Source organism: Bubalus bubalis, chromosome 2 (assembly GCF_019923935.1).
Source record: "Bubalus bubalis isolate 160015118507 breed Murrah chromosome 2, NDDB_SH_1, whole genome shotgun sequence".
NCBI classification, from domain to species: domain Eukaryota; kingdom Metazoa; phylum Chordata; class Mammalia; order Artiodactyla; family Bovidae; genus Bubalus; species Bubalus bubalis.
This window is the reverse complement of record NC_059158.1, coordinates 42,701,261-43,209,302: the sequence shown is the minus strand read 5'-3', so window position 1 is coordinate 43,209,302 and position 508,042 is coordinate 42,701,261. Positions and strand designations below refer to the sequence as shown.

The 508,042-nt window shown below is 44.6% G+C and overlaps 6 protein-coding genes, 2 long non-coding RNA genes, 1 other non-coding gene and 2 pseudogenes across 25 annotated transcripts; 7 read left to right on the top strand and 4 right to left on the bottom strand.

The window, feature by feature from the left end:
• Positions 1 to 23,392: 23,392 nt before the first annotated feature.
• On the bottom strand, positions 23,393 to 129,149 carry ILRUN (inflammation and lipid regulator with UBA-like and NBR1-like domains). 4 transcript variants are annotated; one of them, XM_006050351.4, is made up of 5 exons: positions 128,783 to 129,145; positions 87,924 to 88,078; positions 82,233 to 82,430; positions 41,887 to 42,215; positions 23,393 to 26,794 (listed from the first exon to the last, which is right to left on the bottom strand). In XM_006050351.4, the coding sequence occupies exons 1-5, from the start codon at positions 128,938 to 128,940 to the stop codon at positions 26,759 to 26,761; spliced, it is 876 nt and encodes a 291-aa protein (XP_006050413.1). In that variant the 5' UTR covers positions 128,941 to 129,145; the 3' UTR covers positions 23,393 to 26,758. The 4 variants fall into 4 exon arrangements, with proteins under 4 accessions (XP_006050413.1, XP_025127142.1, XP_006050414.1 ...); XM_006050352.4 differs by having other exon boundaries at positions 26,745 to 32,749; XM_006050354.4 differs by having other exon boundaries at positions 26,745 to 32,749; positions 42,112 to 42,215.
• Positions 59,038 to 59,200, top strand: LOC102412550 (annotated as a pseudogene).
• A 34,081-nt stretch (positions 129,150 to 163,230) lies between the features above and the next one.
• LOC112583079 lies at positions 163,231 to 163,363 on the top strand. The gene has a single exon (XR_003107434.1). It is a non-coding gene; the product is annotated as a small nucleolar RNA SNORA70 (small nucleolar RNA).
• Positions 163,364 to 173,513: 10,150 nt separating this feature from the next.
• SNRPC (small nuclear ribonucleoprotein polypeptide C) lies at positions 173,514 to 183,502 on the top strand. Of its 2 annotated transcripts, XM_025271329.2 has the most exons (7): positions 173,514 to 173,629; positions 173,977 to 174,019; positions 176,764 to 176,872; positions 179,049 to 179,138; positions 180,486 to 180,590; positions 182,671 to 182,727; positions 183,155 to 183,502. In XM_025271329.2, the coding sequence occupies exons 1-7, from the start codon at positions 173,622 to 173,624 to the stop codon at positions 183,277 to 183,279; spliced, it is 537 nt and encodes a 178-aa protein (XP_025127114.1). In that variant the 5' UTR covers positions 173,514 to 173,621; the 3' UTR covers positions 183,280 to 183,502. The 2 variants fall into 2 exon arrangements, with proteins under 2 accessions (XP_025127114.1, XP_006050417.1); XM_006050355.3 differs by lacking the exon at positions 182,671 to 182,727 and having other exon boundaries at positions 173,515 to 173,629.
• Positions 183,503 to 185,398: 1,896 nt separating this feature from the next.
• LOC102414296 lies at positions 185,399 to 194,839 on the bottom strand. The gene is made up of 4 exons (XR_006545947.1): positions 194,782 to 194,839; positions 194,538 to 194,625; positions 191,246 to 191,396; positions 185,399 to 186,718 (listed from the first exon to the last, which is right to left on the bottom strand). It is a non-coding gene; the product is annotated as an uncharacterized LOC102414296 (long non-coding RNA).
• Positions 194,840 to 197,891: 3,052 nt separating this feature from the next.
• On the top strand, positions 197,892 to 274,494 carry UHRF1BP1 (UHRF1 binding protein 1). 5 transcript variants are annotated; one of them, XM_044931082.2, is made up of 22 exons: positions 197,892 to 198,073; positions 219,534 to 219,696; positions 219,797 to 219,835; positions 220,528 to 220,619; positions 236,947 to 237,136; positions 237,599 to 237,739; positions 238,160 to 238,330; positions 239,242 to 239,431; positions 245,109 to 245,195; positions 245,724 to 245,894; positions 246,292 to 246,431; positions 249,006 to 249,147; positions 249,690 to 249,883; positions 250,092 to 251,548; positions 256,797 to 256,993; positions 259,440 to 259,594; positions 259,679 to 259,829; positions 265,143 to 265,405; positions 265,840 to 265,948; positions 266,074 to 266,180; positions 266,585 to 266,677; positions 274,314 to 274,494. In XM_044931082.2, the coding sequence occupies exons 1-22, from the start codon at positions 198,027 to 198,029 to the stop codon at positions 274,359 to 274,361; spliced, it is 4,347 nt and encodes a 1,448-aa protein (XP_044787017.1). In that variant the 5' UTR covers positions 197,892 to 198,026; the 3' UTR covers positions 274,362 to 274,494. The 5 variants fall into 5 exon arrangements, with proteins under 5 accessions (XP_044787017.1, XP_025127066.1, XP_025127052.1 ...); XM_025271274.3 differs by having other exon boundaries at positions 197,952 to 198,196; XM_025271267.3 differs by lacking the exon at positions 274,314 to 274,494 and having other exon boundaries at positions 197,936 to 198,073; positions 266,585 to 271,322.
• Positions 262,308 to 262,930, top strand: LOC112580872 (annotated as a pseudogene).
• Positions 271,538 to 279,234, bottom strand: TAF11 (TATA-box binding protein associated factor 11). The gene is made up of 5 exons (XM_006050356.4): positions 278,952 to 279,234; positions 275,949 to 276,094; positions 273,320 to 273,407; positions 272,893 to 272,989; positions 271,538 to 272,209 (listed from the first exon to the last, which is right to left on the bottom strand). The coding sequence occupies exons 1-5, from the start codon at positions 279,120 to 279,122 to the stop codon at positions 272,079 to 272,081; spliced, it is 633 nt and encodes a 210-aa protein (XP_006050418.1). The 5' UTR covers positions 279,123 to 279,234; the 3' UTR covers positions 271,538 to 272,078.
• A 1,351-nt stretch (positions 279,235 to 280,585) lies between these two features.
• On the top strand, positions 280,586 to 448,752 carry ANKS1A (ankyrin repeat and sterile alpha motif domain containing 1A). Of its 4 annotated transcripts, XM_025271291.3 has the most exons (25): positions 280,586 to 280,929; positions 349,833 to 349,913; positions 352,232 to 352,388; positions 354,496 to 354,558; positions 361,679 to 361,975; positions 362,828 to 362,903; positions 363,180 to 363,281; positions 363,386 to 363,487; positions 364,848 to 365,044; positions 368,547 to 368,639; positions 373,446 to 373,566; positions 389,178 to 389,764; positions 420,762 to 420,828; positions 425,754 to 425,860; positions 439,367 to 439,465; positions 440,256 to 440,408; positions 440,526 to 440,633; positions 441,592 to 441,756; positions 442,472 to 442,597; positions 442,762 to 442,833; positions 442,960 to 443,046; positions 443,478 to 443,615; positions 444,426 to 444,596; positions 445,222 to 445,319; positions 446,424 to 448,752. In XM_025271291.3, exons 1-25 carry the CDS (start codon positions 280,721 to 280,723, stop codon positions 446,425 to 446,427), a joined length of 3,480 nt encoding a protein of 1,159 aa, XP_025127076.1. In that variant the 5' UTR covers positions 280,586 to 280,720; the 3' UTR covers positions 446,428 to 448,752. The 4 variants fall into 4 exon arrangements, with proteins under 4 accessions (XP_025127076.1, XP_025127070.1, XP_025127081.1 ...); XM_025271285.3 differs by having other exon boundaries at positions 445,222 to 448,752; XM_025271296.3 differs by lacking the exon at positions 354,496 to 354,558 and having other exon boundaries at positions 445,222 to 448,752.
• Positions 448,753 to 457,876: 9,124 nt separating this feature from the next.
• Positions 457,877 to 494,785, bottom strand: TCP11 (t-complex 11). Of its 5 annotated transcripts, none has more exons than XR_006545941.2 (11): positions 494,649 to 494,785; positions 494,223 to 494,360; positions 489,517 to 489,613; positions 479,279 to 479,399; positions 466,080 to 466,300; positions 465,236 to 465,372; positions 464,782 to 464,999; positions 464,514 to 464,695; positions 463,375 to 463,541; positions 461,735 to 462,087; positions 457,877 to 459,221 (listed from the first exon to the last, which is right to left on the bottom strand). XR_006545941.2 is itself a non-coding variant. In XM_044931073.2 (11 exons), exons 2-10 carry the CDS (start codon positions 494,344 to 494,346, stop codon positions 462,397 to 462,399), a joined length of 1,311 nt encoding a protein of 436 aa, XP_044787008.2. In that variant the 5' UTR covers positions 494,347 to 494,360; positions 494,649 to 494,785; the 3' UTR covers positions 462,144 to 462,285. The 5 variants fall into 5 exon arrangements, 2 of the variants coding, with proteins under 2 accessions (XP_006050422.4, XP_044787008.2); XR_006545940.2 differs by having other exon boundaries at positions 461,735 to 462,285; positions 494,286 to 494,360; XR_006545939.2 differs by having other exon boundaries at positions 461,735 to 462,285; positions 494,649 to 494,784.
• A 97-nt stretch (positions 494,786 to 494,882) lies between these two features.
• On the top strand, positions 494,883 to 498,641 carry LOC123465092. Of its 2 annotated transcripts, none has more exons than XR_006640133.1 (3): positions 494,883 to 495,248; positions 495,633 to 495,741; positions 495,856 to 495,949. It is a non-coding gene; the product is annotated as an uncharacterized LOC123465092 (long non-coding RNA). The 2 variants fall into 2 exon arrangements; XR_006640132.1 differs by lacking the exon at positions 495,856 to 495,949 and adding an exon at positions 498,020 to 498,641 and having other exon boundaries at positions 494,885 to 495,248.
• The last annotated feature ends 9,401 nt before the right edge of the window (positions 498,642 to 508,042 follow it).

The window sequence follows — 508,042 nt, the reverse complement described above, 5'->3', positions numbered from 1 at the left end:
CAGGCCCCTGCGATGGTAGAACAGGGTGATGACCTGGCCCCGGGCCATCCGAAACTAGTCACTGCACACATGTGGGCTGCAGGCCTACTGTGGGCCAGGCAGGGCTCCCAGGGATACAGCAGCCAACTTTGGTTGGTTTACATTCTAGAGGAGAAAGACAGACGGTCAACAGGAAAAGTAACAAAGGAGTGAATTACATAGCAGCTAGGGGCTGATGAGGGCCATGAAAAACAGCTCTCCTGGGTGCTGGGTGGGACGCAGGGGGCAACGTGAAACAGGGTGGTCAGGGCAGGCCTCCTTGGAGAGGTGAGATCTGAGCAAAACCGTGAAGGAGGTGAAGACTTGAGCCCTGAGCCCCGAGTTACCTGTAGGTATTCGAGGCGGAGGCAAAGCTGGAGGCTGGTGAAGCTGGAGCAGAGGACAGGGACAGGAGGGGGATGTGGCCCGGGGCGCAGGGGGGACTAGACGGCAGCCTGGGAGCCTCGGCTCCTCGCTTCCCAGGCCTTCCTGCCCAGCACTTACCCTGGCTCCCTGCGCGCTTAATTCACGGCAGTGTCCCCACGGCCCTGGGAGGCATCACGTCTCCCCTCCTCGGCCCAGGTTAAACCGCAGGGAGGAAACTGAGGCAGGCGGAGGGCGCGGAGGCCGGGAGTCAGGAGCCCAAGCCAGGCCCGGCCCCGCCACAGCGGCCACCCCCACTCCACCTCCGGGCATTGGTCGCCCCTCCTGGACACGCTCCGCGGGGGCGCCGGGGGCAGCCCCGGCCCGGCCCGCCGTCGTGGGGGCTGAGGGCGGCGGCCCGCGTCACTCCCTTGCCCTCTAGCCGCTGCCTTTCCCCCATTAGTGCGGGGCCGCGGGCAGACCAAACCGCAGACCCAGATAAGAGCACAATCGAACCTGTTTTGCTCGCAGGCCGTCCTGGGGCTGGGTGGGAAGTCGGGGAGGCCGCTGGCAGCGCCCCGGGCCTGCTATCAGCCCCTTTGAAATTTACCCACCTTATCAGGGCCACGCTTTCCGAGCGGGGCAGAGAGGGGAACCGGGAGGCTGCCTTCCTTCCTCGGCTCGCTCTGCCCAGAGGAGGGTATGGGGGCACGCCCTGGGAAGGGCCGCCCCCCACCAAGGACTCAGACCCCCAGCACCTCCTGTCCTGCCCTGACCCCGCACCCCACGCCTGCAGCACCCACTCCCTCACCCCATCCCCAGCCGGGGGCGCCTGTTACACGACGACCCCCATCACACCCTCAGCAAATGTTTGTTTGCTGAGCACCTGCTGCTAGCGGAAGGAACACACCAACCTCTCTCCCCCACGGAGCTGACACTGGAGCTGGGGAGACAGTAAATAAACACAAATAAGTAGGTAAGAGTGTGTCCGCAGGTGATGACCCCTGCGGTGGGGCAGAAAGGAAGCGAGGGTGTAGGATGGGGAGTGTTGGGCAATTTTAAGTGTGTGTGTGAAGGGGGTGAGGGGTCGGGGAGAGTCTGAGAAGGTGATGTTTGAGTCAAGACCAGAAGGCTTCCAATTCTCTCCCTGGGGTTAGAATCCCACAGGAGGGCAGAGCCAGGAGGAGCGAGATCAGCCAGTCCTCCGAGATCCCTTTTTACTGAGGCTCAGAGAGGGCGATGAAATGCCGAAGGTCACAGAGCACCATGGCAGCAGAGCCAGCCGGAGTTCGAGCCCAGCCAGTACCTTTCTCCGCATTCCTGTGGCCCCCGGCCTGGGGCCGTGCCAGGGCCCTGGGCAGGACAGTAGGCCCCTGCCAGGCAGTGGGGCTGAGCCTGGAAGTGCAGTGTCGACAGCCGTCTGACTCTGCCTTTTGTAGACCAGGGGCCCGCGGGTGGCGTTTGAGGCTGAGGGTCAGGTCTCGGCCCATTGCTGGTGTATGTGGATGCCGTCGTGGTGGGGACCCAGTGCCCGGGTCCTCTGGCTCCCTCACCAGCCCTGCTCTCCACTGACCCTGGATGTCCAGGTCCACAATGGCCCGACCTGGAGGGTGAGTCCTTCCAGGAGGAGCCCCTCTAGCCTCAGCACTCCCTCCAGACACACACTCACGCTCCTGCAGTGAAGGGTGAGTGGCCTGGAGGGAAGGAGGGGCAGCACGCAGACCACCCGCACAGTGGCCGTGGAGTCCAGGAGGGGCGGACCCCGGGGCCTGGCTGAGGCCCGACAGGCTCTAAGGAAACAGAAGAGAAAACGGAGCTGAGGGGGCTCAGGGGCCTGGGGTGGTGGGGGCAACGTCCAGAGACCCTCGGGCACTGTTTTTATGGAGCTGCAGAAGCATCTGGGAGGAGCAGAGCCTGGAGACTAAGTTTAAGTCCCAGCTCTGCTGCTTCTGGCTGTGTGACCTTGGGCAGGTCAGTTTCCTGCCCAGCCTTGCTTTCTCTTCTTACTGAAAGGGGAGCAAGAATTTCTTCTTCAAAGGGATGTTGTAAGGAGCGAGCGAGAACGTGCGAGTGCCTGGCACACAGCCAGGACCTGTCAACAGTGGTTCTCCCAGTGGGGACCTCGGTCTCTCTCACCTAGATGGTGGCCAGGGTTAGGGAGCATTGAGTAGGTGTCAAGCACTTTCAGAGGCTGTTTTTAGGACGCTTGTTAATTGGATTGACCATAATCCTGAGTTTATGACCCACGCTCACCAGAGACCCTCTCGGTTATTAATCATGTAGTGAACACAGGGACCCAACTGCTAACCCAGGGTCAAGGTTTTTACCAGCCATGCTACTGAATTATTCATGTATTTCTCACATTAATCCTCCTGTACTGATTTTTTTTTTCAATTTTATGTATTTATTTTTATATTTTATTTTTGGCTGCTTTGCATCTTCACTGCTGCGCAGTGAAGGCTTTCTCTAGCTGTGGTGAGCGGGGGCTATTGTCCAGTTGGGACGCTCGGGCTTCTCACTGTGGTGGCTTCTCTTGTTGTGGAGCGTGGACTCTGGGGCACATGGGCTTCAGGGGCTGTGGCTCGTGGGCTCTGGAGTGTGGGCACCGTAGCTGTGGTGCACCAGTTCAGTTGCCCCATGTCATGTGGGATCTTCCTAGACCAGGGACTGAACCCATGTCCCCTGCATTAACAGGTGGATCTTAACCTCTGGACCACCAGGGAAGTCCCCCTCCTAGACGTTTGACCCCAACGTGTCCCCATTTTACAGCTGAGGAAATTGAGGCACAACTGAGGATTCAGTACATCCTGTCTACTGATACTAGAGATTCATTTTTCCAGTTGACTTCCTGTTCTGGGCTCCAGAGCCCCTGATGAGGAGTCTCCACACGACACCTCACGACGTGCTCGGGGCCCTGCCACGTTCTATAGATCAGCTCAGGGGGTTACAGCCATGGGCTCAGCCCCTGGCTCCCTGCAGGGCCCCACCTCTGGAGTCTGCGGGAGCCCCATGCTCTCTGCAGGCCTCCTCTCCCTGCCCCCCGCCCCCCACGAGTCCCCTCCAGCCCAGCTTGGTGACACAAGAGCCTGGTGCTCCCCAGGCATTCTCTGATCCTCCTTCTGGGCGCCCAAGAATAAATGAAGGAAATGAACAAGTGAATGAATGAATGAAGATGCTGAAAGGGGGAAAGGGATATGGAGAGAAAAACACACAGCATTTCTGAGAGCTGAGGGGGAGGGGTGGGAGGAGACTGAGGCTGGACTTGGCATTGAAAGATGCCCCTTTGCCAGCTGCTGCACTCAGGGAGCCCCTAAGTGTGGATCTGATCCTCAGATCCTGCTGCCCAGGCCCTGACCCTGAGTCCTGCCCCTCCCCCGTGGTGACTTCCCAGATACAGTGGCAGCTGCCGAGTCCCCAGAACCACCCTAAGCTGGTACAGCTGAAGCTGCTCCAGGGGCCGGGCTGTGGCTGGCACACCCCTGCCGGGCAGCCGCACCACCAGGCAGGAAGTGCTCGGGGCCCTCGCCTGCTGCCAGGAATGGCCAGCTCCTTGACGTAGGGTTGGGAGGGTCTAGGGTCCTGGGCAGAGTCAGAGTCAGGTTACGATTGGAAGGTCCTGAGGCCTGACCTCTCTCAGCAGAGTCCAGATGCAATGCTGGTGAAGCAACCTTCTTCCATACACACATGGGTCTTGACCTGTGAGGGGAGCTGGTCACTCTTGAGAATCTACTTGAGAATACACACACAATTCCAGGGGCTCACAGACCCCCTGCAGCCCCTCCATGAACCCCAGATTAAAAGGCCCCATCCTCCTAGGAACAGAGTTGCCATATGACCCAACAATCCCACTCCTGGGTATATATGCCAAGAAAACTCTAATTCAAAAAGATACCTGCAGCCAAGACATGGAAGCAACCCAAATATGCATTGACAGATGAATGGATAAAGAAGATGTGTATACACAGTGGAATATTACTCACCATGTCCTGTCCTATGAGCTCAGTCATGTCTGACTCTTTGCAACCCATAGAGCCTGCCAGGCTCCTCTGTCCATGGAATCCACCAGGCAAGAATACTGGAGTGGGTTGCAATTTTCTTTTCCATTTACTCACCATAGAAAGAATGAAATAATGCCATTTGCAGCAACATGGCTGGACCTAGAGATGATCATACTGAGTGAAGTAAATCAGAAAGAGAAAGACATATAATATCACTTGTATGTAGAATCTAAAATATGTAACAAATGACCTTATTTATGGAACAGAAACAGCCTCACAGACATGGAACTGTGAGTTCTATGGTAATTTCCGGTAACCAAAGAGGAAAGGGGGTATGGGAGGGACAAAGTAGGAGTTTTGGATTAGAAGATCTAAACTATTACATATAAAACAGATACACAGCAAGGCCTGACTGCATAGCACAGGGCACTGTAGCCAGGATCCTGTAATAAGCCCTAATGGAAAAGAATATGAAAAGAATATATATATATATATATATATATATATATGTAAAACTGGATCATTCTGCTATATACCAGAAACTAACACAACATTTGGAAAACTCAGCAGTGGCCACAGGACTGGAAAAGGTCAGTTTTCATTCCAATCCCAAAGAAAGGCAATGCCAAAGAATGCTCAAACTACCGCACAATTGCACTCATCTCACACGCTAGTAAAGTAATGCTCAAAATTCTCCAAGCCAGGCTTCAGCAATATGTGAACCGTGAACTTCCTGATGTTCAAGCTGGTTTTAGAAAAGGCAGAGGAACCAGAGATCAAATTGCCAACATCCGCTGGATCATGGAAAAAGCAAGAGAGTTCCAGAAAAGCATCTATTTCTGCTTTATTGACTATGCCAAAGCCTTTGACTGTGTGGATCACAATAAACTGTGGAAAATTCTGAAAGAGATGGGAATACCAGATCACCTGATCTGCCTCTTGAGAAATTTGTATGCAGGTCAGGAAGCAACAGTTAGAACTGGACATGGAACAACAGATTGGTTCCAAATAGGAAAAGGAGTACATCAAGGCTGTATATTGTCACCCTGTTTATTTAACTTCTATGCAGAGTACATCATGAGAAACGCTGGGCTGGAAGAAGCACAAGCTGGAATCAAGATTGCCGGGAGAAATATCAATAACCTCAGATATGCAGATGACACCACCCTTATGGCAGAAAGTGAAGAGGAACTCAAAAGCCTCTTGGTGAAAGTGAAAGTGGAGAGTGAAAAAGTTGGCTTAAAGCTCAACATTCAGAAAATGAAGATCATGGCATCTGGTCCCATCACTTCATGGGAAATAGATGGGAAAACAGTGGAAACAGTGTCAGACTTTATTTTTCTGGGCTCCAAAATCACTGCAGAATGTGACTGCAGCCATGAAATTAAAAGACGCTTACTCCTTGGAAGCAAAGTTATGACCAACCTAGATAGCATATTCAAAAGCAGAGACATTACTTTGTCAACAAAGGTTCGTCTAGTCAAGGCTATGATGGTTTTTCCAGTGGTCATGTATGGATGTGAGAGTTGGACTGTGAAGAAGGCTGAGCGCCAAAGAATTGATGCTTTTGAACTGTGGTGTTGGAGAAGACTCTTGAGAGTCCCTTGGACTGCAAGGAGATCCAACCAGTCCATTCTGAAGGAGATCAGCCCTGGGATTTCTTTGGAAGGAATGATGCTAAAGCTGAAACTCCAGTACTTTGGCCACCTCATGCAAAGAGTTGACTCATTGGAAAAGATTCTGATGCTGGGATGGATTGGGGGCAAGAGGAGAAGGGGACGACAGAGGATGAGATGGCTGGATGGCATCACTGACTCGATGGATGTGAGTCTGAGTGAACTCCAGGAGTTGGTGATGGACAGGGAGGCCTGGTGTGCTGTAATTCGTGGGGTCACAAAGAGTTGGACACGACTGAGCGACTGAACTGATCTGAACACAACCTTGTAAATCAACCATGCTCATAAGGAGTCTCAGTCCTGGACTGTGGGTAATGTGTGGGCAGGACTGTTCATTTCCAGCTCCCAGCAAAACATCTGGCATGCAGTAGGTGCTTAACATGTGCTTATTTCCACAAACCACCAGAGGATATGGACTTGGCTGAGAGAAAGGGCAGCTGCAACAGGGCTGATCAGAAGATTAGATCGGGAAAGGGAACGGAGGGTGAGGCGGGTGTCCCTGGGCCGCTTATGGCCCCCGTGGCCCCCTACTGCCCTCAGAGCAAGTGTGTGGGGTCTCTGAGGCCCCAGAGGCGCCATGTGGTCCTGTCCACTAGCGCCCACGATGCTTCAGCTCACAGGCACAGCGGCCGCTTCAGCTCCAAGAGCTGTGGGACGCTGTCCCCAAACACTGTGACTTGTTCCAACACCTGCTGAGCACCAGAGCAGGAAGTGGCAGCCCACGCCAGGGCTCTTGCCTGGAGAATCCCGTGGACAGCGGGGCCTGGTGGGTTACAGTCCATGGGGTCGCAAGGAGTAGGACAGGACTGAGCGACATCAGTTTCTTTCTTTCTGTAATTCCTTTTGGAGAAGGAAATGGCAACCCACTCCAGTGTTCTTGCCTGGAGAATCCCATGGATGGAGGGGCCTGGTGGGCTGCGGTCTATGGGGTCGCACAGAGTCGGACACGACTAAGTGCGCGCGCGCACACACACACACACACACTGAGCACCAGTTGCACGTTACGCTGTTCCAGACATTGGTGACCAACAGTGAGTGCAGCAGGCCCTGCGCTCGGGGGGCTGACAGACTTGCTTCCAGACTTCTCCACGTGCCCTCATACTTAATCACTGAGTCCAGCACGGGCATCAGCTCCCCTGAGAAGCCTTCCCCGATCCTGCCAGTGTCGGGGGCCCTGGGATCGGGACACAGATCTCACCTTATCAAACAGTCCTTCTGCTTCTCCGACTCCTGCCCTGAGCAGGGAGTCCATAGAGACAGAAGCTTTGTCAGATTTTCTAGGCATCCTTGGCCTTGAGTGCAGTGTCTAGCAAAAAGCTATGCGTGGAGTAAAGGGATGGATGGATGGTTGGAAAGATGGACTGATGGGCAGCTGGGGGCACCAGCCAGGGAGTGGGAAGGAAATGGGGTGGGGCTGAGGGAGGCCTGGGAACGTCCCTGGGGAGGGCAGAGGGTGTGGGGAGGGTGGAAGGGAGGCTCCCTCCTTCTAGTTGAAGCCTGATTTCATTGGAAACAATGGCCGCATGTGCAGGGAGGAGGGTCAGGGGAGGGCTGACGGAGAGTAACATTTGCTTCCTGGTCCGGGGTTTCCAGTCGGGAACTTTGAGCTCTTACCTCCCTGGGTTGTGACATCTGTGTCACCAGGTCCAGGAGGACCCGAGACATGGCCCAGTCTGTGCTCAGACCCCAAGACAGGCTCAGAGAATCGGGGGTCCCCCGGCCTGAGGCCCCCCAGCTGTCAGGGCTCGGTTCCGGTCTCTGCTGTCTTCATTCTTGGGCAAAGCCTGCCTGACTCTGCCGAGCCAAAGAGGGGACTCCCCTGGGGGTTCCTCTGTCCTGATGGAGGGGGCAAGCCAGCCCTGCCTCGGTAGGCGCCCTCCCGGGTCAGAGGGGAGCAGGGGCCTGCCCACCCCCGGGGCACAGAGGGCAGTGGGAACCGGAAAGAGGGCTGGTCGGAGGGGTCTATCCCCTCCCACTGCCCCAGCCTGGGCCGCCTCCCCGCTCCTTCACCACCAACACTGCCCCTCCTTCCTCTGGCGCCTTTGTCTCTCCTGGAAGAGGGGAGAGGAGAAGGGTAGACAGGGGCTGAAGAGGGGCCCTGCCCTCAGGGGTGTGAGGACCGAAAGAGTGGGAGCAGGGTTCTGGGGACCGCGCCTCCACTCCCCAGAATGACGGACGTCAAAGCCAGAAGGAAGGAACCTCCGGCTGAACTAGTCTAACGATTCGTTTTACAGGGGTGAAGCAGAGGCCCAGAGAGGGAAGGGACTTGCTCAGGGTCACACAGCACTATCTGAACTGTTTTCTCGGTACTCCATAAAGGCACTCTTCCAAGCACTTGACACAAATTAACTGCTTCCAGCAACCCTACGGGGACCGGTGCGCTATTATAATCTGCATTTTACAGATGGAGAACAGGAGGCACAGAGAAGCTTAGGAAGCTGCCTCAGGTAACCAGGCTTGTGAGTGGCAGGGCTAAGCTGCAGGCTGTTAGCCTGACTCCAGGGCCTCGCGCACAGCCCTGCGCTTTCCCACCTCTTGCTAAAGTTACCAAGTGGGAGTCTTGGTCCCTCCTCGGCTCTGCCTGCCGTGTGGCTTCAGTTCAATCTCTCATAGTCTCTGTGCCTGTGACTAACAACCAATGTAACTTTTTGCACTTGTGGAAGCTTTTCAGTGGTGCAGGCGATGGGAACCGATGCCCTTTCTACATAGTGTCATGTAATTCTCATCATCACCCGATGGGGTAGGTATCACACCTCCATCCGAAGATGAGAAAGCCGAGGCAGAGAGGTTAGTTAACTCAGGGACATGCATCTAGTAAGAAACAGCCAGCATGCAAAGCCAGCCAAGCCCAGGGTCTGATCACTGGTCCCTCTGGCCGGTACCCGGGCTGGGATATTCAAGGGGGTCCCAGAGTCAGTCAGTCCCCGGGAGGTCGTTCTGTCCAGACCCTCCCTCCACGTTAGTGGGCATCTTGCCACGAGCACCCTTTGCTGGGCTCGGCAGGCTTCCCCAGAAGCCGCCCTACCCCCAACCGGTGACCCTTGCCCCCTTTGGCCACCAGACTCGGCTTCTGCGTCACGTCGGGGAAGCTAGGATCCCCGCACCCAGCCTTGGACGCAATTGGCAGCAGCTGCAGGAAGCGGACTCGCCCAGCATCTCAGGTGTCACACAGGAACCTTCATTCACCCTGAGTCCAGGCTCACCCCCTCGCTCCCTGCATCCCCGGCCCCCCCCCCCCACCATGCTCCCTCACCGCTTCTTACTCAGCCCTAACCGTGTGCCCAGCTGAGCGCCGTGCCCTTGGGGAACCCAGGCTGGCCGCCATGATGGGTGGGCAGACAGGAAGGATTCCAGGGCGTGAGGACAGGGCTGGGACTCAGGCCGCGGGGACTGGCGAGGACTTGGAGAGGAGAGGGAGGATGGTGCGGAACTTTCCCAGGGGCCCCTGAGCTCAGCTCTCCTGCATGAGCAGATGCGTGAGTGACCGGGAGGGCAGACGAGCGCTGTGATCTCAGGCGAGTCCGCCCACCTCGCTGGCGCATGGAGGGTGGCGAGTACCGTGTGTGTGTGTGTGTGTGCCCGCGCGTGTGCGTGCGTGCGTGTGCGTGTACCGTGTGTGTACTGTGCACGTGTGTGTGCACATGCGTGTGCGCGCGCATGTACCGTGCGCCGTGTGTGTACCGTGTGTGTGTGTACCGCGTGTGTGTGTGTGTAGGGGGTCACCTGATGGGCACCCACAACTATCTTGCGCGCAGTCCTCGTCTTACCCCCATTTTAGAGATAAACAAACTGAGACGACCTGCCCATAGCTGGGCAGTAGCAGAGCCGTTTAGAGCAAGGGTTTACCTAACCAGGCGTCTTAGAGCATTTGAGGTAGGAGTGGGTGGGAAGCATGGGGGTCCGAGGGGAGCAGGGGCTGGAGACACCCTCTTCGTCCTCCTCAGGGTGGGTGGGTCAAGGGCCTGGGGCAGGGGGCTCGGGATCTGGCTGTAGTCCCACCTCTCTGACTTGCTGTGCAACTTCAAGTTCCTTTCCCTGTCTGGGCCCCAGCCTGGTCTTCTGAAAGCTGACTAGGTCCCTGTGGGCCCTCCTAGCGCTGTGCTGTGCTAAGTCGCTTCAGTCGTGTCTGGCTCTTTGGCACCCCTTGGACCGTAGCCCGCCAGGCTCCTCTGTCTGTGGGGATTCTCCAGGTGAAAATACTGGAGTGGGCAGCCATGCCCTCCTCCAGGGGATCTTCCCAACCCAGGGATCCAGCCCAAGTCTCTAACGTCTCCTGCCTTGGCAGGTGGGTTCTTTACCACCAGAGCCACGTGGGGGCCCTCCTTGTACCTGCCCGCAATCCCCCACTATTGTGGGAGGGGACTCCGGGGCCCCCTCCCTGAGTTTACTCCCCGTCAGCATCCTGAGCAACACTCACAGTGACCGGCAGGCACTTCACGCACGTCGTCTGGTTTCATCTCCACACACCCCCAGAGGAAGTTCTTATTTCCTGTTTACAGATGAGGAGTCTGAGACCCAGAGAAGGCAAGGGGACAGCCAAGGCCCCACCAAGGGGAGGTGAGTGGGCTGAATGAGGGCACCCGATCTCCACGCCTCCCAGAGTAGGTGGCCACCTGGCCCAGCAGAGTCCACCACTGACTTGTCCTCCGACCACCAGGCCTTCACTCACCTGCATGGTAGCCATGCACGCCTGGGGCCGACTTCCCATGGCTCAGCCTTTCCACATGTAGGGGCTGGTGGCGGGCATCAGAGTGAGCCCTCTGCAACCAGGTGGAGGGGAATATTACGCCTGAGACCAGGCAAGACCCCGTAGGTTCTCAGCAGTCTATGCGTTTAACGTTCAAGCTGAATGTGGACCCTATGAGATGGGCACTTCTACCATCAAGCCCATTCTACAGATAAGGTAACTGAGAGGGGAGGCCACGCTACCTCCTGGTAACAGAGCAGCAAGTGCGGAGTGAGGGCTGCATCCTGGCATCCTGGCCCGAGAGCCACTGTGCTCCAGCCCTCCCAGCACACAGGAAACAGGAAAACAATAGCGGACAGGCGGTCTGTAATTGAGGATTTCACTGTACAGGACGAACTCTCTGTACCCGAGGGAAGCTGAGCACGGAGGTGATCAAAGTTTCAGAGAAGAAAGCCCGAGTCCTGGGGACCAAGGGGTTGGGAAGGGTGGGTCGGGGTTGAGGCACTGGTCTTCCCATATAGGTGCCTGGTCCATTTGAGATACTGGGGGCCCCACCCTAGCCCACCTCCCTACCCCCACACCAACCCTGCCCCTCCCATTGCACAGATGGGAAAACTGAGGCCTGAGCTCTGTCCAGCAGGACCCTCTGGGGGTATCAAGCCAAAGGGAGGAGTTCCTGGGGGCCAGATGGAGGGGACTTGGGCCCTCCTTGCCTGGCCTGGGACCTTTAGCTCTCCAAGCTTCCAGTCTCTGCCCATCCAGGGGAGGCTTACCCTTCCCCCACTCCAAACTGCCACGGGCAACACGAGGGGCCAGGGCTGCCCTTCACTAGAGGCCTCCTGAAGCATCCTTCAGCCTCCAGAACCCACCCAGGGAGGGGGCTGCTTCACTAATGGAGGAACTAGAGCTCAGACAGCATCAGTGAGGTGCCCGAGGTCACACAGCAGAGGGGAAGTGGGTCTCTCTTGAGAAGGGGGAGAAGGAGCTGAGAACAGGAGGAAGGAAGGTGGGGAGGAGATGGGGAGGGGGTGGGCTCAGGGGTCCTCCTCCTTACACTTCCCTGCCCTGGCCTCAGCCTTCCAGGTTGGCTTTCCCTCCCCTTTCTCGGGGAAAAAAAAAAAAAAAGAAAAGAAAACAGCGGGCAGCTGGCCCTGAGTGGCTGCCCTCACCCCAGGCAGGGACGAGGTGTCTTCCTGGTGAGGCTCCAGCGGGGTGTGGCCTCTTGGGAGGGGCCGGGAAGGGCTGTTTGTTCCTGGGCAGCCCAGGTTCGGGATGGCTTTATGGTACCATCTGGATGATGTGGCTCGGGCGGGCCTCGCTGGCCGTGGGCCAGGGCGGGGAGGGGGCACCAGGGCACACTGAGGAGCTGCCCCCCAGCTGTTGCCTGGCCCCACGAGGAGGGTGGGGGCCTCAGGTGGCATGAGCTGGGCACTGTCTGCAGAAGATCTTGAGAAGCAGGAACTAGCCGCATTTCACGGGCGGGGGACACTGAGGCCCAGCGGATCAGTGAACTGCCCCAAGTCACACCTGGCTGGGTGTAAGTGACACGGAGTCCACGTCTCACCCATCCACCCGCCCCTCAGCACCGTCACAGGAGTGCTGGGCACCAATGGCAGGCCTGGAACCAGAGGACGTGGCCCAGATGCCCTGAAGCCTTGGGCCAGGATCTCCACCTCCTCAGCGTTCCCTTTCCTGTACCGTCAAATGGAGATACGATACACCTTCTGGGCCAATCGATGGGAGAAACGGGCGACAGTATTTGTGCGTGAGGACAGCAGTCCCCGGAATGAACATGGGTTTCCAGTGGCTGACCCCACAGGGTAAAGCCCTACCTCGGCATCTAAGACCCTTGACAAAAGAATGTAGCTCAGGCCTTTCCACCTCCATCCTTGCCCCTTTCCCTCTGGGGAGTCTGGGCAAGTCCATCTCCTCTCTGAGCCTCAGTGTTTCTCCTGCATCAGATGGAGGTGGAGGAGGTAGATAACGTTCTCGTAGGGGGTCCATGAAGGCTCCAAGGAGCCCCTGTGGGAGAAAAGACATTATAAACATAGTGTCTTTATTTTTGGGGCTCCAAAATCACTGCAGATGGTGACTGCAGCCATGAAATTAAAAGATGCTTACTCCTTGGAAGGAAAGTTATGACCAACCTATATAGCATATTAAAGTGCAGAGACATTACTTTGTCAACAAAGGTCCATCTAGTCAAGGCTATGGTTTTCCCAGTGGTCATGTATGGATGTGAGAGTTGGACTATAAAGAAAGCTGAGCGCCAAAGAACTGATGCTTTTGAACTGTGGTGTTGGAGAAGACTCTTGAAAGAGTCCCTTGGACTGCAAGGAGATCCAACCAGTGCATCCTAAAGGAGACCAGTCGTGGGTGTTCATTGGAAGGAATGATGCTGAGGCTGAAACTCCAATACTCTGGTCAAATGATGTGAAGAGCTGACTCATTGGAAAAGACCCTGATGCTGGGAAAGACTGAGGGCAGGAGGAGAAGGGGACGACAGAAGATGAGATGGTTGGATGGCATCACCGACTCGATGGACATGAGTTTGGGTAGACTCTGGGAGTTGGTGATGGACAGGGAGGCCTGGCGTGCTGCGGTTCATGGGGTCACAAAGAGTCGGACACGACTGAGCAACTGAACTGAACTGAAACATAGTGTCCTGTGACTCAGTAACAGCATCGCCCCTAAGCGGGGTCCGCCCTTAGCTCCTTAGTGAGAAGTTTATTCCATCTTCCTAAGGGCCTCAGAGATGTAATGTGAGAGACAAGGTTGGGGGCAGCAGGGTTTTCAGGAAGGGACTTGGGGAGCCAGCCGGGTCTCTTTCCTCCCCCAGCACCCTGAGGTTGCTCTTTCTAGGGACAAGAGTACTCAGGGCTCAGCATCTCTGCCCGCAGTGCTGAAAGCCACTTCTCTTACATGGCTGGTTTGGGGGTAGGCTGGCTCCGTCCAAGCTCGCTGGGCTGCCAGGAGGTCTGCCTGGTATGTGAGGGTCTGGGGCCTCCTGGAGTCCATTCAGCCACACATCTAAGACCTGGTCTGCTAGGGAGGGCCACTCAGAGGAACCCACGGGGTCCACCGCCTTGGACCTTTGACATTCGCTAGGTGTCTGGATCCAGCAGCATTTCTTTTTTTTTAAATTTTACTTATTTAATTTTGGGGCTGCCCTGGGTCTTCGTTGCTGTGCACGGGCTTTCTCTAGTTGTGGCGCGAGGGCTTCTCATCGTGGCGGCCTCTCTTGTTGCGAAGCACAGGCTCAGAGCTCATGGGCTTCATTCAGTAGCTGCTCCCAGGCATGCAGAAACTTCCCAGACCAGGGATGGAACCCGCGTCCCCTGCACTGGCAGGAGGAATCTCAATCACTGGGCACCAGGGAAGCCCTCCACTAGCTTTTCTAAACAGCTCTGGTACTGCGCAGGACACCTCCCCTCCACACACAGTCCCCTGTGAGATTTCTTGGTCTCATCTCCAGGCTTGGGCCAGGCACCCTGGGCTGAGAGTCCCAGCACCTGACACCTGCCCCGGGGCTTTTCATCTGGAGCCGTGTTCATCCCCTGCCCCTCAAGGGTCTACAGCCTTTGGAATCGGGGCCACTTTCCTGAGGGCTCCCTTCAACACACTAAGTGCGTGCCTGGTGCTCCCCGACCACCTGCTTAATCTCTATCTACCCCCTTTCTCTGATTTATCTTCTCAGTACTTAGGGCAGTCTGAACCGATCTTCTTTTTTTAAGTATTTAATTGATTGATTTATTTTGGCTGCACTGGGTCTTAGTTGCGGCATGCAGACTCTTAGCTGCGCGGCATGTGGGATCTAGTTCCCCAATCAGGGGTTGAACCCAGGCCCCCTGCATTGGAAGCGTGGAGTCTTACCCACTGGACCACCAGGGAAGTCCCTGAACCAAGCTTCATTAGGTTTTGGTCTTTATGATGGCTGTCTCTCTCCCTCAGAATGTCAGCTCCTTGGAGGCAGGGACTGGCCTGGCTTATCCACTGCTCTGACCCCTGCCGAGCAGGGGGTGGGGAGGCCTTACCACTCCCTCTTGATGGATCCCAGGGCTGGTATTCTGTGTTCTGAGAATTAACTCCACCCTCCCCCTTTCACTTGAGCGACCCCCAGGAACATTCTGTTGTGGCAACCCCAGTAAGTTCAGAAACTGTACCGTGAGCTCCTTACCAGAGACTAGATGACTGTGGGGTGAGGGCGGAGGACTCCGCAGGAAGAGGCAACAGCACAGTTTGTACATGTGCATGCATGTGTGTGCTGTGCTGGGTCTTAGTCGCGCCACTCGGGAGCTTCGATCATTGTTGCAGTATGCTGGATCTTCACTTGCAGAATGCTGTTAGTTGGCATGCGGGATGTCGTTCTCTGATCAGAGATTGAACCCAGGCCCCCTGCTTTGGGAGTGCGGAGTCTTAGCCGCTCGACCAGCAGGGAAGTCCCAGCACAAGGTTTTTCAAGGTAGAGATGGACAAGTTCAGGGCATATACAGAGAAGAAATTGTTAACTGTCTGCCCAGTATCCATTCTCTTCTTTCTTACTAATGGAATCCCAATTACCTTGGATGAAATCACGCCAGCATGTCTTGGAGACAGAAGGAAGTTAACCAAATTCTGGCCAGTGGGATATAAATTAAGTTCTTGGGTAGGGATTCCAGGACAGTTCCTTTAAAAGGGGACGGAGTCCATCTTTCCTCCTTTCTGCCTGGAACTGGAATGTGATAGCTGGAGCTGTGGTGGTTACACTCTGCCAGAAAGATGGCCTTGAGGCCAGAAGCCAGCCCCGACGTTAGCCCCGGACTGTCCACTCCAGGGGAGGGAAATAAATCCCCATCTTGTTCAAGCCACTGCCGTTCACGTCTGTTACTTACAGCTAGTTGCAACTCCTAAATGACTCAATAGGGCCTGTCAATATCTCCTTCTTTGCCATTTCCTTCTTTGTCTAGATGGTCTTGGGTAAGCATTTCCCTTAAGGAGGACTTCGAGAAGCTAAAGGTGTTAAAGGGAGAACAGGGCCAAGACATGAAGCCAACCTTGGGAGGTGGTCAGGGGGTCCCCAGGAGAGAGATCCTCCAGAGACAAGCCAGGCCTGGGAGTGTCCAGGGAGGGTGGAGTCTGGAGGGACCCTACTGTCCACTGTTGCCTTCAACAATAAATATGCAAATAAGCCTATGGCGTATGTTTTGGACATGACACCCAGGGCGCACACAAATCCCCAGTAGCTCCACCCCATTCACCCAAACACACACAGCTTTGTTTGGAAATGCTGTAATATCCGGAACTGTGCCAGCGCCTCCCCGACTGCCACCCTGGCCCCTGCATCTAGAATGGTCTGGTCCTGGACCGGAGTATGTGGCCAGCCCTGGAGTCGGGTGGCCAGACCATGGGGCCAGAACTTGGGTGGGCAGAGATGCCCCACTGCTGGTTAGGGCAGGTCCGTGAGGACAGAGTGCACAGGTGGCCAGGGCAGCTCATTGTCAAAGCCTCACCTCCTGCGGGTGAAGAGACGGAACCCAGAGAGGAAGACTTGGCCCACCAAAGTCACACTGCCCCGATGGGCGAGGGGTTCAGATGCCAGTCTGCACTTCACAGGACCCACAACTGGCATCTAAAAGGGTGCCATTATTTTTGTTTTGGCCATTCTCCTTGCCTGGAATGCTCTTCCAGATAGCTGCAAAGCTGCTTCGTATCCTTCCTTAAACCTCACCTTCTCCATGGGGACTGCCTATTTAAAGCTGCACTTCAGGATTTCCCTGGTGGTCCAGTGGTTTAGAACTGCCCTTCCACTGCAGGGGGACACAGGTTCAATCCCTGGTCAGCGAACTTAAGATGCCGTGTGCTGCATGGTATAGCCAAAAAAAAAAAAAAAAAGTTGTATTCCCCCCTCTCATCCCATCCTCTCCTGCTTCTCCCTTTCTCCTACCCCAAACGCCATATATTTCACTGTCAGCTCCGTGATGCAGGCATATTCTGTGTTGTTTTCACTGATGCATCCTCAGTACCTAGGACAGGTAGTACCTGGGCACCAGGTAGGTAAGTACTCACTACATACCTACTCAGAATGAATGGATGAATGAATGAATATCAAGCTTTGCCACGAGTGCTCCTTTGATGGAAGGCACGAAGAAAGTGCTCAGGTGGCTTCTTTTGGGGCAGAAGTGTCTTCAAATGCATCTCTCGCCCCATGGATACACGGTGCCCCAGGGCAGGAGCAGCAGCTCTGAGCTCACAGAGTTCACCGATCCTTTGATCCTTCCTGAGCCAAGTTGTGCCCTTTTAAGGGCAGATTGAAAACAAAGCTTAAATTGTCTCTATTGCTTTCCTCCTGGAAAAAACAAAATAGGTTCGTCCAGCCCTCTATGACCATGGCCCCTCTATCAGTGTGAGGTGGGCACTGTGTAAGAACAGCCATCTATGTGGTGTGGTGGTCTGAAGTCAGAGCCTCCAGTCTGGCCACTGCTGAGTATGCGACCAGGAGCCTGAGCCTGTCTTCTCATCTCTTAAATGGGAATAATAATGATACTTATTGTAACAGGACACTGGCTTGATTGACAAGGCACACATGTGAGCCTCCTGGGGGAGTGGACATGTTCTAGATCTTGAGTGAAATGACAGTTATGATTCGTGCACTTAAGAAAGAGTTCATTGGACTTCCCCTGGTGGTCCAGTGGTACAGAACCGTCTTGCAATGCAGGGGACATGTGTTTACGATCCCTGGTCCAGGAAGATCCTATGTGCTTTGGGGGAACTAAGCCGTGCATCACAACTGCTGAGCCCCTGGAGCCCAAGAACTGCAACTACTGTGCCTATGTGCCAGAACTGCTGAAGCCCGAGTGCCTGAAAACCTGTGCTCTGCAACGAGAGGCCACCGCAAGGAGAAGCCCGTGCACCGCAACTAGAGAAAAGCCTGCGCACAGCAACAAAGATCTGGTGCAGCCAAAAAATAAAAGTGAAAAAAAAAAAAAAGAGTTCATCAAGCCAAACCCATCGAGTTTCATGTTCTTTTTACTGTGTGTACAGTACACACCAATGACAAAGAAAAAACAGTGCTTCAGAAGTTTGTTGTGAGGATGGAACAGAACTTCAAACATGCCTGACTAGGAGCAAAAACGTAAAAACCATCAACTATTATTGAGGATGAATGTGGGAAACAGGTGTGAACTTTGGTGTGGGCACATGCTGGTGTGAGAGGACGTGACCCCAAGGGTGTGTCTGCGTGTGAACTAAGGTCGTGTCCCTGCACCCGTGTCAGTACATGGAGGGCACAGATGTTGTGTGAAGACACGTTCCTGCCTGTGAGTGGTGCACAGAACTGCACATGTATGTTGGATCACATGCTGCGAGTGTGGGCATGCGTGTGCAGCTGCGCAGACGGCTTTGCTCCTCTGAGCCCCTGTGTTCCACACAGGACAGAGCTTGAATGCTGAGCCGAGGGCACTGGGACTCAGCTGAGCTCCTCACCCTGGGTGAGGTGGTGGCTGGCTGGCACAGGGCCTGCTCCCCCACACCCACCCCATCCAGAGGGAGGCGGGAGACGGAAGGCCTGACTAAGAGCTCCTGGCGCCCACTCCCTTCCCACAGCTAGAACTTCTCAAAGATGCAAATTCCACTTAGGTCCATGCAAACGAATCCCCAGAGCCAAGGCTGCCTCCCCTGGGGCCCAACCACCACCACGGCTGGCCTCACTGGACGCCCCAGCCTGGATGCCTGGCTTGGGGATCGGAGCCAGCCAGAGTCACTTCCTGCTTCCCAACCTCTCTCTCTTCCCTGGGGGACCTTGGCTCCCCCACTGGCTCAGGTGTCCTGGAGGCAGCTGGGGCGGGGTGCAGCTGACACTGGCCGGGGGGCCCTGGGGAGAGAAGGCCCCTTCTCGCTGGGCCCTTTCCGGTCTCACCTTTGGGGATACACTGAATAGTCACTGTTCCCAACCCAAGGCGCTCAAGGGAGGGCTGGCTCTCTGAGACCCTTCTGCGCGGGCTCCTCTCACAGGACACTCAGCCTACCCCACTCCCCACTGTGCCCACTTTGCCTGTCTCCCCCTCAGGGACGTGTCTTCATCAGCCCTGGAGGACCCACATCCGGGGTCCTGGCAGAGGCTCAACACACGCACACACACAGACAGCCCTCTTGACCTATCTTCGTAACCACTGCCCCAGCCCTCCTGGTTAAAGCATGCTCAACTGCCAGGAAGCCAGGATGTGGGGAGAGAGGTAAGTGAAGACAGAAGCGTGCAAGAGCTGGAGATGCTCAGGGGGTCCGGGTGCCTTTGGAAGCAGAAAATGCCACGAGGGTGGGATGCCAGTGCTATCTTGGTGCCCACCTGTGGCCTGGCCTGCGTCCCTGGCCCTGATACAGGTCCTTGCAGGCACCTGGAGGCAAACATGTGAGCCCCAGTGCTCCGCCCTTGGAAGTGGTAAACCGCAGCGGCCAAACCAGTTCCCATAGGCTTCTGGGCTGTCATTCTCAACCTCGAGCGCACCTGTGAGTCGCTGACCCCTCTCTAGGAGCCCCCACAGTCTGAGGTCTGCGCTGGACTAAGCAGTGTCCACGTGCAGAAGTCAGGCCAGTCCCACACGAGGCAGTGTCTCCTACACATGCGGTTGTTTCCTCACTCAACAAGTGTGCTGAGAGCCCTTGAGGACCGCCTCCTCCCCCTCGAGTCTATTCTTAGAGGGAGCTGGACCTTCTTCCAGAACAGTCCTTTCCTGCTTCCCAACTCCCAGCCTGACCAAGGAATACCCTCAGGGCAAGGACTTGCTGTGGTCCTGGGAGAGACTCCTGAGCAGGCTGTGGATTTCTTGGACTCCGCCTCCCAAATGCCCAGGGTCCCAGTCCCCTTCTCCTTGGGAGCTAGACCTCCATCTGGAGGGTCACAAAAATAACAGTGGCCACCACATACTGGACACTCACCTGTGCCAGGTATGCAATGCTAAACTTTTACGAAGGGTTTTGATTTTCATGATCCCTCTGGAGAAAAAGAACTGTCCTCGTTCACAGGTTAGAACACGGAGGTTCCGAGGGCTGACATACACTTGAGCAATCACAGAGCAGAGCAGCAGCAGGGCCCGGGTTCAAAGCCAGGCTCGGTGGGGAGAGCTGACACTTGCCCTGGAGGTGTGCGGATTTGGAAAAGCTATTGGCGCGGGAGCCAGGCCAGGCTGGTGTCTATCTTTTCCAGACAAGGCCTGGGCCACGTGGTGCCCTCTGCTGGCCACGGGCCCACCCGCACCAGCTCCCAAGTGGCCGCACTCCCAGCACCCCGGAGGGCTGCTCCCGCCCTCCACACTCCCCCTTCCCGTCTATCTCTCAGCACAGGGCTCGGAAGACATCCCCACACAGCTCAGCCAGAGTCCCCTCTCTCCACCACCCTGTGTGTGTAGGGGGGGGCCTTGGCTGCTCAGAGGGGCCTCAAGCAATCACGGTCCAGCCTCTCAGGGATCTTCGGCCAGGGGCAGGTGAGCGTGGCACCACAGGGCCCTGCTCCTTGGGCTCCAGGCACACAGCCCCGCCCCTCTCAGACTTCTCCCTTTCCTGCAGCCCAATTGGAGGAATTCCTAGAGTTGGCTCTGGGGCTCCAGGGATTTGGGCCACAGGAAGTAAGCAGCAAGCTCCTGGGGCTCCAGTCTCCCCCCAGGCCCTGGCCACCTGGTTCCATCTAGTCCCTCGGTGACTCTATAACCATCCGCAGGGACACAGGGGTCAGGGACAGGATGGGGATCGGACAGGAGAGCAGTGAGAACGGTGAGTCAGGGGCGGGGGGGGGGTGGGAGGTGGGGGCCGTCGTCTTTAAACTGTATCTGTTTGGCTATGCCAGGTCTTAACTGTGGCATGCAGGATCTAGTCCCCTGATCAGGGATTGAACCCTGGCCCCCTGCACTGGGAATGCAAGTCTTAGCCACTGGAGTAGGAAGTCTCCTTGATCAGAGATCACTGCAGAGGGAGCTGGGCACCCAGCAGACTGAGGGAGCGTGTGACACATGGGGTCAGGTCTGCGGCCACTCCTCTGATGACCTCATCTGGTCCTGAGGCTTTAAATGGTCTCTGATGACTCCTGCCCCAACCTCCCCGCTGAACTGCGGGCTGTGCATCCATCCGCCACCTCCGCACCCTCAGAGGAGCTCCCCGGACACCCCTGGAAGAAGTCGAGGTTGCTTACACCATGCTCCCAGCCTTCACACCTGTTTCCCAGGGAGTCGGAACACTCCAGGGTTACCTGTTCACAAACTGAGCACCAGGCTGGCTGCTGAGTCTGGAAGGTTGTAAGGGTTAAATGAGGTCATCCATATAAACAGTTTAATAGGAGTTGGTCAGCCAATAGTACCATAATTATGGTGGACACTCAGACATTTATTGTTTGTGATGGAAAAACATAATGCTAGAAATAATATTTAAGTCAGAAATTACAGCCTTGGATAAACCCTGGGAAATGTCGGGGAGCCACGGCCCAGCTTGAACATTACCGTTCTAAATGATTTCAGCTCCCTCCAATTCTCATGGGTCTGGACAACACAGCCCTGGCTAGATCTGGCTTGGTCTCCTAGCCCAGGTGGCTGCAGGGGTGGGTGAACCCCTTCAGACCACCACCTACTATCTTCATGTGAAGTGCGGTCGGAGGACTAGCAGAGCCCATTCACTAGGGTGCTTGTTAGAATGGTGGAATCTTGTCCTCTTCCGCAGGAGCTACTAAATCTGAATTTGCATTTTTAACAGTTAGGTTTGAGAAGCACTGTTCCAGATCACAGAACCTCAGAATATTTTTAAAAACCTGTGAGTTCCACCCAAGTCCTGCTTTCTAATCCAATACATCTCCATTTTACAGAGGAGGTATCTGAGGCTCATCCGTCAGTCACGCTAGCTTGTCAGAATCCATTCTCTGAACACTCTTGACTCCCAAACTCATATACCCTTCTCAAGCAGCCTTGCCCGCTCCCTGCTCTGGTGGTGGTGGTGGTTTAGTCGCTAAGTCGTGTCCGACTCTTGCAACCCCATGGACTGCAACCTGCCAGGCTCCTCTGTCCATGGGATTCTCTGGCCAAGAATACTGGAGTGGGTTGCCATTTCCTTCTCCAGCTCCCATTACTGAATTATTGAAATAAAGGGCGGCCATGAGTGCCCTTGGAGCCTGTTCTCTTGGCCGCCAGACAGGGCTGGACACCACACAGTGTCTGGGAAAGTGGCCGGGTCAGAGCAAGCAGATAAAGGAGGGGCCTTCCCAAGAACAGGGTGGGAGGTACCCAGCACCACCTGAGCTGGGACAGGGAGGTGGCCGAGAAGACCTGTTTGCTCTGCCTGGAGGGCTGGGCCCACACCACTGCAACCTCCCCCACCGCACCCCCAGACAAAAGCTCGGCTGAGCGCCCTTCCTGTCACCCAGCCCCCGTGGGAATGGCTCCGGCCAGGAGCTACCATCAAATCTGCTTCTTTCTCCCAGGGCCTGGTGACTTCTTGACAGGTTACAGCCCCAAAGACAAACAGATTCTGCCAAGCAAATAACTGTCCAGTGGCTGAGGTGTTGGGGAAGGCCTGGGAGTGGGTCTGAGCTGCCAGAAGACCCAGGTGACAGGGTGGGGGCCCTTCTTCTACAGAAAACAAATAGCCGTGGGTACCTGGAAGGAAGCAGGATGCGGGAGCACTGGCACGGCACAGGCGGAGGTAAGGTGCTCACTCCAGGGATCTCTGGGCCAGTCTCCCTCGCGCTGGGCTCCTGTGTCACGCTATACAGAGACCTTGTGGCTGAGACCGGTTCTTCTGTGGCGCCTCTGTCTCGTGTAATCTGTGGCCACAGGTTTCCTCACCAAACTGCCCGCAGGGCGATGGCTGGGGATCCCCCTCCCCATACCTACATCCTAGACTCTGGCTCAGCGCCAGGGCCACCATTTAGAACATTCAGCTCTGCTAGACAGGGTGAAGGCCCGCAATTAAGTGAAAACGCCAGCATCTGGGAGCCGATGTGCTGGGCCCCAGCCTGGGTGACAAGTAACTCTCTTCCCCCTCTGATCTCACTTTCCCTTCAACATACACACAAGAGTGATGTGGCTGAGGACAAAACTGAGTTCTGAGCTCCCAAGAGTCATGAAAGCATGGATCTAGTGAGCCCACCATTTGCTAATGCATTTGTCAATTAAGTTTCTTTCATGCTACAGACCTTGAAACCTGCCTCACCATCTCCTGGCCAAGGTCATAGGTCTGTCTCACAAAAGTACATGGGGGTAGGATCCAGATTTGCTTGTCAACTGCCTGGAGTGTGGCCCCTAAATGGTTCTCAGACTCCCAGATCAGTCTGCAAAAATGCATCTAATCTGAAATCAACCAGAACCACCAAGGAAACACATCAGGGAAAATGTTCCTTCTCTTCTAAGTCCCAGTCCCAACTCACCCTTGTCTGCTTCTCCAGTAGGAGAGGCTGGTGGTGCTTGGTGTTATCACCCCCACACTGGGCCTGACACGCAGCACGTGTCCACGCAGTGCCCGGTGCCGGTCCACACTAACCGGTACATCTGTGCTGGGGATGGGGCAGTGCCTAACAGAGGCACGGCAGGGGCCCTGGGAACCGGAAGGCCACTGCAAGGAGGTTCTGGTCACATGACCGGGTCACAGAGCAGGATACACAGGGCTTCAGGGCGCGATAAAGTCACTGACACACATGAAAATAGGGTTTTTGTTTCTCTTTTTTTGGTGTGTGTTAATTTAATCATACAAATATTCATTTATACAGTAAGGAAAAACCTCCTCATCTTCATCTCCTCCCAGGCACCACGAGGCCCCACCAGGAACACCCACCCAGCTCGCTTGCTACACGCCAGTGTCCAGGAGGAGGCAGCAGCTAAGCTGCTCCAGCATTCACCCAAGGAAACAGCAAAAAGGCAGGGCGGGGTGGGACAGGGAACCGGCTTGCACTTCTGGGGCCTGGCAACCCCACCACCCTCTCCTGCCGGGGCTCACGCTCGATTTGGGGAGGTGTTTATTCTTAGGCCCTCTCCCCTCCTTGGCCATCCTGGGGCCACACCAGCTGTTCTGGTGAGGTTCTTTTCTGGCTCCAAGTGCCTTTGATGGACTAAAGTTTACGGCCAGTCCTTGATGGGGGAGAGAAGGCTTGTTTCTTGTAGAAAAATGCCCCAAATTCAACTATCCCTGCGGCAAAAAGAAAAAAAGCATGCACACGTGCACACACACCCACACACACCTCACTCCATGCACACAGAGAGGTTCCTCGCAAGCCTGAGCCCCTCTGCCTCCCCCGTGGACTCAGGTCCTGAAGGATGGCGCATGCCTCCCCTCCTGCCTGCTAGACACAGGTGGTCCTGCCCAGAGGCAGCCTGCCATTTGGTAAAGAGTCCAAGAGGAACTGAGGGGGTAACCTCTGCTGTCCCATCAGGACGGAAGAGGGACTCCAGGACTTGCTTGGAACTCAAGTCAGAGAGAGGAGACAGATGATGGTACAAGGGCCTCCAGGTCCTGGGGCAACCTCAGATTCCTCCTGCCCCTACTCCACAGCTTGTGCGTGCTCTGGTGTCGGCAAGGAGCCTACCTCTCTGAAGACGCATACAGAAATGGTTTTGTTCTTGGGAGGGAAGCCCCACATGCTTGGGACAATTACCTTGCCAGGTGAGATTGCCTAGAAGCAACAGGAGGAGCAGGAGCCCCCTGGCAGGGCCAGACCCACTGACGGTGACCTGGAAGCCAATGCTGAGTAACCAACGGCAGGCAGCTCCCCGTGGGGAAAGGGGACGGGGCGGCTGGTGTGGGGCACATCAGGAGGCCGGGAACCAGGGGATGTGAAGCCAATGCTGAGTAACCAACGGCAGGCAGCTCCCCGTGGGGAAAGGGGACGGGGCGGCTGGTGTGGGGCACATCAGGAGGCCGGGAACCAGGGGATGTGAAGCCTCCTGCCATCCCATGCGGGCAGCTGAAGATGCGATGCCAGCAAGCCAGGAGGGGCTGAAGGGGGTGTGCTCCAGGAGGGGCAGTGTCTGGGAGGCTGGTACCAACAGTGGTGGCAGTCTGGGCCTGGCAGGGCCCTCAAACAAAAAGCCATCGTGAGCCCCTGGCTCAGGCCTGTGGTAGCCTGGGCACCTGGCAGGGACTCCCCTCTCCTCTGCTGGTAATAGGGTGCTCTTGGTGTGCATAGAGAGTAGGTGCCCCAGTGTGAGCCCTGGTCCACCCCAGCTGCACCGCCCCCTCAGCGCCTGGCTCCACCCTCCCTTGGGGTTCCTCCAGTGGACCAGAGTTTACTCCCCCTTTATTCTGGGGTGGGGGGTAGGTGGGGAGGCATTGGGGGAATTTCATACAAGCTTTTCTCTCACAGTCAAGCTTTTAAAAAAACAACAGTCTCAGAAGAGAATGAGGAGGCACAAACAACACACACGTTCGGAACTCAGACACCCAGACAGACAGATAGGCAGGCAGACCCTCACCCACACCCAGGCTATATGACCCCTTGCCTCATTGACCTGGCCTCCCTGCTGGTTCACACCCCCGGGGAGAGGGACGGTGTGGCAACAGGCAGGCGACCCAGCAGCTGCACCCTGGATCCGTATCCCGGCTATCAAACCAACCAAGACTCAGGGAAGGAGGGGCTGAGAAGAGAAGAGGGCCTTTGCATATTCTTGTATCTTTGGCAGACAGCTGTTCTGGCCTGGTTCCAGCTCCCCATGGAGGCGTCCACATCCCAGCCTGCTCAGAACCCACAGGGTGCCCGTGGGGCCACCTGTTCCTGTGAGCAGCCGGCCTGTCCACCCGGGCTCCGCGGGGCTGCCCCGAGCCCGCCTCCTCCCAGTCACTAAGCATCCTGCTTGGGGCAGGGTCCTTTCATTCCCGGCAAAACGTGGTCTCCAAGATCACGCGGTCAGTAAGCGTGGCCCTTCCCTGTGGCGAGTCCCCCACCTGGGGCTACATTCTCATACCCGAATAGCACAGCCTCCGCTAACAGGCTGTGAAGACACCACACGGGATGACGGCAGGGAGACACGGGGGAGGGGAGCTGTGTGACAACAGAGAAGCACAGGCACCTCCACACGCGCCTGCTGCACACTCGCTGGTGAGCAGCACCGACCCCTGTGCGCGTGCACAGGGCGCACACGCACGCATGCACGCAGCACAGAGGCACCGCTCCCAGCGTGAATGGGGAGCCACTGTGTGCCAAGCATCCAAGAGAGCTGTGTGGTGAGCGTGCCGGCGCCGGGAAGGGAAGTGATCTGAGCTGTTACATGCGTCTGCAGGCGGACACCTCTCGGCCTCAGAAGCTCCGTCACCTGCGCTGTCCTCCAGGCTTCCACTGCTGGCCGCACAGGGAAGCCTGGTCTTCGGAGAGGTTCTGGTGGTAACAAGCCACAGGGTTGACGCATACAAATGTCAAAGGTGTACATCAACAGAAGATTAAAGAGAAAAGAGGAGGAAAAGCGTGGTAATTCACTGGCTGGTGCCATTAAAAAAAACGGGGTCAGAGACTCGAGGAGTCAGGAGGCAGGTGTCATCCTGCAGCGCCGACCTGCACGGTCCCGAGCAGGCCGCGCCAGCTTTTGACCTGAATCGCTTCCAGAGCAAGCAGCTATTCTATAAACAGCATGTTATCCCTTATCTAAAAAAAAAAAAAAAATAGTAAAAAAAAAAGTGGGGAAAGAGGGGAAAAAAATTAACATGTGCTCAAAACTACAACCTGTCTGTAGGCAAAATAATTTTTGTTTAAAAAGATGGCTTTTTTCCCCCATTTAAACATTTTTTTCTTTTCCTTCCCGAGCAACCTAGTGACTTGTTAGACTGACACCTAACAAACGAAGCCCAAAGTGGCTGCATGGATCTCTTCTTGGTAGCCTCAACACCACTCCTGCGACTCGGCATTCACACATGCACACTGAGTTTACTCAAAACTAGTCTTTTCTGCGTCTTCCTCTTCTTCCAGGATGGGGGTCAGAGCCAGGGGTCCGTGCGATGTGGTCTGCAATCCAGAGGAACCCCCTGCCCTTCCCCCCCCAGAGTCAAGCCTTCTTTTGTTAGTTTTTCTTCTTGCTGACACCCGTTTAAGACTGGCCGAAGGGGTAAGGCCCGTGGAGCCCCTGGAAGAGAGTGAACACAGTCAGTGGTTGGCAGACAGCAGGGACAACGAGGCAACCAACCCGAGCAAAAGAACCCACGGTTCCCAGTGAGCCAGAAGGAAGCCCCGAGGCACAAACATGGCTCGAGGGCTGACTTTGCCATGCAAATCCTCGGGAGGCCACAGATCGGCACAGTGTGAGGTGCTGAGTCTCATCCCTCAAAGACTTCATCCAAGAGAGCTGAGGCTGGTGGGCAGACTCATCTCTCAACTTCTACATTAACTGGTACCAACTTCCCTCCACCCAGGTCACAAAGTCTTCCCTCCTTCCTGACAACACCTTACATCTCTGCTAAAGATCCTTGGACACCGCCTTCTGCACCTTGACCTCAGATGCAGGCCGCTGTGGGCTGACGACACACACACTATCAGCAGCACACACACTGGAGCAGAGGCAGCAGCCATCCAGCAGGCACCCAGGATGGGCATGGCAGCGGGGGCTTGGCGTACACTGTCTTCACCTCTCACCCCAAAGGCCAGGCTGAGTGTTGTTATGCCCATCTGACCGCAGACAGATTTGTTCAAAGTCACGTAGGTAGTAAAGGGCAGAGCCAAGAGTCAAGCCCAGGTCTGATTTTTGTTCTCTTCGCATTGCCTCTCCCTGGCCATGTGATGATAAGGTTTGTTCCAAATTCCCAAAGGCTTTTTCCCTGCTGCTTGGCTGGTGGAGAAAGCACCAGAGTTTCCCTTTTCCTTATGTTAAGAATGAGACACGAAGAGGTGCCAACCCCAAAAGCAGCTGCATGAATTCGCTGGAGGACGTCCTGTGCCTCCCTGTTCCACTGCTCCCTGAAGCGTGGGCCTTGAAGAGACCGGGTCAATGCCAAGACCTGGGTGGGCAAAGGTAACTGGGAACTAGCCTCACGAAAGGTCCGACATCCCAAGCTGACTCAGAAGCAGCAGGGCCCTTGGACCATTAGCTTGTTAAAGACATGGATGGTTAGAATCTGCTTTTCTTTAAAAAATGACACTTTCCTTTGGGAAAAAAATGTAAAAAAGTGCACGGTTGCAGGGTTGCCAATGATTAGCACAAATCCCTTTGTTTGCTGCCATCTCTAGCTTACCTGTCCCTGAGCAGTGCTTATCGGTACCCAGTAAGTACTACTGAATTAACAGCTGAAAGAAAACAGGTATTTCTCAGACTACTACCTGCAGCATCAGACCCTTTTAAGTCACAAGAATATTGGCCTTTCCAAACCAAGTTTTTGTTGTTGTTGTTTTTGGTCACATGGTGTGGCATGTGGGATCTTAGTTCCCCAACCAGGGATCGAACCTGTGCTCCCTGCATTGAAAGGTGGAGCCTTAACCACCTGACTACTGGGGAAGTCCCCTATACCAAGTTTTTAAACAGCCACCCAGGCTTGGGGACACACGCATCCGAGTCATGCACCCATCTGGTCACAGCCTCCTAGGTCCCAGAGAGGGTGGGCTCCCTGGGGGTGGTTAGCTCGAGATGCACAGCTCGCACTCGTTCCCAAGGCGGTGGGCTGCGGGTTCCACAGAAGCAGGAGGAGATCTGAGTTCTGCTCCTGGCTTTGCACTTAGCTCTCCAAAGTGGCCCTGAGTAAAGTCCCTTCCCCTCAAAGGATCTCAGACTGCTCCTTTAAACTTACAGATTTAAGGTTCTAGGAGCTGACTGAAAGTACCTAACTCAGGAGGCTGAAAAACAGTATTCTAAGAAAAAAAAAAAAGCCCCTTGATCACACTTTTTTAGACCAGAGGTCAAAGCTGCCAAGAATAGGGAACATGAGATTCAAGTTTTCAGTTTTTTTCCCCGCCAGTGGAAAGCACTGCAATTGCCCTTTGCCTTTTTATTTCCTCCCCCATAAAAAGCCTCAAGAGATCAGATACAGGTCTCGAGCTGCTTGGTGGTATTGCCGGAGAGGTGAAAATGGGGAACAGACAGGCCAACAGCGATACAGCGTCAGCTACGTGCTGGGTGCTGCTGGGGCAGGTGAAAATGTTCTCCTAAATTCTGACACAGACAAACCGGGGCAAGCACGCTCTCCAAGCTCACAGAAGTGAGGCAGCAACCTGACTGGGAGCACAGAGCTGGCGAGCGGAGCGGTGGTGGTTCAAATGCCAGGTCTGCAAGTCCCCGATTCACTGTGCTGCCAGCAGGCGAGTGGAGGCTGTCACACCACCTCGGTGGTCACAGACCCAGCCACTTGCTCAAGTGTGGCCTGGATGAGCAGAGGGCTCTCAGACCCCATGGTGTGGGGCCTGGCTGGCGGGTCACACGCCCCAGAGGCAGAAATTAAAGAAGCTTAAAACACGCTGCTCTCAGTACTTCCTGACGACGTTCACTGACAAACTACAATCCAAGGAGAGCAACAAAGGCTTAGATCCCTGTGAGATTTAGAACCAACACAATGCTCAAAGGGCTTCGTGCAGGAAAACACACACAGAGAAAAGAAACCTCGAAAAACAAACATGCTTTTGTCTTTTATGAATTTTTTTCCCCTTTACCCTAAATTAGACTACTTTCCAGACGGAAGCTTCACACACTTCATGTGGGCCTTTATAAAGCCAGCACTAGCCTTGTGACTTGTCTGGAATGTTTGGAGAAAGGAGTTGATGACTTTGCCAAGGAGTGGTCGTGCGTTGCTAATTACAGATAAAGTGAATGGATCCCAAGCAATTGGCAGAGAGAGGAGTACAGATACAGGCATTTTCAGATTTCCACCTGAAGACTCTGGTCCTTAGAATATGCAGTGTGGTATTTAACTAGCTTAGATTAAGAATTATCGGTGACCCCTTATTTACTGACTGAGGTGCTGTGTGCCTTTTGGAAAGAAAAATGCCGTCTAATTCCCTTTCATCCAGATAATGGCATATTGGAGTTGTTGACGTTTAACTGGTGCAGAAATGTGGCTTGAAGAACAAGCTCTATCTTCCTTCCCCCCAGATTAACTACAATCACTTCAAGGAACAGAGAGGGAGCTGAGTCTATTTCAAAAGTACCTGATCACCTAGACTCCCCACATGCAGGATTACAGGCATCACAAGTGGATCACAGAACACAGCAACGCAACACCAGTCACACAGGAGAAGCCTGGCGGAGAGTCCAGGAACAGCTTGTCCAGGGTGTCTGATGGCAGGAGGCCAAGCATGAAGTGCCTTTCCTAAGAGTGGGATGGACGTATATTCGAAACGAGAGGCCCATCCACATTTCAGCTTCCACGGGAGTTCCAAGACCCTGTGGAACAGGTTCTGGTGGCTGATGTCTCCAACGCCAGTCTAAAAGTAGGGTTTGGCAATACAGGTAAGTGTTCGCTCTCTCCTGAGACGTAGCGGCTCTTCAACTGTTACCTCTGGAGAAAGCAAATGCCAAATATTTTCCTTAGCCTGGCATCCCTGACATCTCTTCTACAGCCACTGTGCCACGAATAAGGAAAACAGATAAAGGGATGGATGCATCAGATGGTGCCACAGAGCCCAGAGTTAAACTCCAACGCAAGCAGAGAAGGAGGTCATCACAGCATGATTACAAAGTTCACTGAGTCTGAGGCAGAAGGTCACCCTCCTCTCTTTGAGGATTCATCTCTCACCACATCACTAGCAGCAAGGCTGGATTTAGGCATACTAATAGAGGGTGTGAATGACAAAACCCAGAGAAGAACTCCTCTATCTGACTCTCCAGGTCTAAAAAAACCCAGGACAAACTTGTGCAGAAATGGCTTTTCAAGAGCGACATTTCTTGGGAAGAGGCCCCACATCTGCTAAGGGACCAGAAAGCTATTCCTGATGAAGGAGTGGCAGCCTCTAGGTCCACAGGGGTTGAGGTGCTGCCTGTTTGCCTCAGTCTTCCCTAAGCTTTTTGATGGACACTGTCATGGCTGTGAGCCCTGGGACCTCAATTCTACTGGCAATGGGGCACATGAGTCCCCTTAAACCGCTCGAGGCCCACACGGAGGGGCCTCTCTGCTCGTGGGCGTCTGGGAAGAGACTCTGGCCTCAGGCCAGAGGAGGAGTCCGGTAGTTGGGCCAGGTCCCTGACTGTGCTTCTGAAAGGTAATAACCATTGTGAGCCATAATTTGGCTAACCTCCTAAAATATTTTTAAAAGAGAACACTAGTAGATATAAACAGACAAGCTCAGTTTCATTCATCACAATCTTCTGAAAGGACAATTTAAGATCTAGTACTTGTGGGCCTGTGCTCAAAGCAAAACTAAAAATAAAACTATCTCTATGATCTGTTTTTCACAATGGTTGATAAAGCCCACGGTGATTTGGTTTTCACTGATTTTATGTGAATGGGCACCTACAATATCTTTACCTTCTTCCTAAAATTACACAGAAATCAAAATAACTTTTCCAAAAAGGAGTACAAAAAACCCCAGGAAACTAGTTTTGTTTCAGCTGGAATGCTTATTGATGTTTACCCGTAGGACGATTGTGCTATTAGAAGAGAAAGTCACCTTTTCAAGATGGTAGAACCTGTTTCTGCCACTTATTTGTGCCTGGCATGCAGTTAAGACCCACGTTTCAGTAAAATGAGTGAACGAACTATGGAATACTCTGCATTGCTGAGCCATCTGTTTAACCTTCCAGGGGAGAAAAAAAGATTAAAATTCCTAAAGAAACAAGGATGTCTTATGAGGGCTTTTGGGGTTACTCTTCCTATATGAAAGCTGGTTTAGATAAAGCATCACAACACAAAAACTTCCATATACCTGTCTTTATTTTATCTGTGATTTGATTTAAATAAATAAAAAGGTTCATGATGGTTAATAAAAAGGCAAGAGTGTTTGCTGCATGGCTGTGAAATAGCATGCTCTTGCGGTGTGTACTGATGGCAGCATCAGATACCACCACCGGGCCCTCCTCTCTCTCCCCCTGGGCCCCCAGCCAACGCTTTGCCCACCTAGCACTTCTTTTGTATTGCTTATGTGCCCTGAATGCAAACACAGACGAATACACAGTTTAGTGCTAAGTTCTGTTCTGATCCTGCACTGCAGATCTGCTGCGAGGCCCTGTCAGGGGCTGGCTTGGCTGGTGAGGACCAGAGACTGATCAACCCCTGATGGAACCTGCTCGTCTCTCGTTAATTACAAGTCAAGTCCATACTGCAGCAACAGGCCGCGCAGTGAGGACTCCTCTCCCAGGAGCACACAAAGCAAGGCCCTTCCCTCGAGAGGTGCTGACCACTCAAGGCGGCTCGCTGGTGGGGCAGCAGGGCCAGCCCAGCACGACGGGAACTTCTGTGGACGCTTTAACCTTGGTGTTCAAGCCGCTTTCATGCGACAGTCCTCAAAATTTCAAAGATGTGTTCGATGCAATGGCTGAAGACAAGTGTGAGAATCAGCCAAAGAAAAGAAAACAAATGTACTTTTATGCATGAAAACTGTTCATGGGACAGGCTCAGTTCACAGCCTCTGTGTCAAAGTTGTGCTGAAAAGCTTAACTCAGTTTTAAGCATGGTGAACTGGTGTTTTAAAAGCCCTATAAAGCAATTTTTATACTTACCTCGATAAGACAGTTTTTCTGTTGCTCTTAACTAACTTCTACAATCCTGCTGGGGACCTTCTCCACCCCCCTCTATCCACCCACACATTCTTTCCATCATGCACCCCTCATTCTTCCTCTGTCACTCATCCTCCCATCCTCCCAAGCTCCCCAGGACCAAGCTTTCAGAGCCTTCACCTACCTTCTGACAGATCAAGAAAATCACCATAAAGAATAAAACTCAAACATCACTGCGAATGAAACTGTATTACTGAAAATCCTACAAGGGGATGAAGGATATTGGCTATGTTCGACTTTGCCTTTCATTAAAGACTTCAGAAAAGGCTATTTACTATTTGAAATTCTAACCCCCAAGATCTCATGTAATATCAAGTGTGCTAGAATCCAGGTGACATGCTGGCAGACAGAGAGCTCTCTCATGGCCATCTCCTAGGGTACAGGAGATTCCTAGAAAGGAAGAAAGAAGTGATAAGAGTCTCACTGGGGAGGACAGCTAAAAGGAGGGAAAGCTCATCCCAGTTCCCCGCCACGTGGCCATGGGTACTGTCCCGTGGGCGCCCTGAGGCACGGGGTGAGGCTGTGGGCCCCACTTCCTCTCGCAGTCTCCATCCAAGCCCCAGGACTCCCCTGCCTCTCTCACTGTGGATTCACAGCATCACCTCCCCTACCCTGGACAACCACTGGCTGACTGAGGGAGAATAAACGGTCTCTCCTTCAGCCATACTTGGCTTCATCTTGCCACTTCCCTGCTCAAAAGCATTGCAGGCTCTCTTGTTTCCTTTCACATTAAACGCGAACTCTCCTTTGCTTGGCTTTCAAAGGTTTCCTCCAAAATTCACCCCACCCTCTTTAAGCACACCTCACTCAGCACAGTCAGGCTGGCTGGTGTCCCAGAACACTGCCTGTGAATGCCTCTGGGCCTTCCTGCATGTGGTTCCTTTTTCCTCCACATCAGTTTGAATCTATCATTTTACTTTCTTTCTTTTTGGGGTGGGGGAGGGTCCTACTGCACGGCATGTGGGATCTCAGTTCCCTGACCAGGGATGGAACTCAGGCCCTGCAATGCAAGTACAGAGTCCTGCCCACTGGACCACCACGGAGTTTCAGTATGAATCTATCATTCATCAAGATATCAGTTCCTGGCTACTCCCAAACCACATTGCCTTCTCTTTCCTTCAAATTCAAGTACACTCAAAACTCAATATACTCCATCTTTACTGGCCTCATTCTTTCGTATGAGCTAGTCACATCTATGTAATCAGACAGTAAATTCTTAGGAAGGATTAACACAGGCTGAGCACCCGAGGACATGTCCCTTACTGACCAAATACCAAAGCTCCCTGTTAGTTCTGACTTGCTTCTGCAGGTGAATGTCCACAGTTTTGACAAGGGTCTCCCTCACGGCCCCCTGATGTGCAGCTGCCACGGGTCTCACGTTGTGCACCCGGCCCTGCTGGAGTCAGAGCAGACTTGGCCGAGAGCGCCGGCGCGGCGCACATCCTCACATTTCTGAATTAAACTCATCTGTTTGAACCTGTACATTGAGAAAGTTCCACTCTGAGAATTTTCATCAGAAATTAAAATGCTAAATTCAGAGTATAGGGAAAAGAATACATCCTTACAACTGAAGTAAAACTATGGGAACACTAGCTCTGTTTCAGTTACAAGACTGCCCAGCGTCAGTGCAGCCTAAAACAATGCTCAGAGCCCCAAAGCACAGAAGATGGAGCTGAACGTTCAGCTTTGAAGCTGTTGAGGGACAAAAGGGAGAGTTCCCGGAGGTAACTTTTTATTCTCAAATAGTAATGTTACAAACAACAAAAGACATTTTCTAAGGTTCATGGTGTTTGCCTATTTTTAAAATGCACATATGACCCATGCCAATGCAAACACCAGCAAGGCTGGGAGGACTGTATGGGTTCTTCTGGGCTCTCAGAAGGGAGTCATCTTAATATCATTAAACCAAGTTTCCTAGCAAACCTCTTCTGTCCAAAATGTGCTAATCTGCCAGCAAACTGGGTCGCCTTCCTCAGTTGCCAGGCACTGCTTTCTCCTTGGCCACGAATTCTTTTCTGGTCCTGAAGATGAACAAGAAGGTCTCTACCACCTGACGTAAGCGTAGAGACTACCTTCAGAGAACAGCAAACAAACTTTCCTTCCTGCCAGCAGGCCTCAGCATAATGCAGTCTAGAACATAAGACTCAAACTGGGTTCCCTGAGTTCCAGCCCACTGCCCACCCCCAATCTGAGCAAGTCATCTGAGCAAGTGAATGTGAGCAGGTCAGTGACAACTTCCTTCCTGTGCTACACTGGGGGCCAGGGAGGTGCTACTGGCTTCCAGTGGGTAAAGGCCAGGGATGCTACTGAACATCTTACAGCGCATAAGATCTGCACCCCCCTGCAACAAAAGAAGACTCGTCTGACCTAAAATGCCAATAGTCTTATTCAGCCGGCTGAGAGAACCCTGCTCAACACAGACTCATCATTTTGTGGACGGCAGCCAGGCTCACAGTGTTAGATATCATCCATATGGAATGACTCCCAAATATGTTATCTCCACCAAACCCTTTCTCCTAAACCATGTTACCAATTTGGATACACAACAGCCTCCCTGATGCCTCCATTTGGATGTTTATAGAAATCTCCAATGTATTTCAAATAGAGTTCCTGATCTCTGCCCACCTCTCCCACAGCCTTTTCTCTCTCCATGGAGAGCAATTCTACCCTTCCAGCTGCTCAGGCCAAAGCCTTGTCATCGTTTACTCCCCCTTACACCACCCTTCCGACTCATTAGCAAATCCTGTTTGTTCTAGCTAATAAAGCAGACCCAGACACAGATCACTGCTCCAACCTATCTGGCTACCACTCTGCCACAAAGTGCCCATTCTCTTTATCCACATGACTGCACTAACTTCCCCACTGGTCTCCTGCTTCTGTCCTTGTCCTTTACTCTCCACAGGAGTGTCAGAGCATATCTTTCACCACATGAAGTCAGATCACATCACCCCTCTGCTCAAAATCCTTTAATGGTTCCAACCTCTGCTCCTCAGGGCAAAAGCCCAAGCTTCACAAAGATCCACAAATCCTTCCATGATCTGGTTTCCATCCTGCAACTTCCTCTCTTACCACTTTGGTCTTGAACAAACCACGTAAACTTCCACTTCAGGGCTCATACTAACTGTAAAATATTCACTGTCCAGATAGCCTTTGCAGAAACAAAATCTGGCTTTAAAGGGAGTAAGACAGCCCTAAGCATGTTCTAGCTTTAAAATATTACGTTCAAAAGGAGATTTTAGATTCATTACAGGAAAATGAAAAAAACTCCAGACTGTATCTTCTGGCCACAGTCACGGAACACAGACAAGCTGCTGCTGTCACAACTGTGAGTTAAAGGAAATCTCAACATCACCAAACATCTACACCCAAGTGACCACGGGTTCCAGGGACTCGTTTCCCTATATGGAGGCTGGAGAGAGGGGCTAATTTCTGTAGCCGCCAGAGACAGCAGCTTATGGAGAGAGAGGGGTTTAGCAGTAGAGAAGTCACATAATATCTGGTCAATAATTGGCTTGATTCTCATTTGAAATGTAGCAGTGTACCACAGAAAGCATGCTATTCCAAGCCGACAGCTGTAAGCTCAGCCAATAAAAACATGTACTTGAATACTATTTGTAACTAGGAAGCAAGGCAATAGATGGTCAAGAAAGCAGACTCAGGAGTCAAAAAGAACTGGTTTTGTTCATATCCTGGTTTTACCACTTTCGAGCTGCATGAGCTTGGGCAGGCCATGGAACCTGTGTGCCTTCAGTCTCAGCAGCTGTAAACAGGGATACTGACAGAGCCTGTATCATGGCCCTGTTGTGTGGACTAAAACAAACGATGTCAGACTGCTGCCTCTGCCTCTGGGGGCTGGGAGGCAGGGAGGTGACTGGTGTTTTTATATAAACTTTGTGGAACTACTTAGCTCCTTATACTATGTACATTGATAATTTTAACAAAAATTAAATTTAAGAAGTCCTCCGCACAGTGCCTGGCACAGAGTAAGTGCTCAATGAGTTTATATAACTGACTACCACACTCCCACTGGCCCCCAAAGGGGAGGGGGCAGGTGCATGCTTCTGCTAGCTGTCCCTCGAGAGAGGAGAGCACAGCTGGACAGAGCACCAACTGACACAAGTTTTCCTTCCAGCTTCTTTGCGCCATCTTTAAACCTCTCAGGGAAAGGGGTTGCCCCCAAGCACGAGGCAGCGGGAAGGACGTGCTGCCCTCCACCGCTGGCAGCCCAGCTAAGGACACCAACCGCCAGCCTGTGGGTCAAATTCAGTGCCCTCAGAACCGAGCAAATGTTGGGCCCAATTCCATTAAATCATTTCTTATTATTATGTGGTACACTGACTGGACTGGCTACTTCAAGGTAGATAATAAGATCCACAAGCCATTACACTCTCAGGCCCATAAAGCAGATTTGCTTTTCTAAATTTCTCCCTCTAACCTCCTGTTGTTGTTCAGCGGCTAAGTTGTGTCTGACTCTTTATGACCCCATGGACTGCAGCACACCAGGCCTCCCTGTCCTTCACTATCTCCTGGAGTTTTCTCAGATTCATGTCCACTGAGTCAGTGATGCTACCTAACACCTCATCCTCTGCCTACGTTTCTAAACCCTCACCTAAGCAGAGAGAAACGAGCTCTTCCCTGCTGTAGGTTAGAAGAAAGGTGATTTCTGATATAATAAAAGCAGACTAACTTTTTCAGCTCCAGATCCAAGATATACTAAAGGGTGATTGTCAGAGAGAGAGAAAGAGGAGCAGGTGGAAATTGTGGGCAGGCAGGGCAGATGGCACTCGGCACTGGCTGACGCTCGAAGAGCATGAGGAGCCTCCCCCAAAGATAATAACACGTTTCTCCTTTCGAACCAGCACTTGGAGGAAGTAATAACAGTGGTTCAGGCTGTAATCAGTTTAAAGGAGGAGTATATGACAAACAGCAACTCCAAACATTAAAAAAAAAAAAAGAAGAACAAATACAAAATAAGAGGTATAGTCCAAGTAACAAAATGAATAAATGAATTTGAGATTCTTTTCAGCTCCTCCGATGTAAATCATTACTCAATTGCTAGAGAAAGGAAGCAAGCATTTGGGCTGTCCCGAAGAGCAGGCCCTTGGTCTTGGCCAGTCATACTCATACTTCCAGCTACCCTGAATAAGACCATTTGGTTTGTATCTTGCTCCTCTCTGTAAGGCCGTCTTAAAAAACATTGAGAAATTTAAAAAATTACTGGCAAGTAAGAAAAAGAAGTATCTAATTTCAACAGGACTTACTTTCTCGTTCCACACCTCTGTAGATTGCTTTCTGCTGCTATCTAACACTGCCCAGATAGAAGCTGCCGCGACCTCCAGAGATGCGTCCCCGCTAGAGCGCATGGCCAGACGGGCCTTGAGTCAACAGTGCGGCTGTTTGTCCTCACCGGCTCCCGAGCGAATCAAATAAAAGGGGTCATTAAAACAGCATCTAACCTTCACCAGTACTTGGTCTGACGGTTCACCTGGGACAGGTCAGCCACAACTGAGCTGATAATGAGGCCAGCCAGTTTTTAACAAAAGCAGTCAGATTTATGAATCCCTGGAGCAGGTCAGCACATACTTACTCACCTTTCTGACTCCCTCTGACAGTTCTCACACAAGGAGGGCCCAGGCCCTCTGGATGTTGAGGGATGAAGCTAGAACAGACAGAGCTCCCTGAGTCCCTGCCCACAGCACAGAGCACTGGGTCCAGAGAGCTTGGCATTACTCAAGGGAGGCAGGGGAAGGGCTCCCAGGGCGTCTAGCTCCTGCCACTGACAGATGTGCCATTATATTATCTACTCAGCCCTCACAGAAGGTGCATGGAGCAATCTTTTCATCTCATTCTACCAACCTTAGCAAGTTAAACTGTAACTATGGAAGCAGCAGGAAACTGGACGGGTCTCCTACAACTGTGGTCATGGGCTTCCCAGAGCATCATGCTCTCTCCAGCCTTCAGGGCAGGCAGGGAATTTCTTTAGAGTAAATCAAATCTACCGCTAACTCAGTGATCCCTGATACCAGGGCACCAGGTGCTCCGCCTCAGTCAGTTCAGTTCAGTCGCTCAGTCGTGTCCAACTCTGCGTCCCCATGAATCGCAGCACACCAGGCCTCCCTGTCCATCACCAACTCCCGGAGTTCACTCAGACTCACGTCCATCGAGTCAGTGATGCCATCCAGCCATCTCATCCTCTGTCATCCCCTTCTCCTCCTGCCCCCAGTCCCTCCCAGCATCAGAGTCTTTTCCAGTGAGTCAATTCTTCGCATGAGGTGGCCAAAGTACTGGAGTTTCAGTCTCAACATCAGTCCTTCCAGTGAATATTCAGGACTGATCTCCTTTAGAATGGACTGGTTTGATCTCCTTGCAGTCCAAGGGACTCTCAAGAGTCTTCTCCAACACCACAGTTCAGAAGCATCAGTTCTTTGGCGCTCAGCTTTCCTATCCAATAAAGATGGCACCTGGGGTGAACTGAACACCTCTGCTCTAACTCTAGATTTCTAGGAGGCTATCTCAGTCTTTCCACTCATTCATAAATAAAAGGGGGCTATTTATTATTAACACCACATGGTTGGTGCACCCTGAGAGTTCAAAAAGTTTTTATTTTTATCAACTAAAAAAAGAAATCACTACTGTAAAGACTCAACAAATAGAGGAACTCTTCCACCCCCCACCAAAAAGAAATGCCACAGCAATCCCCAGTTTACATTAGAGCTTCTTTCTTCAACTTTTGTGTCTTTCACACCTTGATAATACTGGTCATCGACTCAGTTAATGCTTTTGATCACAGGAAAAACAAAACAAAGGCAGATCTAAGCGGAGCCCAGGCTCACCTACTAATACCTTCAGTAATGTGGCACCTGGACTGGAGTCCCAGCTCTGCCCCTCACTAGCTGTGTGATACTGGGGCAAGTCAGCCCCTCAGAGCTTTTGTTTTCTTATCAAAATACGAGATGATACATGTAAAGTACTTGGCAGCACACCTGGCACACGGGAATGGTTAAAAAATAACTCTAGTCTCTACTTGATCTCATCACTTGGTCAAGTACACCCCTTCAGAACCTTAAGCAGTCTTGCCTTATAAATAAATCAATCTATATTCTTAAGCCAAACACAAATGCTTAGAATTATGAATGATCCCTACTTGAAGATATCCATTTAACTATAGTCCAATTTTTTTCAGAGCCATTTGTAATTATTCTATCCAGATTTTTTCGTCTAAAGGAACACATCGCAACTAACTGAACGTCGCCCCCACTCATCACTCCTGACCACACTGTGCTTACTCAGTATTCTGCCTTCAGCACTGCAACTGCTCTGCTATCATCATCCTTCCTGTCTTTCCAAATCTGTGCTTTTACATCAGCTCCACCTCTGCTTTATCTCTGCCTTCTTAACTAACCCCCAGCCGTGCACACAAATCATACATTTTGACTGTGTGGTGCTCCACTGACCACATTCACACTTCACCTGGACCGAACGGCACGCGTGTTTCATCTCCCCCCTGCACTGAGAACTGCGAGCTGGCAGTGATAACTTCTATCCTGCAAGTCTCCATATTCAATAATGTACACTGATCTGTACATTAGTGCAGATGTGTCGACAAATCCTTACTGGTGACTGTCCATCCTCTACCCCATTTCTAAGGTGTCCTCAGAGGCAGAGCTGACTCCATTTTAGCCAGAAATGCTACCGGAGGACTTGCTAGTGCTCACACAAGTGCCTTCTGAATAAGATTCTGATTCACTTAAGAAGAAAAGGAGGCTCTGATTTCTCTTTGGGGTCCAAGTGCCACATTCTCAATGCATTATAGGCAACAGTCTTGGATATCATCTGCAATGAGAAACTTTTCTCTGTGGTTCTTGCAAATGCTATTTCTAAATGATCCCACAGTTTATGAAATAAGCCCCCAACTCCACCCAGGCCAGGGCAATGACAGACTTAAAGAGCAATAGTCCCTAAAGCCATAAAGGAGCAAAAAATAATTAACAGGTTCGAAACCCAGGAAAAAAGTGCAGTCTCTGGCCAGGAGCAGCAGCCCTCTCAGGCTACAGTGACGGCCGAGCCACGGAGCTCGACTGGTCGGAGGGGCCTCCATTATAGAAAACACTGGGGCAACAGGTTCTGCTTCCTGCAGCTCCCATCTTCATATCACACTCAACTGCTTCCGAGTTCTCCTTCTAACAGCGCATGCTTACCCTAGGGCCTGTACCATCTGGAATAGCCATACCCTGAAGGGTTAAATTTAAGCAAGAGCTATCTGGAGCAATAGGAACTTAGAGGAAAAATCTTTTCTTAGAATGTTAAGACGTGAAGACTTTCCTCAAATATAAGCCATTCCCTCGCCTATTTACTTCTTATATCCTGTACGACTAACATGATTCCACACAATCCTTTATAATGACCATCTAACTAATAAATCAATCTTGTTACACTTCTACTGAATGAAGTCCCTCTTTCAACCATGTGGAGAAAGAGTTCACATCACCAAGTTTGTTTTCTTAATTTGCCTGTGGATCTAGACCACATATAAAGCACTGATCAGAAAAATGCCATTCTTAAAACAGAGCAAGCTGTCCTTCAAATAACCATCAATTTTATTTTTAAAATATTGAGGGTGAATGCCAGCATGAAGCAAGCAAAGACTTAACAGTTATATGATTCTATAAGTGGGAAGCTAAGCTTAATGCATCACATTTTTATTCGAAGAAGGAACAGCAGTGCTCACAGGCCCTGCCACACAAATCACCTACAACAGTTAGCTCTCAGCAGCAGGGCTTTATTCAACCAACCAAAAACAACCAGCAACCGTCATCACCCTTAGCAGAATATGGAAGGCGCTGTGTAATCAGCAAGCATAGAGAAGCAGATCAAGAGATCAAACACCTAGAAGACAGTCTTAGAACAATCAGAGTATTTAAAATGATTAACTCAACAAACAATTCTCTCACTTATTCTGCACACACGAAAAGTCAAAATATCACTTGGGCCACTCTGGGTTGTGAGTGAGGAGGCAGATGGGCCACAAGGGACTAGAAAGATAATCAAGGCTTGGAAACTAGGTAAATAAAGTGGAAGCCCAACAACATGTAGGATAAATAATTGAGTCTGTCTTTTTCTTCAGGAAAAACACTCTACCCAAAACCAAAACAAACAAACAAACAGTAGGAACAAATTCCAAAGGTGTGCTATTGCTCTACATTCAGTACACATTTACACTGGAAGAATGCCTGGTGATATTTTGACTTTTTTTTTTAAATGCTAAAGGTAAAGAACTCTGTTCTTTCAACACCCAAACCAGAGCAGAGAGACAGCAGTATTTATAAAATGTGGATGGAGGAGTTAACACCCACAGGACCTGGAGATGGGGGGGGGAGGGGAGAAGGGGTAGGTTTTTGTGCTATTGCATTGGCAGGAGAGCTAAGCAGTCTTAAAGAACATTCTAGGCTTCTAGGTTTGCCAGAAGGGGTATCACAAATCCCAACGCCCACCGCCTATCCCTTCTCCTCTTCTCCGAGGGCACCTACCTTACTGTAAGTCACTACTGATAAGTTGTTTGCGTGACTGCTGGGGGATAGATTTACAGAGTTCTGTGAGAGTCTATTCTCATCTTGCTCGGTTTGGTCAGGAGCAGGAGCCCATGTGTTTTTGCTGATGGAGTCGAACTCGGAACCCCCAGGGTCTTTTAAGTTGTTTTCATCTGATTGTCGGTTCTTTTGGGGAGAGGCAAACGGGTTGAAGTTTCCTTCTACCTTGCGATGTGGCTGTGTGTTGAACTCCGTTTCAAAAGATGACAGCTGCTGCGTGACTCCTAACAGTCCACCCACTTCCACACTGAGAATGACCCAGATGACATCTGAAACAAAGAGGCACTCGTGTTAACGCCCGGCATACCCGCAAGGCTCAAAGCAGCCACCACAGAGAGCCCCAGATACCACCCAAACCACACAAAGAAATCTTCCTACACGCTACTTTAGAAGCTTTACTGACAGAGTAACCTATTACATTTGCATTGCATGCAGTTCTACATTTTTAGTAATGTCAAGTTCAAACTCTGGTACAAAATCAGTAGAGGTCTATGGTTGAGACCCATGAAACTATTTGTAAAAAGGTCCCTAGTTGATTTTGATGCAGAACCATATTTGGAAATCATTACTCCAAAGAAAAATGATCAATATATACAAACCCAAAGGCAATATTTTCAGAATTACAAACTCATGGGTTTTGCTTTATTTTGTAGATTTAACTCAGAAAATTCAGGGCAGGCATAACTCTTGAGTTTATTTAAAAAAAAAAAAAAAAGAAGTGCCTGTAATGACTAGAATTGCAACTTATTAACCACCTCCCTCTCTTTGGGCAATTTAGAGTGACCACGTATTGTCCAAACTAGGACAACTGAGAGTAAACGAGGTAACTATTAATAGTTATACCAGGAGGAAACCAGCACTAACCCTAACATATGAGAACAGATACCACCCTGGCTATTTTCACCATCTATGAGTTGGTTCATAAAGAAGGCTGAGTGCTGAAGATTTGATGCTTCCAAACTGTGGTTCTGGAGAAGACTCTTGAGAGTCCCTTGGACAGCAAGGAGATCAAATCAGTCAATGACAAAGGAAATCAACCTTGAATATTCACTGAAAGGACTGATGCTAAAGCTGAAGCTCCATATGTTGCCACCTGATGTGACTCACTGGAAAAGACCCTGATGCTGGGAAAGACTGAAGGCAGGAGGAGAAGGGGACGACAGAGGATGAGATGGTTGGATGGCATCACTGATTAAATGGGCATGAATTTGGGCAAACTCCAGGAGACGGTGATGGACAGGGAAGCCTGGCATGCTGCAGTCCATGGGGTTGCACAGAGTCGGACACGACTGAGTGACTCAACAACAAGTTCAAAAGATATCAAGTTCAGTATGCCTCAGGCTTTCTAAAATAATTCAAGTTAATACCAACTTCATCTTTCTGTCAGATATGGAAACTGTACCATCTACACTGAAACTGTAAGAGGTTTCTTTGGAAAGATACATTGTAGGACTTTTGGTGATAATTCAGTTCTTCATTTTCCTTTCCTTGTCAGCAAGCACTTGTACTCAAGTGACCCTTATGGCACTTAATAATGGCTCCAAAGCGCAAGAGTACTGATGCTGGCCAATTCAGATATGCCAAAGAGAAGTCATAACGTGCTTCAACTGCAAAGGTGAAAAGCTTTCAACTGAATAAGGAAAGAGAAGCAAAACCATATACTGAGGTTGCTAAGACTTAGAGTAACAAATCTTCTAACCATGGAACTGTGAAGGAAAAAGGAAACTCATGCTAGTTTTGCTGTTACACTTTTAACTGCAAAAGTGAGGTCCACAGCAAGTGATAAGTGCTTTGTTAACATGGAAAAGGTGTTGAATTTGGACAATAAGCTATTTTGAGAGAGACTACATTCACATAATTTATTACAGTATATTGTCTTAACTGTTCAAATATATTATTGTTGACAATCTCTTAATGTGAATAATTTGTAAATGAGGCTTTATCATAGTTAGGTATGTATAGGGAAAAACAGTATATATAGGGTTCAGTGCTGTCTGTGGTTTCACTACCCATGCTAGGGGGTCTCAGAACATATCCCCCACAGATAAGTGGGGGACTAGTATATAAATGGGAGAAGGCAATGGCATCCCACTCCAGTACTCCTGCCTGGCAAATCCCATGGACGGAGGAGCCTGGTGGGCTGCAGTACATGGGGTCGCTAGGAGTCGGACACGACTGAGCGACTTCACTTTCACTTTTTACTTTCACGCATTGGAGAAGGAAATAGCAACCCACTCCAGTGTTCTTGCCTGCAGAATCCCAGGGATGGGGGAGCCTGGTGGGCTGCCATCTATGGGGTCGCACAGAGTTGGACATGACTGAAGTGACTTAGCAGTAGCAGCAGTACTGTATAAATATATAAGCCTAGAACAAAAAGATGGAGAAGCTCTATACAGTCAGCAAAAACAAGACCGGGAGCTGACTGTAGCTCAGATTATGAACTCCTTATTGCCAAATTCAGACTTAAATTGAAGAAAGCAGGGAAAACCACTAGACCATTCAGATATGACCTAAATCAAATCCCTTATGATTATACAGTGGAAGTGAGAAATAGATTTAAGGGACTATATCTGATAGAGTGCCTGATGAACTATGGACGGAGGTTTGTGACATTGTACAGGAGACAGGGATCAAGACAATCACCAAAAAAAAAGAAATGCAAAAAAGCAAAATGGCTGTCTGAGGAGGCCTTACAAATAGCTGTGAAAAGAAGAGAAGAGAAAAGCAAAGGAGAAAAGGAAAGATATAAGCATCTGAATGCAGAGTTCCAAAGAATAGCAAGGAGAGATAAGAAAGCCTTCCTCAGCGATCAATGCAAAGAAATAAAGGAAAACAACAGAATGGGAAAGACTAGAGATCTTTTCAAGAAAATTAGAGATATCAAGGGAACATTTCATGCAAAGATGGGCTCGATAAAGGACAGAAATGGTATGGACCTAACAGAAGCAAAAGATATTAAGAAGTGGCAAGAATACACAGAACTGTACAAAAAAGATCTTCATGACCCAGATAATCACAATGGTGTGATCACTCACCTAGAACCAGACATCCTGGAATGTGAAGTCAAGTGGGCCGTAGGAAGCATCACTAAGAACAAAGCTAGTGGAGGTGATGGAATTCCAGTTGAGCTATTTCAAATCCTGAAAGATGATGCTGTGAAAGTGCTGCACTCGATATGCCAGCAAATTTGGAAAACTCAGCAGTGGCCACAGGACTGGAAAAGGTCAGTTTTCATTCCAATCCCAAAGAAAGGCAATGCCAAAGAATGCTCAAACTACTGCATAATTGCACACTCATCTCACACGCTAGTAAAGTAATGCTCAAAATTCTCCAAGCCAGGCTTCAGCAATACGTGAACCATCAACTTCCTGATATTCAAGCTGGTTTTAGAAAAGGCAGAGGAACCAGAGATCAAACTGCCAACATCTGCTGGATCATCGAAAAAGCAAGAGAGTTCCAGAAAAACATCTACTTCTGCTTTATTGACTATGCCAAAGCCTTTGACTGTGTGGATCACCACAAACTGTTCAAAATTCTGAAAGAGATGGGAATACCAGACCACCTGACCTGCCTCTTGAGAAACCTGTATGCAGGTCAGGAAGCAACAGTTAGAACTGGACATGGAACAACAGACTGGTTCCAAATAGGAAAAGGAGTACATCAAGGCTGTATATTGTCACCCTGCTTATTTAACTTATATGCAGAGTACATCATGAGAAACGCTGGGCTGGAAGAAGCACAAGCTGGAATCAAGATTGCCGGGAGAAATATCAATAACCTCGGATATGCAGATGACACCACCCTTATGGCAGAAAGTGAAGAGGAACTAAAAAGCCTCTTGATGAAAGTGAGAGAGGAGAGTGAAAAAGTTGGCTTAAAGCTCAACATTCAGAAAATGAAGATCAAGGCATCTGGTCCCATCACTTCATGGGAAAAAGATGGGGAAACTGGAAACAGTGTCAGACTTTATTTTTTTGGGCTCCAAAATCACTACAGATGGTGACTGCAGCCATGAAATTAAAAGATGCTTACTCCTTGGAAGGAAAGTTATGATCAACCTAGACAGCATATGAAAAAGCAGAGACATTGCTTTGCCAACAAAGGTCCGTCTAGTCAACGCTATGGTTTTTCCAGTGGTCATGTATGGATGTGAGAGTTGGACTGTGAAGAAAGCTGAGTGCCGAAGAATTGATGCCTTTGAACTGTGGTGTTGGAAAAGACTCTTGAGAGTCCCTTGGACTGCAAGGAGATCCAACCTGTCCATTCTAAAGGAGATCAGTCCTGGGTGTTCATTGGAAGGACTAAAGCTGAAACTCCAATACTTTGGCCACCTCATGCGAAGAGTTGACTCATTGGAAAAGACCCTGATGCTGGGAGGGATTGGGGGCAGGAGGAGAAGGGGACGACAGAGGATGAGATGGCTGGATGGCATCACCGACTTGATGGACGTGAGTGTGAGTGAACTCTGGGATTTGGTGATGGACAGGGAGGCCTGGTATGCTGCGATTCATGGGGTCGCAAAGAGTCAGACACGACTGAGCGACTGAACTGAACTGAGAACAAATACGCTAAAAAGGAAACTGAAGAAAACTCTTCTGGATTATGTTTGTTCTCAGTTTTCAATTCTATATCTGAAAAGGGGGATCTTAATTGTCAGATAGCCGTAAATACTTGATTTAAGGTAGTGATTTGGAAGCTATATTAAAACTTGGTTGTATCCAAATAAACTGAGCCACAGCGGTAGTGAGTGGAGATGCAGTGACATCTACTGTTCACTTCTATAATGAGCAACTCTTTTTACCTATTGTGAAGAGGAAGCTAAAGCTGCTAGTAACACTAGTGTGGATCAAGGAATGGACATCCATTTCAGACACACTGTTAAAGCAAGTGTAAAACTTTACATAAACTAATATCAAAAAAGTTCAACTTGTGGATTTAACACTGTAAACAAAGACAGGGAGAGTACCACTTCATTTAGAAATGTGGAAGAGGAGCCAGGAGTGGGGGTCAGAGGACATTATCATTCAAGACTTTCGTACAAGGTTCAATCTCATAAACTGATACCATGTGGCTTTTAAAGAACAATTCAATGGCAGGCAACTGAGGGAGACTCATTCTGTGCTCTCTTATTTTATACTTTCTAACCAAAGGCAACATTCCTTCACTCTATTATTAATTTTTTCCAAGCAAAATGCCTTGTCTTTTAGTATATTAATTCCTACTTTTGTCTTCCACTCATCTGTTTACCAAAATCGTCTTGTAAATACATGGTATGGATAGCATACTCGGCTATAGGTCATATGTTTCATTCTCTTAGCTCACGAAACTCTTATGAGAAGGAACAGACTTTTCTGAAGGCTGTTAGCAGTACGAGACTAATGCTTTGAGAGCGAAAGCTTCTTTAATACAACTCACTGAGCCTTAATCATACTTAAGCCATCATAGTCTCTTCACCTTGGCTATTTTTCTGTACTGTTCACAGATTCTACATAATAGCTGTAAAAGGAATGTCACTTAAGGAGTCCCTGATTCATAAACACCAAATAATAAACAGCCCAGTTCTGATTCTCCAAAGTCACTACCATAATGGAGCATTCTGCAGACTACATTACGAAGTCTTCTTCATACTCCTAATTCTTCACTACACTATGAAGACTACGTCTTCTCCATGGTACCATCTGAGCCCTCCTCATTCTACCTATAGACCTCACATTTCACCCCACACATAGTGTGTGTATGTGTTTTAATTAAACAAATTAAAAGGATGATAAAGAATGGTCCAATAAGCTTATTTCAAACAGGCTGACCATTTCCAATTCTTGCCAGAGCACCGTAACTACTGAGATTAAACCTGCCAACCAGGTATTTCACTCTCTCTCATTCAAGTACTAAGCAGGCCCGACCCTGCTTAGCTTCTGAGGTCAGAAGAGAACCCGTGCATTCAGGATGGCATGGCCGTATACCAGGTTATTTCACTGTCTCTGATGATAAAACCACAGCTGTAAGGAACTTTAGGAGTTATTTAATGGAACTGTTTCACTTCCTAGATGAAGGATTTGTGGTCTGGAGGTAGACGTGATGGCCCAAGGTCAGACTTCAAGTTAGAAGTTAACCATGATGATTATCAAGAACTTCTAGCTCTTAGTATAGCTTTTTAAACCCACATTTCTTTCTTCCCCACAGGAATTTGGGAACCAAGTGTCTAGGGAATGAAAGCTTTAGTTAAGTCAGTCTCATTTCCCGGGTCCATAATATCTTTACTGATAGGCATATGATCTTTGGCACCAACAACAAGAATGGGTCAACACAGGATGTACTAGAAAAGTAGCCAAGAAAATATAACCAAGTATCAAGCCTACACTGTCAAGACTTACTGAGCAAATGGAGAAACTGAGTTTAGATGTCTTGCCTTAAGGCAAATTTTTAAAAAGCACCTGAGCCAGAACTTTGGGGTGAGAAGGTAATGCAAATCTTATTTCCTTCAACTCGTCTCTTTTACATATAATAAAACCTGTAATAGTAAGTATAAACTTTTAATAAGTCTATACTTCCTTTTGTAGAAATGTGTCATAAATTACTGAAGAGAGAACATAACCTTTTAACTCTTAAGTTTAGACTATCAGAAGTGTGGAGTAAAGGAAACATTAAACTTGTAGACAAAATCCATCATCTTAATCAATCATGCTGACATACAAACACATCCCAGATTAAATAATATGAAAAACACTTAAATCACATCATAATAAAAGTAAACAAGCACCTATGATTTGTCCACTACAATAGAAATAGTTTAAAAAAATGAGTACAATATTAGAACTGGTAAACTTGTTTCTTGTGGGAATATAGGTTACACTATATTTATAGTACAGGAATGGGTATACTGGGCTGAATATAAGTAAATGGATAGTGGGTGCAAGGTTTTTCTTTATGGAAGAAGGATGTTACAGTAAAGCAAGCAAAGAAGGCATTCTAAAACCCTGTGGTACTGGATTAAAGTCAGACACATCAATACAAACTCACCATTATCCTAATATATATACAAATAAAGAAACAGAAAAAATTAGACATTCTGCATACAGGGGTAGTGGGCATACACACACACTCTAGCTCTAATTACTAATGTGACCTACAAGTAATGACTCCCCAGGAGCAATGGCCACTCCTAGTGTTCACTGGTTCCTAAACACTATTCTCTAATGAAAAAAACCAAGGGCTTCTTGGAGAAATGGCTAATTCTAGGGCTGGGGCATGGAAAATTTAAGAAAAGCCTGGAACATCTTGTTGCACCAGAAAGTAAGGAAGTGCTCAAAACACAAAAAGATGGAGCATGTTACAGGAATACAGGAGCCATTTGAAAGAGCTCCCTCTGGAGCTGGAACAATGTGGGCGACAAGATAATGGAGCACTGCATTGTAACTCCAACTATAAAATAAATATACATGAGTTAATAGTTCTATAAATAAATGAGGGAGAAGAGACAAACTTTCTTACAAAAGAATTCCAAATAATATACATACATATATAGATAGATATAGATAGATATAGATATATAATATATAAAGATACTCTCCCTTCCAAGAGGTACAGCTTAATTCTATACACCCTCCCCAACCCACTCTATCTTAGTGATAGCATAGGGAAAGAGAAAAGGATTAACTTTATGGTGGAGAAACTGGCAAACAAACTACTTAACCAAGTGACCAAGGTTAGTTTCATCAGAGATATTTTGCAAATATCAAGTACCCCTAACTCGCCGTAGGGCACTTCAGGGCACTTCACTTTCATAGTATTCTTTCCTAAACTTGTAACATCAGTCCAATAATGTGGAAAACATCAGATAAGCTCAGACTGGAGGACATTATAAAGGACAGTTTATATAAAGGATACTTGCCAGTATTCCTCAAAACTATCAGGGGATATGAAAAACATGGAAAGACAGAAACTGTCACAGACCAGAGGAGACTGGGACACATGACCAGTAAGCGTAACATGGGACTCTAGTTTCTGGAACAGAAGGATTTCTGACACAGAAAGGTAGGAAAAACAATGAAATGCAAAGTCTGGAGTTGAGTTCATAGTAAGGTACCAACACTGATGCCTTCACACTAGCAAGAGTGTCATGATTATGTAAGATGCTAACAATGGGGCAAACTGGGTACATGGGAACTCTGTTCATCTATGAAACTTAAACTGTAAAGCTAAAAATTGTTACAAGTTTACTAAAATAAATTAGTGTAGTATTTTAAAAGTGTCTTTTCAGACATTAAAAGGTAAAGTTGTAACAAAGTCAACACTAACAGTTCTCTCTGTAGTGAAGTGATGACAAAGGAGAGTACTTTGATCTACAGCGGGCAGAACAAAGCTGTAGCAGGGCAGGCAGGAGGAGCCATCACTCACTCAGTTCTTCAGAGGCCTCAAAAAGACCACCTCATCAGCTGGACACGAGTCATTCCTACCTGCAGGGAAATCTCACCCTTACAGGTCAGCCCCTTCTCAGCAGTGCAGTAAGGGCATTACAGTCTTCAAATGGGAGCAGCAAGGACTGCACAAATGAACCAGTTTGATGTGGATACTGGGCTGAAACTGCCTAATTCCAGAGCCTGCCTGTGCCCCACACAAGATGCAAATGGAAGCCATGGAAAGCAAGTGATAAATTGCTGCATTAATAGGTTCTACTTGATCTGGGGTCCCAAGGGGAAAGGGCTGGAGGCTTCAGAAAGTACCACTTTCAAAGATCCATTATATAAGGACACCTCAAAGTAATTCCAACTGTGGCTAGGACTGAAATCTCATAGTCTTCTGAGCTCTAGAACAACTGCCTTGGGCTCATCCCCAAGAGCTGTGAGACAGCACCAGGAGACACAGGCTGGTTTTAGCCACTCCTAGATTTGGATTTGGAGGCTGCAAATTCAAATCCTTCCTAAAGCTCAACTCATCTTCAAAGCACTGTAGGAACCCCATATTTCTCCCTGAGGATTAAGAAACAACTTGGGTCTACAGAGGTAAACAGGCTCTAGTCAGCTGCTGGGCTACAAGCCATGGGGGCTCATATTTCATTTCCAGAGTAGGGATGCTGGGTGTGCGCTGCCTGGCTTCAGTGAGAAGCATTTGGAAGGGAGAGTCTGCGCGCTGGTGGTCTGGCGGCCTGAAACATGCCTCTATCAGGCAGTGCAAAGGTCGGCGTTACAGCAGGTCTCGACACCTCTGTCTGTCTCTGCCCAGCCTCAATCTCCAGTCTGTATTTCCGTACTCTTTACTCCACACATGCTTTGCTCCTGTGACACCTGCCCAGGCACTTAGATACTTTCACTATTAACACAACACCTACCTTAGCATCTACGGGGGAAGAAGGGAGAGCCGGGCTCCAGTTCATCCCCTCCTCACAGGCAACTCGTGATTTCTGGGGCCTAGGCGCCATCTACAGCAGAGTGACTGCTCCAGGGCTGCCTCTACTCAACTCCGCCTCCCTCCCCATCCTCACTCCCCTCCATCTTGCCACACTGTGTAGTAAAAACGTATCCCTTAGTTTCATATTTTCTCAGGAATTTCTTTTTAAAATTTACTTTTGATGGAAAGATAACTGCTTTACAATACTGTGTTAGTCTCTGCCACACATCAACGAGAACCAGCCACAGGTATACATGTGTCCTCTCCCTCCTGAACCTCCCTCCCACTCCCACCCCATCCCACCTCACCAGGTCGTCACAGAGCCCCAGTCTGCCCCAGTCTGTGTTCCCTGAATCACACGGCACATTCCCACTGGCTGTCTATTTTACATATGGTAGTGTGTCTGCTTCCATGCTGCTCTCTCAATTCATCCCACCCTCTCCTCCCACTTCACTTTGTCCCTAAGTCTGATCTCTGTGTCTGCATCTCCACTGCTGCCCTGCAAACAGGTTCGTTAACAGTCCCCAAGGAGCAAGAGGAAATAAACTGCAAGTGGCAGACTTTTTTTTTTCCTTTTCTCTTCTAATCCTGCATTGTCAAGGCACGGGTTCCACTTGAACTGAACTTTATCTCAAATCTTGAGCTAACCAATGAGTTTTTCTCAGGGAAATATCTTCCTTAAGGGAGAAGGGGACGACAGAGGATGAGACAGTTGGATGGCATCACTGACTCAACGCACATGAGTTTGAGTAAGCTCCAGGAGTTGCTGATGGGCAGGGAGGCCTGGTGTGCTGCAGTCCATGGGGTTGCAAAGAGTCGGACACAACTGAGTGACTGAACTGAAGCTATGTTAATGAACTATGTATTTGCTTGAAAATCTGCCTTTCTTCAAGATTCATGTCAATTGTTTTATGACTGGGGATGACTCACCTGGTGCCAATGCTACCTCAAAATGCATGTTGTGGGTGAGGGGTCTGGTGCAACTCTCTCAGTTTTGAGGTGTTTCCTTCCTCTAATTAGCAGCTTCCTAACAGGTAAATAACTTCTTGCTAAAAACTAGCAAGGGGGCATTCTTTCTGTCCCCTTCTGATGTCTATGTCAGAAGCTTTCACTATCTCTTTTATATTTTAATAAAACTTTGCTACACATAAAGCTCTGAGTGATCAAGCCTCGTCACTGGCTCCAGGTCAAATTCCCCTCCTCCAGAGGCCAAGAATCCCAGCATCCTTCACAGCTCGTAGCAGTACCCTTTCAGTACCGTCTTTCTAGATTCCACATATATACATTAATATACAATATTTGTTTTTCTCTTTCTGACTTACTTCACTCTTTGTAATAGGCTCTAGGTTCATCCACTTCATTAGCACTGACTCAAATGCGTTCCTTTTTATGGTTGAGCAATATTCCATTGTATATACATACTACAGCTTCTTTATCCATTCATCTGTTGATGGACATCTAAGTTGCTTCCATGTCCTTACTACTTTAAATAGTGCTGCAATGAACACTGGGGTATATGTGTCTATTTCAATTATGGCTTTCTCAGGGTATATGCCCAGAAGTGGGATTGTTGGGTCACATGGTAGTTTTATTCCTAGTTTTTTAAGGAATCTCCATACTGTTCTCCATAGTGGCTGTATCAATTTACATTCCCATCAACAGTGCAAGAGGGTTCCCTTTTCCCCACATCCTCTCCAGCATTTATTATTTGTAGATTTTTTGATGATGGCCATTCTGACTGGTGTGAGGTAAGGAATTTCATTTTAAAATGAAAACGCCTCCATAAGGAACATATTAAGCTACATTAATCTCATCATTAGATTAGCCAATAGGCCTAAGAGCACAAGGGGGAGAAGAAAGAGAAGCCCAGGACAGAGCACTAGAAGCCTGGATGAGACGAGACAGTGAGGGGTATTCAGTGCCTGGAATAGGTATAGAGGCTCAGAAAGAAAAGCAACAACAAAGAGATGATTCATTTTCACAGTTTTTTCAAATCACGCCCTATGTAATAATCACGAGCTTCTGCGGTAACATGGCAGGTGAGGGGAGAGAGGGGGTTTTAGTTGTCATTTAATCTCTTATTAAATCTTAGGATTTAATAATCTCTTATTAAATCTTAGGATTTAATAATCTCTTATTAAATCTTAGGATTTAATAATCTCTTATTAAATCTTAGGATTTAATAAGGTCTTAGGAAATAAGGATTCCTACTTCCCAAGCCCAGTAAAATCAGTGCCACGAAATGAAGAGTGAAAACATAAACAGGTCTGAGACAAAAGATGAAAACTGGCTCAGAATGGGGGGAAAATTGCCATTAATTGGGCTGGAAGGACAAACACAGAGAAAGGTAGACACAAAGGTAACAGGAGACACTATTTCTCGCAAGGTCATTCAGATGCTGTAAAATGTTATACTGACTCTCTTTCAGTGGCTACTTGCTTTCTTATCAGTGATGCCCCCAGATTAGCTTTGTTAGAGCCATCTATTATCACTGAGGCTATCCAACTGCCAAAGTGCCCTTTCCCACAACATCACCCAAATCCTAATAATCCTCCCCTCTAGCCCTACCTCAGAAACAGCAGCCAATCCAAAATTGATCCCACTTCCCCAGAGCCTTTTCTGGCGCCTTCAGCAGGAACCCAAGCTTACAGAAGCTGCTGACCCCAGCCGGTGTCAGACATGGCACCCCACAGTTCCCCTGGAGTGCCTTCTCTCACCACATGTCAATCAATACACCTTTGTCAGACTACAGGCTCATTTCAGGTGCTCTCTGAACCCAGATGCCCTCCTCTCCTCCACTCCCAGCCTCAACTCCTAGAAGCACAGAGATTCCACCCCTTCCTACCAGTCTTCTCTTCTTGTACAACTACCCTCCCCTGAAGTAGGCCTACCACCAGCTGATAACAAAAGGAAAGAGGAGTGAATTCAGGAGGCCAGAAAAAAAGAAAGAGAAGGAGGAAGCCAAAGAAAAAAGGAAAACCAGGAGTATATAGTACTCAAGAAGCCTAGTGACAAAAGTATATCAAGGAGAACAGAATTATTAACTGGACCCAGTGCAGCTAACAAATCAAGTTAAGTTGAGAACTGAGAACAAAGCACTGGCTGCAGCATCATGTAGGTCACTGGTGATTTTGAAAAGAGCAGCAGTTTTAGTGGCGTAGGAGGAACAGAAGCCTGAATGGAAAGAATTCATGAGACTAGGCAAACAGGAGGGAATATCCATTTCTGATACTATCAGGAATGTGAAAAAGAGAAGAGAAATGGGGAAGAAGCTAGAGAAAAATTAATAGTACATTATTAATATACGCAACAGCAAGGAATTTTTTTTATCAATCCAATCTATACGTACTTTTTCAAGGCATGTAAAACAATAATGTGTGCCAATATTATGTCTCCAAAGGATTTTTATTTCATATTGGAAGAAGTTTTAAATAACTCAGATGTCCATCAATGGAGTCTAAGCTAGAAAAATGAAGACATATCTAGCAAAGAGAATACACCACAGCCAGAAAAAGAATGAAGATTTCTAAACTAATCTCTAGAATTAAGTGAAAAAAAAAGTAAGATGTATATCAGTATCTATAGTTATAACACTCCTTTGTAAGATAAGAGACACATTTACATACATCTGCTGGTGTCTGCAAAACACAACTCCAAATGGACACTCCATAAATGAATAAACAGAAACGAGCACCTAGAGGAAGAGCAGCGGACTAACTGAAAGGGGCAGCACGGGAGGGAGATGTCTGGGGAAACGTCCCAGGATGGTGACGGCACACAGGGTAGGAGCGCTCGATAAATATAAAAAAATATTAAATTATGTATGCAGAAGTACTTAGCACTGTAAGTGACATTAAAAAAAATGTTTACTTTGTTACTTTGTTGGAAGATAGAGTCAATGATAAGAATAAAGTCTGATGATTGGTGACATCTAACTGTAGTAGAGGACTCTAACAATAACAGTAAAACAGATTTATTGTATAAAATCTAACAGTTTATGATACCTATAAAAAGGATATATAATCTTTAATGCCCATCATTCATTAGTTTCACCAAAGTAAATACAGCAATTAACCCTTACTCTTAAAGAACTGCAATTAAAGGTAAAGAATTAAGCATGTAATCTAGCCTTATTTGTAAAACTGAATTTCAGGAAAATAAATCATTGTTGATAAAGAAAAGCTTCTTCCCCCCAGAACTACCCCAGCTAATAAATGTGGGGGAAAATTGCCATTCTCTAATCCCTATTTGAAATGATTCAGGCAATAATCAATGAACAAAAACATTAGGCAAAAGGTTGGTTGATGGGGAGGATCTTTGCAGGGATCAGGCTGTTACCACTTGAACCCTTTCACTGATCTCAGCATCACTAAGAGTCAAACAATTTTGAAAAAGAAGAATGGCGGTATCACACTTCTTGATTTCAAATCTTATTACAACAAAACAATAGTAATCCAAATAGTGTGGTATTTACAAACAGACATAAGGATCATGGAAGGGAATAAAGAGCTCAAAAATAAACCCTCACATTTAAGGTAAATGATTTTTGACAAGAATACTAAGCATTCAATGGCAAAGGGAAATATTTTCAACAAATGGTGGGAAAACTGGATATCCACATGCACAATGATTAATTTGGATCCCTACCTTACACCATATATAAAAATTAAATGGATCAAAGATCTAGACATAAACCTCTTAGAAGAAAAGAGTCACGACACTGGATCTGGAAATAATTTCTTGGCTTTGACTCCAAAAGCACCAAAGAAAAAAGATAAATTGGACTACATCAAAATTAAAACGGTTATCCTTTAGGTCATTTATCCATTCTTCTGCCTCAGTTATTCTGCTATGGATCCTTCTAGCATATTATTCATCTCTGTTTCTTCTTTAGTTCTTCTAGGTCTTTGGTAAACATTTCTTATATCTTCTCAATATTTGCCTCCATTCTTTATCCAAGATCCAGAATCATTTTCACTATCATTATTCTGAATTCTTTTTCTAGAAGGTTGCCTATCTCCACTTCATTCAGTTGTTTTTCTGGGGTTTTATCTTGTCCTTTCATCTGAGACATAACTTTCTGCTTTAACATGCTGATTGACTTTCTGTAATGTGGTTTTTGTTTTAGTCACTGTGGGACTGTGGTTCTTGCTTCTTCTGTCTGCCCTCTGATGGAGGAGGCTAAGAGGCTTGTGTAAGCTTCCTGATGGGAGGGACTGCTGCTGCTAAGTCGCTTCAGTCGTGTCTGACTCTGTGCGATCCCATAGACGGCAGCCCTCCAAGCTCCCCTGTCCCTGGGATTCTCCAGGCAAGAACACTGAAGTGGGTTGCCATTTCCTTCTCCAAAGCATGAAAGTGAAAAGTGAAAGTGAAGTAGCTCAGTTGTGTCTGACTCTTAGCGACCCCATGGACTGTAGCCCACCAGGCTCCTCCATCCACGGGATTTTCCAGGCAAGAGTACTGGAGTGGGGTGCCATCGCCTTCTGGTGGTGAGAAAAACTGGGCCTTCCTCTAGTGGGCAGGGCCTTGCTCAGTAAAGCTTTAATCCAACTATCTGCTGATGAGTGAGGTTGTGCTCCCTCCCTGGTATTTTTTGGCCTGAGGTGACCCAACCCTCTGGTTGATGGCGACCTCCAAGGCGGACCTTCCAGGCTGCTGCCCCATTCCTGTGGTGAGCCCCTGCCAATCCGTGCCTCCCCCACAGGAAACCATCCAACACTAGCAGGTAGTTTTGGTTCAGTCTCCTGTGGGGTCACTCCTTTCTTCTGAGTCTTGGTGCACAAAAGGTTTTGTTTGTGCCCTGCAAGACTGGAGTCTGTTTTCCTGGAAATCACTGCTGTAGAAGCGAATAAGAAAAAAGAATGAGAAGAAATGAAGACAGCCTAAGAGACCTCTGGGATAAACACACCAACATTCACATAGTAGGGGTCCCAGAAAGAGATAAGAAAGAAAAAGGACCTGAGAAAATATTTATAATAAGATAAAAATATTTATAATAAATATTTATAATTATTAATAAGAGATTAATAGCTGAAAACGTCCCAAACATGGAAAAGAAATAGTCAACCAAGTACGGGAAGTACAGAGAATCTCAGGCAGGGTAAACCAAAGACGGAACACACTGAGACACACCTTAATCAAACTAACAAAAATTAAAGACAGAGCTGTGCTTAGTCGCTCAGTCATGTCTAGCTCTTTGCTACCCATGGACTGTAGCCTGTGAGGTTCCTCTGTCCATGGGGATTCTCCAGGCAAGAATATTGGAGTGGGTTGCCATGCCCTCCTCCAGCGAATCTTCCCAACCCAGGAATCAAACCCAGGTCTCCCACATTGCTGGCGGATTCTTAACATCTTAGCCACCAGGGAAGCCCTAAAAAATATTAAAAGCAACAAGGGAAAATGACAAATAACATTCAAGGGAACTCCCTTCAGGCTATCAGCCCATTTCTCAACAGAAACTCTACAAGCCAGAAGGGAATGACATGATCTATTAAAAGTGATGAAAGGAAAAAACCTACAGCCAAGAATACTCTATGGAGCAAGACTCTCCTTCAGATTTGATGGAGAAATCAAAAGCTTTCTAGACAAGCAAAAGTTAAGAGAATTTAGCACCACCAAACCAGCTTTACAACAAATGCTAAAGGAACTTCTTTAGGCAGGAAACAAGAGGAAAAGACCTACCTACAGAAAATAAACCCAAAACAATTAAGAAAATGATAACAGGATCATACATATTGATAATTACCTTAAATATAAATGGATTAAATGCACCAACCAAAAGACACAGACAGGCTGAGCAGGTGTATGCACTTCCACTTAGCACATCACTCTGCTTGACCCCCCAAAATGTATGTAATTGTGTTATATTGTTAGGTTAATCATGTTATTATTGTGACTTGCAATTGTAATTATTTTTTATTTTTTGTCTGGCTATTGACTGTGAAACTTGTAAAACACCTTTCACTATTGCGATTATGTAACTATTACTCACAATACCATTGTATCATGATTGGTCAGCAGAAAAATAATAGAATTCTATATTATCAAAACTAACATTTAATAGAAAACTCTAGAATTACTTTTTAAAATCCAGATGCATATCAAAATTATTTTGGAATTTTTTGAAAACTACAAATGTACAGGTATTACTTTATATTTATTAAATCTATTATATTTAAATTATTAATGACATCATTCAAGATGCTCCTATTCCTATTTTTTCTGCACTTGATAAAATATTCTCAGAGAAATGTTAACGTGTCTCACTATGATAATATATATATTTTTTTTTCCCTTATATTTCTTCTTATTTTTGCTTTATATATTCTGGTTTCTGTTAGGTGTCTAATGTTTTATGATCTCTATCTTCTTTGTGAATTGTACCTTTTATCAGTAAAAATATTCATATTTGTGTCATTAAAAATAAACAAACAACCCAGGGAAAAAACAATTAAAATGTTTGTGGATCAAATGACACAATCAATAGAGTGCAAAGGCAAACCATGGAATGGAGAAAATACTTACAAATCAATATCTGATAATGGGCCAAAAAGTTGGTTTGGGTTTTTCTGTTAACATCTTACAGAACTACTTTATACACTGGTCAATCCAATATATATAAAGAACTCCTAAAAAATAAAACTCATAACCTGAGTTTTAAAATGGGCAAAGGGCCTTGTGCCTGATTGCATCTGAGAAAGAAAGATGGGTCACCAGCGGCTCTACTGGAGCCATCCAGGAAAACCAGGCCAGGGTTCTTGCTCTTGCTGCATCTGCTCAAACCCGCATTGTCTGATCCAAAAACACAGCCTTAATATGCTGTTTCCAACAGTACCTGAAGGATATAGGCTTCATTAAGTTGGACTAAGTGAACTTCCTTGAATGGGTCACCCAGGACATCTACCTTACCACAGAGACAATGTACATCAAAAAAAAAAAAACAACCCTTTTCAATTATGTTTTAATGTGAATGAAACAGTCAACTGACTACAGAAATCTTTTAAAAACGTACTAACTAATCTCAATGGATTCATCTTCAAAATATGTGACTTATTTTCCCTCAGTTATATAAAAGTATTCATGCTGGGGGGTAAAATGTGCAAAAGGACTTTTGAACAGACAAAGAGAAGGACCTAAAAGCACAGGTAAAGATGCTCAGTATCATTCATCATTAGAGAACTATAAATTAAAACTACAATGCAATACTATCTCATACTCATTAGGATGGCTACTGTCAAAAACAAAACAAAAGCAGAAAATAGTAAGTCTGGACAAGGATGTGGAGAAACTGGAACTCTTGTACCCTGGGGAGAGTAGAATGGTATAGCCACTATGGAAAACAGTATGGCATTTCCTCAAAAAATTAGAAATATTTTGCCACATGGTCCAGCAACCCTCACTTCTAGGTATACACCCAAAAGAACTAAAAGCAGTTTTGAAGAGGGATTTGTATACTTGTTTTCATAGCAGCATTATTCATAATACTAAAAGGAAGAAGCAATCCAAGTGTACATCAATGGATAGATGATTTTAAAGTGTGGAATATACATACAATGGAATATAATTCAGCTTTATAAAACTGGGAATTTCTGAACCATGTTAAAACTTGGATGAACCTTTAAGATGAACTGAAATAAATAGCCAGTCACAAAAGGACAAAAACTGTGATACCACTTATCTGAGGTACCTAGAGAGATAGGAAGTACAATGGTGGTTGTCAGGGGCTGGAGGGAGAAGGAAAAGAGGAGTTAATATTTAATAGGTACAGAGTTTCACTCTTGCAAGAGTTCTGGAGATAGATGGTACTGACGGTTATAAAACAATGTGAATGCACTTAATGCCACTGACCTGTATACTTAAAAATGGTTAAGATGGTAAATTGTTATGGGTATTTATTTCACCGCAATTAAACAAACAAAACCCTGAGGTCTAGTAACTTTGAATTAGTAGCTCAGGGTCAATCAGTAATATATTACATGGCAGCATCAAAACCAGAAGTCAGATCTTTTAACTCCTGGACTAGTGGCTTATCCGTAACAACTTGCAGCACTTCCTCCCTACCTCCCCCTTCCTTCCCTCCCCAGTCAGCTTTGAGTGTTCCACAAACCAGTAAAGACACAGTACTCATGGACACAATTATTCCTGGCAAAAAAGATGAAAATATTAACATTCTAATAATTAAAACTTTTATAGCCCACTAATATAACTGAATGGATGATAGTGCAACTGCAGAAAACCAATACAGCCTGAAAATACATTTAAGCAACTTAAATTACTAATTTAAATCTCAAAGTATAATCAAAACTACAAAGGGAATCAAAACTATAGCACATTAAGAGCCAAACTTATGCAACTGGCATGAAACACACAGAATTAAACTGGTATTTAAACTATCATTTTGCATTAACTTTTTTTTGTTCCTAAGTACCCCTTCCTCTTCATTTCCACTCCAGCCCCTTAACAGGCCAGAATATTCTCCTGGCTTGAATCTGGGCACAGAGCTTTGAGAGAACAAATGATTATCATCCCTAGACTGAAGTAGCAGCAACCACCAACTTGGGGTCTCAGGACTTCCTCCAGGCCACCGAGACTTTCCACGCCTGCAGCGGGAGCCACCCTCACTACCGTCTGGCTGCTGCGGGGCAGCACACTGAGCCTTTCAGTCTGGACCACAAGTCTGCTACTCATCTCTTTCAGACGACCGCCACCTTCGATCTATCTCCCACTCTTTGCACACACAGAACCTTCAATTCAAGTCAAACTGCATTAGTCAAGCTCAACCATAGTTTATACTTATTTATTACAACCTGGAAATGTGATATGCTGCCAATCTGAATCTTTCCAGTTAAATTACTGCATCTCTGGGGAAGCCCCTTCAGACACATTTGACCTAGAATGTTATTATTTCCTAATGTTTATTATTACTATTATTGAAAAGAAGCATTTTAAACAGATTGTATTATTTTTAAAAGTAGATGCAGGTTCACCACAAAACTGAGAAGATAATATACTCTCTGCTCCACATACACACCATCTCTTTTACCATCAATATCCCATGAAGTGATGTATCTGTTACAACTGATGAACCTACACAGATGCATTATTATCATCTGAAGTCAACAGCTAGGGTTCACTCTTGGTGTTGCACATTCTGCGGGTTTTGATAAATGTATGATGACATGTCTCTATCACTATAATATCCCATAGAATAGTTTCACTGCCTTGTGCTCTGCCTATTCCCTCACCAGCCACTGGCAACCACTGTTTCCACAGCTGTGCCTTTTCTACTATGCTAATACAGTTGGAATTGTACCTTTTCAGACCAGGTTTTCATTTAGTAATATGCACTTAAGGTTCTTCTGTATCTTTTCATGAACTGAAGGCTTATTTCTTTTTAGTTTATTTATCCATTCACCTACTGAAGCACATTTTGACTGCTTCCAAGTTTTGACAATTATGAATAAAACTTCTGTAAATATGGTAAGAATATTTTAGTTTTGTAAATATTCTAATCAAGCAGACAGCCCTTCCTCTCTCCTAGTTTGCTGAGAGTTCAATCACAAATAGGTACTGAATTTTAGCAAATGATTTTTCTATATCTATTGATATGAACATGCTGATTTTTCTTATCCTGTTGATATAGTTAATTATATTAACTGATTTTTTGAATGTTGAACCAGCCTTGAATATCTGGGATAAACATCATTTGGACATAGTGCTACTATTCTTTCTATGCGTTGTTGGCTTTGATATGCTAATATTTTGTTGATAATTTTTACATCTATATTCATGAGATAATGGTCTATGATTTTCTTGCCTTGTACCATCTGGTTTGGCATTAGGATAATGCTGGCCTCTTGAATGAGTCACAAAGTATTCTTTCTGCTTCATTCTTCTGGAAGAGATCACAGAGTAGTTGTATAATTTCTTCTTTAAATGTCTGGTAGAATTCACTAGTGAACTCACCTAAGCCTGGTGCTCTCTATTTTCTAAGATTAGTAATTGTTGGTTCAATTTCTCTATAGAAACGGCCAATACAGATGGTTTATTTCTTCTTTTGTGACTCTGGTAGATTGTACGCATCAAGAAATTGATCTATTACATCTAAATCCATCTATCAAATTTGTGGGCATTACATATATTTGTTACCAACACAAGTTGCTCATTAATATTCCTTTATCATTCTTTAAATGTCTGTGGGATCTGAGTTGATGCTCTCTTTCATTTCTGACTTTAGTAATTTGCGTTCTCTTCCTTTTTTTTCTTAGCCTGGCCAGAGGTTCCTGACTTAATCTTTTCAAAAAACTGTTTTGGGTTTTGTTGATTTTCTCTATTGATTTTCTGCTCTAATTTACATTTTACTTCTGATTTAATTTGCTCTTATTGTTTTAGTTTCCTAAAGTGAAAACTTCGATTGGAGATTTTAGGTTTTTCTTTTTGTATTCAGTGTTGTATAGGTGTTATTTTCATTTTCATTTAGTTCAAAGTATTTAGATTTCTCTTGAGATTTCTTCTTTGATCCATGTGTCAGTTAGAAGTGTGGGGATTTTCCCACTAGCTCTCTGTTGCTGCTTTCTAGTTTAATTCCATTGTAGCCTGAGAGGATACATTGTATAATTTCTATTCTTTTAAATTTGTTAAAGATGTTTTATGGCCCAGAATGTGGTTTACCTTGGCAAAAGTTTCATGTGAGCCTAATAATAATGTATATTCAGCTACTGTTCAGCAGTTGCATATGTCAATGATATCCAGCAGATTGTTGGTGTTGTTGAGTTCAACTATGTCCTTAATGGTTTTCTGCCTGCTGGGTCTGTCCATTTCTGGTAGTTGAGTTCAGTTCAGTTCAGTCGCTCAGTCATGTCCGACTCTCTGCGACCCCATGAATCGTAGGAGGCCAGGCCTCCCTGTCCATCACCATCTCCCGGAGTTTGCCCGAACTCATGTCCATCGAGTCGGTGATGCCATCCAGCCATCTCATCCTCTGTCGTCCCCTTCTCCTCCTGCCCCCAATCCCTCCCAGCATCAGGGTCTTTTCCAATGAGTCAACTCTTCGCATGAGGTGGCCAAAGTACTAGAGTTTCAGCTTTAGCATCAGTCCTTCCAATGAACACCCAGGACTGATCTCCTTTAGAATGGACTGGTTGGATCTCCTTGCAGTCCAAGGGACTCTCAAGAGTCTTCTCCAACACCACAGTTCAAAAGAATCAATTCTTTGGTGCTCAGCTTTCTTCACAGTCCAACTCTCACATCCATACATGACCACAGGAAAAACCATAGCCTTGACTAGACAGACCTTTGTTGGCAAAGTAATGTCTCTGCTTTTGAATATGCTGTCTAGGTTGGTCATAACTTTCCTTCCAAGGAGTAAGCGTCTTTTAATTTCATGGCTGCAATCACCATCTGCAGTGATTTAGCCCCCAAAAATAAAGTCTGACACTGTTTCCACTGTTTCCTCATCTATTTCCCTTGAAGTGATGGGACCAGATGCCATGATCTTAGTTTTCTGAATGTTGAGCTTTAAGCCAACTTTTTCACTCTCCTCTTTCACTTTCATCAAGAGGCTTTTTAGTTCCTCTTCACTTTCTGCCATAAGGGTGGTGTCATCTGCATATCTGAGGTTACTGATATTTCTCCCATCGAAAAGCAAAGGAGAAAAGAAAAGATATAGGCATCTGAATGCAGAGTTCCAAAGAATAGCAAGGAGAGATAAGAAAGCTTTCCTCAGGGATCAATGCAAAGAAATAGAAGAAAACAACAGAATGGGAAAGACTAGAGATCTCTTCAAGAAAATTAGAGATACCAAGGGAACGTTTCATGCAAAGATGGGCTCAATAAAGGACAGAAATGATACAGACCTAACAGAAGCAGAAGATATTAAGAAGAGGTGACAAGAATACACAGAACTGTACAAAAAAGATCTTCATGACCCAGATAATCATGATGGTGTGATCACTCACCTAGAACCAGACATCCTGGAATGTGAAGTCAAGTGGGTCTTAGGAAGCATCACCACCAACAAAGCTAGTGGAGGTGATGGAATTCCAGTTGAGCTATTTTCAAATCCTGAAAGATGATGCTGTGAAAGCGCTCCACTCAATATGCCAGCAAATTTGGAAAACTACTGCTGAGTTTTCAAACTACCGCACAACTGCACTCATCTCACACGCTAGTAAAGTAATGCTCAAAATTCTCCAAGCCAGGCTTCAGCAATATGTGAACCGTGAACTTCCAGATGTTCAAGCTGGTTTTAGAAAAGGCAGAGGAACCAGAGATCAAATTGCCAACATCTGCTGGATCATCGAAAAGGCAAGAGAGTACCAGAAAAACATCTACTTCTGCTTTATTGACTATGCCAAAGCCTTTGACTGTGTGGATCACAATAAACTGTGGAAAATTCTGAAAGAGATGGGAATACCACACCACCTGACCTGCCTCTTGAGAAACCTGTATGCAGGTCAGGAAGCAACAGTTAGAACTGGACATGGAACAACAGCCTGGTTCCAAATAGGAAAAGCAGTACGTCAAGGCTGTGTAGTGTCCCCCTGCCTATTTCTGGTAGAGGAGTACTGACATCTCCAGCTCCCGTGGTAGAGTCGTCTGTGTCTCCCTGCAGCTCTATCACCTTCACCTCCCAGAGTCTGAGCGTCTGTTGTCAGGTGCACACAAATTAAGAATTGTTATCCATGCACAACTACCGAGCTCCTGCTCTAGGGCCCATGAGCCACAACTACCGAGGCCCTGCACCACAGCTACTGAAGCCCGAGTGTCCTAGAGGCAGCAAGCCACAACTACTGAGCCTGTGTGCTGCAACTACCGAAGCCCACGCACCTAGAGCCTGTGCTTCCCAACGAGAGAAGCCAGCACAATGCAAAGCCCACGCACCGCAACCAGAGAGTAGCCCTCACTCTCCACAACTTGAGAAAGCCTGCCTGTAGCCACAAAGACCCAGTGCAACCAAAAATATTAAAACAAATTATATTAAAAAAATACCAAACAGTCCCCTTTATCATTACATGCTATCCCTCTTAATCTCTGATCACTTTCGTTCTGCTTGGACTGAATACAGCTACTCCTGCTTTCTTTTAACTAGTGTCAGTATAGTACATCTTTCTCCATCCCTTTATTCTTAATGTATAAATACATTCATATTTGAAGTGAGTTTCTTGAAAGCAACACAGAGTTGGGTCTCGTTTTGTGATCCATTCTGACAATCTCTTTCTTTTCATTTGTGTATGTAGAGTATTGAGGTTTGAAAGTGGTGACCGATATAGCTGGATTAATATCTATGATATTTGTTACTGTTTTCTATTTGTTGCTCTTGTTCTTTGTTCTGATTTTTGTCTTCTACCCTAGCTCTGTCTTTTAGGTTTTAATTTTCTACCCTGTCTCTGTCTTCTAGGTTTTAATTGAGTATTTTACACAATTACAGTTTCTCTCCTTTCCTAGTATAAAAATTAGTTTTCTTTTTCAAATGAGATTGTCAGTTTGGAATGTATATTTACAACTAATTCAAGTGAAATCATAAATGACACTACATCATTTCATGAGTAGTTCAAGTATCATATATTAGCAAAATACTCCTAATTTCTGCCTCCAGTCCCTTGTATCATTGCTGTCATTCATTTCACTTATTCATTTGCATATACATAGGTACACACACAGATCCACACCACAAGCGCATGTAACTGAACACAAGCATATGTAAGTGATTACACTGCTACTATTATTTTGAACAAATTGTTATATTAGATCAATTAAGAATAATAAAAACAAAACTTTTAATTCTACCTTCACATACTCATTCCTCAGTGCATTTTCTTTGTATAGATATGAGTTTGTAACCTATAGTTTTCCCTCTCTCAGAAAAACTTTCTTTCACATTCTGTGCAAGGAAGGACATTTATTTTTTTATTCAGTCACTAAGCCATGTCCAACTTTCTGCAACCCTATGAACTTGCAGCACACCAGGCTTCCCTTGTTCTTCACTATGTCCCAGAGTTTGCTCAAATTCATATCCACTGAGTTGGTGATGCTATCTAAACATCTCATTCTCTGCTGCCCCCTTCCCCTTTTGCCTTCAATCTTTCCTAGCATCAGGGTCTTTCCAATGAGTTGGCTGTTTGCATCAGGTGGCCAAAGTATTGGAGCTTCAGCATCAGTCCTTCCAATGAGTATTCAGGACTGATTTCCTTTAGGACTGATTGGTCTGCTCTCCTTGCTGTCCAAGGGACTCTCAAGGGTCTTCTCCAGCACCACAATTTCAAGGCATCAATTCTTCAGTGCTCAGCTTTCTGTATGGTCCAACTCTCACATCTGCATCTAACTACTGGAAAACTATAGCTTTGACTATACGGACCTTTGTCAGCAAAGTGATGGATCCACTTTTTAATACGCTGTCTAGGTTTGTAGGGAGGACTACTGGCAACAAATTCCCTTAATTTTGGTTTGTCTGAGAAATTATTTCTCCTTAACTTTTGAAGGATAAGTTTCCAGAGCACAGAATCCTGCGTTGGGAGATTTTTTTTATCACCCTTTCAGTATTTCAAATATTTCATTTCACTGTCTTCTTCCTTGCCTAATTTCTAAGAAGTCATTATATACTCTATCTTTGTTTATCTATCTGGTTCACTTAGGTTCCTAGCTCTGTGGTTTGGTGTCTGATGTTAATTTAGGAAAACTCTCAGTCATTATTGCTTTAAATATTTCTTCTGTTCCTTTTTTCTCCTTCCAGTATTCCAATTATGCATTTGTTACATCTTTTGTAGTTGTCCCACAGTTCCTGGGTATTCTTTTCCATTTTTACCCCCAATCTTTTTTTCTCTTTGCTTTTTAGTTTTGTAAGTTTCTACTGATATATCCTCAAGCTCAGAGATTCTTTCCTCACCGGGTCCAGTCTACTAAAGTGCCCATCAAAGGCATTCTTCATTTCTGTTACAGTTTTTGATCTCTGGCTTTCTGTTTTGCTTTCTTCTTGCTCACATCATCCGTTTGTTCTTTCATGTTGTCTACTTTTTTCATTCCAGATCAAACCAATGAATCCTAAAGGAAATCAGTCCTGAATACTCACTGGAAGGTATTTAATATGTTAAATAACATATTAAAATAACATATTAAATATTAAATCACAGATGTACTAGTCTGATAATTGTAACACTCCTGCCATGTTTGACTCTGATGCTCGTTCAGTCTCTCTGAACCGTGTCTGCTGTCTCTTTTCTGTTGAAAGGTGTACATGATACACTGTGTAAAAGGAACTGCTGAAAAGTACATTCTGCAGTCCTCTGATAGGCCTCAGTCTTTTGGTGATCCTGTGCCCCTGAACTGTGAACTTCATCAGCATTTCTCAGCTTTCTTCCCCATTTATGGGACAGGAAGGCTAAGCGGACTGGAGCTGGGTGTTTCCCTTTCCCCAGGTCAGTCAGGCTCTGATAAACCCATAGTGGGTAAGACTCTGGTAAAATAATTTCTCCTGAGGGCAGGCCTTAAGAAAAACAAAATATTCTGGGTAACTGCAAAACAGTTACTTTCCCCTTTCACCTGCCAAAAGATTTAGGGGATTTTTCCTCCAGTATTCACTGGGAAAACCCAGTAGAGATTCTTGACAAAAGTGAGAAGAGATTCCTAGACTCTTCATCTCTCAGGCTTGTCCACACTGAGCCTCCAGCATTTTGTCAACTGTGGTTCTAGGTTTTTGAGCCCAGTACTGGTTCCCACAGAGGATTCTGCAGCTGGTTTCTGCTCTGGTAAAATTTAATTTCCGGCAAAATTTTCAGTGCACATTAAGCTATATAATCTTCTGCCTTGGGTACTCCACATAAGTGTTTAACTTTCTTGTTTTATGACCTGGAATTTTTGACTCACCTTGAAGATGCCATTAGGGCAAGAGATCACTGAGACACCTGAGAAGGAAAAACTTAAGGAATCAGCATTTACCAAGAGAGTTCATACAAGAGTTGACAAGGATTACTGCACAAGGTATCACAATACAGTCCCGTCGAAGAAAGCAGCAGCAGGAGGGCAGCAGCACCTCACACCTTTACACTGATGACCGTGCCAGGTGCTGTTCTAAAAGCTTTCACATGCATTAACTCACCAAACTCCCTCAAGATCCTATGAGGTAAGTACTGTTTTTCCTATTTTATAGGTGAAGAAACTCAGCCATTGAAAGGTAAAATAATTTCCTAAGGTCACAGTGCTACTGCACTATTCATGCTACAACTATACTATCCATCTTCAATAAAAAAGAATATTTAAGAATTTAACTATAAATGAACCAAATAAGTTATGGTTACTCTTTCTTAGTAAGCAACCCAGATTCTGTCTTCAAGATGGCTGTTTAAAATAGTTTATTGTTTGATCACTATTTATGTACCTTGCCCCAACACAACAAAAAGAATTATCAACCCACAGAGAAAAAAAGTACATTAGTGGACACCAGGAGTTTTATGAATGTTTAACAGGTACAGAGTTTCCTTTTGGGGTGATAAAAGTATGTTGGAACTAAATAGATGATGGTTGCACAATTCTGTGAATGTACTAAATGCCAATGAACTGTTCACTTTAAGTGGTTAACTTGTTATGTGAATTTTATCTCAACTGAAAAAGAATGATCTATTAAAATATTTTGGTTAATAATAAGGGGAAAGGTTCTAAAATATTAGTGAGCAGTAAAAAAGTAGGTTATATGATTATATGTAGCACAATGCCAAACCTGAAAAGCAAAAATTTTTATGCTTTTAATATTTGGATACATAAACAGTATCTATATCTGTACTTCAGAATACATGTTCTTTTTGGTTTGTATTTTCTGTATCTCCTAGGTCATATATTTCTTTTATTATAAGAACAAATACATTATAAGTTTGGTATGTAACTGATTTAAAAGTTTTCAAATAATAAAATGGTTTTAGTAAATTCAAATATATCAACAATTGTAGTAAATGTGAATTCTCTTAACACATTAATTAGAAGACAAAGATTGTCAGAATGGGGGGAAACAGCCTAACTATATGCTATCTATAAGAAACTCCAAATATAATGATATACGTAGGTTAAAAGGGTCAAACAGGAAGTCAAGGGAAATTAGAAAATACTTTGAACTGAATGAAAATACAGTATCTCAAAATTATGGTATGCAGCTATAAGCAGTATTCCGAGGGAAATTTATAGTTGTTATAGACTAAATATTTGTATCTTCCCTTCCCCACAAGTTCTTACTTTGAAATATTCGTATAATACCAAATATAAGGGTATTTTGAAGTTGAGTCTTCAAGAGGTGATTAGGTCATGAGGGTAGAGCCTGCATGAGTAGGATTAGCATCTTTATTTTGAAAGATCCCAGAGAGGATACAGGGCTTCCCTGGTGGCTCAGACAGTTAAAGAGTCTGCCTGCAATGTGGGGGATCAGGGTACAATCCCTGGGTCGGGAAGATCCCCTGGAGAAGGAAATGGTTACCCACTCCAGTATTCCTGCCTGGAGAATTCCGTGGACAGAGAAGCCTGGCGAGCTACAATCCCTGGGGTCGCAGAGTCGGACACGACTGAGCGACTAACATACACAAAGAGGACACAGTGAAAAGAAGGCCGTATCATGAAGTAGGAACCAGCCCTTGCCAGACACTGAATCTGTCGGCACCTCTATCTTAGGCTTGCTTCCCAGCCTCCAGAAATGTAAGAAATAAATTTCAGTTGTTTAGAAGCCACCCAGTCTTGAGCTTTTATCTTAAGACATTATGAAATGAGTAAAGATAAACATAAGTCAAGCAGAAGGAGGGAAATATTAAAAGAAGAGAAACCTATGCAACTGAAAACAAAAGAATAGAGAAAAATCAATGAAACCAAAAGCTATTTTCTTTAAATTATCAAATTCTTTAAAATTACCAAGATTATCAAAGAAAAAAAGACAGGAGACACAAAATATACAGAATGAGAGAGGATTATCACTACATGCACAGAAGGCATTAAAATGATTTAATAAAGAATAGTATAAACAATTCTACACAACATAAATCCAACAATTCAGTGAAAAGGACTAATTCCTTGGAATTACCCAAAGTCATCCAAGATGAAAGATAACCTGAACAGATTTATAATTACAAAAATAAACTGAGTTAGTAATTTTAAACCTTCAAAAAAGATCCCTCCCGGCCCAGAAGGTTTCACTAGCAAATTTTTAAGATGACGACCACCAATTCTGTATAATTTGCTACACGGGGAAAAAAAACCTGGTACAAATATCAGTTTATATAGCTGCAGGCCACTAGCCACACGTAGCTATTGAGTAGCTGAAATGCAGCTAGAGCCACGTGTTGAAATTATAATATTTTGGCTATACTGAGTTAGGTAAATAAAATGTATTATTATTAAGTGTTCCTTGAAGTCTTCGTAAGACTTAGGTCAGATAAGGTCTGCTTTCCTAATCACTTCTGATTTCTAACTACAAGACAACTGTGAAACTAAAGGACAAAACTGAAGTGGCTACTAAGCCAAAGCCTGATGCACTCTAGAATTCAATTACTTTCAAGATGATCTCAAAACCAAGTATAAGCAAAATCCTTAGAAGCTGTAAGAGGAAACTGGAAGGGCACTGACCACTACAAAGCAAAATCTAGAGGCTCAAAGCACTCCTTTGAATGAAACAACAGAAGCAACAGTTAGAACTGGACATAGAACAACAGACTTGTTCAAAACTGGGAAAGGAGTATGTCAAGGCTATATTTTGTCACCCTGTTTATTCAACTTACATACAGAGTACATTGTGTGAAATGCTGGGCTGCATGAAGCACAAGATGGAATCAAGATTGCCAGGAGAAATATCAATAACCTCAGATATGCAATGAGGGAGACCTGGGTTTGATCTCTGAGTTGGGAAGATTCCCTGGAGAAGGGAAAGGCTACCCACTCCAGTATTCTGGCCTGGAGAATTCCATGGTCTGTATAGTCCATGGGGTCACAAAGAGTCGGACACAACTGAGCAACTTTCACTTTCAGATATGCAGATGACACCACCCTTATGGCAGAAAGCCAAGAGGAATTAAAGAGTCTCTTGATAAAGGTGAAAGAGGAGAATGAAAAAGCTGACTTAAAACTCAACATTCAAAAAATGAAGATCATGGCATCCAGTCCCATCACTTCATGGCAAATAGATATGGAAACAGTGACAGACTTTATTTTCTTGGGCTCCAAAATCACTGTGGACGGTGACTGCAGTCCTAAGATTAAAAGATGCTTGCCCCCTGGAAGAAAGGCAATGACAAATCTAGACAGTATATTAAAAAGCAGAGAGATCACTTTGCCTGCAAAGGTCCATATAGTCAAAGCTATGGTTTTTCCAGTAGTCGTGAATGGATGTGAGAGGTGGACTACAAAGAAAGCTGAGCACTGAAGAACTGATGCTTCTGAACTGTAGTGTTGGAGAAGACTCTTGGGAGTCCCTTGGACAGCAAGGAGATCAAATCAGTCAATCCTAAAGGAAATCAACCCTGAATATTCATTGAAAGGACTGATGCTGAAGCTGAAGCTCCAATACTTTGGCCACCTGATGTGAAGAGCCAACTCACTGGAAAAGACCCTAGTGCTAGGAAAGATTGAGGGCAGGAGGTGAAGGGGACAACAGAGGATGAGACAGTTGGATGGTATCACCGACTCAATGGACATAGTTTAAGCAAACCCTGGGAGATAGTGAAGGACAAGGAAGCCTGGAGTGCTGCATTCGGTGGGGTCTCAAAGAGTTGGACACAACTGAGCTACTGAATGACAACAAAGCACTCCTACCTTGGAGCCAAATGTCCAATAGGGACATTCTCTTTGTAAAGAAAGGAAACTAGAAGCTGTTTAAAGTAAAAGGGAAGACAAATTAAGTATTTTTTAAAGGGAGATTTTTTTTTTTCAAGGTAAAGATTATAGAATGAACTAATTTCTAAGTGATATGTATCTCTGTCATTCCAAGGAAAAACTCATTAGAGCACTGTGTGGCTAGTCAAACCATCATGAAAAGAACAGAATGGAATTTGCTTTTCAATCATGAGAAACGCTGGACTGGAAGAAACACAAGATGGAATCAAGATTGCTGGGAGAAATATCAATAACCTCAGATATGCAGATGACACCATCCTTATGGCAGAAAGTGAAGAGGAACTAAAAAGCCTCTTGATGAAAGTGAAAGTGGAGAGTGAAAAAGTTGGCTTAAAGCTCAACATTCAGAAAACGAAGATCATGGCATCCGGTCCCACCACTTCATGGGAAATAGATGGGGAAACAGTGGAAACAGTGTCAGACTTTATTTTCTGGGGCTCCAAAATCACTGCAGATGGTGATTGCAGCCATGCAATTAAAAGACGCTTACTCCTTGGAAGGAAAGTTATGACCAACCTAGACAGCATATTCAAAAGCAGAGACATTACTTTGCCAACAAAGGTCCGTCTAGTCAAGGCTATGGTTTTTCCTGTGGTCATGTATGGATGTGAGAGTTGGACTGTGAAGAAGGCTGAGTGCCAAAGAATTGATGGTTTTGAACTGTGGTGTTGGAGAAGACTCTTGAGAGTCCCTTGGACTGCAAGGAGATCCAACCAGTCCATTCTGAAGGAGATCAGCCTGGGATTTCTTTGGAAGGAATGATGCTAAAGCTGAAACTCCAGTACTTTGGACACGTCATGTGAAGAGTTGACTCATTGGAAAAGACTCTGATGCTGGGAGGGATTGGGGGCAGGAGGAGAAGGGGATGACAGAGGATGAGATGGCTGGATGGAATCCCTGACTTGATGGACGTGAAGAGTGAACTCCGGGAGTTGGTGATGGACAGGGAGGCCTGGCGTGCTGTGATTCATGGGGTCGCAAAGAGTCAGACATGACTGAGTGACTGAACTGAACTGAAGAAGACACCCTCTTCAAATATTCCTACCTTTAACTACAAGACTAATAGGGGGTTAAAAATAAAAAAGTGTATCATGAGCCATAATTAAGGAATATAAACTGCATCAGAGAAATTAAGATATCAGATAAAGCTAAAAGCCCTATCCTTCAATTATTTTAGATCCTAATCACCAGTCCGCTTAAAAAAAAAAAAAAAAAACCCACATATTTTTCAGTAGTTACACAGATCCCCTACTTTCAGTTTTGCTCTCTGCAAGCTGAGTTACCCGAAGCCAACCTCAGTCTGAAAATACTAAGTGGAAAAGTCCAGAAACACACAACCTGTAAGTTTTAAACTGCACACCATTTCTAAGTGGCATGAGGAAACCTTACGCCTTCCTGCCCCATCCCACCCAGAACTCCCAGCCATCAGCACTGCTTGCTCTTGACATCTAACCACTCACACCAACACAGCTTGATGATCCAGGATCCCCCAAAGCAAATGGTCCCCTCGTAGGCCTTTTATCATCTCACATCATCACAAGAAGGGCGAGTACAAACAGTAAGATACTGCTGGGCTGGGGGGAAGGAGGAAGACCATACTCACGTAACTCTTATCATAGCATATTGCTGTAATTGATCTATTTTATTATTATTATTATTAATTTCTTATTGTACCTAACTTATGAACTTTATCACAGGTATGTATGTATAGGAAAAAAATATATACACGGGGTCAGCACTATCCATGGTTTCAGGCATCCACTGGGAGGTCCTGAAATATATCCCCCAAAGTGGGTAGAGGGGATGAGTGCTATCATACTGATAAATTAGGTACTCACCATGATTTGAACAAGAAGCAACTACATTTGCATCCTTATTTTTAAGAGATATGCTCTGGTCTAATTCAGAAGCAAGTGTACACAATGACACTTACTAAAAATTCCCATCACACAACAATTCAGTAAAAATTACTCATCTGAAACAATTTCTGCATATATATAAACATTTTTTTGTGATGGAGAAATGTACATATCTCCTCCACTGTAAGTCTTACTTGTTGCCTCATTTTTAATGTTTCCAAAACCAATATGACCAAATATGTTCATTTAATATAATGGCTCTTCCCTTCTCCTTCCAAGAAAAGTAGTCATTAAACCAATTATACATATTAAAATTATGTAAGAATCAAAGAAGTGCAGGAAGTTTTATGGGTATATGTTTTACTAGGGTAAGGATATACTCTCTAACTAAACACTTTTTAAAACTAGAGTCAGTCTCAGCTATAGCCCTTACCAGTGCATACACACAAAAAAGTTAAGGATTATGTTTTTTTAAAAAAGCAAATTATGCCAAAGTTTTTACTTCTTAAATGGTCAGTGGTTTGGGGATTATTTTCTTTTTAACAGTAAGTATAACAATAAATATAACTAAATATATTTGTTTTTTTTAATGAACTATTAATCCCCAAACTTTGAATCCCTGGAACCTAACATTCCAGATCAAAGATGTTTCTACTATGAAGGGCTCTGGCTCCTGTGAGAAAAAGAGATGCTGCCTTTAAATTACATTTTTGCTCTTCTACCAAATCCTTATAGTTAAAACATTTGACACTTCATACCTAGACATGCAAATATCTTATTTACTACATTTTAAAGATATAGCCCTGTTTCATCTCATCTCTCGATTTTCCATACTTCATAGAGGCTCAGGACCCACATGTCTACGTTTTAGAGATTAATCTTCACACAGCCTGTGACTCCTGGACACAACCACCAAACAACAACGACCACCTGGTGTCAGCACAACCAGCGGCTCATACAAAGCAGGAGCTCAAGCTTCTCTGAAGCGGAAATAGGCCACCACCTTTCATTTTTTACATTTTTAATTGAAGGATAACTGCTTGACAATGTCATGCTGGTTTCTGCCATACAACAAAGAAAATCAACCATAAGTGTATACATATTCATATATTCCCTTCTTTCCACTCCCCAACCCATCACCTTTGAAACTTAATATAGACCTTAGAATGTAAAGATATTTAAGGATTTCGGATCTCATTTACAAATTGAAATGTCCCTTCTGAAAAGTTTTCCCATACAAATCACAATCAGCTTAGACTACCATTTCTTTTATCGGAAAAGAAATATGTTTCATGACTACTCATATTTCTGATACTGAAGGGATCTAGAAATTAGAACTGAAACAGAGAGCATCTATTGAGGATAGTCTAGAAGTAAATGAAACAGGCTTTCTGAGTGCAACATAAAAGAGAGACATTCTAAAGGTGGGGTCAATAAGTAAAAGGGAGGCGAACTGGTAATTAGTGCGAAGTAGGACAGCATCCATATATTAATAGAAGACACCGGTGTAGAGTACAGAGGAGTCTATGAAACCAGCACTTCTTTTATAACATGATCAGTTAAAACACTGGAGAAGAATGAGGAGCGGCAATCCTGCACTACCTGGTTAAGGTGGACATTCTGTAAACTGGAGAAGCTGGGAGATATTACAAAGGTTTTAAACAAATGGTGTGCTTACACAGGGGCACCCATCAAGCTTCCTAACCTCTGGGTCTATATTATGTATTATGATTTGGGAGCTTAATAAGAGAAGTTCCATTTTTAACCTCTGAGAAAACTAAATGAATAATGTTTAAGTATTTTGTCTACATGTGAATTGTCCCTAAAGACTTGTGTGAAGCCTTTAGTAGGAAGAGTTATTTCAAGTGGGAGAAACCTTCATTAGCACTTGATCACCAGAGTATCACATGACAACAGCGCCTACTTTACAACTAAAACCATTCTGTTTTAGAAGGAACCATCAAGGGCAGGGGTACAGCTCTATTGTGGAACTCTGAAAGAGGGTGCTCCATTAGGAAGAGGGGAGGCATGTTTGTATCAAGGTTAAAATGGGGACGAGCACTCACGCTCCTTTGCTGCTGCTAAGTCACTTCAGTCGTGTCCAACTCTGTGTGACCCCATAGATGGCAGCCCACCAGGCTCCCCTGTCCCTGGGATTCTCCAGGCAAGAACACTGGAGTGGGTTGCCATTTCCTTCTCCAATGCATGAAAGTGAAAAGTGAAAGCGAAGTCGCTCAGTCATATCTGACTCTCAGCGACCCTATGGACTGCAGCCTTCCAGGCTCCTCCGTCCATGGGATTTTCAAGGCAAGAGTACTGGAGTGTGGTGCCATTGCCTTCTCCGTCACGCTCCTTACTCCTTTCCAAGAGTCCAAAGTGTCCCACTGACAAGCAGGAGCTCCTTGGGAAACACTTCTTACGTAGAAGTCACCCTTCTGATCTCAGTCTAACCCTCATTTCACTCACTCTGGAAATGGAGAGAACTTGAGGACCATTTACCCCAGTCTCCCTAAACTCCGCCAAGTTCCAACACCCAGGAGCCGAAGTTTTCCTGTGAACCCTATATGTCCAATGGCAAAAAAATCATAAAACTTCTTCAGATGATTTATAGCTATAATTTACAGCTAATTCATAACTTTTACCAAAACAAATCATTACTTATTTCTGGTCTTCAGTTTCCCCACCCATAAAGTACAGCTAATACTTCCCTAAGACAATTTATATGAAAAAGCCCAATACAATGCCCAACGTAAAGTAGGCATTAGATAACAGGTTGCTTTTATCTAAGAAGCAAAAGTCTGTAGGAAGAAGATAAAATATTTGGGCCTGAAAATAAATCTGCCAAGAATCAAATACTTAGTGGTACTCAATCAAGGGAGTTAGAAATGTGTGCAGTGAGAGAGGAAGGGTGGCTGTCAAGACGAACATGGGGAGCTACAGGTATTTACTCAGAGAGGGACAGAGACGCCTCACATAATGAAGAACTGTCCAGACGACAAGCCAACAGCACAATCCTGCTGAGAGACTGAAACAGTACAACCATTCTAAAGTGAAAGAAGACCCACTCTGTAAACTGTTAAATATAAGCAAAAGGTCCTTTTAGGAAGAGAAATGAGTTCAAACAACATAAGTATTACTATAAATATAAGGAGAATGGATTCTTTCTAGAAAAGACCATCTAAAGACAACAGAAAAGACCACCCAACCAAAACCAAGCAAACAAATATAAGCTTTGTTCTTAAAACAGAAAGATGAGGCAAAGAGAAGTTACCTAACTTATACAAGTTTGTGCCCAGGAAACACAGTCCTACATTCCAAACTCCTAGCACTACACTAACCTCAGTACACTAGCAAGTTAAGAGTGAGCAGAAAACCTGAAAGGCCAATCACGCCAAGGTAAACACGGCAGCTTGTTTTTTCCCCACGAGTCCACAGTTGCGGCTTTATGCACATTATGTATATTTCACTTTCTGTCATTTAGCAGTTCTGCTATCACTATGTGTTTTATAATCAACAGTAAAAGGAATTCACTGGAATATGGTAGCTTGTAAATGGAATTAAATTCTTTATTAGACTAGATGACCAGTTTGCAAACTATACTCCCCACAGCAATGGAGATCATCTCAGAAAGCAGGTGACATAGGCCACGGAGGCTCCCAATTCAAAAAAGTCAGTTTCATTTTTATCTTTTCTTTTTTGGAGGAGGCATTCACATACATTTATCAAGGAAAAGATTCCACTAATTAAGAAAAATGCTTGAAAACCATGGATTCAGATGAATTATTAAGATCCCATGAAGGTATAAGATTTCAAAGTCCTGAAAAACAACTCACAGACTATATAACCAAGAAAGGCTTTCCATTTTTTACTGCCTTCAGAGCTAATATATTTACACTCTACGTACTTACAGAATTTGGGACGGATGTTATAAGTATAAATTTTAATGTCCCATATAGTGATAATTATTTTTAATTTAACATTAACACACACACACACAAAATAAGACTAGAGCTCTCAAACAAGGGAGAACACTAGGAAGCAGTATCTCTGCATCAAAGAAATTTTTTTTAAAAAGTCATGTATGTTATCTTCCTCCTCCCTAAAAAACACTGACATGCATTTAAAAATTTATTGAGCAGCCACTCTCCAACAGGCTCAGCTTTTTCAAGATATACAAAGATACACAAGACATGTATCATCTTAAGTTTTAAAAGTGATATTAGACATTCACCAAATTAACTGGGCAGAAAGAGGTACAGTGACAAAGAGAAGCAAAGGAGGGAGAGGGAAGCTTATAGGGAAACGGAGCTCAGCATGGGGAAACGACTTCTGCCTGTGCAAGCAGGAAGACTCTCAGGAGCGGTGGCCTGAAGTCAGAGTCCAAAAAGGAAGAGACACTCTCTCCGCATGCTGACTGTAACATGACTGTTACATGATGCTGACTCTTTAGCCAACAGTTTACTGTTTAGTAGGAGAAAAGGATAAATAAACACCTAAAACACGATATGTTAATTATAACGACAAGCGTGTGCGTAACATACGAACTTCCTTGGGGTGGTGGGGAGAGCAGGAAGAGGGGAAGAGGGAAGGAGGAAAGGTGACTTCACCAGGGCCCTGAGGATGAGCAGGGGTTTGTCGTAAGGAAGAAGGCATTTCAGGCAACAGGAACAACACAAGCAAGGGCATGGAGAAGAGAAACCATGTGGTGCCTCTGGGGACTGGATGCGTGAGTAAAGAGGTGACAGGATGAAAGCGAAATGAGGCCGGACCAGATGGTGAGGAGCTTTATGCCCAATGCCAAGGAACTTGGCTCTATTACAGAAGACACAAAGGTTTTCAGAAGGGAATGATTTCACAAAAGATGACACTATGAGACACACTTTCTAACTTTTTTTTCAGGCAGAAAAATATTTCAAGTTTCCACTGGCTGCAAAAATACATATGAGAAAATTAATTCCAGGACTTCTTGAAGTAACTCCAAAGGTCCCACTGGCTATGAGTCCAGATAAGAGCTCCCTGAGGACAGGAGCGATTTGTATTTATTTTTCTCTGGATCTCTAGGACATGGGATATAGAGAAACAAATAGGAATTGGTGTGTGATTAAGGATGATAAGACAGAACAAAAGATGACTCAAGCTTCTGGCCTGATCATCTCAGTTGGGTTCCCATAAGAAGAATAAGTTTTGCCTAGGAGATGTTAAAATTCAAAACTCTACAAAACATCCAGGGGTTCTGTCTGTCCATAAGCACGTCAATAAAGGTTTGAAGCTCCAGAGAGTCTGCACCACAGACATGACTTTGAGCACTGCTGTATATGCTGCACTGGTGACAGCTGAAGCCATCTGGGTGATGAGGTCACTGAGCATGAGCAGCGCCCAGTTCACAGTCTAATACAGGCATACCTTGGAGATAAAGCTGCTTCGGTTCCAGACCACTGCAATACAGTGAATATTGCCATAAAGTGAGTCACATGAATTTTTTTGTTTCCCAGTACAAATAAATGTTATGGACAAAAATGAAGTCTGCTGCACTGACTTCCTTTCATGAACAGTTTCTCTACAGCACGAAAGGCTGTTTTGACAGCATTTTCCCCACAGTAGGACTTCTTTCAAAATTGGGACTCAGTCCTCTCAAACCCTGCCATTGCTTTATCAACTAAGTTTATGTAATATTCTAAATTCTTTCAACAACCTCCACAGCACCTTCACCAGGAGTAGATTCTATCTCAGAAATTGCTCTCTTTCTTCATCCTTAAGACGTAACTCCTTATCAGTTCAAGTTTTATGCTGAGCTTAGATATTCAGTCATATCTTTAAGCTCCCCTTCTGGTACTCTTGTCATACCCACTACACCTACAGTTACTTCCTCCAGTGAATTCTTAAACCCCTCCAAAGTCATCCATGAGTGTTGCAATCGACTTCTTCCAAAATCTTGATCACGTTGATACTTTGACCTCCCATGAATCACAAATGTTCTTAATCTTTTCCAGAAGGATTTACTTTACCCAGGTGCATCAGAGGATTCACTATCTACAGCAACTATAGACTCACAAAATGTATTTATTAAAGGATAAAACTTGAAAGTAGAAATGATTCCTTGATCTATGACCACACAATGGATAGTGTGTTAGTAGACACGAAAATCTCCTACATTTCCCTTGGAGCTCTTGGGTGACCAGGATCACTGTCAATCAGTAGTAATATTTTGAAAGGAATCCTTTTCTCTGAGCAGTAAAAGTCTTAACAGTAGGCTTGAAATATTCAGTGAACCATGTTGTAAACAGATGTACTATCATCCAGGCTTTGCTGTTTCATTTACAGAGCAGAAGCGGGATAGATTTGGCATAATTTTTAAGGATCTTAGGGTTTCAGAATGGTAAGTGAACACTGGCTTCAACATAAAGTCCCCAGATGCATTAGCCTCTAGCAAGAAAGCCTGTCCTTTGAAGCCAGGCACTGCCGTTTCCTCCTTAGCTATGAAAGTCTCAGATGGTATCTTCTAACAATATTAGTATTTTGTCTACACTGCTGTTTAGGGCAGCCACCTTGGTGAATAATCTTAGCTAGATCTTCTGGAAAACTTGCTGCAACGTCTACATTAGCTCTTGTTCCCTCACCTTGCATTTTTATGTTACGGAGATCACTTCCTTCCTTAAACTTCAAGAACCAACCTCTGCTAGATTTAGCCTTTTCTTCTGCAACTCTCACCTCTCAGTCTTTACAGAGTTGAAAAGAGTTAGGGCCTTGCTCTGGATTAGGTTTTAGCTTAAGGGAATGTTGTGGCTGATTTCATCTTCTATCCAGACCACTCAAACGTTCTCCACATCAGCAAGAAGGCTATGTTCCTTTCTCATGATTCATGTGTTCACTGGAGTAGCACTTTTCCTTCCCTTGAAGGACTTTTTCTTTGCTTTCAAAACTTAGCTGTTTGGTGAAAGCAACCTAGCTTTCATTTGGTCTCATCTTTTGAGATGCCTTCCTCACTAAGCTTAATCATTTCTAGCTTTTGATTTAAAGTGGGAAATATGTGACTCTTCCTTTCACTTAAAACACTTAGAGGCCACTGAAGGGTTATCACCCAATCTAATTTCAACATTGTTTTATCTCAGGGAATACGGAAGCCCAAGGAGAAGGGAGAGAGATGGGGGAATGGCTGGTTGGTGGTCAAAACACATGCATTTACCAATTAAGTTCACAGTCTTATGTGGGTACAGCTCATGTCACTCCAAAAGTTATAATAGAAACAACACAGATTGCTCATTACAGATCACCATTAACAAATATAATAAAAATGAGAAAGTCTGAAATATTGGTAGAATTACCAAAATGTGACATAGAAACGCAAAGTGAACAAATGCTGTTGAAAAAATGGCGCCAGCAGCAGATATGCTCAACAAAAGGCTGTCAAAAATCTTCAACTTGTAAAAAACAAAATAATCTGTAAAGCACAATCAAGTGAACAGCAATAAATCAAGGTATGCCTGTAGTCCCAGGGCAAAGATGAGGCTAGACAGAGAAAGAACATTCAGAGGAAAAACAAGAAAGGGATCATGTGTGACTAAGAAGGTAGACATTTCAGAAACCATTCAGAGTTTGGAGCCAAATGGTCAGTTAGTGTGAAGACTGGAAAGGAGCTACTGAATTTGGAAACTCGGTAGTTGTTAATCAACATTGTCGAAGTGGGTATAGGATTGACCCGGTTGAAGAATAAAGGGATATGGAAATAAGAGACAGTGAATGGAAATCACGCTGTCCACAAAGCGTGGCAATAAAGAGAAGGAGTGAGAGGTTTTAGTATCTTGACAGGTCATCAGAGACAATAGGCACATTTTGTGCATTATATCTTTTTTTAATACAACTTGTGTCTAGAGACTGTGAGAACAAAAACTGCCTTCAGTATTCTTAGAGCACCTACTAGATTATATTATAAAAACAGCAGCGCTACTAAGTCATTGTTCAGACTGCAAGATATATCTCATATACTTCACTAAATGTTAACTAAATTCCAGCGTAAAGAGAACACTTGACTGAATCAATTAGTCATTAAATTCAAATCATTTACCTGCATGGGGCTGGAAAAGAGACCACACCCTGCTATGTAATTTGACAAGCTCCGTGAGCAGAGCTGGGGAAGCTGAGATGTTACCTTAACCCCTTCGCCCCTGGGCTGCACAGGGACATACTCACCTCCATAGTAGAGTCCTGTAGCAGTGCACATCCGCCACTGGCCCTGATACATTCCTGCTCTGCTGGGGCTGCACATCTGGACGCTGACATCTGCAATCTCTTGGGGCTCTAGCGATCTCACCATCACCATGTTCACATGTCCAAACTGGTCTCCCCCGACATATTTAAGACAAACCCCTGGAGGCCAGGCCTCTGCCCCTGAGTTCAAGCAAAAGAAAAAAATGTTAGGCAATCAGTGGTCCTATGCTGGGTGCAGTTCATTACAAAACTGTAGATGCCTCTTGGTCTCTCACACATACGTAAACCTACCCATACTCTTGAGCTATACACTGATTAGGGAGAATCAGAGTCGACAACCTCTGATCAACAGTCTATCCCTAAGAGAAAGCACACACGGCAAAAGCAAGGTGGTTTCTCAAGAAGTAGCGTTTTGGGGGCCCAGGGAAGGCTACGCATCACACTAACCTGTAGAACCTAGGAATGAAGTCTGAAAGGAGCCATGGAAACGAAGCTCAGCCCCACATCTCTGGAGGACTGCTTTCTCTACTAAGAAACATGCCCATTTGCACTTGAACTTTTAAACTGACATTCAAAGTAAAAATATGCCTGACTGTCCCCAGTTTTTCCATTGAGGAAAGAGGATGAAACTCATGAAGAGTAATTTCTGTATTACTTTCATTTTAAAACTACTTTTTCCCTGATTTTTCTTCTGGAGTCCCTAACAATGAAAAGATTGAGGGTCAAAAGACTGCAAATAAAGACAGAGGAGTCAAGTGAAAGCTTCATTTTCAGGGGCAAACAGCAGTGGGGAAAGTGTGCACAGTAGGCCCTGCCAGCAGCACGCGGACCCGTGGTCTCAGGGGCGCTGACACTAGCCAGAGGTGCTTGTAGAAAGAACAGGAATGGCAAGACAGAGAAGTAGCTTTGGCAGGAATGTCCTGCCCACCTTTGGAGGTGGCAAAGGTCCTATGTGGTTCCCACTCCTGGGCACCTAACTCACATGAGAAATCAATACACTGACTTCTGACCGGTCACAGGTAGCCACATACAGTGACTAGATGTGATACTTCCTGTGAAGTCTCTCCGACATACTCCTTTTTACTATACACAGAAACCTCTCTGTATCTTTTTTACATTCATTATAAACATAAATCACTATGAAAAGCTGGGCACGGCAGGACTCTCAGCATGTTGAAAACTCATCTAACAGTACTCTAGGATTCTTCAGTCCCTTGTTCTTGAAGTGCCAGGCCAGTTTAGAAACTTGATGGCTTACTACTGAAAAAAGCGAGAACCAGACAGGAAAAGCAACCAACACTCTATTGCTGAGATCTCAGCCTCATGAATGGTACCTGCTGTGGCTCATGGTATTTAGGGTAGCAGATGGAGCAGGGGTTGCTGTTTTTTTTTTTTTTTTTTTAAATCTAACAGCAAAGTGCCCTCTTAAATTAACACTTTAAAGGGCAACTGCTGCTGTTGAGAAGGTTGTGGATGATACACTGGTAATACATGCAAATTCTTTTTTTCATTTCTGGGGCCTATGGCCTAGCAAAAGTATATTTGTCTTAGGTCAAGAATAGTAGCAGTTGAAGTGAAGTACCTTGGAAAATGTTGGTCTCTTTAAAGATAAATATCCAAAAGAAAAATTAAATTACTACTATGGGGTGAATCCATAATTATTCTTTAAAAGACACATATGCACACATGCACACGCACGCACGCACACACACACACATATCAAACAAGACAATGTCTGTTTATATGAAAACCCAAGACTGTTTTTAGAACTTTAAAGAAAATGAAAACCAAGACCGCCTGGGTATGGGAAATATTTGGCTGCCCTGATCAGACACGCACAAGCAGCTGAGACAGTTGGATCTCTCATCTATGCAAAAGAGGGAGTACCGCTCTATTCCCAGGAGACTTGGTAAGCTGTGACACTATTAAAAATTATGTGGCTACAGTCCTATCTTTTTCTATGTCAGACCCTACTCATGTGGTACTTGGAGAGCTTCTTGAAGAAAAACTGGGTTATGCATCATCAGCTCTAAAGTGTTACTAGGCTATAAAATGAAGAACCAATCATCTGCCTTCTGAGAGCTGCCAACAATTTACAATGACATATAGTTCTTACAACCCCAAATGTAAAGGCAGGTAACTCTGAAAAGGTCACTGATACTGGTTCCTGAAGGAAGAAGGAAGGGAAATACTGATGACTGTTTGACCTACCAAGCTAAGCATACCAGAAAAATCTGGATTTGAGAAGTGTAACATAATAGGGCTTCAAATTAAGTCTCTTACAAACTGGCTTACTGTGGGGTAGATACATGCTTCTAGAAGAAAAGACTAGTCTATGTTTTATGACTTTTCCAGTTAAGTATCACAAGCACACAAAGGTTGTGATTCTTCAGTTATTATGGAATATAATTTTATTAAAAAATAAAAAGTCAAAACAAGACAAAAAACCCTATCATGTGGCAACTTTGAGATGACAGTGAGTATGGCAAAAACAAAAGTCCACCAGTTCCAGAAAGTCTGAGATTTAGTTTGGGGACAGAAGGAACAGCCAAAGAGCAAGACAAAAGACAAACCTCAACGAAGACCCCCTTCTGTTTTTTAACCCCTCGTAGTTTAGAGAATGCATTTCAAATTAAGCTACAGGCAAACAGAGACCTTCACTGATCTGGGTACCATTTTCTTTCCTGTACCTGATAAAGTGACTGGAACATAAGAAATGTAACTCTATTAAGAAGCTGAAGAAAAATGGAGGGAATAGTTGTTCTTTTTCAAGTTTCCCTTCCTCCCCCATCAACTCTTGTTCTATATTCACTTCTATGTAGTTTAGAAAATATAGATGACTTTGCGGTCACTGTCTCATATGACAATCACAACTACTTCATTAAAGTCATATAAACGTAAGAGTTATCATAATATGCTTAGTTAAACACTCATCACAGCTGGATAGCAGAGCATGGCTATAACTGAGAAGCTTTAAGTAATGGTAAAGAGAATGGTCTACTTTTGGCTTAAGAGGGACAGTTTCAAATTTTCATTTTAAACTATAAAGTATCCTTGGCAAGTTTCCCCAAACTTCTAAAACTCACACAGTACCAAAAGTGTGGATCCTGGGATTCTGCATCTATGTCATTATATGTCTCACTTCTCTTTTTCTGTGATATGAATCTAAGGACTTTCATAGCAGGCATTTAATTTTAAACAATGCATTGACATTTATCTTCCTTGGGGAAGGTGCTGGGATAGCTATATGCAGTTCCTTCCTATCAATCTCATCTTTTGTAAACTTGAATGTCCAGTATGCCTGAAACATGACAGCAGAGAGGCACCATGAAAACTATTTATGAAACTCTTTCAGGGGGAACTTATCTCTTAAGGAAGGTTATGAATGAGAGCCAGAGGAGAAAGAGCTCAGGCCTACTCTACTTCTTCCTCTTTTTTTTTTTTTGGCCTCACTATGCAGGATGTGAGAGCTTAGTTTCCTGACCAGGGACTGAACCCATGCCTCCTGCACAGAGTCTTAACCGCTGGACCACCAGAGCAGTTCCAGTCCACACTACTCCTGTGTTACCACTCCATCTGCAGAAAGAACTCAAGCCAGATTAGGATGACGCCGAAGAACCAGCTCACATGCCTGCCTTCCTTGTATCTCTAATAACATATCTGTCACGTAACTATGGCAGGCCAGTTTCTTCTTAATCAAATGGAAAGCATTTAGTCTACAAACAAAACTATTTTACAATTGTATAACAACTTCCAGAAGAAGACAAAACCTATTTGTTCGAAGTACCTTTCTAGCAACCGTTGCCCAATTTTTCAAGAGGTGTACAGGAACAAAAATGTCCTTTACAGGAAGAAAGGCTGTAGACCCAGAGACTGTTTTAAATTGCACTTATTATGCAAAAAGTAGGAGGAAAAAGAGCCAGTTCCACCAAAACAAATTTTGCTTCAAGTCAAGGTGAAAGTCTCTTTGGGGTTCTGATTTGACATTCTAGCCATTTTATATCAATCCCTTCCAATCTCCCATTAACCCAAGGAACTGTCTAGTGAGTGAGAAGATATTTCAAAGAGGCTTTCTGAAATATAAAATGGTATTCTGCAACAAAACGGTATTTAAAACATTTAACAGTACTCTAACAACTTTCAATATTGAAGAACACTATAAAGAACCCATGGAAAGCCAGACCATTTCCAGTGTTTTCACTATTAAGTAAACAAGGTCTTGGATTAATTATTTTAAATAAACAAAACTTTTAATAAGTTATACTTTCTAAACAAACATCACTCATTTAAAAAATTCATGGCTAGGTTTCAAAAGCATTTTTGATCAGCAACACAGATTTTAGTGAGTCAGAGAAGAAACATGAGTAAAAGCTGATGTGAAGAAATTGTTTTAACGTTTTTAAAAGCAGGCAACATTAAGAAGGTGAGACAAATTAGGAACATAAAATAATCAAACTTGTAACAAGAATTTCAATAAAAATAGAAAACATGGCTATTTTCCTGTATTACCATGTGCCTCTCAAACTTACAATGCACCACACTGTTACAATCAAAGGGGAAAAGAAGCTAATGAAAATTTTATAAAGTCACTGATGTCCAGTCACCTGTAACAATGGGTCAATCCAGATTATGTGTTTTTGCTCCAAGACACACCAAACCTTCATCCAAGCTAAAGTTACTTCCAAATAAGCCAAACAAACTAATAATAAGTTTGGTATATTAATTATGATATAAAAGGCTAGCTTAGCCAGTCTCTCCCCATCATCTTTATACTGAAGTATAAAGAACTGAGAAGTAAACAGCGTCCAACAAAAGGTTTGAGTCCCCAGAGTTTTCTATGATTTCACATCAGATTACCATGCTAGACAGGGATCCCCAACACCAACAAATTTTAGCTAAATACTCCTTTTGTACTTTTAGAAAACTTTCCATCTCTCAGAATTTCTCACCTAGTCAGCATAAATTGTTACTGGATGGAATAAGACATGCTAATAAACTCATTCAAATTTTAAAAGTCATTTGAAAAGAATGTAACAAGTTATCAGACATTATTTTCAAAGAACCATAATTAATTTACGCTGAATTTTTTTAAGTCAGCAGTAAGTCAAAACAATAATTCTTTAAAAAAGCAACTTCTCAATCTTTCCATCTTTTCTATTCTGAGCAAATTGGTACACTTCTTACCCTATTTTTCAAAGTGATAACAACAGCTCAGATAGATAGCTCGATGAAAATTTCAGACAGAATAATCCTTGTGGTTGCAAAGAAATGAGCTTTCAAAAGAGCAGATGCTCACAACTCTAGCTACCTTGTTCTTTTCAAGGATGTACCTTCTCTAGCATACTGGAAATAACTGGAAGATTAATTAGAGCAGAAATAAAACGATGGAGTAGAGCTGTACTTGTGGAGACAATAACACAACCAACACATGCCTAGTTCCTGGTATCAAAAGAATATTGAATTGTGCTTAAATGTCAAGACCTAAATTCTTCCTAATCTACGGAATATTTTATTGGTGTTTGGGTCATCATACCAGTACAAGAAAATGCTACATCATGTATAAGGCAAAAAAGAGTTACACAATCACGTAATTTAAGCTAAAACATTTCCTTGTTTCTTTTAACTGCTAAGAAAAGAAAACTGGGCAGGGAAGATTGCTCTTTATACATTTACCAGAATTTTGGATCCGCCACGTTTTTATAAACTGAGTATCAGGAGGTATCGACTCCCCTTCTCCTATGGTGACATCTTCAACAAAGGACATGGAGGGTACACTGATGTTTGGGCTCTCAAAGTCATAATATGCGCCAATTGCTGCTTGTAGGTTCCTACAAATAAAAAGAAAAGGCAAACGACTTCAGTCCTCTCCAGAGCATATAATCTAATTGTCAAACAAAAGAAAACTAGGCCTGTTTTCTTAGGCCATGTTATAAAACCTGTATAAAGAAGGTATATAGATGGCTCCTAGTATGTTAATCTTCAGAGTCGTTGATTCTGGCTTAGGAACAACAGGAAAAAACACAAGGACCAACAAACTTCTGCAACACTTTCCTCACAAGGTACCCACATAGAAAGTAAGCATTATTAGCACCATCAGCAACAATGTGAGGAAGTTCCCCTTTTACCCATAAGGACAGCAAGTATGGGTAAGAAAGTCAATTAAAAGATAGCTCCTCTGTAGATGTGACTAAACTTCAAGGAAGCTCCATTAAAGAAAATTCTCATTTTTTAAAAAGGCAATACTTGGTTCAAAAAGTTTAATACAATGGGGATTTCCGTGGTGGTCCAGTGGTTAAGAATCTGCCTGCCGATGCAAGGGACATGGGTTACATCCAGGAAGATCCCACATGCCGCAGGGCGCCTGTGTTGCACAAGTTTTGATCCCACACTCTAGGGCCTGTGCTCTGCAACAACACAGGCCACCGAAATGAGAAGCCCACACACCACAGCTCAAGAGTGGCCCCCATTCTCTGCAACTGGAGAAAAGCTGGAACAACAACGAAGACCTGGCACAACCAAAAATAACAAACTTTTAAAAAAGCTTCATATGATGAAAAATACCTATCTCATCTCTTCTTTTCCATACACACACACACACACAGAGGTATTATTTGTGGTTTTAATAGATATATCTAAACTTCCTTCAATAAAAAGTTATACACTTAGTGAATGCTCTCACCATGAACGTATGGAGTGTCTATTTCCCCATTCATTCATTAACAATACTTCTCTAACATTTTGTATTTTTGTCAATCTGATGGGTGAAAAATAAGATCTTGGTGAGGTCTGAAAATGGTTTTCTCTTTTCATGAGAATATCTTTTGCCCCAATATCTTTTGGGGCTTCCCAGGTGGCGCAGTGAGGTGCAAGAGATGCAGGTTCAATTCCTGGGTCAAGAAGATCCGCTGGGGCAGGAAACGGCAACTCGCTCTAGTATTCTTGTCTGGAAAATTTCATGGACAGAGAAGCCTGGCTACAGTCCATGGGGTCGCAAAGAGTCAGACACAACTGAATGACTGAGCACACAAGTATCTTTTACACTTTCACGAGCCATGTGCAGCTTCTTTTTAGAAGCACAATTTTGTAAATGTTGGTGTTTTTTTTAATTACTTATAAACTTCCTAATGAGAAGGAACTACTAAGCATACAAACCAGTCCCTAACTGAACAGAATCATACAGCTGACAGCTTGGCTCATCAGTGCCAGAAACCAAAGGCCACTAAGTTAAGTAAGCTGTGTTCATTAAAGAAATTCTTGGTAATTACATTAACTGCTTCTCTTATGGTCTTCTTCAAACTAGTGACATCATCCCCAGTCCCCAAGGAAAAACAACACAAAGAGCATTTTTCCAAATATAACCCAAGCATAAGCCAATGGATCCAGTGGGTTGTTTTTAATTATGCATAAACATAGCATGATATAAGGCCTGACAGTACACAACTGTTCAACACACACGCTGTTAACAGCGAATGCTTCTCTGCTGAGGGCCTGCATACTCTTCCAGGTGTTTGCAGCTGCCAGAAAGGAGGGCTATATTTAGAGCGGCTACCTCAGGTCAAGCCCCATGCAACGGTGGCCTCTAGTATTAGTGAGTAATGACCGGAATTACATTACCACCAAATGCTGGCCTGTCACGTGTGTGCTAGATAAAATTTACATGGAGCAGAGCTGGGTGAGGGTCCAAACTGTGCCTGTTTATTTGACCATTCAATAGGAAAGCTTGGGCTTCAGTCTTTCCAGCAACTTCCTTATCTAGTTGGTACTTATCTAAAGTGAAGAATATGTGACTGGTCAAACTTAGGGAGGCCCAGATCCTACCACTCAGCAACAGACTCAGGAGTATGTCTGGAATCAGCCTTACATTTAGAGATCAGACATAAAACGAGGGAAAGAAAAAGAGGCCGAATTTGTATTTTGTTCTTCTGAAAACTTTTTAACTGTCCACCTTTTCATAAAGATAATTTTTTTTTTTTGCCAAAGGTCTCAGGCAGACAGCCTGAATTGTTTTCTGTTCACTTCGCTGTAAAATATGCTTGGGAGGGAAGAAACTATTTGTGCACTCAGGACAACTGCCAATTCTCATATTCAGCCTGTGTCATATTTCACCACTTGGCTGTGCCTGCTATCAGACAGGACTTTGAGACCAGCATAGCAGAAACACGAACAAGTGGAAAAGTCCAGTTACTCTACTTAGGCGGATCCACCCAACTCCTCAAACCTCTTTTCACACATTCCTACTTAATCCACAGCCAAGCCAACAAAACTGCTTACTTGTACCTATATTATCCAGAGAACTAAGCCAGAGAAAGATTAAGAAACATTTTTAAACCCCAAAGTGAAACTGAAAGTAGAGAACTAGTCTCCTGGCAGGAAGGAGTGAAGGATGACAAAGCATAATCATTTCCCAAGTACAAGGCGGAAAGAGAGGACATTAGCCTGGCAGTTCCCTAACCCACAGGGCAGGTACACAGCCCCCTCAGCGCTTAGACCATTTAGATCAATGCCTCCCTGGGCCAAGGAACAGGAGGAACAGACTTAAACAGCTCCAATTCAGTGTGAGAATAAGCAAACATGATAGCATGCACTTCTGCTTAAAACAACAGGCTCAACTACTATTAGGCAACAAGAAACTCCACATGCAACACAGATGGCTAAGGACATGGGAAAGAAACCCGGACACCACTCAGTATTCAGCCCAGCCTGAAAGTTTAAACCTCCAGGCTCCTTCAGTGTCTTCGCTCAAGAAAAGTTTTTACTCTGATCTCAAAGTTAAAAGTGCCTAAAGAACGAAGGGGAGCAGTGTAACAAGCGGAAAAAAGGCACAGGTGAAGAAGATGGGTGATGGTGATGATTACATAACATTGTGAATATACTTAATGCCACAGAACTATGCACTTTACAATGGTTAAAATGCTAAATTTTTATTTTACTTTATTTTTATTGATATGACCAACCTAGACAGCATATTAAAAAGCAGAAACATTATTTGGTCAACAAAGGTCCATCTAGTCAAAGTTATGGTTTTTCCAGGAGTCATGTATGGATATGAGAGTTGGACCATAAAGAAAGCAGAGTGCTGAAGAATTGATGCTTTTGAACTGTGGTGTTGGAGAAGACTCTTGAAGAGTCCCCTGGACAGCAAGGAGATCAAACCAGTCAATCCTAAAGGAAATCAATCCTGAATATTCATTGGAAGGACTGATGCGAAGCTCCAATACTTTGACCTGATGTGAAGAACTGATTCATCAGAAAAGACCCTGATGCTGGGAAAGATTAAAGGCAGGAGGAGAAGGGGACGACAGAGGATGAGATGGTTGAATGGCATACATGAGTTTGACTAAACTCCGGGAGCTGGTGGCAAGAAGCCTGGTGTGCTGCAGATCATGTGGTTGCAGAGAGTCAGACACAACTGAGCAACTGAACTGAACGGATAGTTGATTTACAATGTTGTGTTGGTTTCTGATGTACAGCAAAGTGATCCAAATATATTCTTTATTATATTCTTTTCCATTATGGTTTATCACAGGATATTGAATATAGTTCCCTGTGCTCTACAGTGGGACCTTGCTGTTCATCTGGTAGTCTGTATCTGCTAATCCCAAACTCCTAAATTTATATTCTCTGCACCCCATTTTCTCCTTTGGTAACAATAAGTTTGCTTTCTATGTCTGTGAGCCTGTTTTGTAAATAAACTCATTTGGATCATGTTTCAGGTTCCACATGTAGGTAATATCACTTGTTATTTACCTTTCTGACTTACTTTGATCAGTATGATAATCTCCAGGTGCATCCATGTTGCTGAAAGTGGCATTATTTCATTCTTTTTATGGTTGAGTGATATTCCATTATATATATTCACCACATCTTTGTTATCCATTCATCTGTTGATGGACAATGAGGCTGCTTCCATATTTTGGCTATTGTGAACAGTGCTGCGATGAACATGGGGGCGCACGTATCTTACTAGTTTTCTCCTGATACAGGCACAGAAGTGGAATTGTTGGATCATATGGCAACTCTATTTTTAGTTTTTTAAGGAATCTCCATACTGTTCTCCATAGAGCTTACACTAATTTACATTCCCAGCTGCAGTGCAGAAGGGTTCGCTTTTTTCCACACCCTGTCCAGCACTTGTTATTTGTAGACTTTTAAATGATGGCCTTTCTGACTGGTGTGAGGTGATTCCTCACTGTAGTTTTGATTTCCATTTCTCTAATAATTAGCAATACTGAGCATCTTTTCATGTGCTTACTGGCCATCCGTTTGTCTTCTTTGAAGAAATGTCTATTTAGAGAGTCTGCTCATTTTTCCATTGGGTTGGGTTTTTTTATTATTGAGTTGTATGCACCCTGTGCGTATTTTGGAAATTAAGCCTTTGTCAGTACATTGTTTGCAAATATTTTCTCCCAGGCCATCGGCTGTCTTTTCAATTTATTTATGGCTTCCTTCCTGTGGAAAAGTTTGTAAGTTTTTTATTAGGTCCCATTTCATTACAAAAACGTAAAATTTTAAATGGCTTTATTTAGAGGAAGCTCCTAACCCCCGGTTGTGGGGCTTTGAACAAGTGGCTAATCATCTGTGTCAGTTTACTCATGTACAAAACTGAGTTTTTTATGGTAGGTTTGGCTTATATTTTATATTACAAAGTTGGTGTTACAAGGTGGGCTGTGAAGACTGCATGAGGCAATGTGTGTAAATGCAATGCCTTAGGTTGGCAGACATTTAATTAACGAACATTTATCCATGTGCAAGGCACTCAGCCTTGGACAGAAAAGACACCCATTACAGGCAAGGGTCCTCTCCATTATAAAGCCCAGCAGCCTGCAGCAAACCAGGGACTCAAACAAGGGTAACTGCAACTATCTCTCACACTGATGCTTATCAGCCCAAGGCAGCTTTTCCATCTGGGGATAAAAAAATGGGCTTGGTGCACAACACAGTTTCAACCACACTGATAATCAAGTTAACCTGACTGGAGTAGATGAATCTGATAGTGCTGATATGTGTTTTCTGATGAAACACAATTCTGTAACTCAGAAGTGATACTGTCCAACCTTCATTTTATAGATGAGGCCACAGACACACCGACAGGTAAATAACTTGCACATGTCTATCTATATATCTTTTAACGTATCCAGAATTCTCCAATTATCTACTAATGCTCTGAATATCTTATTTTCTTAAGAACATACTAAGTACCATCATGAATTCTATAAATCGGCTAATTATAACATCTCATTAAGCCAAATTTTTGAAAGTGGTCAAATGTTTAATTGTGTATATGTTCACAAACACAGAAGATTTATTTTTGTACTGTTTATACAAACAAGTCAGATTAACAGTCTTATGAAGAAAAATCATCAATATACTGAATATACGTCAGGAACATCATCCCAAAAATACAGGAGTAAAAGAAAACAGTTAAGAAAACTAGGAAATCAAATTTAAGAAGGAATGCCACAAGTCCAAGTATTAGCTCAGATTTTCAGCAAAATAAAATTAGATATCTTTCCTTTTCCTCTCTGAACAAGAAACTGAAAAGGATTCAAATTACTTATAAGAAAAAAAAAAAAAGAAAACTATCCATACAATCTGGATATAAATTGGGAAATCAGAATAATGAATCGATCCATTTAAAAATGAACAGCAGCATCTTCAGGCTTCAAGCAATACTTACTCAGAACTTCAAGAAGTCTCTCTCACCTATGGAGTGTCAATGACCCTGCTCTCAAGGCACAGGCCTAGCAGGAACCAGGAAGACCTCACTATCCTGAATGACTGAGAAAACCTGACTAGAAAAAGGGTCAGCAAAACAGGTGGCAGTTTTTACCAGGGCTTTCCAACATCAACTCAACAGGCCTCTCGCGTGGAAGACGAAAATGAGGAGCAAAAAATGTGACTCTCAAGAATGTTAAGGCCTTCGAAGAAACAGAGAATTTTATTAAAACAAAGATGAATGCAGGTAGGGAACAGAAGCTGAACTAAAGAAGGCTCAAACATTTTCAAACCTAAAAATTAACTAACAGATGATACTATTTATTATGTGAAGACAGGAAGAAAGAACTAGGGAAAGATTTCATTAAGAGGAGCAGCAAAGGTCACACCACTGTTTACCCACTTCTTAGAGCCCTCGCCAAGTCCAAGATCATTTCTTCATCTTTCTTTTCCTGGCTATTTATTGGCCCATTAATTCTTAAACTTTTTAGAACTGGTCCTTCTAACAGCAGCAGCTATACCACTTCCAAAGAGAAAGTAAAAAACTAGCATTCTGCATGAAAACCCAAGGCAGCGGCGCTGTTTCAGATTATAAGTATGCAGTTTCAGGCTACATACTTTAAAGGATAAGATATAATTCAATGGTATTTACTTTATTCACAGGGATTTGCAACTACCTCTACTTTTAAACTTTTAAATCATTTGAGATGAACACCACATACCCATTAAGTAATCATTTCTCATTATTCCTTCCTCTCCAACCCCTGACAACTACAAATCTGTTTTGTCTCTATGAATTTGTCTATTTTGGATAATTTATATAAATAAAAGGAATGACACGATATGTGTAACCTTCTATGTCTGCCTTCTTCCACTGAGCATAATATTTTTGAGATTTATCCCAAATGGTAGCATGTTGATCAGTATTTATTCCTTTTTATGGCCTAACAATATTCCATTATATGTATATACTACATTTTGAGTATCCATTCATTTGTTGATGGGCATTTGGATTGTGTCTACCTTTTGATTACTACTGCTATAAACATTCATACACGAATGTCTGGGTGGGCATATGTGTTCATTTCTTCAGATATATATCCAAGAGTAGAACTTCTGGGTCACATGTAATTCTTCTGTTTAACTTTTTTGAAAAACCACCATACTGTTTTTCACATCAGCTGAACCGTTTTGCCTTTGTATCAACAATGTATAAGTGTTTCTATTTTTCTACATCCTCACCAATACTTCTTTTTTCTATTATTAGAGCAATCTTAGGGTGACTCCCTGGTGACTCAGACGGTAAAGAATCTGCCTACAATGTAGGAGACCCAGGTTCAGTCCCTGGGTCAGGAAGATTTCCCTGGAGAAGGAAATGGCTACTCACTCCAGAATTCATGACTGGAGAATTCCATGGACAGAGGAGCCTGGTGGGCTACAGTCCATGGGGTCACAGTCGGACATGACTAAGCGACTACCACTAGTGGGTGTGAAGTGGTGTCTGACTGTGGTTCTCACTTTCATTTTCTTAATGAGCAATAAACAACTTTTCATGTACTTGTTGGCTATTTGTATATCCTCTTTGGAAATAACATCTATTCAAATCCTTTGTTCATTTTTTGTGACTGGGTTGCTTTCTTTCTATTGTGCAGTTGTAAGAATTCTTTACATATTCTGGATACTAGAACCTTATTAGATATAAGATTTACAAATATTTTCTCCCATTATGCTGACTGTCTTCACTTTCTTGATAAAGTCTTCTGATGCAACACGAAGTTTTTTTGTTATTGCAGTCTAATTTATCTAGTTTTTCTTTTATTGCACGTGACTCTGATGTCAAATCTAAGAATCAGTAGCCAAATTCAAGGTCATGAAGACTTATCCCTATGTTTCTTCTAATAGTTTTATTGTTTTACTTTTATTTAGGTCACTGATTCATTTTTTATTTAATTTTTGTATAAAAAGTGAGGCAGAGGGTCTAACTTCATTCTTTTGTCTATGGTTATCCAGTTGTACCAGCCCCACGTGTTAAAGAAGATCAAATATTTTTAATAGAACAAAAAGCTGGACAGCCTCTTGGGTATGAGTGGGATTCCGCCCTCTGTGTGATCCTAGCTAGCCAGTGGTGACACTGGTTGCAATAAATGGAAATAAATAAACAGCCAATAAACAGAAAAGCTCAGCCCCCGGAAACCGAGCGGGGACAAGCGGGGACAAGCTGCGACGCGCGCTGCACCTCGCCATGACTCGGGCGCGGGGCACGTCTGCTCTGAGCAACTGAGACACATCCCACTCCCAAACACAGTTTCCAGGGCTGAAAGAACCAACAGTTATGTTCAGAATCAAACTAAATTAGCAGCATAAAAACCTTTCCCTAACTGCCCATCAATAACTATAGATAGTATTTACTTCTCCTATATTTCTTTTCATTAAATTTTCACTCATTCATGACTCTAGGTACTAGAACAGTAGATAAATAAGACAAAGTCTTTGCTACCAAGGAACACGAAGTCTGTTAAGAAAGATTTGGGGGACTTCCCTGGAGGTCCAGTGGTTGAGAATCCATTTTCCAAAGCAGGGGACACAGGTTCAATTCCTGGCTGAGGAACTAAGATCCCAAGCACCACAACTAGAGAGCCAGCATGCCACAACTGAGTCCATGCACTCTAGAGCCTGTGCATCACAACAAGAGAAGTCTGCGAGCTGCACGCAGAGAAGCCTGAGCGTGCCACAGCTAGAGAAAACCCCGCAACAAAGAGCCTGCATGCCACAAGAAGACAGCGCCAAGTTTAAAGGAAAAAAAAGGTTAATATTAAACAAGAAAAAGATGTGGAAACATAATCACAATTCAATGAAGTAAATTCAGAGAGGAAACCTAACCAAGGACTACAAAAGTACAGAAAATACCCTTCTCCAACTTAGGACTTTAGGGAAAGCATCATCAGCTAGGTAACATCAAAACAGTACCCCCAATGAACTGTTTAACCATCTAAAGAAAGAGGGTGAAGGGGCATTTCAGATACAGGGAGAGAATCTCCAAAGGCACACAGAACACCACACACTCACAAACAGCCAGAAAAAGAGATCTAACAACATTCAAGTCTCTGGTTCTGGTTGTTTATGAAGCCTAAAAGAATTGCTAAGTTAGGTTCTAAGATACTTTTGTATCGTTATTAATTCTCATTTTTATTCAGACTAGTTTAAGACAGAGTTCCATTCTCTCCAATAAAGTCCTAACTGAGACAAGACTAAGGTATTACAAAAGTTAGAAATCCACAATATATAACAAAGTCACGGTGAGGTAGGAAGAAATGGGCTCCCTCTGTCTTGGCTTAGCAAGACCACAGTCCTCGTATGTCGCAAAGTGACTGGTTACACTCCATACATACTCCAAAGCTAGATGAAGTCTTAGGAGCTTGGACGATAAAAGGAAACTGCCCACAGAACACTGGGCAAACTTGAGTAAAGTTCTTCAAGACAATCCAGTCTGGCCTTCCAAAGGAAGGCATGACATACAAGATAAGAATATAACTTTCTGCCTAAAGTCAGAGACCTGAAACTACTAATGGTCAGGTATTTAAGAGATTTATGCTGAATTTCAGGGCAAGAATTCTCTGTATCAAGAAAACGGTGAGACCCTGATGAATACAATATAGAAAGCCCCTTTCGAAACTTCTCCCAGGGTCCCCCAACCTGCCATCTCCTCCTTTCATTATGAAACATATCTGAAAGAAACATAGCTGGGGAGAGGGGAAATTTTAAAGGGAGTAACATTTCACAGATTTGAGAAAGCTCAAAATCCAGAATTATGCATCCATGCCCTGAATAGAAACCTTTAACCTGAAGTGGTAAGGAGAGCTAAGGGATCTAACCCAATGCTAGCAATTCTCTTTAGCAATCTCAGGAGACTCAAATCTGATTATATTATTACTGGAGTTGGTCATTTATCAAAGGGGATGTTTGAATATGAAATGGATAAGCAATGAACTAAAGTTTTTAAAAGAGCTCTATAATTATAGAGGTGCCTATAATTACTATACTCCTCATCAAGCCCTAGGCCCCCAAAGTAGCAGCTCACTGGAAGGGGAAAGCTAAGCAGCATGGCCTCATAAAGGACCTCTCTCCCACCCTGCCCCTGTATCTCTTGTGCTTCTCTCAAGGATGCAAGAAAAATATCAGACACGTGGAGTCTTTCTGGGAGAAGGCAGGCCAAGGCTTTTAGTTCTCTGCCAATGAGATGAGTCAACAGGTGACCACAAGACTTACTGACTGTATTTTATTGCTCCTGCCCTACAGAAGATGGTGCACACTTCTTCCTGCTTGTATCCCCCAGATTGAGAACACTGCCTGGCATATAGAAGGTGCTCAATAAATCTTTGTTTGAACAGAATACACTAGCGACCAAATACAGTACTGTTGACCCTTGAACAACATGAGGTAAATTGAGTATGTTCACTATAATTAGATTTTTTTTCAATAGTAAATACTACATGATCTGAGACTGGTAGAATCCACAGCTTGGGAAAAGCAGATATGGAGAGTCAAATTATATAAGTTATACACAGATTTTCCACTGCAAGACAGGTCTGCACCCCAACCCCTGCATTATTAAAAAGTCAACTGTATTTTTCCTTTCCTTTTATTACATTTTCCTCACAATTTTCCTCACAACTGTATACTGGAAGTATTGGCATATCTTCATTTATTGTGCTTTACAGATATAATTGCTTTTTCTTTTTGAAGACTGTGACTTAATTTATATAGTTATGGCTGCGCTGGGTCTTTGTCACTGCTTTCTCTAGCTGCCGTGCCCAGGCTCCTCTTGTGGTACCTGGGCTCTACAGTGTGCAGGCTTCAGGAGTTGGGGCTTGCAGGCTCTAGAGCACAGGCTCAGCAGTTGTGGCACATGGACTTGGTTACCCCAAAGCCTGTGGGATCTTCCTGGACCAGGGACCAAACCCATGTCCCCTGCATTGGCAGGCGTACTCTTAACCACTGGACCACCAGGCAGGTCCCTAGAGTTGCCTTTTTACAAACTACAAGTTTGTGGCGGCTATTCTCACCTTCTGAGATGGCCTACCCTCCTTCTGTGGAGTGTGTTTCTCTCTAAATAAACCCACTTCTTACCTATCACTTTGCCTCTCACTGAATTCTTTCTGCCACCAGACAGCAAGAACCTAAGCTTCATTAAGTCCTACAGCAGGACTAAAACCACCGATGAATGGACGATGTCAGCGATGTCAGTATTCTTCATACCAGAGAAGACCACCTGAGGCCAGGAACAGAGAAGCTCTTGAAAAAGACTATCTGAGGCCAGCTTAGGAACCACAGAAACCCATCAGACCACCTGAGGCCAGATTGGAGTGCAGGCCCTGTGCACACCTGATCTTTGATCTTATTAGCAACCCCACCCCTGAACAGTGGCTATAAAACTGCTCATCAAATTCTCCACCACTGGGACCCACAGTTTTCAAGGCAGGACCCCTTTGCCTGGCAAAGCAATAAAGCTATTCTTTTCTATTTCATACCCCTCAAAAAAAGTCTGTGGCAAGCAAGTCTATCATTACATTTTTCCAACAGCATTTGCTCACTTTGTGTCTCTGTATCCCATTTTGGTAAGTCTTACAATATTTCGAACTCTTCCATTGCTATATTTGTTATGGTGATTTGAGATCAGTGATCTATGATATTTCTATTGTAACATGAACTGTGCCCACATAAGACTGTAAAGTTAATTGGTAAGTGTGTGTGTTTTGACCACTCCACCAACCAGTCATTCTCCCTTCTCCTTGGATCTCCTTATTCTGAGATACACTGTTGAAATTAGATTGTGGCCTCTAAGTGTTCAAGTGAAAGGAAGAGTCACACATCTCTCACTTTAAAAGCTAGAAATGATTATGCTTAGTCAGGAAAGCATGCCAAAATACAAGACAGCCAGAAGCCAGGCTTCTTGCACCAAACAGCCATGCTGTGAAAGCAAAAGGAAAGTTCTTCAACAAAATGAAAAAGAGCACTCCAGTGAACGCACAAATCATAAGAAAGTGACACAGCCTTATTGCTGATGTGGAGAAAGTTAGAGTGTAGATAGAAGATGAAATCAGCCACAGCATTCCCTAAAGCCAAAACATAACCCAGAGCAAGACCCTAACTCTCTTCAGCTCCATGAAGACTGACAGAGGTAAGGAAGCTGCAGAAAAGTGCTAAAGCTAGCAGAGGTTGGTTTTGAAGTTTAAGAAAAGATGTGATCTCCATTTAATATAAAAGTGCAAGGTCCTGGAGGGAGCAAGTGCTAATGCAGAAGCTGCAGCAAGTTATCCAGAAGATCTAGATAAGAAAATTCATGAAAGTGGCTAGATTTTCAATGCAGATGAAACAGCCTTATAATGGAAGCACATGCCATCTAGGACTTTAGTGGCTAGAGAGAAGTCAATGCCTGGCTTCAAAGCTTCAAAATGAGAAGCTGACTCTCGCAGGGGCCAATGTAGCTGGTGGCTTTAAGTGGAGGTTGATGTTTATGTACCACTCCAAATACCCTAGGGCCCTTAAGAACTTTGCTAAACCCACTCTGCCTGTGTTCTGTAAAGCAACAACAAAGCCTGGATGGCTGAACATCTGTTTACAATATGGTTTACTGTTGTGATCTGCTCAAAAAAGATTCCTTTCAAAACATTACTGCTCATTGACAATGCTCCTGGTCACCCAAGAGCTCTGATGGAGACGTGCAACGAGATTAACATCGTTTTCATGCCTTCTAACATAACATCCCTCTGTAGCCATAGATCAAGGAGTCATTTCCATTTTCAAGTCTTTTTCTCTAAGAAATACATTTTGAGGCTACAGCTGCTACAGATAGTGATTCCTCTGGTGAATATGGTCAAAGGCAATTGAAAACATTTTGGAAAGGATTCACCGTTCTAGATGCCATTAAGAACATTTGTGATTCATGGAAGGAAGTCAAACTACCATCATTTACAAGAGTTTGGAAGAAGCTGATTGCAACCCTCATGGATGACTGTGGAGGGGTTCAGTGAAGGAAGTAACTGCAGATGTGGTGGATGTACCAAGAGAACGAGAAACGGAGCCTTAAGATGTGACTCAACTGCTGCAATTTCAGGATAAAACTTGGACCAATGAGGTTCTTAGGGATGAGCAAAGAAAGTGGCTCCTGAAATGGAATCTACTCCAAGTGAAGATGCTGCAGAGATTGCTGAAATGACAACAAAGGACTTAGATTATTACATAAACTTCCTTGATAAAGCAATGGCAGGGTTGAGAGGACTGACTCCCAATTTTGAAAGAAGTTCTACTGTGGGTACAATACTGTCAAACAGCATTGCATGCTACAGACAAATCGTTCATGAAAGGAAGAGGCAATCAATTGGGCAAACTTCATTGTTCTCTTACTTTAAGCTGCCTCAGCCTGAAAAAGCAGAGAAAGCAATGGCACCCTACTCCAGTACTCTTGCCTGGAAAATCCCATGGACGGAGGAGCCTGGTAGGCTGCAGTCCATGGGGCTGCAAAGAGTCGGACACGACTGAGCAACTTCACTTTCACTTTTCACTTTCATGCATTGGAGAAGGCAATGGCAACCCACTCCAGTGTTCTTGCCTGGAGAATCCCAGGGACGGGGGAGCCTGGTGGGCTGCCGTCTATGGGGTCGCACAGAGTTGGACACGACTGAAGCAACTTAGCAGCAGCAGCAGCCTGAAAGCAGTCACAAAAAGAAATGTGCACATCCACGTTCACAGCAGCATTATTTACAATAGCCAAAAGGCGGAAGCACATGTCTATCAACATGTGGTATATACATACAGTGGAATATTACTCAACCTTAAAAAGGAAAAACTGTCCCATGCTGAAACATGGGTAAACATTGAGGATACTATGCTTAGAGATAAGCTGTCACCAAAAAAGACAAATACAATATTAATGGTAGTCACAAGTATCTAGAGTAGTCATTAACAGAAACGGGAAGTAGAATGCTGACTGACAGGGGCAAAGCGAAGGGGGAAATGAGGAGTTATTGTTTAATGGGTACAGAGTTTCCATTTTGCAAGATAAAAAAGTTCTGGAGATTAACTGTACAACATGCTTAACACTACTGAACTATACACTTAAAAACCATTAAGATAATAAATTCTATGTTACATGTATTTTACCACAATTTTTTAAATTATTAGGATGAAACCAATGTGTTTCATTAAGAAATTTGGACTTATTCCTATAAGGAAATGAGAGCATAGAAAGGTTATAAAAACAACTCTTTTGAAGTACAATTTAGGCAGCATAAAATACTCATTTCAGCTGCACAACTGAATGATTTTTAGTAAAGTTACCGAACTATAAAACAATCGTCATGTTTCAGAACATTTTCATCACCCCAATAAAGTCCGAATGCCTGCAATGTACACATATGTTAATGGCACAGGGGAATTAAGAATGCTAATCAGGTGACCTGGACATAGGAACATTATCCTGGATTATCCAGGTGAACTCAATGTAATCACTTCCTTAAGCACAGAAGAGGGAACTGACAGAGAGAAGCAGAGAGAAAGCAGTGTGAGAAGGAGCCACCTGACGTGCTGGCTTTGAAAATGGAGAAATGAGGCCATAGGCCATGGGGCGGTATGTGGCCCCTGAAGTGGTAAAAGGCAAAGACATGAATTTGAATTCTCCAGCAAGCTTAGCAGCAACAGCAAGAACACAGCCCTGATACACCTTAATTTTAACCCAGTGAGACTCATTTTGCATTTCTGAACTCCATAACTGTGAAATTATAAATTGGTGTTTTTTAAAACCACTAAATTTGTGGTAATTCATTAACAAAAAACAGGAAAAAATTAATACAATGGTTATTTGCTGTATTAGTTTTGCTACTTTACTGTTAACATGTGTTTGAAAATGTATATCATACAAGGAAACTATGAATGTAAAAAAAAAATGAAGAAATGTTACAAATAAAAAGCTGCTATTTTCTGCTGAGTCATTTCCTTCATCATAGCTGTGCTCTCAAGAACTCAATTACCCATTAAAGATGCACATTTAGAAATAACTCCCATCTTTCTTGCTTCTGTCCCCCACCCTCTGCTATGTAACTGTCGTGGATACTTCCTAAAAAGGTCAACAATCGCTAGGTTCAGTGCTAACTGCAATTCTGAAGATACTGGAGTCGAGGAGACGTGCCCAAAGTAGACGTGAAAGCGTATGACACCCAAAAAGTCCCAGAATGACGAACACAAAACACGATTCAGACAAAACTATTTTCATAAACAAAGCATTTGTGGCTTATTGTTGTTCATAAACTTTCTTTGGCATATAATTTAAGGCAGCAGTTACAGAATGATCAGGTAAATCTGTAATTAAGTATGGTTTTCACAAGTGTTTACCTCACAAGGAACTTAGAATAGGCCAGTAAAGGTTAAAATGTGTCTTACCCTACAACCTAGTCAGAAATGTGTCTAAAAGGTACTACTTTTATTATTTTTTTAAAAGTGCCACAAAGCCAAATTTTAAACCAACATTCCACTCTCAAATCTAGCTGTTGTTGCTGCATATAGAGCAAAATAAATGAAGGGCCTTCAAAAAGAAATCACACATCTTTTACCGTGTGTGTGTGTGTGTGTGTGTGTGTATGCACGCTTAGTTGCTCAGTTGTGCCCAACTCTTTGAGACCCCATGGGCTGTAACCCCCAGGCTCCTCTGTCCATGGCATTCTCCAAGTGAGAATACAGGAGAGGGTTGCCATTACCTTCTCCAGTCCTGACCCAGGGATTGAACCCAGGTAGGTCTCCTGATTGCAGGCAGGTTCTTTACCGTATGAGCTACAGGGAAGTCTTCTATCTATACCTTTGACTAAAAGGCTCCACACCAATCTTATATGTCCTGCCTAGAGATTTCCTGATGGTGTGTTACAAGAACTACACTGACCAAACCATCTCTGGAGAACACAACAGTAAGCCTCAGCCTATTCACCTCCAAAAATGACCGTACCTTATGAATCTTAATAAAACTTGACCAAGTCCTATGTAATATGATGAACAATGCCAATGCAATGTTATCACTACCAAATAACATCTCGTGGCCTTAATGTCTACTCTGCTCATTCTGCAGCCAACACATCTCCAAATACTCTGGCTATATTTGGCTGTTCTCTGGTACATGTGGGATAGGTACCTTAAAAAGCTACATACTTAGAGCTGGAAGACTAAATTAAATTGGACAGAACTAGGGAAAAGGCAGATTTTGTCACAGCTCACAAACCTGTCAGGACCAGGCCCCTTTTTCTTTTATGAACAAATAAAACAAAAGTATAAAGTGTCACAAATTGGTGCCATCTTTAGTAACAACCCACTGAGAACAAACAAGGAAGACAACATGGAGAGAATATTTCCTGTAAAAGCCCTTACAACAGTCTCAAGTATTCCTAATGTTCTCACGTCTGGGCAACCATCTGCACAGGAGAACAGTCAGGTTTGGGCAGCTCATCCAACTATGGCATTTCTTCTACGTTACAGAAGAAAAGGATTTTTAAAAATAGCTACTTTGCATGATACTACATAATTACCACCAGTTAAATTACTATCAAAAAAAACAAAAAAACAAAAAAAATCACAAAACTATCCAAAGGAACATGGGGTGGGGAGGGGGGAACTAATTTGGTTCACAAAGCAAAACTAACAAAAACTCAGGAAAAAACTTTCTGTAACTTGTTCTGATTTTTCCCTAAAAAGAGTGGTCTCTCAAAGACAGAAATGCAAACATCTCCAATCAATGCAAACACAATGAAAAAGTATATGTATTTCAAGCGTCACAAAGGCCAAGGAGATCTCTCTCTCCGGTACTGCTTCTTTGGATCCTCTATAGCTGAGGTCAAGGTAAATATGTTCAGCTCCACACTATTGAGACAAGTAACCAAAATCTGCTTCATTCATCATAAAATCCTTCATAACTCTGGTTAAGTCCCATTTAAAAATTAGCAGTATCCATATTCCTGGGGAGAAAGAATCAATACTGTGAAAATGACTATACTACCAAATGCAATCTACAGATTCAATGTGATCCTATCAAATTACCAATGGCATTTTTTCACAGAAGTAGAACAAAAAATTTCACAATTCATATGGAAACACAAGACCCCAAATAGCCAAAGCAGTCTTGAGAAAGAAGAATGGAGCTGGAAAGAAGAATCAACCTCCCTGGCTTCAGATTATACTACAAAGCTATAGTCATCCAGACAGTACGGTACTGACATAAAAACAGAGATATAGACCAATGGAACAAGAAAGAAAGCCCAGAAATAAATCCATGCACCTATGGGTCCCTTCTTTTTGACGAAGGAGGCAAAAATATACACTAGGACAAAGACAGTCTCTTCAATAAACGGTGCTGGGAAAACTGGAGAGCTACATGTAAAAGAATGAGATGAGAACACTTCCTAACACCACACACAAAGATAAACCCAAAATGGATTAAAGACCGAAATGTAAGACCAGAAACTATAAAACTCTTGGAGGAAAACACAGGCAGAACACTGAATGACATAAATCAAAGCAAGGTTCTCTATGATTCACCTCTTAGAGTAATGGAAATAAAAACAAAGATAAACAAGTGGGACCTGATTAAACTGAAAAGCTTTTGCACAGCAAAGGAAACTATAAGCAAGGTGAAAAGACAACCCTCAGCATGGGAGAAAATAACAACAACTGAAACAACTGACAAAGGATTTATTTCCAAAATATATAAGCAGCTCATACAACTCAATGCCAGAAAAACAAACAATCCAATCAAAAGGTGGGAAAAAGACCTAAACAGATATTTCTCCAAAGAAGACATACAGATGGCTAACAAACACATGAAAAGATGCTCAACATTGCTCATTATTAGAGAAACGCAAATCAAAACTACAGTGAGATGTCACCTCACACCGGCCAGAATGCCCATCCATCAAAAAGTCTACAAGCAATAAATGCTGGAGAGGGTGTGCAGAAAAAAGGAAACGCTCTTGCACTGTTGGTGGGAATGTAAATTGATACAGCCACTATGGAAAACAGTATGGAGATTCCTTAAAAAACTAGGAATAAGATCACCATATGACCCAGCAATCCCACTCCTAGGCATATACCCTGAGGAAACCAAAATTGAAAAAGACACATGTATCCCATTGTTCTTTGCAGCACTATTTACAATAGCTGGAACATGGAAGCAACCTAGATGCCCATCGACAGATGAATGGATAAAGAAGCTGTGGTATATACACACAATGGAATATTACTCAGCCATAAAAAGGGACGCATCTGAGTCAGTTCTAATGATGTGGATGAACCTAGAACCTATTATACAGAATGAAGTGAGTCAGAAAGAGAAAGATAAATATCGTATTCTAACGCACATTTAACAGAATCTAGAAAAATGGTACTGAAGAATTTATTTACAGGGCAACAATGGAGGAAACAGACATGGAGAGAGGGGAGGAGAGGGTGAGATGTATGCAAAGAGTAACATGGAAACTTACATTACCATATGTAAAATAGATAGTCAACAGGAATTTGCTGTATGGCTCAGGAAACTCACACCAGGGCTCTGCATCAACCTAGAGGGGTGGGACTGAGAGGGAGGTTCAAAAGGGAGGGGATATACGTATACCTATGGCTGATTCATGTTGAGGTTTCACAGAAAAAAACAAAATTCTGTAAAGCAATTGTCCTTCAATAAAAATAAGTTAGTTTTTTTAAAAAAAGCAATCTTTTCCTTCAAACCTCTGAAACAAGGCTTAGACTGCATTTCCCACTAAATTTCTGAAAGGCCTCAATGACCACGTTTAAAAAAAAAAAAAAAAAAAGCTGTATCTTCAGAAAAGACTGCAAACTAATATACACAGAAGGAACAACAGAATTGAAAATTCAGAAAATTTATCTTATTGCAATCACCTGGCAGTAAACAACCCAAGCAAGGATCATCAATGGATACTAAAACATCAATGGATACTAAAGATTGCTGGGAAAAGGGATATTCTCACAGTTTCTTACAGATTACTTATTAATTACAAAGGACAGTTAACAGATATACACTGTCTTAAATAACTAAATACTCAAATTTTGCCCAATAATGGAACAAACAGCAGATGTAACAGAAGACACAGAATCATCTGTTATTATTTCTAACAACAGAATGCTTATTAACCTTAATTTGGCCATGAGGAAACAGATTAGTCAACAATATGGGACACTCGAGAGGACAACTGGCCCGAACTCTTAAAAAATGTCAGTGTTGGACTTCCTGGGTGGTGCAGTAGATAAGAAACTGCCTGTCAATGAAGAGGACATGGGTTTGATCCCTGGTCCGGGAAGACTCCACTTGCTGGGGAGTAACTAAGCCGCTGCATCATAACTACTGAGCCTCACTCTAGAGCCTGCGCTCTGCAACAGAAGTGGCTAACGCTAGAAGCCTGAGCACCACAACAAAGAGTAGCCCCCGCTCAGCGCAACGAGAGAAAGCCCAGACAAGCAACAAAGACCCAGCGCAGCACGCCCCGAGAAAACACCACCAAAAACCCAAGGTCATAAAACATGCAAATGGTAAAGGTTGAGGGGCTGTTTCAGATTAAAGACATGACAACCTAACATAACACGAGGTGCTTGAGAAGATTCTGGATTGTTTCAAAGGGCATTTGGGGAAAAAATAGGAAAATCTAGATATGAACTGTATTTGAAAAACACTAGTATTTCCAGGCTAAATTCTTTGGGAGTGACAATGACATTGCATATATGCAGCATGATGCCCTTGTTCTTAGAAAATACCTACCGAAGGACTAAGGGGTGAAATGTTGCGATGACTGCAATTTATCACAGATGGTTCAAGGGGCAAAGTAGTATAAAATCCAGAGAGAGAACTCACATACATTGCGGGTGGGAATGTAAAATGATAGTTACTTTGGAAAAAGATACTTGGGAATTTCTTAAAAAGTTAAACATAACTTTACAATAAAAAAATGGCAGTTAATTCCTAGGTATCTACCCAGAAGAAATTAAAACACACATAAAAAGGTCTTGCAAATCAATGTTCATAGCAGTTTTATTCATAATTGCCAAGAAGCAAGAAAAGATCCAAAGGTCCATCAACTGGTAAATGGATAATCAAAATGTGGTATATATCAATACAATGGAAAATTACAACATAATAAAATGGAAAATAAATAAAAATACTGATACATGCTAAAACATGGATAAACACCACACAACACTAAGTGAAAGAAGCCACATACAAAAGAGCACTTATTATATGATTCCGTTCATATGAAAAGTAAAGAAAAAGCAACAATTCAGAGACAGAAAAAAAAGTAGTGTTTGCCTGAGGCTTGGAGTAGGAATGGGGATGAATTATAAACATGTAGACGAAATTTTATGGAAATGATGAAAATATTACACAACTGGACTGCAGGGATGGTGGCTCAGTTCTGTAAACTTACCAAAAACCATTCAGTTATCTATTTTAAGTGGGTTAACTTATGATGTGTAAGTTATATTCAATAAAGATACTGTAAAAATAAAGCAGACATGGTAAAATGGCCATTACACAGGTATTCGTTGTGCTAGTTTTTCTGTAGTTCTGAAAGTCTTCAAAATAAAAAGCTGGGGGTAGACCAGAATGAACTCTGCAAAGCACACACTTACCCAAAATCAGTTTTTAACTGCAGATTTCCCAAAAGAAGTAAAAGGGCAGAGCACAACTCTGAAAAGATTAGGATTAAATAAAAGAACACAGTAGAGGGATTCCCAGTGGTTAAGAATCCGCCTGCCAGCGCAGGAGTTCAATCCCCAGTCCGGAAAATCCTACATCCCACGGGGCAACTAAACCTGGGCCCACAGCTACTAAGCCCACTCGCCCTGCGGCCCACGATCCGCAGCAAGAGAAGACCTCGCGCGCAACGAGGGAAAGCCCTCACACAGCGACGAAGCCCCAGCCCAGCCAAAAATAAAAACTAATATGGAAACCACTGTTTATAAATAAATTCAAAATAGTGGTTAGCTTAAAAAAAAAAAAAAAAAAACAACAGTGGACCAAGGTCCAGTTTTTATCTGAGACTGTGATTTAAAAATTTTCTCTACTTTTAGGTATTATTTTTCCTAATTACACAATACATTTTCTTTACAGAAAATCTGTAAATTAATGTGAAAAAGGATTAAAGTATAAAAAAGAAGATAAACAACTATACAATCTCACAGTCAGTGATAACCATTTGTAGTTTGTTCTTTATCCTTCAGGTAAAAGCAGACCCATTTTAGTGAATGGACGCTATCTAAATACACATCATTACCTGATCGGTTATTCAACTGGTATACCAAAACTTTATAGCATATCCAATCACATGAATCATAAGAATAAAAAAACAAAATAAAAAAATTTTAGATGCAAATCCAATACTTCTTTTCAGCTTCCAATTAAAAACTTCATACTTTAGCCTCTGTTCTCTCCCAAAAGCCTCCTAAAATTTAAGTACTGTGCTATAGACTGAATGAATGCTTGTGCCCTTGCCCCCGCCCCAATTCACTGTGAAACCCTAACTCCCAATGCGATGGTAATAGGAGGTGGAGCCTTTGCGAGGTGATTCAGTCATGAGGGTAAAGCCCTCTCAGAGGATGGAATCAGTGTCCTTGTAAAAGACATCCTAGAGAGCTCCCCTGCCCCTTCCATCACATGAGGTTACAATGAAAAGCCATCTGTAAGCCATGACCCTCACCAGACATCCAATCTTCTGGCACCCTGATCTTGGACTTCCCAGCTCACAGTCTATATTTTTGTTATAGCAGCCTGAATGAAGAAAAATTGGAGGGAAAAGTCAGAAAAATCACAAGGACAAAATAAACAAGTGCGGAGGCAACACATGGGTCGCTAGAAAGCAGGCAGCAAAGTGGTCAATGACTTAGCTGACCTGCAACAGATGACTCCTCCTGGGTCAGCAGTCACAACAAGCAGAAAAGCAATCCAACTTAAGATCAGGATTCCCAAAAGGTTGAGAAACTAAGAGCACCAAGTACCCTACACGTGAAGGTTTTTAACATGGATAAAAACAGAAGTAATGCATTTATTTGCCCAAACTATGCATTAGACCGCAGATCCCCAATTCAGTCTAAACACTGTGGAGCTGGTGAGTGCTCCACCCTGGAGGAAATGGGTGGAGCTGTTAAGCCCTCAGTTAACAAACCCTACAGTCTGGCCCACAACTTCCAATTTACTTTTGTGTCCTACTCTTAAATAAAAGTAGATAGCTAAGAAACAAGTACTTAAGGTAAAAAGTAATATAAAAAACTAAAACAAGTCAACACAAAAGGCAACTTGAAGAAAACAACTCTCAGGAGATCTCAGAAAGCAGAGCAAAAATTTTGTCAAAAGTTCATTAAAAGAGAAAAGAAAAAAAAAAAATAAAACAGAAGACCAGACCAAAAAATCCAGTATCTGAAAAATAGGCATTCTAAAGAAAGAGAACAGAGTAAATAAAGAGGAGGAAATCAAAGAATTAATTCAAGAAAATTTCTAAGATCTAAGAAAAACAAATGGACAAACAGAACAAAATACAGAAATACAGAGAGAACAAACAGGTGGTTGCAAGAGAGAAGCAGCTAAGCGGAGCAAAGAAATACGTGAGGGAGATTAAGAGGAACTTTCAGGTGCAAAAAAAATGAGTCACAGTTATGGAAATGTACAGCGTGAGGAGTATCAAGAGTGGCCATCTTTGTACAGTGACATACCATAACTACACTTACCCGACTTACTATGGTGATCATTTCAAAATATACTGAAATATCAAATCACTATGTTGTGTGTCAGGAACTAACTTAGTGTTGCTGTAGGTCAATCATACTTCAAAAACATAACTCCTTAAAAAGATCAGATTTTTGGTTACCAGAGACAGAGGCGGGAATTGCATGAAGGCAGTCAAAAGCTACAAACTTCCAGATATATGATAAATAAGTACCAGGGATGTAATGTACAACATGATAAATATAATCAACACTGCCACATGTTACACATGAGAGCAAATTCTAAGAGCTATCTCACATGAAAAAATGTTTTTTTCTATTTCAATTTTGTATCTATATGAGATGATGGATGTTTACTAAACTTACTGTGATAATCATTTTATGATGTATGTAGTGAAGTCATTATGCTGTAAACCTTAAATTTATACAGTGCTGTATGTCAGCCAGGGGCTTTCCAGGTGGCTCAGTGGTAAAAGAATCCGCCTGCCAATGCAGGAGACACAGGAGACATGAGTTTAATCCACTGGGTCAGGAAGAGCCCCAGGAGAAGGAAATGGCAACCCACTCCAGTACTCTTCCCTGAGAAATCCCATGGATGGAGGAGCCTGGTAGGCTCCAGTCCATGGGATCCAACAGAGTCAGATACGATTGATCGACTAAACAACATGTTAACCGAATCTCAATAAAACTGGAAGAAGAAAAAATAAGAGATATTCCAAGAGAGAATAGTTTCCACACTAAAAGGGCTACCCAAAACTAAGCCCGACGTAAGAGAACACAGGCTGAAATGCATCACTGTCAAGTTTCGGGACACTGGGGACACAGCTAAGTTACCAAAAGCTTCCAAGAGGGAAAATGCAGAATTCGAAGAACAAAGCACCAGGTCAGCATCACATTTCAACATTTTCACTGCAAAACACAAGATAAAGGAACAATGCTTTCAAAAGTCTGAGAAAAATATTTCTAATCTTCAAGTTGCTACCTAAACAATCCTGGGGTATAAACTAAACATCAGAGTAAAATAGTTTTCAGAATATGAAAGTCAAATTTTATCTCCTCTACATTCTCTATTGGAAAAGGAAATGGCAACCCACTCCAGTATTCTTGCCTAGAGAATCCCGTGGACAGAGGAGCCTGGTGGGCTGCTGTCCATAGGGGCGCATAGAGTTGAACATGACTGAAGCGACTTAGCATGCATGCATGCATGCGTTGGAGAAGGAAATGGCAACCCACTCCAGTGTTCTTGCCTGGAGACTCCCAGGGATGGAGGAGCCTGGTGGGCTGCCATCTATGGGGTCGCACAGAGTTGGACACGACTGAAGTGACTTAGCAGCAGCAGCACTCTCTATAGGAAGTTTACAAATGGGGTCCAGGAAACTGAGGTTCTGACAAAGTGGGGGAGAATACGCAGCAGACCAAGAGTTCTGCAGTGCAGTAGGCCAACACTCTGCAAGAGACTTCTTCACAAAGATAAAACTGAGAGCGGGCACCTAAAGCATCTCAACCTACTGAGAAGATGTTTGTAATTGGTAGAGTTTGAACGACTGAACTGAAAGAGTTTGAGGATAACTCAGTTTTAAAATCTGACTCCTATACAGAAAAAAATATAATATTCTGTATATCCTGTATATAGACGTTGTATAGATGTTGAACTGAGCTGTATACCTGAACTTAATAAATAAAGCATTTTAAAACTAAGACGGAGCAAACCAAAAAATTAAGTCAATTATCCCCCTTATGGCAGCAAAAGATTGTGCAGAAGAGGAAAAGGAATCCCAACACACTAATGGCTCAAGTGTCAATGAGGATTTTAAATAGTTAAAAAAAAAACGAACAAACACTGAAAACTGACTTAGATAATTAAAATGGGAGCATCAGAGAGGATTAATGTAACTAAAAATAACCATGTGCTGCGTACAGCTCTAAATCTTTACACATATTTATCCAATCCTCAGATATAAACTGATATTATCCTTTACATATAAGGAACCAAGGCACAGAGAGAATAAAATAACTTGCCAAAGGTCACACAGATAGTAAACAGTAGAAGCTTTGAACTTTGCTCTTCACCACATTGGCTCTCACAAAGTGACATTCTCATCTCCCTATAAAAGTCAACAGATAATGGTCAAAACAAAAAAATCAATAGAGTGGTAAAAACCCAAAATTCGGTTTAAAGAATTTAAAAAGACTGCCTTTGGGGAATGAGACATACACACCAATACAACAGAAGCAGCAGCTCAAAACCAAGCCCAAATATACATATAAGCACAGCACTTCAAATCATTCAGGCAAGATGTGAATTTCACAATGAATGGGAAAACTGCCTAATCATCTGAAAAACATGTTAGATACCAACCCCAGCACACTGTCCAATAAATTTCAGCTGTATAGAAGATTTATAAGTAAATTATGCAATCATAAAGAAAACAGATGTGAATAATTATATAACAATTAGGTAAGGGGTTGGATTTTTAAGCAGAAATCTTAGGAAAAGACTGCTGGATTCAACATCATAAAAATTCACCAAAAAAACCTGCTACATGGTTTTAAAAAATTATAAACAATGTTAAAAGACAAACTGGAGGAAAGGCAAGCATTTAATAAGCTATTTTCCTGAATATGCAAATGGCTCACACAAATTAATAAAAAAAAAACACAAACAGTAACAACTGTTTGAGGTGGAAAACACACACGAGCCACAGAACAGTATAAATGGTTCCAGTCAAGCTGGGGGGAATACAAATGGCCAATAAGGATAAAGGAAGATGTCCCACCTCACTCAGAATTACAGCAATACAAGTTAACCAGAATACATATTTATCCTATTAGACCAGCAACAGGTAAAACACTATTCTTCCATTGCTAAGAGGGTGGCAAAACAGGCATTCCTTGTATGTAGTAAAAATAAATACTGATACAATACTCTTGAAGTGAATTTGATACTACCTATCAAAATTTAAATTGCCCATACACCTAACCCCTGCAATCCCACTTCAAGGACTGCATCCGCAAGTTTGTATCAAGACACCTAATACCAGAGTAACTTTATAAAACCAAGTACCTGTCCATCAATAAGAAAGGAGCTAAACAAAATGTGGTCAGCCACAACTGAATAATACCATGCATCCATTAAAAAAAAAAAAAAAAGATGGTACACATTGTGAAGTTAAGCTAACTTAAGAACAGTTATGTACAGTGTGATTCCCTCTGTGTGTGTGTATTTTAAAGCATGACAGGGATAAGACCTCTATATATGAAATGGTACACCAATATCTCCTGCTCTCCCAGTAGAGTCTTGACAACCAAGGTGAATGATGGACCTAAAACAGCTTGGCCTAAAGTCCATACTAATAACATGTCAACGTTTCTTTTAAAGCACTGAGCAGGGGCAAGTTTCTATATACAGGTAAAGGAATATTGTGAAGCCTTTAAAAATAAAAGTGTAAGGGCTTCTCTGGCAGTTCAATGGCTAAGACTTTGTCTTCCAAAGCAGGGGTGTGGGTTCAATCCCCGGTGGAGAGCTAAGATTCCACCTGCCTCGGGGCCAAAAGCCCAAAACAGAAGCAATATCGAGACAAACTCAATAAAGACGTTGAAAATGATCCCATAAAAAAAACTATTTAAAAAAATGTAGAATCTTATTAAGAATGGAGAAATGGTCACAAGACATTGTTGTTGTTGCTGTTGTTTGACTGCTTTTTTTGTTTATTTATTCGGCTGTGCTGTGTCTTAGTTGCAGTATACAGGCTCAGTAGCTGGGCAAATGGGCTTAGCTGCCCTGTGGCACGGGGGATCTTAGTTCCCCGACCACAGATTGAACCCCCATCCCCTGTATTGCAAGGCGGATTCTTAGCCACTGGACCACAAGGGAAGTCCCATAATAAGAGAGTTTTTAAGTGAAAACAGATTACAAATAGTGTGTATATGGGTTGAAGGGTATCCCCCTGAATTCATGTCCTCCCAGACTCTCAGAACCATAATCTTTGTAGATGCAATCATAATAGATTTTCTTGTTTAGTTGCCAAGTTGTGTCTGACTTTTCTGTGACCCCATGGACTGTAGCCCACCAGACTCCTCTGTCCATGGGATTTCCCAGGTAAGAATACCGGTGTGGGTTACCATGTACAGAAAAAGGTCATAAGACTACTGAGAAAAAAACGGGACTGAGGCAACTACCAGCCAAGGAATACCAAGAAATGCCAGGAGCTATCAGAAGCTAAGAAGAGGTAAGAAGAATTCTTCCCTAAGAACCTTTCAAGGGGGCATGACCCTGGGGATGCCCTAAATTCAGACTTCCAGCCTCCAGAGTAAGAGAATAAATTTGTTTTAAGCCACCTAGTTTGCGGTAATTTGTTATGGCAGTCCCAGAAACCTGTATAGTGTGTAAAACACAACAATCAGGAGCACAGAAGTCTGGTCCCAGGCTGCTTATATTTTAATCCCACCATTTATTACCCACATAACTTTAGGTAACCTCTTTAACCTTACTCAGTCTCTTATTTTCTGTAAAATGAGGGTAACAGTATTTACCTCTTAGAATTTTTATGAACATTAAATTATATATTAAGCTTAATCACTTAAAACGATACCCAGAATATAGCAAATACTCCACTTCTGTAATGCAAACACAGGTACAAACACAGTAGTATTAGAAGGATATAGATCAAAAGGTTAGAACTGTTTATTTCTGAGTCCTATAAGTATGGCTTATTTTTTTCTTTTTGGTACTTTCTAGCTTATATGTAACAAGATTTATGCCATAATAAAATTATTATTATTAAATTTTAAAATAAAAAGGCAGCAGTTCCCAGTTACAGTTGTATGCAAACTGCATCCATCAGCTAATGATTTCCACTACTCAAAGCCAGTTATCAAAGTTTTTTTTTTTTAATTAAAAAGCAAAATTTACTTTAGAAGATAAAACACTGAAAAGCATTTAGAAGCACATGATTGTACCATTCAATCAATCATTAGTAAGCTGTTGCTGCACAATAGGCTATGAATCACTGACCTCAAGCACAGTAAGTCAAGTTCCAACTCCTGGAAACACACTGAAGACTCCAGGCTCACACATTTTAAGAAAACACAACTGTTCATTTTTAAAGTGAGTCTTTTCAAACCCAGTACACAGTAAATTCAATGGGGCTGTTTGATATTTAGAATAAACTGCTACTGCTCTCATACATTAACTTTAACAAATCATTAGAAAATCACTTACAAAATCAGTTACCCTTCCACCAAGCAAAAAAATGTATTAGTGTCATTTGCACAAGATGGCTTAACAACGAGTTAAGTCTCAGACTTCCCTGGTGGTTCAGTGGTTGAGAATCCACCCGCCAGGCGGTTTGATCCTGCTCTGGCAAGATTACACGTGCTGCAGAACAACAAAGCCCATGCGCCCCAGCTGCTGAGTTCGTGCCCCAGAGCCTGCGAGTCAAAACTCCCGATGCCCTCGTGCCCTAGAGCCCAGGCTCTGCAACAAGAGAAGCCACCCCAAGAAGCCCGCACACCCAGACTAGAGAAAGCCGGGGCGCAGCCAAAGGTAAAACAAATAATAAAAATTTTAAAAAAGAGCTAAACCTCTTCGGTGAGTTTTGGGTCCCTAAAAAGTTCAAATTATGAAGTGTGTTCTCTGACAATACCTCATGAGTAAATTCAGTCAAGCACACTACTAGATGTTTGAGTTACATATTTTGCTCTTAATACACCAAAACAAAGGTTTAACATGGAACCACTAGATGAGAATCTGTTAATACAGCGAAGGAATTCTACTATATTTGAAGAGACCAAATCCACCAATGCATGGGGTTTTTTTGTTGCTGCTGCTTTTTGTTGGTTTTTACTGTGTTTTTTCTTATTGAATTATAGTTGGTTTACAATGTATTAATTTCACCATTGCCCTGACAATTTAAAAAGTGTATCTATTTGATCAGCCTATCCAAGTACTTTGACAGCTAATTCAGTACCCACTGAAGCTAAAGAGGTGCAAGAGATATGGTACTCACTACTCTGGATAGGAAGAAGAATTATTCAAATAGCAATACCACTATTAAAAATTTTTATACACATTTAATTTTTTATATGTATATACAAATATATGAACTTCCCTGGTGGATCAGTGGTAAAGAATCCACCTGCCAATGCAGGAGACACAGTTTGATCCCTGGGTGAAGAAGATCCCCTGGAGAAGGAAATGGCAACCTACTCCAGTATTTTTGCCTGGGAAATCCATGGACAGAGGAGCCTGGCGGGCTACAGTCCATGGCGTTGCAAGAGTCAGACACGACTGAGCGACTAAACCACCACCAGCACCACCCTGCTTGCTACCTGCTTATAATGCTTTTTAAGTTTTTCCTCAATAAAACATAATGGAAGGGCTTTGATGGCTCAGTGGTGAAGAAGTGCCTGTGAATGCAGGAGCCATGGCTTCGATCCCTGGTCCAGGAAGATCCTACATGCGTGGAATTACTAGACCCGTGTGCCTCTAGGTACTGAGCCTGTGCTCTAGAACCCAGGAACTGCAACCCCTGAAACCCACGCTCTAGAGCCCTCAGGCTGCAATCAGAGAAGCCACTACAATGAGACGCTTGGTGCACGCTGCAACGAAGAGCACAGCTAAAAATAAAAGCTTTGAAAATATACATACAATGGCACAGATCCAAGAGAACTTTAGAAAGTTTACAGAATACTTTCCCCATTCATATCTACATAACTACAAATGTTACCTAGTTTTGAATAACATTCTCTAATAAACTGATTACAAAGGATATTTAGTACAAGCAGACAGGCCTGGAAAGGCAGATATATAATATGGTGGAACCAACCTGTAGAGGGTTCAAATTTCTTCCAGAAACGATATTTTTGTGGCTACTTAAATCTTAATTTGCTTTCATGTCCTGTACGCCCAAATTAAACCTACAAACAAAAAAGCCTGAAAGGAAGCTTAGTTTATAGAACTTGTTTCTTCTAACAGCACTAGACTTCAAGACTTCCATACAAACGAAATATTTACTCTCATCTACCTTCAGGCAGGTATTTATTAGTACTTTAACAAGTATTTATTGAGCACCTACACATACACAGCATCGCGTCGGCTGCTTAGGGAGAAACAAAGGCTGTTTTTACAAGGGGACATGTTCCTCTCCAGGGTGTGTGCTATATATGATATCTGTGTGTTGCAAAGACTTGTACATGATATTAGTAAAAAGGCAAGAGTGGAGTTCAGAGAAGACAGCACTACCAAGAACTAATGTCCCAATTAAAAAAAAAAAAAGGATTTCATGAGGTATAAAGAGGAAACAATAGCATTCTAGGCAGAAGAAAAAAGTCAAAAGTTGGAAAAGCCAAAGCATGTGTGGCAAATCAGCAGGCGGCCAGCTTGAAAGGGGCAGCTGCTGCTGCTGCTGCTAAGTTGCTCCAGTCGTGTCGGAGTCTCTGCGAACCCATAGACGGCAGCCCACCAGGAGAGGAGCAGAATATCCATCACAAAAGACATGCCGGCTGGATCACTCTAAGGAGAGTCCTGAAAGTCAAGCTAAAAGTTCTCTGCTCTCTACCTGGCCGGCAACCAAGCCTAAAGGTTTCTGAGAAAGGAAGGGCCCTGATCAAAGCTGTGATTCAGAAAGACTGACCTAGTACTGGGTTATCCACAAAACGGACTGGAGGAGGAAAGCCTGGTGCAAAACACCAGTTTGGAGACTATTCCAATGTTACCCTGTTAAAGTGGTAATATAATCTATCAACTAAAGTGATGCCAAGGAGAATGGAAAAAAAGACAGTTGGGACGTGCACTGCAGAGTGGAAATGAACTGGATTTGGCAAATGATCTGGGGTGTTCAGGAAGGAGAGGGCACAGGAAATAACTCAGTTTGACCTTTTCAACATACATTTAGTTTTGGGTGCCGATAGAACATGCATACATTTTTTCCCCAAACAGAAAACCGTGCACACTTTTTTCTTGACCAATTTTCAGTGGTGGGCAAAGATAGTAAATGAATGAATGTGAATGAATGTGAAGTCACTCAGTCGTGTCTGACTCTTTGTGACTCCATGGACTGCAGCCTACCAGTGTCCTCTGTCCATGGGATTTTCCAGGCAATAGTACTGGAGTGGATTGCCATTTCCTTCTCCAGGGGATCTTCCCAACCCAGGGCTCAAACCCGGGTCTCCCGCATTGTAGACAGACGCTTTACCGTCTGAGCCACCAGGGAAGTCTAAAGATAGTAAAGTACATACTAAATAAAAGTAAAGGGTATATTTAGTGCAGAGTCAATGAGAAGCCAGTTCCAGAGCATATGATATGACAAAATTAAACTACAGAATAAAGATGGACTCCTACCTCAACAAAATGCAAAAATTAACTAAAAATAGATCAGTGACCTAAATATAAGAACTGAAACCATAAGATTCTTAGGGAAAAAACAGAGGTAAATCTTCAAGATCTTGGATAAGCAATGAATTATTAGCTGTAACACCAAAAGTGCAAGCAGCAACAAAAAATTAAACAACCTCATTAAAATTAAAAACATTTATGCACCAAAGGACATTAACAAGAAAATTTAAAAGACAATCCACAGAACTGGAGAAAATATTTGTAAATCATATCTGATAAGGGTCTATAAGAACTCTTACAACCGAACAATAAAAAGACAGTCCAGTCAGAAAACCAGCAAAGGACCTGAACAGATGTTTCACCAATAAAGATACAAATGGCCAACAAACATATAAAAAGACATTCAATATGATGAGTAATCAGAGAAATGCAAATCAATCTCACAATGAGGTACCTCTTTAGACTCACTTAAATATAAAAATGGCATACAAGTGTTAGCAAGTTTGTAGAAAAACTGGACCAGACCCTCAACCTTGCTAGGGGAATGTATCAGATTGCTGCAAAAGTAACTGCGGTTTTGCTCTGTTGAATTTTGATGTTTGATATTGGAATACATTCTTAAATAAATGTGGTTATATTTAATGCACATTTCTCGCTTCACTTTTCTTGCTAATGACTTGCTGTTTATTTTACATTTATTTTAGACTACGGAAATGATGTTAGACAAAAAGCAAAGTCAAGTGATTTTCTTATTCAAGTTCAATATGGGTCATAAAACAGTGGAGACAACTCTCAACATCAACAGTGCACATGGCCCAGGAACTGCGAACAAACACACAGAGCAGTGGCGGTTTAAGAAGTTGTGCAAAGGCAACAGGAGAGCCTTGAAGACAAGGAGCACAGCGGCCAGCCATCAGAAGTTGACAGTGACCAACTGAGAGACCAAAGCTGATTCTCTTAACAGCTACAGGAGAAGTTGCTGTCGAACATTCCGTGGTCGTTTGGCATTTGAAGCAAATTGAAAAGGTGAAAAAGCTGGGTAAATGGGTGCCCCTTGAGCTGCCCCAAGATTGCTGGGGAAATATCAATAACCTCAGATATGCAGATGACACCACCCTTATGGCAGAAAGTGAAGAGGAACTCAAAAGCCTCTTGATGAAAGTGAAAGTGGAGAGTGAAAAAGCTGGCTTAAAGCTCAACATTCAGAAAACAAAGATCATGGCATCCGGTCCCATCAATTCATGGGAAATAGATGGGGAAACAGTGGAAACAGTGTCAGACTTTATTTTTTGGGGCTCCAAAATCACTGCAGATGGTGACTGCAGCCATGAAATTAAAAGACGCTTACTCCTTGGAAGGAAAGTTATGACCAACCTAGATAGCATATTCAAAAGCAGAGAGAGACATTACTTGGCCAGCAAAGGTTCATCTAGTCAAGACTATGGTTTTTCCTGTGGTCATGTATGGATGTGAGAGTTGGACTGTGAAGAAGGCTGAGCGCCGAAGAATTGATGCTTCTGAACTGTGGTGTTGGAGAAGACTCTTGAGGGTCCCTTGGACTGCAAGGAGATCCAACCAGTCCATTCTGAAGGAGATCAGCCCTGGGATTTCTTTGGAAGGAGTGATGCTGAAGCTGAAACTCCAGTACTTTGGCCACCTCGTGCGAAGAGTTGACTCATTGGAAAAGACTCTGATGCTGGGAGGGATTGGGGGCAGGAGGAGAAGGGGACAACAGAGGATGAGATGGCTGGATGGCATCACTGACTCGATGGACGTGAGTCTGAGTGAACTCCGGGAGTTGGTGATGGACAAGGAGGCCTGGCATGCTGCGATTCATGGGGTCGTGAGGAGTCGGACACAACTGAGTGACTGAACTGAAACTGAACTGAGCTGCCCCAAATAAAAAATTCAGTGTTTTGAAGTGTCTTCTCTTATTCTATGCAACAATGAACCATTTCTCAGATTGTGACGTGCGATGAAAAGTGAATTCTAGGGCTTCCCTGGTGGCTCAGTGGTAAAGAATCCATCTGCAAAAGTAGGAGACACAGGTTCGATCCCTGGTCCAGGAAGATCCCACACATGTCGGGGAGCAACTAAGCCTATGCACCACAACCACTGAGCCCGTGCTCTAGAGCCCGGGAGCCCCAGCTACTGAACCCACGGGCCACAACCACTGAAGCCTGCGTACCCTAGAGTCCATGCTGCTGCTGCTGCTGCTGCTGCTGCTAAGTCGCTTCAGTCATGTCCGACTCTGTGCGACCCCATAGACAGCAGCCCACCAGGCTCCCCCGTCCCTGGGATTCTCCAGGCAAGAACACTGGAGTGGGTTGCCATTTCCTTCTCCAATGCATGAAAGTGAAAAGTGAAAGTGAAGTCGCGCAGTCGTGTCTGACTCTTTTCGACCCCATGGACCTCAGCCTACCAGGCTCCTCCGTCCATGGGATTTTCCAGGCAAGAGTACTGGAGTGGGGTGCCATTGCATGCTCCCCAACAAAAGAAGCCACCGCAATGAGAAGCCCTTGCACCACAAGTAGAGAGAAGCCCCTGCTTGCCACAACGAGAGAAGAGCCAACACAGCAATGAAGACCCAGCACAGGCGAAAAAATACATAAATAAAAAAATTTTTTTAAGTGGATTGTATACAACTGGTGATGATCGGCTCATGCTTGGGAGAGAGAAGAAGCTCCAAAGCCAAACTTGCACCAAAAAAAGGTCATGGTCACTGCTTGGTGGTCTGCTGCCAGTCTGATCCACTACAGCTTTCTGAATCCTGGCAAAACCATTACATTTGAGAAGTAGAGACGTATGCTCAGCAATGGATGAGATGTACTGAAAACTGCAACACCTACAGCCAGTCTTACGTCAACAGAAAGGGCCCAATTCTTCATGACAACGCCTGACCACAGGTCACACAACCAACACTTCAAAAGCTGAATGAACTGGGCGACGAAGTTCTGCCTCATCAGTCATCTGACCTCTCACCAACCTCTCACCAAGGGACTACCACTTGTTACAAGGAAAATGTAACAACCAGCAGGAGGCAGAAAATGCTTTCCAAGAGTTCACTGAATCCTGAAGCTCAGATGGTTACAAACTTAAAAACAAACTTGTTTCTCATTGGCAACAATGTGTTGATTATAGTGGTTCCTATTTTGATTAATAAAGATGTGTTTGAGTCTAGACAGTCTGAAACTCCAATTACTTTTTCACCAACCTAATAAATGACTCAGCCACTGTGGAAAATAATTTGGTGGCTCCTTAAAAAGTTAAACATAGAATTACCATATCACCCAGCAATTCAACTATGTATATTCCCAAAGACTGAAAACAAGTACTCAAACAAATACATCAAAACTCATACTCATAGCAGTACTATTCACAATAGCCAAAAGGTGGAAATGGCTCAAAATGTCCACCAACAGATGAATAGACAAACTGCATTTATACACATACAATGGAATATTACACAGCCATTTAGTGGTTTGGTTACTAAGTCGTGTCTGACTCTTGCAACCCCATGGACTGTAGCCTGCCAGGCTCCTCTGTCCATGGGATTCTCCAGACAAGAATACTGGAGTGGGTTGCCATTTCCTTCTCCAAGGGATCTTCCCAACCCAGGTCTCTTGTATTCAGGCAGATTCTTTACCAACTGAGCTACAAGGGAAGCCACATAGCCCTTAGAAGGAATGAAGTACTGATGGATATTAGACACAACACAGATAAAGTCTGAAAGAAGTCACAGACAAAAAGGAAAAATATTTTTATTCCATTTATATGAAATATCCAGAATAGGTACATCCATAGAGAAAGAATTCAAACTGCCAGAGGCTGGGTGGAGAAAGGAATAGGAAGCAACTTCTTAGTGGGTGTGGGGTTTCCTTCTGGAGTGATGGAAATGTTTCAGCTAGATAAAGGTATGGTTGCACACTATGAAGACACTAATTGCCACTCAAATTGTTCACTTTACCAGGGTTCGATTTTAAGTCAATTTCACCGCAATTTTTAAAAAATCAACAATATTCCAAAGCAAAAATAAAAATAAGCTCCAGCTCTTGTTCACTTCTGATCCCATTAACCACATTCTTGCCAAGCCAATCATCCAGACAGCTCTGTTCCACTTGCTCCTTCCTGGTTTCACTCAGGAAACCTAACATGACACAACTTTTCCATCAGTTCAAATCCCCCAGCCACGTCAAATCTTCTAAGAAACCTGCCCATAGTGAGCAGTCAATATTTGTGAATCGCTGGTTCAGTCTGTTTCAGTCCATCCCTACCAGTTCTGAAGCTTTCCTCTGTTAATTCAGCATCAGTATATAAATGTTTCTTCCTTATTGTCCCCAAGCTTTTTCTCTCTTAGTTTCAGGCATGTTCTTTCCCTACTAGAGAGCAAATGATAATAGAGGCTGTCTCCTGCTTTGTATTACACCATCTACCAGGGGTCCATCCAAAATACATTTGTTTAAATACTGTCTGGTTGAGGGAATTCTTTGGTAGTCCAGTGGTCAGGACTCGGCGCCCAGATTCAGTCCCTGGTCAGGGCACTAAGATCCCACAAGTCATGTGGCCAATAAATAAATAAATACTGTCAGCTTGAGTTTTTGCTGTTATATGCTAAACAAATTGGAGTGGGGAGTCGGAAGATAAGAGGTGGTAAAGAAACACCTCCACCCACCCTAGCTATAATGGAGACTAGTTCTGACTTGATATATAATCAGAAATGCAAGTCTCACAGTAACTGAACAGTACAGGACAACAAGGTAGCTTTTACCATCCTCCTTTTAAAACTAAAAGGAGTCTGGATGTACCATTTGCAAACTATTTTATAGTATACCCAGAGTCCCAACCTTTTAGTGGGGAAGAAAGCCCAAAGCAAGAACTCCCAATCTTCTTAAAAATGAAACAGCGTGGACAACACTCTATCACGTTATGCAACCCTTCCTACCGATTCTAAAGCTGCTGCTTGGCACACATTTTTAAAGGAAACCATCATTAACAAGTTTTAATCTGTCATAAAGGGACGTCTAGATTCATACGTATACACCAGCAAGTGCATCAGAAACTCATTTAGCATACATGTGACTGAGAAACGGATCTCGATCAGGCAGGGGAGGCATGGTGAGACCAGAGAAGTACACCTGATTTTCACCTTTAGGTTCTGATTCCACTTCATTGCACAGCGGTTATACCTTCCTGTTACCCAGAACGGTACCTCTGACAAAGTTGAAAGTCTACAGGACATTATTTAACAAAAAGTTTTTCCCTGAGTTATTTTTCTAAAAAAACATCTGTTCCATCATCTATAATGGGTGCATGCAGTCTTCCAAAAAACAAACACTGCTTCCTGAAGATACCTGTAGGTAACCTAGGATGTTGCAACACCCAAACTGCAAAGCACTAGCCTAATGAATGCTGTTATTTAGTTGCTAAGTCATGTCCTGCTCTTGTGAGACCCTACAGACTGTAGTCTGCCAGGCTTCTCTAGGTCCATGGGATTTTCCAGGCAAGAATACTGGAGCAGGTTGCCATTTCCTTCTCCAGGGGATCCTTCTGACCCAGGGATGAAACCCACGTCTCCTGCACTGGCAGGTGGAGTCTACCACTGGCCACCAGGGAAGGCTAGCCAAATGAACAGGAGGGACAGAACAACCAACACTGTCTACATGCTCGTCAAAGATAATTAACTTATCTCTATGATGAGAAATAGGGCTTTCTCAGGTGGCCCTAATGGTAAAGAACCTACCTGCCAACGCAGGAGACACGAGAGACGCATGTTCGATCCCAACGTCGGGAAGATACCCTGGAGTAGAAATGGCAACCCACTCCAGGATTCTTGCCTGGAGAATCCTATGGACGGAGGAGCCCGGTGGGCTATCCATGGGGTCGCAAAAAGTCGAAAACAACTGAAGCAACTTAGCACGCACGCATAATGAGAAATAACTTCCACGTTAATGTCCTCTTTTAACCTAGAATTGTTATTCGCCTCTTGTCACAAATGCTAAAGACTAACTCACCTTGAAAACATAACAGACACAAATGACTTAGAGGGAACACAACTGAATTTAAAATCTTATGCTGCACTGAACTGTACATTTAAAACTGATTAAAAATGGTAAATTTTATATTATGTATATCACACCACAATTAAACTGTGCTCTCAATCCTGTTGGTTTTTGTTGGGGAAAAAATAAATCTATCAGATTACATTAAAGGATGAGAAACCATTAAATTGAATATTTTTAAATTATGTGTGGTTGAAAACTTCTAGTGATTTGTATTAATAGAGGCTTTCTTATCTTTTAAGGAAGGTGTTTATTAGATATTCATCTCCAAGGGGGACACAAACAAATGAAAAAAGCTAAAATTACAGTAAGAAAGTTTTAGTTTTGACATAATTCTAACTAGCAAGGTAATTAAACACTATAATAAGGTACCATGCAAATCTCTGCCCTTGAGGATTCAAGAATAAGCTACCTGGAAGAGTTAAATGCAATCTTGCAGGAAAAACTGGAATGAACCAGAGAATCTTAAGCCAGCTTCCAGTTTCAGAATTCCAAGTTCTATACTCACAGCCTAATACTGTCTTTAGAAGACATTACCTATAGAAAGTTATTCTAATATACAAATCATCTCAGTTTGGCTTCAGATACTGGGTTCCTTCACAATACCATTTATATACTTTAGATACTCAGGAACTGAAAATTGACTACTTTTGTTAAGAGGCAGTTCCACCAATCTCTGGCAACATGGCTGCCAGCTCAGGTATAAACAGTACAAAACTGAAATAATGCTGGGTTCTAAATTAAATAGAAATACCTACATAGTACACATCCAACCTAAGACGAAAAAAATCTGTTTGCAGGGTAGGTAATTTATAAGGCCAAAACATTCAATTTTGTCAGTTTTCAACAGTTTCTTAAAAAGTTGCTGGTTAACAACAGAAAATAAATTCTTACCTTTGAAAACAAATACATTGTCTTTCTAAATAGGGTTTCATTTTAAAAGACTCATTTTAAGCCTTCATTTTAAAACTTTTATTTTTATTTTACCACATTTTTTTAAACCATCACTAGACAACTGAATGGCGGTTATTTATTACAACCCAAAACAGGCACTTAGGAAGTCAGAGGTTATTCATCTCAAACTCAACAGGTTAACCACAGCAATTTGAGAGAAGTTTTGGCAACCTGTTATCAGGACTATCTCAAAAGTTCTCAAAGTCAGACACTAAATGACGCTTAAAAACAACACATTTCTAGACTTTAGATATTTAACACACAAATATTTTTACCAAGTATGCATTCATGTATTTTATTTTAGCTAGACTTTATTAATTATAATTAGTATTTGTTTAAAATAAAAATCTAACAAGACAAATTTAGCCAGGTCAACACTGGAATCAAAACACAATACTGGATTATGAAGCTAACTGCTTTCATTGGAAAAAGAATAACAAGCCTTACTTCCTTTAGTTCACAGATTTTTCACTTTATAATCAAAGAAAATAAATAACATATGACTTCCACAGTCAAAAAATATAGGTAATGTACTTACAGCTGAGTTATCACTTCATAGTCTGGATTCTTAAGAAGCTACTGACTTCTAACTGCTTTAGAACCAGAATACATTTTTAATGGCTCACTCCTTCGCTCAGAAATGTATCACACCTTGTTTTACACAGAGATAACATCTTTTCAGAACACATGCTACTGTCACTAAGCTTAATAATTTTTAGATAAAATTCAAATAAAATTTTTATAATGCAACCATAATTTTTTTTTCTTATCTGCACTGAGCCTCACCTTTCACACCACTTAAAAACAATCTTAGACGTTAAACACATATACCTCAAGCATATAAAATTCATTACACTGTTTTTGTAGCCATAATAATTGGACTAATAAATACTGACTCTAAAAAACTAAAAACTTATTAGGGCAGGATTTAAATGGTACAACTCACAAGAGGGTAGGGAGAAATAATGATTTCTACCAAACTGGCAGCAACAATATGCCAAGTTTCCTATGCTGAACTAGTGTAAACAGGAAGAAAAGGAGCTGGGGGTGGAAAGCAGGCAGGCAAGGGCACAACCCTTCTCAAGACGTAGCTTTACTTCCAAATTTCACCAGGGTAATACCTCTGCTCAGTGTTTCCAATAACCCCTGCCACTCTCTATTAAACACACAGGCTGGTGCTCAGAAAACGACTGGAGGCTGTAGTCCCTGTTGGACATAAAAGTGGGGATCAGAAATACTTCTAAACATCTGGGAAGTCAACCCCACTCTTACTATATCAACTTTACAGATAAAACAACAGGCACCACCAATGATGTTACACACAAAAATATTCACACATCACCTCTGGAGCCACCACAGCTACAAAACTCTCCTTTATACGATGAGCACCACTCAGGATAGGGCTGCATGAGAAAGGCGATAAAGACAAAGCTTACAGACTCTTTTTCTGGCATTGCTTGAGGCATCAAGTAGACACGGAATAAAGGGGAGCCTGGCTCTATAAGTCATGCCAAAAGAAACAAGATTCCACATGCCAGGGGACTGAGTGCCCAACACAGAGAGCAAAGGGCAATCATCTCATGGCTTTCTGACCAAAGAAAGATGAGCTGCTTCACCTGAAATCCTTTCAAAGGAAGTCTAATGGTCTCCACTTTATCACTCACCTAGAGTGAACTCGACAAGCCCTCCTCAGAGAACAAGGGGGAAACCTTGCTTACCAGAAACATTAAGTGCTCCACCCAAAACCAAGAAACACCTTTGTAGTCGAAGTTATCACGGCCCTCTGTCCCAAATCAGACTTCTACAAGAAGACCCCAGGCCAAAAAGTCAAGTTCTCCATTTTCCCAAACGGCTAACAACCCAGCATTTTTTTTTTCCGTAAGTGCCTCTGAGATAAGCCCCTCTCCCTTCCCGCACTCTGGAGCCCAGAGCGCCAATCCCGTCAGAAAAGTTCCCTCCCGCAGGATAACCTCCTCTCCTTCACTTTTCCCCAGACCCTGCCCCCCGGGTCTAGCACGCCCGTTCCTCCATTAGTAGATCCCACCCCTTCCCTGGCACAGCTCTTCGGAAAGTCCTCTTTCTTACCCTACTCACTTGTCCTTCCCTGTAAAGTTTCCCCCTTTTTCCTGTCTGTTCTCGAATGGAGACATACACTTTAAGAGAGACGCACACAAATGTTCTTAACTCCCAAGTCTCACCCGTGCGCCAGGTTCTGCCCATAGCACCCAATTCTCTCCCAGAGTTTCCCCTCAACCCCCGTCATCTTCAGCCTCTAACTCCATACCCCAAGCTTTTTTTCCACTCCGCAAGTTTGGATTTTCCGCTTTACTTTTAGCCAACACCACGGCCCCCTTCTTCCCAGGTGGACTCCGTTCCTCGATGCTAAAGCCCTTTTCCTTCTCTTCCCACGGTCATCGGCGGCTAAGAACACTCCTCGGAACCTCAGCCCCAGCTCCACCCCCCCCTCCCTTCCGCCTCTCCAGCCCTCCGTGGCCCCCCAACTCTCCTCCTATGTCCCCCTCTAGCCCTGCTCGGGCCCCTAATTCCTCCCAGGCCCCGAGAGCTCCCCACACGCCCTCCCCGCCCCTGGAGAGGGGTGTCCCTCAGAGCCCGCCCGGCCCGCCCTGCCGCCGAGCTCGGGTGTCCCTTCCCTTCCCCTCGGGGCCCCGAGGCCGCTGCCAGGGGCTGGCGCGGCGGCGGAGCCGGCTCACCAGTTGGTCATGTCCAGGAAGAAGGCGCAGCCGGCTGGGTTGAGCTGGAAGCCGAGCAACCGCTGAAACTCGGAGATGAGCACGTCCTTGTCCGTGGTGCCCAGGCAGCTGAACTTCTGCATCAGCTCGGGGTCCAGGTCCACGTCCATACCCTCCATGGCTGGGGCCGGACACTCGCTTCCCCGCCTCCTCACAACCAAGCAGCCGCCGCGCCGCCGGGCCCGGGGACCGGGAGGGGGCCCGCTGCTAGCTGGCGCCGCGAGCCCGCTCCGCTGAGGTAGGCCCCGGGCCTCTCACCGCCTCATCGGGGTAAACTCTCTCAGCCGCTCACTCGCTCTCGCGCTCCCCCCCCCCCCCCCCCCCCGGCGCCGCCGCCTCCGCCGCCGCCGCCGCCTCTAGCTGCGCCGCCGCCTCCGCCTCCTCCCGCGCCGCGCCCACTGCGCAAGCGTCGCCTGCCTAGGCCCCGCCCCTTCCTCTCTCAGAAGCCCGCCCTCAGTGGCGTCACAACCCCGTGACGTCCCCCGCGTGACCTCACCACAGTGGGGCGAGGGGGTGGGCGGAAGGAAGGACGAAGGGGAAGGCCAGGAGGCGCGGGGAGGTGACTCCCGGCCTGACCTTTTCCTCGGCCCGCCCCTACCCTGAGGAGGAGGAGTTAAACCCTCTGGCTGGCCCAGTGGGAAAGCTGGGGGGTCTTGGTCTACGACTGTGCGAGTATTTTGGAGGTGAGGAAACTGAAGTCGGGAAAGAAACTAGAGACCAGGACGAGATCCAAGTACCAGATTGCACGCAGGACCCATTCTTCTTCGCAGCCAGGGCTTTGCCCCTCCCGCTGGAAGGGCTTGTTTGCTTAAGTTTCTAGAGCTGCTTTCGCAGAGGGATAATGCCCTGAATAGTTGGTTGCCAGCCACACACTTGGTGGCACCGGTGGTGTTTTGTTATGCAACGGTAGTCTCCAGTCTCCGGAAAGCAAAGGAGGCCTCGGTGCAAACGGCAATCACGGGTCCGTGCCAACACCGCATATAATCTTCCACCCACTCCGTCAACACCAAGCCTCTCAAAATAAAGTTTAAATCATGAGAATGTGACCTGCCTTGTTTCGTTTTTAGAAGGCAAAGTGTTACTGTGCATATAGTACATATAGTACCTGATCAAGGCCCCATTTCAAAACTAAAGAATAAGAAAGGAAGCATAGGGACTTACCTTCTTTCACCTTCTTCACCGTCTTCATTCCTTCTTTCACCACGTTTGCCCGACACTCCTACATCCCCATGGGGGAAGGATGAATAAGAAATTATCTCCTGCCTTTAAGTGGCTCTCTGTCTTAAGGAAAGTAAGAACCAGAAAGTTTGTATGCCTTGTCCAAAAATACAGAGCCGCAAAACTAGAAACTATCTTTCATTCCTATGTTTTCCATAACAATTTCAACAAGTAGACAGCTAGAATAAGAGACCAGTAGCATCTGGGGTGATGCTTTTGAACTGTGGTGTTGGAGAAGACTCTTGAGAGTCCCTTGGACTGCAAGGAGATCCAACCAGTCCATTCTGAAGGAGATCAGCCCTGGGTGTTCTTTGGAAGGAATGATGCTAAAGCTGAAACTCCAGTACTTTGGCCACCTCATGCGAAGAGTTGACTCATTGGAAAAGACTCTGATGCTGGGAGGGATTAGGGGCAGGAGGAGAAGGGGACGACAGAGGATGAGATGGCTGGATGGCATCACCGACTCGATGGACGTGAGTCTGAGTGAACTCCGGGAGTTGGTGATGGACAGCGAGGCCTGGTGTGCTGCGATTCATGGGGTCACAAAGAATCGGACACAACTAAGCAACTGAACTGAACTGAGCATCTAGGGTGCCATGAGATTTTGGAACGGCAGAAAGTTTCTACTTCCTTCTGTCCTACTACCAAATGAGACTAAAAGGTTTTAAAAGTTTCTGAGGTCCCACACCTTTGGGAAAAATTCTCTTTCTGCCAGTAATCGGTAATCATGGTGCTTGTCCAGATTGGTTTGTTATAAGGATTAAAGAGTTAACAATATATAAACTTAGTACCCTGCCTGCTCCCTAAGAAGCACTCAAGAAATGGTAACTAATATTGTGACCATAATCTTGAGGAGATGACTGTGGGGTTGCTGCTGCTGCTGCTAAGTCGCCTCAGTTGTGTCCGACTCTGTGCGACCCCATAGACAGCAGCCCACCAGGCTCCCCCGTCCCTGGGATTCTCCAGGCAAGAACACTGGAGTGGGTTGCCATTTCCTTCTCCAATGCATGAAAAGTGAAAGTGAAGTTGCTCAGTCGTGTCCGACTCCTAGTGACCCCATGGACTGCAGCCTACCAGACTCCTCCATCCATGGGATTTGCCAGGCAAGAGTACTGGAGTGGGGTTACGTAGTAATACAAGAGACAGGGATTACTTCTTCACCTGGTACCTCTTCTACTTCACTTCTCTTACTTGTCCTCTGTTACAGTATGAAGTATGTGTCCTTTCTCTTTTCTTAATAAGGGACCACCCTTTCTCCAATGATTTTTTTTCTCCTACTGTCTGAATCTTATGGATGATGGCATGAGAACACAGAAAGATTATAAAAATCCCAACTTTAGAGCTGAAAGGAAGTGAGACTGTCTACAAACAAAGGAATTGAAACTGAGAGAAGAGAATTGATTAATCTGAAATGACACGGCTAGTAATTACACAAATTCTCAGTCTAGCACTCTATCCACGATATTCTGCTTCAGTTCCCTTTTGACTTCAATGTGGCCTTAAATTACAAAATAATTCTAAATGTATACACTTTTCCAGTAACTGTTTTAACTTGCACATTCATGGATTAAAGTTGTGTTGACCAAGGATCTAAAGAAGAAAATGTTATTGAAATCTGATGATCCTATTAGAGTGCTGACCCAAAGGAAATTAAAAGTTCTTTGCCAACTCAGTCAGTACTAGGGTCTCAGCTCACACCTAAACAGCCCACATAATACAAAAAAAATCCTTGCAAATAAAGAGACCCAAATGGCTCAGAACTTCAGTTCATGATGGGAGCTATCTCAAAGCAGTATAATTACTCCTTAAGTGAGTTCTGAAACTTTATGGGGACATTTCTGGTTCTCACGAGATTGGAGGTTGTACCCTGAACATGAATTCCCTGAAGACCAAGGATGCTAATCATCTACAATTCCTGGGACAGTGATGCCCAATAAATATTGTCCTATCCCTAACCACTGTGTGCACTGACCAAGGTGGCTGGCATATTAGATATGAAGAACCAGCCCACCCCATCCCCCCATGGAAAGATTCTTTTGTAGGGTGGGATATGAGATGAAGGAAATGAGGTGTTACCCAATCAGGAGATTCTCAGACATGTGACTCTCCACTTGAGTCTGAGTGGTCATATAAAAACATCTCTGGTCCTGCCCTGATGGCTGTGCCCCTTTTGTTCTGTTAGGAAAAGAGCCTGAAGAAGGGCTGGTTGAGAGGCAAAAGGATAAATTGCTGAGCCGCTCTAAGAAAGGAAAACTGAGAAGCAATATTCCAAAGGGGCTTCTAGGTACCGTCTCAGGACCATGTCAGGGGCTATGCTTAAATATGTCACTGCCTGGAATATGCCCAAGACCTGCCACTTTCTAAATCTCTTCGTGATCTTATGTAAAAAATTTAGACTAATCCCAGATCCCCACACCAGATCAATTTCAGAGTTTCTTTTTTTTTTTTCCAATATTTATTTATTTTTGGCTGCGTTGGGTCTTTGTTGCTGTCCATGCACTTTCTCTAGCTGCGGCGAGTGGGAGCTACTCTTCGTTGTGGTGCGCAGGCTTTTCATTGTGATGGTTTCTCTTGTTGCAGAGCATAGGTTCTAGGCTTGCAGGCTCAGTAATTGTGGCACATGGGCTTAGTTGCCCTTCGACATATGGGACTAGGGATCGAACCCGTGTCCCCTGTGTTGGCAGGCAGACTCTTAACCACTGGACCACCAGGGAACTCCTAGTTTCAGGGTTTCTTGTCTAATACTTGAAAATAAATTGTCCAAAGAGACATGTGCTGTGCTGTGCTTAGTCGCTCAGTCATGTCTGACTCTTTGTGACTCCGTGGACTGTAACTGGCCAGGCTCCTCAGTCCATGGAGAATCCCCAGGCAAGAATACTAGAGTGAATTGCCATGCCCTCCTCCAGGGGATCTTCCCAACCCAAGGATCAAACCCAGGTTTCCCACATTGCAGGTGGATTCTTTACCAACTGAGCCACCAGGGAAGGAGACATAGATACTGACAAAGCAAAAGTCTTTATTGGGAAGGGGCTATTGGGTGGACAACAGGAGAGTTAGAAAACTCAGGAGAACTGCTCTGTAGCAGTCTCAGGCTTTTGGTAATGGTGTTTGTTTTTGAGTTGTCTCTAGCCAATCATTCCGACTCAGGATCCTACCTGGTGACTTGAGCATCTTTCAGCCAAGATGGATTCCAACAAGAATTCTTGGATGTTGGTAGAAATATGGACTTGTATATTTTTCACCTTTTGACTTTTCCTGAATTCATTCAGTTGGTGGTAGCTTGTAAGTTCTGCATTCCTTACCAGGACCTCCTATTGTATCAGTCAGTGATTCCCCTAACAATTTCACCAGAGCATCTTAGATTGCCTCCAGGTATCCAAGTTCTTGAGATTCAGAATTGCCAGGGCCAGCAAGTGGCAAGATTATGCCACAACATAAGAAACCAAGCAGGGTCCTGGGGGGCTCCCAGGTAAGGAGCCCCCCCAGGACCCTCCACTCTGTCCTCCACTCCTTGTAGTCAAGACTTTAGCCTCCATGACCTTCCCTGAATTCCAAACAGTAGATTCAAGGGAGGAGCTGGTCAAGGGAGGGGCAGCCAAGAAACCACCTAAGGCAAGATTAAGGTGATTAGAGAGGCTCATCAAGATTAGGAGGCCCCCCTGAGACAAGATTAGTGAAGAGAAGTGACTCAGTCCTGTCTGACTCTTTTCGACCCCATGGACCCCATGGCTCCTGGACCCCCCTGCCAGGCTCCTCCACCCATGGGATTTTCCAGGCAAGAGTACTGGAGTGGGGTGCCATTGCCTTCTCCGAATATGCTATCTAGGTTGGTCATAACTTTCCTTCCAAGGAGTAAGTGTCTTTTAATTTCATGGCTGCAGTCATCATCTGCAGTGATTTTGGAGCCCCCCAAAATAAAGTCTGACACTGTTTTCACTGTTTCCCCATCTATTTCCCACGAAGTGATGGGACCAGATGCCATGATCTTCGTTTTCTGAATGTTGAGCTTTAAGCCAACATTTTCACTCTCCACTTTCACTTTCATCAAGGGGCCCTTTAGTTCCTTTTCACTTTCTGCCATAAGGGTGGTGTCATCTGCATATCTGAGGTGACTGATATTTCTCCAGGCAATCTTGAGTCCAGCTTGTGTTTCTTCCAGCCCAGCGTTTCTCATGATGTACTCTGCATATAAGTTAAATAAGCAGGGTGACAAAATACCGCCTTGACATACTCCTTTTCCTATTTGGAACCAGTCTGTTGTTCCATGTCCAGTTCTAACTGTTGCTTCCTGACCTGCATACAGATTTCTCAAGAGGCAGGTCAGGAGTTCTGATATTCCCATCTCTTTCAGAGTTTTCCACAGTTTATTGTGATCCACACAGTCAAAGGCTTTGGTGTAGTCAATAAAGCAGAAATAGATGTTTTTCTGGAACTCTCTTGCTTTTTTGATGATCCAGCGGATGTTGGCAATTTGATCTCTGGTTCCTCTGCCTTTTCTAAAACCAGCTTGAACATCTGGACGTTCACGGTTCACGTATTGCTTAAGCCTGGCTTGGAGAATTTTGAGCGTTACTTTACTAGCGTGTGAAATGAGTGCAATTGTGCAGTAGTTTGAGCCTTCTTTGGCATTGCCTTTCTTTGGGATTGGAATGAAAACTGACCTTTTCCAGTCCTGTGGCCACTGCTGAGTTTTCTAAATTGATATTAGATTCTAAATTGATATTAGAATACATTTTATATGACAGTAGCAACTTGTAGTAGAAAGCTGTTGGGTGTGCATGCAAACTGTGATGACCTCCTTTCTCTGCAAACCTTTAGCAACATTCTAGCTGGCCCCCAGCAGCCGTTTCTTCCCCAGATAACCATGTCCCTTAGCCCTCACATCTCATTGATGGGACGAGAGGGAGACACTGGGCCAGGATCAGCCAATCAGATTCTCTCTATCAGGAATTTGAAATTGGAACTTGGTGAGTTGGTGAAAAGGGCTCACCAGGAGGCTCAGTGGTCAAAAAAAAAAAATCCACCCGCCATTGCAGGGAATGCAGGAGACTTGGGTTTGATTCCTAGGTCGGGAAGATTCCCCGGGAGGAGGCAGTGGCAACCCACTCCAGTATTCTTGCCTGGGAAATCCCATGAACAGAGGAGTCTGGCGGACTACAGTTCATAGGGTCACAAAGAGTAGGACACAACTGAGCTGACACAGTTGAGCAGGCACAACTGATGCATGAGCTGGTGGAATAGGCTGCCAATTGCAAATTGGCACTTGCCATCTACCTCTATAAGGGTTAGATCAGCAGCTGCTGAGCGTCAACACCTGCTGAAAGGAGTTCAGTGGGGAGATTAGGAATGAGGCACCCTGTCCTCTGGGGAAAACTGGCGGAACTGATCTTTAGATTGCTAGACCTTCTCAAGAGAAGATTTATGAGCCCAAGTCTTGCATTCCCTCATGTCTAGGAAAGCACTAAAATCATTACGGTGACATCTGCTCCTTGTGACTAGCAGCAAGCCTCTGCCAAAAATGTGTGCTTAACTTCATGCACACCCCCCCCCCTTCACTAAAATCATATGTAACACTCGCCTTCCCTCTACCTCTTTGGAGCAGTTTCTCAGAGCTATCTGAAATGCTGTCTCCTGGGCCAAATAAAACTTAACTCACAACTCTCACATTGTGCTTTTTTTTTTCACTTGACAATACCTAAGCTGTGTGCTTGAAAGTGAATAATAGAAATACACAAAAAGAGACGACCTTTGTGGGGCACTCATGAAAAAGAGATGATGCCCATCTGTAATAAGTGGACCATAAAGCAGAGAGAGGCAAAGAGAAGAGGCCTGAAGGCATGGGAGAAAGTGGTTTCTGTCCTCCTGAGTCATCCCAGTTGTTCAGCTTTCCTTAGATTCCTGGAATTCTCCAAGCTCCATTCAAAATACATTATCTCAGGACTTCCCTGGAGGTTGAGTGGTTGAGACTTCACCTTCCAGTGCAGGGCATGCTGGTTTGACCCCTGGTCAGGGAGCTAAGATTCCACATGCCTCAGGGCCAGGAAACCCAAAACATAAAACAGAAGCGATTGTGCGACAAATTCAATAAAGACTTTAAAAAATATATGCTCCCCTTTAAAAAACAAAAATATATTATCTCCTGGATGAAGTCAAAGAAACGATCAAGTCATTTCAAAAAGAAGGAGGAGAAAAAGTAGGATAAAGTGAATATATGATTTATAGATAGAAATGGACATCCTACTCTTAAATATAATGGAAACTCCACAGGGGAAAAAAAAAAGAAAAATGAGGACACAAACGGATAGTTCACAAAAGAAGGAATATTGAGTTAGCCAACAAACACTGAAAGATGTATACCACTCATAGATAAGGAAATGGACTAAAACAACAATAAGGCATCACATTTGCCTAATCAGAGTGGCAAAGCTTTGAAAAATATGTAATAGCTTTTGTTGGCAAGATTGTAGGGAAATGGGTACTTTCAAATATCACTGCTTCTGGGAATGGACATTGATATATTTTCCCCTAAAGGTGAGTAGATGTGAATTTAGATAAATTGGTATGAAGAACCTTTGAAATATTCATACACTCTGACCCCCCAAATCCTAGGTTTATAAATGAACTTTTCATAGAGGCATTATAATACATATAATAATGAAAAGTTAAAAGGCTGAAAATAGCTCCAGTGTCCATCAGTAAGAAAACTGTTCCAAAAGAAACATGTGGGCAGGGATGGACAGAGTCCTTACTCTGTTTTTTCACGACTATATTTCAACTAAGCCTGTGGGCCACAACCACTGGGCACCAGGCCTAAATCTCCTGCTTGGCAAGAGAAGCTGCTGCAGTGAAGAGCCGCAGCACTGCAACTAGAGAGTAGCCTCCACTTCCTGCTGCTAGAGAAAACCTGTGCGCTGCAACGAAGACCCAGCGCAGCCAAAAATAAATTTAACTAAGATAAATGACGGAGAAGGTGATGGCACCCCACTCCAGTCCTCTTGCCTGGAAAATCCCACAGACGGAGGAGCCTGGTGGGCTGCCGTCTATTGGGTCGCACAGTGTTGGACACAACTGAAGTGACTTAGCAGCAGCAACAAGATAAATGAATAAAAGATAGTTTGCAACAAAAAATTTAAAAAAAATAATTTCACCAACGGTGCACAGGTGTTCCAGTTTCTCCATATCCTTGCTAACACTGGTTATTTTCTGTTTTTTGATAGTAGCCATCTTACGGGTGTGAGGTGATACCTGATTTCTGTTTTGATTTGCACTTCTGTGTGTCCTGGAGGGAGCATTCTTTCTGGGAAGTGAAGAGGTGAGGTTGAAGAGCAGTCTACTGTGGTGAGCAGTAACTCTGCTTTCAACATCCATCCAGAGCATGATGGGAAAGGACCAGATCCCCCACATTTGGAGGTTTTCCAGTTCCTCTACCCTATTATGCTCCTACTCAAGAGCTACAAAAACAGAAGGAACCAACCCGTTATGCTATTTTTTTTCCTGGACAAAGCATCTGATGCCCTGGGTCTTTTTTTTTTTCCCCTAATGTAGTGAATGGGACAATGGAAAAGAAAACCTGTCTTTATTTCATGTCCCTTGGTCCTTTGACCTAGATACATCCAGAAATAGTACATTCTTTTCTTCTTTCCTTGGCCCCTCTAGTTTATCAGAGCCAAAGCATCTTCTAAGAACACACCAATTTCTTACCCCTCCCCCTTGTTAAAAAAAAACCCTCACAACTCCTCTTGTTCATTATTATCATTCTTTTCACTCTTCCTCCAACTGGGTCACAATATGTAAAGGATCTTGCTATCTGCCCCTAGGCAGAGGTAAGACAGAAAAGGAGGAGAAGGGGAACAAATACATAATAAACCCCTACAAGGTGCCAAATGTCCATCACTTTAAATGCTTTGACTATTTAGTTCTCAGGACAAAATGAGATCTGTACTATTGTTCTTACCATTTTGCAGATAAGGAAATGGAGAGAGAAGGTTTAAATAACTTGTTCAAGGAGACATGGATATTGAGAAAGCCAGAATTTAAGCCCAAAGCTCAGAAGAAAACTGTGGCTTTTTAGTCATTCCAGATTTCTTTCATTTCTATGGAGTTTAACCTCTTCCTCATGTTCAAATTTGACAGTTTCTATGGAGCTGTCATTCCTTTCTCTTATTTCTCTTACTTTGATAATTTGATTAAGAAAGAAAGCTGAGCTCCCAAGAATTGATGCTTTTGAACTGTGGTGTTGGAGAAGACTCTTGAGAGTCCCTTGGACTGCAAGGAGATCCAACCAGTCCATCCTAAAGGAAATCAGGCCTGAATATTCATTGGAAGGACTGATGCTGAAACTCTAATACTTTGGCCACCTGATGTGAAAAACCAACTCATTGGAAAAGACCCTGATGCTGGGAAAGATTGAAGGTGGGAGAAGCAGATAACAGAGGATGAGATGGTTGCATGGCATCACCGACGCAATGGACATGAGTTTGAGTAAGCTCCAGGAGTTGGTGATGGACAGGGAAGCCTGGCATGCTGCAGTCCATGGGGTCGCAAAGAGTTGGACATGACTGAGCGACTGAACTAAACTGATCAATATTAATACAATATCTTACATTTATATAATAAAACCTTATAGTTTTTCAACACATTCCTTCATCTCATTCTCAGAAATAGCACAGGCATTAGGTTATATTGTTAATATTGATGTATTTAGCTGCACCAGTTCCCAGTTGCAGCATGTGGACTCTAGTCCCCTGTCCAGGAGTCAATCCCGGGTTCCGTGCACTGGGAGCTCAGAGTCTTGAACACAGGTTAAACCCCTGATCCAGGAAGATTCCGCACGCCACAGGGCAACTAAGCCTGTGTGCCACAAATACTGAGCCCATGTGCTGCAACTACTGAAGCCCATGTGCCTAGAGCCTGTGCTCCGAAATGAGAGAAACCACCACAGTGAGAATTCCACACACTGCAACAAAGACTAGTCCCTGCTTGCCGCAACCAGAGAAAACCTGTACACAGCAGTGAAGACCCAGCACAACCATGAATATATATATATATATATATATATATATATATATATATACACACACCAGTTTGCATCTGCTCATCCCAAACTCCCCTACCCCGCAGGCTATATAGTATTCTGTTAGGTAGGTAGAATAGACTTCAGGCAGAACAAACAGCACTCCTGGCTAAGCCCAATTTGCATAGGGCAGGCTGAGGTGGAGGAAAAAACATATAAAAGGAGGAGCCAAAGCGCTTTCTCAGGGACTCCCTCCCCCTCCCCCTCCCCCGCTATCTTCTAAATAAAATAGAGCTGTAACACTGATTTGCCTAAGAGCTGTAGCACGGTTTGTCTAATTTAGGAATTTATTTTACTTGACCAGTTTCCTGTTGATGGATTCTGAAACTACTTCAAATTTTTTTATTGTTATAGAAATTACTGGGAATTCCCTGGTGGTCCAGTGATTACGACTCTGTGGTCTCATTGTGGAAGGCCCAGGGTTTAATCCCTAGTCGGGGAACTAAAATCCCATAAGCCTCACAATGCAGTAAAAAAAAAAAAAAAAAAAGGGAAAAATTAACTCCAATTTAAATATTAGGGAACTGAAGCTCCAAGAAGCTAAAAGACCCCTTTTTTCAAAATCCAAGTCTAGAGCTAAGCTGCTCAGGCCAAACCCCAGACTTCTGACTCTTAAAACAATATTCTTTCCAACTAGACCACAGGGACAAGAAGCTGGAATTACTAACATAGGATATGCACTTGACAACTGAAAGTGAGAATTTCTTTTTTAACTGCCCCATTTCTTAAAAAGTTAACCATGAGGGCTTCCCTGGCTATCTAGTGGTTAAGACTCCATGCTTCCACTGCAGGGGACATGGGTTCGATCCCTGGTCAGGGAACTAAGATCCCGCAAGCCATGAAGTGTGGCCAAAGGGGAAAAAAAGAGAAATTAAGCATATACTTGCCACAAAACCCAGCCATCCCGCTCCGATGTACTTACCCCAAAGAAATGAAAGTTTACTTCCATATAAATACTTGTACATGAATGTTCATAGCAGGTTGTTTTTTGTTTTTTTTTTTTAAGATTTATTTATTTTATTTTATTGGCTGTGGTGTGTCTTAATTGCTGTAAGCAGGCTTTCTCTAGTTGCAGTGAGCGAGGGCTGCTCTTCATTGCGGTGTTCAGGCTTCTGATTGCAGGGGCTTCTCATGTTGTGAAGTACAGGCTCTAGGTGAGCAGGCTTCCGTAGTTGTGGCACGTGGGCGCAGTAGTTGTGGTCTGCAGCTGCTAGAGCCCTGGCTCAGCTGTGCTGCACGGGCTTAGTTGCTCCACAGCATGTGGGATCTTCCCAGACCAGGGATCAAACCCGTATCCCTTGCATTGCAAGGAGGATTCTTAGCCTCTGGACCACCAGGGAAGCCCTCATTGTAGCTTTATTTGTAGTATTCAAATAATGGAAACAAGCTAGATGTTCATCAACAGGAAGAAGGATAAAATGTGATATAGCCATTCAGTGGAATACTACTCAGCGACCAAAAGGAATGAACCACTGATACATACACTGAGAAGGCAATGGCAACCCACTCCAGTACTCTTGCCTGGAAAATCCCATGGACGGGGGGAGCCTGGTGGGCTGCTGTCTATGGGATCGCTGAGAGTCGGACATGACTGAGCATCTTCACGTTCACTTTTCACTTTCATGCATTGGAGGAGGAAATGGCAACCCACTCCAGTGTTCTTGCCTGGAGAATCCCAGGGACAGGGGAGCGTGGTGGGCTGCCATCTATGGGATCGCAGAGTCAGACACGACTGAAGTGACTTAGCAGCAGCAATAGTATTGATACACACAATGACACGGATGAGTCTTTAAAATATTATATTGAGCAAAACCAGCCTCATGCAAAGGAATATGTACTGCACGATGACACTCATATGCAGTTTGACAGGCACACTAAAGGTACTGTTGGAAAGAGACCAGTGAGGCCCTGCTCTCCTCACAAGTTTCTCACAAGCAGACCAGTCTGTGCAGGCCACGTGTCTGAAGGCCTCGCCCCGCCACCACATGTGTGAAAGCTGAACAGTTCCATGAGAAAGGAGACTTTGTGGCAAAGTTAGACTTTCAAGGAGAAAAATAAAGGCTGTTTCCTGAATGAGGCAGTGGGGAGCCATTCTTGGAACGGTAGATTCTGGAAAACCTAGTTTGGATTTAAAAAGGCCGAGAAGGACTCCAGGGTTCCCTGCCTCAGAGGTGCAATAGAATTTGACTGCCTCTTCACCTTCAGTCTGTCTTCCTACCACAGAGCCTCTGAGACCACTTTAAAAATCATCTCAGCTTCTTCAGAAAAGTGACTCAGATGCTCAGCTTATTAGGAACGTCAGAGGTGGCTGCTTGCAAAACAGGACAGCGTGAAACAAAACTGAAAGCCCTGTAGAGGAGCCTGAACACATCAAATACTTGTCTGTAACCACTTATGGCAGCCTATAATAAAGGCATCTCCAAAAATCCAAAATACTTGTTCTTTTTTCTACAGAAATGTTCCTGCGTGTGACAGAGGGAGAGATAGAGGCTGAGTGAATGATATGGATGAGGCCAAGAGAAGAAAGAGCAAGTGAATATTCCATTTCTTACCAGACTTGACATCCCCGAAAGCTAGTAGGGCCCATAAGCAGCAAACTCTCAGTCTACACCTGTGTATATTCTTAAACCAGTGTTTCTCTAATTCCCTAGACTACCTACATGAGGGGCACCTGAGGGAAGGGAGTTCATGGTTAAAATGTCACTTGCTAGGTTCTGTTGCTCAGTTGCTAAGTTGTGTCCGACTCTTTGCAACCCTATGGACTGCAGCACACCAGGCTTCCCTGTCCTTCACAATCTCCCAGAGTTTGCTCATATTCATGCCCATTGAGTCAGTGATGCTATCTAACCATCTCATCCTCTCCTGCCCTCTTCTTCTTTTGCCTTCAATCTTTCCAGACCTCTGGAATTTAAGTCATTCTGTGGGATGAAGCCCAGGCATCACCAGGTGATTCTTATGTACTAAAGCTTGACGATTATTTAAACAAACACAGTGAGTTGTTTATTAATGGTTTGCTCAATAGTTTAACTTGATTATAGGTTAACAAATTAGCCTCTATATTTTCACTGGTATATCTGAATTACATCTATCTCAAGAAAAACAGTTATAAATTAATGAAGAAGCAAACAAATACGCTGGATGACTGAGAATGTAAATCCATACAACCTTTCTGAAATTGTCAGGCACGTAGGTAAAACTCTTTCTAAATGCTTTGATGCCTATTTTCCAATTCTAGTCATGTATCTAAAGGAAATAGTTTAAAGAGTAAGCCGAGAACTATGTATAAGAATGTTTATTTTGCCATTGTTCATAACAATAGAAAATTGAAACCATTTAATTAAATGTCCCGCAACAGGAGATTGTTAAATAAGTTACCATAGTGCCATGTGATAAATGCAGATCAATACTTACTGACATAGAAACATGTTTATAGCGTATCATTGTTTGAGAAAGATTATGAAACATTTTATCATTTTTGCAAACAAAAAATTTGGAAGGATAAAATTTTTTAAATGTTAAGAGAAATTTTCTTTGGTTGGTAATGGTTACAGGTCACATACTTTTTTCTTCTTTGTAATGTTTCTACATTGTTTTAAAATAATACACATTATTTTTATAATCAGAAAAAAGCAATAAGTATGTATTTCTTTTGTTATTTATTTATAATATTGTATTAGTATAATATAGTGATTCAATAATTTTATAGATTATGCTACATTTAAAGTTATATAAAATAATGGTTATATTTCCATGTGCTATACAATGTATCTTTGTTGCTTATTTATTTTATACATAATGTTTTGTATCCCTTAGTCCCCTACCCCTAAGGCTGTATTCATTTTGAATAAAAGTGGGGAGGCCACTGAATTCCATGTCTGAGGAATGGGGTGAAGTCCCAGATCTACTGTTTTCTCTAAAATAGGGATGGTTAGGGGAATTTCCTGGAAGTCCAGTGGTTAGGACTCCATGCTGAGGGCCTGGGTCTGGTCCCTGGTCAAAGAATTAACATTCTTCAAAATCCTCGAGGTCAAAAAATAAATAAATAAAGTAAAATGGAGATGGCAATACCCTCTCTGTCTACCTCAGAGGGTAGTTGTGAGATAAAATGTGGAGATGTTTTGTAAACTATACAATGTTTTATAAAGTAGTTTATTACTAAGTCTTGATTTTCACATAAGAGACACAAATTCAGGTATGCAAAGATTGGTTATTGAAGCAGAAAGGTAGGCTTTTTTTAACTGCTTTTTACTTTTTATTATGGAAGTTATGAAACATATAACAAAAGAAGGCAGAATAATATAATGACCTACCATGTATACATCACCCAGCTTCAGTATTATCAACTTAAGAGGCAATTTGTTTTAGCTATACCTGCCTACCCACTCTTACTATTAACATAGTACTGGACATTGAACTGGCATTGGGCCTCTATAATTTTCATAGACATAAAAGAATATTTCAGTTCTTAAGCCCTCATCTGAAAAGAAAGAACTGGAGACTTTAAAAGACATTGAATTTTATGGTGTTTGAAATGCATTTCAATTTTTTAAAAAGACAGGAATTAACTTATACATGACACTTAGCATAAATGGCATTTAGAAATTGCACTACAGGTAAGTTCTCATCCATGTTGTTGCCATGACTTCAAGCTCTAAAGTGGCTACAAACTCTCCTTAAAACAATAGAAAGCACTCACTAGGAAAAAAACTGGAGGGTTAACAGTGACAGTAGTGTGTACAGTCATTGGAATGTGGGTGACATTTTCCCCCTCAATTTACATGAAAACCTTACATCATTCTTTACATTAAAAATTCACATGAAAATCTTCTATGATTCATAATATATACCACTAATTTTAGAAAAAAAAACAACAGTGTCCAGACACATTATTTCTCCAGATTGTTCACGCCTAGAATGCAGTCCATGGGGTCGCCAAGGGTCGGACACGACTGAGCGACTTCACTTTCACTTTTCGCTTTCATGCATTGGAGAAGGAAATGGCAACCCACTCCAGTGTTCTTGCCTGGAGAATGCCAGGGACGGGGGAGCCTGGTGGGCTGCCGTCTATGGGGTCGCACAGAGTCGGACATGACTGACGCGACTTAGCAGCAGCAGCAACAGCAGCAGAAGGCATTCTACCAGAAATTCAACACCACAACCAAGAGTTGATTTCATGCTGTTCCTAAATAAATGAACCTTGTACTCTAAGCACCTCCCCCATAGTCAGTAACAGACCTAAACAAGCAAGGTAAATGAGGCGCTTGGCATGATGTCCAGCACATAGTGGGCTATCAGTAACATCTCACAAGGTGGTCTCTGGACTTACAGAAGACCTTTTGGATGCATTACCATAGGCATGGTTTTCCCTCTGATGGATAAAGAAACTGACGGGCTTAATGAGTACTGCTGAGGGCGTGGAACCAGAGGACTGCTCATTCTGTCCTGGAAAAGTGAAACTGGGACAACCACTTGGCACCACCAAGAGCTGTGTCTAGGAAAGTTGAAGAGGTGATTTCCCCTATGTTCCAGCAGGTCCATTTCTAGGTATGTGCCCTAGAAAATTCTTGCATGTGTGGTACAAAGACACAATAATACTCTTTGCAACAGCGCTTGTGACAGCAAAAATCTGGATGCAATCTCAGGAAAATGGATTGATCAGTCGTGATACAGTCATAAAATCAAACACCTACAGCAATTAAGTTAACTGAACTAGCCATATGTAGCAACACAGGTAAGTCTCAAAACCATGAAGCCGAATGGAAAAAGTAGTGGTAGAATGATTCATACAATATAATATCATTTTTATAAGGTTTACAAACATGTGAAACAATCGTGTATACTTTTTTCGGATTCATATATATCAACTTTAAAAAGTAACAAGTAGTAAATTTAGGATAATAGTTATCTCAAGAAAGAAATATAAATAGGGGAGGGATACCCAGGTGTCTGTGTGTGTAATTGTTTCTGTAATAACATTTTACTTCTTTAAAAATATCTAAAGCAAGTATGGTATAGTGTTAGGATTTTGGGGTAAGGACTTGGATGTTCATTATATTTTTCTTTGTACTTGTATGTACATATGTATACAAGCAGAAAACATTGGTATAATGCTTTACTATGTCACAGGCAGTGATCCTGTTAGGTTCTTTAACTGTAGTAGCTGACTTAAGCATTTCAACAACCCTACGAGGTAATTATTGGGTTGACCAAAAAGAAAAACCCAAACGAACTTTTTTGGCCAATCTATAGTATGATTACCCCCATTTTATAGGGGATAAAACTAAGGCACAGAGATCAGAAACTTGCCAGATGCTACATATTTGGTGACAATATGGTGATCTTGGGATTTGAAGGGAGTCTGGTTTCAGAGTCTCATCTCTTAGCAACCAAACCCTACTGCCTCTTGAAACACTTCATTTTTTTTTTTTTTTTAATAAAAGGCAGGTGGGACCAAGCAGAGAGGTAAATCCATGTCACACAGGTCAGTGAAAAAGCAGTTCAACACTCTTTCCTGACCTTCTTTTGCTACTAAGAGGAAATGCTTAGATTTCCCACCAGGTCACAGAGGAGCCTGGTGGGCCGCAGTCCACGGGGTCACTAAGAGTCAGACACGACTGAGTGACTTCACTTTCACTTTTCACTTTCATGCATTGGAGAAGGAAATGGCAACCCACTCCAGTGTTCTTGCCTGGAGAATGCCAGGGACGGGGGAGCCTGGTGGGCTGCCGTCTATGGGGTCGCACAGAGTCAGACACGACTGAAGCGACTTAGCAGCAGTATCAGCACATGGCAAAAGCCAGAGAGTCCTGCCCAGACCTAGAAGCCATACACCATCACTACACAGTGGTAACACGAGAGTAAAGGCCACGTTATCTGGGACCTGGAATGAAGAAGATAAATCAAACAGCAAATTCTTAGAGGATTCCTTTTTTTTAAGGTCATCGACATTTAAAACATTATTTATTTTTTTGGGGGGTGTGCTATGTGTGTGCGTCTTTTGCTGTGCCTTTGCACAGGCTCTGCACATGCTGTGCACACACTTTTCTCTAGTTGCAACAAGCAGGCCTACTCTCTAGGTGCATGTGGGCTTCTCATTGCGGTGGCTTCTCTTGTTGAGGAGCACAGGCTCTAGGGCGCATGGGATTCAGAAGTTGTAGCTCAGTAGTTGCAGTTGCCCAGGCTTAGCTGTCCCTGCGGCATGTGGGATCTTAGCTCATGGATCAGGGACTGAACCTGTGTTCCCTGCGTTGGGAGGCAGATTCTTAATCAGTGGACCACCAGGGAAGTCCCTGAGAAGATTCTTCTGAGGCCTCAAGTCTCCAAGAAATTCTCCAGAAGGCAACACAAAACAGAATAATTAGTTCTATGAGTGAAGAGGGCTTTTCATTAGAGTCTAGCTAATAATCCCATGAATTCTGATTGTTGATAAATTATTATTTGCATTTGAGCAGGCCCATTTGAATGGGGAAATTCCCAAATGAGTCATCATCTCACATAATTGAAATAAAAAATTACTCCCAATTCTCTTGTGTTACACAAGATCAATGTTAAGAGTAGATAGAAATCAGGCATATTGTTTGCCTCCAGACCTGTTGACAGCCTCCACCACCTCTCTGGGGTTGGTCAAAGGCCATGGTGCAGAGCTGGGTTTGTGAGTGATCGCTGATGCCGCCTCCTGAGGTCCTCTGCAGCCCTGCCTCCATGTTCTGCATTCAGGCAGAGCATGGCTCGAAGGGTTGGGGAAACTGACAAGCTGAATGAGTGGTAGCAAGCTTTGCTTAACTGAGAAAGCGAAAAGCTTTAGGAGAAAAGCCCGCTGAACATTTTTCAAGTGGGTAATGTATTTTTGAATAATAGAGGATGTTTTCAGTCCTATCACGTTTCTGAATTCTACAATTTCATTTCCTTCTAGCAGGTTCTTGTGGGCGGCTCACCGTTCCCATGAAAGAGCGGACACCTCAAGGCATAAAACCATTTTTGCATTTCCAGAGCAATTTCTTCTTCACAAAGAGGTTCCATGTCCAATATGTCATTCATTCTCCTGCTATTTGAGTCATCGGAGATAGGAACAATGGTAATAACAATAACATATTAGATATTGTTGAATGAAAGAACCCAGTCACAAAAGACCACATAGTGTAGATTTCAATTATATGAAATATCCAGCATAGGCAAATCTGTGGCAGGGGGACTGTGCTGTGAAAATCCATAGGAATATAAAATAGGTTAGGGAGTCCCTGGTGGTCCAGTGGTTAGGACTCCACACTGCCACTGCAGGGCGTACCAGTTTGATTCCTGGTCAGGGAACTAAGATCCCATGGTTTGGCCAAAAAATATGAATAAATAAAATGAAAATAAAGTAGATTAGAGGTTGCCAGAGGTTGGGAGGAAGATGTAATGGACAGTGAGTGCTAATGTGTACAGGGTACCTTTTGGGGTGATGGAAAAGTTCTAGTTGCACAGTCTTGTGAATACATGAAAAAGCCACTGAATTGTACACTTTAAAATGGTAAACTTTATGGAATCTGATTTTTCTCTTGATTTTTCTAAATCACAAAAGTGCTTACCACAGCTAAGTCAGGCCAAGAGCTTTGCCTAATCATCTCTCCTAATCATCTCCACAGGCTTACAAGATCCTCATTTTATAGATGAGGGCAGAGGCTTGGAGAGAACATTAGTTTACAATAATGTGGCAAACACATAAAAACTGACCAAAATTCAGATTTCTGACCCTCACTTTCCAAATCAGACCTTTAACTGTCACTCAGAAATTCATGAGGATATCTCTGAATGTAACTCAACTGATAGTATTTCCTCTGTGCCACTCTCTCAGTGACACAGCTTTGCAGTGCTTTTTGCATTTACCTCTTATGGTGCTTTTTTAAAATTTGTGGTTCGTTCTCCCAAGTTTTTGAGAATTAAACACAGCATTGATTTCCCCCTGAAAGTCCTTAACTCTCTAAACCACCTTCCTTCTGATAAGAAGCAGTTTCATTTCTTAGCTCCTCTCCAGGGAAGTCCCTTAGGGTCACACAACCACAGTCGATTTTAAGCAAAGCTGTGATGTCTCTCCCCTCTACATTCATTCTGCTTCAAGGACATGCTTACCCTTCCACGGGACAGCTCCCCAAGGGTTTTTCTTTACTCTGACCTAAGAGGTCAGTTGGATGACAAGTGAGTCAGTCAAAACTGACCAACTGACTTTCCTTCCTTTTGAGAAGGAAAAGACACATAGCAACAGTCTCTGTTATCCTCAGACATTCAGAATTCAAGGGCAGAGAGAGTTGAAGTGACTTTCCTATGGCCATGGAGCTCAGAGCAGACTGGAGCCTAAAATCCTAAAACTATGGCAGATTTCTCAAAAGAGTCTCAATCAAAAGAAACTGATATTTATATAAAATATAAATTTAAGGCTTCCCTGGTGGCTCAGTGATAAAGAATCTGTCTGCTAATGCAGGACACAGGTTTCATCCCTGATCCAGGAAGATCCCACACGCCACCCAGCAGCTAAGCCCCGGTGCCACAAGTGCGGAAGCCCACTTGCCCTAGAGCCTGTGCTCTGCAAGAAGAGTCCGCCAAGCTCCTCTGTTCATGGGATTCTTCAGGCAAGAATACCAGAGTGAGTTGCCATGCCTTCCTCTAGAAGATCTTCCCAACCCAGGGATCAAACCCACATCCCCTGTGACTCCTGAGTTGCAGGAGGATTCTTTACCACTGAGCCAGCTCCTGCAATGCAGGAGACACAGGTTTGATTTCTGGGTTGGGAAGATCCCCTAGAGAAGAAATGGTAGTCCAGTATTCTTGCCTGGGAAATCCCATGGACAGAGGACCCTGGTGGGCTACAGTCCCTGGGGTCGCAAAAGAGTCAAACATGACTTAACAACTAAACGACAACAACAACATATATATATATATATGACACTTTATACATATATACATGCATATATATATGTATAAAGTGTCATGGGACTTCCCTGGCGATGCAGTGGTTAGGACTCCGTGCTTTCACTGCAGGGGCATGGGTTCGATCTCTGGTCAGGGAACTGAGATTTGGTGAGTGGCATGATGGAGCCATGAATAAATGCCTTCAAACTGTGGTGCTGGAGAACACTCTTGAGACTCCCTTGGACAGCAAGGAGATCAAACCAATCAATCCTAAAGGAAATCAGCCCTGAATATTCAGTGGAAGGACTGATGCTGAAGCCGAAGCTCTAATATTTTGGTCACCTAACGCAAAGAACCGACGCACTGGAAAAGATCCTGATGCTGGGAAAGATTGAAGGCAGGAGGAGAAGGGGACGGATGACAGAAGACAAGATGGTTGGATGGCATCACTGACTCAATGGACATGAGCTTGAGCAAATTCTGGGAGATGGTGAAGGACAGGGAAGCCTGGTGTGCTGCAGTCCATGGGGGGGTCACAAAGAGTCAGACACGACTGAGCGACTGAACAACAACTCGAACAGCCAAAAAAACCCCGCCAAATTGTCAGAGCAACAAGAAGAAAGCGATCCATCCAGTGTTTAGATGGCAAATATTAAGAACTGGAAAAATCAGTCCATAAAAGATGACCAGGGACTTCCCTGGTGGTCCAGCAGTTAAGACTCTATCCTTCCACTGCATGGGGGCACAGATTCCATCTCTTGTCAGAGAACTAAGATCCTGCATGTTGCAAGTGAAAGTGAAAGTGAACTTGCTCAGTTGTATCCGACTCTTTGAGACCCCATGGACTGTAGCCTACCAAGCTCCTCTGTCCATGGGATTCTCCAGGCAAGAATACTGGAGTGGGTTGCCATTTCCTTCTCCATGTTGCAAGAGGTGTGTTGCAAAAGGCGTGGCCAAAAAAAAAGCCAGACTTACTCTCCAGCAGAGAGGGACAATGAAGGAGAATTCTGAACTTTTCTATTGAAAACATTCAGTATTTTCCTTGTCCTTTCATATTTTATTTCTCATAACTGAACTAGGGGCTGACATAGCACTAACCGCCACTCCCCCCCTTGGCAAACCTCAGATTCCAACTCCAATCTAGCCATCTGTGGTTTGTCCGTTAAGGGACTGGACTAAATATAATTTATACATGTACATTTACAAATAGAGACATATTACAGAGAGAAAAATAAATGATTTCAACCCTTTCGATAGGAATCAGCACATTTAAAAAATTGTTGAAGGATTGCCAGCCCTGCACCTCATCTGCTATCAGATCTCTGAACCTCTAAGTGGTCCTGCCTTCCTTCTAGGGAAACATACCACATCTCAATCCTGCGCTGAGCTGAAGCATTTATGGACAATTGGGCTTCCCTGATGGCTCAGACGGTAAAGAATCTGCCTGCCATGCAGGAGACCCAAGTTTGATCCCTGGATTGGGAAGATCCCTGGGAGAATGGAATGGCTACCCACTCCAGTATTCTTGCCTGGAGAATCCCATGACAGAGGAGCCTGGCGGGCTACTGCCTGTGGGGTTGCAAAGAGTCAGACATGACTGAGCGACCAATACTTTGTTTTCTCTTCAAAGTGCTACCTGGAAATACCCCCAAGGGTTATTTGCATTATAAAGGGGGACTTAAAGGTCATTCTGGACACAGCTATATCTGGGAAGAAGGGGAGTTTACAAAAACAATTTGTATTTGAAATGATTGCCAGGTTCCCTAAACTTTCTAAAGGAAATTCCGAGAAGCCTAGAAGTTTTTAGGTAAACTGAAACTTACAATATGAAGCAAACCAAACCCTTCACTACATTCTCACACCGCTATCTTACCTGAGCCTTAAGCTTCACAACAACCTGTGAGGTGGGCTGGTCACTGATCCTCTTCTCCAGACCAGGAGACCCCAGGGAAAGGGAAGCAGCTCCCACAGGGTTCAGTAACTGGAAGTTGGAGGATTTAGACGTTCGAGTCACCTGACTCATGGTCCCATGACGCCTTCTTCTTCCAGAAAAGCCTTTTAACTGACAGACATTCAGGAGCCATCCTCCTAATCAGCAGCGAGGATCAAGAGTCTTTACAGGTAGGTTTGCTTCTGGCAAATTCTTTCCCTCTTTTGTCTTCTTCTTCTTTTTTTTTTTTTTCCCCCAAGCTGCACAACTCATGGGATCTTAGTTCCCCAACCAGGGACTGAACCCCTGGCCCTCGGCGTGAAACAAGTTCTAAGTGCTGGACCACCACCAGGGTATTCCCTTCTTACCATTTCTGTTTTCACTTAAGTCTCACTTCTGCAAGGGTCACTTTATGACCCTTCTGAAAGTGTAGGTGGTAATGCAAACTTCTACCACAACCTTTGTTTCAAATTTTCTTCCCACATTTCTTTTCCTATCTGGTCATGGGTGGTAGTGGCAGCACCAAGAAGTGACTTGGGGAGAATTTTAGCCTCCCCACCCATCAACCTCTCCAAATCAACACACAGTTTAGGCTACCCCAGGGGCTCAGCGGTAGAGAATCCGCCTGCAATGCAGGAGCTGCAGGAGACGTGGGGTTCAATCCCTGGGTCAGGCAGATCCCTTGGAAGGGGGCAACCCACCTCAGTATTCTTGCCTGGAGAATCCCATGGACAGAGGAGCCTGGTGGGCTACAGTCCATAAGGTGGTAGAGTTGGGTGCAATTGAAGCAACTTAGCACACACACGTAAGAAAGAGTTCTAGGGAAATGCAACTTCACAGCAATTTCCTAATATCATAGTCCTTGAGTTTCATCTCTCTGAAGAAGTATCATTTACGTGAAATATAGAGTAAGGGATGCCCCTAGAATTGTACAAGAACGGAGACTTGTCTAACCACCTTTGAAAGAGACTGCTACTTCTAAGAACTCCTGTTACAGAAATTCTGGGACCACTGAAGGATGATAAGTGGTAAGAAAATAGGACATCCCAAGATCTGACAGTTATCAGCAGAAAGGCGCCAAGTCATAGAGATGACTAACGTAATGGGGAAATGGACCCGGACTGTAGATTGAGACAGGTAAAGTTCAGAGTTCAGGAGTTAGTCAGCAAACAGCACAATTATGCAGGGCCTAACACTGATCCTAGGAGCAGGCTGATTGGACTTTGGTCTGTCATGGAGAAGAGAGGAGCTCTGAATCCCCTAACCACGAGTTGAGCCACAGAGAAGTCCAAGGCTTTTGCATCACCACCAGAAATGTTGGGATGACTTCTCACAAGAAGGAACAAAAGTTGCAAGGTTGATGAAGGCTTCAGTAAAAGTTGCCATCTGTTTCAAGTGGATTCAAATTTTGATCTGGAGTCTTGAGTTTTTACTGTGTTTCAAATCTACTAGTTTGTAAAAACCAAGAGAATTTAGACATCTACTAACCCAAAAGAAGATCAATTTCCCTACACCATCATGAATTACATTGTTAACTAAACTTGCTAAATTTCCTGACTCTGGTCACAGACTGAAAGATGAAACCGTTACCCTCTGTGCTGTTGGGACAAAGGATGATTTGGTTGCGTGTAGGAAATGGAGTAAGGTCTATGCAAGTGGCAGGTCCCTAATTTGGGGGCCAGATGTCCACTTCCAGACTGTTTCTTTTGAGCAGAAAAGAAATGGTCATGTGTGATTCTGTGGAGGAGTCCATCCTACACCTGTTCATAGTCCCAGTGTTTTGTTTTCCAGGTCACCAGGAGGCCCGGAGCGTCCCCTAGCTGGCCTTTTGGGACAGGCCTTAGTTGGACCACCTTAAAGTACCGTGGCCTTGAGTGTGGCAACAGTTGTGAGCTCTGGACAGCTGTTATATCTGACCTCCCCGGGACACCACTTCTTCTCCCTCTAAATTCCTGAGTAGAGAATAGACTTCTTAGCCAGCTTCGTTGGAAGTGTACCGGCACCTGTTGTGAGGAGAGGGCCATCTCTGGGGGACTCAGGGCAACCCCAGGGGGCTCAGGGTGCCAGCACTGCCCCGGGCCGCTGCCTTGAGGTATATTTTGCAAAACACTTTGTAACCCATTGCTCTTCATGTTACATCCTGCCTGCTGGGCCCTGCTCCAGGGCCTTGATCTTTCTGACGAAACAAATCTGCATTACACTTAGGGCAGAGAGCAAAGGGCAAATGGGCAGCACGTGGAAAGGTTTGGCATGAATAATCCCCACTGCTAGCCAGGGAATTAGTATAACTAGCACGATAAGAGACATAGGAAGTTAATTGCTATGAAGAAGAAGCATTTATGGTTTACTATGAGCTGGGCACTATACTGCACATGTCACGTACATTGTGGGCTTCATTTACTACAACAGCCCTGGGTGGTATGGCTGTCTCTTTTTGATAAATGAGGAAACCTAGGATTTTAAATAAACTGCTCAAGTTTACATAGTCAGTATGGCAGAGCCAGAGCTGGGTGCAGTTGTGGCTCGAGGGTTTAGTTGCCACTTAGCGTGTGAGATCTTTGCTCCCTGATCAGGGATCAAACCACCATCCCCTGCATTGGGAGGTGGATTCTTAACCGCTGGTGGTGGTTTAGTCGCTAAGTCATGTCCGACTCTTGTGACCCCATGGACTGTAGCTTGCCAGGCTCCTCTATCCATGGGATTTTCCTGGCAAGAATACTGGAATGGGTTCCCATTCTCTTCTCCAGAGGATCTTCCTGACCCAGGGACCGAACCACATCAGGGAAGTCCCTTAAAGTAATAATAATAAACGAGAGAGTTCTGATGCTCAGATTGTTCTCAATTTGGCCAGTGGGAGGTATTGAGGGTTGGCTTCTGTGTTCTTTCGATAAATTTGATAAAATCAGATAGATTTGATAAATTTTTGGTAAATTTGATAGATACAATCTTTTGATAAATTCCCAATGTTCTTTGAATGCTTTCTCACTTTCTGGTACAAGAAGATATTTTAGGTTTATCTTATACATTCTTTGCAGAAGTCTGTTAACCAAGAAATCCTGGTGCCCCTTGTTGGAGAATGGTATTTGGAACCAAAGGTCTGGTTGCTCTGTGTGCTTGTAACAACTGGTATGTCATTCCTTCTCTAGGCTTTCTTAGTGGACAAAGTCAGGACGTTTATTTGAAACTGTGAGTTCATGCTGATATCTCCAAATTGAATCGACCTTCACACAAAATGTTCTCCCTCTCCATTTTTGTAACTCCCTTTGGCCAACTGTGATATAAATGGCTCCCACTAGCTTCGTATAGTATATATAGCATATTATACGTATATATAGTGCTGTGTTGTGCTTAGTCACTCAGTCATGTCTGACTCTTTGTGACCCCATGGACTGTAGCCTGTCAGGCTCCCCCATTGTGTGTTTTTTTCAGGCAAGAATACTGGAGTGGGTAGCCATTCCCTTCTCCAGGGGATTTTCCCAACCCAGGGATCGAACCCAGGTTTCCTGCATTGCAGGCAGATTCTTTACCATCTGAGCCACCAGGGAAGCCCATATATGTTACTGGAGCCTAATCTACCAAGTATAGGTCAATATTTATCTATAAGGTTTTTTTGGGGGCGGGAGGGTGGGACAATGAGACACACAAATCTGAAGTGCAAAATTTGGTGAATTTTGACAAATACGTACATTTATGTAACTTTCACTCCTATCAAAATATAGAACATTTCCGTTGCCTTAGCAATCTGACATCTCCAGACACAACCACACTTCTCATTTTAATCACCGTTAATTAGTTTTGCCTGTTCTAGATCTTCCTATAATTGAAACAAACTGCACACACTCTGTTGGGTCTGGTTTCTTTTGTTCAACATAAAGTTTGTATCCGTGAAGTTCGTTTACATTGTTGTGCATTTCAGTAGTTAGTTCCTTTTTATTATTGACTAACTTTCCATTGTGTGAATTTAACTACTCTGCTGGGACGGATATTTGGGTTGTTTTCAACTTGAGGTTATTATGAATTAAAATGTCTTTGAATACTCTTGGTCAAGTCTTTGTATGGACATAGGTTTCATTTCTCTTGAGTGATTGCTTAGGATTGGAATTCTTGGGTTATAGAGTAGATGTATGTTTATAAGAAACCACTGAATATTTTTCCAGAGTGGTTGTACCATTTCTCACTCCTGCCAACAGTATATAAGAGTTCTAGTCACTCCATCCTAGCCAACACTTGGTATTCTCAGTTTTTTAAATTTTAACCATTATAGTGGGGTTTTGATGGTATCTCATAGTTTTAAATTGCATTTCTCTAATGAGTAAAATTTTGAGCACTTTTTAATGAGATTATCAGCATTTTGTATATTTTCTTTTGTGAGTGTCCAAGTTTTTCGCTCATTAAAAATTTTTTGGTCTTTTTCTTATTGATTTGTAAGAGTTTTTTTTATTTCTTAAGTAAAGGATAATTGCTTTACAGAATTTTGTTTTCTGTCAAACCTCAACATGAATCAGCCATAGGTATACATATATTCCCTCCTTCTTGAACTTCACTCCCATCTCCCTCCTCATCCCAGCCCTCTAGGTTGATACAGAGTCCCTGTTTGAGTTCCCTGAGACATACAGCAAATTCCCATTGGCTATCTATTCTACAAATGGTAATGTAAGGTTTCCATGTTACTCTCTCCATTCATGTAAGAGTTTTAAAATACATTCTTGATACTAGCCATTTGTGAAATAAACATTTTATGAATATATCCTCCTAGTCTACGGATTTCCTATTCATTTTCTTAACTATGTCTTATCAAGAGCAGAAGTTTCAGATTCTGATGAAGTTTATTCATTTTGTGGCCACACCCCAAGGCGTGTGGGAGTTTAGTTCTCCAGTCGGGGATTGAACCCAGGCCCTTGGCAGTGAGAGCAAAGTCTCCACTGGACCTCTAGGGAATTTCCTATCCAGTTTTTAAATGGATATTTGTTTTCTTCTCTTTAATTAATTATTTAATTTGTTTTTAGTTGCACTGGATCTTCACTGCTGTGCGAGGGCTTTCTCTAGCTGCGGCAAGCAGGGGCTACTCTTTACTGAGGTGCCCAGGTCTCTCATTGCAGTGGCTTCTCTTGATGCGGAGTGCTGGCTCTTGGTGAAAGGGCTTCAGTCATTGGAGCGCTCAGGCTCAGTAGCTGGGTGTGCAGGCTGTAGAACGTGGGCTCAGAAGTTGTGGCACAGGGGGTTGGTTGCCCCATGGGATGTGGAATCTTCCTAGACCACGGGTCAAATCCATGTCCCCTGCATTGGTAGGCTGATTCTTATCCACTGCACCACCAAGGAAGTCCCGGGCTATTTGATTTTTGTGTCTGGAGAAATCTCTGCCTATTTCCAGGTTGTGAATCTCGGGTACTTTAAATTAGTGCTGGAATCAAATGAATACATTTTTTTTTCCTTCTTTAAACTCACAAGGTCAGTGGCCAAACAGATTTCTTTGGTGAGCAAATGAAGGATTTTAAAGGACTTCCAAGGGGTAAGGAAGAAGAGGATTTCTTAGGATTAAAATCTCAGGACTGAAAGTTCTTTTCTCAAGTTGAATGAGCTTCACGTGTAGGTTACGGAGTTTAGGTTAGAGGATGGAGCCTAGGTTAGAGTCAACCAGACTGAATCACTTTGCGATCTCAGCAGATCCACCCCTTTTCACAATTGCGAGGATTTAGGGGAGTGAGTTCATTGGTGAGCCAGTTCTGGAGGCTGTGTGTTATGAGTCACTTCTTCAGGTGAAGAGTCTGCTGAAGGGAGCAGTTCCGAGGGCGTGGTTCTGGAGGCGGTCCCACAGGCAGCCCGTACATGTGGTGCAGTTCTCCCACTACATTGGTTTCTTTTCTTTTTAAAAATCGTATTTAATTTTAAAAATTCATTAAGTTTCAAACTTCAAAATTTTGAAAAAGTATAGTGAAATTATCTTTCCCATCTTTACCTTTCACAACAGATAACCACTCTTGCGTCTCCCTTAAGAGATTTTTTAAACGCATTTACAAGACAATATAAATACATAGGATCTCTCTCCTTTTTTATAGAAATGCTACCTACTATAAACACAGTTCAGTATCTTGCTTTTTTTTTCAAATAATATGTCTTGGAGAGTTTTCCATATCACTTCTTTTCATATCACACACAGATACTTCGCATTCTTTTCTATGCTATGCTATGCTAAGTCACTTCAGTCGTGTCCGACTCTGTGCGACCCCATAGACGGCAGCCCACCAGGCTCCCCCGTCCCTGGGATTCTCCAGGCAAGAACACTGGAGTGGGTTGCCATTTCCTTCTCCGATGCATGAAAGTGAAAAGTGAAAGTGAAGTTGCTCAGTCGTGTCCGACTTTTATCGACCCCATGGATTGCAGCCTAACAGGCTCCTCCGTCCATGGGATTTTCCAAGCAAGAGTACTGGAGTGGGGTGCCATTGCCTTCTCCCATTCTTTTCTATAGCTGCATAGTATTCCACTATGATTTATCTAACCAGGGCCTCATTGATGGACATTTAACTTTTCAGATTTTTGCTCTTTCTTTCAAATACTGCTTCAGTGAAAAACCTTGAATATACATCTTTTTCACACCTGAAACTATATCCAACTATATATATCCAACTATAACTGTTGGATAAATTCCTATGCTGTATGTAACAGTATATACATATGGGATTATGGTAGACACTGCCAAATTGCCCTCAGTAGCTATTGTTCCAATTTATATATATATATTGGTTGGGAAGATCCCATTCAGGAGGGCATGGGAACCCAGTCCAGTATTCTTGTCTGATCCCAAGGGACAGAGGAGCCTGGAGGGCTACAGTCCATGGGGTCGCAAACAGTCAGATACAACTGTGTGACTAAGCACAGCATAAGGTATGATAGTTCCTATTTATCCATATTTATGCCTAAGCTAAGAGTTTTCCATCACTTGGGTTTTTACAAATCAACAAGTAATAAAAGGTACCAGAGTGACACTTGATTTGAATTAATTAAAAAGATTTTTATATAATTTTGTTGTTGGTGTTCAGTTGCCCAGTCATGTCCGACTCTGCAACCCTATGGATTGCAGGACTCCAGGTTTCACTGTCCTTCACCATCTCCCGAAGTTTGCCCAAGTTCATGTCCATTGCTTTGGTGATGCCTTCTCATCTTCTGACGCCCTCTTCTCCTGCCCTCGATCTTTCCCAGCATCAGGGACTTTTCCAGTGAGTCAGCTATTCGCATCAGATTACCAAAATACTGGAATTTCAACTTCAGCATCAGTCCTTCCAATGAGTATTCAGGGTTGATTTCCCTTAAAATTGACTGGTTTGATCTCCTTGCTGTCCAAGGGACTCTCAGGAGTCTTCTCCAGCACCATAGTTCAAAGGCATCAATTTTTCAAGACCGCCTTCTTTATGGACCAGCTCTCACAACCGTTTATGTGACCACTGGGAAAATCATAGCCTTTATTATATGGGCACTTGTCCGCAGAGTAATATCTCGGCTTTTCATCACACTGTCTATGTTTGTTAAAGCTTTCCTGCCCAGAAGCAAACGTCTTATGATTTCATGGCTGCAGTCACCATCCACGGTGATTTCAAAGCCCAAGAACAAGAAATCTGTCACTACTTCCACCTTTTCCCCCTCTATTTGCCATGATGCTTTTGAACTGTGGTGTTGGAGAAGACTCTTGAGAGTCCCTTGGACTGCAAGGAGATCCAACCAGTCCATTCTGAAGGAGATCAGCCCTGGGATTTCTTTGGAAGGAATGATGCTAAAGCTGAAACTCCAGTACTTTGGCCACCTCATGCGAAGAGTTGACTCATTGGAAAAGACTCTGATGCTGGGAGGGATTGGGGGCAGGAGGAGAAGGGGACGACAGAGGATGAGATGGCTGGATGGCATCACTGACTTGATGGATGTGAGTCTGAGTGAACTCTGGGTGTTGGTGATGGACAGGTAGGCCTGGCCTGCTGCAATTCAAGGGGTCGCAAAGAGTCGGACACAACTGAGCGACTGAACTGAACTGAACTGAACGTCAAAGGCTTTGGTGTAGTCAATGAAACAGAGGTAGACGCTTTTCCCTAGGTTTCTCTATGATCCAGTGAATGTTGGCAATTTGATCTCCAATTCCTCTTCCTTTTCTAATTCCAGCTTGGACATTTGGAAGTTCTTGGTTCACATAATGCTGAAGCCTAGCATGCAAGTTTTTAAGCATGACCTTACTAGCACGGGACATGAGTCCAATTGTCTGACGGTTAGCACATTCTTTAGTACTACCCTTCTGGGAAATTAGGATGAGGATTGACCTTTTCCAGTCCTGTGGCCACTGCTGGGTCTTGCAGATTTGCTGACATATTGAATGTAACACCTTGATGGCATCATCCTTTAGGGTTTTGAATAGCTCTACTGGAATTCCATCACATCCACTAACTTTATTAACAGCAGTGCTTCCTAAGGCCCATTTGACTTCGTTCTCCCCAAAATCTGGCTCTGGGTGGCTGACCACACCACTGGAGTCATACAATTCATCTGGATATTTTTTGTACAGTTCTTCCATGTATTCTTTCCATCTCTTCCTGATCGCTCCAGTATCTACTAAGTCTCTACCATTTATGTCCTTTATTGTGCCCATCTTTAGGCAAAATGTTCCCTTGATATCTCCAATTTTCCTGAAGAGATCTCTAGTCTTTCCCCTTCTGTTGTTTTCTTCTAGTATCATATACTGTGAATTGAAGAAGACCTTTTTGTCTCTCCATGCTGTTTTTTGGAAATCTGCTTTTAGTTAGATAAACCTTTCCCTTTCTTCTTTGTTTTTCGCTTCTCTTCTTTCTTTAGCTATTTGTAAGGTCTCCTCAGATAACCACTTTGCCTTCTTGCTTTTCTTTTTCTTTGGGATGGTTTTGTTTGCTGCTTCCTCTACAATATTATGGACCTCCATCCATAGTTCTTCAGGCACACTGTTTACAAATTCTAATCCCTTGAATGTATTCATTACCTGCACTGAATATTCATAGAGGATTTGATTTAAGTCATACCTGACTGGCCTAGTGGTTTCCCCTGCTTTCTTTAGTTTAATTCTGAATTTTGTTATGAGAAACTGATGATCTGAGCCACAGTTAGCTCCAGGTCTTGTTTTTCCTGACGGTATAGGGCTTCTCCATCTTCGGCTACAAAGAATGTAATCAATTTGGTTTCAGTATTCGCCATTTAGTAATGTCCATGTGTAAAGTCATCTTGTGTTGTTGAAAAAGTGTATTTGCTATGACCAGTGCATTCTCTTGGCAGAATTCAGTTAGCCTTTGCCCTGCTTCATTTTGTTTGCCAAGGCCAAACTTAGCCTGTTCCTCCAGGTATCTCTTGACTTCCTACTTTTGCATTTCAATCCCCAGTGATGAATAGAACATCCTTTTTTGGTGTTAGGAGGTCTTCTAGGAGGTCTTCTAGGTGTTCATAGAACTGATCAACTTCAGTTTCTTCAGCATCAGTGGTAGGGGCATAGACTTGGATTACTGTGATGTTGAATGGCTTGCCTTGGAAACAAACCAAAATCATTGTGTCATTTCTGAGGCTGCACCCAAGTATTGCATTTCAGACTCCTGTTGATTATCAGGGTTACTCCATTTCTTCTATGGGATTCTTGCCCACAGTCATAGATATTAAATATATTTAATAGCAGAATTAAATTCGCCCATTCCCATCCATTTTAATTCACTGATTCCTAAGATGTCAATGTTTATTCTTACCATCTCCTGTTTGACCATGTCCAGTTTACCTTGATTCACGGACCTAGCATTCCAGGTTCCTATGCAATACTGTTCTTTGCAGAATCGGATTTTACTTTCATCACTCGACACATCCACAACTGAGAGTCATTTCCTCTTTGACCAGCCACTTCATTCTTTCTGGGACTATTGGTGGTTCTCTGCTCTTCCCCAGTAGCTATTTATTGGACACCTTCAGACCCGTGGGACTCATCTTTTGGTGTCGTATCTTTTTGTCCTTTTATTCAGTTCATGAGGTTCTCACGGCAAGTATACTGGGGCGGTTTGCCATTCCTTCCTCCAGTGGATTACGTTTCTATAACTTTATTTGTCTGTCTTTCTTTATTTTGGGTTGTGCTCAGTCTTCATTGCTGCATGGGCTTTTCTCTACCTGCAGCGGCAGGGGCTACTCTCTAGTTGCGGTGCAGCGGCTTCTCATTGCAGTGGCTTCTCTTGTTGCGGAGCACAGGCTCTAGGGCGCCCAGGCTTCAGCAGCTGTGGCTGCCAGGCTCTGCAACACTGGCTCAGAAGTTACGGCGCATGGGCTCAGTTGCTCCGCAGCATGTGGGATCTTCCCAGATATTGAACCCGTGGCTCCTGCACTGGCAGGCGAATACTTTACCACTGAGCCACCACCAGGGACGCTCTGAATTAATTTTATTATGAATGAGGATGAGTATTTTTTCTTATGTTTAAAGGATATTTATATGTAGTTTCTATTTGTACTTTTCTTTTTCTTTTTTTTTTTATTTGTACTTTTCTATTGAGTTGATGGTCATTTAATTATTGTTCTATAGGAGCTTTTTATATATTATACTCAACACCTTTTTAAAAATCAGGTGTACTGAAGTATAAATTACACACAATAAGGTTCACCTTTTAGTGGAGCTGTCCCTTTTATGTGGAAGGCCTTCTAGCTGGGGCTTTGACATACTTGGTGCTTTGAAGTACTTATTTGAATAAATCAGCACACACAAGCAGTGTGCTCGATGGAAAGAGCAGAAGCAGTGGACTCTGACTATCAGGGTACAAACCCTGTCTTTGCCATGTATTAAGTAGGTGTTTTGTTTGGAAAACATCACCTCTTTGGGTATCAGTTTCCTTAATACCCCATATCTTCAAAATCAGATCCCATCTGATAATATAATGGAAGCACACTGCTTAGTGGTGGCACAGTCTAAGTGCTTAGTAAATATTAGCTTCCACTTTCTCCAGTAAAAGCCAAGTCTCTAAAAACAACATGCCCGGGCTGGCAGAATGGAGTGTGTGTGTGTGTCTATGTGTGAGACTCTGAACCATGACCTTAGGTTCTGCTGGGGTATTGAGCCACAAAGAGGCCACTTATGTTTCTGTTTCCAGTTTTCCAGTTTGGGACCATCAGAGTGAAGGCTTCCTGTGCTAATAAAATGGACTCACAGGGGAAATATCGTATTTGTCTGAGGGAGGACATTCCATGAGTGAGTAATAATCCCATTTTAATGAGGAGCTACTCAGAACGACCCAGCCAAACCCGTTCTTCTGCCTTCGTGGTTAGAGCCTGACCCAGCTCCCTCCTGATATCACGGCTCGTTGATCCGACAGCCTTCAATTAATGAAGAGGTTAAAAAAAATAATATGTCTCTTGGGCCCTAGGACTTTGGGCTTTTCTAGTCCCAGAAATGACTGCCTTGTTTACCGCGAGGGAAACAAGACAATCACGGAAGAATTAGTAATTATTTCTATCTCACTCCCAGATGTCAATGGGTGGGTGGGGTCTGCTGCCATCCCGTGGCTGGCGGGTGGGCACCCTCACTGTCCTAGTGTTGGTCTCACTTGCCCAGGAGAGGTGGCAAAGACCTTGTCTCCACTAATCAGCCTTGGAAAGCAGGATTGCTTTCCAAGGCCTTGCTCACCTCCAGTTGATTTTGTTAGGGGGAACACACGGACTAAAACTGCCCACCGTGCCCAGGTGCCATAGTAACCATTTGTGTTAGTTATTTTATGACAGAAGGTCCTGGTAAGGAATATGGAACTAACAAGCCACCACCAACCAAAATAATTTGGGAAAGGTCAAAAGGAGATGCCACGTGTCCTACCACCTCCCAGAATCCTTCTTGTTGGCATCCACCCTGGCTAAGCAATGTATGCACCACCAGGAAGGACCCTGAATCGGAGTGACTGGCCAGAGAAGACCTGGAAACTAATCCAATCACCATAAAACCTAGGACTGCGAGCCATGTGGCAGGGCAGTCCTCTGGGTTCCCATACCCTCCTGCTCTCTGCTTGGGCGCCCCTTTCCAATAAAGTCTCTTGCTTTGTCAGCATGTATGTCCCCTTGGACAATTCATTTCTGAGTGTTAGACAAGAGCTCCCTTTTGGGCCCTGGAAAGGGTCTCCCTTCCTGCAACAATTTCATTTTCAGAGCAGAGTGGGCTAAAGATAGGGTGAGAGCCTCAGAAACTGCCCCTCCCAACACTTGTATTTACACCTGTCTAGGGAGCCTGCTGTGAACTCCCGTAACTGGGGCCCTATGTTCTGCTGTTGTTTCCAAATAAAAGATCAAGTTTTATTGCAGCCAATGAAGCTGACTGTGCTCCTTTCTCCATGGGGTCCGGGTGTGCAATGGCTGCAAACAGCAGCCTCTTTGGTAGTGTATGTGGTCTGTTGCCTGTATGGGTTGCCATTCATGATTAGCTACTGTCTGTAATCAGGCTCCAGGCAGGTAAGTGTGGTGCCTTTGGAAAGCTTAGGGCACAGTGGCCAGGGTCCACATTGGCCAAATCATAATGTCCATCCCCACCAAGCTGCAGAACAAACAGCGTGTGACTGACGCCCTCCACAGTCAGTTTAGTTGCTCAGTCATGTCTCTTTGCTACCCCATGGACTGCAGCATGCCAGGCTTCCCTGTCCGTCACCAACTCCCAGAGCTTGCTCAGACTCATGTCCATCGAGTCAGTGATGCCATCCAACCATCTCGTCCTGTCGTCCCCTTCTCCTCCTGCCTTCAATCTTTCCCAGCATCAGGGTCTTTTCCAGAGTCAGTTCTTTGCATCAGGTATTGGAGTTTCAGCTTCAGCATCAGTCCTTCCAATGAATATTCAGGACTGATTTCCTTTAGGATTGACTGGATTGATCTCCACAAGCCACGTTCAAATTCCCTGACTGCCAGAAGGCCTGAATCTCTAAGTGAGGACTTAGTAAATTCAATGGGCATGAATTTGAAGACATGGCAGAAAAGTGGCTCATCCCAGAGGCTGTGGGGCCAAATACACCCCCAATCATGGCCCCCTGGAAGGATGGGGGCCCTGCACTCCTGATAACCTTGGTGCTGTCCCCTCTTTACTCGTGCCCACCAATAAATCCTACTTTCCTGTCCAAAAAAAGAAATCAAGTTGTAGCTTTCTGAGTCCACTTAACCGTAATGAGGTCTTGCCGGGGTCCAGCCCCGGTGGATCCAGGGAATTCGAAGCGGGGACGGCGTCGGCGACCTATTTAATTATTTATTCATCAAAGATATAAAGAGTAATAGAATGAGGATAGCTCAGTAGGAAAATTCAGTGGAGAAAAGAGGCTGAGTAGCTTGGTTTATGCGGGGGACCAATGAAACTTCAAGACAAGAAGTTTGCACCACTTACGTAGGCCGCAGGCGTCTTTCCGTTCTCCCGAAGGAGAGGAGACACCGAGGCCTCCCCGGTCGGATCTTAGAAGCCCAGGCATAATTAGCAAGCATAGTGGGTTCCGCGCTCCAGATGGAGACTCAGCCAGAATTTGAAAGAGAGAGCGACATGGGGAGACCAAGTTTCGGTGAACAAGGCCCAAATATGAAAAACAAGTAAAGAGATGTTGTATCACATCTTTAACTGCCTCTCTGGTACGAGCAGTTGCAATAATAACGTAAGAAAAGGTATCTACAGTTACATGAACAAAGGACAGTTTTCCAAATGAAGAAACATGAGTTACATCCATTTGCCAGAGTACGTTAGGTTTGAGACCATGAGGATTAACTCCCATAGGTAGACTATTATAAACAGTAGGGCAGTGTAAGCAAGAACGCACAATCTCTCGAGCAGTCTCCCTGGGAATTTGGAATTGCTATCTTAAGGCAGTAGCATATTGATGATGGAGTGAGTGAGAGGCTCTGGCCTCCTCAATCACAGTAGCCACTGTATTTCTGGTTAACAAGTCAGCCAAATCATTAAAGGCATTTAAAGGACCGGGCAATCCGGAATGAGCCCAAATGTGTCCAATGAAAAATATTTTATTTCTTTTCCAAATTGTTGCTGTAATTTAGTTAACAAATGAAATATGGTAGTTTTATTTTCAGGCAAAACCGCAGTTTCAATGTGTGGAAACAACCTGACCACATACTGAGAATCAGAGTAAAGATTAAATTCCTCATCTGCAAACATAGCAAAAGCCTCTATGACTGCTGTTAGTTCAGCTCTTTGAGCTGAAGTTTCCCATGTTTCTAAAACCTTTTGGTGATTTTTAGTAACTATGGAGGCTTTACCATTTGCTGATCCGTCAGTAAAAATTATCTGAGCATTTGGAATAGGAGATTGTTTACATCTGACAGGAAAAATAACTGGATGTCTGGATATAAAATTCAGCAAAACATGTGAAGGTAAATGATGCAAAAATTTTGACCAAAATAGTTTCCTATAGCAATCTGCCAATTTTCAAACATTAGAAGAGCATCAAGTTGTTTCTTATTATATGGAATTAGAATTTCTGATGTCTCTTTACCAAATAATTTAATGTTCTGCTTTTTTTCTTTAATATCAAAGTAGCTGCCAATCCTGGATAAGAAGCCGCTACTTTTTTAGTTTAGATGGTTACTTGTCATCTAAAAGGTCTCAGTTCAAAGAGAAGTTAAGGGGCAAGGCCACAAGGGTAGACTTTCCCCAGCAAGGCATCTATGAACGCACAGCCCAAAGTGCACAGGCAAGTCCACCTCCCGGGTTCAGTCTTTTCCCTGCACTTCGGGGCCCTGAGGTCTGGCAGTGGAACAAAGAATTGCAGGTTGTAAAGAGCACCTAGTAGGAGACTCAGCAGCCAGTAAAGGTTGCAAGATAAGGTTGAGGTCTCTTACTGGAGGGAGAGGGAAAATGCCTCCGAGTTCCACAGGTCATCTCTTATGTGGCTCAGAAGTGGCCTGGAAGGATTTCTGGATGTGGAATTCACGAGCTCTGAAGTTTTTGTACCTTTCTTATTACTGACAGCGCCAACACTATCCATCAATTGCTGTAGGCTTACCATGTATTCAGTGCTTTACAAAAATGATCTCATTCACTCCTCACAGCCACAACCCTATGAAGTAGGTGCTATTACTGTCCCCATTTTACAGATAGGAAGTGGAGACAAAGAAAGGTCAAGCAACTTCCCTAAAGTCAAAGCAATAAGCAATTTGGATTTAGAAGTTGTGTTCATTACCACTACACCACACTACTTCTTCATGAATATTCATATACCATATAATGCTATAATTATCTGTTGAAGTCTTATCTCCTACTTTAAACTTGATGGTGGCACAGTGTGTTATTTATTTTCTCATTGATAGTGGACAATACAGACCTGAACACCAAGTGAATGCTCACTAAATGTTTCTTGAATAATACTGAATAACTGAATATTACCTTCTGTGCCTTAGCATGGGGAGTGGGAGAGTGGGGAGGGAGGAATAGGTTGCTAAGGTACATGACTCTAGTCCTCTGGTAGTGAAAGTGGAAATTACCACCTTAAACTGGCATTTTCTTTGATGTGGGCTTTGCAAACTGGCCTAGATATGACTAACAGTGGCAGCTGTACATAACCATTCTTGGCCCAGAATGCTTCCTTGTACTTCTTTGAAAACAGTATTTCCCCAACTCTTGAATCTTTCTCACTCCCTGAAGTTTGAGTGGCACTGTTATTCACTTATTCATGGCTGTGCTGGGTCTTGGATGCCGCATAAGGGCTTTCTCTAGTCGTGGCGAGTGGGGACTACCCTTTGTTATGGTCTGTAGGCTTCTCATCATGGTGGCTACTCTTGTTGTAGAGCACAGACTCTAGAACATGTGGGCTTATAAAAGCAAAGCTCCTTAACCCAGTAATTTGAGAAATTTACCCTACAAATATATTTGGATATGTGGCATTTAACCATGTACGGCAGCATCCGGTAATAGCCAGACAGCAAACAATTTATGTTCATCAATTTGTTGTCGTTGTTCAGTCACGAAGTTATATCTGGCTCTTTGTGACCTCATGGACTGCAGTATGCCAGGTTCCTCTGTCCTTCACTATCTCCCGGAGTTTGCTCAAATTCATGTCCATTGAGTCAGTGATGCTATTTAACCATCTCATCCTCTGCCATCCCCCTTCACCCATTGCCTACAATCTCTCCCAGCATCAGGGTTGTTTCCAGTGAGACAGCTCTTTGCATCAGGTGGCCAAAGTATTGGAGCTTCAGCTTCAGCATCAGTCTTTCCAATGCATATTCAGGGTGACTGACTGGTTTGATCTCCCTGCAGTCCAAGGGACTCTCAAGAGTCTTCTCCTGCACTGCAATTCGAAAGCATCCATTCTTCGGGGCTCAGCCTTCTTTATGGTCCAGCTCTCACATCCGTACATAACCACTGGAGAAACCATAGCTTTGACGATATGGATTTTGTTGGCAAAGTGATGTCTGCTTTTTAATATGCTGTCTAGGTTTGTCACACCTTTCCTTCCAAGGAGGAAGCGTCTTTTAATTTCATGGCTGCAGTCACTGTCTGCAGTGATTTTGGAGCCCAAGAAAATAAAATGTTCATCAATAGAGGATTTAATAAATTGAGGTACATTCATGCAATGAAATACTACGTCTGTGCTCAGTCAGTTCATTAGTGTTCAATGAACTCTTTGCAGCGCCATGGGCTGTATAGCCCACCAGGCTCCTCTGTGCATGTGATTCTCCAGGTAAGAACACCGGAGTGGATGCCATGTCCTCTTCACAATGAAATATTGTGCATTTAAAAAATAGAAACAGGAAACATACTTTATGTTTGCACATGCATAGTCTATCTCTGGAAGGACACGCAAGAACCTGGTAAGAGGGGAGTGCCTGGGGCGGATACTCTTCTGTGTTTTTCTAATTTTGCACCATATGGTGGCTCAAACAGTAAAGAATTTGCCTGCCATGCAGGAGACCCAGGTTCAATCCCTGGGTCGGGAAGATCCCTTGGAGAAGGAAATGGGAACCCACTCCAGGACTCTTGCTTGGAGAATTCCATGGACAGAGGAGCGTGGCAGGCTACAGTCCATGGCATTGCAAAGAGTCAAACACAACTGAGCGACTAACTTTAACTTTCATATTATTACCTATTCAAAATTAAATAAATAAAATTCATTTTAAGTGTGAAATAACCTTAAGAAAAATTGAAAAACATGGATGCATTATAAAGTAGATTGCAAACATTGTGAGTTTTTAGAATATCCCACAAAGTGTTGTAAGGCATTTCAAGCTCACTTGGGATTTTCACCAAAGATCTAGGGGAAAGAGGGTAACAAATAAGCTCTCTGAGTTGCCTGTGACAGACAGAGGAAAAGTGTGAAAAGCAATCCTTTACAAGATGACAGGGCCATAGGCAAGCTGTGAGGAGATAACCCCTTGGAACTAAGAGTTGCTAGTTGGAAAAGAATTTCCAGACACAGAGTATTTCAGAAAGGAGCGAGCTTATTGAGAGCAAAGAGTGGAGATAACATGGGTACTTTGAGCACAGCGGGCCGACCTCCTGACAGACCAGGGAGAGTCGAAGGGACACTGTTAGAACGGTGGGCCGGCTCAAGGGAGAGTCGACGCTTTTCTTGGGTTGGTGGCCCATTTTTCTAGTCTCAAGACAAAGAAAATTCCACTGGAAGGGTGGCATTAGGTTAGGGTGCCATAAGATGAGAACAGGGATAGGCATTTTTGCCTAATATGGGGTCAAGGAGCTGGCCATTAAGGATCAGGGGCACTTTTGGCAATGGTTACAGTGGGGTTCAGTCAGTTCCGTAAATGACCTTGGAGATGGGGTCCAGATCTGTGGCCTTGGTACAAAGCCTCGACCTGTGATCTTGGGATAGGACTCCACAGTAAGGTCATTCTCTGAGTTCTGGAAGAGATCACTCTTAAGTATTTACCTTTTGGATATTGATTTGTTTGCTGTGTCGGGTCTTAGTTTCGGTGTGTGAGTTCTAGAGCACAGAGGCTCAGTAGCTGTGGCACTCGAGCTCTCTAGTTGTGGCATGCAGACTTCACTGCAAGTGGAATCTTAGTTCTCCATCCAGGGATAGAACCCATGCCTTCTGCATTGGAAGGTGGATTATTAACCACTGGAACACCAGGGGTTAAAACTGAGAATTAGTTTATGTAGATGTTGGCAGGGATAAAAAGTGAAACAGAGAACAGTGAAGTAACTCAAAGATGAGCAATAGCAAGAAGTTACTGCCTCCCTTAAACTGAGAGGCAGAAGAAGGTCATGGTGTCACCATGGGGCTGGGATCATCTGCTTAAAGTTGGAGCCAGAGAGATAGGAGGAGAGAGCTTGAGGTTTGGGGGTGGGGATGGATCCTTTGTTTGGGGACAGGATGAGGGTGGGAATACTCTGGCTTCTTCCTTGATCCGTCCAATCTCCAAGTGTCTACCATTAATGGGGCCCAGCAACTCAGAGTGGTGCCCAGTCAGCCCAGGAGTCCAGGACATGTAGCCTTTCCTTATGTGGTCGGCTCCCCGCTGCCATACTGAAAAGAGCTGAGGAAGATGAGGAATGGCTTTGAGGTTAAAACTGGCTCACGATCAGGACAGAGAGGAAGGAGGAAAAAAATCCAAACATAACTCATGAACCTTTCCCTTCAAGAATAGTCAACTCCGGCTGTCTGGACAAAGGTGGGTTAGCAGCACTGTAACATTAACATCCAGTTTCCCCAAAATGTTCTTTATAGCTGGTTTGTCCAAACTAAGATCTAACCCTGGACCACACACTACATCTGGTTTTTATGTCTCTCAAAAATATTTTAATGTAGAAAGGCACATTTTTTTAAATTTAAAAAGGCCAGTTGTTTTATACAATGTACCACCTTCTGAATCTGTTCACTGCCTTTTGCTTTCCTTTAGATCCTCTTGCCTATCCTACTACATGCTTTGTTAGATGCAGGTTAAGTATTTTTGGTAAAAATATATCATAGCTGATGGTGTCTATTAATGTTAGCCTCCGATCAGGAAACACATAATAGTTGATTGTTCCACACCAATGACGGTAAAATGAAGCACTGTACTAGGGGCGGTGAAAGCCTGACAACTTCATTGAGCAGTTAACTTCTAAGACCAGAAAATAAATTTTGTGGTATATTTAACCTTGTTAAAGCTCAGTTTCCTCGTCTGAAGTATGAATAACAGTGTTGTTGAATAGATTAAATAAGTAGTGCATTTAAACTGTGAATGGAAAATGTTGCTTGCCATATCAACAAACAAAAGATGTGCCATCAAGCCAGCAGCCACTGTAGGCATTCTCAGTGTGTACACTGAGTGGATTCAGGGTGGAGAAAGGCAGGCTACTGGCCCTAGATAGTGAAGATGCTTATCAGAGGAATGATTTCAATATGTCCAGACTCTTGCCTCTTCCCATACATAGAAAAGTGATGAATTCATTAACTTGAGATGTCTGGTTTTATTTAATTACTTTTGATTTTTTTTTTTTTCTTTGCAAAACTCCTATATATTCTGGCTTCTCTCTTACCTCTTCCAAGCAGTCCCTCAGAGGTTGTCTTCTGGGTTTAAGTTCTCAGTTCTATCCAATAACATAACTCTCAACTTTAAGGCTGTGCTTTTTTTTTTTCAGTCAACACAAGCACCTAGGACATAGTCAACTGTCAAATAAAGCACCAATTATTATTATTTTGTTGCAACTGCACCATTGATAAATATGGAACAAAAGAAGCAAGAGCTCCTTCCAGTTCCTAACACTATTTCCTTTTTCTGAAAGAAGGGTCAGGCCATTTCGGAGTCTGATACACCAGGCAGAAAGTTTTGCCTTGTTACTAGAACAGGTTATACCTCTGGACAAGCTTTTCTTTTTTTTTTCTTGCCAGATACTTGGCTCAGTTCTCCTACCAGGAATTGTACCTGGGCCATGGCAATGAAAGCCCAGAATCCTAACCATAGGCCACCAGGGAATTCCCTGGACAAGGCACTTTTTTTTGTTTTGTTTTCCAGTGCGTACCAGAAAAACCTTCAAGACAATTTCTAAAAGTGTTGCAACACTGGACAAATGACGTCTAATAGTTTCCTCCTATGTAAAGATAACTTTCATTTGTGGAGAGCTTAGTATGCGCATTGTAGTGAATTCTGTACAAACATTTCCACATCTAATTCATCCTGACTCCACAAGTAAGAATTATTATCCATATTTTGCAGATGAGGAAATTGAGGTTCAGAAAGTATAATAAGTATACTTATATGCTACTGCATTACAAGTAGCACATGCAGCATAGCTAAGAAGCAGCGACCGGATTTGAAACTGGGGATTCTGCCTCCTCCAGGGGTTAATGAGCTCACAAAGAGACGGTACGTAAACCGGCTTCCGCCTGGGTTTCTTGTTTTAAGAAACCTATCTTTTCTCAGTTGTCATTTTGTCAGGAAGCTTTCTCTGTCTTACTCCAAATTGGGCTTTTTTTTTTTTTTTTAAAATTTTATTTTTTAAACTTTACATAATTGTATTAGTTTTGCCAAATATCAAAATGAATCCGCCACAGGTATACATGTGTTCCCCATCCTGAACCCCCCTCCCTCCTCCCTCCCCATTCCATCCCTCTGGGTCGTCCCAGTGCACCAGCCCCAAGCATCCAGTATCGTGCATCGAACCTGGACTGGCAACTCGTTTCATACATGATATTTTACATGTTTCAATGCCATTCTCCCAAATCTTCCCACCCTCTCCTTCTCTCTCAGAGTCCATAAGACTGTTCTATACATCAGTGTCTCTTTTGCTGTCTCGTACACAGGGTTATTGTTACCATCTTTCTAAAGTCCATATATATGCGTTAGTATACTGTATTGGTGTTTTTCTTTCTGGCTTACTTCACTCTGTATAATAGGCTCCAGTTTCATCCACCTCATTAGAACTGATTCAAATGTATTCTTTTTAATGGCTGAGTAATACTCCATTGTGTATATGTACCACAGCTTGCTTATCCATTCATCTGCTGATGGACATCTAGGTTGCTTCCATGTCCTGGCTATTATAAACAGTGCTGCGATGAACATTGGGGTACACGTGTCTCTTTCCCTTCTGGTTTCCTCAGTGTGTATGCCCAGCAGTGGGATTGCTGGATCATAAGGCAGTTCTATTTCCAGTTTTTTAAGGAATCTCCACACTGTTCTCCATAGTGGCTGTACTAGTTTAAACTATAAAACAGTGGTGAAAGAAATCAAAGAGGACACTAACAGATGGAGAAATATACCATGTTCATGGATTGGAAGAATCAATATAGTGAAAATGAGTATACTACCCAAAGCAATCTATAGATTCAATGCAATCCCTATCAAGCTACCAACAGTATTCTTCACAGAGCTAGAACAAATAATTTCACAATTTGTATGGAAATACAAAAAACCTCGAATAGCCAAAGCAATCTTGAGAAAGAAGAATGGAACTGGAGGAATCAACCTACCTGACTTCAGGCTCTACTACAAAGCCACAGTTATCAAGACAGTATGGTACTGGCACAAAGACAGAAATATAGATCAATGGAACAAAATAGAAAGCCCAGAGATTAATCCACGCACATATGGACACCTTATCTTTAACAAAGGAGGCAAGAATATACAATGGATTAAAGACAATCTCTTTAACAAGTGGTGCTGGGAAAACTGGTCAACCACTTGTAAAAGAATGAAACTAGAGCACTTTCTAACACCATACACAAAAATAAACTCAAAATGGATTAAAGATCTCAACGTAAGACCAGAAACTATAAAACTCCTAGAGGAGAACATAGGCAAAACACTCTGACATACATCACAGCAGGATCCTCTATGACCCACCTCCCAGAATATTGGAAATAAAAGCAAAAATAAACAAATGGGACCTAATTAACCTTAAAAGCTTCTGCACATCAAAGGAAACTATTAGCAACGTGAAAAGACAGCCTTCAGAATGGGAGAAGATAATAGCAAATGAAGCAACTGACAAACAACTACTCTTGAGAATATACAAGCAACTCCTACAGCTCAACTCCAGAAAAATAAATGACCCAATCAAAAAATGGGCCAAAGAACTAAATAGACATTTCTCCAAAGAAGACATACAGATGGCTAACAAACACATGAAAAGATGCTCAACACCACTCGTTATCAGAGAAATGCAAATCAAAACCACTATGAGGTACCATTTCACACCAGTCAGAATGGCTGCGATCCAAAAGTCTACAAGTAATAAATGCTGGAGAGGGTGTGGAGAAAAGGGAACCCTCTTACACTGTTGGTGGGAATGCAAATTGGACTCTTTCATGCTTCATTCCCTCCCTCCCTTACTGTATTGCAACTTGGCCCCATCTAACCCACTACCTACTAACTTTATGGTCTTCCCCAACTCGAATATCAACTCCACGAGGGCAAGGATCTTTGCCTGTTTTGTTCACTGTTGTCTTCTCAGCATTTATACCAGGGTGAACATACTTCCGGGAGGATAGAGAATGTCGGGTTCGAGACCGACTGCTGAACCTCGCCACGACTCTCGGTACTCCCTCTTCCCGCCCTCATCTAGGAGAAGAGACGAGCAGGACAAGCCCCACCCCTCACCCCGCCCACGACGCGGTTACCTCCTGCGCAACGCAGCTGGAGGATTGGATGACTGGGATTGGATTTCTAAAGTCGCGTTGGGCTCGTCACTTCCGCTGCGTCGGCGCTGACTGAGCGCGTCACTTCCAGGCGGCGCGGAACGGAGTTGCAACCGCCTGTGGAGCAACATGCCTAAGTGAGTGGGGGCCTGTACTTGGGTGTTCGCGGCCACGGTCACTAATTGTCTCCCTGCGGGAGAACGCAGAGCGGGTTCTGGCTCCGGTAGCCTCTGGGGGAGCGAGCGGGTCAGGGAAGGAAGGACGACCCGGATGTCTCCTTACTCTTTTTCTAGTGCGGAGGTGGAATCCGCAGAGGTAGCCAAAAAGCTTGACTTGTGTAAGGACGTTTTGTTTGATATCTTCATGTAGTGAAGAGGTCTTTTACTTTATTTTGTATTTCAGCTTCAGTGACTAGCAGCTCGGATGGGCATCTGTTAACTGGTTGTCATCTTCTCTTTCTTTCTCTACCCCCTCCTTTTCCCAGGTTTTATTGTGACTACTGCGACACGTACCTCACCCATGATTCTGTAAGTAGTGCTTCTTTTCAGCTTCAAAACCCGTACGTCTGCCATTTGCAACAGCGTGGATGGCCTTAGTATTACGCTTAGTGAAATAAGGTTGTCAAAGAAACATATTCTCTGTTATCACTTATACGTGGAACCAAAAAAATAAAGCAAAACGGATGTGTATAACAAAACAAACAGACTCACTGATACAGAGAAAAACGAGTGGTTACCAGTAAGGAGAGAGAAGTGGGGAGAGGCAAGATAAGGATAAGGGATTAAGAGTTTTAAACTACTATGTATAAAATAGATCATTGTACAACTCAAGGGAAATATCAAAGCCATTATTTTGTAACTTTAAGTTTATTTGTAAATTGTATGGCCTGTGAATTATAGCTCAATAAAACTGTTACTTTTTTTTTTTTTTTAATAAAAGGAAACTTAAGCAAAGCCTTGTATGTAATAAATAAGATTTTTTAAAAATTTTGTAATTTCTGCTTTTCATCTCGCTTTGGTTTGAGGGCTACTGCTTGAAGAAACTACTTGGGGTGTTTGTTTTTCCACCCTTCCTGTAACTGTATTTATAATTCAAAGTTAATCTTCCATCGGTCAGTGTTTTCAGTGGAGACCCAAAATAATAAAAGCTTTAGCAAGTTTAAAGATGAAGAAAAAAGTCTGTGACAAGTAAAAACTCTAGGAAAATGTCCTGAGGTTCTAATATTTGTTTGTGTCAAGGGTCTCAAGTGTTTGACTGACTAAATTAGAAAGAAATGCCTACATTTTGAGGAGAGTTTTTTGATTAAAAAATAATTAACAGATAACAACAGCAACTAAGATTGAATATTGTGTGTCAGGCAGTGTTCCAAATGCTTTACAGTGTCATTTTGTTTAATGCTCATGATAATCCTATGAAGTTAGTATTATCTCCCATTTTACAGAGAGGGAAACTGAGGTAGCATGGATAAATAACTGGATGTTACAAAACCATTAAGTTGTGTAGAGGTGGAAGATGACCCAAGCAGTCAAACTCCAAAGCTTCTATGCCAGCAGCTCTCAAATTTTTTGTTTTCACGGTCCCTTTACACTCTTAGAAATTACTGGATGGTAGGTTAAATGATTTTTCTCCATTAAAATTTTCTGTATTTGAAGTTACTTAAAAATATTAATTCATTTAAGGTAAAGATAACAGAAATAACACTTTAAAAGTGAAAAATAGCTATTTTCCAAAACAAAAAATTTAGTGTGAAAAATGGCATGAACTTTTTGGACTCTTCTGTAACATCTGACTTTTACTTTAAATCTGTCACACCTTGTTTTGGTTGAAATATATGAAGAATCCAACCTTACATCTATGTAGGATCTAGAAGTACTTTAAGATTCAGTGCTCTGACTTTTTGCTGGTTCTTAGGCATGATTTTGTTATTAGGCTTAAGGCATCATTGTGGTATTAGTGTAAGCAGTGACTGGGAGACAGGGAATGGAATTAATATTTTGAGATGTACACCAGTTTCTGAGATACACAGCTTCTGCTCCTGTGATAGTGGTCATATCTGCTACGGCTGAAGCAGTCATGTGGAGAGAGGTAAGAGGGAGGAAGGCAGTCATGAGGTGCATCTGAATGCGATCTGGATTCCAGGCCTTGGTTTGCTACTTAACATGTGTTTTGAGACACATCTTTAGGCATAAATAAAAGATGATAATCTTGTGATTTTTAAAATCAATTTTATTGAATTACATATATTCAGTTAAATGCATATATTTTAAGTGTACAGTTTGATGATTTGTCAGATGATTACAGCTTGCTGTATGAGTCCAGACATAGAACATTTCTGTCACTCCAGAAGGTTCTCCTGTGCTTTTTTGTAGTGAGTCCTTGTGTACCCCGACCCTGACTGATCTGGCTTTTATGACTAAAGATCATTATTACTGATTTTAAACTTTATATGAATGGAGGCTTATATACTCTGTATGTTTGATTTCTTTTGCTCAGCATGGATTTGAGATTTGTCTGTATTGCATATATCAGCAATTCATTCTTTCTGATTAGTATTTCGCTGTATTGTGCAGATGTGGCTTATGGAGATTGAGGCACTACTTGTAAAGTACGTAGCATGGTGTCTGGCATGTAGTAAAAGTTAAATGTTAACTTAAGACAAAAGGTTAAGTGTGTGAAGTTTACCTTATGTCAGTTTTATCTCAGTAACTGTTAGATGAGCTAAAGGTCTGAGGGGTTCACATAGAGTCTATATTCTAGACATATGGTCCTTTAAAAGACCATATTTCCATAAACTGTTATTTAAATGTATGTAAGCTATATTGTTTTTCCATAGAATAACCTAAGAAAGGGCACTAACATGATATCGTGTTTTAGATCAGTGGATTGCAAACTTTTTCTTCACATGCCAGATTGTAATTATTTTAGGTTTGTGGGCCATACAGTCTTTGTTGCAGTTACTCAACTCTGCTGTTGTAGAGAGAAGATGTAGACTATCCATAAAGAAATGAATACTGCTGAGTTTCAGTACTTCTTTTCCACAAAATCAGGTGACTGGCCCATGGGCCATAGTTTTCTGACCCCTGGTTTAGATAATAAATACGGAAGGTAAATTACCACAGTACATTGCTGGAAAATGTTTTTAGTGATGCTTTGGCACCCAGCTAAAGCTGCTAAAGGTAGCGAGGCTACCTACAAAAAGGTAAGGCTTCAGAAAATTTCTGGTTTGGGATTGTTTGTTTCTTTGACTGATCACTACCTTTTTGTTTTCCAGCCATCTGTGAGGAAGACACACTGCAGTGGTAGGAAGCACAAGGAGAATGTGAAAGACTACTATCAGAAGTGGATGGAAGAGCAGGCTCAGAGCCTGATTGACAAAACAAGTGCGTTGCAGCCTCTTGCTCTGGTGGGGTATATGGCCCCATTCTTTCTCGTCCCTGTGTCTCTCTCATTTTTCAGAGAAGCAGCTCATTCTGAATGATAAATAGGATCATTCTGATGTGCTGAATGAAAGAAGTGGAAAGTCATTGGTTTCTTGGGGATATAGGAAAACACTAATTTTTGAGGTTAGAGCAATCAGATATTGGTTAGACTAGGAAGTTGGGTAGAGAAGAATGAGTTGTCTAATGTTTCTGTTAACGTGGACCAGATTTTGTAGCAAATTTATAACCGTCTTTATTGTGATTCGTAATTTTTAGATTGGTTTTCCTGTTACAGAAGGAAAAGGTAGAGGTGAGTTTGTAGATCTCTTTGAAGAGTTTGAGAGACTTATTCTTCCTGTCCTGACAAAGATAACTGGTCACAAAGGAAGTAACTGATATGACAGAATAGTCTGGATATGTTTTGGACTCTTGCCGTACATGTTATAATCATTTAATTAGGAATATTTTTGTTGTTTGGGGTGGTAAGGTACAAAGTACTGCCAGAAAGAGATACTGTATTTTTATGTTTGATCATCTTAATGTATCTGAAACATGGCGTTTTCTAATTGTTCATTGTACCCACTGCTGGCAGCCAAATGTGGACTTTGATCATGGTGTGTGTTTGTTTGTTTTTTAAGCAAGACGGTCATGAAAAATTTTAAGCTCAGAAGAAGGAGAACTTTAAAGAAAGAACCTCCTGTGGCTGCCATGCGTGTATCTTTCAGCTGTAGCATTGTCTTGTTTATACCAAAGTTCTCTGACTTAGCACTGTTGATATTTGGGGCCTGATAATTCTTTGTTGGGGGCTGTTCACGCGCTACAGGCTGTTGAGCAGCAACTCTGACCTATACCCACTAGATGCCTGTAGCTCCTAGTATCTCCATGCACTACTGCCTGATGTCCTTACAGGGGCAAAATTGCCTCTTGTTGAGAGCCACCAGATACCTTCATCTACTTCCTTCCCCTTCCTAGATTATTAAGAGGCAAATCTCAGAATTTATCTCATCTGGGAAAAAAATGTAAGGATGAGTAAATGTTTTTGATGAAAAACTTTGAGAGGAGAAGAAGTGAGCCCTTGGGGACAGACTTGATGATGTTCACGGTTGTGTTGAGTCCGCTACTGAGCCAGTGGCATTGCCACTCCCTCTTCAGTCTTTGCAAGCTGTCCTGCACAGGATGTAGGAGGTGTCCTGACTGGAAAAGCCTTTAGTGGGGGATATGAACCCTTCGAGAGAATAGGCTCTTAGGGGGCTTGTGAATAGCTATTCATAAATCTCTACTCTGGGTCATTTTTTGCATCTGATGTTCATGAATTATCAGTGATCTCCTTGAGTGATTTGACTTCCTTTGCACTGTGAGGGTAGAGTGGAATGGGGGAGTGTCTGGGGTGCAGATTCACTGACTTGAGAAAGGCATATTCAGGAATTGACTTTATGCATGTTTATTTTAGTGTTTATTTATGACTGTTTTCCCAAGACAAATATAAACAGTCTTCAGTTTCTTTTGTTTTCATTTGTGCCTCATGTTATCTGAAAGAAAAATTAAACTATAATTGTACTGGACATTTTTTAAAAATCATAATCTCCTTCAGAGCAGGCTCTTGGCTTTGAATTTGAAATCTGTCTTTCTTTAACATCTCTTAGCGCAGTGCATTAATTTCAAAACTGGTAAACCAAAATGGTGTATTGTTTTGATGCAGGAAAGCATATATAGGAAGGACTGAAATTTTACAAAGCCTGGCCTCTGGGCACTTATCACACATTTTTCAAATAAAACTGAGCAGCTTAAATTGAGTATAAACTACATCTGCAGATTAAAAATGACTGCTTCGCTTTGGTAAAACATTTATAGGTGGGAGGTCACTCATAGTTAACTAGTCTCTCATAGTTATTTAGCCATAGGAATGGTGATGAAATAAAACTTGGTCAAAAAACCCAGATCAGTAAACCAGTTAATTGCAGTTTTAGCTGGTGAGTACTTAAAAGTTGATTTTGACCATGGTGTTGTAATGTTGGATGAAAGATTTTTAGAGTGAAATAATGGGACCATTAAAGATTGAAAAGAAAGTGGTTATTTTAGTAATTAAATGGGTTGTTGAATTCTTGTTCACTGTTGTTTTTGCTTACTCTCTCCAAAGCTGCTGCATTTCAACAAGGAAAGATACCTCCTACTCCATTCTCTGCTCCTCCTCCTGCAGGGGCAATGATCCCACCTCCCCCCAGTCTCCGTAAGTTTATAAAGTTTTTACCTTAGTAGGTGTAACTGGGAAGATTATCCTTGATTTTGTTAGATTATCTCACAGTAGGCTTTCAGTTGCTCATTACATGAATGTTGTTGTTCAGTCACCCAGTCATGTCCGACCCTTTGTGACCCTGTGGACTGCAGCAAGCCAGGCTTCCCTGTCCCTCACCATCTCCCAGAGTTTGCCCAAGTTCATGTCCGTTGCATCGGTGAATATATAGACAGTAATAGATGACAGCTTCAGTGGTATAATTTGTGAAATATCTTTAGAGTTACATTCTTATTGCACTATTACTAGGTCTCAAGTGGGTCTGCAGCAGATACAGTCGTTAGCTCCGAATGTACCTGTGGTAATGAGCTGATGTATAAAGAGGTATTGCTAAGGTATTAAATTGTTTACTGCTATGAGTGCAACACTGGAGGACTGAAACAGCTGATAAACTCCTCAGTCTCTCTCCCAAATTTGTAACCCATCTAACACCAATATATATGCCTTGAGAAAGACAAAAATTGCATAGTTAGGAGTGGGTCAAAGAACTCTTCTGTTTGGGGAGGTTTGTTGTTTCTACAGAACAGACAGGTGGAGATAGAATAACTAGGCCTAAGTTCTTTGTCCCTCCTGTTAAGGGTTCAGATTGAAATTGAACTCAGAGACCTAAATTCAGTCCTGTAAGTAATCATGGATATAAACACAGAGAAGTAGGCTAGACCACTAGTGACCCACCAGTCCCTTCTTGGAATCTTGCCATCCTGGGATCTGATCAGGCTCACAGCAGCTTAAGATCATCTCTCTCCCCTAGTCTGTCCCGACTGGCTGGCACTCAACTCCATTAGGCAGTGGTATGAATGTACATGATTAACCTCACCATTTTCTTATTGGATATGTAAGTTATTTCAGATTGTTGCTATTGTAAAAGATACTGTCAGGAATATCTCTGCATATATATTACCATATTTCCAAATTCTCTCTTAAACCTAGGTTTTGATTTAAAAAAAAAAAAGACCTGAAATTGAAATTAGATAATTGTAGCTTAAGATAATCAGATTTTTTTTTTTTAAACAGAGGATAGAGTTTAAAATTTAAAACTGTTGGAATTTAACTTGGGGAACTTATCTTCACTTAACACTTCTGTCTGGGCAGGCTTGTTTTTAGTCATAAAGTAATTAAAGTTCTGTAGCCAGCTGATTTTTGTTGATCTGCTATTATAAAACAAATCATAAAAAGTTACAGAATTATTGCAGAATTTGGGCCAGGTAATGAAGCCCTGTTTCATTAAAAAGAAATTGTTAATGTACAAGAATATCTCAGTCTGAGGCCCATTTCTTATTTCAGCGGGTCCTCCTCGCCCTGGGATGATGCCTGCACCTCACATGGGGGGCCCTCCCATGATGCCAATGATGGGTCCCCCTCCTCCTGGGATGATGCCAGTGGGACCTGGTAAGTTTGGGTCTCTTTCCTTCTTGGATGCTCTATTGTGTTCTAGCTTTCGATTTAAATAGAATTCTTAATTAGCTCTCTAAATGTACTGCAACAAATTCCATTTGGTGAATCTATAATAGTAAAAAGAAGTACTTGGTTTATCAGTTTAATTGGATGGTATCCAAAGACCATGTGCAACTGAAAGGAAGATAAGACTACCTCTTTTTTTCTTCTCCTCTGACCCTCCTGTTTCCTTGCCCCTCCTGACTTTGGCTGTTTATAATGAGAAGGGTAGATACATCTTAGGCTGCTGCTTTCCTCAGTTTTGGTTTGGAGCAGAATTGCCCCCCTATTGCTAATTTAATCTTTCAGGTTAACTAGGTTAATTAGTATTTATGAAAAAGATCTTAGGCCTGGTAGTTTTTTATTCAGAAGGGGAAAAAACTTGTACCTCAAACATTTGATTTTAACATAAACCTAAGTATACATTGGTTTGTAGTTTTCTGATATGCAGTCAGGGCCTTTGCTTTGAGAATGAATCTACTGACTGGAACACCATATGTTTCTTGCATAAACCAGTAAGCCACACTCATAATGCATCCTTTACCAACTTTAGTTTCATTTTTCTTTGAAGTGGTTAGAGACCTTGTGAGGCAGTTTAGTTCCTATTTTTTATGATCTTCTCGCCTACCAAATTTGTGAGTACATTGGGGGGATGATTTGGTTGAGTCTTTCTTAGTAATCAGCGTAGTTTTTATAGAAGCAGTTCTTTTTCTGTATTCATATTTCATTGGTTTGCAGAATAAATAATTCGAGTACATACAAGTGACATAAGAAGCCTACACCCCAACTGATAAGACAATATAGTAGCCTCCTGGTCAGAAGCAATCAGTATGCTTGATGTGGGTGTCATTTAGCGGGGGAAAGTTTAGATAAGGAAAATTCCTGCCTTACTGGCTTGTAAATCCAGAACACAGTCTCAGTGATTCAGATGTCTTTTACATTCTTAAATCGGGGTCACAAATTCAGATGCCTAGAGGGGTTAGGGATGTGAATTGGGAAGTGCTTTGACTCATGTAAAGAAAGCTTCTAGAACTCAGTGTCAGTGTGTGCTTGACATTTGAGAATACAGGCTTGGTGATGCCAGTTTGCCTGAGTATTTTGTTGTTATTTTTAGCTAGGTTAAAATAATAAAGTTATAGGATTTCATTAAAAATAATTGAGTAGTTGGGGAGTGGGCAGGGGTAAGAATGGGTGGGGATAAGATAAAACAAAGTTGACCACGGGTGGATAATTGTTGAAGCTGGTTGATGGGTACATGGATGTTCATTATATTCTTTTTACTCTGCTTGTGTATGGTTGCACATTTCCATAATAAAAAGATGTAAAAAGGAATACTTATTAGTTACAAGACATATTAGTTGTCAGTGCTGACAACTAATTAAAGTTTAATGCACTATGGAGACCAAAGAAAACAAGTTTTCAGGGGCCTTATTTTTAGTCTTTGGTCTAGATCAGTTTCTTGTAAGAAAATGCTGAATACAGGTTATGTTATGGAGGGAGTTTTAATAAAATATTTAGAATTTTAATATTTTCTGTTTCTGCTGAAATTTATCTTAAATTTTGTACTGTTGGATTTTGTGTTTTTGCATATATTTGTGTTTTGCTTTTTGTGATAAGGCTATATTCAACTTTAAATATAGTTTTCTCTTGAATCATTATAATCAAAATGATTTATTGAAAATAAATGATTAGGTAAAATCTGATATTTAAAAAGAAGCTACATAACATGACAATTATGAGGCATAGTAATATAATTAATATCGTGAACCCAACACCCAGCTGAGAAAGTGGAACATTACCAGTCCCATGAAGCTGCCTGTATTCCTCCCCAACTCTCACCTGTCTGCTTGCCCTCCCTTCCCTGGCTCATTTATTTGGCTGGTATTATATTGATGGGACACATTAAAAAAAAAAATTCATTTTTAGTTTTTGAAATGCATTAGAAAAATCAGATTTGTGTGTGTGTGCTAATTGTTATAAATCACATTATTGCCTATTATTTTTCTTGACTTGAGCTAAGTATGGTTACTAACAGGTTCTCAGCATGGGCCTCCTGCTCACCTTTCCTACAACTCCGAACAAACGCTTAGTGGTAAGATTGTCCTCTGTGCCTGTGTACATTCATGAACTAGCTCCTGGTTATATGGTGCATAGAAGTGATTAAAAGAGCTGACTGAGTAACATGTGACTTAGCTGTGAATTTCCCTGAGTGAGAAAAAAGGTCAATTTAGGGAACTGGTCCCTGGTGATTTCTGGAAAACAATCTATTAATAGTTTCCCCCTTACTATCATTAGATCATGATTCCCATATGGTTCTTGTGTTGACCTTTTTGTTTTTTGTTTGAGAATGTCTAAGTAATTTACAGATGTGATGGATTTGTTGCATTTCTTCTGTCAAGTATGTCTTTTTTCCAGCATTTTGCAGGGGGGGCTCCTTTTTTGTCTTTAAATGAAGTCCCATCAAGCTCTCCTAAGTAGTATTTTTGACTCTCTTTTTTTCTTTTTTGTTTTGCCTGCAGCTCCTGGAATGAGGCCGCCTATGGGAGGCCACATGCCAATGATGCCTGGGCCCCCAATGATGAGACCTCCTGCCCGTCCCATGATGGTGCCCACCCGGCCAGGAATGACCCGACCAGACAGATAAGGAGATTGGGGAGCCTCTTTATATCAGTTTTGTATTACTTGTACTTCACCAGGGGATCGTGGTGCTGTGACTCGGGGTGTTTTCTAACAGCATGATAAGGAAAACTTGTTCCCCCTTCCTATCAGAGAGAGTAGTTTTGGAGGGAAGTAGTGGGACAGAAAAAACAGTTTTCATTTGTATTGTGAAATGTGAAAATAAAATTGTCAATTCTTTTAGTTAAAAATGTGTTCCCTTTTTTCCTCCCTTCTGAGTTCTTTTTGTATCATAACAGAGATTCCTGTTGTCTTTCTCTAGCTCATTCTCCATTCAGCATGCCCTCTGCCTGACATTGTTTTCCCTTAGCTGCAGAGTGGGTCCCTGTGGGTGCCTTGTCTTTATTTAGTAAAGTTCACTTTTGCAAAAACTGGTAAATCCAACACTTGTAGAGCTTTTGCCGATTAAAATAATAAAGAGCACCTGGTTAATTTTTCACATTAATAAAACTTTGTGTAGTAAGTGGACAATTTTAATTTAAAAGAAGCATAAACTTCTTTTATGCTAAAGTAGGGAAAAAAGCTTCACAGAGAGTGTGTGTCAGCTTGGCAAGAATTGCCTTAACCTCAACTTCTCCTTTCATTCAGCTCCTCTTTTTCTTGGGCTTCATATAGAAAATTCTCTACTAGTAATAGAAAAATTAGGCAGCTTTTCATGGTGAAGAAGGTATCTTGAGAATGTCATTTGTTATGTCACCAGGCTATAAAAGGAGAATGTTTTCAGGGAGGCATCTAGAAAGCAAGCCATTGCCACTGTTCAGCTTAGTGTAAAATCTAAACTCCTGTTTCATATTACAAGTGGGAGTAAACATTGTTATAACCTCTGGGGAGGGCAGTTTGGCAGTATCACTCAGAATTACAGTGCTTGTGTCCTTTGACTTAGCATTTCCAAGTCCAGGGAACAGATTTAGCCTATAGATAGACTTGTATGAAATGACATGTGTACAAGATTATAGCAAAAAATGAAATCACATAGGTGTCTGATGAAAGGGGGCTGATCAAAGACATTACTTCCACATCGTGGCACATACCATGCATGTTGAAACAGAATAAGGAAGTTCTGAACTGATGGGGAGATTTCCAAGATACACATTGTCCCGAATCTTGGTTTGTTCACATAACAATGTCTTGTTTGCTGCTGTCCTTTTGTAAAGGAAATACCTGTATATTCCTGTGTGTGCTTAAAGGATCCCTCAAAGGACAGTTAAGCAACTGGAAATATTGGTTGACTGTAAAAAGTAAAAGAATGGCTAGGGGACAGGGATGAATGGGAAAGGTTTGCTGCTTTTTTGTATCTGTTGGATTTTGAATCATTCTCTGTTGAAAAAACAAAACAATCCACCTTTGCCATCTGAGGTTATTGTTAAATGTGTTGCTATGGCAGAGGGTGCCCTAAACCAACAGTTTACAAGCTGGCTGGTGATCAGAATTATGGAAGTCCTTTCCCAAAGTAAGGAGTCCAGATACGGGGACTTCCCTGGTGGCCCTGTGGACTTCCCCTTCCAATGCAGGGGCGCAGGTTGAATCCCTGGTCAGGGAGCTAAGATCCACATGCTTTGCGGCCAAAAAACCAAAACATAAGACAAGAAATATTGTAACAAATTCAATAACGATTAAAATAAAGATCCCAGATTTTGATTCTACATATCTGGTTTGGGCTTTGGAAATTTGTGTTTTGAGAAAGCTCCCTAAGAAATTTTGATTATTCAGTGGGTTTGGCAAGGTCTGTCTTAGGATCTATTATATTCAAGAATACAACTGTATATATGCGTGTGTGTTTATAATTTTTAAAAGATTTGTAGCTAGAAATTTAAATGACGATAGGTTGATTGCCTTTTTTCCTAGAAACTTGTGAATATTTTGAAGAAAATTAATTTAGGCAAATAAACCACCAATCTAGGTAAACAATAGATTAGAAAGAGATTAGATTCTTAGAGCGAGATGATCTTTATACTCAGCCTCCGTAGAAGCTAAACCAGCTTCTTAGTTGAGGCTTTGCCAGGACTACTTGTTGCTTTTTAGTTTTTTTATTGTCACATCTTTTAAAGGAGGACTTAAGTCTCAGAAATTGATAGTTTGTGTGTCTTTTATAGCTTACATTTGTTTTTAAAATCTTCTGCAGACTAAGGATTTGTTAGGGAAAACCATGCCAGTTGAGCTTAAATGTGACTCAGCAAGTTTCTGGTTTGGATGGCTCTGTCAGGTGCAGGGTAAAGAGCCTGTGGATACACAGGAAGCCCACAGGTATCTATTTAGGTTTTTAAAAATAGCCTCAGATACTAGGAACAACCTAGGTTTTCCTAAAAGGAAGATTTTTCCACAGTATGTTTTTAGGCTTGAATATCTACTCTAGAAACATTTCTATAGAGTCTTTGAAAAAAGTGTTTTACAAAGTTTCAGGAAAATAATATGATGACTTAGAAGTTTTAACAGTGAACAAAAGTGGGAATAAATAATTCTAAAGAAGGTTTTTTTTTAATTTTATTAACTCCTTCTAGGGCAAACTGTTGTTATAATGAATGATTATCAGATGTTTCCTTTGTAAGAGGCTTCAACTTAGTGCTATTGCTTTATGCCTTTAGACATCTGGTTTTAATTCTAAAATATGAGTCAGCTGTAATGTGAGCATCTGTATAAGTGCAAACCAGAATCTACTAGATATCAAGAACTGAAGAAATTAGGGTCAATGTGGGATAACATACTTGCTTCGTTCTCTATGGGCAGATCCAAACTATGAGGAGGGCAGTTAAAGTCCAGGCTGTCATCATGTCTGCTGTCTGGCGTTAATGGTTTGTCAGAATGCCAGGCCCCTTAATTTCAGGCTGCATGAGAAATGGGATCCTTGCATAGAGCTGCAGGCTAACTTGGTCATCCTGTATGGAAAAAGTCCAGTGGTGATTAAGTGTGTGTCCCATTTACATAACTTCAGTCAGATGGTTTCTTTCATTAGGTGAACAGAAGGAAAAAGCCTGGCTGACCTTAGGTTTCCATGACAGAAGTGTCCCGAAGACTTGCCCAGTGTATTGTTTACATGAAAACCTTAATAAACATTAACTAATTGAAGACGTTTCTTTCTCTCCTAATTAAAAGCATAAAGGTTAGTCTTTCTGGGCCAGGATCAAATACAGCATCTAGAATAGTTCATCAGACAAGTGCAGGAATAAAATAAATTGTATGTTGTTTATTGTTCTTGCCCTTTAAGGGTCAGGGTGTGTGCTCAGTTATCAGTCATGTCCCACTCTTTGCGACCCCATAGACTGTAACCCACTAGGCTCCTCTGTGCATGGGATTCTCCAGGCAAGAGCAGTGGAGTGGGTTGCCATTTCTTCCTCCAGGGGATCCTCCAGACCCAGGGATCGAATCCTTGTCTCCTGCAGATTCTTTACCGCTGATTCACTTGGGAAATCCTTAAGGGTCAGGGTGGTAGATTTCACACTTACAGAAAAGTTGAACTACACAAGCAACATTAATATACCCTTTGACAGCATCACCCATCACCTTTTGTTAGCTGTTAGCATTTCACCTCATTCACTTTATTATTTGCCCTCTGCTCGCTCGCTCTCTCTTTTATTTGTAACTATTGGACAGTAAATTGTTTATCTCATGCCCTTTACCATAAATACTTAAGTGTGTATTTCCTAAGAATAAATATATTCTCTTACACACTGTGGTTTTAATTATCGACCTTGATTCAATAATTTAATCTACCAACCATGTTTCATATTTGTCCTTGTATTTTTTTCCCCTTTCCTGTACAGAACCCTTTCTGGAATCATGTACTTTTTTGGGGCCACATCTCTTTAGTCTCCTTTTAATGTAGAACAGTTCCTCAGCCTCTCTTTGTCTTTTATGACCATCTTTTGTTGAATATTCCTCACGCCTCACTTTGGGTTTGCCTAATGTTTCCTTACGATTGCATTTGGGTACACGTCCTCAGTTGCATCCCTGGGATATCATATCTGTAGGCAGGCACACAGGCGTCCCCCCTTGTTGATGATAGTAATTTTGATCACCTAGCAGGTGATTGTCCAGCTTCTCCATACTTGTTCCTTTTGAGTAAGTATCTTTCCCTGGCTGTCAATTAAGAAAAGCCCATAAGATGACTTACGTCCTTCTCTAATGATGAGACTTTGAATTCAGCACAGAAGGCCAAGATCTCAAAGCCCTTTATAAGTACTTAGCTTTCACAGCGACCCTTAGAAACAAGTCTCTTAATCCTACCCTCCTCCTCTTTGCCCATACACATCCACTTTTGGGGGATGGTTGTTGAACGAATATAGAAGTAAAAGGTGGGACAAAGAATTTAAGTCTCAGGCCTCTGCTGGAGAGAGAAGCGTATAAAGAGGTCAAAAAGAAGAAAAACAGTAGAGCCTAGGGTGGCAGTTAGACATTACTGATTGCTCACCCTGGTACCTTCTACTGTCCTTAACAAGAGAACTTCGAGTTTTTACCTGGATGCATGGCCATCTGCAATGAGTAGCACATTCCCCATAGCTTGTAACTAGGTGAGGCCATGTGGCAAGAGAGAACATGGCTTTTTTTCTGTCCTTTTCTGCTGACAGAATGCGGATATGATGTTTGCTTGAAATGCAGGCAATGTCTTGGACCATGAATTGGCTACTAAAGATGGTATTAGCAAGGTAAAAGGAGCTGCTGCTGCTGCTGCTAGGTCACTTCCGTCGTGTCCGACTCTGTGCGACCCCAGAGACGGCAGCCCACCCATCTCTCCCATCCCTGGGATTCTCCAGGCAAGAACACTGGAGTGGGTTGCCATTTCCTTCTCCAGTGCATGAAAGTGAAAAGTGAAAGTGAAGTCGCTCAGCTTGGTCTGACCCTCAGTGACCCCATGGACTGCAGCCTACCAGGCTCCTCCGTCCATGGGATTTTCCAGGCAGGAGTACTGGAGTGGGGTGCCACTGCCTTCTCTGGGTAAGAGGAGCATAGGTCCTTAAATGCTTGAAGAGCTGCCATGTTGTGCCTACCTTTGACTTCTTTTATGTCAAAGAGAAGTAAATATTGAAGTCACGCATTATCTTGAGTTTTCTGTCACATGCAGGTGAACCCACCTGACTGGTAAAAAGAGACTCTCAGAGGAAAGTAGTATTGATGGGCTTAGGCGACTTCCCCAGCAGTCCAGTGGTTAAGACTCTGTGCTTTGAGTACAAGGGGTGCAGGTTTGATCCCTGGTCAGGAAGCTAAGACTCCACACATCACACTTTGCCGCACGGTCTCCCTCCCCGCCCCTACAAAAATTGCACTCCTGCTAGAGAAGCCTGCCTAGGGTGTGCCACTCTATTGCTCTGAGTTTGGATACTGTTCTCAGTGGTGGGAACACAATGGTAAAAGAAAGTTCTTCCTCTTTTGGAGCTTATGTTCTAAAGGGGGGAGTCAGACAATAAACAAAAATACCAATGTTAGGTGGTATGTGCCATGAAGAAAAAGGAGCGTCGGTAAGGGGCATAGGGAATGGCAGGCAAGGGATAGGTTTGTGGGAAAGACATGAAGGGAGTAGTGGTTGGTAGAAGGCTGTGCAGATGTTGAGGGCACAGGCTTTCCGATAAGTACCGAGACCCTGAAGCTGAGTCTGCTTATTCTTTTGGAGGAACAGCAGCAAAGAGCTGAAACTGTTGACAGTGATGGACACTGTGGTGATGACTTCACAGGTGTATAGTGCAGGTCACTCAGTCGTGTCTGACTCTTTGTGACCCCATGGACTATACAGTCCATGGAATTCTCCAGTCCAGAATACTGGAGTGGGTAGCCTTTTCCTTCTCCAGGGGATCTTCCCAACCCAGGGATCGAACCCAGGACTCCTGCATTGCAGGCGAATTCTTTACCAGCTGAGTCACAAGGGAAGCCCAATAATGTATTAAGTAAGTATGCTATTTACCCCCATTAAATTTTAATAAAGTAGAATTAACCCACTGAAATCATGTTCTAGTGTCACAGTAAGTTGGGAATTGCTGAGGCAAGCCACAAATATCAGGAAGCAAACTAAAGACAGGTGGGCATGAAAGAATTCTGATGGTCATAAGGCAACCAAGTATTTTAAGTAAGTCTATGTAGATGCTGAGCATAAAAGTTAATATTTGGGAACTCTGGGGTTTTCATGTTGTTTAGTCACTAAGTCATGTCTGACTCTTGTGAATCCTTGGACTGTAGTCCGCCAGGCTCCTCCGTCCATGGGATTTCCCAGGCAAGCCTACTGGAGTGGGTTGCCATTTCCTTCTCCAGTTACAGGTGTATATGCATGTCAAAACTTTAAAAATTATATACTTTGAATAATATGTGTTCTATGTCAGTCACACCTCAACTTGTTTTTAAAAGTTATAACTACCACAAACTAGAAACTACTCTCAAGAATCTTTATAGACAGTGATACCTGCTCTTTGCTATTCAACCCTTTTGTTCTTGAGTTTTCTATAAAACTACTTTCCCTTGTTTGTATAGTGTTATTTTTCTTTGGCCATTGTGTATGTCCTTTTTTGTCCCATACAAAGCACACTATGTACAAATGGATGATTTTTTTTTTTTTTTATCTGCGCTGCATGGCTTATGAGATCTCAGTTTCCCAAACAAGGAATGAACCCAGGCCACAGCAGTGAAAGAGCTAATCCTACTACTAGACCACCAGGGAACTGGCTAATCATGAATTAATTTTTAAAAAATATTTTAATTGATGTGTTTGTTTGGCTGCATGAGGTCTTAGTTGCAGCATGTGGGATCTTTCATGTGGTGCACATACTCCGGTGCACAGGCTCGGTAGTTGTGCTGCACAGGCTCCAGACTACATAGGCTTAGGCATGTGGGATGTTAGTTCCCTGACCAGGGATCGACCCCGTGTTCTTTCCATTGCAAGACAGATTCTTAGCCACTGGACCACCACCAGGGAAGATCCCCATTCATGAATTTAGAGAGGTGGCTATCCTGCCAGGCAGGTGAGGAAAGCTGCTGTCTCTGAAATACAGTGATTACCTAGGTGTTTTTAAAATGTATGGGTTGTAGAATATGGCTCAGCAATAAAAATGAAGGAACTTTGATAGAACAGTTTGGATGTATCTCAAGGACAGTATGCTGAGTGAAAAAAGCCAGTCCCAAAGGGGCATCTACTGCATGATTCCATCTGTATAAATAACAAAAGTTATTGAGATGAAGAACAAATTGGTAGTTGCAAAGGGTTAGGGATGGTGTTGGGAGTGGAGATGGGGCAGCCTGGAATGACTGTAAGGGTATCACGAGGGAGAGCTTTGTGGTGGTGAAATAATCCTGTATCTTTATTGTGGTAGTGGTTACACAGGCTACACATCATGAGTGACAGAGTTATACACATGCATCCCCAGGATCAGGTTCCTGGGGTTTATATTGAACTGTAGTTGTCTAGGATATAACCATTGTAGGAAAGTGGGTGAAGGGTACATGGGGCTTCTCTGTATTATCTTAATGACTTCCTGTAAATCTATAATTATTTCAAAATAAAAAGTTAAAAAAAATATATGGACTTCTGCTTCCAGAAATATAGAACAGGTGTATATTTTTCTATTCCTAGTGAGTACAACTAAAACCCTGCACATTATATACATAAAAAGCAAACATAAGAGGGACTTCCCTGGTGGTCCAGTGGTTAAGAATCTGCCTTCCAATGTAGGGGATGTGGGTTCGATGGCTGTTTAGTGAACTAAAATCCCACATGCTGCAGAACATCTAGCCCACGCACCCTAACTAGTGAGCCCTTGTGCTACAGCTACTGAGCCTGCATACTCTCGAGCCTGTACTCAGAACTAGAGAAGCCCCCACACACCATAGCTAGGAAAAGCCTGTTTGCTGCAGTGAAGAGCCCGTGTGCTACAACAAAGACCCAGGGCAGCCAAAAAATTAACAACAACAACAACAGACAAGCATAGGAAACTCTGAAAGGTGGAGAGAAGAAGGCTGACCTGCTAGGGCATTGTGACCCAAAGAACAACATAATGAGCTCTCTGGATTTTCTGTTTGCCTCAGAGGTGCCAGACTTGGAGCTGAAGAAGTTGGAACCAGGAATCTCCAATGGGCAACAGACAAAAATACACTCCACGAAAAGTCTGCTTCCTGTAGCCAAACAAACAGAAAAGAGGTAGCTTAGTAAGTCAGAAAACTTTTAGACAATAACCACTCTATTCCAGCCAAACACCACAGAAACTCACCCTACCCCAATCCATGCCACAAAGACCAAGTGGAGAGTTAGATTTCTACCCTTGTGAGGTTACAATGAAGTGCCCTAAACTCCTGCCAGGGTGGTGAGAAAAGAGCTTGGATTATCATTCCCATCTGGCAGTAACAGGGCATTGCCCCCTCTTGAGATGTCAGAAGATGCTGAGTCAGAACTTTTAAGGACTTTTATCAATGTCCAGTGGTGATGAGGCTGTGGGGAGCAGTAACAAGGCACTCTGCCACTTCCCAGCTAGAGAAGTATTAGTGAAGCTTGCTGAAGAGCCAGAACTTTCACTTTAGCCCAGCAGTAATGAGGAGCTCTTTGCTTGGGTGTCCAAGGAGGCTAACTGGGCAACCTGGACTTCTGTTTCTACCTGATGGTAACAAGAGAGTACCTCCCCACTTCTGCATTGCAAGGATAAGTTAGCAGAACAGAGCATTTAAATAAGATCCAGAATCTCAGAACATAATATGAAACTATCCAGATTTCTATCTAAGATCACTCATTGGACCAAGATCAAGGAAGATCTCAAACTACATTTCAAATGAAATTAATACCTGTCAACAGTAAACTGATAGCACTCCTGGAATTATTAGACAAAAGATTTTAGAGCAGGCATCATGAAAGTGCTCTAGTGAGCAAAAAGATATAAAGAACCAAATGGAAATTTTGGAACTGCCAAAGAAGTACAAAAAATTCATGAATAGTCTCAACAAGAAACAGTAATCAGAAATAATCAGAACTTGAAGATAGAACAATAAAAAATACCCAATCTGAACAACAGGAAATAGACTTAAAAAAATGAACTGAATTTTAAGGACCTGTGGGTCCCTGAAAATCTAATATTCATGTTATCAGACTTCCAGGAGGGGAAAAAAGGAGAGAGCCAAAAAAGGTACTGCAACAAATAATGGTTGAAAACTTCCCAAGGGCTTGCAAGAGACATACACACACATTTTCAAGAAGCTGAATAACAATCAGGATAACTCAAAGAAATCTACATAGTTATGAAAACTGAAAACAAAAAGTTTGAAAACAGCCAGAGAAAATGACACCCTACTTTTGAGGGGAAACAATTTGAAGGACAGCAGATTTATCATCAAAAACCATGGACGCCAGAAGGAAGTGGCAAACAGATTTCAAGTGCTGAAAGAAAAGAATGATCAGTCCAGAATTCTATACCCTGTGAAAATAATGTTTCAGGGGCAAATGGGAAATAAAGATGTTCTCCAGTGAGAGAAAACTAAGAGAATTTGTTGCCAGCAGATATACTGTAAAAGAATGACTAGAAGTTCTCCAAACAGAAAAACAATAAATGAATGAATCTCATCAGGATGGAAAAATATGGTAAGCAAAAATACAGGTAAGTAAGTACAAGAGATTTTCCTTTTCCTGAATTTTCTAAATTATGTTTGATGGTTGATGCAAAAATCATAATACTGATTAATGCAGCTATAAATGTACATAGAGGAAATATTTAAGACAACTAGATCTCCCAGAGAAAAAAGGAATATAAAAGGTAAGCTTTTTATACTTCACTAGACTGGTAAATGGCAATACCAGTAGATTGTGATAAGGTATGCATAAATAGTATAATAACTAGAGAAACAATTAAAAAACATATAACTAAAATTTATAAAAGCTATATACTCAAAACCACTATAGATGTCTTACTTCAAAACCTACTACAGAACTACACTAATCAAGACACTGTTACTGGCATAAGATTAGATATATAGATGAATGAAATAGAATTAAGATTTCAAAACTAGATCTATACTTTCATTGGCAACTAATTTTCTTTTATTATTATTTTACTTCCAGTTTTGTGATATAATTGACATACAGCACTATGTAAGTTTACAGTATAAAGTATAATGATTTGACTTACATTTTGAAATCATGACCGTAGTAAGTTTAGTGAACATCCATCATCTCATACAGATACCAAATTGAAGAAACAGAAAAAATTTGGCGGGGAATTCCCTGGTTAAAAATCCACCTTCCAATGCAGGGGGCATAGATTCGATCCCTGGTTGGGGAACTAAGATCCCACATGCCGCAGGGCAACTAAGCCTGTGTTCCGCAACTAGAGAAAGCCCAAGCGCTGCCACCCCAGCCCAAAAAAAAAGAAAAAAAATTTTTTCCTTGTGATGAGAACACAGGATTTACTGTTACCTTTTATATAAAACTTACAGTAATGTTAATGATTTTAATCATATTGTACATTTCACCCCAGTACTTATCTTGTAACTGGAAGTTTGTACCTTTGACTGCCTTCATGCAATTCCCCACACCCTCTCCTCCCTACCTCTGGTAACCACAAATCAGATTTCTTTTTCTTTTAGTTTGTTTTTGAAGTATAACTGACATACAACCGATATTAGTTCCTGGTGCATGGCAGTTTATTTTCACCAAGATAACTCAATGGGGAAAGAATATTCATTTCAATAATGAAATTTATTGAAAAATTTCTTTTCAATAAATGATGCTAAGACAACTAGATGTTCACATGCAAAATAATGCAGTTGGTCCCCATATACAAAAATTATCTTGAAATGGGTCATTTCAAGTAAATGTAAGAGCTAAAACTATACAAATTTTATATGAAAACAAACATGTAAATCTTCATGACCTTGTATTATGCAGTGATTTCTTAGATACAACACCAAAAACACAGCAATAAGTGAGTAAAAAAATGATACCAAAATTAAAAATTTTGTTTCAAAGATTGTAATCAGGAAAATGAAAAGACAATAGGAAAAAGTTTTGCAAATAATATATCTGATAATGACTTGTAATCTAGAATATAAAAATGATTGCATTTGATAATAAAAACACAAATAACCCAATTAAAAAATGGACAAGGTATCTGGATAGACATTTCTCCAAAAAGTTACACAAATGACCTGTAAGCACATAAGAAGATGCTCAATCATTAGCCATCAAGAAAATATACACAAATTCTTAAGCAAATATACACAGATTCTTAAGCAAATATTAGCAAAGAGAGTGCAGCAATATATAAAAGTACTTACACACCATGTCCAAATGAGGTTTACTCTAGGGATGCAGGCTGGTTCAGTATTTGAAAAATCAGTCAGGGTAACGCATTATGTTAACAGCCTAAAAAAAAAAAATCACATAGCATTTAAGCAGAAAAAGCCTTTGAAAAAAGCATTTATTCTTGGTAAAGACTCTCAGGAAAAATAGAAATAGAGGAGAACTTCATTAAATTGGGAAGACCACCTACAAAAAATCTACAGTTAATATTATACTTACTGGTAAAAGACTTAATCGGAGAAGGCGATGGCACCCCACTCCAGTACTCTTGCCTGGCAAATCCCATGGACGGAGGAGCCTGGCAGGCTGCAGTCCATGGGGTCGCGAAGAGTCGGACACGACTGAATGACTTCCCTTTCACTTTTCACTTTCATGCATTGGAGAAGGAAATGGCAACCCACTCCAGTGTTCTTGCCTGAGAATCCCAGGGACGGGGGAGCCTGGTGGGCTGCCATCTATGGGGTCGCACAGAGTGGGACACGACTGACGTGACTTAGCCACTTAGCCAAAAGACTTAATGCTTTAGGAACAAAGAAAGGATGCCTGCCCTCACCAGTCTTATTAAACAAAATGCCAGGATTGGTAGCCCACACTATAAGGCAAGAAAAGGAAGTAAAAGGCATTCATATCAGGAAGAAATGTTTTGTTCATTGAACATATCAATGTCAACATCATGGTTGTGATATAGTACTCAAGTTTTACAAGATGTTGCCACTGGGGCAAGGAACAACAAGACTGGTTCAAAATTGGGAAAGAAGTACGTCAAGGCTGTATGCTGTCACCCTGCTTATTTAACTTATATGCAGAGTACACCATGAGAAATGCTGGGCTGGATGAAGCACAAGCTGGAATCAAGATTGCCAGGAGAAATATCAATAACCTCAGATAAGCAGATGATACCACCCTTATGGCAGAAAGTGAAGAAGAACTAAAGAGCCTCTTGATGAAGTTAAAAGAGAATGAAAAGCTGGTTTAAAACTCAGCATTGAAAAAACTAGATCGTGGTATCCAGTCCCATCACTTCATGGCAAATAGACAGGGAAATAATGGAAGCAGTGGCAGACTTTGCTTGGCTTCCAAAATCACTGTAGATGGTGACTGCAGCCATGAAATTAAAAGACACTTGCTCCTTGGAAGGAAAGCTATGACCAAACTATACAGAGTATTAAAAAGCAGAGACATTACTTTGCCAGCAAATGTCCATCTAGTCAAAGCTATGGTTTTTCCAGTAGTCATGTATGGTTATGAGAGTTGGAGCATAAAGAAGGCTGAGCACCAAAGAACTGATGCTTTTGAACTGTGGTGTTGGAGAAGACTCTGGAGAGTCCCATGGACTGGAAGGAGATCAAACCAGTCAATCCTAAAGGAAATCAGTCCTGAATATTCATTGGAAGGACTGATGCTGAAGCTCCAGTGATTTGGCCACCTGATGCGAAGAGCTGACTCATTGGAAAAGACCCTGATGTTGGGAAAGATTGAAGGCAAGGGGACAAGAGAGGATGAGCTGGTTGGATGGCATCACCGACTCGATGGACATGAATTTTAGCAAGCTCCAGAAGATGGTGAAGGACGAGGAAGCCTGGAGTGCTGCAGTGTATGGGGTTGCAAAGAGTGGGACATGGCTGAGCGACTGAACGACAAAAAGCCATTAGGGGAACTGTGTAAAGTATATCGGGATCGCTATTATTTCTTACAACTGAATGTTAATCTACAATCATCTTGAAAGGATTAACCTTAAAGAAAAAATATAAATTGGCCCCAAATCTCTTTTGCTTTTATATGCCTTGCATTCTTAGCATTGCAGGGAAAGTGTGCTATTGGTGAGAGTAGGAACGCTTCTTTTCCATGTGTTTCTTTTAGAGCATAAGTTTTTGCTTTCAGTGAAAAAATAACTCATTCATCAGGCATGGTGAATCATCCAGCAAGGATGATGAGTCTTTGACCTTGAGGAGAGTTTTATTTTATATCGCTGATGTCAGATATCCAGTCAGCTGCTAGGATTCTCTAGGAAAAGGAACATGAAATGCAAAAAATTGCCCAGAGGCCCTTGCATCTGACAGCCAAATTAGAAGGAGGGATTATGATCAATATCCCTGGCAAGAAATCTCTTCTTCTGTGGGATCTATTGTTCCCTAGGATGTATTCTGGTGAGAGGAGGGCAGATGGAGAAATGATAGACTATGCAGTTCTGATGGAAAGAAATGGATAGTAGAGAACCCAGGCTGAGGAGGATATGTTCCCTTTAAAAAAGGTAATGGGGGTAGGGGGAGGAGCTTCTGGGAAATATGAACTTACTATGACTAAGAGGCATAGGAATCCATTTGTCTATATTAAAACCCTAACATTTATACGCTTCACCATATACTCAGACTACTCTGGAATCAGATAACAGTTGTTAGGGGAAGAGAATTGAACGGCTGAGGAACAAGGGAGGGAGGAGACATCTTGACTTTTGCATTATGTTCATGTACTATGTGTTTACAAGAACGAATAAACTTAACTGGTGGCCAGATTTCCTATAAGCCTGTTTCAGAGAGTAGTTTGTTCAGTTTTGCTTGAAGGTGTAAGTCCTGAAGACTGCCACCTTCTCACCTTTGCCGGAATCTAGGTGTATGGGTGGACCAGGGTGGAAGTGGCACTGGACTGAGAACACTTGGGCTCCAGCCTCTTGTCTCTCACTAGGTAGCTGTGACCTTAAATAAGCTCTTTTAGCTATTTTCCTGGGCTTCAGTTTCCTTCTTTGTAAAAAAGGCGACCTCTGAAGTCCTTGGTCATTTAGTTACCGCCTCCTTTTCTGCTGCCCCCAGCATTTGGGAATGGGGGCCTCTGCAGTGCACCTCGTACGGGCTGAGTCAACATTTATCCGCTGGCTAACTGGATGGAGGCTAAGAGGGGCACAAAGACGATGACGAGGCGTCCCCCTGTCACTCTTCAGCACAAAGCTGCAAAGTGCTGTGGTACTATAGGCCTGCGAGGTCCTTGAACCTACTCTTCACTCCCCGGCTCGATTCCTGGAGTACAGTTAGCTGGTGCTCAACTAATGAGTGAACGTGTGAGCGAAATGAATGAGAGAGGTGGACCGCGAAATGTGCAATTATCTAGTGAATTCCTGCAAAAAAAAAAAGAAAAATTAGAGAACGCCGCCTTTCCCCGATTCTTCAAGGCGACAGCCGAGGTGTGAAACTCCGGCAGCTGACAGGCGAAGGCTTTCAGATCTCGCTTGGCTGAGAGGCGGCAGGCGGGGCTGAGTGAGAGAGCGAGCCTGGAGCCCGCCCGCCCCGCCTCCCGCCGCGCGCGCCTCCGCAGCCGCGCGCGTCCCTCCTCCCGCCGCGCGCGCCCCCGCCGCCGAGCGCGCCCCGGACCGCCGCGCAGCCGGGCTGGCGGCGCGCGATCTCCGCGTCGCCGCGCGGGTGGGTGGGATCGCGGCGGAGCTCCGGGCGCCGGGGCAGGGGCTGGAGAGCGCCATGGCGGCGGCAGCGGCGGCGGCATCCGGTCTCCGCCCCGCGGCGAGGTGAGGGGCCGCGCGTCTCCCTCGCGGCTGAGGAGGCCACAGCCGCCCGCCCACCTTCCGCGCGGGCCGCGGCTCCGGCATGGCCGGGCTCATTAAGAAGCAGATCCTGAAGCACCTGTCCCGGTGAGAGCGCCGGCCCCGGCCGTCCCGGGCCCTTCCTCGTCCCCTTCGACCCTCCTCCCTAAAAGCCGTATTCCGGGCCGGCCTCCCTCTCTTCGGCCCCGGGGCCGGGACTCGGCGGCGATCCCCGCCTCAGCTCGAGCCGGACAGCCCGCTCCGGGGGCCGCGACCGTTGTCACCGCGCTGCTCTGCCCTGGCCCTGGGCCCTGGGGGGCCGGCGCCCCTGCCCCGGCGCGGGTGCCCAGGCCCTCCTTCCCATCGGAAGAGCCCACGGCCCTCCCGACGGCAAGGATCTCCTGAGCGGCCGCGCGCACCTCAGTTGCCACACCGCCGGGCAGGTCACCCCACTCCCCCTTGCATGCCCCCCGCCCCGGGCCCTCTGCCCGGCCCCCGGTGGCCCCCGCGGTTCCCACTCTTTCCTGCCCGGCCCGCGGCGTCTTCTCCGCGCTGCTGCCCCTCCCTCGGGGCCGTCTGCCCGCCTTTTTACCCGCCCACTTGCCCGCTCCTTGGTCTTCGTCTTCCTTCTTCTGCTCCGGGCTAGATCCCTCAACCCGGGCCACTCACTTAAAAATGACCCCGTTCCCCAGTCCTTCAAAACCCATCCTCCGTTCAGATTCCCACCCGCAATACTGGTTTTTCTCCCTCCCAGAAGCTCTCAGCTCCTTGTCTTCGTCGTCAGGCTGACCCTGTTGCATCACTCTCGAAAAATATCTAATCCTTGCACCCAGGCCTTTCCTCGAATCTCCTTTTCCTCTCTCGAGGCTTCTCTTCTCATTTAACACAGACTAAATGGAGAAAGGGCATGAGAGTTGGGCATAAAGTTTCAACAGCCTTCTCTTTAAGATATGGAGGATATTTGGACAGCCTGTGAAAAGAACTAACGACTCCCACTTCTGCTTTGCAGCCATCAAAGCAGTGTTATGTCCGCCAAGTCATTTGGACCCGAGCTGGGTGGCACACAAAACTGTTCGCTTGTAATTGGGTGACTGCTGACCCCTGAATTAGGATTGCAGCTTGTCAGAACTGGTGTCCAGACAGATCAGAAGCTGGCCTTTCACTTCGTTTTCACTCCTTATTCCGGGCAGGGCTTAGCGATACCTTTAGACAGCCGTTGTCTCTCACGTGGAGGGTGATCCAGTCCTTGGCTCCACAGAGGTCAGTGGTTTTGAGGAGGAGGGAGCAGGGGGAGGAGCCAGTCTCCACGGACCCCAGGCCTTGCTCTCCTTTCTTTTCTGGACTTCTCATTGCCTTGGTGAGTGCTGTGTGAGACACTGTCGCTGGCACTGCATCCTCTCTTCTGGCAGACACTTTGGCCAATTTACTGTTACTTTGATTTTAGACTTTAATTAGTAATTAGATTCAGATTCATCTCTTGGCTAATCACCACACCATGTTTTAAAGTAAAAGCGGATTAGAGGCTGGAGTTGGAAAGTGCCTTTGGATCCTCTCCTTGGGTTAATTCCCTAGTATATTCTTTCTCAGGTAACATTCATTTGGGTGTGCCATGAATTTGCTTGCTCTGTGTAAAGACATGTGTATGACTAATGATTGTGAATGAGGCGGAAAATTTAACTGAAGGGAAACCATTAATTTGAATGAACACAGAAACAGACAATTTTTGGGTTTAGAGATGATCTTACCTAACATAGCATTGTGTTTAAGAGGTCAGGCTGATTTTGGTTTACTTTCTTTAACTATAAAATGAGGATAATAGTAGTATCTAACTCAGAGGGTTAGTGTGAGGGTTACATGAGTTAATACACAAGGGCTTAGTGCAGTGCCTAATGCATAGTAAGTGTTCAGTAAAGCATGCGATGTGGTTATTTGGGAGGCCACAACTTGTGTGATGGTTTGATATAAGCCATAGACTTTTCCAGAAAAATCCATATATGCAAACAGATAATTTTTTATGTAAGTTCCCATGGTGGGGAAAGTTAACAATCCCTTAAAACACATGCCTTAACCTCTTAAGGCATCTTAAACGAATGCCCTGAATAACCCCTGACTAGTTCAGCCTCTCATTTTATGACCGAGGAAGCTAAAGCCTAGAAGGATAAGTGACTTGCTTAAGTTACGGTGGAAGGTACAGTAGAGAAATAGAGGGAGTTCCCTGGCGATCCAGTGGTTAGGACTCTGTGCTTTCACTGCCAAGGGCATGGGTTCAACCCCCAGTCAGGGAACTAGGACCCAGCAAGCCCCATGGAGTGGCCAAAAATGGGTAGAGAAATAGAACCTGGCTTCTTAATTCTGGTACACTTCTGGTACAATTCTGCTTCCTGATTCTGGTACACTTCTGCTATAATGTGATACACTCATATTCTGTGCTCTAAGAAGATAGGCTTTTTAAAGAAAAAATTTAATAGTATATGCTGACATATTCAGTGACTCCTTAGTGAACAAAGTTCTCTTTTAGGTGAAGTAGGAATAGGTGTTAGACATTGGTAGAAATTTCTTGTTCCCACAGGGTTGTGTGGTTGACCGAGGAGTAGGGTGGAAGGTTATTCAGGGCTGCCTTTTTTGCTAGGATGTGGGTCTGACTTGGGGAAAGGTCAAACTCCTGAGGCCTTCCTGTTGATTTAACTTGGAAAGGCTTCCTTAATCACATGTGATATTTGTGTCTCTGTGTGGTCTCTACTACACATCCAGAGGCTGGCATGCTTGGAGGGGAACTATAGTTTCTGGGGCTTGCCAAACCTGAGGAGGAGAGAGAGAGGAGAGTTGGGATACTGGGTTACTATATTAAATAAATGTTTGTAGGTGTTTAACAATTCCTTGTTGCTGATGATGATAGTGCCGCTTGGCCTGGAGGAGTACCCTACAGCAGGAAGGATATCCCAGTGACTCCTATATTATGTTTCATTTTGCTCAGGAAGTTTTGCATATTAAAGTGTCTTGTTGGAATGCATCCTACTTATCAGTAGACTATTTTGGTAAACAAGATTTGAAGGAGGTGATTTTCCAGATCCTACTCTAGGCCAGGCACTGAGCTGGGTGCTGGGGATTCAGCAGGGAAGAAGTACAATTCTCTTTTAAGGGCTTTAACCTATGATTTGGATGACCGCTGTATAATACAAATAGCTTTTATGTTCATTGTTTATTTAAATAAACCCAGGAGGAGATTTTTACTTGGAACAAAAACATTAATTTAAAAAATACCCCAAATTGATTTTTCACTGAATTAGATTATTCTTATTTTAGATCCCCTTAGCTAATGACCTTTTGTTGTACAAATAGGAAGAAATATGATGGATAGTAAAGTAAGTTGGACTATTGCTCATGGAAAGGGAGTTTTCTCTGGGGCCAGACAAGCTTGATTCACCTTCCTACTCTGCCACTTAATAATACAGGGCAGCCTTTCTGAGCCTTAGTTTTCTTATCTGTAAAAGATGAGAATAAGAGAGAATAACTACATGCTTAGCGGAATTTTTTGAGAAATTGGGGATAAAGTATTCATTATAGTGCCTGGCATGAAGGTAGAGTTTAATGAAGAGTAGCTGTCGTAACATGGCCAGAGAAGTCAGGGACACGTCCATGGTATAGGTGACTGCAGCTCACTCAACTGGCTCTTTTAGAAAGTCAGCAGAAATCTTAATTATTTACTCTAAATGGCTGCAGGAAATGTGACTCCAAGTGACAGAGACATGGCTGATAACATGATAGGTAGTTTAAAAAACATAAGCGTTAGGTGGAATCAGAGACTTAGAAGAGTTCAGAGTCCTTTTGGAGAAGAAGAGAACCTGACTGTGGGCTCAGCTTTCTTAGATCCTGACCAGTGCCCCCTCATCCTGGAGAGACCCCATGGCCCGTCCCCAGTGGACTGCTGGAGTTGCCCACTCAGAGGCTGCCTGCCTGCCCAGGGTCTGTTTAGGTAAAGGTTTGTGTGGGTAGGGCTTGACTCGGCTTCCAAGTCACACTCCTTTGGATTAGGCCTTACTTATTATCATCTTCATTTCCTGAATAATTATTTTGTACATTTTCTGGTAATAGTGCAATCATAAACATCTTTTGTTTTCTTCCTCATCTTGTCTTGCTTTTGAAGAAGCACTTTTATTAACTTAGCAAATATTTAATAGTAATAGCCAGTTGTAAGAATAAGCACTTTATATGTCTTATGATTATTTAATCCTCAGTCTAACCTTGTGAAGGAGACATCAGGCCCATTTTATAGATGAAGAAATAAATGAGACACAGAAGTTAAATAACTTGCCCTATATCAGTAAGTGGTGGGACTGAGATCCTAACACAGTCACTCCCATTCCAGAGCCAGACTCCTTCATCTCTCTGCTGCTCTAATGCATCTCATCTACTGAGTATTTCACATTGAACAACCAGCGCCACGTGAAGGAGAATATTAACCAGCACCGGGGAGCTCCCTGAGTCTCCCCCATCATTGCCTCTACCAAGGGCTAGCCATTGTCCTGCCTTCTAACAGCAAAGATTAGTTTTCTCTTTATTTGTACTTTATATAAATGGAATCACAGAATGTATACTTTCATGACTGGCTTCTTTAGCTCAACATTGTTTATGTGAGGTTAATCTCTGTTGTATCAATTTGTAGATTTTCTGTTTTCATTGCTATTATTCTATTATATTAATATACTTAAATTTATTTGTACATTTTTCTGTTGATGGACATTTGTGTAGTTTCTCAGTTCAGAGCTGTGTTGAATAGTGCTATTAGGAAGGGTCTAGTACATATCCTTTGGTGAATAAGTGTGTCTGTTGTGGATATACCTAAGAGTGGAATTTCTGGGTGACAGGATATGTGTATGTTAAATTTTAATAGATATTGCTAAACAGTTTTCCTAACTGGCTGTAGCAGTTTGCACTTCCCCTGAAAGTTTATAAGAATTCTGGTTGTTTTCCATCCTTGCTAACACTTGGTATTTTTCATCTTTTTCATTTTAGCCATTCTGGTGGGTATGTTTTGAAATATTTTTACTTCATCTGTGATAAACCAGATGGCCCCTTTATTTTTGCCTTTGTTTAATTTTCAAATTCTGATTTGTTTGTGGATTTTAGTCACAAGCAAATGTCAGAACCTTGGAAACATGAGAAATTTTTGAAGAAATGTTCCAATTGGGCAGGTTCAGTGGGAATAATTAGGATAATTTGTAACCATTAACCCATAACATTTCTTACTTGGAAGGGATGTGATGCTTTGCTCTCTGTCAGAGTAATAGTCATTTACCTTAAGAGAAAGGAGGGATTGTTCTTTAGGTGTTTGAGTTTTTGTTAAATATTTGGCATTCAGACTACCCCGGATATTAAATAATTTCTTTCTGTTCTATAAGTTTAGTACCCTTTTGGCATGGCTTTTGTTTTTTTAAAGATGTGCCACGTGGCTTGTGGGATCTTGGGTCCCTGACCAGCTGTTAAACTCAGGCCCCAGCAGTGAAAGCCCTGGCATAGATTTTTGTCTTTACTAAAGAAACTAAAAGTAAATAAATTAATAAAATTTTTTAAAAAAGAAACTAAAAGTAAATAAATAAATAAAAATTAAAAAGAAAAAGAAAAAGAACCAAGGGTGATTCTCTTTTACCCTAAAGTGGTTGTCTTGTGTCTTAAAAAAAAGCAGCGTTTATAAGCAATACAAATTTCAAAGCAATGTGGTCATATGTATCTGACATAAAAAGCTTAACGTATGGTTCACAAATATTGAAATCAGCTGCTTTGAAAAGCTGACCGAGCAGCATGTTATTGTAGTAGAAAGAACCAGGACTTAATTCTAAAAAGTGGCTGTGCATTCTGACTCTGCTACTTGTAAGCTGGTGTTCAGCAAGTCTTTTAGTTTCTTGAAGCTTCGGTTTCCTTATCTGTTAAATAGGGGATAATAATCCACACTTGTCTTGAGGATTAGAAATCATGTATAAATGTGCCTGGTACTGAAAAAGTATTCAGTGAACAGTGACGATTACTACTTATTAAAGTTGTTCGAGAGAGATCATCCAAATGAATAATTCTTTTGACATGTAAGAATGATGTTTCTTAACATTTTAATGCAGAGAAGTAGAGATGAATGCTCTGTATCATTGCTTAAGGAGAGAAGAAAACTAGGGCTGGTCCTGTTTGACATTTTTTTCTCGCCGAGGCATACTGCAAGGTAAACTTGGGCCTCAGAATAGGTGAAGTACCTGATATGTATATACTGGGTTGGGTCCTTAGAGGATTTACTTATCTGGAGTTTAAGAATATAGCACAATTATATACTATATTTTCAGAGTGAAAAAAAAAATAGAGGCCATTTAGCTATCTGCACCTAATATAAAACCTGGTTGGAAAATAATCTGTAAGTATGACATGAATCATTGAGGGGAAAAAAAAAGTTCTTTTGTTTTTTTTGGCAGCTTAATTCTCTATGATTATTTGGGTGTGACATTCATGTGGCAGGGCTTATGACCATTGACTGCTTTGAAAACCAGAGGGTCTGAGGATGTTTTGAGTGTGTGAAGTGGGTGCAGGAGAAGGTATGTGGAGTGAGAACGCATGGCTGTAACTCAGGGAACCTCAGACTGGGGCAGGGTGAGGGTAGGGGAGCAGGAGACAAGGGAATCCAATTCACCCAGTATCACTAAGGGACCTTTATCTTTGTGTGATGCAGAAAGTGCTACTGGTGCTGATTATGGATGCTAAGGAACATTTCCCGATATGTATAAGCAGTGGAATCAATCAATCAATATCTATAGTAAAGGGAAAACCTAGAGTGTAAAAATAATACACGTTAGCAGTCTAGGTAAAGGATAGGTAATTTGTACCTTCTTGCCACAAAATAAAGACTAGATGTATCATAAATGATGTGTTGGATTGATGTTGTTTTATTTGCCAACAGCAATGATCATTTTACATGGATACTGAGTCTTAGTGCCTTAGAGATATATAGCTTAGATGTCAACCCATCATTTAAAGAATGAGAACTTTGATGGTGAGAGGTCAGTGTATTTAAGTCTCTGACTTATGGAAGTGTTATATTCTCAAAATTTATTTCTAAGTTTGAAATTTGGAGTTTGTGGTTCAGTAGTAGAAATAGTGTTATAATTGTTGAATAGGTCCTCATCCCACAAAAGCCACAGTATGTTAATTATATATAATATAAGCTCACTAGATGGAGATCTGGGTCTTGGTTATTTGGGAACCATGTGAAGGGGGAGGAGAGAAGAAGGAGAAGAAAAAGTTTGGAGTAAGATCTTTTAGATCATTGAGATCATTGTTTCTCAGCAAGGCCTAAGGCCATTTTTTCCAGTTCTGATTGAGGGATATGACCAGCATTCGATGAGTGGGCTGGAGATGCTGATGTCATGCAGTATGCAGAATCATTTCACACAAAGAAGGATTATCCTTTGTCTTTTTATTTATTTATATATTTTTGGCCCCAACAAATGGTTTACTCGATCTCAGTTCCCTGACCAGGGATTGAACCCCGGCCACAGCAGTGAAAGCCCAGAATTCTAACCGCTAGGCAACCAGGGAACTCCTTGTCCTTTGTCCTTTTTGGCTTCTGAATGTTTGTTAGATGCTTACAGAGGTGAATTGCTTGTTTAGATTATAGGAGCCTACTTACACGTAAACACCAAGTACGGCATAATTTTTTTTTTTTTTTTTTTGGCTGCTCCATGCAGTTTGTGGGAACTTAGTTCCTCCATCATCAAAAGTCAAATCCATGACCTCTGCGGTAGAAGGAAGCATGGAGTCCTGACTTAACCAGTGGAAGGAAGGGACCACCAGGGAATTCCCTGCACAGCTTTAAACTACAGTGAAAGTTCCAGGACTGCAACTACGCTTGGGAAAGATTGTTTTGAACATTATTTTAGAGAAGGTTGTCACTCTTGGCAAGACCACTCATGGAGTTGAGTCTCTCAGGGCTGAGAACCACCAGCTTAGGCCAAAATCTTAAACAGCCGGTTTGCTCTTGACCCACCCTCTCTTCTCTCCTTTACGTCTCTTCCCCACCTCCCGAGGCCCCTCTGTCATGCACCCACTGCCCCGATTCTTCCCTCAGGCCTCTGCTGCCTCACCCTGCTACCTGCAGGCCTGTATTCTCAGCTCCCCTTACTCTCCCACCAAAATTCCCTGTTCTTTAGGGTTTTGATTTCTATATGATTTCAGCTAAGTCAGGGGGAGGAATAGAGAATATATTTGGGAGCAGGAATGCTATTCTAGTTAGCTCAGTGCCATTCACAGTACGTCCTACAGGGTCAGCTCCCCTAAGCCACTCTTACTTTCATAGCTCCTCAGTCCACAGACACTCTGGAAGCTCCGAGTGTGTTTTTTATTCTCTGAAACCCGTTTCTGTTGCCATGGCAGTGAGGATGGGGCAGGGGTCCGGGCAGCGGTTTATGAGTCATTTGAAAGTCAAGGTGTTCTGAAATGTGGACATTCCAGCTAGGGATGGCTCAGTTCATTCTAGCTGAACTTCCTCCTGCCCTCTGGTGGAGTGCTTTCCCAGACAGAGCTGAAAATATACATTTCCCTCTTCTAAGAGAAATCTGTTTTTCTTTCTTTCTCTTTCTTTCTTCTCACTCTCTCTTTTTTTTTTTTGAAATCTTTTTTTTTTTTTTTTCCTTCAAACCTGTGTGAAAGAAGGGGCTGCAGTGTTCAGGAGCTCATTTCATTTGAGGAAATGTCTCGACAGAGGTTGATATGAAAGGAGAGGCCTGGCAGTGTATTGAAGGATATCCCTTGCTTGCAGGTGGAGCTGGCTGTGGCTCCTAGGTCCTCGGAACCCTCAAGAGAGGTTCCTCTGCCTCTGTGAGGAAGGTTTGTTGCAGGAGAGTTGGCTATTCAGCTGCAGGTGGAGCCTCAGCCACTCTCAGATATGGAGCCTGGTCTCCCCTTCCGCTAGCCCCAGACCCTGGGCTGTCTTTGAGGACTCTGATTCTGAAACCATTTATTCATTAATTCTTTCCAGAAGCACTCAGAGACAAATAAGACAAGATTCCTGCTCAGAGACTTACCTGCCTATAGAGACAAATAGGCCTGTAAACACTGGGCCCAGTAAAGCCTTCAGAAGTATCCGTGCAGCCAGCAGGGCACAGTCAGGGGCAGAAGGGTGATGCCAGACAGAGGCTGAGAAGCAACAGGTGGTTTTAGGAGACTGCATGTGGCTCTGCATCATGCAGTGTGGGTTAAAGGAATACAGCTAGAAGGATATTGGCTAGGTCATAGAGGCCTGAATACTACGCCAAAGCATCTGGACGGGGCTCACCGTCTTCTCTGTTGCCGTTGACCTGGGTCTGAGGGACCTAGAGTTTCTTTTCTCCAAACTTCCCTAACTCTTGACTTCGTTTAAAGTCACAGAGATGGTTTAGTGTAGGCAAGACTGCAAGTTTTTGAGCCAGACTGCCTGATCTTGAATCCTAGCTCACTAGCTCTGTGACCGTGGACAAATTATTTAACCTTTCCACACTTAGGTTTCCTCATGTATAAATTGGAGACAGTGGCTGTCTTTTATGTCATGAAGTCATTGAGAGAAATTAATTAAGAATGTATAAGATAGTGCTTAGGACAGTGCCTGGAATAGAGTAAGAAATTAAATGTTAGCTATTACTTTAAAAATAATTTTTGTTCTCAGAGAAATATCTTTTTTATTTTCTGATACCGTATTTTATTATAACAGCTTTTAGATAGAGCTTTCAGAATATACTTAATCTCTTTCGTTCCCTCTCTCCTTTTAAAAAACCTGGCACTTACTACTTATTGCAGATGGGAAGTGTGTACCTTATAACCTCAGCTTCACAGCTTACATTTATTTTTGTGTTTACAGATGACACTCTTAAACCTGATTTAACATGTTTGGATAATCAGACACATAATTGATTTGCAATGTGTGAAAGAATATGGATAGATTGTTGGATATACCCCTTAGTTCATGTCACTTATTTGGCAATTGTCATTTAGTTGCTTCTTGTTAATATCAGTAGACATTAATTGAACATTCTTATCCTGGGTTTTGAGTTAGACAGAGATCTAAATGATACAGTTCAGGCTCTTGAGGAGCTCATAGTCCTCCCTAGAGACCTTTGTTTGTATTTTAAGCTCTTCATTGTGTCTTCCACAGTTCCTTTATTTGGTTTGAACCTACTAACCCTTAGTTGAATGTGCTGCTTATCTTAGGTGTGGTGATGTGTGTGTGTGTGCACGCGTGCACTCAGTCGTGTCCGACTCTTTGTGACTCCTGGATTGTAGCCCAACAGGCTCCTCCATCCATGGGATTTTCCAAGCAAGAATACTACAGTGAGCTTCCATTTCCTACTCCAGGGGATCTTCCTGACCCAGGGATCGAACCCACATCTCTTGCATCTTCTGCATTGGCAGGCGGATTCTTTACCACTCGCGCCGCCTGGGAAAGCTATCTTAGGGTGTTTATTAAATGATCTCTGTAGGGGAAACTACTCAAAGGTTTTGACAGGGCTTTTCTTCTACCATCAGATGTGAAAGAAATCACTTTGAGCAGTCTATGCCTGTTAAAATAAGCATATATTTTGGTCAAAATTAGGGCCAGTTGTGCTTAAAAAGTAAGGACACCCTCAGTGTATGGTGTGGTTTTCCTTTTTCCTTAGTTTCTCCTTGGGCAGTTTTAAAAACTTAGATAATCTGCCTGCTATACTTCTCTAAATAGCTGTTTAAGGCTTTACCACAAAGAAATAACTGTTCTCATTCAATAGTGAATAATCAACAATGCCCGTTAGTGGAATAGGCCTTCCTTTTCTGATCGTTAGCAAGTACACTTTCACTTTGGTTAAACCAAGAGCCTGTGTAGGTTTTGAAATTAGAAATACAATATTCATTAATTCCTACTCTTGATTTAAGTTTGAAAATTGTCATGACATGGAAGTAAAGGAAATTAAGGGGAATATATTAGGATGACAAAGGTTTCTAACAAAGTGAGACACGTCAAGACTTAAGTCATGAGGTGTATTATCTTCAAGACCAGTGTAGGGGAAAGAACCTGGGACCCAGTCTCTATGGGGACTAAGTGGTTGAAGAACTAATTGAGAGGGCAGAGGGCACTATCTCTGAGTTACAGTTGGTGAAGATCCCCCCATCTCAGTCCTAATTCTAGAATGATCAGTTAGAGTATGTTGGGACTTCCATGATGGTCCAGTGGTTAAGACTGCATGCTTTCAATGCAGGGGGTGTGAGTTTGATCCCTCATCAGGGAACTGTGATCCTGCATGCACATAACATGGCCTAAAAAAAAGCATTTTTTAAAAAAAGGTATGTAGAAAAGATGATGAATAAGAAATTGCAGCTGTATTCTAGGTGGTGGTCAATGTGTTAACAGGCAGTTAGATGAGGAGTCGACAGGTAGCGTGTCTTACTTTGCTAGTGGGCCCGTTTGCTGTTGTGTTAGTCACTCAGTCGTATCTGACTCTTGCGGCCCCATGGGCTGAAGCCCACTAGACGCGTCTCTCCATGGGATTCTCCAGGCAAGAGTACTGAAGGGGGTTACCATTCCCTTCTGCAGGGGATCTTCCCAACCCAGAAGCCGAACCCAGGTTTTCTGCATTGCTGGCGGATTCTTTATCGGCTGAGACACTAGGGAAGCCCCAGTAGGCCAATTTACAAATATTCAATTCTAGAAGAAAAGTGGATCAAACCAGATCCAGTTATTAGTGTTTCAGCTAAACAAGACTAGCAAGGCTTCAGGCTTAGAGTAGGGAATTAGAATGTTAATCAGGACTGTTGTTAGGAATTAAGGAAGGAGAGCCTCTCTAGAATGTCCAGAATTCTGGGATGGGGATTAGGGTAAATAGGAGTGCTTCAGATGACCAAGCTACCCTTGGTATGGGGAGATTTGGACTATTGGTTATAATTGTCGAGAGTATGAATCAGTATCATGTCTGTGATAGGAAATTTGGCAATATCTGTCAAAATGTAGACTCTGCAGTTTCACGTCTATGAATTCATCCTACAGAAGGAATCAAACAAGTGAAAAAGGCTATTTAATGAAATGAATATAAATCAGTAGGAATTTTATTAAATAAATTATAGTGTATCTATACAGAGGTATCGTTTATAGATTAACTCTAATTATTAAAAAAATTTTTAAAAATCTGACATTATAAAATGCCCAAGGCATTCACTGAAGAAAGAAGCAATTTTAGTAGAATATATATATATAGTAATTGTCTATCTGCATATATAACTACTATCTATTGTTTAGTCTCTAAGAAAGCCCAGCTGCCATTCTATAGTGGAAACTGTTATTTTTTCTTATAGTTTTTTTATATTGCTTTACAATTTTATGACAAGCACTTCACCAGCAGACCAAGAAGATAACTTATCTATTACTCTTTGCTGCCCTGCTCTGAGAGGGTGTGTTTGTGCACATCCAGTCATATGTGTTTTTGGTGACTCACATCATGGTTGCCTCTTGGGGAGAACACAGTGAGAGCTAGCAGAAGAGCTACTTCTAACAATATAGGAGTGTCTTATATCGACCAAAGCCTCCCTCTTGTAACAATTATGAACTCAAGGTGGTATATAAAAAGCAACTACGGACTTCCCTGGTAGTCCAGTGGTTAAGAATCTGCCTGCCAATGCAGGGGACTCTGGTTCAATCCCTGGTCCGGGAAGATCCCACATGCCATGGAGCAACTAAGCTGGTGTGCTATAAATACTGAGCTGGCACTCTAGAGCCTGTGAGCCATAACTAGAGAAAGCCTGTGCAGAGCAATGAAGACCAAGTGTAGCCAAAAACAATTAATTAATTAATTAATCGAATAAAAAAAAAAAAAGCAACTACTCGAAGACCTTGGAGACTGACAAAATGAGGCAGAAACTGACAGGAAACTTGAAAGATATGGATCATACTAGGTAAGATTCTCATTTCTATAGCTTTTTTTGCCTGAGGACACTCTGGTGGGTGATGGTTAGCACCCACTCAAGCAAAAGTCTGCAGTCATACAGTCTTACTTGGGGAGTCAGAGGATGAAATTCAGGGCTATAAGAGAGACTGGAAAATGAAAGGATACATCTTAGAAAGAAGCGAACAAAGAAGGAGAAGCCCTAAAATCTGCTTTAATCCTTGACATGCATGGGGGAAGAGACTCCATGGAGCTTGGAAAAGGCGATGGTTGAAAGCTGAAAGAATTGAGCTGAAATTCAGCTTCATCCACTACAGAAAGGACAGAGTTTGGAGTATGAATCTAGCCCAAGTTGATTGACCAACAAAACAAAATTCTTCAGAGGGAAATTGGCAGAATCCAGAATCTCCATAATGTCTAGTATACAATAATAACTGAATGGCTCTGTGACTCATTGTCCAGAGAATGGCAGTCAATAGAAATTAACCCAAGATGACGCAGATGTTGAAATTACCACGTAAGGACTTTAAAGCAAACTTGGTAGTGATAAATGAGCAAATGGAGACTCTCCCCAGAGAAATGGATTTTTATATATATATATATATATATATATATATATATATACACACACACACAAATATAAAATCTAGGACTTAAAAGTACAATATCTGAAATGAAAAGCTTATTCTCAGCAGCAGGTTGGAGGTGGCTAAAGAAATGGTCAGTGAACTTGAAAACAGAGGAATAGAAATTATCTACTCTGAAGAACAGAAAAGATTGAAAAACAAAAACAGCCTCGGTGACTATGGAACAATATTAAAATATATGTACTTGGAGTCCAGGGGCTCCCCAGTTGTTCTGATACGTGAATCAGAGAAAAGCAATCCCAGTTATTTCATGAAAATAGATTTCTAGTGTGCAGAATATGTGAACTTAATAAAATGCTTTCTGTTTTACAACACTGAGTGATTTATTATGCTGCAGTAGATAACTAAAACAAGACAAGTTTTCTTTGAAGAAATAATGGCTGACAACTAAATAAAAGAACAAGTAACCAAGTTAAAAATGGGCAAAGTGTCTGAATAGATATTTCTTTAAGATACGCAAATGGCCACAAACACACGAAAAGATATTCAACATCATGAGACCATCAAGGAAATGGAAATCAGAACCGCAATGGCTACTAGGATGGCTATAATAAAAAAAAAGATAATAACAAGTGATGATGAGGATATGGGGAAGTTAGAACTCTCAAAAACTGCTGATAGGATTGCAAAATTGTGAAGCCACTTTGAAAAACAATGTAGCAGTTACTTAAAAAGTAAAGCAGTTACCATTTGAACCAGCATTTCTCCTAAGTGTATATATAAAAGAAATAAAGTTGTTAAGTCCACACAAAAACTTGTACTTGCATTTTCATAGTAGCATTATTCATAGTACTCCATAAGTGGAAATAACCCACATGTCTGTCAACTGATAATGGAGAAACAAAATGTGATATATTCATACAATGGAATATTCTTGGCTATATTAAAAAAAAAGGACAAAGTGCTGATTCATGTTACAACATGGATGAACTTTGATAACAATACACTAAGTGAAAGAAGCTAGTCACAAGAGACCACATATTTTACGATTCCATTTATATTAAGTGTCCAGAATAAGCAAATTTATAGAGACAGAAAGTAGAATCACAGTTGTCTAGCTTTGGAAGGCAAGGGGAGATTAGGAATGATAGCTGCAGCGTATGTTTTTGTTTTCGTTTTTCCTTGGGGGGTAGTGAAAATGTTCTAAAATTGATTAAGCTTATGGTTTTGCATCTATGTGAATATACTTAAAAACAGTACATTTTAAATAGATACTGCAGGTTGTTTTGTTTTTTTTTCCACTTGCAAATTATAGGCTTGGACTAAGAGAGTATTTAAGATGCCTTTCTAGTTCTGAAATTTGGCGACTCTCCAATCTAAGAATTGTCACTTCCCAACATTGTGGTCCATTTTCATAAAGATGTCTGGGAGCCTTTGTCTGCTGTCTCTTCAGCAAATTGCAGTGCTCTGGGAGAAATGAAACTTGATCCAAGTCTGTTTTTCCATCTTGATTTCTTCTTAGCCTCTATGCTTTGTAACAGTAACAGATGGCCAGAAAATGTTTTCCCACATTCTTGAAGTACAATAAATAGCAGGCTTCCATTAGCCTTTTCAGCCACCCCTGGACTCAGTGATATCATTGTGGATAAGGAGCACAATACTGAATGAAATGTGTGCCAGGGATTGTTGGATAGTTTGAGATTAGATCTCAGGTCAGTGGTTTCCTTGGTTGAGCAGACCTCCACAAACCTCCCTGACAATGACTGGACCCATGGATCATCTTTTAACCTATTCTTTGTTATTATGATAAAATACAGGCAAAATCAGTTGAGAAATTCTTACTACATCTTTGAGAAGCAGTTAGGTAATATCTATTTTTTTGTTGTCTCCTAAAAGTTAATTGATAAAAAACAAAACAAATGTATATCATTATTACTATTACGGGAGAACAGCCCATGGTGGTCCAGAAACCTGCCTGTACTGTCAGCAGTCCTTAGAGCATAATTAAAGAACTCTTGGTCATTTTGTTTGCTCAGTTTTTGATGATTACTGACTGACTTGCATATTTGATCACAGAGCTGATAGCACAGTAACCTCTGTGGTCCCTTGTCAGCGTCTTGGTAGAGGCTGGACGTTACTGCTAGAATGCTGGTGACTTAGCTCTGGGAATACCTAAGAAAGATTTTATTAATCTGATTGAGTTGGTGAAGTGCAGAAAGGTCTTTGATGGAGGTACACTGTAACTTTATCCCGTTCTCCCCGCACAAAAAATTTCTTTTTCTTCTTATACAGGTTAAGCAGCTAAACAGCCGTGGTAGTTTGTAAAAAGGGAAAGGATGTCGTCTTACCATTTCTGAGATACCTTATAAATTTATTTTGTGCCAGATGTGTTTTGAAGGAATATATTACTAAGCGAAGATGTTAGTAGAAGAAAGTCCAGTGAACAGAGCTGGGTTCATGCTCTGCCTCTTCCTGCCCTGTTTACCTTGGGCAAATGACTTTATATCTGAACCTCATGTTCTTTTTCTTTAAAATGGGGATAATGATGCATATTTCATATGGGGTATTGGGAAGACTAATTGAGATAATGTTCCTTTTCAGAGTGCTTGGTACAAAGTAAACTGTACTTAAGGAAATGTTTTAAGGCTTGAAAAAAATGAAAAATGACATTTATTTTTTATAGAGCTGTAGATAAGGTTGAGCTTCCCAGGTGCTTTGGTGGTAAAGAATCTGCTTACCAGTGCAGAACCACTAGAGACATGGGTTCTATCCCTGGGTCGGGGAGAGCCTCGGCAGTGGGAAATGGCAACCCAGTCCAGTATTCTTGCCTGGGAAATTCCGTGGACACAGGAGCCTGGCAGGCTACAGTCAGGGAGTTACAAAGAGTCAAACATGACTGAGCAGCTGAGCACACAAATAAGATTAGGTTTTGCACAGATATATGGTACCTGTTTAGTATAGGCACCCTGAGAATGTCAGTGCTAACAAGCAGTGTAACTTATTCTTGTCTGTGTTTGTTTCGTTTTATTTGAAGTATGTTCCTCTTTTCAGAGAGAAACATACTTGAAAAAGTTTCTGTCACTTTTCTTGAAAATAGCTTTTTATCAGATGCAAAATTAGCTTATCTTAGTGATTCTCAGCCTTTCCTCCCTGCTCCTGTGTATTAAAGGGATCCTTACCCTGTCTTGCTCCTACCATGATTCTTAGCTGAGTTGGGGAGGTGGGGGTCTTATCAGAGTCTGTGCAGAGGAGAGAGGAGACATACAGCCCTCAAAATTAATTTTATATCTTCAAAAATTATTAAGATTAGTTCTTCTGAAGGGTGCCCCACCCCCATTTTAAGCTGAGGTGGCTTCCCTGAATACCTAAGAGTAAAGGAAGGGAGCTGGAAGGAAATAATTGTAATACCTTATTTAAATACAAAAGGGGCTTGCAAAGAAGGCCACCTGGTACCTAGTGATTCTATGTAAATAACGTTGAGATCTGTTTTCTGCTTTTCTTTCCATCTTTCTAGATTGTGTTTCCTCTTGGTTCCTCGGGGGTTTGTGCTGTGTCTTTCTTTACTTTTAGTTGTTTTACGTAGTGAAAGTACTTTGAGTTGTTCTCTTTTTCTCTTTCACACCCAGTCCTGTTTCCTCGTAGGTGGCCATGCTTTATAGGAAAAGAGGAATTTTCTTTCCCTCTGTGGCAAGTTAGTTTTCAGAGAACAGGAGTCATTATAGAAAACTTATTTTTTTAGTTCAGAGAATAATATAGATTCATACTCAGTAACTGTTGATTAATTTTTTTTTTTATGAATTAAAATCAGTAAAAGTATGTGTAAAGGTCTAGGATTTTATTTCACCCTGTTTAGATGCTAATAGCCCACTGCGGTTCGTGGTTGCTGGCAGAGCACAAGACTCCTGGGTCAGAGAGAAAGGACTTTATTAGTCATGGCCCTGCAAGCAGTATAAAGATGGGTTTGCGCTGGTTCCCCTTGTGCCCCACAGGTCCCAGGGAGTGGTATGAGCGGGCCCAGATGGATGCCTGTGCATGTGCTACGGCAGTGGGACCCTGAGTTTGGGGAATCCATTGCTTTCGTAGTACATAGTAAGCAAGCCCGTTCTTCGTACTGGAGAGGAACACTGCATCATCCCTCAAAGCTGCTCTTTCTAACACAGCCCTGAGAAGTGGCTTGGGTAAGGAGTGGTCAGGGTGATGTGTTTTGTGTTTTTCTTACCCAACAAGACATATAGGAATGTGAGAGACCCATGGAGGAGTAGCTCTCCCAACAGAACATATATACAGTAGGTCACCGATAGAAATCTTAGGTAGATTTATTGTAAAATATTTGTCATACAGAAAGGTATAAAGAGTAATATAATGAAGAGCCATGCAGTTACCTCCCAACTTGAGAAATAAGCGTTGACCATACAGGTGGCACTTCTGTGGACCCTCTCCATGTCCCACAGGCAAGCACTTTCCAGAATTTGTTGTTGTCATGCCAGTGCATTTCTATGTGTCTCTTAATATCATACCGTACTGTATGTTCTTAAACTTCTAATTTTTTTTTTTAACTATCATTTAAAAAACTGTTACAGAGCCCTTTTACCTATGTTAGTCACCGTAGAAGAAAAGTGTAGAGATAAAACTCTTGCCAGTCATGATTTTAGGGTTCAAAGGAAACCAAAAACACTGAAACACAGCTTAGTAAAACGAAAAGGATATGTGTGGGAAAAAGAGTTGGTAAACAGCATATAACTCTATAAATTCAAGTATTAGCATCTGATATGTGCAAGGGCTAAGTATAGTTACAGATGGAGGGAGAAGTGGAATTCATTATTGGTGAGAAAAGAGCGACCGTGAGAGGCAACAGCAGTGAGAACTTACACCGGTGAGGTTCATCAGACAGGTTGTCATACAGGAGCTGGGGTTGTGCTGTGAGGACCTGGCCTGAAGCCGATCCAGCCAACAGATGAGAGAAGGGAGCTGGGAGTAGTCAGTCAGCAGGGCAGTTGGCTGCAAGGTGTGTAGGAACACCGGCATTCTGTCAGGTGACCACGTGACCTCACCGGGCTTAACACTTAGTAATTGCACAGCAGTGGTTACATACGGGAAAATTAGAGAACGCCCAAGACCCTCTCTGATGGTGACCTAAATGTGTGTTACAGATTCCAGGGATGTAGAAGGTAGGAGTTTAACGTGAAGTTTAAACATTGAAGCAGTTAAGGAAAGAAAGTCTCAGTGAGAAGTCAGAGTTGAGTCTTTAACATGAAGTTTAACATTGAAGCAGTTAAGGAAAGAAGGTCTCAGTGAGAAGTCAGAGTTGAGTCTTCAATGACAAATCATGATGAAGGTGCTCCAGGAAGAGGGGTGAGTGGCAAGAGCAAAGGCGCAAGGGCTGGAGACAGCATGTGTGGGGAAATTAACAGGACGGCACTGGTCAGGCTCTCTGGCCCAGGCTCTCTCCCCTCTCACCCCCTCTCACCCCACACTCTCACCTCTCTCACCCCAGGCTCTCACCCCCTCTCACCCCTCTCACCACGGGCTCTTGCCCCCTCACCGCACGCTCTCACCCCTCTCACCCTAGGCTCACACCCCCCTCACCCCCTCTCACCCCAGGCTCTCACCCCCTCTCACCCCTCTCACCCCAGGCTCTCACCCCCTCTCACCCCTCTCACCCCCTCTCACCCCTCTCACCCCAGGCTCTCACCCCCTCTCACCCCTCTCACCCCATGCTCTCACCCCCTCTCACCCCTCTCACCCCAGGCTCTCACCCCCTCTCACCCCTCTCACCCCAGGCTCTCACCCCCTCTCACCCCTCTCACCCCAGGCTCTCACCCCCTCTCACCCCTCTCACCCCAGGCTCTCACCCCCCTCTCACCCCTCTCACCCCAGGCTCTCACCCCCTCTCACCCCTCTCACCCCAGGCTCTCACCCCCTCTCACCCCTCTCACCCCAGGCTCTCACCCCCTCTCACCCCTCTCACCCCAGGCTCTCACCCCCTCTCACCCCAGGCTCTCCACCCCTCTCACCCCTCTCACCCCTCTCACCCCAGGCTCTCACCCCCTCTCACCCCTCTCACCCCAGGCTCTCACCCCCTCTCACCCCTCTCACCCCAGGCTCTCACCCCCTCTCACCCCAGGCTCTCGCCCCCTCACTACATGCTCTCACCCCTCTCACCCCATGTGCTGTCAACAGTGACTCCACAGGGCTGTGTAACAGCTGAGGTCACTTACGGTGCTGCATGCATGTCACGAGGTACTCGCTTGGTCACGGGCTACTTGATGCAGTAGCCTGTATGAGCCTCGCCGTGAAAGCCCTGGCTGCAGCTGCATTGGTTCTACATTGGAGCGACATCATAGTTACGTTATATGAAGTTATGTTATGGCTACGTTATGGTTATGTTATGGCTGCTGCTACTGCTGCTGCGTCAGCCAGGAGAGAGGCTGCGTCATGGCTGCCATGCCAGTCAGGAGAGGATAAACGTGTCTGCAGTTCCTACAGCTCCTTGAGTCTTCTTCCAGCCTCTTAGCTTGTGCCTGGCCTGCCCTGGGTTCAGCGAACAGTGTGAACAGCAAGACAATTGGCATCAGGAACAGGATTGGCAATACAGTTGGTGTCGTTGGCAGGATGTGAAGTGATTCAGTGTGAGACAGTGAGAGGACAGGCCTGTGTGAATTGTTTATGTCCAGCCCCTTGATGTGTAGTTTCCCATGGCCTGGATTCTGCTGATTGCACACTTAGGGTACAGTTCAGCAGTTTTCCTTTGTATTTCCTGCAAATGAGCAACAGGACCCAGTAGTGTGATGACATTCAGGTTCAGTCCCTTTGGCAAGGCCCTAAGTGGTTGTGTTCTTTTTCCACATCAGTAAAGGTATATGTAAGGATCTGGGGTTTTGCTTTACCCTACTTAACAAGCCAGTAATTAATCTGTTACTGTTTTCTATCCTGACCTCACAGAATTCCCTCTTTTGTTGTTTCAAATAGTGTTTAAAAATATAATGGCTTGCTTTCTGATACCTCCTGGTCTGTTACCCTCCCAACTCACCACCCCCCTGTCCAACTTTTATTTGGACTATCTGTTTTTTTCATTTCTGTCTTGCTCAGTTTGGATTCCTCTCCCAAAAGTTTTTCTCAGTGTGGGCCCATCTTAGAAAGGAGCCTTGGTGAATTCCATGAGTTTATAGGGTTAGATTGCTTTGGCTTATTTGGACCTTTTGCCCAAAACCCCTCCAGCTTCCGTTGCTTTTCTCAAATTGGCCCACATTGCTCTTCATGGATTACTTGGTCATCTTGGGGTCCTTCTGTTCTCTGATTTCTCTGATGTCCTGTTGTTTTCCTCTTTGATGATCTGCACAACTGCTTATAGCACTCATGTCTTGTGGCTGTTAATGTTTTTTCCCCTCCTGCTTGTATATGGGGGTTTATGAGGATGCTTTACCTTATAGTTTTGTTTGGGCTTCCTTGGTGGCTCAGTTGGTAAAGAATGCCTGCAATCCTGGAGGCCCAAGTTTGATCCCTGGGTTAGGAAGATCCCCTGGAGAAGGAAATGGCAACCCCCTCCAGTATTCTAGCCTGGGAAGTTCTATGAACAGAGGAGCCTGGCAGGCTGCAGTCCATGGGGTTGCAAGAAGAGTCAGACACAACTTATCAACTAAACCATGAGCTGTTAAGTTGCTATCTGGTTGTTCTGGTTTTATATGGGAATTATATCAAAGGCTATATTGCTGATGCTATAACAGTTGCTCCAGAATTGTTATCGTAGGTTCTTGAGTAGAAAGACGATGCGATTGTGACAGAATATGTCTCACCTAACATCTTACGCTGTTTGGAGATAGTGTGGTTGTTAGTCCACATTTGTTCTTTAACTTTCTCATTTCTCCATATTGAGACGTGTTATTTGGTTATAATGCTCATTTGCAGATTTCCATGGAAATAATATCTGCTTACCATCACTCTTTTCAGGTTCACTAAAAATCTTTCCCCGGACAAAATCAATTTGAGCACCCTGAAAGGGGAGGGTCAGCTGACCAACCTGGAGCTGGATGAAGAGGTTCTACAGAATGTGCTGGAGCTCCCCACCTGGCTAGCCATCACTCGGGTCTACTGCAACAGGGCCTCGATCCGGGTGAGAATGTGGTCAGAGGGCTGCTGCTCTCTTTGGCCAGGAGGCCTGCCCTTGTGAGGGCTGCCTCCCATAGCCCTGAGTCTTTGCTTTCCTCTTTCAGATCCAGTGGACAAAGTTGAAGACACACCCAATTTGCTTGGTAATGGCCTTTCTTGATTGCAAGTAATCAAATGGGGGAGGTGGGGGTAAGGTTTTAAAGGAGCTGAGAGAAGATGGGGAGGAGTTTGATAGGCTGCCCCTTCTGGGAGTGTGGGTGCTTGCATCTGGCTTGTGAGCTCCTCCGTGAGATGGGGTGGCTGTTGTCTGGGTTTTTTCTAGAACTGCTGTGCAGTAGAGCAAGTAGCTCTGAGACACAAGTCTTGAGTTGGTTTTGCTTTGAATTTTGTTTTTTTATAACAAGTTTTGCTGTCCAGCTTCTATCTTTACATTTCCTTTGGATTCCTGTTGGAGGAATTATTAGAAATTTATTCACATTGACTGTTGGGTGATTCTCAGCTAAAAGCCCTTCAGGAACTGATATATATATATATCTCAAGGACTGGAATCCCCAGGAATAGTAATATCTCTGTAACTTGGACTTACGTTTTCATTTTCTGCTGTGAGCTAATCCCATGCTTGTCATGGAGTTCTGCTGTTAATAGAAATGGAAGCGGGAAGATGAGGCCTCTCTTTGTATCTTGGTTTGTTTGTTCATTCATTTGACTAACATTTATTGTTGGTCCACCGTGGACACAGCACTCAACTGGGTGCTGAAGCCCAGAGACAGATAAGACAGTCTGTGCTGTGTGGGGCTTCGTGCAGATGCTTAGGTCTCCATGGCTTTTATTTCAGTGTCTGGATAAGGTAGAGGTGGAGATGAAGACCTGTGAGGAGCCTCGGCCGCCCAATGGACAGTCTCCCATTGCCCTCGCTTCAGGACAGAGGTTAGTGCTTTGGGTCCTATTATTTCCAATGTATCAATGGGTCCAGATCACTTTTTAATTAAAAATTAGAAACTTTTCATGATGCAAATTTTCAGACATACACTAAATAGTGTAATGAGAGAATAATGTAATGAGCCCCCATCTACCCAAGATCTAACTTTCACAATTATCAACAATTTACTGTTCTTTTTCTACCTTTCTTCTGCCACTTTGTGAGTTGTGTGCGTGTGTATGTACACGCTGTAATACTTGAAAGCAAATCCCAGATACCATATGATTCCATTTGTAAATACTTCTGTATTATGTGTCATTAACGAAGATTGAGAAGAAAGAAAAAGACTCCACAATACTATTATCACAATTAATAGAATTCATAGGGATTCCTTAATATCATCTAACACTTATTTCATATTTAATTTTCCTGATTTGTCTCTAAAATATTTTTTTTGACAGTTCAGTTTGGCTGCAAAGAACTCCACACTTTATATTTGGGGATATTGCCTTTTAAAACTCTTTAAGGGTTCCCTGGTGGTCTGGTGGTTAAGAATCTACCTGCCGATGCAGTGGACACAGGTTTGACCCCTGGTCCAGGAAGATCGCACACGACACGGGGCAGCTTAGCCTGTGCACCATCACTGCTGAAGCCCATGAGCCTGGAGCTTGCTGTGCAGTAATAGAAGCTACAGCATGAGAAGCCTGTGCACGGCAACTGGAGGGCAGCTCCTGCTCACTGCAGCCAGGGCAAGTCCACGCGCAGCAGCAGAGGCCCAGCACAGCCAAAAAAACCAAATAAATAGCGTTGTTTTTTTTTAAAAAAGAAAAACTTTAAAAAATAAGGCTCTCTAATTTTAAACAGTCCCCAATCCCACACTTTTTTATAGGTAATTTATTCTTTGTAGAAACTGGATTATTTCTTCTAAAGAATTTCCCATATTTTGTATTTTGGCTGACTGGATCCTCAAGGTATTATTTAAGGTGTTTTGTTTAATTTGATAGTTAAAGACTAGATTTGATTCATTTGTTCGTTTTCTTGGTAAGAATACTTCATGAATAGTAATAATAGGAGGCACATAATATCCCTTTGGTTAAGATTATCCAGTGGATTCAGACGATGTTGGCCTGACTTGTCAGTTGTGATAAGTTCCTCATCTCTCACCTCGTGGTTTAGGAACCACTGATGATAGTTGTCTGTAGATCTATTATTTCAGTGTAAGATGGAAAATAGAGATTTTATAGCTCTTTTTTCCTTTTGCATTTATTAGTTGTGATTTTCTGTAGAGAAAGCTTTACAGAGAACTTTCTTTCACTAACTATTAATATTTGATTACTTTGAAAAACAGTGTGTACAGGAATGTCAGGATAAATACCAAATTCTTTACCTTTATTTAACAAATTTAAGATTTATAAATTGACACCCTAATAATCTCTGAAGAGATTTCTTTTGGGTGGGGAAAAGTGAAGGCAGTTTATCATTTCAAATCCACGTATTTTTTACATCATTATTAAGATGTAATTGAGGGAGAATAGACTGTACATATATAAAATCTGCAATTTGGTAAGTTGGGTGTGTGTATATGTCCATGCAGCCATCAGCACAGTCAAGATAATAACCTATCCATCCCCTCAAGCCTATTGTTGATCTCCCTGCCCTTTCCCCTTCCATCCCCAGGCAGTGACTTTCTGTCAGGATGGATCGGTTTGCATTTTCTATGTTTTCTAAGTGAAATCGTGAAGTATGTACTAGTTTTTAATGGCTTCTTTTGTTCAGCATAATTATTTTGAGATTCATCCATGCTGTTGAGTTTGTCGATAGTTCATTCCTTTTATTTATTCTATTTAGTTTATTTATTTAGTATTTATGGCCGTGCTGGGTCTTTATTGCTGTGCTCTGTGGCATGTGGGATCTTCCCGGATCAGGGATCAAACTCTTGTCTCCTGCACTGGCAGGCAGATTCCTTACCACTGAGCCACCAGGGAAGCCCAGGTTCATTCTTTTGATTATTGAGTAATATTCCATGTGTAAGTAGATCACAACTTGTTATCTACTCACTTGTTAATGTTCATTTTATTTCCAGTTTTTGGCTATTGCAAGTAATGCTACTGTAAAAATTCATATACAAGTTACTGTGAGGTCATGTGCTTTTATCTCTCTTGGCTAGGAATGGAATAGTTGGATGGAATGGTAGGTGAGGATTTAACTTTTTAACAAACTGTTGAACATTTCCTGGTTGATTTACTATTTTACATTCATTGTTCATTTTTTATGCTTTTACATTCTTTATGTCCGACGTTGATGTGTTCTTATAAGATGTATTTGTTGTGTAGTGTGGAGTACACGATTCCATTGCAGTCATTATTCTTTCTGATGTTCAGTTGTCCCCATCTTTGGCCAGTGAGAGCCTTTCAATATCACCTGTGTCCTTTAGACAAGATCCCAGTAATCTTTCTGTTTTTATACAGAACAAATCAGGCTTCTCTTACTCTCTTCTTTTTTATCCTTACCTCATACCTGGAATCAGACATTTCTCCAAGAAACCTGATTCTTTTTAGTGAGAAATGTTATGAATATTTAGTTAGAGACAATAGTCTGGGAAGAATTGTATTCATTGGGTCGTCACTGCTTTAAAGCCTTTTCAGTTCTAGGGAAGAAGTATTTTTTAAGAAAGATAAAAATAATTCATGATAATATCTTGAATTTCTCAAATTGAAAAAAAGGATTTTGAGTAACTTTTTAGATTTACAATTTGCATTTTTAAAATTAATTTATTTTTAAGTGAAACAAAGATGAATATTTTTAATGACAAAGAAGATAGACATCATAAACCATTAGACACCTAACAACAAAGAAACAAAGCAAAAATCAGAAGAAATATAAGGGAAAGAAAAAATACATAATCATAGTGAGACATGTTAACCTTTTTCTGAGAATATTTTATCAAGTGCATAAAAAATAAGAATAGGAGCATCTTGAATGATGTCATTAATAATTTAAATATAATAGATTTCTATTTATATTAATTTATATTATTTTTATATCACATACAAATATATTTAAAATTTTATATCTCATATTTCATTATTAGATGTCCATAGGACATTTAGAAAAGCTGGCAAAAAGATAAACGTTGCTAAATTTCAAAAAGTAGAATTCTTTTTTTGGTGTGTGATTCGGTTACACATATACACGTATATTATTTTGGAAATTATTTTCCATTATAGATTATCACAAGATATTGACTATAGTTCCCTGTGCTACCTTTGTTGCTTGTTGCATATCTATTTTTTTAGATGAGAAAAATAACATTCTATTCATACTAAGTCAAACAAGTGGAATCAAAATGTCTTAAATTTTTTAGTTAGGCAAACATTTACAAGTTTTCTAAAATATATATGTTATACATATTATATATATAAAGGTATATAAGAACTTTTCTACTATGCTTGATAAAGGCTTGAGAAAGAATATAAAAAAAATAAAAGGAGAGATGAAGAAATTGGAAAACAAGCTAAATGAAATGGGACCACTGAATATGAAATAGAAAAGTGAAACAAACTAGGTAAAAGTAAAAGTTCCTCATATAGTCCAGTTGTTTTTAAACGTGGCTGCTCATTAGAAACATATCTGGAACTCTGGTGAAAAAAAAAGCAATACCTGGACATTGTATTTTTCAAAAAATTCCAAGATAATTCTGGTATGCGTATGAATTTTAAAAAGTATTCCAGGATCTTCTATTAAATGATAGTTTTGGTGATATAGAATTCTATTATTTTCTGTTGACCGATCACGATACAATGGTATTGTGAGTAATCACAGTAGTGAAAGATGTTTATCAATATTCATAATCAATAGCCAGACAAAAAATAAAAGACAATTACAATTGCAAGCCATAATGGCAACATTATTAACCTAACAATATAAAATAACTACATACAATTTGGGGGGTCAAGCAGAGTGATGTGGTAAGTGAAAATGCATACACCCACCTGTTTTCATCTGCTCAGCTCGTCTATGTCTTTTGATTAGGGCATTTAATCCATTTACATTTAAGGTAATTATCCGTATATATGATCCTTTTACCATTTCCTTAATTGTTTTGGGTTTATTTTCTCTTGTTTCCTGCCTAGAGAAGTTCCTTTAGCATTTGTTGTAAAGCTGGTTTGGTGGTGCTAAATTCTCTTAACTTTTGCTTGTCTGGAAGGCTTTTGATTTCTCCATCAAAGCTAAAGGAGATTCTTGCTTCATAAAGTATTCTTGGTTTAAGTTCTTCCCTTTCATCACTTTTAATATATCATGCCATTCTTTTGCTTGTAGAGTTTCTGTTCAGAATATAGCCTGATGGGAGTTCCCTTCCTTTTCCCTTGTTGCTTTTAATATTTTTTAGGGCTTCCCTGGTGGCTCAGATGTAAAGAATCCGCCTGCAATGTGGGAGACCAGGGTTCGATCCCTGGGTTGGGAAGATTCCCTTGGAGGACGACATGGCAACCCACTCCAGTATTCTTGCCTGGAGAATCCCCTTGGTCAGAGGAGCCTCACGGGCTACAGTCCATGGGGTAGCAAAGAGTTGCACACGACTGAGCAACTAAGCACAGCTCTGTCTTTAATTTTTGTAAGTTTGATTATTATGTGTCTCAGTGTGTTCCTTCTTGGGTTTACCCTGCCTGAGTCTGTCTGTGCTTCCTGGACTTGGTTGACTGTTTCCTTTCTCATGTTAGGGAAGTTTTCAGGTATTATCTCTTCAAATATTTTCTCAGGTCCTTTCTCTTTTCTCCTTCTGGGACCCCTACAATGCAAATGTTAGTGTGTTTATTGTTGTCGCAGAGGTCTCTTAGGCTGTCTTCATTTCTTTTAATTCTTTTTTCTATATTCTGTTCTGTAGCAGTGATTTTCACCATTCTGTCCCCCAGGTCATTTATCCGTTCTTGAAAGTGAAAGTTAAAATCACCCAGTCTGTGTCCAACTCTTTGCGACCCCATGGACTTTACAGTCAATAGAATTCTCCAGGCCAGAATACTAGAGTGGGTAGCCTCTCCCGTCTCCAGGGGATCTTCCTAACTCAGGGATTGAACCCAGGTCTCCCGCATTGCAGGCAGATTCTTTACCAGCTGAGCCATAAGGGAAGCTCAAGAACACTCGAGTGGGTAGCCTATCCCTTCTCCAGCAGATCTTCCCGACCCAGGAATCGAACCGGGATCTCCTGCATTGAAGGTGGATTCTTTACCAGCTGAGCTATCAGGGAAGCCCTATCCATTCTTCTGTCCCAGTTATTCTGCTATGGATTCCTTCTAGTATATTATTCATCTCTGTTTGTTTGTTCTTTAGTTCTGAGTCTTTGGTAAACATTTTTTGCATCTTCTCAATCTTTGCCTCCATTCTTTTTCTGAGATCTTGAATGATCTTCACTATCATTTTTCTGAATTCTTTTTCTGGAAGGTTGCCTATCTTCACTTCTTGCAGTTGTTTTTCTAGGGTTTTATCTTGTCCCTTCATTTGGGACATAACTTTCTGCTTTTTCATGGTGGTTAAGTTTCTGTAATGTGGTTTTTGTTTTAGTCTCTGTGGGACTGTGGTTCTTCTTGCTTCTATCTGGCTTCTGATAGAGGAGGCTAAGAGGCTTGTGTAAGCTTCCTCGGGGGAGGGATTGGTGGTGGAGAAACTGGGTCTTGCTCTGGTGAGCAGGGCCTTGCTCAGTAAAGCTTTAATCCAATTATCTGCTGGTGGGTGGGATTATGCTCCCTCCCTAGTATTTTTTTGGCCTAAGGCGACCCAACCCTCTAGGTCTATGGTTGGGTGCTGGCAACCTCCAAGAGGGTATACCCCAAGAAGGACCTTCCAGGCTAGGTGCGCCCATCCCTGTGGTGAGCCCTTCCTGACCCACACCTCCTCCACAGGAGACCCTCCAACACTAGCTCCTTTCCTCTGAGTCTTGGTATGCGGAAAATTTTGTTTGTGCCCTCCAAGACTGGAGTCTCATGTTTCCCCCAGTCTTGTGGAAGTCTTGTAATCCAATCCTGCTGGCCTTCAAGGTCAGATTCCCTGGGGAATCTGGGAATTGGCAGTCCCTTTGGCTGGGAATTGGCTGGGAAGCCCAACCTGGGGTTCACAGCAGTGGGAGAGCTTCTTTGGTGTTATTGTTCTCCAGTTTGTGGGTCATCCACCCAGAGGGTATGGGATTTGGTTTCATCATGATTGTGCCCCTCCTACCATCTCGCTGTGGCTTCTTGTCTTTGAATGTGGGGTATCTTTTTTGATAATTTCCAGTGTCCTGTTGATAGTTACTCAACAGCTGGTTGTGATTTGGGTGCCCTCACAAGAGGAGATGAGCACATATCCTTCTACTCTCCCATCTTGAACCAGAAATATTTGCATTTTTGTTCATATGCTAAATTTTGGTTCCTAACAACATTTTATAATAAATAATTCACTTTTTAATAGTTTAAAAAATAACAAAGACTAATATAACTACCAGTAAGACTACTGAATGCAGTAGCTTTTTGTGTGTGTGTATATGTGTTTTTTGTTTTTGGCCACACTGCACGGCTTATGGGATCTCAGTTCCCCAACCAGGGATTGAACTCAGGCCTTTGGCATTAAGAATGCAGAATCCTAACCACTGGATCACCAGGGAATTCCCATGTATTTGCTTTAACCTTATGATATATTCCATTAGAGACATATAGTCAAAATATTGTGTTTTAAAATTACTTGAGGGACTTCCCTGGTGGTGCTTCCAGTGCAGGGGGTGTGGGTGTGAGCCCTGGTGGGGGAGCTAAGATCCCTCATGCCTCACAGCCAAAAAACCAAAACATAAAACAGAAGCAATATTGTAACAAATTCAATAAAGACTTAAAAAATGATCCACATTAAAAAAAGTCTTAAAAAAATAAATAAAATTACTTGAGATCATTCTTTGTATGGTTGGGTACCAACTTGACATACAGAGGAATTCATTTTTTTAGGACAGATTTTTTAGAGCAGTTTTAGGTGTAAATAGTAGTACTAAGAGGAAGGAGCAGAGATTTCCCGAATACCCCCTACTCTCAACACAGGCGGAGCCTCCCCCATTATGGACCTCCACCACCCAGAGTGGCATATTTATTATGATAGATGAACTTACACTGACACATCATAATCACACAAAGTTCATACTTCACCTTGAGGTTCACCCTTGGTGGGACATTCTGTAGGTTTGGACACATGTATAGTGACATGCATGCACTGTTACAGTATCATACAGTGTATTTTCACTGCCCTAAAAATCCTCTGTGCTCCGCTTAGTCATCCTTCTCCCTGCTCCAACCCCTGGCAACCACTGGTCTTTTGACTATTCCATAGTTTTTCCTTTTCCATGATGTTTCCATCTCTTTAGATTGCCTTCTTTCACTTAATAATATGTATTTAAGTTTCCTCCATGTCTTTTTATGACTCTGTGGCTCATTTCTTCTTAGTGCTGAAAAATATTTCATTGTCTGGATGTACCAGTTTATCCATTTAATAGTTACAGCATCTTGGTTGTTTGTTTCCAAATTTTGGCAATTATGAATAAAGCTGCTATAAATGTCCATGTGTGGACTTTAACTTTTAAATTCCTTTGAGTGTATATAAAGGAGCATGATTGCTGGATCATATGGTAAGAGTATGTTCAGTTTTGGAAGAAACCGCAGAACTGTCTTCCCAAAGTGACTTACCATTTTACATTATTACTAGCAGCGAATGAGAGTTCCTGCTATTCCGTGTCCTTGTCAGCATTTGGATTAGTAATTAATGAAAGTCGCTCAGTTGTGTCTGACTCTTTGCGACCCCATCGACAGTAGCTTGCTAGGCTTCTCTGTCCATGGAATTCTCCGCATTTAGTGTTGTCAGCAATTTGGATTTTGGTCATTCTAATAGGTGTGTAGTGGAATCTCACTGTTGTTCTCATTTCCATTTCCCTAATAACATATGATGGAGAGCTTATAAGACATATGCTTGTTTGCCATCTGTATGTCTTTCATAAGGTATCTATGAAGGTCTTTGGCCCATGTTTTAATTGGGTTGTCTTTTTATTGTTGACTTTTAACAGTTCTTTGTATATTTCAGATAACAGTCTTTTATCAGATGTTTCTTTTTGTAGATATATTCTAGTCTATGAGTGGTCTTATTCTCTTGACATTGTCTTTCACAGAGCAGATTTTGAAACTTTAATGAAGTCCAGTGTAGCTGTTAATTTCTTTCATGAATTGTGCCTTTGGTGTTGTATCTAAAATGTAATTGCTATACCCAGTATCATCTAGGTTTTCTCTTATGCTAACTTCTAAGAGTTTTATATCAGTTTGTTTTAAATTGGTAAAATGTTTTTAATTTAGTTTTTAAACTATGTAAAATTACACAGTTTCAAAGTTAAAACTATAAAACAAGGTATGTTATATGTACGTATGTTGTCCCTACTCCATTTTTTACACAAAATGTAACATACCATAAACACTTTCCACATTGCCTTTTTCTTTTAAAAGTACATCCTGGAGATCACTTCATAGATGTATATAAGGAGATGCTTCTTATTCCTTTTTGTACCCGCAAAATACTCAGTATATTTTATAGAGGCGTCATAGTTTATGTAGCAAGTTCTCTATTAATTAGTTCAGTTCAGTCACTCGGTCGTGTCTGACTCTTTGCGATCCCATGGACTGAAGCATGCCAGGCCTCCCTGTCCATCACCAACTCCTGGAGTTTACTCAAATTCATGTCCATTGAGTTTGTAATGCCATCCAACAATCTCATTCTCTATCATCCTCTTCTCCTGTCTTCAGTCTTTCCCCAAATCGGGTCTTTCCCAGTGAGTCAGTTCTTTGTATCAGGTGGCCAAAGTATTGGAGTTTTAGCTTCAACATCAGTCCTTCCAATGAACACTCAGAACTGATCTCCTTTAGGATGGACTGGTTGGATCTCCTTGCAGTCCAAGGAACTCTCAAGAATCTTCTCCAACACCACAGTTCAAAAGCATCAATTCTTTGGCGTTCAGCTTTCTTTATAGTCCAACTCTCACATTCATACATGACTATTGGAAAAACCATAGCCTTGACTAGACAGACCTTTGTTGGCAAAGTAATGTCTCTGCTTTTTAATATGCTGTCTAGGTTGGTCATAACTTTCCTTCCAAGGAGTAAGCATCTTTTAATTTTATGGCTGCAGTCACCATCTGCAGTGATTTTGGAGTCCCCAAAACTAAAATCAGCCACTGTTTCCACTGTTTCCCTATATTTGCCATGTGGTGATGGGACCGGATGCCATGATCTATGTTTTCTGAATGTTGAGCTTTAAGCCAACTTTTTCACTCTCCTCTTTCACTTTCATCAAGAGGCTCTTTAGTTCTTCTTCACTTTCTGCCATAAGGGTGGTGTCATCTGCATATCTGAGGTTATTGATACTTCTCCCAGCAATCTTGATTCCAGCTTGTGCTTCATCCAGTTGAGCGTTTCTCATGATGTACTATGCATATAAGTTAGATAAGCAGGGTGACAATATACAGCCTTGACGTTCTCCTTTTCCTATTTGGAACCAGTCTGTTGTTCCATGTCCAGTTCTAACTGTTGCTTCCTGACCTGCATACAGGTTTCTCAAGAGGCAGGTCAGGTGGTCTGGTATTCCCATCTCTTTCAGAATTTTGGACAGTTTGTGGTGATCCACACAGTCAAAGGCTTTGGCATAGTCAATAAAGCAGAAATAGATGTTTTTCTGGAACTCTCTTCCTTTTTCCATGATCCAGCGCATGTTGGCAATTTGATCTCTGGTTCCTCTGCCTTTTCTATAACCAGCTTGAACATCTGGAAGTTCACGGTTCATGTATTGCTGAAGCCTGGCTTGGAGAATTTTGAGCATTACTTTACTAGCATGTGAGATGAGTGCAATTGTGCGGTAGTTTGAGCCTTCTTTGGCATTGCCTTTCTTTGGGATTGGAATGAAATCTGACCTTTTCCAGTCCTGTGGTCACTGCTGAGTTTTCCAAATTTGCTGGCATATCGAGTGCAGCACTTTCACAGCATCATCTTTCAGGATTTGGAGTAGCTCAACTGGAATTCCATCACCTCCACTAGCTTTGTTTGTAGTGATGCTTCCTAAGGACCACTTGACTTCACAATCCAGGATGTCTGGCTCTAGGGGAATGATCACACCATCATGATTATCTGTGCCATTAAGATCTTTTTTATACAGTTCTTCTGTGTATTCTTGCCACCTCTCCTTGATATCTTCTGCTTCTGTTAGGTCCATACTGTTTCTGTCTTTTATTGAGCCCATCTTTGCATGAAATGTTCCTTGGTATCTCTAATTTTCTTGAAGAGATCTCTGGTATTTCCAATTCTCTTGTTTTCCTCTATTTCTTTGCATTGATCACTGAAGAAGGCTTTCTTATCTCTCCTTGCTATTCTTTGGAATTCTGCATTCAAGTGGATATATCTTTCCTTTTCTCCTTTGCTTTTTGCTTCTCTCCTTTTCACAGCTATTTGAAAGGCCTCCTGAGACAGCCATTTTGCTTTTTTGCATTTCTTTTTTTTTGGTGATTGTCTTGATCCCTGTCTCCTGTACAGTGTCATGAACCTCCATCCATAGTTCATCAGGCACTCTGTCTATCAGATCTAGCTCCTTAAATCTATTTCTCACTTCCACTGTATAATCACAAGGGATTTGATTTAGGTCATACCTGAATGGTCTAGTGGTTTTCCCTACTTTCTTCAATTTCAGTCTGAATTTGGCAATAAGGAGTTTGTGATCTGAGCCACAGTCAGCTTCCGGTCTTGTTTTTGCTAACTGTATAGAGCTTCTCCATCTTTGGCTGCAAAGAATATAATCAGTCTGATTTCAGTGTTGGCCATCTGGTGATGTCCATGTATAGATTCTTCTCTCGTGTTGTTGGAAGAGGGAGTTTGCTATGACCAGTGCATTCTCTTGGCAAAACTCTGTTAGCCTTTGCCCTGCTTCATTCTGTACTCCAAGGCCAAATTTGCGTGTTACTCCAGGTGTTTCTTGACTGCCTACTTTTGCATTCCAGTCCCCTATAATGAAAAGGACATCTTTTTTGGGTGTTAGTTCTAGAAGGTCTTGTGGGTCTTCATAGAACCATTTAACTTCAGCTTCTTCAGTGTTCCTGGTTGGGGCATAGACTTGGATTACCGTGATATTGAATGGTTTGCCTTGAAAATGAACAGAGATCATTCTGTTGTTTTTGAGATTGCATCCAAGTACTGCATTTCAAACTCTTTTGTTGACTATGATGACTACTCCATTTCGTCTAAGGGGTTCTTGCCCACAGTAGTAGATATAATGGTCATCTGAGTTAAATTCACCCATTCCAGTCCATTTTAGTTCACTGATTCCTAAAATGTCAATGTTTACTCTTGCCATCTCCTGTTTGACCACTTCCAATTTGCCTTGATTCATAGACCTAACATTCCAGGTTCCTATGCAGTATTGCTCTTTACAGCATCAGACCTTCCTTCTATCACCAGTCATGTCCACAGCTGAGTGTTGTTTTTGCTTTGGCTCCGTCTCTTCATTCTTTCTGGAGTTATTTCTCCACTGATCTCCAGTAGCATATTGGACACCCACTGACCTGGGGAGTTCATCTTTCAGTGTTCTATGTTTTTGCCTTTTCATACTGTTTTAAGCCTTAGGCAACCATAAATGTACTTTCTGTATTTATTCTGATCATTTTGTATAGATGGAATAGTACATTATGTGGTCATTTGAGATTGGTGTCTTTCTCTTAACATGATGTTTTCAAGGTTCAGCTATGTTGTAGCATATATGAGTACTTTATTCCTTTTATGGCTGAACAACATTCTATTGTATGGATATACCACATTTTACTTATCCATTCATCAGTTGGTAGACATTTGATTTGTTTCCACTCTTTTTGCTAGCATATTTTAGAATATACTCCTGGGAGAGGGACTGCTAGGTCAAAGGGAAAATGCATTTGATAGACATTGCTAAGTTTCCCTTTGTAAGGATTTTATAGTTTTGTGTTACTGCCAGCAATGTTTTGAGTTCTTGTTTTCTGGAAAACTTTGTTGTTATTGTTCAGTCACTTAGTCATGTCTGACTCTTTTTGACCCCATGGACCGCAGCACGCCAGGCTTTCCTGTCCTTCACTATCTCCTGGAGTTTGCTCAAACTCATGTCCATTGAGTTGGTGATGCCATCCAACCATCTCATCCTCTGTCATCCCCTTCTCCTCCTGTCCTCAATCTTTCCCAGCATCAGGGTCTTTTCCAGTGAGTTGGCTCTTCCCATCATGTGGCCAAAGTTTTGGAGCTTCAGCTTCAGCATCATTCCTTTCAATGAATATTCAAGGTTGATTTCCTTTAGGATTGATTGGTTTGATCTCCTTGAAAGGTCCAGGAACCTTGCCAATGGACAGTATTGTCAAACTTGAGGATTTTTGCCTAATCTAAAGATGACACATGGTATTTCTGTGTGGTTTCTTGGTCAAGTATATTGAGGTACATGGACAGGGAAGCCTGGTGTGCTGCAGACCAAGAATTGGACACGACTGAGCGACTGAACTGAACTGATTGAGGTACATAAATCATAAATGTTCGGCTTAGTGATTCTTTACAGTTAACACATCAAAAGTAGACCACTTCCAGAATCCCAAAAGCCTCCTGTGTCCTTCCTAGTCATACCCACCTCAAGGATAACTTTATCCCCATTTTTAATACCATACGTTAAGTTCAGTTCAGTTGCTCAGTCGTGTCCGACTCCTTGCGACCCCATGAATTGCAACACGCCAGGCCTCCCTGTCTATCACCAACTCCCGGAGTTCACCCAAACTCATGTGCATCGAGTCGGTGATGCCATCCAGCCATCTCATCCTCTGTTGTCCCCTTCTCCTCCTGCCCCCAATCCTTCTCAGCATCAGGGTCTTTTCCAATGAGTCAACTCTTCACATGAGGTGGCCAGAGTATTGGAGTTTCAGCTTTAGCATCAGTCCTTCCAATGAACACCCAGGACTGGTCTCCTTTAGAATGGACTGGTTAGATCTCCTTGCAGTCCAAGGGACTCTCAAGAGTCTTCTCCAACACCACAGTTCAAAAGGATCAATTCTTCGGCACTCAGCTTTCTTCACAGTCCAACTCTCACATCTATACATGACCACTGGAAAAGACATAGCCTTGACTAGATGGACCTTTGTTGGCAAATTAATGTCTCTGCTTTTGAATATGCTATCTAGGTTGGTCATAACTTTCCTTCCAAGAGTAAGCATCTTTTAATTTCATGGCTGCAATCACTATCTGCAGTGATTTTTGGAGCCCAGAAAAATAAAGTCTGACACTGTTTCCACTGTTTCCCCATCTGTTTCCCATGAAGTGATGGGACCAGATGCCATGATCTTAGTTTTCTGAATGTTGAGCTTTAAGCCAACTTTTTTGCCATCCTCTTTCACTTTCTTCAAGAGGCTTTTTAGTTCCTCTTCACTTTCTGCCATGAGGGTGGTGTCATCTGCATATCTGAGGTTATTAATATTTCTCCCGGAAATCTTGATTCCAGCTTGTGCATCTTCCAGCCCGGCGTTTCTCATGATGTGAACTGCATATAAATTAAATAAGCAAGATGACAATATACAGCCTTGACGTTGTCCTTTTCCTATTTGGAACCAGTCTGTTGTTCCGTGTCCAGTTCTAACTGTTGCTTCCTGACCTGCATACAGGTTTCTCAAGAGGCAGGTCAGGTGGTCTGGTATTCCCATCTCTTTCAGAATTTTGAACAGTTTGTGGTGATCCACACAGTCAAAGGCTTTGGCATAGTCAATAAAGCAGAAATAGATGTTTTTCTGGAACTCTCTTGCTTTTTCAGTGATCCAGTGGATGTTAACAATTTGATCTCTGGTTCCTCTGCCTTTTCTAAAACCAGCTCGAAATCTGGAAGTTCACTCATTAGTTTCTCTATTTTTAAATTTATATAGATGTAATAATATAATACATTGTCATTTGTATCTACATACTTTTAGCTCAGCATGATGTTTTTAAAAGTCATCCATGTGGTTACATGTAGTTATTTTTCATTAATCCTCATTACTATATGATATTCCATTACATGCCACAATTATCTATTCTGTTGTAGATGGACATTTCATTTGTTTCTACTTTCTGGCTATTTAGCATACTGTTGCTACATAGGACTGTCCTTTTTCATGAGTGTGGTAGTTAATACATGACTTTATGCATTTGTCAAAACCTTGTGTGTGTATCCTGCAAAGAATTATCTTTTCTATATGTAAGTTAAAATTTTAATTTTTAGCTAAAGAAAAAAGAATAGTAATGCTATCAACATTCTTATGCATGCTTCTTGGTGAACATATGTACACATTTCTAATTTGTATGTATCTACAGTAAGTTGACTCATTGGAAAAGACTCTGATGCTGGGAGGGATTGGGGGCAGGAGGAGAAGGGGACGACAGAGGATGAGATGGCTGGATGGCATCACTGATTCGATGGACGTGAGTCTGAGTGAACTCTGGGAGTTGGTGATGGACAGGGAGGCCTGACGTGCTGCGATTCATGGGGTCGCAAGGAGTCGGACACGACTGAGCGACTGAACTGAACTGAACTGACAGTAGAGTTGCAGGGTCGTAGGCTGTGCATATGTTCTGTTTTAGTTCATACTGCTGAAGTTTTCCAAAGCACTTACACCAGTTTCACCCCAGCAGTACATAAGCGTTCCATCTGTTAGCACTTAGTATTGTCTCTCTTTTTATTCTAACCACCTAATAGTTGTGTCAAATTTTATTTTTAGTTTGCATTTTTGATGAGTTATTAGACTTTCAAATATCCTCTTTCATAAAGCATTGATGTTTTCTCCCATTTATTTTGGGGGTTATTTATATTTTTCTCTTTAATTTGTAGAAGTTCTTTTTATATTCTGGAAACAAGTCCTTGGTTACATACATGTATTACACATATCTTCTCCTACTGTGTAGGTTTCTTATCACTCCTAATGTTATTTTTTTATTGATCAGACATTATTAATTCCACTGTGGTCCTATATATCTTTATTTCCCTTTATGGTTAGTGCTTTTTGTGTTTTATTTAAGGAATCTTTTCCTATCTCAAGGCATGAAGATATCCTCCTATGTTTTCTTCTAGCTTTATTATTTGACCTTTCACATTTAGATCTACAGTCAATCTTGAAACTGGTTTTTTGTTCATTTGATGCAAGATGAAGTTCAACATTATTTTTTCTTTTTACGGGTAGCCTCAAACTGACCACGCACTGTTATTGAATTTTCCCTACTTCACTGTCATTTTTGTCCTGAATCAAATGACTCTCAGTGGAGTTTTGATATATGAGTGAGGTGGAACACCTTTTTATCTTTAATATCTATTTGCATTTATTTTTCTGTGAACTGTCCCTACTTTGTCCCATTTTTATTGGGCTATTGGTCTTTTTCTTTTCAGTTTTGTGAAACTCTTTCTACATTAGAGATGTTAGCCCTTTGTGATACAAATTGCAGAGAGATATGTGTGTGTGTGTGTGTGTATTCAGTTTATAATTCCCAGACATTTTTATCTGTTATAATGAAAACTGTGTCCCCGGCATGTCAAGAATGTCTGTGTTTTCCATGTCTAGAAGGACTTTAAGGATGGCCTTCATTTCTCCACCTGCTGTTTTGGCCTCTGTGATGTACAGCGGTGCATCACATTTGACAGGCAGAGGTGGGTCTGTTCTTGACTCGATTTCACAGGGTTAAACCTCACGCTCACCTGGCTGTACGTCTTTCCTCTTTCACCGCTTTCTCAGAGCATGTTCTGTCTTTGAAGACATTATTGAAACCGACTGTTTCCTTTCTGTAGTGATAATATCTCTCCTCAAAGACAATAGTCAAATATTTATTCAGGTAGTTTGTGGACTTGGAAAATATTTTTTTCAACTTATTCGTTCTAACCAGAAGGAGATTGTTTCCAGGTCAACTCTTTCTTTTATTCCATTCTTAAAAAAGAAAAAGCTCATCAGAAAGAGTACTGCATCATCATAAACATTTTAGAAATTTAAAAAATATAAAGCAGAAGTGGGAGGAGAGAACTTTGAAAAAAGCATCCACAGTTCTAGCATCTAAAGACAGGCATTATTAAAAGTCTTATCTTAAGTCTTCCATTATAAAGAGTATGTAGAGGGAATTCCCTGTTGTCCAGTGGTTAGGACTCAGCATTTTAACTGCCTGGGCCTGGGTTAAAACCCCCTGTTAGGAAACTAGGATCCTGCAAGGCATGGGACAACCAGAAAAGGAAAAAGGTATGCTAATGCCAAAATCTCACATGATCCTGAATATTGATCTGCCTTGTTTGTCCTAGTGAGTATGGCTTTGCCGAGAAGGTGGTAGAGGGGATGTTCATCATCGTCAACTCCATCACCATCAAGATTCACTCCAAGGCCTTCCACGCTTCTTTTGAATTGTGGCAGCTCCAGGGCTATAGTGTCAACCCCAATTGGCAGCAGAGTGACCTCCGCTTCACCCGCATCACTGACCCACACCGAGGAGAGGTGACAGCCCTGCCATTGCAAGGGGGGAGAATGGGAGGGTTCAAAGGATTCTTTAAAAAAAAATTATTTTAATTGGGGAATAATTGTTCTACAATATTGTGTTGGTTTCTGCCATGCATCAACGTGAATCAGCCTTAGGTATACACATGTCCCCTCCTTTTACCTCCCTCCCACCTTCCACTCCATCCCACCCTTCTAGCTCCCTGTGTCATATAGCAAATTCCCAATGACTGTATTCCTGTCTCGGGTCAAAGGCTTCCCCATTCTTGGGAACCCAAGAATCCCTTCTGTCTCGTGTTACTTTTCCTCAGTTAAGAATTTGTGATCCACTGCCTTCTGTGAGTAGGATCCCAGCTAAGAATGGTGGGGGTCTCTGCCTCGCTAGTCTTTTCCCCTTGGACTTCCTGCCTCTTGATTAATTTCATCTACAATGTTAAGGGATTTTACTTTTTTTCCTTCTAGGTTTTAACATTTAAGGAAATAACTTGGCAAACACTTCGAATTGAGGCAGATGCTACAGACAATGGTGATCAGGACCCAGTCAGCACTCCGTTGAGGCTGATTACCAACCAAGGCAGGATCCAGATAGCCCTCAAGAGAAGAGTGAGTGTGTTCTCTGTCCTCACAAAAACGTCCATCTTTTGTTCTCCCAGACAGTGCTGGAGTTGGTGTTTCCTCCTTTTTGTGTGTTATTGGCCCCTGAAATGACATTTGAAAGGGGAGGACCTTCAGTTCAGTGTTGCACAGAATCTACTATTGAGGGAACATGTCTATTTCCATCATTTTAATTTTGGAAATAGCAATTTGTACCTGTATATGGGACATAGGCAGTTGATTATCACTGCTTTTTGTTAATCACAGAAAACTTTTGTAGTTTGGTAAGAAATTAACTCTCCAAAGTACTTGATATTTTCTTGTATTGAGGATTGAAAAACCATCTCTGAAATTGGTTGGGCAGTACTCACTTTAAGGAGTTGGGATGGTACCAGATGTGGAAGCCTGTGTTCTCTGTGACCCCTCCAGACCAAAGATTGCAATGTGATAGCCTCCAAGCTGATGTTCCTGTTGGATGACCTGCTCTGGGTGCTAACGGACTCGCAGCTCAAGGCTATGATGAAATATGCAGAGTCACTGAGTGAGGCCATGGAGAAGGCCGCCCAGCAGAGAAAGACCCTGGCCCCTGAACCTGTACAGGTTAGAGGTGAAATAGAGACGCTTGGTGGTGGTGGGGAGATGGCAGGCCAGACCTAATTCACACCAGCATAGGTGGAGCCTGGATTTTGTTCCGCTTATTTGGGAGAATGTGTCATTCACTTCTGTGTGTGCATAGGCTCTGCCTGTGCCTTTATCCAGTATTCTGTTCATTTGGTGCCTCTAGTGTGTTAGGTGTACAGTGCTGGCCACTGGAAAGCCTCTTGTTCCTGACCCTGGAGCTCTTGCTGTCTTAAAATATGGACCATAAACAAGTTATTACAATATGATGTGACAAGTGCTGTAATAGAGGTAAACAGTGTGCCAGACACAAAGCAGAGGGATCCTGGGCTGAGAGAGGGCGCTTAGGGAAGACTTCCTGGAGGAGGTGTTTTAGCATCAGTCAGGTAAGTTCTGGGTGGGAGGGAAGCTTAGAAAGCAGTTCAAATGTCAGAACAGGACTCTGACAGTTACTAGATTAATTATAATTTGGCTTCTTTGGATTCTTTGGGTTGTGTAGACAGGACAGACCTGTGTGAGCTACCAGGTGTACCGTTATGAGGGGCATCACTGTACCTTAGGAAAGACTTAATGGGCTAGAAGTAAAAAGATGTGTGTTTATTTATATGAATGTAATACCACATATAATTGTTATCATTATCACATAGAAAAGCAAATGAAGTTCCACCATATAAAGAAACAAGTGTAAAATTCTTCAAGGCTATAAAAGTGAAAACTTAGGAGATATTACTATTCAGTGTATAATAAAGTATATATGGTTAAAAAGAATGATTATGAGAGGGAAGGGACATCTTATCAAATTGTGATTTTCTTCAGGCTGAACTAAAGCTTAAAGAAGGCCAGCAAGGAAGCTGTCCGGGTCTGGACTTCTTGCTTTTCTCTGTCACACATAGATCACCCCACCTGCCCCCAGCGCCCAACAGTCCTGGGCCCAGGCGTTTGGTGGCAGCCAGGGCAGCAGCAGCAGCAGCCGCCTCGGCCAGTACTTTGAGAAATTTGACGTGAAAGAGTCCTCCTACCATCTGCTCATCTCGCGCCTGGACCTGCACGTCGTGTGTGATGACAGCCAGTCCCGAGAGCCAGGTATCCTGCAAGGCTGACCTGGGTGGGCGGTCCATCACTGCCTGCAGCTCTGGGGGATGGAAGGCTCTTTCAAGACTCTGTTGGGGTATTTTGTTGGCTTCCCATATCACAGCCCTCCTCAGGTCTCAGCGCTCCTTGGGCAGCTCTCTGTTACTGCTTGTCAGCCTTTAGGGTCCAACAGAACCACCTGTGAGACAGTAAAATACAGGGGCTGGGCCTCTTCCCAGACCTCACCGAATCAGAATCCTCAGAGATAGAGCCCAAGCAGTGTATCCTTTTTTTTCCCTCCCTAGTGGGCATTGCTGACCACTGTTATAAGCTTTCCAGAGGGTAAATTCAACTATTGGAAACCTCAGAATTTTCAGATCTTTGAGTCAGTTTATATATAAATGTGTTCTTCCCAAGCAGAGAGGTTACAGTGTGTTCTTGTCATACTTTTTCATTCATTAGAGCAATTGTTATTAAACACACATACACATTTATTCAGAATGAAAAGTAATTGACTCATTGCTTTCCTTTATAAGTCTTAGGAAAATCCCTTCACCTTTCTGAGTTTCTTCATTTGTGAACTTGAATTAAATCATTTCTTAATCACAGGTTGTTATCAGGCTCAAATGAGTTAATATACTGAACTTGGAGGGCCTTAATCATAGGCCAGTGTTTGGATTATTAGTTCTCTGCTGCTGGTTCCGTCAGTTCTCCTTGCTCCCCCTCGGCTCCCCTTTGCTGCCAGCTCTGGGTTTAGATGCCGTCGTGTGGTAGCTTGTTCTCTGGCTGCCTTATCATCTTTGGAGGTTGTGTTTGCCTCTTCATGAGACTTAGGCTCACCTTCCTTGGAGGAATCTACCTTTTATTCCTGGGTCACCAAGCTGCATTGCCGCTTGCTCTGCTCTGCCTTGGTGTTGAAAGGACTTAGCCTCTCTGCACTCCCACGATGAAAGAGCTGAAGGAGCACTGACAGGGTAAAGATGGCTTCTGCCACTCACTGGTTTGCTACCCACTCATTTTGAAGGTTCTTTGCTAAACCAATTATTATTTTGTTCGGTTATTTCTTCCAAGTGTTACTATGAAGACTTTGGAGTTTTGTTTTGTTATGATTCCTTTCAGAAATCTTTATTAAAAATACATTTGGAGAGTTTCATCCTCTTGCTAGATGAGGGTGTAGAGCCCTGTCTTCTTCCTGTAGCAGGGTTCTGTAATCCACACTAAGATGTGAATGGCTAGCCCTCCCTGAAGCCCCCATTTATTTATGAAGCTGAATTAATCTACTCGGTGGATTTTAGGGACATTTTCGATGAGACGGAGGGAGAACGCCCAGCCAACCATACCCAGGCGTGGCATATGACTGTGTGAAAGGCCAAGGAACACGAGGAGTTCTTGTGACTTTGATTCTTCCCCTTGGATTTGGGAAGAAAGGAGAAGGAAGAACCGGGTTATAGGAAGGGCTCTAAGATTGTCTGGAGTTGTCCTGGTCAGTATGGCAGCCACTAGCCACTAATGGGCACTTGAAATATGGGCTGATCCAAATTGAGTGAAATTTTGTTTTGCTGTGCCATACAGCATGTGGCATCTTAGTTCTCCAACCAGGGATCAAACCCATGCCCCCTGCGTTGGAAACATGGAGTCTTAACCACTGGACCACCAGGGAAGTCCTGCTGATCCAAACCCCACAAGTGTAACATACATGTGGGATTTCAAAGATATAGTACAAAAAAAGACACAGAATACCTTGATAATTATTTTCATATTGATTGCATGTTAAGTAATAATATTTGGAGTATGTTGGTTTAAAGTGTAATAATAAAATTATTTTTACTTTTTGAAAGAAAACCTTTTTAATGTAGCTACTAGAAAATTTTTAATTATGTGGCTTATGTTACATTTCTATTGGATAACATTGCTCTAAGAGCTCCAGGAGTTGGTGATGGACAGGGAGGCCTGGCGTGCCGTGATTCGTGGGGTTGCCAAGAGTCAGACATGACTGAGCGACTGAACTAAACTGAATTGAGAACTCTCTGTCCAATATGGTAGCAAATAGAGAGAGACATGTGGCTATTTAATTTAAAATCAAAATTAAATAAAGTTAAAAATTCAGTTCCTCATTTGCGCCAGTCACATTACAAGTAATCTATGGACCCTAGGTGGCGTGACAAAGAGTCGGACACGACTGAGCGACTGAACTGACTGATGAACCCTAGAAGATGTCCATCATCACAGAAAGTTCTTTTGGACAGTGCTGCTCTAGGGATCGGCTATATCTATCAGCTTTTTCTTTAAGGACACTATAGCCTGGATGTTGGGGCCTCTGACTAACACACTTACCTATCCCTTGGTACTGGAGGTGATGTTGTTGGAAACTTTGTAGGTCGTTGAGGACAGGGTGGCTTGGGGTGGGGCAGCACTGTCTCTTAAAATCAAACTGGAGCAGCTTCCAGGAGGAGGTGAGTTGTTGATGGGGAAAAGAGTGTCATTTGCCTCTTCAATTATTTCCCTCAGGTTAAGGGCTGTGAGCCAAAGCTTTCTTTATCTCTCTTCAGGGTAGGCTATCCTCTTCCCACCATCTCACTGGAGAATTTTAGTCATTTATATACACTATTTATTATTTGTCACCTATGATTATGTGTTTATAATTATATATGTTGATAGTTGGTAATTTGATTTCGATTCTTTGACTCTAGATCATATTTTAATATGTTCAGTCTGTGTAGTCGATTGTTCTTTTAGTTCCAAATAAATCCAATAGGAGCATGGCTGTGAAATACTCTCCCTCCAGCAGCCTAGGTCATGCATTTTCAACTGGGATGCTATCACCCTCAGTAGTAAAAATTCACTCTTTTCTTTTAAACAGATATATATTTATTGATGGGCTTCCCCAGTGGCTCAATGGCAAAAAATCTGCCTGCAGTGCAGGAGATGCAGGAGACACACATTCGATCCCTCTGTTGGGAAGATACCTTGGAGAAGGAAATGGCAACTCACTGCAATATTCTTGCTGGGAACATTCAATGAACAGAAGGGCCTGCAGTACTGTAGTCCATACGGTTGCAAAGAGTCAAAAATGACTGAGCACGCACATAATATTTATGGATGTAGAATTCACATAGCATACAATTCACCCATTTAGAATATACAACTCAGTGTTTTAAAGTGTAGTCATAGGGTTGTGTGATCATCACTGCAATCTAATTTGAGAACATTTTTGTCATCCCTAAGAGAAACTCTGTACCCACTAGCTGCCAGTCCCCATTTTGCAGCTCTGAACAACCACTGAGCTTTCTGTCTTGATGCATGCCTGTTCTGGACATTGAAAATTGTTTTTTTGGTGAGGATCAGGGATGAAAAAAATCTTAGCTATTAACAGTGCTTAACTCTTATTTCACAAAATTTTATTCCTTAGTATTTAATTTCTCTTATTGAGTTTTCTTGGGTATCATATGAGCAACGTTGATATTGAGTTCATGGAAGATTAGGGCTATAAACTATGGCAAAAAGGTGACTGTGATTAGTGGACTTTGAGTCTTGAAAGTCCTTGATCTCAAAGTCAGATGGTGAGAGGTGGCTTGTGTATACTTCTTGGCTGCCACTGGCTGCCTCATCAGTGTTGTTTATATTTAATCCTTAGGGTATTTTTTTTTTTTTTTTTTTTGGCCATGCCATGTGGTATGCAAGATCTTAGTTCCCTATCCAGGAATTGAACATGTACCCCCTGCAATGGAAATGCAGAGTCTTAACCATTGGACTGCCAGGGAATTCCCATTAATGCTTAGTACTTTTGTAATTTGAACTTTGAAAATTAAATAAAAATAGTTTATATTTTATTATTTAATTCCACAAATTGTTCAACAAGTCAGTAATTTAATTGTGTTGAGAAAATATTGACACCATCTGAATGAATATCTAGCACCTAGTTAAGCGAAGAGTCGGACACAACTTAGTGACTCAATAACAACAAAGTTAAGCCAAAAGTTATTTTCTCATATTAAGTGAAAGTTAAAGGTTAATGAAAAATAATTTTAAGAAATTAATTAAAAATTTTTATTTCAAAAATAATTTTGAATAACTAATCTGATTATATCACTTATATATTTATATAAATTGCTAAAATGCATACATGGTTCTATACATTATAATTTATATCAGAAATAAATTACATTAAAAGTTACTCAGTAAAGACAAAATTAAATTCAATATTAATAGCTTTAAATCTTTAATTTTACTTTAAAAAATTATTTATTTATTTATTTGTCCACACGGCATGCGGAATCTTCCCCAGCCAGGGACTGAGCCCATGCCCCCTGCACTGGTAGTGCAGAGCCTTAACCACTGGACCACCAGGGAAGTCCCAAATCTTTTAACTTAAAAAAATTATTCAGTCTTTCTTAACCTTGCATTGAATAAAAGGAATAAGCTTTAGTACGTATGATATACAGTGTATCTGTAGTATTAAATTTCATAGGGAAGGGGCAGTTAGGTAAAAAACATCTGAACAGGCTCCTGCTGCTGCTAAGTCGCTTCAGTTGTGTCCGACTCTGTGTGACCCCAGAGACGGCAGCCCACCAGGCTCCTCCATCCCTGGGATTCTCCAGGCAAGAACACTGGAGTGGCTTGCCATTTCCTTCTCCAAAGCATGAAAGTGAAAAGTGAAAATGAAGTTGCTCAGTCGTGTCTGACTCTTAGCGACCCCACGGACTACAGCCTACCAGGCTCCTCCTCAACAGGCTCCTAAGAGGTACTAATTATGACAAAAAGGTTGAGCAGCAGTAACATTGGTGTAGGTTTACCTCTTGGTAGGATGGTGAATAGTCCAGAACTTGGGGTGGTGGTACCTAGATTGGATGGAAATGACTCCCTGATTGTAGGTGCACCAGCTTTCAGCTAGATGGTCCCACAGTATTTCCCTTTCCTGGAAATAGGGAGGAAGGGATAGGATGGAAGTGCAGAACAGGACAAGTGTTCTTCATCACGCATATGGAGAAGAAATAGTCCCTGTTCTTACTGTGCTTAGAGTCCAGTTGGAGAGAGAAGATAGAAACACGGAAAGTTCATTCATTTAGTCAGAATTGAATTCAGGATCTACAATAGAATATTTGACCGATTGCAGACAAACTTCAATTTGTGTACACTCTTCTGTCTGTTTATAATGTCCTTGTTAGTGCAGTGGTTTTGTGTTCCATCATTCTTCGTATGTGCAGTGTGTAATGACTGTCCGATATCACAGTTTTAGCTAAGATATGGAAGGAAATAACATTGGTCCCTGTTTGTTGGAGAGTTTGGCTTATGCCTCTCCAGGAGTTGTATTGAGAGGCAGCGGTACTGGTATTGCCGGGTTTGGGGGAACCAGTCAGTCAATGTTGTCAGGTGTGCCTGTGGGAGACCTAAGATTGGAATTCTGGAATCCTGAGCTTTGCTGCTGCTTTGCCTCTCTGGATATCGGGCAGCCATTTACAGAGACAATGGAATATGCTTTTCTAAAACAAACAAATTTTAGAGTATATACTTTGCAGTTCAAAAGAGGATAGCTAAGCCTTGCAAATCACCTGCCATCATAGCCTGTTGGCTGCACTTATGAATCAGCCAGGCCTGGGAGCTGACCCTCAGGAGGACTTTTCAGTGCTTCAAGTGGTGTTTAGGCCTCTTTGTTTCTTATGTTACTTTTCACCATTATTTGTCTTTGTAGGTATCTCTGCAAACAGACTCATGGGTGGTGCAATGCAGCTAACCTTTCGCAAGATGGCATTCGACTATTACCCCTTCCACTGGGCAGGTAGGAGAAGGCTGAATGCGTGCAGTTTTAGTGTGGCTGAGGTGTTGAAGACTGATGCCTGCGTTCACCCCTGATTGTCCAGCAGAAGGTTGCCTGGGATTGCAGCACAGGCTCAGAGAGGCGTTGGCTGTAGTCTTTTTTCAAGAGGACATCTCTGGAAACTTGCGGGGTCTGCTGTTGATGACTCTTTATCATTGATGAGAAGTAGGAGGGGAGGCAGTGCCTGAGATGTGGCACTTGATTCTGTGCTCTGCCCCTCACTTCCACTAATTTTAGAGCCTCTCCAGTGGTCCACGGTCAAAGATGCAGCAGTCAGCAGCTGGCTTTAGGGAGCCTTAGGAAAAATCACATACAGAGTCCAGAAGAACTTGAGTGCTCTCACTGGATAATTTTTTCTTATCTTAGAGAATTTTGGATTGGTGGTTAAGGGATCAGATTCTGAACTATGGAAAGCTATACCAATGGAAAAGAATAATTAAGACATTGGCTTATGATCTTAGACTGAAATCTTTTTGCCTTGTTGCACAGGTGATAGCTGCAAACACTGGGTGCGTCACTGTGAGGCCATGGAGACCCGAGGCCAGTGGGCCCAGAGGCTGGTGACAGAATTTCAGAGTAAGATGGAGAAGTGGCACCAGGAGACAGATCTGAAACCACCCTGGCACCTGGGGGCAGACTCTTCCTTCCGGAGGAAAGCAGGTGGGTTATGAGGAGCTGGAGGAATCCCGTAACTTTGTCTGTTGACATTTGCCTTTTGAGTATCCAGTGCCAATAAAGCACTGGCCTGGCTAATTATGCTAACTTTATTGCACCAAGAGACATTCATGACTTTTTTTCTTTATGGGTCCTGTTTGTCTCCAGGCAGAGCTGCAGTGTGGAAGAGCAGCTGTTAGCATATCTATTCTGTGTTCATCTCTGTTGCCTTGGTCTGAAGGAGAAGATGATTTTTGAGTTCCCTCCAGAAGCTTGCCAGTGTTGACAAGCTCTTTTCTACACGTACCATTAATGATCTTAAGAGTTTTTACTTTCTGAGTTCTGTTAATAATGAGAATTGAGTGTATCTGAATTTCTTTCCCACCTTCTTATTTTTAATTAGATTCTTTCTCCAGTCCTCGAAAGAGCCCCCTAGAAAGAAGCCCTTCTCAGGGCCGGCAGACAGTCTTTCGGCCTCCAGCATGGAACCGCCTGCGCTCTAGCTGTTTGGTCATAAGGGTGGATGACTTGGACATCCACCAGGTAAGGAGCCCGTGATATGGGGAAACAGGGCTGCAAAGGCGGGGAAGCAGTTCATTCATTCATGTCTCTGCTTTTTAATATGCTGTGTAGGTTTGTCATAGCTTTTCTTCCAAGGAGCAAGCATCTTTTAATTTCATGGCTGCAGTCACCATCTGCAATGACTTTGGAGCCCAAGAAAACAGTCTGTCACTGTTTCCATTTTTTCCCCATCTCTTTGTTATGAAGTGAGAAGTGATGGGACCAGATGCCATTATCTTTTTTTTTTCTTTTTGTTTTTTCATTTTTTATTTCTTTTTGGTTTTTTTTTTTTCATTTTTTTTCTTTTTGTTTTGATCTTAGTTTTTCAAATGTTGAGTTTTAAGCCAGCTTTTTCACTCTCTTCTTTCACTTTCATCAAGAGGCTCTTTAGTTTCTCTTTGCTTTCTGCCTTAAGGCTGGTATCATCTGTGTATCTGAGGTATTGATATTTCTCATGGCAATCTTGATTCCAGGTTGTGCTTCATCTAGTCCAGTATTTTGCATGATGTACTCTACATATAAGTTAAATAAGCCAGGTGACAATATACAGCCTTGACGTACTCCTTTCCCACTTAGGAACCAGTCCATTGTTCCATATCTGCTTTTAACTATTGCTTCTTGACCCGCATACAGATTTCTCAGGAGGCAGGTAAGGTGGTCTGGTATTCCCATCTCTTTCAGAATTTTCCACAGTTTGTTGTGATCCACACAGTCAAAAGCTTTAGCACAGTCAATAAAGCAGAGGTAGATGTTTTTCTGGAATTCTCTTGCTTTTTCTATGATCCAACGGATGTTAGCAATTTGATCTCTGGTTCCTCTGCATTATCTAAATCCAGCTTGAACATCTGGAAGTTCTCGGTTCACATACTGTTGAAGCCCAGCTTGGAGAATTTTGAGCATTACTTTGCTAGCATGTGAGATGAGTACAATTGTGTGGTAGTTTGAACACTCTTTGGCATTGTCTTTCTTTGGGATTGGAATGAAAACTGACTTTCCAGTCCTGTAGCCACTGCTGAGTTATCCAAATTTGCTGGCATATTGAGTGCAGCACTTTCACAGTATCGTCTTTTAGGATTTGAAATAGATCAGTTGGAATTCTATCACCTCCACTAGCTTTGTTCATTGTGATGCTTCCTAAGGCCCACTTGACTTCACATTCCAGGATGTCTGGTTCTAGGTGAGTAATCACACCATCATGGTTATCTGGGTCATTGAGATATTTTTTTGTATAGTTTTCCTGTGTATTCTTGCCACCTTTTCTTAATATCTTCTGCTTCTGTTAGGTCCATACCATTTCTGTCCTTTATTGAGCCCGTCTTTGCAGGAAATTTTCCCTTGATATCTCTAATTTTCTTGAAGAGATCTGTAGTCTTTCCCATTCTATTGTTTTCCTCTATTTCTTTGCATTGATCACTGAGGAAGGCTTTCTTATCTCTCCTTGCTATTCTTTGGAACTCTGCATTCAGATGGATGTATCTTTCCTTTTCTCCTTTGCCTTTCACTTCTCTTCTTTTCTCAGCTATTTGTAAGGCCTCCTCAGACAACTGTTTTGCCTTTTTGAATTTCTTCTTCTTGGGGATGGTTTTTTATCACTGCCTCCTGTACAGTTTTATGAACCTCCATCCATAGTTCTTCAGGCATTCTATCTATCAGATCTAATCCCTTGAATCTATTTGTCACTTCCTCTGTATAATTGTAAAGGATTTGATTTAAGTCATACCTGAATGGTCTAGTGGTTTTCCCTACTTTCTTCAATTTAAGTCTGGATTTGGCAATAAGGAGTTCATGATCTGAGCCACAGTCAGCTCCTGGTCTTGTTTCTGCTGACTGTGTATAGAGCTTCTCCATCTTCGGCTGCAAAGACTATAATCAATCTGATTTTGGTATTGACCATCTGGTGATGTCCATGTGTAGAGTCTTCTCTTGTGTTGTTGGAAGAGAGTGTTTGCTATGACCAGTGCATGCTCTTGGAAAAACTCTCTTAGCCTTTGCCCTGCTTCATTCTGTACTCCAGGCTCAAACTTGCCTGTTATTCCAAGTATCTCTTGACTTCCTACTTTTGTATTCTAGTCCTCTTATGATGAAAAGGACATCTATTTTTGGTGTTAGTTCTAGAATGTCTTGTAGGTCTTCATAGAACCATTCAACTTCAGCTTCTTCGGCATAGACTTAAATTACTGTGATATTGAATGGTTTGCCTTGGAAATGAACAGAGATCATTCTGTTGTTTTTGAGATTGTACCTACTTACTGCATTTCGGACTCTTGTTAACTATGAGGGCTACTCCATTTCTTTTAAGGGATTCTTGCCCACAGTAGATACAATGGTCTGATATAATTCCTTTGAATACCCCACTACAAACCTTTCATGAGAAAGATGAACTCACAGATCGTGTTTGTCAGGTGTGAGAATGCCTGGCATCCATGTGAAAATCACTCTACTCCCCATGACAGACACTGGAAGAATTAATTATAGAGGCTTTATCCTACCTCAGAGAAAGCTGGAAATTCTGTTGGGGTGTGGTACAGATGCTAACAGCCGCTGGTGGTTGCCTAGGTCTCGACAGCTGGACAGCCAAGTAAGAAGCCTTCGACACTCCTGTCCTGCAGTCGGAATCTTCACAACCTCCCTACTCAGGTCTCTGCCATTCATATTGAGTTCACAGAGTATTACTTCCCTGATAATCAGGAGCTGCCAGGTAAGCATCTGCCCTGGTCATTTCCTCCTGTCTAACTCATCCTGTTCACGTTAGTCAGCCTTGGAGTCTCCGTTCCTATTCTGTTTGTTAGGAGTTTTAGGTGTTTGAGTTAGTGTAGCACACTTTTGTTGAAAACTCTGCCCAGAAGATTCCTTGGCTCTCTCTCTTTTAAAATTTATTTATTTTTGGCTGTGCTGGGGCTCTGTGGCTGTGTGTGGGCTTCCTGTAGTGGCGAGCAGAGGCTGCTGTCTGCTTGCAGTGCAGGGACTTCCCATCGCTGGGTTCTCTCGTTGCGGAGCACAGGCTCTAGGTGCACGGCCCAGTAGTTGTGGCACATGGGCTTAGTTGCCCTCTGGCATGTGGGACCTTCTGGCACCAAGGATCAAACCTGTGTCCCCTACATTGGCAGGTGGACTCTTAACCACTGGACCACCCGCGAAGTCCCATACCTTTGCTCTCTTGATAATAAAATGAATATTAGCTGGTAAGTAAGAGTCAAGCAGTTACTTCATTCGTGGCAATTCTTTTTCTCTGCTTTCCAGTTCCCTGTCCCAATCTTTACATTCAGGTAAATGGTCTGACATTTACTATGGATCCTGCCAGCTTACTCTGGGGAAACCTCTTCTGCCTGGATTTGTACCGCAGCTTGGAGCAGTTCAAAGCTATCTACAAGCTGGAAGGTTCCAGCCAGAAAGATGAACACCTGGACATCCGCCTGGATGCCTTCTGGTTGAAGGTGAGGTAGAGAGTGGGATTTCTGTTCCCTATTGGCAGCCACAGTTGCATTTCTACCATGACTGTAATTCAAGGTTCTGCTCTGCCCATTGGCTAGAAAGAAGGAAAGCAGTTTTACAACCCAAATGGTCCATCACGCGTGTGTTAATGGTGGGTTGCAGAGATGCTCAGCTGGCCATTCTGAACTTGGTTTCATTTTCTCTCTGAAGGTGAGCTTCCCGCTGGAGAAGAGAGAGCGGGCTGTGTTGCATCGTCCCCAGTCCCTTGTCCTCTGTGCATCAGGCATGACTGCCACCAATACACGTCACGCTCCATACTGTAGCCGTCCAGACCTCCAGAGTCTCTTCCGGGGTTTTGCTGCTACTGAGTTCTTTCATTCCAGTTATGTTCAGTTTCCCAAGGTACCAGGCGGCTTCAGCTTTCTACACATGTTTTTTATGGATCACGCCTTCCAGATGGATTCCTGCCTCCCTCAGTCTAGTGTTCTCCCCCCTCAGAGGCTTAAAGCTTCCCAGGACCTCTGGTCCATCCACTTCACCCAGATCTCCTTGGACTTTGAGGGAACAGAGAACTTCAAAGGCCACACCTTGAATTTTGTGGCCGCCTTCCCCTTGTCCATTTGGGCCTGCCTGCCCCTCCGCTGGCAACAAGCACAGGCACGAAAGCTGCGTATGGCCACAGAAGGGAGGCTGAAACCGTCCGCCAGCTTTGGCAGTCCTGTCCATTCTGAGGCCCTGGCCCCTGACACTCTGTCCCATCAGAGGTCAAAGACTGAGCATGATTTGAAAAGCCTGTCAGGCCTTCTGGAAGTCATGGAGATCCCAAAAGAAGGCAGCGGCGGTGTGGACAGCAACGGGCCCCTGATGGAGCTGGAGGACACGGCGGGCGTGCACATGCTTGTGCACTCCCCTGCGCACATCCGCCTGCGGCTCGACCACTACCAGTACCTGGCCCTCCTTCGCCTGAAGGAGGTGCTTCAGGGTCTTCAGGAGCAGCTGACTAAGGATACAGAGGCCATGACTGGGGCTCCCCTGCAGGACCAGACAGCCTGCATTGGCGTCCTCTTTCCCAGCGCGGAGGTGGTTCTGCTCATGCATCCTCCCCCTGGGGCTGATGAGGCGGACTCTGAGGGTTCAGATACTACCAGCCTGATAGATTCAGAGCTGTCTCCTTCAGAGGACCGGGAGCTGAAGTCTGACGCCTCCTCAGAACAGGGCCCAGCAAGCCCCGAGAAGGTTCCGGAAGACAGTGGCATTGAACATCTGGATGCATCCCAGGACAGGCCATTGCCTCTCCACAGCAACAGAGAAGTACAGGGTGCAGGTTCTCTTGCCCAACAGGAGGCAGGGAAGGGCTACGAGGCAGTTGATTCCTTACAGGCCAAGAGACCGAGCAGAGCCCAAGCATCTGACTCACCAGCTGCGTTGAAGCCCCCAGGGAGCAGGGATTCTGGTCTGAATGGACAGGGTGAGCTCATCCCCTTGAAGAACAAAGAAGGAGAATTATCAAGTGCTATTCACATGACCAAGGATGCCACCAAGGAGGCACTGCATGCCACCATGGACTTTACCAAGGAAGCTATGTCACTGACCAAGGATGCCTTCAGTCTGGGCAGAGACCGAATGACCTCCACCATGCACAAGATGCTGTCTCTGCCCCCGGCCAAGTGAGTGGTTCTCTGCCTCCCTCAGTCACTTCATCTTTTCCTTCTAGCTTTGGCCACGGGGCTCAGGCCTCCTGCCACGCACACTTGTAGACTGGGAAGCGCCTGTAGTCCAGGAGTGTGTGTAAAATGGGCTAGTTAATGTGGCAAAGGCTTTAGTTTTCAGAGTTGCCTGGAGAACAGCAGAGGAACTTTCAGGTATTTAGAGGATAATAGGTATTTCAGTCAGAGAGATTTTATTTTCAGGACTACATCTAATCCTGTGATGGGGGAGAACCCAGAATTATAATAAAATAACATAATCTCATGAATTTTCACATGCCTCCATGTATCTTAGTCTGGTCTTGGGCAATTTTCAAGTCAACATTTATTGTTTCGTAGCATCAAGTTATCTCTTTCACTGATTCCCTATTGTTGATACAGATATACTGTATCAAATAATAATGCCAGTATGATATTTTATTCTTTTCTGTGGGCCCTTGGGTAATATTTTGTTTGATGTAATCCCACAATAGTCTGTGGAGTTCGCTGCAGATGTTCGTAGCCCAGTTTATAGCTGAGGAAATGGAGGCTTCAGAGACCAGAGCCCTGTCTTTTATACATTGAAAAGCTGGATCTTTGGATTTGCTCTTTCTGGTACACCTATCAATATCTGCCAGGGTAATAAAGAAGGGAGAATTTCATCCATTCATGTCACAAATATTTTCTGAGCCCTTACTGTGCATGAGGCCCTGCGTTAGGCATTGGGGCTACGGTAGGGAGTGAGCAGAAAACACAGAAATGTGCAGTCGGAAGAGAGGGAAGGCATAGATTTTTTCCACGAGTGTCTGTGCTTTCAGAAAGGATGATGAGAACTATGGAAAATCTTTGCTGAGAAGATCAGTGGCTTTAGAGCTTTTGTTTAAGAGGATTTTCTTAAATTGGTCTCAAAGCAAAGCCTGCAAGTGGGCTTCTTCCTGCTTGGCCAAGATAGCCTAGGAGGAAAGAGAAGGAAAGCTTAAAAGATAAATTATATAGTAATACTAGGCAACATTTATTGATTGCTTTCTATGTGTCAGAAACTGTCCTAAATATTACACTATTAACCCAATGAATTATTAGAACCCTATAAGCAAGGAACTAATCACTCCCCATTTTACAGATGAGGAAACAGGCTCAGAGAGGTAACAAACTTACTCAAGATCACACAGCTTGTGAGTGTTGGGGTGAGAATTGCAAGCCTGAACTCCCAGTCACCAAAGGTGCTGCCTTTTCCAAATGGAGACGGGCGAGGGCTGGGGACAGAGGAGAGGTGAAAGGAGAAAAGAAAGGTGTGTGTGACACGGACTCGTTCAAACACCGGCACCGACTTCCCCACTGCCCAGGATGGTGGCCTTTTCTCAGTCCTCTTTCTCCAGGACTCCAGCCCTTCCAGTCAGTCCATCCTGAGTATTTGTAACCCTGTGCAGTTACTCACACTTCTCTGAAGCAGTCATCTTTTTCCTTGGCTGTTCTCTTCTTCCTTTTATCCTGTAAATGTAACTGTTCCAAGGCATTAGGCTATCCATATTCTGATCACTTTTATCATCGTTTTATTTTTTAAATTATAAAAATGGGGTCTTCTTTGGCGGTCCAGTGATTAAGACTCCATGTTTCTACCATAAAGAGCCTGGGTTCAGTCTGTGGTTGGGGAACTAAGATCCTGCATGCCACATGGCATGGCGCCCACCCCACTGAAAAATTATCAAAATAATTTGTGTTCATTTTGTCGATAGTGTAGAAAATAAAAGAATAAAGAAGGAAACATAAAAGTCACTGTAATGACACTATCCAGTGCATGCGTGGCGTGCTCAGTTGCTGCAGTCGTGTCGACTCTCTGCGACCTGCAAAGGCTCCTCTGTCCGTGGGCTTCTCCAGGCAACAATACTGGAGTGGGTTGCCATGCCCTCCTTCAGGAGATCTTCCCAACCCAGGGATTGAACCCGTGTCTCTTATGTCTTCTGCACTGGCAGGCAGGTTCTTTACCACTAGCTGCACCTGGAAAGCCCAACACTATCCAGAGATAGCCCTTATTGACTTTTGGATCTTCCAGATTTTATACATATATTTATGTGTCCATGTGAATGCTTGTACGTGTTTGCACAAATTTTTTAATAGGATTATGTTATTTCTATAGAATATAGAAAATTTCCACTTTTATTCACTTTGTTTAAGATTCCCATTCATGAAGTATTTGAATATATAATTTTTAATTGCTCTATTTTTGTTGTTGCTCAGTTGTGTCTGACTCCTTGTGACCCCATGGACTGTAGCACGCCAGGCTTTCCTGTCCTTCACCAACTCCTGGAGCTTGCTCAAACTCATGTCCATCAAGTCGGTGATGCCATCCAACCATCTCATCCTCTGTCGTCCCCTTCTCCTCCTGCCTTCAGTCTTTCCCGGCATCAGGGTCTTTTCCAATGAGTCAGTTCTTCTCATCAGGTGATCAAAGTATTGGAGCTTCAGCTTCAACATTAGTACTTCCAATGTATTTTCAGGACTGATCTCCTTTAGGATTGACTGGTTTGATCTCCTTGCAGTCCAAGGGACTCTCAAGAGTCTTCTCCAACACCACAGTTCAAAAGCATCAATTCTTTGGCGAATTGGTTTATTATATTCTTGCAAATAGATACATCATAATTTATTCATCCAGTTCACAATCTAGGCTTGGGGGGTCATTTAGTCTGGTTCTACTTTTTTCTCTGGTGAAACCAATGCTGTGTTAAATGTTCTTATTTTTGTGAACATGACTCTTTATTCATATCTCAATCTTTTATTTTATTTTAGAATAAAATAAAATTTTTAGAATAAAGATTTTATTAGAATAAAACCTAGGAAGTGGAATTATTGGGTCACACACTACAAACATTTTAAGGTTCTTTTAAATTGTTTAAAGGTTCTTTTAAACCTTAAACAATTTAAGATTCTTCATTCATTTAAGATGAATTTGCCAAACGTTCAGATTCAGACCACTTTGCATTTTTGAATACATTTTGTTAACTCTTGAACAATATGGGAGTTAGGGGCACTGAATCTCTGTGCAGTTGAAAATCTGCATGTAACTTATAGTTGGCCTAACCTATAGAATGGTTCCCGCATATCTGTGGTTTCAACGCATCCATAGATTCAAGTAACTGTAGACCACGTAGTCCTGTGTGCGCGTGCTCAGTCACTAAGGCATGCCCAGCTCTTTGTGACCCCATGGACTGTAGCCCGCCAGGCTCCTCTGTCCATGGGATTTCCCAGGCAAGAATACTGGAGTGGGTTGCGATTTCCTTCTCCAGGGGATCTTCCTGACTCAGGGACTGAACCTGCATCTCTTGCATTGCAAGTGGATTCTTTACCACTGAGCCACCTGGGAAGCCCTGAAGTACTAAAATCTGTACTGTTGAGAAAGGAATACATATAAGTGGACCTGTGCAGTTCAAACCTGTGATGTTCAAGGGTCAGCTGTACTTTTTCTCTTGGTTATTTTGTCCATTGACTCACTTCTGCAAGAGTCCTTATTTTCAGTCCTGATTTCCTTCCCTCCCCTGCTGTTCCTTTAAAACTATCTACTGCACGTAGTTCCACATGGATCTCCAGGGGTGCCTTGAACCTCACATGTGTAAAACTAAATTCCTTATCCCAGACCAGCTCTTTTTTTCTTTCTTTTTTGGGTGGCCTCATTCTCCTGCTCATTCAAGCTTTGCCTTTTCCAGGCATTTGTCAGGTTCTGACCATACTTTTAAATTTAGGCATACTTCAGAATCATCTGGAGGCTTGTTAAAACACAGAGTGCTGAGCCCTACCCTCAGAGTTCCTCTTCCAGGAGGTCTGAGATGAAGCCTGAGAAGTTACTTTTTAATGAATTCTCCTTTAGATACTAATGCTCCTAGGAGGGTGACTCTGAGTATAGGGCTCTAGGGAGTCTCACATCAGTTTTTCCTGTCTGCTCCCACAGGTGGAGTATTTTAGTAAACTATTGGTTGATTTCCTTGTTGGATGTCTTTCCATCTCTAGATTATTTGAAAAAGGCAGGTCAAACTTCCTAAAACACAGGTGTAATCCTATTATTTCCCTATTCTAAACCCTTCTGGCCTTTTCTTTTTTCTGAGTTGAGTTTGAACTTCTTAGTGTGGTATTATCAATTATTGTGATATATCCATATGGCACATTATTTTTTTTTTTTTAAATAGACTATTTTCTAGAGCAGTTTTAGTGACATAACAATATTGAGTGGACAGTACAGAGATTTCTCATCTGTCTCCTACACGTCATAGTTTTCAGAGCACTTTCATGCATTGTCTTTTATCCAGGGTTTCCTATGATCTGGCTGCAACTCATGTGGTTAAGTGAAAAGAGCACTTAGCAAGAAGTTAGGAGACTTGGGTTCTTCTTAATTCTACCTTTAGCTGAAACTGAGTCAGTTTCTTCACCTGTATCGTAGGAGGGTGGACTCAAAAGGTCTTTACAAGTTTCTTTAAAGAAACCTTCTAACTTTGTCTTCTGTTGCTCTTCCCCAGCAAAGCCTGTGCTCCAGCTGAGCTGCGCTGCTTGCTAGTCTGCAAGGTACCTTTTGTTGTCTGGTGCCACAACTTTGTTCAGGCTGATTCTTCCCCATGGAAGGCCCTCTGTGCTGTCTCCTTCACAGTCTTTCAAGGACCACCTCACACATCATCTCTTTCCTCAGAGCCATTCCTGATCCCCTTCTTTTCATCCTTTCCCTTTTTTGGCATTGGCTAGCCTTTGGCTTGTACCCCTGTCCCTCTTACAGTGTGTGACTTACTGCCGTGTAATGTTATTTGTGTATAGTCCCCTGTCTCCTGATAGAATACACATTTTTGAGGACAGGGGGTGTCTTATTAGTCACTGGCCACCACTGCCCTGTGTCTTGTGTGGTGCTTTGTATGCAGAAGTTACTCAGTAAATGCTTGAGGAATGGCTTTGGGTACAACTCATAAGCACCAGGGCTGTAGGTAGTAGATCTCTGCTATAGATAGGATAATCCTGAATAACCTTGACATTTGACATGGGAGAACTGCCTATGTAGTTTGAAATGCTGGAATAGGAGGGTTCAGAAAGGCCCAGCAGTTGAAAAATGGTGTGACCCCCTTCTACAGAAGGTAATAGCTGACCTCAAAGTTTATGCTTACAATAGTTGTCTGGGCTGAAAAGGGTGGGTTTTGCAAGGGAATGAAACAACGCGCCTCCTAAGCCACATTCGTGGTTTCTGTTTTTGTTTTTCAAACAGGGAGCCTGTGGCCAAGGGAGATGAAGGGGCAGCAGCCCCTGTAAGTGGAGGTGCTGCCCGACTTCGATTTTTCTCCATGAAGAGGACAGTATCCCAGCAGTCATTTGATGGCGTCTCGTTGGATAACAGTGGCCCTGAAGACCGGATTTCAGTGGACAGTGATGGCAGTGAGAGCTTCGTGATGCTCTTGGAGTCTGGTAAGTGGACTCAGAGCCAGGTAGAGTCGCAGAGCCTCAGGAGGGCTCTTCTGGTGCCTGTATTCAGACCGGCAGGACGCAGAAGGGGCTGAGCTCTGAGGAAGCAGACATTTTCTTAATCAAAACCAAAGAAGAGCGAAGTTTTCGTGGATTTGTGAGTCTGAATTTATCCTCACATCTTCTAGGTTATTGATAGGTATTTGACCCTTATCACAGAACAACACTCAAAGAAGAGAGCGCTAGTCTTACAGCCGTGGAGTGATTGATGGCAGTAGGTTAACTTTGCGGCTGTGTCAACGCTGTGTGTGTGTTTCCTATCTTTTGCTTAACTATGTGTTTCATTGTTGGAAAATAACTAGGAGCTTTTTGTCTATAGTACAATGAGTAACTTTCAGGAGTTAGATTAAACCCCACTAGGAGTTAGACTAGTTCTTTCAGCTTATTGAACTGAAAACTTTTGAAATCGGCCCTTGTGTGCATGCTAAGTCGCTTTAGTTGTGCCCAGCTCTTTGCAACCCTATGGACTGTAGCCCACCAGGCTCTCTGTCCATGGGATTCTCTAGGCAAGAATACTGGAGTGGGTTGCCATGCCCTCCTCCAGGGGATCTTCCCTACTCAAGGATTGAACTCGCGTCTCTTGTGGCTCCTGCATTGCAGATGGATTCTTTACCGCTGAGCAACCAGGGAAGCGTAAAATCGTCACTTAAGAGCATTTAAATGAAAATAAAAAGAGAATATACTGTTTCTTAAACTGGGTGGCATATCCATATTTGTTTTATTATTAATTTCTTGTGGAAAAATCCAAATATTTAAAAATAGAATCAAATAATGAACCTCATATACCCATTACCTAGCTTGGGATATTAAGAACTCATGGCAATTCTTTTTTTTTTTAATTAATTTTATTTTTATTTGGAAAGGTTTCCATTTCCAAATATGATCACAACTGCCATATGACAGATTTTCGACAAAATCTTTATTATTACTGTCCCAGTTCATTTCAGTTCGGTCGCTCAGTCATGTCTGACTCTTTGCAACCCCATGGACTGCAGCACACCAGGCCTCCCTGTCCATCACCAATTCCCAGAGTTTACTCAAACCCATGTCCATTGAGTCAGTGATGCCATCCAACCAGCTCATCCTTTGTCGTCCCCTTCTCCTCCTGCCTTCAGTCTTTCCCAGTATCAGGGTCTTTTCCAGTGAGTCAGTTCTTTGCATTGGGTGGCCACAGTATTGGAGTTTCAGCTTCAGCATCAGTCCTTCCAGTGAATATTCAGGACTGATCTCCTTTAGGATGGACTGGTTGGATCTCCTTGCAGTCCAAGGGACTCTCAAGAGTCTTCTCCAACACCACAGTTGAAAAGCATCAATTCTTCGGCATTCAGCTTTCTTTATAGTCCAACTCTCACATCTATACATGACTACTGGAAAAACCATGGCTTTGACTAGACGGACCTTTGTTGGCAGAGTAATGTCTCTGCTTTTTAATATGCTGTCCAGGTTGGTCATAACTTTTATTCCAAGGAGTAAGCGTCTTTTAATTTCATGTCTGCAATCACCATCTGCAGTGATTTTGGAGCCCAAAAAAGTAAAGTCTCTCACAGTTTCCACTGTTTCCCCATCTATTTGCCATAAAGCGATGGGACCAGATGTCATGGCAATTCTTATTTCATTTATTCTTCTGCCCTCTTCCCTTCTTCCCATATTACTTTGAAGCAAATCCCAACCATATCATTTTATCCATAAATATATAAATATGTTCATTACACATCTCTAGAAAATACAGATTTTTAACCAAATTAAAAGTTTTTAAAATTATGGTAAAATGTACATAACATAAAATTTACCATCGTAACTATTTTTAACTATAATTTAGTAGCATCAAGTACCTTCAGATCATTGTACAACCATCACCCACTATCTATCTCTAGAACCTTTTCATCTTGCAAAACTGAAAGTCTATACCCATTAAACAATAACTGCTCATTCCCTCTTCCACCAGCCCCACCATTCTACTTTCTGTCTCCATGAATTTGACCACTTTAGGTACCTCATGTAAACGGAATTGTACATGACTGGCTTATTTCATTTAACATGATGTCTCTGTGGTTCATTTATGTTACATGTAGCATGTGTCAGAATTTCCTTCCTTTTTAAAACTAGTATTTATTTTCCATTTGTACCACATTTTGTTTAACCGTTTTTCGGTCCATAGACACTTGGGTTGCTTCCATTTACAGGCTGATTTTTTCAACATGAACAAATACTATTGTCACACTTTAAAAAATTAACAATAATTCCCTAAATTCATTAAATATCCAGTTAGTCTTGAAATTTCCAGTTTTCTCATGAATGTCATAAATTTTTTGTTTTTACAATTGTCACTAGAGATTGGATTTGAGTACAATTTTTTGACTCTCCAACTCTTGTTATCTTTCTTTTGCAGAGTCTGGTCCAGAATCTCTTCCACCGGGATCTCTTCCCAATGCTGTGGACAGTGCTGGTGTTCCAGAGAACCCTGTTGTGGATAGTTATGGCCAGGGGTCACCAGAGGCCAACAGTTTGGTCTCACCCAGTGGGGAAGACCTCAGTCTTCACCTGGTCAGCTTTTCTACTTTCTTCTCTGCAGAGGGTGGGCTCTCAGCTGGCAGCTTGGGACTCAGCTAAGCGAGTCTCCCGTTACAGGTCTCAGTTCTGGTCCTGAAGGTGCATGAGGTGTCTCTGGGGATTGAGGTACGTGGTGAGGACCTGACTGTGGCCCTGCAAGCAGAGAAGCTGACCCTCCAGCAGCCGGGCACCGTGGGACTCTGGCAGTTCCTGCACGGACAGTGCCCAGGTAAGGATGGTGGGATTCCAGGAGAGCTGGTGGGATTTGAGCTGGGGTAGGGAGGAGGACAGTCAGAGCTTAAGCTGCTCCTGTCCTGTGCTCCAGGGGCAGCCAGCCGAGTGCCAAGTCCTTGGCGCTTCTCTCCAGCAGCCGTTAGGGGAGGAAGAAGTCTAACGAAGCCTCCTCCTCACAAGGAGCCGCCCAGAGCTCTCGCTGAGGCTTTGTGCCCGGCAGGCTGGTCTCCATCCTCACCTCCCCGGTGCCCCTTACCCTCATTTGTGAACACAGTGTCCACTTGTTTGTTTGTGGGGCTGCTAACATCAAGCTGTATCTGATCAGGGAGCTTCTGATTCAGTCCTTTGATGTAAATTATCATTTATACTTTAAAAGATGGCAGGAAAAATCTGGACTTAAACTACATGCTTCGTTTTTTAAAAATTTTATTTTTAAATGTTGAGTAGATATGCTTGTAAAGTAGAATGCTGATAAAATATATACATAAGGTATAAAATAATCACAAAACAATGAATGCATGTACCTACTACCTAGTTTAATAAATAGAACAGTACCATTAAGTTTGAGCCCCGGGAGCCCCTCTCCAGAACCTTCCTCTTGCCTCTCACCTATCATAGGGGATCACTATCCTGAATTTGTATTTTTCATTTTCTTGCTTTACAATTCTTCCACATGTTTTTTTTTTTTTTTTTAATCAGTGTATTACTTAGCTGTGTAGGCTTTTGAATTTTTCTAAGTGGAATTATTGTTTATATTCTTTTGTGATTTTCTCCTTTCAAGTACTATGATTTCAAATTCTTCTAGGTGGTTGAGTTAGCTGTAATTCATTCATTTTCACTACTTTATAATATTCTATTGGAGAAATGTATGACTTTTTAAACAACTGCTTTAATGAGATATAATATGCATACTATGAAATTCACTCTTTGTAAGTGTGTACTTTGATAAATATTAGCAAGCTTCCAGAGTTCTGCAACCATCACCATCACCCCCAAAATCTCTCTTGTACTCATTACTCTGTTTACTTCTTCATTCTGTTCTGAACAGACATGTGGTTTGTTTACACTTTTTTTGCTGTTTCAGATAGGGTTGTTTTGACATGCCCATCCTTGTGTATGTCTCCTGTTATGTATGTTGGAGAGTTTCTCCAGGTTTATATTCCTGGGGAAATAGTTGCTAGGTCATTAGGGTAGGTATAGCTTTCATTTTGCTGGATAATGCCCATTTTTTCCCCAGAACGGTTGTACCAATTTACAGGTATATAGGTATGTAAGTTGCTTCATAGCCTTGGCTGCACCTGAGGTTATTCTTCATGCAGTTTCGAGTAAATTAACATAGATCCTGCTTGGCTTCCTGAGAGAAAGATGAGAAGATCAAGACTTGGAGAAAGGAAGAGATGATCAAATTTAGCAGAGTTGAGGGTCCACTGTTGGTTTATTCATTTTTGGCTGTGCTGTATGGCTTGTAAGATCTCAATTCCTCAACCAGGGGATGAACCTGGGTCCTAGCAGTGAAAGAGTTGAGATCTAACTACTAGACCATCAGGGAACTCCCGAGGGTCCTCTGTTTTAGCTTCACCTTGGCCATTAGCCCACTGCCTCTGATTCTAAGCAAGACTGGCTTTTTAATTGGTCCTTAATGTCCCTCCTACCATGAGAGGCATTAAAGCAAACTAGCGAAGCCCATGGTCTTTGCAGTCAGGCAGCTTGCATGCAGCTCCTACCTTGCTACTTGCAAACTGTGTTACTTTGTTGGTTTTAAAAAAAGTGTTTATTTATTTTTGGCTACACTGAGTCTTTGTTGCTGTGTGTGGGCTTTCTCTAGTTGCAGTGAGTGGGGAGTACTCTCGAGTTGCAGCATGTGGGCCACTTCTGTTGTTGCAGAGCACAGGCTCTAGAACATGGGCTCCAGTAGTTGTGGTGCAAGGGCGTTGCTGCCCTGTGGCGTGTGGGATCTTCCCAGAACAGGGATCGAACCCTGTCCCCTTCCTTGGCAGGCAGACTCTGAACCACTGGACCACCAGGGAAGTCTACAACCTTTGCTACTTTGGCAGGTTACTCTCTGTGCCTTAGTTCTTTCATCTGTAAAATGGGAAGATAATAACTTCTGGTACAGGGCTGTTATGAATATTCAGTTCAGTTCAGTCACTCAGTCGTGTCCGACTCTTTGCAACCCATGGACTGCAGCACGCCAGGCCTCCCTATCCATCACCAATTATCGGAGTTTACTCAAACTCATGTCCATTGAGTCAGTGATACCATCCAACCATCGCTTCCTCTGTCGTCCCCTTCTCCTCTTGCCTTCAATCTTTCCCAGAATCAGGGTCTTTTCAAATGAGTCCACTCTTTGCATCAGGTGGCCAAAGAATTGGAGTTTCAGCTTTAGCATCATTCCTTCCAAAGAAATCCCAGGACTGATCTCCTTCAGAATGGACTGGTTGGATCTCCTTGTAGTCCAAGGGACTCTCAAGAGTCTTCTTCAGCCTTTTCCGGTAAGCGGCCTGAGGTGACCCCTAAAAATGGTGCGCTATTCACTTGACCCAGAAAACCCCACAAAATCATGCAAATCAAGAGGTTCAAATCTTCGTGTTCACTTTAAGAACACTCGTGAAACTGCCCAGGCCATAAAGGGTATGCATATCTGAAAAGCCACCAAGTATCTGAAGGATGTCACTTTAAAGAAACAATGTGTACCATTCCGTCCTTACAACGGTGGAGTTGGTAGGTGTGCACAGGCCAAACAGTGGGGCTGGATGCAGGGTCGGTGGCCCAAAAGAGTGCTGAATTTTTACTACACATGCTCAAAAATGCAGAGAGTAATGCTGAACTTAAGGGCTTAGATGTAGATTCTCTGGTCATTGAGCACATCCAAGTGAACAAAGCCCCCAAGATGCGGCGCAGGACTTAGAGAGCTCACGGTCGGATCAACCCCTACATGAGCTCTCCCTGCCACATTGAGATGATCCTTACTGAAAAAGAACAGATTGTTCCTAAACCAGAAGAGGAGGTTGCACAGAAGAAAAAGATATCCCAGAAGAAACTGAAGAAACAAAAACTTATGGCCCGGGAATAAATGCCGCAAAAAATAAATGCAAATAAAAGTAAAAAAAAAAAAAAAGAGTCTTCTTCAACACCACAGTTCAAAAGCATCAATTCTTCGACGCTCAGCTTTCTTTATAATCCAACTCTCACATCTATACATGACTACTGGAAAAACCATAGCCTTGACTAGACGGACCTTTGTCGGCAAAGTAATGTTTCTGCTTTTTAATATGCTGTCTAGGTTGGTAATAACTTTTCTTCCAAGGAGTAAGTGTCTTTTAATTTTATGGCGGTAGTCACCATCTGCGGTGATTTTGAAGGCCCCCAAAATAAAGTCAGCCACTGTTTCCACTGTTTCCCCATCTATTTGTCATGAAGTGATGGGACTGGATGCCATGATCTTAGTTTTCTGAATGTTGAGCTTTAAGCCAACTTTTTCACTCTCCTCTTTCACTTTCATCAAGAGGCTCTTTAGTTCTTCTTCACTTTCTGCCATAAGGGTGGTGTCATCTGCATATCTGAGGTTATTGATATTTCTCCCAGCAATCTTGATTCCAGCTTGTGCTTCCTCCAGCCCAGTGTTTCTCATGATGTACTCTGCATATAAGTTAAATAAGCAGGGTGACAATATACAGCCTTGACATACTCCTTTCACTATTTGGAACCAGTCTGTTGTTCCATGTCCAGTTCTAACTGTTGCTTCCTGACTTGCATATAGGTTTCTCAAGAGGCAGGTTCGGTGGTCTGGTATTCCCATCTCTTTCAAAATTTTCCACAGTTTATTGTGATCCACACAGTCAAAGGCTTTGGCGTAGTCAATAGAGCAGAAATAGATGTTTTTCTGGGACTCCTTTGCTTTTTCAGTGATCCAGTGGATGTTGGCAATTTGATCTCTGGTTTTCTAAAACCAGCTTGAACATCAGGAAGTTCATGGTTCACGTATTACTGAAGCCTGGCTTGGAGAATTTTGAGCATTACTTTACTAGCATGTGAGATGAGTGCAATTGTGTGGTAGTTTGAGCCTTCTTTGGCATTGCCTTTCTTTGGGATTGGAATGAAAACTGACCTTTTCCAGTCCTGTGGCCACTGCTGAGTTTTCCAAATTTGCTGGCATATCAAGTGCAGCACTTTCACAGCATCATCTTTCAGGATTTGAAATAGCTCAACTGGAATTCCATCACCTCCACTAGCTTTGTTCATAGTGATGGTTCCTAAGGCCCACCTGACTTCACATTCCAGGATGCCTGGCTTTAGGTCAGTGATCACACCATCATGAAAAAAGATGTCCTTTTCATTATAGGGGACTGGAATGCAAAAGTAGGAAGTCAGGAAACACCTGGAGTAACAGGCAGATTTGGCCTTGGAGTACAGAATGAAGCAGGCCAAAGGCTAATAGAGTTTCGCCAAGAGAATGCACTGGTCATAGCAAACACCATCTTCCAACAACACAAGAGAAGACTCTACACATGGACATCACCAGATGGCCAACACCAAAATTGATTACGTTATTTGCAGCCGAAGATGGAGAAGCTCTATACAGTCAGCAAAAACAAGACCGGGAGCTGACTGTGGCTCAGATCATGACCTCCTTATTGCCAAATTCAGACTTAAATTGAAGAAAATAGGGAAAACCACTAGACCATTCAAGTATGACCTAAATCACATCCTGAACGATTATACAGTGGAAGTGAGAAATAGATTTAAGGGACTAGATCTGATAGACAGAGTGCCTGCAGAACTATGGACGGAGGTTAGTTACTTGTACAGGAGACAGAAATCAAGACCATCCCCAAGAAAAAGGAATGCAAAAAGGCAAAATGGCTGTCTGAGGCGGCCTTACAAATAGCTGTGAAAAGAAGAGAAGCAAAAAGCAAAGGTGAAAAGGAAAGATATATACCCCTTTGCAGAGTTCCAAAGAATAGCAAGGAGAGATAAGAAAGTCTTCCTCAGTGAACAGTGCAAAGAAATAGAGGAAAACAATAGAATGGGAAAGACTATCTCTAATTTTCTTCAAGAAAATTAGAGATACCAAGGGAACTTTTCATGCAAAGATGAGCTCAATAAAGGACAGAAATGGTATGGACCTAACAGTAGCAGAAGATACTAAGAAGAGGTGGCAAGAATACACAGAAGAACTGTACAAAAAAGATCTTCATGACTGAGATAATCACGATGGTTATGAATATTAACTATATATTAAAGTGCTTTGAGCAATCACTGGCTGGTAATTAATTAATGTATTTTCCTTCTGTCTTGCTTCACAAAGGCGCAAGCTTTCAGGACTCCTCCACTTCGAAGACTGGCCACATCAGGCCAGCTGTGGGCCTTCGCTTTGAGGTGGGGCCTGGTGCAGCTGTTCATTCCCCTCTGGCTACACAGAACGGCTTCCTGCATTTGTTGCTTCAGGGCTGTGACCTTGAGCTGCTCACTTCGGTGCTCAGTGGCCTGGGGCCCTTCTTGGAGGATGAGGAGATACCAGTGGTGGTTCCCATGCAGATTGAGCTCCTGAACTCCAGGGTCACTCTAAAGGTGAGAGGAACTTTGGGGTTTACCCTAGACTTGGTCAAGCAACAGATTCTTGACCCTTGAGCCTGTTAACAGTGACAGCTGTCAACTTCTTCTCATGTCCCTGTGAAATGTGGGGAGGACCAGGTGAGGAAAGGCATGTTAGTATTCACTACTGCAGTAGTACCTAAGTATGTAGTAGCAGCAAAAAGTTCTAGGTTCAAGTGAGGGGGTCCTTGTCTCTAGCCCTGCCCTTTGGCATGCAGCATGACTGTGCAAGCCCACGGTTAGCAGATCCTCAGGCTCACTGTCTAGAATGGGAGAGACTCATGCCTCTCGTGCCTCGCTAGAGTGTATGGATACACAGTACTTCCAGTTCCACAGTTGGAAGCACGGCTTGTTACCTAAGCTGCGCTGAGTTGGTTGGGGGCCTCATGTGGCTTCTCTCTTTCCTGCAGGATGATGTCCCCCCCATCTACCCCACCTCACCAGGCCCCATACCCATCACTCTGTCCGTGGAGCACACTGTGCTGAGTCGGAGTGACGACGGTGTGTTCCACATAGGCGGTGAGTAGGGCTTGTCAGCCTCCCGGCTTCTCTACCTTTCTGCTCCTGTAAGGAAATAGATGACAACTAGGAACAGTCTGCTTGTTGCTGGCAGTTTGTCATTCAGAGCCTTTACTTTTTTCCAGCTGCTGCTCAAGACAGACCATCAGCCAAAGCACCTAAGAGTGAGAAGAGGCAGCCGCCCAAAGAACAGGTGTTTTTGGTGCCCACCGGGGAGGCTTTTGGTCCACAGGTGAGGCCCTAACTGAACAGTACCTTTCCTGTAAACCCTTTGGGGTTGTAATCACAAAAGTGGGTAAAATCCAGAGGGCTGACAAGGTTGCTTGTGCTGGTACAGCTGGGCGGTCTGGGCTTTTGTCACCTAGCAGTAGCTTCTGGAAGTGCTGAACAGAGGCTGGAGGTCAGGAGCTAGAGATGAATGCCTGCTGATGACAACTTCCACCTGCTGTTGTCCCTGCAGCTGATGAGCTCTGAAGAGGGGATTAGCCTCTGAGAAAAGACCTTGCTGGTTCTCTTGATCTTTGACCAAACTTGCGGATTGTGCTGCTTGAATTCTCCCTCCATGTTCCCTTACTGGATGTCTTTGCAAGGTGTGTTACCTTATTGATTGATCATGACTTCTTTGTTGTTCCTCAGGTGAATGAACTGCCTACCCTACGAAAGGAACTTATAGAAACTAAACAAGCATTGGCTCAAGCCAACCAGGATAAAGAAAGACTTCTTGAAGAGGTTAGGAAGTATAACCCCCTCTTTGAGCTCTGAGAGCAGTGGCTCAGCGGTCTTTGCCAAGGAGAGAGGAGGAGCTCACCAGCAGTCACGCCGCCTGTGGCAGACTCCGTCCAGTGCCGGCCAAGCCGGCGGAGGACGCGCAGCTCACTGCTGGTGGTGTCCTTTGTACTAGCGGTTCTGACTTGGATGGAAGACAGGGCAAAGCATGACCACGTTCCAGGAAGTTGGGGCCCACTTTGTGTGTGGCTCAGGCATCACGTCTCGCCTGTCCTTTTGGCCCTCAGCACACTAGGTGGAATCTTCTCGACACTGTAGGGTCATTTCACCACCTGGTTTCATGGCAGAGACCTTTGCTTGCTCCACAACCTGTGTGAACAGCGCAGAGTTCCCATCTCCTCGTTCGGTCACCCACAGAGTCACCAAAGGTTCTGTGTCTCAGAGCTTGCTTTCTGTATTGGACCTGGGAAGTGCTGCGGCGGTAGAATGGAACAGGAAGTAGCCAGCAAGGCGGGAGCCAGGGGAGGCACAGGAGTGAGTGAGACATAGATTCTGGCTTGTTTGGAAAGGAAGCTAAGCTCCTGTCATCTTGGCTGATGTTACAATCAGATTGTTCAGGGTTAAGCTTCCTCTCTGTGATGCCTGTCAGCGTTGTGATGCTGTGGTAGGACGTAAACAACAGTAGCGGCTCACTTGTATCATCTCTCCCTTCTGTAACACAGTGTGTTTGAAATTTAAATCAAGAAACGATTCACTCTGGGCTAGGTTGAGGTCAAGGCTTGGTGGGGATCGTAGGAGAGCTTGGTTCCTACTGAACCCACTACTGCCAGCCGTGTCCTGTCTGTCTTCCACAGCTGCCCCTCACAGGTTTTTTCCTGTCTCCCGGGGGTCCCTGGCACATCAGCTTTCCCAGCGCTGTGACTTCCTACCAGCAATCTCCTTAGTCCTTGGTGGTGTCGGAACTGAAATTGTGTTTTATACGGTAACATAAACATCTCAGCAGTTGCCTCTCACCTGCCTCTATCACTGTGGCTTTTTAAAATCATGTTATTTTGACTTAAGTTAAAAAAAACCTTCAGCATAGCTAGGTTTTGCCCTGACTGCTGAAAGAGCTATTTCCCCCCTCTTTCTTCCCTAATTCCTCCCCAACATTCTATCTTGATCCATACTGCTCTGTGCTATACTTCAAGCTCTGTTGATTGGACAGAACTGTTCATCAGCAAACTCACCTTGAATTGGCGAGATGGTAAAATAATGATTTAGTAGTGTCACTAAAGTCTTAATCACACATGACCTACTAGGGGAAAGATAAAATGGTTTCCTTTATGGGCAATCCTGCCTGTCTTGTATATTCTAGTTTTTTGACTATAAAAAGAAATATGCATTCAAGAAGGAACAAGATCTAATTTGCTCAGACTTTTAAAGACTTTTTGTTGTGATTTTCCACTAAGACAGTTTTAAAAACAGCAATTGCTATGAGTTTATGGGGATATCCTCTCATAGGATACAACTTAGGAAACAACTGACAGACTTAAGAATAAACGTCTTTCTGAGAGAATGTCAACAGTGGAAGTTCCCTATCGGTTGATGCTTGGTTTGACCTTATTTAAGAATTTTATAAATAACCTGAAAGTAGGATATTATAATGCAATCGAATGTCAGTACTTCCAGGCAGTGAAGATAAACCAGAAGCGATTAAAAAAAAATTTGCAGAAGATTCACAGACTGGGCTGTGAATACTCAGGAAAGTGTCAGGTGAGATTCTCTATAGGTTAGTGTGAAGCAGTGCCCCTAGGGGAGAATAAGCAACCACTGAGACAGTGAGCCCTGGAAAGAGCTCAGGAGAGAAACCTAAGCATTGCCATAAGGGAAGAGGGGTCAGAGTGCTGCTGTAGGGCGTGTGGAGCCAACACAGGAAACAGCATCTCATCCAAGACCATGGTAACGCCTTAAATGATCTGTGCACTTCTAGGGGCCTTACTTACAAAGTATGTGGTGAAAGGTGAAAAGGTCTAGAGAACAGCAAAAATCGTCAGGGGTGGAGGTACACATCTTTAAAATGTGAGCTCCAGTTCTGAAAAGGATGAAAGCTGAGGGTAGTGTTAGGTCAGATATTCAGTCAAGATCCAGGACATGTGCTTCGGGTCCCACAATACTAGGGCTGGCCCTTGTAGCCTTAGCACCTACAAGCACTTCTTGTAGCAAATCAGAAACTCCTAGGGCTCTCTGTTTAAGAAGTGGTGCTGTAAGAAACTATTGGTGCAGAAGGTTTATGAGAAATCCTTGCATGATGACTTTCCAAAAGGAATTATAGGAAACGGGTTATTTGGTGATATACAGTGGAGTTACCCACTGCATCCCTCCACAGACTCCCCTTTAAGTGCTTCTGTCAAAGGCAGAATGATGAACAAAAAGGATCACTGGTCCTCTCCAGCGTGGCATGTCTAATGTTCTTAGAGGGGACAGAGGAAGAGCCAGTAGCCAGAAGACAGAATTATCCAACCTTGGGTTCACCTGCATTGGTCTCAAATCACATTCTGGTTCTCTTCCCTTCCCCTGCTTTGCTGCCCTCCCTGTCCCTCCATGCGAAGAGTTGCCTGGTACACTTTCTCTTTAAGTGTCCGCTTGGTAGGAGGCAATAGAAACAAATCTGGCTAGCGCCGAGGCTCACCCCTTTAATGACCAGAGCTCACTCAGGTTTCTGGGCTCTGTGGCGCTCTTGTCCATGTGACAAATGTAGCCCTAGAATTTGAATTTCCTTATGTGACAGCTTTGGCCATTGTCTTGAAGTTCCTCACTCAGGAAATACGGTAGAGGCTCAGCATCCCATGGAATTTTAGTAAAAGTCATCTTGTATAACTTCATACTCCTATTCACTGGGGGGAGAAAAACTTTCATAGTGAAGAAATGTGACCTTGTTGGTAGTCCTCAGAATAAATGAAAAGGATGGAAGGAAAAAAATAGTAGTATCAGCTCCTTCGGACTGCTGACGATTTCTGCCTTGGAGCTTTAAGACTGTGAACACGAAATAATAATACCTCAAGAAAATGTCTGGAGTGAAACACCCCTATCCAAAGACTTCCCCCACCACAGTCACCATGTCAGCTGTGAAGCGTTTACGCCTGGTATTACCTGTGACTGTAGATTTCCTGTTTACATGGAGGTACTGGAGATATGCTTTAGTGCAAATGGACTGGTTTAAATCTCTCTTAGCTAAGCTGCAGGGGTGCTTAGCAATCTCAAATCCTGTTTTTAACTCACTGGAATCATTAAGCTAGTTTATTAGACCTAAGACAGAAGGAATGGGTTCTAGTCTAACCATGGCTGCTTTTTGCTGTGTATTTAATCTGACCCTCATTTTGCCATGGGCCTCAACCTTTATGTACACTTTTTCATGGTTCTGAAAGGAATGGTTCCTGTGTTTGGAATATACAAGGCTTAAGGCAGCCCTCACATACCGCATAACTGAAATTCTTCCATTTCATCCACTTACGTCAGTTTTCCCATAGGCTAGTTTAGGGGGTGGTGGAAAGAAGGTGTAGTTTGAACATACCGATACAGGAACTTGGCATTCCAAACCTTTAAACTAAGGTTGGTTTGTTTTTTCCCTCCCTTATATATTTACCTTAACTTCAAAAACAGTTAATAGTAATATCACAAAATGATGGAAACAGCATTGCTGCACAAGCTAGTGGGATGACATCTGGCTATTTGAGAACTGCAAGAGCTGTCATTGCTCTGTGATTGACCGTAGTCATTATTGTGCTTCAAGAGATTCTGCTGTGATTGAGGGCCTCTCCTTTCAGGGACTATAACCTTCCCTGGAATCTTCCCCTACCTCCTGCTGGAGGAGGAATATTCCCATTCACCTCTGGGTAGGTACATATAGTTGCTGTTGTTGAATGGGGATTATTTTTTCCATCTCTTACAACAGATACAAGGGGGAATACTCTTAGATAACCTTAAACTGTGAGGCTTTGCTAAGTGGCTACACTTGGGATGTGAACTTTCTTCCTTATTATCTGTAAATTTCAGCCTTATCCAGTATCTCATATTGCAATAGGTATAGCTCCTATGACCACTTAAAAAGCTTCCTCTGGAGCTGAGATATGTATTTTTGTTTATTTGGTTTTCCCTGCAGTTTTTGGTCAAGATTTAGCCTGAGTCTTACAGCGTTTCTTTGTGGAATGCACCACTGAAGTGTCTTCTCCACTAGCTAAGTACATGTTTAAAGCCACAAGTTTTAATGCTAGACACTAAAATCCAGATTTGCCCAACTTTGTGTCTAAGCTGTTTCCCCTACTCAGGGTGCTAACCAGAATTGGAATCTTTACTGACATGCTCAGGAAAGCTTCAAAAGCAAAAAGCTTCAGAACCCCTCTCCTTATGGTACTGAATGATAGAGAAGAAAGAACTCTTGGAGATTGCCCATTGCCAATTATATTACAGTAGCCTTATTACTGCTAATCACTGTCAATAAAAAGTCACTCCATTCCCCTCTTCTTGAGGAAAACAATGAGAATGTATCCAATGAACTGGAATATTGGTCAGTATTGAGAAATTTTAATGTTGCAATATCTAATCAAACCTTGAGTGTACTGGTTCTGTGAACCACCTGAAAAAAGCAAATTAAACTTATCAAACAGTATTGGTTCTGGTATATCTGTTTATAGGAATTGAAACACATAGGCATTTACATTGTTTTTAAGTGCTTTAAGTATTCTTTTATGAGATACAATCTTAATGGTTCTAGTAGGGATGGGGAGGGCTCCAACTTTCACAAAAAATCCCAGACAAGTTTTATTTGGACACCAGCAAACTTCTCCCCATCCCAACCAGCTAGACAGAAAAAATACACACACGGCAAGTTGGAAAACAGCTTTATTAATCATTCACCAGAATCCATAGAAGAATCTCAAACGTTTACAGGGACAAATTGTTCCACTGCTTCTGCTGTCACCGTGTCCTTCATGGTGGAGTATCACACGTCAGGTTTCTGATTGTTTCATTTACTTAAAACCAGATGTAAAGAAACAACCTAAGTCACAGCAACTTCAGGCTTCAATGTGAAACCATCAAACCGTCTTGAACAGGTTTTCTTTCTGAAAGCAGCATTCCTGTCCAGAAGATGCTTAAGGCACACCAACCTTTCTTCTTCCAATTAGCCAGTAATAGTTAAATGCCTCAGATGCCCTCAGAGGTCCTGATATTTAGTCAATATTTAGTCAAGGCAAGTATGAAACAGGGTGCATGCCTTCTTTTAGGTGTAATGAATTATCAGTTTTGAGAAAGACATTAAAATCATCATGGAATCCTTGGAGGACTGAGATACCAAAGCACCAGTGCAGAGAATCTCATGCAATAGGAAGTCCGGAAGCAGGGCTTCGTTCTTCTAGACTTTGGTCTAGAAGAAGATGATTTTTTTGTGCTTTGAGTTGGGAATTTGCCCCTTCGACTTTAACCTCCGAACAGCCTCCCTCATGTGTTTGGGTTGCAGCGGTGGCATTTCTCCCCACTTCTCACACACATCCAGTGCTAAGCAGAGGACAAGGAGAAGAGTTTCATTATCACACAAGAGCTTATCACAATCCTTTCGAGTCCTGTAATTCTCATTAATTCCTCTTAAAGGTGCTAAAGAAATAAACCAAGATATTTTCCCTTCTTCAGAGAATGCTATAAAATGTATCATTTAGCTTTAGCATGATATCCCACATCAGGCTTTATCACAGGCAACAGTCTAAAACACAGCTTCTCCTTGAAAGAATAAATATTTCACCATCTAGAAATTAGCAGAGAGTAGCAGCCAGGTTCTTTACTTGATGGACAGAGAGCAGCTCCCGGGGGATCATAACATCAGGGACAACTACTCACCATACCACACTGGTCAGCCCCAGTGATGACTTTCTTTGTATCTCTACTTTGGGGAGCAGAAATGAACAAAGTCCATTGGAGAAAAATACCGTCTACTTCTGTCACCCTGGGCTGAGGACAAGAATCAGGAAGGGAGACTTCCAAGGTGTTCCCAGACCTCCTAGTATTGAAACTTTCAAGGAATAATGTATTCAATACATGCTCTCCTGAATATAAGGCTCTTGCCTTGGTCAACTTCTAGTGTAAATGGAAACTACCACTGGGACCTCATAAGTCCCTCAGTATATATATCCTTGGAAATAAGACGACCACAGGCTCAATCCAGTATTTAGACCAATACCACTTACCTTCTTCTACCACCTCCCCGACGAAAACTTTGGAAATACCAGACATAGCAATAACAACATTCTGAGAGACAGAGGTGCCTGTGATGGACTGGATCAGCTTGAAAGAAGGACAAAAGACTGTGATTAAGGTAGTCAAGGACTGGCTTTGGAACATAACACCCACAAGAGCTCTGAACTAAGAGTTCACTAAAGGCTTGATGCTGAAATTGACACCAGTAATACAAGGTTTCAGGTGTATAATGGCCTATTTGTTGAGAATATAAAACTACAACTTGTCAGACTATTGAGGGGCATGTATTTTTATTTTCCTGCCTAAATGTTCCACCAACTTGCCTAACACTTCACTGCAAAATGTCAATGGATACAGCCCTTCAGCCCTGTTCAGTTTTCATGGCTCATGGAAATGAGTGTGATAGTCCATCCTTACCCTTTTAATGGCTGCCTTAGGGAAAGCTGACCGGCGGTACATTTCATAACGGTTCAGCTGCTCCTCCGAAAAAGAAGAAACCAGGATTCTAGACAAAGATTCAGGTAATTAAGTTCACTTATAACAACAAATACTTAAGATATACATATTATTATGTCAATAAAACCAAGTCTCAGACATTAAAAAAATTAATTTTTCAAGGGACCAATAGTATTAGGCTTAGTATTTATGAGGAATGAAGAGAAAGTATTTCTATTACTCGACAACAGGTGAAACATAAGTTCCTTTCTTACTTCACTAAGAACAAAAACAATGTTGGGTTACTGAATCACAGTAGATAGATTATGTTTTCAGCAGTAGGCTCTCTCTTCCCATAATGCTACCTCACTACATTTCACATGATAAACATTTTTCAAAAAACAGATAAATAAGTATTAAAAAGCATGGTGTTAGTGAGGGTGGGAAGACACAAATTCATACATGCTGGTAGAGTGTGGGTGGAACACCTTTTTGGGGATTCTGAAAATACAAATGAAAATCCTTTGAGAATGTTCATATTGTTTAAACTACCAATTACACTTCCAGGGGTTTATTTTAGGAAGTATATGGACAAGTATGCAAAGACATGCTCAAAGATGTTGATCATAATGTCAAAAGAAAAACAAAACAACTGCAGAGGTAGATTACATTATATTATAGTTCATCCACATAATAGAATACAATGCGGCTGTTAAAAATGACAATTTACGGGCATATTTACTGACATGAAAATATGTATATATATCAAACATTAAACTATATCTGAAAAGGTATATACACAAATATATACCCTGGGTAAACTCTGGGTGGTGGGGTTATAAGTAATTGTTTTTTCTATTTTTCTGTATTTTCTGAATTATTTGCAACAAATTCATACTATTTTTACAATCAGAAAACATAATGAAAACAGGTAATAAACAGTATTTAACATCTTTGAAATTAATTTTATTTACAGATAAATATATGTAAAGAAAATATCTTGGTGAATATGTCAAAATGTTAACTGTGATACTTTCAAATCCTAAAAGATGATGCTGTGAAAGTGCTGCACTCAATATGCCAGCAAATTTGGAAAACTCAGCAGTGGCCACAGGACTGGAAAAGGTCAGTTTTCATTTGAATCCCAAAGAAAGGCAATCCCAAAGAATGCTCAAACTACTGCACATTTGCACTCATCTCACATGCTAGTAAAGTAATGCTCAAAATTCTCCAAGCCAGGCTTCAACAGTACTGTGAACTTCCAGATGTTCAAGCTAGTTTTAGAAAAGGCAGAAAAACCAGAGATGAAATTGCCAACATCCACTGGATTATTGAAAAAGCAAGCGAGTTCCAGGAAAACATCTATTTCTGCTTTATTCACTATGCCAAAGCCTTTGACAGTGTGTATCACCACAAACTGCAAAATTCTTAATGAGATGGGAATACCAGACCACCTGACCTGCCTGTTGAGATATCTCTATGCAGGTCAGGAAGCAACAGTTAGAATTTGACATGGAACAACAGACTGGTTCCAAATAGGGAAAGGAGTACGTCAAGGCTGTTTATTGTCACCCTGCTTATTTAACTTATATGCAGAGTACATCATGAGAAATGCTGGGCTGGATGAAGCACAAGCTGAAATCAAGATTGACGGGAGAAACATCAATAACCTCAGATATGCAGATGACACCACCCTTATGGCAAAAAGCAAAGAAGAACTAAAGAGCCTCTTGATGAAAGTGGAAGAGAGTGAAAAAGTTGGCTTAAAGCTCAACATTCAGAAAACGAACATCATGGCATCTGGTCCCATCACTTCATGGCAAATAGATGGGGAAACAGTGGAAATAGTGACAGACTTATTTTTTGGGGCTCCAAAATCACTGCAGATGGTGATTGCAGACATGAAATTAAAAGACGCTTACTCCTTAGAAGAAAAGTTATGACCAACCTAGACAGCATATTAAAAAGCAGAGACATTACTTTGCCAACAAAAGGCTGTCTAATCAAGGCTACGGTTTTTCCAGTAGTCATGTATGGATGTGAGAGTTGGACTATAGGGAAAGCTGAGTGCCGAAGAACTGATGCTTTTGAACTATGGTGTTGGAGAAGACTCTTGAGAGTCCCTTGGACTGCAAGGAGATCCAACCAGTCCATCCTAAAGGAGATCAGTCCTGAATATTCACTGGAAGGACTGATGCTGAAGCTGAAACTCCAATACTTTGGCCACCTGATGTGAAGAACTGTCTCATTTGAAAAGACCCTGATTCTGGGAAAGATTGAAGGCGGGAGGAGAAGGGGATGACAGAGGCTGAGATGGTTGGATGGCATCACTGACTCAACGGACATGAGTTTGAATAAACTCCAGGAGTTGGTGATGGACAGGGAGGCCTGGCATGCTGCAGTCCTTGGGGTCGCAAAGAATCGGACATGACCGAGCAACTGAACTGAACTGAAAGTGATATTTTTCTTTTAACTTAACCATAACATGATATTGATATATTAATTATCTTAGTTTGAGTTTAAAAAAGTAAATTTTAAGGCCAAGAAAAATGTATTAACTATGTGGTCAATTTAGAGCCTTGAAAAGGGAGCGATCAGAAAACTGACTTACTGCATCTTTTGAATCTCATCTTCATCCACTTTCTGCTTCTTCTCTTTCTTCTCTTTGGTATCTATTTTCAGTTTTTTGGCTGCAGGAGTAAGTAATGAGTCTTCCCTTTCAACTGCTGTTAAATCTGCAATATCCTGACTCTTGAGCTAAGAAGACAGAAGAAACCCTTTATATATACGGCCTACTTTACAGACTTGAGTAAGGCAAAAAGACATTGTTCTCATACAACACAACGAATTCTCTTATTTCTGTAGTTTTTTGGTTCCAGGCATTGGCTGTACATCAAAGGTAAGATATCCTATCTCTACTAAAGGAGTTTACAGCCCAGGAAAGAAAAGCTGCTACATTATCCAGTTTTCCAGGTTACCTATGATCCTAGTTTCAGTATCTGTTTACATAGGCACGGTAATGCCAAGGATCATGAAAGCCACACTCCCCTTGAGCCCACTCTTCTGACCTCATTCTTTATTTGGCTGCCTTGGGTCGTAGTTGCGGCTTGTGGAATCTTTCACGTGCTGCGGACTCCCTAGTTGTGGCGCAAGGGCTCCAGGGCACGCAGGCTTCAGGAGTTGTGGCACTGTGGGCTTGGTTGCTCCCACACATGTGGGATCTTAATTCCCCAACCAGGGATGGAACCCACATCCCCTGGGTTAGCAAGGCAGATTTTCAACCACTGGACCACCAGAGAAGTCAGTGACTTCAATCTTTAGAGGGGATATAAGAAAACCTCTCCATACAGCCAGCTCTTCTTCGTCTAAACCTATGGATTTCTTTACCAATGATGAGTCCATGTGGAAAGAATATTTTAAAAAGGGTACCTTCTTATCAAAGCAGTGTTTCTTTGAATTTGGAACTTTTAAGTGAGCTTCTCACACATGTAGTGCTCTTTTCTTCTTTCCAATTCTACTGTATCAAGCAAATATTTATTTCCCATTACTAGACTGAGAACTTTTTTTTTTGGCCTTGCTGTGTGGCTTGTGGGATCTTAGTTCCCTGACCTGGGATTGAACCTGGGCCCCTTGCAGTGAGTGTAGAGTCTTAACCATTGGAATTCCCTAGACTGAAAATTTTTTGAAGGTTTGTCTCTTATTATTTATCCCTCTTTGCATAAACATTTAACATTGTTTTATTCACAATATGTTTAATAAAGACAGCAAAAAACCCTCAAAATCCAAACTTCATCCCCTCCAACTTAACATAGAATCTAAGGCTATGACAAACCTCATTAATGAGATTTAACTTCTGTTTTCCTTAAAGAGGAACTCACAGTTAAATTCATATGGGAATATGAGAAGTAGGTGAGAGTGAAGGCAGTAAATCTTTTAACAACTTTTTCAACTTCTTCTCTGGTTACTGATATATATGAATTTTCTAACCTTTTTGTGCTTCAATTTTGATGATTTACATTATCCTTAAAAATGAGCCATTTATCTTGAATTTTCAAAATTAGTCTAAACTTGAACATTAGATTTTCTTAAAGCTTAAAGATCTCCAAATCAGTGCCTATAAACACTGCAAATAAGCAGGTCTTAATTTTATTGTTTCTTACAGTTTTTAAAGCACTAACTCATTAATGTCTATTTTTAATCCCTATTAACTCCTTGCTTTTACATTCTTCTAGTTTATCTTGTTCTTTTTCTGGTTTCTTGAGGTGGGTGCTTATTTTCAGTATCTCTGTAAAAATATGTAAGACAATGACTTTTTCTTTAAATAAAAATTTGGTCAAATCCAATGGGATTTAATGTTAATTTCTTTAATCCAAAGCTATTTAGAAATTGGTTTAAAATGTCCAGGTGTTAGTTTTTTTGAGGGAGTGGGAGAAACTCTGTGTTGTTAATTTCAGGTTCTATTGCACTGTACTGACAGAATATGATGTTATGATTTTTACTTTTAAGAATTTATGTTTTTCTTTGTGGTCTGGTATATGATCCATTTAAAAAAGTGTTTCAGAAGCATCAAAAGTTTTTTATCTTCTAGGTGCACAGCTCTTTACTGAACTAAGTTAATTATTACTCAAATCCTTTCTGTCCTTGAGATCTGTTTTTTAAGTTCCTTCATAAAGTAGTTTTGTCACATTTTTCTTAAAGTTCTTAATTTTATATATTTTGATGCAACTTTATGTTCTGAAAGGCAGTTTCCATTTAATCCAATGTCTTCTCCCATGAGTTCACACTTAAATTCAAACAGGAATTACAGTTCCAAGACCTCAAGACTCTATTTTTAGAAATGGAACCTACCTAAGGCTCTAAGATTCTGGTCTTCTGACCGATACTCAGAGAAGCAACACTGCTGAACACTTGGGATAGCAGTTTGGTGCTATAGAAACTCTTGGACATTAGCACCCAGGTCGCTGATAGCAGTTAAATGTCCCAAGAGGAGGAGAACATGACTAAATTACTACCTCAAAGTCTCCCTTTAACGACTCAGCCTATAATGACGAAGTTATGCTTAAGCAATATCTCAGAAATCATACTGAGGTGAAAGGGGTACCAGGAATCCTGGGTTCTAGCTTTTGCCCTCCGTTTCAATGTCGATTGGCATCTACCCCAATTTCCTCACCAGGAAAACCAAGAAGCTATTTGAAATTCCCTTGGCAGTGGCTTTTTAAAGTCTTCATTGAATTTGTTACATTATTGCTTCTGTTTAATGTTTTGGTTTTTTGGCTGCGAGGCATATGGGATCTTCGCTCCCCAAACAGGGATGAAACCCGCACAGGCTGCATTGGAAGGTGAAGTCTTGACCACTGGACCGCTAGGGAAGTTTCCTCTTTGAAGCACCTTTAACGCCCAAGGGCAGTGATGAAAAATACTGACCTAATGGTTGAGTTACTGGAACTCAGACAGCTCCAAGGTTTCCTCCCCTTTCTTACCCCAACTCTGCGACTGCAGATCTAAAGGGTTATGGTGAGCTCGACTGTCTTAGCTTGGGAGGGACCAAACAGGAGGCCTGTCGGGCGAGAAGTGACACAAGCTACGCCGGCCTCATCGACACATCTCTCCCTACCTCGCCTTCTTCAGCGGCGGCCCCTTTCAATTCTCCGTCTCCGTCACCGTCTGTTTCCTCCGGGATTCCGTCCGTATCTGTAACCCTGGGGCCCCCAGGAGCCGCCGTCGTCTCGTCTGATTCCCCGGTCTCTCCACCTTTTTCCTTGGGCGATTCGCAGGCATTAGCCATCGCGGCTAGAACCCGGGAGAGGAGAACGCGCCGCTGTCAGACTCCCGAGCTCAGGACGCCGCGCAGCCCCGCGGCCCCGCAGCTTACTTCCGGTCGTCGCGCTCCGATGACATCACCAAAACCGCTGCTCCAAGGGGTCATTTAGAGACGCGCCCAGAGGGTTGCAGGGCTTCGGTTTACTCATTTGGTGGCGGTGCGGAGAGGGAAAGTTGAGGGTACGGAAATCAGTTTGTGGATTTTCCACCTTGAGAAGCCAGCATTTGTAAAGGAGGGCTTTGTTGTTTACTGAAGGGCTCCTTTTTCCTTTCCGTCCTTCTCAAAGCACAACCTGTTAACGCCTTCCTAATCTGCTTTCCTCAGAGGAAAGTTTGCGGACAGGAGAAAACTCCATCCGTTGTTTGCCCTTGTGGAAAGCAGCTCCCGGGCAAACGCAGACAGGAACTCAACCTTTTACGCGTTCAGTTGGACCTCAGAGGCCTGTGTTAACATTGAATTGTCAGCATCTCTCTTTTGTTCCTCAAGCACCTAAAAAAATAGTCGTACCGCTTGAACTGAATTTATCCAAATTGATTAGTAACTCCACAACTACTGAGCGCCTTCTTCGAGCCAGAAATAGCCCTAGTACCAGAAGCAAAACGCAGTTTCTACCGAATTGCATATTTCCCAATTCACCAGTACTCAAGATCAGAGTCGGTTTTACAAATCTGACCTTTAATGTCAGTTTGGTTAATATCCGTCAAAAGTAAAAGGAAACGGGGCTCCCTGGCAGTTCAATTGTTAGAACTCTGCGTTTCCATTGCAAGGGGCGATGGTTCGATTGGGGAGCTAAGGTCCTCCATGGTGGGGCGAGAGGGAGGGCGGTAAAAAAAGGAAAAAAAAAAAAAAGAAAAGAAACTAAGAGGAAACAAATCCTAAAGGGAGGGAAGTCTTTCCTTTGAATGTTTCGCTTTAACGAGGCATTTCAAGGATTGGGAGCATAAAGTGGGGTTATTTCCGTTTTAAGAATCTCCTCTCTTTCCTCATGAGGTGCGGAGGAGGTCACATTATTCACATCTTTTATCACTAGGTTCCCAAACCCATGACATATTTATGGTGCAGAGGGAATGGGCTTGCAAATGTGGGTGCGCGTTACCACACTTCTCTCTTTGTTTCTATACTGCCTGGATGAATTACCGTATTTCCTGTCTTGCGAGTTCCCAAAACCTCTGGAGAAGGAGGGCACTTCAGGGGGGCGCGGACAGGTGGACCGCGCTCGTCACCTTCCACTTGTACAGCGGGTGACCCCACAACGCAGCCCTCTTGGCAGGGAAGGCTTATCAGGGCGCGGCCGGGTCCACTCGGCTCAGACCGCAGCCACCTGCGCCAGCCCGCGCGGCCCCGCCCAGCTAGGTGGGCATGGGGGCGGGGCGCGGGGGCGCGGTGACGCGTGACGCCGGATCCCGGAAGTGACGCGCCCCTGAGGGACAAGGCGTGGGGAGGGGGGGGTGGTGTCCCCGGCCGGCTCGGGGGTTGCGTTGCCCGGAGACAGAAAGTTTGGGAGCCAGAACGGGTTCGGCGGCGGCCCAGGGAACGGGGTCCAGGGGGCGGCGGCCCTGGGGATGGGGAAGGAGCAGGAGCTGCTGGAGGCGGCCCGCACCGGACACCTCCCGGCCGTGGAGAAGCTGCTGTCCGGGAAGCGGCTCTCCTCAGGCTTCGGGGGCAGCGGCGGCGGCGGCGGCTCTGGAGGCGGTAGCGGCGGCGGCGGCGGCTCTGGAGGTGGCGGCGGCGGTCTTGGCTCCTCGAGCCATGCCCTGTCCAGTCTGCTCAGGTAGGTAACGCTCCGGGTCCGGGTAGCTCTTGGAGACCCCCCTTCCCCCGCCCGTCGCCTGGGTCCCCGGAGAGATGGGGGCTCCGGAGACCCTGGCGGGCTGGGTTTGCTAGGTTTCCTGGGGCAAGGGCAGGCGGCCCGAGGGGCGAGGGGCGCCGGTGCGGGTCCGCGCGGCGTCGGGCTGTCCTCGTCTCCTGTCCTGACCGGGCTGCGAAGAATGGTGGGAGTGCCCAGGTGGCAGCCTCCGCCGCATGGCATAGCCCGGGCTTCACCGTCGGGTGCCAGCTGTTGTATCTCACAAGCCACTTTAGGGGGGAAAATATGTGTATTTTGAATCTCCCTCATCTCCTGCAGAAACTCCCACGCCTTGCAGAATCTCGCGGTTCCCCTGAAGAAATTTTCTCGATTCCATTCTTTGGGGAACTTGGAACCTTCCACCAGGCTCTGCAGGACATGGCTTTTATTGTTTATATTAAAATCGTCTCTAGGTTTATTACGTTCAAAGTGTTCTTCTTTGAGCCCCTCTTGTGCTTGAAGCTTAAATTCCAGTTTATTGTAGTGAACCTCACTGGATTAGTTTGTTAAGTGGCAGATGCAGGGTTCGTCAATCAGGGGCTTTATTCATCAAAAAATAAAGCGTTAGAAAGACTTGTCTAGGACACTGAGGAGTGCTTTAAACTTTTCCAAGGTCTGTTGTTAAAACAAACACTTGAATCTGGAGCTGTAAGGATTGAGAGGAAAAAGGTCGTGTTTTGTGTGGCTTGGAGGGGCGATTGGAGGTGCTTTGTCAGTGTGAGTAAAATGTGATGTTTCAGCAGCACTTTCATAGCCGGTTTTCTTTTCCTTCCTTGTTCTTTTGAGGTTTTTAAGAAGTGGAAGTTCACTTAGAAATGGCTTTGTTTGCTTTTGTTCCCCATTAGTTTATGTAACTTCAGTTTGAGTGAGCTTGGACCAAAGAAGCCTAAGGCTCTATTAAATTATTAGGTATTAAGCACTGAGTACAAAGCCAGGCCTATACAGGAAGATACTAAAAAGCAGTCTAAGAGAAGAATGCTCCCAGGGAGTTCTTTAGGGGAGGCAAAAATCAGTACCATTTGCGGCAATTTCTACAGCTCCCTAGGACAATGCTGTCACATAATTAGTACTCAAGATTTGTTGAATAAACACAAGTATTAATTAGGGAATGACACATTTCTACATAAACTGATGGTGGTACTCACTGTTAGTAGTTCAAAAAAATGAGAGGTTACGTTGGGATGGGATGAGGTGGAGATGAGGAGGGGGACGTCAGCTGACGTGAAGGATGTGAGGCTTTGGGTAGGAAGCACTATGAGAGCATTCCAGGTGGGCCAGCACTGTCAGGGGCACAGAGGTCTCCTTTGTGCTAGTGGGCCACTAGAAGAGCTTTCTGCCCAGAGCTTTAAGTGGTTGGGTATGATAAAAGGAAATAATGGACAGCTGTACTTCCATCTTTCAGAGTGATTTAGTCTTGCTTTATTTTTCTGATTCTTGTATCAGTGCCTGACACAGGTGTTCAGTAAATGTACTTTGAATGCATAATTTGGGTTTGGAATTTTACCTGGATTACTTAGATATTTCTGCACTTCTGATGTCTGTGAGATGAGAGAAAGGCCATACCGGTTTGGAGGTGCCTGTCTCTTATGCATTGAAGGCTACAGCATTTGTGTGCCAGAGATACCTTATTCCCCAGTATCCTGCTGAATATCCTGCTGAAGTGAGAAACTTTTACATATCTCCTGCCTTCAAGTACAGGTCGGGTTACTCTTAGTTCTCTCACTCAGGGACTGTTGACATTTTGCTGAGAATTTAGCGCCCTGTAGTTAAGCAAGACTAGAAAATCTTTGTTGATTTTTTTTTTTTTACTTTGGGCTTCATGCTAATATGTCCAGTTTCTATAGTAAAGGGTGGATGGCTTGTGTAAGAGAGCTTGCTCCTTCTGGCCTGCTCCTGTATCTGTTATCCAGGTGGTAGATAGCCTCAGAGCTGCCCTGGCATCTCGTCCCTGTGACTCCCACGGGCAGGGAGGACCTGCAGGCACTGGTTACACTAGGTGTGTCATTAATTAGATGGGACTCTGGTTCAGCCTAGTGAAGGATTTCTGAGAAAATGAAACCGTGCGTTTAGATAATCCCTAGGTCAGCATGTCCTCCCTTTTTAGGTTTTGAAATAGTAGAGGGCAGATCTCCTGGGCCTACACACCCACCTCAAGGACCCTGGGTTATTTCACGAGAGCCGTGGCGCCGTAGCTGCAGATCTGGCCCTTTCATTAGCTGCCGTATCCTGGCCCACCAGTGCTGTCAGTTGCAGCCTGCAATTGTCCAGCTGTTTTGAGTGACCAAGGGAAGCTGGCAGGAGCAGGAGCGTACAGCTGCAGTGGATAGAAAGGTTCCAGATCCCATGTAAGTGTGTCTCATCTGTTTGTGATGCAGTCCCATCCCCAGCCCCTTCCACAAAGGCTCTGTGCTTGTTCTTAAGCTACAGAATGCCTCTTCTCTCACCCCATCCCTATTCTGTTACACTGCTTGGGCTTAGGTCTTAACTTCTCAAAGCCCCCCCTAATGACCCTAAGACACACAGATCTCTCAGGCTTCCACTTTGGAACCCCTTATCTGCAGTGACTCGTAGTGCATGCACTCATACTTTGCTTGTCTGGATTTCACAGTTTATTGTTTTCTGTATTGTAACCCTCGGGCTTCCCTGGTGGCTCAGCAGTTAAGAATCTGCCTGCCAAGCAGGAGATGCAGGTTCCATCCCTGGGTCAGGAAGATCCCCCGGAGAAGGAAATGGCAACCCACTCCAGTATTCTTGCCTGGGATTTGGTTGTCCCCAAATGTCAGAAGATATGACAGAGTTATTGCTTTTAAGAAAGGATTCTTGATATTTATTTAAGGAATTCAGACTGAAAAAAAAGAGTGGCTACCCTAACTGTTCTATTGAAATGGCCCTTTCAACCAGAAAATGGATCTGTAGCTTGGAAATTGCAGTGACATGACAATTTTTTTTCATGTTGACCCTTTTACTTTTGCTCTCCTCTGTGCCAGATTGCTTTTGAATATGCCTATTTTGAGCTAGATGATTTTAACATCCTGAGGAGGAGAGCAGTGCTGACCATGTAAGGATGTCGAAAGGGCGGGCTTAGAAGCAGGAACTCATGGATGTGTGTGATCTAAGTTCCTGCTCTTCTAAGAGAATGCAAAAACAAAATAACAGAAACCCCACAACTGTTTACTGCTATAGCAGTTTTCTGGATATTCTACTAAACCTCTTAATTAATTAAAAAATGGTTTTTACACAGTGGGGACTTTTCAGGTGCCTCAGCCAGTAAAGAATCCACCTGTCAATGGAGGAGACACAGGAAACATAGGTTCCATCCCTGGGTCAGGAAGATCCCCTGGAGAAGGAAATGGCAACCTGCTCCAGTATTCTTGCCTGGGAAATCCTGTGGACAGAGGAGCCTGGTGGGCTACAGTTCATGGGGTTGCGAAGAGTCGGGCATGACTTAGCAACTGAGCATGTACTTTTTACACAGGGAGCTCAACCCAGTGCTCTGTGACCACCTTGAGGGGCAGGATGGGAGTAGGTAGAGCAAGGTCAAGAGGGAGGGGACATGTGTATACTTACGCGGATTCACATTGTCATGCGGCAGAAACCAATACAACAGTGTAAAGCAGTTATCCTCCGATTAAACATAAATGGAAAAAAAATGGTTTTTAAGGAACTTCTTAAAATACTTATTTAAGTATAATTTTATTCACATGGCAGCCCTTTTTCCTTTCCTTTGAAATTACTGTACATTTTTGCTTTCTCTAAAGCAGAACGTGGTTCCCCTGTTAAAAAACAAAACAGAAAAGGTGGCATGCCTGGGAGTGACTGTAGTGTGGTTGCAAACATCTGAGCGTGCCTAATTCTTAAACCGAGTAAGGCGTCTCCTGGTAGTAAAAAAGGGTTTAACAATTTAAGAAGTCAGAGATCTCCCTTTTCTTACTTCTCTGGTTGAAATTCAGTTTTGAGTGTCTTAGTTATAAAAATTAGAGACTGGAAACAGGTCAAACAGTCTTGTGAAGAACTTGGTTTGTATTCAGTCAGCTTCAGCATATTCACTTGTCCTGGGAGGTTATGGTCCTGGTGAAAGTTGTGTCTGGCCAGAAAAATCCCTTCAGAAGATTCTTCCGTGGACCCACCCTCCTTGGTTTGTCCACTCAAACAGCTGTGACTTTTGGTTTTCAAAAGGAAGTTAAGCTATTTCTACCCTAGTCTTCAGTAGGGAGAGTAAATTACTAGGTTTTATAGCCCAGAGACACCAAGGAAACCCCAAATGTAGATGATGGAGAGTTTGTTCTTGGAAATGTCAGGCTCTCCTGTGGGCAGAAACTGGGCCTGTGTTGGAGAGCCCTCAGAAAATGTTCCCCACACTGATTTCTAAAGGATTACTGGGAGATTTTTTGTGGTATAGAAAATTATATTGTTGTATTCATAGAACATCTTCACATAACTTTGGTGAGGTTAGAGTTAGTGGTAGTAATACTAGAAATTATATGGTATGGCTTCATATTTATCCTTTCTCAGTAATTTGTAGATCAGGTTTGTTTAGTTTACAAATCAAAAAAATTTTTAAAACAGTTGTCTCTGCTTTACTTGTGATGTTATTACCACTATTAAAAACAGTGAAGATGTTCTAAGAAGTAGAGCTGCCTTCTGACTTACTTAACTGGTGAGAGTTTCAGCATGGTAGCTATGGGGTCAGGCTCAGACCCAGTTCTGCCTTGTGAGGTAGGCAAATTACTTAACCTCTCTGAGCATCTGTGTCTCCATGTTTATTGAGTTGGCCAAAAGATTCCTTTGGGTTTTTCTGTAAGATGTTACTGAAACACTAAATGAACCTTTTGGCCAACCTAATACAATGTGCCCAGGATAGTACCTACTTTCTGAAGCAGCATCTCATGAGCTAAGATATTAAGACACATAATGCTTGGCTCTTGCCAAGGGCCTGGTAAACCTGGGCTGCTACAGTCATTTGATGGGAGCCCAATGCTTGCCACCTTTGAGAGATCTGGAATGATAATCCTGTCTTTTTTTTTTTTTGTTTCCATTTAAAGATTTATAGTAATTGATAGCTGGAGAAGGCAATGGCATCCCACTCCAGTACTCTTGCCTGGAAAATCCCATGGACGGAGGAGCCTGGTAGGCTGCAGACCATGGGGTCACGAAGAGTCGGACACGACTGAGCGACTTCACTTTCCCTTTTCCCTTTCATGCATTGGAGAAGGAAATGGCAACCCACTCCAGTGTTCTTGCCTTGAGAATCCCAGGGACGGGGGAGCCTGGTGGGCCGCTGTCTATGGACACGACTGAAGCGACTTAGCAGTAATTGATAGCAGAGGCTCCCAGCATTTTCAAATATGAGGTAATGGTGGCAAAGTTACAAACTGATATAGACTCAAAATCACTTGTCTGAAATCTTGGGGCTTAGAATCCAGAATTTGGGGGTTGTGGAGGATACTGACCCCCCACTGGAATCTGGGGCAGCACTCTGAAACATTATATTTTTGCAGTGAAACCTGTTAATATTCACACTAAATGGGATAACTGTGAAGCTGCTCAATGTCAGTTTTGTATCTAAACAAATTTGCCACTAACTTTTAAAAGTGTGTTTTCAGAACTTTTTGGTTTTCTGAATTGTAGATGAGGAAGTATGGATCTCTGCCTTTATTGCAGAAAAATCGCTAGCCACAGTAAAAGCACAAAGAAGAAAATCCTCTATAGTTCTACTACCTAGAGAAATTAGCTCTTGTAATTTTGATGAACATACTTTGGTCTTTTTTCTATGCACCCTCCCCCCCCACCCCCCCAACAGACCATTGTGCTGTATGTACTTTGTCTCAGATTTCTCCTTAATATATTGTGAACATTTTACCATCATTTTCTAGTCCCCTCAACCTCATTTGAAATGGGTAAGTGGTATTCCATAGTGTGTATGAACTGTAATTTATTTAATCCCTTCCCTGCCATTAGGTATGAGTTTGCTATTAGTTTTCTGCTGTTGGAATAATACTGTGATGTACATCCTTGCAGATAAGTTTTTGTGCATGCTCGTGATTATGACATTTTATATTCTCAGTAGGCTAGTAGATGTAATTTGAGTATTTAACCACTGCAAAAATCACATATGTGCAGTTGAATTTGAGGACTCATAATAATTCTTAGGCTCCTTACATCTCCTGGGTCCTTCTGATTGGAAAGTAATGTATTGATCTATGGCTCCTAAATGCTAGTTATGTTTAGAAAGTTACCTTTGTGCAGACATAGAATTTTTAATAGTCAGGTTGGGGCCTCTTGGGTCCTTTCTCAGAGGCAAAATGTTTAGAAGAGGGCCATTAGTACGCTCCAAGCAGAATGAGACAAAATCCATTTTGTTTCTGCCATTTGTTGTTCTAGCCTTTATTGTTGGACATTTCAGACATACAGAAGTCCAGAGACTTATTTATTTATTTTGACTTGAAGCTTATGGCATCTTAGTTCCCCAACCAGGGACTGAACCTAGGCCTTTGGCAGTGAGTGCAAAGTGCTAACTAGTGGACTGCCAGGGAATTCCTGAAAATATTTTATTTTATATTGTTGGTTTGTTCAAATCTGCGTTCAAACAAGGTCTGTGCATTGCATTTGGTTGGAATGTCTCATTACTGTCTTTAAACCTTTGGATTTCATCTCTGTCACTTTTTTCATTCCAGTTTACTTGTTGAAGAAAAAATTGTTTTTGTCAGTTTTTGACAAAAAATTCATTTGTCTGTTTATCAGAGCCTGGGTTTTGCTGATTGCATCTCTGAGGTATCATTCAGCGTGTTCATCTGTTCCCTGTGTTTGCTATGAGCTGGAAATCAGATCCTGGTTTAGTCTGATTCAGGTTCAGATTTTCTGGCGGGATTTCTTCCTAGTGGGTTTCATGTATGTCCCTCTGTTTAGGCTTCTTTTTTTGCGACGTTGGCAGCCATTGGCACTCATGATCTGTAGCCCTGATTTAGAATTTGCAAAGTGGTGGTGTTTTCATTTTTATGTTACCATCTTCATTTATTGACTGAAATACTTTCTGGAGAGAAACTTTATAGAGAAACCTCGTGTTATTAACTGCTTCGTTACCCTGAGGTACAGTTTGTGCAGGAAAAAGGGATTAAATGCTTGATTCTTTCCCCTTATTTACCTGTTTTCAAATCAGGTTGCATTCCAAGTGGTCTTCAGAGGTGTCCAATGAGTTTCTTGTGAATAATCATTATGAATGCACGGACTTAAGCATATTCGTGCTTCAGTAATAACCTTTCTAAAATGTGCTCTGAGACATTTAGATTTTGACAATTTTACCAATAAAGCCCTTGAATTGGTTTGTAATGAAGTGGTGTGTTTGTTGTGTGTGTTTGTGTATTTTAGTTGAGTGCTGTGTCTACTCAGAGTCCCCCCGTTGTGCTGGTTCTTCTGGTCACTTGCAAATCAAGCATTAAGATCTTCGAGTCTGGATTAGTTCATCTGACTTTTAATTTTTTTTTAAGTTTTCCACTGGCCATACTTGGCCCTATAAGTTAGAAAGCCTTAAAAAGATACTCTAGGGACTTGAATAACCAAATTTCTTTACATTGTAATTATGGAAGACCCACTAAGAGTGGTGTTTTCCCACCAGCTTTATGGTGTGACTCTTTAAGATAAGAATCTGTGTCAAGGTGAGTTGTTACTTATTCAGTCTCATGTTACTCTGAATATATTTCATGGTGTCACACTTTTTTAGTATAAGCATTGAATAATCAGGTCTTGTCATTTATTTCTTAATTATTGCATTTAGAGCTCCCGCTCAGGTCTGATTTCGAGTTCCTGTACTGCCATCTGTATATATTCTTTTTCTTTTTGGTTTGGAGCTCAGCTGTATATGCAAACCTTTCTTTGTTTTATTTTATCCCTTGGTTTTATGTGTTTGGAGTTGGGGTGGGAGGTCTGGGTCAGGATCCTTCTGCTTTGGCGCAGATTCCCCCTTTGACCAGCCATGCAAATGTTACATGTGTAGCCTCAATTTAAAAGTGATAAAAGCAGCACATAGAACGACTTATTTGTTTCTCTTTTTGACAGTTGTTGGGACAATCAGGGTTCTACTTCAAAGAGGTCTTGGCCTCTATTAGGCAGTGACAGCATCCAGCTCCTTCGTACTGGCTTCACAGCACTTTCATGTTGGGCTCTCCGATTCTTTAAAGAGCATTGTCATGAGTTAAGATGAAAAATGAAAACAGAAGTAAGAGAAGAAATATATTGGACTTCATTTACTGAGAAAGGAAAATCTATCCTGAGACACCTGAGCTTCATAGCGCCAAGGAGTTTAACACTTGAGTCGGGCAGTGTGTAAATCTCCCAGGACTGAGCTGTGGCTCTGCCTCCATGGATGGGGTCCGTCCTCTGTTGGGGCTGAGTGAGGACTTGATGTGGTGTCTGCAGAACAGTCTTTTCCTTTACTATGCCTGGAAAAGCAGCTCCAAGGGTATGTCCCGTGAATAATAATACCAGTATCAGCACTGATAGAACATTCACTGATACTGAATTAGTAACATGAATTTGGAGGACATTAGTAAGTGCTTGTCCTTACTAAGATTAAGAAAGTAAAATTTTTTATTATTGTCCCTCCTTTTGTTCATCTTGTACCTTTGAGCTTTGCATGTGTGAAGTCAGATCTTCTAATTGCGATTCTTTTCAGCCACAGCAAAAGCTTAAAAATCTCAGAAGTTTAAATTTTATTAATTAAAAAAAATTGGAAACTCGCTATTCTCAGCTGTGAAAAAATAGAAACAGTGGTGCTTTTACTTAAGATATCAGATATTTAGAAAACAGAAGTGAGTTTATTTGGAGATGGTGCTTTATGTAACCTTGGGAGGATGCTTCTTTTTTGGCCACTCCTCACAGCTTACATAGACTCTTAATTCCTTGCCCAGGGATTGAACCCAGGCCCCAGCAGTGAGACTGCCAAGTCCTAACCATTGACCATCAGGGAGTTTCCAGAAAGCCCCACCTTAAAGGGAGTTTCTGTCTGTATCCCAGCTCTTCTGGTCTGAGTGAGCCAACTTGTTGACTTTGTTTTCCTTTCACCTGAAATAAGCCTTCATTCTGATTTCTTTTCAGTCTCCTTTAAACAGTCCATTTCTCAAGTTATTTTTCCTTTTGAGTTATAGACCTGCTTCTGAGGAGTCCAATGGCCAGAAGAGGTTTCAAAACAGATCATTTTAGGACTGTTGGCCTGGAAGGTTCCTAGACTTTGTGGGTTTGTCGTTAGCTCTTTGCTGGAGCCCCGCCCTGGCTTTGTTGATTCCTCTTAGTGTCATGTTCCCTACTTGTCTTCTGATCCAGCTTGATTTTGGACCCTGGTTCCATCCGGTGGTCTGATTCTTGCTTCTTCAGGTTGCCCCACAGCCCTGATAAAACTCCAGTGAAGCCCAGTCCAGATGTAGAATTTGAGGTAGTTCACTCACAGGTTAATTCAGAGCTGTAGCTCAGAACTGTAGCTGTAGACTCTGGGCTGGGCGGTTGTACATGATGTGAGGAGAGAGTTTCGTTTTTTGAGCCCTTAATACTTTGCTTGGCCTGTACCTGGAACTTCACACCCTATTTTCTCAGTCTATCTTCACAGCGTATCTGCTGGATAATTGTCATCACCCACCTGTTACAGATGAAATAGCGGAGATTCAGGGAGAAGTTAAAGTGACACGCTCAGGGCCACACGGAGGAGGGCAGAGCCAGGAGTCTGACTCCCCAGACTGTTGCTGATAAAGCACTGAGTTTGACCCCTTGGAGAATTTGAGTGTCTTTGGATATGATTCACACCACCCCTTACTCTCTTTAGGTAAAGTTTTACTAAAGAAGATTAATTAAGGATTTATTTATTTTAATTTAGTAGTTGCTTTGATAACCCTTTTTATCATCCACAGTTCTTAAGCACTTTACAAATATTAGCTCATTTTGTCCTCATAACAACACTTTGGGGAAGGCACTAGAAGTATTGCCATCTTACTGATGAGGAAACCGAAGTACGAAGTACGGAGCCGTCAAGTACCTTGCCCACGATGGTGACTGGGAGGTGCTGGGGCTTGGTTCCCAGCCCGGGCAGACTGGCTGTGGAGTCCTTAGTTTTAGCCTTCATGCAACTAGGGCAATTTCTTCCTTTTAGTAAGCATGTAACACAAAATCCTTTGAACACTTTGACTACATAAAGTGAGATGGTTATTATAAAGTCATTGGCAGTTTCCTTGGATGTAAGAAAGTTAGATGAAGGGAATGTCTTCAGACTTACACCAAATAATATATTAGTATAGAAGATAGAGGGGAAGCCCTGCAACTCATGAAGAAGAAAAAACCTCCTATATTGCTTTCCTCAAACTTTCCTTCTAGAAAATTCTCATCTTCCTCTCAAGCAGGTTAATGCATTCCTGAATTTCACCTCTGAGAAAATTCACGCCTCTCCCTTTCCCCACCAAATTTTAAAGTGATAAAGAATTGTTTTGGACACATCAGTACCAATGAGTGTCTGATGTACCACTGAGTCCACGGTGTATGCAAGAGAAGTAAATCTAAACAATTGGCAAGAAACTAGAGGCCTGTGTGTTTGAAATTATTTTTAACTATGCTTACCTGTTCTGCTTTTTTATTTTTTTAAACAATTCTTTCCCTTTCCCCTCCCTTATTAGTGGTTGATGACCAGATTTTACATTCCCAAACAATAATTAGTTTGTCCATAAAATGATTTTCAGAGACTGTTATCTGGCTGGGTCAAATGATTTTTGATAGTAGCTTGAAGCCTGGGGTTATGGGATAGGTAATATTACTTCCATAATCCTTGGTGCTTTAATCTTCACAATCCTGTGATATTGGTATCAGTGGTGATTTTTCTGATAAGAAAGTTTTAAGTGACTTGCCTAAGGCCAAAATTTTCCATTTTCAAGGCCTGTAGAGTCTATTTTACGTGGAGATCATGGCTGCCAAGTGCAGGTCTGAGTCTCCAGGTTGTAGAGGTAGAAGGAAAAGATAGTGTTTCTAGCTAAGTGGTTCTGAAAGCGCCTATGGTCCCTGTGGCTTAGCAGTAAATGAAATACTCTATTACTTTTTATCTGTTACAAATGAAAATGCCTCAGGTGTTGAAATTGGCAGAGATTCCAGATTTGTTACCTTTTAATCTCTTGCTCTCTCCATAATTATATGTTTAAGATCTCGGCTGGAGAATAGTTTTCTTGCTAGTCACTTTTTTTTTTTTTTTTTTTGGTCTTGCTAGTCACTGTTATCAGCAGCCCTTACATCATCTTTAGCAGACCCATAGCAGACTTTCAGAAAGGTTTTAAAGTGAATGATCAAGGGTTTAGTGTTTCCTTTTCAAATTTAACAGTTTTTTTCTTTCTTGAAGAAACAGTGTATACAAAATCAGGACCCAGTACTTTTACTTAAGTTTTTTCAGATGTCTTTTCTTTAACCATCATGATCTGTTAGACTCATTGTCTTTAGTGACCATGATTTCTGTTTACCTCTCTTTAATATTTATTCTTTAGTCAACTATATACCTGAAAAAATGTGAATATTGTATAATAATGTAATGACCACCATTATTGACATATATATGTGTGTGTGTATTTTTTTTTAAACACTTCCTATGCCCAGGGTATTATCTCATTTCTTTCTGGTGATAAAATAATGAACTCAGTGTCTTGACTTCACATGCATCTGGCTGGCATCAGGTTTCCTTATTATCAGGTACTGGAACTTGTAAGATTTTGACACCCATGGGCTTAACCTACTGCTTTTTAACGTTATTTTGATTGCAATTCATATTAGTTTTTTTTTTATATATTAGTTTTAATGTGTTTAATTTGTTTTTCATTGCTCACTTTGTATTTATACTAATAAGCTAGGATTGGTCTTTGGGTTCAGTGTGGCCATCTGGCTTTGAGTGGAACAAAATCTAAGCCTTGTCTTTCCCTCCTGCACTGATTTTGATGTTAGCCTTGTATTTGATCTGTAGATACCCAGACAAAATCTTTACATTAAGCCTTATGTTCTTGTCTAGGTCTTTCTAGAATCCTGGGGTCTCGAAAGCACATAACTCTCTTAGTTTTATCCTTTAGTCAGTCTCTCCGTGCTTGAACTCTGAAGGGAAGGGGACGACACAGTTTAGACAGAGAAATCAGTCTTCAGGGAATGTCGTCGCCGGGAGCCCTCCTCCTTCAGAGTGCACTCTGCCTCTGGGAGGGGCACGGGAGAGCAGGCCTCTCGGGGCCTTCTGCCTGGAGTCGCCTCAGCTGTTCTCTTGCTGTGTGCTCTTGGGAACGTTTTTTACTTCTCTTACACCTCAGTTTCCTATCCATGGGGTGGGGGGAGAAGGCATTGTTTGTGGTGCTTCCTGGCAGAGGTCCCAAGGAAGGTGCATCAGCACATCTTAAAGCAGCTGCAGAGACAGACTGTGCGCCAGGAACTGGGCAGCCTTTTTTTTGTTTTCAATTTTTAAACTTTTTATTTTGCATTGAAGTATAGCTGATTAATAAACAATGTTTTGATAGTTTCAGGTGAACAGCAAAGGGACTTAGCCATACATACATACATGTGTCCGTTGTCCTCCAAACTCCCCTCCCGTCCAGAGTTCCGTGTGCTATATGGCAGGTTCTTGTTGGTTGTCCATTGCAAATATGGCAATGTGCGCATGTCCTTAGCAAACTCCCCAGCTACCCCTTCCCCCATCCTTCCCCCTTGGCAGCCATAAGCTTGTTCTCTCAGGCTGTGAGTCTGTTTCTGTTGTGTAGATAAAGTTCGTTTGTATAATTTCTTTTTTAGATTTGGCAGCCTTTTCTGTACCACGCCCCACGGGGGAGTCAGGAGAGGAGGAAGCCCGTCGCCTCATCTGTGTGAACGTGCCAGTGGGCCACTGCTCTTTCTGTCCTTGAAGCTTTCATAAACAGATTCATTCCTGTATGTCAGGCATGCTGCTGTAGGAGGTATTTAGAAATACAAAATTTGTCAAATTCTCCTAAGAAATTGACTTGATTAGAGTGATGACAAAATGGTCCTGTGATCTCCTTGGAGAAATGGTTGATTCCAGGACTAGGGCAGGGAAAATAAAAAAGATTGGTATGTCAAGAGAACACAGAGGCCAACCTGAAAGAGCTCTCAATGACCAAAGCTGGAACAATTTGAACAGCAAAGTCAAAAGCCGTAGTAATAGATTATGAGCCGAAGAATAAAATAGACATCCATGAGTTATGATACAAATGATTGACTAAATAAATAAAGGGGACAGAGAGTTCTTCTTTTCAGAAGAATTGCAGTTAATAAATGCAGGAGCAGTGAAGGAGTAGAAGACCAGCATCAGCACAGCACAGTAGTGACTGCTGTAGGCAGCAGCCACCAGCGAAGTTAACATGAAGGGGTGACAGTTTAGGGAGAAACTAAAGCGTCTTCCAAAATATTTATTAATTACTGTGATGATTTCAACCCACGTCCACGTATTCTTTGAAAGTTTTGTTTCCTGAGGAGGGAGTTTAATGCCACTCCTCTTGGATTCGTGCTGGACTTAGAGACTGGTTTCCAAATAATAGAGTGTGGAGAGGGGAAACAGTGATTTCACAGTGGAAGAACTTGGGATATACCACCTTAACCAAGAGGCCAGTGTTAACATTATCAGTCACGTTGATATCACTTACCCCCTGATAGGATGGGATGAGAAGGGCACTTCACCTCTTGCGTTCTTGCCCCCAAATCCATCACTCCGTGTAATCATGGGAAAACAAGACAAATTTAAACCGAAGAACAGTCAGAAGATACCTGACTAGTATTTTTTAAGAATGACAGGGTTGTGAAAGATAAGGAAAGACCGAGGAAGCGTCATAGACCAGAGACTAAGGAATTATGTCCACTAAATGTAAAGTGGGCCAGGAAATGGCCACAAGTGTAAAAACATTGTAAATCAACTATATTTCAACTAAAAAGAAAAAAACCTGGGGACATCTGAGTAAAGTCTGTAGTTTAGTTTCATTTATTTATTGGCTGTGCTGGGTCTTTGCTGTTGGGCTTTGGTTTTGGAGAACGGGGGCTTCTCTGTAGTTGTGGTGTGTGGGCTTCTCACTGCAGCAGCTCTCTTGTTGTGGAGCACTGCGTCTAGGTGCCCAGGCTTCAGTAGTTGTGGCTTATGGACTTCCTGGACCAGGGATCGAACCTGTGTCCCCTGGATTGGCAGGTGGATTCTTATCCACTGTGCCACCAGGGAAGTCTTGTAGTTTAGTTAATAGTATTATACCAGTGTTACTTAAGTTTGGATCAATGTACGAGGGTTATATAAGATGATAACGTAAAGGGAAGCTGGGTGAAAGATACACAGGAGCTCTGTACTATCTTTGAAGCTCTTCTGTGAGCCTGAAATTATTTCAAAATAAAAGGAAACACACAAGCACTATATTAGATAGTGGCTCTGGAGTCAAGTTCTCTGGGTTCAAGTCTTGCCTTTGCCACCTACCTATTGAGAGATAATAGACAACTTTAACTTCTTTGCCTCAGTTTCCTCATCTGTAATAATAGTATCTTCCATATAATAAGACTGAAGATTAAATGAAGTCATGCATGTAAAGTACTTAGAACAGTGGCTGGAACATAGTAATGGCAGCTGCCAATAGTAATATTTGTACAAAGGAAGTCCAGCCACCTTTTAGGTGCTTGGACCTTTAGCCATGGATGTGGACAGTCTGAGCTAAAGGAGGTTGAGAGAAGATGGTAATGGACTAGGGTGTTCGGAAGACCCTTCTCCCAACCGTGTATACCTCTAGGAAGTGGGGCATGAGCTCTGCCCTTGAAGAAAGCTGCTAGGAGACTGGTGTAGGGAAGAGAGGGATCAGCCAGGGGCAAAGGTGGAGAAGCTGCAGTGGGAAGACCTGCTTGCTGAGCTGTCCAGGTGGAGAGGGGGCTGCATGTGAAGTCAGTGAAGAGGAGGCTCATCAGGTGGGTGGGCAGCAGCCTGGATGCTGGCTTGATGAACTTTAGACTTGAGACCTGAGAGAAAGGACAAGAGACCGAGGAAGTTGTGAGAGTGAGAGAGAATGCTTCAAAAAATTGTTTTAGCTCCAGCTGGACTGTGGCTGTACTTTGAGTATTTGTTGATTGAGAAACTGTTATAACAGAGTGACTCTGAATGTTTTTATAAAGTAGTATAGCTTTTCTGTACCTTTGGGACATCATAATGTGTGCGCGTGAGACATGTATCCTGCCTGCTGCCCATGCCTGGTGTACAAATGCATTTGCTGACCCTTTATGATAATATTGCAGCCTGGGGCTAAGAATAAGCTGTGGTTGACCAGGAGCTTTCAGTGTACAAAATGCTTTGACGTCAAACCTCACCGCTAGGGCTGTGTTCCTTCATAGGGGAGAGTATTCTTCCTTTATTAGCTTCCAAAATCTTTTGAAGTATGATTTACATCCAGTGAATACACGAATATTAAGTGTAAAGAGCAAAGTGTTTTCCTCATGTACACATCTATGTAGTCATCACCAAGATCAAGACATAGACCATTTCCAGCACTCCAGAAGGCTCTCGTGTTCCCGCCCAGCCAAAAATGCCCCTCCTTGAGATAACCACTGTTTTGACCTTTATCACCATAGGTTTTTGCTGGGAATGTGTTTCTTTTTCTCCACCATACACACCCGGGCCCATGAAGTACGGTGGGTTGGGAGCAGGGATGCGTCTACATGTGCCAAACACTGCACTCGATGCATTCCCAGACTTCCCTAAGTTCTCCTGTGAAACAGCAGACCTGGGCTTCTGGTGCCTCTGGTCTAAGTTCAGCCTCGTGCCTCACTGGCTGCCCAGTGTTTTTCCCATTGCACCACACTCTGTGCCTTCAGCTGGCATTTACCGTAATAACTGCTGTTGTTGTTTAGTCACCAGCTTGTGCCCGACTCTTTGCGACCCCATGGACTGTAGCCTGCCAGGCCCCTCTGTCATTGGAATTTTCCAGACAAGAATATTGGGGTGGGTTGCCATTACTTTCTCCAGGGGATCTTCCTGACCCAGGGATCAAACCCTCGTCTCCTGCATTGGCAGGCAGATTTTTTACCCCCAGGGAAGCCCACCATAATCATTATCTCCATCATTAATGAAAAGTCACCTTAGTAGATTTTTCCCAGTAGATTACATGCATAACTCTCTAGTAGAGGAAGTTGTATTGATTTGAAATCAAAGGACGAGGGAGTTTCTTCATTTAAGGAGTACTAGGCCTCGTGTAAGCCAGTGGAGTTAGAGAGAAAGGCAGTCTCCATCCCAGCCTCCTAATCTTCTAAAGAGTGAGACAGGGTGTGACGAGTGCTCTGAAGCAGGGGTGCTGGAGGGTCACGAAGAACCAAGGGACGGGTAGGGAGAGGGGTGCTCCTCCTTGATGTGAAGTCTGAGTGGTGTATTAGAGGGTAGGAGTTGTGCAGGTGAAGAATGGAAAAGTGAGGGCTCATCTAAGCTAGAGAGGGAGAGAGCACCGTGTGTGCAAAGGCTGGAGAAAACTGCCGACGGTCGCCCGGTGGGAAGGAGGTGCTGGTAGTGGGAGAGAGGGGCTGGAGTGGCAGGCAGAGGCCAGGCCGTCAGGCCCACGGTCAGGACTTGGATTTCACACAGAAAGTAAAGATGGGTTTACATTTTTGAAAGATCACTTCAGATTTTGGGAAAGTGGCTCAGAGGGTTAGAAATTTACTAGGCGTTTAAAGCTATGCCCTGATGGCTCAGACGGTAAAGAATCCACTTGTAATGTAGGAGACCCGGGTTGGATCCCTAGGTTGGGAAGATCTCCTCCCTGGAGGAGGGCATGGCAACCCACCCCAGTATTCTGGCCTGGAGAATTCCATGGACAGAGGAGCCTGGCGGGCTACAGCCCATGGGGTCACAAAGAGAACGACATGACTGAAAGACTAATACTACTCACTATAAAGCTTATTAGAACTTGTATGGAAAGGGGCCAGATTGGAAAGACATTCAGGAGGTGCTATGGCTTGGTTGATTTATTAGCAAGAGGTTGAAATTTCTTGTGACTGAATAGGATTTTCACAATGGAAAGTGAGAGTAAGATTTTTTAGAAGAACTGGATGTCCTGAGTCATAACCGAAGTGGAATACTTTTTTCCTTTCAGCAGAAGGGGAATGTTAGCTTTAGAACGGCCCCGTTACTTGTTTCTGTGTGCACAGGCATTTGTTATGAAGGCTTTGTATTAAAAGTTTTTAAAACTCCGCAGATAAATCAGCCTTTTGGTTTGTTTTAATCGTCCTTTGTTGCGGTAGAAGCTAAAGCTCCACAGAGAAGGCCCAAGAACCTTGAACTGAGGGAAAACTAGTGATAAGAAAAGCAGAAAAAGACTTCTTACTCCTTTCATGGTGTTTATTTACTGAGATGTGTACAGAAAGCCCCACCCATGTATCTTGCGGAATGCTGTGTAGATTTGACTCTGAGGTTTTTTTAAAGGTGCAAGTTAACCACTATCTTTGCTTTGACCTGCGAGGCTCTGAAATAAGCTCCTTCAGTGTGCACAGGATACCAACGAGGATGCTTAGCCCTCAGGGCTGTTATCTAGGGCCCAGCCCTTCCTCACTCACAGTCCTGGTCCTTAGCTGTGAGAGTGCATCTTGTGAAGTTCTAGGACCTATGCACAGACCTGGAAACTTCCAGAAGTGGCCAAACACACTCCTTGGGCTTTGTGATTGGCAGTGTCTGGAGTCCTAACCCTGGATGGTCACTAAGAAACCCACACCCTTTACACGCAGAGGAAGCTTTTCTCCCCAGTCAGCCAAAATTCAGTCAGCTGTCAGGCCCCAGCTCCACATTTCCTGTTACTGCTATAATAACCCTTGACAGTTTGGAATGAAGGATGGTGGTATGTATCTTCATTCAAGTGAGTAGAAGAGAAGTGGCAGTTTGGCTGCAGACTCATATATAATAAAATGCGGGATCTGTTTCTCGCCCCTGGAATCTTTGTGTAGTGCTCTGAGTCACCACAGAGTCTCTGCTCTTCCAGTTTCCAGGTTGTGCCCAGGGACTGTTAATGCTTTTATAGCAATGCAAATTCTTGTTCACCCAAGGATGTTCAATTCAGCTTTGATTTGTGAGTAAAAAAGCATGCCGCCTGAGGAACAGTTTCTGAAAGTCAGCCAGATGTGACTTCACTTCAGTGTCCTGATGAAGTCACACATTCGGGCTGATCTGACACCTTTGTTGATGTGCACGATCAGTATTGTGCTGCATGGTAATTAGGTAAGCTATTCATGTTAAGTGACTATAATTAGCATTAATTTTTACATGGCCAAATCAGATTTTCAGTTTCTTGCTTATTAATTTGTGGTTCCCTAGCATCCGTAATCAGCATCAGTGTCAGTATTTTCCGGTGGTGCTCGTGTAGTCTGGCGTGCTCTGGTTCCCTGTGTGTAAACACAGAACCCCTTGGAGGGAGAGGGTGGGCCTCAGCCTTATTTTCTCTCGCCGGCCGATCTCAACCTCAGAGCGGCTCCTGCGGGTTCTCCCTGGTCGCAGGTGTTCTGGGAGTCTGGGGTCTTCAGGGAGGTGGGGCTCCAGACCCTGAAACTGGTTATTTGCCCAGGGCTAGGGGAGCCCCCTTCACCTCTGAGAGAAGTTGGCAACACATTTTATTAAAGAGTAGGAATTGAAATAACTGAGAATCTCTGACTTGACACATGGTAAGGATTTAATAGACATTTGAACGATTAATACCTAATTCTACTACAAAGTTGATTAGGTTAGAAAGAGGTATACTAGTAAGAATACTTTGATATTTTGGTTAGAGGATCATTGAAAACAATACATTTTTGGATGGATTGAGAAAGAGATTCGCTCTGAGAAACTTGTTTGACCTGCTTTTGTCACGTAGGGGTAGCTGGTTCCGTTTTTGACGATGAGATGCAGAACCTTATTGTGGTCCTGCTGGCTGGGACTGTATTGCCTATTTTTGTTGTGGTTAACCTGGCCCACTGTTTGTTCCCTAAGGTTAGGTTTCCTTTCCTGTACTCGATGAATGCTGTCAGCTTCTGCAGAAGCGAACTTTGTTCTTTCCTCAATTTCCTGAGTTTCTGCTCTGGGTAGGCCCGGCACTAGGAGCCAGGTACAGAAAAACGATCAGGTATCTCAACTTTAAATAGTGCCTTTTGCATTTACCTGTTTCATTTCATTTGGCCTCAACACCCCTGTAAAATGAGAAGGACTGTTCATATACCAACAGTACAGTAAGTAGCCATAGAGAGAGGAACTGTCAAAATAGAGGCTGAACTGAGCCTTGGTCTCTGAGCCTCTAGCTATTCACTAGTTAGGAAAGGCTACATAAAATAGTCTTTGAATCTAAAACTCATCAATCAGGAAGGATGGCATCTTCTCAAAGAAATTTAAATGGACACTTAGAAAATTCGTACAACTGTCTCTGAGACTCTGCTACTTTATGAAAATCTGGTAATTAAAAACATCAGAGTTTAAACAGGATTAATTAAGGACTCCTAGTTTGCTCACCAAAAGTATTCTGTCACTTAGTAAATCGCTGCAGTGGGTCCAGAATGATTTAGTCATCACCATTTGATTTATACAGTGTTTTCAGGAAAATACTGTTCAATATGTATTTAAGTTGGTATGGGAGGTAGTAAGATTTTTCTAAGATTGGGGAGGAAATGGTTATGACAATTCTGTGACAGAATATTGAGTTGGCCAGGACGGGAAGCAGAGTTCAGGTTATGTGCTGGCCCATTTTCTTGGGCAGCCAGAAATCTTCCGGGGCCCCGTAGTCATTTTAGGTTTATTCTGTGAAAAAGGCCTTTGGGCTCCCTGTGTTATTGACTCTTCCATTTCTGAAGAAAGAAGGTTTCCCCATGAGTGAAGTGAGGAGAGCACTGAAGTACTGCACCACGGGCCCCAAACAGTGTTTGTTGAACACAGGACTTTCCGAGGGCTCTGAGTGTGGGAGCAGGACGGCTTGTAGAGTTGTTTCTCCCTGGGGGTCTTACTGGGGGCTTCTGGAAGCGGCAGGAAGAGGGCAGAGGTGACCTGGTGTGATAGGCTGTGGACATGAGGCCTCACCAAACTGAGGTTGTAGGTTGTATGATCTTGGGCACATGGTTTCATGTACCTCATTTTTATCAGCTGTTAAATGGAGTGATGTTTTACTCTAGAAGGGAATTTGGGGCTATCGTGTTGTGTAGTGGGAAACATTCACGAGCTCTTTAGGTGGTGGTGGTTGTTCAGTTGCCCAGTCGTGTCCGACTCTTTGCGACCCCATGGGCTGCAGCACGCCAGGCCTGTGTCCCTCAGCATCTCCCGAGGTTTGCCCAAGTTCATGTCCATTGCATCGGTGTGCCGTCTTTAGGTACATTTGTGTAAAAATGACTTCTGGGATCATCAAGGTCTGTCTCACCTACCGTGAGGCCAAGGCCATGTCTGTCTTTCTGCTCACATGAGTCCCGTGTGCTGGAGCTTACTAGATCCTCAGACAGCTGAGGACTGGCAGGGTCTCCATAGTCAGTGCTGTAGGCAGCGGGAAAATGCAGACACCCTTCCTGTAAGCATAGGTCTGGTATTGGTTAGCATCTTGGAACTTCAGGCCTGGGCATGTTTTTTTGGTTGTTGTTAATAAAGTGCAGTTTGGGTTTTTATATTCCCAAGATTTCCTTCCAGAGGGTTTCCTTTTTACTTCAGCTTGATTGATGAGAATGTAATAATGAAGTGAAAGGAAAGGCTGGCTGGTTTTTGCTCTGTGGTGGGCTGACACGTTCCTGAAGCCCTGGGGCTCCAAGCCACTGTTCTCTTCTGGGGTCTGCTCCTTGCTTATGGCAGAGCTCGTTTTCTTTATTCCCATCTTCTCAGAGAAGGTATTGGGTTCCAGGCCAACGCTGTTTTCCTTGCAGCCAGTATACAGCCTTTGAGAGCATTGTGTCTGCTTCTTACCGGTTAACACATTGAGGAAAATCTGCATGTGGAGCTTCACAAAAGGATGAGACCAGCATCTCCGCCACAGTTCACTTTTCAACAGATATTACCGAATGGAGTAAAATGTTAATTAATATGAAAATGCAGTTACTGTGGATTGAGGCTGCTGCTTCCTCTGTGTGCTCAGTGGAGCCTGCTATGGAAGAAAAATCAGACAAAATGCTCTCTATTAAAGCCTCTATTTTAAGAAGAATGATTCAGAGAGGAACACAGGTCCAAGAAATTTTCATCAACAAATAAAAACTGAAATGCCAGGTTTGCCAGATGTCTCATTTTAAAGAAAATTTTCCTCATTTGGTCTCTTGTAAAAGTCTTCCTTCTGACTCTGAAAATATGGTCTGCCCTCAAGTAACTTAAAAATAAAAAAGTTTCAGTGCGTTCCACACATTTCCTCCGTGTAGGGCTTGTAATTCTGCGTGGTTCAGCTGGGAATTCACTGCACAAAAATAAAGGCAGTAACCCCCTGATATTATTGGACTGCAGCATTTGGGAAAACGTTTGTAAGTTATCGAGTATACTCCATCTTGGTCTTTGACTCAGCATTTATTAAGCACCTGCTGTAAACAAGCGCTGCTCCCTGTCAGCTCAGGCAGGGGTACCCTCCCTGGTGCCTGCAGCATGCCCGTCCCTCATTAGAGGTGTGCCCCCTGCCCTCCTTCACCATCTTAGTAACAGGTCAGATGGCTGATAATTACAGTCAGACACGCAGGTCCCTCTCGTGGGTGTCTTTTGGTGGGGCAGGGCAGCATAAAGCCCTCCTTTATTTGGCCCCAGTGGGCCCTCCAGGGTCCTGTGTGCCCTGGCAGAGGGGGAGCAGGGGGAGATGTGGCGGGGACGGCACGTACGGGGCCATGGGCACCTGCTGCCCTGCCAGCCGCCTTCCCGCTGCCCGGCTGCTGGCCAGAGCCGCTGGGGATGGAGGACTGGGAGCCGGCAGGGCTGAAAGGCGCTTCCTGTCTGGTTTGTGGAGAGGAGGGTTTCCTTTGAGGCACACTGAGATGTCAGTGATGGTCTGTTTTTTTTTTGCACCTTTTCGTTTCCGTGACTTCTCTTCACATCCAACCAAGCTCCCTGTCTTCCCCTCCCACTCCCGCACCACCCCCCAACCGTTTTCCATAGTGTCTACCAGAAATCCTGTGACCACTGTGTAGCTAGTTTCAGCCTGATGTTAGAAAGTCAGTTTTTGTAAGAAATGCAAATGAAGTGGCCTTCTGTCTTGGCTCACTCCTATCTCTTCAACCACCAAATACGATGGTATCTTCTTGTAGGTAAAGATCTTTTTCTGAGTCGAGGGTCTGTCTCCTCCTGGCTTGCTAGAGCCCGGGCCCTTGTGTCCCTGCAGAAGCCACCGCTGACTGCTCTATCCTCCCCCTTCTCCACACCTCAGGAGGCCCCAGGCCCAGATGGGCCCCACCTCCCCACTCCATGGCCGCCCTGCTTAGGGAATTCCAGGTGTTACTGCTCTGGCCAGGCTAACAACAGCTCATGAGGGGGCAGCTGTGGGTGGGCGCTGATAAGCAGCTTCCAGAACTCTCAGACGGGACAGTCCCGGGGGAGAGGAAGAGGCTGTCTTCTTGCTGTCAACTCCCTCCCCCAGCATAGTTCCCGCCCCCCCAACACTCCCCCCACCGCCCCCCCCCCCCCTCCACCCCCTGCCTTGGTTTTGCTGTCTTGGGCTCACACCAGAAAGGTTTTTCCTGTTTTTCATTCCACCCTCTGCCCTGTCCCTAGAACCTGCCCCACTTGTTCCTTCCAGAGGCTGAGCTTAGCCATCCTTGAAATCAGAGCCTTGAGTTTGTGGGTGTGGGAACACCTTCTGGTTGAGAGTCAAAGGGTATTGAATTCTGTGCCAGTGTGGGCCAGGTTTGGTGATGCCATTTGAAGGCAGAAGGGACTTGGGGGAAGCAGGGTGCACGGTGCTTAGCAACATAGATTTTGGAGCCAGTTGGCCCAAGTCCAAATGCCAGCTTTCACCTTAGCAGTGTGTGCTTAGTCGCTCAATCATGTCTGACTCTTTGCGACTCTTTGGACTGTAGCCCACCAGGCTCCTCTGTCCATGGGATTCTCCAGGCAGAATACTGGAGTGGGTTGCCATGCCCTCCTCCAGGGGACCTTCCCGACCCAGGGATCGAACTCACATCTCCTGTGTCTCCTGCACTGCAGGCGGATTCTTTACTTGCTGGGCCATAATTTATTTAAACTCTCTGTGCCTCCATGTTCTTAATTCCAAAATGGGAATAATAACAGTAGTACCTCGTAGCTCAGGGACCTTTATGAGCATAACTTGTTTCGCACAGCACCCGGCACATGGCACTGCTTATGAAACAAGAGCTTTGTGTCCGTCGTACCAGATGGAGCTGCGGGGCTGATAACTTCCTCCTTAGTGTACCTCTGTGCTTCTGTGTGGGAACCACAGTGAGGAGAAGAGCAACAAAGGTAGCTCTGGGTCAGTTTTACAAAAAGCCATCACATTATTAGCTCATCGTCTCAAGGTCTCCTTAAAGTGCGCCACTAAATCTGTTGACTGAATTTTAGTGTCATTAAAAGTATTCTGTTGCCTTCTGATTTGTTGAAGGAAAAAGTTGACTGCAAGCATGAAAAAGCACCTTTTTTTTTTTTAATAGAACAGAGTATAACATTAAATGTGAATTGGACAAGTTACTGTTACATTTTGAACTTTATATGCTCCTTAAAAACCTTAATCATGAATGAGTATCAGTTATGATTAGTGAACTAAAATGTTCCTGGTTCTTGATGGGAAAAGTTGGAATCCTCTTGGGAGGGTTCCCCCAGGAAACTGCTGTTTCTAAGAGAAAACTGAATATTGGCTTGGAGCACCTTGGTAGGATCATGGTTTGTCCTTGGGCCCAAACTCACTGATGTGTGTTTGAAGCTTTGCAGGCTGGCTTATTCCTCTTTCCTCATTGCTCACCACCATTCGCTTTGCACGGGAAGCTTCAGAATTACTTAATTTAACAAGTATGAAGTGCCCATTTGCAACTCCCTGGAGCCTGGGCCCTGCTGTAACTTGCATCTGGAGCTACACCACACCTCCGCACCTACAGAACTTGCCAGGCTCTGACGTTGGACAGCCCCTGGCCTCATCTTAGAAGAGGCAGTCTGTGGTGGGAAAGCGCCTGGGCTCTGGGTGCAGGCTCAGGGGGTTCAGATCCCAGCTTTTCCACTTGCCAGTGGTATGTCTTTGGGGAAGTTTCTCAGCCTCTCTGTTTCACCTTTAAAATGACAATAATAATAGTAGCTGTCTTGCAGTTTTGTTCTGAGAATTACGGGAGATAATCCACTAGTGCACTTAGCATGTTCTCATGGGCCTCTCGTTGCTGCTCAGGGGCTCCAGGGCGCACGGGCTTCAGTAGTTGTGGCGCATGGCTTAACTGGCCTGAGACATGCGGGCTCTTAGTTCCTGGACCAGGCGATCAAACCCATGCCCCCTGCATTGGCGGGTGAATTCATAACCACTGGACCACGAGCAAAGTCCCTGCTGTTAATTTTTTTGATAAATGGGTGTGCTTGCCTGTTTTGTCATGAGCCAAGAGTTTCAAATGTTTCCCTTTCCCCTCACTAGGACAGTTTTTATAAATGCACTATTATTTAGAGATGAAAAAAGACATTCTTTAAGTCTCCTTGTGCCAGGCACTGCAGTTGGCTCTTCAGATATGTTCTGGCTGAATTCACCCTCAGCTCCGAGTTGGGTGGCAGACAGACCCGTTTAAGAGTTGTGTAAGGTGTTCAGAGTCATTCAACTTAGTAGATGTCAGCGCGGGGCTCTAAGCCTGGCCTGCCTGGCTTCGTGGCATCTACTGTTTTTGTCCTGTGTTCACGGCCTTGCTGGGGACTTGTTGGCTGGTTTCCTGCCCACGTCTACCATCCCAGGGCCATACTGCATTGTTTTCTGGGGAGTAGTACAATTAGGCCTCAAAAGTGGTCATTAAAGGGGTTGATTCTTTCTGTTGGGAAGATGCTGCATTGGATGTGATCTCATATTGTGCAACTGTATGTAATATTTTAATGACACAAAACAATAAGACTGTCATGCAGGCAGATAAGGATTATGGACAAAAACAAGCTTGGAAACACTGGGGAGGAGAGAGCAGGGAAACATCTATTTTTATAGTTTTATTTCTGAGTTTGTCCTAAAGTTAAAAATAGAACTAGTCATGACCTCTAGGCCACCTGGATCTGTGATTGATACAAAAAACTTAACACAGCATATTTAAAGGATACTCTATGTAGAGACTATCAAAACTGTTTGTCAAAGAATAGGTTCCACCTCTCTTGTGAATATGGCTTTTTAAACAAGAAGACACAGGTGGGCTTGGAAACTAAGTTTTATTGGGACTAGAACTAGCCTTGAAAGTAGTAAGAAAAGCTAGTGAATCAGAATAATAAAACATCTGCTTTTCACTCAGAATCATTAGAGTGTACAACCTTTTGTAACGTCATCACATTTAAATGTTCTTTTTGTGCATTTTAAAAAAACAGGCAGCCAAGGACTGCATGTTCGCGTATGGTTAGTTATCACCACCCGCTGAGCCGCTCCCGGTGCACCTGGCCTGGCGTGCGCGTGGCCCAGAGGGGCCTCCCCTCCTGGTGTGTCAGCAGCGCCTCGCCAAGCTGAGGCTGCAGACGAGTTTCCAAACCTAGCTGCCGATGAAAGCCCTGGCTTCAGAAATATCACAGGCTCCTTCCAGCTCTGAAAGTCTATAAAAACTGTGAAGAAACAGAAGAAGGGAGAGAGACTCTTTCAGAAATGCTAACATTAAAAAAAAAATGTTATTAAAAATTTTTTTTTCTAATGTAGGCAGCAGTTTGATGACTTATATTCAAAGAAAGTATAACTTGAAGCTTTCTGATCAGAAGATGGTGTAGGTAATGACTTCTTTATTGAAACAGAGGATGTTTGGAGTTCACAGTAACCTGGGCCACAAAGAATTGAAGTTCTTTTTGGCAGTGGGTCTGTCCGGTCAAACTTGCGGACTCAGTGTTGTTAACAGCTGGTGGCTAGCAGAGACTTTATTTTGTTAAACAAATGTTAAGAACATTAGAGCTTTTGGGGGAGACTCTAAATAAATTGATACCCCCTTGGGGCTATTATATGCAAATAATCCAAAGCATGTTCCGCACTCTGTTTCCTGTGTGGATTGTCACCCCTTGTCAGTGATGGAACAGCCATCTTTTTTTGGCAAGTGGGAACGTTGTTCCCTGTCCTTGGATTGAACCTGTGCCCCCCTGCACTGAAAGTGTGGATTCCTAACCACTGGGCTGCCAGGAAAGTCCCAGGACATCCTGACTGACATTTTTTTAGACTGAGATGGAACAGAGAAAGTGGAGGGCAATATCAGCTAAAATTTCCCATGAACTTACTAAATGCTGTGCTAATGCTTTACATTGAATCCTCACAAAGCCATGTGAATAGATATTGTTATCCCCATTTTACAGATGAGAAAACTGACATACAGAGAGACTATAACATGACCAAGGTTAGAGAGCTGGTTAGTGGACGAGTCAGGATTTGGTGTGCTTCCAGAGCCCGCATTCCTAACCACCACACTATACCTGTCAGGGCTGAAGGTGTTATGAGACATGTAGACATTTGGTGAGCCTGTGAATTCAAGCTGTTTTTTTCACACATTATTTTGGCCACAAACATTGCCTTCCCACCTTGATCAGCACTCCTAGCTTTGTGTTTCAGCATATCGCGGGGATCAAATCTGTCCTGGCAAGATTTCCTTCACATCCTTGTAAGACTCTGCCTAGGCTCCCTGGGAACCCTGGGGTTCGTCCTGATAGAAGGTGATGAGGCCAAGCACGTGCAGAGATAGAGAGCTCAGAGCCCTGAGCCCCCAGGGTTTCCACACCCAGGACCAAGGGGAGGAGCCAGAGGAGCCAGCAAGAGCTGAAGGAAAGTCTGGAAAGCCTGATATGATGATCAAGGGAACAGAAAATGTTAGGGAGAGTTTGATCAACTGTCAGTGTTTCAGAGATCACAGAAAATGAAAACAGAAATTGGATTTGGGGACTGTGGGCATTGCTGCTCCATTAAGGAGGTGAAAAGCTGATGGCTGCCTTGAGGAGCTGTGCAGTGAATGAGTCGGGAATCTGTAGTGAGGCTGGTGGGTGTAGATCACTGACTTTTCAGAGTTTGGCAAGGCCAGGAAGAGCTGAAATCGGATGGCTTTGGGAGAAATGGGGCCCACTGAAGCCTTTTTCTTGTGTTCTGACTGTATCTGAAGGCCATGGAAGAACCTGATAGAAAGGAAGCAACCAAAGATACTGGCGTGATGTTAACAGCACAGGTTGAATGCTGCCTGTGTCCAGGTACTGGGGGAAGCACAGTTCTTGTTACGTCTTATTCACACAGCAACCCTGAGAGATAGAGTCAGTTCCTCTTCTATAGATGAGGAAATGAGAGTTTAAGCCACTTGGCCAAGCTCAGACAGCTGCTAAGTTACATACTTTTAAACTGTCAAGCTACATCGTGGGTACAGTGGAGTGAACAGATTATAGGGGAGACAAAGTCTGAGGAGAGGTGCCTTTCTTCCTCTGAGACCTTAGGAAAGGATTCTTGAATTCACAGGGGGAGGAAGATGGATCAGCTCTTTGACCCTATTTAAGTGCCTGTGTTGTGCCCAGTCTCGGACTCCATACTGCTCCTTACAACTCCGTCAAGCTCTTTGAAGGATGCTGTTTGTTTGTCTTTGAATTTGTGTGTGTTTAAACTTTTTTTTTTTTTTTTTTTTTTTTTACTCCTAAGTTCTTTTGCAGAGGCAGGGGCTTCTTCTGGAGGAAATTTTTTAAACAGGCAGCTCAGTGGACAGTGAATGCACTGGGAATGTTGGTCCAGCCCCACAGCCTCCAAGGATGTTTGTACTTGGCATTGAATGGAGGGGGTTTTGGTGTGTATATTTTTCTTTTCTCCTGTATTTATGGTTGTTAATATGAACCATTCAGCCAGGTCTATAAAGTCTGATAGAAGCTGGTCGGGGTTTAGTTTTTAGATACACTTTTCTCCCGCTTTCCTTTCCTCAAGCTTCAGGTTCCTGTTCTTGTTTATGGTCCCGGAGACCTGTGCCCTCAGTCCTCTGTGCAGTCCTCAAAGAAGCGTTTTAAGGTTTGTACACATTTTGTACTCCAAAAAGCTTCTACAGTGGTGAGCAGAGTTACCTTCCAAAAAAACTTCAAATGCAGTTTCCTATTTTTCTCAGCCTTTAACCCTTTCTAAAAGGAGATATTCTTTGGGGATAATTTGTTAAGTTTCATGTTTCTCTGCAGCACTGCTGTTTCTATATGTGGTTTGGCAGCCATTGGCACTGTCTGTGACTTTTGAATTTCCAAATGGGTGATTCCTGCCATTTCAAGAAAATCTGTCTAAAATGATGAAGGAGGTGGAGGAGGCAAAATGTTTAGAGAGACAAAAGCATATGAATCTGTTAGTACATTTATTAATATTATTTGATCTTAGAAGTCTTAATTGCCTCTATTATCATTTTTATTTTTTCTACCCAATTATATATTTTGCCTTTTTGTTGCTGAAGACATTTTTTAAATTGGCAACTCAGTATATTACGTTTATATTACGTTTATTTCTTTTGGACTTTCAGGTGTCCTCATGTTTTTCTCTTAGATGTATTTGCAGGGAGACTTAACTCTTTGGCTCTTTCTGGTCTATATATTTGTCTCTCTTTTTTTTTGGGAGGGTGGAATCTGTATTAGTAATAGTTTCACAGTATCCTTTTCTTTTTCTCAGAAGCCTTGACTGTCTTAGCAGACTCTTGATTTCTTTCCTGTCTTCTGTAAATGATTATTTTTTAATAGAACCCATTTGTTTGAGGCCTTTCACAAACCCTCTTTTAGTACATTTTTCTCCGTCTAGTTTCTGCTCACAGAATGGCTTCCCTGAAGTCCTGTATGACAAATGACTTTGAGGGTGCCAAGAAAGAGGCTTGTTTGCCCCTGGCTGCGACCGGATAATGAGCGTGTAATTGGGCCTTGGGGCAAAAGCCTTCACACGCTCCGTGACAGAAGGGTAAGCTGGTGGGCCCAGGGGTGACTGAGTGGGAACCTTACAGCCTTTCAAGAGAAACACTAACAGCTGAGAAACCAGGAAGGAGGCTTAAGTGACAGACAGGGAGAAAGATCCTTCTTGCAAAGAGTTGAAGAATCTTATTCAGGGTTACTTTCATCAGTAGAATTCTGGGGAGCAGTATCTGGGGTTTGGGCAACTGGGGGAAAAGTAATTTCAACTTGAAACTGGGTGAGTGGGAGTGCTGTCTGAGATTCAGACCAAATTGGGTTTCTTTAGAGCAGTGATTACCAGCCAAGGGCCATCCTTCTGGCTCCCTCGTGTCAGCAAGTCTGTTGTCACAGCTTGATGGGGGTCGTGCTGCAGCCTCAGCCCAGAGAGGCTGTAAACCTCATCCAGGGCATGAGACGGCCGCCCCAAGCCCGGGATCGTATGGCCCCAGATGTCAGTAGTGCTGTGAGAGGCCCTGCTTTAGGGAGAACCTTGTGGGATTTTCACCAGGAGTGGATTAGAATTAGAAAGTGAAACTAGAGGAGGCTGTGAGAAGGTACAGATCTGCAGGTTCTGCATCTGTTGATTCAACCAACCGCAATATTGAAATATTTGAACTGGAAATATTTGGGAGAAGAAATTCCAGAATGGTCTTAAAAAGCAAAACAGGGATTTGCTACACTCCAGCAACTATTCACATAGTATTTACATTGTATTTACAATTATTTACATAGCATTTACATTGTATTAGGTATTATATTTGGAGAAGGCAATGACACCCCACTCCAGTACTTTTGCCTGGAAAATCCCATGGACGGAGGAGCCTGGTAGGCTGCAGTCCATGGGGTCACTCACTTTCACTTTTCACTTTCATGCGTTGGAGAAGAAAATGGCAACCCACTCCAGTGTTCTTGCCTGGAGAATCCCAGGGACAGGGAAGCCTGGTGGGCTGCCGTCTGTAGGGTCACACAGAGTCGGACACGACTGAAGCGACTTAGCAGCAGCAGCTATTATAAGTAATCTAGAGATGATTTAAGTCTACAGGAGGATTTCCTTAGGCTGTGTAAGCACATCACCATTTTATAAAGGACTTGAGCATCCATGGATTTTGCTATTCAGGGGTCCTGGAGCCAGTCCCTTGTGGATACTGGCAGATAATTATATTAACATGCCCTCCCACCCCAGTACTCTTGCCTGGAAAATCCCATAGACGGAGGAGCCTGGTAGGCTGCAGTCCATGGGGTCACGAAAAGTTGGACACGACTTCACTTTCACTTTTCACTTTCATGCATTGGAGAAGGAAATGGCAACCCACTCCAGTGTTCTTGCCTGAAGAATCCCAGGAATGGGGGAGCCTGGTGGGCTGCCGTCTGTGGGGTTGCATAGAGTCGGACATGACTGAAGTGACTTAGTAGCAGCAGCAGCCCTAGACTAACGTGAAGAAGTAAGCTAAGGTTGTGTTTATGTAGTTTATATAGTGTATATGTATGTGTGTGTGTGTATATATACTGATGATCACACACGTCAGTAAAGAAGCTTTGACATTCCCAGTCACTGTTGTGCTACCCTGCAGGGGACACAGGTGAGGGAGTCTCTGGCTTTCTGGGACAAATCCTTCTTCCTTAGGTGCTGGCAGCATCGGAAACTTACCTGTGGTACTTGGGAAATTTCTTTGAACACTACCCATGGCCTCCCTTGACCAGCCATGCCTTTCAGTAAAAAGAGTCTGCCTACAATGCAGGAGACCTAGGTTTGATGCCTGGGTTGGGAAGATCCCCTGGAGAAGGGGATAGCTACCCACTCCAGTATTCTTGCTTGGAGGGTTCCACAGACAGATGAGCTTGGTGGGCTGCAGTGCATGGGGTCGCAAAGAATTGGACACAACTGAGCAACTAACAATTAGGGAGAAAGACAATGAGAACCTTCTAGAGACCTCTGAAAACATGATATTTGCAGCCTCTTGGAGTCATTTCTCTTGGAGCCAATAATACTTGAGAGAAATGATCTTTGTCTCTGGATGTGCTGAGTAGGGGGATGGAGGGGTGTTGATGAATTCAAAGACCCTTTCGCTAAGGAAACATCATCATTTTTGTTCATAGTTTCCAAAACAGAACCTTTTGAATTGTTCTGTGACCCCTTCTAATTTGTGTCATGTCACTTACTTGAATTTCTTAAAGTAGGTGTTGCTCACTGTGGAGTCCTGGACCCCAGATATGGAGGCGTTGAGGTGCAGTGTGCAGAGGCAGGCAGAGTGCGTCCGGTCTCGGCACTCAGGGTGAACTCTTTACTGAAGCGCCGCCCTGGTGAATATCGGGTGGTGGTTTAAAGACACTGAGGCTCCCTCGCCACCTCCTTACCCAGGTGCCCCAAGCCTCGCAGGACAATACATCCCTCTTAAGGTCCCACGAGGCACCAGAACTGGTCCCTGCTCAGGGCTCGGCCTTGTTGCCTGTCCTCAGTCACGTGACGTGAGCTCACGTGCAGCTCTGAGGGCGCGCTGGGGGCAGAGGCGTGGCTCCGCGCTGCTGAGTGACCATCGCCACGGCGCTCTGCGAGGCAGTCTCTGATGATTATATGTGGTGAGGGGGGTGGGATTTAGCGCCAGGTTGAATCCTCACTGTAGGACTTGTGCTGTCTGCCCTGGGCCTACATTCTGTGCCTCAGTTTGTCCATTTGTAAAATGAGATTGACTCCATCAAGGAGTTGTGAAGATGAAGTGAACGTAGAACATTTGGAAGGGTGCCTGGCACACACTAAGTGTCCAGCGTTGGTGTGCATGTGATGATGTGGTGCAGAACGTCTGGGCTGGAGACATTCAGGGAAGGAGGGGGCGAGTCAGGGGAGGTGTGGTCGGGAGAGGTGTCCTTGGTGGGGCTTGAAACGGGATGACAGCTTGAGTCAGGGAAAAAAGATGTGTGTGACAGTACAGAAGTAGGAAGGGACTTGATGTGTTCTGGAAGCTGTAAGGAAACTAGTTAGGGTGAGGGGAAGTCAGCTGAGCTATGTGATTTGGGGCATGGGATGTGGGAGTGATCACTAAATTTGGCATAGATCTAAGGGCTGGTTTTTGTAGAGGGGCACCAGGGTCATTTAGGCCACCATCCCACAGAGCTGTGGGATGACCCGACTGGGAACTCAGGCCAGTGAGTCAGCGGGGGCTGGACAGTGTGGGTTGCGGTGAGGAGAGTGACAGGAGGCGGAGGGCCTGCTGGGAAGCTGCTCTGATCGCCCGCTTTAGGTGGGGGCTGAGTGCTGGCCGTGGGAATGGAGGAGGGGGTGGCGCAGGTAGTGAGTGAGCGCTCACTGCGACACTCAGGATTCGACGGCTGCTGGAGACACAGCAGAGGCGGCGCAAGGTGGCCTGTCCGTTCAGTCCTGTCTGAAGGGCTCTGCAAAAAGTGGTGGGAGAGGGGAGAGTGGGGAGGAGGAGCAGGTTAGAGGGCGGTTTGGTGACAAGCAAGAAAGTAATGACCCTTTCCACCCAAGAGGAGCTTCAAGAGCAGCCTGGTCCCCAGGCTGAGATGGCTTCCCTTGGGCTGCAGTTTGAATGCAGGAGCCAGAGGGGAGGCTGCTGTGTTCCCTATTCACTCTCTGAGCATCCAGCTCCACTCTGGCAGTGTGCAGGCAGGGCCCGGACTGCACGCTTCTTAGAGGCTCCTGCTCAACTGTACTGCCGGTTTCCCCGGACCCTCTTGAGTCACAGGCTTCTCAGAGCATCAGGTGGTGTTTTCCTTTAACAACCCTCTGAACTTGGAAGGAGGTTGGGGATATTGTCTTCCCATTCACAAACCACGTATTTCTGATATTTCGAATCCCTGTAAAGTTTTCAGCTGCCACGGTTAGGCACTGCCGGTGATGTGGTTGCTTTCGAGATTGCAAAGGAAGCGGCACCATGGAAGAAGACAGTAGCATTTTAGGGCCCCAGGTGTCCCGGGATCATCTGAAAGGTCTCAGGTTTTCATGCTTGGAATCACTGTCAGGAGCGCTGCGTTGCAGGCAGCTGCAGTGTTACGGTAAGGAGGAGCCCTGGCTTCCCCTTGGCCACGTGTTAATCCAGAAGCTCAAGTGGAAGCATTATCACAGCAGGCGGGTTGGGCTGGGGCTCTTACCCACGTCTGCTTTGTTTCAGTTGTTCTGAGCAGGTTTTTTTTTTCCTCCTTCTTTCCTTCTCCCCTGCCACCCTTCCCGACCTCCCCCCGCTGCTTTGTGTCAGACACTGTTCAATATTTTACAGGTTTCCAAATACTGGCTCATTTACTCTTCACAACAACCCCTCTGAGGAGATGCAGTTGTTAACCTTATATTGTAGGTGAGGAAGCTGAGGGACAGCAGGGAGAGGCCGCTTGCCCAGAGTTGCGCACCGAGCTTTGCAGCTGGAGCTTGAGTCCCGGCAGGCTAGCTCTAGGCCCCTGCTCCTAATCACCTTGTTTCACTGTCTCCCTTTGTTTGGCTGGAGCCACCATTTTGAAGACGGCATTTTCTGTTCTCTTTTTTTAGTTCAAGAATTTGTTTTAGGAATGTCACATGGTAACATCAGAGTGAACAAATGCTTTTTTGAATCTTAACAGACCTGGTCTGAACACTGGCTATACCCACTTATTAGCTGTGTAACCTGGGGCAAGTCACTTAACCTCTTTGAGCCTCAGTTTCTGAATGTGTGTAATGAAGATTAGACTCATCGTGAAGAAGTGAGACAGATTTTGTAAAGGGCCCAGAATTTAGTAGCTGTTGGGTCTGGGACTAGTTATTAAGCCTCCTCTGTAAAACGAAGATAAGAATTCCTTTCTCTGTAAAGATTCTACAGATCACTTAAAATGATACCGGGAGTGTAGCACTCAGGACCATCAGCACTATCCAGCTTCACCCCAGTATAGCCGGCATCTCTGTTGCTCCAGTGGTGCTGCTCTCACTGGGCCTCTCTGGCCTGGTTTCGTGTACTTCTGACTCCCAAGCAAAAGGACCTTGTGTGGTAGGGATTTGATCGTATTATAATAGATGAATAAATGTATTCTGCACGTGTTTGATTTTCTTGTGTAACAGCTGTCTGGGAAAAGGTCCCGTTTTTCTCCAGTTTTTGTTCATACATGTATATGTTTGTGAGTGACTTGCCTTGCCATGTTGTTCAGTCGCTCAGTCGTGTCTGACTCTTTGCAGCCCCATGGACTGCAGCACGCCAGGCTTCCCTGTCCTTCACCATCTCTTGGAGTTTCCTCAAACTCATGTCCATTGAGGTGGTGATGCTATCCAACCATCTCATCCTCTGCGGTCCCCTTCTCCTCCTGCCTTCAATCTTTCCTAGCACTAGGATCTTTTAAAATGAGTTGGCTCTTCACATCAGGTCGCCAAAGTATTGGAGCTTCAGCTTCAGCATCAGTCCTTCCAATGAATATTCAAGGTTGATTTCCTTTAGGACTGATTGGTTTGATCTCCTTACAGTCCAAGGGGCTCTCAAGAGTCTTCTCCAACCCCACAGTTGGAAAGCGTCAATTCTTCAGCACTCAGCCTTCTGCGTACACATCCATAGAAGACTGCTGAAACAACCATAGCTCTGATTATATGGACCTTTGTCGGCGAAGTAATGTCTTTGCTTTTTAATACTCTGTCTGGGTTTGTCATAGCTTTTCTTCCAAGGAGCAAGCGTCTTTTAATTTCATGGCTGCAGTCACTGTCCACAGTGGTTGTGGATCGCCTTACCATGCAGATGATCTGTCCTGGTGGGCAGTTCTGCTTTCAGCCTGGTCATTAGGCAGTCTTTCATCGTTGTGTTTGCAATCTGCTTTGCTTTAGGGCATCCCTAGTGGCTCAGCGGTAAAGAATCTGCCTGTAATGGAGGATTCGATCCCTGGGTGGGAAACATTCCCTGGAGGAGGACATGGCAACCCACTCCAGTGTTCTTGCCTGGAGAATCCCTTGGACAGAGGAGCCTGGCAGGCTACAGTCCATGGGGTCACAAAGAGTCGGCCACGATTGAGTGACTGAGCATGCACGCTTTGATTTAAATTTTTTGTCTTATTTCTTTATCTTTTTGGAATATTTAATCTCTCTTTTTATTGTAAAGATCATGGTGGTTAGCCATTCCTTTTAGTTATAAGACCCAAACCCTAAATCCGCTTTGTCTCTTTTATTCTGTTATTTCCCCTGTAGTTCTGGCTTAAACTCCATGTTCCTGCTGTATGACTTCTTGAAGTTCATGAATGAGATGTTTCTTTTTAGTTATCTTTCATCGATAGCTGTCTCCCCAACCTGCCTTCCCCACTTTGGATTTCAGACTACTAATTTTAACTAAATGAAATGTTTTGGTCTTCTTATCATGCCTATCAGTGGGTAGTTTCCAGCACAGGAAGTTGGTTTCCACATCTGAAAGGATCGTTTCCCAAGGATCTTGAACTCTCCCAGTCTGTTGGAATATTCATAATATTGATCTTTGCACAGACTGCTGCATTCTTCTAAATCCCAGACTCCTTTTGTAAAATAGGGATGCTGACTTTTACGTACCTAATTGCCTCGGGATTGTTAGAGATGATGGGGGTTGGGTGAGGGCTGTAACTTGTTTCTCCCACTTCCTTTGGTTTTCTTCCCTGCTCTGCTAGTCTCTGAGGAAGGCAGTTTCTCTACCTTTGTGCAGTTTCCTCTTTTGGAAATTAGCCACAAATTTACAAATTAAGAACTGTTGTATCTCCTGCAGAGTATCATTTTGCCTCATTCCCCTGATCATGGTCCCAGATGTAGCTGAGTCCCCTTCCTAGTTCATCAGTTGCCGATCAGCAGTGACCCTTTTTCCTTATTACTTTGATTGAGGGAAGGGTTTTATGATAATCTCAAAGACTATTTTCAGTCTCAGACCATCACGCCTTAGTTTTGAGGGCTCTCAGAAGGAAGTTTTATCTTGGTATAGAAGGGCTCCCCTTCTACTTTTTAAGCTCCCTACAAATGGCATCATTTCAAGGAGCCACCAAGTCTTAAAGGACATTTAAATCTTATAAAAACCTGAGTGACTCAGAATGGTTAGAGGAGGAAAGTGCTGTACCTTTTCTTTCTTTCTTTCTATTTTTGCCACAGGGCATGTGGGATCTTAGTTCCCCCATCAGGGAGCAAAACTGTGCCCCCTACAGTGGAAGCGTGGAGCCCTAACACTGAGCCACCAAGAGTCCTGGCTGTGCCTTTTCTTTCCTTGTAGGGCAAAGGATGAAGCCAGCTTGCTGAATCCCCTTTCTTTCTTCCAAGACCAACCCCTGTAATCTGTGCTGAAGCCTGGGAAAAGTCCACACTCAGGTGGCTTAATAAATAACATCTCTTTCTGTTATGAACACTTCCAGAGAGATACAGAACAGGAAAATAAGTAAGAAGCACAAAATAGTAAAAGATTGATAAGTGTGTATCTGGCCTTTTCCATATACAAAGTTTAATGAAAATATTTTGCAGATACAAAGGAGGGTTACCTTAAAACAAAGCAGTTATTAGACTCTGCAAAAAGGCTGGGCTACTGTAGAGGCCGGGCCTCTAGAAGCCAGCTGGGTGACCTTGGGGGTTGTTCTAACAAACTTTACAATACAGAGAGAGACTGGAGGGTCTGGCACCTATAAGGCCTTGCCTTCAGTTCTAACCTCAAGTCTGCCTTAAAGAGAGTCATTTCCACCCTTTTGACCTTAGTTTTTTTCCCACAGATAAGATGAGGCTCTCTCAGATCTCTTCTAGCTCCAGAGATTCTGATTCCTGATTCCTGGCATTCTGCTGATTTATCAGACAAGACAGAGATTCATAAGCTGTGATGTGTGTGTGTTTTCTTCTTGTCTTTAACCTGATCAAAATTACCAGTTAAATAATAGGTTCTTTTTTTTCTTTTTAAAGTTTTTTTGAGATATATTTCAAATGCTATAAAATTCACCTATTTAGAGTGTATAGTTTAGTAGTTTGTACAAACATCACTGCAGTCTAATTTCAGAACATTTTCATCACTGCAAAAAGAAACCCCATATACATGAGAATTCATTTCTCACTTTCCTTTGCTCTCCCCAGGTAAGCTAAACTAATCTCCTTTCTGTCTCTATGAATTTGCCTATTACGGACATTTCACCTAAGTGGAATCATGCATTATGTGGCCGTTTGTGACTGGGTTCTTTTACTTAGTGTTATGTTTTCAAGGTTCACCTATTGTAGCAACCGTCAGTACTTCCTTCTTTTTTATTGCTAAATAATATTCCACTGCATGGTATGACACATTTTATTCATTCATTCCTCAGTTGGTGAAAAGTTAGATTGTTATCATGTTTTGGCTACTTTGAATAGTGATACATTGAACATTTACATACGAGTTTTTTGTGTGGAGATATACCTTCATTTCTCTTGGAGTGAATTGCTGAGTTATGTGCTAACTCAATTTAACTTTTTGAGGACCTGCCTAATTATTTTCCATGGGTGAACCATTGTGCAATCCCACCAGCAATGGATGAGGGTGCCAATTTTTCCACGTCCTTGCTAACACTCGTTCTTATCTGTTTTATTTTAGCCATCGTACTGAGTATAAAGTGATTTTGCGTTTTCCTCATGACTAATGTTTGGAGAAGGCAGTGGCACCCCACTCCAGTACTCTTGCCTGGAAAATCCCATAGACGGAGGAGCCTGGTAGGCTGCAGTCCATGGGGTCGCTGAGGGTCGAACACGACTGAGTGACTTCACTTTCACTTTTCACTTTCATGCATTGGAGAAGGAAATGGCAACCCACTCCAGTGTTCTTGCCTGGAGAATTCCAGGGACGGGGGAGCCTGGTGGGCTGCCGTCTATGGGGTCGCACAGAGTCGGACATGAATGAAGCAACTTAGCAGCAGCAGCGGCAGCATGACTAATGTTATTGACTAAATTTTCATGTTACTTATTAGCCATTTGTATATCTTTTTGGAGAGCTATCTTTCCAGGTCCTTTGGCCATATTTGAGTTGCATTGTTTATCTTTTTTATTATTGAGTTAAAAGAGTGGCTCCTGTTTGAAAATTTTGTTTGACTGTCTGGAATTTAAATTTATGTCACTGATCATTCCATCACTGCTTTTGCAGACTAAAGGTCATTGGTTAAATGGATTTTTTTGAAGTCAGCTATTGGAAATGAAGGCTTAAAAAGATTTTAGATGCAAAAGTTGGCAGAGGGGTCATGCATAGAGTGATGGGAAGAAAGCTGTTTTGCATTCATACACGGGAAGCAGGGTAAGTGTTCTGGAAACAGCTGCCCCTCCTTCACACACTTGACTTCCTTTGGTGTCATACCAATGTCTTGTTTCTTCCTTCTCATTTGTGGCTTTGACTGACATCTTCCAAAAGAGCTTTCATGGCTAATGCTTTTTAAAAACACTAACACATTATTAATAGATGGAAATTAATGCAATTAAACGTTAGTTTCACTTGAGATTGTTTTTTTAAGGCACCCAATAGCTGATGTTTTATGACTGTTATTCCAGAAATTGTGGTCTTAGACTAGTATACCTTGGTGTTCAGGGAACTGACTTGAAGAAAGGGAAAAGAATGGAAGAACCTCCCTAACTAATTATGTTAGAGAGTTGAAAACTTTGGTTTTTCTTTTACTCTCCTTACAAATTGAAGCATTTTTCAGAGTTGATGAGGAAAGAAGCCATCATTTTAGCTCCCAGGATAACTTATAACACTGGGTGAAATTGCCTTTTTTTTTTTTTTTAAGTTCACTGAAGTCTTTGGAGCTTGCCTAGAGCTTGGCTAGCTGTACGTTATTTGGCCATACTCAAGGGCTCTGTCTAGTTATTGTTCGTTTTCTCATTTGCATTTACATGTAGCTTAAGGGGCTTCCCTACATCCCTTCCCCGGAACCTCATGCACGAAAAAGCATCCTTGTGATCTGGCCTCTTAATAAGTGTTGAAAACTGGGCTTCATGACAAGTTGGCTCTGAACCAAGCTTCCCTTGCTGTTACACATGTGAAACCTGTTTCTCTTGGCTAAGTCATTTAAAGAAAATACTGTTCACTTCTCGGCTACAACAGTCGTCTTCCTCTCTCTTCTCCCAGCCTCATCACCTCTTCTTCCTCCCCATCTTATTTGACAAGACTGCTGTGAATCAGTATTTTTCTAGATATTTCAAACATCAGGCTGCTCATATTTCTTCTTTTATCTATTTTTCTTCTTAGAAGATTGGCCATGTGAGGCTGTTCCCATTTGTTCTAATGTAAGAAAAGCTTTGGGGTTCTGTCCTTTGGTCATGACTCCATTTTCATGCTTCTCTGCAAAGGGATGGGCTGGTTTACATTTTTTAATGCCCCATCTTCTGAATCAGAAGCAAGACTACCTTTGTGTTACTTTGTATTAAAAACTATGAATATTAGCGGTAGAACCAGCACCTGCTGACATTGTTGGGCCTTGTCGTTTATACCAGAATGTGAGAAAGAGAACTCTTTATTATTTGGGCTCCTCTTTCCTGTGGCTTTAGTTGTCAGCTCTCTTTAAAGTAAATCCTGAAAACATTTAAATTAATGTATGTTGTTAAAAGCCCTGCTGGGTTAAATACACACCAGCATTTCAATATTAACAGCATCATTGATACTTCTTAAATGTCTCTGGCCACCAGCGGCATATGGGGAAAGTTGAAAGAAAGAAGGTGCAAGGTGTTTATTTAATTATTTAAAATGCACTGGTGAAGTGGTGATGGGATTAGCGTGTTCCTAGCAACTGGTGAGGGGGCTTCGGCAGCTTACTTTAGAGTGCTCAGCACCCGTGACCTGTAGGGTGCATTGAAAGAGCACACGTCATGCTGGTGAGCCCTTATCTCCAAGGGGAGAATTCAGGCCAGGGCGTCTGCAGGCTGCCATCAAGGCAGAGATCCTGAAGAGTATAAGACACTGGCTGTGCCTTTCCTCTGAAGAGCCCCTGTTGCTTCTGCAGCAGATGGGAGCACACAGGTCTGTGGTTGTCGGTGGAGGCTGGTGAAGGGCCTCCAGCTGTTGATGGTTTGGGATATAGTAATTGAGGTCATTAACCTTGACACCCAGTTCTCTATAGTCTTTCCAGGCCAAGGAGAACAAAAATTCAAATCCGCCTTAAACTCTTCATTTGCTCCCATTGTCAGACTGTCCCAGTGCCAAGAATATGTTTCCTTCCTGATCAAAGCACTACCGTAATTTCAAACCAACTTAGGTTTTCTAATTCTTAGGAGAGGTCTCTAATATATTTTAATAGAGGCGACAGCTCTTAAGGAGATTTAGTTTCTTCCCTATTCATTCACCCCATCCCCAACTTGTATAGGACTAATGGGCTCGTTGCTATCAATTGATGTGAAATATATCCCTCCCTCCTCTACGGGATCCTGGAGAAGGGAATGCCAACCCACTCCAGTATTCTTGCTTGGAGAATCCCACAGACAGAGGAGCCGGGTGGGCTACAGTCCATTGGGTCGCACAGTCAGACATGACTGAACACAGCACAGCACACATATCCCTCCCAACAGCTAGATGAATAAATTCCTTGGAAGCCAAACTTTTGTAAGAAACGACTCATTTGGAAAACAAAGCATAGGACTGATGATGTAGCTTCATTTATTCATCATTGTACCCAGTACCTACCAGTATGAACGGGGCACTCTTCTGGATGCCAGGCAGATACGAAAATGGATCTCACACGGATGGACCTTGATCTCATGTGCCTTAAAGTCTCAAAAGATATGTATATACTACATGTTATGCACATACGTGTGCAAAGTGCATATGATATAATATCACATCACTTTTTTACTCTGTTGTCATTAACTCATATAAACAGATAAAGTACAATGGAAGTTGAGAGGAGAAAAGAGAGTCCCTCCGGATATGTAGTGCTGAAAGGCACAGTGGTTATGGCTTTGGGCTCTGGGGTCAGAGTGCCTGATTTCAGATCCTGGTTTAGTGCTTATTATCATAGGAGCCCTGGACAAGTTATGTGGTCCCCCTTAATCTGCGAGTGAGCTGTCTATGATTTTAGTTACCCACAGTTATCTGCTGTCCAAAAATGTTAAATAGAAAATTCTAGAAGTAAATAATTCCCAAGTTTTAAGTAGCAAACTATTCTGGGTAGTGTGAGGAGATCTTGCCCCGTCCTGCTCCGTCCTGCCTGGAATGTGAACCGCCTCTTTGTCAGCGTATCCACGCTGTGTATGCTTCCTGCCTGTTAGTCACTTAGAAGCCGTCTGGTTTATCAGATCGAGTGTTGCAGCATCACACTGCTTGTGCAGTAAACCCTTATTTACTTAATGATGGCCCCAAAGTGCAGGAGTAGTGATGCTATCAATTCGGCTATTCTCTTACCATGCCTGATTTGTAAATGAATCTCTACCATAGGTATGTGCGTATAGGAACTAACACAGTACACGTGAGGTTCGGTACGATCTGAGGTTTCAGGAAGCGTTCACTGGGGTCTTCGAAAGAATCCCTCATAACTAAGGGGAGACTGCAATGCTTCGTTTCACTAAGACTCAGTTTCTTCTGCTATTTAGGGGTAGTAAGTACCTACAGTTCTTCACAGGGTATTTGTGAAGATCGAACAGTATAGTTTGTGGGTAAAGGATGAGAGAAGCTAGAGTTGGGGCTATAGGCTTCGTAGGAGGAGAACTGAGGCACAGGGCAGGCTGGGAGAGAGGTGGAGAGGGAAGCATTGAAGTGGAAGAGACTGCGTATTTGGAGAAAAGCTAAGTTTTGCTGAAGTAATGGGATATAATATAGTGAAGAAGAAAATAAGATTGGAAAAGTATTAATAAGTAGTGGCCGGATCACACAAGCCATCAATCCTTCACTCAATCATTTTGACTTCAGTGTGAAGGATGAGGGTTCCTACTGAAGGTTCTGGAGTGGACTAGGCATGATCAGACTCCAGCTTTAGGGAAATTAATCTGGTGACAGTCTTTATGATGTCCATTGTGGGGATACAGGACAAAGTCCTCGGGCTTAGACTAAATCAGTTACCTTAGAGCCTTTCCTGTTCTATGACTTGGTCCAGTATATGTCATGGACACTTGCCTCTCTTGTTGAATTTTCTAGCACATTATTGTTTTAAATAATGGTTCTATGTCCTTCTTTCCCACCAACCTGCACCTCCCTCTGCAGTGACCTCTCTATCATTAAAGGTGCCTGTTGACCTTGTGTTCTCTTCTCCTTCCCTCCATCTAAGTCAGGAAGGCTCTGATGTCATTTATTCATAATTAGACAAAATATAGTCATAGCAAATGCATTACTTGTCAACCATTTTAAAGCACATTTTAAGCCATTTATTTCTAATTGCAGTTTAAAAAGCTTTTCTTTTTCTTGGAAGGATTTCAGGCATCAAGCAGTTTGGAAACAATGCTTTTAGGCCTGTTCAACTGAGCCTTGGGAAAAAAAAAATCAGTGGTGTTGGCTTTTTTAGAGTTGGGGGCAGGGGAGGTCTCTAGGCTCTTCCCCAAAGAGAGCTGTCCTCTCCCTTGAGGGACGGTGTGATACAGCTCTGTGGTGAAGGCCTGCTCTGACACCAGTTGTCTTGTTCCACCTGTGCACAGACACCTGTCCTTCAGTGGACAGATGTTTATCATATTTGAATTTTAATTTTTACTCAGTTTTATTTGTTTTCTGACTTATTCCTGCATTGCTGTGTTGTTTTTTTTTTTCCCCTCTGAATTTTTAAGAGCCTGGCAAACCGGTGTGTCTTTGAAACTCATCTCATAACTGGTTCTCCTAAGAATTATTATTCTGTAAACATTTGATCGTGGACTACATAAGGGCTAGGAGCACTGATTTTAGGTTCTTTTTGGAGGTAGGTCTTATGAAGTATGCGTGTGTGCTCAGTCGTGTCTGACTCTGTGAGACCCTATGGACTGTAGGTAGCCAGGGTCCTCTCTTCATGGGATTCTCCAGGCAAGAGTACTGGAGACGGTTGCCATTTCTTCCTTCAGGGGATCTTCCTAACCCAGGGATTGAACCTATGTCTCCTGCACTGCAGGCGAATTCTTTACCACTGAGCCATCGGGGAAGCCCAATGAGGTATAATGGAGCCAATTAAAAAATACCTCTCCACAACACTGTAAACAACTATACTTCAATAAAATTTGAAAAAATTCTAATGTCTGTGAAGCATAATACAGCAAAGTACAATGTAGTTGTTTCTGAAACAACTGAAAAAAGAGTGACATTCGCAGTCAGATAGGTGGATAGGAATATCACTTTTATTGGTGCTTGAGGATTGTGGCCTTGATCTGCAGCCAAGTTAGCTCCCAGACTTTGGCATCTGGAGCAGACAGGTTCAGAGGCTGCTCAGTAGGAGCGGTTGCAGGAGCCTTTTCCTGCAGGGCAGGCCCTTTGCTTCTTGGGGTGGATCAGAGCAGAATGCGTGATACCTCCTGCAAGCAAGGGAACGCATGTCTCTTCAGCAGCTTTGTGGAGTGATTTCACACATCTGCTCCACAAACTTAATTTAATCCTAGTATCTATTTCATTATGTTTGTGGAATTTGCTTACCAGTCTTGTTGGTTCAATGGACCTATAGGTTGCATTTGGTAAATATTTTCATCAAGGATTAGTCCAGCAACCTAGAGGGGTGGGATGGAGTGGGAGGGAGGTTCAAGAGGGAGGGGACATGTATATACATATGGCTTATTCATGTTGATATATGGAAGAACAATATTGTAAAGCAATTATCCTCTAATTAAAATTAAATGATAAATTAAAAAAAAAAGAATTAGTCCAGTTTGCAGAGGAAAAAAATCACTGAATTTCCCAGAGCCATTTAGTAATCATTTGAGCTAAACTTAAGATACCCTTGTTTCCACTACATACTTTTTAGAAGGCAGAGTAGTTTTCTTACTAAATTTGGGGGGAAATCTAAAGTTTTAATTTAAACTTAAATTTCTCCTCTGACTTTTGTTTCACTAATAAAGGTAAAGACAATTTAAAAAAAGAATTAGTCCATTTTGTCTCAACAGTATTAAACACTATGGTAAAATATTTAGTTGCCTGCTTCTATTTGCTTTCAAGTAATCAGAAATAAAAGATTGGGGAGTATGCTAAGAACACTGAATGCTTTTCATTTTGTGTGCTTGTTACTGGTTTCCCTGGTCTGCTTAGAAGTCTCTGCAAAGTAGATGATAGTGCAGCAAGCTTGAAGAGTCAGGAGCGTTTTCTGTTTCTGTGGTCTTGTCACATCTTGCTCGTCTAAGATACATGACTGCTACTCCCAGGCCTTGTGGGCAGTGGCTGAGGCCACTTGAACGGGCTGTGGAGGAAATTCAGTGGTGCAGCTTCATGAGTTTTAGTCATCTAGGTCCTGGTTAGATGGCCACTGATGCTCTCATTTCCAGATTTGACTTCTCAGGCACTTTCCACCGGTCTTTTGAGCCAGGAATAGTCGTAAGATAAGCAGCTATGTGGTTTTTAAGGACAGAGTGTGTTTTACACCGTCTGATGAGTACGTTGTCTCTCTCAAGTTGAGATCCTACATAGCGAGTTCTGGAAAACAATGCCCATAAATTTGGAAGATAATGGAAAGATTAGTTACATATTCCTAACCTCGCTGAGCGCTCTGAGTTGTCCAGTGTAGTTCACAGATCTGAACACAGATCCAAGAAGTCTGGAATGTGCTGTTTCATTTGAAACACGTATGAATCAGTCTGCACAGTGTTCAGGGCAGTGTACTTGGTATGGTTGACTGAGGGGGTCTGCATGTGACACACATGACGAGGGTTTGGAGGAAAAATGGAAATGAGAGAGAATTTAATTTACACTGATCCGTATAATGGAGAATACTTTTTTTCCTGATGAGTCTTAGTAGATGACCTTTTTTGTGTGTGTGATATAAAGTTAAATGGGCCACGATTAGGAGTGCTGTTGATTCTAACTTTTCTAAAATAAAAATACCATTTTAAATTTGTTAGACTAATACATCCTTATGACAGAAAAAGTCAAACAATATAACAATCCATTGTTTCTCTTCCTTCAATCCTTCCAGCAGTTTTATGTATATTTTTTCAGATTTTTTTAACACGCTTAGATAAATTGACTCCATTTTGTTTTAATGGTGATACATAATCTGCCACTTGTTTTTTTCCATTTAATATATTACTGACATTAGTTAATTTGAAGTTTTTTTCTTATCATTAATGAGGGTTGAATTGTAAAATATTTTTAATCTAGTGAGAGGAACGAATGTATGATTTTTCTTCTTTAACCTGTTAAGGCCACATCAGATTCTCTGATGTTCAATACTCCTGACATTCCTAGTACAACTTTAGTCAGTCTTTAAAATTGGCAGCTGCTCATTCTTTAAAGACATTTCCGAGATGTCATGGAGCTGCAGAGTGTGTCGCCCGCGCTAGGACAGCTCAGGGGGCCGAGGCCAGCTTGTGCTGGGAGTGGACGACAGCGCTCTGTCCAGAGTCGGCCCTGAGAGCTGGCTCTGCCAGGAGCTGTGCTGGGTGCAGCTGCTGTGGCTGTTAAAAGATACAGCACCTCAGAGCTTCGTAATGTCCTTAGCCTACAAAGTATTAGATTAGATTCTAAGTAACATTGTCCTAGTTGTAACCTTGAGGAGTTTGCATTCAGAGGGCTTTTAAGCACTTTGGTTGCCTTCAGTTTTTGGAACTTGTTATGTTTCATTTCCCTTCATAGTCCTTTGGCAGTAGCTTAGTAGTCAGGTGGAATTCTTCACCTCATCCTCCAGTGAAAATATTTTGGTGTCTTCTGAGCACTAGGCCACACTTGGCCATCTTTCATTACTTTGAGGAACTAAATTCCAAAGGAGATTTTTTTTTTTCTCTCTACCAGCTTTGTCTAGAACCACTTGTGACTTAGCAGCATGTGACACAATAATTGGAGATTTGCTGTGAACAGTCGTTAGAAGTGGCCAGAGCTCACATACTCTTCCTGGGTTTATGGTCTAGATTTGAGGTTAGTCACTTAACAGAGATGAGATCTGATGGCTTCTGGGGGCTAAGACAGGAACTTAAACATTTAGGTTTCATGCTGTCAAATCTAAAAAGTGAGTGAGTGGGGTAGGTGAGCTCTACGGTTTCTCTGTAATATTTTGATTTTGTGTAATTGCATCTATGTTTTTTAGACTGATCCCTCAGTTAACTGAAACCTGCAGGCAGCTGAAGGAAAGTTAGGACCCTGATTTGCTTTTAAATTGTGCCACCCTTGTTGATTCAGCCCGATACTGATTCTTTTCTTCCTGTGTTTTGGATTATACATTGTACATCATTACATCTGACATGAGTGTTCATTTTTAGAGAGTGGGGGATATTTTAATAAACTTCATTTTTTAGAGCAGGTTTAGGTTTATAGGAAAAAAAATGCTCAGAAAATACAGACAGTTCTATGCTCCTTCTCTCTCTCACCCCCCCCCCCCCCCCCCCCCCCCCAGTTTCCCCAGTTACTGTGTGTGTGCATGTGGTATTAACATCTTTACTGTGTGGTACATTTGTTGTAATGGAACCAATGCGTGTGTGTGTGCTAAGTCGCTTCAGTCGTGTCCGACTCTTTGTGAACCTGCGGACCGTAGCCCACTAGGCTCCTCTGTCCATGGGATTCTCTAGGCAAGGTTATTGGAATGGGTTGTTGTGCCCTCCTCCAGGAGATCTTCCCAACCCAGGGATCAAACCCATGTCCCTTACATCTACCTGCACTGGCAGGTGGGGTCTTTACCATTAGTGCCACCTGGGAAGCCCCAGTGGAACCAATATTGATATGTTATTGTTAACTAAAATCTGTTAAAACTAAGATCGTGGCATCTGGTCCCATCACTTCATGGCTAATAGATGGGGAAACAGTGACAGACTTTATTTTCCTGGGCTCCAAAATCACTGCAGATGGTGACTGCAGCCATGAAATTAAAAGACACTTGCTCCTTGGAACAAAAGTTATGACCAACCTAGACAGCATATTTAAAAACAGAGATATTACTTTGCCAGCAAAGGTCCATCTAGTCAAAGCTTTGTTCTTTTCAGTAGTCTTGTAGGGATGTGAGAGTTGGACTATAAAGAAAGCTGAGTGCCGATGAATTGATGCTTTTGAACTGTGGTGTTGGAAAAGGCTCTTGAGAGTACCTTGGGCAACAAGGAGATCTAACCAGTCCATCCTAAAGGAAATCAGTCTTGAATATTCACTGGAAGGACTGATGCTGAAGCTGAAACTCCAGTACTGTGTCCACCTGATGCGAAGAACTGACTCATTTGTAAAGACACTGATGCTGGGAACGATCGAAGGCAAGAGGAAAAGGGGACAACAGAGGATGAGATGGTTGGGTGGCATCACTGACTCAATGGATCTGAGTTTGAGTAAGCTCTGGGAGTTGGTGATGGACAGGGAGGCCTGGCGTGCTGCGGTTCATGGGGTCGCAAAAAGTCGGACACAACTGAGTGACTGAACTGAACTGAAAATCTGTTAGGGTTCACTCTTTGTATTGTACAGTTCTGTGAGTTTTGACAAATACATAGTGTTATGCATCCACCATTACAGTATCATAGTTACACTGACCTAAAAATGGTCTATATTTCATCCGTTCATCCTTTCTGGAAACCTCCTAAACCCCTGGCAACTGATCTTTCTACTATCTCTAGTTTAGTGGAACATCATATAGTTGGAGTCATACAGTATGTAGCCTTTTCAAATAGTTTTCTTTCATTTGGTAATACATGTTTAAGGTTCCTCCATGTCTTTTTTTGTCTTGTTAGCTCATTTCCTCTTGTTGCGGAATAATATTTTGTTATCTGGATATACCACAGTTTATTCATTCACCTACTAAAGGTTATGTTGATTGGTTCCAAGTTTTGGCAGTTATGAGTAAAGCTGCTGTAGACATTCACATGCAGATGTTTGTGTGGACATCGGTTTTCAGCTCATGAGTAAATTCCTAGGACTGTTTACTGGATCACGTGGTAAATTACCTATAGTTGGCTTTGAAGGAAGCTGCCAAGTGAGATTTCACACTGGCTGTTTTCACTTTGTGTTTCTACCAACAGTGAGTCTCATTGCTCCATGTGCTTGCCAGCACTTGGTGTTGTGTTTTGGATTTTAGCCATTCTAATAGGTCCATACTTGTGTTTCATTGTTGTTTATCTTATTATTTTATTTTATTTTATTTACTTGAAACAGAAAAAGGTTTATTCCAGGGGCCCCTCAAGGAGAATGGGCTGATCGTGCATGAAAGACATGAACTCCTCGTTGTAGTTTTAATTTGCACTTCCCTCATGACATACGATGTCAAGCAACTTTTCATATGCTTCTTTGTTGTCTGTAAATCTTTGGTAAGGTGTCTGTTCAAATCTTTTGCCCGTTTGTAAATTGTTGATTTTTTGTTTTGTTTCATTTTTAATGTTACTTATTTGGCCACACAGGTCTTAGTTGCAGCACTCAGGCTCTTCCGTGGTCTTTAGTTGCAACATGTGGGATCCAGTTCCCTGACTAGGGATTGAACTCCAGCCCCCTGCATTGGGAGTGTGGAATCTTAGCCAATATTCCAGCAGAAAAGTCCATCTTTCTTTGTTTTTAAATTGAGATATAATTGATATTCAATACTGTATTAGTTTTATATGTACACACGATAATTCAGTATTTGTGTACATTGTGAAATGATCGCCACAGTGAGTTTTGAGGAACCTCTGTGCTGGTTTCCATGTGGCTGCATCAGTATCCATTCTCACCAGCAGTACACAAGGGTTCCCTTTTCACTGCATCCTTGCCAGCATTTGATTTTTTGTCTTGTTGTTAATAACCATTCTGACAGATATGAGGTGGTATCTCATTGTGGTTTTGATTTGCATTTCCCTCATGATTCGTAATTTGAGCATCTTTCCATTTGTCTGTTGGCCTGTATGTCTTCTTTGGAAAAAATGTCTGTTCAGAGCTTCTGTCTTTTTTTTGGTCTACGGCACCCCTCGGCACCCCCTACATCCCCCCCCCCCCCAGCCCCCCAGTGAAAGTGCATCATCTTAGCCCCTGGACCACCAGGAAAAGTCTGTTTATTTTTAAATTGGATTGTTTGGGGTTTTTTGCTATTGAGTTTTAAAATAGCTTTCAGTGTATGGATCTTTCACTTCCTTGGTTAAATTTATTCCTAGATATTTTTTTCTTTTTGATGGAATTATAAATGGGATTGTTTTCTTAATTTCTCTTTCTGATAGTTTGTTATTAGTGTATAGTATTAATTTTGGCCTCATGGGATGAATTAGGAAGTGTTCCTGCTGGTTCTGTTTTCTGAAGTAGATTGCAGAGAATTGGTTTCTTTTCTTCAGTGTGTGCTAGAGTTCACCAGTGTGACCATTTGGGCTGAGTGCTTTGTGTTTTGTAAGGTTATTAATTATTGATTCAGTTTCTTTAATAAATATGGGCTCATTCAGATGCACTATTTCTTCTTGTGTGAATTTTGGTAGAAATTAGTTCATGTAATTTTCCAAATTTGTGGGTGTAAAGTTGTTCATAATATTGTTTTATCCTTTTAAAGTCCATGGGATTTGTAGTGATGGCCCCTCTTTCATTTTTAGTAGTAGTAATTTGTATCTTCTCTTTCTCTTTTTCTTGGTTAGCTCAGCTAGACATTTATTAATTGTGTTGATGTTTCCAAAGAACCAGCTTAGAGTGTGGTATTTTTAGTTCATATTACAGTTTAGAGCCATATTAGTCTTGGCTTTGAGTCAGTAATTGCTAAGCATGTGTGTGCACAAAGGCATACGTATTAGGACTGTCAACACAGAGATAGTGTCAGAAATTTTTGGAGTCCATAGACTTTCTAAGGCTTTCATTATTAACAATGGTTATATGAAATGTTGAAATCTATCAAACTGTTGATTTTGGTAAGTGGTAAGTAGCCTTCTTTCATTTCACTTTCTTTGGTATGGTTTTGGTCACCACCTCTGGTACACTGTTATGAGCCTCCGTCTATAGTTCTTCAGGTACTCTGTCTACCAGATTTAGCCCTTGAGTCTATTTGTTACCTCCACTATATAATCATAAGGGATTTGAATAACCTAGTGGTTTTCCCTACTTTCTTCTATTTAAGCCTGAAGTTTGCAATACAAAGCTAATGACCAGAGCCACAGTCTTCTCTGGTCTTGTTGTTGCTGACTGTGTTGAACTTCTCCATCTTCAGCTGCAAAGAATATAATCAGTCTGATTTCATTATTGACCATCTGGTGATGTCCATGTGTAGAGTCATCTCTTGTGTTGTTGGAAGAGGGTGTTTGCCATGACCAGTGTGTTCTCTTGACAAAACTCTGTTAGCCTTTGCTTCATTTTGTGCACCAAGGTCAAACTTGACTACTATACTCCAGGTATCTCTTGACTTTTTACTTTTGCATTCCAGTCCCCTATGATGAAAAGGACATCTTTTTTGGTGTCAGTTCTAGAAAGGTCTTGTAGATCTTCATAGAATTGGTCAACTTCAGCTTCAAGGAAATTTGAGAGATAAATGGAACATTTCATGCAAGAATGGGCACAATAAAGGACAGAAATGGTAAGGACCTAACAGAGGCAGAAGAGGTTAAGAGGTAACAAGAACACACAGAAGAACTATACGAAAAAGGTCTTAATGACCGGAATAACCACGATAGTGTGGCCACTCATCTAGAGCCAGACATCCTGGAGTATGAAGTCAGGTGGGCCTTAGGAAGATGCATTGCTATGAACAAAGCTACTGAAGGTGATGGAGTTCCAGCTGAACCATTTAAAATCCTAAAAGATGATGCTGTGAAGGTGCTACACTCAGTGTATTAGCAAATTTGGAAAGCTCAGCAGTGCTTTCAACAGGACTGAAAAAGGTCTGTTTTCATTCCAGTTTCAAAGAAGGGCAATGCCAAAGAATGTTCAAACTACCATACAGTTGCCCTCATCTCACATACTAGTTAGGTTATGTTCATCCTCTAAGCTAGGCTTTAGCAGTACATGAACAGAGAACTTCCAGATGTAAAAGCTGGGTTTAGACAAAGCAGAGGAACCAGAGATCAAATTGCCAACATCTGCTAGATCATAGAGAAAGCAAGAGAAGTCCAGAAAAACATCTTTCTGCTTCATTGACTACACTAAAGTCTTTGTGTGGATCACAGCAAATTATGGAAAATTCTTAAAGAAATGGAAATATCAGACCACCTTACATATCTCCTGAAAAATCTGTGTATAAGTCAAGAAGCAACAGAACTGGACATGAAACAACAGACTGGTTCAAAATTGGAAATGGGGTACATCAAGGCTGTATATTGTCACCCTGCTTGTTTAACTTATATGCAGAGTACATCATGTGAAAAGCCAGGCTGGATGAATCACAAACTGGAATCCATTTTGCTGGGAGAAATATCAGCAACCTCACTTATACAGATGATACCACTCTAATGGCAGAAAGTGAAGAGGAACTAAAGAGCTTCTTGATGAAGGTGAAAGAGGAGACTGAAAAAACTGGCTTAAAACTCAGCATTCAAAAAATGAAGATCACGGTATCCAGTCCCATCACATCATGACAAATAGATGGGGAAAAAGTGGGAGCAGTGACACTTTATTTCTTGGGCTCCAAAATCACCATCAATGGTGACTGCAGCCATAAAATTAAAAGACACTCCTTGGAAGAAAAGCTATGACAGCATGTTAAACCTAGACATATAAAACCTAGACAGCATATTAAAAAGTAGAGACATCACTTTGCTGACAAAGGTCTGTGTAGTCAAAGCCATGGTTTTTCCAGTAGTCATGTATGGATGTGACAGTTGGAGCATAAGGAAGGCCAAGCACCCAAGAATTAATGCTTTTGAACTGTGGTTTTGGAGAAGACTGTTGAGAGTCCCTTGGACAGCAAGGAGATCAAACCAGTCAATACTAAAGGAAATCAATCCTGAATATTCATTGAAAGGACTGATGTTGAAGCTGAAGCTCCAATACTTTGGCCACCTGATGCAAAGAGCGGGGTGGAAAAGACCCAGATGCAGGGAATGATTGAAGGCAAAAGGACAAGAGGGTGGCAGAGGATGAGACGGCTGGATGGCATCACTGACTCAATGGGCATGAGTTTGAGCAAGCTCCGGGAGATGGTGAAGGACAGGGAAGCCTGGTGTGCTGCAGTCCATGGGGTCACAAGGAGTTGGACACAACAGCTCAACAACAGCAACAGCAGCAAAATAGAGTGACATGGATTTAAGGGTCAGGCAGAACGAGGCCACATGCTGGCTGCTTGTGCTCCCTGAGTGTCCTTGGGCAAGTGACTTCACCTCTCTCTTTAGCTTCATCTCTCTGAGCATGTGAAAGTTCTTATTTTACTATTTAGTATGAAAAGTAGAGCGGATACATGTTAGGTGTCTAGCATAATACTTAGTTCATAGCAGACTCTCTGTGTAGCTGCTGTACTAAAAGACAACACCTGTTAGACTCAGTGAAGACTTCTTGGACTTCACTTTCTTGGCCATCAGCAGATGATATGACTTTCCTCTTGTTCTTTGATATATGAAGCTGCATTTCTTCCCATATGGAGGTTTGGTTGTTGTAATTGGCTGCCTCTTGACTTAGGTACATTTAAAATTCGAGAAGCAAAAAGCTATTCGAGGGAAAGCCTTCCAGTCTCGGAAAATGTTTTCTTTGTAACCTTCATGCTCAAGTCTCGTATTCCTCAGTTGGTAAATGCTACACGTAGCATGGCTTTGGTTTTTTAGCCAGGTGTTTGCCAACATTCTTAGTCATCCAAAATGAGTGCTTATTTTTGGATTGACTCCAAGGACAGGATACTGAGTGCCTTTTGGGAACGCTAGAAAAGGAATTTGGCAAATAGAGCAGATTTGGGAGGCTGATTAAAATACAGACCTCAGTAGAGTCCCTGGGACAGGCTCTGGAATTAAACATTACAAATAGGGACAAAGAAAGGGAGAAAACCTGGACTTAGTAAACCAACTTCCTGTTGTTGTGTGTGTTTTTAATTTTCCAAAGTAATATGCCTTGTTCATCTATTTTCACTAACGGAAGTGGTTATAGTGCTACTAAATTATGGAAAAATAACTTTAAAATTTAGTTTAAGCAAAAAAGCTTAAGGCAGCAAACTGTATTATTTTCAGAAATAAATGCCATATCTCTTTCAAAAACAGGATGTAATTGTTATAAGGGAAATAATCAGCTTACAGAAGTCACCTTGGCTACACAGAACTAAAGCAAAGAAGAGATTCTTAATACAGTGATTCTGAGAAGGGGGTGGTAGCTTATATCATAGCTCTCTTGGTTCAGAGTAAATGATGATATTTGACTCAGAAGTCTGTTGCCATAGACTCACTCCTGAACAGGTTGGGATTTTGTCAATAGAGAGACTTAAGGCAGTGAAAATCTTTTGGGAGGTTATTTCGGGCATAAGGCAGGGACTATGGAAATGAAGAAAGTGATAGTCTCAGTTGTGTCCTACCCTTTGCGACCCGCTAGCCCTCCTCCAGGCTCCTCTGTCCGTGCAATTCTCCAGGGAACCATTCCCTTTTCCAGGGCATCTTCCTGGTCCAGGATCAAATCTGGGTCTCCTGCATTGTAGGTGGATTCTTTACCATCTGAGCCGTCAGGGAATTCCCTGGAAATGGGGAGATGGGGATGAATTTGTAAGCTGGTTTAGAAGCTAGGCTCTCTGGGATTTGGTAACCCTCTGTTGGCTCTTTCATCTCCCTAATCTCAGCATCACCTAAACCAGCAGCACGTTACCGTTTTGTACATTTCCAATAATGTCTTCTAAAATCCCCCAGCCTTTGAAATCACTGACCTAGTTGGTATCCTCCCCTGGGGACTGGCGGAGAAGGCAATGGCACCCCACTCCAGTACTCTTGCCTGGAAAATCCCATGGATGGAGGAGCCTGGTGGGCTGCAGTCCATGGGGTCGCCAAGAGTCGGACACGACTGAGTGACTTCACTTTCACTTTTCACTTTCCTGCACTGGAGAAGGAAATGGCAGCCCACTCCAGTGTTCTTGCCTGGAGAATCCCAGGGATGGGGAGCCTGGTGGGCTGCCGTCTATGGGGTCGCACAGAGTCGGACACGACTGAAGCGACTTAGCAGCAGCAGCAGCAGCCTGGGGACTGCTACTGCAGTTGTTTGGCAAGCTTATTCATAGCCGCTGTGATTGAAGAGCTCCATTCAGAAGCAAATGGGAATAATTGATTTTCATCCTCCAGAGACTGGAAAAATCAAAGACCACAGGAGGTTTTTTAAAAAGGAGGCCAAACCCAGAAATAAATTTACTCCAGAACCCTATCTTAAAAGAACTCTGTTAAGTAAGAATCTTATACCTGGAAGCCCATTTCTCCGGAATAGATCTGGCTTCACTTAAAAAAGAAAAAGTGGTGTATGTGTGTGTGTGGTTTTTTTTTTTTTTTTTTTGTATGTGTGTTGTTAAAGAAAAAGTTGTTCTTACACTTGTAAAACAGTAAGGAAAACTTTGAGACTACTGTAGTAGGAGTATCGCCTTAGGGGAGAGAGGCTCATCTTCAGATACAGCAAGGAGCATTTTTGGCAAAAAGGATGAATGAGTCAGTGGATGGAAAATTATTCAGAGGAGACATCAAGGGTAGGGGGGTTCTTGCTAAACTGACCCAACAGGATTCTTGCTAAAGGCAGGTGAAGGACTTCTTAGACATCAAAGAGGAGGGATGGGGAACTTCATCAGATATCAAAGGTGGGAGAACTCTTGATAAACTTACTTAACAGAATTCTTGCTAAAACTGGACTGGGCAAGTCAAAGATAGGATGGGAACCAAAATCAAGGCCTAGTTGAAAAGAATGTTCAGAGGAACCATAATAAAGTTTGGTCAAGGAGAGAGTCTGTGTGTGTGTGTGTGTGTGTGTGTGAGTGTGATTACAAAAGTAGTTCAGGCCTCACCCCTAGAACCAATCAGTCTTAACAGTTTGGTAGATAGCCTTCCATATGTTAGTGCAGGCGTAGAAAAATGCAGTGTTCTTACTGCAGTGACGTCATACTCTGCACACTGTTATGCAGGTGCGTTTCCCACTTCATGTATCTTACAGGTTTTTTCATGTCAGCACATATACACTGGTCTCATTCTTTAGAATGTTTTGCTTCACTTTAGATATTGATGCCAAACTATATTTTAGATTCCGGTTTACCATTTTTTTTTCACATGCATTATCCTGTTTATTCCATAAAATAGCTCTCTCAGGGTAGGGGTGGGACAAGTGACATCTCTGTTTTACATAAAGTTTAGATGATCTTTAGCTGATCCAACATGTCAAGTCCAGGATTCACTCATATGGGTAAGTTGCTTGTGTGAAAAAGGATTTAGACCTTTGACATTCAGCCTACAAATTAGGAACATTCAGAACACTGTTTCTGTTGTGGTGCTTGGTACATTTAGGAAATATTTGTGGTGTGTGTAGGACCTAGAATCTGATAATAAACTTCATTTGAGGTATACATTAGATGTACACTTTTGCATTATTTCTATATTGAAATTTTTTGGTCATTTTAATTTCCTCAGAACAACAAAATAATTATCTTGAATATTTTAATATTAAATGAATTCAGTCAGCTTGTAGCTCTCATTATAACGATGCTTTCAGTAGTTACCTCTAAGTAACAAGGTTTGTCAGCTAATTGGATTTCTGGAAATGTTAATGGGAGTCTTTTGGTTAACTACCTCTAATCATTTCCCTCTGGGATCTGGTTCCTATCTAGGATATAGTGCCTCTCTCAAGACTCTTTATTGGTTTCCTGTACCCCTACAGAGAAAAAAACGAGTAAAGCAGAATGAATGAGGATCGGGCAACGTAAAGCTGGGCGGAAATGAAAGTGTATGAACTGTGGGGAGTTTGTCTTACTCAGGAATGAGAAAAACAGCCAAGAGAGTGGTTTTCAAGAGGTTGTATATAGCACAGCATTACGATTTTAGGGGTAAACCCAATGTCACCCCTTCCAGGTCTGGGGCAGTGGGTAAATGACTCACCCCATACTGCCAGTTTCCTTGGGTTCGTTTATATGGTTCCGATAGGGAGTAAATAGTGAGTTATTTAATTGACTGAAAGTATACTTGGCTCATAGTGAACATTTAATACTGCCTGTTACTTTCAGGCCTTTTAGATTCAAAATTTCAAGAGAAGGGTCTCAAAATCTGAATGGAGTATATAATGACCATATAATTTATTGTCCAGGCCAGGATGCTGTTAATTATTATGCTGGGACAACAGATATAAGCCAGGATTTATGACTTCCCTGAGTTGGAGAAATCTTTGCTCCCAAAAGTGACGGACAAAGGCATCTTGCCTTCCTTCCTGCCCAGCTCAGTTCAGCCTGTGGACTTTGACAAGCCAAGGAACAAACCGTTCTTAAAAGTTTTTCTGTGTACACACGCACACATTCTCCTCCCCTCACCCCTCATACTCACACTAAACAATAGAAGGAACAGTGCTTTTTCTTCCTGAGTAACATGTTGCCTTACAGTAATACGAACTGCACATATTTAGAGGTATTTGTGTAGTATTTTTTATTCAAGAAATAACTAGGTAGAGGATATGAGTTCTTGGAAATAGTTTCCATGATCTAAAGTAATTTACCATCGCTGTCTTGGAAGAGGTGGGCCCCTCCTGCCTTTATGTGTAGATTTCTCTTACGCCTGGAGCTCCCCATGTGCCTGGTGCGGGGCTTTCTTGGCAGTGAGGATACGGTGGTAAACATAACATACTCCGATCTGCCCAGAAGTTGCTTGGGGTCTAGTAAGAAAGGCAGTCAGATAGGGACAAGCATAGAGCTCTGAACTGAGCTCACTGTCATCAAGGCAGAGTACAAGGAGCTCTCTAAGTAACTCATGAAGAATCCTGCCTGGCTGAGGGAAAAAAGGAGGAGTTCCTGAGAGCTTTGCTCGGTGCTGCAGAGGCGCTGAAGAGGCAGGATGGACTGGGGGCTTGGGGAGGAAGGAGGTGGGGGCATGGCCTTCTGGGAAGCGTTTGCCCTTAAGGGGTCACCTTGGCTGCAGTGTGATCACGTACCTGTCTCCCTGGTTGCAAAGCCTTTTCATCCTTTTTTCTTGAGAACTGATGCCATTCATCCTGGTGGTCCCTGTGTTCCCTTAGCATCTGCACAGTTCTTTTATAGCATGAACTACATTGCATTATGGGCTTCCGTCATAGCTCAGTTGGTAAAGAATCCGCCTGCAATGCAGGAGACCCTGGTTCAATTCCTGGGTCAGGAAGATCTGCCGGAGAAGGGCTAGGCTACCCACTCCAGTATTCTTAGGCTTCCCTCGTGGCTCAGCTGGTAAAGAATCTTCCTGCAATGCGGGAGACCTGGATTTGATCCCTGGGTTGTGAAGATCCCCTGGAGAAGGGAAAGGCTTACCCACTTCAGTATTCTGGCCTGGAGAATTCCATGGACTCTATAGTCCATGGAGTTGCAAAGAGTTGGAGACGACTGAGTGACTTTCACTTTCGCTTTAACATTGCATTATAATTTTTTGTTTCCGTGCCTTTGAGGCTCTTTAGGGCAGTGGCTTGGTCTTGTTTATTATAAGGAACCTAGAATAGCACAGCAGCTTTCCCCTTCTTTCCCCCTCCCCACAAATATTTGCATATTTCCTGTGTGCTTGTTGCTTGGGAATGGGGCACAGTCTCTAGTGTCATAGAGGATGCAATGTGGCAGGAATCAGGATTTTGAACTCTGGAGACCATTCTCATGCAGTTCAGCACTTCTGTGCCTTTCTTACAATTGTGAAACAGAAATGGAATGCTTAAGTGTTAAGAAGCCAGGCTAAAGTAAACTGAATCAAATAAAAATTAAGGGCCCCCAAAGTAATTGCATAAACGGTAAGGGAAATATGGCTTATAAAAAAGTGATTATACTTGCATTATTCCTCATGACTTCCTCGTGGTCAGAGCGGAACGCTCCCACAGTGGTGCTCATGTCCACAGCCATGCAGAGACTCTGTGCTTCCTCCTGCCTCCATTCCCATTCCCCCTTCTGGGTACAGTGACTGAACCTCGCAGTTACTGGAGTGAATGTATAAGGTTTCTCACAGCCCTTGCTCTCCGGAAACTTGCCTGTGTGTGTGTGTGTGGTGTGGTGTGGCTTGTGCACAGTTAACTCACTGGAAACAGGAGATTGTTGTCCTTGGCAGGAGAGGGGAGAGCTCCTTGCTGGCGTTGTGGAACAAGAAGAACATCCTTCTTGTGATGTTTGTGAGTTGTATCACCTGTAAGTTTAAAATGGGGCATTGCCTTTCCACTGTTTGTCTCTCGCAAGGGAATAAACCCTTCAAAGTCACTGCCTTTCATCACACATTTGGAACACCAAACCCATGGCCACAAAAGCCAAGGTGACCAGAAATACATATTTCACAGCTGACAAGGACTTGTTCACCCTGGTGTGTGGTGTCAGAATCGTTTCTGCACCATCCTCAACGGGGCCATTTCTGCCCACTTGAGTTCTTTTTTGGGAAAGCAGCCACTTCCAGCTCTTGGCTCTGAATTTCAGGCGTTTCCTCTGTATTTTTGATCACTATGCTTTTGCTGCTTTCTTGATTTTAAAATTTTAGAATTTTTATCTGTCTCTGTTAAGGAAGAGCAGGGTTTAGCTTTCTTTGACTCGCTAGGTCCACTGCCTCCCCCTTCATCCTTCAGATATATGACAATTTTTAGTTAATCAGTATCTAATGTTTATATTATTAAGGCTATTAGTATTTTTCACCTGCCAAACCAATTAGTATACTACAATCGTCTCTCTCTCTCTTTTTTCTTGTATTACCTGTCTTGGTGGTTTTCTGAGTTTCCTATATCTAGCTCAGTTTTTTTTTTTTTAGTAAGATCTAGTAGGCATTTATAAAACATTCCATATAACTCTGGCAGAATACCTATTATTTTTTTCAATTGCCTGTAGAACATATACCAAGATAGACCATATGCTAAGCTACATAAGACAAAATTTGGTATCTGTTTTCTGATCACAGTGGAATCAAACTAGAAATCAGTAACATTAGACAACAGGAAAATCTCCAAATGCTTAGAATCTAAACAACACACTTCTAAATAATCCATGAGTTAAGAAGTCTCAGGGAAATTAAAAAAATAACTGAACTAAATGAAAATGCTATCAAACTGTGTGGGATGCAGCCAAGGCAGGGCTGAGAGGGAATTTTTTTTAAAACTTCTTATTTTTATATTGGGGTATAGCCGCTTAACTCTGTTTTGATGATTTCTGGTGAACAGTGAAGGCATTCAGCCATACTTATCCAGCTCACTCTTTTTTTTTTTTTTTTGCGGGGAGAAATATCAACAACTTTATTTATTTATTTATCTTTTTTTTTATTTAATTTTATTTAACTTTACAATATTGTATTGGTTTTGCCATATATCAAAATGAATCTGCCACAGGTATACGTGTGTTCCCCATCCTGAACCCTCCTCCCTCCTCCCTCCCCAACTCACTCTTAATTCCTAAACTACAGCCGTAAATTTTGAATCCCTGAATACTCTTTTCCAAGTCCCAGGCAGACATGTCAGTTGATCTCATCAGTCAGTTTCGTGTTCTCCTGCATCCCCAAAGCCCCGCGTCCTCCAGGGCGGCTGGGTGTTCTTGCGGCTCACTCCACCCCGTGCTTTATTCCCTTTGCCTTTTTTTTGTTGTTCGGTTTCCTGGATGCCTGTCTTCCTCTTTTTTGACTTGCTCATTTATTTGGTAGAGCACATCCTCCAGTCACTTCCTGATAAAAGGGTGTGTGGGAGGTAAAATTTAAGGCTCTGCATGTCTAAAAATATCTTTATTCTCTTTTTATACTTGACTGATTTTTGGTCTGCTATAGAATTCTAGGTTGGAAATCATTTCACTTTTGAATTTTGAAAGTACTGCTTTTTTGTCTTATAGCTTCCAGAAATGAAAGCCATAAGACTTTGTGAAAATCTTGAAATAATTGAAAATTTGATGCACTCAATCCTTTGTATGCAAACTATTTTTTCTCTCTGGAAAGTATATTGTCTTTATCCCATGTGTTTAGAAATTTCATTGTGCCATGATGGGAATGGGTCTTTCTAAAAATTATTCTTTGTACTGAATTTAGGATGGACTATTTAAACTGGAAGTTCACATTCTTCAGTTCTAGGAAAATTTCTTAAGTTATTTCTTTGATAATTTTCTCCTCTTTCTTTTCTCTGGAACTTTTGGTTCTCTAATTTTCTTATCTTTTCTCTGGAATTTCCCCATCTCTTCTTTTGGTTCCACTTTCTGCAAGGTTTACACAGCTTTATCATCAAGCTCTTTGTTTATATTTATATTTCTACCATCATGTGTTTAATTTCCAAAAGCTTTACACTGATGTAGTTTTTTCTAATCCTGTTCTTGTGTGATAATAGGTTTTTTCGGTTGAGGTTTTATTTGGTTTCTTATTTGTGCTCCTTTGAGTCACTTTATTTTGTTTTGTGTTCTCTCTTTTCGTGTTTGCCTTCCTCAGATGTATCAGGATCCTTGGTTGTCATTTTTGTTTAAGCTTCCTCGTGGCTCAGATGGTAAAGAATCTGCCTGCGATGAAGGAGACTTGGGTTTGATCCCTGGGTTGGGAAGGCCCCCTGGAGAAGGGCACGGCAGCCCACGCCAGTGCTCCTGCCTGGAGAGTCCCATGGACAGAGGAGCCTGGCGGGCTCAGGCCATGTGTCACAAGGAGTTGGCCATGACTGAGCATCCGAGCACTCCTGCCTGGGTGCAGGAATGAGAGTCTCCTGGCTGCCCTGGATGTGACTGGGGACCTGGTGGCCTGTCGCTGCCTTGTATAGAATTCGTATTGGGTCCTCGTTTCCAGCTCCTCCTCATGCCTGGGCTCCTGTGCCACCAGGGGCCTCTAATCCCTGAGCCTTCCCTGATCAGTTGGCCTCTCCTTCTCTGGCTGCAGGGATTCATTCTTTCAGCTTTGCTAATTTCTCTACTTTTCATCTTCTAAAAACACCGCCATTTTATGTTCACTGTTATTTTTCTCCTATTCTTTTTGTTTTTACCCTCACTTTAATGAGGATTGAGCAGAAATAAAAATACACATTCAGTGTTTCCCAGTTAACTAAAATTGTTTTGGGTTTTTTGGTATGATTGTTTCATGTCTGTGAGTTTTGTCTTTCTCCAGAGATCACCAGCTTCTCTTAGAATGAAAGTGGCTTCCCTTTTCTTTCTCCTTTCAACAGTTAAGTATGTGGAAAGCATTTTAGTAAGGATGTATCAAATTCATTTGAGTGAGATGAAGTTTTTGTAAAATTAGACGGACTTTGGACAGTGTTTCCTTGTGTTGGAAAACTACCAGTCCTTTCGGAAGCTTAGAGATAAGTTTGCCTCTGTAAGGATGACCAAAAGAGGGAAACAGCGAACGCCTTTGGCAGAAAAAGGCTGATGACACAAACTCCTGTTTAGACCATAATGATTTAATGAGGACCTGATGGAGAGCTGCCGAGAGCCTCTCTTCCCCCCCTCAAGTTCATTGCCATTGCTTCCTCTTCAAAGAACTGGTGATGGAGCAGGCCCTGTCCTGCCTTTGTGCTCAGTCTGACTTCCTGAGAACTAATGCAGGAGGAGACACATCATGGTCCAAGTTGTTTTGTCTCAACAGTCAAGGTCGAGAGCCTGAATAAACTGGAAGGAACACGCATTAGAAGTCAGACATGGGATTTTCTTTCCATTCCACATTAATTAGCTGTATGACAATCAGTAAGGCATTTGGATTTCAGTTTTCTTACCTATAAGATGGAAATAATGTGCTGATACTTTGCTATACCATAATGTGGTTGTAAGGGTTGAACAAGGGCATGTCAGCATTTGAGTGTTGTCATTTAAGCTAGTCATGTAACCACAGCATTTCACACCATCATGTGCTGTGCTGTACCTGGTCTTTCAGTCGTGTCTGGCTCTTTGCGATCCCATGAACTGTAGCCCACCAGGCTGCTCTGTCCATGGGGGTTCTCCAGGCAAGAACACTGGAGTAGGTTGCCATGCCCTCCTGCAGAGGATCTTCCCGACCCAGGGATCGAACCCAGGTCTCCCACACTGCACACAGATTCTTTTCATCTGAGCCACTAGGTAAGCCCAAGAATACTGGAGTGGGTGGCCTAGACCATCATGTCTACCTACTGACTGACATCTACACGTGGGAGTCAAATTCATTTCAGCCTCAACTAAACCCACAACAAAACTCCCCGTGCCTGCCCCCAGCACACACTGTCACAGTCACAAGACAAACCAACGCTACTTTTCCTCCTTAATTTACTGTCTCGTTAGCCACTGAATTGTTTACTGCCCTCTCCCCATTTAGTCACCAGATCCTGTCTTTTCTATTGAATCTGTTCTTTTTTCTCCATCTGCCCTGCCACGCCCTTTGTTCAGGTCCTCACTTCATGCCCAAATCACTAACTTGGAAGTTAGTCTGGTCTCCATCATTTCTGTAAATGCTTAGCATAATGATTTTCCCCCAATTGAGACGTATTTCAGACCGTCACAACAGTATGGTAAATAACAGATTTATTAGGTTCCCATCTAGGTTACTTCCCAGCTGTCAACAGAAAGATTTTTCTGAAATACACATCTGATCATTCCCTGCTTGAAACTTTGCAGTGGCACATAGGAGCCTTCATGGCTTGGCTCTGCCTACCTGTCCATCCACGCATTCACTATCATGCTCCAGCCACTCAAAATAATTGGTAATTGCATTTGCCCCAGTTTGCTGGGACTACTAAGGAGACCTTGAATTTGAGTTTCCTCTTTTTTTTTTTTTTTTGAGTATAGTTGCTTTAAAATGCTGTGTTAGTTTCTATTGTACAGCAAAGTGAATCAGTTATGTGTGTGTGTGTGTGTGTGTGTGTGTGTGTGTGTGTGTGTCCCCCCTCTTTTGGACTTCCTTTCCATTTAGATCACCACAGAGCATTGAGTAGAGTACCTGATGGCTGTTTCCTCTTTGCTTCTTCTGCCTGGCTGATTGTCTAAGCTTTAAAGGCTCAGCTCAAATGTCTTCCTTTTCTGCAGGGCCTCCCTTATTCCCATTTCCCCATCAGCTACACTTTGAATACTTTCCAGAATGTCAGGCACTGTGTTGTCATTTGTTTACTTATGTGACTTCCTCACTCTCCTCTAGGGTGGAGACTATGTAGCACTCTGGCCTGTGCCAGATGGGGCCTGAACATATATGCAGTTGAACTGGATTGGACACTGCCAGCCCATTGAGATACCATTACTTGTCTCTGTAAAGTAAGCAGTTAGGTGACTGGACCACATGAAGCAGGCTTGCTGCCAGCTTAAGAGCCATTGAACGGGGCACCATTTGATCCTGATCCCACAGAGTAGTCACAGGTGAAGGTGGTCTGGCCACTTTGGTTTCAACTTATAGTTTTTCTATCTCTGTTTTATGTAAAAACATCTCAAATGCAGTAATTTTACATGTCCCATCAAGAGATTGTGGCCATTTTTAATGGATATGAGGCAGCAGGTTTGTCATGTTGCATGGAGATCATGTCACACTGGGGTCGCAGGTTCAGTTCAGTTCAGTCGCTCAGTCGTGTCTGACTCTTTTTGACCCCATGAATCGCAGCACGTCAGGCCTCCCTGTCCATCACAAACTCCCGGAGTTCACTGAGACTCACGTCCATCGAGTCAGTGATGCCATCCAGCCATCTCATCCTCTGTCGTCCCCTTCTCCTCCTGCCCCCAATCCCTCCCAGCATCAGAGTCTTTTCCAATGAGTCAACTTTTCGCATGAGGTGGCCAAAGTACTGGAGTTGCAGCTTTAGCATCATTCCTTCCAAAGAAATCCCAGGGCTGATCTCCTTCAGAATGGACTGGTTGGATCTCCTTGCAGTCTAAGGGACTCTCAAGAGTCTTCTCCAACACCACAGTTCAAAAGCATCAATTCTTCAGTGCTCAGCCTTCTTCACAGTCCAACTCTCACATCCATACATGACCACTGAAAACTCATAGCCTTGACTAGACGGACCTTTGTTGGCGAAGTAATGTCTCTGCTTTTCAATATGCTATCTAGGTTGGTCATAACTTTGCTTCCAAGGAGTAAGCGTCTTAATTTCACGGCTGCAGTCACCATCTGCAGTGATTTTGGAGCCCAAAAAAATAAAGTCTGACACTGTTTCCACTGTTTCCCCATCTGTTTCCCATGAAGTGATGGGACCAGATGCCATGATCTTCGTTTTCTGAATGTTGAGCTTTAAGCCAACTTTTTCACTCTCCACTTTCACTTTCATCAAGAGGCTTTTTAGTTCCTCTTCACTTTCTGCCGTAAGGGTCGCAGGTTAGGAAAAACCAAATGTTAGAAGTTGCAGACTGGTGGCCCTTGGGCAGTTCTTGTACACTGCTGTGCTCTTAGAAACATGAAGGATTCCCTTAAAGGGCTTAAAATATGTAGCATGGAAGCACAGCATAAAGGGTTTTCCCTGTGGTTTAAGGTCAAGTCTGATGAATGCTGTGGTGCGAGTGCACTGGATGTTTAGGACTCTCCTGCGCCGTTTTTAGGTTTTTGTTCTTGTTTTTCCCTTGGTTCTCATAGTGCACTGTGTCCTGCTCTCGTCTGGTAGTGAGTGGCCCTTTGGTACTGCTTTAGAAAAACCTCATAGAACAGCTGCGGTAGAGAGGAAGACCTAGATTGTAAATAGCTCTTTTCTTGGGCTTCCAAAAAGGAAGAAACTTGGGTGGAGGGGGATGTTACTACCATCCTGTCTGAAGCTAAGATTCCAAACAGAGAGCTGACAGTTCTCCATTTTCATTTAGGTTTTATTTAATATATTCCCCACTCCTTCAAATTTCTCGATAGGCATTTAGAGGAAATGCTTAGAGAAAAAGGAGGGGGAAAGGTCTTACCAAGTTGGGAAAGCTGCAGCTTCTTGCAGGAAATTCCTTATCTCTCTGCCTTGTCTTTTCTCATTGTTTTGAGATAGTTTTAGTGCTGGAATGGGCTATCCAGACTTAACGACCTCTAAACCAGAGACGTGGCGGGAAAAGTTAGAAAATGACAGAGGAATTGCTCAGTTCTGCCTTGTCATTAAAAGCAAGGGCCATTTAAATGTCAGGGGTTTTTGTTTTTTTTTTTTGGGTTTTTTTGGCTGCACTGGGTCTTTGTTTCAGGGTGTGGACGGTGCATGGGCTTAGTTGCCCCCGTGGCATGTGGAATCTTAGTTCCCTGACCAGGGATTGAACCCACATCCCCTGCGTTGGAACGCGGATTCTTAACCATTGGACCACCAGGGAGGTCCCTAAACATTAGTGTTAAGGTTACTTTGGGACCTGAATTGAGAAAGTTGAAAAGGTAGCAGCTTCCTAATCTGATACTAGGCGCCAACAGATCTGATGTCCCAGCTGCTCTAACCTGTGTGAGGATTCCCTCTTGCCCAACTCGTCTTATTTATTCCAGTCACCTTGCTGTTGTGTGCAGCGTTGTGTGACTACATCTTCACTTCATCTTGCCGTCCGCTTAGATCACGACAAAAGTCCCTGTTGGCCAAAGACCAAGAGTGCCTTAAAGGAGAGTTTTGGATCAGCCACTGATTTGGCTTATAATTTGGGACAAATAATTTGTTTCTGGATTTCAGTGTCACCTATTTTGTAATAGAAAAATGATGATGTTTTGTTTTGTGGGGCAAATTGACTCTAAATATGAAAAGTCTACCTCCTAAATTTTCTAGATCTGTTTCACTTTCCAACGTTCTATTCATTGTCAGGCATCGGTTTATAATTTTTGGTTTAGGAAATGAGTTGTAAATGTGACAGAGATAATTGCTTTTAGCTCTTTGTTTGGAAGATGCTACAGGAATCCAAGCTTAATGGAGGATGAGGACCCCAGGAAGTCCCTCAAGTTCCTGACCTTATCACGAGTTTCCTTAACTGACAATGAACAAATAACTTAGCTATCAGAGTACACATGTCCTCTCTTCTCACTTAAAATTTATCTTGAGCTTTTAAGCCAAATACCTATATACTTATAAATAAAAGTGACTCGTTTACATATACAAGCATTTATTGTTACTATTTTGATTTTTTGCTCTTCTTTTCCCTGTACGTGGCTTCCTTCCCATCATTTAAAAATATTATAAAAAGACCACTACGTGAATGCCTTCTCATCACTGTGTTCTGAATAGTGTGGCAGAATGTAGGGAAGAACCTGCAAGTCCTCCTCACACGCTACAGTGCCTCCCCACCCTGCCTCCTCCCCCAGAGGTGGACGGCCGCGCTTGGCGAGCGCTCTCTGCATTGCCATCCGTGTGTGTGTGTGTGTGTGTGTGTGTGTGTGTGTGTGTGTCTCTCTGTCTGTGTAAAATGAGGCCTCGTCTTTTATATATTATACAATGACTTGGTGAGCACTCTCTGCATTGCCATCCGTGGGGGGGTGTGTGTGTCTGTGTAAAATGAGGCCTCCTCTTTTATATATTATACAATGACTTTTTTTATTTTCACTTCACAGTAGTAACACACTGCATCTTACAAAATCTTTCCTTGTCAGGACACATAGTCCAACTTGCTTTCTTGTCTTTCCTTTGTTGTGTTAACTGTTAAGTAATAATTTATTTTGTGGGTGTACTTGGTGTTTAACTGCCCATCCATAGGTGGTCATTAAGTGTGTAGTTCTTACTCTGCAGTGAAGCATCCTGTACAAGGATGTGTCTCTGTGCACGTGTACGAGTGTTTCTGTTGGATAGCTGCCTGGAAGTGGAGATGCGGGCCCAGAGTGAATGCCTATTTTTGGTTTTGGTGGATGCTGCCAAATTGTATTCCCAGAGGAATTCACCAGTTTAAACTCATACCAGTTGAATTTAAGAGTTTGTTTCCCTGATCTTCACAAGCGTTTTATAATGTCATTATTTTTGTCAGGCTGATAGGCAAAAAGAAGTATGTGATTATTTTAGTTTGCATTCTTCTACATTGCGTTTCTGTATATCTAGGCTTTCTGATTTCTGCCTTTTAGGAATCCCTCAGTGTTGCCAGTTACTTGATAACATTTTTTTTTTTTAATATTCTTGGGTTGAATCTATCTATTTTATGTCTATCGGTTATCTGTGGTATAGGGTAGAAATTGTTTCACTTCACACAACTTTAGATAGGAGATGGAGTGGGCTTGTGTACCCAATCCACTGTCCTGATAAATCTCTCATATATATTTTTCCTCTATAGTATTTACAGTGTTGTTTCTTCTTTTCTTCTTAGCATTATATTGTATTCTCTGTTCTTACTAGATGGCAGTATAAATGGTACTTAATTCTATATGTCTACACCTTAATTATTATTTCTCTATTGATGGACCTTTGGACTGTTTCTAATATTTTATTGTTATAAATGATTCTGCTTCCAACATCTGCATGTCAAGTCTCTGCGCCCAGATGGTTTTACTGGTGATTCTTTATCATTTTAGTGCTCTATGTCAGTGATTCCTGGATATAGAAATAGGTAGATAGCTGCCCAGGTGATCTGTGACTTAAATCTAACACTGATATACCCAATAATGAGAGCACAAAAATAAAAAACTTTAGACCAGCCTCACTTAGGAATGCAGATGTGAAAATCCTAATCCTGAGTAAAATGCTTTCAAGTAGAATTCATTGACATGACCTTAATGGATAAGTGGTAAATAAGGTTTATTTCAGGAATGAAAGAATGACTCAGTATTAAGGAAGCTATTGATAACATTTTAGTTGGTTCATTGTGAAAAACTATGATTTTATCCATAGAGGTAAAAACATTTAAACAGTATTTCTAAAACATTTTTAAAAGGACGAAAAAAAATAAGATACTTCCTTTACATGTTATGGAGTGTCTACCTCAGGTCAGCTGTCAACAACATTAGAGGCGTTCTCATCAAAAGCAAGGACAAAACAAGGCTGCCCTCTGCTACTTAACGTTAGAAGTTCTGGCCAGTGTAGCAAGGTATGAAACAGGGGTCATAATTAAGACTTCAGGGATTAAATGAGGTGACATTTCAGCCTTCTTAGTGTGGTATTTTTGATTCAAATAGGGTGCTCATTCCAGTACTCTTGCCTGGAAAATCCCATGGATGGAGGAGCCTGGTGGGCTGCAGTCCATGGGGTTGCAAAGAGTCAGACACGACTGAGCGACTTCACTTTCAGTTTTCCCTTTCATGCATTGGAGAAGGCAATGGCAACCCACTCCAGTGTTCTTGCCTGGAGAATCCCAGGGACGGGGGAGCCTGGTGGGCTGCCGTCTATGGGGTCGCACAGAGTCGGACACGACTGAAGCGACTTAGCAGTAGCAGTAAGGTGCTCATTGTAGATTCTGTTGTTATTCTTTTTATTACCAATAAGACATATTCACAAAGGAAAGGCAAAATTGTCTCTTGCATCTTAACACATGTATCTGGGTGCTTTTATGAACATGGGTTCTTTGATTTTGGTCCTTGTGGTTGAATGATCCTGATAATTTGTCTGGTCTATGCTGAGGTCTCTCCAGCCTTCAGTCACCAGCCTTAGAGGTGAGTGCCTGTACCTATAACTGACAAGTGGTTTCATTCAGTGATATTTTTGATGACCTTTCAAAGAGCATTTCTTACAAGCCTGACAGTTTTCAGAGGCACAAGTCCCAGACTCAGTGAATAAAGAAGTTACCAGTGAGGAGAAGGACACAGGAAAACAAGCTCTGAAATGATGACAGTGCTGTCCTGGCACTTGACCCCTTACAGGAAGCCGCTGCTGTGCCCTCAGCGCCGCGCGCTCCCGCAGCGGGGCACACGCCGCGCGTTTCCGCAGCGGGGCACGCTCCGCGCGCTCCTGCAGCGGGGCACACGCCGCGTGTTTCTGCAGTGGGACATACGCTGTGTGTTTCTATGGGCATGGCTGCCGTCCTGTATCAGGAGTCATATGGAAGTGACCTGTTGGGTTAAACACCACACAGGATTTTTCCCAAAGATTTGGTTTGTGACTTCAGTCTTTCTTTTTCCTTGTAGCATTTGGAGAGGGCCAAATGTGAACTGTGTTGACAGCACTGGGTACACACCTCTGCACCATGCTGCTTTGAATGGCCATAAGTAAGTATTAATGTGCTATGTTCCTGCCCCACTCTTCAGAACTCAGGCCTCAGGTTGTCTTTTTTTCTTTTTTTCCTTCCTTTAAAGATGTACTAAGAAGGGATGCTGAAAAACAGAGAAAAACTAAATTTAGTCTGTCCAGAATTCTTGAGTCTGTATTTAGTGTATACTTTAAACCTCATTCCCTAAGCCTTGCTCCAAAATAACGTTAAAAGCTTCTTTTCCCCTCTGAAATGGATCAGCACCATACAGTGATCTGAATATGACACTCACATTCGGGGACGCTAGATCGTAATGGGGCTGGATAATCTACCAGGTAACCAGCCTCTTAATAAGCTGAAAAGAGATCGAGTGGTCGGGAGAATCTTTCTGTTTACTTTATCTTTCTGCTTGCCACTCTTTCCTCATAAAAGTAGCCTTGTACACAACAAGAACCATTCTTGAGGGGAAAATACACCAATAATATGGCCTATTTAATTCTCTTAAGTACAGAGAAGTTCTTCGGATTTGTTATGTGGGATTTGTGTGGAAGCTTTTCTGGAGGTGTGCTCTGGCGGCCTGAGGCAGGCCCTGCCCTTCAGTGAAGGGGAAGGGACAGGCCCAGGGCAGGGGCAGGCCCCGTGGGGGAGTGCAGGCGCAGTGGGTAGATTTGCTGGAAGATGAAAACCGAAAACCAGAGTGTAGCAAAAGAGAGGGCGCCGGCGAGAGTTTGAGGCCTAATACAAGAGAAGATAAGCTGTAGTAGTTTAGTTTTTAGAAAAAACAGTTTATTGGGACCGTTTAGACTTTTCTGAGCAGGGAGCCGGGCCCTGCCACCTTGTGGTACTCTCTACCACTTTCGCAGTATTTGGCCCAGCCTAAGTGACTCCACTGGGCTTCCCTGGTGGCTCAGTGGTAAAGATTCCTCCTGCCAATGCAGGAGACTTGGATTCGATCCCTGAATCGGAAACATCCCCTAGAGGAGGAAATGGCAACCCACTCCACTATTCTTGCCTGGAAAATCCCCTGGACAGAGAAGCCTCAGTGGCTACAGTCCATAGAGTAACAAAAGAGTCAGACATTACTTAGTGACTAAACAATGACAACAACAAAATGACTCCAGGATGCTTTTCTAAAGTGAAGTGAAAGTCGCTCAGTTCTAACCAACTCTTTGCGACCCCATGGACTATACAGCCTATGAAATTCTTCAGGTCAGAATACTGGAGTGGGTAGCCATGCCCTTCTCCAGGGGATCTTCCCAACCCAGGAATCAAACCGGGGTCTCCTGCATTGCAGGTGGATTCTTTATCAGCTGAGCTATCAGGGAAGGCCGTAAGATATGTTGAATGTGATCATTTTCTGTAGTGCGGTCTTTTCTGTAACCATCTTAAACAAAGCCAACAAATAATCTGTAGAGACTTCCTCCCCCTTAAATAGTGGGGTGAAAGTGAAAGTGAAGTCACTCACTCGTGTCCATGGTGTCTTTGCGACCCGATGGACTGTAGCCTATCAGGCTCCTCCATCCATGGGATTTTCCGGGCAAGAGTGCTGGAGTGGATTGCCATTTCCTTCTCCAGGGGATCTTCCCAACCCAGGAATCGAACCCGGGTCTCCTGCATTGTAGACAGATGCTTTACTGTCTGAGCCACCAGGGAAGCCAAATAGTGGGGTAGCCAGAGTTAAAGTGGATCTTGGACTTAAATGACTGTAGCCAAGTTCACCTCCATATTCTGTTTTTGTTTACAGTGGGGATTTTCTTGGACCTCATGTGCATGGGGATAATTATACATTTTTATCTGCTTAATTAGTGATGTCACCAAGAAGGAAGCCAAGTCCTCCTTCCTGGATGTATCAAGTGATGCCATATGTGTCTTCTGCTTGCAGAAGTTTCTGTTTACGTTTGCAACCACTCTGAGTCGCTCTGCCCGTCTTATTTCCAGCTCCCACTTCACCAAATGCTTTGAATAATGTGGTGAATAATGATATTTGTTTTGTGTACTACTTTTATGTAAGTTCTGTCCCTGAATGCTATTTCAACATCACAAACAAGGAAACCAGACTTGTTCAAGATAATGGAAAATAAATGGATTATCTAGAATATAGCTAAACCAGGAGGTGAAGAGACAGTTGGGGTGTGGTTCAAGATGACTCAGCCGCTTGTCAACAGCTGTTCAAGTAGTCAGGGAATTAAAAGGAAGAATCAGGTGATAAGCTCAGGTAGAGATGGGAGCCAGGTGAGCTCCTCTCTGTGAACGGGCTTCCTGCTACACAGACGTGCAGAGCTGCTGGTAGGAAAGACTTGTGGGTTCTGCAACTCACAGTCGATTTTTGCCTTTTAGGGATGTGGTCGAGGTTCTTCTGAGGAACGACGCGCTGACCAACGTGGCTGACTCTAAAGGCTGTTATCCACTGCACTTGGCAGCCTGGAAAGGAGACGCCCAGATAGTGCGATTGCTCATCCATCAAGGGCCCTCACACACCAAAGTCAATGAACAGGTTGGAAGGAAGGGACGCTCTCTCCACACAGCTCCAGCCAGACCTTGGCAGCCACCTCAGGCCCACAGCTCAGATCTAAGGGAACCAGCTCTTCCCTGGCCTAAGAGTAATTCCCCTCTTCCCAGTGCCACTCTTTTTAGTGAATCAGAGAGACCTTGTACCATGAAGGGTGTGTTTCGTATGCAGATTTGGAATAGTACTGTAACAGCACAGGGCTGGAAATAATGCATATCCTGCACACTCGCCCAGGGCTCGTTGCCATCAACGTGGCGGTGCAGCTTGAGCTGCTAAACAAAACACTCCAGCGCGTGTCAGGACTGTGGAGACCATATTGTTTTGTGTGTATCAGAACTCTCAGAAGTGGAGGGATGCATGCTGTTAGCTGAAAAACGAAGACACTTAAGTGGAGGCCAGAGGTGACACAGCGGAGTGAAGATCATTTCAGTGGTGTCCTCTAATGTTCACTTACGACTGACCATTCTTAAATTAACACGTGATGCAGTATTATTAACCAAAGTACAGATTTTGTTCATTTTCACAAAGTTTTATGCTAGTGTCCATTATTTGTCTTCATACCTTATTCAAGAGTCCATAGTGTATTTCGTTACATGGAGTAGCTTCAGCTGCCGGCAACAAATGCTGGTAGATTTTCTTTTCATTCTTATTCTGTTAAAAATTTTTTCTAATTTTCCTTGTTATGGCATCTTAGATACACCCATCATTTAAAAGTGGACATTTAATTTCCAAATACATGGGGGTTTTTAAGTAAAAAACAACAACAACAACAACAAAAACCACATTCTTTGATAAAGCAGAGTATTCTTAAAAAATAAAAAAGGCAGCTTTTGAGCAGAAACCCCATACACTGGCCATGGATTCAGGTGCCCTTAGACTGTACCTCCTCTTCTTTATATGTAGTCCTTTGGGAAAGTTATATTTGAATTATGAAGTTCTAGACCAGCCTTTCATGAAGTAACTCCCTACAGTTTGGGTCTGAGATGGTGTCAATTTGCAAGGAGATGGGCCCTCTCTCTATGACGAGCCATTCTCCTCTTTCTCTCTCTGCTCTGAGCTGAAGTAGGTGCTTGAATGAGAGAGATGCTGCCCATTCCCAGTAAACTTAGGATTCTTTTCCTAATGACATTGATGAGAGGAGGTTGTTCAGTGGCCTCTGGGATTAGATCAGGCTTAGTCCTCAAAAAAACCAGGAAACCGTTCTTGAAGTCCCTCCGGCAGCAGGACCATGCGCATTCTCAGTGAGCTGCTCAGAGCAGAGCGGGCTCTGGAGTCACGGAGAGGTTCGAGAAGACTGCTGCGGTGCTCCCAGCCCTCTCCATTTGGAGAAAGAGAGTGTGTGTGCTGTTCATCAGCTTCCCTTCCCCCTGCAGGCTGTATTTTCTGGATAGGTGAGCAACAGACATTCCAGATTGTTGATGAGGATGTTTGCTTTATAACATTAGGAAGGAAAATCATCTCTTTAAGTCTGCCTCTTACCTTAATGCAGTTTTACTCCTAGTTAACATGATGGTGATTGCTCTTACGTGGGGGAAATATTTTAAAGAGGTTTGCTATTAACCAATATCCCTCAAAGCTGAAAAATCACACACTAAAGTCCTCTTCATTGAAGACATTTTCAGCCACCATTCCTAATCCTGTCTCTGCTCACTTTTGCCTTGGAGCACAGCTGCTTGGGTTTTTGAGCCACTGGAGTGTGCTAGCTTGTCCTGCTCACAGCCACCTCCCGCCTGGAGTGTCTGTTGATAGGTGGCACCCCGGCCCCGTGCTTTGCATATCTGGCAGGCAGGTGGGTGGGGCAGGGGCTGGGCACAACCTCTGCAAGAGCTGGAAGAAACTAATGTACCTAGGCAGTGGTTACAAGTACTTCACTGATTTATTAAAAACCATTAATGTTGCTCCAGTTGGAAGCTTGGTCAAGAGGGGTGATGACAGATGACCTGGAGGTTGTCTTCTTTCGTTAACTTCCTTTTGAGGCGCCCAGAGGACAGATCCGAGTTGGTGTAGTGTTGGGACCCCTCAGGGCTGTGCATTGCATTGATATATTTCATCCATTTTATCATCACATTTTCTTTTCCTCTCCTTTTTATAGAATGCTCTTGAGATCAAAGAACTCAAAAAGTACGGCCCCTTTGACCCTTATATCAATGCCAAGGTGTGTACTTTGCTGCCAGGATTTCTCTGCATCATTTCTCCAAGCTGCACTTTCTGTTCTGTCCTCTCTAGCTTCCACTCTTGTCCGCTCAGACTCTTCTTCATCATCCTGACGTTTGTCTGCTTCTGCCCATCTGCTTCTTCTGGCTTGCCTGGGAATGGGAAAACACAGCTTCAAGGGATTTTGGTTTTGTTTTGAAAACCCATACCAGTTCTGGAAAGGTTGGGTGTTGTTTCTGGAATGTCTGAAAAGCTTCGAAGTGGCAGAAATGGGGAAATAGAAGGGACCATGTATAGCCATAATTTACTACCATGATTTCTAAAATCATTTAAATTCAAAAAAGAAAAATGCAATTAAAAGATGTCAGTAAATGATTTAATTGTACTTCCTAGATTAATTTTTTTAAGTTTGCTTTTTATATTTCTTTTGAGATGGAACCTGATTTTCCGTAGCTCGTGGTGAAGGTGTGGCCGAGGGGCATGGGTGACTCTGTTTTACCCGTAAAAGCTGCTGGTGTGGTTTCCCTCTCTTTCTTTGAGTTTGCGCCTGAATCTTTATTTAAAGCCTAAGTCTCTTCTCCCTAGCCATAGCTTCTCTCTCTGCTTGGACACTCTTGGCTCTTAGAACAGCTCAGAAGTAGGAAATGAAGTTGCAAGGCCAAGCAGGGCACTGGCCTTGAGTCTCCCTCCCTGGGCTGGGACAGATAACGGGCTGATGTAGTGATGAACATCCAGCCGCCGGCCTCTACTGCCTCTGGAGGCAGAGCTGGTGGGTTGGGTGATGATGTTAGCCCCTCTTCTCTGCGCTCTCACCTGCTGTTTTTGACTCAAGTTTTTGTTCAGATGAGGTTTTTCATTTTGGCAACAATCTGGAGTCTGGTTGAGTCACTGCATTGTTCACATCAGCTCCCTTTCACTTGCTCTGAGTTCAGCAGCTGCTGGGAAGGGATGCGTGAGGTCCTTCTGTGTGTTTCCAAATGCAAGGCAGATATTTCATGGTTTTCACTAACAGACACTGATTTAGCAAATGAGCTTCCTATGGGCTGGACCTCAGCGGGCTCTATGGGAGATTGCCCTCAGCTCTTGGGCCCTAATGGTGGAGAAGCAGTTTGATCTGGGGTGGTGAAACATGGTAGCTTTTGTTCTTGCCCACTCTTTCAATTCTGTTTCTAATCTTCCAGAGGGGAGGGTACTCTGTCTTCTTTTTATTGGAGGTAGTGTGGCATAGTGGAAAACCCTCATTGATCAAGGTCTTTCAAGTCAGATCCAAGTTTGAATTCTGTGGTGCCACTTACTGATGTTGACTTGAACAAGTTACTTTATTTCTCTGAGCTTTAGTTTCTTCTTCTGTAAAATGGGGTTTACCATCTAATTGGCTGTATTATTGGAGTTCAAATAAGATCATGTACATAAAGTAAAAATATCTGATCAGTAGTAGTATTTGAGATTCTGATTTTAAGAGGTAGACATCGTGTGGCATTTCTGAAAGGCCATTTTGGAATTTGTTCTTTGTTACTAGTGGGGGGCACTTAATGCAACATTGCTCCATTGGTCCGGTCAAGGTTTTGTTTTGCGGGGAGGCACCTTAAAGTGATTGTTTCCCACTTGGTGGTTGGTTAGTTAGCTTATAAAGCTCTGATTAAAGGGTAAGACTTTGGTTCTTAAAAGCAGATTTTCCTATCCCTTGATTTTACACACATAAAAGAAACTTAGTCTAAATGGAATAAGAACTTCTCTCTTTGGAAATAGTCTTCCCTCAGTATTCATGAGAATATTGCTTCTAGGACCCGTGAGGATACTGTACTCAAGTTCTTATAATAAAATGGTGTAGTGTTTGCATGTAACCTACTTCTGTCCTGTACACCTTAAATCCTCTCTAGATTACTTATAATACCTAACAGTACAACGTAATACAATAATAATGCTGTATAAATAGTTGCCACAGGGGGACTTTGCTAGCAATCCAGTGGCTAAGACTCTGCCTTTCCAGTGTAAGGGGTGTGGGACAATCCCTAGTTGGGGAGCAAAGATCCCATGTGCTGTGGGGTGTGGCTGAAAAAAGACTAGTTGCTATGTGGAAAATTAAAGTTTTGCTTTTTGGAACTTTCTGGACTCCCTCCCTGCCCTGAATATTTTTGACCCATGGTTGGTTGACTCCTCCGATGAAGAACTCATGGATGGGAGGGCCAACTGTGTTACCCTTTGCCTCTGCCCCACCCACCAACCCCTCAAAGGCCAAACGATGTAAACTCCATTAAAGGATAAAGCTGTTTGGGTTGTGCTAGAATGCAGACTCTTCTCGGGCTGATAAGATTCTAACCTCCCTAGGTTTTATTCCTGACTCAGTGGGTTTTTATTGACCTGGTGTGTCTAAGAATTGTTTTTGCTAAAGTACATTTGTATGCTGAGTCCTGTCAGGCACCTGCAGACACAAGAAGTTGCAGATGCCCTTCCTGGGAGCAGAGGGAGTTTTCATGAGCTTTTATCTTCCTCTTCACTCTACAGAGCCTTTCCTGTTTTGGCAAGTCAACATAAACCAGTCCAAATGTATGTCATCCTTAGCGAAGGTGAAACTATTAAAATTGTTTACTTACTCCCTTTTAAGACAATTTTGACTTAGTCTAAATAGCATAAGATGAGCAGTAGTCAAATTAATTTTATGGAAGATCTGGTTTTTTCCAGACACTTAAAAGTAATCCACAGTTTTAGAGCTGGAAGAGATCTGGATGTTCTCTAGACCAATTGTCTCCAGCAGTTCATCAGCTTGTCTGGCTGCATCAGAATCACCAGCAAGCTTTTATAACATTTTTTTATTTTGAAAAAATTTCTAGTGTACAAAAAGTCACAAGCGTAATGCAGTGAACTGCATTACACTCTTCTGCTAGATTCACCAGTTGTTGACACTTTGTGGCATTGTGCGTGCTTATACCATCTTTCATCTCGTGTGCACACTCTTGTGCTCTCATGTGTATGTGTGTGTACATATATATATATATATGTATGTATGTAATATATGTGACTGTTGTAGTTGATGATGAATTATTTGAGATTCCCTGGATTGGGAAGATCTCCTGGAGAAGGAAATGGCAACCCACTCCAGTATTCTTGCCTGGAAAATCCCATGGATGGAGGAGCCTGGTAGGCTACAATCTGTGGGGTCACAAAGAGTCGGACACGACTGAGAGACTTCACTTCCAGCTTCCATTTGAGATTAAGTCATAGATTTCATGACCCTTTAATCCCAAATTCTTCAGCATATATCTCCTCTAAGAATAAGGACAAGTGTTCTTGCCTGGAGAATCCCAGGGACGGGGTAGCCTGGTGGGCTGCCGTCTATGGGGTCGCACAGAGTTGGACACGACTGAAGCGATTTAGCAGCAGTAGCAGCAGCAGCACTTGGTATAACCAGAATACAAATATCAAATTCAGAAAATTCAGCATTGATACAATACCATTATCTAATATGAAATCAATGCTTGGATTTCACCAGGTGTCTCAATAATGTCCTTTAGAGCGATTTCTTTTTCTGGTCCAAGATACAGTCCAGGATCATACATAATCTGGAACGGTTATCCTCAGCCTTTCTAGTCCTTCATGACATTGACCTTTTTGAAGAGCATAGGCCAGTAGTTTAGTAGACTGTCCCTCACTTGGCGTTTGGCTGTAGTTCCTTGTGCTTGGGTTCAGGGTGTACATTCTTGGCAGTAACACCACAAGACTGGCGTTCTGTCCTTCCATTTCAGTGCATCGCATCACAGGGCACATAATGGCAGTTTGTTTTGTTCTTGATCGTGATCAATGATTGCCTGGTTAATATGGTGTCTGCTAGGTTGGTAACCTGTTTAATAATAGTTTTCCTGGGCTTCACCCTCAAGGTGCTACCTTGTCAGTCCTGGGGTGGGGCTCAGTATTAGTTCCCTTTAAGCTTTCATGTAATTCTAAAACAAAGCTTATTTAAGAACCACTAATCTAGGCTGACTTTCCACCAGAGCAGGATTTCTCTTTTCTCATCTAAAAAGTGGGCCTTATTTGTTTCTCTTCATAGTAAACAGAATCACTCTTGGCATCCCCCTTTTGGATTCCATTGATTTGGGGTTTTTGTGCTTGTTGATGTCTGTTTTCCTAAACCTTCCATCTGTTGGACAGAGTAGTGCCTTAAGAGCTTTGCAGAATAAGTCTGACTCCTCTTCCATGTGGTCCACATGGTGGACTTTGTCCTCATACTTTCACCTTGTCTTCTAAACCTCTGTAGACTCACTTCATCCTTTTGTTACCACGTGGCTGTGTTTCCAGGGCCTGTACCATCGTGAGACCTGGGAGCTGTAGCCCCAGTGTCTAACTTAGATCTGTCGTCAGTGGACAAGGGTGCAGTTGGACTGTGATCCAAGCGCTGAGAGGTGATGGTTTTGAATAGTTCCCAGAGAGAAAAGGCCATGGAAATGTTTCTAGATGGTTTTCTGCTGGTTGTATTGTGTGTGTGTGTGTGTATGTGTGTGTGAAACACATAAGTAATGGATTTATGCATTGAGTGGGGTCTCCAGGGGTAAAGGGTACTGGGATTTTTTAAAGTAATGACCTAGCAAGGGAAAAATGAAAGTGGACCTCAAGATAAACGGGAATGGAGAGTTTGTGCAAAGTCTTTGAGGAGAATTTGGATATTTCATTTCAGTCCCCTTGCTTAGTCCAGATTTCCTGGGGTGTCCACCCAAGGTGTGGCTTGAAAGGTGTGAAAAAGAAAGATTCCAGGTGGTTGGGAGTCTGTACCCTCCTTGGAGTCCCCCCCCGCCCCTTTTTGTGGTCCATGAATCCAAAACTTAGTGACTTCTTGCCCTGAAAATTGTCAGGCTCCAAGGGGAAGCGGTATGGCCTGTGTTCAATAGTCAAGATATGTGGTCACCACAGACATAAACTCAAGAGTACTGTTGTTACCAGACCATTTCTGGCAAGACTGAAACATAAACAAGATGCTTCCTACACTCAAAATAAACTGCAGAGTGGTGGTTAGGCCATTTTTAACATAGACAGGCAAGACAGTTTGCCTGGTGGGGATCAAGACTGTGCCTTTAGTGAGACAGCTTTGTGGTAGCTGCTTTAGTTCTGCAGAAACCCAGAGAAGGCTTTTTTCCCCCTCTGCTAGATAGTTCAGAGTTTTATGGTTCTTCAGGCCCTAATGACATGCTTTTTACAGATTATTCTGGTTGTTGAGAGACAACTTGGATATAAAAGAGACAGCAGTGTCTACTTTAGAGTAAATGAGTTTTTCTGGACTGGAGTTTTAATAAGAATAAGCTGAGTTTCTTGGCCCTTGCTGTCATGCTAATCTTGAGATATAAAACGCAGAGAGTCGTCTTAAACTTCCTCGGGTTGCAGCTCTGCCCCAGAGTCCCTGTACAGGAAGCTCCGGTGAGTTTTCATTGCTGTAGTGGTCCTTGCTTCTCCTTAGCAAGTGAAGTGACAGCTCTAAGTTTTATTCATGCCATAGCCTAATAGGAAATAGGCGCCTGGGTGGCCTGAATGGTGTGTTTGACACAGGAGCCCCAAGGATTTACCTCTGGCCCAGCATTTCTCCTGCTCTCTAGACTTCCGGGTTGACATGGAATTGGCCCATTGGACTCAATTGTATCACAGGAGACCATTGCTAACTGGCTGTATTCTGTGGCCAGAGAAGTCTTGTCTGTACCTTCTCAGCAGCCGCTCTCCTAGAGCTGTGTTGGAGCTCAGCGCTGCTCCCTGTGTTTATCTGTGTGCATTTATCTTTGCATGTGGCTCCTGCTACCACCCTTTCTGTCCTTGTTTCATTTTTAAAAAATTCTTTGCTGTCATTCTGGCCTTTGGGGGCCCTGCTCCTAGTAGCTCTGGATCTTTCTGATACACTTGGAGTAGCTGGAAAAAATGATGCAGTCAAATGCCAGATCAAAAGCAGATGGATTTGCATGCATGTTTGGGTAACTCCTAGTTTATTACTTTGAATATATTAATAGATTTAAAGCTTTTGTGGAAACATTTAATTTTTACCTTTTGACCACTGAAAGGTGCATAATATTGATCTGAAGGACACACACCCCTGGAAGCTTTGTTTCCCCCAAATGGCAGAAGTCTCCTGGATAAATTCAGGAATCGCAAAATCCTGTGAGAGAATTATCATTTTCGTTCATGCCTCTAAAAAAGGAGAGGTCATGGAAATTTCTCTTTGTCTACTCTAGTTATACATTGTCAATAGTAGTAAAAGAAAGAGCAATGATTAACATTTTGCTTCTGGTGATTGATAAAGCACAAACTTGTCCTGTTTTATCTCAGGTTCTGCCTTTAGTCTGAAACAAAATTGGCATGTGGCTGTGAATTTGAATTAATGGCAGTGTTCCAATCTTGAATATTTTGCACCTCTCACACAAAATATTCGAGTGTCTGATTGTATCTTTCTTACCTAAGAAATCCTTCCCTGCACAGCTGCAGATCCTGCATGCAGTGGTTGGGGCAGAATTCCAGAGCAGGCTCAGGGCAGCCTTTGGGTCCTACATTTCTCTGAGACTGCGCTCAGGCACCTCCAACCCTTGGCAGTGGCTGTTGGCTGATATGTTGAAAGTGATTTGGGTGCTCTGCTCTGCTACTTTCATTGTTGGCCGATTGATTTGCATGTAAGAAGCTACGCAGATGACAAGCTCATTCCAAAAAGCTTGTGTGCGAGGCAATGGATGGTCAGTAGATCCAAAATCAGAACCACGGGGTTGGCGCAATAGAAATTGTAAAACCAGTCGAAATTTAAAATGAGTCAATGGCAGTGATATCACGGGCGTTCATCTGTGCCAGGGCTGCTCCCCACGGCATGCCGTGTTCCCAAGGTGGCTCTCTGTGCTGTCTGGAAACATGTTCACATGGCATAGAGGAGACTGCCAAGGCTAAGGAGCCGCTGCTCCCCTCTGGCGGTAACTGAGGCTGATCAGAGCAGTTGGCCTTGCTGGCAGCAGAGTCTGTCTGGATTCTGACATAGTTCTACTAGTCCCCGAGTATTGCTGCTATTTTTCTCATTTAAATTTCAATGGTTTTACATGTGATTATCCCAGTGTGTGCCCACCTGCCTGCCGGTCACCTTTCTGATGGTCATCCGCCTGTTAACTCTTTAGAACAATGACAACGAGACGGCCCTGCACTGCGCAGCGCAGTACGGCCACACTGAGGTGGTGAAGGTCCTCTTAGAGGAGCTGACTGACCCCACCATGCGCAACAACAAGTTCGAGACGCCTCTGGACCTGGCCGCACTCTACGGGAGGCTGGAGGTGGTGAAGATGCTCCTCAACGCCCACCCTAACCTCCTGAGCTGCAACACTAAGAAGCACACCCCTCTGCACCTGGCAGCGAGGAATGGCCACAAAGCCGTGGTACAGGTCCTCCTGGACGCCGGCATGGATAGCAGCTACCAGGTAGCAGGGCGGGTGGCCCTCCCAGGCCCGGGGACCTAGTCCTGTTGGAGAAGGCACGAGCTCCGTGCTGCTGGGCTGTGTTCCTGTTTAGCACGGTTCACATCACCTTGTCAGATGCTTCCAGCTGCTGACTCATTGTAACACGAAACTTTAGAGACAAACTCCTCCAGTGAGTCTATTATTTTTCGTTTCTTTTCAGGGGTAATGCTACTGCTAAGTCACTTCAGTCGTGTCTGACTCTGTGCGACCCCATAGACGGCAGCCCACCAGGCTCCCCCGTCCCTAATACATGGCGTTATACCCTGAAAAGATGTGCTTACGGACGCCCTCTTGAAATTAGAAAGCTTTCATTATCTTCCTCTACCTGTGCTCCCGCTGCCACCATTCGCACCTCCACAGTCCCAGCATCTTGGTGTTGCCGGCAGGACACAGCCTTCCCCTTTGCTGGTAGCTTTCTCCCTCAGGACGGCCATTCCTTAGGCTTGGCAGCCACCAGAACACAGTGGAAGTTACGGCGCTTCCACCCCCTTGTCCTTTTCTTCTCATCATTCGTTCCTCCCAGGAAGGTGGGGTTTTGGGGAGTGTCACCTGTGGGTGGCTCCGAGGGTGACTGTGCAGTTATTGGTGTGTGGCCTCCTGGTGGCGCATCAAACACCCTCTACCAAGTGTGGGCCACGATTGTGGTTTTGGAATCCAGACCCGAAAAGTGGGAAAGATAATGACAGAGAACTTCGTGTGGTTTATTTTGTTTTCCGTCCCTTCTCGTCTGTGTCCCGTTTGTCATGTGAAGCCACGCCAAACCTGAGTCACTGTCTGATGACATCCTGCTCTGCGCTCTTGTTTGCTTTCCAGACGGAGAAGGGCAGTGCTTTGCATGAGGCTGCTTTGTTTGGCAAGACCGATGTGGTGCAAATCCTGCTGGCTGCAGGTGAGAGGTCGGCAGCGCTCTTGTCTGCACAGCATGCCAGGGTGGGGATCGCTCCCCTCTAGGATCTCCAGAGGGGGATTTTTGCCGGCTGCCTTTGAACCCAATATGTATATCTCCACTGGTTGATTGCAAATGTATGAATTGTTCTTGAATAGCTGGATAAAATGGCTTTGGATGAAAATGTTGGTTGTGCCTCTTGGGAGCATTAGGTGTCCTGGAGTTTGACCCTCGCTTGAAAATCCTCACTCCCCGGGTCCACCTGGTGTGCCTTTCTAGGAATTGATGTCAACATAAAGGACAACCGGGGACTGACCGCACTGGACACCGTCCGGGAGCTGCCATCTCAGAAGAGCCAGCAGATAGCGGCACTCATCGAAGGTATGGATCCATCTCCCTGCCTGGCCGGCCAGAGGACCAGCTGGGTGAAGCAAGACATTGGTATTTGGAACAGCTTTTTTTTTTCTTTTTGTTTTTCCATGTAGATCACATGACTGGAAAAAGAAGTGCAAAAGAGGTAGACAAAACCCTTACACCCCAGCCACCTCTCATCTCCAACCTGGACTCTATATCCCAGAAGTCTCAGGGTGAGTCAGCCCTTCTCTGCCTACAGGGGGGTCTCAGCTTGAAAAAGGTTGAATATTGAATGTTCTTTAGCAGAATGGAAAAACTTTGATCTTTGATTTAAATTATAATTTGGAGGATTGGGAGTACTTAATAAGTTCATATTCAAATTCATTTTTTCCCAGCTACTGTATGAAGCTTTCTTGGGCAAAGCTTAGGCCATAACTGTGGATGTCTTCTTTTATACTTTATTCTCTACTTTTAGAGTTGGCTCCGTGAGAGCTGTCCTGGGATGTGTGACGGATAGGATGATCTCAGGATGAACTCAAATCTCAGTGAAACATTTTTTTTCCCCCAACATACACTGTAGTGCCTTGAATATAGCTGGCCCACAGTAAATATTTAATGAGTGTCATCTGGTTGGTAGCTATATATATGGCAGGTTTTAGTAATGTATCATTTGTCCAACAAATGCCGTCTGGGTGCTAGCGTGGGCAGTCCAGCGTCTCAGTCATTAGCTAGGATCCACCTCTTCAGGTTGATTGAGCAGCCCTTTTGGATCCTAGGTCCGATGGATGAGAAAGACAGAATATGGGCTGACACCTCCCCCAGATGCAGATCACAGCCACATACTAAAAAAGGAAAGAGATTTTTCAGAGGACTGCAGAGATACAAGGGTTCAGGGCTTCCCAGCCTGTCTTTACTGTGGAGTCCCTGTTCCCCTCCCCAGTCACATTTCTTTTCTTGACCTCATAATCTGCTGGTAATGGGATTAGTAGTTCACTAAGCTCTTAGCTTTCAAGGATTTTACAGTTACAGTTTTGACTCTGCAAGTGACCCAGAGATCCCCAGTCTATAACCAGATCCCTGGTTACTTTGCAGACAGAGTCACACATTTGGATCCCAGGCACCCTGAGGTTTGTAGTTACCTAGCAAGTGAGTCTCAACAGCCACACAGCATCCCCATCTCAGAGAGGCTTCACCATCCTCTGTTTTGCTTGAGCATATGGAGGTTCTTGTTAAGAACTTAAAAGAATTACTGAAGTGTTTTCAGTTGTACTTTGCTATATTTTCTGGTTTACGTTCATGCTGTCATGATATTGAGGTATTTCGGAATTTATAACAATCTTGGGAGATGTCCTTCATTGATGTCAAATGTTCCATCTTGAACTAGAGAAAATTTTGTTCAGTTCTCAGAGTATATAGTGCAGATGAAACTCTGTATTTAGTCTTGTCCACGGAGAGAGCTGTGATTTATTTTCCTGCTCTGGGTTAACGCTGGTCAAGTTCAGGTGACCGGAGGGGCTTTGGCTTGTTGCCATGGTGGGAAGTCCGAGACTGTGTCCTCCTCTCACCGATTCTTGCCTTCCCATCCCTCTTTAGGTGACCTGGAGAAAGCAGTGACTGAACTGATCATCGATTTTAACACCAGCACAGAAGAGGAGGGTCCCTATGAGGCGCTGTACAATGCTGTCTCCTGCCAGTCCCTGGACAGCACGGCCAGTGGACGCTCGTCCGACCGGGACTCTGTGAGCAGGGAGGCTGAGGCGGCCGGAGGGAAAGCTGCTGGAGTGAGGCCTGTATGTGGCTGGGGTTCCGTTGTCACCTCTGCTCTGCTGGGGAACGGGGGAGGGGAAGTGTGGCCCCCAGTGCCAGCTGCGTCTCGGAGGCCTAGGCTGCCTCCACCTGCTCTCCTGGGGGCTCCCCCTCTGCCTTTCTCCCTCTTGCTTAGTGTGGTCTAACTATGCAGGTCATGTTGAGGTATAATTTTAGTTTCTCAGTTTCAGTATAACCTGTTGGCATCTTTCTGTTACTCGGTTGTCTTTAGAGCAAATTGAAGCATTTTATTTGGGTTAGGCTCAGCACTGCTTCTGTGTTTGGTGTCTTTGCTATGTATTGTTGGTTTCTTTCCAGAGAGCAGGTCCATTGATGGAAGAGCTCACTAAATAACTTCCTGTCTGCCCTGAGTACGTGTTGATCTTCCATTTGCCCTTGAAAAGTTACTCCCTGGATTTGGACAGAGTCTGTGTTCAGCAGGGTTGTAGCAAGGCTTAAGCAGATGCGGATATGTTAGCATATACCTTCCCATTTTTCCCATAGTCATAACCGTTCAGGCTTTGAAATGGTGGAAGGAGGATAACTCTGAATTTTTCCCTCAAAAGGTCAACCTTCCCATCTGACTGGTTCTTTCTATAGTACTTGCTTCTTCTAGCCTTGAACACTGTTCTCCAGACTCCTTACCCCCACTGTCTCCTCTGGGGCTTTGCTGTGAGTCTAGCCCCGAGTCAGTGGTCCCGTGGCCCTTCCTCCCTGCTCTGGCAGCACTGCAGTTTGAGGCTTTGAGCACTGTGCTCCTCATAAACAGGTGCTGCTCTAACGGGATTCCAGTGATAGTCCCACCTTGGGGCATATTTTCAGGTGTATATTACATCTTCCTGTTGGAGAGGCTGGCCCTTCCCTTTGGTGGGAATCTGGCTTATGACCATTTTGATGATCCTTTGGCTGCCTGGTGATCCTCGGACTTTTCATTAGTGCTCTGGGCATGGCCAGATGGTTTTGGTGTTCTCTTTTGTTAGACTTCTGGCCCTGCCCTGTCCCAGCATTTCCACATGGATTTTGGAAAGGCCTGCTGACCTTGTGGCAGCACCCCCAGAGTGGGTGTTATCAGGGAGTGTGATGAACTCCTTGTCGGTGGTGAAAGCAAGCTTGTGTGCCAGGCACCACTTACAAAGCGCTTCTGCAGACAGAGCTAGTTTGTTTTTGTCTGTTTTCTCACTTCTTTCACTGTTAGGTACAAATAGGCCAATCCAACCTGTGGAGGAAGACACTGCCGTCTGCGGCGCTTACCAGTGATGCCCATTAGAGGGAGCTGGAGGCTTTGCAAGAAGAACACAGGGTTGCTGAAGTCAGCTTTGAATGACCAAGTTCCTGTGGGCTTAGCCACTGACTTACATGGGCTCTTTGTTCATCCCACTCTAGGAATCTAGCCTCCTGTGGTCCTGCTAAGTAGAAACTGATGCATCTTGGGATGCCTCTTTGCCAGTTTTACTTGAGGATGTTGTGGCTGTGCCGCCTTCCTGGCCCTTGATAATTAACTGTGACCAAGGGACTGTTCCCTATCTTGTAAACACAGCGAATAGTTATGTACGAGTCAGCTTTGTAGCCCCTCGGCCAAAGTTTTCATGGTAGAAAAGAGAGACTCATGCTTTTCTTTCCTTCCAGGGTCCCTGGTGATCACCACTTCCATAGAAACCTTTCATACTGTTCTTTCTAGGCATCTCTCATCTTGAAAGGGCATCTAGGCTGAGTCATTTTTATTATGCTTCATTCTGGTTTTCCTCAGTTATTGTGTCCTTTGGTTGGATAACTAGTGAGATTATGGGCCTGCTCCATTTGCCGTTCGCCTCCTTATAAGGTGTCACTGGGACCATGTTTGTCCCTGTGCTTCTGGAGCAAGGAGGGTGGGGAAAGTGGACTTAGTGGAAAATTCATCCTAAATAGCTTTACTTGGCTTGACCACATTGGAGTTGTTGCACCCATCTGGTGGCAGTGACTATGGGAATGACCAGATTATCAAGATACAATACCAGCCAGTAAAGTGTGTTTAACAGAGGGATCACAGATGTCGAGTGCTAACTAACGCGGCGGCAATACCAGCCAGTAAAGTGTGTTTAACAGAGGGATCACAGATGTCGAGTGCTAACTAACGCGGCGGCTCCTAAAATGGGAGAAGTGTCTTTCCTTACAGGTTTCTTGGAGGCTGTCACTTAATTCAACATTCACCTCCACCCAGATATTTAGAAATACTCTTGTTCTAGCAACACAGTGAGCTAACCTACAAGCCAAGGAAGGGGCCTGCAGGCCAACTCCCTTCCCTGTAGGAACATGAGCTCTCAAGCATGAATAGGACTTTGGGATATGAAGACGCTGAGAGTCCAGCAGGGACAATGGCAGAACTCTCTTCGACTTTGTTTCAGCAAAGATCGTTCTGTGTGTTCCTGAAACTGTCTACTGTGATCTTGATAATCCTTTCTTCAGTGAGTTTCTTGCTTAAGGGTAGAGAGTGGTGAACTGAGGCCCACAAACAGCTGCCTGTTTTTGTGAATAAAGTTGTATTTGGAACATAACCACACCCACTCATTTACATATCCTCTATGGCTGCTTAGATGTCCCCCCTGGCAGAGCTGACCGAAAAGCCTAAAATATTTACTGTGTAGCCCTTTAAGAAAAAGCTGGCCAACCCCTGTGAGGGCAGATAACTGACAACTCTTCCTTTTTTGAAATGGGCTGATGAAATAGGACTTTCATATGCTAATGGTACATAATAGTGCTCACTGAAGACAGTGACCAAGGATAAGAGGCCAGTTCTGAGCTCTGCTAATAACTAAGAATAGCATCAAGTTTGGTGGCTCAGATGGTGAAGAATCTGCCTATAATGCAGGAGACCTGGGTTTGAACCTGGAGTAGGAAGATCTGCTGGAGAAAGGAATGGCGACCCTCTCCAGTGTTCTTGCCTGGAGAATTCCATGGACAGAGGAGCCTGGTGGGCTGCCGTCCATGTGGCTGCAGAGAGTCAGACACAACCGAACGGCTAGCACTTTCACTTTGAGCAGGAATTGATGTTTTTGTCCTAGATTGCTCTCCTCATTATTTCCTTAATAACTCTGGTTTGTTAGAGCTCTTACAAGTTGGTTTTTTTTGATTTACTGTTTCCTCTTCTCCGGTAGATTGAAAGTGGAGCCACCGGTTTTCCTACACTGGACTTTGTGTATTGCTATCATGAAGGACATTTTCTGATGAGGCAGTTGTGTTTTTAGTGCTGATATTTCTCAGCGTGGCCAAGGATATGACAGACGTGTTTGTAATCTCTGCTATAAAGATCAAAAAACAAAGCAACGGTATTTGAATTGGGTGTGTGTATAGAGTTCTCCATCTATTCAGATACTAAACCTTGAGTTTAGTCTGTCAGGGGAATTCTGTACATTATTCTTTTTTATTCCCAAAGGCAAAGATAAGAGTAAACCAAAAAAGTTAGGTTCTCGAAAGAAGAGATAGTAAAATACTTATTTTTCTTTTCTACAGAGGGAACGTCCTCCGCCTCCAGCAAAACCACCACCTGACGAAGAGGAAGAAGACCACATAGATAAGAAGTATTTTCCCTTGACAGCTTCTGAGGTAGAGAGTTGAGGATTTATTCCCATCACTGAAATATGATTTTTTGCTAAGTGCATCCTGTGTGTGCTTAAAGAAGACTTTGCTATCTCATTTTCTTTTCACCTCTTTGGATTAGTAAATTTCTGTTGTGTGTATCAGTAATCCAGAACAAGACCTTTGAAACTCACCCAAAAGTACTAAGCAAGGAATTTTACCAGGGCTGTCTAGCAGGCAGGCCATTTATTGATCTACCCTGCCACATGGAAAGCCAAACATCCACATTTTCTCCTGGCTCCATTTTGGCTTTTGTAACTGTGTTGTCTTTTCATACAAAGTGTAGCATACCCCCCCCCCCCCCCCGCCCAATCACTGTTCTCTACACTGGATCAGATTAGCAACCTTTTTAAAAAAAAAATTATTTATTTATGACTGCACTGGGTGTTCATTGCTGTGCCCGGGCCTTCTGCAGTTGCAGCAGGGACTGCTCTCTAGTTGCAGTGGGCATGCTTCTCTTTGTAGCGATTCTCTTGTTTCAGAGCATGGGCTCTAGGTGCCTGGGCTTCAGTAGTAGTGGCTCATGGCTCTAGAGCACAGGCGTAGTTGCCCTGTGGCATGTGGGATCGTCCCAGACCAGGGATTGAACCCATGTCCCATGCATTGGCAGGCAGATTCTTTACCACTGAGCCACCAAGGAAGGCCCAGATTAGCAAGCTTTGCTTCTGACCCAAAGATCTTGTTTCCATTTCTGCATTTTCCCTTTTCATTTCCCATGAAGAATCTTGCACCAGGGCAAACATGGAAAATGTCATGAAAATTCAACTAGAGGAGAAATAGGAGTCAGGGAACAGGTAGGGGACATCAAAGGAGGCTATTTGAAAAGAATAGTTCACTTTTTAAACCAAGAAATGTTGTCATGGGCAAATAGTTCAATCTTCTAACTTAGGTATATGAAGAAAATCATATTTTCCTTAATCTTGCATCTTCCTAATGCTCCTTTAACACTTCCCACCATTCAGAGAATACATTTATTGTTTATTCAAAATATTTTATAATTTCAATAGTCTTTTGTAGCTCATTCAGTGCCCTATTATTCTTTAACTTAAAAATCAGCTAACACACATTAATCAATTAAATCTCATTACTTAGTCGCCAGAAGTCAGAGTTAACTTTTTTTTTTTTTTACTGCTGTGGACCATCCAGTGAGACAGGTTCTTTTATTTAATATAAACAGCTGCAGCCATAAGGATGACTTCAGTTTAACAATGTGTATAAATACAAGGAAATCCTTTTAAGAATGTAGAAGTCAGTGTTGAAGGTAGGGGCTGATTTACATGCTAGGTACAAATTCTGTCCTTATTTTTTTCTATCCCTTAATTACAAAATACTTATTATTATGTCTTGATTAAGGTGTCTCTAGAATTACAGGCTCTAGGATAATAATACATTGCCAGCAGATACACGTGCATGTAGTAAATCCCTACATGTTTTTATGTAGAGATTCATTTTATTACTCCCTTTTTACAAGGAGAAGCCTAGCAATAACAGAGCATCTTCAGTCAGGGCTGGGTCTCTGTAAATGCCTCATGCCGCCTCTTTAACAAGGACTTGGAGTAAAATTGCTGAAGTCCAGGGGTAAGGGGAAGACTCGTACAGAAATACTGGATGACCAGCACTTTCTCTTCTCCCAGGACTCTCTAGGGCATACAGTTTGGCAGTAATACTGTATCAAGAAGTAGTAGGAGGAGAAATCTCCCTACAACTCTTCTGGATTGGAGACTGTCTGAGATACATATTCCAATAGCCTGGAATTCTGGATCAGTTGGACCACCATAGTCAACATTTGGAAGACCCTGAGAACCCTGGCTTTGCTTCCGAAGCAATGATTATACGTACATGAATACAGAGATGATGTGGTCTGGGTCATTATCCTTTTAATGATCCAGACAGATTCTGTTCACTGTAGTTTGAGTGGATAGATCTTCTCCAAAAGTGGACTTAAAAAAAAAAAAGTTTGGACTCTAGCCTTCACCATCTTCATTTCTTATACACTCAAAGCTTTAATACCCCAAACCTCATATCGTAGGAGGTGCGCACACTCTGCCCTGGTGTTTGTTTCCCATTCCTGAGGCATCAGATCATCCACAGAAGCCTTTAAGAGAAACTGAGTGTGCCTGGGTCCAGGAAAGCTGATCAGCGCAACGGCCAGATCATGAAACTGCCTTAAAAAAAATCAAACATACACACACATATATTCAGCTATTCAGATGTTTTCACCATACCAAATGGGCTGCCAACTGCATCGGACTCACGAGTGTTTTCTCTCTGCTTAGATGTGCTGAATGTTCTTGGGAAGCTGCAGCTGTTGTGATATCTCTTCCCAGAAAGCTGTCCACACCCGGGTGGGCCATCCCATGGTCACAGTTAGGTGGCAACTGGTAGTTGCTTTTCTCTGCAGCTAAAATGTCACTCTCCATAGAGCAGAGAATACATTTTTGTTTTTTGTGGGGTTTTTTTGGTTGTTGTTTTTGATTTATTGCAAGCCCTGGAAGAAAGGGGAAAAAAAGATAAGGAGTAATTTAGTAAAAAGCAGAATCCTTTCTGTTGAAAATCAGTTACTGCCTTATTCTCTGTGACACAAGGCTTCTTGAGTGGGAACTGGGAAGACTTGCAGAAAAGCAGTTTATTGCTTTTTCATGAGGTTTTAATCCATAGCTGGCAGAGGCCAGGACCAAGAGGAAAAGATCACCCTATAATTGTGTGGGTCTGAGCAGGGGACCCTCATTAGACATCTGAAGTGGGGAGAGGGTTCCGAGTTGAGTGGAGAAACCATACTTCCCAGAAAAAAATAGAGGCCAACTCAGTCTAGAGTCTGGAGGAGGGGTGAATTTTTTGGCCCTGCTTCTGCTGGAAGCTTTCTGTGTAACCTTGAGCAAGTCCTGGGACGTCTCTAGGAACTGGGTTTTGTCATTCACTGAAGGAATGAGCTGGGACCAGGTGCTCCTAGCTGTGGCTGTAATGGGTCGGGCCCCTCCAGCGCTGTCATCGCTGGTTCTCTGCTTCCGGTTGTCGTGCACAGGAGCTAGGCAGGGAGTGAATGCAGGTCCAGTGGCCTGATTTTCCAGATGGAAGTCATCAGCCCTGTCCTGCTTGGGAAGAAAGGATATTATAGGCTGGGCACCCAGGCTGTCAAATACCTCGCAGAGAAGACTGCCTGGGGCTATGTGAGAGCTCTGACTGCGTGTAGAACACTCACAGAATCAGATTTCCAGGGCTCTGCCTAAGTGATGGCCCTGGGTGTGTAAAGTTGCAGAACACACATTCCTGTCTGTGAAGCCTGTGGTGTTAAGTTGATGCTGTCTGAACTGCTTCATGGCCCCTCTTTGTTCCCTTAATTGTGTTCCTATGACGAGGCAAAAGGAATAAAGTAATACAGGCAAATGGCTCCTTGTGATGAAATAGTTTTTAGCTGTCAGGTGGCCCTCAGTAAGTGGAGGTGCCTGCTGCGCTCAGCAGAATTTTGGAGAGACTGTCACTGTCTTTGGAGTGGCAGACTTGTTAGCAGACAGGAGCTACAGTCTCTCGTTGGAGCTGAGGCTGCTAGAATCTGTTATCTCATTAGGCTGTAACGCTGTGAGCTATGCCTCCAAGAAGCCAAATCCTGATGAATCACAAACCTGATTTGTTTCCAGTGAGCCGTGGGACATGTCAATAAAAGAGCAGGTTTCTAGGTGCACCAGAACGCCTGACGTGTAGGGTCCCCTTGTTTGTGAGATGGACTCGTGAATCCCTCTCACCCTGTCTTTCGTAATATATCCCTTGTTCCAGCCAAACTCCTCAATCAGAGATTTTGTGCTTTGGTTTGCTTTCGTAATAGCCAGTATTATATTTAATTTGCCTGTGAAACACATTGGATTCTTAGCACCGATGAGCCAGAATTATCCTCTATAGCAAGTATCTCCATCCTCTCTCAGTGTGACTGTAGCATGAACCGTTGTGTTTCTGGCTTGTGTTGAGACACTTGGCTCCTCCGGTACCGTGACTGACTGTGGCTACAGGCCTCCAGCTGACTCAAGCCGGTTGGCAGATGTCGGGGCCAGCTCCGGCCAGTCATTTCATCAGAGACACTTGGCTGCCTGGATTAGGGGTTTCTCAGGAGACAGAGCTGCTTTTTCTCCACTGAAATTCGTCCTTGCCTCTCTTCAGAACAGAGATTGGTAGAATTGATTTAAGATTGTGTTCTCCTAAGTGTGGTAGGAAGCCAGCTTTGGGAAAATCCTCATCTGTAACCCTGGGGCCTATGAAGAAGGGCTCACAGAAATAGAGGATTTGCAGAAAGCTTTGTTCCTAGTAAGTGTATGTCAGTCAGGGTTAGTTAGACATCATTCTGATCCCCTCTTGAGAAGAGGGGAGGGATTCCAGCCTTTGGGGTACTGTGTGAATGTATGAAATATTAGAAAAGAAACATGGAGAGAGAAGGTCTTATGATGCCTGGTGACTAAAAACCACTCGGGAGGTGTTAGCCACAGAAAAGAGATCACACAGAGAGGGGCGAGGCAGGGGAGGGGAGGATCTTGGATTTTATTTATGGCATTTTGAAGGCTGAAATGAGGGAAGGAAAGGGAAGTGTTTTAATCAAAGGCCATTGAGATTTGAGGCCCAGATGTGTAGCCAGGAGAGTGGTTGTAATTCCCTGTGACACTTATTTACCTTCTCTTCCCCTCCTCTCTTCCTCTCTGAAGAAAAAGGAGCTGATAATCTCAAATTTGTTTGACATAACCTGTCTGGGTGTTAGCCTCCTGCCTGAGAAGTACGTGCTTTCTCTCTCAGGTCTTGGCCATGAGACCCTGGGTTCAGGGGAGCCCAGCCAAGGAGGAGGATGAACACCCTTATGAGCTGCTGCTGACAGCAGAGACGAAGAAGCTGGTGTCTGTGGACGGGAAGACAAAAGGTAGAGCCCCCACCCCCTCCTGGCAGAAACAGCTCCAGAAGGGCTGAAGGAGACGATGGTGTTCCTTGGGCTGGGCGAGTTGGGTTTCAGGGCATTCTGGGTGGTGGGTGTGTTATGGCCTTTCGTTTTCAATACCCCGGGCTGGAGTGGACCTGTCACCTGTGAGCATGTGAAACAAGGAAAAGGTCAGGTCAGACTAGGTGAGTGCCGAGGGAGGGGAGGCTGGCAGTCTTGTGGCCGAGGTTGATTTGGGGTCTCAAATCACAAATCCTCAAGTTCCTGAGGTGGAAAAACAAGCCCAACAAGTCATTCCCCTTGGGTTCAGGCTGCCGGCACAGACTCCGCTTTGAGGCCTGACCTCGGAGCGAGCCACTCCTGGGGAGGGGCCCGTGATTGGCTGCCACCCGGTAACTGGAGTGCTCAGTTGCCTTGGCCTACTTTCATCGCCTCTGCGAAATCCAGCTTCCTCTGTGAGGGGTGAGGGCTGCAGGACTGAGAAGCGGCCAGGCGGTGCACTTGCGGTCCCCACCAGGGTGAGTGGGCCCCACTGGAGCGTTTGTGACGGCCTCTGTCTCCTAAGGAAGGACAAGAAGGGTGGTGCGATTCCCACTGCTGTGAAGGAGCCCCCACAGCCTCTCGCAGCTCCCTGTAGCCCGCCGGCCTGGGGCCCTTCGCAGGCGGTTAGCGCCTCCTTCCACATTCTGACAGCCCGGGGCGCAGGTAAGAGCGGGGGATGCAGTGCGTCTTTGACAGTACCCTCTATGAGGGCTGTCAGGGTAGCGGTGGCTAAGAGAACGTGTGTGGATGTGTCTGATACTGCAGACCTTATTTTTAACAGTCCTGTGTAAAAGGTTTCTCCTTAAGTGCGTAAGTTTGTAGTTATTTTCATAGTAGTTTTGATTTGTTTTTATGGTTTCCATTTGGAGCTTTTTTTTTAAAAAAAAAAGTTATTCAGAAACAGTAAAATTCAGCCTTTTTGTAGAGAGTTTTGTGAGTTTTGGCAAATACAGTTGTTTGCCTGCTGCCACCACAATTAAGATAAAGCATGGTTTCCTCACCAGAAGGTTCTTCTGCATTCCTTTGTTGTCAGTCCTGCCCCTCCCTTACAGTCTCGGCTCCAATGTCTGTTCCTATGATTTTTGCCTTTTCCAGAACATTGTATAAATGGAGTCTTGTAGTACATACCTACAAAAGGTTCCCAGACCCAGTTCCTGTGTGTGTGTAGGTGTGCGTGTGTAGGTGTGTAGGCTTCCCCACACCAAGAAGCAATTCTCTGATGTCATTGGGGTCTCTGAGACTCCAACCTAAGAGGCTCAGTCCCATGAGACCACCCTCCACTTCAGATGCCGCTCATAAGCCCAGGTCTGTGCATCTGACCAACCGGCTACACGTTGGAGGCTCCAGTGACCCACTCCAGCTCAGGATGCCAGTTCCAAGTCCAGGTTGTTACCTGGACTTCTGACTGACTGGCTATAAATCAAAGATTAAATGCTGCATGCCTCACAGAACTGAGGGAAACCCACATACTCACCAGATTACCAATTTATCATAAAAGGATATTAAAGGATACAAAGCAACAGCAACATGAAGGGATACATAGGGCAAGGTCCCGGTGAACAGAGCTTCTGTCCTCGAGCTTGGGGCCTGGCCTACTGGCATGCAGAAGTGTTCTGGTTTCCCTAGCATGGAAGCTGTTGGAAAAAGTGGGAACGACTGAAAAGCTGTCTTTTTTGGTTTTAATGGAGGCTTCATTGCCCAGTCATGATTAACTGAATCATCCTCCAATGGCATTGATTGAACCTCAGACCCCTTCTCCCTTCCTCAGGAAATCAGGGGATGGGACCAAACATTCAACACTCTAATCACATGACTGGTTCCCCTGGCAACCATCCCCCACCCTGGGGTAGGATCCAGAAGTCACCTTCATTAATATCTTAATCAGAAAATTTCTTTTGTTTTGGGAGTTATGAGCCAGGAACTATGAATAAAGGCCAAATATAGCTGAGAAATATATTTTTGTCATCTGAATGACCAAGTATATATTTCCTATAAATCACAATATTCCAGTACCTTTTTGAGTCTGGCCCTTTCACTTACCATAATTCATTGGGACTCAACCTTGTTCCATGTATTAGTAATCTGTTCCTTTTCATTTCTGAATAGTATTCCATTGAATGGATGTACCACAATTTATCCATTCTCTAGTTGAGGGCCATTTGGGCCATTTTCAGTTTTTGGCAGTTGCAAATAAAGTTACTGTAAACATTTGCATACAGGCACTTCTGTGAACATACTTTTCATTTCTCTGAGGTAAACACTAGGAATGAAACTGCTGGGTGCTTTATAAATATATGCTTAGGTTTATAAGGAAATGCCAAACCATTTTCCAGAATGGTTCTACCATTTTACGTCCCATCACAGTTACAATTGCTATGTATGTTCTCTGGCATTTAATATTGTCAGTTTTTTTAAATTTTAGCCATTCAAATACATATGTAGTGATATTTCACTCTGGTTTTAATTTACATTTCCCTAATGACTAATGGTATTGAACATCTATTAATCAGATTCTTTGGCATCCTTGTATCTAATGAATGGTCTGTTTGGATCTTCTGCTCATTAAAAAAAAGTTAGATTGTTTCTTATTATTGAGTTGTAAGGATTTTTTAATATATTTTGGATTTAAGGTCTTTATCAGATATCTTATTTTCTCCCAGTCTGTAATTTGTCTTTTTATCCCCTTAACAGTGTCTTTTGAAGAACAAAAGTTTCTTGATTTTGATAAAATTCCGTTTACCCTTTTTTTTTTAATGGATAAGGTCAGTAATGTTTTTTCCCTGTATTTTCTTCTAGAAATGTTACAGCTTTTGTATACATTTAGACCTAGGATTTATTTTTTTTCTTCACATTTTTTGACTGAAGTATAGTTGATTTACAATGTTGTGTCAATCTTTGCTGTAAGCAGTGTGACTCAGTTATACATATATATGCATTCTTTTTTAATGTAAGACTACTATGATTTATCACAGGATGTTGAGTATAGTTCCCTGAGGTGTGCATTAGGACCTTGTTGCTTATCCATTCTAAATGTAATAGTTTGTAATAGTTTGCATGCATCTAAGCAGAGACATTACTTTGCCAACAAAGGTCCGTCTAGTCAAGGCTATGGTTTTTCCAGTGGTCATGTATGGATGTGAGAGTTGGACTGTGAAGAAAGCTGAGCGCCGAAGAATCGATGCTTTTGAACTGTGGTGTTGGAGAAGACTCTTGAGAGTCCCTTGGACTGCAAGGAGATCCAACCAGTCCATTCTAAAGGAGATCAGTCCTGGGTGTTCATTGGAAGGACTGATGCTAAAGCTGAAACTCCAGTACTTTGGCCACCTCATACAAAGAGTTGACACATTGGAAAAAACTCTGATGCTGGGAGGGATTGGGGGCAGGAGGAGAAGGGGACGACAGAGGAGGAGATGGCTGGATGACATCACCGACTCGATGGACGTGAGTCTGAGTGAACTCCGGGAGTTGGTGATGGACAGGGAGGCCTGGCGTGCTGCGATTCATGGGGTCACGAAGAGTCAGACACAACTGAGCGACTGAACCGAACTGAACCCCAAACTCCCAGTTGATCCCTTGCCTCCCCTGCTCCCTCTTGGCAACTACAAGTCTGTTCTGTATGTCCATGAGTCTCTTTCTGTTTCATAGGTTCGTTTGTGCCATATTTTAGATTCCATGTGTAAGTAATGTGGGCTTCCCTTGATGGCTCAGTGATAGAATCCTCCTGCCAGTGCAGAGACTCAGGTTCAATCCCGGGTCAGGAAGATTCCCTAGAGAAGGAAATGGCAACCCACTCCAGGATTCTTGTCTAGAAAGTCCCATGGACAGGGGAGATTGGCAGGCTATAGCCCGTGGGGTCACAAAAGAGTTGGACATGACTTAGTGACTAAACAACAACCACCTAAGTGATGTATAGTATTTGTCTTTCTCTTTCTGACTTATTTCACTTAGTATGAGCATCTTTAGTTGTACCCATGTTGCTGCAGATATTATTTTCTTCTTTTTTATGGCTGACTAGTATTCCATTGTATATACGTACCACATCTTCTTTATCCATTCATCTGACAATGGACATTTAGGTTATTTCCATGTCTTGGCTATTGTGAATAGTGCTGCAGAGTGGGTGGAGCTCTAATACCTGCTCTAGGCGTTTAGTAATAAATCATACTGAAATTTAACCCTTAAAGAGTTTAATGCTCTGTTTGAAAAGGGTGTTTTTTTTTTTTAATTTTTCAAATTTATTTTTTAAGTTTTTGGCTGCAAGGCATGTAGAATCTTAGTTCCCTGATCAGGGATTAAACCGGAACCCTCTGCATTGGAAACAGAAAATCTTAACCACTGGGGACCATCAGAAAAGTCCCTTGAAAGGAGTTCTTAGTGAGGAAAGAATCTTTAGCATCATGGAGGAATGAGATTCTAATTTTTTCTTTCAAAGATCTGCTCTGGAACCACTATAAGGTCAGCTGACTCAGCCTTTGAAAGGAAGGAAAGGGGAAAGTCAGATGAACTTCGTAAATGGGGCCAAGTGACCTTGATAGGAAATTTCTGCCCTCAGGTTAAGAAATCTCTAGGTCCAGGGGAGAGCTGCCCAGGAGGACTTCTGACCTCACGTCTCATGATCCTTTGCTTTGGTTTCTTCCAGCTCTGCAGTATTGGGCTAACTGTTGAGAGTGGGTGGTGCTGGACGCAGATTTAATTGAACCACAGCATGAGAAGTGTGCCTGCCTCTAGGCAAGCTGCTTAGATCACTCAAAGGGCTTTCAGACAAAGGAGTGGCGACATTAAGTATGAAAATAGGCTCTGCCAGTTTCTCAGTAGCCTGGAAGAAACGCCTGCTAGGATTGGTCAGAGTGAGGCAAGTCAGCAGATGATGTCGTGCGTTAGTACATATTAAATTTTGCCTGCTTTTCCATTTATGTCATTATCTTAGGCAGCTTTTATGAATTAATTCATCAGTTTTCAAAAAGGCCGTGTTAATGAGACTACCAGAGCTTTCAGCTCCTCCTCTATAATACTAGAAACTACAATGTGAGGGGTGGGGTAGGAGTTATTTTTAATTACATTTTAAAATTACATTCATTTTAGCTCACTGAAAGGAAAAATTTCAAACAATACAAAAGTGAATACAAATAAAATGCTCAGATTTTTCTCACCTCTCTGCTACTCAGTTACCAGAGATGACCATAGTTTGAAAGTATGTTATTTTTTACTTTGGGCCATGTGCTATCTTTATATAAAAGTGATCATATGAAATTGTTTTGTTTGTTTTTAACTTAAAATAGGATCATATTTTACAAACTATTTTGTAAACTTTTTTTAAGTTGTTCATAGATCATAAATAAATTTTGTCACAGTTCTAGAAGTCTACCTTATTATTTTAAAATTGTTGTTAAACAGCCCATAACTCATTTTAAAAAATGTTTTGTTTTATTTAGAACTTCATCATATGTATATATTTGGCTGTACCGAGTCTTAGTTGCAACATGGGACTAATTGCAGTGTGTGGGATCCAGTTCGCCAACCAGGAACTCAGCCTGGGCCCCCCATGTTAGGAGCACAGAGGCCCAGACACTGGACCACCAGAGAAGTCCTTCCATAACTCATTTTTCTATTCACTAACTGATGGATGTTTAAGTTGTCTTCAGTATGACTTCTCTGTTATAAATTATGCTGCTGTGAACATTCCATACAGACATTCTTACACTTATAAGAGTGTTTCTCTAAAAGACATTGACAGAAGGTAGAATTAGCAGGTCAGAATGTAGATGCATGTCTAGATCTGTTGGTGGAGCCACTGGGCCCCACTTAACGGGGAATGAGTGTGTTCTTTGCCCTATACCTTTACCAACACAGAATATTATCACTTTTTAATGTTTTTCCCCATAGTAAGCAAAGAAAGTGACTTTTGAATTTGGCATTTCCCTGATCCAGTGAAACTGAGCATCTTATCTTATTGATTAGTATTATATATTTAGTCTATGAGTTGCCTGTCTTTTTTCTTTTCTATCATTTTCCAACTTAGAAATTAATGGTAGTAGAAATATTTTGTTTAAGCACTGATAATATTTGGCCAAAGTGGTGCTCAGCATAAAGTTTTTCTTCTTAAATTCATTTTTTAAAAACAAGAAAGACTAAAACTTAAGCAGGAGAAAGTTTCAGAGAGCAATTAATAAAGATAAAGACAGATACAACAGGTCACCTACTTTATGGTATGCATTTACACTTCAGTTAAACACAGAAAGAAAAAAAGAAAGCAGAAATGAAAATTTAAAAACAAAGCAAAAAGCAATAGGTTTGATAACTAGAATGAAAACTTGTCTGTTTTTTAAAATATCTCAACATTTCTGATCAAGAAAAGGGGAACACAGCATTTAGGAATAATAAAAGAAATATATGTAACCACAAATTCAGAGATTTTAAAAATTAATAAAAAGAGAATTAATAAGAATAAATTTTATTTGGCTAGAGTTGCTCCCGTCCTCTTGGAAAGAGTTGTCTGGGTGAGTTACTGAATTAATCACGATGACTAGTTGAGGAGGGGATCATACTGGCATTTGGTGCCCAGTGACCAGGAATGCTAAGCATGCAGGACAGACCTTCACAGTGAAGACATCCAGAAATGCCAGTAGTGTCTGTGGAAAAGACAAAAACCGACTGGAGAAAACTTTAATAGATCCATGAAGTGGAAAGCCCACCCTCCCTTCCCCAGTAAAGGCACTAGACTCAGATGGTTTTATGACAGTGTTATCCAACTAGATATTCCTCTGTTATTTCAGTTGTTTCAAATGTAGAAAAAGCCTTCTGAAATCTTTATACTGGACTGGAATAGCAGAACAATGCTTGCTGTTTCGTGTAGCACAGTCACTTATTTCTCTCAAGGGTTTAGCTCTTTGCCCCCTGAACATTGGGGGTATGCTCCTGCTCAGAGAAACGGTGGACAAGTTTGTTAGCAAATGGGAAGGTAGCCAGGACCTCTGAAAGTCACTGTTCTCTGTGGCGCTTTTCTGCAGCATCCACTAATAGTGTTTCGGGCCAGGTCAAGGGGTTGCTTAGCTTAGGACAGTGATGCACGATTATCAGAAGACAGCGCTACATGGGGAGTCCTTGGCACATGCTACACCTCTGAGGTCTTAAGAAGCAATTAAGTCATCACTCCTGAGAGCTGTGCATTTTGGTCTGTGTGAAGTTCGTGAAGACCTTAATCTTTTTGAAGGGGAGGAAAAATGTTATTTTAGCTTCTCTCTCTACTCCCACATCCAAAGTGCTGCCAGTTTCCGAGCCTTTGGGGAATTCCATAGTGTGAAGTCTGGCTTTTCCTTTCGGCAGCTTGGGATCGAGTTTTGTCAGGTCTGCTTTCATTGCACACCTTTTAGCAGAAGGCCCACTTGTAGTTTAGTGAGACTGTGGGGAGAAGATTTAAGTAAGCACCTGTATTCAGTCAGCCATCTTAACATGGAAGTCCAGGCCAGCTTTTCTTGGTAGATTTCAAGGAGTAAATTTGGGTGCTTTTCCCAAAGGCAAAAACTGTAAATGAGAGAGTGTAATAGTTCAGCCTCATCTTCAGAAGCTTCCTCTTCTCTCACCCCTTATATCAGAGGAGCCCTATTGTATCTTTTCAATTTGTATTTCTGAGTTGGAGCAGTTTACTTTTCTTTCCATTATGGAATAAGTTCGAGCTTTGTAAGCTATGTATCCAAGAGCTAAGCTATTTTCTTCCACCGAATGTATCAACAGCCATTTATATACATATGTATACATGAGACATATTTAAAATAATCATAAAAGGTCAAAATATGTTAAAGTGGTATAAAAGTAGTTTTAGAGTTCAAAAAGGGATAAATTATGTCAGTGTAAGAGATCAGAGATGGCTTTATGAAGGAAGTGCATTTGAGCTGAAACCCAAAATAGAGAATTCTACTTGATGAGCAGAAGAAGTGAGGAAGAAGAGGGCCTTTCCAAGCAGAGGATGTGGCATTAGCAACAGTAAGATGGTGGGAGACGATAGCATATTTGGAGACCGGTAAATAATCCTGTGTGGTTGGAACAAAGGACTGGTCGTAGAATATTGGATCTCAGATGGCGGTCTGTATTCCTCAGACAGTGGAGTGTTGTTGAAGCTTTTTGAATGAGGTGACAGGATAGAAGCCACACTTTAAGAACAGTCAGCACTCGGTGTCCTCAGAGGATTTGTTCCTGGACACCCTCCCCCTCCTCCCCCGACTCATAGCAAAATCCCTGGACGCTCAAGTCCCTTATATAAAATGGCATAGTTTTGGTATATAAGCTCCATGTAGCTTCCCAGATACTTTAAATCATCTGAATTACTTCTGATTCCTGATACAATGTAAATACTGATAAGTAGTTGCTGGCCCATAGTACATTGAAATTTTGCTTGTTGGAACTTTCTTGGATTTTTTTTTTTTTTCTTTCTGAGTATTTTAGATCTGTGACTGGTTGAATCCACCAGTGCAGAACCCATGGATATGGAGGGCTGAGTGTATGTGTAATTGTAGAATCTTAGATTGCGGTTGAGAGAGACTGGAGTTAGGAATACCTTGAAGTTGAGAGATCTCAAGGAATCTCTTAAAGGAAATTAGAGCTCAGACTAGAGGGATGATAGGAAATGACTGGAAGGAGAACATGGATAGCAGAGGTTTTAAATAGGTAGCATTAACAGGATCTTACATTCATCCAAATATGGGTGAATGAGGAGGAGAAGGCATTAAGGATGAGTCTGAGGTTTTGATCCTGGTTAATTGGGGAAGTATTGTGCAACTAACAGAAACAGGGGATTGAAGGAGGGGCACTTTTGAGGAAATAAATCCAATTCTGGATTATGTTAAGTTTGAGGGGTTTCAGTTACCAAAATATCCAGCTAGAAGTATTCCATAAACTCTTGGAAATGTGGGTCTGATGTTCAATAAAGATGTAATGATTAAAATACAGATTCATGAATCATCCACCTTGAAGTGATGGATAACGTAAGAGAAAATCAATTGCTGAGGGAAAGATTAGAGAGATTGAAGATGTCAAGAATAGAACTTAAATTTAGCAGCAGAGAGGAAAAACATGGAAAGATAGCCAGGATCATGCAGTGTCTTAGAAGCCAGGCTGAACTTCCAAAACCCCCCAAATAACTGTCTGTCTTAAATCAGATAGTCCAGAAGTAAGAAGTCTAGAGCGAGGATGGCAGTTCACGGTGTCCAAGGATCCGGTTTCCTTCTGCCATCTTACAGTTCAAGACAACTGTTGAAGTTTAAGCTATCAGCACAGGCCAGAAGGAAGAGAAGAAGAGCACTTTGAAGACAGTTCTCAGAAGTTGTACAAACCACTCTCACTGATAGCCCACGGGCCAGAGCTTGGCCACGTGGCTACACCTAGCCACCAAGACGAGAAATGTAGGCTTTATTCTAGGTGGCTGTGAGCCAGTCTAACGAAGCCCCATGACCAGGGAAGGAGGAGAGAACGGGGACGACTAGCAAACAGTGTTAATACAGTAAGAGAGCTAAAAGGATGAAGACGAGAAAAAGCACTGGGCAATGAGACGGCCTTTGGTAAATCCTAGGTGAGAAGATATACTTCTCAAGTGGGAAGAGATGAAATTATCCCCAGAGTTTGACATGATGTTGAAAATAGTTACGGAGGTTTGATCTAAATCATCTAAGTCAATTGGTGCAATTATCTTCCCAAAAGTACACCAAGGGAAGAGGTGAGGAATTGATCTTACGGTGAAATCATAGTTTTCACGAGGTGAATAAAAGCGTGACTGAGCCTGGTAGTGAGGCTTGCATTTGGATTCCTTCTCTCCCACTTCTTGGTCGGCAGCTTTGAGGAAGCCGTGTAACCTCTTTAAGCCTCAGTTTCTACGGGTAAAGTAGGGATACAGATTCTTCCCTCATGGTTGTTGTGAATATTAAAAGAGAACATGCTTAGCACAATGTCTGGCACAGAGGAGCCAGTACCTAACGCTTGGTAGCTGTTGGAAGACAGCTGAGTTAAATTGGTAGAGGACTCAGTCAGTTGTTTCTTGAGTATTCAGCAGGGCTCAACATTCCAGCAACTGGAGAAGAGAAAGCAAATGGTTGTGAATAACCAGTATTGGAACTGGCAGAAGATCAAGGGAAACAGAGATGGCAAGTGTTCTATTAAATCAGGCCTGGTTAAATATCATGGCCGAGTGGAAGCTGATCCAGGCAGAGCTGGTGATGCTGAACAGGGAAGTGTGAGGGGCCAGAGGTCCCACAACAGCCCGTGAACACTTAGGGAAGAGTTTAGGGAAACAGGGAGGTGTCAGGTAATCAGGACCAAGCCTAGTAGAACGGTCCTGAGTCTCATAGCCGAGCTGTGCCCGTGGGCGCTGTCTTGGGAGGACGTGGCTCCTGACCTGAGTGCTCTCCACCGTGCTGTCACATACAGCTCTGCACTAAACTTGCAAGACGGCTAGACCTGCCCTGGCATTTGAATTTTATTCTGCCTGGTTCACAGGGCCACTTAGAAGAAACCAGTCTTCTCTGTTGAGCCAGGGGAAAGGAAACCAGACTCGGCGCCGTGTTAGCATGAAGAACAGTTTGGAAACCGTTGTAAATGAAAAATGCTAATGATGGCAGCTTGCATTAACTGAAGGCTTCTTACGGGCCAGCCGTGCGCTGGGTTCATTTACACTGATTAGGTCATTGCATATCTCCAGACAAATCTTCCGAATAGAGGCTATTTTTATCCCTGTTTAATAGATGAGGAAGAAAAAGTTAGGTGTTAGAGCTGGCCCTTAAGCCCTAACGTGGCCATATCCAAAGCCTGTTTAACTATGAGGTTAAATCATTTCCCCTGAAGCCCTGCTACTATTCATGTTTTAATGTCACAGAGCTGGAAGGGAACTTAGGTCATCTAATCACAGATTCAAACCATACTAAATCTCAAAGCCTTGGAGAATGCATCCCAGCCATTAATTTTTGAGAGAGACCCAGAGAGGGAAAGTCACGGGGCTGCAGCTCCAGCTTGGGCCTCCTGAATCCCAGTCCAGCTCTTGTTCTGTTTCTCGGGTTGTCATGGAACAGTGTGGACTCTGTCTATTTGTCTTGTCAGATCATGGTCTCCAGCAAGTGTCTGGATAACCTACTCAGTACCTTCTTTCTGAGGGAAGCACAGTGACCCTCCAAAAGCATCGCCGTACTTGGGAGTTCCCTGGACACACACAGTTTCTGGCACTCACCACTGTGACTAAGCGTTTGGAAGGTTCTAATCCTAAGGGCACAAAGAAAGTAGAACAGCCCAGGAAACTGGAGTACCCCAGCCTTCTCCTCTGAGCCTGAGGATTGTTTTAACGTAGCAAGTCCTCTCACACTCTGCATTTTTCAGCCCTCATTGAAACTGGCAGGGGTGACTGGAAAGGTGTAAATGTTAAAATGTTATTGTTCAAAAACCCTTGAGAATCCCCATGGATCATCATAGTAATTAAAATGCAGCAGAGAAGACCCCTTGCTTCAGCAGCTCACAGGGCAAAAGGAAAGTGCACACCCAGAATGAATAAAAATGGAAAGTTGAAGGGACTTGGAATTAGCATGCTGGTGTGTCCTGCTGGTCAGTGGAGCAGCGGGCCTCGGTGTATGGGGAGAGTGAGGACACAGCCCTCCCCGCGTCCTGTTCCCCCCCGTTCCTCTCCTGGAAGGGCAGGTGGGAGGAGTGCCATGGGCAGTGGAGGACGAGTGTTTGAGGAGCTATGGAGCTCCCAGGGCGGGAGCACAGTGATTATCAGTCGAAGGAAGGCCTTGGGCCGAGGGTTCTCTTCTGGAGTCCATGAGCCCTGGGCACAAGGGTCCTGTCTCTGCTTTTTCTAATGTATTTCCACTTTTTCTGAGGCCTGTCAAGGCCTTTCTTCTCCTTCAGTGTCCAACTCAAAATCTACCTCCTCTGAGAAGCCTCTTGTTTCAAAGTTATCACATGCTCATTGCTACTCACTGTACTGTGCATTTGGTTTATACTTTTCTTTAATCTTTGCTTTGAATTCTAGTTATTTCTTTATATGCTGGTCTCTTCCAATAGCTGGTAGGCTGCTGGAGCAGAGGCCGTGTCTTCGTCTTTGTATCTTCGGGTGCTCCCTGAAGATGGATATTTCGCACACGAGTATTGATGGAAGGAGGGCTCACAGTGATGGTGCTGGGCCCTATTTCTCACTGGGCTCAGTTTCTCACTTCAGCCTTCTCACTGTCTTACCTTTGGTCACTTCCTCCTGTGTCGAGACTTATAAGGATGATGTTCGTTCTTGGCATGTGCAGTGTTGTTGACAATCCTTGTGACAACCTGTGAGGAACAGAGAAGTAGTAGAAGATCTGTGAACAAAATATGAATAAGAACAGGTGTTAACACCTGTTTGGAGCTGGCATGTGCCAGGCATGGTCTAAATGCTTCGCATATAAAATTCCCATAACAATCCTATAAAATAAATACTGTTAAGATCCCAGAATTATAGATGAGATTGCCAGGCACAAAGAAGTTCAGTAATTTGCTTAAGAGCTGGCTTTGGTGTTGGGGCTTGGGGGAGATCTGGCTTTTGATCGGTGTATTATATTGTTAACACCTTGTCCCTAAGAGACCTAATATTATCCTGACTTTACTGAAGGAAAGGACCATTGAGTAGGTCTTTTCCCACTTATTGATTTGCCAGGAAATCTAGCTTAGTCTTGGATATAGTATTTTATGAGAAAGAGTGCCAGCTTGTTGAGATCCTCAGGTTCTTAGATCTTGACCAGCTTTTCAAATGCCAAGGTGTCTTTTCTTGGAAATTGCTGGGTGAGTCATGTCAAATAAGAATCCCTTCCCATGATTTCCTCTACTCTGGTGGACTGTGGTTTCTCTACTGGGATTATAACCCTCAGAAATTCTTACTCTTTGCATATTTCCTCCTGCCATAAGGTTCCATTCCTTTTTCCACCCACTTCCCTCCTCCAGCATCTGTCTGTTAGGGAGCTCTTGGCATGTGTCTCTCTTTCTGCATTGATAGCCGACATGAGTGCATGGCTGTTGGACAGGGCCTTCATTGTTGGCGATGCCAGCAGCAGTCAGAACGTGCTCTGTGGCCTGGGTTCCAAGGTCCACCCAGGCAGTGTGAGCCTGGCTGGCTCCCAGTTCTGGACTGGTGTTTTTCTTTTGTTGTTGGATTCCCATCTCCTCAAAAAAGTTGTTAAGTAAGGAGGTAGAAGCTGGTGCCAAGGAAGAGAAGCCTGTTACCAGCACCAGCACCCTCTTTCACATTCAGATGCGGTCAGGGGGACACTGCCCCCTGGGCCAGAACCTAGAGGAAGCTGGCCATTAGGGTATGGTCCTGGAGATGGCCAGTTTTCCACTCTGGTTGACTCCCACTTCCCTAGGAAGTCCCATTGGCCCGAATCACCATTAGATGCTTCTGTGTCCCCAACGTCAGCCTCATGGGCAGCTTCATGCACACTGGCAGTTGACTCACATGGTGTTCATACCCCAAAAGTCAGGGCTTCCTGAGGCCTGAATGAAGCCATGCAGAACTCCATGTACGCAGCACTTTTTCCCTGGAGATACGATCCAGGCTGTTCAGGGCTTATTCAGTGCTCTGGACTTGACCTTTGGGGTTTGGGGTGTGAAAGTCCCAAAGCAGTCAAGAATAGAGGAAGGAGAGGCCAGAGTTCATGCTTCTGGGCTCCTGTGGGTGAGTCATCAGATCCGCGAAGTGGAGCTCCTTGGCCACCCCCCCACAGCCTCTGCAGACCTGCCAAAAGCCGAGCCAGCTGTAGAGACCAAACTGTCCTTCGGGTGGGGTGGGGTGCATGGAGCCATATCCCTGCTCAGGCCTCAGGGTGACAGGCTCAACGTTTGGAGAGCTGGTTACCGGGGTCCTTCCTGAAACGCAGACCTAGCACTGTGGGACCCTGGCGTCGGGCTTGGGTGGTGCAGGGTTGTGTGTGTGAAGTGCGGCCCTGCTCACCTGACAGCCTTGGGACTGCGGGCCTGCTGACGGGGGTGGCGTGCTGTGCAGGCAGGCCCAGGAGAGGCCTCCCAGTGGGGCTCTGCCAACCCCGAGGGGAAGTGTGCTGTCGCAGTGTGGTGAAGACGTGCCTTCTCATCACTATCAGAACATAAAAGGGATTTTTAAGGACCACGCAGGCAACCTGCTTATTTTAGATCTTGAAGCCCAGCAAGATGAGATCACTGCCAAGGCCACCCAGCGAGAGAGCAGATAGCAGGACTAGAGCCAGGTGTGCCGACGCCTGGGTCTCCCCCACCTCTCCAGACCAACCACCGGAGGCCTGAGGGCCTTAGATTTCTCATCTGTAAAAATAGTTGAGCTTGACCCTTTGGGTTCCAAGATCCTCTGATCTCATGAACAGTTTGGAGAGCTTTGTGCAGACTAGAGAATCGTTTGGTGCCGGTACCGTACATTTCCACTTACAGAGAAAGTCGGGTTGGACATTAGCCATGGAGTGTGAACTAGTGCTCAGCACAGGGTTGTCATCTGCCCTGCCGATGTGGGTTAAAATCGCTTATAGGTCTGAGTTCGTGCAGGGAGAGCCTGTTCGGTGTCCCGGCACGATACTGATGTTGGACTCTGATTTGGTCGATTATTTATGCTACCTCAGGGCAGAGGTATTTGGTCCCTCGGGGAAGCATGCAGTAGTGGCTGGCCTCACGAGCTGGCAGTGTCGGGTTTCCGGGTGTTGGGGCCGTCTCAGGAGCACGGCACGCGTCTCAGCACTGACAGATCAGACCCTTTTAATTTCAGTGGACCAGCTAAGGTTAAACTTAAACAAATAGGAGCAGCTGGGAAGCTTTGCAAAGAGTGAGATGTGCACATTCTCAAAAAAAAAAAAACCTGTGTTCCCTGAGGAAGGAAGGAAGAGGGGTGGAACTCTGAATCGCTGCCCGCCCCCCCTCCAAACCCGAGGAAGGAAGCGGTTTATTTCTCTGCTGGTTTGTTTTGCACTTTCAGTTAAGGAATTCCAGAAGTCGCAGGTTGTGGATCATGACTTCCATCACCTCCCCCCCACCCCCCCACTGTTGCTGCTTGCCAGAGGAAGGGAGGGCGGGTGGCTCTAAATAACACTTTGGCCTTTATGGAAATGTATCAGATGTTCCAGGAGTGAGTCTCGCTTGCTCCTGCTTGCTTGTTGGCGCGCTCTCTCTCTCTCCCTCCCTCTCACTTTTACTCCACATTCACTCTCCTCACTTGTGTCCTTTCTGTAGGATATAGTTAGCACCTCCTGTCGCCTTATATAGCAAGGTCTGGTCGTTAATGTTAACAGAAATCTAACAACAAGGAAGGCTGCCAGATAGCATTAATCAGGCCAGTGTTTGGAATTTCATAAATGCTCTGACTTTGGGTACAAATTGGACATTAAGAACAATACGAAACTGTGTTTGCTGACTTCTCTCTCCTCTTCTCTCCCTCTGCCTGCTCCCCAGCCATCCAGCTTCTCTTCCTTTTCCCCTGCTTCTGAATTCCTCTGCTCGGCCGTGCGCTCGCTGCATTGGAACTTTGTTGGTTTTTGCCGTGTTTAATTTTGTTATTTCTCTGTCTCTCCGTCCACTCCAAGACCACAGGCAGAGCAGCGGTGGCCGGAGCCAGGACTCTGCGGAGGGGCAGGACGGGCAGGTCCCGGAGCAGTTCTCAGGTCTCCTCCACGGCTCCTCCCCGGTGTGTGAGGCGGGGCAGGACCCTCTCCAGCTGCTCCCTGCCCCTGGCCAGAACCATCGAGAAGGGTCTCCTGCGCAGGGTGCCTGCCCCGAGGAGATGCAGCTGGAGCAGACAGGCAGGCGTGTGTCCGGAGCCTCCCTGCCTCGCGTGCTGGACCAGAGTAGGAGAGCGGGCCACCCGGCAAGCCTGCCCCCCGCCCACAGCCAGACGCACCCCAAAACTTCAATGCGCACGGCCTTTCCACGCCCTGGGGGCGCCGAGGAGGAAGGTGACCCGAGCGGGGCCAGGAGCCGAGCCCCTCCCACCAGCAGACCCAAGGCTGAGCTCAAACTCAGCCGCAGCTTGTCCAAGTCTGACTCTGATCTCCTGACCTGCTCCCCAACGGAGGACGCCACGATGGGGAGCCGGAGTGAGTCCCTCTCCAACTGCAGCATTGGGAAGAAGAGGCTGGAGAAGTCGCCCTCCTTCGCCTCTGAGTGGGATGAGGTAAGGCTGCGTGTTGTCTCGAGGAAGAGAGCCAGGCTGGCTGAGCCCCCCGCGCTCACCCGGGTGCCGATGCCCAGGACCAGCATAGGGGCCTCGGCTGCCGGCTTCCTTCACACTTCCACCAGAGTGTTTCCGACAGCTGGGAGGGGGCAGGTGCCCTGGAGCCAGGACAGGGGTCTTCGTGCCTGCGTGGCAGAGGACAGGTCCACTTACGGTTAATCTGCAGGGCGGAGGCCCAGCAGAGCAGGACTGAGGGAGAAGCAGTTCCTAGAAGTGACATGCTGTTTGGAAATATTTGGATCCCATCGGCCTAACTGAGGGAGCCAGACTCGCCCTGAAGATGCTGCGGAAGAAGTAGAGGACTTCCTGCGAGCCTTCAGGAGGAAGAGGGGAGATGCAGGGCTGGGGGATGGGGCTTTGGGAGAAGCTGCTGAAAGGGAACCAGAGGGGGATTTTCTGTTTCCCGCTGCGTGTGATTCTCCTTTCCCAGGAAGACCACATGCTCTCCCGGCAGAAGCTTCTGCCCATCCCACATTCCTGGGTTGGTGGGGCAGAGGGCTAGGTGGTTCAGGAAACAGAGTGATTAGTGAGGAGAACACATTTGGACTCGGAGGCCCAGGTTCCTTTCAGAGCCATTGTTATAGAATAGAAATATGTGCCCAAGTATTTTGCAGTGACCTGTGACATGTCTTCCTGGGCAGAAGAATGTGTTTCTCAAAGCTTGGTAAACATGCAGGGAATGTTCAAGTACTACCTCGCAGGCTTCTAGCTGAAAGGAAGCTGACTTTGAAGCGGACTGGATCTGTCTCCCCGGAACATTTTCACAAGATGAATTTAGCTCTCAAAGAGGAGGGGACCACTGCAGCTGGCATGTCCATTTGAACATTCTGTAGACTAAATGCCCTACCCAGCCCATCCGGGTTGCAGCTGTAAAAGTTATGTAAACCAAAGCTAATCCCATTCCCAGTATGGGAACAGGGCGGGGCCAATTCCTCCAGCACTCATCTCCAGATAAGATGAGGTTTAGGACTCTGTTTAGTCAGGGACAGGAAGATCCTGTGCCAGAGGAAATCTTCGCTGTTTGGCAAACCAGGATTTGGTGGTGAGCCTGTGGCTGATGCCAGGCCACTTAAGGAAAGGTAGCTAGTGTTCGAGAGCGCCTGTGCCTGAGAGATGGCACACGGGAGAGCACGGGTCTGTAGGGACGTGTGCTCTACCTTTGTTTTCAAAACAGAGTTTTTCTAACTTACAGTCCAGTATAGGATGAGGCAGTTTAAGAGTAAGAGGCAATATTCTCTGAAGTGGCAGGAGAAATCAACAGAGAAAAACATCAGTGGGAGTGGGGTGGGCAGAGATGAGGCATATGAGAGGGCAGAAAGGGGGCTTCAGGAAAGATCACAGAGAAGTGGAGTTGGACATGGAATTCAAGAGCCAGGTGTTCTGGTTAGAACCAGATTGGAGCCATGGGATGGCGAAAGGACATCGAGGCGGAGATAGCAGGTGAGCGAGTGCGAGGGTCTGGGGGAGCTTCGGTCACGTGGCTCCTGTCAAGTGCAGAGAGTGTACAGGGAGAGGAAGAAGTAAGGGCGGAAGGTGAGACTGGGAGCAGAGAGTGCGAGGACTTGGCCGTGAGGTGAGAAGTGAGGGGGTGCTTTGCTATCACGGCAGTGGCTCAGAGCTCTTCACACGGGCTGCTGGACCAGCCTGATGAATCACCCCTTCTTTATGTCTCACCCTGAGTACATCCTCCACCCCAGGCGGTCAGCAGTGCTGCACGATTCTTCACAGACTGTCCGGGCCCTGTTGCAGCACTGCCAGGCAGAGTTATGGGTTCCATCATTTCCTCTTGGAAAAGAAACATAAAATCACCGAGGCACACCAGGCTTAATTGAAGTTGCCTGTTGGGTTTCCTTATATCCTAATGAAAGGAGGTGCATACGCTGATACTGTCTTGGTGGGTAGAGATTGCTGGTGGATACAGGGAACCCAGGGACTCCTGGGCCAGGCTGTGGTGAGGCTAACCACCAGAAAGACTGTTACATTTTAAGTTTGAAAAAACTAAAGGCAATTGAGGTCTTGTTGGAAAGCATTCAGAAGATGAAGCTGTGCTTGCATAATAAACATTAACAGAGTGCTTTATGTTTAACCCTTCAGTATTGTTTTGAGCCGTATTATACTTGGTTTGGGGGGATAGCTCTATCTAAAGAGAAACTTGAGTGTTTCCCACCCTGTTTGGCCCTAAACGCAGGACTTGGCAGACTTCCCTAGAGCAGGGCATTAAGTAATGGCTGCTCGCCACCCACCCTGACCCCTGCCTGAAGGCTACTTTGCCTGTATCCTGTGCTTGACAATTTGATTTTCTTTGTCGTCATTAGCTCTAAGGGGTCGGTAAGGCTGCCCTAAAGGAGCTTGGACCCAGCTCAGCTCTTCACCAGGGCGACCAGGAGGAAGAGGGAGGCTCTGGGGCAGGGCGGCTGCGACCCCAGTGCAGACGGGGTTGCCCGTGGGTTGGCTGGGCTGATCCCGGAAGGCAGCGCAGGGCAGCCCAGGGGCCCCGCTCCGGAGTCAGTAGACCTGGCTCCATCAACTTCACCTCCGTGTGGGAGGCTCCAGGAAGCCTCGGAGTGGTTACCCTCATTTGTGAAACACGCAGTCAAATCTGTGTTTCAGAGGTGTTTTTACCAATTAGATACGTTTCAGCACTCAGTACAGTTCCAGTAGGCATAAAGTGTTGCGCGAACGGTAGATATAAATACTATTATTGTGTCTGCAGCTTTGGAGGGAGAGAACTGGGCCCTGGAGCATCTTCAGAACTTGAGAAAGGCAGAGCTCTGGGGGAAGGTTTGGTGGAGACTAGGAAGTTCAAGTGCTTCAGCCTCCTGCCTGACTCTACCCTACCCAAGACAGAAGAGCCCACCCCGCCTGGGAGAGGAGGGCAGGTGCCCCACATTGTTCTTCGAGAAATTAATGAGCTTTTCTGCCTGATTCCCTGGGAGGGAAGAGGTTAGAGAGCAGTCCGCAGCCTCTCCCCTTTATTGTTCCGATGTAGGCCCGCCTGATTGGCCGGGTGTGGGGTGATGCATGTTGGGCACATGTGCAGTGGACCGTCCCTGTTCTCACACGCAGCCTGTTCCTCACAAGTGTTTCTGTGGGCCCTACTGATCGCCCTGGACCGAGGATTCTGGAAGTTAGCCTGGTTAAGGGCAACCTCTGAGACAGTGGACAGTAGCGATGCTTGTATTCTCCCTGTTTTCTGTTGTGTTTCTGGTAACAAAGAACTAATGAGAGTTGGCTTTGAAGAGTGCTCAGGCTAAGAGGCGCTCTAAATCCCAGCTTCAATAGACACTTTCTGTGTTCTCCAGTCAAATCAGCACCTTCTTTGTCTTAATGATCCCTTGCGGCATCATAGAAGGTAAACTGAGAGCCTGAAGATAAATAAAACTGTAAAATATATAGATAAGGAGTGGGAAAATCACCTTCAGCTCTCTACATAGTTAGTCTCTGTTAATGTTTGATATATATCCCAATTTGAGATCTTAGTACATTTGCTAGTTTATAATTTGCTTTTCTTACCTAATTGCTGCATATTGGGGATGGCTTGCTGTGGCCGTGCCAGTAAGATCTGGATTCAGGTCCTCATTCTGAAAAGCACAGTATCCTGTCTCTGCTTATATCATCGGGTTAGTTAGCTTGTTCTTCTAGCTGTTCTCTGGTTGTTAGACGCGGTGCATGGCACCTTCCATCTGCCCTTCAGTGTGTTCCCCACCCTCCCTACCTGCCTGTGTGCCCCCAGAGGCCCACCCTCATGAACTGCATCACTCGGCCAAGGAAATCTTGGATTGGCTGGGTTGCTCTACTGAAGCCCCCAGCCCTATGAGAGACCCTGGCTCAGTAGCTGTTCTCTGTGCATTTTGGTAACATTCCTCCCCCAGACCCTCTAGGTCTGGGGCTCCACCCTTGTTCATCTCTCTGTCCCCAACACAAACCTGTGCCAATAATCCCTTTATTTAGCTCCTTCAGTTCCCCAGTTCGAATGCGCCTTCTTTTTCCTGCAGGGACCATCAGTGATACGAACGTTGCTAGCACGGTTCCTGTCAAGTCTAAGCAACCGTAGATGGCTGTGTGCCGGAGCAGTCAGCATGGCTCTTGCATGTGAACTGTACATTAGTCTTCATCTGCAGATGATCCAGAAGGTGTGGATATTCAGGGTGCTGGAAAGCAGGAAAAATTCATCATTTAACTGGAAGCCTGTCCCGCTTCCAACTCTAGGGAAGAAACCGGTTCTCCTTCCGCGCGGTTGGCAGTGCCGACAGCATCCTGTGTCATTGCGCTGCACACTGCACCCATGGGCGCGCGCGCACACACACGCACATACACACACGGCAGTAGCAGTTGGTGTCTGGTCAGGTAATAGTTTGAATATATAACAAGTCCTAAGGGATCAGATAGGTCTCATTCACACCTGCCTTTGAATGGGATTGAAGCTCTGGAAAGGAAAAGCCACAGAAGGCCACTTCGCTACTTAGCATAAACATTTGAGTCATTTAGAACTTAGCTAAAGGCTTAAGTGATGAATCTGTGTTTTATAATCAGCTTTCATCAATATTAAACTAGTGAGAGATGGGTGAAGAACAAGGACATGCTTTGCATACATTTTGTGCAAACAGTAATCTCTGGCCAGGGGTTTGGGGAGTGTCCTGGTTTTGACTGAAATGGTAGCTGCAGGGACCTTGAGTCCCTCCACGTGGAGTGAAGGGGCAGCAGCCAGGAAAACAAAAGCACCCTCCCAGGCCAGGTCCCAGACGCTTTTCCAGCAGGCTGTCCAGGCTGTCCGGTTGGAGGCATGATGTCATCGAGAGAAATGCTGATTGGTTCAACTCCACAGAGGCTGTGCTTGCTTTTAACCCTTGAGGGTCAGGTGTGCAAGAAAATACCTTAGATCTTAAACCCAGAGATTTGGGCTTGAGTTTCCACTGACTATGGCTGAACTTCCCATACCACTGTTCTGCAGTGTGTATTGTTCTTTATTATGTAAACAAGTCCTTTCTGCTGAGCACAGCCCTCCCACTCAAAAGAAGAATGTGGCCCTCCTACCTCTTGGGACAGATTGGAGCCTGGAGTGACTATTTACGTTGCTTCTAGGTTTATTCAGGAGTCACAACTTTTATCCTAGAACCTCTACATCCCCTTTTGGTTTTAAGTGGTCTGGTAGGATGGAGAATGTTTTTGTTTTCCTATTTTAAAATAAGCTCATTTATTGAGTAGTAGTATTAGCGTTAGTCGCTCAGTCTGACTCTTTGTGATCCCATGGACTGTGGCCCGCCAGGCTCCTTTTTCCGTGGGGATTCTCCAGGCAAGAATACTGGAGTGGATTGCCATTCCCTCATCCAGAGGATCTTTCCGACCCAGGGATCGAACCTGGGTCTCCTGCATTGCGGGCAGATTCTTTACCATCTGAGCTACAGGGTATAGAGTCCTATGTGAACAGTTTTGGCCTTTTTATCTGACAAATCCACATGATTTTCTTAGTCTAGATTAAATATATATGTAAATATGGGCATCTCCATGGCCTGGTGCATTGTAAATAAGCCAGAGCTGGTCCTGGCTCTGCAGTAGGCCAGTGATGAGAAGATCAGTGTGGCCACCCCTGCCTGCATCTCCGGATTTCCTCATTGCTATTTTTCCTGTCTTTTTACTTATTCTGCCCCTTTATTTTCTTTTATTTATTTACATACTTACTTTGGCTTCCCTGGGTCTTCGTTGCTGTGAGAGGGCGTTCTTAAGTTACGGTGAGCAGAGGCTGCTCCCTACCTGCAGTGCATGGGCTTCTTACTCTTGTGGCTCCTCTTTCTCATTGCCAAGCACGGACTCTGGTGTGAGGGCTCAGGAGTTGTGGCTCAAGGGCTTAGTTACCCCGCAACACGTGGGATCTTAGTTTCCCAGCGAGGGATCAAACCCGTGTCTCCTGCGTTGGCAGGTAGATTCTTAGCCACTGGACCACCGGGGAAGTTCCGCTTCTTTATTTCTCTCTCTCTCTCTTTTTTTTTTTTTCACCCCTTTGCTCTTTCTCTCATTTTCATCTATGCTCTTTCCTGTCTTTTTACTTTCTTCCTCTTTTTTTTTTCCTCTTCATTCTTATTTTTACTGGTAGAATCAAGGAGAGGCTTTGCTAATAGCCTTTCATTCTCAGCCTTCTCCGCCAGTGGTTTTCTATTTTTTGTTAAATATTTTTATATTCTACAGAACATCTTATGACTTGTGGTATAGGCTTTTTATTTATATAGACGCTGGGAAAACAGTGTGGACTGCACGTGGACCTCCTTTGAAATCTGTGACCCTCAGCAATGACACAGAGCTCTTTTCTGGATGCCAGTGTTGTGCTCTCGCCCTCAGAGATGTGATCCTGTCTCTGCTCTGTGTTTTCATGGAACACTGCCCGACCCGCCTGGGGCTCCTTTACTTTCCTTTGTCCTGCTTTCTTCCCCAGGATGCCCCCAGGGAAGTAGCCAGTGGGGAACAGGAGTGCTTGTGGCCTGAAGATCCTGGGCAGGGCCACGACTCTACCCCAGCATTCTGCTCTGTCCTGCTCAGGAGCTCGAATGAGCCAGTCTTCGCGCCATGGGGCCCCCCTGTCCATAACTCAGAGCGGCCTGTTTCTCTCTCTGGACAGGTGGAAAACTGCCGGAGCTCACTAGGAGCCTACAAATGACAATTTGTCTGACAGTCTGTTCTTGCCTGCCCTGATTTAAACAACCAGGAAGCCATTGTAAACTCAGTGGAAGTGGTGTGGTTTGTATAAATGTTCCAGTTCCTTTCCGCTTTGGAGCTATTTTCAGCAGACCCTCCAGAGAAAACCAGGGTGGTGCCTTGTATCTGCTGTGTATTTGGGCATGCCGTCCTGGGGTCTGCTGCTGGGCGAATAGCTCTGTGCTGGCTTGTAGGACTGGAGCAGACCAGCCATTCTGACAGGTGTGAGGTTACAGCGCATTATGGTTTTGATTTGCATTTCCAAGTTGCTTAATGATGTTGAGCATCTTTTCATGTACCTGTTGGCCACTTGTTTATCTTTATTTATTTTTGCCCTTGCTGGGTCTTTGTTGCTGCACACGGGCTTTTTCTAGCTGCAGTGAGCAGGGGCTACTCTCTCGTTGCAGTGTGTGGTTTCTCAGGGCAGTAGCTTCTCTTGTCGTGCAGCCCAGCCTCTAGGCATGCAGGCTGTGGTAGTTGCGGCACTTAGTTCAGTGGTTGTGGCGCTCGGGCTTAGTTGCCCCATGGCATGTGGAATCTTGGACCAGGGATGGAACTGGTTGTTCCCTGCATTGCGAGGTGGATTCTAAACCACTGGACCACCAGGGAAGCCCTGATTGTCTAATTTAGAAAAATGTTTATTTAGGTCCTTTGCCCATTTTAAAATTATTATATATATATATATATATATTTTTTTTTTTTTTACTACTGAGTTGAATTCCTTGTATGTTTCGGATATTAACTCCTTGTTTGGATACGTGGTTCACCAGTGTTTTCCCCCATTCCGTTGGTCGCCTTTTCGTTTGTCACTGATTCCCTCTGCTTGTGCAGATGCTTTTTAGTTTGATGCAGTCCTACTTGTTTATTTTTGCTTCTGTTGCCTTTTGCTTTTAGTGTCAAATCCAAAAAATGGCTGCCAAGACCAAGCATCCTGGTGATTTTTAGAGCAACTATTTGATCTTGTCCACTATTTGATTCAGTTTTCCAAATGAGGAAACTAAAGTTTGCAAGCTGAAATGACTTGCCTAAGATGTTGGTGCTGTTAAATGAGGGAGACCAGTTGGAGCTTCTAAGTCTTAATGAGATTGTAGTTATTAATAGCATATAGGTGAGTTGAATTTTCATTTTGGTATTAATTAGCAGTTTTTCAGTTCTTATTTAACCCCAGTTTATTGCAGCCCTATTTTACTTTTCTCCCCAACTCCAGAAAAAGAATTTTTTTTTTTTGTTCTAGGTATATAGGAGAGTAATTTGAAAGAGGGAATCCTGGGAAAATGCATGAGTTTTTCTTTTCACTATTAAAGTTCAAAGCGTCTCCTCCCTCTACTGATGTCGCAAACAGAAGACTGTTAGGTGTTTTCTTTTGTGACTCACAGACTGATAAGATGATTTTTAAGCAAATTTTTAAATCAAGAGATCAGAGGAATCTGAACAAAGTCACTTCCACGTGTCCTGAGGTGGTGATCAAGCTTTTGCTTGGAAACCTGAAGTGGCCCCCCTCTACCATCCGCTGTTACCTGTGTGAGATTGCAAATGCTCCTTCGTTTCTGGTTAGGGTCTGTGACTTCCACCCCATCAGTCCTGGACCCTGCACACTGTCCTGCCTAGCAGTTCTGCAGACATTTGACACCTCGATTCTGTCCTCCCACCCTCAGACCTTCTCATTTCCTTACCAGGAAATCCAGCTCCTCCCTCAGCTCGGGTGGTGGTTCTCTCACTGCTTCTGTCCCAGCTCTTCTCTGGCTGCGTTCAGGTCTTCAGGTCCTCTCAGAGTCATAGGACGTCACCACAGATTGCATTATATATTCTGATGGAGTTTTACTTGTCACACACCACCCGGTAACACCTCATCAAGGAGTTTGATGAACCTCCTACTCTCCTGAAAAATCACAGGAACCCATTGTCAGTGAACCCAAATCCAGGGCCGTGTATGAGAGCCCCTTTTTCCGCCTTAGGAGGCCATACATATTGCTGCTCTGTGAAGTGACTGACGGCTCCGGGTTGCCTTATGAAGCTTCTGCCTGCGCTCCCCGCCTGAGGCAGGGTTCAGCCTCTCTCCTGTTGTGCTTTTTGACAAAATCAGTGTAGGTCTTTCCTCTGGCACGGAGGTGTGACTGTACCTGCTCTCCTCCTGACAGGCCAAGGGGCTGCCTGGCCCCTGAGTCCTTCTCAGGCAGTGTGTAGCATCTGTAGGAGTCTCACTGTGGCCTTATTTAGAGGTAGAGATGATTTTGTAGCAGTGTTTTTTTTTTTTTTTTAAGCAATAGGATGGATGAGATTTGGGGAAGCCTGTGTGGTATAAATGACCCCATGCCTGGCTCTGTAAAGGATGTCTCAAGCCCTCATGTGCCGTTGACTCCGAGTGCTTCCTCTCCTCCCCACCCTGTGTCAGTCACCAGGGTTTTCTCTCAGAATCTCCCCCTTCCTCTCCATCCCCACCTGCCTTCCTGGTGTCGGCTCGACAGCCGCCACCTCGGTGTTCTGCTTTGCCCTGGGCTTCTCCTCTAGTTCATGTTACTTGTCACTGTCTTGACATAGTCCTAAATATTTTGTATCATCTCCCCTGACTGAGAACCTCCCTGGTGCCCTATTGCTATAGCACAAAGTTGAAATTTCTCGGCCTGGATTCATGGTTCTGCAGAAGATAACCCAATTCCAGCTTCTGCACATGGCTTTCTGTATCATCTTGCACTCCATTTTTCTGGTTCCCGTCAATTCCTTTATCCACTGTTTTCCTCAACACTTTGGTTTATACCTTTGTCCCTGTTGGAATGCCTTTCTCCGTTTCTTCCTGTTGAAATGCCAAAAGCTTGCTCATTCATTCACAGTTATTGAGAACCTGCTGTGTGCTCATTGTTCTAGGCGCTGGGCATAGTAGAGAAGTGAAATAGTAAACAAAATAGATACACCCAGCTTTTGAGAGATTACAGTCAAAAGGAAGAGATTATATTAAACAAGTACAAACAAAAAATCGTCACAAACAAAGATAAGTGCTCTTGAAGAAAGTACTGTGAGAGGTGGAAGGTGGGGAGTGGGGCTCAGTTTAGATCAGTGAGGAAAGGAGCCCAGTCAAGGAGAGGAGGGCAAGCCTCTGTCGGTTCCAGAACCTGCCCCCTCGCAGCCTGGGAGTGCAGAGGCCTCTCACTGGACACTCTCTCCTCAGGCACTAATTTGGCTCCCTGGTCATTGCTGATCTTGTCTTTTTTGTGCATGGCCTGTTTCCCTAACCAGATGAGAGACATTTCAAGGATAGTAATCACAGTTCATTTTACAAAAGGGACACTTCGAAATGTGTCAGTGGTTAAGGACCTTGGAAGGAGGTCAGAGGTCCTGAGTCTAAGGACTCAAGGTTTGGATGGCTGAGGACCTTGCCGGGCTTGAGTGGAAAGAGCTTTCTTTTTGTTCCTGAGGGAGATAGAATAATTAAGTCGTTCTCCAGCTCACCCTTCAATCTTGAATTTTATTTTCTTACTCATTCTCTAGTAATAAGCAATAGCTCTTTTATATCACAACAAAGGATTCTAGAGAATATGCAGAATAATTTGCTTCATAGATGGGAGCATAGAAATTTATGGATTTCAGAAGAGGTTTATTGCCAGTGTTTTATGGATTTCTCACTTAATTTGATAGATTAGCTCCCCTCCCTCCATTTTCTTTTAAAGCCAAAAATGCTTTATGAAAACATTCTAATTTGGAGAGGGAGCATTAAATTTTACATTTAAATGCCAATATCAGTTTTAAGCTAACTCCATTTACTGCTTGCCCTCCCCCCATACATAAAAGAGTTACCAGTTATAAAGGATTTGAAAATAAAAGTCCCCCCTTGCAGATGTCACAGTAGGCGGTGTAGAGCCCACTCCAGCATTCTTGCCTGGAGAATCCCACGGACAGAGGAGCCTGGCAGGTTATCGTCCATAGGGTTACAGAGTCGGACATGATTGAATCAAATGAGCACATCATATATTGAAGTAAAGACTAGAAATAGCTTTGGCCAGTTCTTGGCCCCTAATCTTTTCAATTAGATGGAGAGGAGAAAAGAACCAAACCAGATATGGTATGTTTCAGGTCCATTTCAGTTAAAATATCAGCTCCTGCCCAGGTAGCTCCATCCATCCCTGTAGGTGTCCAGAAGGACTTGCAGTGGAGTGAACGCAGAACCAAAGAAATCCTCAGCTGCATCCATGTGTTTAAAGGCTTCACAGGTACTTACTTGATAGAGTGGAAGCGTTAGCATCTCTGACATCTGTGGTGCAGGTAGAATTGATTTGTCAGAAAAGGGAATTTTCCAAAGCCCATTTTAAAAAAATCAACAATATTGCCACTGATCCAGAATGAAGGTCCTTGATGAGTTTCCCCTGTTGAGTTAACACAGAGGTCTGGCCACGCTGCAGCTCAGATAATGCTATTTCTCTAGTCTGAACTTCTTCTGAAGGTTCAATTAGGTTTGGCCTGTTTTCACCCTGGGCAGCCACTTGAGAACTGCCAGCTTCTAAGGCCAGAGCCCAGTGATGGGTGCATCTGTTTCACTGCTGGCAGGGACTGCAGTGCCGCATCTCCTGGACCCTTGAGGAGGGCACCAGAGTGATCTCAGTGAAGAGCTCGTCTGTTGGTCCTCACGTAGAGATGCAGGCATGCCTCAGAAGGGTTTCAGCTGCCCAGATGGACCCGAGCAGGCTGGATGATGCAGCCTCTTCAGGCCCCGTTCCTGGACAAGAGCTCCATCCTGTGTCACTGAGAACTTTGTGTGACATCATCACTGGTGGTCACACCCAAGTCATTCCACAGAGCAGCATTTGCTGGGTTTCAGCCTAGCTTGTGGAAAATGAGGTGCATCTGCCCCGTAACGTTTCCAACAACGGGAAGAGGGAATTTCATTTGAGAGTCCCTGAATATCTTCTGTAGTTGTACCACTCAAGAGCTGCTTTGGGGAGCATTTGTGTACCTCTACCAAGTTTGCCACTGTGCCCTTTCCTTGATTTAGTTTAGACAAATGCTTCCTATTGGTATTAAAATGCATTTCCAAGCCTTCGTATGCTTAGCATTATTCAGGCCTGTATCATTGCATTGTTTGCTCAATTCTATGTAATGTGGTCATTATGTCTATATTTTCTCAGTTTTGAGCTACAAAAGGAAATACAGCATCATAAATCCAAAGCCACCTTGGTTAGAGGCAGTCAGCTCTCCAAGGGTGAGGGTTCCGTGTCCAAAGAAACGAAGCTGGAGCCAAGAATATGATTGACACCTGGGAAATCTGCAGGATTAAATAGGCTGAGCACAGCCTTGCCCCGAAATCCCAGCGTAACGAGATGAAACGAAGATACAGACACTTAAAGGTGGTATACTAGAACAGATCAAGGAAGCAGCTCAGTTCGCACGGTGATTGTACGCCCGTGGGGCTCTTTGTCCTGTGAGTCCGTGGCAGACATTGGCTCAGGAACCATCTCGCATGAATAGCAGGTGCAGAGGCGCTGGCTGGCCTCCCTGGAGCCTGCTCTCAGCCCACTGTCAGTGGCTGTCCGGGCAGCTGACACCATCCACCGGACCAGCAGGTACTTACTCGGTGCCAGCTCTGAGTGCAGGGCGCACACAGCTAAAGGACCTCGCTCCTTGTCTTAGGGAGCTTTTCTGAAGGGAGTCTGGCTCCTGGATTTTGTGTGAGGAGAGTTTCAGGGCAGTGGTCTCGCTGAAAGTAGGGGCTAGGGGTTGGTCTTAATGATGCACTTTAGTATTTTTACTTAAGTTTTATGTGTTCAACAAAAACAGCTTCCTAAATATGCTCTGGTTTATACCTTACGTGAGACTAAGAAAACATTAATTGTTTGTCTGTAAACGAACTGTGTGTTTCCTGGGTTGGCTTGGCGGGAGTAAGTGTGCCCCAGCCCGTGGTGCCCTTCCTTGATCCTGCCGTGGCCAGATTCTTTTTCCACTTCTTTCACCTTAACGCCACTTTGTCATATGGGTCTTAGGGCTGGTGTTTAACTGAGTTCCTTTCACCCTTGTGCCTCGCCTCGTGCTGATTGGATGTTGCCAGCCTGTGTTGGGCAGAAATCGGACAGCCTCACTCCTCTCCTCAGTTCCACGGTTGGTTCCTTGGTGATTTCTAGCAAATTGTGGTCATCTCTGGGTATGAGTTTCTCTATCTGTAAAGGAGCATAAAACAAGAATGTTTCCTACAGATTCCCTGTGGAATCTGGAAGGTCAGTCCCTCGCCTGGGACACAGCAGGAGATGATCTGGAAGCCAGGCCTCTCAGAAGCACAGAGCGGTGTCGCCAGCGGCTGCCCTTCACAGGTGGCCGCCCCGCCTCTCTGTGCGGTGTCCTGCTTTGCATTCAGAGCAGGAAGGCTGTTAGCACGAGGCTCATTTAAAATCCCAGTTGAGGAGGTTAGCATAGCATCCTTAATTCTAGCGAGTGGCTCCAGCTTTCTCTTGAGCAGTTGGAGTGATTAAATGTCATAATATACCAGGGGAGTGCCAGTTATGAACATGCATTTCATGCTGGGTGCGTTTACATTCTTTGATTGGTATTGGGCGTAGCACTGACCTACCTTGGCAGCACCTTTAACTGGGGGCCTTCGTTTACTCAGATTGGACTGAGCAGGGCCAGGACTGCTGCCAGGGCATCACCTGCTCTTTCACAGTCGCCCTGTTGGAACAGCTAGAATCTTACCCACGTTTCTCATCACGCTGCCCACACAGCCAGGCAGGATATTTTTGCTCTGAGCCACAATACTACTTAGATTCATTGTAAAATGTCAGAGCTGGAAGGTTCCGTAAATATGAGTTATCTTCTTTACAGGTTAGTAGACTTCGGCCCGTAGAGAATGTGACCTACCCAGTGTCTCACGAGATCTTTGACAGTACCCAAGCCTCTGTTGCTTAGCAACATCTTTGGCACAGAGGGGGCACTCCCACTGGTTGAACAAAGGAGCAAACCCAGATCTCCTGGGACTTGTTTGAGCAACAGAGTTAATTTTACCCTTTTTGGTAACGGTACCAGCATACCAAATCTGATTTTGATTGAGTGACTGATTCCATTTGTTTTCTTGAAAGAGGCTACCAGTCTTCCGTGTTGCAGATGCCAACTGAAAAGTTTGACCTTACAGTTCGCTGTTCCCTTATTGCACTTTAAGGCAGTGAGTCTCAAAGTATGATTACAGAGCAGCAGCAGCAGCTTCACCTGGGAACTTGCTAGAATGCAAATTCTTAGCTCCTCCCCAGACCTGGTGAATTAGCCGCTCTGCGGGAAGCCCAGCAACCAAGGTTGTCACAGGCCCTGCTCTCCAGGCGATCCATGCAGGCCGAAGTCTGACAGCCTCTGTTTTAGGAGGTAAGTCTCGGGCGTGCTTCCTCCGGTGAACAGACAGTGAACGGAGCACACAGTTATGAACATACAGGAACTAAATGTAGGGATGCATAACACCAGAAAGCAAGTAAAACTTAATGCCAGTTTTATCGGGCACATTTAATATATCCGTGATAATTATCGTGCTAGTGGTAATTAGGCAAATGAAAAGCAGTTTATGTAAATGGCTGTAATGAGTAATACCGAGGCAAATAAAGTTTTTATCGTTTTTTCCCCCCTTATTAGCTTTCTCATATCTGATAGTGGCCACGCTGTTGGCAGTTTCCCTCCTTACGCCAATTACATCCTTCAGACACCCACAGAGATACGCTCATTCATGGCGGGAATTCGGCACTCCTCTCTCCACTGTTGGTCTTCCCGTGATCATCTGTCTTAGGTGTATTTCCCCCAAAGCAGTATCTAGATGCAAATAATTTATCTGGGAGGGGATCCTAGGAAGCCCTCCTTGGGGAGCAAGAGTGTGAGAAAGATAGGGAACTACTAAGGGGCTTGTTGCCTGGGCCTGGGCTCAGACCCGCCAGGGAAGCTGGGTGGAAGGAGCCCCACAGTCTGAGTGCGTGCTGCTCTCTGAGGGGGAGCAGGGGCAGGACATTGACTTCCAGCCCACTTCCAGTCCAGCCAGGGTCCAGGCCAAGGGCCCTGGCAGCCGGAAAGAACCCGCAGAGAGCTGCAGGTGTCTGTAGTTGGAAATTGTAGGCTTGTCGGGCACAGACGTGATAAATGCTGATGCCACCCTGTCAGTAGCCTAGGGCTAAGGTTTCCCAAGCTCTCTTGGCTACACCCCTCCCCCAGCCTGGAAGTCTGTGGGGACCCCCACCGTGGTGCTCGGACAGACCCGATCCTGGGGTCTGGGGAATGTGGCAGGCAAGTCCTCAGGGCTCTGAGAGCAGCTGCCAAGGGTGGCGGCAGGAGGACAGGAGCGTGTGCTGTGAGAACGGACCCTGGATCTCAGAGTCTGAGCCAGTGAGGGGCAGATGGCGCAAATGATGAAATACCGGGATTGTAAATGGCAGACAGTGAGTCTGCTCTGGTGGAGGAGAAGAGGGAAGGCAGAAGGTTCTGGGTGTTGGTCAGAAGAGTAGAAGGCAGAAGAGAAGCTTCAGTTTGTTGCCAGAACCCCCCCTGCCCCCTGGTGTCCTTTGCCCTCAGCCTCAGCCCGCGCCCCGTCCTGTCCCGCTTCTGTGTTCCTGTCTCTCGCGGCTGCAGAGAACAGTCTGGAGCCGAACGGGCTGGGAATGCCAGGCCTCCCTTCAAGTGGGTCTGTTGGCACAGTGAGTTTGCTTGCTGGACTGGCGAGGATGGAGGACTGGAATCTTGCATTCTTACTAAGATAGTCCTCAGCACAATTTTGACTGGTCCATGATAAAAGGAGAAAACTGGGGACAGTGAGGAGTGTCGTGGTGGTGCTGATGGCAGTTTTTTTGCCAACTGCCTTTATTTTAAATATGTTCATCCTTTGTACTTCACGTGTCCTTTTATAAGACAAGGAAATTTTCATGTTAAGATTTTTTCCTTTATTCATATTTTTTGTTTTGAAATAATTATAGATTCACAGAGAGTTGCAGAAATAGTACCGAGAGGTCCTTTATTTGGTACTCGTCACCCAGTTTCTGCCAATAGTATAATGCATTACATAACTCTTGCACAATGTCAGAGTCAGGAAATTGACTTTGATACAATCCACAGACCCCGTTCTCATTTCACCGGTTTGGGGTGGGGGGTTGTGATTCTATGCAGTTTTTTATGGGTGGGTTTGTATAGCCATCACCACAGTCAAGATGCAGAATTGTTCTGCCATCACTAAGATCTCCTTCATACTTCCATCCTGCTCATTTCTAAAGTCCTTATGTGTCATGATGAAAAGGCAACCTTGTAATAGTCCCATTATCCCAGTTTAGGGGAAAATGGCCCACACATTTGCTGAGTTGAAGGACCACTGCCCCATGTCTCTCTGTTGAAGCAAGACAACACAGTGCTCTGCACAGAAGCCATTTTCTACAAAGAGGCAAGTGCCCCAGGGTGTAGAGAAGCTTATTTTTGCATCGGGTCTTTTTCTTTCAGGACTTAGCCTTCTGGAGGCTAAAGTGTATTCACCAAGGGTTACTCCATATTCTGTCACCTGCTCAATTGCCAGGTCAGTGGGGCATCTCAACAGAGGCAGAAAGCAAGGGTCAGCCTTGTGTGGCCTCTCTCATGGCCTTGGTGAAGTCAGTGGATGACTCTGAGCCTCAGTTTCCTTACCTGCAAAGTGGGTTCATCTGGATCCTCTCTGAGGCCCCTGCTGGCCAAATCTGTGGCTTCCCGCCTCACTTGGTCCAGCCTTCCTCCATACAGTGGTGAGGGCCTGAGGGCTGAGTTTGTTAATCCGTAAACCCAGCTGTACTTACTTACTCTCACTTCTGGAAGCAAAGTATAAAAAGAAAAAAGGGAAGTTAAAGGTTTTGTACTTCACAGTTTTGACTAAAGCTGTCCTGTTTATTTTCAGCAGAGTAAGAGCATGTTTGAGATTCTGGTGTGTGTGTGTACAACCACACACACACACACACGGCCTGAGCTCAAAGATACTTGAGAAAAACAAATCTTGTTGATCTCGGTTGCCGTGAGTACTAAACTCCTGCAGTCTGAACTTGCACTGTCTCTCTTTCTGAGTCCCTCTGTCACTCAAGCACTGGATTCTGTCAGAGGCAGAATCTTAGACAAGGTTCTGTAACTCATTAACAGTGGAGCCGGGAAGCCCATCTTGGGACCCCTGAGCTTGGATCCGGGACGCTTGGGGGCATCGGCGAGCCTTCCCTCCGTCCTTTCTCCTCTCCGAGGACCCCTGGGGCCAGCACACCTGCTCAGAATGCTTCCCCACTGTCTTCTCCCTCTTTCCTCTTATTCCAGACTCTGCAAAGGGACGAAGCTGGAAGTTGTCTCCCCAGTTTTGCTGCCTCTGAAATAAGCACACAGCCCCCTTTTAAATTGTTATTGCTTATCGAACAAGACGAGAATGGGAAACAGACTGGCAGAAAGAACCAACACTAGAGATGGTAGAGAAATATTTTTAAGTAATGGCTGCCCTGGGTCTCACACTAGCAGGAATACACTTGGTCTTTCTTTGGCTCCTCTGACAACCTCTCCCTCGTGGTGTTGTCTTGAGGCTGTAGCTCCCACTGCTTTTCCAAAGGCCCTCCCTCCTAAACGCACACCCCAGCCCCTGGGGAACAGTCTTGGCCTTGATAAATACTTGCGAAACAGTTGGGACTGGTGGGTTGTGTTCGCTCTGGAATCTTGGTGCGAGCCAAGGTGAGAGATGGTCTCTGCAGGGTGGGGGCCCAGGGTCTTGCAGCGCCTCACAGGGTGGAGAAGGCAGCGTGACTGTCTCTTCTGCCTTTCCTCTCCCAAGTGCAGCCTTTCATGTTCTTCCTGAGAAAGTCCAGTACTCTGTCATCGCAAAGCACCAGACTCCCTTGCCAACAGGCCCAAGAGTACAGGTCCCCAGGGCTTTCCCAGGGCGGGCGGTCCCCACTGAGACTGCTTGGGAAAGGCTGTGTTCTTTCTGGTTGGCCCGTGTGATTGTGTACTTGAACATGGCATTTAATCCACAGTCGTTTCATGCTGCTGCCCATGTAGGGAGTGGGTTTTCCCAGGAGTCCCAGAAGGTACGTGACCTCACCCTGCCAGCCTGATGAGACGCAGGGGCGTGTTGGTGTGTCTTCACATGCTGGGCCTTTCCATGGCCCCCCATTTCCTCACCAGCCAGAGGAAGCCCTGTGCCTGAGCTCTGGTCCCAGAACCTGAAGTGTTCGTTTGGGGACATCAAGTTGTGCTCCTGTCCACGTGGTCAGGAAAGAGCAACAGGAACCCATGTTCCTTAGGAGCACAGACATGGACGGCCAACAGAAAGGAAAAGCAGGAGGATGACCGCACTCACTGCAGGAGGCTAGTGGCCTCAGGGGCAGGGAAGGGCGGCCGGGACCCGGGAAGGACGGTGTTGTATTGGCTGTATTCTGTTTCCTGAACCAGGTGGGGAGGTTGTGGATGGGTCATTTATTATTAGTGTTGAAATTACAGTGTTAAAAAATATACTGTCTGGAATTTAAGAAGTATTTCAGTTTTTGGGTTTTTTTTAAGAGGATCAGTCACATTTCCTTGTGGTTGAGGTCAGCACGGGGCTGAGATGCAAGAGGAAGTCGGCAGGAACCTGCAGTGATGCAGTGAGGATGCAGTGGAGGGATCAGGAGGCAAGATGCCGCATAGCTGTGGGGAAAGTCGTCACTTTCCCCCTCTCATTTCCTCTTCAGGAAAAGTCTCAGATGGAAGAAAGATGTATGTCCTGAACAAATTCCTAAGAACCTGTTAAGGTACAACCACTTTAAAACTCCTTGTGTGAGTTCCACGGGGTATTGACTCAGCCCGGCCAGCGCTCAGTACTTGCTAGGCGCACCCATGGGAAATATAAGAGAAGCGGAAGAGGTGTGGTAGGCTTATGTCAAAGGACCAGGAACCTCCTTGGACCATATTTACATGGACACATTTGCGTTAGGATGGCCAGGCTACCTCTGCCGCGAGGATCTGAAGACAGAAACCTCGGATGCGTTCAGTCCCCAAAGGGTGCTGGCAGAGCACCAAAGCTCTCAGATGCCCACTGTGTGCCAGGCACCCTCCCTCTGTTATCGCATCCGGTCCCCATCTCGAGCCTCAGAGCAGGTGTTTCTCCATTTACAGACAAGACTCAGGTAGGTTCGTGTGTTTTGCCAAAGTCACAGACCAAGGATAAAGCCTTGTTCTGATTCGGAATGCTTTGCTCTATTAGCCCGCACAGCGGGAAGAGCCCAGGCGACTCGAGCTGGACCTGGAGGGAGTAGTAGGGTGAAGATTCAGGGGCGGCAGCGGGGGCAGAGGCCAGGCCCCGCAATGGGGATCTTGAGCAGGACGCAGGTTGGTGAGAACAGTGGGCTGAGAGGTGGGCCCCAAGTCAGCCCCAGCCAGGGTCAGGTACCTCAGGCTCACTGTTGTCTGCACCGCTGAGCGCTGCTTCCCACCCGCATGAGAGTTATCCTCCATGTACCTGTCACTCCCACGGAGGATTTCCATGTGTCTTATCGTCCCTGATTATATTTAGGAGATATAAGGATGATATTTTCCTGATTTTTTTTGCACTGCCTTTTGGGATTGGGGTTGGGGCAGAGTACAGACTAGTTCCTAGCTCAGGTTTTTGGCTTAGGATGACCTTGGATGCCCTTGAAGTTTAGAACACGTCTCTGAGACTTAGAGGACTCTAGTTGCTTTGCCCCCATGTCCTGTGGTCTGCCAGGGGAAGGGAAGGGGAGCAGGTGGACATAGGGGGACCCATCTCAGGTAAAGTGCCCTGCTGTCCCTGTGCTCCTAGCTGGAGACCTGGGTGGGCCTAGGGCTGTTCCCATTCATCACGTGCCTGATGCCATGAGTAGAAGCTGGAAGTTTGACTTGTGTGAGGTGGCCTCTGAGTTGGTAGTATGTAAGAAGCCAGGACTTTGCTCTGTAACCAGAAGCAGTCATACAGCCCAGGCTGCTTGGCCCTGGACCACGGCGGTGGGTAAGGCGCTGCTCAAACAGGAACCTCAGTGCGGAAAAAGGAAGGGCTGGAAGTATGCTCCAGTCACCTGGAACTGTTTCCTAGCCTTCTGCAGAGACGCTTTTTGGAGGAAGCAGCCAGAGAAGGTTCTGTGTGGGAGTCCAGGCTTACTTGATGACAGCGGTCTTAGAACTCCTGCGTGCAGAGCTCAGGGTATTGATGGCAGAGGCTGGAGTCTATCAGACAGTGCCGCCAGCTCCACCTGTTTGGTTAATCACAGAACTCTGTTAAAGGAGGAAGTCATCTTAAAAAGAGTACAAACGTTGTAATTTAACCCCAACGCATAGATATGTAGGCTAGTCTTTGTGAAGCTGGGGCTTTTTCTTTCTGTGTGGACCTGCTAATTTGGAATTCTCTGTCCTCTTTATTACATGGATCACATCTACAATAGAGGATTGATTCAGACTTTTAGACTGAGTTTCTCAAAAGTGAGGCAAGCGTTTAGCCACTTGGGAAGCCCTCTGAGTACACAGAATCCTTTTAGAAATTTTTACAGTTTATTTCTCCAACAACACAATTTAAGAACACATTTTAAAAAATTAGTCTCTTGGAAACATCTACCTGGTCATCACTGAAACAGCTTTTTGCACTTGTTTCATTTCTGTAGCATTTAATTTAATTGCCTATTTCTGTCCACACATATAACCATTTTAAACATTTTTGGAAATGATCCCAGCTGGTTCTTAGTGAGCAGAACCCTCAGCCAGTGGAAGCAGAAGACTCCGGATGTGCCCGAGAGGCTCCTGCCCCTGTGGGTGTGGGCAGCATTGGTCGATTAACGAGTGGCTGATTTGTTGCTCAGTTGTGTGTGTGTTCAGTCACTAAGTCGTGTCTGAGTCTTGGTGACCCCATGGACTGCAGCAAACCAGGCTCCTCTGTCCTCCACTGTCTCCCAGAGTTTGCTCAAATTCATGTCCGTTTTGTCGGTGATGTTATCCAACCTTCTCATCCTCAGTTGCCCCCTTCTCCTCCTGCTCTCAATCTTTCCCAGGATCAGGGTCTTATCCAGTGAGTCGGCTCTTCGTGTCAGGTGGCCAGAGTATTGGAGCTTCAGCTTCAGTATCAGTCCTTCCAGTTCGTATTCAATGTTGATTTCCTTTAGAATTGACTGGTTTGATCTCCTTGCAGTCCAGGGGACTCTCAAGAGTCTTGTCTAGCACCACAGTTTGAAAGTATGAATTCTTCAGCGCTCAGTCTTCTTTATGATCCAGCTCTCATATCCATACATGACTACTGGAAAAACCATAGTTAAGCAAAATCATTAACAGACTTGCAGGGTAGGTGTCACCTCATCACAGGTGACCATGTGATTTTCCCGCGTCCACCTGTTTCCCCAGATTTCTCTGAGGTGAGGGGTTGGTGCCTCTAGGCCTCCTCCCTCTTCTCCCTCTCCTCGCGCTCCTCTGCTGAGTATTGTCCCTGGTCCTTCGTCTCTTGCCTGGTAGAAAGGCGTCACCTCCCTCACATGAAACATTTTGTCCTGAATGGAGAAGCAGCCTCCAGCTGAGCGCCCAGGATGTGAGCTATTGTTCACGCAGCATGTTCCAACAGTTTCTGCCAGAAGGAAGAACCCCTTTCCCGCTGGTCAGTCGTTTTTTTTTAAACAAAGGAATCTGGGTTTTGATTAACTTGTTTTTGGGTGGAATTCTCTTTCCTCTGGAGCCAGATGACTGTGACTCACATGTGCACACACCATCTAAGCTCTGTAAGCTGAAGCGGGTGAGGAAGGGCCCGCGTGGACGCTCCACCAGCCTCTGTGGTTTCACAAGGACTGCAGATGTTTCTCTGCATGAGGGAGGCCGACATCTGCTCAAGTGGGTTACAGAGCGAAAACTAAATGGCTCTTAGGCTCAACCCTATTTTTCCAAGGACTTGATTTAAGAAGGCACTTTAGTACCTCCTGCCGGGGCCCCAGAACATGGCAGGCCCCGAGTCTCCCCGGAACCAGGGTAGACAGACACTGCCTCTGGAGAAGGAGCAGGTCTCTCCCTCTGTGCTTGCAGCCGAGAGGACCTTGTCTTTCCTCCCAGGGTGATGTCACCCAGGGAAGCCCACGTCTTTCAGGCGGTGCAGAGCTTGCTCAGACTCGTGTCTCAGTAAGTTAACTCCGCATTGCAGCTCTGTTTGGGAACCAAACACTTCTCTAAGACTCCTCATGTGCTGTCTCAGATCTTGATAGCAGCCTCATGTTGAGGTCTCCATTTTGCCTTTGTGAAAACTGAGGCTTAAGAATGAGAAAGTGAAAGAAAGTGAAAGTGAAAGTCGCTCAGTCGTGTCTTACTCTTTGCAGCCCCATGGACTGAACAGTCCACAGAATTCTCCAGGCCAGAATACTGGAGTGGGTAGCCGTTCCCTTCTCCAGGGGATCTTTCCAACACAGAGATTGAACCCAGGTCTCCCGCCTTACAGGCGGATTCTTTGCCAGCTGAGCCACAAGGGTAAGGATGAGAAGTCAAGTAATTTGCCTGTAACGGTGATTGCCTGAATGACGAATTTTTTTGTTCACATTTTATAGAGAGAGAAATTGAAAGAAATGTTAAATGACTTATCCAAGATTCCACAACTAAATAAGTGGATTTTTGGGGGGCTTCACTGGGCAGCATAGGGGATCCTAGATCCCTGACCAGGGATTGAACCCATGCCGTTTGCAGCGGGGGCACAGAATCTTAACCACTGGACCAGGGAAGTCCCTTAAGTGGATTTTGAACTCAGGTTTCTTGTTCCAGTGTCCTCAGTCCCATGTATTTAAAATTGTACTCTTGAGTTTTCTTAGAGTAAAAGTTAGGCCCTAAATAAGTTGAATTAGAAAGATAATCAGGCACTGGCCACATATTTCTAGCTCTGTGATCATGTTCTTTAAGCTAAAAGTTATTTAACTTTTCTGATGTTTGGTTTCCTCATCATTGAAATGGGAGGGGACTTCCCTGGTGGGCCAGTGGTGAAGACTGTGCCTTACAAGACAGGGGAGGCTGGTTCAATCCCTGTCCTGCTCCAGGAAGATTCTGCATGCCACAGGGCAACTAAGCCTGTGCGCTGTAACTACTGAGGCCCACATGCCTAAAGCTGGTGCTCCGAAACGAGAGAAGCTACCGCAGTGAACAGCCCATGCGCTGCAGCTAGAGAGTAGCCCCCACGTGCTGCAACTAGAGGATGCCCGTCGACAGCGACAAAGACTAAGTGCAGCCAAAAACACACATATATTAAAATAATTTAAAAGCATTAAATGGGATGGCTTGTAGTCCCCCTGCCCATACCCCCGCCCCAGCTGGTAACGCGGAGGGCACAGCACCCCCCTGCAGGAACCTAAGCCTGGAACCTGTCCACCCTGGAAAGCTGGAGTGTTAACAGCATTGATCTAAGTGCTTTCCAAGAAGGGTACCTTGCTTGCTGTGAGCACCTGTCCTGATTTTCAGGATGACCTCCTGAAGTAGGAAGGGGGTCACTGAACAAGCTCTTGGCATGGTCCACACTTCTTGCCTGTGCAGTGTTCTGAGGATGGCTTTGATCCCATTTGATTGATTTCAGGCAGTAGAGGATACTAGCCAAGTATCCTAACGTGCTGCTTATCGTGCTAAAGCAGCCCACCAAAGGAGGGATCAGTGTCTTTTGAGTCTGATTAATAAGAACCAGTTTCCCAGGGCCTGTTCATCCCTGGGAACACTGATAATTGAGTTTTCAGTCCGGCAAGTCTGGGGTTAGCCTGAGTTCCAGAAGAGAGAACGCCACACTGCGGAGGAGCAGGGCTGACAGCCCTTAACCCTGAAGCTTTGTGACTCGGAATAATGGTGAAGTCAGTCGGAGTTCCCACATTCCTTTCTCTTTGTTTCCTTTGCCTGTTGGGCATGTTTCTGCTCATTAGCATGTTGAGCAGAGCTCATTACAAATGAGGAAACTCAGACCAGCGTTGGTCTTACCATTTATTATTCTCTAAAAGATTTGATCCTGAAAGAGATCTTTATCCCAGTATTTTATTCTGAAAAACTTCTAACATACAAAAAACTTGAAAGAGACTTTTGAACAGTGAGTGAATGCCTGTATATTCACCACCTACAGCCTAGATTGCAATTAGAATTTGCTGTTCTTGCTTTATCTCATATCCGTCAAGCCCTCAGACCACTGAAAAATAGATGTTATATTGTGATGCATTTCAAAATAACTTGCAGACATCAGCACATGTCATCGCTAAACATTTTAACAGGTATGTCATTATCTAGAGTTTGGTATTTGTTTATCAATTTGAGGGGAGGTTAATGCAAATGAAAGACTTAAACCATGAGTCCACCTTTCCCTGAGTTTTGATAAATACATATATTTGTATGACCCAAATTCTATCAAGATATGGGATATTACCATCACACGAGGAAGTTCCCTCATGTCCCTGCCCAGTCAATCTTTACCCTTTTCTACCCCACCAGCAACTATTCTTCCTAATGTTGGATGTTCGTCTGCCTTTTCTGGAACATTATATAAATGGAATCAGTGCAATGTGTGTTCTTTTGTATAAGGCTTATCTGAAAGATTTTACCTAGTGATTTAAAATGAATTTGGGGGACTCTATCAACTTCATCCAACTTCTATTTCACAGAGATGACTAGGAGTGGCAGACTGTAGGAAGCCTCAGGGCATCGGATGGATGTTGGTAGTGTATTTGTATTAAGTATATGTAATTTTTTCTTTTTTTTACTTCAGTGTATATAATTTGGTGCTCAAAATTCCACATTCGTCTCCTTTGATATTACATGGCAAGTGTTCCCCTGCAGAGTCTGAGGAGCCGATGGATATAGAAGAACCCCTTTCTCTCCCTGGCCACAGTGCTGAGGAAATCAATCCTGAGTGGGCGCCTAGGGTGTTTGCTTTGGGCCACTTTAATCCGTAGCCAGACACACAGTGCAGCTCACTGCAGTGGAATTCAAGCTATGGAAGAGCAGGACCAACAAGGGAAGGTTGCTGGTGGTAAAAGAAAAACCAAAGAAGGACCAAGAGACAGATTTCCCAGTGTTTGAGAGAACTGCACCTCTCTGAGTGGCTTCCTCCTCCTCACTCCTCCCCCAAACCAGCCTACTCCTGGATAGAAAGTAGATTGCATAAATTGGACAGGAACCCAAATACATAATCCTCATTAATCTTTTAGAGTCTTGTCCCACTTATTAAAGCCCGTACTTGGCGCATAACCCAGAGTTCTGTGGCAGCAATAATAAAGTTAATTGGAATCTAGGTCTCCCACCTTTTTTCTTCTTTCAGCAGTTTCTTGGGGCTTTTAGGTAAAAGAGTCCTTGTAGAGGAGGCTGTCCTAGCACGAGAAGGTCACTTGGCAAGTCTCCTTTACTTTCCGCCAAGTGGCCAGTCTGAGGCATGGGCGTTGGTCAAGGAAAGGGCCAGCTGGTAGTTGTGGGGTGCACGATACTTTGGGGAGCACGGTGGGTATCAGCCTCCCAAGAGGTGTGTAAAGGATAAAAATGAGGAGGGGAAAGGAAGTTGGAGACTTAGATGGGGGTCAGGAAGTGTAGCCTGGGGCAGACGCACACAGGCTTTCATCTGAGCCTGCGTCCCAGACCAAAGGACAGGGACTTCAGAAATGTAACAGCTCTGTGGTCTCTCAGCCTCATAGGAAAAGTGAGATTGAGAAGGAAGGTGACAATGTAAAAGGGATTCAGATGGGAATACTATAAATATGGCAAAGGTCTAAAGCCCCCCACCATGAGCCAGAGACTAGCTGTGCTCCGTGGAGAAGAAGTGACTCATTGTTCGTGGAGCTGCCTAGGGAGGGACAGCCCCCCACCCACCCACCACTGCAGATACGCATTCATCCCCTGCTGGCCACTGCTCCCCTCCCCCTCCAGTCCTGTCTCCCTCCGCTAAACACAGTTGACAAGGTTAGAAAATCAGGACGAATAATTTACTTCAATCCATCTTTGTCTTTCCAAGGCCTGGTGTGATTCAGTCTGGGGGGAGAGGGGAAAAAATAACTCAGACCCTGGCCGGTGACCCTTTATCAAATGTGTGGAATCAAAGCCTGCTCCGGGCAGAGGAGCCCTGTCTGCTGCTGAGGGCGGAAGACAAAGAGATGGCGATGAATTCTTATGTGCTCTCTGGGCTGGGAGGCGGTGGCGGTGGCATCAGGGAACCTCGCACCGCTGAGCAGCCAGTCTGGCATTGTTGGTCACTTGGTACCAGGCAGGGGCTTGGGCCTCCAGGGAGGCGAGGACTCCGCCTGTGCGCCTGGGAATGGGGGGCGCTGTCTGAGCAGGACCGTCTGGCCTGAGGAGGGCGTCTGGCCCTGGTTCCTCACACAGAGAGCAGCCTCGGCCCCTCAGAGTGGTGCCATCAGTGGGGGATGGGGTGGGCACCGGGCAGAGCTGCAGTGTTCTCACCTGAGAAATGGGGTGGCAAGTCCTCTTGGCAGTGAGCTAGGCTGGGCAGGACTGTTGAGGGAAGGGGCCAGCTGGTAGTCGTGGGGTGTGAGGTCCCTGTGCCAGCAACCCAGAGAGGTGGGGAAAAGATAAAAATGCGGAGGGGAGTTAGAGAATCCAGACTGAGGTCCAGAGATGTCACGTGCCTTTCCCCTCTTACTGTGTTAGTGAGGCGACGAGGCAGGCCTGGGCATTTAACAAGTGGTAACTCGTTTGTCACCTTGATGTACCAGCTCTGGGCAAGGCGCCGTGTGGCCTCTAGAAGAAACAGCTTGAGCCAGGGTCCTCACCTTTATTGGGCCTCTCGTGTCCCCGGGACACACCATAAAACAGCTAGTGGGGAAGTTACAGTGCAAGCGTGGGGTGTCTCCAGGCCAATAAAGGAGTCAGTCTCCGGGGCAGCAAAAGAGAGAGACGGCATCCCCAGTCTTGGTGGTACAGGCCCAGCGGGACTGTGTTTTCCGTCTCAGGGGAGGGCCCTGAGGAGCTGTCACTCGTGAGAGGGTCCTTGGGAGCTGACAGCTCAGTGGGCAACAGATGGGGGTGGGGGTTGGGGGATGTGTCTACATTAGGAGCCAAATTCGGTTCCACAAACACCTCCCTTTATATTCCTGTTTGCCCCAAAAGGTAGAAGAAAGGCGATCCCTTTGCCTTCCTGCTCTCGGCGAGGCTCATCTTATGACCGGACTGATTCCTGGTCCCCCGACGTTTTTGCACTTGGAGCCCAGGCACATGGCCCTTGCTTCTCACCTGTGCCACCTCCTAGGAGGGAGCCTCGCTATCCCGAGGCTGTGGTCCTCCTCGGACTGCCTGTACCCAACTCACCTCTGAGGCATAGAAGACCCAGCAAAACCCAGGAAGTACTTTTCCCTGAGGCTCTGTCTTCTCCCTCCCCTCACTCCCAGTGTCCATGGAAAAGCCTGGCATGATCTGAGTTGCTCCCGGCAGCCAGGTGATGGTGACGGGAGAGTGAACCTGTCTGTATATAGAGTGTCTCTTCCTGTTGCCAGCCTGTGGGCACCAGGGTCCTGTGTTCTGAACCAGCAGATGAGAGAGGGCCTTGGCAGCAGGGTCCCTATTGTGTGGTTTTGGTTGTTTTCAGCCATACAGGGAACATATTTTTATACAGCCCAGGTAGGAGGAAAAAAAGAAAGCCTGAATACTTGCTGAAAATGGAATATTTGCAAGCATTTTATAGAATAGATGAGTCCATTATGGTGATAACTTTCAGGCTTTACTAAACACAAATACAAGCTCTTTATAGAGTTGACATGAAGTGCACTATTAAAGCGTGGCCATTTCCCACCTCTCTCCAAAAACGTCACGGATCCTAAGCAATAAAAAACCAGAGAATGTTGGACTGTTCCGTTCTATTCTGCCAGCCTCTTCCCCCAACATTCCCCCGAGGTGCAGAATGTTTCTGGGAAAACAGCCTAATCAGATTGTTTCTTAACTCAAGCCTAAATAGTTAAACTACCCCCAAGTGTGAGGATCAGAGCAGTATCTGTCTTCTGTGGCTGCTCCTCTTTGTCCAGAAATGACCACATTACCCCTTTGCTGGTCCTGGGGCCCCGGGGCTGTGGCAGGGGGAGGTGATGAAGTCCGGCTCCTCCAGCCTCCACAGCCCGGGCTGAGGGCCTGGGCAGGGCTGTGCCAGTCTCTGCCCGCATGGACGTCATGGCCACTTCCCTCCTTGCCCTGCGCGCTCACCAAGGCTGGAAGGGTTCCTGGGCTGCAAGTTGTTGGGAGAACTCTCAGATCCTCTGTAAACTAGAATCTTCGCAGCTGGCCTCAGCTGCCACAGTTCACAGAAAACAAAATGCACTTTCTAGGTTGGATGGCACGGCCCTGAGAGCGCCCTGTGCACCTGCTGCGGACCGAAGCGCCCAGCAGCTGGGAAGGCCAGATTCTTCCTGGCCACTTACAGTTGTCCTGAGGGCAACCCCTGGGGCCTGCAGGAGGAAGCCGAGCAGAGAGGTGTCCAGCTCTGCTCTTCCTGACTTCAAAAGGGACTTTGGCAGAATGTCATGAACTGGGCAACCAGGAGACACTGACTCTACAGGCCAGTCGGGGCTTTGGTGTTAGGTGATTGATTATATGACAGTCATGAAATATATAATGCAGGTGACTTGACTTTATTTCAAAAGACACGTTGGAGTCACCTTCCACTTGAGCTTTTCCCACCCTGACCATGTGGCCTTGGGAAAATGGCTTTTCATTGTTGGCATTAACTAAGTGGACACTGGGCTTTTTTCATCAGTCAGTTGCCCCTCTCACCATGAGCTGGGCCTGGTGGGTAGAAGGGCAGATAGAACACTCTGGATTCCATCCCTCCTGGTGTTTGCTGTGGTGGTCCTCCCACATTCACCCCCTCAGGGATCCCGGCTGGTAGGCCCATTCCAGAGATAAGGACCCAACACCCAACAAGTAAATGCACTTACTTGTAAGGAAGTTTCCTCACCTTAGCAGCCTACTTTTCTCCTATAAATGCAGAAAAGGAAACAGAAGGCACCTCAGCAGATCTCTGTTCAGTGCCTGCTCTTTGCTCAGGTGTGAGGTTCTGCACTGTAATGACCAGTGTGTCATTCAACGCCAGGTCGGGCCTTGTGGCCTGGGAATTGGAGAGCGGTTTATCTGGAAGGCAAGAGCTGTCTCCACATATCCCAAAGTGTTTTCTATGGAAGAGCAGGTGACATCAGGGAAAAAAGTTTAAATCTGTAGAAAGACAAATGTTCTATAACTTGGTGCTTTCTGCAAATAGGGCAAACTGACTGGGAGAGTTAGCCAGGGCCCCCTCCCTGGGAGGTCTTTAGTCCCGTTAGACTAAAGTGGTGTGGGAGCCGGGACTGTATGACCTGTGAGCTCCCTGCTGCTAACTCCAGATTCTGTGTCTGGAAGAAGTCTCAGGAAATAACTAGGAACTACTTGACAGACGTGCTTGGGTTCAAAGGTGTATGTGGAGCAGTATTCATTGTAGCACTGTTTAGAAAGAGAGACGATCGGGAATGCCACACGCGTGCCCCCTCTTCGAAGACAGGTGAACACTGGCTGACTATATCGCCTCCGTTTAAAAGACAAAAAAATTGTTCTTTGTGAACTGTGGCAAGAATTCCAAAATGTGGAATTATTAAGTGGAAAAACCGAGATCCAGAGCAGCACACTTGGAACATCTCTGTCAGAGTTGGGGGGTGGTGTGGAGTACATCCACATAATTGCTTACTTGCAAATAGACCTAAGAGATGCTTGAGAAGCAGGTTATGCTGGTTGCCTCTAGGGAAAAGAACTATAGGCAGCTCGGAGACATCGGTCAGAAAGAGGCCTTTCTCTGAATAACCTTTTGCATCTTTTGAATTTTGAATCATGCAAAGTATTACTTGTACAAAAATAAGTAAAAATATGTTTTAAAACTTTACTAGATCAGAGCGCTGTGGACAACAGAAGGGGAGTGGGGAGCAAGCTAACTTTTTATTGAGCATCTACCGAGAGCCGGGTCTTAAGCCAAATGCACTTGAAATGGGCAGGGCCAGAGAAAGGGGTGCTCTGGGGAGGGCTGAGTGGGAGGGGCCTTCTCTTGGAGGGGCACAGCAGACCTGCTTCCCATGCCAGCCTCTGGGCTGCCCAGTCGATGAGGTTTGCCGCCCCGGTGAGAAGTGTTTCCTCTGCTTTTGCAGAGCTGGGGCCTGGAGTTCACGTGTGCATTAACAAACAGTCAGGGCGTGCCTGCCTGAGCCAGCAGGCGTTTCTGTGGTGGAGGAGAAGACCTTCCTGTGCCGTGGCTGCCGGGTAGAGGAGGTGTTTATCCTGTGTTGTTCAGCCAGGCTCAAATGTACTGCCTTTGTGTGCCAGCTGGAGGCTGGCTGGAAAGTTGTTATTTTTCTGACTGTCAGACCTAAGGCTCCTTACTTGCACTTAGAGGAAAAAGCATCCACGTCCTGGTACAGAAGTTCTTTTTTTTCCTTTCTTTAGAAAAAGAGCAGTGAATGAGCTCATTATCACACTATGCTGGGGGCGGCAGTGGCGGGGGGTGGGGGTGGGGGGGCTCCTCCTCCTGCCCCCGCCTGGTCCTGCCCCGGCCAGGTTTCCCGGAGCAGGGGGCTTGGATCTAGCTCCGGGTGACCAAAGCCAGATGGCTGGGACAGGTGGTCCACGTGGCGGGGAGGGGCGATGCTGGAGACACCTGGCTACTCAGAGACCAGCTCTGTGTGCTGTGGTCCAGGGGAAGGACAAATGTCTGCCCTCTTCTACCCCCAGTGTGGAGCTGTGTGCAGGACTGCCCACCTCCAGGGAGCAAAAGCTCCTCCGTTCAGGGTTACATGCCCATTCCAGGGCTCTGCTGGTCTGAGCTCTAGAAAATGTCCCCACACCTCAGAGCTGGTGGTCACACAGTAGCAATTATCTATGAGGTGCTTACGAATTGCCAGGCCCTGCTCCAGGTGCGGTGGGTACAGCCCAGAACAGAGCTGGCGCAGCCTCTGTCCTCATGAAATTTAGATTCTAGCAGCAGCAGTGGAGGGCGCCTGCCCTGGCCTGATCTCGCACCCTCCACGCAGTCTCCACTGGGTCTGGAAAGGCTGGAGGGTGGGGGAAGTGATGTATAAATTGCCTCGGAAGGGAGGCTTTTGGGCATTTCCAGCAGCTGAGCCCCGATTGTTACCCATTCACTCCCTTCAGAGCACGTCTTTAGACCCTCGGGGGCAGGGGCCAGAGAAGAGCTTTTTTTTGACCTGAGTGTGAGCTCTGAAACCTCGCAGGTCAGTGCTGGACCGTGATCATCTGGAAGAGTCCTGGAGGCCTGCCCCTGCACGCGCTGCTGGTGAGCTGGCAGTGTCTGACTTGAGCCTCACAGCCTGTCTTGTTCCTTTCTCTTCCGTCTCAGATTGAGAAGATCATGAGCTCTATTGGAGAAGGGATCGACTTTTCTCAGGAACAGCAGAGGATCTCAGGTACCGTACCACGCAGCCATTTCCCCCGCGGGACGCAGCCCTCTCGCTCCCTTCTGGCTCAGACATTTCTCTGACCCAGAGGACAGACATTTAGGGGTGAGAGAGGTCAGCCCAGACCACGTCACGCTCACATCTACACCGCCCACCCAGCTGTGATTTTAGGAGCCATGACTCCTTTTGCATAGAGGAGGGGAAGGTGGACAGAGGCATCTTAGGCTGTCTGTGAGGAAGCTCCGTTTTAAAAAGGGAACAACTGTCACTGTTATTTTCCTGAACGTGGGCTTTCTCTGGTTGGCTCACGGGGGCTGCTCCTTGAGTTGGCCCCAGCCTCCCGGGCGGCTCTGCGTCTCCCCGGGAACGTGGCTCGGGCCCTCCTGACCCATGACGGTGGCAGTGCCCTGGCGTGGGCTCTTCACCTGATCGCCTGGAAGGGCTGGATTTGCTGTTCCCTCCTCGTGTCTGTTTCTCCATTTTTCCATTTATGCATCATGTTCACTTCAGAGCACTGTTACTTGGGGTATTCTTTTCATTTCAAAGCCCTGCAGGTGAGCTCTACCTGCCTTTGTTTGAAACAAAGGCACTGTGGAGGCCCTACCTGAGCTGTTTTCCTTGGTGATAGAATTATGGTTACGCAGCTTGCTCAGGTGAGGTGACATTCTTACGGTGCCTCTCAGAGCACCTCTCACACCCTCCCCTTAAGCCTCTGAAGGCCCTCTTGCCACCAGGGCACCTGGGTGGACAGCAGCTGAGGAGCTGGCCTCTTCCCGTCATCAGGGAAGGCTCCCTCTGCACTTAAGGGGCGGCTTCCTTGTTCAGTCGGGAGGCTGTTTCCAAGACTGCCCTGTGAGCCCAGAGTGGAATGGGCTGTTCCCGCATGAGCCCCTGGCCCTGGCAGGAAGTCCGGTGGACGACGGGGCAAGCGTGAACCTCAGCGAGGAAGCTGCTGCTGAGGCCACGGGCCTTGTGGGCAGCCTCGGCCCTGTCTCAAAGCCTGATTCTACATGCACGTGTGTCCAGGGCGAGGTGCTCACTCCCTGTGAGCCCACAGTTTCCTATCGACGACATTTGGATAATCATACTTAACCTCTTTTCATTTGTTAAAGTTAAGTAATACATACAAATACTTGAGGTAAAACGGTGCTTGTTTCTGTCCATGAAACAATTACTTCCTCATACTGGGAAATCCACTGGGTTCCTCGAGCCACCCTCTGTTCAGCAGCCCTGTTTCCCTGGGCTCTAGCAGAGAAGGCCCGATTGGGTTGGATCCATCTTTACCAGTCATGGATTATGCGAGAGGTCTGCACACGTGGCTCTTCTGGCTAAGAGTTTGTGGCTCTGTTTCATGGCACTTTAATAGATACAGTCTGGGGAGCTTAATTGTGGTTTGCAGGCTTTGCCAGGAGCAAGTGTTTATTGGGGATAATGTTTAGGACCGAGACAGACACTGTGGCCATTTTCAAAGCTGTTCTCTAGGGGCAGCGGGGATGGGTTGGCTGCAGTCAGTTCAGTTGAGGCCGGTCTCCGCTTCCCTGTGCCCCTCTGCGTCTGAGGAGCTTACATCAGTTGTGTGTGCTCGAGAGGTTGGCGCAGAAGCAGGCCATTACCTCTTGGCTTTGGTTAACTGGGAGACGTGACAGCCCTTCTGGAAAACACTCTTTTGGAAGAGTCCTTCTTCTTAGACTTGGTGACAGTGAACCCTTTCCTTGCCCTGTGTGCCCCACCCTCCAAATCTCACGCCCCATGAACCCACGTGAATGGTGAGAGATGGTCCAGCTACCCACCTAGGTTTCTGGCTGCCAACACACAGTGTTTTTAGTAGCACTGAGTAGCATCCTCCAGACCCCAGCTTAGGAAAGGTGAGGGTGAGTACACAAAGGTGGCCACCTGAGCAGAGGGTGCGTCCACCCGCACTGCAGAGTCCCAGCCTGCAGTGTCTGTGGGGTGGCCAGACTGTGAAGGGTGGAGTGGGGCTCTGGCCTGCCCGTAACCTCTGTCTGATGTGTCAGAGGGGACTTTCCCCAGGACCTCAGGGAGCACCAGCCTTCAGCTAAGCCCCAAGTAGATTTCTTGTTCATTTTGAATGATCACTGTCAGATTCCAAACCGTCCTTGGTTTCTGGATCTAGGAGAGGAGACCTGGGCTCAGGGGTCGCCATCCCAGGAGGAAGAGCAGACTCACAGGCAGGCAGCCCTTAGCTAAGCAGGGCGTTGCCCGCTGTGACTGGTTTTGCAGAGGATCGTGTCCTGAAAGCCAAGACCCCAAGATGGTGCTTGAATCTCACTCTTATTTTGGGCCGTGGGCCTGAGTGGCTGGCACTGGAGCTGGTGACCTGTATCCCGACGGGCCTGTTTGCCAGCTTGTCCCGCTGTCAGGAATCCAGGGAGGGCGGGCCTTCCCCGGTCCAGCCCACTCTGGCTGCTTTCACCAAGGGCCTGTGCTGTCCAGCCAGTGAAAGAAAACGCTTGACTTTCTTTTGCTGCCATCAGCTGTTTCAGTGGTTGAGTAGGTGTTGAACGCGGGCTGCTCCAGGGGCCCTGTGTCCCGGGAGAGCAGCGGGCCAGCCTGCTGGGGGGCAGGTGTCTCCCAGCACGTTTTAGAGGGTGGCGTGTGGTCCCCGGGTTTGGGTCTCCGCGGCTGGACTGGAGGTTTGGTCCCAGTTTCCACTTGTCCTTGGTGTCCCCGGCCGTGTCCTCCTCCCCTGATTTTGACCAGCCTGCTGGGGGCCTGGCGCTTCCCTGCTGGGTTCTCACAGCCTGGAGAGAAGTCACTTCCTACGTTGATTGGTGCACTCACCTGAGAACAATGTTGTCCTGTCCTTATTGTGTCACCTGTTTTTGTGATACCTCGTGGCTTATCTTCTTGGCAGAGAGGCACAGTCAGTCCTGAAATGATGGGGTCGGGGGGTGACTTCACCTCGAGGGCTGTGCCCTCAGGAGAGTGTCACTCCTCTGTCCCCTGTCTGGCTGTCCTAGAAACTATCGGCCAAAACTGTAGGACGTTCCTTCTCTGTTCTCCCTGATCAGCTGTCTGCAGCCCCTGGAGCTGGAGGTAGAGTTCGGCCGTCTCTGGCTTTCGTACATGTGCACATTGGCCAACAGCCGATACTGGAGGATCTGTTGGAGAATCCGTCCTTTTGCTCCCGTGCTGGTTGCTGCTGTCTCCTCCCTTGGTGGCAGCAGCAGCAGCTTCTGCTGCGATGTCCGATCCCTGATGTATTTTCCTGAGCGTGGAAGGGCGGGGGAGGGGAGGGGAGGAGGGGAAGGGCCAGACGTAACGAGAGTGAGCAAGGACTGTAGAGCTGACAGCAGGCAGCGTGGAGCCCTGGAGCCTTTAGACAAAGCATTCTGCTGCGGTTCTGGACGCGCGCACAGCCACCAGCAGCAGGCGGGACTACGGCTGCCTGGCCAGGGGATTACGAGCAGGAATGAATCAGCGGCCGGGGGACACTTGATTTCACAGGCACTCAGAAGCCTGCTGCCGAGGTTCCTGGAGCAGACGGCCCCGCTCCGGGGCAGGGGGGCCCAGGCCGCCCCCAGACTCAGCATCTCGCAGAGCTGCTACCGTGCATCGGGAGGCCGGCCGCCAGGGCCCTGACCGCCATCTGTTCTGCAGAGGACAGAGGAGGGGGAGCCTGGGACAGTGGGTCACCAGGGTCTCCTACCTAAACCAAGCCACTTGGCCTGCCCACAGGGCAGAAAGTGCTGGGAACACCAGAATGACTTTCACCGCGTCAAGACTTCTCCGGAGGTGATGTTTTTGTAGTTGGTTCTCCTTTTTCCTTCTTTCATCTCTTCTTGCCCATGAGAACCGGAGAAGTAGATGGGGTTAAGGTGATCAGCTCAGAGCATCCAAGGTCTTCCAGGAAGGGCTGAACTTTTTTCCCCCCTGCACTGGCAGGCTCCCGGTCCTACCGAGGATCAGAGCAAATGAGGTCCTCCCTTTCATATTCATCCTCAGAGGAGAGGGGCAAGCCCCGGAGACGCTGGGAAGACAGCTGCCGCCTTTATCACTCGGCCAGAGACAGAGCAGTGCCGAACGGGAAATAGGCTCGCGCCACTCAGATGATAGAGGACCGCTGCCTTTCTCTGTTCTGTTGGGCTGGGTTTTGTCTTCTTTAGCTGAGAACTGGATCTGCCCGCCTGCTTTCCACCCGAGCAGGCTAGTCACGGGAACAGCCACCGTCGGAAGAGGAAGATGAACGCCCAACCCCCGCCGCCCAGCCCCGCCCGGGAAGGCAGCCCCGCGGACAGCGACCTGCCCCGGGAGACGCCCCGCTCCCCGGCGGCCGGAGTGTAGTGGGGTCCCGGCCCCCAGCCCTCGCCCATGCGCCCGCCCGGCCCGTGCCGCCCTGAGCCTCTGCGCACGAAAGCCTAGTGGCCATGGTTTGCTTGTTCCGGGACTGCTGGGGGAAGACAAGTAAAAGTCTCCTTTCTCCGCGGGCCGGGGTCCTGCTGCTTGGGCTGCATGCGCTGGCTGCCCGGGGCCGGGCGCGGAGCCCTCGCTGTGCCTGTGTCCCTCCGCTGCATGAAGAGGCGCGCTCGCCCCTGACTGGCCTGGGCTGCAAGGTCGTGGGACTGGTCCCTCGTCCCCCGCCCCTTCTGGGGCCCGTGGGGACGGACTTTGTGAAATTCCTGCGTGCAGGCGGACGAGCGCCGACCCGGAGAGCCTAGGGGCTCAGCTCCCCCGGCCCCCGGGCCGCCAGACCCTGGGGGGGCGTGGGAGTGGGCGGCGGCCGTCCGGTGCCCTTGCGCCACCCGCGGAGGAGGGGCCGTGGGCCCGGCGCTCGCCTGCCTCCGGTCCCAAGTGTGGCTGCTCCGTGGTAATGACGATGGTGTGGCAGTGCCATCTGTCTTCCTCCGAGTGCCGCTGCTACCGCCTCAATGGTTTCTCCCTTTTCAAGCGTCTGCCGATTCCTCTCTCGTCAGGTGCGCGGCCGCTGGAACAGAGCGTCGGGGAGTGGCTGGAGGCCGTGGGGCTGCAGCAGTATGAGAGCAGGCTGCTTCTCAACGGCTTCGACGATGTCCGCTTCCTGGTGAGTGCCCAGCCCTGGGGGAGACGGCTCCCGCACCCCAGGCCCCGCTGGAGGTGGAAACTGTACGTAGACCTGTGTCCCAGGAAGAGGAGCCATGCGGCTGAGAGCCGGCTGTGGCGCTGCACTGTCAGCACTGCTCTGGGCACACCCTGTCGGGAGAACTCTTTGCAAGTTCACATCGGAGAAGTAGTGTCCCTGACACATCCCTTGGTCCGCTCCTGTCTCCCTCTTAGATCCTGGGTCTCAGATCCCAGCCAGATGCCAGAAGCTCCCTTTGTTCCCCAAAACTTTACTGTCAAGCCTGTGGTCACTGAAGTCAGAAGGTCTCTGGCAGGAAGGCTGGTAGTGGGCTGGTGGCCTCATGGGTGGTCCAGATGGGAGGCTGAGTGGGGGTGGGAAGGATCGGCTGCTTTACTGAGGCGTAACTTCACACTCTTCTTCTTGCAAAGCACAACAGTTCAGAAAGAAAGAAAAACCCAAGTGTCCTCTCTGTGGAGCAGGGGCCCACCCAGACCCTGGGTCCAGACCCAGGGCTCCCTGTATAGGTCCAAGAAGCAGCTGTGGGCAGGGTGCCCATGCCTGAATCTCCTCGGGAAGCCCTCCCCCGCGTCGAGCGCAGTGGTGGGGACAGAGCTGACGCATCCTGTTAGCACTCTAGGTGCGGGGAGGTGCTCACTGACTCTCCCAGCAGCCCTGAGATGTGCACTCACATCTCCGTCTTCGTTTTCCAGATCCAGAGCAGTGGAGTGTCTTGCTCACACTCACGTCTCTGGGAACTGGGGAGGGTAGGACACAAGCCTGGCACTCTGGGTCCGAGGGTCCTGCTTTGCTGCCACGCACACGGCCTGTTTCTCACTGGTGGCTGAGGGGAGTGGGAGTGGTGCCTTTTAGATGCTTGAAGTCGCCTTCTGGCCCGAGCTGTGTAGGGAGCTGGTTTGAGGTTCCTTCCTTCCTGGTGGGCCTGTTCTGCCTCTCACGATTTCCAGGGTGCAGTCCCGAGTGGACACTGAGGTGCCTCCGCTCCCTGAAGCAGATCCCTGACCACGCAGCCCCCTCAGTCGCTGTGATTGAGGGTGGTGGTCAGTGGACCCAGGGCTCCCCCTGCCCTTTACTGTCCAGAGTGGGTCTCTGTGGGGCTCTCACTGACGGGGTGGCATTGGGCACCTCCCAAGTAGTGGGCCACCCAGGGAGCTGGCCCAAGGCACCGCGGGGCACCCTGACTGGGACAGCTCACCCCACCAGGTTGTCTGCGTCCCAGGGCAGACAGCGAAGGCTGCTGCAAGCCACCCTTCCCAAGCCAACTTGAGGCCAGTTATTTTTCAGCTTTTAAAAATACTAGGTTTTAAATAGCTTTTTTTTTTTTTTAAACTTGAACTGAGTATATTTGTGGTTCTTATAACCTAATCCCTGACTTACCAGGTTCCTTGGGGAAGGCCAGCAAACCCAAAACAGAGGTGAGTGTTCAGCCAGTGAGTGAGGGCACCGGGCCCTCGGTGCCGGCCGGTGAGGGGCCTTCCGCCTCTGAGCACAGCCCTTCCTCAGACTGGCTATCAGGTGGGCGAGGAAGGGTTGCCGTGGGTGTCCCCTGCCTGCGCTGGGGGATCTGAGAGGCTGAGCTCCTGACTTCTCACCCCTCCTCCTACTGGTCTGGAAAGGCTAAGGTTCCCATTCCTTGAGTATAAAAACTCCTTTAAAACTGCTTCTCTGCCCCTTCTTGTACTCCGACCAGAAAATAGCTGGGTGGGCACCTGGGGAAGAAGTCTGGCCCTGGGCCAGGCATCCACGCACGATGCGGGGCCTCTGTCAGAATGCACCTGTTCTCTTTGGGAAGGGGTTCATTGAGGGAGGCCCACAGCTCAGTTCTTCCAGGGCCTTCCAGGCCCCTCCTGCTGCCCTGGGTGCGAGCCATTCCCCTCTGTCCTCAGTTCCGGAGGGGTGGCTGGAAGGCAGGAAGGCTGATTGCGCCTCAGTCTAGCACATCGCTTCTCAGGCCTTCAGTGGCCTGAGTGGCCGTGCACAGCATCCTGGGTAATTGCATGTAAGTTGCCAGATGGGCTGCAAGGCTAATTAAGCTTTCATAACAGAAAAGAGAGGAAGAGAACACGTAAGAAGGGAGTGTTTTGTTTAGAAACATTCCCTTGTTGCATATGGTATAACTTACACCGCGTTAGCTGGTGACGTTATCCCTGTGTGGTTTGGTTTTCAGTAGGTTGTAAATGTTTCCCTTCGTTGTGAAATGCCCTGGAGACTCTTCTGCAAGATTCACAAGTGGCTTCCAGGAAGCCAGCCAGGCTCTAGATGTAGTAGAAACGTCTGAGACCGAGGGCTGCTATGGAATCTCCCTGTGACGGGGTCCTCTGAGTTGTGGGAGGAGTCTAGGGCATTTGCGAGAGTCACCCAGCTCCCTCTCAGGGTAGAGGGGACCTTAACACCACGTGGTCTCATCGTCCCCTCTGTGCCCGAGGTCCTTCCAGATGAGCTCTGCCCTGTTCCCAGTGATGGGCCCTCCCCCTTGCAAAGGCACAGCCCCTTCATGCTCTACATCGCTCAGGCTGGTTTAGACCCTTCTTCATATTGAGCCAAACCTGTCTCCTTGTGGCTTCTGTCCCTGGGCCCAGGCTTACTTTTGGGGGCCATGCAGAGCGCACTTAGGCCGTGAGCAAATGGAAGACCTCCGTCACGGCCTCCTGGGTCCTGTCTTGTCCAAGCTTCTCTTGGCTCTTCCTCCTGTGATGTGAGACCTGAGCCGGATGAGTGAGTGCTGCAGTTTGAACTTGATTCACACTCCCTCGCCCGCACGGGGCAGGGGCAAGCGCTGCCAGGCGCCCCCAGGGTGACAGGGCTGACTCTGACCCAGGAGCCAGGGCGGGAAGTCCTGCTGACACGTCTGCCGGCCCGCCCACCACGCTGGCTCGTGCATCGTAGCCAGTTCCATTTGTCTCAACCACAAATCTTGTCCACAGGAAATGGGCTTTTTCAGAGAAGGGAGGAAATGCATTTAATCAGCACAGAAAGAAGGTAATCGGTGGTTGGCGAGTGTGCAGCTCAAGCGGGCTGCTGCAGGTCCGGTATCTGGAACTCGGCCTGACGTCCCCTCACTGGAGTGTCGTGGAGTCAGTGGCGGCGCTCCTTCTGCGGGGTCGGGTGGACGTTTAGAAAGGTTCTCAGGACTGTCTGACGTGCAGGAACATTCACCTTGGAGTGCTGAGTGAAGAAACTGAGACACAAAAATCCGTGTGCAACATGTTCTTAATTTTCAAAATAGGAAGCATATCGAAGTGCAGGGAGTAAGCCAAAAATGTATTCTACTGTTCGTTATCTCAGGGGGATTATGGCTTTGTTTCCTTTTTGAGAGTGAAATAGATTTTCTGCGTTTCCTACAAGGAACGGCTCTGAAATCAGCTAAGCTGATGCTGTAGGCATCCTAACGAATTTGATTCTAGCTGGGAGAACACGCACACACAGCACTGGTAACAGCGGCGAGTACTAAGTGCTGGGCACGGAGGAGATGCCTCGCTCACCCAGGGTTCACTGCCTGCCGGGCACCAAGCTGGCGCCCAGCCCTGAGGCGGGTGCCCATCAAGTTACAAACAGGGCCCTGGGCCCAGAGGGTGGAGGCACTGCCAGGAAGTGGCAGAGCCGGGATGCTCACCCAGAGCTGTCTGACTTTGAACCCCTACATTCCCCATGCCGTCCTGGGGTTTTGTAGAGGCTGCAAGAGCTGGAAAGGCTCTAGGGAGAGGCCCCCACTGTCTGTGGTGGGCTCGAGGCCAGCTTGAGGGCAGAAACGGGCAGGACCCAGAGGGCAGTGAGGGGGGCTGGGCCTGATGTTGAGGGGCCTCAAAAGCCACTCTCTGGGGGGCCCCCACGATCTCTGAGTTCTGGGTATAGGGGGCGGGATCCTGTGGTTATGCCTTTGCCAGGCAGGGCACCGGGGAGTCAAGATGCCCACTGGACAGCATGGTGGAGTGGGGAGTGGGCACGTGGCAACTGATCGAGGCTGGGAGTTTGGACAAGCAGAAAACGGGAAGGAGTCAGCAGCAGCTCAGGCTGGGCTGGAAACGGAGGCTGAGAGGCAGGCCTGTGCCTCTCCGGGGCAGTGCTGGGGCGGCCTCGTGCGCCTCCTGTTGGTTTATTTCTCCCCTCTGCCCGTGTTTTCCTGATGTGCTAGATGGTGCCACATGTAGGGGAGAGATGGCAGGTGAGCAGGACCAGCCCCTGTGAGTGCTCAAGGCACGAACTTGGCCAGGGGCTCCTTCTGTACTGGCTTCTGTGAAGCTTCCCAGCCAGGTTCCCAGACCCTTGAGCCCCTCTTCTTGCTGTACCCCCGGATCAGCCTCACTGTTCACCCCAGAAGCCAGGCTGTGCCCTTGGGTTCCCGCCCAGGCTCCCCCCACGGCTCTTCATCCCCTCTGACGTCCCTGCCTTTGCCTCTCCCTGCCCTGCTGTCAGGCTGCCTCCCCGCCTCGCCATCTCTCCAGCCAGCGCTTGGGGAGCTGATGGCTCTGGGGCGGGGACGTTTCTGTGCCCCCGTGTGTAGCAGGGCCCAAGAGGGAGAGTTTCCTCACCTGGGTCATTGGAGGGGTATGGAGCTAAGGCTTTGGAAGGAATCCGTTCAGTTCAGTTCAGTTGCTCAGTCCTGTCCGACTCTGCGACACCATGGACTGCAGCAGGCAGGCCTCCCTGTCCATCACCAACTCCCGGAGCTTACTCCTTTGGAAGGAATATTCTTAGACAAGTGTGGATCCTGCCTCCTGTGCTAACTCAGTTCTGTGGTCACTTAAGAACTTAGCTCCTCGGTATCCCAGGGGCTGCTGCTTCCTTGTCTTGGCAGAGCCCTTGAGCCTTGAGACCAGAGCCAGGTTCCCTTTGGGCCCCTTCCCAGCGCTTGTGCTCTCTTGCTCCCCCAGAATTACCCAGAGGGCCAGCAGTTGGAGTCACTTAGTATCCAGCTCTGCATGCCCCCGTGTGGCACTGGCCTCTCCCGTCCCCTTCATAGTGGAATTTGAGAGCTGTCTTCATGTCTGTTAATTTAACCAAGTGCCCTGAGGATGGAGTTGGAGTGGTGAACACATCCTGTCCTGTAGCTTCCAGGTCCGGGATCTCGGGGTGAGCAGCTGCTGGGGGCTGTGTCTGGCATCTCAGCACGTCTCTCTGTTCGGCTAGTCGACCCCCAGGGTGCATGTGCAGGAGTGCAGCGGGCAGAGCAGTAGGGCCCGTGTGTCCCTGGCAGACATCAGCTATGACTCAGGTGTCCCTGAGGCCCGTCTCGACTCCCAGGCTCCGTGGACAGCACACCCAGGACCCCGGGAGTGTCGCTTGCTCAAGGCTGCTCCTCAAGCAGAAGCCAGGTCTCCTGGGCCCAGAGCAATACCCTCGCCTCGCACTCTGGTGCCCGGCAGCCCCCTCTCCCAGGCAGATGCCATGGCTGGACCACAGGTGGAGCCAGCAGGCTCAGCCAGCGTGAGGCGCCGTCTGGGCCGCAGACCATTCTGTCCGCACTCTGTCAGAGCCAGTCTACAAGAGGCTGGGGTAGGAGCTGGTGGGGCTCAGGCCCTGGGGACCTCCACCCTCAGGGAAGCTCCAGGGCCTCGGGCAGCTGGCTGAGGCCATAGTTGAGGAAACTGGACAGGGAAAAGCTTAGGAGAAAACATGGGGCCTAATCACCTGCCCTGAGAAGCAGCTGGGAGTCAGGAGATCTGGGTTTCCTCCAGGTCCCTTGCATGATTTCAGGCAGGTTACTCTGTACCCCCGCCCCATCCCTGTCCCACAGAATCTCATTTGACTGCTTCCTCCTTCTTTCTGCACGTAAGCTCTGAAGACAGCACAGCATTAGCTGTGGTCACCCAGAGCAGCCACTGAGACTTTCAATGGCCGAGTGTGAGAACATGAGGTGGGAAGGTGGCGGAAGCAGAGATCAGCTTTGTCTTCAGACACACGAGGTGAAGTCTGCTTTGGGTGGTCTTGGATCCAGGCCCCTTGACTCTCACTGACCTGGGTCTGCAGTGGTGACTTGAAGTGCTTATGGCATCTTGACATCAGATAAAGCCTTGGCAAGGCAGACATTCAGGGGCGATGGGCAGCAGATGGGCAGGAGGAGACTGCGCCTGGATCAGAGAGAAGGGGGGCCCCGGGGGCCTTCCTGGGAGAACAGGGCCATCAGGGGTGTGGCTTCCCTCCACCAGGGAGGAGAGCCATCCCTGACAGCCCTCCCCCGAGACTGACCGGGGGAGATGGCCTCTGGCCTCCGGATCTAGGAGCTGGTAGCTTTTGCGCTTCGTCCTCATCTTAGAACTGGTTGCTCCTGGTCACCCTTGGTGTTCTGTGTCTCCAGCTGAGGACAGGGCTGGGCAGGGTGGAATGGGGGTCAAGGCTGAGCTGCTCCTGCTGCCGAGGATGGCGAGCTTTTTGTAGGGCACCCATGAGCTGGGGACGGTGTCAGTCTGGGAAGTCTTGTGACCACACCCCAGGAAGGCAGGGGCCGGTGAGGCCAGGCAGCGGCGAACAGGTGCACACAGGAAGAGCTGCGGAGTGCTGGTTCCTGCCAGCAGGTCAGCGCTCAGTGCCAGGAATTCATTACTTAACCTGCACAGGCTGGTGGCTTTGTTCCTGTTTATAGAGTTCTGACTTTGTAAGGGACTTGAACCCAGTTCTTCTTTGGCTGCACTGGGTCTTGTTGCTCTGTGTGGGCTTTTCTAGTAGCAGTGAGAGGGGGCTCCTCTCGAGTTTCAGTGTGTGGGCCTCTCGTTGCAGTGGCTTCGCGTGTGGAGCTTGGCCTCTAGGGCGTGGGCTTCAGGAGTTGCGGCGCACAGGTTTAGTTTGTCTGCGGCACGTGAGATCTTCATTCCTGGACCAGGGATCGCGCTGCACGGTGGATTCCCAACTACTTGGACCACCAGGGAAGCCCAGAACCCAGGTCTTACTCTTTTACACCACAGCTGCCTTGCCCAGTGGGTAGAGCACAGGAAGCCCTCAACCCCTGGATGAGTGGACACATGATGCTTCAGGGAGCATGGCTTCTATTTTCCATCATTATTCAGACTCGTAGGCCACAGACGTGAGCAGCAGAGCCCTGTCCATCTTTGCTTCCTCCTCTTCTCCCAGTGGTCCTCCCCACTCTCCCTGGGCCAGCCCCCTGCTCCCCGAGCTCCCTGGGTCTGGGGCTGTGGTTTGGGGAAGACGTGTGCTCTCCTCGCTCTCCCTCGTAGCCCACCCACCACCACGTGCCTGTGGCCACTCAGCCTAGGAAGGTGGTCCTGGCTCAGACCAGGGACCTGTCCTGTTCTGTGCTCAGCGACCTGCGCCCAGATGACTGTGCCCCCAACAGCCCTGCTGCTGTGGCCAGTAACGCGGTGGGTGACGTTTCGGGACGAATGCGCCCTGGAGAGCGCGCAGTCGTTGGGGGTCCATGGCAGACGGTTCAGTGTGCAAGCGTGTCAACATGTGAAAAGGCAGGTTAAGTAAATAATATATAGACCACAGTCCCAATTTTGCCAAAATATTGTCACTGAAAAGACTTCTCCTGAATGGTAAGCTTAGTCCCCCACCCCCACCAGAGGCAATGGATTTATAAGTGGCTTTTACATTTTTCTTTATACTTTTTTATTTTCAGAATTTTCAAAAATAAACTTACAACTTTTCTACTTAGAAAAAAATTTTTTCTCCTTTAATATGAGGGAGAGATTGAAGCAGGGCCCAGTGGAAATCTGCAAAGTCCTGGAAGGCAGAGAAAGCATAAGTATCACATTGAACCAGCCAGGGCCCAAGGAAGCGCTTAGCTACCCCCTTGATGCCCAGTGGCTCTGGAGGAGGCCAGGGGCCCCGATGATGTGGTCACTGACCTAGCTGCTCAGGTGTTAAGGAGCCTTCTTAGCGGCTCAGGCAGGCCCCACAGATCAGTACAGCCAGGGGTGTGGTGACTGTCAGCCGCTCAGCACACTCAGCCGGCTCTTCCCTCATCCTCCCATCTTCCCCTCCCCTAATTTGAGAAATCTGCTCCTGAGGTCTTCATCTGCATTCTGTGTGCATCAAAGCAAGCCCCCGACCCCTCACCCCAGCACACTTATCCTTCTGGAACAGCTCTTCCCACCGTCCCTGTTCCTCGAGGCCCAAGAAAGACTGGGGTGGGGCGGGGAGGGGGAGGAGCATCATTGCCAGGCTTTTCCCCGGAGGCCCAGTCAGGCTGGGGACAGTAGCTTGGTCTCATTCTTTCTCCCCCAAGAGAGGAGGTTTCAGCCTTTTTTGTTTTTTTTTTTTAATGACTCCTGGCAGGAGAAATGGCTGAATGATTGAGAAGAGAGAGAGGCCATACAGAATATGGAAATTAGGCTGGAGGGGGCGGGCCAAGTGGCGGGTCTCGAACCACTGCTGAGGGACAAAACCCCTCCCGAGGAATCCAGTCTCGTGCAGCTCTGCCCAGCGGGCCCTCTTCCCTCAGAGCTCACGGGCCTTTGTTGGAGCAGAGGTCAAGTCCTGCCAGGGCTGACACTGGCCTTGGTGGGGCAGGGGGACAGAGCCCAGGTGTGCCATCTCCCAGCCTGCCTTTCCACAGGCTGGCACGCTGCACGCACATGCCTCTCCAGGAGGATGCGCCAGGATGCTGCTCCCGCCTGTCCCCTCTCCCTTAGAGATGGAACCTAACCAAGCCAAGCGTCTGCAGTTCTGCTTCAGATTTCACTTAGACTTGGAAACTAATAAAATCTCAGGAAATCTCTGTTCACTGAAATGCTTACTAGGCCAGTGAGCCGTTCTGCTCGGTTAGCTCCCTAACTGTTCACTCACTGGGAACTTGGAACGCGGACTGGCATATAGTCAGCTCTTGGTCAGCATTAGTGTGGCAGGAGGTGAACAAAGTAGGAGGTCCCCATTCCCCATAAACCTCCTTGTGAAAAGGTTTCTTCCTTAGCCAGGAGAGTGGAGTAACTTCCAGAATGTTTCCTGTCTTTGAGGATTTGGGGGCCTGATAGCCACCACACAAACTAATCCCACAGAATGTAGACATGGCAGGTTTAGGAGCTCAGGACCCTGCGCTGTGCCCAGGGCGTGCTCCGGCAGCTGTTTGCTCCGATTTTCCATCACGTCCTTTGTTTGGGACATCTGCCTCTTTCTCCTCAAAGCTGTATACGCCCCCATTCTCTTGCCTGGAGGTCTGGTTCATGACGGCCTTGTCTCCAGTTGGATCTAGTTTCCTGGTGGTCAGGCCTCAGTTCAGTATTAGCGGCACCCTAAATGTTTGTGAAGGCTTCTGAGGGAGCGTCAGGGCTGCAGTGGGTTTTCAGAGCATCGCTGCGGTGCTGCCCTCTCAGAGGCTCACTCTCCGGTCCTCGCTGAGGGGTCCTCATCGTCACGCAGAAAGCCTGCCCCCTCTCCCCCCACCGCTTTTCCCCACCAGCATACCCTAGACTTGGGCCCAGAGTAACGACAGGAACTCGGCGTGGCGACTCTTGGATTCAGGGGTGACTTGGAAGCTGGTCAGACTTGGAGTGGTGCCAGGGCCCAGAGGACACTCTGCAGGCCCAGGGATCTCTAGGGTCCCAGCAGAGGGGTATGCCCTGCAGCCTGAGCAGAGTAGTCCGGTTTCAGAGCTGTCTTGCTTACGGCCTGTCCTCTGTGAGGCCAGATTTCTGTCACCAGGCACAGGCTCTCGGGAGGCTCCCTCACCAGCAGTCACTGCAGCTTGGGCACACAGATGAAGCCACCAGGTAATGGTCTGCATGAGCTGGCCCGACTTACTAACCTTCTCTCTGTAAAGCGGGCATAAATAATATCCACCTCAACAGAATAAAAAGTCCAGAAAAAATCCTGGAAACAGGAATTTAGGACACATCAGAAGTCATTTCAGATTGGTGGAGAAAAGAGAGCTCATTCAAGAAATAGACCATCTGCTGCCTGGAAAAAAAATATTAAGTGGACCCTTAAACCTTATGTCAAAATAAATTTGAGGTAGATTAAAGATTGGATTGTAAAAAATGAAACTGTGAAGTTACAGGGGAAAAACTGTGGAAGAATTGTTTTAAAAATCCTGGAAAGGATTTTCTAAGCCTGATAAAACTTTAGAGAAGCTCCATGAGAAAAGTGGAAGTTCCAGTGCAAGCAGACAGGTTCTGCCTGAACAAAGCCAGCGTAACAGTTCAGAGACAGTGACAAACAGGAAAGACACATGCCCAGCTCTTCATAGTAAAGGGTTAATTTCCTCACTGTGTAAAGAGTTCCTGCAGATCAAGTGCAGGATAAAGTGATTCCTGAAGCAGCAGCTGTGGCTGCTCCCAGCACCCAGCCCAGAGCTGCACGGACACGAATGTTGGGCTGAACTCGGCCCCACAGGTCACTGGTGCTCTTTGGGCCTCAGCTCCCTGAGCTGTAAAATGGGGTAACAGTAGTCCCCATTACTCAGTAGTTCAGCAAGTGCAAAGCATGTCGCACATGGAGGGGGGCAGTAAGTGCTGTGTATGTACTTGACAGATAAAACGTGAAAGGATGCTTGAGCTCACCTACGAGCGGGCTGATCTTGTGTTAAGACGTGCAGTGAGAAGCCACTTCTAAACAGCTGCACTGACGAGAGTACAGATGTCTGTCAGCCTTCTAAACACACATACCCTTGCCCAAGCAGCTTCTTTTATACCCTTTTTTGAAAATTTAAAACTGAAACATAGTTGACATGTGATATTATATTAGTTTCAGGTGTACTACATAATGATTTGACACCTGGTACATTCTGAAATGATCACCACGTGAAGTTATTACAGTATTACTGACCATATTCCTTAGGCTGTATGTTATATCCCATGGCTTATTTATTCTGTAACTGGAAGTCTGTACCTCTTAATCCCCTTTACCCGTTCCCCTCCACCTCACCTGATTCCCCTCTGGCAACCACCTGTTCGTCCGCTTTATGAGTCTCTCTCCATTTTGGTTTGCTTGTTCATTTTTTAGATTCCATGTATAAGTGAGATCATACCCGTATTTGTCTGTTTCAGCATAATGCACTCTGGACCCGTCCACGCTGTCACAAATGCCAAGATGTCATTCTTTTTTTAAAGCATGGTTTCATGTATTTGGCTGTGCTGGTTGGTGGTTGTGGTGCACAGGCTTCTCCAGCTGTGGAAAGGGGGCTACTCTCTCCGTGTGGGGTACGGCCTGTGGGGCACCCGGCTGCAGTAGTCACGGTTCAAGGCCCCCAGTTGTGGCGCACAGGCTTGCTTGCCCTGCGGCATGTGGCGTCTTCCCAGACCAGGAATCAACCCTGTGTGCATTTGCAGGCGAATTCTTTTAACCGCTGAACCACCAGGGAAGTCCCATTCCTTTTTTTTTGGCTGAGTAGTATTCCTCTGTGTGTGTGACCACACTGTTCATCTGTCAATGCACCTGTTTACAGTCTCACCAGCTGTGCATGCGAGTCCCCTTTTTTCCACATCCTTGCCAGTACTTCTTTGTTGTCTTTTTGATAATAGCCATTCTGATGGGGGTAAAGTGATATATCTCCTTGTGGTTTTAATTTGCATTTTCCTAACAATTAGTGATGTTGAGCATCTTTTCATGTGTCTCTCGGTCATCTGTATGTCATTAAAAAATGAGTAGAGGATCTGAATAGAAAATTTTCCAGTCAGGTTATTTGGTTTTTTAAATATTGATTATATGAGTTCTTTGTATATTTTGGATATTAACAACCTTTATATGATACATTGTTTGCAAATATCTTCTCCCATTCAGTAGATTGCCCTTTCATTTTGTTGATAGTTTCTTTCTGTCTGAAAGTTTTTCAGTTTGATATAGTCCAATTTGTTTATTTTTGCTTGTTTCCTTTGAGAAGACAGATCTAAAAAATATAGCTAAGTCTGATGTCAGAGTGTACTCCCTATGTTTTCTTCTGGGAGTTTTATGGTTTCAGGTCTTATATTTGAGTCTTTAATCCACTCAGGTTTCATTTTTGTATATGGTGTGAGAAAGTGGAACGACAGTTTTGATTATTTTGCAGGTAGCTGTCCAGTTTTCTGGACCATTTATTGAAGAGGCTGTCTTTTCCCACTGTATATTCTTGCCTCCTTTGCCGTAGATTACGTGACCATGTACGTGTGGCTTTATTTCTGGGTGCTGTATTCTGTCCCGTTGATCTATGCGTCTGTTTTTGTGCCATTGCCATACTGTTTTGATTACTGCAATTTTGTCGTATGGTCTGAAGACGGAGTGATACCTCCAGCTTTGTTCTTCTTTCTCGAGAATGGTTTGGCAGCAATCTCTCTTCTTGATAACCACCACAGAACGATGCACATAGAGGGGGTTTGTGCAGCACCACCTGTAAAAGCAGAAATTGGAAGCAGTCATCCTTCAACACAGAACTGGTGTAAAAATGTATAATATTCAGTTTCATAAATTTATAATCATCCATGACCCTGGATGATTATGCAGCTTTAAAAGAAAGGACAGGTCTCCATACACTGATGCAAAGTGATCTCCTATATATACTAAGTAGTTACGAACAGTGTGTCAAGAATCGTGTTTATGCAGGAATAAAGTGTGCATGTGTGTAGGTGCCCAGCTGGGGTCTGGAGGGATATCCAGGAAAGTGGGAACCGTTGCTCCTGGGGGCTGGGGCTCTGTAGCTGAGAGACAGGCAGAACGCATGACTTTTCGTGTATCATAATCTGAAAAAAACCCTATCTTGTGACACCACTGTGAGTAACTAAAGACAGCACAATAGGGGTTAGGAGGGTGAGTGCAGTCAGACCCTCTCAGATCCTAGCTCCACCACGAGATGTGTGACTTCGGATGTGTTTCTGACCTCTGTGTGCCCAGTTTCCTTCTCTGTAAAATGAGGATGCAAACAGAACCTAACACAAGGTTGTGAGCCTGAAGTGGGCGAGTGCACGTGAAAGCTCCTCATCCCTGTCACGCAGCAGGGACGCGGCCCACACCAGCCACCCTCCGTGTCGCCCTCCACTGCCCCTCCCTCCTCTCCTAGGCCGGTCTCCGCTTTGAGACTCCTCTCCTCCTTGAGACTCCTCTCCTCCTTGGGTGCCTGCCCCTGCCACCCACCCAGGGTGGCTGTTTTAACCTAAAATCACAAAATTGTATCTGTAAGGAACCTGGAAATTAATCCTGTTCTTCACCTTGGGGGAAGGGCCTCCCTTGGGGCTCAGCTGGTAAAGAATCTGCCTGCAGTGTGGGAGACCTGGGTCCATGGGGTTGCAAAGAGTCGGATACGATCACCTTGGGGAGTTGTCAGATCTGCCCCCCAGGTAAATGCACATGGGCTCAGGTGGGCGAGGGCCTGTGTGCTGCCTGCTGTGGCCCAGGTCCGTGCCCTGGAGCCGCTCAGGACAGGTGGGCAGCCGGGCAGCTTTGTCTTCCTGCTATACGAGGCCCTGTGTAGCCCATCCTGGCCTCGCAGGGCGCCCCGGGGCTCACACCCTCATGGTGCTGGTGGGCGAAGAACTTGGCAAGGGGCCATAACAGGCTGGCCTCACGGCCTCACGCAGGAGGCCCTCACGTTCTCCTTTCTGCTCTCAGGGGCCTAACGTGATGGAAGATCAGGACCTGCGGGAAATCGGCATCAGCGATGCGCAGCACAGGCGGAAGCTGCTCCAGGCCGCACGGTCCCTGCCCAAGGTACCACCCGCAGCGCCTCAGCCTCAGCAAGGGGCAGGGCGGGCTTTGGGGTTTGGGGGCCACCAAGAGGGGTCTGCCCCACCCTGGGAGCCCCACAGGGAGCACAGTGTCCTGTTCACCTCTTTGCCACGTTCCAAGGGCAGCAGAGCCCCAGGCACAGTGCACATGTAGTCCAGCCTCAGGAACACGTTGTCTGGTGTGGAGCCTGGTGCCCGCAGGCGTGGCCCATCACCTGGAGGCCAGGCCTTCCCTGAGGCCCGAGGCCCGAGGCCCGGGGTGTGGGGCAGCACAGGAAGCGGTCTTTGCTTGGGGGGCTGTGGGCGGTAGGCCTGAGCCTCTCTTCAGCTCTGCTGGCGCAGAGTCCCCTGGTCCCTTCTACTGCCAAGGTCTGAGAGCTCACAGACGAGTCCCAGCAGGGAGGCCAGCGCCCGCCCCACAGACGCACACCATCTCCTTGTCCCACCAGGTCCATGACCATCTCGGGCATAGAAGGGGCCTCACAGACCCTCCTCCCCATCTAGCCTCACCTGACAGGGCACCTGCCTTTCTCTCTGATTTCCCGCCTCAGCTGGGCCCTGATTCAGCAGACCTGGGGTGCCCGGGTGGTCCCAGGTGAGGCCAGAGACCAGAGCTGAGGTAGAGACGGCTGTGTGAGCCGAGGGACTGGGCTGCTGAGCTCATAGGCCCCTGTGGGTCCTCAGGCACCATCCCACTCCTACCCCAGCCTCCAGTGTGGTCTCCCGCGTCCCCGGGGTCCTTGTCAGCCCTGCCTCCTGTCCTCGCTGCACAGGTGAAGGCGCTGGGCTACGACGGGAACAGCCCCCCGTCAGTGCCCTCCTGGCTGGACTCGCTGGGGCTTCAGGACTACGTCCATTCCTTCCTGTCGAGTGGCTACAGCTCCATTGACGCTGTGAAGAACCTCTGGGAGCTGGAACTTGTCAACGTGAGTACAGTTCTCCTCAGGCCCGGCTGGTCAGTCCTGAGCCATGAGTGTCCCTGGCTGCCCTGTGGAGGGGCTGGGGGCCCAGTTGTCCCCTGACTGCTCCCCACCCCACCCCAGGTCCTGAAGGTGCACCTGCTCGGCCATCGCAAGCGCATCATCGCCTCCCTGGCGGACAGACCCTACGAGGAGCCGCCCCAGAAGCCCCCACGGTTCTCCCAGCTGAGAGTGAGTGGGGCGGGCGGAGAGGGAGGCGCGTGTGCTTTGTGCTGTCAGGAACTGAAAAGAATCCTTTAGGAGCTTCTCAGAGACTGTGTCACCTCTATAGGAAAGGAGCAGCTGAGCCAATCCCTCTCCTCCCAGTGTTGGGGTCAAGTGTTGGGGAAGTCAGGAAAACAAATATCCGAATCCCAAACGGCTAGGGCCGTGTCTGAATGTCACGTTCAGCTGTCTGGGGATTGGAGTCCCCTCGGGCGGTCTGACATGAGCTGGAGACAAAGCCTAGAACACGGCAGGGCTGGGCCTTCCTGAGCTTCTGAAGGAAATCCCTGTGATTTTTAAAATCTCACAGATGTTTTGTTGCTCAATGCTCCTCATTTCTGACTGAAAAGTAGGTTAGACTGTGAGCCTGTGGTTCAGGATGACTCTCCCCAGACCTGCAAGGCTGCTGGTGGGCAGTGGGTGGGCCTGGGCTAGAGTCTCAGCCTCAAAGTGGGCACGGTTTCACCCTTTCACACGTGAGGAAGCCAGGGCCCAGGCTGGTTCTGAGACCATACACTCTGCTGACATTCAGACATGGAAGCTGAGGAGACAGGGTGCCCATCGGGAGCAGAATGTCTCCTCAGGAGGGACCCTGAGATTGAGTCACGCATCCCCAGGGCCCGCGATCAGCTGTGGCAGACAGTTTTCTCTTTGAGAAGGTGGAGCGCGCTTCCCCGCCCTACAACCACCCCTCCTCCCAGCATGCTCCGGGCTGCCCACCTGCAGGGCCCAGTTGTCAGGGCTTTCTGGCTGGAGGAGTCTGGCCCCTGATGCCCAGCTCCTGCCCTTTCTCACCAACTCTCCCCTGGAGCTGGGTCTCGATACCGGTTTCTCACCGATCCCCCCCACCCGGGGCTGGGCCCTGATACCGGCAGCCTGAGGCCCAACCAGGCGGCCCCCAGACTCATGGCTCTCCCCGCCACAGTGCCAGGACCTGTTCTCGCAGACGTCGTCGCCGCTGAGCCAGAACGACTCCTGTGCCGGGCGGTCAGCTGACCTGCTGCTGCCTCCTGGGGACGCGGGCAGGCGGCCGCACGACAGCCTGCATGAGCCTGCGGCGCCCTCTCGGGCAGAGCGCTTCAGAACCCAGGTGGGCGGGGGGCCCAGACGGGGTCCCTGCACCCCTCCCGGCAGGACAGGGCTCCCCCTGCCTGGCACAGGCCGCAGACTTCATCCCGCCCCCCAGCTGTGGCCTGGCCTGCGTCCCCCACAGGGCGAGCCTTCGCTCCACGTCTTTGACCTGCTTCTTCTCTTATGACTCACTCATCTCAGTTCTGGCCTCTGAGGAGTCCCCGCACTTTTGCACCAGCACAACTGTGAATTTTACAAGATTCAAAAAGCATGTTTGGCAGTCTTAGTGACTCTGTATCAAGACTTTCCATCTTGCTGGGAGTCCTGAATTTCCCTTCGTCCCCATGACTTCCACCCATGCCCTAGTTGAGGACCCTGTCACCTGGCCCGCGGTGGCCTCCCACAGCCCCCACACCCCGACTCCTGTCATGAGGACCCCTATAAAGCACATCCGTGACCACGGAGACGTCCTCGCCCCTCCACTACCCCAGGATCAGATCATCTCCGACACCACGGAGCCTTCCACGTGGAGCTGCTCACAGATGGGCGGCTGAGGTCCCGGCTTCCCTACCTGTTCTCAGCCTGGACAGGCCTCACCTCTGCCCCAGCCCATCTGAAGGGCTGATCTGCCTCTGCCCTGGAGCTCCTGGAGGTGGCTGGCAGGCCAGAGCCAGGCGGGGCGCTCAGGAGCCCCTTGAGCAGCAGGCTGACCTGGGGCCCCATATGTTCTGCAGGAGGAGCACCGAGAGACCAAGCTGACCCTCCGGCCCCCCAGCCTGGCCGCCCCCTACGCCCCTGTGCAGAGCTGGCAGCACCAGCCAGAGAAACTCATCTTCGAGTCCTGCGGTTACGAAGCCAACGTGAGTAACCCCTGCCCCCAGCCCAGGGCCCCCATGCTATTCTCAGCTCTTCAGCCATCCCAGCATTGCGGGGAGGGGAGTTACGGGAGAGGGTCCAGATCGGCTGGGCAGTCCCCGCGTGGTGACACAGGACACCTGAACGCGCCCACTGCTCGCTCCCACAGTATCTGGGCTCCATGTTGATCAAAGATCTGCGAGGGACAGAATCCACACAAGACGCCTGTGCCAAGATGCGGGTAGGCTGTCACGGGCGGTGGTGTATTGGGCGTGGCTAGGATGGCAGGCAGCAAACGGTGGCACCAGCTGCAGCTGCGGGGTCCTGCCCTGAGGAGCGGCGTTGACGGGCCTCCCGTTTGCTGTAGAAATCCACAGAGCACATGAGGAAGATCCCCACCATCATCCTGTCCATCACGTACAAAGGGGTCAAGTTCATCGATGCCTCCAACAAGGTGTGTCCCCTCCCCGCCCTCACCCCCGCCAGCGGGGCGCCTTCCTCAGAGTCCCCGCCTGGTCCCACCTCCGCCCCGGCCCGGTGTCGGTCTCTCGTGCACCCCCTTACCTGAGTCCCAGGGGACAGCTTGTCTTCCTCAGCGCGGGCTCCGCTGGCCACTTCACTGCTCACAGGCCTTTAACGCTGTGATGCGCTTACTGAGCCCAGGACACCCCCAGGCCCCACGCTCGGGCCCTGGAGGGCAGAGGGGGCTGGATGTGAACATTTACTCCCTTGGCTGCTGTGGTCAGGGGTGGAGACCCCAAACCTAAATCAGAGGAGATTAGGCGCCACCCTCGACCCCCACCCTGCCAGAGAGCAGATGAGGAAGTGGCGTTTGGCCGACGCCCTGGGCTGGTGACGGGCACTGCAGAGCCGCTTTTCCCGCAGAACGTCATCGCAGAGCATGAGATCCGGAATATTTCCTGCGCGGCCCAGGACCCAGAGGACCTGTGCGCCTTTGCCTACGTCACCAAGGACCTGCAGACGGGCCACCATTACTGCCACGTCTTCAGCACGGTGGATGTGGTAGGTGGAGGCCACGCGGCCCGCACACTGGGTGTGGCACCTGGCAGGCGCCGAGCCGCGCCTGTCAGGAGCGAACCCCCGGCGCACAGAGCAGCAGTGGCTCGACCAGGGTTCTGGCGACAGCAGTTGCCCTGCTTCTGGCCACGTGTGTGTTCCCGGGCCAGCGCTGCACCTCCCCGGGCTGTGGCTGACCCTCCCGTGGGGCCGTCTTCCTGAAAAACCCTCCACCTCCCTGTTGGGGACAAGGAGTCTCCTTCCCCCAGAGCCCAGCTTGGGCTGCACCCTGCTGCCACTGGGCTGACGGGAGGTGTTCGTGTGGCGGCCCCGAGACAGGGCCTGTGCCAGGCCTGCTGCCCCCGGGTCTTCAGGGCCCCACCGGGGACCTCCGTCGGTGCTCTGGGCCCAGCCATACCTCTGGGCTTTGACGTGCGCTGGCTTGTGAGCTAGGAACTCCCCTCCCTGCTCCTCACCTGCACAGCGGGACAGAGTGTAACTATTTCAGGCTTGTTCTAAAGAGGAAGTCCCCCAGAAGGTACCCGTCCCAGTTCCTACAGCTCACCTTCTCTGTCATTTCTGGGCACTATGACCTGAAGCCACAGGGACCCCCAGGGCTCGTCTCTCCAGTAGAATCACCCACAAGGAAACAAAATGTGCGCTTTGTTCAGACTGTTCCTCGGGACACACTTCGCTTTCAGGGCAGCCGTTGCCTGCATTGCTGCTGCCCAGCCTGTGTGGGGTCCTGAGGGGTGGGGGGCGCCAGGGCGGTGCTCCCTGCTCCCTCCTCTCACCCTGTGCCCTGCCTCCTCCCAGAACCTGACCTATGAGATCATCCTGACGCTGGGCCAGGCGTTCGAGGTGGCGTACCAGCTGGCCCTGCAGGCCCAGAAGTCCAGGCCGGTGGGGGCCTCTGCCGCTGAGGTGATCGAGACCAGATCTTCCAAGCCGGTGCCGAAGCCCCGGGTGGGCGTGCGGAAGTCAGCGGTAGGTGGGCCCCGGGGCCCAGGGCTGGGAGGAGCGGCGTGGGGGGTCTCGTGCGGCCGTGACCCCGCCTGTCTGTCTGCTTTGCTCCGCGCCCCAGGTGCCGCCGCCCCCCGATAGTCGCTGTTGTCACTGTCACACCCGCCCCGCCCACCGCCCTTCCTACCTCCCGCTGCCGTCTGTTAGTCCTGGAGCCAAGGTCTCTGCACCCGCTGTGTGTCAGTCTCCCCGCGTGCCCGTGAGCTCCTGGAGACGCTGGCACCCCCGACCCCGCGTGCCCGTCTTCCCTGAGCTGCCCCCGCACCGTCCCCCCGTGCTGTGGCCTGTCTCTCTGCTGTGTGTCCTCCTCTCTCCAGAGGTCAGGGTGCCCGCCGTGGTCTTGCCCCGGGGGAGCTCCCTGGCCCCACGGTTTGGGTTTTCCAAACCCCTTCCCCGCTTCCTGCGCCATGGAACCGCCCAGGGACCCCAGCCGTTCCACGCGCCCGGGAGACAGCCTCCCGGGACGCTCCCGCGAGGTGCCCCTCCTGCTCCTCACCCCGGGAGCCGGCTCTCTGGCGGACACTAGGGCACCCCCGGGGACACGGATGCCAGTGCGGCCCCTCTGACCCTGCCCCCTCCTCCTTGGCAGCTGGAACCACCTGACACGGACCCCGACGCCCAGTCCCACGCCAGCGTCTCCTGGGTCGTGGACCCCAAGCCAGACTCTAAGCGGAGCCTCAGCACCAAGTACGAGACCACTATCTTCTAAGCCCCGCCTCCGCTAGTCTCTCGTGCCTTCCAGCGCCTCTCTGCTCTTCTCAGCGCTCCTTCCGCCCGCTGAGGCCAAGGCCCACCCTCGCCCCGGGCCTCTCCTCCCGCGCCAGCTCTCCCCGCCACCGGACACTGTGAATCCCACCTTGGTCGAGGACGGCTTGGCGGGGAGGGGGGGGCGAGTTGCCTTTGAGGTGGGGCAGCGGGAGGGCGTCGGCGGGCAGGCTCGCTGGACCCCGAGAGAGGCCGGCTCCAAGCAGCGGCCCCCCCAACGGGGCGGGGCTCCCTGCGGCTCCTCCCGCAGCTTGAGTCCCGAGCTGCCGAGAGCTCGCCACGCCTCTCCCGACACAACCAACCACTGTGACCGCCTGGGGCCGGATCCCCTGCACCCAGCTCACGCTGGCCCGCGGCTTGTCTTCCTGCCGTGAGACCTCAGCTGGGCCGCGGTCTGCCCGCTGTGAGGCCCCTGGGGCACATGCCTGGCTCCAAAGCCTGCGGCTCTGAACACCTAGACACCCACAGGCTGGCTCCACGCGCCTGGAGTCTTTGTCTCGGGGGTCTTGAGCTGCAAGGAATGGGATGGCTCCTCACGCCCTGGCCAGGGAGTGACAGGCGGGCGGAAGAGGAAGGCCGCCCTGTGGGACCCGCAGGAGGGGGTCAGTGCCCTGGACCTCCTCCCTTCGGGATGCCGCCGCCCGAGGGCGGGGACCTGGGCCGGGCAGTGCTTGCTGGCGCTACTCCGTGGTGTGGGGGTCAGGGCTCAGCAGCGGGGAAGGCGGCGCGCCCTTGGGCGGGGAGCCGTGGTTCCGTGGGGGGGAGCACAGCACGGAGCGCGACTCGGGGGCACCGCCGCTCAGCGGCGGCGGTTCCTTTAGAGCCGAAACCCAGTGGACAAGCCAAGGTGGGTCTCCTGCCTCCTGCCCTCGTGCCTTCCGAGCAGATGCCTGAGCCACAGAGGGTGCTCGGGGAGGCCGCGAGGGACCTTCTGCTCTGCCTCCCTGTTTCCTCTCCGTCTTCTCCACTGTGTGCAGCCCCTTTGGTTAACCTTTTCCTCCCCCCGTTGTGTTTGCTTCTGCCAAGCTGAGCCACCGAGGAACCGACTGTGCTGCAGAAACAGCCGTGCGGAGCGCAGGCTCCCGCCACCGCCGCTGCCACCGCCGCCTCACCTGCATTGGAGACCCAGGCCCACCTCTGCCCGCAGGACTCCTCCCGGCTGTGGGCCCGGGCCCGCCGCCAGGCCTCATGGAGGGAGCCCTGCCCCGGTGCCGAGCAGCCCTCCAGCCTCTAGCAGATGAGACTGGGACTCCAGAGGCCCTAGAAGTGACTTGTCCAGAAAACGTTTTTTAATAGAAAAAAATTTTTTTATAAAATTAACTTTTAACACTTGGCTCAAACCTCTAGGTTAAACTGCCAATCTTTAGACCAGTGGCCATACGGTCCGAGGGTCTGTCCTCAGGCCGGGGCATGGACGCGCTTGGGCAGCTCCAAGAGGAGGCGCTGGGTGAACCGAGTGGCCCGACAGCTGCCCCCTTCAGCCGCTGCTCCTTTCTGAGCTGCACACAGTTTCTCGTCCCCGCCCGGAGCCGAGCGCGGCTGTGGCGGCTTCCACTCCATCCCCGGCGGGCCGAGCGTGGAGGTCGAGCCAGGCACAGGACGAGCAGGTCTCGGGCCGCCGTGGTCCGAACACCGCCCTGGCCTGCAGGCCACGGGCCCTCCAGTGACCTCAGGCCGGCCGAGTCGGATCAGAAAGGAGAGGAAGCAGCTGTGTTGGTCTTGGGCATTAACTGGTAGGTCAGCTGAGGCGGCTGCCTGCAGGTGTGTGATTTATCTAATCAGGTGTGTATGATTAGGACTCACTTTTCTGACTGTTGTCCTTTCAGCTCTGGGCTCACCCCAGGCTCTGAGGGTGGAGAAGGCTGGGCGAGGAGGCAGTTTGCTCCCCCAGCGTGGCCTCCAGGGCCTGCAGTGCCGCAGCCCCAGCCAGCCTGCTGGCTGGCTTTGCTTTGCGCCTTTGGTTGCGTCGCCCCTCCTGGAGGCGGTAGAATGGGAGGATCTTGTTCACTAGGGCTGGACCAGGTCAGCTGTGTGTCTAGCAGCTCCCAGAGCAGAGCCTTTCCTCCCCAAGCAGGCCCTTTGCTGGCGCGGTGCAGTCGGTCCTGGGGTCAGTAGGTCCAAGGCCTTGGCAGCACCCCACCCACCGGCCGGGAGCTCCGGGGGCGGCCCCCTGCACCGTCCACACCACAGGCCCAGGGGGTCGCCCTTACTCTGGGATGGAGACAGGTGGTCCTGCCCTTTTGGTACTAAACAAGGACCTCAACACCCAAGTCTGACTTCATGTCCTGCTGCTCCCGGGGCCTGACGGTTCTACTGTGCAGTATTCAGCCCATCCTTCGTCCAGGGATGGACAAGGAGCCCAAGCTAGGTTGGGGAGGCTGCTGGTCCGGCCACAGCACACCTGCTGTGCCCTCTTCCTCCTGAGGAAGGCCGGTCTCCTCTAAGTAGGCCCCTCGTGGTGGGTGGTGGATCCATAAAGAAAACTGTAGACACTACGATGAGTTCCTCAAGCTGTTTTTTGTTTTTATGTCCTAGGTAGGTGTCTCCTCCTCTTGAAGCTGCTATATCTTTTTTATTTATTCAGGGTGTTTTCATATTTGAAAGCCTTGGCTAATCTGCTCTGGATTTTGAGATTGGTTTATTTCTCAGTAGTCAAAAAGGGAGGGGCTAGATCTTTTTTACTCCTCCTCTGGGACAGGTACTCTCCCTTCCCTGGAAAGAAATATTATAACATTGAGGACAGGCTTCACATGGAGAAGCCTCGCTTCTGCACGCGAGCGCAGCCCCGTTCTGAAGTGTGCAGGCCCTTCAGGCCGGACTCGAGATGGGGGCGCTCTCTGGTCTGCCCTCCTCCTCACAGCTGCTCCTAGTGAGCGGGGCTTCCTTCCAGACAGGCTCTGCCTCTGCGATGCTCACACCCCTCCAGGGCCTCCAGTGCAGCTCTGGGAGTCCCTTGAGAAGCCTGGGGCTGAGCAGGCTGGTCTGCCCTCAGCCTGTGTAGGGGGGGCCCAGGCCTGCAGGACGACTGTCAGACGCAGTTCACAAAGTGTTGTTGCTAACGGTGTGGCAATGGGACTGAATTGTAATAAAATGTTATTTAATCTGTCTGTATTTTGATACTTGAATGACTTCCCCTTCTATTTTACTGTACATATAATTGTTAATCTGTCCGATTTTGTCTAAATTACGAACATCTTGTGGTACCAAGCGTAACCGACCTGTGCGACAGCAGACTGACCTCACTACATGAGAGAGTGTAAATATTCCTGGGCTTTTGGCTTTGGTTTTGTTATTTTCGTAACTGTACAACTTAGAACAGGCTGAATTAATAAATGAGAAGTGACATGAAACCAGCCTTACGTTGTGGAGTCTGAGTTGGAACATTTCCTGACGGTTTTCCAGCAGAAGCGTGGGCACAGGCCAGCTGCTGGCTCTGGGTGCTAATGAGGATCCACTCTGCTTGGCTGGCACCAGTCTGGGGAACTGGCTCCACCCAGCACTCTCCAACAGGAAGGGCTGCTGGTCAGCGTTGACCCTGCTCTGGTGTGAGGGCCCTGCAGTCACCTTCCCCTCCCCAGGTTCGGCTGGTCTGAACACCAAGCAGGGCCTGGGCTGGTCACCCACAGATGTGACTGAACGCTGGGGTTATCAGGCCGATGGGAGTCGAGAGCTCTGGAAGGAGAGTCTCCTTCAGGAATGCATTCGATTGTGGAGGCAAAGTTTTACACAGACAACTAGCTACCAGCCCAAGGCCACACAGCGAGGCTCTCCAGACATCCTGAGCTGTGGGGATGGGAGGGACGCGGTGCTCACCAAGCCGGCTGGCACCTGGGCTGCTGGTCAAGAGAGCGTTGGAAAGAGGCAACACTGACGACCCCAGCAACCGCCCCTCAGCCCTCACCCCTGCCTGGGTATTGCCTTCTCTGCAGAGGAGAAACTGAGGCTCAGAGAGGTTAAAATGCCCACCCAGGGCTAGCCAGAGAGGCGCCTGCTCCTGCTGCTAAATCACTTCAGTCGTGTCCAACTCTGCGCGACCCCATAGACAACAGCCCACCAGGCTCCCCCCGTCCCTGTGATTCTCCAGGCAAGAACACTGGAGTGGGTTGCCATTTCCTTCTCCAATGCCTGAAAGTGAAAAGTGAAAGTGAAGTCGCTCATTCCTGCCAGACTTAGTGACCCCATGGACTGCAACCTACCAGGCTCCTCCGTCCATGGGATTTTCCAGGCAAGAGTACTGGAGTGGGGTGCCATTGTCTTCTCCAGAGAGCCACCTAGAAACCCTCTAGTCCAGTGATGTCCAGCTGTCCTAGTTCGTGTTGGGCACCCCGGCCTGCCAGGCCATAGACCACACTGCACTTGACCGAGGAGGAGCCAGAGCTGGACTGCAGGGAGAGGCACGAGGGTGGTGGGGCGGCCTCATAGCGGGGGTGGAGGGACACATCCCACAATGCATCGGTCCATGCTGCCATCTCTACCCCCTGGCTCCTCAAGACCTGGAAGCAGAAGCAGGGGCCAGGAATTGGACACTGCCTCCAATGCCCATGCTTGCACTGTGGACCCAAGACCAGGCCTCCACATGCCCCGCTCCCCATTCTCACTGGTCCCCCTCTCACAGATGTGGCGTGGACCAGTCACCCAGGCTGCAGGGCTGTCAGGACGGAAGGCGCAGTGACCAGGGGGCTGGTCTAGACACCCTCTTGTTGGCCTCGGTGCCTCTGGCCTCCAACCTCGCGAGGGTCCAGGTCCCCCAAAACCCAGTGGGCGGGCCAGCGGGCCTTCTCAGCTCACAGCATTGGCCATCACAACCAGCAGCCGCGGGGTCTCAACTCCACTGCCCAGCACAGCCCCAGAAGCTCTGTGACTGCTCTTCTCAGGACTGGCTATTACAAACAGTTACAAACAAGCATGTACCAAATTAAAGAATTTCCTCAACACCATAAAATATTTATTATTTAGTAAATAGAGCTGGGAAAAGCGGGTAGCCGTGGGGGTGGTGGGAACGGTGCAGGGAGATTTATATTGCTACTTATACCAAAATTAATTCCAGATGGTTCACATGTTTAAATGTTAAAAACAAAACCAGAAAAAACCCAACAAAGCTAGAAGAAAGAGAGTTTTTCATATGAGAAAGGTCTTTCCAAACATGTTACATAACTGAGTTCACTTTCTTAAGGATTTATATATTCAACTATATAAAAATCAAACATTTCTGCAAAGCAAAATGCATCATTATAAAAACAACTGAGAACAGTCTTTGCACCACATGTATGTAATGAAGGACAACTTGACAACAGCTATCAAAAGTAAATCAACTTCCACTTCCAGGAAGATCGAGTAGACAGACTTTCCCCTATTTTCTTCTTGCAAGTATAATTAAAACCCTGGCAGACACACCAGTGGGTACAAAGCCCAAACAAAAGCCTGCTCTCAGAGGACAAGGAAGAAGACAGCCTGGCAAGACAGCTTTTAGACACGAACTGCTCTAATTCATCCAAGCATCACAGAAGAAAAACTGGCCCCTCCTTCCACAGGCCAGCAAAGGCCAAGTGGTAAGCCTAGACGTCCCTCCTCACCACATATCAAGGTGCCCTAACACCCTCTGGGGTGGCATTAGAGGAGGCCTAACTGGGAACTTGCAATCACCCAGCAATTAGGTGGCTGCTCTTAACAACAGGAACCAAAATAAAGATCTCAGTGGATGGGCTCAAGAGCAGAATAAACAAAAGAATCCACAAACTAGAGAATAGAACAAGAGAAATTACCCAGTTAGAAGAACAGAGAAAATAGACTTAAAAAAACAAGGAGTCTCAGGGACCTAACAAAAGATCAAACACATATGTCAGCAGAATCCCAGGAGAGAAAGTAGGTGGGGCTGAAAGAGACCTCCATGCAATAATGGCTCAAGACTTCTCATTAACCTACAGAATCAAGAAGCTGAGCACACCCCAAACCAGATAAAAAGAAATCCATGCATCACAATTTTCTGAATATAAAAGACAAAAGAAAAATTCTTGAAAGCAGCAAGAGAAAAATGACATCTTACCTATCGGGGAAAAATAATTTGAATGACAGACAGTTGACTTGTCAGCAGGACCGTGGAGCCCAGGAGGAAGTGGTATATTTTTCCAGTGCTGAAAGAAACTGTGAACCCAGACTTCTATACCCTGCAAAAATATCCTTCAGGAGTGAAGAAAAAATCAAGACATTGTCAGATGAAGGAAAACTGAGGAACTTATTCACCAGCAGCCTTCCCTAAAAGAATGGTGACACTCGTCTAAATAGAAAGGAAATGAAAAAGGAAAAAAAATGAACCTTGAAACATCAGGAAGGATAAACATTAAGCAAAAATATGGGTAAATACAATGGACTTTCCCTCTCCCACTGAGTTTTCTGAATTATGTTTGATGGTTGAAGCAAAATCCTAGCACTGTTTAATGTTCTAAATGCAAGTAGAGGAAGTGTTTAAAACAATTTTATAAATGAGGAGGGTGAGGAGATATAAAACAAGAAGATTTCTACACTTGAGTTGAACTGGTAAACAATGACACCAATAGACTATGGACAGTTCAGATCAGATCAGATCAGATCAGTCGCTCAGTCGTGTCCGACTTTTTGCGACCCCATGAATCGCAGCACACCAGGCCTCCCTGTCCATCACCAACTCCCAGAGTTCACTCAGACTCACGTTATGTATGTGTGTATATATATATAATAGCTGGAGCAAACACTAAAAAAAGTTATTCAAGGAGATAAAATCACAAAGAGAAACAGAAATGGAGTTTTTTTTAATGTTTTCAAGAAACTCACAGGGAAATAGGAAAAAGAACAAAAATGAAAACAGAATAACTAGAAAATTAAAAATTAATTGGCAGACTTAAGCCCTAACATATCATAATTACACTAAATTTAAATGATCTAAAAAACATCAATTAAAAGACTGGAGGAGATTTTTTAAAATGAAGCAACTACATAAGAAACCCACTTCAAATAACAATAATATAGGCAGGTTAACAAAAAAGGATAGAAAAAGATATATAATACAAACATTAATCAAAAGAAAACAGTGGCTATATTGATATCTTATAAAGTAGACTTCAGACTGAAAGGGTAACGGGCAGGAAAGCTAGGGGTCTCCAAACTGAGGAAACAGGCTGCAGGTGTCAGATTCTCCTTTCCCTTCTCTATACCAAGTTAAAAGCAGGTTTCTCTTAAAATCTTGTGTTGCCATGACGACACCTGGTTCCACCTGAACTTAACTTTTCTCAAACCTTGAGCTGACCAATGTGGTTTTTCTTATGGAAATGTTGTTCTTACGCTATGTTAATGAACTATGCAAAAGTGAAGTCCGCTCAGTTTTGTCCGACTCTTTGTGACCCCATGGACTGTAGCCTATCATGCTCCTCTGTCCATGGGATTTTCCAAGCAAGAGTACTGGAGTGGCGTGCCATTTCCTTCTGCAGGGGATCTTCCTGACGCAGGGATCGAACCCGGGTCTCCCACATTGTAGGCAGACACTTTACCATCTGAGCCACCAGGGAAGTCCCCTGGATTGAATTCCTCTCCCCCGGAGGCCAAGGATCCCAGCATTTTTCACAGCTCAGCAACAAACTTTCAAGAGCAAAGACAATCATAAGAGAGAAGAGGGTACTATATAATCATAAAAGGTCAGTGCACCAAGAAGACATATCAATCCTAAATGTATGTGTACCAAACAACACAGCAGTAAAGCATGTGAAGCAAAAACTGAGTTGAAAAGGGAAACAAATTCACGAATGCTCTGGGCTGAACTGTGTCCCTCCAAACTTTGTATGTTGAAGCCTTAACTCCCAGTTTACTGTATTTGGAGATAGGGCTTTTAGGAGGTAATTAAAGTTAAGTTAGGTCATAAAGGTGGGATCTTAATTCAGTAGGGTTACTGGCCTTACAAGAAAAGGAAGACAGAGAAAGAAAGAGAAACAGAGATGGAATTTTAAGATGTTTTCAAGAAACTCACAGGGAGATAGGAAAAAACAGAAAAATGAAAACAGAATAACTAGAAAATAAAAAATTAATTGGCAGACGTAAGCCCTAACGTAGCATGACGATACACACAGGCACCAAAGAAAGGCCATGTGAAAACATAGCAAGAAGGTGACTGTCTACAAATCAGGAAAAGAGTCCTCACCAGAAAATGACCCTGCCCGACCTTGATCTGGGACTTTGTAGCCTTCAGAACTGTGAGAAATAAATTTCTATGGTTCATTGTTATAGCAGCTTGAGCAGACTGATACAACAAATATAGAGCTGAAGATTCAGCTCAGTTGGAAACTGTCAACAACTGGTAGAACAACTAGAGAGAAAACCAGCAACGACACAGAGCACAACGCCATCAGCCAGCAGGGTCTCAGTGACAACGCTGTTACCGGACCAGTAACAGCAGGATGGACTTTTTTCAAGTGCTCTTGAAACATATTCCAAGACAGACCATATCCTGGGCCATAAAATAAAGCTCAACATATTTAAAAAAACTAAAATAATAGAGTGTGTTCCTGAAACACAACAGAATCAAAATAGAAAATCAGTAACAGAAAGATAACAGAAAATTCTCTAAAACACTTGGAAATAACACTATTTAAGTAATCTAAGAGTCAAAGAGAAATCTCCAGGGAAATCAAAATAAACATTAAATTGAATGAATATGAACATACAAAACATCCAAATTTGTGGGGAAGGGTAATGAAGTGCTGAAAAGGACATTCACAGTAGTAAATGCATACACTGGGAAAAAGGAAAAGGCTTAAATTGATAATCTATGCTACTACCCTCAAGAACCTCAAAAAAAACAAAAACAAAAAGAGCAATATAAACCCAAGAAGGAAATAATAAATGAAAACAGAAAATAGGGAAGTATCAATGAAACAAAGAATTTGTTTTATGAAATGATCAATAAAATGGACAAATCTGTAGTTTTGTAGCAGAAACTAACAGAGGAGAAAAAGGAAAAAAAAAAAAAGACTACCAACATCAGGGATGAAACAATGGCTGTTGCTACAGACCCTGCAGACATCAGAAGAAATAATAACCGAATACTATCACAACTCTAAACACATATATTTAACCACCCAGAACTACAGACCAATTTCTCAAAAAATTCACAACTCACCATGTGAAACAAATCATTTTAATCCATCATTAAAAACTGAATCCATAATTTAAAAAAAAACCTAAGCCCAGATGATTTCACTGAAGAATTCTACCAAATGTTTAAAGAAGAATTAATACCAATTCTACACAATTTGTTTCAGAAAACAGAAGAGGAGGAATGGCTTCTAATTCATTCATGCTATGAGCTAATATTATCCTAATGCCAAAACCAACAAGAGAGATACAAAAAAAGAGAACTATACACTAATACCACTCTCACGAATAGAGGCATAAAAAATCGGTAACAAATTATTAGCCAAGAGAATTCAGATACATATAAAAAGAATTTTACATCATAACCAAATGATGTTCATTCCGGGGGTGCAAGGCTGATCAATATTTGAAGATCAAGCAATGTAATAAGGCATATTAATGAGCTAAAGAAGAAAAATCACATCAATTGTTGCAGAAAAATACTTAACAAAATTCAATACCCATTCATGAATTTTAAAAGGTTATAAAAATGGAAATAGAGGGTGAACAAGAGATCCCTAAAGATGTCCCCAGGCTTCTCTGGTTGTTCAGTGGAAGAATCCTCCTGCCAGTGCAGGAGACTCTGGTTCAATCCCTCAGTCAGGAATATCTCCTGGAGAAGAAAGTGGCAACTCACTCCAGTATTCTTATCTAGGAAATTCCATGGACAGAGAAGCCTGGTAGACTACAGTCTATGGAGTCACAAGAGAGTTGGATAAGACTGAGTGGCTCAGCAACAACAACAAAGATGCCCACATCCTAACTGATCAACAGAACTTGTGAATATGTTACCTTATGTGGCAGAAGACACTTCGCTAATGTGATCAAGATCAAGGGTCTTGAGATGGGGAGGTTATCCTGGATTATCTAGAACAGCCCAGTGTAATCACCAGGACTATTAAAAAAGAGGGGAGGAGGGTCAAAGTGAGAGAGGAATTATGATGGAAGTGACAGTTTAGCAACTGCTTAGAAGCTGGAGGAAGCGGTTACCAGCCAAGGAATGTGCACTGTCTCTAGAACCGGAAAAAGCCAAAGGAAATAAGTTCTTCCTTGGCGGGAGACCAAATAACGGCCACCCAAAGACAGCAGGTCCTGATTATTAATACTGGAACCTATCATTGTTCCTGTATCAGTTTCCCAGGGCTGCCAGAACAGAGCCGCACACACTGGGGCCTAAACAGACAGGACATTTGTTTTACCCGATCTAAGTCTGGAATCAAGGGGCAGGCGAGTTGGTTTCCTCTAAGGGCTGGGAGAAATATCAATAACCTTAGATATGCAGATGACACCACCCTTATGGCAGAAAGTGAAAAGGAACTAAAAAGCCTCTTGATGAAAGTGAAAGTGGAGAGTGAAAAAGTTGGCTTAAAGCTCAACATTCAGAAAATGAAGATCATGGCAACCGGTCCCATCACTTCATGGGAAATAGATGGGGAAACAGTGGAAACAGTGTCAGACTTTATTTTGGGGGGCTCCAAAATCACTGCAGATGGTGACTGCAGCCATGAAATTAAAAGACCCTTACTCCTTGGAAGGAAAGTTATGACCAACCTAGACAGCATATTCAAAAGCAGAGACATTACTTTGCCAACAAAGGTCCGTCTAGTCAAGGCTGTGGTTTTTCCAGTGGTCATGTATGGATGTGAGAGTTGGGCTGTGAAGAAGGCTGAGTGCCAAAGAATTGATGCTTTTGAACTGTGGTGTTGGAGAAGACTCTTGAGAGTCCCTTGGACTGCAAGGAGATCCAACCAGTCCATTCTGAAGGAGATCAGCCCTGGGATTTCTTTGGAGGGAATGATTCGAAAGCTGAAACTCCAGTACTTTGGCCACCTCATGCAAAGAGTTGACTCACTGGAAAAGACTCTGATGCTGGGAGGGACTGGGGGCAGGAGGAGAAGGGGACGACAGAGGATGAGATAGCTGGATGGCATCACTGACTCGATGGATGTGAGTCTCAGTGAACTCCGGGAGTTGGTGATGGACAGGGAGGCCTGGCGTGCTGCGATTCATGGGGTCGCAAAGAGTCGGACACGACTGAGCGACTGAACTGAACTGAACTGACTGAAGGGCTGTGAAGGAGAATCTGTCCCAGGCCTCTTTTCCAGCTTCTGGTAGCCTGAAGCAGATGACATTCTCCCTGATTCTTTACACTGCTATACTTCTGTATGTGTCTCTTCATGTGACACATGTCTTTTCATAAGGACACCAGACAGATTGGATCAGAGGTCCACGCAACTCCAGTCTAACCTCATATTAAATAAGTACACCCACAGTGATCCTGTTTACAAATGAGGTATGGGGGCGATTAGGACTCAATGTAGGGACTTGGGGGTGGCGTGGGGGAGACACAATCCATAACAATTACCTATGTGATTAAGTTAATGATCTTAAAATGGGAGATTATCCTGGATTATGTTAGTGGGCCCTAAATCTAGTGACAAATACCCTTATAAGAGAGAGGCAGAGGGAGATTAGATACACACAGAAGATGACCACATGACCCTGAGGTGACCATGGAGCCACAGGCTAAGGAATCTAGCAGCCACTAGGGGCTGAAAGGGACAAGGCACGCACACCCCCCCCCCAGAGCCTCCAAGGGAACGTAGCCCAGCCAGCATGCTGCTTTCAGCAAGACAGACCGATCTCTGGTTTCTGGCCTCTAGAACTGTGAAAGAGTCTTTCTTTCTGCTTTTGTTAAGCCACTCCGTTTGTAGTCATCTGCTGTGGCAGCCATAGGAAATTAATACATCCCTAAGCCTCCTGCAGCTCTGCCCACACCTTCATTTTAGTCCATAACACCCACTATGAACCTCTCACAGTCAGAACTGTAGGATAATAGATGTGCATTGTCTCAAGACACTAAACTTGTAGTACTTTGTTACAGTAGCAACAGAAAACTAATACAGAGGAGAACTTTTTCAACCTGATAAAGAGCATCCACAAAAATCTACAACACTGGGGATTTCCCTCGTGCTCCAAAGGCTAAGACTCAGTATGTCCAATGCAGGGGACCTGGGTTCAACCCCTGGTCATGGAACCAGATCCCACATGCCACAACTAAAGAGCCTGCATGCCTCAACCAAGACCCAGCAGAGCCAAATAAATAAATTTTTTTTAAACCTACAACATTGTGTTTAACAGTGAAATACAATGTTTTCCCCCTAAGGCTGGGAACAAGGAAAGGACTCCACTATTACCAGCCTTAAAATAAGAGTTTGAACCAGTGCAATAAGGTAATAAGAAAATAAAAAGCATTCATAACAGAAATGAAGAAATAAAACTGCCTGTTTCCAGATCACATGATTGTCTATGAAGAAAATTCCAAGGAACCTACCCAAAAAAACGTGGGAATAAGTGAGTTAAGGGAACACCCTGGCAGTCCAGTGATCAGGACTCCACACTGAGGGCCTGGGGTCAAAATTCAGTCCTTGGTCAGGGAACTAAGATCCCACAAGCCATAGATGGTGCAGCCAAAACGAACAAAAAAATCAGTTGTATGTCTGTATACTAGAAATGAACATGGGGATACCACAGTTAAAAGTAAGATACCACTTATAATCACTCAACAAAATAAAATGATTAGGCATAAATCTAGTAACACATGTTCAGGACTTGTATGATGAAAACTACACAATGCTAATGAAAGAACTCAAGATTTAAGTAACTGGAGAGAGAGATACTATTCATGGATTGGAATATTCAACAGAGTAAAGATGTCAATTCTTTGGAAACTGATACATAGATTAACATAATACCTATCAAAATCCCAGCATGGTTTTTTTATAGACATAGGCAAGATTAGTCTATAGAAGGCAAAGGAATTAGAAGAGCCAAAATAACTTTGAAAAAGAATAAAGTCTGAGGAATCAGGCTACCCAATTTTCAAGACTCACTATACAGCTATAGCAATCAACATTGTGTGGTATAGCAGAAAGAAAAATAAAAAAGATCAGTGGAAGAGGAGAGAGACCCATGCAAAAATGCCTAATTCTTTTTTAACAAAGGTACAAAAGAAATTCAATGTAGGAAAAGATTGCCTTGTCAACAAATGATGCTGGAGCAATTGGATATCCATAGTTAAAAGAAAATAATAGTATCTTAACCTAAGTCTCACATCTAACATAAAAATTAACTTCAAACATAAAACTATAACACTTTAAGCAGAAAAACACAGGAGAAAATCTTTGGGACCTAGGCTTGAATAAACAGTTCTTAGACTTGACACCCAAAGCACAATTCATAAAAAGAAAACCTGGCAAACCAGACTTCATCCAAATTGAAACTGGTGGTCCAGTGGCTAAGACTCTACACTCCCAATGCGGGGGGCCCAGGTTCAATCCCTGGGCAGGGACAGAGGTCCCACATGCTGCACCTAAAACCTGCAAAGGACATGATGAAGGAAGAGAAAAGACTATGTGCAGAATCATAGAAAATATTTTCAAATTACATATCTGACAAGGGTCTAGTATCCAAAATATATAAAGAATTCTTACAACTCAACAATAACAAAACAACCCAATTCAAACATGGGCAAATGACTAAAATGGATATTTCTCCAAGGATATACAAACCCCAATTATCATATGAAAAAATGCTTGACATCACTTGCTGTTAGGGAAATGCAAGTCAAAGCCACAGTGAGGTCCTACTTCACATCCACTAAGACACCTGTAAGTTAAAAAAAGAAAGAAAAAAGAAAACAAGTGTTGGTGAAAATGTGGAGAAAGCAGAACCCTCACACATTGCTCATGGGAATATAAAGTGGCACAGCCACTGTGGGAGACAGTTTAGTAGTTTCTAAATAATTACCTATAAATTACCATGTGACCCACCAACGCTGCTCTTGGATATATGGGTATATCCTCAGAAGCACTGAAAACAAGTGTCTAAACAAAAACTTGCATACAAGCATTCACAGCAGCACTGCTCACAAAAGTCAGAAGGTGAAACAATCCAAATGTCCATCAAACAGGTAAACATTTGATATATCTATACAGTGTTAGTTGCTCAGTCATGTCCAACTCTTTGCGACCCCACAGACTGTAGCCCACCAGGCTCCTCTGTCCATGGAATTCTCCAGGCAAGAGTACTGGAGTGGGTTTCATTTCCTTCTCCAGGGGACCTACCCAACCCAGGGGTTGAACCCAGCTCTCCTGCATTGCAGGCAGATTCTATACCATCTGAGCCACCAGGGAAGCCCCCATTGTATCTGTATAATGGGATATTATTTAGCCATTAAAAGAATTAAGTTCTGAAATGCACCACAATATGATGAATCTTAAAAACACACCAAGTGAAAGAAGTCAGTCACAAAAGACCTCATATTATGATTCCATTTATCTGGAGTCAGAAAAGCCACTGAAATAGAAAGCAGATTAGTGGCCACCAGGGACTGGGGAAGGGGAAATGAGAAATTGAAGTCTGTGTCCTTCAAACTGTGGGCAGGACTGAATGGAGCTATCTTTCCTTGAGGTCAGGATCCCTGTCTCCTCCACATGGAAACACAGAGAAATAAACTCAACATTTCTAAGAAATCGCTCACTCTAGACCTTAATGATGAAGCACAAAGCAGTTCCACGTCAGCCCAGCCTCCGCACCCACCAACCGGGCAGTCCTCCTCTCAGAAGCCCCTTCGGAGCACTGCAGCCTCTAAGATGATAAGGCTTCCAAAATACGGATTTTTAACAAATTCAGACAGTTGCAAATCAGAGAAGCTGTCTAGGCAAGCCTGGCTGTTTATTTAAACACACCCCCGAGCCTGGGCGTCCCCATCCTGAGGCTGTCTAGCTACAAGATGGAAACTGAACGACCCAGGACCTCCAGCTTTTCTGGTCACAGCAAAGGTCCGCTGGTGGCCTGGCTCTGTCACTAACTAGGCTCTACTCTAAAACGGCAATCAGGGACTTCTGGGTGGGCCAGGGGCCAACCTTCCCAACACAGGGGTCCCAGTTCGAGCTGTGATCAGGAAATTAGATCCTCCATGCCCAAACTAAGAGATCGCACACTACAACTAAAGATCCTGAGTGCCACAACTAAGACCCGGCTCAGTCAAATAAGTAAATTTTTTCAAGAAGTCAATCAGGAGAAACCCTGGGCTAACGGAACTCAAATCCCCCTTTGGATGTTTTTCTAAGACCACGTGTGCTATACTGAGCGCCCTCTGTCTGCTGAAACGCTGAGAATGTTGGCTGTCGTCACAGTACCTTGAGAGCACATAGGTGAATCCCCAGTTTCTCTCTTGTCCTCTGCCAAAAAAAGGGCCAGATCTGAAGGGAACACTTCCTATTTCAGCATCCTAGGTCAGAGCTGACCAGCCCCAGTCAGCCCGGGAATGAGGGGCTGGATCTCAGCAAGCCCAAGTCCTTCCTAGAACAGCCCTCGCTTGTGATGCCAACAGCAGAGCTGCCAGGGAGAGTCCCAGCCTGGAAGTGGGGAGAAGGGAGGAGGTTCATCCACCCAGGATGCCCATGTGGCCTCTGCAGGGAAGATCAGGGGGCTTCTAAGCTTAGAGAGGAGGGGACAGGAGACTCACTCTGCCCCTCAGCTAGAGAACAGGACCAAGAATAAACCTGACCAAACCAGTCATCACCCCAATTAGCCAAGCTGGACTCTGGACACTGGGCAGGGAGATCCCATGATCAGACGTGTGCTCAGCAGGAAGCCGCGAGCAGTCAACACCCACTCTCGCCTGGCCCCAGCTGGCACCCTGCTTCAGGAGCTGGCACTCTGCTTCAGGACCTGCCCCAGCAGAGGGAGCTGAGCTGCTTACTCCTCCGGACCCCTTATTGCATCATTTGAAACCTTCAGCAGGGGAACGTTCCTGGTGGTCTGGCGGCTAAGACTCCCAGCTCCCAAAGCAGGGGGCCTAGGTTTGATCTCTGGTCAGGGAACTAGATCCCACATGCCACAGCTGGGAGTCAGTCTGCCACAACTAAAGATCCCAGAGCTAAGACCCAGTGTAGCCAAATAAAACTTTTTTTTAAAAAAAAGAATGAAACCTTTAGGGGAATTTGGTCCTGGAAATGAGGTTTCCAATAATTTTTTTCAATCATGCCCAAATCTGAACTGAATTAGACAAAACAAACTCCTAAATTCCAGAAATACACTCACACTTTAGGTAATTCCAGAGTTTTCAGAGCCCTTTGAGAAATACCTTTACCCTCAGAGAACAGTGTTAGTACCGGGTGTCTTAGCTTCTCTGCTCCGTGTGCTGAAGGCGGCACCTGGAGGAAAAACCGGGGCCTGCTGGCTGCTCGGCTAGTGGGCGGCTGAGCATGCAGGGCCTGGCCACGGCTGCGGCACACGAAGCGGGAGCTTGCTTGCAGTTCAGAAGTTTATTGGTGGACGCATTTGGGCCAGCTGGAGCTCACACACGAGGTCACTACGCATGGTGCGCTGGCTGCAGGCGGGGAGAGGGCGTGCTGCTTGGTGACGTCACCCCAGGAGGATGGCGGGCTTCGCTGCTGGGTCCAAGGAGCCACGGCCTAGAGCCAGCGCCATCAGAGAGACGCCACTTCTGTCTCCAGCACCTGAGCTGGGGGGAGGAGGCTCTTTAAGATCTCCGTGTAGTAGGGGCCGAACACCTGCTGATTGTGGTGTGTGAGGCTGACGAACTTCTGGCCCAGTTCTGCCAGCTCTGCCTCGATGAGGGTGAGGCCTCCAGGGAGGTCCAGCAGAGACCGCTGCACACCAAGAACCAAACAGCATTTGAGGAACAAGTGGATTCGCTGATCTGTGAGTAGGGAAAGATAGTGAGAGGGCAAATAATCTTCAGGGGGAAACACTGCCCACCACACTCCTAACTTCAAAGTTAAATGAGATACGCACTGACCCACCCACTCACCTAGAGAGAAGGACATCTGTTTTGTTTGGAAAGGGACCCAGCTCCTAAGGACAGAGCAAAGATCCAAAACATTTCTATTCAAAAGATTCTTGAAGTATCCGTCAGATAGATCCTAGTGTCTGATGCAACAGGAGGATCTTCGACTGACCCTTCAGATGGCTGAGGTTAAGAGCTAAGTCAAGTTCACAGCTGCCAATTCAACGTGGGAGAGGGGAAATCCCTGCTTTGGGGACATGTCCCCCAACCTACTTCAGCATCAATTTCTTGTTGGCGGGAAGGAGGGGGGGTGTCACATGTCTTGGACTGTAGCCAGAAATGACCCAGAAAATCAAGGATGACTTAGCCAAGTTGGACAGTATGCCGAATCTTTGTGACCCCATGAATTGTAGCCTGGCAGGCTCCTCTGTCCATGGGATTATCCTGGCAAGAATACTAGAGTGGATTGCCATTCCTCCTCCAGGGGATTTTCCTGACCCAGGGATCGAACCCACAGCTCCTGTGGCTCTTGCTTTGGTGGGCAGATTCTTTACCACTGAGCTACCTGGGAAGCCATCAGAAATGACCCAGAAAGCCAAGGATGACTTAACCAAGTTGGACAGTATGCCACACTGAGAAGCCATGAATTGCTAGTGCAAATCTCCCTTAGAACCAACAGAGTCAGTCTTTATTTTTTATCTTTTTAAAAAATTTTTGGTTGCACCTCACAGCATGCAGAACTTCCCCGATCAAGGATCAAACCCGAGCCCCCTGCAGTGGAAGCGTGGGGTCTTAACCACTGGACCACCAGGGAAACCTCATAGAGGCAGTCTTTAAACTAAAAGTCATGTATTTTCAACCCAGCATTTTGCAAAAACTAAAGCCTACCCAGCGACCTGTCCAGTTATCACACTTTTTATTGTTAAATGGCTTGGTGAGCAATGTCCCGGGGTCGGGACCGGCCTCCCCCGTCACCGTTCTCGCCCCGATGGGCATACTCACCGATGACGCTGCGCACACAGTTCTCCTTCTTGGCGACGTCCTGGAGCTGCCCTATCAGAGAGGCCGTGTTGTCGCTGCTCAGAGCAGCCAGGCCCATGTTCTTGAGGCTCTGGTGGATCTCCTGAGCCACCTGTTCGCTCACAGTCAGCATAGCCTCCTCCTCAGGCCTAGACCATGGAGGAGAGCGAGCTGGGACCCGGGGGTGGCCACGAGCCCCGACGCTCCACACCGTAAGTCAGGCCCGCACCAGGGAGACGCCCGGCCACCCTGCCGCCCTCACCCCAGACCCTGGGAGCTTGAGCCGGGTGGGCAGGGCAGTGTTTCCACCGTTACCCTCCAGACAGTATTCTCTGTGTGATACCACATTCTTCTTAGAAAACGAGATAAACTATAAAATCAACTCTGGACAGGGGTTGCATATCCACTCAGAACGTTCCAACTCCATGTAATTTATATATGTGCACTTTTAAGACTTTCTTGGACATTTTCCACGGTCATCTGTCCTGCTCTCACAATTACAATAACAAACCTGGCCTTCGGATTCCACTGTTTCCTCTCCCAGGGTGTGTCACCCTGCACGCAGTAGGCGCTCAGCCAACACTGCCGACTGGCTCCTGGAGTTAGGTAAGACCAGCCCACACAACTAGAGAAAGGCTCCTCTGCAGCAACAACATGGAATCATTTTATAGTAAACAATCCTCCTTACTGCCCTGTTGGAAGAAAGCTTTATTTTTCTTTGTCAGAAGTCTCGAGAAGGGAGATAAATTGGAAGATTGAGATTGATGCATATATTCACTACTACATATAAAACAGATCACTAATAAGGACCTGCTATGTAACACAGGGAGCTCTACTCAATACTCTGTAACGCCCGTGCGGGAAAAGATTCTTAAAAAGAGCAGATAAATGTGTGACCGATTTACGTTGCTGTGCACATGAAACTAACACGACACTGTAAATCAATTACACCTCGATAAAAATTTTAAAAAAGCAGCCTCAAGAGCACTTAAGGAAAGACACCCCGCATCTCTGTGGCTGAGTCCACAGGGCCTTTCTGCGGTTTGCGGGAACGCGAGGCATCCTGCCTCAGCGCCGTGTCCTCACCCCACTTTGGTCTAAAACAGACCTCTGCAGCTCACCTGGACTTGAACTCCTCCAACAGGGCTCTGGTTACGCGTTTCAGCTTATCCACAAACTGAGGTGAGCCAAACAGGACGCTGCCAGAGAAGCTGCTGGAAACCAGCAAGACGGAGGCCAGGATGGTTAGCTGGCGCAGCTGTGCCTCCAGCTCCTGCAGCCGCGCTCGGTCCGTCAGCAGGGTCTGGGGGGCAGGCGGGGCGGGTCGTCAGGGGGCGGCCCCGGGCAGGCCCTGCCGCCCGCACCACAGGGCCAGGCGCCCCCTCCTACCTCAGGGAACTCGTCGTCTTCAGGGTCCCAGAGGAGGAGGTTCAGGAAGCCCTGGGACAGCACCATGGTGGGGCTGAGGGGCTCCGGGCTGCTGGCCGCCTCGCCGGGGAAGGAGCAGGGCGAGCTGGCGGCGTCGGCGGCGTCGGGGCCGCTGGGCGGTGGCGCGGACAGCTGTGCGGCCGCGCGGGTCAGCCAACGGGCGGTGTGATCCAGGAGGCCTGCGCAGAGCGGAGGCCCCCTCAGCACCGCCCTGCGGCCTGGGGACCCTGGGTGAGGTCTCCTCCCCTCAGCAGGGAAGCGCTTTGGTCGGGGCAGCAGCCTTCTGCCGCCCCTAGTCTGAGCGAGAAACTCTGTTCCTAAACAGAGGCAGAGTTCCCTCCCACATCATAAAGCCAGAACCCAAGGTCATACTCCCCATCCCCACCCCCGCTCTCCCTCAAGTTTATATACATACTGGGCTGCTTGTTGAGAAGGTCCTGAAATTTCGCTCGTTCGTACCGGATGGAATGTTCCTGCAGCTGGGGCTGAAGGCTCTGGATAGTGTAGTTCACCATGTCCATTTTCATCAGGCCCAGAACCTGGAAGATCCCTCTGATACAGGAGAAAATGGAGTATTTATACTATGAAAGGATGTTTCCTTACTTTCTCCAGTGGGGGCGGGAAGGGGAACCTACACAAGGTATCATTAAATTACTGTATTCTAGAGGTGGGAGGGGCTTTAGGTCTCGCCTCTGAAATTTACAAAAGATGGCCCTGTGGCCCAGGACCCAAGGCCCAGAGTGAATGACTGGCAGCATAGGAGCAAGTAAGCCTCTGGATGTTGCAGCCTTTGGACTTTTTCACACCAGCCATTCTATGTCTCTTTAAAAAAAAAAAATGGAGTCAGTAGAAGGAAATACATCAGCATGACAACAAATCTCTCTGAACAGTAAGATTACATCTGATGTTATTTCTGATGCTATTTTTGGACAATTTACTTTTTTTTAACTTTCTGGGTCTTGGTTTCTATAACTCTGAAAAAGGGATAGTCTCCAATCTCTATCTTCACACTGTGTGAACTGCAATAAGAAAGCCCGGCATAGGGGTGTCTGAGTTCCTTGGAAGAAAGGATTACATACTCCAGTGACCTACGGTAGGATGGTACACAGGGAGCCAAATCAATCTAAGGCCATCTTCAGAAAAGAAAAGCGAATGGACCACGGAAAAGAGGAGCCCAGTCAGGCCTTCAGTGGGGAAGAGGCCGCGGCTGTGAGCCAGCGTCCCGCCCAGCTGCGCCGCCCAGTGGCCAAGCCTCACACCTCAGTAACCAAGCAGGGTCTGAGATGCTCTCCAGTTTCTGCACTGCCTCATCACGAACCGGCGCACACAGCAGAGCCATCGTGTTGAGAATGTACTTGGAGAGATGAGGCACATTCAGGGCCCCGTGTTCTGCTTCCTGCGTAAGGAGGTCCATGTCCAGGGCTTCTTCAATCTCACTTCTTAGGCGGTTCTGGCGTGGTAATAGCAGCGACAGCAGGATCTGCCCAGGAAAGAAAGTCAGAGGATGAGATGCTTTCTGTTCAGAGCCCCCAACTCTCTCTAATGGACAATCCCCCTTCAGCCAGAGACATCCCAACCTATGTCTTTTAAGGATCAAGAAGTTAGGTCCCTTACAAAAAGCACATGAAAAGATGCTCAACATCACTCATTATTAGAGAAATGCAAATCAGAACTATAGTGAGGTATCACCTCACACTGGTCAGAATGGCCATCAAACATCTATAAACAATAAAAGCTGGAGAAGGTGTGGAGAAAAGGAAACCCTCTATATATGGTTGGTGGGCATATAAACTGGTACATTCAATGTGGAGAACAGTGTGGAAGTTCCTTAAAAAACTAAAAATAGGGCTACAATACGTCCCTGCACTCCCATTCCTGGGCATATATCTAGAGAATACCATAATTTGAAATAATACATGCACTCCAATGTTCATGGCAACACTACTTACAATAGCCAGGACTATTGGAAACAGCCTAAAGTTCATCATCAGGGATGGATAAAGATGACGTCATACATATATACAATGGAACATTAGTCATAAAAAAGAAAGACAGAATGCCATTTGCATAGACGGACCTAGAGACTGTCATACTAGGTGAAATCAGACAGAGAAAGACAAATATATGATATCACTTACATATGGAAACTCCAGAAATAATGAAGGGATGGAGCCAAAGCAAAACCAGTACCCAGTTGTGGATGTGACTGGTGATGGAAGTAAAGTCCAATGCTGTAAAGAAAATATTGCATAGGAACCTGGAATGTTAGGTCCATGAATCAAGGCAAATTGGAAGTGGTCAAACAGGAGATGGCAAGAGTGAATGTCGACATTCTAGGAATCAGCCAACTAAAATGGACTGGAATGGGTGAATTTAACTCAGATGACCATCACATCCACTACTGTGGGCAGGAATCCCTTAGAAGAAATGGAGTAGCCATCATAGTCAACAAGAGTTTGAAATGCAGTACTTGGATGCAATCTCAAAAATGATAGAATGATCTCTGTTCATTTCCAAGGCAAAACATTCAACATCACAGTAATCTAAGTCTATGCCCTGACCAGTAATGCTGAAGAAGCTGAAGTTGAACAGTTTTATGAAGACCTACGAGGCCTTCTAGAACTAACACCCAAAAAAGATGTCCTTTTCATTATAGGGGACTGGAATGCAAAACTAGGAAGTCAAGAAACACCTGGAGTAACAGGCAAATTTGGCCTTGGAGTACAGAATGAAGCAGGGCAAAGGCTAATAGAGTTTTGCCAAGAGAATGCACTGGTCATAGCAAACACCTTCTTCCAACAACACAAGAGAAGACTCTACACATGGACATCACCAGATGGTCAATACCAAAATCAGACTGATTATATTCTTTGCAGCCAAAGATGGACAAGCTCTATACAGTCAGCAAAAACCAGACTGGGAGCTGACTATGGCTCAGATCATGAACTCCTTATTGCAAAGTTCAGACTTAAATTGAAGGAAGTGGGGAAAACTACTAGACCATTCAGGTATGACCTAAAGCAAATCCCTTACAATTATACAGTGGAAGTGACGTATAGATTCAAGGGATTAGATCTGATCAGAGTGCCTGAAGAACTATGGACGGAGGTCTGTGACATTGTACAGTGATCAAAACCACCCTCAAGAAAAAGAAATGCAAAAAGGCAAAGTGGTTGTCTGAGGAGGGCTTACAAATAGCTATGAAAAGAAGAGACGTGAAAGGCAAAGGAGAAAAGGAAAGATATACCCATTTGGAATGCAGAGTTCCAAAGAATAGCAAGGAGAGATAAGAAAGCCTGCCTCAGCGATCAATGCAAATAAATAGAGGAAAACAATAGAATGGGAAAGACTAGAGATCTCTTCAAGAAAATTAGAGATACCAAGGGAACTTTTCATGCAAAGATGGGCACAATAAAGGACAGAAATGGTATGGACCTAACAGAAGCAGAAGATATTAAGAAGAGGTGTCAAGAATACACAGAAGAACTGTACAGAAAAGATCTTCACGACCCAGATAACCATGATGGTGTGATCACTCACCTAGAGGCAGACATCCTGGAATGCAAAGTCAAGCGGGCCTTAGGAAGCATCACTACGAACAAAGCTAGTGGAGATGATGGAATTCCAGTTGAACTATTTCAAATCCTAAAAGATGATGCTGTGAAAGTGCTGCACTCAATATGCCTGCAAATTTGGAAAAATCACCAGTGGCCACAGGACTGGAAAAGGTCAGTTTTCATTCTGATCCCAAAGAAAAGCAGTGCCAAAGAAGGTTCAAGCTACTGCACATTTGCATTCATCTCACAAGCTAGTAAAGTAATGCTCAAAATTCTCCAAGCCAGGCTTCAGCAATACGTGAACCATGAACTTCCAGATGTTCAAGCTGGATTTAGAAAAAGGCAGAGGAACCAGAGATCAAATTGCCAACATCCCCTGGATCATCGAAAAAGCAAGAGAGTTCCAAAAAAAATCTACTTCTGCTTTATTGACTTCTGCTAAAGCCTTTGACTATATGGATCACAACAAACTGTGGAAAATTCTTCAAGAGATGGGAATATCAGACACCTTATCTGCCTCCTGAGAAATCTGTATGCAGGTCAAGAAGCAATAGTTAGAACTGGATGTGGAACAACAGACTGGTTCCAAATTGGGAAAGAAGTACATCAAGGCTGTAGATTGTCACCCTGCTTATTTAACTTATATGCAGAGTACTTAATAAGAAATGCTGGGCTGGATGAAGTACAAGCTGGAATCAAGATTGCCAGGAGAAATATCAATAACCTCAGATATGCAGATGACACCACCCTTATGGCAGAAGCAAAGAGGAACTAAAGAGCCTCTTGATGAAAGTGAAAGAGAAGAGTGAAAAAGTTGGCTTAAAATTCAACATTCAGAAAACTAAGATCATGGCATCTGGTCCCATCACTTCATGGCAAATAGATGAGGAAACAGTGGAAACAGTGACAGACTTTATTTTTTTGGGCTCCAAAATCACTGCAGATGGTGATTGCAGACATGAATTAAGACTCTTGCCCCTTGAAAGAAAAGTTATGACCAACCTAGACAGCATATTTAAAAGCAGAGACATTACTTTGCCAACAAAGGTCCATCTAGTCAAGGCTATGGTTTTTCCAGTAGTCATGTATGGATGTGAGAGTTGGATTATAAAGAAAGCTGAGCGCCGAAGAATGATGCTTTTGAACTGTGGTGTTGGAGGTGACTCTTGAGGGTCCCTTGGACTGCAAGGAGATCCAACCAGTCCATCCTAAAGGAAATCAGTCCTGAATATTCACTGGAAGGACTGATGCTGAAGCTTAAACTCCAATATTTTGGCCACCTGTTGCAAAGAACTGACTCATTAAAAAAGATCCTGATGCTGGGAAAGACTGAAGGTGGGAGGAGAAGGGGACGACAGAGGATGAGATGGTTGGATGGCATCACTGACTCCATGGACACAAGTTTGAGTAAACTCTGGGAGTTGGTGATGGACAGGGAGGCCTGGCATGCTGCAGTCTATGGGGTCACAAAGAGTCGGACATGACTGAGTGACTGAACTGAACTGACATATGGAATCTAAAACAATGGTACAAATGAATTTATTTACAAAACAGAAATAGAGTCACAGACATAGAAAACAAACTCATGGTTACCAGGGTGGAAAGCAGTGGGGGAGAGGAAAGGTATAAATTAGGAGGCTGGAAAAGACAATATGCACTATTATATATAAAATAGTAACTAATAAGGACCTACTTTATAGCACAGGGAACTCTTCTCAATACTCTATGACCTATATGGAAAAATAATCTAAAAAAGAATGGTTATATATAACTGAATATTTTGTTGTACAGCAGAAATTAACACAATATTGTAAATCAACTATAATCCAAAAAAATTTTTTTTAAAAAAAGAAGTGAGGCCTGTCAATTTCCTAAAGAATATTATTTATCTTTGTTTAGGGACCAGTGATAGTTCAAGGGTTTAGGGGATCAATGATAGCAGCAGTAAGTATATCATTTTCTACACAGATTGAGATAAAGAGATAAGTAAAATCAAGGGGTATGGTAAAAAAGAAATGCAAGGTACACAGATATAAAACATACAGCATCACATGGTGCTAAAGTACTCTTTAAAAATCTTTTTAAATTTTTATTTTATTTACTTATTTTTGGCTGCACCGAGTCTTTGTTGCTTTTGCATAGGCTTTCTCTGGTTGCATGAAGCGGCAGCCACTCCCCGCTGCGGTGGCTTCTGCTGCAGAGCACAGGCTCAGGCGCACAGGCTCCAGTAGTTGCAGCACACGGGCTGCAGAGCATGGGCTCTGTTGCTGCACACGGGCTTAGCTGCCCTGCACCATGTGGGATCTTTCTGGACCAGGGATTGAACCTGTGTCCCCTGCACTGGCAGGCGGACTCCTAGCCACTGCACCACCAGGGAAATCTGAGGAGGTACGCTTAATTTACCAAAGCAAGCATTTTTGAGGTTTAAATTTTAGTTCAAAGAATGAAATAGGCAAAGGAACTGTTAAAAGTCCCTTGAAAATAACTTATTAACAGAAAAATATATAAGTTCCCTGTGGACAGAGACTGTCTTATTCACATCTGTGCCTCGATAACATACAGATATTGGTGATGGTGAGGAATAGTGTTAGTTAATAATTGAATGGAATACTGTATCGTCACAGCAAGGTCCCAACTATTTAGCTTCATCTTGAACAAGTAAAACCTGCTCCGCGCTGTCCATTTAAATGACAAACTATGCCAGTTATGCATCCGGAGCCTCAGTTCCAAATCGGCCCATCAGTGCCTACTCTGGGAAAACACGCTGGGCCCTTTCGTTTTCCTCTGCGGGCTGGCACAGTGTTATGTTCTGCCGGCAGAGGGTGCTAGAGAGACATGGCAAGAGGAAGAGGCTCTCTTTCCAGGCTCCGGGGTGCTCTTCCCAGCAAGTTCCCGCAGCACAGCAGCGTTTCCTTGTTCAAATCACCCTGTGGTTTCTTCTGCCTGACTGGACCCTGGCTGATACAAAATCTGCACAGTGAGTGAGGTTTGAAGTCAAATGGCCACACGTCCAGTGGACCTGATGAGCAGAAAGTAGCAAGTACTTAAAATGTCTCAAAAAAACATGCAAACTAGAGCCTGGCAGATAATCCCTGTAAGAATGGGCAGCCCATGACCTCAGGGAAGTGACTTAAGAGTTTCAGTGATCTGAGCCTGTCAAGCCATCCACTCCAAGATGACAGATAAGCTGCTGCACATCAAACAACCCATCATGAAAAAAGGCAAAACACTTGTCCATCTTTGTGGATTTTCAAGGTAACACACACCACATTTGAGACCGCTACTGTCATTCACTTAGCGTCACTCACAAGGCTGCAGTTTCTAGTGGAACCAAGCAAAACTTAGGCTCTGCAGCAAGCCCAGCCCGAGCCAGGAGACTCGATGATACCTGAAGTGTCCCTGGCGAGTTGTGGATGCTGTACACACCCTCTGGGCAAGTACCGACAGGAGCAGCACAGCACAGACTTCTAGGATTTGGGAGCAAACCCATGCCCTCTTCTGGGGATAACTATTTGCCTTTGGAGAAATCATTCTGGCTTGCTCTTGACCCTTGGGAGAAAGCAAACACCTTAACACAGGACAATGGGTAAGATGTGGCCTGAGCGTCCCGTCAGGCGTTGTCTGACCGACCTAGGCACCAGACTGGACATGCACACAGCCAGCTATCGTCAGATGAAAGTGGCCCATAAGAGAGCAAGCATATACTGGCGTAAGGAGACACACAAAGCACGATGGAATACAGAGCCCAGAAATAAAACCTGGACGTATGGTCACATGGTTTTTGAAAACAATGCCGAGGCCATTCAATGGGGAAAGGACAGTCTTTTCAACAAATGGTATTGGGGAAAACTGGATATCCACATACAGAAAAGTTAAGTTGAACCGTACCTACACCAAATAAAATATAACTCAAATTGGGTAGAAGACCTAAACATAAGAGCTTAAGTTCTGAAATTCTCAGAAGAAAACGAGCAAATCTTCACAATTTTGGATTTCACAAGATATGACACCAAAAGCAGAAGTTACCACAGACTAGATGAATTGGGCTTCTTTAAAACATTTGTGCATCAAGGGACACATCAAGCAAAGTAGGGGGGGAGCTACCCACAGAATGGAAGAAAATATCTGCAAATCATTTATCTGACAAGGGTCAAGGATGCAGAATGTTTAAGGAACTTTTACAACTCAACAACAAAAAGACAACTCAATTTTAAAATGGGCAAAGGACTTGAGTAAACATTTCTCCAAAGACAATGCAGAAGACAGCGCCAAGCACAGGGAGATGCTCATCACCACTGGCCACAAGGGAAATGCAAGTCAAAACCACAACAAGACTCCGCGTCAGACGTGGCTGCACCAGGGGAAGATGGCTAATGTTTTTAAAAAAGGAAAAATACATGCTGAAAAGTAAATGAAAATGTTGAGAAATAGGAACATTTCTGGTGGGAATGTAAAATGGTAAGACACCGTGGAAAACACTCTAGTGGTTTCTCAGTAAATTAAACATTATCACATGATGCTGCAATTCCACTCCTGGGTATATATTCCAAAGACTGGAAAAGAGATGCTCAAACAAAGACTTGGACACAAATGTTCCCCCAGCAGCACTATTCACAACAGCAAAAATGTGAAAACAACACAAACACCCAACAACAGATGCATGGATAAACAAAATGTAGTATTATCCATACAATGGAGTATTCTCAGCCACAGAAAGAGATGAAGCTCTGATCCATGCTACAATGAGGACCAACCTTGAAAACATTATGCTAAGTAAAATTTGCCATATGCATAAGGACAAATGTTGTATGATTCCACTTACGTGAGGCACTTACAGCAGTCAAATTCACAGAGACCGAAGATAAACCAGAAGCTACCAGGCACTGAGGGGAGAGGTATACGAGGAGTTACTGTTTAATTTTGTTTGCGAAGATGAAAACATTTTGGAAATGGATAATGGTGATGGGTGCATAACATTGTAAACGCCACTGAATTGTAACCCTTAACATTATTAAATGGCAAAAAGTTTATGTTTACCATAATAAAAAGAAAATCTCCCAAAACACAAACAACTAAGTCTGTAATGTGGCACTGCTCCCCCAGGGAGGATGAGCCAACCACCTGGTAGCAGACGATTTGTTTAGGACCTTTCTGGACCTCTTCCTTCACTGAGGGGGCAAAGACTCACCTTCAATGGAACAAACACATTCTGAATATAAAGCTGTCTTCTCTACCTCTGTTAAGCACCAACACCCATGTACTCACAGAATCTCACAGAAGGCCTTATCCACTGTCTGGATAAGGGGGTTCTGGCATGCCCCACAGCATTGCATCTGATCAAGGAACTCCTTTTACAGCCAAGAAAGTACAGCAATGGGTTCATACCCACATGCCCCTCACGGAAAGTTGACTGATCTTAATTGAAAAGTGGAATGGCTTATTGAAGACTCAGTTTAGCATTAGCTGAGAGATAATATCCTAAACTGAACAAGTTCTGTCTTGCAAGATGCAATATATGCTTTTAATCAAAACTATTATGCAGTGCTGTTCCCTAAAATGAGAAGACTTGGTCCCAGAATCAGGGGTGGAAGTAGGGCTGGCTGCTCTCTCTATTGTATCTAAAAACCCACTTGCAGAACTTTTGTTTCCCATCCTGCCAACTTTGGGCCCTGCTGATTTGGGAGGAATGCTTGCACTGGTTCCACAGAATTAGAAGGTAAGACAGCCCCCTAGACAGTGTATTAGAAAGCGGAGACATCACTTTGCTGACAAAGGTCCATCCAGTCAAAGCTATGGTTTTTCCAGTAGCTGTGTATGGATTTGAGAGTTGGACTATAAAGAAGGCTGAGCGCTGAAGAACTGATGCTTTCCAACTGTGGTGCTGGAGAAGACTCTTGAGAGTCCCTTGGACTGCAAGGAGATCCAACCAGTCCATCCTAAAGGAAATCAACCCTGAATATTCATTGGAAGGACTGATGCGGAAGCTCCAATACTTTGGCCACCTGATGCAAAGAGCTGACTCATTGGAAAAGACTCTGATGCTGGCAAAGACTGAAGACAAAAGGACAAAGGTCGGCAGAGGATGAGATGGCTAGATAGCATCACCAACTCAGTGGACATAAATTTGAGCAAATTCCAGGAGATAGTGAAGGACAGAGGAGTCTGGTGTGCTACAGTCCATGGGGTCGCAAAGAGTTGGACACAACTTAGCAACTGAACATCACTGAGCAACAAGGTAAAAAAGGACTTCCTCTCTTGACTAGAATAACTGGCCCTGAGCACCAAGAGGAAGCTGGGCTGCTGCTGCACACTGGGGGCAAGAAGGGCTGTGTCTGGAATCGAGAAGCTTCTGAGGTACTTCTTGGTATTTCCATACCTAATAATAAAGGTCAAGGGGAAACCACAGCATACAAACAGCAAAAGAAAAATGCCTGAGCACTCAGACTCTTTGGCAATGAAGGTTTGGGTCACTCTGTCAGATAAAGAACCCCAACACCAGAAGACAAGGGAAATGTGGAATGAATCATAAAATGAAACCACAGATACCAACTACAGCCCTGTAACCATTACAGAAACAAAGACCATACATTTTCTGCTTCTTATAAGCATGGGTTTATTTGTATGCTAACCATTTTCTTCTCTCTCCCATTACTATTTTTAATTTTTATTTCATATTGGAGTATAATTGGTTTACAATGTCATGTTAGTTTCAGGGGTACAGCAAAGTGATTTCAGTTATCTTTTTCAGATTCTTTTCCCATGCAGGTTATTACAGAATATCGAGTAGCTTGTTGTGCTTTACAGTAAGTCCTTACTGATTATCTACTTTTTCATATTTATTAATTTATTTATTTTTCTGTGCCAGGTCTTAGTTGCATGCTGAGGCTCGATCCCGCCTTTGCGTATGCCAAGCCTCCTTCCTCAGAGGCGCTCCACCCGCATGCAGTATGTGGGACCTAGTTCCCTGATCAGGAATCGAACCCAGGTCTCCTGCACTGGGAGCATGGTGTCAGCCTCTGGACCACCAGGGAACGCCCAGATTATACACACCGTAGTGTGTATATATTGCTGCAAATGGCATCACTTCATTCTTTTTATGGCTGAGTAATATCCCATTGTGCATATGTACCATATCTTCTCTGTCCATTCATCTAAGGACATTTAGGGTGCTTCCATGTCTTAGCTTCAGTAAGTAGTGCTGCAATGAATACTGGGGCACATGTATCTTTTGAATTATAGTTTTCTCTGGACATATGCCCAGGAGTGGGATTGCTGGATTATACGGCAGCTCTGTTTTTAGTTTTTTAAGGGACCTCATTATTATTTTATACATAGGTTGCTGGAAGTTAAATTTTACAGTTTAGCCTATAGGTAACAGAATATTCTCAATATGCCAGCATAACAATATGCCAAAATAACTCAATATGTCAGCAGATTTGGAAAACTCAGCAGTGGCCACAGGACTGGAAAAGGTCAGCCTTCATTACAATCCCAAAGAAAGGCAATGCCAAAGAATGTTCAAACTACTGCACAATTGCACTCATCTCACTCGCTAGCAAATTAATGCTCAAAATTCTCCAAGCGAGGCTTCAATAGAACATGAACCAAGAACTTCCAGATGTTTAAGCTGGATTTAGAAAAGGCAGAGGAACCAGAGATCAAACTGCCAACATCCACTGGATCATCAAAAAAGCAAGAGAGTTCCAGAAAAACATCTACTTCTGCTTTATTGACTATACCAAAGCCTTTGACTGTGTGGATCACAATAAACTGCACAAAATTCTTACAGATGGGAATACCAGACACCTGACCTGCCTCCTGAGAAATCTGTATGCAGGTCAAGAAGCAACAGTTAGAACCAAACATGGAACAACAGACTGGTTCCAAATTGGGAAAGGAATACGTCAAGGCTGTATATCATCATCCTGCTTATTTCACTGTATATGCAGAGTACGTTATGAGAAATGCCAGGCTGGATGAAGCACAAGCTGGAATCAAGATTTCTGGGAGAAATATCAACCTCAGATATGCAGATGACACCACCCTTATGGCAGAAAGCAAAGAGGAACTAAAGAGCCTCTTGATGCAAGTGAAAGAGGAGAGTGAAAAGCTGGCTTAAAACTCAACATTTAAAAAACGAAGATCACAGCATCCGGTCCCGTCACTTTATCCCATCACTTCATGGCAAAGAGATGGGGAAACAATGGAAACAGTGACAGACTTTATGTTCTTGAGCTCCAAAATCACTGCAGATGGTGACTGCAGCCATGAAATTAAAAGGTGCTTGCTCCTTGGAAGATAAACTATGACCAACCTAGACATATTAAAAATAAGCAGGGACATTACTCTGCCAACAAAGGTCCATCTAGTCAAAGCTATGGTTTTTCCAGTAGTCATGTATGGATGTGAGAGCTGGACCATAAAGAAAGCTGAGTGCTAAAGAATTGATGCTTTTGAACTGTGGAGTTGTAGAAGACTCTTGAGAGTCCCTTGGACAGCAAGGTGATCCAACCAGTCCATTCTGAAGGAAATCAGTCCTGAACATTCATTGGAAGAACTGATGCTGAAGCTCCAATACTGTGGCCACCTGATGTGAAGAACTGACTCATTTGAAAAGACCCTGATGCTGGGAAAGATTGAAAGCAGGAGGAGAAGGGGACAACAGAGGATGAGATGGTTGGATGGCATCACCTACTCGAAAGACATGAGTTTGAGCAAGCTCCGGGAGTTGGTGTTGGACAGGGAGGCCTGGCGTACTGCAGTCCATGGGATCACAAATAGTTGGACATGACTGAGCGACTGAACTGAACAGAATATTCAGTGGGACAGTGACTGAAGATATCTACAGCAATAGATATAACAACCATTGGGCCTGTGAGTTTCTTCATTTGGGGAAAAAGATAAGAACTTGTAAGAGACACAGCTATGTCTTTTGTCTCTTTTTTTGGCCATGCCTTGCAACTTGTGGAATCTTAAGTTACCCAATCAGAAATTGAACCTGGGCCCTTGGCAGTGAAAATGAGAAGCCCTAACCACTGGACCACCAGGGAATTCCCTGGATAGCTATGTCTTATTAGGTAAAAACAGAATTGTTTTCAGGAATTTGAATGTGAGTAGAAGGGTATGGAGAAGGCAATGGCACCCCACTCCAGCACTCTTGCCTGGAAAATCCCATGGATGGAGGAGCCTGGTAGGCTGCAGTCCATGGGGTCGCTGAGAGTCAGACACGACTGAGCGACTTCATTTTCACTTTTCACTTTCATGCATTGGAGAAGGAAATGGCAACCCACTCCAGTGTTCTTGCCTGGAGAATCCCAGGGACGGGGGAGCCTGGTGGGCTGCCATCTCTGGGGTCGCACAGAGTCGGACATGACTGAAGCGACTTAGCAGAAGGGTATATATGGAAGCTGAGTAACCAAAGGAATGGAATGTGACATTTATCAATTTATTGCCACTCAAATCCTCTCCAAATCCACCCTTCCCTTCTCTGCTCTGAGAAAATGAAGTCCTTTAAATATTTTTCCTTTACCAGATGGAACAATTGTGTTTCATCTGTAGATTGCACTTTTTTTTTCTGGATTTACAATGTTGTGTTACAATGTTGTGTTAATTCTCATTGTACAGCAAAGTGATTCAGACTACAGATACACATATAATAAAATTCTTTTTCATATTCTTCTCCATTATTTGGGCTTCCCAGATGGTGCTAGTGGTAAAGAACCTGCCTGCCAATGCAAGAGATGTAAGACACATGGGTTCGATCCCTGGGTCAGGAACATCCCCTGGAGGAAGGCACGGCATCCCACTCCAGGATTCTTGCCTGGGAAATCCCATGGACAGAGGAGCCTGGCAGGCTACAGTCCATGGGGTTGCAAAGAGTTGGACACGACTGAAGTGACTTAGCACACAAGCATACACATGATTTATAACAGGATATTGAATATAGTTCATGTGCAATACAGTAGGACCTTGTTATCTGTTTTATACAGAGCGGTTTGTATCTGCTAATCCCAAACTCCTAATTTATCCCCTTCCCCTTTCCCCTTTAGTAATCGTAAGTTTGTCTGTTGAATAAATTCATTGGTAGCGTATTTTAGATTCCACATATACGTGATATCGTATTTGTCTTTCTGACTTACTTCGCTTAGTATGATAACCTCTAGGTCCCCTTATGTTGTACAAATAGCATTATTTCATTCTTTTTATGGCTGAATAATATTCCACTATGTATATGTACTCCCCATCTTTACCCATTCCTCTGCTGATGGACATGTAGGTTGTTTGCATGTTTTGGCTCCTGTAAACAGTGCTGCTGTGAACACTGGGGTAAGTGTCAGAAGGTACTATTAATTAGTTTTCCTGGTTCTGGAAGCTCTCACAGCAGGCTCCTGTAGTCCATGTGGCTCTAAAGGCAGCTGGCTCCCGCAGCTGAGAGGTTTCTCGAGTACTGGACTCCTGCAGAGCAAGTGGCTGCTTCTCCAGGGCTAGGCTCCTGGGGCACAGGCGACCACTCTGGCAACCAGCTCCTGCTATGCATGGTGGTCAACAGCACACACAGGCCAGAGAGCTCCCCTGGCACAGCCGTGCCCTCAAATGAGTAACTGAGTCCTTGGGTGTTCCCCCTACCCTAGGGCTGAAACAGGACTCTCCTTTATCTTATATTCCAGCAGAGTTTTCTCTGCTTCTTACTAGCCCAAAGCCTTCATTTCTCCAATTCCCTGTTATAATAATTTTATATTAAAATTTCTTTGTTGAAATTACTGAGTGATTTCTGTCTATTGATCATAGACTCTGACTGATTCATGGACCATGTTCAGTTGGGATTTGCTAGCCACTGACATTCCAGTGAGTGGGAGCTGTCCAGAAACTTTATATCTGCAAAGGTAAGGTTTGTCACTCACCTCTTTAATTTCCTTTAGAAGTTCAAGAGCACAGCTGAAGTCTGGTGGAGTAGCTGATAGTCGCTCTTTCAGATGATCCCAAAAGGCATCGTGCATGGTCTCTCTGATCCTGCCTTCCAGACTGTAAGAGGGTTAAATGAAGAAAATTATTTTCTCCACTCAAAAACTGCCATAAGGTCATTATCTACTAAGCCCCAAATGATATTTGATTTAAAAAAAAGTATACAGACAAGGAAGGTAAGTATGGAGGGCAGCAGAGCTGAACCATCTGGGGTTTTAGACTTGGATATCAAGGGCACCGGCACAGCCTCTCAGAAGGGCGCCTCATGGTCTGGAGCAGCCACTCCCTGCAGTAGGAAGGACCCTGAACAGAGGTCAGGCTGAACGTTAACACTGATTCTGCATTTAGCGCAGAAAAGATGTGACTTAGTTTCCCTTCACGTACACATACAGCAAAGAACTAAGTGATCTTTCATTTTCTTATAGACTTAAATCTAGAAAAGGATTTTCCTTCTTTGACAACATCTATCTATTGCCAGGAAAAATATCAATAACCTCAGATATACAGATGACACCACCCTTATGGCAGAAAGTGAAGAGGAACTAAAAAGCCTCTTGATGAAAGTAAAAGAGGAGAGTGAAAAAGTTGGCTTAAAGCTCAACATTCAGAAAACTAAGATCATGGCATCTGGTCCCATCACTTCATGGGAAATAGATGGGGAAACAGTGGAAACAGTGTCAGACTTTATTTTGGGGGGCTCCAAAATCACTGCAGATTGTGATTGCAGCCATGAAATTAAAAGACGCTTACTCTTTGGAAGGAAAGTTATGACCAACCTAGACAGCATTTTAAAAAGCAGAGACATTACTTTGCCAACAAAGGTCCGTCTAGTCAAGGCTATGGTTTTTCCAGTGGTCATGTATGGATGTGAGAGTTGGACTGTGAAGAAAGCTGAGCACCGAAGAATTGATGCTTTTGAACTGTGGTGTTGGAGAAGACTCGAGAGTCCCTTGGACTTCAGGGAGATCCAACCAGTCCGTTCTGAAGGAGATCAGCCCTGGGATTTCTTTGCAAGGAATGATGCTAAAGCTGAAACTCCAGTACTTTGGCCACCTGATGCGAAGAGTTGACTCATTGGAAAAGACTCTGATGCTGGGGGGGATTGGGGGCAGGAGGAGAAGGGAACGACAGAGGATGAGATGGCTGGATGGCATCACCAACTCGATAGACATGAGTTTGGGTAAACTCCGGGAGTTGGTGATGGACAGGGAGGCCTGGCATGCTGCGGTTCATGGGGTCGCAAAGAGTTGGACACCACTGAGCAACTGAACTGAACTGAACTATCTACAGATACTTCCAAATCAGCACATCTAAAACTGAATTCACTATCTTTCCCATACAAACCTGTTCCTCCTGTATTCCTAATCTCAATGGCACTACCATGTAATCAGTCATGGAAGCCAGAATATTGGTCTTTTTCCCCCTTCCAGAAAAGAGCAGCAGCAAAGGCAATTCAGTTAAAAAGGATAATCTTTTCAACAAACGGTGCTAGAACAACTGGACATCCACATGCGAGAAAATGAATCTAGACACAGACTTTTAATCACTACCTTCCACAAATAAGAGCATAGACCTCAATGCAAAAAACAAACTCTAAAACTTCTAGAACAGAAGAAATCTATGTGACCTTGGGTTTGGCAATGACCTTTTAGATATACCACCAAAAACAAGATCCATGGAAGAAAAAAACTGGTAAATTGGACTTCTTTAAAATTAAAAACTGCTCTGTGAAAGTCACTGTTAAGAGAAGGAAAAGACAAGCTCCAATCTTTGCAAAGCACATATCTGATAAAGAACTAGTATCCAAAACATACAAAGAACTCTTAAAATTCAAGAATAAGAAAATAACCCTATTTTATTTTTTTCAAATTAACCTACTGGAGTATAGTCGGTTTATAACATTGTGTTAGTTTCTTTTATACAGCAGAGTGAGTCTGTTATACATTTACATATATCCACTCTTTTTAAAAATTCTTTTCCCATGTAGGTCATTACAGAACAACCCAATTTTAAAACGGGAAAAGGTCTGAACAGACACCTCGCCAAAGTATATATAGAGATGGCAAACAAGCACATGCTCAACCTCATGTCTCACTGCTGTTGTTCAGTCCCCAAGTTGTGTCTGATTGAGACCCCATGGACTGCAGCACGCCAGGCCTCCCTGTCCCTCACCATCTCTCAGAGTTTGCCCAAGTTCATGTCCATTGAATCAGTGATACCATTCGATCATCTCATCTTCTGTCACCTTCTTCTCATTCTGCCTTCAGTTTTTCCCAGCATCAGGGTCTCTTCTAGTGAGTCGGCTCTTCACATCATGTGGCCAAAGTATTGAAGCTTCAGCATCAAGTCCTTCCAATGAGTATTCAGGGCTGATTTCCTTTAGGATTGACTGGTTTGATCTCCTTACTGTCCAAGGGGCTCTCAAGAGTCTTCTCCAGTCCCTCACTTCAAATGCGTCAATTCTTCAATGCTCTGCCTTCTTTATGGTCCAACTCTCACATCCATACATGACTACTGGAAGGACCAAAACCTTGACTATACAAACCTTTGTAGGCAAATGATGTCTTTGCTTTTTAATACACTGTCTAGGTTTGTCATAGCTTTCCTGCCAAGAAGTAATCATCTTCTAATTTCATGGCTGAAGGCACCATTAGGGAATTGTATATTAAAGTAACAATGAGATATCACTGCACACCTATTAGAATGGCCAAAATCCAAAACACCGACAACACCCAATGCTGACCAGGGCAGGGAGCAACAGGAACCCTCACTCACTGCTCGTAGGAGTACAGAGTGGAAGACCGTCACTCTGGAGGATGGTTCCACAGTTTCTTACAAAACGAAACATACTCTTTCATACAGTCTAACAACTGTGCTCCCTGGGACCTACTCAAAGGAGTTGAAAGCTTATATCCACACAAAAACCTAAACATGGACATTTATAGTAGCTTTATTTTTTTGCCAAAGCTTGGAAGCAACCAAGATGTCATTCTGTACCTGATGGATAAATAAACTATGGTAATATCCAGACAATGGAGTATTTGTTTTTATTTAATTGCTAAGTAGAGTCTGACTCTCTTGTGGACCCATGGACTGTAGCCTGCCATGCTCCTCTGTCTATGGGATTTCCCAGGCAAGAATACTGGAGTGGGTTGCCATTTCCTTCTCCAAGGGATTTTCCCGAACTAGGGATCAAACCCGCATCTCCTGCATAGGCAGCAGGATTCTTTCCACTGAGCCACCAGGGAAGCCAATAGAATATTATTCAACACTAAAAAGAAATGCACTATCAAGCCCTCAAAAGACATGGAGGAAACTTAAAATTTTTTTTTTTTTTTTTTTTTTTGCCATACCGTGTAGGATCTTAGTTCCCCAATCAAGGATCAAACCCATGCCCCCTGCACTGGAAGCACAGAGCCTTAACAACTGGACCACCAGGGAAGTCCCTTAAATGTATATTGTTAGTTGAAAGAATACAATCTGAAAAGGCTACATACTGTATGATTCCAACTGTAAGAAATTCAGAAAACCTACAGAGATTGTACAAAGATCAGTGGTTGCCAAAAGTTTCAGGGGGAGGGAGGGAAGGATGAATAGATAGAACATAGGGAATTTTAGGGCAGTGAAATTACTCTGTATGATATGGAAATGATGAATACAGAAATGGTGAATAAATGTCATTATACATTTTCCAAAACCCATAGAATATATGTCACAAAAAGTGAATACCTCTGTAAACTTGAGTTAATAATAATGTATTAATACTGGATCATAAATTGTAACAAACCACACTAATACAAGATGTAGAGGAAACTGTATGTAGGAGAAAGGAGGGAATGTGAGAACTATTTTCCATAAAATTAAACTATGCTAAAATTCTGAAAGAGATAGGAATACTAGACCACCTGACCTGCCTCTTGAGAAACCTATATGCAGGTCAGGAAGCAACAGTTAGAACTGGACATGGAACAACAGACTGGTTCCAAATAGGAAAAGGAGTACATCAAGGCTGTATATTGTCACCCTGCTTATTTAACTTCTATGCAGAGTACATCATGAGAAACACTGGGCTGAAAGAAGCACAAGCTGGAATCAAGATTGCCGGAAGAAATATCAATAGCCTCAGATATGCAGATGACACCACCCTTATGGCAGAAAGTGAAGAGGAACTAAAAAGCTTCTTGGTGAAGGTGAAAGAGGAGAGTGAAAAAGTTGGCTTAAAACTCAACATTCAGAAAATGAAGATCATGGCATCTGGTCCCATCACTTCATGGGAAATAGATGGGGAAACACTGGAAACAGTGTCAGACTTTATTTTGGGGGGCTCCAAAATCACTGCAGATGGTGACTGCAGCCATGAAATTAAAAGACGCTTGCTCCTTGGAAGAAAAGTTATGACCAACCTAGATAGCATATTGAAAAGCAGAGGCATTACTTTGCCAACAAAGGTCCGTCTAGTCAAGGCTATGGTTTTTCAGTGGTCATGTATGGATGTGAGAGTTGGACTGTGAAGGCTGAGCACCGAAGAATTGATGCTTTTGAACTGTGGTGTTGGAGAAAGACTCTTGAGAGTCCCTTGGACTACAAGGAGATCCAACCAGTCCATTCTGAAGGAGATCAGCCCTGGGATTTCTTTGGAAGGAATGATGCTGATGCTGAAACTCCAGTACGTTGGCCACCTCATGCGAAGAGCTGACTTACTGGAAAAGACTCTGATGCTGGGAGGGATTGGGGGCAGGAGGAGAATGGGACGACAGAGGATGAGATGGCTGGATGGCATCACTGACTCGATGGACATGAGTCTGAGTGAACTCCAGGAGTTGGTGATGGACAGGGAGGCCTGGTGTGCTGCGATTCATAGGGTCTCAAAGAGTCGGATACGACTGAGTGACTGAACTGAACTGAACTGAAAAAATTGTCTATTACTTTTTTAAAGGAATTCACTTTCCTCTGAATGCTTATTTAAATGACTTCTCTGACCAATGGAGGGAGGAGGGTTCAGGATGGGGAACACATGTATACCTGTGGCGGATTCATTTTGATATTTGGCAAAACTAATACAGTTATGTAAAGTTTAAAAATAAAATAAAATTAAAATAAATAAATAAATAAAAGAAGAAAAAGAACCATTTGAAAATTCTGAGGCTGCACGTAGTCATTGCCAATAGTGATTGGTTTTCTGGAATCAAACATCCCCTCTTAGTTACGCATGCTCCTTGTAAAACAAAAAAGAAACAATACAAAGATGAATAAAACAAAAATCAAAATTCCTCTCCCAACACTGCAATCTCAATCAGCAACGGTAACCAACTATAAAATAACAGTTGATTGTGCACTAGAATTGGTCTTAAAGCTTTTCTCCTCATCCCATTCATCCAATCCATCTTCCAAGTTCCACAAATTGTTTTTGAAATGTCTCTGAAATCATCTGCTCCTACCATCATCTCTTACCTAGACTACTACAAAGGGCCATTAACTGGTCCCTCTCCCTCACTCTTGCCCCTTTTAATCTGTTCCCCACAAATTCATTCTAAATTCAATGACTTTTCTAAGATGCAATCCTGATTATGAGGTCATGCTCAGAGTCCATTAGGGGCTTCTTGGCATCAGCAGCATAAACAGCTCATATGACCCTCCTGATACTGCTCTGCCTCCCTGTCTAACGTCTCTCCTCCTACTTCATAACACTTCATGCTCAACCACACCAAGACACTTATTCAGTTCACACCACTGTGCCTCCAACCCATGTCCTCTGCCAGGAGCATTCCTTCCCACCCAGACCACCTCTAAGACTCAAGTTATCAGGCAAACCTTCTGTTTCTTAGGCGGCTGAGAACTTTAATTACACTCTATACACAGCTCTTAGTGAACTTGGCAGTCACTTTCTAATTCAACTGTCTCTCCTACAAGTGTCTTGACAGCAAAGACAGTGCCTTATTTGTCATAGCTATAGTTACCTCTATCTCCAGAAGTCAGCAATTTTTCCTGTCACATAATAAGGACTCAACAAATGCCTGATGAATGAATGGCCCAAATAAGGGATTTCCCAATTAATACAACTGTAGGTAACATTCTACTTTTGCTTTATTGACTATGCCAAAGCCTTTGACTGTGTGGATCACAACAAACTGTGGAAAATTCTTAGAGATGGGAATACCAGACCACCTGACCTGCTTCCTGAGAAATCTGTGTGCAGGTCAAGAAGCAACATTCAGAACTGGACATGGAACAACAGACTGGTTCCAAATAGGAAAATGAGTACATCGAGGCTGTATATTGTCACCCTGCTCATTTAACTTATATGCAGAGTACATCATGAGAAATGCTACACTGGATGAAGCACAAGCTGGAATCAAGATTGCCGGAAGAAATATCAATAACCTCAGATATGCAGATGACACCACCCTTATGGCAGAAAGTGAAGAGGAACTAAAGAGCCTCTTGAGAGTGAAAGAGGAGAGTGAAAAAGTTGGCTTAAAACTCAATATTCAGAAAACTAAGATCATGGCATCTGGTCCCATCACTTAATGGCAAATAGATGGGGAAACAGTGGAAACAGTGACAGATTTTATTTTGGGGGGCTCCAAAATCACTGCAGATGGTGACTGTAGCCATGAAATTAAAAGACGCTTGCTCCTTGGAAGAAAAGTTATGACCAACCTAGACAGAATATTAAAAAGCAGAGACATTACTTGGCCAACAAAGGTCCATCTAGTCAAAGCTGTGGTTTTTCCAGTAGTCATGTATGAATGTGAGAATTGGACTATAAAGAAAGCTGAGTGCCAAAGAATTGATGCTTTTGAACTGTGGTGTTGGAGGTGATTCTTGAGAGTCCCTTGGACCGGAAGAAGATCCAACAAGTCCATCTCCATCCTAAAGGAAATCAGTCCTGAATATTCATTGGAAGGACTGATGCTGAAGCTGAAACTCCAATACTATGGCCACCTGATACAAAGAACTGACTCATTAGAAAAAACCCTGATGCTGGGAAAGATTGAAGATGGGAGGAGAAGGGGATGACAGAGATGAGATGGTTGGATGGCATCACCGACTCAATGGACATGAGTTTGAGTATACTCCAGGAGTTGGTGATAGACAAGGAAACCTGGCGTGCTGCAGTACATGGGGTCTTAAAGAGTACGACACGACTGAGCGGCTGAACTGAACTGAGGCAACATCATCCTATTAGACCAAAGTAAAGTCAACTGCCAATAAGGAGTGACTTCAAACTTCACTTATTCAGGTTTATGCATTATATCTCTTGCCACTGGCCACTTCAAAGTGATTTTGTGTTTCCTCTAATAGTTTGCCAGAGCCTTTATTTTGAATATGCTTTTTCTTTTTTTGGGGTGCTTTCGTTGTGGAGACCTCTTTCTAGAGGCCTAATAAAAATGCATTTGTATGAAGCCTGTGCACTTGGGTAGGTTTGAAGCTAGGAAGATTTTGTTTAGAATACTCTTTGGCATGTAAAGCACACTTCTTCCCTGAAATTTTTATTGGAGAGATAAAGTGAGCCAAACACATTCTGTTGAAGGGAAATCTAGTCAGTTGCTTGAAAGAACACAGCCCAAATAAAATAAGGACTGACTAGGTTGAAAAGAAATGAACTTGTGATTTAAGAGTTGCTGCTTTGACAGTGCTTAAAGATAAGTACCGCAGGGAGAGTTTCAGTTTCTGCTATGTTCACCGTCTCTCCTGAGATCTGACATATGCTGACGGTATGTTTGCATTTGACACACAGCATGTTCAATGATGGGTGCTCACCTAGCACAATGGAGAAACCTTCGGACACAGAGCAGATGACCTCTTTCTGTTCTGCAGTGTATCCCCGTGTCATTTTTTGTGAATCTGGTCAGGTAGAGTTGGTTTTGCTGTTGAGCTCTGGGGTTTTTTTTCTGCTCTCTTTTGGTGGGGTAGGGATGGGCTAAAGCCACAGGAAGAAAAATGTGATATATGTCTCCAGTATTTTGCTTTTGTTTTGTAAGAAGAGTTGAACTAGTTTTGATACCAAGAATAAATGGTAGAAAATAAAAAAACAAAACAAAAAAAAAAAAAAACCCTTGATTTCAACCTTTTTCCTGATGTAAATCTGTACTGCCTTACTTGAGAATCCAGCTCTGAACAGTACTATCTCCCTTCTTCGTTTCTCCCTCTTTCATCTCCTCTACTCATTTTTTCCTCCTCTCCTGACAGCAACAAACACATCTAAGCAGTGAGAGAGATGCGAGAAGATCTGGGCTTTGGTGAAAACCTCTTCCCAGAGAAGCTGTGCTTGGCGAGGCCATCTGTTGGTGAGAGCAGATCAGAGCATGAAAACCAGGGCAGCAACTTGGGGTGCAGAACATCTCCCGAAGCTGACAAATAACAAACGCATTTAAGGAAACTGCAGAATCACAAGCTGCCACTGTGTATCTGTCCACTGGTGGGAAATCAGAACTGTTCTAAAATGTAAAGATCTGACACTGAATTTACCCACTGAACTGCCAATAAACCAGCAAGTCATATTAATACATACAATGGTTCTTATTTATTTATTGCAATGTCAATATAACTAAGGAGAATGAAAAATAAGGCTTGATGGGGATGCGGGAGCATTGTTTATCAACAGCATTCTGATCCTGATTCACAAATTAAGCTGATTTACAAAGCAGGGTGGGGGTGAGGGGACAGTTGAAAACACCACCATTATAAAAATTAATCTTTTCATCTTTGCCTGTTTAAATCTACAACCACATAAGAGTAGTAGGAGTCATGTGGTGGCAACCAATATCCAAAAAAGACTCCAAAGATCTAGATCCCCAGTGTTCACACTCTGGTGTGACCCTGTACCCTCAAGTGTCGCCTGGATTTGAGGGTTCCTTTTTAGCAAACAAAATGTAGCAGAGGCCATGGACATCTCTGCTGAGATTAGGTAGCAGAAAGACTGGTTTCTGTCGTGGGCGCCGTCTCTCACCTACCTACCCACTTTCTTGTGCTGGGTGAGGGAAGGCAGCTGCCATGTTGGGAGCTGCTCCATGGAGGAGCCCAGGAGGCAAGGAGCTGAGGGCGGTTCAGGCCAACCTCAACAGCCTGACAGAGGCTGTGTCAGTGAAGCCACGCCCAGATCCCCACCCACAGAAACTGGGAGAGAACACTGTTTTAGCTGCTAAGTTTTGGGGTAATTTATCATGCAGCAATAGACAGCTGCTGCTGCTGCTGCTAAGTCGCTTCAGTCGTGTCTGACTCTGTGCACTATAGGCTAATTCCTCCACATCTGTCAAAGATCTGAAATGCACCTCAACTCTTAGTATTAACTGAGGTCCTAAAAGGAGATCAGTCCTGAGTGTTCTTTGGAAGGAATAATGCTAAAGCTGAAACTCCAGTACTTTGGCCACCTCATGCGAAGAGTTGACTCATTGGAAAAGACTCTGATGCTGGGAGGGATTGGGGGCAGGAGGAAAAGGGGACGACAGAGGATGAGATGGCTGGATAGCATCACTGACTCGATGGACTTGAGTTTGAGTGAACTCTGGGAGTTGGTGATGGACAGGGAGGCCCGGCGTGCTGTGATTCATGGGGTCGCAAAGAGTCGGACATGACTGAGTGACTGAACTGAACTGAACTGAAAGTCCCCTGGTGGCACAGAGAGTAAGTGTCTGCCTGCAATGTGGGAGATCTGAGTTCGATCTCTGGGTCGGGAAGATCCCCTGGAGAAGGAAATGACAACCCACTCTAGGAATTTTCCAGTACTCTTGTTGGAAAATTCCACGGATGGAGGAGCCTGGTAGGCTACAGTCCATAGGATCACAAAGAGTCACACACAACTAAGCAACTTCAAAAGTCCCCTCCAGTATTCTTGCCTGGAGAATCCCATGGACAGAGGAGGCTGGTGGAGTACAGTCCACAGGGTCACAAGGAGTCAGATATGACTGAAGCTCGACTTAGCATGCACGCAAAGTGAACATCCCAATAACTGCTTGGGTTTAGTTCCTGGTTAAATAACATTTGCTTCATGACCCTCTGGTACTAATAATTATAATTTATTACTCTTCTGTTCAAGTTGTTGAGACCTCTTATGGCTTAGATTCAAACACTGATTGTATTCTTAAACAAAAATACTTCAAGTCTAGTCAGAAGGCATTTGCGCTAAATACCCATAGCAGGATGAATAAAATGAGAAAATCAGAAAAACCTGTACCTGCCAGGAGGCAAGACCTTCTCTTCCATGCGGAAATCACGATTCATCCCAATCTCGCTGCTCAGCTTGGAAACGTCATTAACTGTATTTCTCAGGCCTGTGACAGAAAGAAGGTATGATGTACACCCGAAACTAATGTTCTATGTTAATTATATCTCAACTGAAAAAAAAGAAGGTGGACACCAGTGAACTCACACAAGTCTGAACTGTGATTTTCTTCAGGGACTCACTGTGAGTGGCTCCAAACTGAGGCTCGTCCTAGTGACCTCACACACACTCCTCCAACCATTCCAACCAATTGTGTTTTCTGAACTCAAGGCCGCATGACAGAGCCTCTTAGTAGCCCAGTGTGGGGATAAGGGAGGACAAAGAAACTATTTTATTATAAAAATAAAAAACAGAAAATGAAACTGATTAACAACCTTTCTCCTGGGATTTCCCTGGTGGTCCAAGTGGCTAAGACTTCATGCTGCCAAAGTAGGCAGCCCAGGTTCCATCCCTGGTCAGGGACAGATCCCACACGCTGCAACTAAGAGCCCACACATGGCAATGAAGATGCCTTCTGCACAGCATAGCTAAAAAAATTTAAAAATTAAATTAAAAAGAAACTCTTACAAAGTAAAATAATAAAGCAGCAAAAAAGTAATTTGCAAAAATAAACATTTATCTAAGGGTGTTATGACTACACTCTCCTCTTCCTGTCTTTGATGGACATTAAATTCTCCACACAAAGGTACTGAATGGTGTCAATTTCACTTGGTCTTCTAAAGTAGTTTCTAGAATTTAGGATTTCACAGACTAGTAAATTTCCAAAATGATTTTGAGCAAGGGACAATAACTTGCCAACTTTTTGTTTTGTCAAGTATGGACAGTATGAAAACAGCAAATAAAGAAACCACTCTACCACCACCAAAACCATCATTTCATAAAAGAAAAATAGTTTAACCTCCAAAAAAGCAGGAAGGTTCAGAATAAAGATAAGTCCTTAAAATGAATCAACTTTAGGTTTAGGAAAAACTCATTGCAGTATCTTTAATTCATTCCACTAAATCTTGCTAGGAATTTTGTCACAAAAGGAAGCATTACTACAAACAAAGCCAGTGGAGGTGATGGAATTCCAGTTGTGCTATTTCAAATCCTAAAAGATGATGCTGTGAAAGTGCTGCACTCAATATGCCAGCAAATTTGGAAAACTCAGCAGTGGCCAGAGGACTGGAAAAGGTCAGTTTTCATTCCAATCCCAAAGAAAGGCAATGCCAAAGAATGCTCAAACTACCACACAATTGCACTCATCTCACACGCTAGCAAAGTAATGCTCAAAATTCTCTAAGCCAGGCTTTAGCAATATGTGAACTGTGAACTTCCAGATGTTCCAGCTGGTTTTAGAAAAGGCAGAGTAACCAGAGATCAAATTGCCAACATCCGCTGGATCATCGAAAAACCGAGAGAGTTCCAGAAAAACATCTACTTCTGCTTTATTGACTATGCCAAAGCCTTTGACCGTGTGGATCACAATAAACTGTGGAAAATTCTTCAAGAGATGGAAATTCCAGATCACCTGACCTGCCTCTTGAGAAATCTGTATGCAGGTCAGGAAGCAACAGTTAGAACTGGACATGGAACAACAGACTGGTTCCAAATAGGAAAAGGAGTACATCAAGGCTGTATATTGTCACCCTGCTTATTTAACTTCTATGCAGAGTACACGATGAGAAACGCTGGGCTGGAAGGAAGCACAAGCTGGAATCAAGACTGCTGGGAGAAATATCAATAGCCTCAGATATGCAGATGACACCACCCTTATGGTAGAAAGTGAACAAGAAATAAAGAGCCTCTTGATGAAAGTGTAAGAGGAGAGTGAAAAAGTTGGCTTAAAGCTCAACATTCAGAAAACTAAGATCATGGCATCCAGCCCCATCACTTCATGGCAAATAGATGGGGAAACAGTGGAAACAGTGACTGACTTTATTTTTGCGGGCTCTGAAATCACTGCAGATGATGACTGTAGCCATGAAATTAAAAGACGCTTACTCCTTGGAAGAAAAGTCATGACCAACCTGCTGCTGCTAAGTCACTTCAGTCGTGTCTGACTCTGCGACCCCATAGACGGCAGCCCACCAGGCTCCGCTGTCCCTGGGATTCTCCAGGCAAGAACACTGGAGAGGGTTGCCATTTCCTTCTCCAGTGCTAGACAGCACATTAAAAGGCAGCACATTATTTTGCCAACAAAGGTCCATCTAGTCAAGGCTATGGTTTTTCCAGTAGTCATGTATGAATGTGAGTTGGACTATAAAGAAAGCTGAGCGCTAAAGAATTGATGCTTTTGAACTGTGGTGTTGGAGAAGACTCTTGAAGAGTCCCTTGGACTGCAAGGAGATCCAACCAGTCCATCCTAAAGGAAATCAGTCCTGGGTGTTCATTGGAAGGACTGATGTTGAAGCTGAAACTCCAATACTTTGGCCACCTGATGCAAAGAGCTGACTCATTTGAAAAGATTCTGATGCTGGGAAAGATTGAAAGCAGGAGGAGAAGGGGATGACAGAGGATGAGATGGTTGGATGGCGTCACCGACTCAATGGACATGAGTTTGGGTAGACTCTGGGAGTTGGTGATGGACAGGGAGGCCTGGTGTGCTGAAGTCCATGGGGTCATAAAGAGTCGGACACGACTGAGCGACTCAACTGAACTGAGCACTAGCATTTGGGAACCACTGTTCTTAGTACAGACCTAGTTGATAGCATTCTCATATAACAGGCATACATGGTAGTTATGATTACTTGGTATTAAGAGTCATATACAGTAAATCATCTTCTCACGATCTTTCAATAAAGCTTCATAATTTGTTCACAAAAAAGTATTTGGCTCCAAGATGTGGAGGGGATATAAAAGCACTAAGACTAACATTAGTTGATAATTGTTGAAATTGGGTGGTGACTAAATGGGGGTTCATCATTCCAGTCTCTGTATTTCTGTGTATGTTTGTTTTCTATACTTAAAAAGGTTTAAAAATATAAAAAGGAAAAATAAAATCTCAGAAAAAAGGTTTCATAGGAGAATGCTTTTGTTCTTAGAAGATACACGAAGTATTTAAAGTCATGACCCTATAACTTCAAGAAAAAAATGCCTATGTATAATGAGAGAAAAAAAACAATGAGGCAGAATATTAACAATGTGGGCATTCATTGTTTTTTCAACAGAACTGAAATATTTCAAAATAAAAAGTTAAGGATAAAAGGTGACTGTAAAATTTATCAAAAAGCCACAGATGGCATTTCTGTTTAGGCAAACACAAAGGTTGAACTTAACCTTGGGTGACAGGAAGCTCTCTATTTCATCAGCCTCTTTAAAGTCTTTAGTTTCAGGCAAGATGGCAAAATACAGTCAAATATGCAAACAGACTTGCCGCTAATTCACCAAACACAAAATCAGAACTAAGAAAATCTTCAGAGGGAGATTGAGCTGCTTCTAGCAGTTTATTGAAGGACTGAGGAATTCATACACAGAAGCACTTCCGAACTTCAACAGATCAGAGCTCAGAACCTGCTTCAGCAACACTGGTCTGTTGTCCAAAGTACCACAGCGCTATGCAACTGCCACAGCTGCAAAATTCAGGAACGGGGAGGGCTCAAAGAGAAATCAGACATAAAAAGTAACTAAACAGATTTTTTAAAATCCAGATCCCACGGACAAAGACATTTTCAAAATAACTTGTAAATAACTTAACCAAGTCACCCTGATATACAAAATTTTGAAATTTTTTAAAAAGAGGAATTTGGTTATTCAGGTTAGAGCTGTCTTGTCTATGGATTCATTTAAATAACATCCTCAAGAACTTAAACTGTTTCTACCAAAAAAGTGATTTGCCACCCCACATCATGTTCCGACATCTACTGAAAAGTACCTATGCCAAGGGAGGATTCCAAAGCACCCAATTTGCTACTTTTCCTTAACCAGCAGCGACCCCGTGTGGCTACAAGAGAAAGAAATGGGACTGAATTTGAAGAATTTAACTCAGGTGGTTAAGGCTCGTTGGGCAGGCCTTCCGATTGAGGACTACTTCAATTATCTGGTGATTATTATACAAGAAATGCTGGATGAATCCCAGTAAGATCAGACCTACAGAGTGGAAGAGACTTTGTGTCCCAACAGGAACAAAAAAGAACACTGTACTATTGTTGCTGTTCAGTGTGGAGTCAGACTCTTTGCGACCCCAAGGACACCAGGCTTCCCCGTCCTTCACTATCTCCTGGAGTTTGCTGACTCATGTTCATTGAGTCGGTGATGCTATCCAACCGTCTCATCCTCATCTCCTCATGCCCTCTATAAGAGTGAGGCCTAAGCAGCATTGCTAATGCAGTCCACCAAGCAGAGAGAACACAGGGCCCCTCTGGGATCATTTCAGGTCTTTAAACCCTACCCCAGGTGTCTGCCATGTTCCACCTACGAATTAAAAATAACAGAACACAAACAGGGCTCTGAACTGAGCCTCAATCTTGTCACATTCAAGAAATCGCTCCTGGGTCTCGTCTTTTCTCCAGGACCCCAAACTCTCTGCTGATCTTCGGTTGAATAGGGTGCCTCTGGCCTGAAAGGAAGAGGCTGGGGTTGGAGGAGGTAAGGAAGGAGGAGGCGAGAGGAGTGTGGCGCTTCCCACCCGACCCTCACTGAGCACACCCCGAGGGCCGAGGCCGGGGGGCTGGACCTACGGGAAGGGTGGTCCCTGAGGCTGCTCTTGTCTTCCCGGGTCGGTCCTGAGCTTTCGGGCTTACAGGGTCTGCTCTCTGCGTCGCCAGGGTCCTTCCCGGGCACGTTTTCCTCCACGTCCGTCATCCTGCTGATGGAATCTGGGTGGGGGAAGTAAACGGGGGCGCTGTGGGCGGCGGGGAAGAGGGCGCTTCAACTACCGCGGGGGTCGGGGGACGGTCTGGGGCCCGGCCCATCGCGCCCGACTGGACCCCACTAAGGGAGCTGGGCGGGCAGCTTCAGGGAGGGAAGCGGGCAGAAGGGCCCGGAGGAAGGGGAACCCGAGAAGTGAGCGCTGCCTCCACAAGCGGGACACTGCAGCCAGAGCAGGGCGGCCTTCCCCACCCGAAGCGCCGGCCCAGGGCCCCCTGCAGCTCCCCGGCCCTCACCTCTCCCTCGAGGCCCACAGCCACTCGTGCGTCGGCGGGGCGGAGGCACTCCGCTAAGCGCGGGCCGTACCACCGCGGAGGGGCGGCGGGGGGCGGCGGCCTGCAGGGCCCGAGAGGCAGCGTGCAGGCAGGAGGGCCAAGCCCGGGCTCACCCCCCGCGCCCGCGTCAGGGTGGCACAGGCCGGGCTTGGAGCACAAACCCCCCCCGCCCGTCTCTGGGGCAACGGGGCGGGGCACGTGCCGCCGCCGGCGGGTGGAAGTCGGGGCCGAGGGCCTCTGTCCTCGAGGGCTCGAGGCCTCCGGTGACCTGAGGGCTCGAGGCCTCCGGTGACCTGAGGGCTCGAGGCCTCCGGTGACCTGAGGGCTCGAGGCCTCCGGTGACCTGAGGGCTCGAGGCCTCCGGTGACCTGGCCCGAACCTGCCGGGCATTTCCCGCCCTCCGCGAAAAAGATCACCTGGAATGAGCGAGGAAGGGAAGGCGCACTGTTGTGTTTCTTCAGCTTGTTCAGAAAGCTTGAGAAACACAGGTCCACAGCCAGGCAGGTGGTTTCCTTAGCCCTGGGCGCATTGCAGGAGGAGCGCCCTTCTCCCATTCTCCAGGTGTGGAAGCCGAGAAACCTGCCGGGTGCTGGTCGGAGCAGGCGTGGGGACTGGGAGAGCGGTGTCCTGGGGCTCATGTGGGTGTTGAGGTCGGATCCCTGAGCTCCAGGGAGCACATCGCCGGCCTTTCTGGGTTCCTGCTGCCCCTAAAGTGATGTGAGGACCTGAGGTGACCCCTCCCCTTCTTCTCCAGTTCCGTGTACTTTGGTGGGGAGGGAGGGGGGTGGCGAAAAGGAAATTTTCCACTCCACATGCTCCCATCGTTCTTTATTACTCTGACTTGATTTCTTACCACAAAAGCTTACTTTGAAAATAAATAAAACAAAAGATGAAACTATTGCCTCGTAAGAAACCAAGTTCTCATTATAACTCTTGCCTTGTTAGTGTGGAATGTGGATTTTTCTTGCACAACTCCTACATTTTGAAGGGGAAAATTATGAAGAGATCCAAGAACATTTCTGCTTAAGAAAATCCACTTCGCTCTGAGGCCCAGGTAGAAAGGAGGGGAATGGCCTGGCAAAGTTACTGTTTAGCCAGAGTATCTCAAACCAGTACATACTAAACCTGCCCTTTCCTCCTCATCACCTTTTCCTGGTATTTCCCTCAGGGATGTCAACTGTGAAGCAGGCTGGCCTACTCCCCAAAGCCTGGAGAAGTGGGAGGAAGTTGCATGATTTCAGCCAAGTTCAATGAAAATATTTTTCATTATTACAGGGAGATATGTAGGTTAGGTTGTTGATTTCTCTTTAAAAAAATGTTTTTCCCAGAATTCTGTTTGTGCATTTTTATTTCTGGGAGAAAGTTTTCAGAATGACACCAGTTCGTTTTCCCACAACAATGGTATTGCTGTGACTCTCCCTAGTGATGCCTGAAATTACTGTACTTGAGCAGTTCATCTATATATATCACACAGCCCCTTTAGGTATCCTCCTCTTACCCAGGCTATGGGGAAGGGGCAGCAGGAGGAAATAGCACATGGATGGGAGGGGAGGGGGAGACCGGCCAGAAGAGAAGGGAAGGAGGGAGGCAGAAGAGAATGCCAGAATTGGAGTTCCTCAGGGTCAGCGTGGGGACAGCATTTCATGATCTTATCTTGAATAGTTATCAGAACCAACTGGCAAAAGTTAGAAGTTGAGGAGAACAGAAAGATGATGTGAGAGATAAACTCTCCTTCCCTTTGGGGTCTTAGTTAATAATAACTGATTTTTGTTTAATGATCTACAAAATGCTTTTACATTGCAAATCCATACGCTCTGCACACAATTCTATCTTTTCAGTAGGCAAGGCAGGTGTTATATTGGACCATTTAATAGATGAGCAAACTGCGGGTCAGAGAGATTTCAGGGCGTTTCCCAAAGTCACATGGCACGCAAAGTCTTGACTCTTGATCATATATTTTTTAATAATTCACGCCACCTGACTGAAGAGCTGTATAAACAAGAAAATACAACTAACATGTATGTATGGTAAGTCCCAGAAGGGAGTACATGGAAGATTTGTTACTGGAGGTCAGAAAAAGGGTGAGAGACCTTCCAGATGTTGGGATCAGTTCAAACCCAGCCGTGAGGCAGAATCCTAAGCAAGATTGTGTAACCAATTTAGTCTTTAGAAATGGGTTTCTTGTTCAGCCTGGCTCCCCCTCAACCTCAGGACCCCTCTTTAAACTCTCATAATGGGTGAAAATGGATTTTCCATATATGTCCGTCCTTTGGTGGGAGTGCCCATCCCGAGTAACTCAGCACCTTTACCCTATTAAAGTGCACATATTTCAAAAGACCCATAAGGCAAGTTTTTCTCACACAGCCCAAGGACAGAGCAGAAGCCCTGTTTCCTCTCACACTGCAGTGTGCCCAGAGCTGTCCACCCCAGGGGGGCCGTTTTAAACTAAGACGTCATATGTTTGTTTTAACACTATTTGCTCTATTTGCTTTTGGCACATCTTTGAGTAGCATTCTTGTTCAAAGAGGAAGGGCTTCCTATACTTACTGGCACATCTTTGTACCCCTATGGGTGCAGATACCCCAGTTTGAAAAGTAGCCTAAGGGAATTTCAGGCCAGCAGCTAGAATCTTCCTACTTCTCAACCACTTCCCCACATATGTGTGCTTTAACACAAGCCCAAGAGTATGACCCATCCTCATTCATTATATACGATCCTGGGTACACTTTCCCACAAGAGCAAACTATACAGAAAGTTGATCCTACCACAAAGACATTCTGAAAGAGGGGTGATATAGAGAAGGATGTCCATAAGAGAACCACAGAATTTAAGAGGAATCCTGAGTATTGGATCTGCTAGCTAAAACAAAATAACAAAAACAAAACACACCTCATTTTACAAAGAAGCATCTAATGTTCAGTGAGGTTAAATGACTCGTCTAAGGTCACCACCAGTTTACAGAAAATTTAGGACTAGAACCCATATCACAGTCTGTTTATTCCATAATATATAGAGCTAAGTAAGAGTAAAAGCTAATATGGTAAATAAATATTTACATTTCCTAAAGAAAAATGTAAATGATAGGCCATGGAATGGAAATAGTAAGGGATGATGTTAACTAGAGGCCCAGACTGCAAGTAGCGTGAAGTACAGTGGAAGATAAACAGCCAACTAAAGTGGTAAGGACACGTAAATACAGGGTGGGACGTTTAAATGGAACCATTTGGAGTCATGTAAACTGGGATCGACTTCATTATATCCTCCCTTATGGTACAGAACCACACGTCAAAACTATTTGCTTTAGTCTCTTGACAAATGTGTTTTCTTCGCAGAACCCAGGAGGAGTGTGAGAAGGGTCGAGATGATCTGGGGCGAGTCTGGATGAGGCCCTTCGAAGCTCACCTGGAGGTGTGATGGATGGGAACTCATCACAGATCTTTTCAGGGAAGGGGTTCCAAGAGAAAACAAAGCAGCCATGCTGGGGACCTCCTTCTCCAGTCCTGCTCCTCCCTGCACGAGGGTCTTAGCACACACCGCCCCTTCCTCTGACCCCTGTTCACCCTGCCCACTCCCTCTCATTCTTCAGGTCTAGCTCACGAGGCATAACTCCCTCAGAGAACCTCCCATGGCCCTCCATTAGTTTCTTCTTTTTTTTTAATGTGGTTAAAGTCACATAATAGAAAACACATGTAACCATATTTATGTGTATAGTACAGAGGTACTAAGCACATTCGCACTGTCGTGCAGCCCTCACCATCATCCATCTCCCGTATTTTTCACCTTCCTAACTCTGTCACCATTAAATACTAAGTCCCCATTCCGCCTCCCCACCCCCTAGCCCCTGGCCTCTATGTATGGACCTTCTGCCTCTGTGAATTTGACTATTCTAAGTATCTCGTATAAGTGGAATCAAACAGCATTTGTCTGCATCTACTGTATACTGGAATGCATTTTTAAGGTTAACTTAATAATTCTCTTGCAAAGAGACATTTGTATATATGTCAATATATATGTGTATATATGTCTCCAAACCGGAGAAGGCAATGGCATCCCACTCCAGTACTCTTGCCTGGAGAATCCCATGGGCGGAGGAGCCTGGTAGGCTGCAGTCCATGGGGTCAGGAAGAGTCGGACATGACTGAGCGACTTCACTTTCACACATTGGAGAAGGCAATTGCAACCCACTCCAGTGTTCTTGCCTGGAGAATCCCAGGGACGGGGGAGCCTGGTGGGCTGCCGTCTATGGGGTTGCACAGAGTCGGACACGACTGAAGCGACTTAGCAGCAGCAGCAGCATGTCTCCAGACAGACGTGTATATATGTCAAACTCTGTTAGCTTCTGTCAACACCTATTCCTTTTTCTGCACAGCAGTCACTGCAGTTTGTCCTTACCCAGTTGTGCATGATGAACCCCGATGGACTGTCTAACTCCACCGGGAGACTTTGAGTTCTCTGAGAGCAGGAACTGTGTGCACTTCACTCACATAGTCGGCATCCCGCCAATAATTGTCAAATGAACACACAGGCACAAGCAGGGGAGGCAGTGGTGCTGGGGGATCAGGCAGAGTGTCTCTCTGGGCCCAGTGGGTTCGTTAACGGGGCCCATCTTTCTCTTTTTGTCTCACAGACATGTTTCCTCTTTTTCTGTGTCTCTGTCTTTAGGGCCCTGTGAATCTTTTAAACCAGCAAAAGCAACATCAGAGCGAAGAGGGAGGACATTTAGGGTCCTGTGACGGCAGGGGGGTGTCCCCCGAACTGGGAGGTGGCAGCAGGGGGCAGTGGCACCTTGGGAGTAACTTCCAGGGGCAGGCTGCTTCTCTCTCTCTCTAGAGTAAGCCAGGGTCAGCAGCAGCCCAAAGCCACAAACACTGACTTTGAAAGCCCTCCTAAGAGCTGCATCTCTCGACTCCCCCAACAATCGCGCCTTGTGCCCGGGACACGGCGCGAGTCACACACTTAGAGCAGTTTCCACTGAACCGCATTCAGTGGGTTTTAAACTCTGGGGAAAGCTGGCAGCCTCTTTGTGGGTTTTTTTTAAAAACTAGTTAGAGGGACAATTAAACCTTTATGGGCCCCAGAATGTACCTATGCAGACATAAATAAGGATCATTCTTCGTCACCGGAGAGAATCCACTTTCTGGCAACAGATATATTTTTCTGCCATCGCAGGACAGAGTTGAGCTCACGTCTGAGGGCCTTTGTGATTAGGGCAGGTGATGGGGGTCAGCGTGAGCAGAGTTAGAACGTGGACCCTAAGTTCTCAAAATGGACACATCGTGGGCCTCGGGCTTAGCTGGTCTGAAATAAATCACAAACTCTCAAAGCCTTCCCAGAAAGCTGCCAGGATTTTAGGCCAAGAACACTCATCTTGCTTCCTCCTTGTGTTACTTTGGGCCAAAAAACGGTCCATTTGTCAAAGAGTCCTGACTTCTTTATTCCCACTCTTACAACACAACACAATGCATTCGCATGTTTGCAGTGCAATGGCCTTGAACAGTCGGGATGATTTTTTTTTAATCTAATAATATCATTAAATGCACCAGGGGGCTCTCTCCTTAAAGGAACCTTTGAGGAAAACTCTTTTGTTAAGTGAATCAGTCTTTTGTAAAGCAAATCATCAGCCACCAATTTGTTCTCCAAATCTGCGATTTCACATAAGAGATTTTCTTAAACCAGGCCATCTTTAAATGGTGGCCTGTGCATTTTCTTTTATTTTTCTGACTTTGCTAAAGACAAGCTCTTCCTGAATAGACGTTATTGGACCAGGATGAAGGAATCTCAAACACTTGAGAAATAAATCAGTTTCAATCATTCCCGTCATCCATAATTCTTTAGAACCGCCAGCCTAAAGCAAAGTATAATGATCTCCTGACAAAGAATCCAGCTGCAGATTTGAAGGCCAGTCTATTTGAAGTCAGTTTCAAAAGAAATGTAGAAAACAAGGTTTTGCTTTTTTTTTTTTTTTTAAGTTATTGTCGTGGGGGTTTGTGTGTGTGTGTGTGTGTGTGTGGTAGAATTCATAGCATAATATTTATTATTTTAAACATTTGTTATGTGTACAATTCAGTGGCATCAAATAAATTAGATCCACAATGTTGTGTAACCTTCACCATTACCTCCCCAAACTTTCATCATCCCCAACAAAAACTACGCACTAAACAGTCACTTCTCCTCTCAGGTCATGGTAGTCTGTATCCTACTTTTTGTCTCTAGGAACAGGGAACAGTTTTAAACTTCAGTTTACTTCAGGACGTGTGTTCTTCGCATGGCCGGCGGGGAGGATGGGGCGACCATGGCCATCCTCTTTCTCACCCTGGGGACTCTTCCCAGCACCGCCTCCCCCCGCCCTGGTCCTCCACCGACGGTGTCTACTAGATGAAGCCGGAGCGCATCTGAACGGTTTAAACTTGCAAAGGGGCTGCAGCCCCCTGTGGGAACAAAAAGAGGTCACTGGGTCTGAGTCTCTGTTACAAGCTCAGGAATGGCAAGAATTTTCTGACTTCAATAGTGTGAGGAAGTAGACGGCTGTTGTGGTGTCTGAAGCCTGCTTGGAGCCTGCATGCGACCACGTTCAGTGCCTGTCAGCTACAGAGTGAGTACCTGAGACCCCTCAGAGCTCAGGCTCAGAGCGATGGAAGTGCAAGGAGGACCCCGGAGGGCTCCTCGGACACCCTCAAATTCTATGCCATGAAATTTCTCAAATTGAAAAACACTGGCTAAACCACTCATAACCCTTGCAGACCCTACATCTCTTGTACCCATCTGTGACTGACAGAGGCACACTCAGAATGACTCACATCCGTCAATTTGGGTGCTCCCTTGCTCACGAGGCTTGGAAACTCTCAAAGGAGTGAGCCTCCTTACTTCTGCGCTCGGCCCCCCACCTCCCGCCCTTCCCCAGCGCACAGCTCAGGATAACAGGAGACTTGGTTTATGAAATCTGATTTTAATTGTTTCAAGAACTACACAGAGCCTTGCCTCACCAAGCCTGGGACTGTGAGCCTGCCAGAGGTCCTTGGGACAACTGGGGAGAAGTGGTTCCATGGCCACAGAGAACAGTGAGCCGCCGGGAGGTGGAAGGGGAATCCCCGCAAAAGCAGGCAGCCTTCTGCTGCCCACATGCTGGTGACCCTGGCAGGTCACTTCACAGCTCTGGCCTCATTTCTTGGAAGCTGGGTGGAAGTGCCCCACAGTTATGAGAATCTGCGGCAAGTGGAGGACAAGCAAGGCTTTCTGATAGCTTGGATTCTTGAAACAGGAAATAAGACACTTTGTTTCCCATAGGTGCTGATATTAATGAAAAGAAGGGCTGCAGAGAGGCAGAGGAGGAAATCTGGGGAAAGGAGGAAGCTGATGGTATATTTTAGATTTAGGGACAGATTGAGAATGAAGTTTTGGTTGGATCTTGGTGAGAAACTATTCAGCAGGCAGGTGGAAATAAGCAGGCAGAACTAAGGAGAGAGATTGAGACTAACTGATAACAAGAATGGTGTCAGAGGGCTTCCCCTGGTGGCTCAGTGGTGGAGAATCCACCTGCCAATGCAGGAGGCAAGGGTTCAATCCCTGATCTGGGAAGATCCCACCTGCCGAGGAACACCTAAGCCCTCGGGGCTCTACTATTGAGCCCAGGCTCTAGACCCTGTGCTCTGCAACAAGAGCCCATACACCACAACGAGAGAGTAGCCATCACTCACTGCAACTAGAAAAAAGCTCACGCAGCAACAAATATCCTGCACAGCCGTAAAAAAATTATTTTTTAAAAAATAATGGTGTCAGGACTCCTAGTTGCTAGATGAAACAGTAATAACAATGAGGCAACACATATCACGTTCTTACGATGCGTCAGGCCCTCAGGGAGCCCGTCACACAGATGCACAACCATCATTCTCACAACAGCCTCAGGACAAAGATGTTGCTTTTACACCCATTTAATAGATGAGAATTTAAGTATCTTGCACAGGGTCACACAGTGAATAGTAAGGCAGGGACTTGAAACCAGGGAGTCGGACCTCAGAACCTTTGATCAGTCTTTTTTGTACACCTCCAGAAACGTGGAGGTATTGGAGCACAAAAGAAAAGCAGTGCAGATGGAGGATAGAACCTGGACAAATGCCTGTAACTGGTACTCCTATTCTTCAGCTGGGACCTAAAATCAGATTCTGAGAAGATGAAAGAAAGAAAGTGAAGTCGCTCAGTCGCGTCCGACTCTTTGCGACCCCATGGATTGTAGCCTACCAGGCTCCTCCCTCCATGGGATTCTCCAGGCAAGAGTACTGGAGTGTGTTGCCATTTCCTTCTCCAGGGGATCTTCCCAACCCAGGGATCGAACCCTGGTCTACCCACATTCCAGGCAGACGCGTTAACCTCTGAGCCACCAGGGAAGCCCAAGAAGATGTAGGTCAAAAACAACCCAAGTGGGACTTCCCTGGTGGTCCAGTGGTTAAGACTCTGCTCCCAATGCAGGGAGCCCCAGTTCAATGCCTGGTCAAGGAACTAGACCCGCATGCCTTGACTAAGAGTTCTCGGGCTGCAACTAGATCCCACATGCAGCAACAAAGACCTGGTGGATTAGACTGGCTCTGCACATGTAAATAATAACACTAATAATAAATAAAAACTATGTGCCAGGCACTTTTCTAGCGGGCATCACATACATTCTCATTTAGTCCTCACACAAATCCTACAAAGAAGGTGCCCATTCTACAGGAATGGAAACTGAGGCTCCAAGAGCTTAAGGGACTTACCCAGCTAGTAAATACCAGAGACAGAAACTCAAAGCCAAGCTGTGTGCGCAGGCAGCTGGCTCTAGAGTTGCCTCCCCAAAGCAGTCTTTCCCAACTGCCCTTCAACAGTCAGGCAGTGAAACCTCTGAATAGTTCTGACATGTTTTGTATAAGGTGACTTCCTTGAAACAGTTTATAGTTGAAACCAGTATTTGAAGTCAGTGCTTCCAGAAGTCACCAAAGGGCTATCAGCTGCCTTGAACCAATGTTGAGATTTACTAAGTGAATATTCTAGTTAATACAACCCAACTAGAATGAAGCATTGCCTCATTTCTGGTCTCTGAAACACACCCAGCTCATTCCTAGGCTTCCCTGGTGGCTCTGACAGTAAAGAATCGGCCTGCAATGCAGGAAGCCCCAGTTAGATCCCTGGGTAAGGAAGATCTCCTGGAGACAGGAATGGCAATCCACTCCAGTATTCTTGCCTGGAGAATTTCATGGACAGAGGAGCCTGGTATGCTATAGTGGATGGGGTCGCGAAGAGTCAAACAGGACTGAGTGACTAACACTTTCATTTTCATTCCTATCGCATCCAATTCCATGGAGAAGCCTGATTGGTCTAATGGGAAATCCCACCTCCATTAAAGTGATTGGTTCAGAGGGAGCACGTGACACGAATCAGATTAAGGCGCAAGGAGACATTGGCTAGAGGTTTCTTGCCGAGTTTCCCATCAGTCTGTTTCATCACACTCCCTTTGGGAAGAGAGCATGTCTCTCCTGGATTTTGACTTTGTCTTCCCAGGGTAGGAGAGCGGGAACTGTCCCTGATGGCCATCTTAATGACAGCCTCACTGCACAGTCAGTCTCGAGGTACCCCTGTAACCTAGTCTGCTGCCTGATTCCCAAGCATCAGGTCAATACATTCCTTACCCTTTACGCCCGTTCAACTTGGAGTGCTTGCAGCCCTGAACTCCCACTGGAATACAAGCAGCATAAAGGCACAACTCATGTCTGTCTGCTGCTCTGCTGTGTCCCGAGCCCTGACTATATAGAATTAAGCACGGAGAGAGAACTCATTATAGTTGAGTGAGAGAAACATGGACCTAATAAAGACTCAGAGGATAATATAGTTGGCAAGCACTTCTAAAATCATCTAATCCAAGTCTTCTCTCTTTTCTTCTCTATGGTGAGGAAGGCAAGAGTTGCTGTGTTAGAAAGGTTAACAGTTGTCCCTCTAGTTAGAACAGGCACACTCTAGCACCCATAGCGAGGATCTTCAGTCTCTGTGAGGCAAGCACACTGGAGGGGCTTTGATGTTTCGCTTAGTCCAATTTGGAGAACTAGACCAGGAAGAGATAGCCCCCCAGGCTAAGCAAAACTTCATCATCATTGAGGATAGAAATGGGGACTTGGTAGGGAAAAAATAAAAGCAAAAAAGCCCCAAACAAATGAAAACAAAAGCTCACAAATTTTTATATTAAGAATTTTTCAAGTACAAATACCTTTGAGTGTAATAGTTGGTTGATGTTTAATGCTGGCTGTTTTTCATGAATAAATTAAAGGAAACGTCTGGTTGTAACTCTACAGGACTTCAACATGGAGCACTCTGTCTGCATCCCTGTTTGTATGTAGGGCTGAATCTACCCACAGCTTCCTTTGCTGGGGGGACAACTCTAAAAATCCAAAATAACAAAATGAAAGCCATGAAGCATTAGTGGACTTCATAACTCCCTTCCATTGCATTCCAGAATTCTTGTCTATACTTTTTACATAATATTTTGTTTCTTTTAAAATCAACTTTACTGAGGTATTATCTCCGTGAATGAAATTCACCAATTTTAAGCATACATTTTGATAAGCTTTGATATATATGCCAGGGAACCACCACCACAGTTAAATAGAATATTTCCCTCACATCCAAGAGTTTACTTGTGCAACTCTGTAGTCAATGCCCATCTCCTTATTCCAGGACAGGCCCCAGGCAACCATGGATCTGCTTTCTGTCACTATAGCTCAATTTTATTTGTTCTAACACTTCATATAAATGGAGTTATACAATATACAGTTGTATTAGTTGTCCAAGGCTGCCATAAAATACTGCATACTGGGAGGCTATTAAAACAACAGAAATTTATTTTCTCATAGTTCTAGAGGCTGGAAGACCAAGATCAAGGTGTTGACAGGCTTGGTTTCTCCTAAACCCTCTCTGACATTCAGATAACCTCCTTCTCTCTGTGTCTGGACGTGGCCTTTCTCTCTGTGGATGCATCTCTTGTGTCTCCTCTTCTTTTTCCAAGGACACCAGTCCTATTGGATTAGGGCCCCACCACCATTATGACCTCATTTAACCTGACTTGCCTCTTTAAAGGCCCAGTCTCCAAATAAAGTCACATTGGTTAGGGCTTCAACACATGAATTTGGGGACACAATTCAGTCTATAATAGTGGTCTTTTGTATTTAACTTCTATGACTCAGCACAATGCCAGTGTGAGTCATCCACTTCTGTGGCATTTATCAGTAGTTTTTTTCCTTTTTATTGCAGAGTATTAGTCCATTCTATGAATATACTACAGTTTGTTTATCCATGTATCTGTTGGTGGATGTTTGGGTTATTTCTAGCTTTTGACTTTATGAACAAAACTCCTGTACATATTCTAGTATGTCTTTTTGTGGACATATGTTTTAATTTCTCTTGGGTAAATACCTAGGAGTGAATTGCTGGACAATATGGTATGTTTAATTTTATAAAAAGCTGTCAAATATTTCTCTAAAGTTGGTTGAATGATTTTACATTTTCACCAACAGTTCATGAAGTTTCAGTTGTTCCACATACTCACCAACACTTGGTATTGTCAGTCTTTTTCCTCTTTCTATTAAGCCATTCCAGTAACGGTGTAGTGGTTTCTCACTGTGGTTTTAATTTGCATCTCCTTGATGACTAATAACACTAAGCATCTTTTCTTGCGCTATTTGTCGTTCAGATGCCTCCTCTGGTGAAGTGTCAATTCAAATCTCTTGCTAATTTTAAAAACAGGGTTGTTTTCTTACTGCTGAGTTGTAAGAGTTCTTTACATACTCCGAATACAACCCCTTTATCAGTTATATGCTTTGCAAATATTTTTCTCCCACTCTGTGACTTTCATTCTCCTAATAGTGTCTTTCATACAGTGGAAATTTTTCCTTTTCCTCAAGTCTAGTCTCAGATTATTTCTTCCTGGGTCATGCTTTTGCTATCATGTTACCTTTTTCAATACGTTCTTTCTTTTTGGTTGCACTGGGTCTTTGTTGTTGCACACAGGCTTTCTCTAGTTGCAGCAAGCAGGGGCTGCTCTTCACTGATGTGCACCAGCTTCTCATTGCAGGGGCTTCTCTTGTTGCAGAGCACAGGCTCTGGGCAGACAGGCTCAGGGGTTGTGACACATAAGCTTAGTTGCTCCACAGAATGTGGACTCTTCCCAGACCAAGGATCAAACCTGTATCCCCTGCATTGGCAGGAGGATTCTTAACCACTGTACCACCAAAGAAGTCCCTCTCATGTTGTCTTGAATAAAGAGTCCTACTTCTTCCTTTCCAACATGGATGCCTTTTTTTTTTTCTTGCCTTATTGCATTGGCTAAAACCTTTAGTACAGTGTTGACTAGAAGTGGTGAGCAGAAGTATCCCTGGTTTTTCTCATCTAAGAGGGAATGCAGAAATACTTCTGCTTTATTGACTATACCAAAGCCTTTGACTGTGTGGATCACAACAAACTGTGGAAAATCCTTAAAGAGATGGAAATACCAGAACACCTTACCTGCCTCCTGAGAAATCTGTATGCAGGTCAAGAAGCAACAGTTAGAACCCGACATGGAACAACAGACTGGTTCCAAATTAGGAAAGAAGTACATCAAGGCTGTATGTTGTCACCCTGCTTATTTAACTTATATGCAGAGTACATCATGCAAAATGCCAGGCTAGATGAAGCACAAGCTGGAATCAAGATTGCTGGGAGAAATATCAATAACCTCAGATATGCGGATGACACCATCCTTATGGCAGAAAGCAAAGAAGAACTAAAGAGCCTCTTGATGCAAGTAAAAGAGGAGAGTGAAAAAGTTGGCTTAAAATTCAACATTCAGAAAAAGAAGATCATGGCATCCAGTCCCATCTCTTCACAGCATCTGGTCCATCTCTTCATGGCAAAGAGATGGAAAACAGTGGAAACAGTGACAGACTTTATTTTCTTGGACTCCCAAATCACTGCAGATGGTGACTGCAGCCATGAAATTAAAAGACACTTGCTCCTTGGAAGAAAAGCTTGGACCAACTTAGACAACATATTCAAAAGCAGAGACATTACTTTGCCAACAAAGGTCTGTCTTGTCAGAGCTATGGTTTTTCCAGTAGTTATGTATGGATGTGAGAGTTGGACTATAAAGAAAGCTGAGTGCTGAAGAATTGATGCTTTTGAACTGTGGTGTTGGAGAAGACTCTCAAGAGTCCTTTGGACTGCAAGGAGATCAAACCAGTCAATCCTAAAGGAAATTGGTCCTGCATATTCATTGGAAGGACTGATGCTGAAGCTGAAGTTCCAATACTTTGGCCACCTGATGGGAAGAACTGACTCTTTGGAAAAGACTCTGATGCTGGGAA

What these genes read in the sequence shown, in the direction of transcription:
- ILRUN (XM_006050351.4), bottom strand. Translation starts at nt 128,940, where the DNA reads ATGGAGGGTATGGACGTGGACCTGGACCCCGAGCTGATGCAGAAGTTC. An exon ending in TTCCTGGACATGACCAACTG is followed by an intron (nt 88,079 to 128,782) that starts GTGAGCCGGCTC and finishes TTTTATTTGTAG; the next exon opens with GAACCTACAAGCAGCAATTG. An exon ending in GTGGCGGATCCAAAATTCTG is followed by an intron (nt 82,431 to 87,923) that starts GTAAATGTATAA and finishes GCTTGAACTCAG; the next exon opens with GGGCAGAGGCCTGGCCTCCA.
- SNRPC (XM_025271329.2), top strand. An exon ending in CGTACCTCACCCATGATTCT is followed by an intron (nt 174,020 to 176,763) that starts GTAAGTAGTGCT and finishes TTTGTTTTCCAG; the next exon opens with CCATCTGTGAGGAAGACACA. An exon ending in CTCCGAACAAACGCTTAGTG is followed by an intron (nt 182,728 to 183,154) that starts GTAAGATTGTCC and finishes TTTTGCCTGCAG; the next exon opens with CTCCTGGAATGAGGCCGCCT.
- UHRF1BP1 (XM_044931082.2), top strand. Translation starts at nt 198,027, where the DNA reads ATGGCGGCGGCAGCGGCGGCGGCATCCGGTCTCCGCCCCGCGGCGAG. An exon ending in TGGATGCCTTCTGGTTGAAG is followed by an intron (nt 249,884 to 250,091) that starts GTGAGGTAGAGA and finishes TTCTCTCTGAAG; the next exon opens with GTGAGCTTCCCGCTGGAGAA. An exon ending in CCTGCACGGACAGTGCCCAG is followed by an intron (nt 259,830 to 265,142) that starts GTAAGGATGGTG and finishes TGCTTCACAAAG; the next exon opens with GCGCAAGCTTTCAGGACTCC.
- TAF11 (XM_006050356.4), bottom strand. Translation starts at nt 279,122, where the DNA reads ATGGCTAATGCCTGCGAATCGCCCAAGGAAAAAGGTGGAGAGACCGGG. An exon ending in CCGCCGCTGAAGAAGGCGAG is followed by an intron (nt 276,095 to 278,951) that starts GTAGGGAGAGAT and finishes CTGTCTTCTTAG; the next exon opens with CTCAAGAGTCAGGATATTGC. An exon ending in GATGAGATTCAAAAGATGCA is followed by an intron (nt 273,408 to 275,948) that starts GTAAGTCAGTTT and finishes ATCTTTGTCTAG; the next exon opens with AATCCTGGTTTCTTCTTTTT.
- ANKS1A (XM_025271285.3), top strand. Translation starts at nt 280,721, where the DNA reads ATGGGGAAGGAGCAGGAGCTGCTGGAGGCGGCCCGCACCGGACACCTC. An exon ending in GATAGCGGCACTCATCGAAG is followed by an intron (nt 363,282 to 363,385) that starts GTATGGATCCAT and finishes TTTTCCATGTAG; the next exon opens with ATCACATGACTGGAAAAAGA. An exon ending in TCGCCTCTGAGTGGGATGAG is followed by an intron (nt 389,765 to 420,761) that starts GTAAGGCTGCGT and finishes CTTCCGTCTCAG; the next exon opens with ATTGAGAAGATCATGAGCTC.
- TCP11 (XM_006050360.4), bottom strand. Translation starts at nt 494,346, where the DNA reads ATGACGGACGTGGAGGAAAACGTGCCCGGGAAGGACCCTGGCGACGCA. An exon ending in TTCTAAAGGAAATTAAAGAG is followed by an intron (nt 466,301 to 479,278) that starts GTGAGTGACAAA and finishes TTTCCTGGGCAG; the next exon opens with ATCCTGCTGTCGCTGCTATT. An exon ending in CCTTCTCAACAAGCAGCCCA is followed by an intron (nt 465,000 to 465,235) that starts GTATGTATATAA and finishes CGCTCTGCGCAG; the next exon opens with GCCTCCTGGATCACACCGCC.